This window comes from Stegodyphus dumicola, chromosome X2 (genome assembly GCF_044657685.1).
Source record: "Stegodyphus dumicola isolate Sdum_Otavi_A_Nest chromosome X2, ASM4465768v1".
NCBI classification, from domain to species: Eukaryota; Metazoa; Arthropoda; class Arachnida; order Araneae; family Eresidae; genus Stegodyphus; species Stegodyphus dumicola.
Genome location: NC_140781.1, coordinates 191,773,760 through 192,350,475, shown reverse-complemented (window position 1 = coordinate 192,350,475; position 576,716 = coordinate 191,773,760). Strand labels below are relative to the sequence as shown.

General features: G+C 33.2%; 3 protein-coding genes and 1 pseudogene across 9 annotated transcripts; 3 read left to right on the top strand and 1 right to left on the bottom strand.

The window, feature by feature from the left end:
• The first annotated feature begins 103,407 nt into the window (after positions 1–103,407).
• Positions 103,408–125,645, top strand: LOC118183178 (achaete-scute complex protein T3-like). The gene is made up of 2 exons (XM_035352624.2): positions 103,408–104,891; positions 125,174–125,645. The coding sequence occupies exons 1-2, from the start codon at positions 104,190–104,192 to the stop codon at positions 125,240–125,242; spliced, it is 771 nt and encodes a 256-aa protein (XP_035208515.1). The 5' UTR covers positions 103,408–104,189; the 3' UTR covers positions 125,243–125,645.
• Positions 125,646–189,497: 63,852 nt separating this feature from the next.
• On the top strand, positions 189,498–189,661 carry LOC118183181 (U4 spliceosomal RNA; annotated as a pseudogene).
• An 18,836-nt stretch (positions 189,662–208,497) lies between these two features.
• Positions 208,498–340,480, top strand: LOC118183176 (tyrosine-protein phosphatase 10D-like). The gene is made up of 27 exons (XM_035352621.2): positions 208,498–208,756; positions 226,617–226,843; positions 279,574–279,820; positions 283,294–283,569; positions 283,831–284,115; positions 284,286–284,561; positions 288,560–288,660; positions 288,837–289,005; positions 289,955–290,215; positions 295,198–295,341; positions 295,648–295,773; positions 295,876–296,018; positions 296,191–296,332; positions 297,612–297,890; positions 299,028–299,309; positions 301,173–301,300; positions 303,473–303,565; positions 304,271–304,337; positions 306,236–306,453; positions 314,556–314,748; positions 315,101–315,281; positions 318,494–318,746; positions 319,155–319,412; positions 322,744–322,892; positions 332,486–332,621; positions 337,741–337,846; positions 339,746–340,480. The coding sequence occupies exons 2-27, from the start codon at positions 226,742–226,744 to the stop codon at positions 339,775–339,777; spliced, it is 4,647 nt and encodes a 1,548-aa protein (XP_035208512.1). The 5' UTR covers positions 208,498–208,756; positions 226,617–226,741; the 3' UTR covers positions 339,778–340,480.
• Positions 340,481–340,671: 191 nt separating this feature from the next.
• LOC118183175 (uncharacterized) lies at positions 340,672–568,716 on the bottom strand. Of its 7 annotated transcripts, XM_085809158.1 has the most exons (11): positions 548,331–548,564; positions 485,524–485,657; positions 477,357–477,421; positions 359,702–359,851; positions 359,382–359,492; positions 358,887–359,061; positions 358,282–358,463; positions 356,407–356,554; positions 353,068–353,191; positions 351,524–352,854; positions 340,672–343,821 (listed from the first exon to the last, which is right to left on the bottom strand). In XM_085809158.1, exons 4-11 carry the CDS (start codon positions 359,780–359,782, stop codon positions 343,253–343,255), a joined length of 2,721 nt encoding a protein of 906 aa, XP_085665284.1. In that variant the 5' UTR covers positions 359,783–359,851; positions 477,357–477,421; positions 485,524–485,657; positions 548,331–548,564; the 3' UTR covers positions 340,672–343,252. The 7 variants fall into 7 exon arrangements, with proteins under 7 accessions (XP_085665284.1, XP_085665285.1, XP_085665283.1 ...); XM_085809159.1 differs by lacking the exons at positions 485,524–485,657; positions 548,331–548,564 and adding an exon at positions 568,674–568,716; XM_085809157.1 differs by lacking the exon at positions 485,524–485,657.
• Between the last annotated feature and the right edge of the window lie 8,000 nt (positions 568,717–576,716).

Here is a 576,716-nt window from a genome sequence, read left to right as displayed (position 1 = left end):
GGCATAAAATATTCAGAAACAATCTCCGTTTTCTTTGAGTCTCCCTATTCTCTCCCCCCACAAGAAAATTATCAATAATTAAAGTAGGCAAAGCAGATGTTATTTAAGAAAGAAATACTCGATGTTTAACTGCTACATGTTACGCAATACAGAATATCTCTAAATATATTTCATATGCCAGTGATTACTTTGAACCGTATACTTTTTCTCTTACGCTAATTGCCGTTGTGCATGTTACTCTTTCATTTGTGTATTTAAAATACAAAATTAATGTCCGAGGAAAATTGAGTTATTTTGATCTTACGAATTTTCCCCCTCAGGGTCAGATTTCTAAAAGTAAGATGAAGGTTGCAATCATCAGTGCTCTTAATACATTAAAAAGTAATAGTTGATGTAAATAAATGTCTAGATTTTTTAAGAGTAACAAAACTAATTAAGAGTTTAAACATAGGTAGTACCTGTTATTAAATGAAAAGCGAATGAGTAAGAAGAAATGTTTTCAAAATATTTTGCTTTTATCTGGTTTCTGACACCTTTTAAATTCCGTACTTGCTGAAAGAAAGATAATACTTTCGCAACATTTGCTGATAACTATCTTTGATTTTGAAGCTACCGTTCTGGTGTGCAAGTTGACTCTATATTTCAAAAAGATTATTAAGAATTGTTACGATGGGGCGTGTGTTGAAACTCTCACTTCATCTTAAAAGTTAGAAATGTAATAGATCTAATGATGTTACTGTATATTTCAGTGTCGGAGACATTTTATAACATTCTTTTGTTACTGAAGTTTGGGGGTCGGATTATAAAAAAAATTCAAAAAAAAAATTTTAAATAATACAGTAGCAAAAAGGGTCTTAAAGGCTTCTTGATCTTATTGAAAATATATTACTTTCATTTTAGTTAGTCCTATTAAACATTTAATTTCAAAAATTAAATATTTATTAAAAGGAATCAATGAAATTTTTCAGTATCGCTAGTGAATTAAAAATTTTTCAACAAGTATCGGAAGTCTCTTTGCTATATGAACGTCTGAGCGAAAAATAACAGTCTAAAATCAGTATTAAAAGTTTTATGTAAACATCATTAAAATATTTTGCACGCAAAACCTACGTAAAAAACCTGCTACGAACCTGCTCTAACCTACGTAAGAAACCTGCTACGAAGTCAGAAAATTTTGATAAACAGGCAACTTTTTCTGCATATCATTCCCTCCATACTAGTACAGTATATTACCCAAACAAAATTAATCTACTGAATCAATTTTTAGTTTATGATTACATTTGTTATTAGTTATTTTGCTCATCATGCTTACACATTATTCTTTGAAAAATTCCCTCGGCTTTCTTAGTATTTTAATATCCATAGCTGAAAATATTTTTAAGACGAAATCCTTCCTGTGTATTAAGTCTTCGAAACGTAGTCTAGAGTCTAGACTCTTACACGTACTCAAAGTGGACAAAAGACTTACTGTTACGTTCTATGGGTTCATGGATTTGTAGTAATTGATGATCAAACTTGATGAAGAATCAAAGCACAATTTATTCGCCAGTAAGCACTATTACACAGGGCAGTTCCAAAGGCAAGTTTACACTCGTCGAAAAACTACGACAAACACGTCGAAACAATCAGCAACACAAGCTTCAGGCTATAAGACACTACTCTCTCCCGGTACAGGCAAGGTATATATAGCTTAAACCTACCTTCGAGAATATTCCTTAGAAAACTGCTAAAAATGCGTTCTAGAATGTTCTCGCGTTGTCTATAACATATCTCCAATTTTACCGACAAATGGGCGATTTCGTCCCAAATCTGGCAATCCTGCCCTTTCTCTGACAGTTTCTGGCAACCCTAAGCCCGCCATTGACTGCATGTGCAGTTGAGCAGCGTGAGTCACGCTGCGCTCCGCTGGAGGAGCTTCGTTTGCGAGGAACATATCTCACCGAGGAGCCACAGCGCATTTCACAAAATTACATTAGTCTACAAATGGATAACGTCATTAAATAAAAAGTCAATTTTATAGTAAAATAATGAACATATTTAAATATTTTAAGCATTATACTTGAGGCGAAAGAAAAAGAATATGGTACTTACAACTAGCGTCTACAATTTTTCTTTTCTTTTCTTGTTCTAGTAGCTTATAGAATATACATTCTTGTTTAATGATTTAGGAGGTAAGCACTAAGGCCGTTTGATTTTCTGTGCTGTTCCTTATTTTTCTGGAATATATTAGTTTCAACACAGCAGTCCTCAAGCAAAATCATCTTATATTTGACTGCAAGTTTTTTTGTCCTTGTGCAAGTATCGTTGACTGTCATATAGTTCCATGTGTCAGCAACTTATCCGTATGTGTTGCAAGTATGGTAACATAAAACATACTACAAACTCAGGAAAGATAATAGTTCAAATTTCTAAGTACAGTTTATTTGAATACAGGAAACTTCATAGATTATCTGTACGTGAATCAGCATGAAAAAACATCAATTTTTTATGAGAATTTGATGATAATATTAAACAAGCACAACATTTTAAGATTTCCAGCAATGTTTGTTTATTTTCACTTAATTAAAGATTTTTACAAGTTTCTAGAATACTTATTTGCAGTACATAAATATGATACGTATTTTTAGCCTGCACATAAATAGAGATCTTTGGACACTGTTCGATTTACTATTTTATTTCGCAAATTTTTCAGTTCAAGGGAGCATAATTTTTAAAAGAACAAATTTCTTTTGACTGGACATTTGTATTTTAAACGTTTAGTGGCACTTTCACCATCCAGTTATTTGCAGCTGAATTCACAAACTTCTTAAACTTAATAAGAAAATTTCTTACGTATAGCTTTGTGCAACTAATGGGTATCGAATATGATAAGCATCAGAGATAAACTTGAAATCTGTAGGAAAAGCTACGGTTTTTAAGACAGCGATTTATTACTCTTACTTTACACTGCATAATGTTCTAATAATTAGGTTCTTTTTCAATCAATTAGTTTTCCTGCCCTCCTCAGAAACAAAACTCTGAAGTCAAACGCGAGAAATTCGTAATTACTCCAGCAGATTAAAACCTGTCAAGTAAGTGAAAGATAATCCTTCCTGTTCCTATCTTGGTTTTAAATTTAATCGTCAAGCCACGCCACCTGAAGGCATTTCGACACTCTCAAAGATATCCTTTCATCAACACTTGTAGCATGCTGAGTCGGTGACATTTTAGGATGTGAAGGTAAGAAATCTGACGGCATTAAATGCTGTAATAGGCTCATCATGTCATTATCTAAGGTGGAACCCTCTGCATTTCAACAGCCTTCCACCAAACCGACAGTGTTGGCTCATTCCCGGCCTATCGAAGATAATTGCGATAACCTCGAACGCTCGGTTAATTATACTTGATCCCGATCTATTAGGTTTCCATTCTTTACTTGAGATATTTTGATTTTCTTTTACGTGTTGAGAACATAAACTGGAGCGTTTTGTGGAGAATTCCTTTGATCAAGTTAAACAGTTCATCTGTAATAAATGATAATAATAAGTAATTGAATACACATCAGTATTAAATATCAATTTTAAGTGGACATTAAAATGAAGCATATAATTTCAATATGTACAAAGTCAGGCAGTACCTCCAGCTGCACATAAAAAATAAGATACATGCTTAAACTTTCAGTTAATATTCAAGAATAAATATCTTCATATGGATTACATTTTTCAAACCTTAATTTTTACATTAACGAAAGTTTTAACTCAAATATGTAATTAGATGACATTAATAAATTTTAAAAAATTATTTATATCATTCACGAAAAACACAAAAGCAAAAAATGCACTTTTAAAGTAAGACCGATTTCTAAAAACTTTCTATGGCTTTACATATTTTTTACAATGACCCATTTGATGCTTAGTTCGGAATTATACTAATAATTTACGAAAGCAACTCTCCCTACAATGAAATTCTAAATCATGCTTTCCTGGTTAAATTCAGCTAGCTGTATAATCCCGCTGCAAATTAGTAAGAAAACATAGTAATTTCTTTGGTGGAAACTTCTTATAAAGACTGTTTTTAAAACTGTGATGAACACTTTTAAATTTAACAAGAAGTAAGATGCTAACCTAAGATAGTATGTAAACAAAGCCTTCGGTTTCAGAGTCCATTAACAGTGACCTTATGATAATTACAACAGGAATTATGTATATAAATCCTCTAAAGACTAATGCACTAAACTATTAAGTGCCCTGGCTCCTATTAATCATTACCTAGGTAGGGAAAAAAGTGTTTATTCAAAATATTTTGCATAAATCCAAAGTGATCAAATTATATATCGCATTTTCCGCTAATAATTTTCTTGGCAGAATAGCTTTTATTTTTTTCTGAAGCTATAGCCAAATGAGATAAATCCTAAAGTTTCTAATAAAATAAATCTTTCTCTTTAGTTTAAATTTACAAAAGCAGTAAAACTCATGATTCAATTCAGTAATGGAGCAAATAATTAAACTGTGTGATTTGATTCAGAACCACGCTTTAAACTCTCCTCAAGATGGGTAAGATGCTCTCGAAACGGTTACAGAAATATTGGCTTTCCACAGAACTTAATGTTTTGACATTCATTTAAATATATATTGCCAGTTATATCCTCCCAGTAAAAGAATGTTGCTTATAAATGGTGAGAGGGCTTTTTTAAAAAAGCTCCCTTAAAGAGTAAAAAGATAAAAAAATTTTAGGAATTCTAAAAGTTACTAAAGTTAAGGAGTAAGAACAGATTGTGAAGAATAAATATTAAAAGCATATTAAAAGTAATAGTTAAAATAAAACATATTTTATTTAACAAGGCTGCCAAAATCTAATGCAGGAAGAAAGGCAAACAGAAAAATATCTTTTACATAAATTGTAGAGCAGAAATGATTTTTTTCTTTTGCATATTATTAGAATGACAAGAAAAGAAATAAAATTGATAGATTTAATTTATTGAACGATACACACGGCATTTCCAATAAATTGGTAATTGGTAAGATATATGCTCTAATATATAATATATAATAGAGTATGATATCATATATAATATAGTCTATACATTGTATTTTATATCACACGATATGTAATAATGAGATATATAATATAGCCTTCATTAACATCAAAAGGTTTAATATCATTAGGTAATAACAAACATATAAATGAAAAGAAAAATCATTTTGAGTGATTTAATCTTTGAGCACGCAACTGTCCGGAAAAACTGCAGTGAAAGTGTTTCGGATTGATCCTTCTATATTGGAAGTCGGAAGATTTCTTTAGAAAAGAAAGTGCATCATATTTGAAGAAAGTTTAGTAACTGAGATAAATTCTTTTTCTCGAAATTTCGCCAACGCAAGTGATTAGTGGTTTAACATTGCAGAAAACCATAACACATGCTTCTTTTACAAATGTTGGGATAGAATATTTTTATCTTATAAATTATTTTTATCTTTATTAATAATTAATTAATCCCTTCCTTTAAACATCTATTACATCAGCATAATGTTTTCTGTATTGCGTATAAGCATACTTTATTGCTGTTTGAATATGCTTCTTCGTTAAAGGTTCTTCAGAATATATAATGTATCATACTCTCAACAACTGATTTTTATGTTATCTGAAGATTAGTTTCTCATTTTCGTCACAAAAATACGTTTTCGCATTTATTGTAAAACGTATATACTGAAATAAGATAATTTGAATACTGTAGTCCCAATTCGGCCTTAACTACTCTCCAGTTCTTACATTTTTTCATCGCTATACAAGTATCCAGATAATTTTGGTAAACACAACTGATTTCTACTTGCAGTACCAGCATCAATTACACAAGCCGCACGTCAAAGTCGGTCTGCATAACGGCAAACCTCCCAACAATATCCCGCATACTAAAAAAAAAGAGATAAAAAAGAAAGAAAAGGCAAAAATAACTGATGAGGTGGATTAAGGGTTAAGATGACACACCTGCTTAGAGCTTCGGAGTCAATGCACGCAGTAACGGTAGCACCTGCTAATTGCAGACGGTGATTTCTGTTTTTTATTTTTTTCCTATATAAAAGGTGGATTTTGGCACCTACAGCAGTTTTTAAGGCGGGTGGGGATGTAAAGAAAATAATTAAAGTAAAACGGATCTTAGAATGCTATGTAAAAAAAGGATAAAGAAAAAAAAAAGTAACATCAGGTGTTATTTCACTACTTTTCTTGTCTTTTGCTTCATCTATATTATGTGGGTCAAGCTGCTTAGTTATTATGACGAATATCTAATTGAATTCATTTTGAAATTTTGGGCTTAGGATTGGACTTATGAAAATTAATAGCACTTACGAATTGCATTAAGGTGATTACCATTTTATTTAAACAAAATTTTTTCTTCCTAATGGTAGAAAAATGAACATTTCAGAAACAATGTATTTACTATTTTAAAGAAAGAGAGCAATTATAAATTGTTTACTTATTTCTATCCTTAATTAGTGTTGCAGTAAGTAGCTAAAGACTCGAAACGTAAGTAAACTCTGGATCCCATCCTTGAAGTCGACCAGGATGGCTTCATAATGTTTCTTATGTTGGAAATATAAATTCATTACTGCTTTCCTTAAAAGCTTCCGACGAAGGCATCCTTTCCATAGGCATATAGTTCTGGTTTAGAGCTGATTAACAAAAAAAGTAATAAAATAAATAAGACATGCCTAGGTTTCCTAATTCACAGGGATCCCGTTTCAGTACAGAAAAAAAGAAAGGAATAAAAAAGTTATAATAATGAATTTAGAATATAAAAATATTTTTGATAAATTTTAATAATATTATTTTTAACTAATAAAAATTCACGCAATCATAATAACTGATAAAGAAAAGGAATCGGATTCGATGCGACATACTTTTACAATGTACAGTGTGTACTGTACATGTACGTTCACTTTTCGTCCATTTGCAGGCATAATTAGCAATTAACGGAAGTATTTTATCAGAAATCCACATGATTACAAATATAAACTATAAACATTAATTAGGATTTCGAAAAAGAAGAAAAAAGAGAAAGAAAAGTTAAAACAAAAATACGCATTATCTGAATATTCTACACAAAAAGACAAAAAAAAAGGTATTAATATCAATAAACGAAACGAAAAGTGCTGAAGATCTGGACTGATGTATAATAGAAGAGAAAGTAGAAAATGAAGAAAACAAAAATAAAGACGAACAACAAAACTCAGTTCCATTAAACGTGAGGAAAAATGCCAGGAACATTAACATCTACCAATGAAGAAAATGAAGTTGAATAAAGTCCAGATCAAGATATACTAGGAAGAAAGAAGAAAACAAAAGATAAGATAATAACAATGTTTGAAAATTTTCCAAAATTTTGATACAGCTATCTTTTCGATGCATTTCACTTTCATTGTTCAAGATTCCGAACTAAGTTCTCTAAATGTTAAAATGGTTGTTAAAATCTTAATGGTTGTTTTCGTCTTGTTAATTGTGGATTTTGAATCCATGGGCTCTAATTGATGGAGGTTCTATCCTGGGCTCTGATTGTAGATTTGGGATCCAAGGGCTCTGATTGCTCGTGGAGAGTTGCAAGAAAATGGGGATATTTAATGCTCTTAATAGTTCTGAAAATCTTTGCGCAGAGAAGGACAGATTGAACGGGGATGAATACGATGACAACGGTGACTATAACGACGATTTGCAAGCTGGTGGAAGATAATACAGATAGTGGTTCCAGCATTATCAAATGATTTGAAAACTAGGGAGGGGCAATGGACAGCAATAAGAGTGAGCAAGGATACAGGGAGTAGGAACGAAAGTATCTTATTAGATACTCTAATGTGAATATTACTACGCATTCTTAGTGGAATGCAGGTTTCCTTTAAATAAATAATACTGTGATAGTTTCAGTAGTTCATCCTTGAAAATTTGTCATTTACTATATTCTTACTGTAAACGCGCCCTTAGAAAATTATATTATTAGCTTAATTTTCCCCTTTTGATTTTTGGATGCTAAAATTAGCACAAAAAAAGAGGGGGGACCGGGGGGGGGGGAATACGCGAGTAAATAACGGTATTTTTATATTTTCTGTCACACCAGAAACTCTTTCATTATGCAATTATTGTTGTATTAGTGTGTTTACGTTCTAGTGTTAATAAAAATTTAAGTGACATTATTTAAGATTTCATTATGAGCAACTTATGTAAATGGGGTGCAAATTTAAATTTTGTCAGGGCCCACAAGAAGCTTAACGCGGGATTAATTCTAATGTGATTCACCTTAATCAAACAATAAAGTCGGAGGGTAGGGGAAACGTGAAACAGAATTTTTTGCGCAATACAAACACATTTGAATTTTTTTTTCATTCAGTAAATTATGCAGTGCTGGCAAACTGATATGAAAGTGATTAATATCAATAGGCTGTAGTCGAATTTCTTTTAAATTCGACTACAACCTTTTCAAAATTTCTTTTGAATTTTTTACACTATGTTTGATTGGTATTGTAACTGCTTTTACAGATTCCGCATACTAGAAAATGCGCATATCATATATTAAATGGAAATTTTAAAATCTTAATAACTTCTCATTTCTTTTCACAAACTTAAGCATATGCTATCAGAAACAATGCTTTTAAAATCCATAATTTTATTGGTCTTTACGTCATAAAGTGCCGCATAAAAAAATTAATGAAACGTTTGAGCTAAGAATAAAAATTTATTTCAACAATAACGAAACTATAATAAAGGTTTTAAAAAGGTTTATTGTGGAAAATCTTCGAAAGGAAAGAAATAAATAGAATTTTATAAAATACGACAAGAAACCTCTATAAATGTAAAGAGCTTCTTAACTTCAAACTAATCCATAGCTTCAGACATATACAGAACCGCAATCCAACGGCGGGCAAATCACCCTGTGCAATCCAAGTTGTTCCGGACTCGTTGGATAAGATAGTATAAGATATTAAAAAAAATGGAACTAAATAACTCTTGAATGACTAATCGTAGATCAGTATTTTTAGTTTAAAAATGAACCTAATAAAGCAGATTTTCAGGCTAAAATAATTTTTGTCGTGTGATACCTTTCCGTAAACTACAATAAACTTAAATTTTTACATGAACAGCTTAGGGAACAAATGGCAGTGCGGAAAAATTTTCCATAACCGACTTAGTCAAGCAAAAAAAATCCCTCCTTTTGCGATTATAATCCCCTGAAATTAATTAAATTTTTAGGAATAATATTTATAAATATTTCTAAATATGTTACCCACGTACAGTTTTCAAGTGAAAATTTCTTAAAGAAAATATTTATATATTTAAAAAAATATTTATACAGAAGCACTGGTTTCAAATTAATCTTTCTAGAACTGGCAACATTCAACTTAATTTGAATTTAATTTAAATTTTATGCAAATATTAAAATGAGCTTTTTTGGTCCACTGCTGCATACATTTCTTCTTAAATTTCACATCACCAGAATTGTCATAATATTGAAAATGTACCTTATTTGACTTGTTTCTTAAATTGTGGGTGGCGAAAAATTTTAGCCGTTTTGATATTTCTTTATCTTATTATAATAATATTAAAATTACCAAATATTTTTACTTAATGTATTTGAAAACAGATAAAGATAAAACAATACAGATAAAGGAAAAAAAACGAAAACGTTTCGACGCATTCTTTTTATAATATAAACGTTTATTTTCCTTTCTTTGCACGTGACGCTATCATTTCGTCTGTTACTTATTTAAAATTTTCACATTGTTCTATGTTTTAAAATTAGAAATTAAAGTTATTGACCTAAAACTACAACAGTATATTACAGTACAAGTGAAAAAAATTGACAGTTTCACTCACGCGTGTGTCGAATTTGGCTTTGGCAATACTTATGGGGTCCCACAAAATTTTTGTAAATATTATGGGGTCCTGGGGGTCGTGAAAAACTCTCAGTGATAAAAAAGGGGTCGCGACTGAAAAAAGTTTAAGAAATCCTGGCTTAAACTATAAAAGTGTACTTGCGATTAATTGTTTAAGTTATTTAGCCTGGAGCCTTTTTAATTAAGTTTTATAAATATCTGCACCTTTCCACCCGTTGACTTCGGCTTCTTCGAAAATAAATGGCAGAAAAAGCCACATATATTCTAATATTTTTTTATGGTGGGCTTTAGCATTTTTAGGCATACTGTAATAACAGATCGATGTATAACGATACCAGACACATGCCTATACACACACACTCGAGCACACAGACAAACAAAATAAACAAAAAGAACTTAAGTTATATGGTCCTATCACGGTTTGCAAAAATTTTCTACAAACTCTAAAGTCATACTTTCTAAATTTAAACATGCAAACGAAAACTGAAAATATTACTTCATTCCATAACAAAGAGTCGAAGATCTTTTTTTCTGAGGGGGAGGAAGAAAAGAAAAAGAGAGTGAGGACTGTAGAGGTCTTCGACTGCAAAAAATAATGCATTACCCTTCTTCCTTGTTTAAATTTTGAAAATCTGATTTCCCACTACGAAAACGAATGGATGAAACTATTAAAAATAGAATCCACAAATGAGCTTCAGACATCCCTAGCAAAATATTTGTTTTCTTCGTTTCGGATACAGGATGAACAGCTTCTTCTTTTTGGTGCCTGTAACCGTAAACAAAATGCCACCGAGTCAGCTATCGTTGAAAATGAAGAATTTTTACACTTCTGAAACAAATCTACCATAAAAGTAAAATCTCTAGATATTCCGGCATCGTTCTTTCGGATTTATGTGCTACATCACAATCTCGTTATCTCAGATAGAGCAAGAAAATTCTTGCTTCCATTTACGGCGTCATATTTATAAAATCAGAAATTTCTTCTGTGAAATTTTACGGAACCTATCTATTTTTAATGTCAATCTCTGATTCAAGAAGGAGAGCCAGATGGCTTATCGTCATGTCCTAATCTTTCATACAATTAACCCCTACTCAGGAGAAGGTTTAAAACAAACCATTTTATTAGTTCTTTAGCCAAACAATTTACACAACTCATCCAATAACAGAGGATTCCGCTGCCTGCAGTATAAATAGAATACGAAATTTAAAGTAAAATTTAAGTCAGAAGTCAAACAACAAAAATCAACGTTATATTTTCAAAACTTTCACAGTGAAAGTTTTGACTGTGAAAGTTTTGAAAATACGAGTATAACGCTGATTTTTATTGTTTGACTTCTGAATTAGTATTTATTCGGCGTGTTATTGTGTCTTAAAATTTAAGTATCTAAATTATAAGATTTTTTAATAAGTCCACGAGTAAGTAGCACAGGATAAAGCCGATTCAAGGAAATTCGTAAGCTATGAAAAAATGATATTGAGACGGTTAGCGGTTACTGTCGAAAGCTCTTCCTCAAATTCAAGGACTCTATTCTGGGTACATAATCTAATTTTCATTCTGGTGGGAACCGACGAAAATAGAAGCGATAGTACAGGCAAAACAATAAGATAAATTGTTAATAAATATAAAAACCCTCAAAAAGTCATGAAATCTATGTAAAAAATCTTATGTGGATACTACATGACTTCCTTCTAGGTCCTATTAAATTATGCATAATTTTTGCTGCGCTTCATTTAAATTTATTTCATTTGAAAGAGAGATACGATCCTCCAGATCTTTAATAAAGTGAACAGTTACACAGTTGCTAAAATATTACTTTTTATTAACATCAAATATGTATACAGTTAATGATTCAACCTGAAATATTAGAATAAAGTCCCTTTATTACTATTTAAATAACTGTCTTTTATCTAATAAGTGTGCTTTTAAATTCTTTCTTTCAACTCACGCGAATAAATGAAATCCAAAACTAAACATACTAAAATTTTAATTTACATTTGTAACCTGTTTTTACTGGGTTTAAAATGAGTATGGTGCTGAGTTTTTGTTATTCTAAATTTATAATAACAATAAACGATTAACTGATATTAAATATTGTTAGACATTTGGATATGTGATTTGTATATAATACGTAATATAAATGCACCTTTCTAATTTTAGATAGTCGTTATTGTCTGAATTATCTGTCGTGGTCGAAGCTTTATCCGACGGGTAATTATCCCAAAAACAGAACATTAGAATTAATACACAGAATAGCAGTTTTTAAAATAAAAAAATTAACTATAACTTATGGCTCGATGAAAAGTTTAATGAATTAGTAAATTAAAAGCTCGGATAATGAGCATGACGCTTGAATTACTATTTATCAGTCTTACAACCTGACTCGAATTACAGCTTATCAGAATCGTTTTTACGTGAAAATAAATTCTGAGCTCTAAAATAAATTTATTCAATAAATTTTAAATACAAAATCTAAGAGAGTTAAAATTTTAGAAAGCGATTTGCATTATTCTTCGTCTAAAAACGTATTGTTTAACTTAAATGAATTACGTAGAAACCTGCGGAAGACAAATAAATTTAAATCAAATGCATAATCAGGGAAAAAATAAAAGAAGACACACTTGGACGATACTTGAAAAAAGGGGAAAAGAACTTCCCAGTTTTGACTAGCCTTTATTGACTCAATTATTCGTCACGGTTGAAGCATTTTGTAATAGATAAGTGTCATTAAAAGAATCAATGTATACACTCTCGTCATCAAAAGCAACTTAGGTGAACCATCATTATTTTACTTAATACCGCCTGACAGCACGGCTGCTAGAATGAAAGCCCACTCTTTATATCAGGCCGCCGGTAGGAATTTAAGCCCTTCAGGGAGCTACGTTTTCTTTTTCAGCGAGCCCATGACCTTGACCTATACGAGCCTTGAAACTACTCGAAGCCAAGCAGTCATTTCGATTTGGTATGATTTTCCTTTGGACACGCAGTTTTTCCAAATAAAAAAGAAAGTCACAAGGACAAATTAGCCTAAAAATTACTGCACAACTCGAATAAGATGATAAAGAAGCCCACAAATAAAAAGGTCCAAAAATAAAAAGAAACAAGGAAGAACGAAACAAAAAAACAGACAAAATCGGGATGACATTTTTCTTGTTTAGGGTGTAGAAGTGCGCTTCATTTTCATGCGTAATAGTAGATCTAAGACCCAGTAATTGTAGTTTAATGATATTTCCCCAACGCAACCACACCTAAATCTTCATCTATTTTGTCCCGACATGATGTTAGTTTGAGACCAACGTAGCCAATCGAAAACTGTCGCTTTTCCGCAAGTGTCAATTCCCGGAATGAATTCAGATGATGATATTAAATCTTCTCTGTCTATCCATCTGCCATGCAAGGAATTACGCACTCTTGACTAATGATGCCTGGATGCCAAATGAAGGAGTTTTGCCAGAATTTCAATGTCTGAAAGATCAAGCCCGCTCTTAATTGTGAAAGAAAGTGAATTTGGTTCGCTTTAATGACACGAAATTTGAGTAAAAGGATTAATTTGTTATAAGCTTTTCTATGTTATCAACATACTTTAACTCAAAAGACTGCATTTTAGTTCTATTTTTCTTACATTTGATAAGGAGTTTGAGGAATTGTTTTATTAAACTAACAATCATTAATGAAAATAAAACAGTTTTTATGAATGAGGAATTAAATGAATGCTTCTAAGATATTCTTCTGTTATTAGGTTAAATCCCGAACCTTTCCATACTTAACAAGTAAAGCAAAGTAGAACTTTGTTTAATTTGGATTAAACTATGAGACGAATGATTAAAAAGATGTTGTTTTGTAACACGTGCTCTATCTGACAACATTTACAAGATTTCTTTGCACTTACCAATACTATTTGCAATTAAATTTCAGTCGAATTTTGCAATAGGAAACAAAGCTAAAATTTGAAAACATAGTTACCTTACTAAAATGATTCTAACTAATAAATTATGTAAAGTTTGGAATTGAAATAGAATGTAGACCAAGAACCATTCCTTTCAAAATCAAAGGAAAAATTTACGAAAAACCGAAAGTTGTTTACACTTACATTTCGTTTAATTTATAATGAGGAATTTTTATAAGATATTCTACCGATATTTCTTAAAAAGTCATGAAATTTAAGGTGGGCTATTTGTTATACAAAGAAATCACTATCATGAAATTTTAATGCTCTCAGCCGTCACAAACTTCTGATATCCTTCCCTATAAAATTAGTAAAATTTCAGGAATATTAGGGTATGTTAATCAATATTTTATGTTTTGGTCAAGAACTATTAATTAAGAAAAGCGCAAAGAGATAGCGTGATAATTTTGGTTCAATTGATTACGAAAAAGCATATGAGGTCTATCTGTCTGAGGGGAGGGATACCTTCGTGGAGAACTTTCTAAAGAGAACTAGCTCTTATACACGTTACACATGCAGAAAACCATGAAGACGTATATGCAGCCAGCTAGTCTGTTGGGATTCGAACCCCAGACTGAACTATCAGTGTCCAGCGACTTTACCGATGATTTTAAACAGGAAAAACGTTAGCACTGATATTAAAATAACGAAAGAAACTTTCTAATATATTCTTCCCGATATACTCAAGAATTTATATGAGGCCTTTAAATTATAAGCTGTGACCATTTCGGACTTTCGGAGTTCCAGAATTTGATTCCACTTCAAGAGGCCGCTTCCCAAGTAGCAAACGACGTTGCAAACTGGTCCGAGAGGTTGCAAAGTGGTCGTGGTAACTTTTACGACGTCTTTAGAACATTGCGAAGACGCAAAATATTTGCCGCTGCATTTTGGCAATTTGTGGATGTCGCTGAAACGTCATGATATGCCGCTTTTAGACGTGGTCATTTTAGCATTTTTTTCATAGTTCATCAACGTTACTTTTAGAATGAAAAGAGACTAAATCTGCCCTTTCAAGAATCTGAAGTCCGCATAAGATTTACTTTGCAATGTTTCATTACTTTATTTCATCTAAATATATTAATGTAAGGTAGATTCATCTAATGAAATATAAATTTAACCTAAATACTTTTGATTTATTAAATTTAATTAGTACTAAAAATACGTGTTAAATAATTGTTTAAAATTTTGTTAAAATAATTAATACTTAAAATATTTTTATAAATATTATAGCAAAATATTTAATAATGAAACTAATCTATAAAGTAAGTTATTAAGTTATGCATTTTATATATTTTAAAAAATCATATTTCCGAAACCAATGCACATCACATGTTAGCAATTATTTCACTACTGAAATATGACTTTATTTATTATTTTTAAAATAAGGAAGAATTTATTTGAATTAATATGGCGACATTATATGAAACATTTTACCGCATACAGTGCAAAAAGTACAAATTTCGCGAAGATATGATTGTGCATGAAGATGTATTCACGGATAAAAATGCGCGATTTTAAGAATTCCGAGAAAACGTCCAATGTTAAAAGACGATGCCTATTTAAAGGCTGTCCAATATATATGACGGAAAACTCATCGACAGTCAGGGGAAGCAGAACGGTACATTATTTACTGGATGCTTATATAAACGAAGATCTCGAGATTTCGCAGTTCTTTCAAGTAATTTGGTAAAGATGCCATCTGTAAGGCGTTTGAAAAGAATTTCATGTTTGAAATTGAATCAAACAATGACTGATATAAATAATATTGCTTATATTAAAAGTAAATGTAATGCATTGTCAAACTAAGAACGCATTGTGAATCTTCTCATTGTTTTGTATCTACTTACTTCAACTGCCTTCAGCGAGTGAAATTCTATTGCTGTGAGCTCCTGTTTGGAAGCCTCTGAATTGAAGAGAAATCATCGTGAGAATGCTGAATTTGTGCTTATTTTGTTTTAGAATATCTGCTCTACAAGAAATGCTAAAATGCTAATCGTGAATACAGTGTTCGTAAAATAGTGTTGTGTTTTGGTGTTTTATGTGTTTCGACGGTGTTTTTCAATCTCTGTGGTTCCAGCGGTGCAATATTTGGATACCCTTATTAGCTTTGTGCTTCGGTTATAACGTCCTAAGTGCTATATCGCATATCATTCATATTAATCGATTATTGTGTTCATATTGAAAGGTTGGGTCTCAGAATTAATTCGTATAAAACCAAAAATAACATTAAGGCACTTTCTGGTTTTGCTGAAAATGCAATTAATACAGAAGCAACAACAATTCAAGCTGTTATGGTATGTTCATTATTTTAAAAATACAAAGAAATTATTGGACTGGTACCAGTACTTAATATGACAGCTGAAGATGAATTAGCTATATATATAATAGCTAAAATTAATAATAATGCACATTCTATAGTGTGTTGTCTTTTGTATAGATGCAGAAAAGGTTCATGACTTTAAAGTGTATGAAATGTATGATCGAAAACTAGTGTTAAGGAAACATTAGCATTTCTATAAAACATTGTAATCCATAATTATGTGATATTTAATTGTGTAATATTAAAAAACACTAAATATTTTTTATTGATTGCAAATTGAAGTTTTATTACTTTTCGTTGGGTATCTGTTCTTCCAAACTCTGTGTAATTCACGTTTTTTTAAATATTACCGTTATGTTTGTTTATTAGATTATCTCAATAAATGAATGTTGGAAATCAGGTTTTATTTTTTATTAAATTTAAGTATATTCTATTGCCGTTATATATCTTTATTAGATTACTTCAATAAATGAATTTTGGAAATTAAGTTTTATTTTTTATTAAATTTAAGTATATTCTACTTTCTTCGCTTACATTTTATGTGCTTGTGATAACAAAGAAATTCATAGTAAATAGAAACAAAAAGTTTTATCGTGTGCTATTTAACGAAGAGCTTATTTTAACGTACTTAGCTTACTATCATATACTATATTATTTAAATTATTTCCGTACAGTAACAAAAGGAAAGTTATTAATTATAAAAAGTGCATGAAATAATCATTGTAATCTACCACTATTCTAAAATGTAGAAACTAAAAATAAGTAAATACATTAACATATGATCGAAAGAAATTTGTGTTAAGAAGCATCAGCATTACTAGTAAATACTGCAATCCATAATTATTGCACTTTTAATTGCTTACTATTTAAAAAACACAACTATTTTTTTATTAATTGGAAATTTTAGTTCTGTTACCTTTCTTCTGCTATTTATGCTGTCAAACACTACTAGTTCATATTTTTTCTTAAATAGTGCTGTCATGTATGTTGTTTGTTAGATTATTAATATTTCATTTTAGATATGAATATGGGAAGTTATTAGATTTAGGTATATTTTTGTATGAAATATTTTTTATCACATTTATTAACTACTTTGGAGATATAGAAGTTAATGGTTATATTTTTTACTGTGAAACGCGAGTAAATTTATACTTGAGTTCAGGTAAAATACTGATTATGTTACCTTAAGAACCGCTTCCTAATTTATCATGACAAGGGCAATTTTCAATGTCTATAAGATTTAACAGAAATAAATGTGATAATGCTGTTATTAGAAACGCTTTTTTTTACACACACGTATATCTTTACTTTTATTTATGTCTAATTGAGTTTTATTTACTTAAAAACCTACTATTAATGTTACATATTTATAATAACCACTTTCATAATTACTCTCACTTAAGAAAAAAAAATGATGAAATCTTAAATAATAGTAACTTAGAATTTAAGTTATTTAAAAAGTATAGTTTAAAGTACTGAAGGGGCCCACCAGCGGCCGAGCGGTAAAGTCGCTGAACACTGGTAGTTCGGTCCGAGGTTCGAATCCCGCGAACGGGCTGGCTGCATGGGTGTTTTCGTGGTTTTCCCCATGTGTAACGTGTATACGAGCCAGTTTCCCTTAGAAAGTCCTCCACGAAGGCGTCCCTCCCCTTAGGCAGATAGCCCCAGTGTGCTTTGCCATAATTAAATACACACACACACCTTAAAGTACTGAAAATAATTAAGGCTATTTATTATATTAATTATGCATATTTAGGCTAAAGAGAAAAAATTGTATTCTGGTTTTCAGGAAATTATAAAATATTTAAACTTTAGAAAAATTCAAGGAATACAAAATTTTAAAAAAGAAGAAAACTATATTAATTATTAAGCTTATTTTTCTGCATAAATCAATAGGTAACACAAGGACATAATAACGACATTTTCACAACTGTTGCAAAATGGTGGAATTTTGCGAACATTTAGGCGTCGTTAAGACGTCGTGATACGATGCTTTCACAAACAAAATATCACCTGCGAAAGACACAATAACGACGTCTATGCGACAGAAACTTCATCTGCAAAGATGTAATAAAGACCTCTTTGCAACGGTTGCAAAACAGTGGAGTTTCGTGGAAATCTGGGCGTCTTAAAGACGACATATTGCACCGTTTTTGCAACACGACTCGCGACCAGTTTGCAACGTCGTTACGACGTTGCCGAGCTACGTCGTAACGTGCTACGCCGTTATCCACAAGGGAAATGACGCCGTACTATGTCATTTCCCTTGTGGATTCGTCTAGTCTCTAGTGAGTACACGAGCTATTTATGCTGAGAATTTCAGCCAACACCTCTGGTGGCATATACCTTCAAGAATTGCTTACTGTTTGATGAAGCCATTTCAGATGTTGGGAGTATCAAGGATTGAGAAGGTATGTCAAGTTTTTTATTGTTATAATTTAATGTCTATGGAAACTGGAATTGAAAGATCTGACGGAGAATTTAATGTTCGTTAAATCTGACATCTTCAGATTTCGTCTTAAGATTTTTTTTAAAAATAAAACCGGAAAAGAGATGAGTTATGTTTTTTCCCCCACCAGTGATATTTTTAAATTTAATTTAAATTTTGTTTTCTCCACCGGATTTTTTTTTCTTATCCATTAGTGACTTAATTAGTGACTCCTTCTCTACGTTCAGTGACTGACAATACACAGCGTAACGGCAGCCAGTAACTTTCTAGTAGAATTTAAGTGTACTTCACATTGTTCTCTGTCTCACATTTTTACTTCCTTGTACGAAATAAAATACCAGCCCAATTACCTCGGTTTTTTTTATATCCGGAAGGACTGCAGTCCAGTAAATCTACATATTTTAATTCGATTATTTTATGTAAACGATAAGATTTTAAAAATTTTCTAAACATTTTAATGTAGAATTGTCTTATTTAGGCACCTTACACAACGTTTCATTAAGACGACATTCTAGATGTAGTCCGAAATCGAAAGAAATTTCTTGATTTAATTTTTTAAGAGTGGTATGCCGCCCAACCGGAATAGCGGTTAGCGTCGCTGTCTGCCGTGCCGAAGGGCCCGGGTTCGAATCCCGAAGAAGGCATGGATGTTTGTAAATGTATGGATGTTTGCCCATGCGGCAAGGGGGCATTCTAAATATGTGGCGAGCCGAAAGTCCTCTCGAGAGGTTGATGATAGGAGAAGAGGGGCGGGAGACCCTTGGATGGGCGGAGCTGAGCTAAATCGCACTGTCACCTGTATAGTGCTCAATGCTGTTGTCAGAGACAGCCGTAAACTTGCCCTTCTTGCCACGAGTAATTTCATGAGCTTGTGCTGACTGTTGGTCAGACAACTGAGCATTAGTAACAACAACAATGACAAAAGTGGCTTAAAAATAATATTCGAATAACCCAAGAGAAAAATCTACCATTACTCTTTGATTGCAAAGCTGAATACATTTCTCCTTTCTTGTTTTTGCATCTTTTAAAAACGAATGTAGTACTTTTTGTTAATAAACAGTGTTTTTCTGTCATCGAGAAGCCTCTTGCTATCATTACTGCCAAAAGGTGTCTGTTGACCACAGTTAACAATACATGTTTAATTTGATCAAGTTTAAAGACTTATATATCTCCATCGAAAATCACGAAGAATCACGCATTTGCAAGCTGTTTTTCTAAATGTTTTAGGCTTAAAATTAACTTTGAAATATTTCGATCACTTCTCACCTCCCTACTTCTGATGTTTAGGTTAACAGAATGTCTTTTATTTTAGCTCCGGTTTTTTAATCGTAATAATGTTAAAAACGTTTCTGCATGATTGTAGGCTCGTAGCCGCCGCAACCTTGGCTCCGGGTTCAAATCCCGAAAAGACATTGATGTTTGCAAGTGCATTGTGTCTTTGCGACATGAGAGTACTTAAAATATTGTCGAGCCGAAAGTCCTCTCGAGAGGTCGCTGGAAAGGAAAAAGAAGGAGGAGGTCCAGAGATCCGTCCCATACAGGAATCTGAAAACTGGGATAGAGGAGGACAAATTCGTACTCTCATCTGTAAGGCGTCCAAGGCCTACGACAGACGCAACTCCTGTCTCTCGGCCAAAGTAAAATTCGTGGGCTTGATGCAATATTACTGTCAGACAAATGATATAAGTCACAACAAATTTAAGTGGTATTATAGCTTTTAGAAAAAAACTTTGCGTTAATATTACTAGCTGATTGAAATTTAGTATTAAAAATTGTAGATAAAAATGCTCATGTGGTCTTCTTTACAGTGGTCTTCTTTACAGTCGTAAATATTTGTTAGTCATCTATTACATGGTCATCAGTCTCAAAACGGCAAATTTTATTTTACCCCTTTTTTTAGATGAAGCATTTGTTTTATTGATAATGTGTAAGTTTGAGTTACTTTTTATTTTCCTGTTTCATTTAAAGGGACTCGCATAAATAGAAACGCCTACACAGAAGGTAGAAAGGAGGTCTCTAAAAGTTTATCTGTCTTACAAGCCCCCATTGACCCAAATTTCCTTCGTGACGTGCCACTTGCCCCTCAACAGATTGGCACTGCTTACCACCCACTCCGCATACGACGATTATTATCAATTTCACGTTTCGTAAGAACTTTGCCGACTGGCATCTGGGAAGAGCGGAACATCAAACTTCAGTTGGAGGCTGTTCTTTCTTTCTGTTTTAAATACTCTTAGTGATAGCAAATGGTTGAAATATAAATAGTAGACAGTAGTTTCGCGATAAACAAGATTTCATACTTTGCTTGTGTGACGATTTTTGTTCATTATGAGCAATAATTGGAGATTAGCTATGATAGTAATGCTGCCAAACACTCTTTGGCGGCAAAACAATCTCAGATGCTTACCTCTTGATGTTGTTTTATCTCGAAAAGCAGCAAAAGTAAAGCACAACAGCATTTGTTCGTGCTCATTTGCCTCGAGATCATGCACGCATCCTGAAATTTCATGCGCCATAAAATAAATACATTCTAAGAAGGTTTTGCTGTGGATATATTGAAATTTTGTGCAGTCGCATTTAGCGCCCATGGTGTAATTCTGATCTTCTACTTTCAAAAAGATGTAGATATCACAAATATTATCTTGAGTGATATAAGTATTAATGAGACCGAAACGTCAAACATTCTGTATACGTTTAATGTTGTACAGTCCTGCATTTAATACAAACAGAATATTTAGTGGAAACATATCCTATTCTCATATTAAGGGATCCGAACATTCAAAATAAACAATTGAATAGTCTCTTGTCTTATATATTCAAATATTATATACATTGTACATTGCAAAATATATTTCGTTCGCATTCTTATGAAACATATAACTGTTCAAAACTTGCGCAGCTTTAAAAAGAAACTAGAAGTTTATGTTATTTCGAAATAGCGTATTGTCAAAGTGACTTTTCTTATAATATAATAATCATAAAAAAGTACTAGGTAATTGTGAATTACTCATTTTACTCTTCAGGCATTAGAAGACACCAAAAAAAAAAGTTACTGTGAGTCTTACGGAACAATAGTTATTATGGTCATAATCAATACCAACTTACACTGTTTCCTTCATAATAAGAAAACTTCGGATACGATATCCATCATGAAACGAATTTGCATCAGTTTCATTACATTTTCATCAAAATATGTATTATTTCCTTTATTAATCAGAATACGAATGCGAAGTTGCATAGAAATGGAAAACTGCATAGATGAACTACAAGAACTAGACCATCTTATGAAATCTTATGATCTCCGATGTATACTGTCTGTAATTTTTTGTATATGCTTTTCTTTGATAATAAAACATAAGTTACTCACTTGGAAAAATGTGAGCTAAAACACACTTAATCTCTACTTCAGTTTTGAATTAAAATGAAATTTTTGCGAAACACATGTGGCAACGATTAAACTTCATCAATAGTTTCCACAGTAACGGTCAGCTCAGAACAACAAATTGTTTTGTATTTGACTTTCGAGATTGTGTCGTCGAAATATGTTTCGTTTCTGTATGTAGATATTTTCAACTTGTAAATAAATGAATATATTTCTAAATACTAATCGAGTCATAACCTGGAGAACTTATCTCACATTTCCCACATGCAGACTTTTTCAAATAAGTTAATGGTAATATGAATTTATTTGTTTTTCTAGAAAGCTTTCCTGTAGGAATCTGCTAATATTTGTATTTCTATTTAAAAAATTGTATTCTAGACAGCCAACTCCTTTGACCATAAAATAGCACACTGCGCTTTCAATTAATTAGCTTTCTCATTCAACATTTAAGTCTGTACATAATTATTAAGCAAAAATTCAGAACAAAAGTTGTATAAATAACTGCATTTTTTCTATTTTCATTTATAAGATTTGTATTTTTGCCTTAGCATGCTTGTCGGCATAGCTTCATATACTATAAAACTCGGAAAATCAATATGCGAAACTATATCAAACATTATAAATATAAATACAAAATTCTAATATCGATCTAAAATTTTATAAGATGAAGGGTGTTTCATACTGAATGAAACAAAAAGAATATCATAGCACAAATTCTATAATTGATTTATTAACTTAAAACAAATTAATTCTGAAACTACAAGTATACAAATTTTATCTGACAACAGCGAAAAATCTTTCCCGGTTACGAACTCGCAGCTAGAGGCACTATTAATCAAAATGGTGCCATCCATGCAGGAGAAAGGTTGGTGTTGGTGCATTTAATTATGGCAAAGCACACTAGGGCTATCTACCTAAGGGGAGGGATGCCTTCGTGGAGGACGTTTTAAGGGAAACTGGCTCGTATACACGTTACACATGGGGAAAACCACGAAAACACCCATGCAGCCAGCCCGTTCGCGGGATTCGAGCCTCCGATCGAACTACCAGTGTTCAGCGACTTTACCGCTCGGCCGCTGGTGGGCCATGCAGGAGAAAGAGTACTGAGTTTTGGGAATTCGCCATGATCGTTTATTGTCGTTCAAAGACATTTTCGTGCGAAATTTTAAGGTTCTGGTGCACGGAAAATTCGCATAGTGTAATGGAAATAGTGTGTTTCGTGATTGTCCGAAAAGTGAACGTTTCTTCCGCCACTTCCAACAGTTCTATTTCTATTCCTTATTTTTTTCGTGGAAAAATCAATTAACGTATGCATTTACCAAGATACGCTATCAGAGTGGTTTTTCCTTCAACTGAACGAAGGGGTTCCCAGCTTCACTTTGCAACAAGGCGGTACATTACATTGGCATAAAAACGCACGACAGTGCCTGAACGATAGTCTAAAACATCGCTGGATTGGCCATTTGCTTTGTTGGCCACCGAGATCCCCAGATCTAACCCCCTGTGATTTTTTTCCTATGGAATTTTGTTAAAGTGTTCATGCCTTCACTTCCCAGTAATTACACCAAATGAAACAGCGTATAACTGAAGTGCTCGAACAAAGTATATTCTACCACGAGTTGGAAGGAAGTGGAATAACGCATAGATATTGTCGTGTCACAGGAGGGGCACACACAGAATATTTACAAATTCAGTATGATACATCCTGTATTTTCTCCCTCCTTTCCGCATGCATTCGTCGTGTAACTGGAAGCACATTTGACGGATATTCGGGAGGTCCGCACTTCCAGTTCCGGCGAGGGCATTGCACATTCTTCATGTTCCTGCATCGGTATAACCTAATGACCCTACTGGTTAACATGTAGTCAAATTTCAAATCCTATGAATATTTTTGAAATAATCGCATAAATTTTCTAACCGTGGTTAAATATTCTTAATATAACTACCACCCACAAAGCAGAATCGTATCGAATTTATTCATTTTGCTGAAACTGGTGCTGGAGTAAAAATCGCAGCTTCCTGGTCCATAGTAGAAATATGCAAATCTGTCAAAACTGTGTATATGTATAATATCATACTAGGATTCGTCATTATTTAAGAACAGTCTCTAAAATAGGGATTTTCAACCTGTATTGCTCCGCCTTCTTTTTTACCATACATTAGAATGCCGTTCTTCATTTCTCTTCCGAATGTCGTTCCAAGTTTTTTTTATTTTTTGTTTGCTTATTTAAGTGGTGCATTTCTAATTATAATTAAAACAGGCAGCTGAATTCTTTTCCTCCTCCGCCGCTATAATATAAATGGCAGGAAACTGAATAATGCTGCAAAATAATTTAAGTACGCTCCATGAGACACAGAGGTTAATTAAAACATGAAAGAAAATCAGACTTATCCACGCTGGTTATTAAAATCATTCTGGAAAATTAGCTTCATTTAATCCCTCAAATCAGTGTCGTTATGTAAATACTCCTACAGTGAGCTAGATTACTTTCTGTCCCGTGAAAATTAGCCATACGTTTGCGAAATGCTAAAGGAAATAATAAAGAATGCTAAAAAAAAAAAAATTTAAAAAGCCAAGCCCATACTGTGAATATTGGTGAAGTAACGTAAGAGTTAACTAGGAATTAATCTTTGACTATGCTCAGTCCAACTCATACTTCCAGGCAAAGATTGTAGAGATATAAGGATTTTTTTGGAAGCAGGAAAGATGAAAAATAGCAAACGCCTTCGCCGAGAATCGAATCACGGACCTCTGGAATACCGGCCCAGCGTGCAGAACCACTACACCACGAAGGCATGCTAGGAAAGTGGGAGAAATACCTTATAAGATGAAGTACATCTCAGCCGGATGAAGTCCAGAGTAACAGATGTGCATTTATGTGGGAAACTGGGCAGAACTATTTCGAAGCAGAACTTGAGACCCAGTATAGTAAATACGAGTCTACAAGTCGGTTTTCCATAGAAAGTTCTACATAAAATCATCCCTTTTCTTAAACCAGTGGTTCTCACCCTTTATTTCACCCCTTTCACCATTGCTAGAAGCTCATTCCTCCCCCTTTCCCGAACTTGAAAAATACATATTTACACTTGATTAGATTCATATTATTTTTAACGTTGTAAGGAATGTTATTTTTAGTTTTTTAAACTAACCAGTTTTGTTCGGTTACTAATCTTTTCTATCTTCCTTCATTTCCATTTCCTGCCAAAATGATATTTCAGTTTCTCATGTTATGCAAAATAGGGTAGAAAGATACTATTTAAGCTGGTGTCTGAGTTTCTTCAGGCAGCATTTCTCTTATTTAAGCTTGCGATTTTACGGCCGTGCATATTAATTACCGGTTTGTGTAAGTCGGTAGTCTACCTTGTTTCTCTGATTTAAGCTTGCGATTTTACGGCAGTGCATATTAATTGCCGGTTTGTGTACGTCGGTGGTAGGGCTAAGAGCCAACTCGCGTTAATTATCTCTGTGCAGCTTCGGCTGATTATTTAACTTAGCTTTAATTTTATATTTCTATACTGAGTTGCTGACAAAAGTATTGGCTACGTTTGTAAGCATCAGCAGTGCCGTCTGCAAATGATCTTTTGATGAAATGAAAGGATCTTTTCACCCTTTCCTTCATCTTGTCATTAATGCAGTTCAAACTTAGCGAATATTCGCTTCACATAGTTCAAGTAAACATCTAGCCAGCAAACTTAAGTTAATTTAGTTAGAATCTTACAATTTGTGTTATAAATTAAACGATACAAAGTATATAAAATGTTGGTAAATACCAAAACTTGAATAAAAGCAGTTTTTACATTCATAAACTAAAACTAAATACTTAACCGCTAAATTAAAAGCTAACCGCATCCCCCCCCCGCTGAAACTATAAAATTCTTTCCGAAGGAGAAACCCCCCCCCCGATTGAGAACCATTGCGCTAAGCAGTATAGCCCTCGCGTTTTATACACTATTTAAACAAACCATATGAACCAACCTCTAAATCTAGGCTGTTACCGTTGCTGCCTTAAAATAGTTGAAAATCATCCCCCGTGACGTAAGATAACGTTTCTTATGAGGAGATTTCTATTCCAATTTGTAATATTTACGAGTTTGAGCTTCTTGTTTACGCATTTAAGGTCTTAACCAGGGAAATAAATGAAGTAATAATAGAGTAAAAAAATGCTAGTGCTAAGCAAAATAATGAATATTCAAAATATTGCAAACTGACATTAAATTTTTGTTGCTAAAAATCTTTAAATTGCATGACTGTGAACAAAGTGGCAACAATCGTGTCACTGCTTCTGAGTTTGTACGTATAACTTAAATGTGAGTTATGCATTTATTTATAAATGCAGTTAAAGGTAAGGTTAAGGGTATCTTATCCTCTGTGAAATACAACGTTCATCATTAAATAGCCGAATATTTAAATATAGGTTAAGGAAGTGGTCTCAAATTGGCGGACCTCATGCGGAACCCCAAGCAATTTTAAATACCCCGCGAATCCATTTTTCATAAATTAATTAGTATTGTCATGAGAAGAATTTAAAGAAAAGTTTATAATTTTAATGATTTGGAATCCAGTTTTACATCATTTTCATTACCAAAACGAAGGTAGATAACGGCCCAGAAAATCTACAGACAGAGCTAATTAATTTACACAGTGTTATAAAACTTGTTCAATGATTTGAAGATACAAATCTGATTAAATTGTCAAAAGATAAATACCTTGAGTTCCCGAGCTTTTGCAAGAATAGTTGCTTGGTTTGGGAGCACATTTACACGGAATTTTTTTTTTCTTCGTTGTTGAAAATTAACAAGTCCAGATTGCCGATGAGTATCTACAATTCGTGATGCATATACTTTCTATTAATTTTTCTCCAAGATTACAAATTTTATCAAAATGTAAACGCCACGAGGTGTTGTAGCTGAAACCTGTAATAGATAATTAAGAAATTTATAATTAATTACACCGAAGTAAATATTGTTTCTACATGCGTGAAAGAAAAATGTTAGGTTGCCATTATTTATCCTAAAGTTTTGTTCTTCTTGGGAAGTTTTCGTAATTTGTTTATTTTAAGTACGTTATTTAGTGTTTAATTCCATATATGAAATCATCTGAATCAATGTAAGTCTGGAAAATTTTTATATTTAACTTATGATGTTGGGAGGCCCCAACTTGTCAGCAACAGTAGTAGTGACTGCTATGAACTGGAAATTACACAAACTCTTAAGAAGGGTTTAAATCCCTTTTTATTTCACTTTAGAAATCACAGTTGCGTTCACTTGACGCTCACAAACTTCGCCGACCCGGCGGTTGAACAAAATAGACAAAAATGCAACTAAAGATAAATGACAGGATGAATAAATAACGAAGTCACTACCTACGAGGCTCTATAATCGTAACTAACTTAACCGCGTTCTAAGATACAGCTGAGATTCAGCAAACTTTCTGATTAAGAATTTGAAAGCTTCAACGAACTGCCGAAATAGGCACACCGGCCGAAACGCGCGGTTCTTAAATTTCTACCTAGCAACCTTCACGCTCGTGATTCAAGAAGCACACTTACAATCTCGTTTCCCTTCTATTTAACTCAAATTACTTCTGCTAAAATTTGAATACTCTGCGCGTTCTACTAATTTACATACTCTGGCATTGGCAATTCTAGGGGAAAGTAAAGGCTTGACAGGAAAGATAGCTTAAACTTAAAATAAATGTTAGTTAAAATAAATATAAACCCTACAAACTCTTAATGCATTTGAATAATACAGGTTACTAAGAGATATTTCTGCCAGACATCAACCTTTAAATTTCAAACAGAAAATAAGTATAAATTGAATTTTTTAGTTGCGTCATTACTGCTACTGTTTGCGCATTGTTTTGAGAAATATACCATAAAAAGTTTTTAATTTAGTTAGAAATATATCTCGTTAAAAATCTTTTTCATTCAAAAACATTTTCTGCCCGTCATCTTCTTTCAGATCCTGCGTTGGACCCGCGTGGAGTTCGTGTTTGAGACTAAGAGGTTAAGGTATATAAAAGAACGTTAAGCTATCTATTCATTAGTATCAAAATCGGATTTTTCATAATAGTGTGAATAGAGTCTGTCAAAAGTAAATGACACAAATGAGAGGATGTTACATCTGAAAATTTTTTCTGTTGCATTTTAAAAGCTCACAACAGCCTTTCTCTTCCACTTTAGTTGACATAAATATAAAAGTTGTCCGAATTTAATTCATTTTTTTTACATTTTTTAATTTTATTAGATTCTGTTCAGTTTAAACGATAATTGTATTTTATTTTTCAGCTTTACTAAGTAACACTCATAAAACTCAAATATTTTCTTCGCATTTTTTTAGTTTCGTTGTTTTTTATTTAATTTAAACAATAATTGCATTTTTATTTTTTCACGTTACTAAGCAACACTCATACAACTTAAGTTTTATCTTCCTATTTCATTACAATCTCGACATGCACGTAGCTTCGTTTCTTTCAAAAAAAATTTTTCCAGAAGAGAAGGTACACTAATTATCCACCTTTTTAACTATTTTAATAATTTAATTTTTAATTAGAAATTGTGTTTTTGTATCCCTTAACCTATTTTACATTTACCAAATTTACCAATTTTAGGCTTATTGTCATTTTGTTTTTAAATTATGTATTTTCATTTATTTGGAAACTCGTACATAAAATACCAACTAGACATTACAGGTTACTTATTTTCTATAATATTTTGGATATTTTACCTATTACAAAGTATTTCTGATTTCGTATCATATCCAGAACTTTTGATTTTAAAAACGTAAACACAATTACTCTGCTTTTCGACCATTTCCATCTTATAAAAGTGTATAAGAGCCAGTTTCCCTTAGAAAGTCCTCCACGAAGGCATCCCTCCCCTTAGGCAGATAGCCCTCGAGGCTTTGCCATAACCACACACACACACCATCTTATAAAAACACGTTTGTTTCTCCTGCATTTATATCTACTTTTTAGCTGGAAAATGTAAGGATTCATCCAATTGAAAAAATTTTTCATTTAGAAATTAAAAAAATTGACTTTTACAGTAACTGGATAATTTTACCTTTCCTGTGTTCTCTGGATTTTGTATTTCTTGGAAGCTTCTGCATTCGCTATGCTGAATTTTAAAATTTTCCTCTTGATCAAAGAACTTATGACTTTCGGTTCTGATATTATACTGCATAATTATTTTCCAGTCACGTCGGATGTGATTTTTTTTAATGAATGAAATGAAATTTTAAAAAAAAAATTACTTATAGTTTCGTTTAGTTTATTTTAAGTTATTCATTTTAATTTTATTTGTTTTTTTAATTATTTTCGATTCTTTTCTGATTTATTGAATTAGTTTTGATTTTCATGCGGGTTTAATTCAGAAATGTGGGTGTTCTGAACTTACTTTCTGGCTGCTCCTTGAATAAGACAAAAACAGTTTTAAACTGTTATTAACTATTTAATATTTTATGAGTTTTGTTGCATTGATTTACTTATACTTCAGTTTTGATTTTTATTTTTAAAATTGATTGAATTCTTTTTTAAATTTTGATTTCAAAATTTTGTATTTTTCTCTCCTGTTAATAAGTTTGTCATCATGAAAAGATTTTAATTTTGTGTTATTTAACTCTATTATTTAATTAATTTCGCAGAATTTTGCACGATTTTAATAATTAAAAATTATTAATTTTTCAAATTTCTATTCTGCAAAGTGTGTGTTAAGCCAATAGCACAGGTCTTAGGCTTTTTAATTTACTTTTATTTAGAATTTATAAAAATAAAAAATGTTCAGATAAACCAGAAGCTAAATCACGCGCTGAAAGCAGTAGTAATTTAGTGGCAATAATTTTAAATTAAAACAAATTCAACTATCATATTCAGATAAGGCAGGTAGAACCAAAAGAAATAACACAAAACAATGCAAACTATTACTACAAACAGCAGAACAAACTACAACAAAAAATAAGCAGTGAAAATAATCCCCGTATGAAGATGTTTTGGAAAATGAAATCCGTTTGTTTTTATCTTTTTAAAAAAAAAATGTTTTGGGGTTCATTATATTTCTCCAAATTTTTTTAATAATTTTTGACAGAATTTCGTTTTCAGATTTGGTTTATGAGACATTTTTTAAAATTGTTCTCGGTTTTAATTTTGTTTTTATTTTAAATCTACCACAAAATTATTTAATTTTTAAAGATTCTTCATTAATATTAATTTTCGGCCGAAACTGTTTGCACTGTTTTGTGTTATTCCTTTTGATTCTGATTTTACCATATTTGAATATGATATCCTAATTTGTTTTATCATTTTGAGGCTCGCGGTGCAAAAACTGCAGTCTTCTATATAAAATCTACTGCAAGGGCAGAAAAGTATAAGTTTTACATTTAAAATATACACTCTTTTCCCTCGCTTGTGGCAAGTTCCTTAACTTTTTCCGAAAAAGGTGACCTACGATCAGAATATAAGGTCCTTACATTTTGATCGTATCTGTTAGTATAATATATGACTCTCGATGGCATTTAAGATAGTATGCCTTTTCAATAAGGGAACAGATTTTTCAAGATTACTCCGTATAATTCTAAAAGGGTTGCAAGCTATAATTACATTTTAATGCTCCCATTTTTAGAAGTCTTGTCACACAGCACTTTCGCCCTCAATAAAATGCGTGGAACAAGCGAATCAATTATAAGCTATTCTGTCATTTTTGATAGTCATCTCTTTACATGCAAAATCTTTCAAACCATCTGCTTGACTTCCGGCTCGACCTCCTCTTTCCGTTAGAAATCTCCTACCATTTCTCCCCCCCCCGCTCTTCAAGGGGAGTAGATGCGAAAAGAAACAAAAAATTCCCGTTAGTTGTTTATGAGCATTAAGTAAAAGTTGAGGCACGTGACAAGAGTAAGACTACTGCATTCGCAATTTTGTAGGCTCTGGTAATGAAGCGCAGATGCGTTTGTCAACGTTCTGCCTTGATTGGAAATTTTATGAAGAAAGATGAAATTTGTTTTATAGCATATTTCAAAATTCGATACATATTTTACTGTTGGTTGAGAATTGCTCAACGAGTAGCGTAAATCGTAATAAAGTCTAATTTTAAATATTTGCCCATTACCATTAATTAAACAAATCTAACTCGTAGTTCAATAACACAAATAAACAAAAAAAAATTAGACTCCGGAATTGGAACTTTGAAAGTTTACAGGGCATTTAAAGTATATCATTTTATACACATTGATATCTGCTGGCCATCAAGTTAAAATTAAATTCCCTTCATGTAGTTCCGAAAAGCACGTTTAGATGTAGCCAACACGATTCAGATGTAATTAACATTGTTTCCTGCATACCAATGATTTACAAGCTATATCTTTAAAAACTACTTCCTCTTGTAGCTGTCATTCCTAAACAGCAAGTATTTAAACAAACCAACAACAATAATTGGCCTCTTAAAAAAAAAAGTACTCTTTACGAGCGCATTCCTTCCGAAAAATGTCCAGTAAAGGATAAGCCATCTTCTTGGAAGTCTTATTGTCGCAACAATGTAATTACCTAGGTTGTCCGTTTGGAAATGAAAAATAACACAGTTACTATTATTGAATCTAGGCTAAGAAATCACTTGAGTTCCACAGAATGGGCGATGCGCGCCTGGCGTTATTTGTTTGTCTGTCTCCCTGACTGGACGTTAAATGTCGGTTGTCGTATGATCGGTGTAATTAAGCTAAACAAGTAGCTATGGACCTCCCAGTTAGTTTTGTCAGCTGAAACTTCATTATGTATTCATTTATGTCTGAAGTTCTTGGGGCAGCTGATAGGCACAATTAGTGTTGGAAGAAATCGTGGTCGATATGATACAATTCAATCCCCCCTCAAAAATATCCTAAGGAATGAAAGAAAAGAAAAAATACCTCTCCTTTATTTATTTAATGGTAATTAAAATCAAGATGACCTGTTCTGAAATATACCACCTCGACTATTCTCAGCAAGGCAGCAGTAAGCTCTGCTTAATACACATTCATATAAACATAAAAAAGAGAAACTTCTGCTCTAATCCTCGGCATGTTCAGCCCGCGCAACTAAATTTTATACACTTATTTGCAATAGTTTTGAATTCTATTTAAACATATTACATGTACAGATTGAAGTTTTTTCTAATGTGATTTAAGTTAATGTAATATCATCTGTAAGAGAGAACAAGGAAAAAAAACTTGCAAAAATAAGGAACAGAGCATTTTTGTCAAGTTTGAATACGAAATAGTCAAAATCAACATCGATCATATGTGAGCAGCTTTCATTTAAGAGTTAGGCCCGTGTGGAAAGTGCTATACAAGCCTTTTATAATTAGTTCTAATGCATTGTTTTTCTAGCATATATCTTGTGGAGAAAGTTCTGTAAACAAGTGCACAGCACCTGTGAAAAATCAGTTCTTATAAATATGCATAAATACTTAACCGTACTAATAATGTGATCAAAAAGGTGGAAAATTAACTTCCATTCTCTAGAAGAAACAGAATAAAACTCATAGCCAGTAAAACATTTCGGAAAACCCTTACGCTGTAGCACAAGGAAAGAAAACTATTTGAAATGCGTTTTAGTCGCCCAGCCGGTATAGTGGTTAGGGGAGCCTACTACGGTATCGAAGGACGCGGGTTCGAATCCAGGAGAAGACATGGATGTTTGTAAATGTATAGGGTCGGTGCGGCATAGCGGCACTGTAAATATGCGGCGAGCCGAAAGTCCTGTCGTGCCGATTGGTGGGAGAGGGGAGGGGACCCCGGAATCCCACTCGGGGCGCACTTTCTCAAAATTGATGGTGGAAAATAGAAGTCCAACCTCTCTTCGGAGTTAGGCTCTGGCAACTATTCTTCCATGTAATATGGACAAGTCAACAACAAATGCGTTTTAAATCATTAAATAGCATATTAAGATATAGTAAAAGTGAAACACTATACATATTAAGATATAGTTAAAGTGAAACACTATACTTATAACAGAACACAGCAAAAAACAGTCAAAAGGCATACATTTTTCGAATAGAAAAGGAAATTTTAAATGTCGAATACAGAATAATAATTAAATGACAGAATAATAATTCAAATATTTTTAACAAAATAATAAACAAACGTAACAAAATAATAATTAAATATCAAAATAAAGAAATAATAATTAAAATATTTTTAACAATTTAAAAATATTAGAAACACAACATTATAAAACTACTGAAATAAAAATACGGGCAGAGCATTCAATAAGCTTTAACTGAGCTTCAGAAACCCGAAGTTTCACACGTTGTAAAATTTAAAAATTCCGGTATTATTCTCCAAGGCCCAATGTTTTCTTTTTTCAATAACAGTTTGCAATAAAAGTTATCTTCTCTTTAAGCAAACTAACTACTCTGCAAAAATGAACGCAGAATAATATATTAATCCAAGCCTTATTTATTTTGATTGAAATAATAGTTTAATTTAATTAATTTAAATTACTACATTGAACCAAAAAAATTTAACTTAAAAAATATACAGTGCGCAATTGATTATCATAAGATGTTTTTACGTTGCACTTAAAATGAGTAAAATAAAAGGCGTAATAATAGATGTGTCTGACAGCACCCAAGAAATACCCCGTTTATCATTACATACATGTGTGACATAAATACTAAGAATTACTGCCCTTATAGTGAATCTGACGAAATGTCTTAATCCACTGCAACGGCAAAAGAGAAGAAAAACTGCATAACTCATTTTATTTCAAGGTTTCAGTTTCTCTAAATTGAAGTTTTAGAATCAGACTCTTGTATCCTGAATTAAAATATCTGTTTCAAGAATTTTTATAAAATCACATTAATTTATTAGCGCAAGATTTTTAAGAACCTAAATTTAATCCAATGGTGTGTGAAGTATTGCATGTGTTTGTTATTCTCACTGCTTAACAAATGCCTACGTAATTTTTGGGGGGAGACATACGTAGCAATTTATGTGTAGAATCCTGAATCTAGCACTCCTGCCCTACTTTTCAAGAACTTAAATGCAGTCACCTTCTTATTCCTTGTAAAGGAAGCTGTAGTTGTAAACTGGGCATTGATACTCATTCTGTACAGATAAAGGGCTCAAAAGAGCTGTAAGAAAGAACGGAAAGCGGTGAGACTAAAATAAATTTTTTTTAAGATTAAAAATAAGCCTGTGGACTCGTTTATGCTAGGCATTTATCCTTTTTAGACAGAACGCTTCTTGGCTTAATTTTTGCATAATTCAATGTATCATCTAAAAAGTAATTAAATACAGTCTCATTTTAACTAATATTATTTTAATAATCTAAACACTTTACAGAAAGAAAGATAAATTGTGCACAGACCACAAATGGTTTGTTAATACATACTTAAAAGCAAAAAGTAAGATATTCTGTTTAAAGACTCGATTAATTAATTAGTGATCCGCTGCAAACGTATGACCATTCCTATATAATTCTAGATAGAGTGCCGTCTACTGGCGATCAATGGAACATTGCTTAAGGTTGACAGAGGTAGCAAAGAAGATGAATACCGAGAAGCACTATAAATTCTCTTATTAGGTTCTACTGATTCGTACGCATCTCTTTACTTTTTTATTTAAACCTTATATTTATCAGAGAATATTAATTATACGATTGCATATTAAGTATCTAATAGAATAGGCATTAAGACAACTATTGCGTATCCAGGAGAGTTTAACTGGAAAGATACTTTGAAATCGTTCTCAAGATAAAAGATATATACTTTTGGAGAAAATACAGCAACTGGGGGTTTAAGATCATACAATAGTTCTTGCAGCACTTTCGGTAGATCTTAATACTGTTTAATTTTTTTAATATTTTTGTTATAGTTAGTTTCAAAAGGCCTCTTATCTTCTAAGGCTACACTTTGCGTTAACAAGGTTCAAGAGTCGTAGCTTAGAGGCATATATCCGATATATTTGAAACAAGTGTAAGGACGGAATTGATATTAGGGCGTACGGTGCTGAGATATTAATGGCTTCCGCCTTAAGGGAAGAGATATTGAGATAATCTTGACTCACTGTCGCTACAAGTCTCAGGTCTCCCCGCAGAAAACCTGTTACAGATTGAACCAATTTCTCTACACTGTCTGTTAATTATAGGGTCTCGTAAATCTCGAAGTATATTTGAAATTATTAGTTCATATGCATAGGCAAGCGCATATTTTTCTTTATATCTGATTATGCTTCTTATTATTACAATTGTAATTTTTCCGCTGTGCATAAACAAGTGCAAAAATTATTCTGTAAAATACGGTTTTTTTACCTTTTTTTTTCAGTTTGCGATATTTTTCTAAATGTATTTAAGCTTGGCTCCATTCGAGACTACTAAGCCTGTAAATAATTACTAAAGCTAAAATAATTTTTTTCTGAACTCAAAAATTTAAGCAATGCCTATTAACTTGAAAAATGTAAGGTACAGTAAATAAAGGTAAATTTCGAAGATTTACGTGGCTATAAGAAAATATATTTTATCCTTACTTTAACAACGATAAATATTTTACGCAACAACACTAGTAACAAATAAATAAATAAAAACGTTTCGTTACCACAGGGAAAAATCTCAACCTTTGATATCATTAAACGTTTACCCGACTTTATTGCCATAAATACCTAAGAATTTTTATTTATCGAGAGTGAATTTTTAAAAGATATCTTTTACATTAAAATAGACATCATATCAGGAACTGTGGTTTTTAAATGACTTTCTAAAAATAACTAATGTTTAACATTTTCTTATTTAATGAAATTCGGTTTTATACGATCCATAAATTGCCTCCATTTAATTCTGGGGAAATAAATCATATAATTTTAATAATTTTTCAGAGTTAATTTGACATATTACGGAACTAGTTTTTTTTTTTTTTTTTTTTTTTTTTTTTTCTAAAATATCTTCAGAAGAATAATGAGCATCTTAGTAGCAGAAGCTTTTTTCATAGATGGGCTCTGTAAGTACATAATTTAACATAATTTTAGTAGAATGTATCGCGTAAGTAAAATTATCAAAGTTGGCAAGCCTGTCTTATTTGAATAATTTATTAAGTTAAAGGCATGCTTCAAAAAACAACTACTCCAGGAATAACTAGTTGTACAATGTTTTAGAAATACGTGCGTAAATATTACTTTTCTGATACTTATATTTTTATAATTTAATTTCGTGTTTGCAATTTATCTTTCTTAACTATATTAGAATTTTCCTTTCCCCCTACATGTTTTCCATGATCGTTTTATGCCGGTGGTGCCTAATATTTTAGTTCTTATAATTTTATTTTCGATTTATCATTCTGTATTGATAGTTTACAGCCTACGCATACTTACTGAAAGATACTTTTCTGTAATTATTGCATTTGTTAAACATTTATATACATATATACATAAGACGGACACTTGCAACGTAACACATTCGTTGGGAATGGTCGAGTCCTTCGGATATTTTGCTACCTCGTCACCGAGAGACATTGCCCAAGGTACACCACAGTGAGCAAAATATTACAGGCGCGAGAAGAGAGGAAAAGACACAAGCAAACAGCCACGTGGGATCTGAATCCGGATTCTCAAGTTCCGAATAGCAATCAGCCTCCGTTAATCTTTAGACTAGAGGTTTCTAGCGGGATCGGTATTGATCCCCTGAAAGACGACAAAATTTTAAAGGAGATTAATGAGGATCAAGCATCTATTTAGGGTCAATAGCCGAATATGCACCTACAACTGATCGGCATTATAAAGAACACATTGATTACAAGAAAGAGGTTTCAATAAAACTGATACTTAATTATTTATTGATATAAATCTATATCATGTAGTAAGGAAACAATCATATAGAATAAATATAAGACAGCAAACTACGCTAAGCTTATTTAATAGATTTTAAAAATCAAGACTATAATTTTAAAATACATAAATTTTTTATGCAATATGTACAATATAGAAAAGTAAAAAGCAGGACTATAAAAAAGTGCGGTTCTAGGAAAAAATCCCAGAGGAATAAAGCTCACAGAATAATGCTGACAGGAAAAAAGCCCGCACAGAAATATGCCCACATAGAAAAATACTCACATGGGAAAATGCTCACTTAGAAATATACTCACACGGAAAAAAGCTCACATAGATACATGCTCACATGGAAATAAGCCCACTGAAAAATAAAATACGTAGAAATATCCTTACATTAATCAATCAATAATTAATCGATTTGAACATCGTACACCTACTTGCATTTTTTAAAGAATAACTATTTGATTATTTAAAAAAATTATTGGGCAAACGCTCATATTAACCTTTTCAAGGGCGGCATATAAAAGAATGAAAACCATAGTAAAATTTTGCATGTACTGTAATATTTTATACCACTGCCCCGTGTACGGCATTTTTTTCCCTTGTATCTGCCAATAGTTTATTTTTGATTTTTATTTACTCTATTTATGCGTACTTTTGATCTGTATCTATAGAAATTGGTGTTTGAATGTAGTTATTTAAACCTGGAGCCAAAAAAAGTTCTAGAAGACCACAGTTTCCAATGGAAGTGTGGAATCATTATGAAGCAGCCTTCGAAAAATCTCCTAAAACAACAAATTGTTACGAAAGCTTTCATAAGCTACTAAATTCATTATTTAATTGTAGCCATCTTAGTATGTGATTTTTGTTTGACGGACTGAAAAAAAGATTTAGCCTGCCAGCGTTTATTACTAGCTATTGTAAATGCAGGACGTACTGAAGTAAAAAAAAAAAAAAAAAAAAAAGAAAATATGAAAAACTTACATTTGGTAATTGCGAATCATGTAAGAAACTATGATGAAATCTATGATAAAATTAGATATTTACATATATTAGCTAATATTCAGTAATTTTATAGAAACATTAGGCATTTTGGAAGCAGGAGATGTGAAAAATGAGCAAAGCCTTCGTCGGGAATCGAACCACGGACCTCTGGAATACGCGCCCAGGTGCAGACTACCACACCACGAAGGCATGCTAGGACGGTGAGAGAAATACCTTATATACTCCCCCTTTTAAAGGGCAACTGGGGTTTTTAGGGGACCCAATCACCAAATCCTGGGTGTGGAGAATCATCACCCAACAACCTTTTAGTTCGGGCGCCACTGTAGACACATTAGGTATTTTGGAAGCAGGAGATGTGAAGAATGAGCAAAGCCTTCGCCGGAAATCGAACCACGGAACTCTGGAATACGTGCAGACCACCACACCACGAAGGCGGGAGAAATATCTTATAAGTTTATGTGAAATATACATGATTTATATATAACAAGTTAGTTTACGTAAGTTAAATAAAATAATTATTTCTATTTGCTTATTCCTGTAAATGTTTATATTATAAAATGTGTAACTTATACTTACTATTATTTTATTTTTTAACAATTAAAATTGTAATAATTTTTCGCTGTATATTCTATTTCATTTTTCTTCCTTCCTCCTTTATTTTTCCTCATTCAAAACGGCCCATTTGTTACTCTTACATAGCAACTAAATCTACACATAAGTTATACAGTTTTTTATATGTATACACCATAGATGTTTTGGTAATTTAAATAATTTTTCTTTGAAAACTTCAAGTAGGTGAACGATGTTCAAATCGATTAATTATTGATTGATTAATGTAAGGATATTTCTACGTATTTTATTATCAGTAGGCTTATTCCCATGTGAGCATATATTTATGTGAGCTTTTTTCCGTGCGAGCATATTTTTAAGTGAGCATTTTTTCCATGTGAGCTTTTTTCTATGTGGGAATATTTCTGTGTGGGCTTTTTTACTGTGAACATTATTCTGTGAGCATTTTTCCTGTGTGTGTGTGTGTTTTTTTTTTTTTTTTCCTGTGAGAATTTTTCCGGTCACCAAAAAGTGCATAGAACGTGATTGTCCTTAAAACGAACTTGCGATTTCCCCTTATTGAAAAGGATTATATTCCTTCAAAAGACATACTGTTATATACAAGCAATTTGCCAATTCAAAGGAAGCTTTTAGTGTTCTCTTCCAAGACGCTGAAAATTTGAATGTACCAGCATGGTTCGTATAAGCACTGAACTGCGGCGGTATTTCTGATCTTTACCTCGCTACTTCTGATCTCGATGCAGGTCTTCCTAGTTTTCTGATCTTCTTTATCTCGATATTTACTGCGATATTTATTATCTTCTGATCTGTTTCATGCAAGAAGAGTTGATTGCATTAAAGGAGGATGTTCAAACATATCTCTTATTTAAAACACATAAATACGATAAATTTTAGAATTTAAAAGCCCTTCGAATGAAATATCCCAAAATAAAAGCTGCTGCCGAACCAATTTTATTGACTTTTCCCTCTTCATACCTAATGGAACCAGTCCTTAGTCAAATCGATAATTTACTGCAGAAAACAAGAAACAAAGGAAATATTTTTAAACGAAGTGATACTTTGGTAGGATAAAACTACGAAATGTCCGAAAATTCTCGGATGAACTCAAAATTACCCATAAAAAGTTTTGCATTAACTTTTTCAAAATTTTTTGCTTCATCTTTATTGCCCGCAAACACCTTGAAATTTTTTAAAGGTATGGTACAACTGAGAATTTTCCATAACTCCAACTTTTTTTTAAATTAACGACACTGTTGTAGAGCTTACTTCATAAAAATGCAATTCTTCGCTGGTTCAGTGAACCAGCTAGAACTCTCCATAAGGAAGTGATTGTATAAACAGTGCCACCTGTCCATTCCACCCACCTGATCTCTGGGCACTGTGACCTTAGTCTTTACTTCATAGCCCTGAAATCGAACTTAATTTCGAAAATGAGCATGATCAAACCCTCTAAATTTTGGCTTTTATTGCTTCCTCCCAACCTTTAGCCACGCAAACTTGTTCAGAAATATCCGTGGCAACTTTAACGTAGCTTTCTACCGCCTGGATATGGCATGAGAACTAAAAAGTGTGGGAGGCAAGGAGTAGCATCAAGAAAATGAGGAGCCTTCCTTTATGCTCTCCTACCAAATCTTCGCTCGATAGCTAGGATAAAAGAGGAGGCTCTGTAACTTCGTAATGCTGACAGTCGATAAGGTCAATGTAATGTGCCATATTGACGATGATTGCTTGATCTTGAATTTGCATTCTGGCAGGGGTTTTCCTTTGACTGTGGCCTCGCAGAAAAATCTCTTCGTATGCCTAACTCTTGCATGTGTTTCTTTTCGCCTGCAAGCACAGCTATTAACAGATTCTCCGAGTACACAGCGTAACCATTTCACTCAATGTAACCATCCACAGTGACCTTCAGATTATCACTGAAGTACCGAGAGAACAAAACAAAAAAATAGAACGCCGTAGGTTAATGGAAGCATCCTTAATGGTTGGATTTCATTTAATATAAAACCACATTGGAGCATATACTGTCATGATAAAAGAAGCCATGTCCTTCAAGTTGGCAATGCTACATTGTAAATTCGAAGGACTCTGTTGGCCGTAATGAATCATCTTGCCCAAGAAAGTTTTCGAGGATTTCGCGTCGTCAGACTCGTTGAACATTTACCTGAAGAAACAGCTTGGCTTATATCCCACAGATATTTTTTTATCTTTATTGAGATTTACAACATCATTCTCTCTCACGGCTGGCGAATTTCCCTCAGTTGTCAGAAAATCAATTACCGAGTGGTGTTTCCAGTTGCTGAAGTTCTTGCTCGTAAAATGCATGAGGTCCCAACGTCGGTCCATCCAAATGATTCATTATGTACCTTAATGATAGCTCGTAAAACTGAAGCAGGCATATCACCCATTGCATAGATCTTCTAAACTCTTTCTTTAGTAAACAAATGACACCTACTGAACTTCTGCGATTTCCGTCGCATTCAGCCGCTGTAAGTTAGGATACATCAAAGTTTTCGTTACTCAAAAGTCGATATAGCTTTCTTGATATTGGCTTGACTGTTCAAAGTTATTCTTTTGTAACCGAATCCAATTGTAACGTTTTAATGCTACTGTGAAAAATAGCATATTGAAATATTTTGCTATATTATGAAAATTTAATGTAAAATTGCAAAGTTGAATGCTCTAGCCGAAAATGGAGAGGAAGTAGAAATATTTTTAAAAAATTCATTACTTAAATATTGGGCAATACACAACTCTTGAGTGGTAATTCATATTCATCCCAGGATTTTCAAAAATTTTGCAAGTTTATCAAGCCATTAAAAAATTGCAAAACATTTCAAGGCTCTTGAAGGGAATGAAGACGAAGTAGAAAAATTTTGAAAAACTGACAAGTAATATATTAGTTAATACACAGTTTTTGAGGAGCTGTGCATTTCAATTATACAAATTTTTTTTCCTCCATCCAACTCTATACACAGAAAAGTGTAAGGGATTAAGAAGACTAGTCTTTAAAAGGGGTCAATATATTAGTTAATACACAGTTTTTGAGGAGCTGTGCATTTCAATTATACAAATTTTTTTTCCTCCATCCAACTCTATACACAGAAAAGTGTAAGGGATTAAGAAGACTAGTCTTTAAAAGGGGTCGATGAAAGAAAAAATCTTTACCTTAGACGGTCTTTAACCCGACATGAATGATTTGATTATGAACGCGGCACAAACTTGCATTAAAATTTTCGGCGAAATAGGACTTTTCCCATGATTCACTGTGAATACAGAATAACAAACCCATGTTGATTTCTTCATAATTAGAACTGGAAGAAGAATGTAATGACAGAACACTTTTATATGCACTGAAATAAGAACACTGAGAAGTAAAATACGCAGAAATACTAGTTGCGTAGATACTTTAAGTTTAGAGCGTCCATCCATTTTGAAAAATAAGCAATCGAGCCGGATTAAATGCCTTTTATTAATTTTAATTCACTTGTGGCCACAGTTCACTTGGCACTCTACTCGTGCCTATTAAAGAACATTTTCAATTTTGATATTATTCCCATAGAAGCGAAAGTAGCAGCACACACATATAATTGCAGAAAGACGTCTGGCCAAAAGGAAAGCACAAACTAAAGTGACGCATCAGTTCGTAGAAAGAAGGGAGGGAGTCAGTTTTTAGTTTTGGTTTACAATTTGATGAATGGTCAACAGGCATCTGCATTAAGGACTACGTAAGATCGTATGATTAATTTGAATGAAGCAGTTTAGACTTAAGCGCTATTTGTAGCACAAATAGATGAAGTTCCCAAATGAAATAGAAAATAAAAGAGGTTATAGTGAATTAAATTTAGAAGTCTTTTTTATCTTACGTATATATCTGGAGTTTTCTTGTTTTTAATTCGCATATTTTTTTAAGTTTTTGTTTATTCTTTCAAGAGTCAAGCAAACTATTTTAAACATATGAATTCATCTTCATATATTCTAGCCAAGTTCAAGGTCCTTAAATGGCATTCAGTCACAAAATAGGGTTCATAAATAAGCGTAAAGTTAACACTTTTTGTTTATCTATTTCTGTTTTCCGTGAAAGCTTTTTGATGTAAAATATTACGTCCTATTAGCAAAGGATTCTTTACACTTAACGACAAAATAATATTTTGTGAAATACTGCATTATACTGGTTAGACGGATGACTGTAAAAAAACCTCATGGAGTGTCTCACAGGAGGAGGAAAACTTTACGAAGTCCATGCATATTACAACCATGGGTATTACGTAAGAAATACGTAAATTTGCGAAAACATACATGCAGGCAGTATATTATTACACTTTCGCTTTAAGAATCAATACTTTTCATTCATACGACCACTGCTAACGTGCAAGGAATTAAAGCATTCCTTCTATTGTGCTCCTATAGAGCAGGGGTTCCCAGTCTGTGGTACATTTGCTTAGTCAGTGGCAGGCGAAAATATTATTAGTATTGACACAAAATAAAGTGTTATGATAAAAGCTGATCAGAATCAGAACATTTAGAAAATTTGAATTTGTTACTGAACGAAAGGAAAAGTAATTTCGACTATTTCTGATGTGGCTGAACTGACTAAAATGTGGTTCAAAGCAACGTAATACGTTGTAATTAGCCACACTTGTCATATTACTCGATTTTTTATTCATCTTATATAGTAACCCTTCGCTTTCTCTGTCACAGAACATCCTATTGAGTGACTGGCAGTTTGCTCTATATTTTCAATAAAGTGAATCGCTAATGGACTCTTATATAGCTCATGTTCTTTAAATTACGATATGCAAAAGATGCATATGACTAATAGTTCCTGTTTGGCGTGGGTGCCGAGTACGACTTGGATGACCTCAAAGTTTTGGCATTTTTAGACTTGCACGACTATCCATGTTTTTTCAAAAACAAATAAAAACTTAATTAAGTATTTACAGTTTCCTAACTGTTTATAAAGCGTCTGAAAAAATTCAAAAAGTTAGATTTTGAGGAATCAGGCATTAAGGAAATTCAGATGATACTTACGTATTATCCCACTGATCGGGAAACCAACACCAAGCAGCAAGATTTAGCGCTAGTCATGAGTAACCATGAAGTCACAACACTCATAACATCCGCGCATTTGTTTGATGTAATCCCAATTGATTCTCAGTAAGACATCTTTTGTTTTTATATAAAACCGGTATAAATTAACTGTTGTACTTTTCCTTGCATTTTGAAATAAATTCCACGGTTGTAGAGTCATCTTTATGACAGCACTCCGGTCCATTCATAGAGAATTAACACTGGTTTAATGGGGTAAAGAACAGATGGGTATGGCCAACAAAATACTAACAGACTGGAACGATCGCCTGCTGAAAGTCTGTTCTTCTTAGCGTTGTAAACAAAACTTCCTGTAAAATCGGAGGGTCTATCAAAACAATAGCAACCGATAGAAATCTTTTTTGCAAAGAGCAAAATTGAAGAAGGTCAAATACTTCTGCAACAGTGATTATTTCGTAGATTGTGCGGATATGGGCAGAAGTGGGCGGGACACCAGAATTTCGTCATTGGTTTCGTGAATTTGTACTTGTATATTCCTGCCGCACCAACTGTATAGTTCCGCCTCACTTTTGAGGGGGATGGTCCGAGAGTATCCCATCGCTCTTCTCCAAACACCTACCCCCAGAAAGGACTTTCAGCTCGCCGTGTATTTTAAGTGCCCCCTTGTCGCGCAGACACTATACGCTTACAAACAACCATGTCTTCTTCGGGATTCAAACCCGAGCTGATCGTCTCCCGCCGATCGTTTAACGGGTGCCTGCTGCTGTGCGATCACAATTTTAATGTTTTAGTTTCTAATAAAATTCTATGCGAAAGTTTTCCTATTTTTAATGAACTAGAAATTGCGTCCAACACAGATACCAGCACGCAGCAAAATGCGACCGATCTCTTTTTATGTGCATGTGTTATTAATTCTATCCAACTATAAATTCACCTTGAAAAAGGTAAATGGTACCCGCCGTCCAACAGATATTCTAGAACAGTTGTCGCCAACCGGTAGTCCGTGATAACTTTTTGCTGGTCCGCAGAAAAAATTTAACAATATTTATATTTTTATGAAGATTCAGTTTAAAAAATGACGAGTAACAAAACCTATTATAGACTATGGATCATACTTTTTTTTTAATTTTAGCTACTACTTTTAGCGAAATTCCTTCTGAATTTAGCGACATTTTAGCTACACCTGCAAGTGTATCTAGCGACATTTGAAAGTGAGAGTTGGCATCCATGGATATGCTGCTGTTATCAATATTAGCGCGAACTGGAATTCCCTTTCCTTTTGAATTACAAGCATATGCTATTGTAGTCGTTAATAACACAATTTTTCTCCGTGTCAATAGGCAATTTGATGGATTTTTATGGATGGAATTTGATGGAATTATAAACAAGAATGCAGATGGTTCATCCGCACTTTTGTTTATAATTGCATCACTGGAAGTTTCCGTTTCTGTTTTGTCTAAGTGTTGATCGATGGCGCCATTGCTGAGTAAACGATGGCTTTTATGCTTACAATAATTAAAAATTGGCGGCATAACACTATCAGTTTATTGATATTGCTTTGCGTTTGTCAATTTGTTCTTTCTTTTTGTGAAGTTCCTCTTCTATATGCCACAGCGAGAATAACGGTCAGTCCCTAAATCTGGTGATTCGAACTTCCGACTTCCAATTCCGAACAAAAGCAGAGTTAATTTTTTCAACGATACTACATTTCCAGACTGATTTCATCTCCTCCAAGCTAATAAAAAAAATTCCATAACACTTACCTTTCAAAGTTGCTTTAAACTGACAAACTTTGCTTGTGTACTTTACACGCATTTTGGTTATACTATATTTTATTTACTCACACACACTATATATATAAAATCTAAAATTTTTTAATTACGTTTTTTCATAATCTACAGTTTATGGTGTACTACAAAACTCAGGAATTAGTTCAAACAATTTTTCTTAACGAGAGTTTAGTACGAAATAAATAAATAATCAAATCAGTCGTGATAGAAATGCTATTCTAAAATAGCAAGTAAATGAGTCGCTTGCTAAAAATGTTTTTATTTTGCTTGAATATTCATTGTATTCTTAACGAAAGACAATTGAAGGTTGGATGATGTGATATCTTTATCAAGAGACCTCCTGTCACTCAGCTTGAATTCCCAGAGAAATGATGTCTTATCCCAGATGTAGCTTCCGCCTCTTCCTTCATCTGTTTTGTATATCGTGACTTAACAGTCATGCAGTGACCTATCATTAATTTTATTATTCTTTTAATGTACGTTCATGCTTGGATAAGGAGCTTACAAGAGCTAAAGTCAAGACTCTGGATTCCTGCATTTCAGCTGGTATGAGTTATTAGAAATCTGAAGTGCTATAGTGTTCGCTGAATCTGCGTATAATTCATAAACAAACACGCAGTACCTTTATTGATTCTTAAGTCAGGTTTCAAATGTTTGTTAGCATGAGAGCTATGCCAAGAATGAGACAAGACTTCCAATCTAATATTTTAACAGTTAACACTTTTTCAAAATTTTCAGCTGAAGAAAAATCATAAGAATTGTATCTAAAAGGTTTCACAAAGTAAATGCCTTACTCTTATCCCAAGAATAAATTAATTTAAAAGAATATACATACTGTTACAAATTTTGTACATATGTAAATTTGAGAAATTACATGTAAAATTGTAGTTATAAAAAGAACACAGGGGCAAGTCTACTTAACATTGAGTAAATGGCTGTCTTACTAAGTTGACAAGGAGAAATCACCAAAAGTCGCCAATCTTGGAGACCATTTGGGCGACATTTTGGTCCGGTCCCTGCATAACTGTTATGGGCATTGTAATTGAATAACTGTAATTCATGCTATATGTAGCTGTAACCGTATCCGGCCCTCATATGCCTACCAGTAATTTCGAGAAGTAGTAGACGTTTCTCGGCAGCCGTGGGAAAACTATATAAGACCGGCATAGTTTCGGAGTAGTCGTTGTCAGTTTAGAGCTGAATTTGGATGGCCGAGATATCCGTGTTAGCTTCGCCATTTAGATTCGCTTTGCATTGCGTTGTGTTTAACGTTCTTAGCAGTTTGAAGTGTAACTACCTATTGCACCTGTTGATACTGTGAATAGCTGTACGAGTATTTTTGTGGAAAGTTCCAGAACTGTGAAGTGATTGTTTTGGTAAAATAAATTAAGCTATCATCGGTTCAGTATGTGTTCAATCTATCATGATATATGCAATCTATTACAATGATATATATATATATATATATAAGAAAATGTTTAAACAAAGGGGAGTAAAAATATAGTCAACACAAGTTAAAATGTATAGCTTATTACTTTAAACAGGTGAATTACTGCAAATTACAGGTTAATGCTTAACTACCCTAAACTGAAATAATTAGTTTTGGGGCTAAAATTGGCTTCTGTGTAGTTTTAAAAACAGAAATAGCCGCTCTATTTACACAGTATAGGTGATAGTATTTATCGCAAACCGAACTCTGAACCTTCCGATTGCTAGCCGGACGTGCTTCTAATTCTTATAATTATACCACTAAGGCACGCGGCGAGGAAAAAGAAAATCCCTAGGGCAAATGGGAAAGAAGGGGACCTTGTCTTCAAACCTAGGTGGTTCCATCACATTTTAGTCAGGCGTCACTGTAAAAGCATCAGAATTTCTGAAGCAGGAAAGGTGAGAAAAAAATCTGCTATACTCTCGCGAGGATTCGAAGTTCCGACTGCTAGCCGGACTTCACCTTAGGTCAGAGTCCACCCCTCATTCACTTGAGCTGTTAACCGGACTGTAGGGTTTCCCTTATTTTACATAACAAATTTATTTTAAGTTTGATACTTTTACCGAACTTCACAACTTCCCCTCACATTTTCTCGACAGGATGTAAATTTAAAGTTAAGTGAAGTGCGTATTTACACGGTTGAATCTCTGAGTTTATTCAGAGAGTGTTTTCGCTAGCCAGCGCACGTTTCGTGGTTGTTTTGCTGTTACGCTAATAAGCCTCTTGGCCATTTCGGATTTATCATCACGCCTGTTAGGTTTTTATGAGTCAACCTGTTAGGCGTAACTTATGTGCTATCCAGCACTACTTATTTTAGATTTTGACTTGAATTATATTCTACGTTTTCAGTTTCACGGCAAGTTTGACGGTGCCATTGTAACGCACGAAGATCGTGCCTTTCTGTTAACTATTTTGGATTAATAAAGGGTTATTTTCACCTTTCTTCTATGCTGGTATTTATTCATGCCTGTGCGAGAACTCGCCAGGTTCATTGTAGGATCTAATTTAAACAGAGAACGTGGAAAAGCAGAGAACAGCCTTACAAGACGTGCTTCTGGTTACTCCAAGGAAGGAAAAAATTCCTTACAACTGAATGGAATATACTCAATTCTTTTTCGTTTTGTATTTTTCAGGTGAGAATTACAGATTTATTGATCTTTATATCACATTCGATAAGTTTTAAAAAAACAGTTTCAATACTCCATTAAAGCACCAGTGTTTGTATCATCTTTTACAAAGAATTTGCGTGACCCAGGTGACAACACGGCTGGAGTAGTAAATGACATTAGATAATTTTCATTTTTTACCGTATAAAAAAAGGCCTTTCTTCCCACTATTTTATACCGCGTTTCCTTGAGAGCAAAACTAGAAAATATTGCTAATAACAACAAAATCTCGCGAGCTAAAGAATTTCATCTTAGACATTTTTCGCATTTATTTAGAGTTAGTTCAAAGTGATGAATTTTTCAGCCTCAAATGAATATTTGTTTTGATCATTAAGCAGTCGCAAGCAGTTAAAAATGTTAACCTCATCAGTTTCTCAATTATTTGAATTAGCGCAACTTCATGCATTTACGCTTATGTCCTCTTTTCTCAAAACGACAGCGACAGACGACTTCAACCTATAAGACAACGAGTAATATTTTAAAAACGAAACATAAGCCCGACATGAAATGATTATTCTTTAGATAGATTTATTTACAATAAATTATGCTGTCTTTGCGATGAGTACGATGTTTTTTTAGTATGATGAATATTGAACGATTTGAAACTTCCTTCCCCCCCTCCATAACTATTAATCTGATTTAAGAGTTCATATCTCGTTGCTGAAATATTAAACATGGAGCCGCCTTACAATACACTTGGTTAAATTGCTTCCACAATCATCTGGAAACTGACTCTTTCTAACGAAGTTTTAATTAATGCCTTTCTTATCTTACGTCACTTTCCACAACAAAATCGTTATTCCTACTCATTTCAAAAATTTCCTGAGACAGGAACCCAGAAAAATATACCCCTGGATTGTTATGTTAAAACAGCAAAAAATGTCATACAAATGAATAGAAAACGTAATTAATTTTATTGTTAAACTTTTAAATGGTTATTATATGAACCAGGAATATTTTCAGCCGAAAAATATGCATACTTCCAGATTTCTAGACAAGAAAACGCATCCACTGAACTCGAGAAGTGATATCTCTTACAACAGGAAGTTTTAAGTATATTAGACAAAGAAAGATAATGATGGAGATACGTCCATGGTAACGAATACTACAGTAGGGAAAATTAGAGGGAATTTCCTCCCTCCGTTTTCTTTAGAGTATCATTAATCTTTAGCTACGTCACCACGCGCAGTTGCTTACAGTGTTGTTTGTTTTTCTGCGTCTTCGCATTAAAAAAGATCGATAGCTCCAGACCCATAACAGGGAAGCTTGAAGATTCACAACCAATTATGTGGCAGAAGTCTTAGAAACCCGAGATAGTAAAGCAGAAGCGTTTGTCACGTTTATCCCGTATTCGTTCTCTTTGCAGTAACTGTCCAATTTAGTTTATCAATTACCATTCTCTTCTGCAAACAGAACATTCGTGTTTTTTAATTATTTTCTTCGCATGCAATTTAATTATTTATCACTAGAATTATTAAAACGTGAGCATTTACTTACACTCGTTTAATAAAAAATTTTTTCTCTCGTGTTTGAAATAGTCATTACGAAATTGATAGATTCATTAATATTCGCATAAAACTGAGCTCTGCATGACATATGATTTATGTCTTTTTCTCACGCATTCACGGGAAATTGAATTCCCTGGAACAACGAAGTTCACAAGAAATCAATAAACCTACTTTGGAAACGTATTAAAAGTAAAAAGATAGCTCCTCTAAAAACTTCAGTTCCTATTTATTTTGGTTTGTGAAAAAAATTTCTATTAGTCAATAATCAAAGACTTTTCAGTCAAGCTACGGGTAATTTGAACAGTACTTTTTGCAATTTATTTAACAGAAGAATTAGAATGGTAAGCATTCTTAATTTGAGATACAAATTTTGAAACATTAAAAAAAGAAAGAAAACGCAGTTACAGAATTTTTACGTTATCGAGGGAAATATTAATTGCATGACGTTAACACGCAATTTAATTGATCGTGATCATTTTTTCCGCTTTGAAGCTAAAACCGGTCACTAAAAATTATGTTTTGTTTGGTATATGTAAAAAGAAACTTCGCATTGTATTTCACATCTCTTTAATATAGAATGAAGCTTCGCTGAAACATTAGGTTAATAATTTAATATTGCTTTAGAACCACGATTATGTTAAATATATTCGTACAGATAATAAGTACCCGTTTTCAGGTTTTCTTCTTAACACCAACTTAAATAACGATTACGGCTTATGATTCTACGATAACCTTAAGTTACAGCTCTTGGAGACCGAAATCAAAGCATAAAATATCCACACGTGAATGCGTTGGTAGTTACAAGCAAGGCCCGATATCCAGGCATAGTCCTCGAGCATCCGCTTTCATTAGACTCTCCAAATCCTCCTATAACACATAAAATGCGCCACACATTATGTATTTTCTTCAGTTCTACGTTTTAAAAATATAAAAGCAAGTTATGTTTTTAGAGTTTTACACCCAACGTAAATTCTCATTTTGGAGTTTTATGCCTTTAAGAAAAATGAGGTGCTGAGCGATACGGTATAAAAAAGAATTACATTTTTTTCATTTAAACCTGTAGCTTATTTAATTATGACTTACAAAGAGCATGATAGCAGGATTCTTTAAACAATTCCAAAATTAATTTTTAAGATGTTCACGACTTAAATACCGCAGAACGGCCCATCAAAAGAAATCCATGTTGGAACAAATCGAAATTTTTAACTGTACTTTTCTTTCATAAACTTAGTTACTGAAATGGTAAACAATTTAATGGCATTAATTTGGTCGTAACTTTATAATTTAATTTTAAAGGTCTTTAGTAAAATCAATCAATTTTACCAGCTTTTTCTTATAATTTTACTCCAGAACACAAGATTATATTTTCAGATGTTTAAAACTGAAATCGTAAAAATAAAATGCTGAAAAATGTGGAATGTAATTTTTATTTAAAAAACTTTGAATTAAAAATAATGAATTATAAGATTATTTCACGAAATATTTTACACGAAATAAAATTTAAATCAATGACCTCCACTCTATCGAAAAACTAGAGGGCCTTCCGCCGTAGTAGATTTTGCCCATGCCTCAAGTTTCTGAAGTCGGGCTTGGTTAGAAGAATAATTGACCAAAGCCATAATCTTAATGACTCGGTGATATTTTTCCTCCTCTGTATTGTTTATAGTTAACATTGGGATTCTTTCAAATACGACGTATTGTTTTGAAATCTATGTTTGTAAACTTTTCACAAAATAAGAGCTTAAATATTTTCTTCCTTTATTAAAGCCAACTAAAGTTAATTCATTAAGATGGAAGATGAAAATTCTACAGCCCACAAATTAGAAACCCAAGCTAATCTGCGCGTCGACGGCATTCACAAATTCTTTTCAAGTCTGTTTTTCGTTAAACAAATGTGATATATTTTATCCTGAAAAATGACAGATTTTCATCCTTAAAAATGGTATATATTTGAGTTTTGAAATTCTGTGATTCTTTTAAAATCGATAAAAGATTAAAAGTCTTCAGTATTTTCGTATTTTTTGTATTCCAGTGTACTGAGTGAAGAAATAGAAATTCTCAATATGGCGACCTAATTTCAATATCTTATTAGTGTAAATCTTTATAATAAATAAAAATTAATAATTAATAAAAATTAATAATTAATAAATAAACATTAATAATGATAATGTAACATTTTTGCCTCTCTATATGTAGTTCTGAAAATTATATAACTTCAGAAGGTAGAACAGAGAAACATTCCCATTCATGCTTATATACCAATTAACATGCGTAAATCTTTCAATAATCCAATTAAATTTGCCGAATTCTTCAAATATAAATATCAGCTACAAATAAATATGCCTTCAAGTGCGCTGTGCAGTTGCGGTGTTAGTGATGAAGCCATTAATTATAGTCTTCTCGTGTGTTTTCACCATGTTCAGCAAAGAAGGATCCTTCAAACTTTATAAAGGATCTGTCTGTAACCTGATAACTAATTTTTTATAGAACTGCATTCTTAATTTACACTTTTAAATTTTAAATTTTTATTTAATTGTTAATTTTTCTTTTCTTTTTCTTTTATTCTTTGCAGAATTTTTTTCTTTTTATTTATTTATTATGTTAATGCTATAACTTAATTGTGTAAGCCTCATAGTATACTTACGGAACACGATGAAATAGAGCTAGAATAAACCGTTTTATAAATAAATAAACGAACGCGTACGCTATAAAAATCTGTAAAACGCTTGTTATTGATGGCATCAAAAAACTGAATCTAAAGCAATTTAAAAGTTAAACCTTCAACATGTTTCAGACATTATTCTGCGCCAAAAACATTCCACGTGGATCTCTTTTATTTCATAATGAACGATTTTAAATTGAACTTATTAGATTTTTTATCTCTAATTAAATTGACAAGCACGATCAAATAAAAAGCTACAGAGCCTTTACTGAAAAATTAGGGAAGCTTTCAAATCTAAATCTGCAGAAAAGCAAGATAGAAAAAAAATGAGGAATTCTAAACTCATACAGCATAATTTAAATACTATGAATCCACATCCAGAAATGCATTAAAACATGATAATTACCAGTTATGTATCATGATATATAAATCCATTGCCTGCATCATTTTAACGTAAAGCATGGGTAGAATAAAATTTCCATCAAATTTTATGATTTTCTTTCACGTAATATTAATGAATACTACGATTGTTCAGAATTTTCCACATGCGTTTGGAACATTAATTCACTTGTTTCGTTCGTAGTATTCGTGATCAGACTTACAGCAGCTAAGTCGTATCTCATAACACTGAGTTTTCAAGGTCGCTGAATTTTTCGAACGTCTAAAAAGTCTACCAGATCATCGTTAGTTGTCAATACGATAAACTCAATGCTACCACTATTGGATATGTAATCTGAAAGTTTCTAATGGCATACTCCTTCACCAATCGATTTGTAAGATGTTAATACCACGTCACAGTAAGTGTTAATCCTAAGTTACACTTCTAGTCCCAAAGTTTCCCTATTGGTCTACATTCAGTTGAAAAAACGATTTCCAGTACAATTCACCTATTTAAAAGGAAGACTCCTTCATTTGGTAGATATTCGAATGACTCCGAAGATTATCTTTGGCTTTTGGAATTCCAAGCCTGGCCAACAGCGACAGTAAACGAGACGTCTAAATTAACACTTCAACGAAACATTTTGACACATTTTGAGATTGTGACAATTTGAGATTGTGACATTGTGACAATGTGACAATTACACAGTTTGACACAAGCGTGGTGTATTCTTCAGATATAACAGAAATGTTATCAAAGATGACAGAAATTCTTTTATAATAATGTTTGTAACAACGTAATGCATCCTGCAGTAGATGTGCATCTGATGGCAGGTAATTAATAAATGATCTGTGTACTGTATTCGAGGTAATTTATTAGCGGTAATTACCTGCTGTAATTACTGCTGATAAATGATCTGTGTACTGTAATTACCGTAATTATCTAAAGATTACAGAGTTACACAGATTAGTAAATAATCTGTGTAACTCTGTAAGTGACCACATTCTCAGTACTTTCAGACTTATATTTGATAACTTCCTTAATTTTCTACTAGGCACACTATAATAGCTTTTATTCAATCGGAAGTGGATACAAAACCCTTTTCGAAGTAAAAAGATTGTCTGTGGACTTTTCTTTGGATCCTGCGTATTACACGTTTAATTTACATTATGTGAAAAATAAAATTTACTTAGAAAAATAAGGTTTTTTTTATATTAATATTTTTTAATTAAAACATTTTCTGCGCTATACGAATGTCTGCTGAGAATATTTAGATTCTCTAAATACTAATATTGAAACAGAAATTAACATCAGAGAAATTATTTCCCTTTGCGACTTTCAATTTTCAATTATGAATATAAGAAACTAATATAAAAAAAGAAAAAGAATCTTAAAGCTTTCAGATTTTACATTACAACCAAACAGGCGTTTTTTTAACGTTTTCTGAGTTACCTTTATTTATTAAATATCATGTTCTTCGCACATAAACCATAAAATTCAATTCAACAGCAATATCGCAAAATAATTTTAAACTGAGCATATCTTTAGAATTTCCGATACTCAGTCTCGCGCCCTGGAGATAATTTTTTTTTTCCCGCACAGTGTTGCCAGTGCTCGCTTTCAAATCGTTGAGTTTGTTACTCAAAAATTCGTTAAATTTTTACAAAATACGAAATCGATAATAAAACAAATTCCAAATTTGGTTTTCAGATGCCCATATTCAGAGGAGGATTATGTTATTCAAAATTTGATGGCTCTAGGTACCGTTGTTTTACCACAATGCGAGAAACATGCATTCATTTATGCAGATTCTTCATTATTTAATTTCTTTAAATATAATACAGGGCTGTAACATTTGGTGGCAACAATTTGAACAGTGAATCAAGGCAGAAAGGTTGAATCGACGCGAAATGCAGAAACAAAATTAATAGCCCTTCTGAGCAAACGCTTCTTTGGGTTAATTATATGTCTTCCGTATAATGTCTTCTTATTGCTAGATAGTTAAATTTTCAGGAAATGATAAGCTTACTAATTTCAAGGGAACCATAGGCGTTGCTAAAAATAAAATAAGGGATAACTCCCAATTTTTATTAGTTTTAAAAACATTTCTACAGCTGATTGATTGCCATTGCTTGGAAGATATATCAGTCACACAAATGTATCTAGGAGCTCGAATAATTCAAATCGCTGAAACTGTAATCATGTGTTAGTAATTTTTCCCCATTCATGTCCTTGAAGCTGCGTAACTTCTCATAACTCTCGTTTTGAACAAAAGGAATTGCCAGCTCGTATATTTAGTGCCTCGTATACAGAAAAAGACACAGTACTCTATAAAATACTACCCGTATTACTCAAACAGTAAAAGAAAAGAAAATGTAAAATTCATAAAAATATTCTTTTGATTTTAAAGAAATCTCCATTTTCATAAAAGACATTATCCGCTTTATCTAAGCGCAATTCTATGCGTAATATATCAACTATATTCTATGCGTAATATATCAACTATATTCTATGCGTAATATATCAACTATATTCTATGCGTAATATATCAACTATATTCTATGCGTAATATATCAACTGCAAATATTGTATAGTAATAAGGTGGAATGTTAACAAATTCGCTTCAGTTGAGAAGGCAAAGCTTTTGATGATTCACTAGTACGTTCTTGCTGAATTAAATAATTTTTGTTACTATATTGGGATAGGTAAGAAGTTCATTTTCTTGAGTGAGCTATCGTAATGAACATTTTAGAACATAGGCTCCCTCCTACATTTCTCATGCTACGTATCTGAAAGAAAGACATTTGATATATCCTCGTACTAATGTTATATGTTTTGCCCCTTGAAGAGTGAAGAGGTCTTAAGCTTCAACTAGTATAGAAACTCCTGCAGTATAACTGCATAGTCTCCATGATTTGTTTTTCAATTTCTTCGTAAATCTGGAATCTTTGACCCCACATACGCACTGTTTAGTCTTAAGATACGGGTGTCATTAACAGTCGCAAACATTTTCCTAAGCGCCGGAAATTAGAATTCATAACGAATGTCTTGGCCCGCATTGAACGTGACCTCGATTCTTTAGTAATGTTACACAAAGTTGCAAGTACAGTTGCGTTCTTTTTACCCAGAATTCAAGTCCATTTCCAAGAAAGCGAATACTTGACATATTAAGTTACTGATGCCAAATTAAGGAGAACAAAAAATAAAAATTAAAATCTGAAAGCTTTCAGATTTTACATTGCTCCCAGAAGGGGCGTTTTTTTTAATGTTTTGTGTGTTACCTTTATTTATTAAATATCATGTTCTTCGCAATTAAAATAAATTTAACAGCAATATCGCAAAATATTTTTAAAGGAGCATATCTTTAGAATTTTCGATGCATAGTCTCGCGCGCTGGAGATGAATTTCTTTTTCGTACAGTGTTGCCATTTCTCCCTTTGGAATTATTGAGTTTGTTAATCAAAAATTCTTTAATGTCTGACAAAATATCAAATAGATAATGCTTCCAGATGCTCATATTTGGGGGAGAATTACGACATTCAAATTTGATGAATCTAGGTACCATTGTTTTATCACAACACCAGAAACATGAATATATTTATGCAGAGTCTTCAATATTTAATTTCTTTAAATATAATACTATTTGTGTAATATTTGTGGGCTGTAATATTTGATGGCAAGAGTTTGAAAAGTGAATCAACGCAGAAAGTGAATCGACGCAAAATGCCAAAACGAAAGTAATAGCTCTTCTGGGCTAACGCTCCTTTGGGCTAATAACATTTGTATTTATCAAATACAATGTTTCCTGATATATATAATTTTCCTGCGAACTTTGTTTTGATTATTATCAGAAAGAAATAGTGGTGGTGGTAGTAGTACTTGTAGTGGTGGTACTAAAGATTTTCAATTTTTTTTCATATGGTACGCGTTAGTCAAAAGGTTGAGAACCGCTGAAAACTTAACTTACAGACAGCCCAGATATATAATTATAAAAAAAAAAAAAAAAAAAAAAAAAAAAAAAAAAAAAACATTACAGAATTTTATTAGCAGCAAAATAAAGCATGATAATAATTATGGATAGATTTTAATTGTTTTAATTGAAATATTTATATTCATTCACATATATATGTATATACATATATAATCAAACAGTACATGTCATCCGTAGTAATAGATTAAGATGCTGCCTGCGCCATGTTGAAGAAGCCCCGAAGATAATTCCACTAAGATCTTCACATTGAAAAAAACCTGAGAGATCAAAAGCTAAAGAAGACCAGTGACAAGATAGTTAAATGACACTGAAAAAGGCTTAAACACTGAAAATTAAAATTTGGAGAGGAGTCGCACAGCTAGAAGACGCTCGAAGGAGCTCGTGATTCAGGCAGCCAAGGCCTGTCAGGGGTTGTGCGTGTGAAGAAAGAAGATATATGTATAATTTTTGCATATGTATTTGCGCATACGGGTTATTAACACACTCTTACACTTGCACATATATAAATTATAAATGCGTGATATTATAAAGGAAATCACAGTTTTTTTTTTTTTTTTTTTTTTTTTACATTAAAAACTGCTCCATATTTATCTTTCTTAATAAAGTAAAATTATAAATTAATCAGCCAAACAACATGTTTCTAATAATCTAAGCGAGTTATTTGGCTGATAACTAGCTCCCTATGAAGAAATAGAGAAAACAACTTCATTTTTACTATACATATGGAGAACTATAGAAAATGTAGATAATCCGATTCCTCATAATAAGATGCCTAGATGAAACTACCATTGCTAAATGGCTTTATCATCCGAATTTCTGTGAGAACATGTACATAAAGCTAATACATATTTCTATCAGTCTGTATGGATATTCTGTAACTGAAGTTATAAAAGGTATGCATCATTGGTAGGTTAGATTAATTGATTAAGGCAAAACAAAGGAAGTCTATAATGATTTAGTGAAGGGGTTTATAGAGGAAACTGTGTCGTACTAACGTTGTACGTGGGGGAAAGTGCGAAAACTGTCATTCAGCCAGCCCGTTCAGCAGGATTTGAACCCATGTTAAACTACCCGTATACAGCGATTTTAACAGCTTGGCCGCTTCATTACTGGTAATTCTGGAAAATGAATAATAGAAATTATAGAATTATAGAAAAAGTAAATAGCGTAGTTTCGATTTAAGATTAGACAGGCATTATGTGCAAGTATATCATGTAAGCTATAGCTCTGTTTTTCCCAGTGACAGCAAAATCAATGTTCGGTAAAATTTTGCATATCCTTAACTTCAAACGCAATATATTATTTTTCTTGATAAAAAAAATCGGTTGAGGAAGTAATTCAAAATAATGGATGCTAATTTTGGATAAAAATTTTAACCTTAAGAAAGTTGATTTCAAAGGGAAAGGTTTTACTATTATTATTATTATATTACGGCAAAGCACTCGACGGCTATCTGCCTTAAGGAAGGGATGCCTTCGTGGAGGACTTTCTAAGGGAAAACAGCCACGTATACACGTAACACATGAAGAAAACCACGAAAACGCCCATACAGCCAGCCCTTTCGCGGGATTCGAACCTCGGACCGAACTACCAGTGGTCAGCGACTTTACAGTTCGGCCGCTGGTGGGTTCAGAGGGAAAGGAACTGGTAGCAGGTAATAGCAATGTAAAAAGTTTTTAAATGCATAAAAATAATGCAAATGTAAATTCATGCACAACTTTAACCGAAAGAACCTCGAAAGAGAAAGTATATTAATTATAAGCAAATAAAAAAATAAACAAGCAATTTGAAGTAGATTGCCAGTTAGCCCATCTTCGGTTATCCAGCATCCGTTTCATGTATTATTTTTTAAAAACTTCATTCACACTGGAAATTAAAAAATGAAAAGTGATAATAATTATAATAACATTTTTTAACTCTCTTTTGGTACGTTTCTTTAAGAATATATCGTTTTGCTTTTAAGTATTTCGCAGTTTTGAAACCTCAACCCTATCCTTACTCTGACCAAATTAGCTTTTCCGCAAAATACGAGGGCCATCCAGGAAGTAGATTACGTTTCCGTCTGTGTCCGCTAGGGGCGGGGCTAGCGCGGCCATCTTGGGGTCAGAGCGTTGCGCAGCTCAGTCTGCATCTAGCCGTGCTAGTGAGAGGTTCGTGCTGTGCTCCGTTCAGATACTGTGACGGTTTGAAATGTCTGCGTTAATTGAAAATCCCGCGAGCTGCGAGGTGCGCTCAGTAATAAGGTTTCTGACTGCAAAAAACTGTAAACCGATAGAAATCTATCGGCAGCTTCGTGAAGTGTATGGGGACAACATTATCACTGAAGGTGGAGTGCGTCAGTGGGTCATAAGATTTCAAAATGGCCGAACCAATGTTCACGACGAAGATCGAAGTGGGAGACCCAGCATAGGGACCGCCGAACTTCTCGAAAAAGTCGATGCTAAAGTCCGTGAAAATCGAAATTTCACAATAACGGAACTTTCTTTGAGTTTTCCACAAATTTCGCGAAGTTTGTTGCACGAAATCATCAGCGAAAAGCTTGGTTACCACAAGTTTTGTGCAAGATGGATTCCAAAAATCTTGACAGAGGACCACAAAAATCAGCGAATGGCTGCAGCGTTGAACTTTTTGGACGCTGACCATAAGGATGGTGACTCTTTACTCGATCGCATCGTTACTGGTGACGAAACATGGGTGAAACATGTGAACTGTGAAACGAAATTGCAATCAATGCAGTGGGGGCACACAAGTTCTCCCCAAAAACCCAAGAAATGCATGCAAACAATGTCGGCAAGGAAGATGATGGCGACTGTTTTTTGGGACAGAAAAGGTGTAATTTTGGTGGACTTCCTGGAAAGAGGCACTACAATAAACTCTCAAAGGTATTGCCAAACTCTCCAAAAACTCAGAAGAGCAATTCAAAACAAGCGCAGAGGAATGTTGAGCTCTAAGATCTTGTTGATTCACGACAACGCCCGGCCCCACACGGCAAATGTCACTCGTAAAGTTCTTGAATCTTTTAAGTGGGAGTTGTTTCCTCATCCGCCGTACAGTCCCGACCTGGCACCGAGCGACTTCCACCTATTCCCAGCAATGAAGAAGTGGCTGGCTATGCAGCGTTTTGATGACGACGCACAGCTGCAAGAAGAGGTAACGAAGTGGTTGAAGGCGCAGGCGGCCGAATTTTTCGACGAAGGAATTTCCAAGCTCGTACATCGCTACGATAAATGCCTTAATTTGTATGGTGACTATGTAGAAAAGTAGTATTTGAGTGTGGCTTTCATCTGTATATAATAAAATTTGTTTCCTATACTTTGTTTATTTTTTTATTCCAAAACGTAATCTACTTTCTGGATAGCCCTCGTAATTCGCTACACTTTTTACGGCAGAAATGATCGCTTTCTTTAATATCCAACATGAAATATTTCTTTTCTATCGCAAAAATTTTACAAATTTTACTTTGAATTGTACAAGCTCTTGCCGAGCGCGAATTTGAAGAACGGTGTTTTGCATATATGCGTTATCTTAAATGCTTCCATTTAACATGTCTAGCGCTAGAACTTCATTCACGCGCGGTTCATCGTTCATTCATCAGTACTCAATGAATGCGGACGTCATCTCTGGCCAGAATTTATGGACAATTTGAAAGGATTCCCATCGACTGAAAATGAAGATAAGTAATCGTAAAATTGCAAAAGTAACTATCCAAGATTTTCAGATATGGAAGGAGAAATCAAAGAGTTAATCGAGAAATGACGAATGAAAAACTGGATGATCATGCCAACGATGAAAGCAGTGATGAAGGAGAAGATAAGGAGCTTTTCACTTACAAGAAGTTGGAACGAATTGTTAAAAAAGATAAAATAAATGTCACTGACGATTGGCCCAAATGTATGAAGGCGAGAACACTTTATAAGAGGCATTAAAAAACTCGACGCTCCTTACGACAAAACTCAGCTGCGTAAGTCATTGTCCCTCCCCCCAAAAAAACACCAACTTTTTTTAAAGAAATAGTGTCATATATTTATTAAGCAGTTAAAAAAGCCCTTTCAATTGACATTTTTAACTATTTTTTAACTATTTAGGTTTGTTAAAATTATACACACTTTCTTTTTTAGAATTACACCTAACATATTTTTTTATAGAAAGTTAACTTCGCGAAAAGCACTTCTGCCGTACGCGCAATGTATTATAATAGTACAACTCTCGCATTCGGCAAAGGTTTACTATATTGTATCTACCTTTATTACGCCCGCCGACCTGTATACACAGATAAGAGAGGTAAAGAGTTGACAGCGAATAAGCACGAATTAAGGTTCCTATAACACGCCTTTATTATATTTACAATGATGGCTGTCTGTGTGTGTATATGTATGTTACGCATTCTTCATTCACGATAACTCTTATATCAAACTCCTCAAAATTTTTATTTTCCGTATTTAGCTTTTTGGTTGGGTCTTGAAACCCATAACAGCTTTTAATGGAATAACCGGAAATGATTCTTTCCTTAAAGCACATGGCTAGTTAACACAAGGATTTGACAGGAGGTCATGTGCTGATCCCATGAGATTTTTTTCTAATAAACTAATTTTAGTATTGGAAGAATTAAAAGATAAGGATTCAACCTACTGGACTGTGTCTTTATTCCTTTAAGATAAAGTGTTGTTTTGTTTAGCGGATCTACTTTAATAATACATCTAATGAAGTTCTGTATTATCTTGATATTCCCAAAAATCTCAAACTTTGCAATTTGTTTATATCGAATAAGTAGGAGTGAGCTCTGTTTCAAAGAAAGAGATTTAGAGAAAATGTTCAAAATTTAAGCTTTCATTTATTTTTATTTTCATTGTGGGAATATGTTTTTGTAATATTGGATCTTTTATTAGAAATGTGAAAATAACGAACGGCCACATTTTTCATGGGGTATGTATGTATCTTCTGTTTTCGCTTAGTTGGGAAGAGGGGGGAAGTCCCAACTCCACCTTTACGAGACGCTTGCTATCAGAAACCCCGCAATTCTCTCCAATTTGCGATCCTTTTCCACCTTCACTTCAAAGTGATTCTCTCCCTCACTATTCCCACCTCCTATCTATTCTTCCGAAAATGTTTTCCTCACCTTTCCGTCAACACTCCCCCTTCCCCACCTCCTCTTCTCACGATCTCGCTCGAATGCAGCCCTGGATATCTCGGCGAGAGCTGCCCCCCCCTCTCTTCTATGCTCCACGTGGTCCAGGGACAGCTGCCCCTCTCCGACGCCGGACCCACGCGTGCCGAGATCGCTTCACCTGCCCGCCTCGAGGTACCGGTCGCGCCGCACCTGCGCCGCAGCACGCGCCGCCGGCGCACGAGCTACTAACGGAGTATTGAAGATGGAAGTGTCCGCTGCGTAGCGACACGGAAAACCATGTCAGCACCGAAAAGGGGGTGAATCTCCTGAACGTTCCACAAAGTGCTGGAATTTTATACGAAAGTATTATAAAAAAAAATAATAATAATAATAAATAAAAAATCTGAAATGTTTCAGATTTTAAGTAACGTCCAAAGAGGCTTTTTTTTTAACATTTTGTGTGTTACATTTATTTATTAAATATCCCATTCTTCGCACTCAAACCATAAAATTCAGTTCAACAGCAATATCGCAAAATAGTTTTAAAATGAGCATATCTGTAGAATTTCCGATACAGAGATTCATACGCTGGAGATAAAAATATTTTTTCTGTACAACGTTGCCATTGCTCGCTTTGAAATCCTTGAGTTTGTTAATAAAAAATTCATTAAAGTTTTACAAAATATGAAATCAATAATAAAACAAATTCCAAATTTGGTCTTCCACATGCCCGTATTCGTAGGAGGATTACGTTATTCAAATTTTGATGGCTCTGTTGTGAATGCCGCTAGGTAGCGCTGAACCGCATAACTACATTTTGTATACTTTTGTGGCAACTTGTGTAGTTGCGCTCTGTTCTAGAGAATTGTACGAAGAACCGACTGAGTCGGTAACAATGATTTGAACTCTCGTTTGAGAGCAATTTAGAATAGTTAATGTTTCGTAAATAAATTTTGTATATAGTTTAATTCGTGTGTGATTTTCACGTATTGAAGGGACTTTATTCGAAAGTATCTTGGGAGGTGAAATTATGACTAACCTGCATTTGAAGCGGATTAATATGGCGTCCGCAACAGGATTCGAACCTGCAATCTTGTGATTCGAAGTCGGAAATTGCTTTACGTCTTTTTGACAGTGGTAGTCAACGGACATTTATTACGAAAGAATTAATATCGTATTTAAAACCCCCCGTTGTAAGAAAGGAAAAATTGCTAGTGTACTCTTTCGGCGCGCTTAAAAAGCTAAGCAAAAAACTTATGACGTTGTCCAGGTTATATAACAGAACGTGAAAATTTCCGAGCGTAATATATGCATTGAGGCGTTGGTTACGTATACAATTTCTACCGCGATGATTTATCCACCTAAACTAAACACAGATGTCGAAAGCAATTTAAAGAAATACGAGCTGTATAATTGGAATATGTTATGTGGGTCTCCTGTGCATTTATTGATAGACGCCGATTATCTCTACGAAATAAACAATCCAGGCGCAGTAGAAAAAATAACAAAGTCGCTTTTCTTGTGCGAAATCTTATTTGGATGGTCGCTTTGTAGTTCCCTAACTAATGATGAAAAGCGGAAAAATAAAAATGCTTCCGTTTTCAAGTTGCTGTTGCGAATGCAGAAGAGGAAGATTTTATGAAGAAATTAGAAAGAAATTATGGGACCTTGAAGCAATTGGCATTAGTGACGATGAATTTTTGAAAATAGGTAAAGAAATCATTAATAAATTTGAAAACGATTTAAAATTCATTAATAACAGATATGAAGCGAAATTATTGTGGAAGGACAGTAAGGATGCATTAGGGACTGTTTTGTATTAGCTGAGAAATACTTGGCGAAAGAGGAGAATCTTGTCTAATAGCGCATGCGCCACCAGAATCGGCGCTGAAATATAGTCTGTGAGAAACTTGATTTTTGTTGTACATTCGAAGTTGCGATGCATATGTTACGCTGTAAGAAAGAAACCTAGCGCCAGAGTGTCGCTATGGAAAATAACTATATTGAAAGTTAGAGTGTGTTATTTCTGTAATGTGTGTGGTGTTATTTTATTGTGATATATAGCTATCGACGAGAAATAGAATAATTCAATTCAGGATAGGGCCAAATTTAAACCCAAACATTTTAGATATTATTATCAATTTTCGAAAACATGAAGTCGCATTCCGTGCAGATCTAGAGAATGCTTTTCTCAAAATTGGCTTAACACCAAAAGAACGACATTATCTGAAATTTTTGTAGTTTGATGATATGGCAGTTGACTCATTCAAAATTCTAAAATTTACGCGCGTACCATTCGGTGTTACTTGTAATTTCAAAATAGCGAAGAATCGTTTTTTCGAATCGTAAGCTCGCGTAAAATGACGATCTTCTCCAACAGTATAAATACGAGGCGTATTGGGAAACTAAGTACCGTTTTGAAAAAAAAAAAAAAAAAAAAATAGTAAAACAATTTTTTCGAATCCAATTTTATTTTTACATGAAAATACATGTCTTAAACTATTTTTCAACATAGTTTCCGCCAATGATCAAACACTTGTCATAGCGGGTGACCAGTTTTTGTATACCATCGTCAAAGAAACTTCCCGCCAGTTTCGATAACCACGACTCCACAGCATTTTTCGTGTCATCGTCAGATCCAGAAAGCGCTTGCCACCAAGCTCGCGCTTCATGTGCCGGAACAAATGATAGTCGGACGGCGCCAAGTCCGGGCTGTACGGCGGGTGATCGAACTGCTCCCAATGAAACTGTCGAATTAACGATTAAGTGACACCAGCAGTATGGAGCCGAGCATTGTCATGAAGCAACACAATTCCTTTACTGAGCATTCCTCTTCGTTTGTTTTGAATGGCACGCCTTAGTTTTGTTAAAGTCTCACAATGTCGTGCCGCATTAATGGTTTCACCTCTGCGAAAAAATTCAGTAAGCAAAACGCCTTTCCTATCCCAGAAAACAGTCCACATGATTTTTTGTGATGACATTGTCACTTTGAACTTTTGTTTTTTCGGAGAATGAGTGTGTCTCCACTCCATCGATTTTTGTTTCGATTCTGGTGTGAAATGACACACCCAAGTTTCATCCCCTGTCACAATTTGGTTTAAAAAGTTTTCTCCCTCATCACTGTACCGCGTGAGAAATGTCAGGGCACTACCAAGTCGCTTTGTTTTGTGAACATCAGTGAGCATTTTTGGAACCCATTGGGAACACAGTTTGCGATAATTCAAGTGGTCAGACACAATTTCGAACAAAACAGTACGTGAAATTTGTGGAAATGCCTCTGAAAGAGTTGTCATTGTGAAGCGTCTGTTCTTATGAATTGCTTCATCAACTTTCCTTACCAAATCATCGGTGACAACAGAAGGCCGACCACTCCGAGCCTCGGCGTGGACATTTGTTCGACCTACATTAAACATTCTTACCCACTTTCTCACCATTCCATCACTTATCGCGTATTCACCGTAAACTTCTGTCACTTGACGATAAATTTCGGCCGGTTTAACATTCCTCGCGTTCAAAAATTTAATCATGGCACGAATCTCGCAGTCAGCGGGAGAACTAATTGTCTTAAACATTTTGAATGTGCACAGCAAACTGAAAACACAACATAGAGCAACCAAAATGGCGACAATTGAAAGTCAGTGAACAAGAAAGACTAGTCCGCATGCGCGGGACGCCTACCACAGCGCTACGACGGCGCTAGAATGAAACGGTACTTAGTTTCCGAATACGCTACGTATATTGTTATTGAACAAAAGGGAAATAAGGTAGTTGAAGAATGTTCAGATAATGACATTAAGAACGGTTATTTTATTCTACATAGACCCGTTATGAGGGATGACAAATCTATTAATAAAGTAAGGATGGTCTTTAATGCTTCTGCAAAAGAAAATCAGTTTAATCTTTAAATTATTGTTTATGGTCAGGGCCAAATTTAAACACAAACATTTTAGATATTATTATCAATTTTCGAAAACATGAAGTCGCATTCCGTGCAGATCTAGAGAAGGCTTTTCTCAAAATTGGCTTAACACCAAAAGACCGACATTATCTGAAATTTATGTAGTTTGATGATATGGCAGTTGACTCATTCAAAATTCTAAAATTTACGCGCGTACCATTCGGTGTTACTTGTAGCCCCTTTATTTTAGCTGCTACTATCTGATATCATATTCAGAAATATAAGAAGGAAGATTATAAAGTTTATGGAATGTTAGACACATGCCTGTATGTTGATGATTTAATTTCCGGTTCAAACTCAGATGAAGGGGCGTACTATTTATCTTCTACTGCCGCTAAAATTCTTAAAGATGCTGGAATGCATTTACGGAAATTTAATTCTAATTCTAAGAAACTAAAAGAACTGTGGAAAGAAAATATGTTAAGCAGTGAAGAGGAAGATTCTGTTCCCTATTTGAAAGTTTTAGGAATATTATGGAATACTGATTCTGATACCTTTCAACTGGATGCGAAGCCTCTTATAGATAACCTAGAGAATGTCAAACCTGCAAAGCGTTTTGTTTTAAAGATTATGCTGAAGGTTATGATCTCGTAAGGTTTATATCCCCATTCACCATACGAATTAAAAGCTTATTGCAAGAAATTTGGAAAATAGGTTCAGCCTGGGATGATGATCTGGAGCCCCTAGATTTAGAAAATAAATGGAAGGGTTGGTGCTCTAAAACGGAGCATCTTAAGAGATTAGAGATACCTAGAAAATAGTTCCAACACGGAATGAATTCGTTAAATGATCAGGTACAAATCCACATTTTCTGTGTTGCTAGTCCTAAGGCAGTAGCCTACTTTAGCCACTAAAAATAATGAAATTAAAGTAAGCTTCATCTGGGCAAAAAGTAGACTATCTCCTGTGAAACGAATCACTCTTCCCCGATTAAAATTAATAGGTGCCGTAATTGCCGCAAAGATGTCTAAAACTTTAAGATGGCACTAGACTTTCAAAATTCGAAGATAAAGTTTTGGACAGACTCAACAATAACACTTCATTGGATAAAAGGATCTGCTATGAATTGGAAGCCCTTTGTTTCCAACAGAGTCAGAGAAATTCAATCCCTTACTGATCCTGAAAATTGGAACTATTGTAGCGGAAAACAAAATCCAGGTGATTTAGTGACGCGAGGTGAAAAGCTGATAACACTTATAGAAAATAACGTCTGGTGGCAAGTCCAGTTTAGTTATCCCTTCAAGAACATTCATAGCCGTCAAACGTAGTAACTGAATTAAGCAAAGATGCGTTAATTGAAGGAAAGATGAAATCTCAAATTACTCAATTATGTTGTTCCGTAATACCGGAAACAGTTTTAGATGTTGAGAATTTTAGCAGTCTTATCGTATCACGGCATGAATAATGCGCTTTATGCATAATTCGAATAAAAGAAACTCTAAGGTCTCCTATCCATTGATCAGAACTGGATAAAGGCGGAACTGTATTGGATCAAATGTACTCAAGAATTGGAATTTAATGTTCAAATAGAACAATTAAAATGTGGAAAATCTATCAGTAAGGAATCAAATTTATAGAACCTTAATCCCGAATTAGACGAAAATGAATTGCTTGTGCTGAAAGGTAGACTACAGTTCTCTGAATTCCAAGAACGAGAAAAACACCCATGGGTACTTCCAGACAAATCAAAATTTGTTAAGCTGTTGATTATGGATACACATGAGAGATTGTATCATTTTGGAATAGCTACCACATTATCACATCTTCGAGAGAAATATTTTATCATCAAAGGAAGAAGATACATAAAATCTGTTCTAAAAACTTGCATAATTTGTAAAAAATTTAATGCTGCTCCAGGTAAGGAAGTAAGAGCACCACTACCTAGAGATAGGATTATTGAAACTCCACCATTTGAAACAACAGGCGTGGATTTTGCTGGACCAATTTATATCAAAACATCATCCGGTCCAGAAAAGGACCAGAAATATTTTATTATTTACTTGCGCAGTAATTAGGGCTGTACGTCTAGAATTGGTAACAAATTTGAACAGTGACACCTTTATTCTAGCTCTTCGAAGGTTCATTGCGCGAAGAGGACTTTTAAAATAATTTACAGCGATAAGGCAAAAACATTTATCAAAGCTGATTCAGCACTGAAAGAAATTTGGAAGAACATTGCAAAAGAAGAAGCTCTATATTATTTCTCAAAAAGCCAAATAACATGGATATTTATTGTGCCTAGAGCTTCTTGGTGGGGCGGTTTTTGGGAAAGGATGGTTCGCACAGTGAAGACACCACTGAAAAAGGTCCTTGGTAGGACTTGCTTTACGTTTGAAGAAATAGAAACGACTGAAACTGAAAACCATTGTGTTATATCTACGAACAGCCTTCCGAACCAGAGCCTTTAACACCAGCCCATTTTTAGTAGGAAAACGACTAACATCATTGCCTCATGGATTGCCTTTAATAGCTGGATCTGAATCCAACAGAAGAATGCTTACAAAAAATTTGAAATATCGATAGCAAGCCATTAACCACTTTTGGAAACGCTAGAGGAAAGAATGCTTATTAGAACTCCGTTTCGCGTATCGAGTCGCTCCATAAGAATCCTCATCATTTAAAGTTGGTGACGTAGTGCTGATCCGTGACGAAAGGTTGCCGAAGCATCTTTGGAAAATACGGATGTATTAAAGAGTTGTGTTTAGAACGTGATTCAACAGTTAGATCCTGCATACTTCAAGCACCAACAGGAATTCCCAGGAAAAGACCCATTCAATTACTATATAAATTTGAACTGGACTTAAGGGACTAATATTCAATGGACAGGCCTAAACATTTTTTTGCATGTCTTCATTTATTCATATAATTCATTTGTTATTTTTATTATTTTAGATTCCAGCCTTAGTGTATTTTGAATTTGAATATTGTTTGCCTACCATATGTAAGTAAAATTTAGTATATTTTATTTTTATCCAAGAATTTGAAATACTTAATTTGAAAGTGTCAAATACTTAACGATTAATTTAGTTTTGTATTTCTTTTAATGATGTTCATACGGGGGCAATGTGTTGTGAATGCCGTTAGGTAGCGCTGAAGCGCATAACTAGATTTTGTATACTTTTGTAGCAACCTGTGTAGCTGTTCTAGAGAACTGTAGCAAGAACCGACTGAGTCGGTAACAATGATTTGAACTCTCGTTTGAGCGTAATTTAGAATAGTTAAAATTTTGTAAATAAAGTTTGTGCATAGTTTTAGTTCGTGTGTGATTTTCACATATTGAAGTGACTTTATTGAAACGTATCTTGTGAGGTAAAATTTTGGCTAACCTGCATTCGAAGCGGATTAATAGGCTCTATGTACCGTTGTTTTATCACGATGCGAGAAATACACATACATTTATGCAGATTTTTCATTATTTAATTTATTCAAATATGCAGGACTCTAAAATTTGGTGGCAACAGTTTGAAAAGTGAAAAGGAAATTTATAGTGAACCAACGCAAAATCGCAAAGCGGAAATGATAGTTCTTCAGGGACAAAGCCACTTTTGACTAAAAAGGAAAAATCTGAAAGGTTTCAGATTTTAAATTACGTCCAAAGGGGTATTTTTTAACGTTTTGAGCGTTACCTTTATTTATTAAATACTATGTTCTTCGCATTTAAACCATAAAATTCAGTTCAACAGTTTTCAAAACGTTAGAAAGTCGCAAAATAGTTTTAAAATGAGCTTATCTTTAGAATTTCCGATACACAGTTCCGCGCGCTGGAGATAAAAAGTTTCCTTCCCCCCCCGTAAAATGTTGCCATTTCTCGCTTTTAAATCGTTGAATGTGTTAATCAAAAATTCGTTAAAGTTTTACAAAATATGAAACAGATAATAGAACAAATTCCGGCATTCATATTCCCATATGCGGGTGGAAACGTATGTTATTAAAAATTGGACGGCTCTAGGTAGCGTTGTTTTATCACAATGGAGAAACGTATGTACATTTATGCAGAGTGTTCATTATTTAATTTCTTCAAATATAAACAGGGCGATAATATTTGGGGCTACATTTATAGTGAACCAACGCAAAATGCCAAAACGAAAATAATAGTCCTTCTGGGCAAATTGCCCCTTTGGACTAAAAAAAACTTTAAAATGGCTTTATTTATTAGAACCATGGGAATGGAAGTGAAAACCAAAAGGAAAAGGAGGTTAGGTTATTCAATTAACGGCAAAGCCTCGAGGGCTATCTGCCTAAGGGAAGGGATGCTTTCGTGGTGGACTTTTTAAGGGAAACTGGCTCGTATACACGTTACACATGGGGAAAACCACGGAAATACCCATGCAGCCGGCCCGTTCGCGGGATTCGAATCTCAGACCGAACTACCAGTTTTCAGCGACTTTACCGCTCGGCCGCTGGTGGGTAGGAAAGGGAGGGGCTGTTTCTTAGTTTTCTTCATACTATACAGGAAATAATAATCTCAGAAATTTATTGGCCACCCAGTTACAAATATAAATGCAAATTAAAACTTCTAAAATATCAGTGCATTGTCAGTAATAAAGACGCACCACTTTGTGGCCATGTAGTGTAATATTACTTTATACAGCTAACAGGTAGCAAAAGGGACATCTGGGGCTCAATTCTTAGCGATAGTACAACTCTTTTTTTTTTTTTTTTTTTCCCTTCAAAAGGCCTAATAGCCTTTAGAATGTGGTTTGATAAACACGAAATAGGAATTCAAATGTCAAAAGTAATCTGTAATATATTACAAATGTGCGAAGGATTTTTATGGCTAAAACATGCAAGTTGTATTTTTACAGCATTCCTTTCTTCTTCTTGGTTCGCTTCTTGGTTATATCGGTTTCGTTTCAGCTGTTATTTTCGAGGATTTCTGAAGTCACGAAATTAGCTTCTTCATTAGCATTTAAATTAGTAGAGTAAGGTTTATGAACGTAAATTTTCGTTTAATTTTACTTTGACACGTAATCATTACACAACAAATTCGCGTTTATTCCAACAATTAGGGATTAGTAAAATTTTTCCTAGTTATCAGGAGTTTGAACGTCTAACAAATAATGTGAAAATCAACTTTTAACGGAAGCTTTTCAAATAAATTTAAAAGAAAAACATTTTTTTTCACTTATGTCTTATTGCAATTAGCAGCTTCATATTTTTTATATGCATGTGCGTATTTCTGTAAAACGAGCTGATGAATGGCGGCCTATTTAGCTGTCTGTAGTCCTTTTAGCTATTCTTTCAATTTATAACCAGCACTGCATTTGTTGATTTGTGTATATAGATAAGGTACTATTTTATTCCGTTTTCAGCTGTTATTTCTGTCTTAAATTAAAAAATTATTATAGGTTCCCTTCTCGCTTCAAAAATTAAGATAAATATTATTTAAATATTATTTATTATATATTAATTTAAATGATAAGATATTAGTATAGATTGAATTGCAGTTGTAATAACTGCATTGTCTGTCGCTAGGTCATATTCTAGAGTTCTAATAGCGGGTGTACATATCATTTAACGACTAAAGGTCATATGACGTCTGCATTAGAGCTTTGTTCGTGTTGCAAACATGTTTTCGCTAAACGTAATAAATTTCCACTGTTGGACAGTATTTGAAACTACAAGTGAAAAAGTGGCATACGACTTCGTCACATAATTGCTCTTCTCTAAGTCGATGAGTATTGGTTTCAGCAAGACGGACCATATGTCACACATCCAATGACCCTCCGGCAGTCGTCTAGCCTGGCAGTCTCCGCACCATGGAGGTAGGAAGGAGGATTCTTACCTCCATGCTCGGGCACACAGGCAGACGTCTTGTTTTGCAGCCGCTAAGTCTTTCTGTACCGATGGGCGGAGAGTCAAGCTTAGGTGCGAAGGAAAGGTATATAGAAAGCGGACAATTTCGTACTTCAGAAAGGAGAAAAAAGGAACTTCGTACTCCTTATACGAGTTCGAAAGGCCAGGAAGAAAAGATGGGACAAAATAAAATTAAAATAAATGACCCAAAAATAATATAGAAGAAAAAAAAAGAAAGAAAAGGAAAAGAAATAGAAAATTTCCTAAAAATACGATTGAGTCCATGAGTGCACACGGGGGGATAAAAGCATTGAAAATGGTAGTTTCAGTTACCCTGGGGTGAGCTCGTATGGCCCTCGGAGAGACGTGAATCCTTAAGCTGGGGCACTAGCGACTCAAAGGGAGTGATGGACAATCAGAACTTGCTGTTGTAATTCCTCCAATTTGGGTTAGCCCGCATAGCACTGGCAGGTCACATTTTTGACGACCAGTCAGATCTCCAGGCTTTCATGTGCCTGTCGTTTCTTAAAATCTTAAAATTTTTCTTATTTTCTTAAAATCTGCCTCCGGATCAGGGGCGATATCTCATAACAGAAGAAAGCAAGGACAGTGAAGCCAGACGAAGCTCTGACGTCACAGGTAGTCGTCTCGCGAGTCTCGCTCCTTTCAGCAACCCCGTAGTATTCGATAAGCGACTTTCATTTTTAAGTGTTCTCTTGATATTGTTTCATTCGGATGTCCCATAAATGTGCTGTAGCCACGTGTCTTGGTAATTACAGAAATAGCCAAAAGATTTTATTTTGAGTTTCAACTCATACTTAAATGGACAAGAAATCTATAAGGTACTTCTCCCTCCTCTCAGCATGCCTTTGTGGTGTAACGATAACACACTCAGCGCGTATTTGAGAGGTCCAGGTTAGGCATTGCACACTTTTCACGTCTTCTGTTTCAAAATAACCTAATGGCTCTGCAAATCTACGAGACAAAGATGACTTTCAGCTTACTAAACATACGAAAGTTCGATTTTGTTGCCTTTCTCATGTTTTATGTTTTATGTTCTGTTTTTTCTTATTAGTTTTATTAATACATTTGTGATATCCCTGTTTTCCTTATTGGATTCTGGTAGGAAATTTATGGTTAACAGATTTTAATCTCGCCGGTTTTACTCATTTCAAAGAAATATTTTCCTTCAAAGGAAAAAATTTTAACCGTGAAAATTCTAATATCAGCTTTATCTAATTCCTCATTTGGATAAAGAAAAATATGAATGTAATAAACTTTCACGTAACAGGAAGATTTCTAAATTTAATAATTACATAAAAGACAATAATTTCTAAACACTTTCTAGTATATTGCGCAGGCAGATTTTTTTTATTATTCTAGAGTTCTAATAGCGGGTCTAATAGTCGTCATAATTTAAGTGCGAAAGACAAGTAACTAACAAACGACAATAATAAGATTCGTTTTAAAATATTCATCTTTATGTCTATAAGTTTAGTTCTAATACATTTAAGGTAATTGATTATGTTCCATAGTCAGAGTCTGTCACATCCAGTTATTTTCCAATATTATAAATTTCTTTAAATATAAACAAAAGTGTAATCATCATGATGAGCTTTCTAGACATTGCAATTTACTTAAATTATATATGTATAACTGAAATTATATTAATGACTTTTTAATTGGTATTTAGTCATCAAAGTACTCATTTAAAGCATAGCGCTCTTTGACAAAATTTTAACATATATGTAAACATTCTAATGACAATAAGTTAATTTTAAAATATCTTTTTTTACGGGTGTGTGAATTGCATTTTCACGCGAGTTATGTGAAAATGAAATTTTTGATGAAAAATCAGAAACTCTGATTATAGCTCAAACTTATTGGCCACGTTTGAAAAGGAGACCTGTTCCTTCTCAATTTCCTGATGGCCCATCCTACAGGTCATCAAATTCTGTCCTAAGAATGTTACCAGAGAAGAAAAAAGCTCGAAATCTTTAAAGCTTTAAACGAGAAATACCTGGAGAAAACATACAGCAAAGTTTAAAAACAAAAGTACGATGATAAACGATCATTTGAAAACTTAAGGGAATTCAATATATGCTAGAACGTCAAATTTTAGATAACTCTGCATATTGATAACACTATTAAGTAAATTGATATTTTAATTGACTCTGCTCCCTTTAAATGTATCCATTAATATTGAAAATACAGCTATAACATATATTGGTAAATTTATTTTCCCTTTAACAATTAGTAATATAAATATGTTGTAGAAGTATTAAAGGAACTTGAAAGCTGTCTCATAACTTTCAAAATGGAGAACATACTCAGAATTCTATACGAACTGTGGATGATATGCTTTCAAAATTGAAATCTGAATGAAAAAATCCTGAAAAGAATCTGAACTAAACTTCTTTTCAGTGCAAATAAATAAAATGAATGTGAATAAAGAGAAATATCGATGTACTCCAGATTTACTTTACTGTAGTTTGTTTAACTTGATCTCACCTCATGCATATAAATTTTTACGCTACTCAGGTTACATTGCTATTACTCGCTCTCGCACTGCTCAAATTTCTCTCTTAACTGAAGTAATGCAACTCACACTGACAAGATTATTCATTTAATCTTAGTTCATTCATATTTTGGAATAACAGAACATTTAAAGATGTATATATGTAATATTTTGGCAGTCGGGCACATGAATGAAGCTTGGCATGAAATGACGCAGAAGAATTTTAATTTATAGCTCCATATCTTTATTCAATTCAAAAGGCATATTATCATTCTTTACTAAATAAGATTAAATTAACTGCGTCATAGTATTCTAACAAAGGGAGGCCGATGAGAGCGGCAGCATAGATCCTAACAGCAGTAGAGGCAGAAGCGGTCTCTCACGCAAAATGGTGCGAGTTCTCTATTTATAGAAGCGGTTTTATTGATTAACATTTATATAAATGCTCAAATTATTAAAGTCTGCTGAAAATAATAACCTTTTGATACCTATTAATTAAAACTTTTATGTATGTTATCTGCATGTAATTTAATAATGCAAGAAAGAGAAGAAAAGTTAAAAAAGCTTATAAAGACATTAGGTATTTTATGGAAGCAGAAGACTTGAAAAAATGGGCAATGCCCTCGCCGGGAATCTAACCAATCCAACCACGGACCTCTCGAATACGCGCCGAGCTTGCAGACCACTACATCACAAAGGCACACTAAGAAGGCGGAAGAAATACTTTATATACTGCCCCCTTTTAAAGCGCGAGGGGAGATTAGAGGACCCAATCGCCCAATCGTGGTGGTGGGCAATCGTCATCCACCACTTTTTTTTAGTTCGGGCGCCACTGTAGAGACATAAGGTGTTTTTTGGAAACAGGAGACTTGAAAAAATTAGCAATGCTCCCTCCGGGAGTCGAACCCCGGACCTCTCGAATAAGCACTCTAAGAAGGCTGAAGAAATATCTTATAAGCTTTGCAATCAAAAACTGTATCTGAATTTTCACATAAAGTTTCAAATTCGATCCTCGGTTCGAATACCATTAAACGGGCGTTCGCAGTTTTCCCTATGTGCAGTATAAATACGGGCCACTTAATCCTTAGAAAGTTTTCCACAATGGCATTCTTTTGCATAGGCAGATAGCCTTACTTTCCAAATTGAAATCAACAAAGAAGCAATCATAAGAGAGGAATGATCACTTTATATACAAAAAATATTCTTAAGAAATATGAAAATCTAGCTTTAGAGATGAATCTATCAACAAAACTTAAAAAGAAATGAAACGAAAGTTAATAAATCAGATAGTTAAGAATCTATTAATAAATGCATTAAATTTTAGAAAATATAGAAGTAAAGGAAGTCACAGATATTTTCGCAAACAAAATGGAGATATTGAAGAACTAAGCTACATGTCTTTCGATTTTCTGTCTCTAGCCCATTAAAAACAGAATTAGATATGGATAATTTAAAATAAGTAGCTTGTAACTTAGCAACACTTAATGTCCCGATGATAGAAATGCTTCAGAAATTTCGTCAGAAACGTCTAATTTCAGTAACCAGTCGTTTCTGAACACTAAGCACCTTCAGGTTTAAAACTTTTAGAAATTATTCCTGAATGCAGTTTAGTTTAATCTGTCGGAATTCCGACTTTGCATTGAAATTTACGTTAGCACTTCCAAGTTACTAGTAAAAGGAAAATATCCAAAAATACTTAAAGAATATTAAAAATAATGTAAGATCTTCACCGTCAAATCATGGATTTCATTCTTCAAGAAAAACCCTTCTCTCTATAAAACTTAAATTTACTTCAGTGCAGAATTTTTATATTAATTACACTGTGAGGTTCCAACCTTTATCTAACAGTTATGTGTGTCGGAACTCAGTCAACTGGCAAGTGAATAGTCGTTTTAGTTCAGGAACAGAAACGTAAACTCAAGAAGGTTTAACTACCTTTTATTTCTCAAAATAAGAATTTAACAGTCGGCTCCTTTTCAGAGCGGACAGAAAAGCCTCCACTTGGGATTGAACTCAAATAATAAGAAATAAAACTTAACTAATGCTTAACTAAAAAGATAATAGCCGAAGCTATCAAACTTCTATGTAGTTGGCCCTTAAATATAAACTAACTGGCGAGCTATCAAGAGCCTGAAATACAGCCGAGCGTAGTTAATAGTTTAGAGAGTGTGTAGCTAAATGACAAACGCGCGCTACTTAGCAAGTTAGGATCTCTGGCTCTCTAACGAAGTCAGTGGAACTTTGACTTAAATACCGCTCTTACTCATTTGCATTAGTTAAACGAATTTTGGGTAATATTAAGAATATCCAAACTTATCAAAATGAGCTACTCATATTTCATTTCCTTTTTGGGTAACGTATTTTATATCAGGCAGGTTTTTCACATTACGCTGTAACAAAATCCAAATATAGAAACCGACCTGATGCTGCATCTGATATAAGAATTCAAGTTTTTAACAATATTCCTGATATTAAAGAAATCTGTAATTAGAAGGCTCGGACACATCAAAGTTATTAGAAATTAAGATGTTTTAATTTTTTTTAATATTATTTGTTCCATTTAATTAGTATTATGTGTCTTAATTTCGCAAAACAGAAAATTAAGAAACGGTCATTAATAGGTGTAATTTAAAAATGAAATGAATATTTATTTTGTTTACCTAACGCATCTGTGCCGTCATTGATTATAACTAAAGACCCAAATTTATCTCGTGCCCTTTACAACGGTGAAAATTTAAAAATATTCAGCAATGAAAAACGCGTAGGAAACACTAAGACATCTTAGCTACCAAGAAAGTTAATAGAATGTTCAAAAGCTTCCTCATTTCTTATTCCAGATTTGGATACGCAACATGCCTTGCTATGCTGCATACTGTATATTTTTAATACGTTCTTTACCGATCACACGCTAGCGCTGGAAGTGGTGATATCATCTTACAAAGAATCACGCGACGATATACGGTCAGATATATGTTAACACTTTTCTTGCATTAGCATTGCGTCTTAAGTATGCGCAATTCTATAGGCGACGTAATTCGGATTTTTATTTATTTATTTATTTTTTATCATTTTTTCAAAATTTTTCCATAGTATTGTAAGGATCCTAAGTTTTACTAACGTTTATTTTATTTTAAAACTGTACTATCGCTTCTTATTTTCTACTTCCGGCCAGAATTAAATGCTTTAACTTGTTTATGCAAATTGTCTTGCTAACGCCCAAGTATTAAGTTGTGGCTTTTTGCCAAGAGTTAGAGAGAGAAGGAGATTTAGGAAGCAAGCCGCTTGCCACTGCAGTTCTACGACTTTTCACTCAGCTGCTGTTTGCCTTTAAGACCAGAGGTTTAGCCCTCTTGATATTTGACAAACGTATTGTAGTTTCAGCAGCTCGGCGTACAGCATACGTCCCCTTTTAAGTAAAGGCCAGTCTTAATGCTGGGCATTTGTATACTAATTCAAAGTTAGCTTTTAGTTAGAGTTAGTAGTTTTATATTCTTACGTTCAGACTACAAGTGGTTGGTCTCTGTATCCCGAAGTGCGGGAGAACTTGTAAAGTAAAGAAAATAGAGGGTTTCGTATAGCCTTCCTGCTTGTGTCGTCTATTCCACACATTTTTTAACATAGCTTGAGTAAGCTCCCTGTTCCTATTCGGGACACATCATGCTTCCAAAGCAAATCAAGAGAAACACAAGTCCTGACAGTATGAGCGCGATAAAAGACAATTTACTATAGCCTTCTCGTCTTAAACGAGCAAGATGTGAGTATAAAATTTGTTAACAAATAAATTGAACTACTTAGAAGACTACTTAGAACAAACTACTTAGAAGAAAATTTATGAGACGAGTGTATGAGCGAATTTTTCAGTTTTATGAATGAACGATATACGCGAAGGAAATGATATAGAAATATCAACACAGCAAGAATCTATTAAGCAAGAAAATGTAATTTAAGAAAACGAGTCAACATCCATGAAGTTCTTTCTTTAAAGTAAAGTGGTTTCTGGTGAAGTTGGCACCCTGGTATTGACTCCACTTTCCATCCATCCTATGTACCCTGCCATCAAGTGTATTAAAAAGTCGATTTTTAACTAACCGCTTCTGTCTTTGAATAAACTGTATACAAGAAAGGAATGGGGGAGCAAGGATTTGTCAACTAATTAGATGCAACTTTTATAAAGAATGGACCTGAGGGTCTCTGAAATTCCAGAGGATGCGTTTAAGCGTGCATGAAAGGAATGTCCGAAAGCCTCCCAGAGGGGCTCTGTTGTAACAATTTGCTAAACTAAGAATTCCAACCCGTAACTCACCTATCCTTGACTTTCTCTTGACAATAATTTTGACGACACCATTGCTGTAGCCAAAGAGATACGACATTCTTCCCCAGGAGCAAACCTGATTATCTTTTAAAAAAAGCATACTAATTTTATTCTGCAGTAGAACTGCTTACCTCCAAAAAGCCCCGAAATGCTGCCTCTCTTTCCCTCATCTGACTCCAATGAATAATATACGTCATTCTAATATACGTCATGAGTTGTTAATAATTTTTCAGTTATCTTTGATCAATGATCCTTACAGTTTTTTAATCAATGCCAATTATCTACCTCTCTTTTCAATTACTGACACAGAGTGCGCTTTTCCTTAAACGTTTTTGTTTTTTTCTCCATGTCTAACGTAAACCAGCTGCGCTTAGAAAATCCTCCATAAAAACATCCTCTTCGTAGGCAGACAGGCCGCATGTGTTTTGACGTATTCTGTTCATGTGTCCTCATGTGTTTTGACCTATTCAAAGAAGCTATAGGATATTTTCTCCCTCCATCCACCATGCCTTCGTAGTGTAACGGTAGCACACTCAGTGCGTATTCGAGAGGTCCAAGTTCGAGTCCCGGAGAGGGCACGGCACATTTTTCATGTCCCTTGGTTCAAAGAAACCTGATGACTCTACAGCGTTTTCCTTAAAATACACAGGTCACCAGGGACCAAGCAGATAAGAAGCCTGTGTTTCATCTAATGGTCGATTACCAGCTGGAGTTTATATGATTTCCTCATGTATGGGATAAATAAAACCCAGTTCCCAACTGAAAAACTTCAGCAAAGATATCCATCCTGGAATTTTTAACTCCATGCTAAATTGTCATAATCAATCAAGCCAATCAATCTAAAATGTTTAAAAAATGCTTATGCTGATATTTTTGATGCACTTATTGAAAAATATAACAGTACTGAAACTTTGAATCAGCCGATTCGAATGTATTTCACAAATCGTAAAAAATTGTCATTATTGCCTCTTCTCTAAAAATTCTTAAGCACTTTAAAAAGTTGCTGTACAAAGAATTGCCCTCTGAACATCAAAAACACGAACTTAAAAGAAAGAAAAATCTGAAAGGTTTCAGATTTTAAATTACGTCTAAAGGGGCTTTTTTTTTAACATTTTGTGTATTACTTTATTTATCAAATACCATGTTTTTCGCACTTAAGCCATAAAATTCAGTTCAACAGCAATATCGCAAAATAATTTTAAAATGAGCATATCTTTAAAATTTCCGATACACAGTCTCGCTCGCTGGACATAAAAATGCTTTTCTGTGCAACGTTGCCATTGCTCGCTTTAAGATCCTTGAGTTTGTTAATCAAAAATTCGTTAAAGTTTTAAAAAATATGAAATTGGTAATAAAACAAATTCCAAATTTCAAATTTGGGCTTTCAGATGCCGATATTTGGCTGGAAACGTTCAATATTCAAAATTTGCTGGCTCTAGGAACCGTTGTTTTATCACAATGCAAGAAACATTCTTCATTATTTAATTTCTTTAAATGTAATACAGAACGATAATATTTGGTGGCAACAATTTGAAAAGTGAAACAACGCTTTTTGTGAATCAACGCAAAATGACAAAATGAAATTTATATTCCTTCTGGGAAAATTCCCCTTTGGACTAATAAAGTAAGATTTATCGAACAATTAGAAACTTCAGTCCTGAAATTTAAATGTGTAAAAGGAAGAAAAAGAAAAAAATTGTAAGTTGAATGAATTTAGAGCTTATAAAGATAGCTGGCTTGACTTAACTTAGTAATATTTATCCCCTTCCTCTTTCTATACAGTTAAGGCTCAGTTCCTAAATTTTAATTCTTACTACTTAATTTATAACTCTTACTTAATCATTAATTTTATTTAACTTTAGTGAATCAGGCTCTCTTGTAATTTTACTGTAATTTTTCTCTAATTTGAACCACAGGTTTAGTCCAAATAAGGTATATTTGATTTTTCTTTAGTGCATTCAATTGTTTATTTTATTCACATAGATTATAAAAATTTTAAGTCTTTCATTCCGGGACTATTTCCAAAAAAAAAAAAAGTTATACTTTACAAAAGGTAACAAATCAGTTAGAAAGTGCTCATGTTGAAAATGGAAAAACAAGCAAGCAGTTAACTTTCCTATTTACTGATTTTTTTTACCTATTTTATGTTGTCTTCATTTTATTTATTAAATGTAACTGAATAATTTGACTGATTATTTGAATACGACAAAGCACAGGAGGATTATCTGCCTGAGGAGTGAGACGCTTTCAGACGGAATTTCTGATAGGAATTGGGTCATATTTATGGCATACATTCAGCATGAGAGATATCATTGTACTTTCAAGACAGAGAGAAAAAGAAACTTAAATAAATATAAAGTGTTGTTTATTCACTTAATAATTTCCTCAAGGAAGTGTAATTTATCACACAAAGCTGCAACATAAATAACCATTTACTACATTTCTTTGCGATAAAATTTTACTTACAAGCTCCATAGTGATAATTATTCTTCCTTCCTCCCCCCAGTTTAGAAGAAAAACATTAAAGCAATTTTCTCAAAAATTGTTGAAAAAGGAAGAGAACCGTAACACAAACAAAGCTGTTCGGTGCTTTTTGGGGTGAAATACTGGAATTACCTCATTTACATTACAGTAAGATAACAAGAGGAACGTATCGTGGGAAAGTAAACAGTAAAAAGGAGAGACGCTACACATTATAGCTTAAGAAGTTCAAAGGTCCCAGTACCAAGCAGACAGAATTTGTGGTAGCCATTGCCCTTGAATATTCTAGACAGTTTTTTTTCTCTCTCTCTCTCTCTCTCTCTCTCTCTCTCTCTCAGCATCTCTTTTTCGGTCCGGACAAGAAATAAATGTCCGTGAAAAGAAAAGTCGCGAAATATGGCGTAAGGCAGCTGTTCGGTGCACGCGAAATCTTACTACGATGGACAGATAGACAGCGGATGGACATCCTGGAATTGAGATGTTAAAAAGTTAGGGAAGCTAGAAGAGAAATGTGTGATGGGGTTTAGTGAGTATTGTTAGAGCTTAGCCTCATAGAAAAAAAGGCTATATATTAGGAATATAAAAGTAAGGACGGAGGAAAGAAAGATTAACAAAAAGGCCGAAAAAATATTTTAAGTTCAATGTCCATATTACGTAGTAGCATGAAGCTGTAAATCAGTTTTACGAAATTATGTTTCGTTTTTAATCTCTTGCGTCACGTTATTAAAATAATAATATATTTTTGCCTGATTTTGCTATAAATTTAACTTCTGCTTAATAAACGGCGTATTTTCTTCTTCATTATCAGCTGTTTGTTTCAGACAGATGTTATAAGATTAACAATATGATTTAACGGTGCCTGTAATAAAGCTCATCCACCATCAATGATAGCATAATCCTTCAAAATTGTAATTGGATTTTTAAAGAAGTTAATAGCAGTTTTTGAGGATTTATCAGCAAATCGCGTGTATTAGTACCATTTGGGAATATACAGTTTCCATTAAAGTCAGCAAATACTTTAAAATATCCTCAAAATGAAAAAATATTTTTGTTTTGCTTTGAAATCTAAATGAGACTGGAGAAAGCCTTGGTGTTTTAATCTAAGAGCATTAATGCATTAGTTTTTAAGGAAATAATATAATTATACATTTTTCCTTAATTATAATACTAGAATAAACTACCACCAATAAACTCTAAAAGTATTAACTCAACCGAAAATTTAAAATAAAGCTATAGAAATTGACGACCTTTCTCCACATTTCCAGGCTCACTAGGGCCATGGGCGTTTTCGCGCTTTTCCCTACATGTAACGTTTATACGAGCCAGTTTCCCTTAGAAAGTCGAACGCATACCTCCACGAAGGCATACCTCCCCTTAGGGAGAACCCTAGTGTTCTTTGCCATAATTAACTAATCCAAACCAATTCTCTACATTTTCACATGCATTTATACAGTAAGCTCTTTTTTTTTTAGGCTTTTTTTCTCATTTTATAAAATGAGAGTTATAGTGCAAATTCGGTGCTCTAAAATGAAGAAAACCGTCAGCGGCAGAGCGATAAAGTAGCTGAACACTGGTGGTTCGATCCGGGATTCATATCCCCGCGAACGGGCTGGCTGCATGGGGGTTTTTGTAGTCCCCCCTTATGTAACGTGTTTCCTTTCGAAAGCCTTGCATCTCTACCTTAGGCAGATAGCCCTGGATTGCTTTGCCATAATCAAAATAAATAAAATTAAAATAATGAGAAAGAATAGCTGTTTTGTTTATTCCAAAATGACTTATGTTCAAAAAGAAGCATTTTGTTTTGTGTATTTATGTACAGAAATAATATTAGCAAAATATAGTAGTAAGCTAGTAATAACCCGAAAATAAGCTAAAAATTAATGCCTACTGGGAAAAAAAGTGTTCATATAGTTGTCGAGAGAGTCACAATTTTTGCTGTTACGTCACACATCTAAATTGCAACATCCGTCTGAATCTATCGTTCTGAGCCGCTTTAATGAAACTGGTTGGACGTATTCACGTGATATTTTCTTCTCTGTCTCTGAAGCTGTCTAATTAAACGGGATCACAGACGTACAAATCAATGCTTTTAATTCCTCTGTTTAATTAATTACAATCTCTCACCTTAATCCTCCCAACTTATAATTTTGTCAGCTATGCAACATCGGAGATTAGCTAAAAATAAATAACTAAACGCCGATAGGCCCTTCCTCTTTAATAACGTAGATGATAACTACAATAAGCATGACATGTCCTGAAAGATACGATATAAGTTATATGAGCTGACTTGTTAACTTGAGGCTTACTTAGTATAGTATTTTGTGAGATAAGCAGTTTGCGGACAGCTCCATTGCCAAGTAAATGATATTTTTTTTACCACTTTTAGCGATTGATTTGTAGAAAAGTGTCACAGGCTATGTACTCGCGATCATGAGGGTGAAACTAGAGCAAAACGTTCTCACTTGTCGATTGTTTATTTCCAGAGTTATAGAATTTCAAGTTCTTATACAGCCGAAATTCGATAACCTGTTACATTCACCGGACTGTCAAATATGCTGGATAATCGAACTAAAATCGTATAACGCTTCAAAACGATTTTTTCTGCATTGCTAAATGTATTCAGGAATGAAAACATTGCATACAGTTATTCTGAAAATTTATTTCATGAGTAAAAACTTATAAGCAGACCTTGAACAAGGGTGTGGCACTTGCTTCAGATGAATAACCAGAAGGCGCGCCAAACTAAGCATGAAAGATCAGAAATTTCTCTTAAAAATTATGATTATTAACGTTTAATTTTGAATCACATTCAGCATATTTAAAATAGCATAATTTTATCAAAAATATTTATTGCTTTTATTCTCTGTGTTATGATACCCGTTTATCTTTTTCCGTACTTCTTTCCTCGGTGAAGATGGCTGCTCTAAATTTAACTCTTAACGCATCATAGTGTCAACATCACAAACAGCAAAATTACTTAAATATAATTTATTTTATTACCTTTCACCAATCAGGTTTCTTTCACGCATGATTTTGTATCGCAAAGTTTCCAAACGACTCAGCTGAATTAAGAGATGAATTAAACGCATTAATTTATTTCAAAAGTGCTGAGGTAAAGTACTCGTTTTCAGCAATCACCATATCAGATCTCATTTCGCCATAACAAGCTTCCCAAATTTCCCACACTAAGTATGGACAACTACGCAGCTGCATCAGTTTCAGCAGCAAACATAACACAAAATGGCCCACTGGAATAAGATCTTAACAATAATGTTTGAAATGTACCGTATTATCAGTTATTTGCTTCATTTTTGGGGGGTATAAAATTAGCCGTTGAATGTTTCGAGATTTTGTTTTGCGACTTTTCCTTATGTAAATTGTATCGGAACTGTACAGTTAGTTTTATTACAGTTACTTCTGGACATATTGCCAGGCGAATTTTAATATCGGCGCATTATCGTCTATCTTATCCTTTCTCAAGACTGGAAAGTAAACATACGTAAAGTAAGACAAGACTTCTCTTTTTTCGGAGTAGTTTTATTGCTTACTAGTCGTTATGCGGCTAGCCTTCGACTGGCTTTTAAATGCACCGTAAAACAAACGTCCTCTCGACAAACTCGCATCCAAGAGAAACAAAACGTTAAATTGAAATAAAAAGTTTTATTTTGTTCCGCTAAGTGAATTTGAAAATATGAAGAATGCTAAAGCAATTGATTTAAAGATTTAAAAAAAAATGAAATTTAAACATCAAAGTCAATTGGACAAAAAGTGAAGAACTTTTTTATTTATTCGAATAAAAATTAGATCACAATAGAAAACTTTAACACACTGAATTTCCCTGAGTTAACTGATCAGAGGTAAAAATAAAGATAAAACATTAAATATTAAAATAATATCTGATAGCGATTTGGTAGCCATATTTTAATCAGAGTTACATGATATATAAATAAGGTGAGCAGATTTTAACATTGGTGAAGCGGGACATCATTGACCGGGAAAGGAAGTTCTTGATTAAAAATTTGGTCTATATGGAGCAACTAAAATTTTCAAAGAACGCAAAAATACTATTGTAATATATTTTTTAATTTCAACATAAGTAAAATTTATAAATATAATACATTAAAAATTATGTATAGTATTATTTTATTCTTTGGCATATTTCTCATTTGAGTGAATTTTTTTTAGTAAATCGCTGTCGTTGTTAAAAGGTCACGGAATTTTTCACAAGAATTTGTTAAATTATATTATAAGGTATTTCTACCGCCTTCCTAGCGTGCCTTCGTGGTGTAGTGGTTAGCACACTGAGCCGGTATTTCAGAGGTCCGTGGTTCGATTCCCGGCGAAGTTAAATTTTAAGTTAAAGTTCCTTTCCTGTCAAACTCTTAACTTCAACTTACTACTTCCGGCCAGAACGTAGTTTTGGAATCTTTCTGAATATTTAATGAGGAGGAGCGGTATTTAAACCGCGAAGTTACTTGCAGAGTTAGAGAGAATCAGAGTTTCTGATTTACGCGCGTCTGCCTTTTGGCTACTCTCTCTCTGAAAGCTGCTTTTACGCTAGGCCGTCGATAAGCTTCGTAGTCAAATAGAGTTAAGAGGCCAACTCGATTAGAATCTTGATAGCTTCGGCTATATCTCTTTAGTTAATCTTAGTTTTAGTTTAAATTTTGAGTCTCTTAAGTTCAAGCCCAAGTGTCGGCTTTTATTGTACACTCCAAGACGGAGTTTTGTTAAATCTTATTGGAATAATAACGGGTTAGTTACCCTTCCATCTTGTTGTTTCTTGTTCCACGTACCTAAGCGATTATTCGCTAATTAGTTCTTAAGATTCGTCACTTTCTACAGTAACTGAGAAGTACACTAGTGAGAATCTTACAATCGAAAACAATGCTAAGTTGCAAAAACCTGCATTCGATAGAAAGGGATCTCCATAGAAAAACGTTTTCAGAAACCATGCATTTGGATACACCTGCCATAACAGCATAAAGGGGGGAAAAAAGAAAAAGATATTTATGACAGCTGGGACCGAAGGTAAGAAACTGTTATGCTTTTATTAGCTGCGACGTGCCAACTTAATATACAAACATTCATTGATAAATGGCCTTGGCACTTTAGTATCTCGCTTTTTGCGACGCTGTTCCCCCAACCAATGCACTCCGAGCTGGTGACGGGGGTATTACAAGCAGCAATTAAAGAAGGCGCAGCAAAAAACTGTCGATTTCTACACTCAAGTTTCAACTAACTACAAGGATATTTTTCACTCGTACTGAATCACTGAAGATGCTTCATATTTCATCTCGTCGGAGAACGTGTAATAGGTGTGCAAATTCATACATGTTAATTAAATGATTGATTAAGAAGGGAATAGGTGGTTTAAAAGTTGTATTATTAGACTTGAGTATTAGTAATTTTAGAAAGTGTTTTAATATTTTCATTTTCTTTTAACATAAATATTATCTTCATTTATAATGTCAAATTTGAAATTTAAAAAAGCAGATCGATATGAGCAAGGTCAAGTTTAAGTATGATAATGTACGAGGACATCTTTAAATATGACAATTCTTTTATTTTTTTAACAAGATCTTTTTATTTTGGAATTCCTGAGCTTTTGGCGTCTTGAAATCTTATGTTAAGTAGATAATTTATTACTGTACGAAAAAAAAAGTACAATCTGCTTCAGAAAACTGATCAGCTGATCTCTCGTCTTTTATTACACATAGGAAAAACTACGAAAACGTTTCTAAAGGCAAACCATTTCTAAAGCCAATCAATCCCATGCCTAAAGCCATCCATCTCTGAAGCCGTCCACAGTTATTTTCGTATGAAAACATATACAGTATTTAAAAATGGAAACAGTAGATTACAGGCAGAGATTTTAAAGATACAAAACATTACCTTGAATAGAGATATAAACGACAATATTGAAATATTTAGAGTTATAAAAATGAGAGAATGGAATCCATAAATGGTCAAATACTCACTGAAACTCAAGTTTTGAGCCTTTGGGGGGTTCTTAAGATAAAAGAAGATGATAAGGAAAATATTTTTTAAATATAGATAACTTCATTGCAAGAAATAATACAATTTATTACAGCATCTGAAAAAATAGAAAAAGAAGTATATTTTGTTGCGAATTTCTAAGGGATCTAAGGCGTAAACATAATTAACATTCCATCAACAGTTTTTCTTCGGGATATAACTTTGACGCATCTGAGCCAACTGCACAAAATCGAATCGAAAATTGGAGAAAACAGCACATAATTACTTTTGTATTTTATAAAATTTATCTAATCTAAAAATGTTACGTTATAGCATTTCAGCAATTTTCTACTATCTCTTTCTGACCGCAAAATTTTTCACAGGATAGAATTTTCCCTGCTGATTTAGACTGGAACAAAATAAGATTTGACTTTTTTTGCCATCTCATAAAAACTAGTCTTTCAAGTTTGGATTAAAGCTTAAAAAGACGACGATTTTCAATTATTTAATACACTGAATAATAAGCAAACCGTTTGTTTTGCTTCATCGGACCATAAACATAGGAAATAAAATCATTTATTAAAAAAAGGCTGAAGCCAGGCTTACTTGATACAGACCTGTGGCCGAGTAAAGTGAGTGTTAACAGTTCGTTCCGAATTCAGTTTCCAGAAGCTGAAGAAATTTAGACGGTTTTCTCCCGATTAACCTAGAATACGATTTTGTTTCTATTAGAACATGTTCCGCAAGAGCATTCTTTCCCAAACGGATAACTCTTGAGTTTTTTGTCATAAAAGATAAATATCCTAATTAATTTATATATTTAAAACATTAGAATGAATAATTTACATTAAATAATCTAGCACTCAAAGATAAGAAAAACAAAGCAGTTTCATCAAAAACATTACCCTTTAGTTGTGAAAGCCAAAACCTGTAGAAGCATATTTCATTTTAACTTTCCTTTTATTCCATTTAAAAGAAAAGGAAATACAGCATATATGAGGAAAAAAAGAGAGAGAGAGAATTGCTTGAAAAATGAAACACTGAAAGCAACTTACTGTATTATTTTGAAGAAGTCAATCACACTTATGTTTACTTCCCTTTCGATACTTTCTGAACCTTTTCCAATTTTTATGATAAAAGTAGACAAAAGCCGCTCCGCCCATTAGACTTGACAAATCAAACTTCATTTATCTGCTAAATACAAAATGCGGACCACCCGAATTCTTCCCAACTCATTTCCTTGAGCGCGAAGTAACTTGAACTCTCGAAACCCCATCTTCTTGTATTAAGTTATTTCATCTTTAATTGCAAACAGAATACAGAACCTAAGCCTTATTTATCAAAGCGAAAGGCACGTACGAAGATGCATTTGCGGTAGAAGTTAGGCATTTGCTTCAGGCAAAATATTTGCATCTGACGTTTGTTCCGCTTAATAAGTAGTCCTAATAACCACCATCAGCTAAGGTAATCTTGACTTCTCTTTTACGGAATTAATTTGAGGAGAGAAGATATTATCAGAATGACTCTTAATATTCGAGTAGATGACAAGTATCCTTAAACCTCTTTTGCAGTGGTGAAAAGCAGGATATTTAAAATAGTTTAATAAATAGAGGATTGTAATCGAGTGTTTAGATGAAAGAAACAAAAATAATATCTCAAATGAATATCTCAAAAAAACAATGCAGCATCCTGCTTAAAATACTCTTAAAATACTGGAGTTTAAAGTAGTAGAAACACGATAAAATCAATTAAGACAAAATTTTTAAAGTGAATTTTGGAAATTTTTCCAAAGTAAGTATGAATATCTTACAGTATGAATACCTTAGTAAGTATGAATAACACACAATTTTTTCTACTAGTTGAAACAATTTGGAAGACCTTTATCTGAGCTTATCCCGTTAGCGCTAAATTCAAATAAATGTATGGAAATAACAACAGCATATTTGAAGGAAAGAAGATTGTCCTGAAAATGGGGAAAATATTGTACTATTTCACGTTTATAACGGTACAACTAAATTTTGCCACTGTTATAGATTTTTCTTGTTATTTAGATTTTTCTTATTTAAGTATTGTTATAAGGAACTATCACAGCCTAACAAACGTGCTCTTGTGGTGCCCATCGAGCTAGCAGTTGGAAAATCAGTGGACTGAATCCTGGTAAGCAAGCAGCAGATTCCTCGCGTTTCTGGCTTTGTTTCTAATAGACTCTATAGTATATAGTATCTTTCAATAATTTGTTTTCTGATAATTCTTCATCAGAATATTTTCTTACAAAAGCTTTCGGCCATTTAAAATGAGATCGATTTAATTTCATCGCCCACTTGTAATTCAGTTTCCATTTTTTTCTGAATATGGAACGCGATATAAACTGGAAATCAAACTTTCCTTCGCAAACCAGTATTTTGAAGATCGAACGAATTTGATAAATATATACATGATACTTTTATTTAATTAGAAACATATTTCTACTCTTAAAAATATACATCCAAGACCACACAGAGCATTCCTAAAAACTTCCTGTCAACTTCTTACAAAATTCGGGGATATTTACAGAATTTGGATAAATTCTGGGATGTACTCTAAAGTGTCAAGTTGCTCTAAAATTCAAAGCTATCCTGCCCTACTCGGGACATCTCATCTCTATAGTTCAGATGCAGTTACGCTTTTCGGAGTAGCAAACTTGAAAAATCAGTTGTATTATCTGTCCATGCAAACATCCATACAAGAGGCACAAGTGACACAAACAAGTTGAGCTTTCTCTTTTTGTACTTGAGCTATAACCTGTGATATAACTCATTCATTCATACTCAGATGTGAATTGTTTTCAATAGATGCCTAGGAAGTTACTTCTATGTAATTAGGTGTATCACTTGCATGTAGCAAACTATTATCTATTTTTAAGTTGCGTATATTACAATTAACTTAAGAATTACAGTTTTTGATGTGATGCAGCTTGAAATATAAAAAGTATAATCCCCAATTTTCTTTATCAATTTCTTCCTAATGGTAACATCTATATTCCTAAATTTCATACATTCATACAGAACATCAAGTCCAATGCGAGTTTTTTGCCTTAAGAATTTCTATTATTAAAAATTTAATTTACAAAATCGAAGCGATTTCTACATTAATCGATATAATTAATGATTCTAAAAAAATTAATTTATTTCATACTATAGCATGTTAACGTCAGTAATATAAATTAAAATACATAGCGCTATGTTCACTGTTATCATGAAAGTTTCAGAAAATAAGAAAGCGTTGCAAACTGTGAACCTCCAGTTCAAGGATAAAATGTTATGTAAGAACGATGCATGATATAATCCCACATATGGAATGTAAGAATTTATAATCAATAAAAATTATAAATTTCAAAAAGTAAAAATACCTTATAAGTCATAAAGTTTAAAAAATTAATAACTATTCCTAACATTATAATAAACATGACCTGGAACAAATCTCCGTTACACTAAGAAGTAAGTCAAACATCAGATAGAATCAAGAGATATAAATTACGTTTAAACAAACAAAAATAATAAATTTACCTTTCTTACCATGATAGCGGCTCTAGTGTTAATTACTCGGGAAATGAAAGAAGCTTAACTTTTGATGTGATGCTATGCGTTCTAGATCATTTTCCTTTCTCTAGATCTCCAGTTAAAACTGACCATGCAGGAAACGAGTAACTTACGTAATTATTTATAATTTAGCCTCGTATAAAATGACCTTGGTAATATTCTTAAGTTTTTATTTTTTATTATTTATTCTTTTAACCCTTTGTGAACTTTTGTCGTCTACCTGACCCGTTACTTTGCCTATCACAAAGAACACTGCACCTGAAGAACCTGAGACAATAAATAGGAATAAATAACTGAATAAAAACAAAAAACGTCTCACTTGAAATGCTTTTCTTTAAAAGCGAAAATACTTTATAGTGACCTTGAGTCAATAAATATGTTATGTCTTAATTACCTGTTGCTTTTAAGGTCAATGACGAGATCGTGCACATTAAAGTGCGTAGTGGCTGCTAGGCAGTAAAAACAAATGAATTTTTTAAAAAGAGGTTTAAAGAAAGCACAACATTTTTTACCAAAATACATTATTAGCTTTCTTCGGATGCTGACATAACTACAGTTAAGGCTCCATGTAAATCAAAATAGCTGTTAGAAACAGGTTGTTGGGAAACAATAGGATATATAAAACCATTTCTCCAGACCAATTAAAAAATTGGTAATCATTGTTCCTTCGTTCACCCAATAAAAATATAATGGGCCGTTATCGAGAAATTAATACGCGAGATTCAAAGACTGGCTTTCCTACTCTTCATTGCAAGTAGTATCAGGGTTGTCACAACTACTCAGAAGCTATTAATGGTGTAATGTGCAAGATTAAAAAATAGAATACATGATTTCGTTTTGATTGGATGATGACATTCACTTATGTCATACTTTTATAAATTTAAATTCATTTCAAGAAAAAAGTAAAATATGATATTTTTGCTCTCTGAAATGCATAAAAATTGGTTATTGTATGACGATGACATGATTGCTGAACAATTAACACTAGCAAATACTTTAGAACATTTTGGCATCAATAAAATTACTAAGATAATTTATTCTAAGGACAAAGGATATTAAAATAATGCACTGATGAAATTATTTTGTTATATATACATATACGTATACATATATATATATATATATATCAAACGAGGTAGTAATTACAATTTTGAAAAACTAATTTTGGTCTAGAAAACATCTTGCGCAATATGCTGCAAAATAAGTAAAATATAAATTGTAGTAAGCTCGCCTAAAAGTTACCAAGAGCTGCTGCTCCAAAAAGTTCAACACGTTTTAAAAAATTAATACATATGAAAATCAACCATTAAACATGTAAAACATTAAAAAAACAGAATCAGATAAAAAGGTAAGCGGAAAATGGTAAATTAGTCCAATTCGACTTCCAAACTGGCTTTTCAAGGGAAATTTAATTTATTTGAACGTCGAATCAAGCTAACCCCATTACGCGTTTCGCCGAAACAGACAATTGAAACTTTTTTGCTACAAAATTTTTTTTAAAAATTTGACAAAGTGTCTTGGAAATTTTAATAGTCTCAATTCTCTGTTCCAATTTCCCGACGCGTCCGCACAAAATGACACATTAAGGTGTCAAAATATGTTAAACTATACCGAAACATCTTAAATCTAGACTAAAATCAAAATTAAAAGCAAAATAAAAACACAAATATAAATAGCGGTCAGCTATTAGTCCAAAATATACAATATATTGTGTTCATATTTGTGTTTTTATTATATATATATATATAGCGGTCAATATATATATAGCGGTCAATATATATATAGCGGTCAAATATAAATAGCGGTCAGCTATTAGTCCAAAATATACAATATATTGTGTTCATATTTGTGTTTTTATTTTTATTTTAATTTTGATTTTAGTCTAGATTTAAGATGTTTCGGTATAGTTTAACATATTTTGACACCTTAATGTGTCATTTTGTGCGGACGCGTCGGGAAATTGGAACAGAGAATTGAGACTATTAAAATTTCCAAGACACTTTGTCAAATTTTTAAAAAAAATTTTGTAGCAAAAAAGTTTCAATTGTCTGTTTCGGCGAAACGCGTAATGGGGCTAGCTTGATTCGACGTTCAAATAAATTAAATTTCCCTTGAAAAGCCAGTTTGGAAGTCGAATTGGGCTAATTTACCATTTTCCGCTTACCTTTTTATCTGATTCTGTTTTTTTAATGTTTTACATGTTTAATGGTTGATTTTCATATGTATTAATTTTTTAAAACGTGTTGAACTTTTTGGAGCAGCAGCTCTTGGTAACTTTTAGGCGAGCTTACTACAATTTATATATATATATATATGCAGATCTATATTTATACATCACAAAACAGGCAATATGATACAGATTTTGTCTGCAAAAGCATATATATATATAAACATATGCGTGTGTCTGTGAGTATATGCATAAATGTACGGTCTGTATTATTTAAACTTCATTCATCCATGTTGCGGATATAAGAGTATCAGTATGGAATTTTCACAGTTTTCTTGCGTAATGTGTAACCATTGTGTAATGCTTAAAAAGGGCTTGCCCCATGTGTACTTTAGAATAATTGAATAATCAAATCATTGCTACTCTGGTTATCGATAATAAATGTCAAAATTCTTTTGAATGTTTCCTTAAATTTGCTTGGTATTTAATTTCATGGCCTCAGTTGTCAAATTATTTAATTTAAATAAAATTATATTTACGTTATTACGTATTTAATTATATTTTTTATTTTTTATTTTAGAAAAGAAAATGTCATAAATTTAATTAATAAAAAATATTTATTTTTAATTTTGAAAGCTGTTTTTGCTGTATTTAAGAAAAGTGGAACAAGGTCATGAGTTAGTTCCTTAAATTTCAAAATGTATTTACTTTTATGGAAAATAAAAAGGTTTATAAAAATTTTTCACATTAATAGCTGCTGGAGGATTTAGAATTACTGTAAATATTTGTTATAACAGATGTAATTAAATATTTTCTGTAAAGTGTTCATGCAGTTAAATCACAAAGGTAAGTGGTTAGATATTCACTTTATTTCACATTAAGTAATTTTATATAATAAGATTCATATTCTAGAGGTAAAAGAATACTTCAATATTCCTTGGAAATGCAAAACGTTTTAGACATTTTAAAAAACTTGTATACATGAAAATTCTCAAATTAAATCATACGCGAGGCTGAAAAATGTTATATATGAAATATTTGCATGCAATGATTTAAGAAATATTTCATAAACAAACTGTAAATATTTTCAGCATTAACTGTTATTCACGGTATTTTTATGCATAGTCAGGGATTAGAGTAACAATGTTACTCACATTATATATAAGCTCACATATTTTCCTTTCCCTTTTGAGATGAAAAGTGAACTACGCACTATACTGGAGTATACTGGTATCCGGACGTAATCCCGACAGCCGAAATCCCGACAAGCCAGAATCCCGACAGGGTCGAAATCCCGACAAACCAAAATCCCGACAGGGTCGAAATCCCGACAAGCCAAAATCCCGACAGGGTCGAAATCCCGACAAGCCAAAATCCCGACAGGGTCGAAATCCCGATTGTCCAATATCCCGACAGGGTCAAAATACCGACACGGGCGAAATCCCAATAAGGCCTAATGACCCCTTAACATATTTCCACAGCTGCAACTAGTATATGCTTTGATGACTAGCAAATCTGAAGAAAATTACAAAAGATTATTCCAAGATTTAATTTATTTCGCTGAAGAAAATAATATTGAACTGAGGCCATCTAGAATCATTAGTGATCTAGAAAAGACAGCTATAAATGCTCCGCGCACTCAAAATGCTGTCGAGGATTGGCACAGAAGATGGGAGACCTTAATTGGACGGGCATGTCGGCGTTTATAACATCATAGAAGGATTTCAAAAAGAACAGGAGCATGTGGAATACCAAGTTGAATGCATTCTTCGCGGAGAACAACAACCAAAACGTAGGAAGGTAGATGATGACAGAAAAAGGAGAATTATGACTGTTGTGGACGATCGTGATAATCGACCTGTGATGGAATGAAAATCTTCGTGCTATCGCTCACAATGTGTCACTGTAAATATGTCGTTTGTATGTGTAAGTGATGTTTTCTTTTTCTTAATAAAAAGAATTTTATAAATCTTCATTTCAAATTTTAACGGTCATTTCAATTTGTTAAAAATTATTGTAAGTAATGACATAATTTTTATCTTTTTTTGATTTAAACTTTTAATTAGTAATATGTAATAGTTAGTTAAAAATTGTATTTTATTAAGCTAAATTGAGTGTTTATATTTAGATATTAACTTGTCGGGATTTTGGACAGTCGGGATTTTGACCCTGTCGGGATTCTGGACACTCGGGATTCTGACCCTGTCGGGGTTCTGGCTTGTCGGGATTTTGACCCTGTCGGGATTTCGACCGTGTCGGGACTTTGGGTTGTCGGGATTTCGGCTGTCGGGATTATGACCCAGACCCGAGTATACTAGATCGTAATTAGGACTTTTAACAAATTTGTGAAAGAAACGGATTTGTAATGCAATAAATATCGTGTCAATTAACTGTAACTAATAATCATAAAGTTAATGCCACTTCTTTATCGTATTAAATAAATTTGTGCTATGTTCTTTTAATTACAATACGATTTTTACTTAAATTTGTATAAATACACTGATATGCAGTGGGCATTAAGTTCAAAACCATTATAATATTTTTATTATTATTTTGTTTTTCCTTTTTTTCACACAGAAGTTGATCAAGTTATCTTTCCTTTTCAAATGAATTAGTATTATTATTTATTTTTTACCCTTTTTTCGAAAAAAATCGGGCTATTAACCTAAAGATCCAAATTTAAGTGTCTCGCAACCTTCCCAAAGGGCAAATCCACTTGTACATTAAGGAACGAAGGAAATTTATTTCGAAGGATGAAAGAGTTGTAAATAATCAGAATAACATTTCGTTTTCTTAGTCAACCAGATTCAGAAAAAGCGGACCATTGCTCTTGGAAACACAGAGTTCCCCCATTGTCTCACAGCCAAGAGCGGCTACTTCAAAAGAACTCTCCAATGCAACAATAAATATGATGATCAAGAAAATTTTCGTTTTTTCGCCTCTGCTCATTTGCAGCACAAGCAGATTCTTACATATTACTTAATATATACTATTTGCAAAATGAAAATAAATTCGTTTAACTGGCAGTTAATGAAACAGATGTAAACTGGCTTCTTCACAACTACATATACGTAAATACACTTTGCTCCAGAGAAGATTCTAGCCATTTAGCTAATATATACTTTAGCATTAAGCCCTAAATTACTTATAGGCTACTACGGTTTGCTTCATTAATCGAAATACAATGATACATAGATAAAAAAAAAAAAAAAGGCAGTATTAAGTATACGGCAGCGATTCTCAACCGGTAGTACGCAAGAGAAAAATAGGTGGTACTCGAAGAAGCAAAGTACTTTTAGGCGCTTTGTCCCTGAAGGACTATTGTTTCCGTTTTGCGATTTTGCGTTGAAAATTTTAAAAGGCTGTATCACTTTTCAAATCGTTGCCACTAAATATTATCACCCTGTATTATATTTGAAAGAATTAAATAATGAAGAATCTACATAAATGTATATATGTTTCTCGCATTGTGATAAAACAACGGTACCTAGAGCCATCCAATTTTGAATGACGTAATCCTACTGCGAATATAGGCATCTAAAAGCCCAAATTTGAAATTTGGAATTATTTTAGTATCGATTTCATATTTGTTTTATTATCGATTTCATATTTGTTTTATTATCGATTTCATATTTTGTACAACTTTAACGAATTTTTGATTAACAATCTCAAGGATTTCAAAGCGAGCAATGGCAACGTTGTACAGAAAAAAACATTTTTATCTCCAGCGCGCGAGACTCTGTATCGGAAATTATAAAGATATGCTCAATTTAAAATTATTTTGAGGCATTGCTGTTGAACTAAATTTTATGGTTTAAGTGCAAAGAACATGATATTTAATAAATAAAAGTAACACACGAAACGTTAAAAAAAAAACGCCCCTCTGGACTAATTTAAAATCTGAAACCTTTCAGATTTTAAACACTCAACGTAAATTCAACAAATAGTTAAAGTTAATTTTTTATTTTTAATTGAACATCGAAAACACATCGCATCCGCGTCCACAATATCTATCTTCTCCCTCCTTTCTGCATGCCTTCGTGGTGTAACGATAACACACTCGGCGCATATTCGAGAGGTCCATGTTCGAGTTCTGGCGACGGCATTGCTGATTTTTTTATGTCTCCTGCTTCAAAATAACCTGATGACTCTACAACCTTCTTAAATTCTTTCCTTCTGTTATCTATCGTAAATTTACAAAATGTACAAACTTTTTAAAGATCACAGTTGATAACGCTAATTTTTTACCTGATTTTTGTTTATGTGGCATCAATGCTATGTTGTCTCTGGCAGTTCAATAGTGTTAATTATTTGATTCCAGGACTGTAAGGCGTTTAAGTAATGTTTTCCCGTAATTCCATCGTCATCATTTCAGAGAATTCAATCTCCCTATTTTCGCCTTTTAATTATTTATGCTCATTTTAAAAATATTTTTGAAACGTTCAGATAATGAAATTATCCGGTTACGCGTTGTTAAATATTATTCCATGCATGATACATAGGCAATAATTTTTGAAGAAGGCGCATGAGGTTAATTCTCTCAACAAATTTTCTTAATCTTCGAAAATTAGAAATTCACAGCAGTCCGAGTCTGGAACATTTTTAAGCTATGTTTCAGTATGATTCAGTGTAACTGTACTGAAATGTAATTTAACTCAAATTTAAAAACTGAGTTCCTTCTAATGTTTATAACGCATTAAATGGAAAGCTTAATTGTCAGTCTTAAAAGCAATAAAATCAACTGTAATGAAAGACCTGGGTAAAAGTTTCTTTCATTTTTCGTGTAGTGTATGAGTGATCTAGGAATGTAAAAATGATGAAAGTTTTATAGAGGGGAATCTTATCAAGTCGAATGTGTCCACACTGTGAATCGAATCCAGCTCATTAAATTAAGGGACTGAATAGCTAGACGTTACACCCCAAGAATACGTGAGCGGAAGGACTCATGTGAAGGCAATTCAGGTCGTCTAGTTCATATTGGTGACGAATGATCTTCTTTCACTTTTAGCTCAAACGCAACTGCAGAGACAAGAGTACTTTTGGAGCAAGAATACTTACAAAATTTCACTGTGAACTTGCTGGGAATCGAAACCGAGTGCTCAGTACAGCGACCTGAAACACCGACCTCTAATTGTAGTATTACTTGATAAATATGCCATCCAGACGGTATAATGGAGCCTCCTGCGGTACCGAAGTGCCTGGGTTCGAAGCCCGGAGAAGGCATGGATGTTTGTAAATGTATAGTGTCTTTGCGGCATGGGGACACTCTGAATATATGGCTAGCCGAAAGTCCTCTCGTGTGGTTTGGTGGTAGAAGAGAGAGGTGGGAGATCCTCGTATTCTCCCCGGGGTGTTCTCTCTCAAAATTGGGTGGAGGTAGAAGTCCAACCTCCTTGAGGCTCTGGCAACCATTCTTCCATGAAATACATGGACAAGGCAACAAAAACATGACAAAAATATCTTTAATTCTTTATTTTCCCGACCATAGACAAACCTAAATGATAATTAAGAAGAGAGGCAATCCCGAGTCAACTGGTCCATAATTTTTTTTTTTTTTAGCTACTAGTTATCTGTTAGCCCCTTATTTTTAGTTCAACAGCTACTATAATGAGACATCAGGAGTTTTGGAAGCAACAAAATTTTAGAAATCCACTATTCCATCACAAGGAGTTGAACCTGGGTCTTCAGACTGTATAGTCATTAGGTTATTTTGAAGCAGGAGTAATGAGCAATGCCCTCGTCGGGGCTCGAACATAGACCTGTTGAATACGCGCCGAGTGCGCTACCGTTACACCACGAAGGCATGATGGAAGGAGGGTGAAAATACCTTATTACACCCACTTTTTAAAGGGCAACTGGGGTTTGAGGGACCTAAACGCCAAATCCTGGTGGTGACGAATTAGGGTCCACCAGCTTTTAGTTCGGGCGCCACTGTTGAGTCATTAGGTTTATTTATTTTTTTTTTTTTAATGGAGGCATGAAACATAAGCAGTACCCTCGCTGGAACTCGTAACCTAGACATGTCGAGTACGCGTTGAGTGCGCTACCATTACACCACAAAGGCAAACTGGAAGGAGGGAGAAAATAACAAATTAGATTACTAGGGGAGGGTTTCTTAAACATTTTTTCCAGTCGCGCATCCCTTTTATCGCTGGGATTTGTTTTTGCGACCCCCAGGAACCTATAATATTTACAAAAATTTTGTGGGACCCCATAAGTATTGCGCAAATCCGACACACGTGTGAGTGAAACTGTCAATTTTTTCACTTGTACTGTAATATACTGTTGCAGTTTTAGGTCATTAACTTTAATTTCTAATTTTAAGACATAGAACAATGGGAAAATTTTAAATGAATAACAGACGAAATGACAGCATCACATGCAAAGCAGGAAAATGAACGTTTATATTATAAAAAGAATGCGTTGAAATGTTTTCGTTTTTTACTTTGTCTGTATTGTCTTATCTTTATCTACTTTCAGATACATTGTGTAAAAATGTTTGGTAATTGTAAAATTAATATAATAAGTTAAAGAAATATCAAAACTGCTAAAATTTTTGGCGATGGGGGTGCGATCCAATTAGACTAATATACTGTCCACTATATCAAACAAGTATATTCGAGGAGTGTCTTTAATTCCACATTCCTTCTCTACAAGATTAAGTTATGTAACATAATGAACACTATGCAAGACACTGTAAGATAAATGCATGCTGGAGAGCCAGTGTTTCATGCCCGGGAGAAAGTTATCCTCGGGATGATTTTTAAAGTGAAACGGACCTGCAGACAGAGGAAGAAAACACTGTGGCAGTCTCCTTCTTTGAATGTAACACGGGATCGAAATTTTTAGCATTCAGTTAGTTTATCTGTTCCCACACGGCTTACAATATTATACAAAGGATACATATAAACTTATAATAAGCCTTATAATCTCCCGCCTTCTTAGCATGCCTTCGTAGTGTAGTGGTCTGCACGCCAGGCGCGTATTCCAGAGATCCGTGGTTCGATTCCCGGCGAGGGCGTTGCTTATTTTTCAAGTCTCCTGCTTCCAAAAAATCCTAATGTCTCTACAGTGGCGCCCGAACTAAAAGGGTGGTAGATGATCATTCTCCACGCCCAGGATTTGGCGATTGGGTCTCCTAAAAACCCCAGTCGCCCTTTAAAAGGGGGCGTATATAAGGTATTTCTCCCTACTTCTTAGCCTACCTTCGTAACGGGGTAGTCTGCACGTTAGGCGCGTATTCCAGTGGTCGGTGATTGGATTCCTGGCAAAGGCGTTTCTCATTTTTCATCTCTCTCTCTTTAAAAATCACCTAATGTCTACAGCCTTTAAGTACGTAAAAAGTACATAAAAAGTACATTTCATTAAAGTACATAAAAAGTAATGATTTAATTAAGTACATAAAGTAAGTACATAAGTATCATAAAGTAAGTATTATTAAGTACATAAGTATCATAAAGTAATGATTTCATTAGGTACATAAGTATCATAAAGTAATGATTTCATTAGGTACATAAAAAGTAATGATTAATGCACATTTCTATTCCTTTGCGCTCGATTGGCAGACAGTCATTAATTACAATAAAAGTAGGATATTAATATTTACTACTACAATGCAACTAAAGTATCAAAATACTGATAAAATACACAAAAGCTGTCAAAAATCAAAGGAAGGCTGAAATTTGATTCAAATTATTGTGATACAAAACCAATCTTTAAACGCTGGCTAAACTGTGAGTAAGTGCAGTAGATATGTGCAATAGGAAGGATCTGCTGAGTTACAGATTTGCGCACACATGGGGTCAGCCTTTCTGATTATAAATTAGGCTTCCTTTTCAGTATTTTCGTAGAAGCAAAATGACAATCAAAATTCATGAAAGAATAAAGCAGGCTGTACAGTAATGTGACATAGATAACAAAACTACTCGCCCACAGTTCTTTAATTCTTTAGTCATCAACTTTAACCTGAGGAACTGAAATCGATGGAAATTCATGATTTTAGAACATACAATGGTTTTCTGAAATTAATTTTACACTTTGAGCTTTTCTCCAGTTTTTTCGTCATTTATTTATTACATTTTTTTTTTTTTTTTTTTTTTACATTCACAGAAAAAAAACCATTGAATATTATTATTGTTACTTAATTTAACGCAGAAAATGTATGCGTATAAATTTAAATATTACGCAAACACTGTCCACGCTTAATTTGTAATGGACTTATGGAATGAAATCTTCTCGAAAATAATTTGTTCAAAAGCTGAATGCTTTACAAATTAAAAACGGGAGAAAGCTTAAATGTTAAAACAATAGTCTGGAACAGTGATTCTCAATCAGTGGCACGCGTAGCAAGAGAAAAATAGGTGGCACGAAAAGAGAAAAAGCATTTTTAACTATTAAATTCAAAAAACTCATGAAGAAAAATTGATAGAAATTTCCTGTGATCAAACTCTAACTGAATATTTCAAAAATAACTCACTTGTTAACTTTTGATTGAAATAAAGAATTTAAAGGCGTTTCAAATAAAGCTGTTAAATTTTCATTGCCTCTTTGCACAACATATTTGTGTCAACAAGTATTTTCTTCCATGTTTTATTTGAAAAAAAGAAATACAGAACAAAATTAAAACTGGATCCGGCCCACCAGCGGCCGAGCGGTAACGTCGCTGAACACTGGTAGTTCGGTCCGAGGTTCGAATCCCGCGGACGGGCTGGCTGCATGGGTGTTTTCGTGGTTCTCCCCATGTGTAACGTGTATACGATCCAGTTTCCCTTAAAAAGTCCTCCACGAAGGCATCCCTCCCTTAAGGCAGATAGCCCTCGAGTGCTTTGCCGTAATCTAGTAAACCAAACCAAAACTAAAATTGGATCCTAATTTACGGTTAAAGTTAAGCGAAGTAAGACCTGATATAAAGAAATTAATCTCTCTTAAACAGACCTAAATTTCACACTAAATTTTAGAATTAAAGTACTATAGCTTAAATTTTGATAATTAAAAAAATAACCAATTTTTATTTTAATATTTTTATGCGCGCATATTTAATACAGCCGATAGGTTGTACAAATGGCAAAACATGTTTTTTTTTTAATATTTCTATTGCGAAACTGAAAATAATCATTGTAAGATGTAGTGGTGGTACTAAAGTTTTTCAATTTTTGTTTGGATGGTACGTGTTAGTCAAAAGGTTTAGAGCCGCTGGATTAGAAGAACGAGATCTAAAAAAGAGAGGACCGGAAGCATTTTTATATAATTAAATCAAATATATTATTTAGATTCGTGTTAAAGGAGGAGGAAAAAATTGGCTTTTGATAATGTGAAAACATATAAAGGAAGGCTATCTGAATTATTTAAAAAGCAGAAAGCGCATATTTTTCTCGTTTTACAGTGAGACCGAAGGTTTTACTCTTTCACGAAGATTTACTTCTTTTAAAACTTTCTGTTTGACGTAACGCGTAAGTTTTGTATGATAATTACAAGTAAGATCAATTATTATAAACTAATTATTATCGAATAATTTTTAGTCACTTTATTTTTCATTGGAATTTGACATTACAAGCTATAGCTTAGTCTTTTGATATTTACCATCTTTACCTTACGTTACGATAAGCTGCCAGGCCACTTACAATCCATACACCAGTCTATGAGGTATATCATTTTTCTTTTCTAATCAGAGCGGCAAGTTCTCAAATCTGTTAGTAATCCACACTTTGAAAAATCCTTAAAATTATTTTAATACCTTATAATAATCGCGTTAGAAAATAATCATTCTTACTTGAAAGTACGACTGGTTATTGTAAAATGCGAGTAATTATCTAATAATTCTTACGGTAGTTTACATTTCGTTGGATTTTCAGATCAGAAAACATCTGTACATCTATTGCTTAGCCCTTCTAGTTTTTGCCTTTGTTACAATATGTTGTGTTAGGCTGCTAGGGTCATTTGCTTACACTTGCAAATATTGCAAGTACATGAAGAATAAGATCTTTCATTTATCATTGGAGTTGCCTTCCAAACGGCAAGTTCTCAAATGTGCTGTTCTTGCTCCATAAGAACTTTTATTTATCTCTCAAATTAAAACAGTACCTTAACAAATTGAGTAATTTAAAAACAATGTACGTATTTCTTAACCATTTAGATTTAGGTTTCATTTTAACAGAACCTCTAATTAATATAATTCATTCGTGTTATTTGTATTATATCTAGTTAGTAATTTTTATAATCATCTTCAAATGGTATTTCGAACGCTATATACTATGCGCCTCGGCACAAAGAGACCGTTTGCGCTTCGCTTAATCAACTCGTTTTTATCTATTTGTTTATTTTTATACTTTATTTTTCAGCCACTTTTATAACTTAAGATAGAAAGGCAATGTGAAGATGACGCGAATTCCAAAATGAAAGGGGAGAGGCGATTATTATAACTCCTTTAAGAACAGGTTTGAAAGATTTCTTGCAGAGAACAAGCGGGATAAGACTCTTCCGATTTAACAATATCATTCACTACCCTATAAATGAACGAAGCTACTAAACAGAGTTTAAGTTGTTGACCTAGAAAATATATACTCATGATACCGAGCATCGTATATATCTGAATAACTTTCTATTCGATGGAATTCATGTTTCATTAAAACTCATACAGAATCAACTCTCTCTTTATTCCGTTAAATGTAATTTTTCAGTGAGAAACCATATTAAATAATAAGAAGCAAGAATTATAGCAAGAAATATATCAAAGGAATGTGAACAAAGGAAAACTCCCTCCTCGACTGGCGAATCCTTCTCCTCTACACCCTCTTGTAAATTTATTTCATTCTCAGTGTTCAGAATAACAAAGAAAAAATAATTGCTTTTTTGTGAGAAAGAGTTTTCTCCGCGGAAAACTTGCTCATCGAGTTCAAAATTAAATTTTGATGCTGCTAAGAATCAGCTACCAATTATGGCAGACCTCCCATAGTGAGCTATTTGTTCCCTAACAGCCTACCTAGGTAACGAGCGAATTAAATGCCGCATCCGAAAACACACGCCAGGCTCGTGGCGGCGCCGACATTAATGACTTTCTCTACTTGTTCCCCATCGGAGCTGTGATTGGAAGAAATTGAGACCTAGAGTACGAAGGGCGGTGCTAAAGCAGATGGGGCGAATTCTGACACGTGCCCCGAAATAGATATAAGCGAGCGATTGAGGACTCCTCACCTGAGATGCACTCGGAGCCGCATTGGAGACGTCGGAACTTCGATCGGAGTCACATCAGCTTTGCAGTCACGTGGTTGTTTTGTCACTATACGCTGCGAATTTTGGTAAAAGGACATTTTTTTTACGTGAGATCAGAATCTTCAGCAGGTGAATATCGGGTGCCTGTGCTGCATCTTTTGGTACAGAAACTTGAAGGATAAGAATAAATGTTTGTTCGGGTAAACTTTTATCTTGCAGTTATGCATGATGTTAAATTCTTTTAAATAAGCAACTCTGTTTCTGACAGCCTTTCAAAGATTACGTTTATCCTATGCAAAAGTTAACTTAGAAATATTTATATTTCTTTAGAAAGTGTGAGGTAGTTTCCGTGTTCGTCAGATTTAACGCTTATTCTTAAGGAAAACTCTCATTGTCTATTTTAGTATATTCAGTGCTAAACCTTAAGTGACCTTTTTCACAATCTAATTAAATAAAATTAAGTTTACCAATTTTACCAATAGAAACATTCCAGTGCATGATCTGTGTGATACTTTATATGAAAAACATACTTAGTTTTTACGCTTATAAACTTGCTGTAAATATTTTCATATAAAGGGATATAATTTCTCAATTTTGCGAAAAACCTGTGGAATAATTTCATTGAACTTAATTTGTTAAACAAGTTATTGGTTAAGATAGACTCTTAAACTGGTTATAGAGAAGTGTTGAAATGGTACATTTTGAAAACTTTTTGGATGCAGTGATATAGTTCTTAAGCGAAGATGGTATCACAAGCTGTTTCTATGTCTTTATCTAATGAACTCACAAGTTACACATTTCCTCATCCGTCCATGATGTCATTGCCGTGGGTTTCTCATAATTCAGCTCATACTCAGAGTCCTTTTAAATTATATGCACCTCAAATCAGTCCATATGTAGCACCGAAGATAATGAATGGTATAAGTCATCCATCTTCTGATATGGGCAATAATAGTAGTCTCCAGATTAAGAAAAAAAATGCTCGTAAAGTTAACAAATCTAGTTACAAACATGTACCTCACAAGGATAAGCCTCCACACTTGGTTGCCAGACGGAATGCTAGAGAACGCCGAAGAGTGCAAGCTGTAAACAGTGCTTTCGCTAAACTTAGGAAATGTGTACCTATTGAAAACCGTAATAAACGATTGTCGAAAGTAAAGACTTTGCATCGTGCTATTGAATATATCAACGGTTTGCAGGCAATGTTAAGGCAGGCCGAAGATCCAGATGCCGCACCGTCAAATACAATTTATTTCACTCCTCGTCATCGAAGTGAGAGCATGACATCGCCGGACGATGATGATGACTTCGAGGAAGATGATGACAGAGATGTCAGGGACGAGAGAGACGATTCCGAATTTCAAGAATTCGAAGAATACTTAGAATCGGACGTTGATGTGGTCAACAAGGAGAATGAGGGTCAGAGCTGGACAGCGTTAAGCACGGTAAGAAAATTAATTTGTTTTCTTCATCTGTATCTAATAATTTAGAAAAGAAACTATTTTTAAAATAATTATGATCACTGATAATCTTAATTTTCCAAATGTTTGCTCTGTTAATTTTATATTTTGTAATAATTTATATTTACGCGCAAAACATTTTAAACTTAATCATGTAAAATTTCATTCATGAAATCTGAAAACTAAATGGGTAAAATCCTAGTATACGGTGCAGCCTTGGCGTGACTTTGAAAATTATCGCCAACACTAAAAATGATCCAAAGAACGTCTATATATATACTATACACACATAGTATATGTATATACACACATAGTATAATACATACTATATACATAGTATATACTATGTTTAACTGTATATTTTCTTTGAATGAGCGGTTAACTACTCATCGTATATGTCCCGCTTTTACTGCTCATCATAAAGTCGCCAAAAGTAGCCAAATCCTGTGTGCACCGGATACTAGGATTAAACCACTAAACGTTTTAATGCATAAAATATGTTTTTCAAACGTACTTTAGTCAAGCTCTAGTTTACTGGGCTGATGTCAATAATTCAGGCACACCTTGGGCAGACGTACTGTCAGCAGCACGATTCTGCTCGAATGCCTTGCAGTGTAAACATTTTACTTTTAGTGGAATACGTGATTTCCTCTCCAATTAAATCTAAAGCAAAAATTATAATATGCGATTGAATTTCAGTCACTGTGACTTACTCGCAGATATGATGCTTGTTCTTTAACTGGGTGAAATATTTTCGTCATTATACTTTCTAAAAAACCTAATGAAAGTGAGAAAGTGTAAAATTTCACTGAAATTTTCTGTTTTTCATAATTCAGTTAAAAATATAGTTAACACTCATTTATACCATTCAGAGCACATATATTAATCCTATTTAGAAGAAATCAAATTAAAATTTAAATTACAATATATATAATGAATTCGTAACAAATTCTATGCTGTGATATAAGTTTTCAGATGGAATAACCCAGTTAAAATTTATGCTGAGAAGTACATTTGAACAAATGTGTAAGAAATATTAATAATATGTGAATAGTTCCTGATATTAAATTTCTCTGTCTATGTTTATTGCCTTATCTTAATTAAGGTTAAATCTAGTGTGCACTATTTAGCATAAACACACCCATTGGTCTAATATTGTGAAGCTGTAATTGTCAAATTCTTTTCCAGTTTAAGAATATAAAATTTCCTGTCTTTCTTCTAGGACTACATTGAAGAAATGTGTGTTAATTCAATGTGTCTTAAAATGCATTATAACAGTATATAATTAATTTACATATAATTATACAAATTTGGATTTCTGATGCTGCTATTTAGTAGTAGTTTATAGTAATTTAAGCTGCTTTAACGATTAAATAGGGCTATCAAAGACTTAATCTTTTTGCCTGATATTTGTAAAAGTCTTCTCTAAATAAAAATACATGTGAAATATGTAACTGCGCACAGTTTATTAAAATAATTTAATGCTGAAAATCCTTGTATATGAACTATAAATACTAGCAAATAAATATCAACCTCTTAAACGTTCAGACAACGTACATAGTGATAAATTTATAGGAATTCGGTAATTTACTAAATGAAAAACAGGTCATGTATGTCATAATTAAATCCTTAACGTTCTACATATTATATACTATAGTTTATATCTTACATATTTTATACTTAAAAAGATTAAATTAGTTTTAAATTGTATATAGTTCTAAAGAGATTCAGTCCGTACAGTCTCCAGTATCTTTAATTAATATAAATGGTTAAACCAGATGCTAACATCGGAATTTATTTTGTTTGTCAGTGTTGTCTAGATTATTAGCTACAGAAAAATTCTGAATATTATATTTACCTAAAAATATTTTATTTTTAAAAGCTTAAGCAAAGGATTATGAATCATCCGTCTGTATCTACTTTCATAGATCTGTGAATAGGCTTTCTTATGATTTAGTGAAAGGCTAGAAATTTTTCTTATTCAAGAAACTGAATTTAAAATTTCCATAATTTAACCATGCGTTATTTTCTGCTTTTAATCATGCATTTCATATTTGGTTACGTAGATCTTTTGCACTTAAAATCGACTGCGTAAAAGCCTTCTTCTTCCCTGAAAGCAGAGTTGAGAAAATTAAAAATATTCTATTTTAAGATTATAGTGATAAATCTCAGAAATTAGAAAAAGCATCACAAACTTAAATCATGAGGATTATGTGGTATAACTATAAGATAGGCCACAATGAATAAATATTACTGGCGCTGTGCCATTTCCTCTCTTACGCACGCAATGCCATTACGTACAAAGACAGCTACGACGGAAGAAATGTATATGAATAAAAAGGTGACAATTCAAAAGTGATTTTATAATGTCAAAGTTTCTTGGCGAAGTGTTAGACTATTTTTTTTAATTCGAATATTTTAAGCACAGTTACATATATATACGCTGAAAAGATTATTATAAAGAAATATTCAGTAAGTAAATTAATTTCATCAAGTTTGAAAATGGCCCAGCTATCCTTAATATGCAATGTTTCAGTCCGAAAATACCGATATGTTAAATGAAGATCCTTCACAATCTTACGTCTTCTTATTTCACAGAAGTTTTGGATTTGCGAATGTATAAACAGCTAGCAATGAATAGAAGTAAGTTCTGAAAATCGTCATCTAAGATTAGCTGTTTGAATATTGATGTTTTTGTTACATTAATGGTAATCTTTTTGATTAATAATTAGGTATGAAAAGTTTCTTTTCCAACACCTTGAAAATATTTCACAGAGTTTTGAGTCTTTAAATGTTTCCGTTAAAAATACATATTAACCAAAGATACACAAAATAATTAGTATTTTGAATTACAAAATGGCGCAAAAAGTGTTTAGTTTGCTTTCCGAAACTGACAGAATCTTTCATTATCATTTTCTAAACATATCATTTGCCGTTCTTTTTGCCATTTTCCCCTCGCTATTGCATAAACTTTTTCATTATGTCTCAACCCATTCGACCGAATGACAGGTGGTTTTTGTTATTTATTTTATACGCAGTTAGACGTTTTTAACAGCTCAGCGATATTTTCTTAGTTCCAGCAACTCAGCAGTTTATGTAATTGTTTGCTTTATTCACACTCCCTTTTTCTCGCATGTCATTTATTATGTTATTAAAATAACTGTTAAGGTACTTGATGTTATTATGGCTGAAAGTCTTATCTGTAGAAATTAATTACGTAGATGCCAGTGTAAAAATAAGAGAGACAAACTAAAAGAAGCGTTCTTGAAAATATCTTTGCCTACATCTCTTAGGGTGAAAGATCTCGTAACAGACCTTTGTTCCCTCTCTCTCCTCTTCTCTCTTTTCTCTCTTCTTTACAACGTACAAGATTGAGTAATTTCTGCGAGAAAGGTAAAATTCTTCGAAGTGAAATCTTTCCGATTATGAAATCCGAAAAAGAAAAAAAGAAGTCAACAAATTTAGAATTATTGCTTTTATTACTTCCTTTTTTTTAGGTTATTTATAAACCTATTAATAAAGAGTTTTAAAAATGCAAGTGATGCAGTTTGATAAATAGTGGTGATTAACGCTGTATTAACATCAAGTAAAAGTGCTGAGACGCGTTTCGATAGAAAAATGGGTGATCCGTTTTTCAGCAGCGAGAATTTCTAAAAGCAGTAATAAGCAGGCAAGTCAAATTTACCATTCAGTTTGAAAGCTTTCTCCTTCATCGAAGTTTATCTGACTGCCGGTGAAGTCATGCCATGATGTTAAGAGAAATAAATGACCATCGCAATGTTTGCAAAAAATTTCTCTCTATATATATATCAAAAACTGTATCACTTGAATCAAACTTGGAGTGACTGCGTGAAGCACTTTTAACTTCTCATACCTTAAAGTAACTCTACAATGAATCTAGGCGAGATAAATTCTGAATTGTATTTCTCGATACATTTTCAATAATAACCGTTCTAATAATATTTAAATGTTTCGGCGGAGATTTAAATGTTCAGTTAAAGAAGGCGGGAGAAATACCTTGTAAAAGAACCGTAAAGTTCGTGGCAAAATATTTAATCGTTCATGATAAAAAAAAAATATTTCACTTCTGTTTAAGAAGTTAGCATAGAAAAAATATTCAACAAATTTTTATTGACGTTGTAGTCAATAACGTAATTTATTTTTCCGCGCAGAGTACTTCGTATAGATTTTATGCATGAATTAAATACACGTTTAGTTGCTTCACGAAGTAACTTTCATATCAGCATTTATTTATTATTCTTGCTCATGCATATCATTTTTTACTTAAGCAATTCAGAGTCTTTTCGAACCCTGTGATTACTTCCGTATTGGTGTTCCTAATATTGCAGCAGCAGGAACACTTCTGAGAGCAATTGTTTTCTTCAAAGCTATCATATTTAAATTCCTTTTTTTATTTCTAAAATTTGTTAGTTTTGTAAAAAAAATCCTTAATTTCACGCATGCCTTCGTGGTGTAAGCACATCCGATGAGCAGTCGGAGGACCCGGAATTTGAATATCGTAGAAGGCAGATTTTTTTCTATTTCCTGCTGCGTTTAGTGTAATTACATTACAAGTGCCGACCGAACTGAAATGAGACGAACGATAATTTGTCGCCACCTGGATTTGGTCACAGCGTGCCTTCCTCCCCAACCACCCTTTAAGTGGAGGAGAATGTAAAGAATTTTCTTCTTCCTTACCGCATGCCTTATAAGTTATTTCTCCCGCCTTCTTAGCATGCCTTTGTGGTGTAATGGTCAGCACGCTCGGCGCGTAATCGAGAGGTCCGTGGCTCGAATCCCGGCGAGGGCATTGCTCGTTTTTCATATCTCCTGCTTCGAAATAGCTAATGTCTCTACAGTCTCTCGAGGCGAAATTGGAAGCTTATCCGCTTAGCAACAGGGATTTCTCATTTTAAAGTAAACGTACCAGTGCCAGTGAAATTAGGATTGCCACAACTTTTTTCCCATAACTTAACGAAAAATTCCAAGTGGAATCTAAGTAACACTTCTTATTATTAATTTCTTGTTCCAAGTAAATTTTGCGAATTCCATTATTATTTGGAGTGAATGATATTTATGTTTATAAAAGATCTAGGATTACTTATTGTTGTAAGTTAAAATTTATTTCTTTTGGAAACTTTCATAAAATTAACATGAACACATTTTTTCGAGAATTTTTTCGCGAAAGTTTTTCTATTTAAAATTTATGAATAGGTGAAAATAAAAAAGCAAAAATATATTGTGTCCAGCAAAATGATTGCCTGTACCATTAAATTCATTACTGTTAAGTACGAAATGAACAGCTAAAAGGAATAAGTAAATTTATTCGATAATTTTGCTTACAATATTGGAATTCAAATGCTGCTACTATCAGCAACCTGTGTTGAAACTCGAAGAAGACGTGGTTTTAATGAAAGCTCTGTTTCTTGACTTTGATGAGAAAATTTCAGATTTTTATGTAAAAATAATACGTACTTTTTCCATTTAAATGATGCCAAGTATAAGTTAACTAAAACCTAGGATTTCCACAAAATTGTACCGTATAACGTTTGATGCATCTTCTTTAAATTGTTAGGCATTTTCATGAGATTACACGCACATAGGCATCTTGGTATCGTGATGAATACATATAGGATGATTTCTAGTTGTAACTGGGGTCTTTAAATTTATATTACATTAACTATTACAAATACAGCTAAAAGGTGATTCCATACAGAATCTAAGTTTTGTATGCATCTTACAGTGCTCGATATGTGTATCTCTGGGAATGGTGAATCTCTGGAAACGTGGCAGACATCAATTCAGAATTAAAACTTCTTCCACACATGTCACGATTGATACCAGCGACAGCATTCGTGAGCCCTACTCGCAGTTGTGCAAAATCAAGTGGCAAAGGGTAATGAAAAAGCAGACTATATTTGATAAAAAAAAAGAAAAGAAAGAAATCACTTGAGGTTATGTCAAGTGAGCGTGAAGGCCACGGAAAAAGGTAAACTTCCCTTGAGAAGCATGTCAAATCCAGCTATCGGGAAGTTCAACATTGAGCTAAGACAGGACATCCTCATGTAGCGAACTCCACATTGTTCAAAAATGAACTTCACGCGTCTGTCTGTAATTGTGGCATTAGTCGTGTTGCAGGATGTCTAAGTGCACTACATCCAAGGCCTGATTATTGCCTAGGCCCCCAAAGCTCAGTTGTTGGGCCCCGGATTTTAGGAGACTTCCAAATCATTCTATCACCTTGTTTTTTCTCTCGTGAAAACGCGTAACTGTAGCAGCCCATGAAAGGATGCTGTGCCGAAGCATCTTACTGCCTTATTTGGATACTGACTACGTTCGCAGTAGTTTGGAAAAAAAATACCCCAGAGCGACTAAATTTGCAATGAGATAAGGCCAATTTCAAGTGCAAAATTGGAGCGATTCATTATACTCATATATGCAATTTTTTTATGTATATATTATAGCAATATGCTTAAACTTTGGATTAAAACATTAAAAACTTCGGGTACCTCTATATATATATCTTGCATCTTTATTTTTCTCACTTGAATATGAACCGCATATTATGCATAAGAAATTCTGTACTAATTTCTCGGTTTAACATGCTTATGTAAATATTTCTTGTGAATTGAATTTAGTTTGGTTAATAAAAATGTGAATATAAATTTAAATTTACAGATAAACAGACTGCTTTTTTAATTGCAAAGGTTCTTCCATTTTTATATATATATAAGAGAGAAAAATAAATCGACTTATACAGTCCTTGTGTCGAAATACCTCGATTTAAGTTACACGTATTATAAAAAGGGTCCTGAGAAAATATAGGAAGAAAAAAGGATTAAAAAATAGGTTTCTTATCATTTGAGGGTATGAAATACAGAGAACGAAGTATTTAAAGAAAGTGGGGATGTCTTTCATGGGGAAAATAAGTAGGTTTTTAATAATCATTATTGATGACTGAGGTTTGAATCCAGGGAGTCTTCATTTGGCTGTCAGGCTGCTGTCACCGACTGAATTACCAAAGCCATTTGCCGATAATGGAAATTTTCTGTTGAAGGACGGAATTTTGTTTAGTTTATTTGAATGTGGCAAAGCACATGAGGGCTATCTGTCTAGAAGGGGGGATGCTTTCATGGAGGACTTTTAAGGTGAAACTGGCTGGTTTTGCCGTTACACATGTAGAAAAGGAGTAAAACCAAACATGGGCCATTCGCCTGGAATCGAGCCTGGGTCGAACTCGCGGTTCAACGGTCTTAACCACTCGGTCACTGGTAGGGCCGACAGAGTTTTGGAACTGCTTTCTTGATGACATGACATGACGGATAGCATTTCTTTCTGTAACCTGATGGAATGAGACCTCTTTGCTTCTTATTTCTATTTGTGCTGGGAATGGACCAGCCAAGAGAGTTACGGCAGGAAGGATTCTAAGCCCACCTTCCTTTTAGTCGAGCGTCATATTTAGAGAGCTGGACTTCGGATGGGAATTGAAGTCAGAATATTCTTCTTTTCCCTTATCAGGTTACTTTCACCGACTGAAACACTGAAGCTGATAAAGAGCTTCGAATAACTTAACAAATTATAAAATTGCGATTTATTCGCCTATGCTCTTTAACTTTGTACTCTGACTAAATAATTTCCTATGAGTATTGAACCTGAGAAGGCTGTGATCCATATCTTAGCTGAGATAGAAAATCTAAGAAAACTGTTACCAGACGGATCATGTTACATCGAGAATTGCGGAAATGCAAAGGTAGCCTCGCTACAGAATTAATATCAAACAAATGAAGCTTGACTGCTGAGGATTCGAAACATATGGGTTATTCGAATCGGCTGTCCCTTGCGCTAGATCTGGCAGGAGAGATCTTAATTAGGAACCATATTCGTGTTTTTTTGTCTAAGTCAATACTAAGCCAGTACAATAAACGACTCCAGCGGGTTAACAAGTATGGGAGAGAAAATGAAGGAATGAGATCAGCATATGATAATGCTTCTGCTTCGTAACCAAATGATACGAAGCAACAGCAGTTAACTATATGTATTTAGATATAAAAATATGCTGTAATTTATGGTACCGTCAATCAATAAGGTATGTGCAAGAATCAAAAACGCAACATGAAATCGTTTGTTTCTCGCAATTAAGCTTATTCTTGAAGTGGTTATCTTGGCTCAGAAAGTGGATTTGTTGAAGCTGTTCTGCATCTGACCTCATCATCCGAATAGCATTTCTATCTGATTTTAAATCAGATTATAGAAATATCGCTTTCACTTTTCGAAAATATCTCTCTCCGAGATTTTACATTTAGAATTTCGAAAGTATGCGTGGGGGTTTTAAGAACATGTTGTGCTACATACAAGGACATTTGTTTAAAACTTTTCATTTCAAGTTCAGGTAGAATAATCCCTCCCCCCAAAAAAAGAATGGTTTTGTGCGTAATCGTAACCGAGATAACGAATTATGGGCTTTTCTTTGCATGCTGAAACAATAAGAAATAATATAATTGTACATTTTGCTACCACTGAAGGCTCTTTATTAGTATATAAAAATATGCGTAGTTGATATTCCTTCATATACAGGTATTTCAAAAAGTTTTAACAATTCAGTTTACATTTAAAACATCCAGAGAAGCTTCATATAAGGAAATCTCTAAACAACGACTAAACCTATTGCAGACAAAATATATCGCATTGGCAAGAACTGCATTTAAAATTTAACATATATTCACATTTTATTCTATTCATTACTAATTTATTGCATTTACATAATACTCCCAGAATACTTTCAAAACGATAGTTAAGAGATACATTTATCTTAAATAATTCACGAAACATAATAATTCTCTTGTCAGTACTTTAACGGAACACGGAACCGGTCACGGTTAAATGAAAATTCATTTTAATGTACAAAGCTTTTCATCACTCTTTTTCAAGCGTCCATATGATACTTTAAAGGCATCGGTGCACTTAGTGACATCAGGTTGTGAAGGCAGACCTCATCCGTTCATGGCCTAGTCTAAGTTCAGAGCGAAATCGCCTCAGTTTAAATCTTTAATCAGAAATTATAAGAAGCTAATTATGACTTCGGTATCGCAGAGGGTAGTGAGTCCTTGGAAGCGAGATCGTGGGTTCAAAGGACTTAATACTAGCACTGTCTAAAATAGATGGAAGTTCTAAGCCAATTCGCGCAGAATATCTGCATACGGAATTTTTGTACAGACAATATTTAGGCAGAACATACTTACTTAGACATTTACAGAAATTTCATTCAAGGTAAATAAAGAAAGAAATTTCATTCGAGAAAATAAAAAAACATTAGGTATAATATGGAAGCAGGAAAGATGAAAAATGAGCTACCGCCTTCGCCGGGAATCGAACCGTGGACCTCTGGAATCTGTGCAGACCACAAAGAAGGCGGGAGAAGTACCTTATATACTCCCCCTTTCAAAGAGCGACTGGGGTTTTTAGGAGACCCAATCGCCAAATCCTGGGTGAGAAGAATCATCATCCAACACCATTTTAGTTCGGGCGCCATTGTAGAGACATTAGGTATTTTTGAAAAGCAGGAAAGATGAAAAATTAGCAACGCCTTCGCCGGGAATCGAATTGCACCGCGGACCTCGGGAATACGTGCCCAGCGTGCAGCCTACCACATCACGAAAGGCATGCCGAGAAGGTGGGAGAAATACCTTATATACTCCCCCCTTTTAAAGGTTGACTGGTGTTTTAGAAGACCCAATCGCCAAATCCTGGGGGTGGAGAATCATCATCCAACACTCTTTTAGTTCGGGCGCCACTGTAGAGACATTAGGTATAATTTGGAAGCAGGAAAGATGAAAAATTTGCAACGCCCTTGCCGGGAATCTAACCGCGGATCTCTGGAATAACCGCCCAACGTGCAGACCACCAGTTTTTTCCGGTAGGAAAAAAATTGCCACTATTAACAGAAAAAAAAAAAAAAAAACTTTCTCCTAAAAAAAACTATGATTAAATTCGTCCGAGACATGAATTAAAATTTTGGGTGACCACATAAAATGTTGCTGAAAAGTCAGTTGTGTAAGCTAGGTTCTCTAATACAAATTTCTAAGAGAAACTTTTTAAGTCAGAAAATCGTCTATGTGACCATATAAAATATTGCTAAAATGCCAGCCGGGGGAGTTACATTCTCTAATGAAAATTTCTATAGATACTTTTTAAGTTGTTTATGTGACCATAAATAATATTGCTAAAAAACCAGCCATGCAAGTTAGATCAATTCTAAAAGATAGTTTTTAAGTCTGAAAATCATTTATATGGAATCATGGATTTTAAATTTCCCTGCTAGAAATGTAATAACTCAAAATTTTATATCTAACGAAGTTTTAAAAGACCGCTTAAAATTGATGTTTTCATTTTTCTTTTCATCAGATAAAGGGGTAATTTTGATAATATTTTTCAAAGATAATTTCGCATGCAGAAACCTTTTTTTGGAGGGGAGATATCTTGAAAAGATAAGAAACAACTTTCTTTTTAAAAGAGCTGTATAAAAATTGAAATGCAGTATATTTTTACTAAAAGAGGTATCACGTGACCAATAATATTGTTAAGAAAAAGTAAGCTCACCTCCTTTTATTGAATTTTTAAATTATGGCTGTTCAATGGATATTTTGTCGTGTAGCGTTTTCAAATCAGCCTGTACATTCTTTAAATTGTGTGAAAGCTTCTTCACACTATTTTTTATAAGTAATCAGATTTAGAAGTTATATCATAGATCTATTCTTTATATTTCATATATTTAAAATGTTTGCGTAGAAAATTTCTGTAGATTTGCAGAAGTTTTAGACGCATGTGGTGGATGACTTTTAAGGGGAACGGCCTAGCAGTTACACTACATAACAGGAAAAACCATGAAAATGACCATATAGCCATCTCGTGGACCGGTATTCGAACCATAAATGTTCAATCGTAGTTGCTCTTTTAAGAACAGATATTGAAAAAAGGGATAGGTGGAGTATTTCACCAATGCATTGGTGAAAACGCGAAACTGTACTACGTGCATTTTTCGCCTTGTGTTTTGAAACTTTATTTTTGGCTGGATATCGAATTTAGTCTAGCGTTATTTGTATGTCATTTTTGTTAAAATACAGGGTGATCCAAAGGTCTTTTAACATTTGAAAATCCAATAATTCACTGAATAATGTAGGTATAGAAGTAAAAACTGACACACATGCTTGAAATGTCATGGGGTTTTATTGAAAGCAAAAAAAAAAAAAAAAACGTGCTCAAAACGACCAACAAATGGCGCTTCATATCATAACAAAAGCAATAATTAGCAAAACAATTTATTTTTAACAAAGACCATGCTCTTTATGATAAATGTCCAACATGTCGGCCGTCATTCATCAACATTACCTTTAGGGACAATGTTGTGAACAGCACTGTACAGGATATGTGTAGGTATGGTGAGAAATTTCAGTCGCATGTTATCTTTTAGCATCTCTAATAAGGTTGGACAATCGTGGTAGACTTGCGATTGCAGGCAATCCCACAACCAATGATCACATGAATTGAGATCTGGGGACTTGAGAGGCCCAGCAGAACGGAAATGGCGGCTCAGTACGCGATCCTCACCAAACGATGTGTTCAAGAGATCTTTCACACGTGTAGCAGTATGCGGTAGAGCGCCATCCTGCATAAAAGTCATACCTTCCAACAGGTGTTTATCAGCCAGACTAGTTGATGGTGTGTTTCTGTAACATATCAGCGCATCTTACACCTGTCACACTGACAGTGCGAATAGGAGAATCACGCATTTCCTCGAAGAAAAACGGTCCGTTCACGACTGATGTGATAAATTCACATCCCACCATGACGAACACCAGGAGGCGAGGATAGAAAAGGGTCAAGGTAATGAAGGAACGGATTCCCTCGCTCACCACAGATAATTTCGTATACGATTCTAATGCGGCGTCACTGACATTTTGTTGCCCAGCGCCATATATTGGCCTTCCCCCCCTCCAATAAACCCCCATATCATTTTAAGCAGTATCAATTTTTACCTCTCTACCTACATTATTCCATGAATTATTGAATTTTCAAATGTTAACGGACTTTTGGTTCACCTTGTATATTAAATATACAATATGTATAAAACTGGCAAAGTTCAAACTTTTTCATTTTACTATTCGTGTGCGTATTACAATACTGATTTTATTCTAAAGTGGTCTGACTCTTTAAAACCATTTATCTCAACAAGGACTCTTTTCATGTTTTATATAGTTTAAAAAGGTTTACCAAAAATTCTTTATAATAAAAATGTATATGTAATAAAACTTTTCAATGACGATATAATAATTTTTTCGATGATGAATGAATACAAATGAATAAAGATGGCGAAGCAGTCATGGCATATTTTTGCACTTTATTTCTTGTTAAAAGCAATGTTTTGACACGTATAGTTGCAAGATAAGCGCTCTACTCTGGTAAATTTTTCCATTTTTATGACGTATTTTCGCTTAAGGGAGAGGGAAAAGAAAAGAAAAAAAAGTAGCCACAATAATTTACCAATAGAAGAGAAGAGGAGTACGCATGTTGCAGAAGATACTTCGGAGGTTTGAAACCACGACTGATTCCGTTTTGCTTCAATTTCAATTTAATTAGTTATTTGAATTTGTTTTATATACATATATATCAAATTATGTGCAATACCTGTTCCTTCTGTTTTAAATAAAATGTATTTATGATTTTTGATTTCCAATAAAAATTCTGCAAAAAGTTTCTTCCAAGACTGTCTCTCAAAGAAATAATTTTCTTACGCTTTTAAAGTTATTAAAAGTTTTAAAAACATTAATTTTTAAAACTTTTAATAAATTTAAAATATTCCTGATGATAAATTCTTTCCGGCGCACTAAAGTAGGATAAATACGAATCCTGAGCCATCCGTTTCAGCAGTTATATGAAAGTTTGAACTTGTTTAATAATAGAATAGCCAATATGTCAAAATGGCGAAATTTTCCTTTTGATAGAACAGGTATGTGTTAATCATCGTAGTTACATTTTTAAAATTTTCAATTTAAAATCTTTCAAAATAAAATGTCAGTTTATGCAAACACTTTTCATATGAAAAATGATTTTATATATATATTCCAGTGAAAATTAGATATGGATGAGCAGTGTCAAAATTAAAAATGCTATTTTGAGTTTAAAATCATTATTTTGATTTTGTTTACCTTTAATCTTTTTTCTTTAATAATTAAACTTTTTAAAATTTTTTGTTCAACATATACTGCATTTACTCGAAAATAGGCCCTTCGTTCTTTGCTATATTTTTAGTCTAAAATTTCGAAGAGTCATCTAATCAGTTATTTTAATTGAATAATGCATAATGAGTATAATAGTTTATAATAATAAAATTGCATAATGAGTTGACGGTGTCTATTATACTATATACAATAACTGCATTGTTTAAATGCTAAATAAAGTACACACATAATCACCGTATACATAAATTGCATAACTACCGTTAATTATAGTAGTCACATGTAACTAAGCAATTTAAATTTAGGCCTATATTCACTATACTAGAATTCTTGAAAACAAATAGGTAAAAATGTATCATTAATTTTTCCTAAGTTCTATATATGATGAAATATTGCATTTAATTAGGTAGTTGCCTATCATTCTAATCAGAAACAAATAAATTCTGATGAGGATCATGGTCTGATGAAATATTAACCTGCATTTTTATTTCTTAAAATATATCATAAAATGTAATTATATTCGAGCTGAAGCCTCATTTTGAAGCAAATACTGTAATAATTTAATAGTAATTAAAAAAGATTATGCATTGAATTTCAAACCAAAAAAAATTTGAGCTAATATAATTAAGACACAATAACACGCCGAATAAATACTAATTCAGAAGTCAAACAACAAAAATTAGCGTTATATTTACAAAATTTTCACAGGACTAGTTTCGATGGTTTTACCGAACCACCATCCTCAGCTGCAAACCCGCAAATGAATTACTAATATAATATGTGTGCAATAAAAATGATCTGAAAGTACTGCGTTTCATGCATACATACCAAGGGCCAAAGGTTATACAGGGTGTTACATAGATCATGGGAGAAACTTGGAGGGGTGGTGGAGCGTACTAAAATATGCATTTTTGTATAGGAGTGTAGGGTCTAAAGTGACGGGTTAAGGCAGGAACGCAAAAAAACGACACGAGAGGAAAATGTGTTTATGTACAAAATCAACGCAAAGTGCTCCTTTGCAGCAATACAGGTGACAGCAGGGCCGGATATCCGGACGGCTTTCAAAGACTAATCGGGTATAGTCCGGGACCCTCTCCATCTAGAGCATAACATGTTTACAACATAAAATACCTAGCGTTGCATTACCTACACGACAGGTGGACACTGCATGGCGAAATAACATAGCTCAGCATAGACAAGACATGGCACAGCATTTCAACGTGACATAGTATAGAATATAGTCATTGCATAGAGACATAACATATTTACAACATTAAATACACAATGTAATGTAACTTACACTACAGGTGGACATAGTATAGCGACATCACATAGTTAAGCATAGATAAGACATAACACATTGAGGTTACATATTTACAACATACAATTCGCAGTGTGGCATGACCTATGCGACAGGTGGACATTGCATGGTGACATATCATAGCTTAGCGTATACATAACATGACACAGTATTGCAACATGATATGGCATAGCATAGCATAAGTATTACATATTTGCAGCATTAAATACACAACGTAACTTAACTACATGAAAGGTGGATATAGAGTAGCGACATACCATAGCATCCGACAGACATAATATACATAGTATTGCGACATTACATATGGGCGTCACAGATTTACAACATAAAGTACACAGCGTCATATAGCCTACACGGCATCGCAACTCTGATATCGAGCGTGATGGATGAGTTTACGCACAGGGAAAAAGCTGACATGCATCTCATGTATGGTGCTGCTAATGGGAACGGCAGAGCAGCACTACGGTTGTACCAGGAACGGTTTCCAAACAGGCGTATGCCGAAGCACACAATGTTCGAGACGTTGCATCGGTCTCTGTGTAAAAACGGGTCATTTGAAGCCACCTCTGACACTAGAAGCGGAAGAAGTGCACGATAACCTCGCATTGAAAAAATCCATCTTGAACATTGTGCATGAATCCCTTCAGACAAGTACAAGAGCTGCACATCGTCTGCTGCTGAGTCACTCCACCGTTTGGAGAGTATTGCATGAAAATGATTTGCACCAATACCATTTGCAGAGATTCCAAGCCTTGCAAGAGACAGATTACCCTCTTCAAGTTCATTTCTGTTATTGGTTCTTGCAGCAGTGTGCGGCGCAGGCGGATTTCCCATCAGATGTGCTATTCACGAACGAGGCAACTTTCTCACAGGACGGCATCTTCAATAACCAAAACATGCACGTGTGGACAACTCATAATCCACACGGCACACGTCCACATGCATTTCAAACCCGCTTCTCCGTGAATGTGTGGGCGGGTATTGTTAACGTCTACCTCATAGGCCAATACCTCTTACCTGCACGTACAAATGGCTTATGTTATCAGATTTTTCTGCAAGAGGTGCTACCGGAATTGCTGCAGGATATTCCGGCTGTCGTTCGTGATCGCATGTGGTTCCAGCATATATTCCAGCAGTTCATGATGGTGCACCAGCCTATAACCACGTGCGAGTCCGTAATTACTTGGATGGCACATTTCCGGGCTGATGAATTGGCCGTGGTGGACTCGTTCGATGGCCACCCCGTTCGCCAGATTTATCCAGCTTGGATTTTTTTATGGGGGGGGGGCCATCTGAAGAGCATCATTTATGAGACTCCTGTTGACTCACTGGAGGACCTCGTTGCACGACTATCCATTGCGGCTACAAGCGTGCCCGAAATGCCTGCCGTTTTTCAAATGGTTCGTCAATCCCTTCTGCGACGTTACCAAGCATGTATTACTGCTGGTGGTCGCAATTTTGAACATTTATTGTTAATACTTTATTGCTACAAAGAAGCACTTTGCGTTGATTTTGTACATAAACACATTTTCCTCTCGTGTCGTCTTCCCCCCCCCCGTCCTGCCTTAACCCGTCACTTTAGACCCTACAGTCCTATAAAAAAATGCATGTTTTAGTATGCTCCACCACCCCTACAAGTTTGTCCCATGATCTATGAAACACCCTGTATATTACTTAGTGCCTATGGAAAAGTCCATCCACCTCCACATCATAATATTAAAATAATGAGGAGAAACAGGAACGATACATGAACAGAATTTTAGAAAAAATTTAAAGGAAGTCAACATAACTTGAGAAAGGTTAAGGAGAAGAAAGAATTTTTAAATTAAATATTTTTATGATTTTTGGTAAGCTTAAAGGTTAATCTTCGGATTATGGTAACTTGGCAATTTTTTGGCGAAAATTTGGCGACCAACCCTGCTACAGCATCCTGCTAGTTTTTTTTTTTTTTTTTTTGACGCCATTTTGTTTTCACGAAGTAATTTTTTTTTTTTTTTTTTTTTTTCCCTTAACATTTTTTTTCAACAATCTGCTAGCCGAATTACGCTTTTGCTAGAACTTTTATGGAACAAAAGTGCTTAATCATGACGAGAGATTCATGAGATTAGGTGCGAAATTGGGAGAAAGTGCAGAATCGCCCACTGCTTGCCGCGTTTTTAAGAATTGCACATACACGGTATCCATGCACACGTCGACCTATTTTCACTTAGAAAAACATCCCAGACTTACACAAAAATGGCATTGCGCACACTCTTGACTTTATCCATGTACACTGCTAAAGTCCTAGCTAGTAACCTTTATCGCCTTACCAAAATGTCGCCAAACTACCTGTTACCATATTTCAAAGATTAGCCAGCTTAAATTTTATTATTTTTAATTTTTAAGACGTTTAGCGTTAAATATAAAAGCGAAAATTAAAGCGATTAAGATTAATAGGCTCCCTGGTCACATATATATGTAAAACGAAATTCAAAATCTTATTTATTAAATCTTCATAATCCTATTTTTAGTTAGAAGATTCTCTAATTATCGCATCAATTTCAACTTACATCATGCCTAGTCCTATTTCTGTTCCAATTAACGGCCTCTAAGAATAACCAAATGTGGCAACATGTACCTGTACAACAGTTTGGCTTTCCCAAGCGAGATAAATTGGATGATATCATGTTAATAAAAGAAAGGCGCAGAGCTGTAATGTAATCCTACATAGGATAACATTATTAATAATTAATACTATTATTAAGATGGAAACTCCTTCAGGAAGGGGGTGGAACTCAAATCTCTTTTTCATACTTCATACTTAGTTTTTTCTTCTTTCTAGCTCCAGACATAAAAAGAAAGATCTTGGCATTTCAACATAGACGCAGACTCCCATTAATAAAATTTCATTTTTGTAAAGCACTAAAATTTAAAGAAATATCCCCCAGTGTGTTTTTGGCCTACTTTAAGTAACAAATAAAAGTGCTTCTGCTACGAAACCGACTGCTTGAATTTATTTCATAAAAACTTCGGAATTATTATGATTATCTTCCAGGCTTTCGGCGTTACTGAGCATTGTTAGGAAAAGTATTGTGATTAAAAAATATGGTAAATGGGTTTATTAAAACCGTAATGTTAATAAAATTACGAATTAATTACAAAGAGGAATAGTGATAAAACAAAACTTGGGATATTCTCTTATAGTTACTTTTCGGAAATACAGTTAATTTTAGGAAGACTAATTAACTGTAATTCTCTACAGTTAATTTTGTGAATGTAAATGGTATTTTAATAGACAAAATTTATTAATAAAGATGGAAAAACAAGCAGAGGATCAAAAAGTCACAGAAAAAGTAAAAATTTAACAATTTTAAAAGTATCATGATGTAATTTTTGCAGAAACGCACAGAAAGATGTGAGATCTTATTTTTAAGAATGAAGGATTTTATTGCAAGATTAATTATGTTTTTCACCGAAAGGAGGTACATCAATTATGTACGGTGAAGAGCACAATTCTTAATCCGCAAATATTCAGTGCTGAACGAAGTAAGCTGAACAGAGGGCACACCTTGTGCTTACAAATCAGTCAGCATTTATGGCGAGAACTCATAGTAAAATTTAATTTCAAAATCTAAGTTTCAATTAGCCAAAAACTACGCAGAGTAATTTAAACTCTAAAGTTGACTCTTAAGCTTACTTACACCGGTTTGAAAGCACTATCGGCAAGAATAAAGCAACACTGATGACAGGAGCAAACTAATAACGTGGCCCTCAGCAGGCAGAGCACGCTCAGTCTAAACAATCTCAAATCCTCACTTAAACACAGGCCAGCTAATTTGCATTCTTCCAGGAAAAGTAAAGAGAGATGTGACAGTACAGGTTTCGAACATAAAATAACTGGTTAATTAACATAAATAAACCGTACAACATGATGGCGAATGATTTCATTCTGTATGGCCAATAACGTCGGTCGACCTCTGTACGTCTGTAAGAAAAATTGTAATCATTCTTGCAACAAAACTTTCGTTATTAAAAAAAAGCCTTTCTCTGTATTTCTTTGAAAATCGCACCTTGCTATTGCCTATATTTCTCGAAATAATTAAATTTTTATTTTTTCTGTAGCTTTTGGATCACCATGTATATTAATAACATGACTTATGCATAGTAACTTCAAAAGTATTGAATGCCAAAATAGGAAATTAAAATGTCAGCTACAGAAACCGCAGTAGCTGTACAGAAACTGTAGTAAACTAGTTCTGTAGCAAAGACCGAATATGATGAGTCGTCTACCGAGTGTTACATCAGAACAGTTCAATCGAACTCATAATCACAAATTTCACCATCTTAAAAAAGGATAAAATTAATAATTTGGAACTAAATAACTCTGCTTTTGATTTAAAAAACTTCATGCTAAAATTAGAATTGGAAATGTAATTCTTTATGAATAGGTTTCGTGCTTTTGTTAGAACTTTAGTTTGAAGGTATTGTAGGTAATACAAAAAAAAAAAAAAAAAAAACTGAACATTGTAGTCCTCGTAAATGAAAGTATTAAAATTATCATCACCGATTTTTATTTATGCTCTCAAAAATTTGGTCACTTTCAAAACTGGTCTTCCTGAAAGTTTTACTGTATTCCCGCTAAAAGTTTAGTAATAACTTATTTTATTCTTTATTTCTTGTAACCCTTAAGTTCCAATCGCATTATATTTCCTGTACGAGGGACTTGATGTCGAAAGGGACAATTCTCAGAACCCGCACATTTCCAGAAAAACCTACGTAACTAGGTTACTATTTTCACCTACTACAAAGACTTGAACGTAAAACAGTAATAGATTATCGCTCAGATTGTGATCACGTGATCCTTCAAAAGCAGAACTTTCGCCTGATTGGTTGATCTCTACCTGCGACAGAGCTCTAGCCGAAACATTTTCGGCGAGGTTTCAAAAGATCCCGCGTAGCCGGTACATCGTTTCCGTATCTAGGCGGGACTTCCCTTCCAGCGGAGCTCTTTTTTCTAGGAATCCTCCCGTTTAAACCAGTGCTACCAGAATCTTGTTGTAAGTACCGTCTAGCAGGGACCGTCCCTAGATGTGATAAGGACCTTACTTAGACTGGATTTTATTATTTGATTATGGTAGTAGGGCTGTCTGCCTAGAGAAGGGTGATTCTTTCGTGTGGAACTTTTTAAGCCTTACTCAAGAAATTCATTCGTAGACCAGTATACATAAATGTGTAAAAAATACTGTACTTTTGAGATATTTTTCATATGTTATTTACCAATAGAAAAAGGATTTAACTAAAACATCCAATTCTTGTTATCAGACGCCTACGATAAGCCGAATATTGATAAGTTCGACCTGGGTTCAAATCCTGGCCAATGAGTTGGGCTGAATGGGAGTTTTACGATTTTCCTCATGTGTAATGTGAATTCGAACCAATTTCGCGAAAAAAGTTCTTTTAGGCAGACAGCGCTCGAGTGCTCCAGTCTGGCGCATAAAACGATTGAAATCAGATGCTTAAAACTCTTCATATTTATAGGCTCTTCTAACTGTATCAATTATGCGTAATAATACGTATTATAATACTCGTAAGTTCTTTTTAAATAGACAGTTTTCTTTGTCACCGTAATTTTTTAACGGAGTATATTCTTTTTTTTATTGAATAAATATTACTTTTCCAGCTTCTATATTTCACTACTTTTTAAATTAATAACTATTTTTTTCTTTAACTTCTAGGGCTGTGAATCAAATTATTGGACTTATATGACATACAATGAAGATTACTCTGGAAGTCTTACGAGTTAACGTTGTGTGTTGATTAGATACAATGCCTCTAGAATCTGAAGTGAAAGTGAAGGAACATGCTGCAACACTTAAGTGGCCATATTTTTAAGGACTAAAACGCCTTTATCCCGAGTGCCTACTTTCAGGAAGAATATTTTCTTGATGCTTTTCTTGTGTATATTTTCAGTGTGCGTAAATTTGTGCTTACTACTGTGTCTGAGTTTAAAATATTTCCTCTGCACTCAAATTTAAACAATGTTAGTTTGGAAACTGTATTAAATATACCGGCAGTATTTTTACTTGTTATTTAATTTTTATTCATTATAAAATTTAAGCATCAATTATTCAGTTTGATGTGTTGAATGATGCTGATATAAAAAAGAAATGTTGGAACAGGGTAATAAAGTTGTGTTTCTATTTGCCAGTCTCTGAAGTATCTGTAGCTCAGTTTTGTGTGTCATGGCTTGTCATGGGCGTCGTGTGTATCACGATATGTGTCGTGTGCATCACGATGTGTGCCATGGCGCGTCCATTTTTATTAACATGTCTTGGCGCATTCATTTTCATTAACACAAAAGAACTGAAACACATTAATAAATTATTATTATTATTATTATTATTATTATTATTATTATTTTGTGAAGTATCTTAAATTCTAGCCACAGTTGACTTTATATCAGCGGGTTTTAAAAGAAATATACACACTTAAAAAAATTGAACTAATGGCATGAAATTCGGCATATATGTATCGTTGAAGAGATATGTAAATGTTTAGAGTTTTGTAATGGAAAAAAGAAATTTTTTTATTCAGATATAGTAGCTACAAGAAAGTTGTATTTTCGTAATTCGTAAGTCCTTTCCTGCTAGCTAAGTAAGTCGATTTTCGGTAAAGTATAGAGTCAGTCAAATTGCGTCTACGGAAGATTTTGCTGAATTTTGTGGCTGATCAGCTAAATCAATATCATTCTAAAAAGGCTACATTTACTTTGTAAGGTGTGATAAACATGTGCCACCCGACAGCAATATAAATTAGAATGCTGGCTAAGCCTCCTCCACAGATGTATGTAACAGTCATCAGCACTGCAAGAAATGTTATTGATCTCTAAAGGCAAGGTGTCTTTATCTGGGCAAAGTCTAAAGAGGTTATCACTTCTAGCGACAGTCCCTGCTAGACTGGACTTTTCTGAGAAACAAGATTCTGGTAGCACTGGTTTAAACGGGAGGATCTCTAGAAAAGAGCCTCGCTGAAACGAAGTTCCGCCTAGCTACGGAAACGATGTAGCGCCTACGCGGGATTTTTTTCAAACCTCACCGAAAATGTCTCGGCTGGAGCTCTGTCCCGGATAGAGATCAACTAATCAGACGAAAGTTCTGCTTCTGGATGATAACATGATCCCAATCTGAGCGATAATCGATTAATGTTTGGCGTTCAAGTCTTTGTAGTAATTGAAAATAGTAATCTAGCTACGTGGGTTTCCTGGAAATGTGCGGGTACTGAGAATTGTCCCTTTTGATGTCCAGTCTCTCGTAGCCGAAACATAATGGGATTGGGACCTAAGACGACCGATATCGGAACCAATTTAGGCGGCTATTAGGAGGTCAGTTGTAGCTTCTTTAATGGGTGTCGAGACTGGGTTTCCTTATCTACCAGGCGACTCCGAACTGCACTTTTTCATATTAGAGGATTCACAAGGAATTGCAAATGCCTTTGAAGACATGATAGCGAACCATTGGTGTGGTCATGCTTGATTTTTCTGATTAAACGAACCTGTCTGGAATTTGGCGTGTGTACGACGTCTTGAGCTTCTGTGCCGGTTGAATGTGCTTTCTTTGATCTACTGCAGTCAAGCCCAATCAACTACCATTTCACTCCAACTAAGATGCAACAAATATGGTTGATGGGTCAGTCTTTCTTTCTATGCTTCAGCCTCTTTCTATACCAAACAACTACTTCTAGCGCTGTCACTTTCATCTCAAAAACATCTTTGCTCACAACTTGCAATACCAAAGCATAAAATACAGTTAAAATTTCCTGTGAACAAGAATTCCGATCCCTTTAATTATTTGCCCGATACTCCTTTCGCATGCGTACTGAATGCGTCCTATAATAACTCTACTGGTATTAAAATTCTTATCATTTACATACCTGCTCAAACGACATCCGCGTGGCGAGTTTCTTGGCAGTAGCTCACCTTTTTTTAAGGTGCATACATATTTTCCTACACTTTGTATTTATTCACTTTTGCTGAAAAGTAAGGTTTAATGTTTTATTAATTTGGTAATACACATTAAAAATTAATAACAGCAAAATTACATCTATCTTACGCTGAATATTATAAAAAATTTTTTCAGATATCATATAGTAACTCCGTTACAGCACAAAAAACTGCATCTTAATCAATATATTGCAGACCTGACAAAATATGAAATGAATTATCACTGATAAATAGTTAATTACCTTTAAAACAACCATTTCTGCTGATTCTGAAATCCTCCCATTTTGGCAATCCGTTGTTAATCCCCTATGTAGTACCCCTTACTACTAAATTTTTTAAGTCGCAATGAATTACTGCACGGAAGCAAGACGTAATTTATCTCATTTGAATTATAATGAAATTCAGAGGAACAAAGTTTTCTTCTTCATAGCTAATTTGTTATTCGTAACAAAGTGCTAAGTCGCTGATCATAGAGACGAATCTCAGTCTGCTAATCGGTGCCTTGTAAGCTCGATGAGAACATCTGCATTTCATGATAATAGGTGGTAGTTTCAAAAAATCAATGTCCTTGTCAAAAGCATTACAAGCTGAAAACTGATTAGAGGGCCTAAAGCAAGTTTCTTTGCTACTTTTCAGAGCAGGAACAGCGGTGACGTTTATTGATTTGATTCTAATGACGAGGGCAAGACAGAAAACTTACATTCATATTCAAGGACAACATATGATTTCAAAATGGCATTTATAAGGATATTCTTTTCTTTCTGTTGTGTCATATGCCATTTCTCTTTTTAAACTTACTTGCTTCTGTTATAATAGGTGTGTTGTTTAAACTGTCCAACAAAGACTGAAATATCGCTATGAATATACTGTTCAGTTATAGCCAAAAGCATCATAGGCTACTTAATTTTAGACAATTGTTCCTTTTGAAATTTGAGCCTTAAAATTTGCAGAAGCATTTTTAATTAAACATGCGGATTTCATTTAACGTATTCAGCTTAACTTCTTTTTACTAAATTAAGGTTACCATCAATGAAACATTCACAACTCATAAAGCTGGTTCTCTAATTCTGAGTTTTGTCAAATCAAGAAAATCTTGATTTACTTCGGATTTGCTCTCTTCAGAAGAAGTTTTTCAGATTTTTGTAAACATTTCTTTAGTGCTCTTTTTGTTTATAAAAAATATACCAATATCATATCTGACAAAGAAAACACAGTATTCAAGCATTTGTAGACAAGTATTATTATTTCATATTATCTATTTAATTTATGAGAATGTCACTGTGTACAGCTTCCGAAAGAAAGAAACATGAAACATCAGCTGTGCTTTGGAGATCTGAACCATAAAATCTTCCAAATGGACATGTCACCAGTTACACCACCAGCTAGCTGGACGTGCCATCAATTACATCAAGAGAGCACGAACAGGGCAACACTATAATTTCTTATATTCACTATAATGAAATGTTTTTGTCATTATCAGATCTTACAAAGACTTATCATAATTCAGTAGAAATCTAAATTTTTAGAAAAATGAGACAGCAGCTTATTTAAATATTTGGAAAACTTTGATAATTGCTTTGTCTTTTTTTCTTTAGGCCAAATGCATATTTGCTTTAATACTAGTGAACTAATTTTACTTTTTTCGTTTATCTCACTACGTTTCAACGAAAGCTATACAGTTGGAGAAAAAAATGTTTTGACAAAATTAAACAGAGAATTATTTTTAGTTGCTTAAAATACAACTCAGTCCAACATCATGCTTATTCTCCTTACATTGATACATTCATTTTCGTTTTAATAATTATATCCTTTTCCGTTTATCATCATAACTTTCATGTTTTACTATTATTCAACTTTTTAACATTTTTCATAACTACTATTATTACTATTCGTATCAATATCAGTGTCAAAATACTTAAAATATTTTTCAGTGTTTCAAGTTATAATAATCATAATTAAATATCGTTCATTATCTAAAATATTCGAACAAACAATGTCAGTTACCTAACTTCCCCTAAACAATATTCGAAAATAAATTTATTGCACATAAGATTTTTATCCGAAGCAATCTTTTTTTTTTAATCCAAATATCTAAAATACCACACCTGAAATTTAATTTTGTACTTAAATAAGTAGCAATTTTTGTGTTGATTAGAAAAAAAAATTCTGGTGCACTAATTAATTAGGATATAACTCTATTTCTTTGCCAAAGATCATGAACATACGGATAAAGGAAAAAAATATGCATTGAATTCACTTAAAGAAATTATGAATACAAACTAAAAATTTATGATTTTCTAGTAGTAACCAAATAAAATATTATAGAAGTTTTAGTTAAAACAAAAGCATTTTCTAAAACTGCAACTATTATTTAATGCAGTTTCTTCAGAAAATGAATGCAACTCATAACCCGTTGAATGAGAATGTCCTCCACTTTCTTGCATAGCTTTAATTTGAATATAAATGAATTAAATATATACATACCCCCAAAAAATCACTATATTCAAAAAAGAAAAGCAATTCCTAATCTGCTAAATATAATATTCTAAGACACGAATAGTGAGCTTTTGAAACACATATAGGTGACACACTTTTGTCTTGATACACATATAAGTAACAAATTGCAAGACAGCATATAAAAAAACAAATTGCAAGACAGCGAGAGATTTATATGTGGTATCATTTTATACTGCAATAAATTATCCAAATTATTTTTCAAAAATCGCCAATACATCTAAAGTATTTTGCTATTCATGAAACAAAATGATCAACAAAAATTGGGATTTTGCTTCCATTCAGCCTACACTTTTGACCAATACTTAAAATTCCCTGGTATTTAATAATATTTTTATATTTTAGACACATGCGCGTTCTGTAATTATTTAGATACCTTCAACGCGGAACAAGGAATGAGAAGGGTATTCCTTGTTCCGCGTTGAAGTTGAGAGAACTAGTCTTGAATAGAACGTAGAAGTTGTTTCCACGTAATTTTATTTATGTAGTATTTTGACATAGGTTTTTATCTGACTAAGTTTGTCGAGTGCTACTTAACATGAAAGTCAACATCGAAATTAAATATATATATCATAATTTGGAGTCAGAAAGCTGGGAGACAAATTAAGGCAAATAAGCGGTATTTGATCAGTGTTTCATGACAGTATGAAGAATATCGTCAGTAAAACGTTAAAAAAAATGCTTTACTGCTTACAAAATTATCGTATTATTTTATTTGATTCTTTTTTTAAAACGAATTCATAGATCTAAGAGCAGTCAATCAAGAAATACTATTTGGTTAATAAATTTTTTTGAGACACTGTATGTCATATAGGTAACCCACTCTGGACTTCCCAAAATGACTACTACTGCGACGAGTTACTGCTACTACTCTTGCATCCAATAGCCCATTACATTGATACTGCGCAAATGAGAAGGAACTTTGACTAAGTTTATATTAAATAATCAATATACGTATTTCCCCACATGATCCTTCACTTGCACGCACAGCGTCAAATCGATAATCTATCTCCGGTTCTCTAAAGCAGCGTTTTTTAAACTGTGGAACGTGCCTCCCCATGGGGCTCGCGGAACCTGCAGCAGGGGGGGGGGTCAAAAAAATTAGCAGTTTGATATTTCTTTAGACTTATTATAATAATTTTACAATTACTAAATACTTTTACACACTGCATCTGAAAATAGATAAAGGTAAGACAATACAGACAAAGAAAAAAGGAAAACGTTTCAACGCATTCTTTTTATATCATTTTACTTGCTTTGTATGTGATGCTGTCATTTCGTCTGGTACTTATTTAGAATTTTCACATTGTTCTATGTCTTAAAATTAGAAACTAAAGTTAATGACCTAAAACTGCAATAGAATATTACTGTGCAAGTGAAAAAATTGACAGTTTCACACACGCGTGTGTCGGATTTGCACAATGCTTATGGGGTCTGTCATGCTTATCGGGATGGTAGAGACGTGATCCAATACATTATTGGAAAATTAATCCTTTATTATATAGAAGCACGACTTTTATGTACAATTATTTACATGAGGTTGATATTATATGATTTAAGAAACTAATTCAGATTAAACTCAGTTGTTTAATACCTTACAAATTAATCAGCTGGCTAAAATCGAAACTCGAACTCAGGCATAAACGCCCTACCACACTACCTACACTGCAGACAACCCTCGTCTGTCTCGCTTGCTGGATTCTTACCGCGAGGCAGGCAGCTGATTGGCTAACCGCAGCCAGATACATGAAACCCCCTGTACGATTGTGCTACGCCAAAGCGAAGCAGAATCTGAAAACTGAACCAGGAAATGAGTTCACAAACTTAAACACTGTATACTCTATAAACCAATGCTTAATAATTAATACACTTATTAATATTTAAATCGTCTCTCAACTGATGAACAGACGCCTTCATACAATACTGGAGTTCTGTAATAATACATATATGCAATACTATTTCAAAACACAATATTATAATGCAACATTAAATGAAAACCACTACTTTTTTTTTTTTTTTTTTTTTTTTTTTTTTTTTCAAAACAGATGGAAAGTAGCTCTACAGTTCCGGAACAAAAGAAAAATAACTAATGCAAAGTTTTAAATATATTAGTTCATACTTAGTTCACACCTATTTTATTCACCAACTAGTCTTGAAAGGCTATCTGCATTTTTAAATTGTGCACCAGGGCAATGAGAAATATGAATATTATAACGCTGAAGTGCCATTGCCCACCTCTGTAATTTGGCAGAATGCGGTGCCGACTTCAGCAAATATAATAACGGATTATGGTCTGTGATCAGCTCGATTTTATTCGATCCAAACACCCAACACTCGAACTTTTTTAATGACGATACAACGGCATAAGCCTCGCGTTCAATAGTTGACCAGTTCTGCTGAGTTTTCGAAAGTTTTTGACTGGCAAAGCTGATAGGATGCAAACTACCTTTGCTGTCTCGTTGTGACAAGCAAGCACCAACCCCATATGAACTAGCATCACACTGTATGGTGTAAGGTTTTTCTGGTTCTGGAGTGTAAAGTTTTGGTGCTTCATACAGTCGACGTTTCAGATCTTGAAATGCTTACTCCTCAACATCAGTCCATGGAATTATCTCAGGAATTTTCTTTTTCGTAAGCTCCGTCAATGGGCGAGCTATTTCTGCATAATTCTTTATGTAATCACGATAATAGTTAAATAAGCCTAATGCACTCTTTACAGCAGTCTTCGTTTTAGGACTTTTTATAATTTCGATGGCTTGTAATTTTTCAGGATCAGGTTGATATCTTACAGCTCCTATTATATGTCCTAAATGCTTTATCTCTGAACGTGCAAAAACACATTTCTTTACGTTCACCGTAAATCTGAGTTCACTTAATGTAGTTAGCACAGCATCTAAATGTTTGAGATGCGAATTCCAATCTGGTGAAAAGATAGCAATATCATCAATATCGGCTTTGCAAAAAATCACTATGTTTTCTTAAGGGCATCACTCATCACTCGCTGAAAAGTAGAAGCTGCATTTTTCAAACCGGAAGGCATCACCTTCCAACGGTATTGGGAACGATGTGTCTTGAATGATGTTAAATCACGACTTTCTTCTTCTAAAGGTATTTCCCAGTAACCTTTCAAAACATCTAAACAGGTGCTAATATTCGCGTGTCCAATTTTATTGATTAGATCAGTCACATTCTCCATTGGGAAATCAACAGGCTTGGTTGCTTGGTTCAACAATCTGAAGTAAATACATAAACGCATACTTCCGTCTTTCTTGGCAACACATACGACTGGGTATGCTATTTCAGCTTCACTTGGCTCAATAAGACCCAAGCTTTCTAATTCTTCGATCTGCTTATCTACTCCAAGTTTCAAAGATTCTGGGATCTTATCGATATATGGTTTTTTTTTCCTTTCAGATCCAGGTAACAACTGAATTCTATGTTCACCAACACTGGCTATTTGGATCTTACCAGAAAATAACGCGATGTACTTGAGTAAAATCTCATGTTATTCCTTTGGTTTGATACCCTCTAAATGACTAATATCCACCTCGATGTCTCTTCTAGTTGCTGCGCAATCTCCTTTATTTGGAGTTGTATGAATTTCCCCAAACTCAGAATCATCTTCAAATCTTACTCCCACAATATGTGCTCGAACATAAAATTTTCTTATTTTGTTTACATGAATATGCCGCACACTCCCATCGGGTAATTAAACCTTCTAAGAATGAGGATTTACTCTTTCAACAATTTCACCTTGACCTGTCCACTTAGCATATAGCTTGTTGCTAGAGTCTGGTATAAGTAAATATACTAGATCACCATTTCTAAATTCTTTCATACTTTTGCGACGGTTAAAATAATATGCGTAAGCTTCTTGTTTTTCCGCGGCAGATAAAGAAGCGACATCAGCTGCTTTCTCTAAATATATCTTTAATTCTTTTAATAATTATTTGCTGAATTACTTAGATTAAGAAGTAATGGTATTTCACCGGACTATGATTGTTTTAACACAGCTAAGGGACCTCTAGCTTCAGGACCGTATACACCTATAGTGCAATTTGGAACTTCACGATACGCAAAAAGCAGATAAGGTATGTGCTTGTCCCAATTAACAGGATCTGTGCGAATTACATGATGTAACATTTGTTTAAATACCCGATTCCATTTTTCCACTGAGTTGTTTGATGCTGGGTAACCAGATGTCGAAAAACGAGGATGAGTTCCTAACCTTTTTTTCGAATTCTTGAGTTAATTGTGAGGTGAAATTAGTGCCTGGATCACTACAAATAATTTCTGGAATACCGGTTCTCATAAAAATATCTAAAAGAGCATCACAAGTAGCTTTAGCGGAAAGACATTTTAAAGGTATGACTTCCGGACATTTTGAATGATTATCTATCAAACACAAATAATATTTATGTTTCCTTCCTGAAGGCGGTGAAATTTCACCAATAATATCTATATTTACTATATGAAAGGGATATGGCGCGCTAACAATAAGAGTAATCGGAATTTTATCCGATAGTCTTTCCGGACTTATTAATTAACATCTTTCGCATGTTCTACAATAATTTTCTACATCTTTGGATATGGTTACAGCCGAAAACATCGCGGCCAAAACATCGCGGAAGAAAACGTCGCGGAGAAAACAACGCAAAGCGAAAACGTCGTGACACAAAATATCGTGGGAGAAAACATCGCAAAGAGAAAACATCGCAGTTCTAAAACATCGTGGTACAAAATATCTTCGTCCAAAATAAAGCGGTTCAAAAATTTCGCAGTTTAAAAACATCGTCTTCGTAAATATCGTGGCAAAAAATAAAGTATCTACAAATCATCGCAAGACGATAACATCGCAGACATGCTTTTTTCAGGCTTTAATAATTGTAAATGGATATTTCCATAATGACTTGTGAGCGCAAGATGGAAAGAAGGATAATTTTTACTTTCATATTTTTTATTAACTAATAATTTTTTTCTGAAAAAGTAGGAAGGAAATTTAAGCATTGAAATTTAAGGCAACTTATAGCACTTAATAGAATTTTAACCTGTTTAGTTAACTAACAAAGGTCATTAATAAATCATTTTTATAAAGTTTTCTCTGGTAATTTTTCATTAAAAGTATAATCTAAAGAAGTTTAGAAAAAAGAAGCTGCCTAACTGCATGACTTTATCTATAAAAATTTGCTAATTATGAGATTATTTTCTTCACTTTTGTCAATCTACTACTCTTATAATGAAAATTATTTCTTGTTCTGCTTCAGTTTATTCGTAAGTACTAAGTTTCCTTCTTACTTTTCAACAAAAATTTATTAGTTAATAAAAAATATGAAAGTAAAAATTATCCTTCTTTCCATCTCGCACTTACAAATCATTATGGGAATATCCATTTACAATTATTAAAGCCTAAAAAAAGCATGTCTGCGATGTTATCGTCCTGCGATGATTTGTCGATACTTTATTTTTTACCACGATATTTTCGACGACGATGTTTTTAAACTGCGAAGATTTTGAACCGCTTTATTTTGGACGACGATATTTTGTACCACGATGTTTTAGAACTGCGATGTTTTCTCTTTGCGATGTTTTCTCCCAAGATGTTTTGTAGTACGACGTTTTCGCCATGCGTTGTTTTCTCTGCGACGTTTCCTCCCGCGATGATTTTGCCGCGATGTTATCGGCGGACACCTTGGATATATTCGGTCAATAAAATGAAAGCTTAATTCTTTCTTTAGTTTTCCGCATACCTAAATGATTTCCGAACATGGAATCATGAGCTAATTGAAGGACTTTATTTCGATAATTCTCGGGCAAAACTAACTATTGTATGTTTTCACCACAAATTTTTTCTTTATGAAATAATAATTCGTCCTGTAAAAAGAAATTATTCTTCCCAGATTCTGCGTCCTTTATTAATGTTTAACAGTTTCTCTGATCCACCTTAAATTTATTCGATTCCGAATAACTGTTTAGTCTTTCATCATCCTGATTCGCAACTGAGCTATAAAAAAGATTTACATTTGACAGTTCAACGGCGCCAACCTCAAGTATTTTTTGTTGATGAGATTCCGGTTTCACGGAAGACTGTTGATTCATTCTCGTTTCAAATATGCGATCCCATACATCTGGTGTAAACATTGAACATAGAACTTACCTGTCAACGCGAAAAGAGCTTCTACGCGCGAATATAGTCATCTATTTGATTTCTTGTAATAAATGGGAATAGTTGCTAACGTTGCCTCTATGACGTCGCCAAATGCAGAACTTAAAATGATTTTACCCTTACTTTCTATTTTTAAATCAGGAATTAATTTGTAGTGTTCAAAATTGGTATTTCCGTACCTGAATCTTTTATAGTTTCTACTTGCTTCCTTGCAATGTAAATAGTAATCTTTTCCAAGGAATAAAAATTAAGTTTTCCGTCGGAACATTCGCGTTTTTGTAAATGTTTAGAACTTACATTTGTAACAACCGCATTGTCCTTCGGTTTACTTAAAGTGTTAACTTACGGTTTGACCGGAAAATTATCGTTCTGTTTATTGGACCTCTCAAATTTATTTCGCCTGTTCGGGCAATCCTTAGCCAAATGTAAACTGCTTCTACAAACGTAACATTTTCGCGATTTAAACGAATGTTTCTGTTCATTTACCCCTGAAACTTTTCTTAGCGCTGGTGGAATATATTTAGAGTTTTTGTTGCATGAATCACGAAAATTAGTGCGTTTTTCACCTCTTATGTCATCAAAAGATTTACCTTTCGGGATGAAATAAGTGTCTCATTCCTTCGCTAGTAATCCCGCGAATGGGCTGGCTGCATGGGTGTTTTCGTGGTTTTCCCCATGTGTAACGTGTATACGAGCCAATTTCCCTTAAAACGTCCTCCACGAAGGCATCCCTCCCTTAAGGCAGATAGCCCTCGAGTGCTTTGCCGTAATCTAATAAACTGAAACCTTCGCTAGTTCTTCTGGACGTAGCCAACTTTCACCTTGTCGAACTGCAACATGGCACGCTAAATCACTATCCAGTGTTTGAAAAAGTTTGTCAGAAATTATTAAGTTAATTAAAGACTCAAAATCATTGACGTTTTTACTTTTACAATAATAGATCCAACATGATCTTAAACGAGAGGCGAACTGCAAATGAGTTTTCCCCATTAACCTTTGAGCTTGGCGAAAATTTTCTAAACATATAATTGGCGATGGTTCATATTCCTTAAGGATTAAAGATTTGATTTTTTCATTATCTTTCAAATCATCATCTTTAATATATACTAGAATATTAGAAGATTTATCACCTATCAGTATAAGTAAAATTTCAGACTTAAACTCATTTGATACGTTCTTACGTTTAAAAGCCCTTTCTATTGAATCAAAAAATAAGTTCTATGCTTTACCCTTTTTAGGTACAGAAATCGATAATGCCTGTACAGCTTTCAAAAGCTTATCTAATGAAAGTGTATTTTCTACGTTGTTACTAGATTTGTTGCTACTTTCTATTTGCATCAAACGCAGTTTCACAATTTCTTCTGACTTTTTCCTTTCTTTAACCGTAGTATTAAGGAATTGAATAACAAAATCTTTATCTTTCAAATATTCTTTAAAACTTAAAATATTCTTTAGAACTTATTCTTTAGAACGACTTTTAAACTGGAATCAGCTTCTTCACCGAGTTCCTTCAACACCGAAATCAAATCACTTTTAATTACTCCCTTAAACATATTTATAAGAAATTTTCTTTAAAATTTACAACAAAAATTTCTCGCCTTTTCTCAAAATCCAGTCACCTTTGTTCTCTCTGGTTCTCGAAAGAGAGCGTGCTGTCATGCTTGTCGGGATGGCAGAGACGTGACACAATACATTATTGGAAAATTAATCCTTTATTATATAGAAGCACGACTTTTATGTACAAATATTTACATGAGGTTGATATTATATGATTTAAGAAACTAACTCAGATGAAACACAGTTGTTTAATACCTTACGAATTAATCAGCCACGCTGGCTAAAAATCGAAACTCGAACTCACGCGTAAACACCCTACCACACTTTATGCAGACAACCCTCGTCTGTCTCACTTGCTGGATTCTTACCGCGAGGCAGGCAGCTGATTGGCTGATCGCAGCCAAATACATGATAGGGTCCCAAAAAATTTTCGTTGAGTGTTATGGGGTTCTGGGGGTCGCGAAAAAATCTCAGTGATAAAAAACACTCGCGACTGAAAAAGTTTAAGAAGCCCTGCTTTAAAGTATATCAAAGGTGATGGAGGACCCATAAGCGAAAATTCGAGTGGTGTAGACAGGTGACTGATGTCAAAGCTATCTGTCTACACGCAAAGCCTGATTTTCAACTGGCCCAAAATTTTTATAACTAGGGCCACAGGTTTTAGAGGGCTGCTTGTAACCTTTTTTTCCTTTATAAAAGAATGGAAAAGAAGCATTGATTATACCTGGAACAGCATTTCCAGTTAACCTATGATCGTTGGTGTCCCAGTAGAGACATTAGGCTATTTCGAAGCAGGAGAGATGAAAAATTGAGCAACGCCATCGCCGGGACTCGAACCACGGGCCTCTCGAATACGCACCGAGGGTGCTGACCACTAGAAGGCTTGCTAAGGAGGCTGAAGAAATACCTTATATACTCCACCTTTTAAAGGATTCATCATCCACCACCCTTTTTAGTTCGGGCGCTACTATAAAGGCATTAGGTTATTTCGAAGCAGGAGAGATGAAAAATGAGCAACGTCTTCGCCTGGACTTGAACCACGGGCCTCTCAAATACGCGCCGAGCGTGCTGACCACTACACTGCGAAGGCATGTTCAGAATGCGGGAGAAATACCTTATATCCCTCATATTTTTTCCTATACCAGTGCTTTGGATCCCTATTTAATCGGGCCTTGCCTAAACGTCCGATCCATCGTTCACAGAAAAATCTTAAAGAGGGTCGTGAGACCTCTAACGCTCAGTTATCATATGAAAAATTTTAGGACGAAATTTATTGTGTCTGGAAAGTTTTAAATACGCAGATATTATGTACATTGATACTTCGATTTTTTGATTTTTTAGCGGTTCTTTGAAATTAGAAAGTCTAATATGGACACATTATGTATCATAATGCCTAATAACAAGGTAGTCAATGTTTCAACACAAAAACGACAGAATTATGGGCATTTAGTGAAATATAAACATTAATTAAAGCAGATGGTTTGCAACTGAACAATAATACAATTCTAAAGTTGTATCTAAAAATGGATAACATCCTGAAGATTTGCTTGATTAAGCGCACAGCTGGTCATTAAAATTGCTGCATCGTGAAGAAAAGCGGTAAGCAGAATTATATTTGTTTTGCAAATAGATTCCAATGGAGGAATGGAATGATTAAATGTTATGAGTTGCTTCTTCTTAGACGAGACAAAATATAACCTCCAACCAGAACCGGAGCTATATATTTTTTCACCTGCGGCAAACAGCTAAATTCGCACCCTTGCATAAAGTCGAATTAATTTTATATGTGTACACTTTTACATTTATCAAAGATAAATATTTCAAACTAAAATACTTCAAAAACGCTTTTAAATTAAATACTCCTGTTAGAAACAAAATAATATTTTTAACCGTAGATTTATATATTCAGAAAAATGATGCAATGATTTTCAGTTCTTGAATAGAATGATTTACAGTTCATTTAGTTTTTAAATAAATAAATAAAGTTTATTTTATAAATAGCAAATAACAATAAACTAGCATAATAGTAAAGTAATTAACTTTAAGTTATTACTTAATTTATTTAACATTTTTTATAATTTAATTTTTCTTGCTTATAACGAAACAAACATCAATTTTTTTTTTTTTTTTGGAAATTTTACTTTATTACTTAATTTATATTTTATACAGAGAATTGCCATATTTGGTAATTTTTTGACCAATAAAAGATGTTGCATAATTTTTTATTTTTTTCAAAAATAATTCAAAAATAAATTTAATAAAAGTTTTTCTTACTCCTTGTAATAGTAATTGGCATGGGTAAAATACGCTTAACGTCAACTTTCAAATTCTGATATGATTGAACTCAACTATACTCATGATTTTATCTCTAAAAAATCTAAACTTGTAGCTGCTTAGTGTTCAGAAATACCGTGAATTTTAAATTTAAATAAAGAGTGATAATTTCCCTACTACGCTTATTTGTCTGTTTAATTCATAAATGGCAATCAATGCATGCGAAGACTATTTGCCTAATGAAAGGGTGTCTTCGTGAAGAACTTCTAAGGAGAACTGGTTTATAGTACTTAACGACACAAATGCGAAAAACAATGTAAACATCCATACTTCACTGGGACTCGAACACAGGTTAATCGCTGTTTTAAAGACTGCAGCGACATGTGCTGCTACTGGTTTCTTGTAATATTAAATTTGACGCAAATAAGATATATAAAATTATTTAATTGATTTGCTTGAAGATTTTATTAATTTCAGTCCAATATAATGATGTATCGTTTGATCCCTTATTCAGATTTGACGAATTAAAGTAAAGGTTAAGTAATAATAACGAAATGAAAATTATATAAAATACCAGATACCATTTTTTCTGTCTTATTTTAAATATTGAATAATTTAAGTGGTTAATAATTAAACAGATTTTCGATTTGATTTAATAAATTCATTAAGTAAAAATAGGGGAGGAACTTCGTGGGGGACTAAATCGTGGAGTACAAAATTGCCTTAAAAACAAGTTAAGAAAAAAAAAACTATTATGCAGTGCACTCGTTCGTTGGAATCTGAGCTAAGGTCGTATTACCAGTAATGAGTTGGCTTATCCACTTTCCCACTGGTGGGCAAACAAGTCTCTAGCAGTTACCAAGAATTACCAACGTTTTAGTTCCTGTTTTAATAAATGTGTGAATACATTTTTTTAAATATCTTTAGTGATAGAGGTGTTATTAGTCTCGAAACTCACATTTTGTTCGTATCATTTTTTTATCGGAATAACTTTCTAAATTGTTGCCATCAAATGTTATAGCTATGTATTATTTAAAAAAGCACTACATAATGAAGAATCTATATGTATGTATGAATGTTCCTCGCACTGTGGGAAAATAACGGCACCTCGAGCCACCGCATTTTCAATACCTCCATCCGAACATAGGCAACTTGAAGCCCGAATTTTGAAAGTCGAATTTATTTTCAATTTTATTTCATATTTTGTACGAAATTAAAGAAAACAGACTCTGTGATTTGAAAGCGAAAAGTAGCAATATTGTTCGAAATTTAAAAAAAAAAAAAAACCTTTGCACTAGAGAATAATTAAGTGACAATCGGAGGGTCGTCAAAGCAGTATGTTGTCTCGCATTATCATGATGTACTTCCTAATTGAGCATCACCGGCCTATTCTTTGACTGTTTTGTTTAAATCGTCCATTTGCTAATATTATCTCTCCGAACTGAGTTTTTCTTTAGGTTTCAAAAGCTCGTAATGTATTAGTCCTTGGATGTCGCATCATGCACAGCATTCTCTAGGCTCAAATTCGGTTTAGAGATGGAGGGGGGCAGGTTGTCCGGAGTCACAGTTATGCGCTTTTCCTAACTATGTTTTCATAGTTCATCTTCTTTTCATCCCTAGTTATCATACGGTACAAAACCGGTTTGTTTTTGTTCCGTGTAAGCAGATATGTGCATATGACAAATCGGTTATGCAATTTAACTCATGTGGTTATCTGGAATATTTATAGACATATTTTAGCTTCCGAATAGGGTCCGAAATGATTTTCTGAGTTGAATTAAGCTTTCGTGCCATCTTCTGTGCTGTCAAAAAAAGGTTCTGGCGCTGCCATTGGCTTGAGAATATTGTCATCGATCAAAGATGGCGGCGCAGAGCGTGGTTTATCATTAAAGTCGAAATCACATGCTTCAAAATTCTCGAATAATATCTTGTCCATTCTATCCGAAACTATATCAAAAACTGTCTCTAAATTTTGACACGCTTCTATGGCGCTTTTTTCCTTGTTAGAATACGTACAAAATACAGTAAAATGAATTTTAACGGTAGGCATGTTTACACAATGACGTCTCATTTAATAATGACATGAGGCACTTTTGTTTCAGTTAATTTGGAAGGGCAGATGTTTATTAATGCAGTGATATAGAAACACAGCCATATACGTCTCAAACGAACACCTGCATGCGTGCCGAAATTTGAAATAACGTTATCGAACAGATCTTTCCGGCAAACCTTATATTAATTACTAACATTTTCTCGAATTTTCCATACAAATATGCGAAACTTCTTGCATCTAACTTCGTAAAAGAAAAAAATTATTTTTAATAACTGTATTATTTTGCTTTGCGGGGTGGGGAAGGGCTATAAGCTAAATATTATATTTTCATTATATTCCTACGCTTCAGAGCCGAACGTACTCTCGTAAAATTCTTTATTTTATCGAAGAAAACACTGTAATTGGAAATGCATGCTTGGATCAATGGTTACCTTTTTTCAGATACCCCAAAGAAGGTAGCAGTTGGCAGCAGCCCAACTTGCTGTGGTTAAGAATATATTAGGTGTTTAATCCTGACCTGATCCTGCTGCAGGAGCCATATTTGGTTAAAAATAAGGTTGCCTATTGAAGGAAAATGGAGAGTTGTAAATTGTAGTAGTGGCCGATCAGCTATTGTAATAGTTAATGAAAATATAGATTTTGCTGCCGATTGTGAAACCGATGAGACTATAGGAGTTACTGTATTTTTGGAAGAACAAATTCTGGGAATTATTTCGGTTTATTTCTCTCCAGCCGAGGATATTGCAATGAATCTGCATAGATTAGAAAGTGTTTTGAATTTTTATACAAAGTTTTTAGTAATCGGCGATTTTAATGCAAAACATTTTACTTGGGGGATGGTTTGAATGATTCAATAGGGGTTTTAGTTTTCGATTTTATTGTAACAAATGATTTTATTTTATTTAATGATTTTAATTCAGAACCCACTTTTTATTCTTCGGTTGTAAGAGGACGGACTGATTTAGCCATGGGTTCAAAAAATTTTGATATAGATAATTGTAGTTTTAAAATCTGCTTGTTTTCAGCATGGAAGTCGTATTTCAAGAAATCCTAACAGAGTCCAAAGACTTTGTGTTAAAATGAAACATTTTATAGGAGAACTCAGTGAGAGACTTGAAAATGTTTACAATGACGAAGATCTCGTCGAGATTATAGAAGACTTTGAAAACACTTTACGAGATAAAATTTGTCGAGATTTATTGTTAAAGAGGAAGAAAGAAAAAAAGATAAATTGGTGGACCCCGGAATTGGAGAAATATAAAAAGCTTATACGTGCCCTTGGGAAAAGTGCCTAATATCCTGGACTAGATGATACTATTAGAATTGCTCGGAATAAAAAGGAATTAGCACGTTATAAATCGTTGATTAAAAAATCTAAACAGACATGTAAAATTAAATATTTTTTGAACGGTGTTAACTGTTTTGATAGATTTTATCGAAGTGCAACTTCAAAGCAAAATCCCTGTTTTATGGCTATAAGACCAGCTGGACTTTATGGTGAGATCAATATGGCATATGTCCAAAATATCTTTGATGTGGATTCCACAATTAATTTGGAGATTTTGGAGGACAGAAGCTTGAGGAACTCTACTTCGGCTGGTCCGGATAATGTACACGGTCTTATAGTCAAGGTGTTCTTTAATATGAATCCTTTGTTTTTTATGAATTTACATAATCTGTGTTTGAAGTATGCTGCTTTTCCAAGGAGTTGGAAATTGGGTAAAGTAATATTGTTTCCCAAAAGTGATGACAAGCAAAGACCCCTTACGCTGTTAAACTTATTTGGAAAGGTTTTAGATAAGTTGATTACCAATGCACGGATGAAGCGTTGTTTGCCATTAGGCACTACATGGAAAGAGAAGTATGCCAGTAGAGGACATTTTAAGGTAAACTGGCTCGTATGAGGAGACACACAAAAACGTTCATGCAGAGAGAACCAGCCCGTTCGCCGGGATTCGAATCTCGGATTGCACTACCAGTGTTCAGCGGCTTTTACCGGTTGGCTGTGAGCCAAATGATGCAAATGGTTCGAGCGCAAGATTCTCCAGACGTTTTGGAAAACAACGAGTGTGTAGCGATCACTCGTGTGTTGACATGTGAATTCCTTTGTGCATAACGGAGCACCATCTTTTCTACTTCAGGTGTCCGTGGCTTTCGTTCCCGATTCCTTTGCTTGTCCCGAAAGATCTCGTATTGAACAATCTTTTATACAGCTGTAGAAACATCTAGGGATTTTTGGGTATTCGTGTACCGCTCACTGTACAGACGCACAGCATCTCTTCCATTATAAGCGGCCGCTCCATATTTTAGTCTCAGCAATCTGCCGACTCGGAATTACTGACATCTTCCATCCTACGCGGTTGATTTTTAAATGCCTAATTTCGCCGCGGAGGATTTACTTGTTTCACAACGATGCTCTGTATCACGCTACGAATGCGTTCCCACCCCTACAGTCACGTGCTACGTATTTCCTATTCGCCCTTTGAGTAACTTACCCCTCCCTGAAATTTGTACACGATAAGCGAATCTCCTTATATATCAAGAACACCAGTAATAACCCCCAGAACACCTGAACACTTGAAAATATACCATGAAAATTTTCAGTATCGGACTAGTAAACCTACCTCATTTTTCCCCGCTTTGAAATATTTATTATTAAACTGACATTTGCCAGTTTAATGGAACTATACCAATAACTTTTGCTAAATTTCACGAATTTCCAAATTTATGCTGCATTTACGTTTAATAATTAAAATTCTTTATTTTCTTGATTTTTAAAGTGATTGTGTAAACTCTAAAGATTTTAGATGGTTATTTGGACAGTTTTCTTCCGTTCAAGAAACTTCAATTTAAATTTTGAGTTTCTGGAAGAAACCACATTCTATAAACGATGGAAAATATTTGCTGCATAAGCATACAAAAAAACTGGTCTTGACTGGCTAGTTATAAGTGCATTACAACTTCCTTAAATATATGATTTAAAAAGCTTCAAAAATTTATTATATGAATATTTACGCCTTTGACCAATGATCTAAGATGAACAGCTTACTCCTTTCATGTTGTTTCAAGCAATGGACTTTTTCATATGCCCTCCTCCATGACGACCAAATTTCACAGATAATCACTGTCGTCCCCCCCTTTTTTTGGCATTTATTAGATTCTTTTGTAATCATTTAATTGTCCAATCAATGAGAAATACTATGCTATTATTGAAAATTTACACTCAAGGGGAGACCGCAAATTCTTGAAACCTATTCCGTGAAACTGAACGAAACTCGATTTGATAGTAAATAATGCTCCAGGATATAATTATTAATAAATAATTGGTTACAAATGTCTTTGAAATTAAATACATAAATTCATAATTAAATATTATAAAAATAAGAGTAAAAGTAAAAATATAAATGATTTAAAAGTAAGTGAAAATCTTTAAACTTAATAAGGTATGTGATCACCACAATCAGCGGTCAAAATTGAATTAAAATGGTATCTGCCCTCCTTAAGTTCAAGCATATCAAACTGCATATCACCACCCTTATTAAATTAAAATGAGATTAAATTAAACTATAATTAATAAGAGAAATTTAAGTTTCAGTTAAAACTCAAAAGAAAGTTAGATACAGTTATTCATAAAAGCAATTTTTAAATATTTTAAGATTCTTAGAGACGCGTTATACTTTATACTATAAATAGCTCTTTTTAGTGTATCGCAAATATTTTCGCATAAATCAACATATTTTTTAAACAGCTTCATTTTCCAACGCGATTCCTTTAAGAGACCAAAAGCTTGGGTTGTCTTAGTGTTTTGATTTTTTTAATTACGGCAAAGCACTCGAGTGTTATTTGCTTAAGGAGAGGGATGCCTTCGTGGAGGAATTCCTCTGGGAATTGGTTCTTATACACGTTAAACATGAGGAAAAACACGAAACGCCCATGCAGCCAGGCCCATTCGGCGGGATTCGAACCCCGGACCAAACTGCCAGTATTCAGCGACCTTTATCGCTCGGCCGCTGGTGGGCCATAAAATACGGGTGATTGACTTAAGGAGGTTTCCTTGCATACACTAAATTCACAAAAATGTTTTACACATAATTTATAGGCTGTTATGAATTTTATTTATTTAAACATTAACATTGTTTCTTATAAAATTTGAAAACGATAAAGTACGCTCACGTGAGTTCTAGACACATAACCTTCAGTCACTACATCTACATTATAAGACTGGAAAAAAGAACCTAATTTCAATTAGTAGATAATTTTTAATTAAACTCACAGCACTATGATCAATCCGAACTAAGTGGATTAAAATTTATGCATAAACGATTCGCCATAACAAACAGTTTTAAACGCATTAAAAAGTAAAAGTGAGAAATTAAGATCAGGCGAATATTTTTTGTAACTCGGTCGCGTGCTCTAATGCGCAGTTTAAATGCATGCGCTCAATTAGTCTATAATTAACTAATGCTCAAATTTATTTCATAATTTAATCCAAATAAATTTGGAGCTGTTCGATTTCAGTTTGCTAAGTATAATTAAAACCATGAGAGTTTATTTTAATGTGATGAGAAAAAATAAACTGCTAAGCAATTTTTAATTTAATAAACCCATTTAAAATGTGCGTTCGAAAAGAAATCTAAATTTATTATCTCTTAAAAGGAAAAAAAAAACTGTATTAAAATGAATAAAATCGTGCGTTCTGTGGATAATATACAAATTTTATTTACACACTATCGCATTTGCTTTAAGAATTTTAGATGATAAGCTATATTTCAAGAATATTTATTTTTAAAATTATACAGGAATGACAAAAAGTACTTCTGGTTATTCTATATTAATTGTTAAAGGCATTTCCTGCAGATGGCAGCACCATGAATACACCTGAGATTAGAATGACCTTTCAGAAAACAACCAAGTGTTGCAGGGAAAAAAAAGGTTAACTTTCAAATACAAAATATAATTAAAGAAACACGGTTTATGTAACCTTGAATAAATTGTTTCTTTTTAGACCGAGAAACCCGAGAAACCAGCGCGTGGCATAAGAATATTGCTTCACACACTGGATTTCCAGTTTCATTTGCTAGCTTTACTTGTTTAAATTTGGTGTTAACTTTACTTGTTTGAACGCATCAAGGTAATTAAAAATTTACAAAATCGAAATGCTCATTTACTTTCTTAAAGTTGAGTTCTCAGTAAACTGCATATAACAAAGGAAGGAATATTGCCGCCCAATGCAATCTCTGCGGGACCTACTTTATGCTGCCCAGTGTCTCTTTAACTAGTGTCTCTCTTTAACATCTAAAAATTTGATGCCCCTAAATTTTACTGCTGTGCCTCCCATAAATTCTAAAATTTCTGTTATCACTAAATTTTGCTGCTCGGTGATTCTCTAAATTCTAAAACTTTTGGCGCCCCTAAATTCTGTCACCTGGTGCGGCCGCAGCTTACACCAGCTCTTCCTCCGACCATGCATCTAACACTTCATTAACTTATAAAAACTCTAAATGTTGTTCAAATAGTGGCGGTAAATTCCAAAAATGTTTTTCTAATGACAAAGAAAGCTTTTGTCTAATTTCTATGAATTTTAGCCTAGTTTATGCCACAGGTAAAAGTGTAAAAGTCTAAAATGGAAAGGCTTTATTTCTTTATATTTGTCCTCACTTAAAAACATCATATTCTCTAAACCTGTGGGAAAATAATAAATATAACCTATCGTGAAGTTACACTTACTTGCTTTTTGTCTGTATCTGTCTCATTTATTTGAAGTTGATAGCATTTTGTGTAATAAACTTGGAGGAATTAAACGCATAATTGTCTAAATAAGACAAATCAAATTAATAAATAATTGTTTTATTAAGGAATTGCATTTTATACTTTTTCTCGAAGAATATTTTCTGACTACGTCACGATTGAACATGAATGCAAACCAGCAATGAAAGATTGTTATTACGTACAGCTTTTCCGGCTAGACTAAAAATTATTGGAGCTGAAATACGTAATTTAATAATTTTTCAATATTTAGATAAAAAATGTTATATATTGTTACGAATTTTGTATTTATTTAGTTAATTTTAGTATAATTATAATTAAAATTGTTGTATTTCCCCCGTGCAATGCAGCGCGAGATAATTTTTAAGGGAAAGTTATGCCGGAAAAGTAAAAATACAGGGGCACGTGCATTTAACATTGATTAAATGGATAGCTCGGTAATCTGTATTTAAATTCAATAAATGTCATTGACCACTTTGTTAGCTGTAACCGTAATTCCATCCTCCTTTTTTTCTTTCCAGAAACCTCGAGAAGCAGAAAGTATTAGAAAGTTCTCGCGCCGAGTGAAAATCTATAAAAGTTCGGAGAGAGAGCGTCTGAGTTCAGTTGCTTAGTTACTGTTATTGCGAATTGTTTAGTTTCGCGGGTTACAGCCGAAAACATCGCGGCAAAAACATCGCGGACGAAAACGTCGCTGAGAAAACAACTCAAGGCAAAAACGTCGTGCTGCAAAACATCGTGGGAGAAAACATCGCAAAGAGAAAACATCGCAGTACTAAAACATCGTGGTACAAAACATCGTCGTCGAAAATCAAGCGGTTCAAAAACTTTATTTCTTTATATTTGTCCTCACTTAAAAACATCATATTCAGTTTAAAAACATCGTCGTCGAAAATATCGTGGTAAAAAATAAAGTGTCTACAAATAATCACATGACGATAACATCGCAGACATGCTTTTTTCAGGTTTTAATAATTGTAAATGGATATCCCCATAATAATTTGTGAGCGCAAGATGTGAAGAAGGATAATTTTTACTTTTACATTTTTTTATAAACTAATAAATTTTTGCTGAGAAAATAAGAAAACTTAAGCATAGAAAATTAATGCAACTTATAAGCACGTAATAGAATTTTAAAGCGACATAGTTAACTAAAAAGGCCACTAATAAATAATTTTTTATAAAGTTTTTACTGGTAATTTTTCATGAAAAGTATAATCTATAAGTTGCATTTAACTGAGAATTTGAACTGAGATTTCTCTTCACATACGCTTTGCATTGCGTTGTATTTTAACGTTTTTAGTAGTTTGAAGTATAACTACTGATTATTACTGCGCGATATTGTGAAAGCTTGTACGAATATCTCTGAGGCAAATTCCAGAGTTCTGATATATTTCTTTTGATACGAATAAATTTTATTAACCTATAATCGGACCTTGTGCATTCAATCCATTAAGAACTCGTACCCACGTAACAATATGAAAATAATAACTATTAAATGGGATTTTATTTTTAATAAATTTAATTTGATTTATTTTTAAACGATATTTCTTTCTATCAAGCAATTTGATGAAATTTATTGCAGATACGTTTCAGTGTCTGGCAAGTTTCTTCTCATTTTTTAGGATGCCTCAGTTTTTCAACTGATTAAATGTAAGATTAAATGTCTTTATTACTTTTTATTTTCAGGATCGGGGGATAACAATGTAGAAAACGTAGAACTAAAAGAGAAAAAAGCAATATCTATGATTTCTTCGTATATGAATTTTAAAAAAACCTACGGCATTTTTAATATTTTCATGTCATCTGCTAACTGCCAAATACTGACTGCGCTACTTTTAAATATATATTTGACTGCAGAACCTCGGCAGGAGATTAACTTATAACTCCTTCTCAAAAAATGAAACTTGTAGCAGTTCAAAGTAAGTTACAGGTATTCAAATTTTTTACAGTTTGAGAATATCCATATTACTTTTAGCTCTGTGATAAAAAAAAGAATGATAACTCAGCAATACTAATCACGAACATCATACGTACATTCTCTTTCTGTTATGAAATTTAATCTATTAAGAGAATTATTAAGTTCTCTCAAAAATCTCTCAAAACTGCATTGATACAAAAAATAATTAAATTTGCAAAATGTTACGTCAGCTAAATTTACTGCTTATTAACTATTGAATTCTGGATATTATGAAATTGTTTCATACTTATTTTTAGAAGATAAAAAATGAAAAAAAAGGAACTCTCTAAATCTGAAACTAAAGCCAGTTACTACTGCTGGAAAATAATAAATAAACCATTAAAAAAACTTTATGCTATACCAAATATAACATTTCAAAAAATTGCGGGAAAAGTATAAAACATATAAAAGCGATATCGATTATTCGCTTTCAGAATTAGAATTTCACTGAACTTCAATAAACATTAAAAGTTTTACTAATACGTATAGAACTGTAAATTTCTATACTAATACGTATAGAACTGAAAAATAGCTACTGTAAATTTATTTTCTTTATATCTGTCTTACTCGAAATATAATTTCCAATGTTTTATTCTCTCTTTTCCCCCGAAATTTACAGATAATAATTGTTCGAAATTTAAAGGCGTATTTATATTATGACATTTTAACAAGATGATTTAAAATTTGATAGAGAAATTTTTCCAAAAGGATTAAATTAAAGCTGATGGATTTCTAATGTTTTACTTAGACGCTATAAATAATGTTTAGAAATTTTAATGCTTATTCTGCTTATTTATATTTTAACGTTAAACATTTAGCAGGATGGTTTAGCAGGATTTTAAAATTTGATGGATAATTTTTTTCCCAAAAGACTTAACTTTAAATCTTTGAACCAACATTTGACTTTGGAATAAATGTTTGCGGCTGAAAGTCTTTTCGATTAAGAATAAAACTGTATTCCTGAAACCCTGACGGTATTTTTTATTTAACCTTTATAAAAATTTATTTCTTGTAACTTTTATAATTCATAAAAAGATTTCTCAAATTTCGTAAAATTACATTGAGACATTTTAAGTTATCTCTTTATATACAGCCTCCTATTTTTGTTCACTTTGAAAATCCATATGTTTATTTTATTCCGGTAAGACATGCGAGGGCTATCCGCTAAAAAGGAATGATGCCTTCCTGTATGGCTTTCAAGGAAAACTGGCTTGTATTCGCCTTACATATGAGAAAAACTTTGAACACACCCATGCTACCAGCCCTTTTGAACCCAGATAGAACTACCAGTGTTCAGTGGCTTTACCACTCGGCCTGTGGTGGATCCCGAATTAAACGAAACGTAACAGTCGCCTTTTAAAAGGGGGAGTATAAAACGTATTTCTCCGGCCTTCTTAGTATAGTGGTCGGCACGCTCGGCGGGTATTCGAGAAGCCCGTGGCTCGAGTCCCGTCGAAGACGTTGCTCATTTTTCAAATCTTCTGCTTCCAAAAGAAAAAAAAATATTATGTCGGTATACGGTTCTAAAATGTGCAGTAACGTTATTCCAAATATCTCTTCAAAAAATAAATAAATAAATAATTAAAAGCAATCAAGGTAATTGAATGTTAAGACAGACATTGTTGAGCTTTGTAATGTTTCATTAATTTTTACCAATATTTTATTGTTATTTTAATTTGTTAGCCTTTTCTGTCTCAGGAGATTATTCCCCTCTCGTTTCCTCGCCAGTATGTAAATTAATTAGGGTGAACGAGTGTGTTTAATCTGATGTAGCGAAAAGTTTAGTCAAAGCGTGGTTTCGCTACTGTAAGCTCACGCTGTTAATTCTCCCAGCTGTTAAACTTGAATATCGGATTCTGGCGGTGTAGGTTCTGAGTCAGCCTGTTAGATTAAACTGAATTGCGTAGTTTTGCACTACTCTTTACCTTTAAATTTAGTGTTACATTATCTTTTTAAGTTTCTCACTGCAGATGGTCGGTAATTGTAGGCACGTAAGTCCGTGCTTTCTGTAAACTATTGTGTTCAATAAAAGGGTCTTTCACATCCTTTCCCTGTTAAGATTAACATTTCAGTAGATCTAGTTACATTGCATGATAGCCAAGAAAACTAGATGCCACAACTTCTTCCTATTTCTACAAATTTTCAAACATATACGAGACGTTAACATAAATGATGACAGTGAAAAAGTGTCAGAATTTATAAATAAGGATTTACTTTATGTAAAACACTAACATTTCGATACTGTGTATGGGAAATGTATTCTTCGGCGTGGTAAAATGTTTGGTATAACTTTATAACGGAAATAATTCATTTTATTGGATAAATTATTTGCACCGATAAGGGATTTGTTTTATTTCTATGTTGAAAAGAATGAAGTCTTTAAGATTCCAATGCAATTACACTATTCATTTTTTTTAATAATCCCATTTAGTGTAGGTTTTCTAGTTTAGACCTTAGATTAAAAATATTCCAGGCTTTCGTAAATAAACTCTTTGAATGAAATCTATAATAACTTTATAAACTTCTTATCACGACATACCTAGGCATGCTATTAGTAGAAGAGTGTATGGGGAACAAAGTGGTACACGTCTGATTCAGCTAGCATGAACACTTGATAATAATGCAGTTTTAATACGTAACAGAAATTTTTGGAAAATGAATGCTTCCGGATTCTTTACGTAGGAATATTGAATGTATTTTAGAAATTTAAAAATTAGAATGGAATCATCAAAAATGTGGTAGAAAATAGTATTAATGGCTAGGAAGATTGTGATAATAAAATCACAATTTCGCATTTCGTGCTTCAAAGTATTACACTGCCATGCACCAAGTTAACATGCGGCTGGAAATAAATATGCATTCTAGTTTGTACGCGCAGTTATAATTTTACCTCATTCTTTTAATACTAATTTTATTATTAAACCTATGGGTATGAAACATGGCGAAAGTATAGAAAATTTCGCCAAGAAACGTTGCCCAGGGTACCAGGGTAAAGGTAGGCCGATGTTGTACCCTTTACAATCAACGAACTCATATATCACTCAATAAAGCTAAACATGAAACAGTCTGTGAAACAAAGGCATCAGTTGAAATTGGAGAAGAGCGACGAAACAATGGAAGGTTGAAGATCTCGCTCGCCTGCCGCAGAATATCCACGACGTGATGCATTGGCCTTTTCTCGGCTATTTGGCCATGCTTTTTGCGAGAGCGAACATCTTTACCGAACTCGTATATTTGTTCAACCATTTTGCCCATTCTGTGATCTTATGGAACCCATGACTTCGAGACCACCCAGTATTGGGGTGCCACTACATTATCTTAGGCAATGACTTTCAGTCACTTCTGCTAAATTCTTTCTTTGAACTTCTTGTGGTATTATTATATAAATATAGTTTATTAAATTTATACATTTTAATTGGTCGACGACCTCAACTGCGCCATTGCAATTTAAAATGACTTTAGTGTGTGGATAACTTCAGTGTGTGGAATTTAATGGAATTTAAGTGAGCGGCATGACAACACGCAATTAATTAGTTGCAAAATAGCCTTCCATCCTTTCAAACTGAATAGCATCTACAGATACACCATAGCTAAATTCTTTGGTGTCAAAATATCTATTATCAAGTTGCGGATCCTCTGAACCGTTACTTAGAAAAAAAGTATTTCAACGTTCAACGTTTAATATTAATCTGACCTTGGGGGGGGGGGGGAAAGACTTGATCTATAACACTCTTTACACATTCGTCCTGTAGAATATTTATTTATTTTCCCCTTTTTTAACCCAGTATAAAAGGAGGAAAAATAATACAGAAAATGCATGTAAGTGAAAACAACACAGAGTACGGATTTGTGATTTTCGGCAAGGTACCGACGATGGCGCAAACTTCATTCTATTAAAGAAGATTCAAGTTTAACTTCTTAAAATACACTCAAAATCTCGTTTGTGCATTGTTTCGACAAGAATCTAAAACTAAGAAAGTTATTTTATTTTTTTGTATCTGTTTCCAATTGAGATCATTTAATTCGCAAATGTCCTGACATTTTCTTCCCTGTGCCGTTAAAACAGAGAAAATTCTATTTTTTTCATTTGTGTGCGATAAGCAATGTCAAACTATCTCAGCATTTCCTTGCAATCAAAAGGCATATCATTGACAAATTATTTTAAGATAGGATTGTTCTTGTTAATTAAGTATTATTTCTAAAGCACGCAGCTGAGCGTAGGAAATTATTGAGAAAATCTTTGATGCCAGCAACATTTCACTGAAATGAATGATAAACAAAGCTAGTACATCACATTTTGCATTAGGAAAAAACATACCTTTGCAACTTAGGAACCAAAACAGGTTGTAAATATAACAAACAGACTTGGTAGAAAGAACTTGAGCTAGAAGTCGGGTCGAACTAAGGTAACGTAACTGAAAGAAAGGATGCAAGGTTTCGAGCAGGTCAGGTCAAGGTCCTTCTGCCTGAATGTGCTTGAAATTTCGCAGTTGTACAAACGTTTGCTTCCTCGAACTCTTATAATTATATGCATTCGATGTTTTTATTAATTAGTGTCATAGTAAATTAACAAAGCTACTAAGCTGGTAGTAGGATAAATAAAACAAAAAGTCTGCAATATCAAGAGGTATTTATTGCAACAGATAATCGCACCTTGCTTGTTTCAAAAATATTGTTTAATTATTAATCCGAATCTTTCAGATTTATAAAATTTAAATTAAGATTAATATTTAAAACTTCAGTATTATACAAGCAAATAAATAATAACTGAAAAAAAAAAAAAAAAAAAAAGTTTTGCTTCCAGAGTTTTGCTGCTACGAAACGTTTTGCTGCCAAAAATAATGATACTCAGTCTACATGTAATGGAGTTATAAATGTAATATGAGACTATACAAGTAAAGACCTCTTATCCAAATTTAATGGGCCGCTGTTATTTCGGATAGCACTTACTTTCAGATAATTCATGATTAGGCTTACTTTCATAAATAATGATCTGTATGTATTATTTTGGTCAGTTATTGTAACGTCTGCAAAACAAATTTTACCTTTCACTTTTCAGACTTTTTATTTCATTCAAGTCATGTAAAGGAAAGCATGTGCCTCTGTAACTATCAAAGTATTATTGATTTATTTATTTTACAATTATTGTTTTAAATGACTATGAAGCTGGAAACTCTATGACGGAAATTAATAGCAATGCTGTTTAAATACATTATTATTAATTGAAAAATGTAATTTATAAAAATATGGAATTTAAAACTTAAAAAATCCCTCATCTTATATTCATAAATAACCCTAAGTTTCCATGTCCGAATCCACTTCCGGAATGTTGTGAACAAACATCATCATATAATGATAAAAATTTACTTGGGATGCGCGAAAAAATCCTTTGTACACATTATTGAAATCTTTCTTTTTTCAATATTTTATTCCCTTTCAAAAACTCTTTTAGTAAAGAGAAATTTTAATTGATATAACCCATTAACGAACCGAAATAGTCGAAAGCAATCTCCACAAAAAAGAGATTTTACAGTCCTCTGTTTATAGGCTTACCTGATGTCCTGCTTTGCTCGGGGCAATCCCGGCTTGATTATGTAGTCCCTGCGTCACGGAAAGTTTGTCATTTTGTGCGAGTTATTTGTTAAAATTTTGCAAATACGGAATGCATAAGAAATAAAAATAGTGCAGCCTCGGGTAAAACGGTGATTTAGCGATTTAAATATCCCCTCTTTTACACTCACTTTTGCCAATCTAAATATTCTGTATCTTCGGCTGAGTACTGTTAATGTTGTCTAGATGTTTATTCTCCAAATAATGAATCTCCTAATGAATTTAGGTGTTTCAGTTTTTTTCATATATATATACACTTTTTCACAGAATTTATAGTATAAATTCTATAATAAATAATGGATGGATAATGGGTGGCAATGTTTCGTAAAAAATAGATACAGCAGCATTTTATGAATTATTCTTGACAACAATGGAAATTTTGAATACATTTAAAAACAGAAAAGTTTTTTCTAACTGTTTTAGCTGCATTTGGCTTTTTATGTTTTTCTGTATTTTACAATTTTTGATGAATTCTTTGCCGCGAAGTGAGAACTTAATTAATTGAATGAGAAATATATCTCTAATGAAATTCGAGGTGATAAGTTTAAATGAAAGTAGCAAATGATGGGTATAATTTAATAGTCCATACAAAATAGTCATGTGATTTCCACATTAGATTTTTTTATCCCTTTTTCCTCAATAGGCCGTGTGAAAACCTCACTAAAAACGGTTAGTAATGTGTTAAATGCGCGGAAGTAATAAATCACGGCTTTTCTACTTTCTATGACCAACTGCACATAACAGTTTTAGCCTTCTCATTGGCGAAATTTTAAAACGAAATGAAATTTGCCATCTCTTTTAATTGATGAGATTAGTCATTATCATGTAAGCTATATTTCGCTAAACCAACCGTTATGAAATTATTTTTCTTATCAAACTGCATTCTGTGCATTCCATTCTCTCCGTGAAAGCGCTGAAAAAGCTCAGATCAACATTCCGGTATGACTGATTGATCGACTTCAGTTGCAGAGAAATTTTCTGGGTGACTGATTTTCTTTCTTTTGCTGGCCATCGCGTTATCTGTTTATTGTAACTGTGGAAAGTAACTTCAACTATTGTTAAAAGTTTGATTTAAGACTCGCAGTACGTTGAAAGTAAGCTACGGTAAATTCTCTGCAATTTAGATTTATTTATTAACAGCTTAATTTAAAATAAGAGAGATATTCTCTGGCTTTTAATTTTTTAACATTAATTTTATAAGAACTTGAATTTAAACCCGTAGTTTTGATTCGCTTAAAAATTCCAGTGCTTCTGTTTGCTTATTTCACTAACGTATTTCAGCTAAGGTTTATAGCAAACTAAGTTCTTTCGTTTAAAATGGGTTCATTTATTTATGTACTGTCTAACGCGATAACTCGCTCAGAAAAGTGGTATAGAAGAAACCAGCCGAACCAAGATCCTCTGCAACTAAATAAAGCATTATCATTTAAAGCAACGGAAACTGTATACCAAAGCGCAACATAAATCTCAGGAAAAAATAACAGAACCCTTTTACCTAACGGAATCGATATCTGCCGAGAAAACTCTAAGCAAATGTTTTTTATCAGATAACCTCGAACGACACCAATCTTATATGTTTTTTGTTCCAGTGCTTGAAATAATTAATCTTCATCACAAGGAAAAGCATGTTAAAAAACTTCTGCTGCATGTTGAAAAATGTCTGTTTTATAAGATTATCTAATTTATAGCCTTACTAATACAAACTGTTTCGCCAATTTTATTTGATGAAAGATTTCAAACATGAATTGAATTTTCCGTGCATAAATATGCCGTACGTGGTGCAAGACGAACGCCTAAATAGGTGACCAATGAACCACATTCATTCTACATATAATATAGCGTTAGAAACTCTTTAAATCCAGTCTTCAGATAAGTGTATTTATTGACCTCCCCCTTTTGTTTAAAAACATCTTATATTCAAAAGCAGTGCCCAATAAATAGCCTGTTGTACTAACTGCAAATAATCTTTCGCGCTGATTTAGTCGATGAAACGTCTTCAAGTTTATTTATACTTTAAAAGTAAATGTAATGATTTCTTTGAGTATGCAAGTTTTCTTTCAACTACTCAAACTAACAATAAAATGAATTTTCAAGAATAGAGCAGGAATAATAAATCTAGTATGCTAGCATAAGTGGGAGTAGTAGTTTTGTATGCAATGAATACTCGCTAACTGGAAAACAGTTAATGGGAAACTCAGTTCTATTCAGAAAACAACTGGATGTCCAAAAAATCTTAAATGAAATTAAATGATGTCAGAAATATTTTCGATATATGGGAAGTTTCTTCTAATCTTTGTGATTACAAATTAAAGAGAGTCTTCTATCAAAATTAACGTTTTAAGATTCGAAAAATTGCTTGTGAGAACAGCAGTTAAATTTTAAAACATTCGCTAATTATAATGAAAGGGTAACCTAAATGTATGAGTCATAATCGAAAGTTTCTCGTTATTTTATCTAAACCTGGTCTATGAAAATATGGCGTCATGAGAAGCCATAGAAGAATTAATTAATTATTATTACTTTTTGGTTATTTTTATTTATTTTCCTCCACTAAAATACAGGCTTATTGACTTCATGTAAAACGTATTTCAGCTAAAAGACAACAATTTTCTTCCTTTCAGCTTAATACATTTGCTTTTCATATTGCCGTTAAAGCATATGATTTTACACTCATGTCCATAAATTAAGGATAATTTGGAGTCACGCGTAAATCGAACTCTAAAATAAATATATCACCTGTAAAATCATTACACACATCTTCAAGAATCATATGCAAATTTCAGGAAGTAACCAGATGACACCGATGGTACGTCACAATGACGAGAATGTAAGAGAGTGATATATAAGGAATACAGGCAAAGAAGTAAAATTGTTCGCATGCGCTTTATAAGCATTTCAGTGCAATAACCGAATAGTTATGACATAAATTATGCATTTGGATGATTTTTTACGTGGTAGAATTATCGGCCGTCTGGAATGTGGGCGTACCCAACTGGAAGTATCAGACGAACTTGGAATTGCCCAGAGTGTCATCTCCAGGCTTTGGCAACGATTCCAAGATGATGGTAATGTGAGTAGACGTTACAGCACAGGTCGCCCTAGAGTTACAACGCTGAATGAGGACCGGTATTTGGCAGTAACTGCCAAAAGAAACAGGCGGAGCACAGCCTCAGACCTGTCTCGTCAGCCTTCAGCCACTGGTACGACAATTTCAAGGCAGACCGTGTACAGACACTTAGGGCAGATTGGTCTATATGCTCGTAGACCTGTCAGATGCGTTCCACTAACTGGAACTCACTGTCGCCTGCGGTTAGCCTGGAGTAGAGAGCATGCATTGTGCACACTGCAACAGTGGGCTTGTGTGATGTTTTCCGACGAGTCCAGGTTTAGCTTGCAGTCTAATTCTCGCCGGACTTTCATATGGAGAGCTCCAGGTACCCGCTACCACCAAGAAAACACCATTGAACGACACCGTTACGGTGGTGCAGGAGTGCTCGTTTGGGGTGGAATTATTCTGGGTTCCAGAACTGACCTGCATGTTTAAATTGGAACCATGACAAGCCAAATCTATCGGGACGTCATTATGGAACAACATGTACGTTTGTTTGGGGACTCCATGGCCGCACAATTTGTGTTTATGGATGACAACGCCCGTCCTCACCGTGAAAATATCGTAAGCGAATGCCTTCAATCGGAGGATATCACCCGTATGGACTGGCCAGCATTCTCACCGGACTTGAATCCAGTAGAGCACGTGTGGGATATGCTTGGCCGACAAGTTGCAGCCCGTCAACCTCCTCCTACATGTCTACCGGAAGTTCGGAGAGCATTGCTTTTTGAGTGGTGTAATATCCCCCCAAGATCAGATCGATAATTTGATACTCAGCATGCCTGGGCGTTGTACGGACTGTATTGCATCGTCTGGGAGACATACAATGTATTAACAATCATACCAACCATGTAATATTGTTTTTTGTAAATAGGTTTCTTTTTTAATTTGCTCCAAGGAGAAAAATCGCTAATTTTTTTAATAATATCAAACATATAGCATCTTTTTTTGCTCTTTACCTTTTGTTTAATAAATAAGCTTTACAAATAAGTCAAATTTGTTTTGCTTCTAACTCTTCCTTTGCCTGATTTTGCATTATCCTTAATTTATGGACATGAGTGTATTTCATATAATAAAGTTCACATAAAGGACAATCCATGTCATGTGGTTTTTGTTAAAAATTTGTTTGCTTTCCATTTTATCAAAAAACGTAAAAGATTATCAAAAGAATCATTCAACCTGCTAACTCTTTTTTCCCATTCGGAATTAACTTCTATGCCATCATGAAGAATTACTGTTTATTCTTATTCAGTGGGAAAGAAGAACTATCAAGCTAAAATCTCCATGGAAACATGAAAGACATGCTCCTATTTAAACAAATTATATATGTAATATCTTATCATATGTAAGGAATACATTAAAAAAATAATCTGTAAAATAAATTGCTCATGTATACAGAATTATTATGATACGAGCATTTCTATACGTCCCTCTCCTTTAAAATCAATATATAACTAGAAATTTGTATTAAAAATATAATTACAATTTGCACTACAATTAAATTACAACTAAGTTTTCATAAAAAATATGACTGTAAACTTTTCAGGCTTTTCTATTTCAATTTAAAGAATTATACAACATAACATAACATTTAAAACAAAATTTCACTCTTGAAATCATTACCGAAATTTTGTTCTAAATGCTAATCTTGCGATCGATCGTTTGAAGAAACACCTTATGATAATTTTACTCGGCTGACACTGTGAGAACATCATTCTCACTCATCTGCACATGATTATTGTATCTTGTTTCCTTCGCTTATTAAAGTAAGTCTTCTTAACAGCTTTATATTTCAAATTGCAGCTTCCTTGTTACGCGAATATATTTTCGGCAAGCAAAAAGAACGACGGCATGTAACCAGATAAGTGACCATTTATATGCGGATGCTATCGTGTGGTGCATCTTAAAAAGTTTGTAGTCATTTTATAAACAAGCAATGTTTGATTAGACACTCCTAACATCGAGTTATCGTTTTTATGTTTGTTTCGAAATCTGCATACTTCTGAGAAATACTGTCTCTCCTTATAATTAAAACAGAACTATTTATGGTGACTGTAATCGTAATACTTTCATAATTTTATTTTTGAAAGAAGGCCTTATATTTAACACGAAACTGAAAGGGCTCATTAAGCCTTACTTAAAAGACAAGAACTTAAAAGCGAGAACTTAAAGCTTTTGCTCTTTTAAGCAATGTTTAACTTCTTTAATGAATGAATCTTCAAACCAATCATTAAAGAGGACTATCGCAATTCGACCCAGCGGACCGTGTATAATTGAAATTCTAGCTTTGAGTAGATTAGAGACAATTAAGATACCGCTTATAAGTAAAATCACTTTCCGCAAGTCTGCATTCGTTTACGATTTACGGTATTTCAATATAGCAAAGCACACGACGGCTATCTGCCGAGGAGCAGGTATGCCTTGGGAAAGACTGGCATTCTCGTTACACATGGGGAAAACGGCACAAGGCAACCATGCAGCCAGCCCATTCACCTGGGATCGAGCATAAGTCAAACTCCCAGCATTCAACAGTTTTAACCACTTGGCCACTGCTGAGGCCTAAGCCATTATTGAGACTTTTTTTTTTTTTTTTTGCTTATTCATTGTCAATATCGTTGAGTATCGGAATGCAAAAGATATCGTCAATATCGTTTGGATTCCGATAATATCAAGAACCATTGCAATGCGTAGGATTTCTTCAGCTGATCTATAGTGTCAAATGAATGGTGCACTTTTGTTAGTCTTGCGTACTCTTCACTTAAGAACATTAAAGCTATGTTTTTTATCACATAATAGTTATTACATTGCTATTTATAACATCTCTCATTTATTCAGTATCTTTCTTATGTCTTACAATAGCTTAAGAATCTGACTTTATATTACGATATAAAATGCTCCTAATCTTCGAGGAAAAGACTCTACCGCAAGTCAAAGCTTGGTACGGAAAGAAATTACATGCAAAGCATCTTATAGGAGTTATAATTCATATTCTTCTTTAAAATATACAGTACAATATACAATATATATATTATAAAGTCTAAGCCTCGCCTAAATTTTCGAAGATTAATATTAATTTGTTGTGATATAAAGGAAGAATTTTACTGAATGAAACTAGGAAGACTTTCAGGAAACTAAAGTCAGTTGCATCTAGGTAGGAAAAGGCAACTGTTAAAAATAATAAACTTGGATAAGTAATTCGAGAAACTAAAACCAATTGAATCTAATTATGAAAAGACAATTATGAAAAATAATAAAACCTGCATGTAGAACTTCCAAAAATCTGAAAGCATTAAGACCTAAATAGGAAGAAACAATCTTAAAAATCTATAAACAATTTGTACAAAGTAGTAAATAAAACGGAAGGCATTATTTCGTCAATCTAAATATGTTGAATATTCCTAAAAGGAATTGAAGCTTATAAATTTACTAATGGATGAGATTTAAGTATCGACACAATGTTTGTAGTTATTATAAATAAGATATAAAATTTTAAGTAAGGTTTCGAAAAGATTCTAGTTCATTCTTCTTCTGCAGCATAAACAACGCGTTCAACTGAAGCCCATCGGGAAGACTTTTAAAATGCGAATTTACGAAGTAAAAGTAGTTTTATTTACTTTATTTATTTTTATTTTGTTTTTATTTATTTTTTCGAACTCAAATGAGATCACAAAGATATGTAGTTGCCTAGCAATTTTCGTTCTCATTCATTCTTTTCAAGTGCAATCTTCCACCTATCCGTGATGTACTGAAACTTTACGTGAGCTGATCCGTGATGCACTTTAAACGTGACGCACGTTCTAATGTACGTGAGTCTCAAGCTAAATTTGATGAGCTGCATATCTATTTCAGCAATAATTTATTACTAGTATTTTTCTCACAGAAAGAGTCGTGATATCCTTTGACACAATCCTCGCTATTGTTCCTGCTTAGTCAATAGTCAAGACAGGAATATGAATTAGTACATCAAACCATAGGTATACTAATAATACTAAATTTAACTGTACAAGAGTAGATATATATTTTGTTTTCTGAACATCTGTCATTAGCGCTGTTGAGACCGTTATTACAAGGGATGCAAATAATTACATGATTGTACTTTCAAATGGTTTCGTTTGAATATAATTTACTGCCTTGTGTGAACCAATGTGTAGGGTGTAAATTTGAATAAATGCATTTCCTAGTTTCTGAAGTTACCTGAAACAAGGAATTTAAAAGCAAGGAAACTAAAAATTGTTCGTTATATATAAGGGGTTATCATATTATAAATTGTTGTTTTATATCCGAATACCGCGTTTTCTTGTATGGACAAAGAGACTTTTCGGATCTAGCAACGTGAAAAGATCAAATATGCCCTCACCGGTATTCAGACCATGGATTCATTCGCTAGCTGGATTCACTACACATTTATACCACAAGATCGCAAGAAATGGAAAGAAACGCGACTGGGGAGAGACTCAAAATCCAGCCGACCACAACCAGGTGGTGACGAACTCTTGTCCACCACAATTTAATTTGTAGTTACTGTAGAGACTATTAGAATTCTGGGAGCAAGAAACGTGATAATTTCATTTATAACCCTAACCAGGATTTCATTTGCTGGCAAGAAGTGCAAGCAACTTATACCATGAAAGCATGCATGGGGAGAAAAGAAACAATTCCTTGCAATTTAATTACTACCACGTTTCACTTCTTGTGCTTCCATGGGAGAAATGCATGTCGGATTATTTCTTTGAGCCTTGCTGTTTAAATCATTGTGAAACTAAGGTTTAATTTCACCAATTTTTAACAGAAAACGTTTGCTTCTTCATATAATTTGCAAAAATAAATTTTAGTTATAAATTCACTAGTGGTTACCATATAATATGCAGTTTGAAATGGGAAGATTAGGAATAGAGAAATAATTGTTTGCTACATAATAAGCTTTTTAAATGACTGCATGCATGGTTATTACGTAGCAGAAAAGGCAAAAATTGTTCAAAATTCTAGCTAACCATTTTTACTTCGTATGTATTTCATTATATACATGGTCAACATACATGGTCGATTACATACATGGTCGCTGCTATGTAATTCATTACATATACTGTATTTATTGAAGTGGGAAGATTAGGAAAAGAATTATCTGCTATGCAATAAAGCATTTTTTAAACGACTACATGTATGCTTATTACATAGCAGAAAATGCAAAAGGTTTTCAAAATCCTGGCTAACCATTTTCGTCTCGTATGTATTTCATTACACACATGGTCACTTTATCAGTTCTGAAGTAAAGGCAGACAGAAACATATAGCTAAGAAATTTCATTCCAAGTTTTTGTTAACAAGGTTTCGCTTTTTAAAAAATTTATTTTCTCTTTAACATATATTAATTATTTCCTGAAGTTAAATGAGTTAAGATAAAAGTATTTTGACTAAAAAATTTAAAAAATTAAATGCATATTCATTAACAGCTTCTGCAGATAATTATTAAACAAGTATCTGACTGCTAATCATTTAAAACAGAATATGGAAAATTGTGTATTTTGAAAAATTAGATGCAGCCAAACTTGCAATTTTTGCTAATTCAAGTAAGCGAAAATAAACTCTCATAATATAGCTAAATAAGGAATCTTAAATTAAGTGCTGGATGCCTGTATTGAAAATGCAAGGATTGAAAATGCAATGATGCCAATAACGCATCATTGCATTTTCAATGAACTACTTTGGGACTTGAGAATGTGGATAGATTTGAGTTTCATTCATGCACAGTAAATAGCATTTTCTTTGTATCTTGGATCTTGACTGCCTTTACTTTACTTAGGAATTACTTTACTTTTACGTTATTATACATAATTTTCAAAATATTTTACCAGTTGTTGGGGAAAAAATAGCTTTTTTACATGATCTATTTAAGGATTTATTAAGCAGGTATTTTAGTTTCCTCGTGAACAATAAAGCTTTCAAACAATCCAATTGCTAAAATGAGAATTATATATTTATTCCTAAAATGGAATCGAATCTCTTAAGTTTCTATGTGAATATGCTAATTTTATTATCTTTTCTTATCTCGTATGTCTGTGACAAGAGAGGCCTTTAAACAATAAGTCGTAAAAGAAAATTACGGCATTTTCTCGCTCGTTGAAGTTTTCGACACTGAAAGCCTGTCCACAGAAAGTCATCTGCCACCTCATAGCGCTGAATGTTCGTTTCTTGGCTCAAAACAATACACATTTTCTTACCACTAGTACAGTCCTTTTTCCGTCCTTTACAATAATACATTAGTTGATGTTTGGAGACGCTGTGTGGTAATACAAAAATGAAGGAAATACGAATCGAAACGGCCTTTTTCGGTTTCTTGTATTTCCGTGTGCACCGTGTCCACAAAGGACTTCGATATTCAAGCTAAATGCGGCTTTGTTTTACTTTAGTGATCACACTCCTTGTCATTTTGAAGTAGCGAAAAATCGCTATCAAATTCATTAAAATTTTCAAAGATTATTATGTGATAAATTCATCGCTTCCATGAAACGGCTACTATTTAATCCGCTTAACAAAAGATTTGCTTTCTTTCTAAACTTGCTTTGAAAATATAATCGGGACAATCAGAAGCTTCGTTCCTTTCAGTTTGCTAAATCTGCTTAAGGGTTTTCCATTGAGCAATAAAATTTTATCTGACAGCATTATTTAAATGCCCAGAAGAAATGCTTTCTCTCGCAGCGTTGTAAATAAAAAAATTTCGACCGATTTTGAAGGCTACAGATTCAAAATTAGTTCTTTCATTTCGCAAACTGCTTATACCATAAAAAGCATTAATAAATGGAAATGAGTGAGTTTTTATCATTAAGCAGATGGATCTAATAAACGAAAAATGTCTGTGTGAGTTAATATTTTTCTTTCCAAGAGAAATAAAGTTCTTCAAATCTTTGGTCTCTAATCATATTTTACCCAACATACAAAATTTCAAAATTCATTGGGGGGGAGACCCGAAAAATGGAATTATATTCAAAATTAAAACAGAGATACTATGCTGTTTTATACATATTTTTATTTAAACTCTTAACTACGTCTTAACTAAAAATTATTATATTTATTTTAAAATACTTTTATTTAAATAATTTATTTTGTTTAAATACCTTTTTTTAAATAAAATCCACCAGTACACACAAACATCGATTTAATATGCTTTTCCTAGTTGTGTTTTATGAAGTTACTTTTGAAAAAACACCCTCTTCAATACTCTTCAGACGTTTAGAATATTCAAGCAATTTTAGTGTATTATAGTTAAAATGTGAAGTATTTTTTGTAAGGGTTTTAAATAAGAACTGCAATACCAAAGATCTCTGCCATCAATAAATCAGATTTAAGTGCGTGTTTGAAAGCATTTTGCATGTTTTAAAACATTACAGTATATTATGGATATGAGTTTAATTTTCTACAGTCACTGAATGATCAAACTCCGATTAGTTGGTAATTTTAGAATATTAGATCTTTGATTCACGACACATATCTCAGTAATTGATCGGATTATTCATGTACCAAGATGCTGTAATTCCTTTGTTCGTTTTGATGATAAGGAAACAATTTTCGTATCTGGAAAATCATAATTTGTCAGATAAACGGCTTAAAAAATATCCTTATTTTTCTGATAATTTTTCTCGAGAAAAATCTAAAGAAGCATTCTCTAGAATAAGGACTTGCGATTTTCTTATAAATCTCGAGATTCTCACTGCGGTATTCTCGACCTCAATCGCTAAAGCTAATCCTGATCTCAAATTATGCATTTTATATTTGAACTCAGAACAAGATTCAAATTGCCTTAAAAATCAAATATTTCATTTCCTTCTGTATAAGTCTTCCTTTTACTTTTCCTCCTTGTTAGTCGAACAGGGGCTATTAGTCTTAATGTGATTTTGTGCCGAATCACTATAAAAGCCCTATTTCACTTTTCATTCGAGTCGGTTGCCATTTGACAAAACGTAAGATATTTATCTTTCAAACTGAATTTGTCTGATGTGGATTAACAAAATAAGGTACTTAAAAGCAATAGATGCAGTTCTTAAGAATATTTGTTTCTTACTTTTGAATGAGATTGATTTAAATAATAAAACTGCATTTAATTAATGATCTATCTAATCAAAATATTCAATATTTTCATAGTATGACGTTATATATTCTTTATTATTCATTTCCCATTTTGTAAAATTTTAACAAATTTTGGATTAACAAACTCAACTATTTGAAAGTTATCAACATTTTTATCTCCGGTGCAGAAGACCGTCTATCGGAAATTCTAAAAATATGCTGTTTTTAAATATTTTGTGATTTTGCTGCTTTTTTATGTGGCGTAAGTGCGAAGAACGTGATATTTAATTAATAAAGTTACGAAAGGCTAACAATAAAAAGACAAAAAAAAGTTTTGTAAGCCATTTTACAAAAAAAACTGAGCATTGATATGATGAGCTGTGAAAAGACTGAAAAAAAGAAACAGAAAAATGCATGCCAACTCTTAACACTACATCGGGAATTCTAAACATCTTTATCTATGCTGCTTCTGAAATGTTTGTGATTTTGCTGCTGAATTGCATATGGACTAAATGCGAAGAAAACGATGCTTAATAATAAAGTTAAAAATACAAAAAGAAAAGAAAAGGGTTCTCAGCAGTGAGTGTAACACCAGACTGATATACGGCGAGCTCTGCGAGAGGGTAAAAAACTTTAAAAAAGCCCTTTTAGGCGACAATTAAAATCTGAAACCTTTCAGAATTTTTTTTCTGTTAGTTATAAACTTTATTATTATTATTATTGTAATACTCTTGCAAGAAACATTTCACAAATAGTTTATCATAATATTGATCGTTTTCACTTCTGTCATTTAAACTCTGTTGATATGAAAACATAATGCAGTAAGAATATTAAAAGTTTCTGCGTTGATAATGATTACAAAAGTGTAAAGCTCCAGATATTATAATACTTCTTCAAAAATACTTTATTTTTAGAAAATGGAAAATACTTACTTACAATATTTACACATACTTACAATATTTAAATATTCCGATTCAAGAATTCCGAGTTTGATTGCAACTCTGGCAACGTCTGGTATCTACGCATTTTATCGCTGTCAGTTCATTTTGAAACTCTGTTGCTGCTTAGTCGACTTGGTTGGATTTTATTAAATTACAGCAAAGCACGCAAGGGCTATCTGCCTAAGAGGAGGGATGCCTTCGTGGATGACTTTCAAATGGAAACTGGTTCATATACGCGTTACACATGGGGAAAACCACGAAAACACCCATGCAGCCAGCCCGTTCGCGGGATTCGAACCTCGAACCGAATTACCAGTGTTCAGCGACTTTACCGCTCGGCCGCTGGTGGGCTCTACACAAAGGAACAGCGAGTTTTGATTACGGAAACTCATTACAAGAATGGCGAGTGTTATGCATAGACTCTCAGAAAGCTTCGTGCAATCTTTCGACGTGAAAATTCATCTAATAGAACAATAAATCGCAGATTAATAAAGAAATTTGAAAACACAGGTTCGATCGTAGACATTAAATCATCACACATTCGAGCCAGCCAGTCTGTAGAAAATACTGCTGTTCTGAGTGACATTATTATTGAAGGTCCCAAAAAATCCAGAGTTAGAGAGAAACAACAAAAGAAATTTAAGAGGACATTGAACGTGTCTTTAGCCACTTCGATAGGCGTATATGTATAAAAGAGATTACGAATTTCCATCGCGAGAGGGCGGTACTACAGAGCAAATCATCGAGGATGTATCGCAGACATTATTTTTCCTTCTTCAATCGGAACGTTTACCTGTTGCAAGCATGTAAAAATATTTTCTATTTTCTAAAAATAAAGTATTTCATTGGGCATATCACATCCACCGCTTTTGTTGGGACACTCTTTATATCAATTAATTGATTTTTATATATTGATAAAAATTAATGCAGAAAGTTATGTCGATATATACTACGCGCATGAAAAATGTTATGAATTAAATTAGTGGTGCTGAACTTTTTAATAAACAAATTATTCGTAATTTTATTTCAAAGGCCTTCTTAGCGAAAAATAATTATAAAATTTTGGAAACCTGTGATTTGAGGATTGAATTAAATTCTGACTGACTAATGTACCCTTGCAGGTCATTATGCATCGCGCTGCTCATGTTGCTGCGACTTGCCTGACAGTAACATCAGAACAAGCCCACAAAATTCAGCGTGACAAGAAGTGCAAGATTACGTCTGTTGTTGGCAACAACCTTGAGCACCATACAGGTGACAGTAAAATTTTGATCAGTTCCGCCCCTAATTTTGATGGAGGGCACACCGGGAGTGGGACGGGTCCGAAGATCTCCCATCTCTCTTCCCCTACCATCAACCTCTCGAGAGGACTTCCTGCTCTCTATATATTTAGAGTGCCCCCATGCCGCAAAGACACTAACACAAACATCCATGCCTTCTCAGCGATTCGGACCCGGTCCTTATGGTACCGCAGTAGACTCTCTTACCACTGTACTGTCTGGACGGTTGTTACGCATCGTCGTATATACTTTTTATGCTATGATATTGTAAGTCCGAAGCCATCAGAAGTATTAATATATACATTATTATAACATATTTATATTTTTATGCAGTAAAGAATTTAACAATGTTCTACAGAAGCTATACTTACTCTAACTTCAAAAATACAGTGCCTCATACAAACTCCTTTTTCATTCTTCGAAAAAATAACTTTCGTAATCATATGTATAAAACGTTCACCCTTATCGCTCATGCGCGGAATGTGGCTTTGATTTAAAAATTTATGCTAATAAAATATACCTGAACGTGTACTTTTCGGCCATCTACCTGTTAAATGTTTTCACAAACTTATCAAAACTGCCACAGCAAGAAATGTTCAAATTTTCGTTTTCAAAACAAGAAACATTCTAATTTTACGAGTGTTGGATAAGAAATAATGGCAGCATGTCGCTTTTTCTGAAAAGACGTTATTACCCTAGGTACACGCACTTAAAATCCTTCAATATAATCTCTTCTTCCTGTTTACCACCTCCTGTTAAGTTACTGGAAAACGAGCTTTAAAGGGTAATAATGTCCTAAATGGAATCAAACTGGACCCACCTAAATCCCCAACGTATTACTTTGTGAATGTGGTCCTCTTAATAATAGAAGTCCCTCTAAACGGCTATGTGGATCCCATTTCAGATCCGCTTAGCTAAATAATTGAGATAGAGCAAATTTTATTTAAAACTGAGCTTAATATTTTAAAATATTATTTATTTCAAATATTCAAAACTTCATTTCTGAGAGAAGGATAAAGCAATAATGTAACCAAAGAGCAATAATGTTACACAAGATATCGATATTTTTTTTCGAGAAATGTATTTTTCTTGTGCGACCTTTTTACCAATAAAACAAAGCATTTCTGGTGACAACTTGTTTATTCCTACAGATTCCGTTTGGTATCTATGCCTCTACAACGAAGCAAAGAAAAAATTCAGTTTTCATTGCGAGGGTTTGATTGCTTCTGCAAGCACTTTCCCTTGTAAACCATAGCAGTCGTCAAAACCAAAGACGGAGCGAAATCCGATGCAGAAATAAAATGCGCTTATTCAAGAATGAAGTAAACTGCACAGCTGCGCTTTTCCTCGTGTACTAAGCGCTTTTTTTTTTTTTTAATTTGCTGCACCACAAAAAAAAGCTTTTTTCCCACTTTTGACTTAGACGCTATAATTGACCGAGCTATTGCGAAGAGCAATGTTGCCGGTTCCAGAATTAAAGCCCAAGGGCACTTGACATAAAGAAATCCAGACGTGGAGAAAATCTCAGATGAGAAAACGGAGAAAAGGGGAAGAAGAGAAGTACCAAAAGGAGCAAGACAATCCAATCGGACAAGTTCGCAAAACATGACGAGCGATCGTAGCTTTCAAGGAGGACCCAAGACAATGCAAATCAATGACAGCAATATGAGAAGATACACTACAGCAATAGTTCCAATGACAAATTCAAAAACAACTAAACACCTCAATCAATAGTGCTAAATACAACGCAAAACAATACAACTATACAACACAATTTTAATATAACTATTCAACACAATACACTACAGCAACTCAATAACAACCTAAGCAACTATATCATCACAATGCGAAAAATTTCACAGTATTAGTTTTATCAATCTCCAAGAATAATATTCAAGCTACAGAAGAACTTCAATCAAAATCAGATGCATTGGAAGTATATAAACAGCTACCAATTGATGAGCTAAGTGAAAAAGTTGTCGTCTCCTCCCTTGAAGGTGTGAGCTGCAAGTGGTTTGACGCTTCTATCTTTGAAGAGAATTTCATAATTAAAGACTTGGGAGTAATTAACAAAGTCACATTGCACAGCTTTGTTGAAGAATTTTTCATTAGATCTTCTGATGTAATCTGGAATCGTCTCAAGTTTTAAGTCTCTGTGTAGAAGTTTATTGTGGATAAGATAGTGTGAATCAGTAATAATGCGCAGAAATTTCTTTTGCACTACTTGTAATTGATGCAGTTGAGTTTGAGTGACCGTGTTCCAAGCAGGAGCAGCACATAACAAAGTGCCGGTCGAATGCAAGTGGTATATATATGTTTCTTGGTACGCAAGCTAAGATTAATTTCTCTGCATATGAAACACTTCCCCCCTCCGGTACAGCGGGCAGTATTTTGTCTTTTTTCGACACAAGCCCTTCCTAAGGTCGAAAGTGGTGGTCATTTTATTGTGAAGTCACCTAATAGGCAGTCACCGTTATAATATTAAGATTATACTATCCTGGAAATTTAAGAAATATTTTAACTGTAAATTTAAAATAAGAAAACAGTGCGTAACTTATGAAGCATTTGCAACTAAATATTCAGCATTTTGAATAAGTTAAAGATTACTTCCAAAAAAAACTTTTTAAAAATTAAAAAAATTATGAAAATCTGCAATTAAAATCTGCATATTAATATTTTAATATTATCACAATATTTCAATCATAATATCTTTAAGATAAAGAAGGAAAGTATTTCTAAACACGAATAAACAACAAGACACGAATATATGCTCCCTTTGCTCTTCCATTACTTAGAAACACCCACACAGCAACAATTTCTCTCTCAATAAGCTCAATATAAGAAATGCAATAAAAACTTTAATTTTTTAGTTTATTGCCTTAGCACACTTGACTGATCGTCTGTTTGATTTTCTTGCATATATTAATATAACATTTATTATTTTCTATTATTTAGTTTTGGAAAATAATTTAAGTGGCGCAGAGAAAGATAAGAAAGAAGATGCCACAGACGAAAGGCACCTGATGTTTTTGCGGAAGGAACTCCTCGTCCATACAATAATATATCTTCCTCACCATTTTCCATTTAGACTATTGCCATTTAGATTATTCATTGATTCGTATAGGTATAATAATCTCAAATTACGTTTACGTCTATTTTATCTGTTTAATATTGCGTTAATCTCTTTTGTCTTAGATTTAACGATTTTCATTATTTTTGAGCTGAAAAACTTATGTACAGTGTACTGTTTTCAAGTTAAATAGTAATTAAAAGCTGTCCAAGGAGAGATTAATCAATTTTACATTAATTTCTGTGACAAAATAATTTCGGTTAACGAACTTATTTATTGATGAATTGGCTTTGTTCGAATTAAGTTTGTGAACTGATGATTCACTACATTTTTCCATTATGATGGTCGTATATTTTTAGTACTGATACCCACGTATCAACTGATACATAGCAGGGTACAGTTACATGTGTCAAGTACGTCTGAGCACTTGGCTCTTTCATGCAAACAGCTTCGAGCTTTCACAATTAATATTGCAACTAAACCATTGGCATAGCCGATAAATAGAAATTATTATAAACATAATGAAATACATCAAAGTGAAAATAAATCCCCCCGCACGATTGAAAAAAAGCTCAGTGTATGGTAAGTTCTCAGCTCAATGATCAATGAAGCAACAGTCTACTGTCTGAAGTATTTGAACTATTCACATTCAATTATCAGGTACAAAACTTAGCCAACACATCGCTAATAAAAGAATACATAAAAATTTTGAGTATCAAAGAAGAGTTTAGGTTTTACTAAAGCAAAGATTATAAAGGTATTTTCTCCCTCCTTTCGATATGCCTTCGTGGTGTAATTGGGATCATACTCGACCCGTATTCGAGAGGTCAAGGCTTCAAGTTTCGGCGAGGGCATTGCACACATTTCACGTCTCTGGCTTTAAAATAACCTAATGACTCCACAAGATAACTACTGAAAGATGCAATTTTCCTTTGGATTAGAAACCATACTGCGTTTTCATTTCAAGATGCAGATAGGTTTGTCCAAATTAAAACTATGGAGACGCGATCTTTCTTCTTTAAATTAAGCTTTTAATATACTTAGAAAGTGATATAGAAATACCAAAACTCCTGTTCAGTAGTAATAGATATTTTCGAACTGTATCGCTAATTAGGAATGTCACCCGCGGTCCTCGATTCAACCGAGAAAATAAAAAAAAGTTACATAATTATAATAAATTTATAAAACTTAGAATCTTACTCATTATCGAGGTGTACATAAAACCTTAGATGCTAAAAAGAACTCTTGAGACAATCTCTTTACACAAATATTTCCTTCACCAACACTGAGAATGTGCTAATCCATTTACAGATGGAATTAACAGAAATTCAGTGAAGGAGGCATTCCCATATTTTACAAATACAGTTAAATCTCTTTTAACCGGCACCCAATTAACCGACAATATAAAAATAAGGGCATTTTTGAAGATCTAAACTTAAATCCGAAATTTAAACCTATGAGATAATATATATATATATATATATATATATATAATGGGCTTAATTTAAATAAGGAAAACATTTACGTTATGTTTCTGCCGCCCAATGCAACAAACTTACCCAACCAATGAACCAAGAAATTATCTAAATCTAGAATATAAAGAAATTATCTAGAATATAAAAATGAACTACGATCCCTTTTTATGCGTCGATATGTGAACTTTGAAAGTAGTGTATATAATTTCCAGAAACAATTCACATTAAAAGACGCAAAATTTACTTTGTTTCTTATTTGGAAAGATGTGAACAATATTACTTTACGTAGCTGTTGGCGTAAATTGTGCTCTATAATCATGTTTGTAGAAGTTAGTCGAATGACGAAGATTCTCTTGGTTTTGAAACAATTTCGTCTTCCGTGGTTCGTCCCATCTTGGTTTAATTACATGTTCTGAAAAAGTTACTGTTAGTGAAGAAGTGAAGGCTTGGGTGGATGTAGACAATTTTGTGTCCCTCACCCCCTCTCAAGACGACGACGAAATAATTAACCATGCACTAGGCAAGGAGAAAGATGAGGAGGACGACTAAGATGAAGATGATATGCAGAGCAAGAAATTTACGTGGAAGGAAGCTGACGAAGAATTGCAGACTTACATAAAGAAACGAGAAAGGCTCGTCTGTGTGAGTACATGATGTTAGGAAGCTTCATTTTATACACAGAGAAATTTTTAAAAAAACAGGAACAAGTAATTTCTAAAAATACGCACTCGTCAAAAGTGAAACTGCAACAGCATGAAAGAATGCGCGTAGCGATGTGAAAATAACAGGATGGGTAGAGGTAATACACATATGCAGATGATTAAAGAAGCAAACAAAGATATGAAAAATTAAACTGTTTATTCAGTATCTAATATGGTCACAGCGGGCAGCTTGCAGGCCTCTAAATAATGACACATACCGTCTTTGAGGCGATTTAATGGTTTCCTGAGATATTCCTTGCCAAGCTAAATGCATTGTAGCTCTCAGTTCCTTTACGGTATCCGCCTTCGGTGCCCTGTGCACCACAGGTCTGATGCCAGCCCACACATGCTCGATGCGAAGAGAGATCGGGTGAGGCTGCCGGCAAGGGAAGGATGTTTATTCCATTGAAGGGTTCAGAGTATGACGTGCAACATCATACCGGGCATTGTCCTGATAGAATAATGTGTCGGGGTAGCCTGCAAAAGGGACTGAACCACCGGCATAACAACTCGCGTTACGTATTTGTCCGATGTTAAGCTGCCAGTAATGTGCACAAGAGTTATCCGCAGTCCAAACATGATGCCACCCTAAACCATGAAGCCTTGTGTGGGGGCGGTGCAACGATCGATGATATGGGCTGGCAGGTAACGTTCTTCGGGATGCCGCCACACATGTCCACGACCGTTATTCTTCCATAAACAAAATCAGGATTCACCTAAAAACAATACCCGATACCATTCGTTCCTCTACTGACGATAACGCCAACACCAAGCCAGACGGGCAGTTCTGTGTCCGAGTGGTTAAAGGAACCTCAACTACTGGCCGCCGGACGCGCATACCTGCCTCATGCAACCTGTTATGGATGGTTTGACATGAGGCAGATGCCGTTTGATAATGTAGGTAGGTTTGACTATGATATGCCGTGGCGAATGAGTCCCCACGAAACATTTGCCTAATTTGCCTATCAGTGCGATCTGACGTGCACCTGGATGATCCACTGCCTCTCTGCCTAGTTCTTAGATAGTCCTGCATCCGCCGTGCCACACATCGCTGGATTATTATATATTTACTTCCCGTCCAACACGACTGACAACTGATCGCATCGACAAACCAAGTTCATGCAGTTATAGGATATGCAGGTTCATGCAGTTCTAGGTGCCTGCCCACACAGGAATCCAGGGAAATGAACACGCTGATATGTTAGCAAAAGAGGCAGCTAATAATGTGTCAAGTAGGGAGCAGAAAATGGCACTTCCCGTTTCTTTCCTGAAAAGAATGACGTGGAAACAACTAATGTCTAAATGGCAAGCGCGCTGGGATTTAGCAAACACGGGAAGAAGGCTTGTATCGGCACTTCACAAAAGTCAGTGTAGAAATAAGGAGTAACTACTCTCATCTCACACAGTTCCTCACTGGGCATGGGCCCTTTCCATCGTACTTACCTAGCTTTAAACTCAGTAATTCTAACAACTGTGAGTGCGGTGATGAAGCTGATCCAGACCACTCTGCATTTGAATGTAGGAATTACGCGAGCTTTCATTTACGCAAGCCTTCTCATGAGTACTGGCAGATATGGACAGCTAGCGTATTAGATAATAGATTAGCATTGAAAAAACTTGAACGTATCATGAGCTGCTGCACAACAGCCCATATGACTGTTAGGCAGTCGCGGCAATAACTCCACATCTGTCCAGTTGTAAAATAGCTAGCCACTCCATTGCAGTTCCTAGCTCTTATCCATTTTATTGCCCAGCATTTTTTTGTAATTTTACAGCCCAGCAATTTTTTAATTATTTTGTAATTTTAATAAAAGTAGTACTGTTATACCCATTCTGTGCAGCAACTTTAAATATATACCTGTAAGGATTAATGATTGTAATATATGGCTAAAAATATAAATATACACTTTGAAGTGATACATAGTCTTTAAATGATTTTAACATATGCCTTGTAAATGAATGTTATTTTTGTCTAGTTTGCCTACGTTAGAGTGCCTTCACCTTTTGTAAAACTGTACTCCAATTTATTGTATAACAACACCATAGTGATGTCTCGATATTGAAAACATGTACTCTCTTCAAGAGCCTTGTATGCTCATGTTATTTCACTATTGATAACATTTCATTCTTAACTTTATTATGCATTTTGTGTAACCCAGAGGTATATTCGGAATTATGCTTTTATTTTGTCTACAATAGTGTGCATTTTTATTATCATTATCTGTGCATTTATCTGTACATTAACTATTACATTGCACATCGTAGATCTTATCCTTTTTTCATCCCAGAATTTTATAGAAATTCTTGATGGATACTTGTAGGATAAAACGATTGTAACACTGTAGAGACATTAGGTAATTTTTGGAAGCCGGAGATATGAAAAATTATCAACCACCTTCGCCGGGAATCGAACCACGATTGTAACATTGTAGAGACATTAGGTAATTTTTGGAAGCCGGAGAGATGAAAAATTAGCAACCGCCTTCGCCGGGAATCGAACCACGGACCTCTGAAATACCTGCTCAGTGTACTGACCACTACACCAAAAAGGCACGCTAGGAAGGTGGGAAAAATACCTTTTAACATATGCCTTAAAATGTAATTGAACACTTTGAAGTGAAATATAGGCTTTAAATGTTTTGAACATATGATTTATAAATGAGTATTAACATTATTATATTTAAATTTAACTGCATTTTTATCTAGATGCATATCATTGTCTACAATAGTGTGCCTCCACCTTATATATTCTTCACTGAAAACATGTACTCTCTTCAAGAGCCTTGTATTCTCATGTTGTTTCACTATTGGTATGTTTTCCGGAATTACTCTGCTTCTGGAATTACTAGTAGAACAACTCAGTAAGTGTCTCTTCGCTGAAAATTGTACCTTCTTCAAGAGCCCTGTTTGCCAATGTTATTACTATTTTTTTTTCCTTTTAAAAACACAATAACGCTGTCCGTACTCTCATCCTAGCCCTTCGCTGGGGTTTCAACTAGTTCAAATCCGATGAGTAAGCGAATATCCCGTGTGGTACCCTGGTCGGGAACCTGCTCAGCGGCGAGTAGTAGTAGTAGTTCTAGGATACGTTCCTCATTACTCAGACGTTAAACTGCTGGTAATCAGCTCGCTGATGTCAAGACATTTTCTACCTTTTTTCAATAGTTCCGTTATAGCAATCTGTCATTGATAGCATGTACACAGCGAGCCAGCTACTGGCTTTTTTAGCCAGAAATTGGGTATCATTTGACCAGAAGCGCACGAGAATTTAATCGTTTGCATATGTCTCTGATATCCTGTTATTTTCAGATCGTGGTGATGTAATTTCACTTTTGACGAGTATGTATTCAATTACTCAGAAAATTTCTCTTGTCTACAGTCGGTGATTTCTCGTTGTTGCCGGTTGAAAGGGATTCTACTGTACTTCTCTGTGCGGTTACCAGAAAACTACAAATTTGTATCGTATGTGATTTCCATTGCGGTAGTACGTATGAAAAGCAACTTATGAAAAGGAAACCAGGTTACCAGGTTACGAGATTCAAGTTAACAGACATATATCTGATCTCTGTTCTGAAAATCACTAGAGCCAGCAGTATGTCTCCAGACATCAGAAAGGTGGTTGCAGGAAAATGTTGTCGGGTAAGAAATAATAAGTATCGATCTACTAGGACAGTAGGTATCGATTCATTCAATGTTTTAAGGAACTACAGTATTAGATAAGATTTTATATGCGTACTGTCATGTCGCGAATTTATTATTAATATGTGTTTCAAGTTATTATTATTCTAATAGGAATATGTTATGTCGCGAATTTCAATTATTAATATGTGTTTCAAGTTATTATTATTCTAATATTTTTATTTGCATTCATGTGTATTTTAATCTGGAAAAGAGTATTCTTATGCTCTTAAGATGTTGTTTAACTTGTTGTTCTTGAGTAGGAATTGTAACAAAGGCGAGAGACGGTTGCGAGGACACACATCTGGTTTATTGGTTATAGCCTTTTTCTAACAATGGAGGCGGTTGGGAGTCGTGTGTCGCCCTTTTAACTCTTGGCGTGTGAAACGGAAATCGCTTTCCTGTCGCTTTGTTAAAGTTTGCAGTTTTCTTACTTCAAGACAGTGGGAGGTGTACTAAGTTAGATAATTGGATGCTCGTAAAAGCTAGTTTCGCTTATTAGTTGGGGGGTCTATTTTTTTCTCACGTTATGTGTACAGATGTTTTTTGTGGATTTATTCGGCACCATGAATCCAAGTTTAAAGTTAAAAATATTAAAAAACAAAAATTTTTTCTATATAACAATGGTGCCGTGACTAGGATAAAAATTTTCATATATAACAATGGTGCCGTGACCAGAATAAAAATTTTTATATATAAATCGACATAACAGTACCCACTTTTTAAATAGATCATCAAGCATGAAAATGCCCCCCTTGCGCCCCGCACTATTTTTCCCTCTGGAAGTCCTGGGATTGACATGCCAGGTGTAAATTTATAGTAAAATGCTGTACATTATATTAACAATACTTAAATTATGAGGTACATCTAAGTAACAAACATTTACTAACATCAAGACATTAGAAGTCTCAGTAGTTATTAAACTACGTTGCAGTCACAAATATCAAATCTAAAACTAGGTCATATACTTCAAGTTAAGATTAATAACACAATATCAGCTTAAAAGATAACAATCGCACAGTTCATTTTAGAAATTCATTCTAGAAAAACCAATTTTGTGCAATTATTAAGCATTGAATGTTAAGGAAATTTGCAAGACCTCTACGCTAATAAAACGAAAGTAGGAAAACTTCATTTCTGCAATCAGAATCGTAGCATTCTAAAATTTTCCTGAAACAGAAATATATAAATTATTAGTGACTTCAGGTAAGGAGTTGAACAAATACTGTAATTCGTCGGCATCTGTAATTGCGGTCAGTGAAGTTGTAACCCTCCTTTTCACGGGAAAATTGTTAAAAAGGTGAGGCGCCAAACTATATGCAGTTGCCCCTCCTCCAAGCAAGTCGTGTGTGACACCTATTTTTTTCTTTTATCTTTTCATTAATATAATTATAAAGCGGCTTTTCGTGACGAACTCGGAATTCAAAGTCGACCTTCATAATATTAATGGTTTTTCTTTTTGAAGCTATCACAACTTAAACATCATCTGACGGCCGGCTTACATTCATAGCATACATTTGATCAAAATGAAGCTTTGGATAAAAATAAAGCAATCAAAAGCGTGTACTTTGTATAAAAGGTGGTAGAAGGTTATTCGATGACTAGAGCTTCTTTTTATTTGAACGAATGGCGGCTAATAGTCGCCATGCTCCCGCAGTAATTGCACACAAATTAAAACATTAATTAGCTAAATTAATGAATATGCAAAGTAACTCTGATTAGCCACTAATTTACGAGTAGGTACTCAATAATTAACATTTATATATGCGTTTATTTTTGTTTCTCAAGGATCATTAACAATGCAAGTACGTGTAAGACGTCGGTCCAAATCTGAGCAAATTGCGTGGTAAGAACGTCACAAATAAGGAAATGCAATTGAAACTTATTAATTCATTGTTATCGTATATATTAATTATGGAATAAAATTGTTTCTATACTGAAATTTATCTTAAAAAGGGGCTCTTCTTCATATCTCCATGGTCGCGTAGAAGAGTTTGACACAAAATATTTCTTCTTGAAGAAAACCAACGTCAGTCCAAGGCTGAGTTCTGTATAACATTTCAGTTTCAAATTTTATGTACTTTTCTTTCGATCACGGGACAACTCTTGAGTACTTTGCTTTAAATGGTTATGTACTATAGTACTTGAAAAAGTAAACAAACTACCGTTTGTAGACATGAAACATTATTCTATGACTAAAATGACTAGAAGCAGTGGTTTAACAGGTACACTGCGGGTTTTAGAGATTTTATCCGAATTTCAGTTACGTACTGCACATAAAAAATTACACTTATTCAATTAACAAAAAAGTATTTTCCCAATTAAATATTACATACTACCTTCAAGACTGGCTGAAAGTGAAGGGAATTAGTTTTTCCTTAAAACCTGCTCTTTCTTTCCAGCTATATTTTAAGTCACCATTCCAAAAATAGCCCACCAGCGGCCGAGCGGTAAAGTCGCTGAACACTGGTAGTTCGGTCCGAGGTTCGAATCCCGCGAACGGGCTGGCTGCATGGGTGTTTTTGTGGTTTTCCCCATGTGTAACGTGTATACGAGCCAGTTTCCCTTAGAAAGTCCTCCACGAAGGTATCCCTCCCCTTAGGCAGATAGCCCTCGAGGCTTTGCCGTAATTAAATAACCTAACCTAACCATTCCAAAATAAAATCATCAGATAATATTAGGTGCGATTCTATATGAACAGCAGATAGTGTGTAAATTATGATGAAATGCTTGCAAATGAAATTATATAGAAACTGATTAACGGTATTACCCAAATATAAGGCGATCTTGTATGTAAGATGACCATACACTTTTAACGGCATAACGCTGAAAAAAAGGTTCATGCAAAACAATCTCAGATGCATAAGCTTTATATGTTGAAAGAAATTGTAAATATAATTAAATATTTTAAATATCACATTTTGAAACTAAGTAGATATGCTTTCTTTTAACATTAAATGTAAGGGATAAGTATTAAATTATTAAATGTATATATTTTTTCTACCTTGTACGAAGTAAAGGAAGTATCGCAATAGCGAAAAATTTCGGGCGTCATATTTTAACTCAGAGTATCCATTGTAACCGTTCCCAAACCTATTTGGACGACTTTTTTTTGCATGCAGTCTATACACACGGACAGAATAAAGGATTCGGTTTTCCAAAACGGATTGTAAAATGGATTCAGAAGGGAATTTTTTCGTGACTTCTTTTGTACGCTCATACTATGTATGTATACATGTATCTCGCATACCTCAAAAACCATTAAAATTTTGTATATGGGACTGCTATTACATGTAGTTGTGAACCTTCCTTTTTTATTACAATCGGCAGTACATACTATATGTCAGAGCCGTGTCTGCGTATTTTCACTTCCTTGTGCGAAGTAAAAGCAAGTATTGTAATCGCGAAAAGTTTCAGGCAGCATATTTCAACGAAAATATCCATTTTGATCGCTATCGAATGCAATTTAATGATGTTTTTGCGTCACCTCTTTACGTAAGGACAGAATAAAAGACTCTTTTCCTCCAAAAAAATTGTAAAACTGCTTTAAAATAAATTCTGAAGAGAATTTTTCGTGGTGCCTGTACAAACGTACGTACGGATGTATCTCGCATAACTCAAAAAAGAGTAGCCTCAGAACGTTGAAAATTTGTATGTAAGACTATATATATATATATATATATATATATATATATATATCCACTCTGTTACCCGGCTCAGTAATCTCAGTTTCTTTATTCTTATATGTTTGTAAATTGTGAATTTTTTGCTTTAAAATTGTTTGAATTATCTTGTTCTTATCTTCCGGTTAAAGCTTTTATGACTTTAGGAAATCTGCAAGCAATATTTTTAGAATTATCAACAATTTAAAAGCTGTTCAAGTGAGGTTAAGCCTAATTTTTAAATAACATGGCGGAAATGTTTGTTTAGATTTGAAACAGTAGAATAGTAGGTTTGTTGCCAATCTAGAGAGACTAAGCTTCGCAACAACAAAGATAACACCTTCATTTATTATTGCGAATTAAATCATGTTTAATCCTTTCTAGAACTTTTTCGAGGAAGTAAGTGTTTAATATTTACTTCGTAATTTTTAATATAGATATTTTGAGTTTTTATGTATTTTTGTCTTGTCGCGAAGTGAGACCTGAATTAATTGAATGAGAAATACTGAATCGTCTGTGAAAAATTGTTTCTTTGTTGTTGTTGTTGTTGTTCTTTGCTTAATTTCTTTTATACATTGTTTTAGATTTATTATAGTATTTGAATAGAATATGTGGCAACAATTAGATAATTCTTAAGATGATATAAATTTATATGTATCCTGAGTTATAATATGGACGAAATGTAACGCTGTTAAGTGAACCTAGGGACAGAATGTCGCTATGGTAAACAAATATACTGAACTTTAAAGAGTGCATTTATTCTATTGTGGTTTATGCGCTATAGTCGAAGTAGATTTAATTCAATCCAATAAGCTTAAATGAAATGCAAGAAAAAATGGGTATAATTTAATATTCCGTACAAGGAAGTCATGTGGTGCACACATCAGATTTTTTACTTTAGGCAAAGAGGTAATTGCGCTCCATGTCCTGTATATTTTTGGAGGGAGGGGAGGGAGAGAAAAAGAAACGTATGAGTGCGTATATATAAACACATCACAACCTTTGCAAAATTGATTTCTTTAAATTTGATAATCCCAAAACTTAAATCTTTACATTATTTAAAGCATTTTTGTCACTGGAACTACATGTCTACTACCAACGGGTACGATAATAAAGTCCGAGTAAGGAGTTTTGTAGTAGGTACGCTGCAGATATACACTGTCCTCCAAAATTTAAGGAACAGCATGTTTTTTGTGTTTAATTTGAGAATGAAGCAGCACAGAAACAAGAAATTTACAGGACATGTTCACTAAACAGTTCTTTAATGAATGCGCCATAGAATGTTTTTAAAGTTCAACACAAACATGAATTACAAGAAAAATTGCACTCTTGGCAGAGAATCCAGTCTTGGAGAAACAGTATATCACAGCTTTTTGAGAAAAAAAATGGGGTGGTAACATTCCAAAATGGGTTCTAATAAGGAATGTGTGCAACCCTAGCTGCAATACATTGGTGACAACGACGTTCCATGTTGCCAATTAAGTTGTCTTATATCATATTAATAATAAAATTTGCCTATGCTGCTTTGACATTATGCATATGGCAGACATGGCTCTCCGACATCATCACATGGCTCTCCGACATCTTAACTGCAGCTCGCGACCTGCTTGCGATCTATTGTCATCTGGAATGCTACTTGTTTTGAATAAATATAGTTTAATTTTGTAATACAAATAGTATTTGAAATAAAAATCGTGCAGTGACACGTTTCTGATATTATGTATAAGTAAAAATTTGATAGATTTCAAGCTGTCCACTGCTGGCTTACAGTCAGAGCGTAAAAACAAATACGCACGTAATAAATACGTAACAAATACGTAAAATTACAAATAATTCCATTTCTGGTAATTACTATTCTGATTATGTTACTTTCTGAGCGGGTAATGATCATCGTAATACACTAATACGAAGTTAATATAAAATGTAATGCTAATATTTTTGTTTAATTTTTCTCTCAAGTTAATTTTACTTCAGGCAGTATCTGCTTACGTTCCTGGGTGATCCCATAGTTCACAACACTTGTGATCCACCTGGAAGATTTGTTATTCACTGTAGGGTGCTACTTTTATTCAGTCCTTGAATGGCGTGAGTAACTGCTGAAGAAACCTGTTTTGCCTTGCAATCCCTTTAGAGCTCTCTTATGATCTGTGGAAGAATTTTACGAGGATTTTATTTTTGGTGGAGTGAAACTTCAGCCTCTTACTTAGTTAGGAGACTTAGGCACTTTTATGAAACTGCTTCACGGATTTCGTAACCATTCGCAATAATATGGCTTAATGAACATTTTTCCCACATGAAAATCCATCTTTCGTAATAATTAATTGGTAATCCTAAGCATACATCATAATTTATTTCACCAATGGTTGTGCGTGCTGAAATAGTACATTGCCCTCCAACAGTTAAGGAACATCATGTTTTTTGCGTCTAATTTGAGAATAAAGCAAAGTAGAAACAAGAAATTTTTAGGATATGTTCACTAAATAGTTTTTTTAATGAATGCGACATAGAGTGTTTCTAAAGTTCAACACAAACATGAATTACAACAAAAAGTTGTGTTCTTGGCAGAGACATCCAGTCTTGGAGAAACAGTATATCACAGTTTTTAAGAAAAAATGGGGTGATAACATTACAAAAATGGGTTCTAATAAAGAATGTGTCTACGCCTAGCTGCAATACATTGGCGGCAGCGACGTTCCCATGCTGTCAATGAAGTTTTCAGTCAGAGAAATGGGAAGCAACTACCACATACGGAACAATCCTTATTCAAGCTCTTCTAACGACCTTGGAGGAGGACTTAAAGCAGAGACCTGTCTCCCAAGGTAGGCTCAAAGATGCTCTATCGGATTCAGGTCTGGGGACTGAGTTGGCCAATCCATTTGCTCCATACCGTGACCCTCAAGATATTCTTCAGTAACCCAAGCTCGGTGAGTGCATTGTTGTCCATCAGAAGAAATCCAGGACCAATAGCAGCGGCATATGGGTGAACATAATGATCAAGGATCTCGTCTCGATATCTCACACCGGTCAAAGTTCCTCCATGGAACACATGCGGTTCAGTGTGACCACCCAGAGAGATCCCAGTCCAAACCATTATTCAACCATCTCTGTAACTGTGTCTTTCCACAAAATGAGAATGGTTGCATCTGGTCGACACCACCGAGTCTTAACTCTCGGGGGTGTCGATCTGGTGCATTGTACCCTCCAGATCAGCTGACGACCTGAATCACTCTCCAATGTGAACCTGGACTCGTCTGAACAAACGCCCATTGTTGACTGGTCCAGGAGACGTGTTCTTTTACCCAACATAAACGGGCACCTCAGTGTCCTCGGTCAAGGGAGCACAAATAACTGGTCGTCTTGCATACAGACCTTTATTGTGCAGGCGTCTGCGTACTGTAGTAGCTAAGATTCTTGGTTCCTGTTGCCACTAAATGATCTGCCATGAGGAGTCACAGTAATGTTACTCCTCCTTCTGGCCGAAAGACCTAAGTAACGGTCTCCCGCAGGTGCTGTAATTCTAGGTCTGCATGGAACATATCTTCTAGATACAGAATCCTGGTATTCAAACTGATTCCATAGTCGATGGACCCACTACGAGGGACATTAAGACGTCTAGTAGCATCAATTTGTAACATTCCCATTTTCATCCATCCGATCGCCCGCCACCTCAATGAATCGGGAAAATGATTTCTCCTGGACATTGTTAGAGTCTCCATGAAGCCTGAAGATCAACACTCGTGAATAAAATTTGCAGTTTCTGCTGTGAATTTAAAAGTTACTGACACTTTTATAATGGTGAACTTTGAAACACATGCTGTTACTGAACTTTTGAAAGGCAGTGTATATTCATACACTCAATACAAATAAAATTCTGCGCGTAGTTTAACATTTGTTACGGTGAAACACCGAAGTCTGTAGAATGTCGACTTTCACCGGTGAATGTCAACATTCACATAGTTGCTTGGTGTATATCCGAAATATTTTCCAAATACTTTTCTTTCTGACTTACACCAGTAAATGTTGACATTCACCATGTACTACTGGTGAATGTTGAACATATAAAAATATTATATTTTCTTCTCCGTAATTCAATCGTGAAAAAACGCACTTGAGACTTAAAATAAGAACTTAAAAAACATAAGAACTTAAAACACACAATACATTCAAAATGAGAAAGGAAAATAATAAAAGTTTAAAACTTACTAAATTATGTGATTCAAATCTTATTTATTGCAACAAATTAAACTATTATGACACTTTGAATTGCACAAGAGGCCCTTGCTTCCTCTCTTTTCGACCTACACCAGAGCATATCTGTGACTGTCGACATACACCGGTGAGGGTCCGAATGTACAAGAATGTAATGCAATATTCGATCTGTCACCGACGTATTTGGTGAATGTTGACATCCTCCGGTGAAAGTCGACATTCTCCACCATCGGTCATTAAGGTAACATATTCATTAAAAATAACTATTTCAAACTATAATACAGTAAGTCTTGCAAAAATATTTAATGATATTCTGAAAAATGGAACACTTACAATGATTTACAGTTTTGAAATGAAAAGTACTAAAAATATTCTTTTTATCAATTAGCAAAAAGCATGATAATCCATGAAAATGCGTAGTTTATAACCCTAGATATATGATAACATTGACACAAAGTGTAACTAATTTTTGAGTTAAAAAATTTGGATTTTCTAAAACTATCCAAAAGTATTTCCATTGCAGGTTGTAATTCTTTTAAAAACATAACTATATTTACAGTAACATTTTAAAAACAATTATAGCTCTACATTATGTACAATTTTAAAATAAAATAAATATGTATAATTGTACAGTACAGTAGGTATAACTTTAAAAATGTAAGTATAATTTTAAAATCAATGAATTAACACCGTAACACAAGAACAATTTTAAAATTAACAAGATTTAATGATGCTTCATATTTAGCTTTACTTTTACTCCGCATCTTCAGTTAACTCAGTAGGCTTCAATATGCTAAATTTCACGAATATGATCAGAGTTTTCCTCTAGTTTTTGAACAATTTTGCCGTTTCTGGTGTAACTGAATTCGATGTTATATTTTTTAAAATCTTAAACCAACAGTTCACCACGTTCATTTGTATCTCTCTCTTCACGTTTCAGTCTTTAAGAAACTTTAGTTTTAAAAAATTCTTTAGTAAAATTTAGTGGCAGTTGCTTTTAAATATATTTCATACCGACAACTTAGAATCAAAGTACGAAACTAGATTTTTTAATATGTTCTTTTGTGTCAAAATCAGTTACATCAGAATTATCCAGAACAGTTTAAAACATAATCTAAACTTAAACTAAACAGAACTTAAAACGTTCACAAAATAATCAAAATTTTAAATCTCCTTTTTTATTTCTTTGAAACCAAAATATTCATTTTTTCATTTCACTATAAGTAACAGAATAACACAAAAAAGGGAAGTTATATCATACCTTTCATATTAAATTCCAGTCGACAAAGAATGAGATAAACTAATGACCAGATTCACTTAATCCGTCTAGCAGTATTTGTCTGCTTCAGAAATAACCGCAAATGAAACATATATGCATAGTATCTTGCGCAAATTAAACATGGGATACAAGAAGACAAACCTGAAACCATACGCCTATTTCATTGATAAAGTTTACACAAAAAATTAATTAAAGATTAATAATAAGGCACATTTTATTTTCAACCACCTTCTTATCTCTCCTGATGCTTGTGCGTCATGCTGCAAAAAGGACTCAGCAATTGCGTCGCCGTCTATGCTTATTAGTGGAATTTGAAAAATTTGTTATGGCGAGTAGGAACTTTGCAAATTGATCGGCGCCAGAGTAAATAATTACTAACGTAAGGGAGCAAAGCCGTGCCAGGATATTTTTCTACTAAGGCAAAAAGGCAAATACGTGCGCCTATCTATCTATCTGTGTATATAGTACACTCTTAGACAAAAAAAAAAAAAAAAATACGCACCAAAAAGGAGGAAACCGAATGGGACGAAAATCGGTAGAAGTGACGTACATGTACAGAAAAACAAATGATTACAGTTTGAGAAAAATTTAATTATTTATTGAAGTGATAGAGCTTCACAAAGTGAAAAAGTCCGTAACGCGTTTGTCCACCTCTGGCCCTTATGCAAGCAGTTATTCGGCTTGGCATCGATTGATAGAGGTTGCAGATGTCCTCCTGAAGGATATTGTGCCAAATTCTGTCCAACTGGCGCGTTAGATCGTCAACATCCCGAGCTGGTCGGAGGGCCCTGCCCATAATGCTCCAAACGTGCTCAATAGGAGAGAGATCCGGCGGCCTTGCTGGCCAAGGTAATGTTCGCCAAGCACTAAGGCAAGCAGTAGAAACATGTGCAGTGTTGGGGCGGGCATAATCTTGCTGAAATGTAAGCCCAGGGTGGCGTGACATGAAGGGCAATACAACGGGCCTTAGAACTTCGTCGACGTACCGCTGTGCTGTAAGGTTACGACGGATGACAACCAATGGGGTCTTCTATGAAATGAAATGAAATGGCACCCCAGACCATCACTCCTGGTTGTCGGCCTGTCTGCCGGAAGAAAGTCAGGTTGGTATCACACTACTGTCCGGGGCGGCTCCAGACTCGCCTTCGCTGGTCATCGGGGATCAGTTCAAAGCGGTACTCATCACTGAAGACTATTCTACTCCATTCAGTGATATTCCAGTGCGAATGAGCCCGACACCACTGTAAACGGGCTTGACGTTGTACAGAGGTCAGTGGTAGTCGGCGCAAGGGGCGCCGTGACCTCAGCCCCCTTTCTGTGAGCCGTCTATGAATGGTCCTTGCGGTCACTGAAGCACTAGTTGCCCGTACAATCGATGATAATGATGCATCTGATGCTGTAAGTGCCGCTCTGACGATTGTTCGGTCTTCAAGTTCTGTCGTTTCTCTAGGCCTACCGCTTCCTTCTTAACGTTGTGTGCGGCCATGGTTCACCCAGTCCTGCCAACATCGTCTAATAGTGGCATCGCTCCTGCTCAAATGTCGAGCTATTCGTCGATAAGAACAACCGGCTACTTTGAGTCCCACTACACGATCTCTCTCAAATTCTGACACCTGCGCATATTTTTCTGGTAGACTCTGGTAGACTGTAACTATGCGAGGCATAGTTACAGTCTACCAGAGTACATGGAATGAAATTCGTGAAGAATTTATGACCTGGAATCGTAATTTCTCCTCTTAAATATCCTGCCGGTTGCGCTGATCAGATACGCTGTAGCGACAACCGTTCATTCATTGGCAGCCAAAATGTAAAAATTTGCATTTTCCGTCGAAACCTGTATGCATATCAATTTGTGTCCGATTTCCTTTATATCTTCTAGGTGGGTCGTGGTGCGTCGTGTTTTTTCTTTCCTTTACCCCCCCCCTAAGAGTGTGTTTATATATATATATCAAAATAGCTATATTTGTATTAAACAAAAGTAAATGTATTAAATCAAAATATCATAATTCTTATAGCATAATTATACGATAATTCTTAAAGTACTTTTTAATCGTAGCTTTGTAAATTCAGTAAAATAATAAAGTCAATTATTTAACTTTCAAATGAAAATGTTAAAAAATTCTTTTTTGTTAAATATGAAATAACATCGAAATGCACATTGCATTAATTTCCAGAGTTTCTTGCAATTCTTCCTGTTGTTTTATTAATTTAAGTTTGATGAAGCTTATTTCCCCTAATAATAACTGGCAGATTTAAAAACATAATTAAAGTAATTTTCTTGTTGTTGTTGCGACTTATCTCACTTGCCTGACAGCAGCATCAGAAGAAGCCCACAAAATTCATCGGGGAAGGAGTGCAAGAGCCTTTCGTTGAGCCCCATACATATGACAGTACTGCTTTGCTCAGTTCCGCCCCCCCCCCAATTTTGATGGAGAGCCCCCCACGGGGGGGACGGGTCGAAGGTCTTCTAAACCCTCTGTTCCTACCAGAAACCTCTCGAAAAGACTTTCGGCTTGCCACATATTTAGAGTACCCACCCACAACGCATAGACACTATACATTTACAAGCATCCAGGCCTTTTCCGGGATTCGAACCCGCGTCCTTCGATACGGCAGTCAGAATCACTAACAACTATCCCGGTTTGGCGACTCATGGTTCTGTGCTTATATTATATTAGGAAAATACTCGGTATGAAAAAAGCTTTGCGCAGAAGAAGTGTCGTAGCCAATGAGGTACTACCGAGGCATGGCTATTGCTAGTTGAAAACTCGCTATGAAAAAAATAAAATTAAAAGAAGTTTCACTCTCTTACAACAGAAATTGATCTGAATATTTAATTTCAAAATTTGTAATTCTTTTTACATCATTTTTAACTTGCCACGAGGGATCGGTTAGAATAAATCGAGGAATTAAGTTTAAGTGAAGTGCAGCAAAAAATGCATATAATTAAATAGGCCAGGAAGTCATGTGGTCTACATCAGATTTATTTTATGCTGCGCGTATTTGATTTCAGAACAATCTTTTAAAGAAAGAAATCTCCTAAATTCCGAAAAGTATCGAGTTTTATACTTAATAGTATTTCTGTGCACAATTTAATAAAAAAAAATAATAAAAATAAAAAGTTTTACACGATATCGTAAATAAATGAGAATTTTCTTTTCTTGAAATCTGCAAATTTGATCTTTGAGTTCTTCCAAGTGCTGCAAAAGGATCAGAGGTTTTGGGATGCCTTAATGCCTTTAAACTTAATGTTTTCATTGCTATAAAAATTATTATAGGGGCGTCTATAAATGAATTGGCATTTATGCTTATATCTGCCAGCTGCCTGTAAGATACTTTATGCACATTTCATTGTGATCACCCATATTTCATTTACTTGCTCGATTGTTCTTTTAGAGTGGTATCTTATTTACTGAAGTAGAGTATTAGCTCTCAGAACTTTTCTTAAAGTTTAAAATAAACTATTAGAATATCTACTTTGGGTTCAATAGCTTAGTTCGCTTGTATTTCGGTTTCCCATTATAAAGAATTATTTAACAGTACTTGAAAGTGTTAATTAGTTTTTGATTAGCGAATAAAAAGCATTTCCATTCCAAGCATTTATCTAACATTACTTGAAAGTGTTAATTAGTTTTTTGATTAGCGAATAAAAAGAGATGAAATTTTTTTATTATTATTACTTTAAAATCAAAATTCAGAAAAATGTATCAGGAATTTTATGGATTTCTGTCTAGCCTTGTAGAGCCATTATGTTTTTTAATGCTGAACTCCCGGCGATTGCATGTGCCGTCATCAGGATTCGAATTCCGGACCTCCCGAATACACGGCGAGTATGTTTAGTACGAAGGCATGCGGAAAGGAGGGAGGGGGAAATATCTTATAACTTGTCCTGGATTCAATTAAATATTTCATTTCTTATAAATGAAGCGTCCTTAATTATTTGGAGTGGTCTAAGTTATGTGATAAACGTGACAATCATTCGAATTACTACTGAACATTCCACTATTTTAATTGCCTAAATAATGGCAGAAGAATTTTAGATTTCAAGAGGTAATTATGGTCATACATCCAATAATAATAACTTAAGAATTCAGGTTCAGCAATTAGGAAACAAACTTGAGTAATAGTAATAGTAGCACCTGGTAAATAAGTAATAGTAGTTTAGTACGAAGGCATACGGAAAGGAGGGAGGGGGAAATATTTTATAACTTGTCCTGGATTCAACTAAATATTTCATTTCTTATAAATGAAGCGTCCTTAATTATTTGGAGTGGTCTAAGTTATGTGATAAACGGGACAATCATTCGAACTACTACTGAACATTCCACTATTTTAATTGCCTAAATAATGGCAGAAGAATTTTAAATTTCAAGAGGTAATTATGATCATATATCCAATAATAATAAACCAAGAATTCAGGTTTAGCAATTAGGAAACAAACTTGAGTAATAGTAATAGTAGCACTTGGTAAACGTGACTTGAGTGAAAATGGTTTCAGGTAAAATTAGTGCAGATCAAAATATATTTCTACAAATTGAATATGTAGTGTAAAGCTACTTAAAAATTTTTGCCTTAAGGCTCAGAGGGATTTTTTGCATGGAAATTTAAATAATGTAAGTTATTTTATTGTATTTTTTATTAAAAGAGAATATCATGAAAATTTTCACATGTTGCTGTTTCTCAGTTTAATGCAATTTCTTCGGCTTCGTCCATGATCCATCAATAAGATTATTTCAGTTATGTCATCTTCATATGCATATTTTCTTCCGTTTGGTCTCCGCAAATTATGAAATGAAAGGGATAATTTCATTTCTTGATTCTAATAGTAGCTGTCATAGTTTATTTAACCGCTAGTGGAGACATTGAAAAGAGAAATCGTCGGACCGATGAAAATGGAATTCTACTTCTGATGTTCACATTTCGCTAACTTTTCTCCTTTCAATACAATATTCGCGTGCATTTATTATTTTAAACACTAAATGGAAATTCACCGACAACTATTATTAGCAACGCAAGCTATTCGGGCCATTTTTATGCTCCAAGGATCAAAACAGTAACGCAAGCTTTGCATGCCATTTCTTATGCTCCAAGGACAACGCAATGTAAGTTGATAATTTCTTCGATATAGCATGTTCTTTTAAATTATCAATATTTAAATGGCAATGTCATTTCTTTTTCGTACAAAATTCTTAGAATTAAAATAAATAGATAAAAGTAAAAAGTGTGTTCCTTAGTTTCAGAATTTTTCAGTTTCTTTGAATTTTGCAAAACGATAAAAAGAAAGGAGAAATTAGGAAATTTGATTTTTCAGCTGTGATTTGTATTAATAAAAGAGAAATTTATAATTAAAAAAGGGATAAAGAAAGATTTCAGAGGCGTTATCTATTACTGGAAAGAATCTTTATTAAACCCACCTTATAAATGATCACAGAAGTGGAGTAATCATAAGGCACCGAGGATAAAAAAAAATTTTCAGTAAAAACGTTTGAGTAAGCTTTAAATAAGTAAATTTAATTAAGATTTAAGTAAAGTTGATTATCGTTCAGAAATACATTAATTTCAAAATTTTTTAACTCCTTGTGTTCCACAAAGTATACTACGAGGCTTATTCGTTACAGCACTAACAAAATAAAAAAATGTAACATAGCACTGCAAATGTGGAAAAATTATAAAAGAACAATAAAGGAATTAAAATAATAATAAATAAATAAAAAATAAGTACAAGGAAAATAAAATAAATAAAAAAGTAATAAAATAAAGAGAACTCAATAATCTAAATTGAAAATGAGATTTCGAAAAGCAGAAATTGTCTCTTTAGTCCGAAAACTTTCAAACAAAACTGGTGACAAAGATACTGACAGGTGCTTCAAAGTTGCCTGAAGTATCTTCCTCAGCTAGATATGAGGAAAGTACTCAAGAAGAATTTAGGATACCGGTGATATTTTCGTGAAATAAATTGTAGCAGAATTGTAGAGCTCTAAATTTCTGTGATTAAATTAGTAATGAATATCTTTTAACAGTGTTACAAATCAAAACAATTCGTGACGCAAAAATAAATTATTTCTCTTTCATAGCTTAGTATAAGTTATTATTATTTTACTAGTGCGGAATTCCTTTTCAGGACCTGCTGTTCCAGCAATTCTTATGAATCTGTGGATAAATTCAGGAACTTATCAAGTTAGATTAGATCAGTTATTTATGGCAAAGCATTCTGAGGCTTCTTTTTTGCTTTGGAGGATTATCTACGTGGAAAACCATTAAAGGGATACTGGTTCTCATTTACATTATACATGAAAGAAAGCAATAAAAGCATTACCTCGGTCATCAACTCAGTTATATATAAAGGAAAACGAAGAAAGCACTAGTATGGCTATTGCTTTCTTTAATGAACATATTTCTGATTTAAAATTCGCTTGTTGATGGAGAGAGGTTTCCTGCAGCGCTTTCTCTGTTTCCGTTTTGGTTTCATGCTACTATCAAATAAGAAATATGTCAGGGGTTCGACACAACGTAAAACTGATGGCCTCTCTGCTGGCACACGATCAACAAAACTGCTCAAAAATCACTTCGATCTTGTACAGATGTCGATTCTATGAGGGTACTTTAGAGATAATAATTTAGTCAAATTTTTTCCTTATGAATCAAGCGCCATTGCTGATTATAAACCTTGTCTGTTCTGTATCATAGTCGCCTTGTCTGCGCAAGCTTTGTCTAATTGATAAGCCTATTGTCTATTGATAAGCCTAATGTCTATTCATAAGCCTTGTCTATTCATAAGCCTTGTCTATTCATAAGCCTTGGCTAATTGATAAGCCTTGTCTGCTCCGTATCATTGTCGATTGTATGCCGAAGTCTATCCTATGGTAAAGTCGATTCAACACAGTATTGGTCTTATACTTGTGCCGATCCTACGCCATGTCGATGGTATTAAAGTATTGACTTTGCAAAGTATTGTCATTACAGAGTGCCCGAAACATTTCTGTGAAGGTGATAGATGTCAGTAATTAGCTTTCTCGTTATTAAATGTTCGATTTTAGCGTGTGCATTTGGTATGCCGGTGGCTAGTGTTGATCCTAAACTACTATTGCTACTGTATTAGTTTTGGTTTTATATCTTACCGACGCTGGGAAGTATCGAGCCTGTGCAGCTTTGATTCTAAGCCACCAAGGCTAATTTTACTTTGTTAAGAGGCTTAAGATTTTAAGTTCTGCTTATACAGGAAACTTTGTATTTGAATTTTAATAATTTCAAGCCTTTGATATAGTTTACATAATTTATTTAATTAACTCAAAACAATAACATTATTTCTCAGTTCAAATAACCCTAAATGTGTGTTCATTAACTCTAACTATGTGTTAATTATATTCAGACTATGTGGGACGACAAAGCAACGCAACCGAATATCATCAACCGAAATACTAAATTGTCTTTCTCCGAAAAGATACTTTGCTTGAAGCTCTGATAGATTTTTGTAAAAAATACATTATGAGATACACCACTTCTCAAGTTTGGTGTTTAAAACAGGCATGTGATTGAGAACAACATATTGCATTTAATAAGCATGAACTGTATTTCTGAAATTATGCTACGAGAACAAGCTCACTATGAAGATGAATTCTCGTTATGAATCAATTAAACGTGTTAGCCTTAATCTTTAATCCTTTTTTGTGGTTTCACTCTTATGCCGAATCGCTTTTCAAATAAAAGGATACCGCCACCAAATGTAATCGCCATGAGTTACTTTTAAAGAATAATATAGCAAATAGTATAACAAATATTAAAAACAAAATATGGAAACATTTAACCCTCTACTGGGAGTTCTAAGGATATGGTGCTTTTAAAACGTTTGTAAGGATTATGTTAATTTTATTAACAGTTAAATTTTGAGTTAAGCTTCCTTTCCTATAGATTCTTACTTCAACTTACCACTTCCGGCTAAAATGTAGTTTTAGAATCACGTCTGAATAATAATGAGGAAGAGCGGTATATAACCGCGAAGTTCTACAGTCTTAGTGAAAGAGAGATAATAGATATTCTGGTTGCACGCATCCGCCTTTTTAGGCTACTCTCTCGTAAGCTATTATTACGCTCGGCCGTACTTTAGGCCCTTGATAGCTTCGCAGTCAATTAACGTTAAGGGGCCAACTTTGTTAGAATTTCGATAGCCTTGGCTATATCTTTCTAATTTAAGATTAGTTTAGTTTATTTCTTAGTCTCTTAAATTGAAACCCGAGTGCCGGCTTTATTGTACAACGGGGTTTATTATGAGAGGGGAAGTAGATTAATTTATAGTTAAGTTCTTAATTTCCTCAAGCATGATGAAGAGCATGAACATTAGATCGTGCTTGAACTTTGATCATATTATTTGCAGCTTTAAGCTCGTAAAAATTAGGTTTAAGAATATTAAAGATTTTAGGGAGCTTACTCTGGCCTAAATTTTATGCAATTCTCTCATGATTTGTATGAGTTTTAGTTTGTATGAGGGGGTTTATTAAACTTTAGTTAGAATAATAAAGGGTTATTTCACCCTTCTCACTTGTTGTTTTCTACCTCACGAACTCAAACGATTATTCGCGTACTAGTTATTAAGATTCTTCACTTTCAACAGTAACTTAGAATTTCACAGAGGAGAATCCTACACGTTCATGATTGTTAAGTAATTCGATTTGAGAATCTGGAATACTATATGACCAGAGGATATACTACGATCGATGCCATATTTTCCGTAAGTATGTAAACGGATATGCACATGGAGCACGTGTAGTTATCATTTTCCATTGTATGGGACACTAGAATGATGAAAAACGAGTAGATTTGATAATTTGCATTGAGCCGTAAGTTTGTAAACATATCAGACTTTATTTACAAACGATCAATCAATTCCATGCTTTAAATAGCAACAAGCTTTAAGTAAAGTATCACTTACAGCTTGCTGTTATTTAAAATATGGAATTGGCAGGAGATCATGTGCTGGCCACATATTATTTTTTCCCCTTTTTTTAACGATGAGAGTATATTCATAACGCTGTATTCCGTTAATACTGAACTACCGATTTGAACGGGAAGTTTATTCTGGACATACTAGCTCTAACCCAGTGTAACTTGTGTCTACTTACTAGAAAAAAATTAATACCATGTCTGAAGAGAGAAGCAGTTCAAGGAGTCAGGTTTGATTTATTTGATTATGGCAAAGCACTCGAAGGCTATCTACCAAAGTGGAAGTATGCTTCGTGGAGGAACTTTGTAAAAGAAAGTGATTCGTATCCATGCTCGTCTGCTTCACTGCTCATCTGCTGGGGGCTTTCAGGAAGTCAGGAGACACTGCAACAAATACTGGCAGAGCAAATAAGTGAAATCAGCGTCAAGTTGACTGGTGATGCAGTGTGAAATTTTAATACTAGCGATTGGTTGGGCAGTTTCAGAAACCGAACTAAATTTTGAAGGAGAGCCAAATGGGATCATAAGGTTAATTTTGAAGTAAGATTAAAAATATTATGAGATTAGAGAAAATATAACTGATTAAATTAAATTTACGTATCATGAACAGGTAATAGTCATTTTTAACAGTTATTAATTAAATATTTCGGGAGACGTTGAGCTAGGATTAATTTTAAATTTTCCGGACAGGGACCGAACCTGTGATCACAGGTGTTAGATAAAAAAGTTTTAACTGAGTTTTGAACTCTACGCTAAGCAAGTTTAAGAATAGCAATTTATGAGAGGGGAAGTAGATTAATTTATAGTTAAGTTCTTAATTTCCTCAAGCATGATGAAGAGCATGAACATTAGATCGTGCTTGAACTTTGATCATATTATTTGCAGCTTTAAGCTCGTAAAAATTATATTTAAGAATATTAAAGATTTTAGGGAGCTTACTCTGGCCTAAATTTTATGCAATTCTCTCATGATTTGTATGAGTTTTAGTAACGATGAATTACTGGAATTTGATGTTAAATCAAATTATAGTGTATCATTAAAGGATTTTCATGTGTTCTTAAGACTAATTGGATGATCTATAGGAACCAGTTAGAGAAATACATAAGGTACATAGTATATATCTAAGGTATTTTCATGAATTTTAGGATTTTTAGATGTTTCGATGATGGTGTTGTTTTCCTTATTTTTAAAATGCTTAAGGGAATATTTTTTTTTGGAGGGGGGACTTTGAACATCTACCATAGGAGTTCAGATGGGAGCCTTGAACAGTCTGCACACTTTGGAGTCAGCACACATAAATTCGATTTATGACTGCCGGCACATTTAATCGACTTAGAGTCGAGGTAACGATTTTCCGACGAGTGATTGAAAATTTCTGGCAACTCTAACAATACGGTATAATATTTTTTAGATGTATTTTACAATTTTTTATTGTAAAATGAACTAAATGAGTAATGAAGTGGATTGTTTCAATTTTGTTATTGAGAATTAAAGAATGGAAGAGGTCTTTAGTTCTCTAGCGTGTCAGCTGTGTAACTTTATATACAACGAAATCTAATCATGTTAAGGCTGTAACAATTTAATCTTTGGAGGCATTTTTTGATAATTATTTTACTATTTTTACGAGTCTTTTATGTTTATGTGTAAGTATGTAATATTCAGAAATATTAACTTGAAATATTTTGAGAAGTTCTGAGCTATCTTCAGTTGGCAAAATTTTGACGTATTTGCAACTCATACAAGCAAAAAAGCACCTTTAGTTTTTTCTGTAATGTATCCCATAAATAATCCCATAATATGTATTCTGTAATGTATCTCATAATATTACTTTTATGGGAAAATCTCATAAAAGTAATATTATTTTGAGATTTAACTACAACTGATGGAGCCTGTAACGTAGAGTAAAGGTACATTTTAATTTAATAACAGTTACTTTAATTTAGGTAACCTTTCCTATCATTTCTTGTTTCCATTTACAACTCCCTACCAGAATGAGTTTTAGAATCGCATTGAATTCAAATGAGCTAGAAGAAGTATTTAAGGAAGGTTCAACTTACGTTGTGAGAGAGAGCTAGGAATCCTGAGTAGTGATTATTTGCTATCGGGCTAAGCCTCTCTTTAAGCTGTTACGTTCGGCCTTATTATTATGTGCTTTTTGATATTCGCCGGCTAGTTTAAATTAAGGGCCAACTACGTTAGATACTTGTGTTTGGCTTCGGCTAAGTCTCCTTTAGATAGCTATAGTTTGGTTCTTATTTCTGAGTTCAAGCCTCAGTGGAGGCTTTGTTGTAAGCCTGAGAAAGAGGCCAACTGTTAATCTTATTTTGAGTGAAATAAAAGGTAGTTTAGCCCTTCTTGAGTCTATATCTTTAGTTATTTGAACTCAGCGATAAGTCACTAAACAGTTCACTGGGTTCCTCGACGTTTACTTTAGACCGGTGTTTCCCAACCTATTTTGTGCTATACCCCACCTAATCCTCTCTAAAATTCTTCTGCTTCCCTTAGCATATACATAAATTATATTCAAAAATTGAAATGTTCATGAACGAAATTTGAATGATAGGTTTTAGGAAGAAATCATTAGAAAATGTTTTGAGCAAACACCGTTAGTAGACTTTCAAATCATATAAAGGAAAACTGAAATTCAAGTACAAAATAATTTTAATGAAAGTTTTTTCTATATTATTTTAAGTATAAGTAATTATTTATTATTTAAATTTAGTGCGCCTGATGCTTGCTGCAAAGAGATTTTATGCCAATTTAGTTAATTTCAGTCTCCCCGTTTTATTACATCCACCCGATTTCTTTTTTTTTTTTTTTTTTAATAGCAAATCATTTACGGCGCTAAATCAGCTAAATATGAAGATGGAAACGGTAAATTAGTTCTGTCGCGCATTTTATTGGATTTGGACATTCGATTTCGGTTTCCTCACAAAGCCTTGCCATCGCTCTTTTATATTAAATAAAGTTTTAATTGACTCATTTCTGAGAGTTCTTCTTGATACTGCATATTTGAAATATCAGCCAAATCTACTAACATTGGCTACATGATCCAAGTTGGGAAATTAATTTGTTTTAAATCAGAAAAATCTTTCTTTTAAATCAGCCTATAAAATTTTCAGATGATCCATTATAACATATATAGTGGTATCAGTCACTTCACATTTTTGGAGCTAATGAAACTTTTCAAAATTTTTGGTTTTAAATATATGCCTCACATAATTCAATAAAGGTAATGAAACCAAATATCTTCGCTTTTGCATCGACAAGAGTTTTATTTGCTCCTTGAAGTTGTTTATTTAATATAGTTAGTTTTTCATAAATTACTCACAAATGCCTTACCCAAATAACCTCACAAATGCCTGCTTAAATAATTCACAAATGCCTTATCATCAACCGTTAACAAATTTTTCATTTCAGGTTTCGCGCTTAAAAAATAACTAAGAGTATCAAATAGTTCCATAAATCTTTTCAAGCAGTTTCTTTTCGACAGCCATCTTACTTCAGTGTAAATCATATAGTCTTCATTTTCTTCTTCACAAAATAATTTGAAGAGACGTTCACGATTGGCACTAGCTTTAACAGTATTGAAACATTTTATAACTGAATTTAGTACTTTATTTAGAACAGGCGAAATGTTTTTTAGTTATCAGGTTTACCTTATGAATAACACAATGCACAAGAAGTATTTCTGGATTCTCACCTTTCATCAGTTTGAAGCAACCCTTTATCTTTCCATCATATTAGAAGTACCATCTGCAGCACAAAATGTTATGTTTTTCATGGGTATATTTTTAACATGTAAGTAATTTTTTAGCTTACTATAAATATCTCTGGAGGTAGTGGTGCTTTCTAATAACTTACAGAACAATATTTCTTCCCCAAAATTACTCTTATCAGTATGTCTTGCGTAAGTTGTTAAGTATAGCCTCACTGTCTCTCAAAGTTGATTCATCCATTTGCACCGAAATTTTCTTGTTTTCACCTTTTCAACAAGTTGTATTTCAATATCCTCACTAATTTCATCTATTTTTCTGCTAACAGTACTGTTACTTAGTGGCATAGCTTTAACGTCTTCGTCATCATTTTCTAGAATCGTTTTCAGAAATGCTGATATTGATGGTTTGATTAAATGTTACTTTCAATGTTTTCAAAATTTTTCTTTAAAGTTTGAAGATATTTCAAATCTGAATTAATATAAGCATTGTGTTTCGCCTTCAAATGTGCTTCCAGACGACCTCGTTTCACTGATTCGTTAATCAGGCACTGTTGGCATAAAAGACAAAAAGGATGACCGTTCATCGTGTACAGCGGGTATGAAACCAAATTTTAAATATTTCTCCGAGTACTGGCGAACTTTTTTCTTACTTGCACCACTCATTTCACCAAGAGCTGAAATAAATAAATATAAGATCAATTAAAAACTTGATCACACCGCTAAATATAAACAAAGCTAAAAGCAGCTGCTGTTGCCATTCAAGGGAAAAATAATATACCTGTTGCCGTTCCTACAGTAAAAAAATGAAATGAATTCCTTAGCTGACATATGCGGAAAATGTCAGCTGTTTAAATGCTCTTTAAAAGCCCCCATGTCTACAGCGAAAATTCTTTATAAAATATTTAAAATGCACTGCAGTTTAAAATCTGCGTTACGTATATATCACTTACATTATTCTTTATTTTTGGGAATAAAAAATGAAATTTCGAAAAATTTCGACTTCTTGAAGAAAATTTGGAAATTTGAACTTCCCTTGTCCCATTAAACTCTGGGTAAGTCCATTTTGTACCCCTTAACAATAAAATTGCCCCCACGTTTGGAAACACGTGGTGTTTGGAAACAGGAGTGAAAAACCCTACAAGCTATTTTCAGTAGTATTTAGTAAAATAATTCTGCACTGTCTTGTGTTATCTTTTTGTATTACTTGAATCAAAGAAAAAAGTAAAAGTACATAAATGAGTTAACGATAAGCTTAATTTGGCTTGGCTTTCATATAAGGAAAAACAAGGAATCCAGATACCTGAGACTCGGATTTGACTGGAAATCTATATATTGATTTCTTCAGTTTAAATTTCTTCTCTTTTTCTTTCATCGGTTAAAACATTAAATGTCTTCCCTTCCCTGGTGGAATGGACCGAGCCGGTTAATACCTTTATTAACTCGTTTCTTCCTGCAGGCGGGATTTTAGAACCGTGGGAGAAACGGGAAACTGTAGTTGGGTGCGCTGCATATTCCGAGCTATCAAGGCACATATGGTCGCAAGGTGCTGTCCAAGGACCGGATGAATTGTTATTATCATCAACGGCACCCACTGCGATTGCTTGTCTAGAGGGGAATCCAAACAGTGTATACCAGCAATAAGTCAGATTGCTGCTGTCTAAACTCGTCAGTCTTTTGAACATCTGAGGAAATAAAGCTTCCTAATTAAAACATGTTAATGATAAACCGCGTGAAAGTAATATGTTAATATTTCCAAATATGTGAATTATTTGTGGCTTTTAGATAGAAATATACCGTTTTGAACCTACTTGCTATATAAAACTGCCCGAAAATTATCATTTTGGCTAACAAATGCCTATTATCAATTGAGGACCTATTTGCAGTTTAACTTTTCATAATAAATTGAGAATCATCATTCACCACCTTTTTTAGTTCGGGTGCCACTGTAGAGACATTAGATTATTTTTGAAACCGGAAGAAGTGAAAACTGAGCAACGCCTTCGCTCGGACTCGAATCACGGACCTCTCGAATACGCGTCGAGCGTGCTGACCGCTACACCCAGATGGCATGCTAAGAAGGCAGGAGAAATACCTTATAACATTATCACAGCTTGTTCACTTTTCTGCTTTCTCTTTCTCGCGTCTTATCCTTAGAGGCAAGAAGCTGGTGACCGCGATTCTCAAAGTGTGGAGCAGTAAGGCGAAAGACAGTTAAAAAAAATTAAAAAGTTAATAATATAAGTTAAAGAATTATATTATTAACTTTTTTAACTTATAAGTTAAAAAAATTTTGAAGTTTCTTGTTTTGTCATATAATTATATATACTAATTTAAAACGATTAATTAATTTATAATTATTAATTAATTTTTATTAATTATACACGTTTGTTCATTTTTAGTCCATTATTATGTTAATCTTCTTTCTCCCTTCTAAGAACAATTATGGGCATGTGAGTTCCGATGCTTGAAAGTTTGGGGAACACTAGTCTGGGAAAAAGGAAAAAAAAATTTCCAATACTCAAAATTTCAGGACAATTATATAAGCATAGTATTAATAAACATAGTATTTGTTCGTAGTAAACATAGCAATAATTTCTTTTGGTTAAAAGTATGTAAATAAAGTAGCACGAAATTGTTTTCATTGTTCACTCGAGCTTATATTTCAAGCCTTATTTAAACATAATATTGAATTTTATACATTTTCGAGCACATGATACTGTAAATCAAGACGCAAAAGAAACACGCCGAAGTGGAAAGTAAAACAGGCAAATTGACAACCTTGTATTCGGCGTAGATTTTGTAAAATCACATTCGATTTCGAGAGCAAAAAATTTTGCTCCTGATGAGGGTCCCCCTTCATCAGGAGCAAAAAATATTTATAAATATGTAGTACAATAAACATTTATTTATAAACAATTAGGACAACAATAACATAAATATTTCCATCTAATGCATTTTTTCAAGGTTGCAAAACAACATGTGGATCCTACCGAATAGAAGAACCTCAAGCGATATTTGGTATCATTTTGTCAAATTAGATAAAAAAAAAAGAAGAAAAGAAAATGCCAGTATTGTCAGCAGACAATTTCCTGCTCTTTAGGATCTGCCCCCTCCCTAATCTAATTTTTTTATTTTTTTACACTGGGCTTTGTAGTAGCAAAAAAAATATCAATGATAGTAATAAAATAATGTAATCTTTAACAAAAGTGAGTTAAGTTTTCATTATTTTTTAACTTTTAGCATTTTTTTATTCCAGAATTTTATTGTTGTTCCATGTAGAAATTTTTTCTTTTCTTCCCAGGGAATCTCAAAACTACAGTTGAAAGAAATGAGTCCAGGGAGTAAGCAGTTTGGTTGAGTTGATTCCAGCAATCTCACACCTTGTCCAATTCTTTCTTCCCTCCCCCATCTTTGTACACCGCTCTTGATCCATGCCTGTGTTCCGAACGCATTCATTAAGGTGATTGTTAATGAGCGGTGAGCCGTCAAAAAGAAGTGATTCACTTCAGTGAGCGAACGGTTCCAATCTCGTCCCTTAAAGGAGCAGTTTTGCCCATCTCTAAAGTCTACGGTGTTATAATCTCTTGCTTTGAATGTTTTACATATGTTATCTGCAGACTTCGTAAATATGGTAAGTTTTTATATTTCATATATATATATATATATAGAGAGAGAGAGAGAGAGAGAGAGAGTTTAAATACAATAGACTCCCGATTATGGAAGATAATACCGGAAATGACGTTCACAGTTTATCTAAAATCACGTTGTTCCGATAGCAGTTACAAAAGGCACACGAAAAAGGAATAACCCATATTACAATTAACAGAAAAATATTGCTAACAACTTGCCGATATTTTTTATCAATTTAATTTAGAGAATTATTTTACTTGGTTACGTAAATTAAAGCAGCATTCAAAACAAGAGTACGCTTCAAAACAGAAGGAATGAAGTTTTGTTTATCTCATTCTTGCATTTCAGTATTTGTCGGCGCGGAAAACTAAAGATAAATAAATGACTGTACACTTAATTTTATTTTTTGGATTTAGAAATTAGTATTTAATGAGTTGTTTAACAATGATTACATTTTCCAGATTACGTATAATTAAATTATGTATTTTTGGGGATAATTTATGTTCCTCGCGACATAATCCACTATCACCGCACTTATTCTATTCATTTTCTTCTCCTTTTTGTATTTCTCTCAGCAGTTTGTTTTATTCTGATGATTTCCTGTTGTAATGTTTCCATCGTTCAGCTAAAAACAAACTTAAAATTTTCTTCTCCTTTTTGTATTTCCCTCAGCAGTTTGTTTTATTCTGATGATTTCATGTTGTAATGTTTCCATCGTTCAACTAAAAACAAACTTAAAATTTTTTACTTCACTCAGGTTATTCCGCAACCCGTTTATTCGACCGTTAATGGACTATACTGTCTACACTTGCACTTCTCAATAGAGCGTACCCAGGGCTGCAAACAAGATATTTTAAATCATACCATCATCTAGCAATACAAACTCTAAAATAACTCTGAAATCAGGAATAACTTATAAGGTAGGTATTATTTAGAAATAATTTAGCATTTCTGACTTTTATTTGCTTGGCAGTATTTCTAGAACAACTCGTAATGTCAAGCTGTTTCTCAAAGAATGCGTGCAAAGTTTTTTAAGTTGCTTCACTAAATCTGCATAATCTCCTATTTTAAAACATTTGAAACTCAAGACTTCAATTTTAAAATTTGTAAAAGACTAAAAAAAAAAAAAAAAAAAAAAAAAAAAAATGTTTTATCGCTCAATGGAAGAAAGCGACGAGATCTTAATATAATACTGCCAGAAAATAATTCCCTTAATCCGTTTGTTTAAATTCGTATGATAGTTAGATTACTTAAAACAATAATGCAGAAAATAAATAAATGAACAAAGCAATAGTGCTTTTATATGATTTGTATAATATTTTGGACAACTAAATATTTTGATTCACATAGAGTTTGCCACACCATTAAGACTACAGCATCGGATTGAGGTATTTCTCCCACCTTCTTCGCATGCCTTCGTGGTGTGGTGGTCTGCCCGCTGGGCGCGTATTCCAGAGGTCCATGGTTCGATTCCCGGCGAAGACGTTGCTCAATTTTCCCTTTTTCCTGTTTCAAAAATAACCTAATGTCCCTACATTGGCGCCGGAACAGGAACGGGTGGTAAATGATGAATCTCCACACCCAGGATTTGGCGATTGGGTCCCCTAAAAAACCCCAGTCGCTCTTTAAAAGGTGGAGTATATAAGGTATTTCTTCCACTTTCTACGCATGCCTTCGTGGTGTGGTAGTCTGCACGCTGGGCGAGTATTCCAGAGGTCCGTGGTTCGATTCCCCGCGAAGGCGTTGCTCATTTTTCACTTCCTTCCTGTTTCAAAAATAACCTAATGTCTCTACGACCTATTATTACCGATGCATTATATATATTTGAACGTATGTGGAGACCGAAAAATGCTGCAAATGTGCAAAAGGTTTTATAATGTGTGCAAAGGGTTTTAAAGATGTGAAAAAGATTTTAAAAATATTTGGGAAACCGGAAAGAAAAGTCCTTCTCAAAGACGCATTATGTAGTATAAAAACTTTCAGATTTAAAATAAATAAATAAATAAAACTTTCTTTTCACATCTTTACTCTACTGTAAAAGAATAAAAAATTTCAGAAAGAAAGAAAGGAAGAAAGAAAAGAAGTGCTAACAAAAAAGTACATGAAATTCTAACAATAATTAGAATACTTGAAGTGGTCATTATTTTTCAACAAAAGAATGGAAAACTAAAAAATACTTGAAATACTAAGAAACTTATTAGTAATTTAGGAAGCATAAGAATAACTATTCTTCTTCATCATTATATTCGTATCTATCAGCAGCTCGGTCTATAGATGCTTCATCTAAGAAGACTGGAATATCAAGTATAATAAACACCTCCTGTGAAGAGGATTTCTGTTTTTTCTAGTCCATATCTGATAAGACCAATATCATGTTCAATATGTCAATGTTTATATTCACGTTCGAAGAATTTTTTTGTAGGGGGGGGTGAACTGGGGCCTTTTTGTTTTGTTTTTGTTTCTTGAGGCTGGCCTTCAGAATATCTTCGAACAACAACTGTCTTACAGGCAATAACAATAATTTGATATTGTCGCTACCAGTCCATTAGAAGTTTGTACACAGATGCATTCGTTTTACATCATCCATATAGCTGGATTAACAGTGTTCTAGTGCGGGAGATGTTATAATTTAAGATGAATTCAAATAGCCTATTTCCATTTTGTTCAATTTTCGTGAAAGTTTTGCAGTACTGGCGGCTGTGCTTTTCCCACTCTTTATTAAGCAATTTTAATTAGCATAAGAAAACTTCTGCTAATCCATACCTGTAAATGAGAGGTTCACATGAGAGTTTCCCTTCTTTAGAAACTTTCGGAAAAAAACTGTCTTTGGTTTGCTTCGATTTGTGGAGAGATTTTCTTGCTGATTCAGAAAAAATGGTCAAAGTTGGCAGGTGAATTTAGGAATTCACTCCTTTAGAGTTTTCTGCACAAATGTGTTTCAAATCCTACTATTATTCACCCACTTTGCAATCAGTTTCGAAATAAACGTGTTTCAATGCGCGTAGAATTGTTTTTACATTACCATTTGCCCCAAATATATTTATGTAACTTTGAATTACACTTAAATTGTGATAGATGGAAGACGTTGTCCTGTTTTAATGGCAATAATAAGTATTTATTAACAATAACATCTTTTCCATAATCCATGAAATGAACATTCTTACTACTACCTGCAAACAAAATGTTCTATTCAAAGGAACTGTAAAGTAGAATCTGATATTTTATAATCTTTTTAAGTAACTTTAACCAACGAACATAAAACTAATACGGTACTCTATGGTACACATTTTTGGAAAGTACTTTCAACAAAAGTGATTATTTTAAGAAATATTTTATAATTGACAATACTTGGGCATGTTTTAGTTAAACTCACAATACATTAAGAGAAAATAATAATGTAGTAGTAGCTGCAGCTATAAAATCTGTAAAGTAAATTCTATAAACCTATTATACAAGCAAAGAAAACACGTCCATTCAGGAATTGTGGGAGTTCGCAATTTAGGCGGACAAAGTCTCTTTGTTCGAGAAAACCTGCTTTAAAAGCCATCTAAGATTATGTTATTCTAAATGTAAACAAAAATATCGGATTGTGCAGGTGCAGATATTATTGCAGAATATTTTTTAAAGTGCTTTTTGTACATGCTTATTAAAAATTCGAAAACTGATGTTTTTGTCGAGCTACAATAGACTTTTTCTCATGTGTGCATGCTAGCGCCCTGGGAGACAATCGTGCATTCTTAATTCTGCGCTTATTACAGAACACATTTAAAAACGGAGAACGCAATTCATCACCGTTGGAAGTTTTCGTAACAATGAATGTGGAAAATATGTGAAATTGAAAAACATTCTACTACTTACTCAGAACATACAGACAGAGATATGTTTATCTAACTCAATTCATTTTAAGGCAGATAAATGATGGTGGGAAGAGATTAAGTCAAATTTACTGCAAATGTATATAAAGAACATCAAGACGAAAGGGCATATTTGACTGATTTGTCTGTTTGCCTTTAGGTTCACCTTCTGCTAATTTGTGGTTATCGTATTCAACTCACCTGTTACCTTCTGCTGTGCTATTATATACAACAGTCACAATGGCCCTCCGATCAAGTAACTTAATTTATTTGAAATGGTTACTTTTCTTTAACAGTGAAGCATTTCAGCTGCCCGCTCCCGTTTAGACTCTCAAAACGTGTATTATTTTATGCACATACTTTTAATTTTAATTGAGTTATTACGTGTTTATATAAGCTTTATTTTATATAAATGTACGTACTTCAAAGACTATATTGGCTTAAGTTAATTAATTGAGTAAAGCATGTAACTCGAGGGCTATCTAAGTATAGAGAGGGATGCCTTCCTGGAGGACTTTGAAAGAGAAACTGGCTTACATGTACGTTGCACGTGGAGAAAACCAAGAAAACTCCCATTCAGCCAGCCCGATCGCTGGGGCTCGAGCCCGAGTAGAACTACCAGGGTCAGTGACTTTACCGCTCAGCCGCTGATGGGCAACATATTTGAAACCATAATTATTATTATTGTTGTTGTTGTTGTTTATTATTATCAAATTGTGATTAGGATTAATTATTGGATTTTTTTAATTAAAATATGCGCCTTTAGTAATAAAAAAAATGGTTGCTGACCCATTCACCATTTATAAATTTTTAAAAGTCTCTTCACAGTATTAATTTTCAAGACTTAAACTGAGCCCGTAGCCCACCGATACTTCTTAGTTTTGGGGATAATTCATAATACTAGGCGAAGTGCACCAGATCCCTAAATAAGAAGGCTCCACTTCTTTTATATAACTAAACAACAATTTCAATAGAATTTTGATCTTGAAAATTTTATTTTTAATAATAAAATTATATTAAAAATCGCTCATTAAATTTTAATTTATCTCTTTGCATTTTATTAAATTTTAATTATTTAATTACTTAACTTTAAATTGTTTAATTACTTTAAATATTAATTATTTTAATAATGACGTATTTAATTTTTTTTAACTAGTAATGATTTTATTAGTCATTTTATTTATTTATTGGTTCTCGTTCCTCTTTCCTGAAGGTCTTCTATTGGGCTCCGATACTTCTAATTTTAGAAATTAAACTCTCTTAATTTTAGTCCTATAATGTTCTTGTTATTAATCCTGTAATTAATGATGACCTCCTTCTTTCTTGTCCTCTCACTAAATTCACTTATATATAATTGATGTAATTATCTTAAGTATTGATCTTCTTATTAGTCTTTATTCTGGCAATATAAGCCTTGCTTCTCTATTCGGCAATTTGGGAAATGTTTAGGTCCTATTTTCCGCGCGGTAGAGCACACATCAGCCTGCAGATGGCGCGACGCATGCTCGTAATGGTCGTAAAAGGTGAGAGGGAAACAGGATTTGCCTGAGGCCGTACGAATTCACCCGGAATCAAAACAGGTTAGCGATCACGACTGTGCGGCACGGGACATTGCTTTCTAGATACTCGTGTAACTGTTCTAACTTCAGGTCAAAATTTCCCTTATTGGTTTGTGTTGAACGTAAACAGTCACTCAAATATCACCAACGTTTAGTAAACTTACTGTATACCTTTTATGCTGCATCTGACAGATGCTGGTTTCGTAAAGTGGAGTCCACGAATCAGAAACGTGGTTTGTTTTGCCTACCAAGTTTGAATGGTAAGTCTGCAAATGAACTGTCACTGTTTTTTTCTGTTGTCACTTTCTTATAATTTACTTACTAAAATATTTTTATATTGAACTATTAACTATTTTATTAAAAATTTAAATTATAATCTCTCCCAAAGTCTCAACAGTTATTTTAATATTCCATTTTAGTAGCCTAAACGAATGACAGTACTAGTTTTTGATATTTAGCAATGAATTTCGTGTTACAAATTTTTTTCATTTACTTTTAATCTATGTTATTTTATGGGTGTTATAATGAATATTATTGAACACATCATTTTTAATATGTCTTACTTGCTTCTTAAGCTTTTTTTTAACGATATTAGAAAGTAAACATTGTTCCTTCCTTTCTTTTTTCTTTTCTTTTTTACAAGTTACATAGTAAAAATCCTCATATACAAAACTATTTCTCAATTATGAATTGTAGAATTCTGATCAAGTTTGGATTATTATAAACTACGAAGCAGTATAACCTTCGTAGTTCAATTATGCAGCACATACGAATGTCTTATAATGTTCTTGTACATTTAATTTCCTTATCATTAGTAATAATAAATTAAATTTAAATAATCTTTTAAATGATGTTTTAGAGATATTTTTCATGCTAAATTTTTACAGTTCGTATTTTATGATTAGCCTTTATATTCTTAATGAAATATAACTGCGCTCCGTAATTAAAATGATCTTAATAAGCATATTTAGATGTAATTGCGAATTAAGTTGAAATCGTTAATTCTGTTCTTATTATAACTAATTTCTAAAGCTGAAAATAAATTCCCGATTTTCTAAAATACACCACAATGATTATACACTGTATCCATAAAAGCCCTTGCTAAGCCTTTATTTTTGCAACCGTTGGTCGTGCACATATATCTCCAGCTAAAAAAAATGTTTAAATGATGCAAATATTCGTGTTATTGGTATTCTTATAAATTTAGAGAAATCAACTTTGTAAAATACGAAATCTAGTTTTTTATATGTTCCTTTAGTCCCTATACTGACGTTTAGGATAATTCTGTATTAGTTGTAAAAAATAAAACTCATGAAGTTTGACCTCGGTAGGACAAAATTTGTGTGAGATATTTGATATTAAAAGCGAGAATGATATTCAGGGGCCGTACACAAACTGAACAGCGAAATATTTGCATTTGTACGTACCTAAAAATATTGGTTAAAAAAAGGTTCTGATTTTAAGAGATTACCTGACGGGCATTTCTATGCAGATTATCTTGAAAAATATTGGGCGAAATAATTTTTTTCAAAATGAAGATCTTTTCCCAGCAACTTACAAAATTCGTGTTCCAGAAAACAGTGGCTCTCGTAATATTATTTGCATTAATTAAAAATGAAAAATATGTGTACTTTAGGGATTTTTTTTACGATTGCTAGATTATAATTCTAAAGTCGAAAACAATTCATGAGAATATTGATAATGTATTTTTAGACTTCGAAAATTTCTAAATTGCTTGTATAAAAATTCTTCCGGCATAGGAAATGCAACAAAATTATAAATAAAGACATAAGTAAATGACAAAATGTCACTGAATGACGCTAAAGGAGAAAAAGGCCACCTCGAATTATTCTAATTTATTTAATAACCGCCCCCTTAATGTAAATGACGTCAAAATCGCAAATTTTGAAATTAATGTGTCGGTCAGAGTCAAACTTTATTTCTTTTTTTTTTCTTTCTTTTTTATAACAAATATAAAACTTTTCTAAATGTAAGACTAGTGACTGGAGGAATGTGTAAAAAGTTATATTTTATTAATTTTTTTTTTAATTTAAAAATATGAAAACGTCTTTTAAAACCCATTTGTAACTGGAAGTATATGTCTTCTACCAATGATTGCAAAAATAAAGACCGGGTAAAGACTTTAGTGGACACGTTATCCATTGTACCTGCATAAGATTCTGAAAATAAACCCTTTCATCCTTATTTTTTAAACTCCTGGGGGGAATTTAAACTCCAACGTATGTACTTTAATGATAATGATAACTTAAATTGTATAGTCTACTTATTTGACGGTATAAATTGTCTAAGAGATTACTTGCTAATTTGAAGAACGTATAGAACTTTCAGTACACCATGTAAACTGTATTTTGTGTTAAAACCGTAAGCACTCTTATCTTGGGTTACCAGACTTCCGGAATTAAGCAGAGTCCGGGATTTAATAACGGTGATATCCACTTTCAGCCACATATCTGTGTCTGGGATTTTTAAAAGAGACTGATTGATTGCACGTCTAGTTAATCAGTTTCCCTGCAAAATGCATCAACTCTAGTACAAAGGATTTTTTCTTCAACTTTGAACAGCATTTGGTCTTCAGGAAGAAGTCGATTATAGCTTATCCATTAAATAATCTTGAAAGTGAATTCTGAATATTCACATAATGATATAGGAGCATAGAAAATCCAATAAAGAGTTTCTAAGGGAAGAATTAACTAATAAAAGATATGCAAGAATCGAACAACGACAGGAATTTCAACCGTCCGCATCATCTTCAGAGTAGAAATGTTGCAAGAGTCTTCTTATCAATATCTTGAAAATTTTGTTACCAGAGTTACATAACTTCCTCTTATTTCTTCACATCCTACTTTGGTCTGTCACAGACTCGTGTAACGTACGTGTAATACGCTTTCTAATCACTGAAATTAATATTTGTAAAGTGTCCTGGACGTGGTCATCAGAGGAAAGTGTCGAGGGAGACAAATAATTGCATCAATAAATGATACTTAGTTTTTTAATTGGAGGCTCACAAGTAGGAGGTCATATGCACCCTTTCCCGAGAACAAATAATTGCATCAATAAATGATACTTAGTTTTTTAATTGGAGGCTCACAAGTAGGAGGTCATATGCACCCTTTCCCGAGAACAAATAATTGCATCAATAAATGATACTTAGTTTTTTAATTGGAGGCTCACAAGTACGAGGTCATATGCACCCTTTCCCGAGAACAAATAATTGCATCAATAAATGATACTTAGTTTTTTAATTGGAGGCTCACAAGTAGGAGGTCATATGCACCCTTTCCCGAGAACAAATAATTGCATCAATAAATGATACTTAGTTTTTTAATTGGAGGCTCACAAGTACGAGGTCATATGCACCCTTTCCCGAGAACAAATAATTGCATCAATAAATGATACTTAGTTTTTTAATTGGAGGCTCACAAGTAGGAGGTCATATGCACCCTTTCCCGAGAACAAATAATTGCATCAATAAATGATACTTAGTTTTTTAATTGGAGGCTCACAAGTACGAGGTCATATGCACCCTTTCCCGAGAACGCATATGTTCCGAGATTCTTGTTCTTAAAATAAGGTAATCCGACCTTTATCCAACTGCATTTTATCTTCACTTATTTTACACATAATTATATTGTTAATGCTATTGCTTTGTAGTTTAAAAAATTTATTTTTTAATGCTGTGTTATTTAAAATGAAAACCAGTTTATACAGAGATATAATTTTAGGAGAAAAAAAAAAAATAACAATGCAATTTTAAGCCATCTTAATTTGTAATTCTCTGAATAAATAAAATCTAGATTGCGTTAAAAAGAGCCGCTAACATAATTATAAACTAAATAAAGTTTATTAGATTTTTCGAATAACTTTAATTCAACTTTAAGCAAAATAAATTAAGTATCCTTAAAAAAAGAGCGATAACTTTAATACTTACACAATAACACGCCGAACAAATACTAATTTAGAAGTCAAACAACAAAAATCAACGTTATATTTTTCAAAATTTTCACAGGGCTAGTTTCGATGGTTTTACCGAACCACCATCCTCAGCTGCAAAATCGCAAATGAACAAGATAGGAAATAGTGATTAGATAAGATAAGAAAGCCTGGACAAGAATCATATCTTATCTAATCATTATTTCCTATCTTGTTCATTTGCGGTTTTGCAGCTGAGGATGGTGGTTCGGTAAAACCATCGAAACTAGTCCTGTGAAAATTTTGAAAATATAACGCTTATTTTTGTTGTTTGATTTCTGAATTAGCAACTTTAATGCTGCTTGCAAAATTCTGAATTTTCTTTTGCTGAAATATATGTATTTTAAAATTCTTATTTTTGATTATGATATGGGATACCTTAAATTTCCTTAGTTTTTTTTTATTTTTATTTTCATTTTTTTTTTTTTTTTTTTTTTTTTCACTGCTAAAAGCTTGTGTTTCTTAAGGGGTCACACAAGCTTTGGATAAGATGAAGGATAACTTTTTTCACCATTTTTCTATCACTGTACAACTTTTTTAACTCTTGTTAAAAATGCACAGTTTTATTTTCTTCAGTACCTTAGTAACAATATTTTAATTTAAAATTTTTGAATGCTCATAAATGTAACAAACAGTGTTAAAAATAAGGTTAGATCGTAAGATATTTTTTTACATCTCAACAAGATGTGAAAGAATCTTAATTATCTCATTTCATCTTAATTTTTTCACATAAGATATTTGTTCACCTTGTTAAGATGTGATTAATCTTTAAAAGGTCTGCTCCAAAATGTGTGTGTGTGTGTTTTTTTTTTTTTTTTTTTTCTTTCCAAGAAGAATGAGAATAAAAGTGAATTTAAAAAAAAAAAAAAAAACTGTAGACATTTCGTAAATTTTTAATTTTTTTTAACTAAACGTCAATTTTTTGTTATATTTTGATACATGCTTAACTCATAAAAATAGAAAATATCAATAAAATATTACAGTTTTAGTTCACATTATTTGAAGCAACACTGTAATACTAGGACGCAAATTTTGTGAAGATATCTGGAACTAATTCAGAATTTAAACAACAAAAATCAGCGTTATTTTTTCAAATTTTCACAGGACTAGTTTCGATGGTTCGTAAAATCATACTTCAGTATTTGTTCGGCGTGTTATTGTGTCTTAATTATATCTGGAACTCTTTAGAAGTAATCTGCCGGAAATATCATAAAAGAGTTTTCTTAGCATTTAAAGCTTTCCTCACTGTAAAAATCATCATTATTTTGATTTTATGATCTTAAATTACATTATTTCGCACTTATTTTGTAGTTTACATTTTTTCATATATTTTAAACGAAGTTATTTAAACACAATGCATATTCATATAGAGGATGAGGTTTCTTAAGTTCCGAAGAGATAAATGTTGCATGTTTCTTTAAATGTTTGTTTACATATATGAGCTTTAATTATGGGGCATTTTGTCATCTGAGACTTCTATGTTTTGAATATTTTGTAAATTATGTGAAATAGTTTCACACCTTTTTCCCATTTCCTTTTGAGTATGCAAAAATATTCAAGCTGTAGCATGTATTTAAAAGTAATTAATTGAACTTCTGTATTTCCTTTAAAGTAAATTTTAAAATATCATATTAGAGTTGGCCCTTCGAAATAAAACCAACTCTACCTGTCTTGCGAATATTTATCGTATCTGAGGAAGAATAACTAACGCAAAAGGTCTTTGCCTTTTTGAAAGATGGATGGGAATTTTCTAGAACTGATAACACATTGATAGATGAGTTCACAGTTTGTGAATGTGTTTGTTTGTCATAATGACAATCATTCTCACGTATACGGAAAATCATTTATAAAAAGTATATGTAAAATCAATCTTTCTTGGCACATTATAAAAAATAAAATTTTATGTTTAGAATTGCTGAATTGCTTTATGTTGAAATCTTAAGATAAAAGTAGTATAAAATCAACATTAAGCAAAATAAAATACATGTCTCACATCAGTGGGCTTTCTCACTTTTCCGCGAGTAGAAACGAAATAATTACTCAAATTTTTTAACCGCAAGTAAATAAAATCTAAGCGAAACTCTCCCTTGTGCACCATCACGTAAACATTTTTTTTTTTTTTTTTTTTTGTATGTCTTCCCTTTATTCTTTAAATTCTTTAGGTACTGTGAGAAGCCTTTTTTTTTTTTTTTCTTTCTTTCCCCTTTGTAATAGACATGGAACCTCCATGATAATAGATGATGTCTCAGTGGTGGGAATATCCCGTGGGATCCATTGTCAACAGCCTCGCTCAGGACGCCATGTTTTTTTTTTAGGTGTCCAGGTTTCCACAATGAGTAAACGCATCTAAATTCGACACGATGGTGCTCCTGAACTATTATCACTCCTCCGCATGAATTTCAACTTTCTCATTTTTATAGATTTCAGAATCCATTAAAATACAAAAAGCTGTAGAATTACACAGAGGATGTATGAGGATTTTAATAGTTAATAATTTAATCATAATCAATAATAATAATTAATCATAATAACAGAGGATTAAGTTTGCTTTCTTCAGTGCGTATTCTAATTCTTCTTCGCGATCTATAATCAAAATTGTGATAGAAAACAGAGCAATTCTACTTATAACGAGCAGTGAAAAAAATCTAAATTTTTCACCTGACATGATTTTTTTCTTTATATGTATACGAAAGATATATTTTAAAACAAAAGCTTCCGTGATTCTCGATACTTCAAAAATTTTTCCGGTAGGTTAATTTCATGTATATCGCATTACAGATATTTATAGGTATTAAAATTTGTTACTGAACCACAAAATGGTTTCTATTATTTGGATGAAAAAAGCAAAAATCTGTTCTACCTATTTTCTGTTCGATTTACTCGTCTGTTCAGCAAAATTTATCTAAGGAAATGAAAACTTTTAAGTGCTCAGCGAAAAGTTAAACGAAGTAAACATTCTAAACTCATACTTTATCTTCAAAATAATTTATAATTCTTTAACCCCCCCCAAAAAAAAAAGAAATTAAAGTGATTTTTAGCGCCTCATTTGTCCCCCCCTTTCTTTACTCGTGGGAACGTTTTAATGATTCCCTAATTTTGAATTAAATGTGGGAAAAGGAAGGCCTGCAGTATTTAAAATGTCATTTGCAAAACCTTTCCACAGTTTGATTGACAGCGTGGGTTTCAAAGAAGCAATTTGTTTGTGTCCCCTCGTTGTTTATCATTCATGTGACAAATGAAGAATGCGCTTCACCTACGGCTTTCCACCTTCGTGTAGAAATAGCGTGAGCGATTCTCTAAGGAAAGTTTTCATTAGAAATTGACCATAATAATCCCAGAACAATTTCTTTTTTCTTCCACGTTCGAATGTTAAGTGTATATTTCCAGCTGCCTAAGGGTGCCTAAGGATTTTTATTTTATTTATCTTGTTCCAAAACTTCATGCAATAAATAACTGCTGTCGAATTTGATTATAACTAGCACGGAAATAACGATATTTTAGCTGTAATGAATAAAATTCCCTAATGATTTTAATTTGGTCTTATTCTCGTATAACTGCTGATTTTTACAATGAGCGTGCTACTCGGACGTAAACGCAAGTTTCGCTGCGGAAAAAAATGAAGTAAATGATAAAAATTTTAACTCTTAGAAAAGAACGCTTTTTAACTGTCTAGTTTAAGAAGACTTTTTAAAATATTCAGAACAAACTTAAATTTTCATAGTTATTCTGAAAAAATACTAATTAAAATCATGTTTATTATTATATATTTGTTATTGAGTTTTAAAGTTTAATATTAAATGGGTGAAGTCAGTTTTTGATGCGTAGTTTTTTAAATTGAGCACGAATAAATTGTTTTTAGAAATTAATTTCATAAACATTATTGTCGTGTATCCTTTAGTGGGTAATTATTTCACTAGATGCACTCTTTTAAACTATATGCTACTTTTATTTTATATACAAAATATATCATCACTCGCATACACACTTATATCTACAGCTCTCCATAATTACAATTATATAGCGCATTGATACAAATAATGCCATTCCATATTTATTTTATTTTAATCTTTATTTCATTAAGCATAGAAAATTGAAAAAATAAAAATAAATTGAAGGAAAAAATGAGGGGGGGGGGAGGGACTCGCTAAGAGCTTCTTATTGCTAATATAGAAAATAGTAGTGGAAACAAGAAAATTTTGCCTTCGCGCTTGCTGTAGCCATAAATTCGATAGAATTCGCTTTTATGGTAAAAAACGGGAGTAATGTAGTATTCAGAAATTTATGTACTAAGCGTCAGAGTCATGACATGGTCAGATTATCATAATGGACATATTTTTACATTCGCGTTAAAAATGACGTTCATTTTCATTCATTGTCTTTCGCTTTTCTGTCAATGGTTAGTCGCTGTGGTGGAAAAAATGAAAGCGACTAGTCCGAGAAAAATAGTGTTTTCTTTTATCAAGCATTCTTGAAATGTAGATCAACTCATCCTAACATACATTTCTGAAGCACTTTTTGAGGAACAAAATTTCTCAAGAAACAATGTTTCCTCCGGTTTCTAGCTTGTATTGCCTCCACCCTATTGTTCAAGAACAAAATTAAAGTGGTAGGTCATCTGTGATCTATTGGTGTCATTACAGTGGTAGCAGAGCCCATCAAAACTTGAATTGTCTTTGCTTAGGATTCAGGTCTATGTGTTTTCTGGAACACTATAGCAATTTCGGTATTTGAAGTTGTCAAATTGCCACTGCTACTCTAAATACAGTATCCTATTATTTGTGTGCTCTCACGTTTCTAGGGAATTTCCATAATAACACATAATTGCGATATATGGAGAAAGGATCGTCATTTAATATGCAGGAGTAACGTACGTATTGCTTCTGTGAGATATTATTAAGCTGTTTTGAAGTGACAGTTTGTCTTCAGTTGGAAGCTAACAACGGAAGACAACACATAAATGAAAAAAAAATCTTAAATCTGAAAGCTTTCACATTTTATATTACGCCCAAAGGGGCGTTTTTTAACGTTTTGTGTATTACCTTTATTTATTAAATATCATGTTCTTCGCACTTAAACTATAAAATTAAGCTCAACAGCAATATCACAAAATATTTAAAAGAGCATATCTTTAGAATTTCCGATACACAGTCTCGCGCGCTGGAGATTATTTCCCCCCCCCCGCTCTCTGTACAGTGTTGCCATTGCTCGCTTTGAAATCGTTGGCTTTCTGAATCAAAAACTCACAAATGCTTTACAAAAAATGAAATAGATAGTAACACAAATTCCAAATTTTGGCTTCCAGATGCTCATTTCCCCCTCTTTCCAATTTTAGAAAGTGGAGACGTACTTTATTCAAAATTTGATGGCTCTAGGTACCGTTGTTTTATCACAGTGCGAGACACATACTTTTATGTAGATTCTTCATTATTTAATTCCTTTAAATACAATACAGGGCTCTAATAATTGGAAGTAACAATTTAAAAAATGATTCGCCTTTTATAGTGAATCAACACAAAATATCAAAACGAAATTAATAGCCCTTATAAACAAACTGGCCCTTTGGGCTTTATTGGCAATTTTTTTCACGAAAGGTTCTGAAACGCAAATGGAGCGGCTTTCTGAATCTTTTTAATCGATAGACAGAAGAAAAGACATTCGTATGAAATATGTAGCCTTTGATAACATTCTGTGAGAATTTAATATGAGATCTCACTATACAGATGTGAATTTCTAAAGGAATGCGTGAAAGAGTTGTACTAATTATTGAAATTAAAATTTGTAACATTGCGTCTTTATTTAATACAATAACGAAGCATTTCTTTAAAGTGTGTTGGAACCCAAAAATCTTCAAAAAGGGATTTCGGATTTTTGAATTTTCAAATTCTCTACACATTTATCTTTTTAAAAATACCATTCTTTAATCTCTATGAAAATTAGAACTGTAAAAAAATCTAGTTTTAATTTGTCATCGAATGCTTTGGTAAATGAGGATTTTTACATAAAAACGCGTTTTTCTCCAAACGTATTTTTTTTATATACTCGATATACCTTTTCTCAGGAACTACAGCTCACATGTATTTAAAATTTTTATGGCTTATTTATTAGGTTTTGTAATGTTTACTGGAATGAGCTTTTTGTGATAAACAAAGGAAAAACAATTTAAAAATTTTTTGTGTGAGAAAAGTGCTAAATTTTACTATGCCTAACAAAATAATCTGTAAATTACTCTAAAAATCAAAATATTTTAAAAGCTCATTTCAGCATAATCATATAGGTATACTTTAATTACACAAAGAATTTCAAGCCGTTTATCTACAGCAGATTTTGGGAAAAGGTACATCGAAAATGGCCAATTTAACATTGTCGGTATAGGGGTTGCTGATACCCCTTAAAAATATTACAGGAATAAGTTCAATATATAGCCTTTACGAGCACATACAATATACAGTCTATTCGATTCAAGAAGGCAGATTATCATTATAGTAAAAACGGAGGCTATGAACCAGAAGCAAAATACCGATATAAAGATGATACTGGTCAAAGTTTGAAAGCCTTGTGTCATGATGGCATTTTATGGATATTCCATAGTAGAACATTCCGGATTCCTCTTTCCGTGATGTAATTACTTGTTATTCGTCGTTCTTTTCACTTCTGTTACAAAGCAGCTGTATAAGTTCGAAAATTTGTGACCTTTCATTATTTGACTATAGTCCCACATGTTTCAGTACCCAAACTTGTTTTTATTTCTAACGAAAGATATGTTAAAATAACTCATTTGACCAGGCAAACTTAAAAATGCATTTCATGGTTTTACTAAGGAGATTTCTATTGTACATAAATAGTATTCGAAAAATTGGTTAAAGGCCTTAAAATAATGATCTCAGACGTGCACTCGCAGTTGCTCAAAGTACTGTAGAGAATTTTATGGAAATAATGGACTGGGGAGATGTGAAATTAGGAAATGTACTTTTATAGTTCCCGTTGATTAAAAACTCTTGTTAGTAAAATTATTGTTATGATGTCGTAAGTTAAATACAAGTTCTATATATTTAAGAGCGAAATTTTTTAAGATGCAATAAATAAATAATTTCGGACCAGCTTGAAGATTAAAAATTGTTGATAGCCAATGATTATTGATTGGACCAGCTTGAAGATAAAGATTGTTGTTTTATCTACTATAAAACCATTAATAGTAGCTAAAATAATTTGCTTTGCAATTTCTTCATACATCTGCGCAAAATATGCTCGAAATTGTTTAATAATAGACAATGAAATGTGATAAAATTCGGTAAATTCGTTATCTGTTATATCTGCAAATTTTACACTTAAGGGACATAGTGAACACTTGCTGAAACATAATGAGCATTTTAGCAACAATTTTTTGCGCTGTGGGAATCATATAACGATTTAATTTTCTATTTACAAAAAAACTCTTATCCTTCTACCCCCCAGATTAAATTTTAAGCCTTATTTTGAGAAATTTTTTAATGGACATTACATGTCTAGTAGCAATGTTTTTAAGGGAAATATTAGATATCGTTTTCGAGTATCATGTACAGGTTTAAATTTCGATGTTTTTAAATTTGTGCTTTTTTTAAAATGGTTACATTGACACTTTGTTTTTTTAAATCGCTCTTGACCTATTAAAAGTTCTTTATTTAAACTCACTTTTTTAAATAATAAGTTTCGTTTCTATTTTCATTGCTATTTGTAGCAGCTTGCCTCGATGTATTTTCTTTTTCTGCTTCTATTACTGCTCTTGGCTCAATGAGGTTTTCGACCTTTGCTATAGAAAATAGATTGCTTGACTTGACAAAACTTGTTCTGCACTTAGGGAAGAATGGTGCCAATTAGATACATGGCTCTACGGGATCATCAAATTTTAAATAAAATTTCCTTAAAAAACAGTAGGTTTAAACTTGTATCCTTTCCCATATGCTTCTGATCAAGCGTGTCATATGTATCCGGATCAGCTGACTGAATGAAGAAAAGTATTGATAAAATACAGAGAATAAAATATGTGTTAAGCTGCGATGAATAATAGAAAGAACTAAGGGAAAAGGTTGTTATTTCTTCAACATTTTAAACTTCTTTTTTTCATAATAGTTATGAATTGTAAATATAGATTACAAACGGGAGGAGGCAGTATACTACTTGTTGAGCTTCGCAAGGAAAGTATTTTTAAAATCAAAGAACTCAAATTTAAAATTTAAAATTTTGGAATATTCGTTTGCTAACTTTTTGGAAATATGTTCTTTTGTTAAAATGATGAAAAGTTAAAGAAAATTTTTAAGTATTTACTTGTTTTTCTATGTAGTTGCCATACTGAACATATTGATTACGTACAACTTCGCTGTTACTGCGCTAGTTACCGCGCTGTTACTGCGAACATAGTAAGTAACAAGTAATTTTTTTTTTAAAAAAAGATTTTTTTAAAGTCAATTCCTACTTAGGTCAACAAAGCAAAATTTAAAAAATACATAAAAAATTTTAAAATAAATTTTTTTAAACTGTATTATTATTATTATTATTATTTTTAAAGTCAATTCCTACTTAGGTCAACAAAAAAAATTTTTTAAATTAAAAAAAAAAAAAATTAAATACAAAAACATTTTTTTAACTGTATTAACATCAAGTGTCATCCGCTCCAAGTTTAAAAAAATGTATTTGAACTTGAGTGGATGAATAAAATGTATTTTATTAACGACTGAATATTTGAACAAGATATAGGGAGAGTATGAACCAATAGTAGGGATTTAAAATTAATAAGTTTTTAGGGCTTTCACCACCTTGGTGGAAGATTCTTGGGCATGCAACTTCAATGCCACATATGATGTTTCACAGTAGGGCAGCTACGTATCATTATTTTCTGTTAATGGCACCTTAATTTTTTTTTTTTTTATTTTATTTTATTTATTTATTTTTTTTTTTTTTTTTTTTCTCTATCATACCATCTTTTGAAGTAAGAACTGTTTCTTCCTGATATATGTGTATATTATTTTTCACTTTTCGACCTAATTTCAAGTTTGCTTCTAATAATCTAACTTTACTCCAGTTAATATTTTGGTTGCTATAAAAATAGCGAAGCTAGCGTCGTACTTCTATGGGTATCCCTGTAATTAACGTTTTAAAGTTTTCAAAAAATGAAGAACCATTCTGACATCACTACCCTAGATGAGAAACTGAGGCGTATATGGGATGCACGAATGAAATAGGGGGTCTCTTCACCCACCTAGTCTTCATTCTCGTGCAGTCGTTCACCGGCCATTTAAACTCCACTGGTATGCCGCCCACACCGCTACGATGCGTGCTTGAAATAATGGTAGGTAGGGGAGAGGAACAAAGTTCAAAGATTCTTCCTACGCAATTTATCTTGGGGCTAGTGATTATGCTTAGAGCCAAGTTAAATAGGTATGAGTAGGTAAGACTACTATTGGGAACCGAGATGGCGTGCGATAATGTTTTTATCTATCACGTACCTATAAAATAAATTATCATGGGTAATAATAACAGGACATCCGAAGCAAATACGTGGAGTCATTCGTTTCGATACATCCCTTCCCAAATCTGGGAAGGCTGTTTTAGTGTGAAAGTGCATTTGAATTAGTACTATGAATCTGTGTATAGGTTAGTAAGACTTCATGAAGAATCCCGAAGTTTTAGAAGAAAGCTTTTAAATCTGAGTTACTTCTGTCTGTGTTTCGTATAAGAAAACATGTGATGAGAAAAATTGATGGAAGCAAATATCTACTTAAAAAGTAGATTTTTCTCTGAGTTAAATCTTTTTAGACATCATGCAAAAAGTTTTTTTATTTGGAAACTCGTAAATGTATCGAATTGAGTAGTCTCCGCCTGTCCTAAACTCTAAAAATTCTGCCATCCCTAGTTTTTGCTGCTTGGTGCTTCTCTAAATTCTAAAATTTTTGCCGCTTCTAAATTCTGATACCTGATGCGGCGGCACCGATTGTAGCTACTCTGGCACCGGGCTGTTGAGGGGGGGGGGAGGTTAGCATTCTACCTGACCTAAACAATAAGTTAAGCCCCAATGTTGCCATATCTAAATGTCATTTTACTAGATTTAAAATGGTGGTCTAAAATTCTGAAATTTTCGAAATCCCGACGATTCCGAATCTCGGACTTTGTACTGTGTGTTATGTTTTAAGCAGTTTGATAAGTAGGATTATGGATGTACTAATTAGAATAGTTGAAATTCGAGATTTTTTAAAGCCTTCTGTAAATAAAATTTTTATAACGCAGGATTTAATATCATAGTACTGTATAAACATAGTAGAAACTTCTTTTCATATGACAACTGAATTGACGGCAAAAAAGAGGAAATACCTATGTAAAGTTCCCACCACCCCCCGCCATTTTTTATTATGTAATAAGTTTTTATGTTAACTGTACTTCTTTGGGTGTCAGATGTTAAAATGTTCATATAAAGTGAAAATTAGAAAACATTGTGGAGAAACGCCATTAAATTTTTTATTGTGTGGCTTTTCTGATTTTGAGTATTTCGAGTAATTATTAAGTTCTTTTTAAAATACAGACTGCTTATGGCTATGAACATGGTTCACTTTGCTGACTTTTAGCGAAGGATATGCATCAAAATGAACTTCCGCCACTGTTAATATATTTCGAGATAAAAGATCAAGGGATTAACCAAGCGAATGTCTTTTAATCATAATCATAAAGTGACAAAATGCTTGTAATATTCGCCGCTTCACTAAATTGATTAAGAGCTTAAGATCGGCTGAGTAGTTGAATGCACCAGCAGTTTTTAAAATTAGTAAATTAGAAACGACTTTTAGTATTTATGAAGTAAGGCTGAAAGTGGTTCAAGGTTTTATACTGAGGGTATCGTGCTTACTTGTGCGTAACTGATACTTCTTTTGATTGCAGATTTAACAATCTAAATATAAACTTTTCTACTGATTTACAATATGCTAAATTTTTAAATTCATTTAAAATTTGATATTAGACGTGCTTAAAGTTATCAGACTGCGTTACAATCCTAAATACACCTGCTGAGAAATTGTAGCTGTGAGTGAAATGTGCTTTTAAATAAAAAGAAAGAGCTTCATAAATGGAAAGATTTAAAAAGGTCTTCCTTTAAAATACGCCAAAGCCCGAATAAACGAACCAGGGGTTCTAAAATTAATTCAAGGTCCCTCCACTGTCTGCTTTTCTTGTTTTTGTAGGGAAGCAGGATTAGGAAAAATAATAAGATGATTTGGAGACTTTTGAAAATTTGGAGCTCTAAGCTCGCTCCTTGTGAACCTACATGGTAGTAAGGCCCCGACAACACGTTTTCGTTAACAATACTTGGCTTAGATGCACTTCAGAAAGATGTGATAGATACACTTCAGAAATTTTGATTTCTGCTTATTTTGCTGTTTAAGCTGACCGTCAAGGTAGACTTGACATTTAAATATTGTGCAAAGGGAATAAGGGAGGAAAAAAGAAAAGAAAGAGCTGCCATTCTGTAATAGGCCTCAAGGTCTATATTCGACATCCTATGCTGACAACCTTGCAAGTTGCCTGTGAATGTAAAAAAGAAAATGTTTTAGTAATTCGAAGAAGTTGAATTTCTAGCATTACATTTGAAATTTAGATTAATTGTTTGTTCCAGTTAGGTTACCTGAGTGCTGCTTAAACTGGTCAGGGTACAATGACGCGTTAAGAGCGGAGCAGAAATCTAAGACGCAAAAAAAGTGGTTCTGCTAAAATTTCAGTAATATTTTCTTTTTTAATTTTATTTCGTATTTCAGGCTGATTAATAGAAATATAAATAAAAGCTAAACAAAAATAGCTACCGTATTTACCCGATTATTAGATGACCCTTTAAAGATGTTAACAAGTAAAAGCATATGCGATTGCCTATATGATGACCTCTTAAATATGAGTTTGATATTTTTAAGGTATCATACAAAAAAAAAAAAAAAAAAACAAAAAAAAAATTATATTATTTAAAAGTTATCGGGAAATGAAAGTTCCAAATTAACTGTAATTCTATACATAATGGTTGATATTTGTCCAGTAATGAGATCTGACCTGTTATTTATAAAATTTCGCCATATTTTCATAAATATCTCTTAAAGCACCTTTTTTTGAGATACTAAGAATTAAAATTATCTTTGTGGTTTGCCAATGTCCATCCCAAAGGAGCAGAGTTATTAGTAAAATGTAATTCCCATCCTAACTTAATTATCCGTTAACAATTTTTATTCCGGCGAATCTGCATTCTTTTTTTTTTTTTTTTTTTTTTCCCGAGGGAGATTAGTACCTACGTCGTTGAATGGACATGGTTGCTTAAAATGATTTAATTGCAATCACTGCTTATTCTTCTTTGATGATAATTGGACGTGCTGCAAACCACAACATAATTACCCAAAGCATAACTGAACGACTGTTTTACTGTAGGAAGTAGACAGTCTGGATCCTAAACTTATCAGCACATAAACTCGATTTCAGATGGGAAATAATGAAAAGATTTAACTCGGCTGAAAATAGTACTTGTTTCCATTAATCAATATCTCTCATTTTATATTCTTGGCATCATTGTAGCTCTATTTTGCATTTATTTGTGAAACAACACTCTTTGAGACAGCCAGCTGTGCCGTAAGCCTTCTGCTTATGCAGTTCCTTCAGTACTGTATATGCTGAAAATGGGTTGTGTAGAAACATATTAAGCTCAGCAGTCACTTTTTCTGCGGTGCATTCTCTTAAACTAAAAGGTCGTCTTATTTTGTCCTTCTGGTTCTTTTAGTATGTTTCGTTTTTGTCTCAGAACTATGCCTACTGAATTCAATTAAGTTATTCATTTTCCTTGACTACGAACTAAGTTTTACTATTCCAGTTTTACTCAACTTTGAAATTATATGTAAAATCATCATACAAAAAAGGGAAAACGTGACGCCTACTTTTGTGGGTTACTGTGTAGTCGGGGGAAGGAGCAGACTAAATTTTTAAAGCATAGTGTTTCCATCGTTTTGGACAATTCCTTTAGCTTTTATATAGAGTCAGGAAATGTGGCATTACCATTAGGCTGAAAAATCTAATGCCTCTTAAATCTCAAAATCTTGTGTGAAATCCATTTTCGCAGTTCTTTAGCATTGCCGCCGCTTACGACAAAATGCCCGCGTCGATTATTTATTCAACGCAATTAGTTCAACTGAAAAAAAAAAAAAAAAAAAAAAAAAAAAAAAAAAGCCAGATTTCCGCACTCGAGGCCGCGGTGAAAGAGAAAATAATTTATATATTCTGGTAGGGAGGGAAAGAAACTATTGAACTAGTTCCGATTTTCTTTTCAGCCATTAATCAATTATTATTTTGCTCTGCTGTTGATTTGATTGCATAAAATAATTTAACCTTTTTTGGCCATCTGTTTTTCTTCCATCGAAATATCAAACTTCTAGCTACTTTAATATCACGAGATTATATTGTGTTGCAAAAAAACAAGTCAGAATTAATATAACACTGACGGTAGTTAGTTTAAAAAGAGAAACTGTTTCGTTTCATATCAAAAATAGTGTTTTTTAGATACGTATTACAAAATTAGAGATTTCTCAAGAAATTAGTTTGCCTAATTAGGAAATTTGTGCTATTTCTGAGTTTAGAAATAGCGTGAAAAGAAAATTAAAATTTCCATAAATTGAAAAATTTAGAGGATAAAGTGTTCGAGTGTTAGTTTTGGTATTTATTTATTTATTCTCTTCGCTAAGTTTTTTGCCCTTTCAAAAAGATTGCTGATTTTCATTATCGTTAGGCCTTAATAACGATCTTGCCGATTTCGCGGAAAGTTGGGAACTAGAAATTAAGGAGGAAAATAGTCGTTTATTTCTGCTTTAAATATTAACCCGTTGAGCGCAATTATTATTATTATTACTACTTGCATAATAGAAATGTATTATTAATTAAATTAGGTAACATTTTCTGATTATATCCGAGATCTGAAATGTCATCATGACCCAGCGGCAAAATCAGTGGAATAGGGCCATCGGAATCGGGTCAGATGTTCTTTGTATAATCTCTGGGATTTTCATGTTTTTTCACACGAATGTTAAATGGATTTTCTGTATTTATAACGAAACAACGAATTCATAATTTAACTTTTTTTTTTTGTTCCAGATTCCGCATTTATGGAATGAACTGCAGTGCAGGATGGTGTGCTTTTACCGACCGGTTAAGATCATCTCAAAGTTCCCCAATACAATAAAAGTGGATACTTCCTAGAACTGTGCCTATTTTCTCGGATGAAATACGAATATTTTGTGCATAACCAAATGGGCAGATATGAAAATATTTCTTTATCTGTTCGACTTCTAGTCCTTCTTGTCAGCAACCTCCTGGTTTCGGTAAGCCATTTTACGATATTGTTTGATTTAATGTTTGTTAATGTTTTTATTGCTTGTTTTCAGTACGTCTGAAATTCGAAAGTTTTAAATATAAGCCCCAAATATGAAAAAATAAAAAAGCTTTTTAGTTTAACGTCAGATTTTATTTTTGCATTTCAAGATATGTCTATTAAAAACAGCGCGTGCGCATCTGTGTACTTATAATATTATAAGACTCATTAAAACTGCTAAAAATATTATATAACGTGCATAATAAGCATATTCGTGAATAAATTTAGAGTGAATGCATTTTTGTGTATAAAAGTGCATTGATCGTAAATTTATTCAGGAATATACTTACTCGTGCATGTTTTCGATAACTTATTATCGCGAATGAAGTGACTGGGGATAATCTCCATTGTTTCCAGCACTACATGAGTTCAGAGAATATATAACTCTTATTTTAAATGAGCAATATATTAATTTTGGAGATATTTCAGACAGTTACCGACGTATGATCGAACGGATAAAACCTCGAAAACCCGCTAGTTCCTTCCAGAATTTATATTTATTATTACTATTATTGCATGTGATTCTCCTCAAGCACAGATTAAATATGAACCATGTGCAAATTATATACCTCAACAGCTAGTTTAATACGCTTTAGTCGATTAGAAAAGTCTCTACGGAGTTAACCCAGGTTGATTGCCGTCGGGTGTTTTGCCATAATCAACTATTCTAGAAGTATTTCAGAAAATTTAATTGCTGAAACGTCCTGATAAAAATCAGCTATCAGATGCGAAAGCTAAGTGCTTTCTTTCTTTTCTGAAATGAGCTCAACACTTTTTTTTTTTTTTTTTTTTCCTTTTTAGTCTAAAGAGGCTTTGTCTCTGAAGGACTGTTTTCGTTTTGCGATTTTGCGTTGATTCACTATAAACGGCAAATCACTTCTCAAATTGTTGAAACCAACTGTTAGAATCCTGCATTATATTTGAAGAAATTAAATAATGAAAAATCTGCATAAATGTATGCATATTTTTCGCATTGTGATAAAACAACGGTACATAGAGCGATCGAATTTTGAATAAAGTAATCATCCTACGAATATGGGGATGTGGAGGACCAAATTTGAAATTTGGAATTTGTTTTATTATAGGTTTCATATTTTGTAAAACTTAAACGAATTTTTGAGTAACAAACTCAACGATTTAAAAGCCAGCAATGGCAACACTCTACAGGGAGAGGGACCTTTTTATCTTATAAATAAAAGTAACGTACAAAACGTTAAAAAAGCACCCCTTTGGACGTAATTCTGAAACCTGAAAGGTCTGATAAATCTGAATTGGTTCATAAAACAAATCTGAAACCTTTCAGATTTGTTTTCCCATTTCATTAAATTTAGTTAATATCACTTTTCCATTAACAATATTTCCATGTTTTCTCTTCTTAGATGACTATTTATTATTATGTTTTACTATAATAAAAATTTCTGATTTTCGGTTCTCTCTGACGTAAAACGTCTGAGAGCATTAGGTAAAAATGGGCATTATACTTCTTTCTCACTTCTTGAGGAGTTAGTATATCAGAGAAAGAAAGGTGTCCTTTAATTTAAAAAAAAAAATTAAAGTTTTACTAAATTTGAAATAGATAATAAAACAAATTCAAAATTCGGGCTTCCAAGTGCCTATGTTCTGTTGGAGGACTACGTTATTCAAAATCTGATAGGCTTTAGGTACTGTTATTTTTTCACAATGCGAGAAATTTTCATGCAGATTCTTCGTTATTTAGTTTCTTTAAATATAATACATGGCAATAATATTTGGTGGCAACACTTTGAAAAGTGAATCAACGCAGAAAGTGAAGCGAAGAAAAAATGCCGTTTTGAGACTAATAGCCCTTTGGGTCTAACGCCCCTTTGGGCCAACCAAAAATAAAAACTGTTTTTAACATCATTTTAAATCATTATCGAAAATTATTTCTAAGACCGACAGAAAGGTTCATGCTTGAAATGAAATGAAAATAGCTGTGAAAGATAATGTTTTCAGATTTTTCTATCTTAATAGCGTTTGAGGTGGCGGTGTATGGCGCTAGATTAAATCTTCGATTCTCTGTAATCAATACGGTAGCAAAAATTAATAGGTATTTCCTGTGAAAGGTTGCCGCTCGTATTAAAAACCACTACAAGTGCCCTAATTTCATTTTTGTTGGGAGAGATGGTGAAATTGTCTGAAAACAGTTTTCTTTTCTCCCTCCGTAGTCTCATGTAATACACTTTATTTATTTTTCTTTTCTAACATTGTTTGTATAAGCGTACATTTGTAATTTTCTTTGCCGAAAAATTCAGTAGATTCCATTGGATTCAAAACATTTCATTTTTCAACAAAATTAGCAGTACTATCAATGTGAATTTTTGCTTGCTGGCTTCGTAGTTTCTTCTGCTATTAAGACTTGAAAACTTGATAAATAAAAATAAAAGCTATCGGTTAAGGACAAATGATTAAAAATTAATTAATTAATTAAAAACTCTAAATTCTTGCTTTCTCTTTTGTAATATCAGTCATTTGTAAGTAGATATCTGCCCGCTAAAATAACCTAAAACTGAAAGCCAGGGAATACAGCTTTTAAAGAAAAGAATTTTTATAGTAATACTTTCTGAGAAGTATGTAGTTAACGTTAATTTCAGATGAAAAAGCATTAAAAGGGATGTACTTCTTTTTCAGTACGTATAAGAATCGTGCAGAAAACAGGATACTAAAATTTTAAAAAAATTAACTCGAACACCAGCTTTTGAAAGGAAGGAAGGGAAAATTACGTTTTAAAAGCTAGCGGAAAGCGAGGCTCAGAACATGAATCATTTACCGCAACTTCAAAAGGACCGTTAATTTTCTTGAAGTACAGAAACCCATATTTTTAATATAATGCTACAAAATAATGAAAACAAAAATAAATGGGCAAAAAAGCCGCTTACCCCCCCCAAAAAAAAATATATATTCATCAACAAGGGCGCTAAATGATTAATGCAGTAAACATATAAACAAAAAATAAAGGAAGAGAAAACAGCAACCAAGAAATTTATAGCATACTTAAATAAAATTCATATGTTAGTAATACAGACCAATAAACGTATTTAAGAAATTTAAAAATAAGTTAGCATAAAATTATTATGTAATTATGATTTTAAAATGTGCGTTGTAAACAGAAGAATTGTAGAGTCATGATTTTTTTGGGGGGAAAGGAGGCGTGAAAAGTGTGCAATGTTCCGAACAATCAGATCGTGAATACGCTTGTGCTTAACTTTCATTTTAAACTATGCATAATAATCACAGAGTACCTCCATGATAGTTATCCGATTCAAAATCCAAGATCATCTGTTGCTACCACGATCGGTAAAAACAATCTAAAGTCAAGCTCTTTTCTAAGCATCTATGGAAACTAGGTTGCGCAGCTTGCATTTACTAAAAGTATCAGGGCATGCTATAATTAAGACTTAACTACATCTTCTGTAAGACCGTCATTTTCATGAAAAAACACCAGTATTTCATTATGGATATTTATCGGTTGATGCTTACTTTTCTTATTTGAAATGTCGTGCTATGACTGACTGTTTTATTTTCGTTAAATATAAGTAAAAGCAAGTTTTAGTTACTTTTATTTTTAATATATGCAGTAACAGCATTAGTAATTCAGGCCACATATTTTTGTGAAATGGTAATAATGAAATGTCTTTTATTTAAATTAACTTCGCGCAGTTTCTTTTCAAATGGTTTTTCTAAGTCTGAATTTTCAGAATTCGAGTTCAACTATGCAAACTAAAATTTTCGGAACGATTATTGTAAGCATATGAAAGGTTAATTATTTTCAGCCAATATTTCGTAATTTAATGGGAAATGAAAGCCACCAATAGCCTAATTACTCTATTTTACCTTGTATATCAATAACTTCGATGTCACTTTATTACAGGCTGGGGCATTTTATGCTACCTAGTGTTTTTCAAGCAGGATAACACTTTTATCATCCCCAGCAAAAAATACAGTGAGCACAGTTAGATGTCTTGGATTTACAAAACATATCTGTCTTTTATTCTACGTCTTGAGTGTGTTCCCTTGACAATCGAGGTTTTGCTGCCATCTCCATTACCATTATCATCCTTTACCATGACGCCACGTCGTACGAAATATCCGATCTCCGGACGAATTGCCTTTTTAAGGCTGTTAAACCTGAGCTTTGAAATTCCTCCATAAAAAAAGAAAGTGCCGCAGTGAAGCCAAGGAATTGAATGAAAGCCCCTTTTTATCACCTACTTGGAAGAAAAATTCAGCAGACATTTATCATCAATGTTCCAAGCTTTCATTCACATACAATCTGACATTTACAGCTTAAGAATGCAGTACACTAGGAGACTGTGAATGTTAGGCAGGCTACTTTACATCGTATTTTTCCAAGTGTAATAGGAGGGACACTTCATAACAATGCCCCATCACAATTTTCATTCCGAGTAGCAAATAAAACCCTATCTGTATAGCAGTGTCCCGGCATAAAATTACCCGCATCTTTATGAAAGTTGCTTTCTTATAAGTTAGAAATTGATCTTCATAAAGGTGTGGCATCCTTATGCCGGGGTTCCCTTATGAAGCTTTCTGTCTTTCGAAACGGTAGAGGACTTGGATGAAAGTGCCGCACCTTTACGACCGAGCACCATTATGAAGCAGTAATGCCTTGATTGTCGTAAAAGATATCTCCAAGACATTGTATTGAAGAAGTGAAACCTGTTTTGGGAATCCAAGAAAATGATTTACCTATTATTATTCAGTTATATTAATAGTTGATGTATAATTATTATTATTGTTGTATAATTATTGTATAATTCAGTTATATTAATAGTTGTCATAAAATATATTAATCTGCTTTGAAAATGGATAATGCTAAATGTTGCATTATGTATTTGAGTTACAAGAATGTCAAACACAGAACAGTGAAAAGTATCTGAAACATTCAGTTTGAATTTTGGCTTTTTTCTTATTATAGAAGTAAAACAAGCGACGAATATTTTACTGATAGCTTCAAAAGCAACTTTAAATATATGTCGTCAAATTGCTGAAAATGTGACCTCTAAATGAGTGGTGATAATATCAGCTACATATTTATTCTACGAATTTTTGTAAAATAATTTATTTCTAAGTACTAGGAAATTAATGAAGCAAAATATGCCACTAAAATACCTTTGAACAGCATTAAAAGACTTGAATACTATCTATAATATATTGAAAGCATTCCTGCTTTCTAGAATTTATGGTACTTTTTAAATGACATTTGTCGTATCTTGAGGTATTCTGAAAGTGATCGTACTGATTTAAGCAATTCAGAATATCAAATGAGAAACGAATATGTAAACTAAACACAGAAAACCATAGCTAAAGTAGCAGCACAAATTAACCATTTTATTTGTGGAAGCAGCAAGGTCAAAAGAAAACATTAAATAAACTGTTAGAACTAATTGGCTTAAAGAATTTATGTAACTAGGAGAAGAATATTATTAAAAAGTTATATATATTTTAATCTCATAGGAAAGGTCATGTAATTTGTTTTAGCTTCAAGTCTGAAATCGTGATCCATTTCATAAACTTGCATAGCAATATGTAAAATACTGAAAATCATATATACTGTTGAAGTGTAATCGGAAATACAAATGCAAGTTATTTAGAGACTTATCCGCAGTATGATGTGCGTAATGTCCTTCTTAACAGCAAAAGATCGATGTGATTATTAGCCCAAAGGGTGTTAGCCCAGAAGGGCTATTAATTTCGTTTTGGCATTTTGCGTTGGTTCACTATAAATGTCGGTTCACCTTTCAAATTGTTGCCACCAAATATTAGAGCCCGCATTATGTTTAAATAAATTAAATAATGAAGAATCTGCGTTAATGTATGTATGTTTCTCGCGCTGCGAAAAAACAACGGTACCTAGAGACATAAAATTTTCAATAAGTTATCCTCTACTAGAATATGGGGATCTGGAAACCCGAACTTGGAATTTTTTTTGTTATCCGTTTCATATTTTGTAAAACTTAAACGAATTTTTGAGTAACAAACTCAACGATTTCAAGCGAGCAATGACAACACTGTACGGGGAAAATATATATATATATATCCAGCGCGCGAGACTGTGTATAGGAACTTCTAAAGATATACTTATTTTAAAATTATTTTGACATATTGCTGTTGAATTGAATGTCATAGTTTAAGTGCGAAGACCATGATACTTAATAAATAAAGGTAACACATAAAACGTTAAAAAAAAAAAAAAAAAAAAAAAAAAAAAAGGCCCTTTGGACGTAATATAAAATCTGAAAGCTTTCAGTTTTTTTCCCCCATTCCGCCCCTGTGTGTTCTTTAGGTTTTCAAGCAGGGGACGGAATAAATGAAGCAAACGCGTAAATGTTTAAGTTCCTTCTGTGTGCAGTTTGCCGATGATGAAGATGTCTTTGTTCCGTATTCTTATCTTTCACTTTTCGAGGTTCTTTGAGTACTCAACTCGGAAAACTCTGAATAAGGTTCAGTTCAGGTGCAATCCTTGCTCCAGTATCAGAAAATAAACTGACCAAGCCATCGCATAACATTACAATAATCTTCTCTCATCCTTAGAGTTTATTACTCGAAAAGATTTCAGTATTGCACAAAATTCACTTACTACTGTGCTACTTTTCAGTGGAACAATCTAAGACTTTCAGATCGTAACTAAACAAGCATGCCAAAATGTGAAAGTGACGTATGACTGTTATTATATTTCAATATGTAAATTTTATTACTGCTTAATTTAAGATGAACTGGATTTGCACTTCCAGAAAGAGGCGTGCTCAGTCTTGAAGATGAAGGAATATAAATTATTCGATTATTTTAATATCTGCAATTTTTTATTTGTTACTTTTAAAGAATATCCTGGCAACTTCGAATTTCGATGGGCTCGAAAAAGGCAAAGGTGGTTAGAAAAACATGGTCACCTTCATACCCAAGTCTTGAATGAGTAACCAACTGGGTTTAGCAGTTCTTCCCTTAAGAAAATAGTGACTGGCTTGCGCATGGAGGTCAGTCACTCCATTTCTCCGCGACCTTGTTTTTCACGAACAATAGCTTGTTCTCAAACTTAAATGTTCTGTTGCTGCAACAATGGGATGGGCAGAGATTCGCTCCTATTCCTCTCAAGATACCGAAAATAATACGCAGTGAAAGCTTCCTTTTCTCTTTTTATTTTAATTTGATGGCTAAAATATTCATTTGTTGACCGTCTTAAAATCTCTGCACTGTAACACAACATTTACTGTTCCGTAAAGATGTTACAAGGTTTTTCTTGCTAAAATTGTAAATGCGATATATAATACTTTGACCTCAAAAAAAAAAAAAAAATCTATTCGCAGCATTCATTATTCGATGACACGCGTGAGTAATTAGAAATAAAAGGTAAATAAAAGAAAAATGACCCTGTCTCAAAAAATCTGGTTCCCACCATTTAGTTTTGAAAACGGCAAAAATAGGAACTGTTCTCATGGTCTTTCTCTTTTTTTCTGTTCGATCTTACTCATCTTGTCATTCTACGCAAGGGCTCACCCGGTAAAGTCGCTGAACTTTGAGAATTTGATCCGGATTTTGTTTCCCAGTGAACGGTTGTAACATGTATACGAGCCAGTTTCCTTTAGAAAGTCCTCCACGAATAGCCCCCGAATGTTTATCATAATCAAATAAACCAAACAATTCTACGTAATATTTGAATTTCTGTTGCCTATGCTGATTAATACCAAGAACTAAGAGGAGGATACGACATATCAGTTTAGCTTTTCATCTGTCAAAGTATACCTCTCTCAAACTGAAAGTTATATTTGGGGAAAATGTATTTTTAATAGTATTTTTTGAACATTATTTTTTTTTCAGTATTCTACAGCTAATCCGAATTTAACGCTCATCCGAGTTTAAAAGTTTTAAAGCATTTAAAAACAGTTTTTATACCTTCATTCAATTATTGCCTTTTCACTATTCTTGCTTTTTTTGCTTTATATTTCCTATTGCAGCTTGCGATATTAGCAACAGAGTTTACTAAAAATAGGTTAGGTTCTTTTAGTAATGATATATTTTCGCACGTATATGAAATCTATATGGCATGTTTACGGAAAATTTCCGTGATGAACTTTTATGTAAACCAGATATAGGGGGTAAATTCTACTTCTTTTCGTTTTTCAGTTGATAAACATCTCTTGATTGCGTGATAACTTTTTTTTTTTTGGAGGGGGGACATTTCAGGCTGATGGTAGGTAAATTTTTTAGCACTATAACGCATAATCTGTAGAGATTATTGTCATATCTGGTGATGTATTTCGCATATTTCTTAAACGATGAGAGGGACTGAAAAGGCAACTAGATGCTTCTAAATTTGTCTATGGTACTTTTATCAAATTTTTGCTTGTGGAAATGATTTAATTAGATAGGTCTACTGATTTGCCTGAATTAATAATTCAGTTTTATTTTATGATGACGTAATGCGTCATTAACGAAAATATATGACTGGATTGGATTATTTTTAAAGCAAAGCACAGAGTCGTTATATCTGCCTAAAGCTGCATCTCTGAAACTACGAAAAGCATACCTAAAGATGGAATTCAGTGATCTTTTACACCCTTTTTTTTTGCTAGCAATCTCTGGTACGAAAACAAGAGAAAGAAATAGTGATATTATTCAAAATAAAACCGTATTAAAAAAAAAAAAAAAAAAAAAAAAAAAAAAACCTCAACGTAACCTTTTTTTTTTCTTTGAGACGTTGAGGTAATTTGCAGACTGAGACCAAAGTGTAAAATTTGATCCGGTATTTAATCAAATAAACCAAACAGGGTTAAGGTCAGGAAATCTGGCTGGCCAATCCATGCGACCGATATCCTCACTTTCCAGCTTAATCGTCGACCAGCTGAGTCCTGTGTACGAGTGTTGTCTCTCATTAACCCATGACTAACTGCGTCTCAGAAAAGTCGAACATATAGCTCTAAGATCTCTTTTGCCAACTACACTCATGTACGGAATTTGAGAGAATTGCAAATTATTATTACAAAAAATTTACAAAAAATTATTGTACCAAAGTTACTAATCATGCTATTTTTACAAAAAATTATTGTACCAAAGTTATTAATCATGCTTTTGAAGAACTGTGCAAATATTCAAAGTCGAATACATAAACGTATACGTGCGTGTCTGTGGTTGTGGAGATAGATAGCCCACCAGGGATTTTCGGCGATTTGTGTCCTCGTCCTCCTTCACGATGTTCGCCGTGTTTCTCGCAAAAGCTGGGAACATTTTATAAGGTATCAGATAAAATAAGTAGCCACGAACATATGGGTGACGGAATGAGATGGATAATTGTTAGCAGATTGGAGACAGGCCAGTCACAAGCGCAGGTGGCTACAGAGCTCAATGTCGTCTGCAGTTTGTAGATACAGTTTCAGGATACTGGATCCATATCGAGAAGACCATCACTATGTCGACCAAGATCCACAACAATGAATGAGGATCGTTACCCGCTCACTGCAGCACACAAGAGAGCTCTTTTAACATGGTGCAAACAACATGCGTTCAGTAGGGCATCACGCTTTTTACGGATGGCTTAAGATTCAACCTGGGCACTGATTTTCGGTGTACCTGCATCTGGAGAGAGTCTGAAACATGATACCATCCTTCCCTGGTCGGAAAAAAAAAAGATCATTACGGTGGTAATGGTTTGTGTAGGAATTATTTTGGACGGTCAGTTATGTGTTTGATAAAAGTATCCTGACTGTTAAAAGGTATAAAAAAAGAGATCTTAGAGCTATATGTTCGACTTTTCTGAGACGCAGTTAGTCATGGGTTAATGAGGGACAATGCTCGTACACAGGACTCAGCTGGTCGACGATTACCTGGAAAGTGAGGATATCGGTCGCATGGATTGGCCAGCCAGATTTCCTGACCTTAACCCTATAGAGCAAGTCTGGAACTCTCTTGAGAGAGCAATTTCATCTCGCCGTCTCTCTCCGAGAACCATCCCAGAACTGAAAACGTCCTTGCTGTAGAAGTGGGATGGACTGCCACAGGGATTCATCAACTGCTTCCCGTCCAGTATGTTGTCGCGTTGCGCGACCTGTCTGGTTGTGAGGAATGGACCGTACCCCATATTAGACTCATTTTCAGTTTGATAATACAGCGTGGATTTTGGACATCCCTACACTAAGACCTTTACTTATAATAATGAATACATAAAATTACTTTTGAATGATACATCTCTTTCTTTGTTATAAATGTATATTCATACAAATTTCATTAAAATCTGTCCATTAGTTTTTCAGAAATTCGAAAAATATGGAAATTCTTTTAATTTTGCACACGAGTGTAGTTTCCTAATGCGATCGATTTATTACGTGAAAAGTTAAGAAGTATCAAGGTCGAAATAGTCGAGATTCGTCTTGAAATTTAACATATTCAAATCCACTGCACTAATAGGTGACAGGAGGGGGAAAAGGCGAAAAAATGGAGTATAAAAGGAATAATAAATAAATTGCATCAATGAAACGAAATAATCGTATTTTCCTGAAGATACGCTTATGTTGTGGTATAATTTTAAGAAATATTACTTGAGAGTCGGGATCGTTTTTATGTAAAAATCCTCATTTATCCTCATTCGACGATAAATTAAAACTAGATTTTTTACAGTTCTAATTTTCATAGAGATTAAAGCATGGTATTTTTAGAAAGCTAATCGTGTAGAGAATCTGAAAATTCAAAAATCCCAAATCACCATTTTTTGAAGATTTTTACTTCCAACACCACTTAAGGTAACCTAGCTAAAACACTTTACTTCGCCAATAAATTGAAAATTTCTAGATTCGATTAAGGTAATTAAGTTAATTGAGTTATCTGGATTCTATAAAGTAAGTTAATTATTCGATTAAGGAAGCGTTACCTGATTATGAAGCGACTTGAATAGTAAGTTTTGTTTTAATGAATTATCTAATGGTTATTTATTGTTTAATTAAACACTTTAACTGATTTAGGAAGAATACATTTAATCTTCTTGTTATTTAACCTGTCATGATCGTATTACAAAGGCACAAAGAATGTACACATACTTCTGTGCTACATCATGTTGTTGCTTTGTTTTTCACCGTGACGTTTCAAAGTATGATGGTATTTGCCCTTGCGGTGTTTTATTACTTCTTTATTTTCTGTTGGATTTTTCATGCTGTTTTGCGGCCACATTTAGTGCATTGTTTTTTAAAACATTTATAGGTCATGAAAAAGACCTCACGATATTTTCAGTGCGTGCGTGTAATTTTTTGATAGAATTACTTTACGCTATTAATATAGACATTTCTTATTTCTGAACTCATGCTTATCGTCCACTGTTACCTGCTGTTTTGTTCTTAATCGCGTCTAACGTATTACCAACTGATGTTTTGTGGCTGCATAAATAGTAATTAATATGGCTAATCATTCCTCTAAAGTTTTAATACGTAAATCACAGGGTCAAGCAGAAGTTGCGGATAATATGAATTTCCACATTCGTTTTGACCTTATAGCCTCTGATACTATAGATTTTTTGTTATATGATTTAAATAATACATGTCGCACAACCGGTATGGTGGTTAGTGTCGCTGACTGCTGAGCCGACAGGCCCGGGTTCGAATCCCGGAAAAAACATGGTTGTTTGTAAATGTATAGTGTCGGTGCGGCATGGGGGCACTCTAAATATGCGGCGAGCCGAAAGTCTTCTCGTGTGGTTTGGTGGAAGGTGAGAGGGGTGGGAGACCCTCGGACTCGTCCCCCCCCCGAGTGCTCTCCATCAAAATTAGGGACGGAACTGAGCTAAATAGCACTCTCACTTGAATGGTGCTCAAGGCTGTTGCCAACGGCAGGCGTAATCTAGCGCTCCTTGTCACGAGGAATTTTGTAGGTTTGGGCTGACTACGTCAGACAAATGAACATAATCAACAACAAATAATGCTTTGTGAGCCTTTTTTTTTAATCTAATTAAGTGTATCTGGTGTATCATATTACGGATATATACGGCCCACCAGCGGCCGAGCGGTAAAGTCGCTGAACACTGGTAGTTCGGTCCGAGGTTCGAATCCCGCGAACGGGCTGGCTGCATGGGTGTTTTCGTGGTTTTCCCCATGTGTAACGTGTATACGAGCCAGTTTCCCTTAAAAAGTCCTCCACGAAAGGCATCCCTCCCCTTAGGCAGATAGCCCTAGTGTGCTTTGCCATAATTAAATACACCACCATATTACGGATATCTGTTCAGCCCTCTTGTCTTTTAATTATTTATTGAAAAGAAAAGCTAATATAATTATTTACAAGGTAGGTGATAATTATTTTAAGACAGTACATTTTTAGTTCTGAGTCTTTACGCTCCTCAAAGCGGTTCCAATCTCGACTGGTTTTCGGAACTTAATTACAGCAAAAGTAAAGGAAGAGATGCCCGCCACCTAGTGGCAAGAATGTGACATCCTCCCACCTTTTGATTTTACCTCGATAAGATGGGAAAATCAAAACAAAATTTATCAATAATCAAACAAAAATTCAAGTACAACTTTCACAAATATGAAAAGTAACTAATGCTCTAAAATTAATACTTACAAAGAAGGATTACACATCTAAACATTTTCTGCATTACATTCATACCATATCCAGATAACATGTTCCAATTGACTACTGTTAGGACAATTAAACTTCTAAAATACTGAAAAGAAACAAAAATTAGTATAGCAATTTAAAAATATGTAACAGGTTTTACAGTTTTACGTCCATATCTAGTTTGATAGTTCATATCACTGTCACACTTATCGGCAGAGTTTTTTCTTTTCATGGTGAAGTCACTAAACAAGTTAGATCTATCAATTTCGAGAGGATAAATACGTTTCACAGGTCTTAGGAGTTCACCCGTTGCAGTTTTCACTTATCTACTTCTTCTGGTTTTCGGAACTTAATTACAGCAAAAGTAAAGGAAGAGATGCCCGCCACCTAGTGGCAAGAATGTGACAGATATCTGTTCAATACGAAATGCAATGACCAAAATGGTTGATTACTTGAATATGGCAAAACACATGGGGGCTATCTGCCTAAGAGAAAGGATGTCGTCATGGAACACTTTCTAAAGGAAACTGGCTTGTATTTATTTTACACATTAGGGAAACTACGAAAATAAACCAGGCCAGCTCATTCGCCTGGGTTTACCAGTGTTCAGCAGTCTTTAATCTCTTAGCCTCAATCAAGAACTTTGAAATCATATTGCACAGTCTTCATTTGTTTTCAGAATATTTCTTGATATTCATGTTAATTATATTTTTTTATTTTCAAGATAAATTTGGCGGTATTTATTTCTATTAATGTCTGCAATTTTCATGTTTATTTCTAGTCATTACAACTTGTTTTCATTTGTTAATAAATGTACTGAAATGCAAAAACTAGCTCTGTGCCATGCGGAAAAAAAATCATAGGAAACTATCGGACTGTTAAGATGCGGTAGCTGGATACATATGTTTAGCCGAATTCTTGTTCGCACATTCCTAATCGCAAAGGAGCAAGTCTCAGACCAGTGACTATAGATTATTCTTCCAAACTGCTTCCGCGCATGTTTATTATCTTATTTTTCTATAGTCTTTAGACGTACGAAAGGAAAGTTTGTTGTCTAGGAGGAACAAAAAAATACGAAAATGAGCTCATAATGAAACTTTTTCCTCGTTTCACTTTTTTTCTTTCCTTGAATGTGATAGCCTTATATTTTGTCAAATTAAGTAATCGCATCTAATTCCCTATAATTCGAATATTATTTAAAAACCATAGGTCACAGCAATTGTCAAAAAGGAGTATTTTGGCTCTTTTACTATATTTTTTTTTTTTTTCAAAGCAATAAAGTTTTCCTGTAGCTTTACTCTAAAAAGATTTTTTTTTAATCTTATACTTAGAATATTAGGTTTCCGTTCCTTTCTAATGCAATAAAATATATGAAGAAATACCGTTTAACACTGCTGTGGATTTTTAAAATGAGCTTTATAAAACTGAAGTAATGTCGATGTTCTGATCGCCATCTGATTGGAAAGTAGGTAATTGCAATATTTCTTAAACAAAAGAAAGTATACGTCCCTTTTTGTTGCCCTATGAAGGTACCTAATAGGAGGGCCGACGTTGCCTCCTATGAAGGAACGGACAAACTGCATCAAGATTCGAACCCAACCCCTTCCATACGGAAGTCAGAGTCACCAACCTCTCTTCCCGTTGGGCGGCAATACAAATGTCAGATGGACAGAAATGACATCAGTCCACAAATATTTCTGATGGCTTGCGTATTCAAAGGATTTAAAGTCTGTGGCGCAATTTTCTATTTCTTGCTCTTTAAATTGATTTTTTCTATAGTCTTCTTTTCGGTCAATATAACGTATAGTTGTATGTGAGGAATTAGAATGTGTGTAAGAATGTAGAATGTGTGTGTGAACACATACTCTACATACTCCTGTGTGTGAACACATACACTGTAGAATGTGTGTGTGAACACATACCAATATGTAAGTGAAAAGTATTATTTAAAAGTAATACGGATTTCAACTGTTATAGCTAAAGGACTCTGAAATTAGTCTAGCTCTGACTATAGATGAAGTTTAATTTTTATACACTCTAAGATGTCTTTTAAGAGTGCTAAAATTAGGTATGAATCAAGCACATGACATATATTCTGCATGTAATTTGGGTTCAGTAATTCATGTTCAATGATTTTTAAACAATGTAATCAATATTTTAAGTATATCATCTCTAGAATTTCTTATAAGAATTATAAGGTATTTCTCCCACCTTCTTGGCATGCCTTCGTGGTGTGGTGGTCTGCACGCTGGGTGCGTATTCCAGAGGACCGCTGTTCTATTCCCCGCGAAGGCGTTGCTAATTTTTCATGACTCCTGCTTCCAAAAAATACCTAATGTCTCTACAAAATCTTAAATAACAATGAGAATAAGTTAAGAACAAAATTGTTCGAATGAAGGAAGTGTGACTCCTCTAAAACACGCTTTTGCGAAATTCTCGTAGTCGCCAAATGGGAAAGTCACTTTCTCAGCTGCCGATTTTACCTCTTAGTCGATCCACTACTTACTTTCTTTATATATTGCTTCTATTTGTAGTGCCGGATTTTTGAGAAATGGTTCCACCCAAGTTGCAGGTAAGGTTCATATTTTCATAAAAAGGGGGGAATTTTTTTTTTTAAATTTGCAGTTGATTTTAGGGAATTCCACCGCAACAAGAAGAAAAAAAAAATAAACATTTTTTTTATTATTATTATTTTTTTTATTTTGACAGACAGTTCCTCAGAAGACAAAAGTCTTCTAGAAAGGTCAGTGGTCGTCTTCTGGAACTTTCCGTATAGCTTCATTTAATTGGTACTATATGTCTGCAGGATCATGCATGCTGCAATGCCTCCTTTTCAATTTGAATTATTTTTATCAATAAGTGAATAAACAGTTAAATTAGCTTTTATTTATGAATGTTGAGGATATAAACTAAAGTAAAAACTTTGAATAATAAATATTTAACTCAGCAAAGCTTTGAATTTAAATTTTCGCGGTACACCATCATACTCATCCAAAAGGTGAAAGAACGACACTTAACATTTAACGTCCTTTCCTTCGAGCAATCTTGTCGACCTCCACAGAAGGACTTGAAGGTAAACATGAATTAAAGGTCATTAGAAGTTAATGCACGTTATGTCATTCACACGCTGAAGTATTCTATTATCAATGCTACAGATACAGCGATTCGGCAACTTGTAGATTCTTCCTAGCTGTCTTCTGAGTACATTCCTAAACTTCCCCCATTGTCTATTCTGTTTTTGTTTTTCCTTCAACGTGGCTTACTCCTTTTTAAAGAGTGCTATATGTGTGCTATCGAAACTAATCCGATAATTTCTTTTATTTTTCCTTGCTCTAAACCTTTGAGCTTTTGACGGCTTAATATCCTGCCTTCTGAAATTATATACATTCATTAAAATTTCTCTAAGGACTTTTGGGAACCGATGGGCCAATAATGATCGAGGGGTCGATAATCGAATATGTATTGGCAGTTCGGCATAATCAAAGTCCCATGAATTACAAAATATTTTTTAATAAAACTGATCATTATTTCTCGTAACAGGTGACCTACTGAGCCATGCCTACAAGAGATTTAACCCTGTATTAGCCTTTGGTAATCAGTATGAATCACGTGATTTGGCCTTTACTTACTTCCTCTTTGGTCGTGCTTCCATCAGCATTACTCACCGCATTCTCGTAACACTCTCGCCCTTCCGGCAAAAGAAATCAGCGAAACAGAGATGTGTATTTTGTTTTAATTATAAATAGTGCAATCAAGATGAGAGCAGCGGAATTCTACTGTATGATTGCAATTCAATCTGTAGTAGAGTATCTTTGTGTCCAAGGTTTATTACCCTATGAAAATAATCTACCAGTATGTGGTAGTGTGGCGAGGAGGAGTGGGGTAAAATGAGGGAAGATATTAGACAAAAACGCGTAGCTAATAAGCAGTATAAAGTATATAGGAGTTTGAAATGCAAAAGTAAGCCATGCTAAATATATCGGTTATTGAGAAAGGCGAATCGGTTTTTCATTTAACCGTCTATCCATGTAAATATTTACATAAGTGTCTCCTAATCTATTCAAAAGTTTAGTTGTTGGTTTATTATCGGTCTTTTGAGAGTCAGGTGTACACAGGCGCGGCTGCCAGCACATTGTGCGACTGGTTTAATTTGCGTAGAGATGTGTGCTTCTCAGTGTTTTATCGTTGTCCCCAGATAGGTGGTGTAGGAGAGTACATAGAGATAGTTGAAGCACCTCTGATTATAACTGTAAAATTATTACTATTGGCAAATGTGAAATAAGACTGTTTTAGTTGGCAGATACAAAACAGGATCGCTTGAACATTTTTAAATTTATTTAAAGTACAGTGACAACCATTGAAGGATAGGTCCTCTTCAGGATCACATCATAGCATTTTTCTGATAATGTTGTATCGTTTAATGTAATAAATCTACTGATAATGTAATAAAAGTAAGCATATGTAATTTCTTTGTATTTATTTGAGTATGTACTGCTGCTTTCCATGTGGTTTAGTATGATAATGTTAACAATTTCTTTGGTTTCGATCATGATTCATGGGCAGTAAGTCCCCAAATGTGTGGCTGGTTACCTGTTGCGAGAATACCATTAATTATTTACTGATAAAAAGCTATACCATGAATTAAATAAGAAATCAGTTAAAATAAATGTAAGGGGAAAATACACTAAAATTATCTTATATATTTTAAAAATCGATATATTTTTTTAATGTGTAAATTATTTATGCAATAAGTGCACTGTTTTCAGGCTATACATCAAAGCAATAAACACTATTAAAGCTAAAGCTTTGAACAATTATGTTTTTTGAACAAATGTGTGGCCACAATGATAAAAGTTACAAGAGTTTGCTTCTTCATATGGAATCAACTGACTGGCCGAAGGCAACAGTTTGCAACAATTTACAGACATTTTTAATATCGTGATAGATTTCTTCCTTAAAATTGATATTGTTGAAATCAAACTAACAACAGGGGAGAGAGAGACATCAGTCTCACTAAAGTGAGAACTTTTGTCTTCAATTTTCATTCTAAAATTGACTTTTTTACTCATATATTAGCACTGAATCGAAAAGAATTCCATTACTTTGATAACTTAAAGCGATTGTCCGTTATTGGAAAGGATTTTATTTCATTCATTTAAGAATTAAGCAATTTTATGCCTTACATCAGTATCAAGGGCAGCGACAGCGTTATTTAAAATCAAAATTTGTGATTTTGTTTCTGAAAATTTGTTTGTATTTTTAAATTAAAAATTATATTAATACAAAAAATAATAAAGCATAAATCTAATACACCGTTTTTTTGTTCAAAACTTTTGTTCATATTCTTACTCTAAACTTTAACTTATTTATGTGCAATTATTTGTATTACTATTATGCTGCATATTATGGAAAAAATTGTTGGGTGTGGGGCGATTAAAAAAACAATTATTTTAAAAGGGGTTCTATGTAAGAAAAAGTTGGAAATCTCTGATCTTGTATTGTACTTCGTAGTACCAAGCTAATTATTATAACTTTCACTTTAAAAATTGAATAAAGTATTTTATTTCTTGTTTATAATGTGTCCTTTAGCAATCGTTCTGCTTTCACACACCATGCGACAAAAACATTTGCTAATTACGTTTCTTAGTATAACAGAAATTTCGCGGAATAATATCGCAAAAGCAATTAAAGTATGATATGAAGTTTACTACAATTTTACTTTTAAAATTAATTGTGTTTTTGCCTGGGAGACTTTAGAATGAGAGCAATTACTAGAGCAGAAAAACCTTGTTTTAAAACCAACGAACTTCGTAAACGTAACATGATATAATGATCGAGTTCAACTGGAGACATGTGCGACTGGCATACAACGTATGCAATAGTTTCTGCCTGGAAAAAATGATTCACATATCCTTGAAGTTCCGTTTCCGCTCCCTCTGGTGGATTCGCTTGGACTTTTCTTTCCTTTTTTTCCCCACTTTAATGCCGTTAACTTTTATTAGGTTTATTTTACGTTGGAATGGATCATCGAAGGAATGGTATTAAATCTCTCGTGTCGATTACAATATAATTTGTGGAGTGAATAAGCTTTCTTATTGTGATGCGAATTATTCATTTGCAGCACTGCCTAAGCAGCTGGAGGTTGTTTGGAATTCAGTTGCCCAAGCGTGCGAATATTTTTCCAGTTGATGGGAATTACAATTTCGTTATCCGGTGACTGTGAAGTTAATTTGCGTATTCTGCCGTGTTAAGATTTTCTAAGTGAGCTGTGGGTGATAAAAGTGCTGATGACAGTGTAAATGATCATATTCATTCGCTCCAGTTATTTCCACATTTTATAACCATAAATGAAATTCTTCCGGGATACCTTACCTCATTTTTATGGCTTTGTGTCACACTTCTTTCCTACTGAAGCTTTTTTGTGAATACATTTTTTATTAATTTTACTTCAGTGTTTTGCGTGGAAGCACAGTTTTAAAGTCACCATATTCAAGCAAAATAGTAATGAATTTTTCCTTTTCTTAATTTCCTTTGCCTACGTTTCCTTGCTTTCTTCCATTTTAAAGTACCGTAGTTTTTGTGGATCTTTTATGAGCAAGTTTTTGCGCGACAGTCTATAAATGCAATGTTTTTTAAAGATTCAGTCATGAAACTTGTTCTGATGGTATACGGTTAATCAGTAACTTAAAAAAAAAGTACGAAGTTATACAAGGAACACATTGTGTCATTCTTTGAGAAATAATTTATAATATGTAAAATCTTGTACAATCATTAAGTTATCTTAAGCAGGAGATGGGAAAAATGAGCAGTACTCTAGCCTGGACCTCTCGAATACTCGCTGTGCTAACCGTTACACCACGAAGGCATGCAAAAAGTTGGGAGAAAATCCTTTTAAAGGGCGACTGGGGATTAGGGGACCCAACCAATCGCCAAATCCTGGTTGTGAAGAATCATCATCCACCAACTTTTATTTTGGGTGCCACTGTAGAGTCAATAGGTTTTTTTTTTTTTTTTTTTTTTTTTTTTTTTTTAAGTAAGAGAAAAATGTGCTATACCTTCGTCGAAACGCGAACCTGGACCTCTCGAACACGCGCTGAGTGTGCTAACCGTTACACCACGAAGGCACACAGAAAGGTGGAAGAAAATATCTTATAACCTAAATAACTACATGTGATCATTCTTTCATTGCTCGAAATAAACGGCAGGAATTAAATTTCTCTGCATTCTCAGAAACAGATGCCCTGGTAAATTTACATAAAATGCTTTAAGCGAAGTGAAGTCTAACTGTTTTTGGGCGAATCTGACATATTTTTGTATTAATTGGAGAAATATTTTAGTAATGAGATTTGATATTCTGTTGGTCCTAATAGATTTCCAAAAAAAGAAAAAAAAATGTCGAAAGTCGAATTAAATGCGTATGTTGCACTTCAGCTGAAAATCTTAGAGTTTGGAAATTACACGTGACAATCGTCTATCACTACTTTTACCGAAACTAACATTTTATGAAATTTATTACCAGTTTTCTTATCTATGGACTTCCCACTCTAGTCTTAGCAACAAAAGTGGGATTTAAAGCACTGTTATTACACTGCTTCTTACCTTCGTACGTTCGAACATAATACAGGTATGCACGAATCGGCAGGCACATCCATCTTATTAATGCGTGTACCATCATTTATTTAAATTTTAGTTAATGAGGGGAAGATTATCTTAACCCCAATAGCCTTGAGTTATTAAAAACAAATATCAATTTTCTTTTTTTAACTTAATACCAATAATTAATTATATTTTAAAAATATAAGTATGCTGGTAGTAATATTGTAGAGTCATTAGTTTTTTCTGAAGTTGAAGACTTGAAAAATGAGCAGTGCTCTCGCCGGGACTCGAATCTAGGCCTCTCGAATACGCGCCGAGTGTGCTAACAGTTACACCACGAAGGCATGCTGGAAGGAGGGAGAAAGCACCTTATAACATATGCTAAAACATTGCTTCCGAAGGGGATAGAATTGCTTCCGGAGAATAAGCTGGTTTGTAGAACATTCTAATTAATAAAAGGGGTCCCCACTTGAAAAAAATTGAGAAAGGATAACACAGGTTAATATTACATTACATAAGGTCAGCTGTCTAAACACAAAAAAATATATGCAAAAAATAATTTTGCATATATTTATACAAACATATTTTCTTTGCATAGGTTTTCTTAATACCTTTCTCAGAAAACTTACTTTAAAAGCAGAATACTAATTATAATATAAAATTATAAATTTAGCAAAGCTTAGTTTCGGAAGTGAATAGGCAAGTTAGAGCATTCATTTAACATTTTTAATAACAATAAATTTAACCTAACTTCTTTTATAAAATTACCTCTAATCATCCAGTCTATCCGATAATAAGCTAAACTAACTAATCGCTATATGAATTTAAATCTGCTATTACTTTTTAACCCCTGCGTGGAAGGAAAATTTAAGGGTTAAATGGTTAAAAGATACCTAACAAACAGGTTGACGACCATAGACAAAACGAACACCATACACAAACGAAAGTTTTACTGTGATTTTCTGAATGGATGGCAACCAATCTGTGGTAACCACTCGCTGATGTGTGTTTAAAGCATTCACACCATTTTATCACGGGTGGCCACACATGATAACAAAAAGAAACTGAAATAATTGTCAGCCCATCATTCTATTAAAGAGAGATCCCTCATTCAAAGAACACAAAGCAGCAACTGCGTAGTCAGCAACAGCCATTTTTTTTCTAACTACTTCATTGTAGTATATTTTACAATTTTATTTGTAGTGTCATTAGGAGTTTTGGGGGGAGAAGCAGGCGTACATGGAAAATTAGCAACGCCCTCGCCGCGACTCGAATCAGGACCTCTCGAATATGCACCGAGTGTGCTAACCGTTACACCACGAAGTCATGCAAAAAGGTGGGAGAAAATACTCCCCCTTTTAAAGGGTGAGGATTAGGGAACCCAATCGCCAAATTCTGGTGGTGAAGAATAATCATCATTCACCACCTTTTAGTTCGGGCGCCACTGTCATTAGATTCGGGAGTAATTAGATTATTTCGGGAGTCATTAGATTATTTTGAAGCAAGAGATGCGAAAAATGTGCAATGCCCTCGTCGGGACTCAAACCTGGACCTCTCGAATACGCGCCAAGTGTGCTACCGTTACACCACGAAGGCATGCTGGTAAAAGAGAGAAAATTCCTTATGTACTTATAAGAATTATTTAAATATTTCACTGTATCTCTTATTGTGTAATACATTTGTCTTCTGAAACTTAAAACAACTTTAAATAATTATTCAAAGGTAAATTAAGTCCTATTGTGCGCTATGTTTCTTTGCAAAGAGATCGCTTCATTTATTTCTGGTGGACTGAAAACTTATCGCTTACTTTTTCAAACTTTTAGTCGTGTCTAACATCCGGCATTTAAACATAAGTATTCTCTTGCCGTGAGTTTCGTGGAAGCTGAATCGCCCTTGGTAATATTTTCTCATTCATTTTTTACCGCGGCACCTTCCATTAAAGAGAACCTTTCGTAACCTGTGGCTTGCTATAAAAATGTACATTAAAAAAAAAAAGGAATGCCCGGAGAACAAAATACCGGTTAGAAGTTGGTTCATGTAAGCGCCCGCTAGCTAAGTCAGTGTAAAATATCGCCCTGCGTTCATCGTAGGTCGCGCGGCCGTCACTTATCAAGGTTTTCATTGGTTTTCAGATCGTGCGGTGGATCATCTCCTCATGCAGAATGAAAAGCGGCGAAATATGAGCAAAATCCGCGGTTTTTCTTTTAAGTCAAAATTCTGTGGAATATGCGGTTTGCATGTTTTGTTACGATTTTTTAACTTCTGATTTATCATACAACGAAGGCGTGGGAGATTTATTTACTATGATGGTTAACCTAATTTATGTGCACATTTTTTAAAGTATATTCTTCGTTTCTACAGTGCAATGTGTGTTGTGTTAGTGTCATTGAAAAGAAGAAAGAAAGACTTATTAAAATTGCGCCGTGTATTATTTCTATAAGAAGGAAGAATATCAAGTAGTTGAGAAACGTTTTCGTAAGCAGTTTTAAGGCTGCTAGCGTCGGGTGTAGATTCAAATGTAAAATCTTGACTCATCTGCTAAACTTTTTTTTTGGGGGGGGATGAGGGCTTTTTTTTTCTTTTTATCTGCTCCTTTTACTTCTCTTGAAGTAAAGAATGAAAAAAAAAAAGTCTTTGAGTGAAATGAAGTTGTTTGACTGACTTACAGTGTATGTATGCGCAAAGATATATATAGAGAGAAGGAGAGAGGTCTGTTTGTTTTGCTGATACTAAACAGCACAGTTGTTGATGCGTTGAGAAATTAAAGTCATTCAAAAGTTTTCGAATTTTTTCAGGCTAAATTTGATTTAAGATTTAATTAATAGATATACTGGAACAAGTCACAGTTAAACTTAATAGACCTCCCTTGAGGCCGAGATTCCGTGGTTACTTTAGTCAGTTACGTGAAGTTTTCAGACTGCGAGTTGCAATAATAATCTGCTACACTGCGGAACTTTCATTATCCGTCAGCCTTGAGACTGTCGTCGTGATGAAAATAAAAACTTCTCCACCATCATTCATTGTGGTTAATTGATTATAAAGCTTTGCTTTTAGCTTGGTAATTGTACAGTAAAGATAAAATTCAAGATTAGAATTGAAAATTAGTGACATTATAGCTCCTTCGCTTGCCGTCTGGTACGTCCAGTAAAAATGTAGTATTTAGAAAAATTCCCAAATAATCTTTATCCACAACACAATGAATATTATACTCATTATATGTCTGTAATATGATTCATCCGCATCTCTTTTTAACTCAATTTTATTTATTATTGTCATACACTGAGAGAATTTTTCTGTTGAAGTTACATGTACTGGGATGTGAAATTTTGCAAAAATTCTCGGTAAATTACTTTTAAAAAACATGATATCCTGCAAATCTTAACAAACTGCACGGTTTTTTTTAATAGAAAGTGTTCTCTGTGTAGTTTTAATTGACAATACAATATTGTATTCTACAATGTTTTAACTTTTATTAATACAGTGACAACATAACCACAGTTTATTGTGCAATATGGCCATTTTAAATTGCCCTTATTTCCCCTCTCTACACTTTTTTTAAATACTTAGTTTTGTTCTTTCCATTTTTGTAGATTCATTTTAGCTAATCCGTACTATTATACAAACTCTTCATAAACTCGGTCAGGATGAAACAAATTAAAATACAGCGTCGGCTGTATTTTAATTTGCTTGGCGCGGTTTAAGTTTGGCGCGGGTGGTGAATTTCTGTAGATGGCATTGAACGATTAAGCGACTGCCTTGTGAGCTGCAGTCGATGGTCAAGGACAATTTCAACTTAATATAACATGCAAATAAGAATGTTTTCCTCCCTCCCTTAAATGACGCCATTGGAATATGAGATATATAATGAGACAGTATCGGAGGGAAAATATGTCTTCGAAATATCTCAGGAAATGCATGGGGAATATCTTAGGAAAGAAAGGAAGGAATCACTTAACATTTGCAATAGATTTTCTGGCTCCGTTTCTTAACATATGGTTAGAAAGGAGAAGACATTTTATTATGATAATTTTGTAAACAAATTTAATGAGTTCCCCTGTCATATAAAACAAAAATCTATGAAAAAAAACCTGAGGGTCAATTTCAAAACAGCCATTCAAATATTTAATCTTCCCGTCATCAGATGTATTTGATATCTTTACCGATCTGTATTATGGGCATTAGTATGAAATGTAGAACACCTTCACCAGTTTATACAAGCGTATTAACGCTTTTTGTGCATCTTCAAGTAAACGATTTGTAGAAATATCAGGTTAATTGGAAGCAGGAGATGTAACATTAGCAACCGCCTTCGCCGGGAATCGAACCACGGACCTCTGAAATATCGGCTCAGTGAGTAGTGAGTGTGCTGACCACTACACCACGAAGGAACGCTAAGAAGGCGTGATAAATACCTTATATACTCCCCCTTTTTAAAGGGCGACTGGGGTTTTTAGAGGACCCAATCGCCAAATCCTGGGTGGGGAGAAATCATCACCCACCACCCTTTTAGTTCAGGCGCCACTGTAGAGACGTCAGGTTATTTGGAAGCAGGAGATGAAAAATTAGCAACCGCCTTCGCCGGGAATCGAACCACGGACCTCTGAAATATCGGCTCAGTGTGTTGACCACTACACCACGAAGGCACGCTAAGAAGGCGGGAGAAATACCTTATAGATTTTTTTGAAAAAATATTTACTGGTTTAATATAATTTAATATAATTATTCATTTTACATGATACGGTAACATTTGTTTTTTTCCAATTTTTGGTTCTATTGGCGATGAAGCTTAGTTAATAACTTACATTTAAGTCTAGTTTTCTTTATTTAATAATAGTCAAAATAAAAATATCATAAGAATGTTATTTCTATTATTTTTCTGCAATCTACACCATACATTCCGCAATACAGGGTTTCTTAAACTTTTTTCAGTCGCGACCCCTTTTTATCACTGAGGTTTTCGCGACCCCCAGGACCCCATAATATTTACAAAAAATTTGTGGGACACTATAAGTATTGCGCAAATCCGACACAATTTTTTCACTTGTACTGTAATATACTATTGCAGTTTTAGGTCAGTAACTTTAATTTCTAATTTTAAGACATAGAACAGTGTGAAAATTTTAGATAAGTAACAGACGAAATGACAGCACGCGTAAAGCAAGAAAAATGAACGTTTATATTATAAAAAGAATGCGTCGAGACGTTTTCGTTTTTTCTTTGTCTGTATTGTCTTATCTTTCTCTATTTTCAGATACATTGTTTAAAAATATTTGGTAATTGTAAAATTATTATAATAAGTTAAAGAAATATCAAAACTGCTGAAATTTTCGGCGATCCCCTGGTGCAGGTCCCGCGACCCCCTTGGGAGTCGCTACCCACAGTTTGAGAAACCTTGCCGTAATCCCAACTTATGTAGTAAACCGTAATACCTACTTATGTACGTACGTACTTAATACCTACTTATGTACTAAAATGTTAACTAAAATGATAAGTAACTAAAAACTAAAGGACCAGAGTGCTCCGTTAGAATATTTATATTCCCTTTCAGTGGGCTGAGGAGTGGGGACTGGAGAGCTTTCAATGAATGAAATATGAAATATGAAATTTCATTTTCTTTGTATTGCGTGTCGTGTTGTAGATACATGAGGAGTTTAGCAGCAAGAAATCTTAGAAAATTCGTTTTGTTTTTGGGCTGGAATCTAACACGGTATCTTAGGTGTGTTGAAGAAATCTAGCCGTTGCATTACGTAAAGACATTGGAGGAGTGCCTTTAATTCCTTGCACTGTAAGATCTATGCCATTTTAACTAACTTTCGAAGCAAAACGGAGCAGCAAGCTTATTAATCAAAGGATATTATTTAGTTTAATGCTTGAAGATGCGCCAGTAGATGTTAACTATTTGAAGCTAAGCTTACTCCACCCAGAAAAGGTAACCAAAGAAAGCATAAAAAATGTGAGAAGGTAAAATTCACAGTTTTTAGACAGCAGTTCTCTTTCAATGCTCTATTCATTCTTATCCAAAATATATGCTGCTTTTTATTTCCAAATTCTAGAAATCTGAACATCTCTGGACGGCTATTTGAATAATTAGTTCAAGGAAGGTCGAGCTATCTAACGGACTCTGCCAAGTCAAATGCAAATGTTGCAGCTCTAACCTGTTTAATTACTACCTAAAATACTGAAATTAACAAGCCATGCGGAATACAAATATTGTCACGGAATGATTACCCTGAGGATCAGAGCGGTCTGAAAGTGTCCCAGAATTACGACCAGTTTCACCCGGTTTACACCTACTCTCGATGCCCCTGCAGTAGAGTAGATATCTATTAGAAAACTAGTTTTTTTATATTTAGGAAGTGAATGTTGGACCTGCGGGGTATGCTATGTGGCAGCGACTGGATAATTAAAAAAAAACACAAACTGTCCTTTTCATAGAGGTTTGTGCTCATTTTCTGCGGGAAATGCTTCCTTGATTATGAAATCACTTATCGTGGCTTGGAAAATAACTGTGACTGAAGGTATTCTCAAGGTGTGATTCAAGGTATTCTGCTAACAAAATTATCCTTTCTTGTAACAAAATTATCCTACTTTGATTTTAGAAAAAAATATATTTTGAAGCGTTAAAGGAAAAATTTAGCATGTACCTATTATTATTATTTACATTATAGTTACTTATTTTATTTATTATCTCTTTCCTACAACAATTTTCGGACAAAAAGTTCAACCAGGTAATTCAAAAAAAAAAAAAAAAAAAAAATTATCTTTTACACAGAGGATTGCACTAATTTCTGCAGAATATGCTTCTAAGTTGCTATTGTGACTTATCTTACTTGTCTGATATAAAGTCATCCAAACTCAACATGTGAAAATGTTGCGCCTATAGATGACTTTAACCCTGGGAACTTTAAAGCTCACAGTACAAATTGGCCCATCTCGCCCCCAAATTAGAGGAAAATCCCCCAAGGAAGGGTTGATCATTGGACGATTCCCCCAAGGAATAACCCCGCAAGGGATAGTCTTCCACCCTTTTCTCCTTCCACTAACCTCATGAAAGAACCTTCCGTTAGACAGTATTTTAAGTGTTCTATGCCGCAAAGACATCGTAGAATTAAGAACACCTTGTTTTTCGGGATTCGAACCCCTGGCTATGACAGCAGGCTTTCCCACCACGAAACAAAGTAGTGAATTTTAGTAGTGTTGGCAAAGTAGTGAATTTTATCAAGTAGATATTATAAGGTATTTTCTCCCTCCATTCTGTATGTCTTCGTGGTGTAGTTGAAAACGTGATCGACCCATATTCGACAGACTCAGGGTTCGAGTCCCGGCGAGACTCGAATCCTGCACATTTTTAACATCTCCTGCTTAAAATAATAATAATAATAATAATAAAACTAATGACTCTACAAAATAATTATCACACTTGAGCAGTGCTTTAATATAAGCTATCTATATTTATAGTATTACTGGCTGTTCTCATCGCACAAATGCGAAATACGTAATTAGTTTTGTGCATGAAGTGCTCTGATAAAGGGAACAGAAATAGCATCGTTTATTGGCCTAAAATCGAATCATTTTATCATAAGAAGGTGGAAGTTTCGCGTCTTTTTTCACTACTTTTATACCAGATATCGATGCATTTTCTGCAAAGTGAGTCAGTCTTGATTTTCTCATCGATTATTCCAAACTAGAAATGCAGCGCTAACTAGATATTAATGCATCAGAAGTATATAAGAAATAAGTAAAGAGTTTGTTTGAAAATGAGGAACGAAAAGGAGCAAAAAGAAAATTTTTAAGCAATAATTATAATTTTATGTTACAACTGTAAGCATAATGATAAGGAATTCGTTTTTTATTTAAACTTTTCTGTTTCGTGCCCTTAACTTTTAGTTTTCTTTACATTCAAGTTTTTCTTTTCCTTTAATTTAATTTGCTTAATTAGTTACGTGCCTCGATTAAGAATGTAGAATTCAAGGAAAAAGAGAGCACAAACATGCCTCTCAGAAATATAAAGAATATTAAAACGTAATGTTAAAAATTTACAAAAAATTTTTTAAAATATAATGTTTCTACTGGCAGAATGACTTTCAAATGGAAATTTTTCATGCTCATTTTTATCACGATAGCGAGTTAAAGTTTAAAGAACTGCTCATTTTGTAAGCATCTTTCACAGAGATTTGAAAGCGTATTTTATTTTTCCCTAAGCAGTGACATGTTAAAATGTAGCGAAAGAATGAAGTGGGATTTATAGTCAGTGTTTGTTTCATAGTTTAATTATCTGTTCAACCATGAACAAAACATCGAAGAGCTTAATAATGCAATTTTTTCCTGACAGGATAGATAATTTTGATCCAGAGTAGAGATTTCTTTTCCCTCTGTTTGTACGCCGAGGTAAAATTAGATCCCATAACTCACAAAATATGTTGCTTGATGCCGTGTGCGACAGTGCTTGACGGATAGCTCATCTCTCTTGATGCATTTACCTGCAAATATACAGAACTGTTCAACCGCGACTGCATCAAAAGATATGCGGAAATGACGGCAGAGGCTTTGTGGATGTGACCTGTGTTAGAATCGAAGTATTGCATTCAAAAATTGCATTCATTGTAGTACTTTTTCCTCCACAAATATTAAAAGCCATTACAGACGAAACGGTAAAGTGAAACTAACAAAAATTACGTAAGCGTGAAACTAATTATTGTTTGGTACTTGTTGAAAAATCATCTTTCTTTTGAAGATTACCTTGGCATCATATTTACAAAAAATTAGGCTGAGTTAATGTCTTCAAGTTATTTCAGACAGCTCAGTGTGCAGTTAAATTTTTGGGATGAGCTACCTAAAACATTCTTTTTCAATGAGGAGTTAAAACTCAGATATTTCTTGAAGCTAAAGTGTATTTAGGTATGTTCAATTCGATATTGAAAACCATAGCTGTGAATTAGAAAATTTTTGGAAAATAAAATTGAATTTGTATTTTCCAAAATTGTCAGTTTGAAGTCATACAGACTCAAAACAGACTTGATTAATGCATAAACAAGTAATATATAAAAAATTAAAGTCAGTTCCTACTTAGGTCAGCAAAAAAAAAATTTTTTTTTAAATACAAAAAAAAAAAAAATTGTTTTAATTAAAAATTTAATATGTGAAAAAACTGTATTAACATCAAGTGTCATCCACTACAAGTTTAAAAAAAAATGTATTTGAACATGAGTGGATGAATAAGAAGTATTTTATTAACGATTGAAAATTTGAACAAGATATAGGGAAAGTGTGAGCTAATAGTAGGAATTAAAAAAAAAAAAAAAAAAAAGCGAGAATCTGATAATAGTTTAATAAATCTGCAATCGCTGAGCATAAGGACATTTTAAACTCAATATAAGAAACAATTTATATTAAACACCAAGCGTAATATAAATCAACTACGAATACTTAACTAGAACTTCTGGAAGCGAAAAATGTGGTTTAGAAAGCATGAAATTAAATGTTTTTCCTTGTATAACTTTAGGTAACATGGTTATATATAAGAATTATGTCAGTTCTACCTTTTTCGCTTGCTTGGCTTTTCCTTTTTTTCACTGGGAATAACATAACTTTTTTTATTAGTCTGGTCTTTCAAACTGAAGATACTACGTGACTGTATGCGCATTAGACCGCTTAGTTATCTGCTCAGATGAATGGATTAAGGAATATGGCTCAGTATTTTTGCAAGTTATGAGCGAGTGAGGGGAGGGATGCCTTCGTGGTGGACTTTCTGAGGGAAACTCTCTCGTATACACGTTACACATGGGCAAAACCACGAAAACGCCCATGCAGCCAGCCCGTTCACAGGATTCGAACCGAACTACCACTGTTCAGCGACTTTACCGCTCGCCGCTGGTGGGCCCTTTTGCAAGTTATGCTCAGCTGCCGGAGCCTCCCTGCGTATCTACACAATGAATGCATCCGAAGAATAAAACCTGGCTCACTGGCCAATCTGTTCAGAAATTAGATGTCCATTGACAATCGCATCCACACCATCTTGATGAAAGTAGAAAACTGTCTTAGCATTGGCAAAGGAAGGTTTATTTGGGGGGGGGAATATTATATCCTTTTCTTGGGGGGAGCTGTTCTGAATATTTTTTTTCATTCTAAGTGCAAATTTATTTTTTAATTTCCAAATTCTGTCGTATGGTACAAAAAAATGCATCAGTTTGCGGGCATGAACTACGTATATGTGGGATATACACTGGTGTGAAAAAATTAAGGACGAGACGGTTTTTTCAATATAACTTTGTACAAAAGCTTTCCAAATCAACACATTTAATACCGTAAGATCCCCAATACGTAAGGACATGAGTAATGTAAGCAACACTTACTAAAAGAGAAATCAGAGGGTTAAAAAGAAGCTTTATTGAAAACGTAGCATGGAGCGCAATGCGACTGAAGGCTGAAACATCCCTGTGATGGGTGTCCAGCAAGAAACATCCGGTCTTTAATAGGGGATATGATCTCCCCTGACTGCTAGGCACGTTTCACAGCGTCTGCCCATGCTGAGAATGAGGGTGTCAATGAGTGTTGAGGCATTGCTGCCCATTCGTCTTGCAGCGCCAATCGAAGCTCCGGAATCGTTACTGGTGGTAAGGTACGAGCTGCCAAGCGTCTGCCTAGAAAATCCCATACATGCTGGATGGGATTGAGATCCGGAGATCGTGCCGGCCGATCCATACGTTCAATATCCTCACTCTCTAAGAGCTGTTCGGCAGCTACTGTGCGATGACATGGTGCATTGTCGTCCATGAAAAGGAACTGCGGACCCATAGCGCCTCTAAAAAGACGCACATATGGAAGAAGAATCTCGTTACAATAACGGGTCCCGTTGACTGAACCTGCGTCGAAGATGTGCCCTTTCAATGATGTTCGAGGGATGATTGCGGCTTCCCCGCTCTCTCCAGATGAGTATGCGATGAGAATCGCTACTCAGACTGAATCTGCTCTCATCTGTAAAGAGTACTCGTCCCCTTTCATTGTCTCTCCAATTCCGGTGTTCCCGGCACCACAGAGAACGCCTTCTCCGATGGACAGGCGTTAGAGGTACACACCGTACAGGGCGTCGTGCAAACAGACCACCACCGTGCAGTCTTCTGGCCACGGTAAAACGCGATGTCGGTCGTCCAGTCGCCTGTGTCGTGTGTCCAGCGATTTCTCCCGCTGTCTGCCGCCTGTTTCTTCTGGCGTGTAAGGCAATATACCGGTCATCTGCGGGTGTGGTTCCTCGTGGACGACCACTACTAAACCTCCGGATAGCTGTTCCTGTAGTTTGAAATTGTCTCCAAAGTTGTGAAACGATGCTGTGAGCAATTCCGAACTCTGCAGCCACACTTGTCACACTGCGGCCTTCCTCCAACTTCCCAATGATTCGACCTCAGGTAAAAGCATCCAGATGTCGTCTAACAGATTGATTATTCGCCATTTCTCGCTGAGGCAGCAACTCGTTGTGATTTTAACTGCTATACGGCGTGCAATCTCTTTGTCAGAAATACTTATCTTACACCGACAACATGCTTTATACTACTCAGACACTCCCCCATTACGTCTACCTGCATACCTGCGCATGTGCTACCGTACATCACCTTACTTAACCTCCTGATTGGTCTTTCTGTCCGCTCTGCCTCTTCGTTCAGCTGATATGCTAATTTTTCGACTTCGTCCTTAATTTTTGCACACCAGTGTATTTTGAGTTACATTTATACGACCGCTATCGCTTAAAACCGATACTGTGCAGCATTTACACAGCGTAGATCGATACTGTATACGACTGACACCGACATGCAACTGTCTCTAATAACCGATATACGCTTGACGCGATAAAATATAAAATTTGATTATAATGTCATAAAAAGTAAAAGGATTAATACACGTTTATCAGCTTTACAGAGCTGTCAAAGGCTTACTATCGACACCGGCATAACACTGACACGGCATATGAACGACCCACCGTGTAATGGACATTGGGTAAAGTAGCGAAGGATAATTAACAGTAGCAAATAATCAAGAGAGGAAGAATTTGATAAAATTATTATTTTTTAGAGTATCTGCATAAGACTGACACCGGCAGAGTCGAAACCAGTTTCTGAGATGCCGAAACCAGTTTCTGAGATTGTCGACCCTGTGCCGGCAGAGGGACTAAGTATTTGCAGTGTCGGTCCTGTGTCGCATTCCCGATCACGAAGCTTTCCTATATTTATGCTACGGGATTTCAGAACACCAAAGTCTCATGAATACATACATTAATGGACATTTTGTGCTGAAACAGTAGCTAGTATGGAACATGATTTGCTTTGCTACTGATACATTGCTGCGATGACTTACGTCATCAAGTAAGTTTTCTACACTAGGCAATAACTTTCAGCAACTGTCTGGCAAATGAAAGCACTTTTGAATTTTGAGAGCGCTTGAAGAAAGGATATGATATCTGAAGTCTGTTTTGTCAAATCAAAATCAGAAAAATGTGTCTACATTAACTAAATTTTCTGTCTTTTTCTATACTATCAGAGATTCTTGAACTTTACTCCTGCATCTCCTAAAGAGGTTATCACACTTGGCTACAGTCCCTGCTAGACGGGACTTTTCTGCGAAACGAGATTCTGGTAGTACTGGTTTTGAACGGGAGGATTCCTAGAAAAAAGAGCTCCGCCTGAAGCGAAGTCCCGCCAAGCTACGGAAAAGATGTTGCGGCTACGCGGGATTTTTTCAAACTTTACTGAATATGTCTCAGCTGGATCTCTGTCCCGGGTAGAGACAACCAATCAGACGAAAGTTCTGTTTCTGAAGCATCACGTGATCCCAATCTGAGCGATAATCGATTAGTGTTTGGTGTTCAAATCTTTGTAGTAAGTGAAAATGGTAACCTAGCTACATGGATTCCCTGGAATTGTGCGAGTTCTCTGACCTTAGAGTTCTGGGACCTTAGAGACCATCAGCGGCTGAGCAATAAGTCGCTGAAAGGGGGATAGTTCGGTCTGGGGATCGAATCCAGACGAACGGGCTGGTTGTATGGGCGCTTTCGTGGTTTTGATCATGTGTAACCTATATACGAGTAAATTTTCTTTAGAAAGTCCTCCACGAAGGCATCCCTCCGTTACGCAAATAGTTCTCGAGTGATTTACCATAATCAACCAAACCAACCCTGTGTCTCTTTTTTGTTATAAAAATGCCCCCCTTTTCTTAATAGCATCTTACATAAAGAAGACAGGCTACTAAACATAATATTGCAAGACCTCCGGGCCCTCCCAACAAGGAATAGTTTGAACGGCATTGCTTCACGTATTCACTGACAAATCTTGCATGAAGAAGACTTTCTTTAGGACTAGTCATTATGTGTATTGTACTCAACCTTGGATGATTTGACACATTCTAGGTTGCATCAAATTATTCTAGTGCCTAGTGCATCAACTTTTTCTAGTCTTATTCTAGTGCCGTCGCAGGTTTTGTGTATGGTACGTGTTCGTATGCGTAACGGTCGATGTTCATTAAACAGAATATTATTTATATCTAAATATTAACATATCACCTAGAAAACATAATTTTGAGTGGTATTAGACATTATCTTTCCGATTTCTGTTGAGAAAAATGCATGTCTAACATGCAGTTCCAGGCAAATCGATATACATTCCTTGGATAAAACATTACTCTGTTGTTCCTTTGTTTAGTTTACAAGCTGACGTCACTATTCCAAACATTTTACGACTGATTCATAACGATGCAAATGCGTTTAATCTTATGTGTATGAATTCTCTGGAAACTGTTGAGATCGTCGCCTTTTTTCTATACCTGCATCAAGATTTGATTTGATTTTCTCCCCCCCCCCCCGGATGGTTTCTTAAAAAAAAAAAAAAAAAACTTAGTCTTTTTGTACACATATCTTAATCTATATTATTGTTATATGCACTTATGACAGTCTTGAAAAGATTTTGACCTAATTTCCTTATGTCTATTTCTGTGATTTGAAACCATCTAGAACCAAAAGACTGCAGAATTGTCAGTGTTGAAGGATCAAGTAATTTTTATCCGGGACATTTTCTCTTAAAGAAGTAAAGAGCTATTACCAGTTTGCATTGCAGCATCGTTGATTGCATTAACGACCAAAGATTAAAAAACGCTCTTTCCAGAGTTTTAAAGATTGCGTGAAAAGTTCCATTACTGGCGTTTTAATTCAAAAGAATATTGTGAAAATTTAATATATTAAATATCCATGTAACATATGTTAATGTCATACTTTCACTAGCTTAAATTTGTACTTTATGCCTGACATATGAAAACCACTGTATATTTTCACAATATCAAACTTAAGGAACTGTAACGTGAGGTTTCGGAAGTCTTAGCAAAATTATAAATAGATGTACGTAAATATAGCCGAATTCGGATCTATTAAGTAAAAATTTCTTTGAGGATTTAGTTTGCATTGTAAGTAAGTGTATAAATCTTCTATTTAGCTGCCTCATATCTAATGCCTGAAATCCGTTAACAAGTTAATAGCAACCAGAAAGCTTTTAATCCACAGTTTTCCACAGCTGAACTATTTGTTTTCGAGATACGTATCTTAACTGCTGTTAACTACTGAATCTTTTTATAAACTGCTTCGCTCTGAAATGCTTGAGTGCATTGTCGTTTATGCTACAATTAACCTCGTCGAGTAGCTTATTTTAATATTGGTTATTTCTTTCCATAGTGATTGCTTTCTGATATTTTACTTTCTTTAACTTTTTTTTTTTTAATTCTTTATTTATTGGTTTATTTGGCTTAAGATTGTTTTTAGTTTTTTATGGAAACTCCTAATGAATTAGCTCTTAAAAGCTGATAAATGTTTCCAAGCATTTTGTGTCGCTATTGAATGTTAATAATATTCACGCTAAATTGTTTTGTATCACAAAGCAGCATTTTCGCGATTTATTAATGTAATCTTGATATTAACAAGATCTTTACATTAAACATTTGACTGTAAATTTAAATACAAATTGAAAATAGTAGCTACGATAAATAGCGATCTCTTAGGTTATCTTGTAAGCCTGTAGTACTACGCTTTGGTTTGGTATGGTTTATTCGACGGCAAAGCACTCGAGGGCTATCTGCGTAAGGGAAGGGACGTCTTCGTGGAGGGCTTCTAAGGGAAACTGGCTCGTATACACGCTACACAGAGAGAAAACAGCCAGTAAGTTCGTGGAATTCGAACCTCAGACCAAAATACCAGTGGTCAGCGAATTTACCGTTGGGCTGCTGGTGGGACTGTAAATTATCTGAAAGTTCCTCCGCTCAGTCGAGTTGACCAAGAGAGTTATCGCTGCGTTTGTGAAATTACAGTAGACTCCTAAGAATGTTTAAACAACCTTTTTATTAAGGGCTGCTGGTGGGACTGTAAATTATCTGAAAGTTCCTCCGCTCAGTCGAGTTGACCAAGAGAGTTATCGCTGCGTTTGTGAAATTACAATAGACTCCTAAGAATGTTTAAACAACCTTTTTATTAAAAAGCTTTAAACTGAACAAATGTACGAATTCTGATGACGAACTAAATTCGCGCAGCTTGCGAGATATCATTAACAGAGAAGATGAGCTTAAAAGTTTAAATTAATCTCGAGGCACCAAACTTCATATCGAACTCCCTAATCGACCTAACTACCTAACCTAGCGTTGGTTTAGTTTATTAAGGTGAACGCTTTACTTACGCTCGCAAAATGGCTAATGTCGGATATCTTCTGTAAAACAAAGCTGCGCGACAGAAAAGTACTGCATCGAGCGTCGCTGCCAGAAGCTCTCTGTCTGAAACTTTCAAAATTCCAACTTAAATACTCTTAACTCGTGTACGTTCTGGCGGGAATTAATGAAAAAGAGAAGTGATAGTAAAGGTCCATATCATAATAAAATGAGCTAATTAATATAATACGTACTGCACAAGCTGGTCATCCCCAAGTGTATCATAAATACGAGCGAAATTCCCTTGGAAAAATCTTCCATGAAGACATTCCTCCTCTTAGGCAGGAAGCCTTTAAAGTTCAAAGAATTTTTAGCTAAATCTTTGTAGAACCTAATTTAAATTATGCATTTAAATTTGAATTCGCAATACTTGATAGGAATTATAGCAGTTCTTTAAATTTATTTTACATGTGTGATTGAAAATTGCATTTAATAGCCAGGAAAAAAAAAAAAAAAAAACAAGTGGGAGGGGAAAGAAAAGGAAAAAGATTCAGTTGTGCATTATCTTTTAAACTAAATTTGAATTCCTTTAAACAATTTAAAGCAGGGGTTCTCAACCTGTGGTACGCAAAGAAGCAAAGTGTTATTAACTATTAAATGCAAAAATTAAAACCCCAACATCCTGATCGAATTTTTTCTCCAACAATCATAAATTTATGCGATCTAAGCTTTGTTCAAGAGTGGTGGTGGTGGTAGTAGTACTTTGTAGTGGTGGTACTACAGGTTTTCAATTTTTGTTTAGATGGTACGCGTTACACAAAAGTTTGAAAACCGCTGATTTAAAGTAAAAAGCAAATCTGCACCTAAGGAACCGAACTTTTATTTATGGAAAATGTTGTCGCTATAATGATAAGCTTCTGATCCACAAAATAATGGCAATGTTTCTTGTGAACAAATAGTCTCGAGAAAATTTTCTCACGCCACATGAATGAGATATACTTTTTTCAATGCTCATTAATTTTGTAACTGTCCGGTAATGGTAATTATTTAAATAACATCCTTGATATCCGTCTTGTTTGATGTGTTAGAAGTATCCATCTTGTGCACTTCTAATTATTAATTTCTTTCGGTCTGAAAATATAGTAATTGATAAATTTGTTAGGTATCTAAAAATGTGCTTTTTTGTCCTTTCTATTTCATCTACTCGATAAGTTTCTCTATTGTAGTAATCCTTTAGGGAAAAAAAAGTATCGATTTCATTCTTATGGAGGGTTAGATCGTTAGGACTACAAAATAAATATTCCAGTTAGTTGCGCTATTTGTTTAATAAACAGCTCTGTTGAGCACGAAAATTAAATTTGAAATGCATATGAGCTGTAAATAAGAAAATAGCGAATTCGATGTTTATTTAATTGGGTGTTAAACAGAAGGGGAAATTCAACGTTACCAACCAATGTCAGTTTCAAATGGCATATTTCAAACTCGTGTCATATATCATTGCTGCTCTAAATGCGATCCCTGTCTCTGCAAGTCACAGTTGTCTATTGTCGAAGTAAACAACAGCCCTCTTCATGACTGTTATGATCATTGTTCTTTGAATAGTCTGAGCGTTGTGCGCAAGTATCACACAGCCAAACAGGTTTGATTTTGTGGTAATCCATAGTTGTGAATTTAGTTTTGATCTAAATATGTCGCTGTATGTTATCTGAATTAAATAATTTTGCTTTGCAATAAAAGTTTACTTCTAATTATAAATTATTAATTAGAAGTAAATTTTTATTTCATACGTTCTAATTTTAAAAGCGTAGAGGATTAAAGATTACAGGGGTCGCTTGGCCTATCCTGTTTAGACAAAGGGTCTTCAGATCTGTGATAAGCGGATAGAGTAGATTAACCATGGCGGTACTCTTCTGTAGACCTTAGGTATTGCCGGGACGGATGATTTAACAAGGTTTATATATTCCAGGTTTAATATAATTAAATTACGTACTACGGTGGATAAAAATAGTTCCTAAATACTGTGGCATCACCTGTATTCTTTTTCTTCTCCATTTTATATTTTCCACAAAAATTTTGCTTCTTTGCTTTGTTGTTATTTTTCCATCGTTCAGCTATAAACAAACTTAATTTTTTTAGACAAGACCCGGTTTTGGGAGATGACTGTATTTGGCGCATCAACTATTTGGCGAACCAATGGACAACAAAAGCACTCACTGTTAAATACAGACTGATCTTCACGCATCTGTGTATGAACGTTCTTTTCCCCAATTAGAGATGCATAATCCAAAATTATACCAAAGAAGCAAATCAATGCTTTGAATAAAAATGATAAATTTGGAAGGGTTTTTGGCGGTAAAACGTCTCTCGCATTAAATCATTCCAATTTGAAATCATGTTGGGTGTATAGCAAACAAGCAGAATGGATATTTCAATCTCCAGGGTGGAGGAAACCTGTTTTATGAAGAAATTTCTCCCTTTTTCTTCCATAACATTCTTCTTTCAAAATAATAACGTTTGCTTTTGTGTTGAAAATCCCCGCTAAAAAAAACTCTCAGTGGCTCTTGGTCGACTGAACAAAGCAAAGTAAATATCAAATCAAAAAATGTAATATCAAGAAAGTGTTTAGAGATTCAATAATTAAAATTTAATTATATTTGAAATTTTGTCTATTACGTTGTAGGGTCTACTTGTCTAACTTCTTTGTGTAAAGAGTAGTAACTGTACAGGAGAAGGGTTAAAAGTACCTTTTATTAACTCTTTAAAATTTACAGTGCGTCAACTCGACGCTAACACACTACACCTCCCTTGGACGGTAATTGAAATCACAGAACTAAACTAAAAATTCGAAGATATGCTCAAGTAGTAGAACTAAGTTACAGGACTCAGATATTCCTGTTTCTTAAACCCGCGTCGAAACTAGTGGCAGTGAGTAAATGCAGTTATGACGCGTAAACCAGCAATAACTCCGGGAGCACAAGCTCACGCAACGGATGTAACGGCAATAGCCTAACTCTCTCTAACTTTCTTACTGAACCTCGGTTTTTAAACTTGTAACGTTGCGCGCCTCCAACTTGCACGCAACCAAGAGGTGACTGTGAAAACTGGATAAAAGACAGAGTCTTGTGAAGGGTTTAAGTCCCTTTTTATTCAACGTAAAAATTTACAATTGAGTGCTCTTGACGCTCACAGACTGCGCCAACTCGGCGGTCAAATAAAAATAATAACCTGAAAAGAAACTAAAGACAAGACTCTAACTACGAGGCTCTCTAAAATAACTAACTCACCGCGTTTTACACTACCGCTGCTAATTCAGCAGACTTGAAGCTCACTTGAACGATTAACACTACTTCCCGGCAAGCACATAGGCCGAAACGCGGGGTTCTTCAATTTCTCGCTAACTACCTCCGCGCTCGTGAAGTAAGAACATCACCCCCCGAACTCGTTTCCTTTCTATTTAAATCAGAATACTTCCGCTGATAATTTGAATCCTTGCGCGTTCTACTAAAATTTACATATTCTGGCATTGGCAGTTCCAGGGGAAAGTAAGGCTTGACAGGAAATATAGTTTAAACTTAAAATAAATGTTAGTTAAAATAAATATAAACCCTACAAACTTTTTCTTCACAAGGTAGAATTTGCATTCCTTCACGCGTGTTACGAAATTTAAATATTCTGGCAATGACAATTAGGGGAAAGTTTAAAAGTAAAATTTAACTTGTTAGTTAAAATAACTATAAATTCCTACAACGTAATTAAACTTATTTTTAAGATTTTTTCTAATTTAATATTGATTGCCTGAATATAAATATCAACTAGGTTGGATATAAAGTTACCATCTAAAGCCCTAGGTTTTATGAGGTCCCAAATTATCCTATGACCAACTCATAACCTTGCTTTCCTGTTATGGAGGCAAAGAAAATTAGCATTAAGCAGCCCTGAAAGAAGTCTGTCCCTAAAGCCCCAGGCTATCTTAATCAGCTCGGATACTCTCAATTATTAAAATGAAATGTCGTTGAAAATGATGTTACTCATAAGAAAAGACCAGAGAAATGTTCCACCTCCTTTAAAAAATATGTTTCCTTCCCTTTCTATAGCACATCTATCTTCAGTAGTATATCGGGTTTTGAATAAAGCATAGTGTTTTGTAATGAAAAGTATAAGGATGCTTGCAAATTTTTTATTTACGGTTAGTATAAATAGGGTGAAAAATGTTGTTAAAATTCAAAGAAGAGTAGAAATGGAACGTCAACTCACACAATAATGATGATGACGAATGAGTAAATGAGTTGAAAATTTTCAGAGGAACTTTTCTCATCCTTCTGTTCTAATCCAATATTCCATCTAATTCTGTTACAGATACGCGGTGTAGAGATGTATATGTAGTATTAACGTATGATTTGGTTTAACTTGCTATTAATTTCTTTCTTATTCGTTAAATACCAGTTTTCAAAGCCAGCACCGGGTGGTGAAATTTAAGCACAGAAAATTTTTAGAATTTTGGGAGGCACTGGGGCAAAATTTAGGAGTCACAGAAGTTGCACTGGGCGGCAGTCTAGCGCCGGCCATGTTTAAAATCACTCTCTCCTTTCTTCTTCTTCTTCTTCTTTCTCTCTCTCTCTTTTATATATATATATATATATATATAAAAGTTTATTATAAGTTATATTCTTTATCATAACGAACAGTTATATGTGTCTTTTATTATAAAAGACTTTTTATTATTATTTAACTTTTTTATTATAAGTTATATTCTTTATCATAACGAACAGTTATATGTGTCATCTGTATTTTGGTTTTAGACAATCCTGCAGTTTATGACGTTTTTATTTTTACGTATTACTTATCTAAGTATCATTAATTTTAATGTATTAATATCTTATTTATCTCTTTACATTTTATTGAATTTTAATTATTTATTCAATGTTTTTGTTTAATGTAATGTTTATTCCCCGTTTCTGATAGTCTTTCAAAGGGCTTTAGCATTTGTAACTTTAAAAATTTTTGTCCTGACTACAGGAAATGAAAGCTTTAAGTCACTCACTGCAAACTTAAAGAAATACTTACCAGAAACTATATATTCAGCAATAATTTCTTTTCTATATTAACCTAAGTCAGGGATAAAAAGGTCTGAAAGTCTAATCCTGAGCTAAGTATGCATTTATTTAAGAAAAGGTCTCTGAATTTAGATATTATTTACGCTTTGCTCTAATCCATTATTTTCGGAGATGTGTTAATACTAGATTTTGCTGTCCTTTAAAAAAAGTGCGGAATGAAACTCGTCCCCAATACCACAAAAATAAGCGCATGGCCAGAGTGGTACGATTAACCTGAATTCAAGAAACTGCTCTTCTTTCACAGGTAACAAATGACAACGGGTCTCAAAAGATCAAATGGTGAGAAAGTTCTCCAATTCAGGTCAAATTAAGAAAGCAGGAGAAGAGTGAAAGAAATAGACAAAAGTAATAAAAAAAGAGCCTGGACAAAACATTCTTAAAAATCAATCAAGTGAGATATTATCATGGAAGTCAAAGGAAAACAAAACTGTCCACCAGAGTATATGCTGTTAATTATTTATTTATTTCTTCGATATACCATATCATTATTAAACCTTGCTTTAGGAGAAACATTGCGAAAGGATTTTTAAGAGGAAAGTATTCGTGAGAATGTTATTGTTTACAAGGCCACTGAAGATTAGGAATTATAATTAAACAGAAAATGAAATCAAAGACTGTGAGAAATATATATTTCGTTAAACTGAAACTCCACAGACTGATCTTAGAGAATGACAACGAATCTGAAAGCTGAAAAGATAAGAAAGCATACTAAGTATGCATTAATAGTATAAAAATTATATAGCTTTCAGTGTACAGAGAAAATATGTAATTGATAACTTTATTGAATTTTATCTAACAGTAAAGTTAAGGAAGTGACTTTTTAATAAAACAGCAAATCGACTGTTTATTACCAGGTATTAGAGCTGTGGCTTTCAACATGGTATGCACCGTGAAATTTCAAAATAAGCTAGATTTAACTAGCTACTAACTGGCAAATTCCAGGCGGGTATCAGTGGGTGGCAAAGTCGTCTGCAACGTGTATTAATGCAGAAGGAAGCTATTTCGAAGAATATTAAGTGTCTGTAAAATTATCTTCAAATAAACGAATTTTATGGAATCAGTCTCATTACTTTCTGGACAGACCTTTTATGTGTAATTTAATAATATTTCATTTTTTGTGTTTAATGACACGGGTAATTTATGAAAGCAAATTTTAACATATATCTATGCATCAATTTGCTTCATATTTTAGTGTTATTATTATTCAAAATACCTTATATTTCGGCGTATAACGCACACTTTTAATACAAAAAATAAAGTCGAAATTTACGGGTGCACGTTATACGCCGGATATAAAATGATAGATTTCAAAATAAGAAAAAGATGAGCATGCAAAAATTAAATTTCTACATGTACCTAAATCCTGTTTATTTAAGAGAAATGACATACCCCATTAGCTTAATAATTCTCATTATCGGATAGCACGAAAAGTTCGTCTATTCGTCTTCCATTATATCTTCAGACATATTATCGAATTGTGCTTCATCTTCACCATCACTGTTACTTTGATCCCTAAATAAATAATTACCTTCTGTTTCATCTATACTGTAAGATGCACTACATTTTTTTAATGACTTTTGAATTTTGTAGGGCTTCATTTCATTCTATGCTTTTATTATCCACTCTTCTAATTATTATTATGTGAAGGGACTGAGGTTATTCGTGAACCTCGTCTCTCCTGTACTTATGGTTTATGAATTTGAAATCGCGATAGCATGAAAATCTTACTTAACTGACATTAAACTCAAATAAATATTTGATAGTGCTTATCTAAATATCATGACACCCGCATGCAATTAAGCAAGAAATATCTAAAATCTCTTTTCTCGCGCTACCCTAAAATGAAATTAAGCGCATCTTAATTCTTCATTTGTCCACCAGTGGACCACTAATAGTTTGACCGGATTTAAATCCTGGCGAGCAGGCTGAATATATGGCAATTTGTGTGGTTTCCTGCATTTTTAAAAAGAGCCATCTTCTATCATAAAATCATCCACAAAAACCTCCCTCCTCTTAGGCAGATAGCCCTGATGTGCTTTGCCTTAATCAATTAACCAACCGGTTATTTTTTTAATTCATAATGATAATTTTTTCCTATTATGATATAGTTTTATTTTTCTGATACTAGCCATTCCGTATTTACAATTAAAATAAAATGTTTAGTTTATTTGTTTGTTTACTAAAACAAAACTTGCTTTTTTTTTTTTTTTTTGGTTCGTTGAATACGAAAGTAAAATGCAAATCCATGAATACAAAAGAAGGGAAGAGGTTAACAGAAATCGACACGTTTTTTTTTTTTTTTTTTTTTTTTTTTTTTTTTTTTAAGTTTTTATCGCCCAGAAACGAAAACAAAGTAATATATTAATTGGAAACTTTAAAAAAGAAAAGAAATTAAGTGTTATGTTCCATGTCAGGTTTCCCCATACGTTTTTTTTCCCCCAAAATCGTCCCATTTCAGCTTCTCTGGATGTGATAGGAAAGAGAAATTTCCATTTCACCTTTTCCATTCAGGGTGAATGCTAAGCCGAAACTATGATGGAAATTCACGTGACTGTAAAATATGTATGAAATTATGTCACAATGAGCTCCAGCCCCTGAGTTTCGTGTTCAGATAATGTACAGCTATTACAATAATGACGCTGGTGGGGATATCTAATACAGTAAACATGAGCAATAAACATAATCCAATAAACATAAAATAATTTATTACAATTCGTTGTTATTTCCTTGTGAAAGCCACGTCGATTTCTAAGCAATACAAGTAAATGCAGCTAAAACATTTTGAGAACAACTCTGCGCATCAAATGAAAGCGGAAAATAAGAACTTTTTTGAAGATTTGGCTAGCGTTAACATGATACTCTGTAAAATCCATGTGATACTATGTGGTACATGGGGAATTCCTTGTTTTTTTTTAATAACAATAATAATAATAAAGACTGAAAATCGTAATTGGTACTGCTGTTACTGTTTTTAATGAAAAAAATTCATTGTTTTAATGAGGTTTTTTTTTTTTTTTTTTTTTTTTTTTTTTTTTTTTTTTTTCTCCTTATATATATATATATATATATATATATACGTATCTGTTACCGTAAAATATAACGGTAAACAGAGTTACCGTATAATATTTAAATAAAAGCTATGTCCTCCTTCTCCGTTTGAAAACGGTATTCTCCATCTATTCCAAAAAGCTCTTCTTTCTGTATTTCTGACCCTCTTTTTTTTTTTTTTTTTTTTTTTTTTTTTTTTTTTTTTTTTTCATTTATTTCTGCTTCTTATTAAACAGTGAGAGTGTTTTCTCGCTCGTAAGTATTCGATGGCAAGAAGCAAAACAGATTTAATTTGGAGTTAGTAAAATCAATCTGGTATGCACACAATACAGTTTCGAGCTACGTTGTGCTTTGAATTTTTTTTTAATTATTAGTTAATAAAACTTTCTTTAATGTTAATTAGGAATTATTTCTTTCTGTATTAAATAAATGCATTCTTTTACCTGTTCTTATCTGCGATGTCTCGTTCTACAATGAAATGCCAACGCCGTGGTATAGTATAGTATATATAATAATAGTAACATGCGGTTACATATTTAAATCTAATAAACGTATCATGCATGTATCATGTTAAAAAGGGTTTTATAATAGTTGACAGAAACAGAAATATTTGATGAAAATTATTGTTATCTTTTGAATTACAATTCTTGTCATACCTCAACATGCCATTTCACGAAATTTACATTACGTGCGAGGACTTGAATCTGCAAATAGATAATACAGGCTGTTTTCAAAAAGCGAAGGTACAGTTTATTGCATATCATAACACATGAAGTGGAACATTTTTAAAACAATGTTTTCACTGCTTTTTCTGTCATTTCTTTCTTTGCGTTTATATATAACCCAGGACAACAGAAAGGAAATTCTTTAAGCGTAAATAAAGATATGAGAAATCTGTTTCTAAAGGATTAGTCAACTTAACGAGGCACGAGTTCACTTTGGAATGGTCTTGTAAATTTACAAATGGTGCAGGATAGCTATTCATTTAGCTATTGGAGCGTAACCTTGGTAACGTATTAGGCTGGGTAGCATAATTGATCGATTGCTTTTAAAATTGGTTTGGGCTTTTTCTTCGTAATTGCGTCTGTGGTAGTAGACAGTACCACTCTTTCCCCTCATCAAAGCCTATCACTCCAAGTTTTGTTGTCAAAGGGAATTAATTCTATGCCACGGCAGATTTTTAGTTTGTTTGATTTTGACATAAGCTACATAATGCAAATAATTCGGATTAACCTTAATAGATAGCTTTTCAAATTTGCTGGTAGATAATATTTGCCTCAATGATTTTGAGTGATGATATTTGTTTAGGCTGTCTGCTTGATGACATGAGTAATATTCTAAGATAAATTTTGAACAATTATGATTTAACGTCCTCTGATATGCAGTGAAGTATTATTATTATTATTGAGGTATCTGAATTACTAGCTGCATATTTTAGCCTCTTGATATAAAATGTCGTGGAAAAGGGAATGGGTAACGTGAGAAAATATTTTAAAGTCGTTTTGCAAAATTTAAAACCTAACTCAGTGCAAATTTAAATGCGATCTTTATCAAATCTCTGAATGAAATACAAGAATTCAAGTTAAAGATTATTTCCTGTATTTATTCAAAGCACGTGCTTATGTAACTTTACATTAATAAATATACAGCCCTGTAATGCAGTGTTCCCGCTCTATATTAAACTTTAGAAATATTTGTGGGTTAAAATTGATCTGTTACTATTGTAAAAAAAAAAAAAAAAAAAAAAAAATTCTGCATTAAAAAGTGTTTCTTTTTTAATTAATAAGTAACAGTTCAACTAAAAGATAACTTTTTCTGAGCGCTAACATAATTAATACCTGAGCACCTAATCTTCTTCGGCTTAATGCTATTTAATTGATCTACATATTTTTATAAACACTTCTTTAGAGTCATTTCTAAATATTTTATTATGATTACAAAACTTAAATTGCAACTCTGATTTCCCGCCCTTTCCTTTGAAGAGTTCAAAATATTTCTTCCTTTCACAACTTTAAAATCCTTTTTTCTGTGCGTTTTAAATAATTTTAATTATCTAATAATTTAATAGCATTTTTAAGTTTGAAGAGAACAATTATTTTCAGTACTGTACTTTCATTATTATTTTATTACTATACTAAATTTTATGAGTATTTTTATAGCATTTATGAGAACAAAATTCTTTCAGAATGTCTTAATTTTCTTCTTTAACAGAGAACCTTCCAATAATTTACCAGTCTGTCAAAATGTATTTAATATGCAGCTTTCATTTTTGTAAAATAAAGCAAGTACTTTTTTATTTTTTATGATTAGCCGCTCTCCGGAAAAGAAATTACTTCAGGTTAAAAGATATCTCTTTTCTTTATTTGAATTTAATGCAACTTCGCTAAACAGGATTTCAAAGTAATGAACATTTCAAAACCGAAACTTGCATTTTAAAATTTCAGATATAAAAGCAAGATTATGAAGAATAATTGAATCAATGTATTTGTTACAACAGACTCCCTTTTAACTTATTTATTTTTTCTAATATTTATAACCTAAATACAATTTATTATACTTTCGGTATCTTAAATATACTATTCAATACCTAATACAGGCCACAAAGAAACTAAGAGATAGATGGAATCATTTTCCCTCAAAAAAATCTTTAACGTAATTCAATTGAATAATCATTTCCTAACTGTATTCCTGTTTAAAAAAATATATCCTTTGTTACTTTTTAAAATTATTTAGAAGCAATTTTGCATGGAGTTTGTGCAAAAACAAATTTTGAGTAGAATATACTTCTTAAAGTTATAAATATGAAGCTTATTCTAACTTCGGTCAGTTATTTTCTTTTTAAGAGTTTCAAAGAAATAGTTGAGCTCTCTGCTTTTCGCTTCTGATTTTCAATCGAGAACATTGGGAAATTTAATTTCTCCGACCATCCGGGGCAGGCCTTGTATGAAATTTCAGTGGCCTTTTTTATTATTACAGGTCTCGACAATATAGTAATTCCTTGGCTACATGTGAAAAAATAATTGAATAAGCTTCATTGTTGTACGACTTCTAACAGCATTAGTGTTCATATTTGCCGAATGGTTTTTGAGTTTTATCCACATCATTATTTACTGTCGCTGCTTGCAGCATTGTTGTTGCATTTATCTTAACGCAAATAATAACTAATTTTTAAGGGGGGAATAATTCCAATGCTTCTCACTCATGTTTCTTTGCCATTTCAATGGGGTCATCTCTCTCCCATCCAAAATATTGAAATCTGACACAAAAGCTGGAAAGCAACTGTAAATCGCGAATGTTCTAAACAAAGATAATGGTGACAAACAGAATCTTTGTCATAAAACTGGGGCATGCGCATCGTGTGAGTAATCGAAACTAGCTTACATAATTTAAGACTGAATTTTAAATGCAAATGCAGAGGAAAATCTTGTGAAGCGATAAAATGGAAATGATTCGATTTTAATCTTTTCCCCGAAAAAGGCAACATCTTTCCTCTTCACGTTGGTATTTTAAAAAAGCGTTGGCTTGCCACAGTGTTCCTGAGCTTCCTTTTAACTGCAGCAAAGAACCATTAATTTGAGACCCCATTTGTAGTTGGTACCGTGACATTGCTTTTTCTTTTAAAAATCCGTTTCGCAGGTGTCGGCATGCGTGCAAGCGAAAACAAGGTAAACGATGCGTTCGCAACATTCTTCCTTTTAGCACTCTTAAACGTTTACTAAAAAGTTCCTATTAGACTGCCATATATCCGATCGAAGTCGAATTGCCATTAAAAAATTAAAATTTAAAGAAAATAAAAAAAAAAAAAGTTTCTTTTAGACTGCCATATATACGGTCGCAGTTAAATAGGCATTAAAAAACTAAAATTTAATGTTAAAGAAAATATAAAAAAGTACCTTTTATACTGCCATATATCCGATCGAAGTCAAATTGCCATTAAAAAATTAAAATTTAATTTTAAAAAAATAAAATTTTAATTTTTTTCTCGACTTTGACCGTCAATTCCCTAATGGATATGTGCACATTTCAGTCGAAACGAGGTTTGAAAAATGAAACATGCTTTTATCAGGATTTTTTAAGCAGAGAAATCGCAGATTAATTCAAAAAACGCCAGGCTGAAGAAAGCACATATCACTGAAAATTCATAACTTTCATTCCATATAAAGTAGACACTTAAAAGTTACTTTATTGATGATTTATTATGAGATGGCTTATGACAGAACGCGTTTTACATTAAATAAGATTTGCATTTCGAAAATGATATAACTACTCGCTGGTGGTCAGTGTGTAAGTATCTTTCCATGTAAAAATACGATTATATCAGCTCTTCCAGCACACTCTTATATAACATATAGCATTTTGTATTCAAAAAGATAGAAGTTAGTAATATTTTTAGCTGTCAGTGAAACATTTTATTTATTTTTTATTGGTGCTGATATAAGGAAGATATTCTTTTAGGTACAGCCATTTAGCGGATTTTTCTTAACCAGAGTTTGAACAGGATCAAAAACTTCTTGGCCTTTCAACCATTCCATAGCTGTTCGAAAGCACTTTTCTTTTAATACAAGTATGATCATGATAACGGCATGGATCCTTCTCTTAAAAATTGTTTTCATTTTCTGATATCTTGCTTATCTTGAACAGACGATACTTTTAACATGTTTGATAATGACTTGAACTTACTGCTTTTCCACTGTGACAAACATCTGAACATCGTGGCGGTGTTTGTTTCAGATGATGGTATGGTGTGGGCTCAACATTCTATCATAAGATGGCTCGCCTAACCTCAGTATAAGAGCAACAGAGAGTCATAACGTGAAGTGTGGTAAAGAGGACTGTGGACAAATATGTACGTGGTGACTGGAAAGTGATGCACGTGGTTTAAAGTGAACTGAAAAGTCTCTTTGGAAAGAAAAACTGTAGCTCACAAATTTACAAGTAACTAGCTGTAGTACGTGGAGACTAAATTCCTGCGCGATGTTATGTGTTTAATTGAATTTAGAACTTCAGCATAAGAAGAATGAACAGTGGGACGAGCCTGCTATACTGTGGCTCTTGAGGTATACACGAGTCGCAGAACAGCAAGTGTCCCATCTGATACTGACAAATCAAAGATTTGCCTACGACGAAATACAATGGGAAACGGATATTGTGAGAATAACTCTGTACACGCGATAGTGCATGAAGGTCCGAAAATGAATAAAATTAGTGCTTTAGAGGGTGACTGGTCTGCAAAAACAATAGTGTGAGATAATGTATCCAGAACTGGCGCGTTTAAGATGAAGAACTTGCATGGTCGAAGATTCACCAACAATGAAGAACTGCAAGAGGCAGTCTACGAATGGGTCTGTGGTACTCCTAAAGAATGGTTTACTGCAGCCATCCAAAAAGTTCCTTGGAAATGGCAACATTGCATCCAGCTGGGTGAGATTTACGTATAATATCCATTTATGCATTCTGATAATTAAAGTATATTATGTCGTTTTACCCGTCTTATTCCAAATCACTGTTGAGTGATCCACTATTTCATCATAATTAAACTGATGTCCAGGATCATTTATATCAAATTCAACCATTCATTCTTTCATTTTCATACTGCCATGTTATATTAGGGACGCCATGCTTATCCTCACGAGTTACATATAGAATGCGGCTACCAGCCCAGGGGTGCATAACACCTGACAAAATGTGTGCATAACACCTGAGCCTTCATTTTCATATTAATTTGTATCTTCTACCAGACTGTTTCATATCATCCGTTTTGTACTCCTGGTACTTTCTATCATATTATTCAGTATTGTTAAAATTTTCTTCCCTCCCCCCTCGTTTAAAATTTAATTCCAGAATTATTTTAATATACGGTTGTTTACTAGATTCCTAGTAAAAATGGACAGCTGGACAGTCAGTATTACATTGGAATTCCTTTAATTCTTTCTCCTTCAAAGCACTTTTAGTCGTCTTTATTTCTAGTTAATCAGTTTTATATTTCGCAGTTACATAAATGCAAAATTTTCAAAGTCTAATTTTTTCTTTGCAATTAATGAGACTCTACTGATGAACAAAGACTATGGACTGAAAACGGAATGAAATAATGCTGCTCATCGAAATGTTTGCAAGCAACAAAATTGGGAAGTAGGGACTTCCACCAAGAAAGAGAACAAAATTATTTTCTGGTAATGAATGTAGCTATTATTATCAATGTTTTCACTCATAATTATAAATACGAAAATATTGCGCTTTGATTCCATCAAAAAATATGAAATATTCATGCAAATGTGCTTCCGGCCAAGAATCAAACATCTTCTTCGTTAATAAATTTCAAATTTATGCCATCATAGGAGTCCCATTTTCGAGTTAGAGACTCAAGAGAAGTGATGCGAACATTTAACGCTATTTTAAAAACTGTGAATCAAAGCTGAATGTAAATGGGGGGGGGCGGAATCGAGCTTTGCTCGCAACTACCGCATAGTGTCATCAGTTTTGTTGTCAAGTAACATATATATTTGAGTTGCTCTTCTGCTATCTCGTCTCTAATTAGGTTTCATGAAAAATAAAATTATGCTAAAATACAGTTTGGGTTGGCTCTAAAAAGCTGTACCGATTTTGAGACAGGGTGATAATAAAAGTATAAGGTACCGCTTTTTTATTAAGTATATGTAAAATACTCTTTTTGCTTCAAGAACAGGGTTCCTATTCTGCCTTACTGCATCGAAATTGACAGCTTTCAAATAAACCAATGTTAGGCTACAGTTTGATTTTTGCCTTTCGGGGATCTATATTCGCTGTAGGAAACCTCGCAACTTCGAGTCGCTAGTCTTTTGGCCTTACGATTCCGATTTCAAGTACGTGTAAACAAATCGAAACATTAGTTTAATTTCACAAATATAATTTAAATACCCGGCTAATTATTTTCCGTTTGAAAGAACAATTATTGCATAATTTTCAGCCTTAATCGCTGCCAACGTCAGTGTATCTTTTCACATGATGGATCCATTTTTGTAACACTTCGTTAATAAATTACGAAATTAAGAAAATCATATTTCATTAGCTATCTCGCTATTCCTGTGTGTTCTGATAACTCATCGCATTCTTCATATTTTTCCAGCTTTCAGGAGCCTTGATTTTGAGCAGGGCTTCTTAACCTTTTTTATCACTGAGATTTTGTTCGCGACCCCAGGACCCCATTTACGAAAATTTTGTGGAACCCAATAAGCATTGCGCAAATCCGACACACGCATGAGTGTAACTATCAATTCTACTGTAATATACTATTGCAGTTTTAGGTCGTTAACTTTAATTTCTAATTTTAAGAGATAGAACAATGTGTAAATAAGTAACAGACGAAAGGACAGCGTCACGTGCAAAGCATGTAAAATGAATTATTATAACGTTTTCGTTTTTTTCTTTCTTTGTATTGTCTTATCTTTATCTATTTTCAGATACATCGGGTAAAAATATTTGGTAATTGTAAAACTATTATAATAAGTTAAAGAAATATCAAAACTGTTAAAAATTTTGGCGACCCCCTGCTGCAGTGTTGGGGGTCGCGAGGGAAAGTTTAAGAAACTCTGATTTAGAGGAAGGCAGACATCAGCTGAAGCCGGATTAGGAGAATAGGATGGGCGGTAAATCAAGTTGATCCCCAAGGCTTCAGCGGGCAGGAGTCCAAAATCATGATATGAGTTTACTTTAATTCACATTTAATAAACGTAACAAACAACGTTCTTTAATGTTTTTATTTATTATTTATTTATTTAACCTTCCGTAAAAATGTAAATGACGCTGAAATTATTTATTACTTCATCGCTCACTTACGACGTATGATCCCCCCAAAAAATTTTTTCTCATGAATTTTTTTTTTTAATTTCTTTTCTGGAAAAACTTTAGCACTCTTGTTTATCGAGCATAAAATATTTATTTCGCCTTTGAGCATGTACTGAGCGCCAGTAACTAATTTGCTACCGGAATGGTAATACAGAAGCTTAAAATGGTCATACGTTTTATAGTGCATTTTGTTTTAAATAATTTAATAGCGTTGCAAGAAAACGCTAATCAGTTCGACCTTGTCAATTGTAATTACTGTCAGAATAATTCGACCGTAACTTTAATCCGAAATACCTAAGCGCTTATCGATAAATAAACTTCAGTTAGCCTGAAGGTGCAAGAAAGACCTGTTGAGTTCTACATTATTCTCATAACTCGTCTCATTGTTACAAAAAGAAAAAAATATATATACTGTGTGTTGTGGGAAAACTGTTGAATCAAATGCTGTACTGTATTATTTCTGTCTTTGGGCTAGGCTGGATTGCCTTCCAAATTCCAAAATAATAGGTTTCCCCCTCTCTTCTTCTTCTTTTTTTTTTTTTTTTTTTTTTTTTTTTTTTTTTAAGTCCAAAGGTATTTGAGTCCCGAAGGACTATTACTTTCGGTTCACTTTTCAAACTATTGCCACAAAATATTAGAGTCCTGCATTATATTTGAAGAAATTAAATAATGAAAAATCTGCATAAATATATGTATATTTCTCGCATTGTAATAAAACAACGGTATCTAGAGCCATCCAGTTTTGAATGACGTAATCCTACTGCGAATATGGGCATCTGAAATCCCATAGCACATTTCATCCCTTCATTTGCAGATCAAATCTTACTTGTAGTTTGATTTTCACATGTTTACGTATTTTATTCTGCTTTAGGTTTTTTGTGTCGAAGTGGATCTACCTCTTCCTCCAGAGGTTGCTGCATCTAAAGATGGGGAACTGCGTCTCGACTATCATCCACCTGTCGGGCATCCGCCTCCCAATATAACTTTTCATCCCCTGGATGTCAAGGAGGGAATAATAGTTGATGATGTCATTCCAGGAACAGAATATGCATTTCAGCTTTATTATTCCAATCAGTCTATGATTGAAGTTTTAACATGGACCACTGTTATTGCAACAGGTAAATATTCTATAGTTTAAATGGTGAAGATAATAACAGATAACTACTTGCAGACTGGTGTAAGAGAAAGCAAATAATTTTATGAAAATTAATGTAATAGTAATGTTTGTGGTACATTCAATCCATCGAGCTGAAAACCATCTCGAGAAGTTGTAGTATAGCGAGGTAAGGAAACCCTCGGATTCCACTCAGTTCCCTCCAGTGCTTAAATTGCGCCGGAGCCCACCGGAGCGCAGCTCCGGTACTTCTCAATTTTTAAAATAAATTACAATTCTAGCCGGAGCGCACCGGAGCCCTAACTAAGATGAGCTCCGGTACTTCTTTTTATAAAACTGAACCGCAGCTTAAAGGGGGGGGATTTAGAATTCTTAACTTTTTAGTTTAACAATAAGCAGACCTTGCAATACTCTATTTTCCTAGGAATACGAACTCATGAGAACATGAGACGTTCAAGTAAAGTACCCTTACTCACATTCGGAAACCTTTTTGAATGGCAATAAATTTGGGGAGTTTGTTTAGGAACGCGTAAATTTTTCGCCATGCTGTCGTATCTAGTGTATTGTTATCCATGGTTACAGTTAGTTATCCTCGCAGGAAGGAAAATTTGTGTTCCTAAATATGCGTTAAGTGACAGCGAGTACAATAAGAGTGAAATACTAAGAAAAACTGCTCAAGCACGTCCTATACATCGGCTTCCCACAGTATCCACTAATGTAACCAAATACGGGGGATGGGCGAAAAGTGTAACCAGCGACTTTACATTCATCCTTAGGAGTCAGATTGAGGACTCATTTTACCCCTGACATACATCCGTTTGATGGCTATAATTATATCAGCAGAGAGCCGCGGTCAAAGAGAACGTTCTCTCTCACCAAGATTCTCCTCATTTTTGTTTCCTCCCTCTCATACCCTAACGCGCTCATTCTGTTTTGCCCTGTTTTTAGCATTATCTGAATTTTCATTAGCTATCCTTTAATATTTAATTTTTGTGATGATAAAAGAACTTTTTTTCCCTACGATCAGAGCTTAAATTGGGCCGGTGCTTCTTAGTTTTTGTAATAAATCATAATTCTAGCCGCAGCGCACCAGAGCCCTAAATAAGAAGGCTTGCGGCACTTCTTTTATGTAATTGAATAACAATTTCAGTAGAAATTTTATTTTTAGCAATAAAATTAAATTAAAAATCGCTTATTAAATTTTAATTTATCTCTTTACATTTAATTTAATTTTCAATATTTAATTGCTTTAATCTTTAATTACTATATTTTATTTATATTTATCTTTCAATAAATAATAATTAATTAATTATCTAATAATTTTCAATTAAATTATAAATAATTATGTATAATTATTGATTAAATAACAATTAATAAACATTAATTAAATAGTTATTAATTAATTTTATAATAATTGACTGTTGAATTTTAAAATAATTAATGAATTTAATAGTCGTTTTATTTATTTATTTACTCTTGTAGCTATTTGCTGACGGTCTTCCATAGGGCTCCGGCACTTCTAATTTTAGAAATTAAGTCCTGGTTCCCTCCCCCTTACCGTCGATTAAACTGGGTCGTTCGAACTTTTAATACTGGTCAAGCTAAATAGAGGGTGATTAACTAAAATATATGCCAAAAGAATTTTTGCGGCGCAACAAAGGGCTAGGGACTGTATTCACGTAATTAACTGTATGTCCCTTGCAATATTTTATTTTATGCTAAACAAACAACTGCGTTTTACTAATCATTTTATTTAAAGGATTATACTATAAAATATAACTTATATTTCAATGTGACTATCATCACGCTATGCTCAAATTTCCGCTTTCCATGCTAGAGATTTCAGAATAAAATGTTGTTCTTGAGCCTTTAGTAGATGCAAAGGCATTTGAAGGTATACTAATGAAACAAAAGATAACAGCATAAGCATTTATTTGAGGGTAGAGGACTCAGGAGATGGCATGTGTCTCATTTTTATTCGTAATGAAGAAGCAACAGAAAAAATTATTAGCAAATTTGTAATGTTTTTAAATCAAGAGAAAACCTTAACAAGATATTAATGAATATATATATCTTTCTAATGTAAAAATGCTGTTTAAAAAAGAAAAATTCCGACTTAGTGGTTCTGAAACGTTTTTATAATTGTGGAATGGAAGTGAAATCTATTTCGTTAACAAACAAATGCCGTATTCAGCCAGATTGCAGAGTATTAATGCAATGGAAGAAAGATGCTGTTTCTTTCAAAAACTTGATCCAAATGTTTTTGAAAGAAATCTATCTTGTAATCTAAACTGCTGCTATTATCTTAAAAATATTTATTAAATATCCCTTCCTCTGAAGTAATAATGATAATAACTAAAGAGTGCGAAATAATTTGCGTAAAGAAGTTTTAACAAGCGTAAAATGGCGATGGAACAAAACACTTAATCAAGTAATTCAGGTAAGATTTTAAAAAGTGGAGCGAAATCTTAAGCGATGAATAGAATTAGAACTTTAAGCTGTAAGAGTTGTAAAAAATAAAAATATTTGTCACTTTTTTTCGGCATCTAATTCATCTTAAATTTCCAATATTGTTTTAATATTTATGAGTAGGCTTCTCCTCTGTGTTAGTTAACTTAAGTGTCTTTAAACCCTAGGCAAGCGGGTTACCGCTTTGTCTATTAAATTGGTGCAAGGTCTTAAGGTCTTAAACATCCTTTGTTATTAAAAGTTTGAACTTAAAATGCATAACTTGTATATACAAATTAAAACTCCGCTATTTGCGAGTATTAGATAAAAGAAAATTAAATTCACAAATATAAATGGATTCGTAACAGGAAACTAGTACAGTATAAAAGGCCTAACTAAGCGTCGGCTCAAATTCTAATTTTAGGATTTAACTTCGGCTAGCAAAAATGGCTGACGCTGAAATAATAATGTAGACGAGATGGGCGAGAGAAATGTGCACTTGCCAGCTTCACTGCCAAAAGCTATATCTCAAAAACTTTCAAGAACTTCCCTTTAAATAAGTGGAACTCATTTGCATTCTGGTGAGAGCTAACAAAAAGAAGAAATGATACTACAGATCCAAATCTTAAAAAAAGAAACAAAAATGGTTAATTAGCATAAACTTTGCACATCTTTCTGTGAAAAGATTTCAGGTAAAATTTAGCCATTAGCTTAGCACATGACTGAAATGTATTATTACATAACGGTATGTATTTACGTAATTGTGAAATATTTATCTGAGTTTTTATATGTCTGTGAATATGTTGAAAGTATTATATAATAAGAGAGATTCCACCTGTTTCCACTTACTGTACATTTAAAATTTGATAGTTTTAAAATTTTACGTTTTTCCCAAGAGCGCAGTATGTTAACATTACTATGTAACTTTCTGTGGTTTATCTACTTATTTAAAGTTGCAACCAAAGTGATAACTAAAATGTCACTTTAATGCACCTGCTTGTCTAAATAAGAATTTTGTATTTTTTGTAGAGCCAGATCCTCCAAGCAACTTATCTGTTGATGTCCAGACAGGAAAAATAGTTGAACTTGTGTGGGATCCCCCTCTCACAGGTGGCTATTCGGGTTACAAACTGGCTATATTATCTTCTCAGGATGACCTCAGTCCCAGGTCCTTTGATTTACCAAAAGATTCATTATCATTTACTTTGCGTGACCTGACTCCTGGGGCTTCATACGAAGTACAATTGTCAACATTTTATCAGGATAAAGAATCATCAATTTTCATCTCATCCAATTTCACCACAAGTAAGTGCATAATGCCTATTAATATCTAAATGAGCATACGTATATAAAATATCTCTTGCCATGCATTATTTATTTTAGAATGTGTTTTATTTCGATAACTGATAATTCTAGCTAATTATTATGCAAAATTTTAACATTCTGTAATTATTTTAATGTTCTTTTTTATCAAAGTTTCTTCCAAATGTAGAAAATGTATTTCTTCTTTATATATCAAAACTGATTTCCTTATCACAGACTGTGTAATTTTAAATGTTTTTACAGAACCTAACACTCCTGGGCGATTTATTGTATGGTTCAGAAATGAAACAACACTTCTTGTTTTGTGGCAACCACCATATCCATCAGGAATTTTTGACCAATATCGTGTTAGTATATCACCAGAAGATGCTATGCAGTCAGTGTTATTTGTTGAGAAAGAAGGTGAACCGCCTGGACCTGCTCAAGCAGCTTTCTATGGTCTAATACCTGGAAGGGCATACAACATATCAGTACAAACAGTTAGCCATAATCAAATCAGTGAACCCACTGAAGCTCAATATAGAACAGGTAAACATCTGGTTATTTCTTAACCTCATTTCTGAAATGTGAAAATATTCTATTACAAAATAAACTTCATTATGTTAAATAAATAAAGTGTTATTAATCATTCATTTTATTTATAACCTTTATTTAAATACTTATTTTTTTATTTATTATTGTTATTTTCTATTCCCTAGTTCCTCTGCCACCTACTAATGTTACCTATAACAAAAGTACTTTAACATCCCATTCATTTGATGCCACGTGGTCTCCTCCAAAGACATTATCAGAATTTGATAGATATCAGGTGGCCCTTGGGATTCGAAATAGTGTCAGACAAACAATTGGACGTACAGAAAAAAGATTTGCTCACTTTGAAGAAAATTTAGAGCCCGGAAGAACATATGAAGTCATTGTCAAAACTGTCAGTGGCAATGTTGCAAGCTGGCCTGCTGCAGTAAATATTACTACAAGTAAGTTTCTGTTGGAAGGAATGGCAGTATTACTACTTAATATGCCTTTTGTAATTTATTGTACTGATTTTTTTTCACTAGATGTGTATCAATCAAATTTGAGTTACTATTCCTGCCAGTTAAGGCAACTGTGGGTGGTTAGATGTGCATGTCATATGAGTAACTAAATCTAAGGAGTTTACTATTTGTAGTGTGCTCTTAATCCTGTGTTAGTCATTCTTATTTTAATTATTTGTGCACTAAAACTTTTGGATGACATATATACTGAAATATTGAACATAATTTGGTCATATTCTGTAATACCAAAAAATTTAGATTTTATAATCTAGAAGAAGTCAGAGTAGTCAATTTCATTTACTTAAACGATAGTATTATATATATGTGTTAAAAATGCTCTTTAATATCTCACTGCAACTATTAGTTTAGTCTCTTAGTTCTTTAATTATGATTAAGTTTGTGCTGCTGAAGCGTCTGGGCAGTGCTAGATTTGTAATTACCCCCAAGGTTGCATCTTTGATTTTAAAAAGCCCAGATTTTTTACATAAGTGATTTTTAGAGTTAAAAAAGAAGAAATTTTTAATTTATAAAAGGTGGAGAAATTCACAAAAACGTCGGTAATATTTTACTAAAATGCAGGTATTTTTTCCAAAAAATCGAGTAATTATTGAACTTTTAGTTGTAAATTCATTAGCACATCTTCCCATGTAGTGTGACAATATTCTAGCATGAAATAAAGAGATTTTGCAATTTTAATAATAAAAATAAAGGGAATTAGTCATTTTTTAAAAACATTTTATCACAAGTGAAGTCACCTAGCCACCACATAGTATAGAATTTGTATACTATGTGAAGAAATTAGATATAAAATGAATGTATATCATTGAGTATAAGGCCCACCAGCGGCTGAGCCGTAACGTTGCTGAACACTGGTAGTTCGGTCCGAGGTTCGAATCCCACAAACGGGCTGGCTGCATTCGTGTTTTCGTGGTTTTCCCTATGTGTAACGTGTATACGAGACAGTTTCCCTTAATAAGTCCTCCACGAAGGCATCCCTCCCTTAAGGCAGATAGCTCTCGAGTGCTTTGCCATAATCTAATAAACCAAACCATTGAATATAAGCGATTAAATATGTAGTTAGCTTTTGACATTGGTATCAGTGAATATCTAAATGCATTTCACCTCTAATTATCACTTTCAATCTTAGTCACCTTGATCAGTAATGAAAAATACAAACTAAAGGATAAGTATGGGAACCATAAGGATATAAAAAAAATAGTTCAAGTAAGGAACCTTCTGTAGAGAGGAACTAGTAACCCTAGTCGCATCATCTACATCATCACAACATATCTATTGAATATGCACAATCTACTTTTGAATGTTTTGAATATTTTGTTGATCAAGTTGCATGTTTTTTAATTTCCTTCTATTTCTTTGTATCAGCTTTTGTTCATCTTCATCTGAAGTGATTGCTGTAGATCCCACGGAGTTCTAGCTGTGCAGATTACATTATGCTTGTATGTTCTCACTGTATTAATCCAGAACTTTCAGAAGACATATTACACAACAAAATTCAATCTTTATTTCAAGACTTGTTTATATATAATATGCTTGTTTATATGCTTGTTTCTCCTCCTTGAACAGCCACTTCTACCTAGGGTTGTCGTATTTTTTCGGCACACGCTCGGGGGCGCAAGGTGCACTCCTTATCACCACCACACATCTTTGGAGCATTATATACCGTCATAAATCAAGCTTTCAAGCACTGAAAATAACTTTTTCATAAGCAAGCTTGGAACTACTCTTATATGCGCCCTCAGGTCGTCAAATGCGGCGACAAATTTCTCGCCAAAATGTTTGGCAAGAATCTCCACGGTGTCGTATTAATATTTAAATTTTTTGTCTACATTTCGAACTTTAAGCCTAAAATGTCTCCAAAAACCACGTTTTGAACACACAATTTAAGCTTAAAATCCGAAACAAAAGCAAAAAATTTAGATAGCAAAAACATAGTTTCTAACCAAAAATATTTGACAAGAATCCATGTACACAGCGATATGTTTTAACTTAAAAAATCTATGAATTGCACAATCTAGCCAGCGAAGGAATCTACAAACTACGCACACCTTGCTTTAATAAATTAACATAACAATAAATTTCAAAGAATACAATGTACACAGCATTCTGTTTAAACTTAAAAAAACATCTACGAATTGCACAATCTAGGCATTGCACACAAATGAGCAAAATAAACTAAAATAAATTACAAATAATTCAAAAAACAACAATAACAACAGAAATTCATAGTAAAAAAACAATGAACATAACATTCCACAAAATAAAAACAATAAAATAAAATGCACTTACCATAATTGATGTTTCTTCAGACATCAGAGCGTAGCTTTAACATGTCGCCACATACTCTCTATGGTATTTATATGACAGCCAGACTCGCTATCTACAAAATTCATACTATGGTTCACAAATAAATGTTCAAAACCTTCTTTTCCTAAATCTTTATAAGATTTCCAGCCATCCGAAAAAATAGTTGTACAAGCCTCAATCCACTCTTTAATATACTGCATCAGCGTTTCCTTACTTCTATCATGCACAGCCACTAAAAATAATCTTCCAGACCCTCTTGCAACCACGTCTCTCATTGCAACATATGCCATTTCAAAACACGCATGACACGAATCAACGAGCAATTAAACCACTCCAGCAAAAGAGTTTTAAATGTCAAAAGGGTTGCCATACAACACGCAATCGCACCAAAAGTCAGCGCAGAACACATATCGCCACATTTGGTGATCTTTAGGGCACATATAAGAGTAAAGCCGCAAGCTTCAGTTACCTTTCTTAAAATTTGGTAGCTTTTCTTATTTTTACTATAAACTAGAGACTATGTTTGTTGCCTAGGTCCTGATTATCGCCTGGGAATAGGCCTCGAGCCTCCTTCAACAGAAAATCAGAGTGCAACAAAGAGGAAAGTGCATCCTCTACAAAACTAAAAACTGTACGTGGGCTGTTTCGTGAATGCTTAACAAGCTCCTAAATCACTCACCAAAACTTCAACAGAAACTCAGGAGTACTCGCATCAGCAGGGATCACTTGATAAACAACTACACAGATGTTACCCACTACTACAAATATTACTTTGGTTAATTAATTCAAAAATTAGAAGGGACTAAATGAAATTAACTTTTTTGTTTTATAAAATTCTTTCAAGAAAAGGTAGAGATTTTTCAAATATGCAAGAATTTAAAAACCTTTAAATGGTTGGTAATGATAATGAATTCACCATCATGTGAACAAAATTAAGTACAATTAGTAAAAGTAGACAAAAAAAAAGCATGCTTTTAACTGAATTTTAGCAGTATACTGTATGGTAGTAACATATAAATTATATTAAATCATATCCGGAGCCTGTAGCTTCAGAACCTAGAGCACTATATTTTATCAATCATGTGAACAAAATTAAGTGCAATTAGTAAAAGTACCAAAAAAGCATGCTTTTAACTGAATTTTAGCAGTGTACTGTTTGTTAGTAACGCATAAATTATATTAAATTATATCCTGAGCCTGTAGGTTCAGAACCTAGTACACCATATTTTATCAAGCACAAAATCATTCCGTAATTTCTCATAATCATCTTTTTCTTTCATGAAAGGTGGGAAAATGGGCTTTGGAAACTCCTGAAAAAAAAATTCTTTGCTTAGATTCTAAGCTTGGCTTAACTGACTTCTGTGTCATATATCATATAACTTCTGTGTTATATTTTGGGATTTGCTGGTTTACTGAGCTAAAGATCACCAGAAAAAAATGACTAATTGAAAAATTGTTTTGAAATTACTCTCACTAGCTAAGAAAGAATTTAAAATATGACAGAATTTAGGTAATGATTGTAAGTAACCAGCATGAATTGACAGCACTATATTCACATTTGACAAGTTTAAATTAATATTTAATCGATTTATTTATTTATTTATTTATTTTTTCAGGACCACTTCCTGTTATAAATCTTAATTCAACTGCCATCGAAGCTGGAGAAATTTTAGTGCAATGGGAACCTCATAACAATAGTCTCCAGGATTCCTATTTTGTAAGTTTTATATATTCATGTATTGATAGGATTTCTGAATAAACTATTTTTCAATATTTTATGTACTCTAATGTACAAATCTGAAGTTTTACTAGCAGGAAGAATGACTTTGGAAGTTCTGATTTTGAAATGTCCAAAGAGAGCATTTAAATGGTTCCATCTGTTTCTTTGTACAGGTCAGTAACCACGAATTGGAAGCCTACAACGGTGATGGGATTCCACAAGTTGTCCATGAGACTCAGTATCAATTGAGCGATTTACTTCCTGGGAGAAATTATTCAATAAGTGTAGTAGCTTTAAGTCATGGAATTCCTAGTGAGGCCAGTGTTGTTTACCAAGCTACTAGTAAGTCAAAGTGAATTATTTTATAAGAAATTAAGGATTAGAATGCAGATGAATCTAATTCATCATTGGAAATAGTGTGTCAGTGCTAGCGTACTTAAATTTAATAATTTATTTTCCCCAAGATGAAAATTAATATGTTTTGTAAGTGTAATTCAGAATATAGCAAATGGGTAGTAATTTGGCACTTACTACTTATTTTTTATCTGCAAAATTTTAAAAATTTAAGCCAAGTATTTTAAAATTTTGAAACTAAGTAAAAAAGTGCTCAGTAATGAAGTTCATAAGCCTGTTTTGCATGCTTGTTCCCAAAAGTCACATTGTAAACAGCAAGACTTCTATTAAAAGAAAGCAAAATCAAGCAGTTATGATTTATGTGTGTCCCTTTCTATATATCATAGCAGAGTATGTTTAAAAGTATATAATACTCTTTAGAAATTTTTGCTTTTTTTTCATTTTTGTTAATTTCTATTTGGAGCGGACAATAGTCTTTCCTAAATTAGTATCATTCCAAACTTAGTTCATCTTACTAATAAAAAATGTCTTTCTTCATTAATATTAAAAATGGGCAAATTTTTGTAAAATTTAAGTTAATCGAAGTAAGGTCTAGGACATCTAATATTTTCTTTGTTAATTATTATTAGAGAAAACAAGAATATTAGCATGTTAGTAAAAATTCAAGTTAACTAAATTTAAAAAAAAGCTTATAGGTATGCCAGTGTGTGTGTGTATGCAAATGCTGTAAAACAATGTTTAATATATTAACAAAATATTTACCGTTTAATTGCCATAATTATAACTCAGAGCCCCAAAAATTGAATTTAAATGTATGTATGAAATGTATGCATGAAATCAACTCAAGTTTATAACCAAGAAACTGTGCAATATATAAAATCTGTTTTATATCTTGTCAATGCCCTTTTTATTAATATTTTTATCTTTATGTTTTTAGAGCCTTCACCTCCAGTCATAGAAATGCTAGAACCTGTGGAGCTTGGTTGGAATATATCTTGGAAATCGGATGTTACAAGCAGGCAGGATTCGTATACTGTCGTATGGCTGAGAAATGATAGTGGCGAAATATTGACTAATACCACTAAAGATAATTGGCTGCTAATCAATAATTTGTATTCTGGTGCTAGTTATGAGATTAAAGTCTATGCCATTAGCTATGGCTTAGAAAGCGAACCACATTCTTACTACCAGACTGTTGGTAAAATATTTTTCATGCTATTTAATTCTTTAATAGATTTATTTCAAGAACATTATTTTGTTTCTGAAATTTCTAGTAAATCATATTTTGGGGTTAAATACATGACTTAAAAATTTATCAAAAATTAATAATTGAAATTATTTTTACCTGTAATGTTACATCTGTAAATTGCTACTGTTCTTTGTTGTTAAATACAGTTTCTTAAATTTCTATGAAAATCATCATTAATGTTTAACATACAACTGTTAGTAATACAAAGACATTTTGAATTAAACTGAAATTAGTTTTTTTCTTAAAAAGCAAAACTCTTCAAATTTTATATTTAACAGTTATTTGTTAGAAATGGGGAGGGGAAATTAACTGCTTAAAAATTTTCCTTTTAATTATAAAGATCCTTTGTACTTTTAAAATGCATGAAACGTATAAAGCTTGGTGCAAAAATTCTGAAATATCTCTTTAAAATATGAATTATGAGCACATTTCAGAAATTAACATCAATTCCAAATTTTAAGAAACTATACATTATTTTAAATGTAATTTTATATAGCATTCAAAACATATTTTAAAATAGCAGCATTCTTTGAAAATTTATAAAAGAAAGAATGGCTGAATAAAAAAAAATTAATGATTTTCTTTTTAATCTGCTGTAGTTTTCTCTGATGTTCAAATTCTACCAATAAAAGAAAGATTATTGCTTTCTTCTAAGATTTTGGTTTCTTTTATATTAGTGTAATAAGTGTCATTTGCAAACAAAATAATTACACATGGCAAGCTTGCTGTCAAATTTCTAGGAATTCTGGCAGCTATCATTCAACACTTAGTAGATTCATTAGTAACTTCAATTTAATGAGAAATTTGGAAGGTCAGAACAGAAAGGTAAAGTAAAAAAAAAAAAAAAGTTTTTCATGAAATGACCAGTCTTATTCTTTTGATAGTTGTAAAGCATTAAGGCAGTGGCAGATATGTTGTTCTGTCAATGTTTTCAGGTGGACTGTAGATTGGATTTGAATAAAAAGCCTTAAGAGACCACGAGTCTATGAAAAAAAACTTTCGTTAATTAAAAAAAGAAGCTGCAATTAAGTGACTACAATAAGGACTTCATGTTTGATGATCTAGGGTTCAATGGTGCAAAGTTATCTTTAATGATGAATCAATGCTTTCTTTGCCACCCTATAAAGAAGCCACATTTGTACATTGCCATCTTAAACAATACTGCGTTTCAGTAACAGTAAAGCATTATGCTGCAGTTATGATATGGGGTTGTATCTAAAACAGGTGAAGTGGGCCAACTTAACATGATAGAAGAAAATATAGCCGATATATTAATGTGCTTGAGAAAAATGCTTCTCTCAACTGTTAACATGTTTCAAAACAATTATCACTATGCCATTCAGCACAAACAGTAGACAGATGGTTTTCATCTGAATCAGTTAAAAAACTGAAATCGCCGCCCTATTGCCAGATCTCACTCCCATTGGAAATATGCAGATGATATTTACTTTTGTAAACTTCTTAATACTATCCCCATGTGCATTAATAATTAAAAACAAATGTTTTTCAATTAAATATTAACAATAACATAACAATAATTAAATATTAACAATAATATAATAATGTTAATAACTTGTATAAGAAAAAACTTGTTTAAAATGTATGTCTTAGTGTAAAATGTAATATTTTGTAAGTTTAATATTTGTAATATTTTGTAGTTTCACTTTATTATTTTCTTTTGAATTTCAATGTTATAAGTAGTTTCCAAGAACCATAAAAATTACTTATATTAACTTTACAGTTTTTTCATACAAGAACCATCAAAATTTCTTATATTAGCTCAGTTTTTTTTTCATTTTCTCATTCATAATATTTGCAATAATGTTGTAATTTTAAAGCTTAGAAATCTTTTGAGTTCTCTGCAAAAGTATCTTTAAACTCATATATCATTTATGAATGCAAGCATCTAAATTAATTTTTAAAATTTGGTTAGATGAAGAAAATATGCTTTGATGAAATGATGCAGAATTTTTACTTGCACCAAGCTATAAATCTTGTATACATCAGTATGTAGGGCATTTCTTTCTTATGCTGAAACTCAAAACTTGGTATGGAGATAATTTCATTTCATTAAGTATATTGAAATAGTGGTAAACTATTAAATTTAAATTATTTTTTAAAAATTTCATCAAATTTTTCTTTCTTTTTAAATATGTAAGATGAAAACTATTAAAAGTTCACAAACAGAGCATGTCCAAATGAATGACTTCATGAAATAAATCTGCTGACACCATTTATCTTTTGATCTAGTAAATTTTAAGCCCAAATTAAAGAAACTACGTAAAAAATGTTATTGAAATAATTATAAATTAAGATAATATATATCTTAAAATTTTCCAATCAATAAATCGGTAAAAGCTTGTATTAATTAATATAATTTAAGGAATCAAATATTTGCATTTGAAACCATGTATGATCATTCAACTGTATGAAAATAATATGTTCTGACCATGTTAGAGAGAAATGTGTATATTCCTTTCATTATTTATGAGATTTATTATTATAGCAAATAATAAGTATTTGTATTCTTGTTTTTCACAGTAATAGTGTCCATACATACTTCTATGGTAGGGTTATGTTTAAGCTTTTATAACTGATTCTTAATGCCTAACATTCATTTCAAGAAATCACAATCAAATCTATATCACAAGAAATTAAATGCTTCATATTTTTCTCAATATAATTTTTTAAGTGCTTCATATTAATCACTACTCGTATAATAGAAATTTTAGCTTGTAAATAGTGTATTTACTCTTATATCCTTTTCCTAATTTTACTAATTTTTAACTTTTGAAGCTCAAGAAGAGAAAATTACATGGTGTATATCATTTCTGAGAAGAAAAGGAAAAAAAAAAAAAAAAGAACTAGATATATTAAAAGTTTATGTGAATAGATGTGCTATCAATACTATATTCTGTACTTCAAAGAAATCCGCTGCAGTTAATTCTTTCATTACATAATACATTGTGCTATCCTTTCATACTTTGCATGCTGCACCTTAAAATCAGGAGCTTCAGAATCACATACTATAAAAACTATAGAGGGCCAATAAACATGCAAGTAAATATGGTATATTTTTTTCTAGGTTAGAATGTCTTCTCACATAAATTAATGTATTAATCTTAATATTTAATTGGTCTGTTCCTCTTGTTATAAGGATTTCGAAGGAGATGAACAACAGAAAAATATAAATTAATTATGTAGTAGGTCACAAAGACATCGTCACTTTCACCGTTTACTATTTATTAAGATGTGGTGCCATTGTTGAAACCGTGTATTGTTTCCAATCACGGCTTTTAATATGTTTATGATTCATAGTCACAATCTAGCCCACCAGCGGCCGAGCGGTAAAATCGCTGAACACTGGTAGTTCGGTCCGAGGATCAAATCCCGCGAACGGGCTGGCTGCATGGGCGTTTTCGTGGTTTTCCCCATGTGTAACGTGTATACGAGCCAGTTTCCCTTAGAAAGTCCTCCACGAAGGCATCCCTCCTTTTAGGCAGATAGCCCTCGAGGCTTTGCCATAATCACACACACACACACACACATAGTCACAATCTACCATCATTGAAGAAAGAATCACCATCTACCATCACTTGAAGAAATGGAGGGATGAGTGCTATTAAAATGACAAAAATCAGCTTTAATAATTTTTTTTTTTTTTTTTTTTTGAAACTGAAAACTTGGTTTAAATATGGCACTGCATTCTTTATAATGCAGAACATTGTACTGGTTATGCTTGTTTTTATTTTATGACAACATTTAATATTGGGATATGGATAAGTTGCCTTTAGCACCTAATTATATTTGTTGGTTTTTAGAAGTAATCTAGCCATGAATTTGCATTCTTAAAATTTCATTTTTCACATTATTTCACATTATTTTTTGTAATAAAACTTTATTATTGCATTCCAGTAGGGTGCTGTTCAGCTATATACTCATTTCTGCCTTCTGCAGTAAATATACGGTAGCTTGAGACATTATTTCTTTGCAAGCATTTCCTCTAATAGAATATTATTATTTCTAGTGCAGATCATAATAATACAGTTTAGCACCTACAAATCCATGTATAATGCTTTTCTGAGGGGATCTTCGATAAAGAAAATATGATAAACTTTTCACAGAATGTATAAACTTGTGGGATGATGTATGGAATAAAACATAGTGCAGGAAATAATGCTATGAAGTGTGATCTTCTGAATAAAATATAATGTTTCATTATTTGTATAAGTTGCATATGCTGTTTATGCAATATACATTCTTAGATTTCTAATTTAGAAACTTTTATTACTGAATTAATACCATGTAGTAATTACACTACTATAAATTTTACCAGATTTCTTGAAAACACTACTTTTCATTGTGAATTCAAGAATTGTAATAACATCATACTGGAGGGAAAATCATAGTTGATCATCACAATTAAATAATTATCCTTAAAAATCTTCATAATTTTAATCTATCACTTGTATTTCTAAATCAAGAGTAACTGACTTGCCAAATTCAACCTTTTAATAGAAATATCATGCAAGTTTATTAGATAATTGTGTATTATGCAGCTAAAACTAAAATTTAGACACATAACATATATTTTAGTGTACAAAGCTTTGCAGAATATTCTGCTGGTTTTAACATGTATTATCAATTAAACATATAGAAAAATTAGAGCAAATGTTTTTAATGATTGTAACCCAATAATGCCTGCATTATTAATTTTCCCTTCCATTCTTGCATAAGTCCACAATTTTCCTTATTTTCATTTGAGCACCCCCCCCCTTTTTGACTTCACAGCTCAGTTTTCCTAATTACCCATGCTTTTTTCAATTATGTCTGTCTGTTATCTGAATTTCTTTTTATCGCATTTGTTCATGATTATACACAGTAATAAAGAGTCATTAATTTGTGAATTTTCTTTTTTTGCTATTTTTTAGCACCAAAATCTCCTCATAATGTTCAGATTGTGAAAGCAAGTAATTCAACAATGATTTTGACTTGGATTGCACCAAATGAGTCTGTAATTGATCACTATATTGTACGTTATCGCGCATTTGATAGTATCCTGTGGAAAGAAGTTGGTAGGTGTATTTTCACTATTGATCATATTTAACCTTTCAGTTTTTTACCTATGAAATATTTTCTATATTTTAAGCGACTAAAAATAAGCTTCCATGTCATCTGAAAGTTTAATTTATGCTATTACTTTTGATCGTTGTTATATATGCAAGTTAAGCTGCATGTTATGGTTACCAAACAATATGAGTAAAATCATTGGGTATGAAGCTATCACTCAAAAGTTTTGATTATTGTTATGCATAAATAATTTTTTTACTAATGAGCAAGTAATGTTTCTGAAAATTATAACATTTGTATATATTTTACAGTTATAGTAAATGCAACATCTTGTGAGATAAAAAATCTTGATTCAGGAGAAAAATATGAGGTTCAGGTTGTTTCAATGAGCAACAAAGTTGAAAGTCCTGATGCAAAAATTGTTGAACAAACAATGTGTAAGTTTTTAAAACATTGCTTTTATAAATGCTTTAATTATCTGCATTCATGAATGATTTTATTTTAACAACTCAATTTTACTTCTGATATGTAAATTTTAGATCCCAATCCAATAAAGCATGTACGTCATATTCTTGATTCATATAATATTACATTTGAATGGAATATACCATCAGGGAAAAAGGATTATTATATTATCAACTATTATCCTGTGAAATCTCCAATTGCACAACTATCTCATCAGGTTTGTAAGAATTTTATATTTTTATTTTATTTATTCCTTTTAAAGAGTTTTATTTATTCTTAAACTCTCAATTAATTTATAAAAAATACAAATGTTCTAAATATTTTATTCATTCATTCGTATATGTAATGTTTAAAATGCTTATTAATCAAATCATAAACGATTTTCACAGGTACCTGCAAATGATTCTCGTCCAGATGGTGTAATGAGTTGCATGATAAATGATCTTAAGCCTGGAGAACTTTATTCGTTCCTCTTCTATGTTGTGAGCCATAGTCTGCGGAGTGAAGGCATTGGACTTCAAACTAGAACAAGTGAGTTTTTAGTCTACTTTTATATTCCATGGTGGTAAAACCTCACTTATCCAAATCTGTCTTGATCAAAAATGTGGAGAAAAATAATAGTGTGAGTCTGATAACTTAATTGCATTCAAGTTTTTATAAATAACTTTTTTATTTTTTCATTTCCTAGAGCTAAATTATTATTATTATTATTATTTTATGTAAAGAAAATCATGTTGGTGTATTGCATGCAAAACAGTTTTCAGTGAAATCTTTGCCAGAAAATGATTTTCTTATATATATATGTATATTGCTGCTTATTAAATAACACTGTATAGCTGCTAGCTGCATTCTAATATTGAGAGATTAAACATAAAAGATTACTTATGCTACTAAAGAATAAAAAGATGGAAAATGTGTTGTAATATATCTATTGCTTAAGCCTTTTATAACTGAAAATAGCAACCATGCAGTTTGGCAAAATGATGCCATGTGAAATGGCCTCCCTAATTAATCAAGTTAAACAGTGCTGTACTATAATAAAATTTACTTTTAACAGAAGCTGTATTTACAAGTAATTTAATTTACAGTGCAGTTTTGCGTTCAAGTGTGAATGATCTGTTCATGCTGAATAAGCTTAACAATTTATTCATGCATAAAAGAGCAATGCAAGCTTACAATAGCTGTTAATAATCAAATACTCGTATCTTGTTAAAAAATCATCTTATGAAATAGCTTGTTAAAAATCATCTATGATAGAGAAATGTTTCGTAAATTGAATTATAGCTGTTGTATACTTTTTCCAAAGTTTTATTTCTGTACTGGCCAATTTCTGATTATTCAAAATATAATCTGTTCTTGATGCTTTTTTTGTAATTCAGAAAAAATTTTTTCCTTAACAATAGTCAAAATTCAATTTATGGTATAATTATTTAATTATGTTTTACTGCACTTTTTCCATCTAAACTGTATGCAGTTTATGTCCATTCAGATATGCATTTTTAAGTTCTGCCCGTTTTTGAACCTACCTCTGTATTTCAAAGAGAGAAGGGGGAAAGAAAAGAAAAAAAATACTTGATATATAAATAAAAATGTATTTCATTTTATATGAATCATGTAAATAATAATATATGTTACTGTGTAATTGTTTGATTAAATGATTTGTTTAAATTGACAAGTCCAAAATATAAGCTATTTGTAAAATATATATAAAAAAACTCCATTCAGAACTTTTCTATTTATATGACTTGTTATTTCTTTTGTTTCATTTACTTAATTCCTTCATTGTAATAGAATTATTTTTGTATTTCAGAGCCTGTTATTGATTCTGTTATTCACATTGTCACTGATGAACAGGAGACTAAAACACTTGGAATAAAGTACACTCCTACTCCTATACGAAATGTTGTTTTTGACAGATATCGATTCCAACTTAGTGGGACAAACATTCCTGCCCAAGAAAAACTTCAAAATGATACAAATCGTCTGGTGATTTTTGATGATCTAATTCCTGGACGTCTGTACAATATAAGCATATGGACCGTAAGTGGTGGAGTATATAGTGTGCCTATAGACCGGCAGGCTAGATTATGTAAGTTATGTTTTACCATACATTCTATTTTCTAAATGCCTTATTCAAATCAAAATGAATGTATGAATTACATATATATATAAGGTGTGGCAGCATTCATAGTAGGATATTAAAAGCACACCATAAGGCAGTAACCGTAATTTATTTATATCCTCTTATGTCAATTGATAGTTAAAAGTATGCCATTTACTAATGTGCAAGTCATTGGCTGTTGCGTGGATTACTTTTTCAATATGATGCTCCCTCTGCACAACACATTCATCTGGGCGGCGTTGAAAGCTTGCCATAACTCGGCGTAATATATTCCCTGGGACGTTGCCGACGGCAGTTCGGATGCCATCCTTCAACTCAGGATTGGTGACACAATGTGTTTGGAAAACTTCTTGCTTCAGGTGCCCCCAAAGTCGGCACATGAAAGATCAGGTGAGCGAGGTGGCTAGGAAGTGTCACCAAAACGGGAAATTACTCTACCTGGAAATGTCTGTTGCAATGGTCCGTCCATCTGGAACTTTCCCATAACATCTCAAGTTGAAATGTTGCTGAAATGGATGCTGGGTAGCAATAACAGAGTAGTTATTCTTGAAATAACTTTCAACAGCAAAAGCACGATGATGTGCACTCCAATGATCCATATCACTGTCACACTCGAAATGGCAGCTCATTAGTACATGAATGTGGCACAAGCTGACGTGCATTCATGCAGTACATCATTGTGCAAGTCAAATTACGCTATGAACGCTGCTGCACCCTGTATGAATTACTGTTATGAAAAATTCTAATCATGTAATTAGTTCTTCCTGTGCAATAAGAAATTGTTATTATGAAATTTTAAAAATAAAGGAAGTAATGCTTAACTTGGTACAAGTATTTAAGCTTAAGCTAGTTAACAGGTCGCTTTCCATACTTTTTAGAATTTTATTTACATCATTACAGTATTCTCCAGTTAAATTTCTCATAGTCATTGAAATTTTTTTAATATTTTAAGACAGCAAATTATTTACTTGTAATACTCATGTGTCTAAGCGCATATTTTGGTACAACTGCAAAATCTTTTCGTTCTGCATCATTAATGTTATGTCATTTATGCACATAGAGTATTAAAACCAATTTGCTAAATGCAAACTTGTTGATTTTTAGACCCTGAATCTGTTGGAGAAATCACAGCACCTAAAATAACAGACACTGAAATTACTTTGACATGGAATGTTCCTGATGGCGATAAGGATGGTTATGAAGTGCAGTACCAAGATCATGAAGGAAATCTTATAAAAAATGTCACTATATTAAATCGAATCAGTTACAATGGCTTGAAACCTCACCATAATTATACATTTTTGGTTTCAGTCCTTAGTGGGTATGACACCTCTACTACGATAAGAGGTCACCCAGTTTCAAGAACGTTTCATACTTTAGAATCAGGTAAGATCCTTTCCTATTCTCTTTCTAGTCATTTTCATAACCCCTTCGCGCCAACTGTCACGTCTACATGCCAGCAACGAACACACTCACTTCCCAGCCGACACGCCAGGCGTGCCAGAGCGTTTTCCCGTTCACTACCGACTGTCACATATTTGTGCCAGTGTCCTGGAACGTTTTAAAAACTATAATTTCTGCCACAAGATAGCACTGTATGTTCATATGGTTTCAGATACATGTACATTAGACCTTCTATTCGAAATGAGAGAAGCATGACTCACATACATGTGTTTTTGATTATATAAACAAAAGGGGAAATAAATGTTTCCGAATGGCGTGATTTATGATATCTCTTTAAATCGCACTTTATTCGCACATGGTAGTTATTTATTGTAAATAGAGAAGTTTTATTTGCGCTAAAGCGTTGGGTATTTCGGTTTGTAGTTCAGTTTTTAGAAAATAATTAGATCTTGTTAGACGTGAATTCTTTCTGTTTTTACCGTTGCAATGTCGGAAGCGTCGAAAATGTTTAACAGAGCATGAAAAATCAGAAATGATGCAAAATATTTCAGATATTGATTCTGAAATTCTGATATTCTGATATTGATTCTGAAAGATTAACTGAAAGACATTTTCGAAAACTTTGTTCAGAAGAGACTGATAAGAAAATGAGACGACGATGCTTCGTTTGTTCACATTCCCGGAAAAATCCTCCAAAACGGCAAATGAGTTATTACGATTGCAAGGAATGTAACGTAGGACTGTGTGTAGATCCCTGTTTTCAAATTTTTCATAGGAAAAGAGAATTTTAAGTAATATATTTAGTTTTCAGATGTATAATGTTAAAAGTCATAAAATGGTGAGTAATGAAAATAAAATGTGTAAAATATGCATTTAAACAAGAAATAAGGTAATTAAAGTATATAGTATAAAAATATCTATAAAGCATAAGCCGTTTAAATACTCTATAGAGCATTATTAAACAATGCGTTGATACTTCAGAAATTTCATGGATTTAGGCTTAGTAGCTAAAAAGCCCCCGGCTCTGTACAGACGCTTGCGTAAGACACTGACGGCCTCCGCGATAAGCGCGCGTTTGCGCTACCCTGCTCGAAGGGGGTTAAAGCAGGAAGCTGATATAAAGTTAAAGTTTGCAAAGTAATTCTGTATTTGCAAGACTGAAAGAAATTCACTAAGTGTATTATTGTTATCGATAGGATATTCAGACTCCATGAATTGTGTAAGAGCTTTAAGATTTGTGGTTTTTTTCATCATTCATATCTTATGACTCATAACATAAAAAGCATTACAAGTTTTGAATCAAAACTTTAGAAAGACCAGTTTTATTGCTATCCGTTAGAAGCATTCTTTAGTAAAGAATATTAGTTTCATTGGACCTTGATCGCCAGCATCACGTTGTTTAACATGATTAATTTTCTGGTGAGAATTTACTGTTTAGCTATGTTAATAATAATTCTCTCTCTCCCCTTGTTTAAAAAACATTAATCACTGTTAAAACTTTTCTGTCAAATTATACTGAAAAAAAGAGCCTCAAGATTAAAAAGATTTAATATCGTACTTCATTTATTAAATTTCGTGTCTTCTTCTTAATAAATATTGCTGAGTTTTTAAAACTGCATTCTTAAAAACTTCCATTAAATTCAAATTTTTAAGTTTGGTTTATAAAAAGCATTTAATAACATTATTTTTTTCTTATTATTGTTATATGAAAGGTTCAAGAGATTCAAAAACCTTTTATGATTCTGATTCAACAAAATTTAGGATTTATCACTGCTCTGATTATTATTCAAAATGCATTGATTTCAACTAGATGTACAAAAATAATTTTTCTCATCTGCATTTTAGTGCCTGGTAAAGTTAATAATTTTCAAGCTGTCTCAGTGAAACCCAATGTGATAACTCTCCAGTGGTCTCTTCCAAGCAGTGAACAAAATGGAATATTAACTGGTTTTGTAATAACATATTTTGTCAAGGTAAACTCATCTTCTTTATTAGTCCTAAGGTTAACTTTATCCACATTTTGAACTTGATTAGTTATTATGTATTTATTTATATGAATTGTAAGGTTGTATATTGCATGTGATTATGCTATTACACAAACAGTTTTTAAGTGATATAAAGGCAAAAAAATCTGTGCAGTGTTACGCATTAATAGGATTATAAAAATGGTAGATATATTCATTTATTTCCTTAGTTATTTATCCTAGATATGCCTGTCCATCTACAAATATTCTCAAAATAAGGTGGAGAACTCTGAAAAAAATTATAACTCTGGGGTTTAAAGTGATGTAAAAATAAAATATAACTTTCTATAAGGTGCTCACAGAAAAAAGTTCTAATTAATAAGAAGTTCATTCTACATTTATAAGTTAAATGCAAGAAACTGCATGCCTTCGTGTACAAATTTCACAATGAGCAAATTTACTAGAGCTTATCATTTTCAGTGGCTATTAATATATGATTTTGATAATAATTTGATCTAATTTAGAGAGAAACTCTAAAATAGTTTCTGATTCGATTAGGTAAGAGTACTGTATTGGATTGTACAAAACTAGTTGTTAACTTTGTAGCTGACCCAGTAAACCTTTTCATTACTAATATCTTAAGAAGTTTTATACATGAAAACTATTTACTTTTAAATCTTAAAGAATAATGAACATCATACTAATTGACCTTTTTGCTGTACAAGGATTACAAGAAACATAAAATTATTAACTTATTTTGAGCTGAAATCTGTTATATTAAACTATAAGCCCGAGTTTAATTTATGTTCACGAGCAAAAATTATGCTTGAGGCAAAGAAACATACATCTACTTGCAAGCAGTATACCTTCATACATATCTTTTATTGCAATTAGTGTACCATAATTAATAATATTTCTGTCAGAAGTTCTTCCAAAAAATGGACTTAAAAAGCTGTTTTACTTTTTTATTGGTTGAATTTGCTTTTTATGGGCCCTTTTTCTTTTGTAACTTTTCATGTAATTCTTTGTTTATAAAATGGCAAAAAAGTTTTGAATCACACCTAAAATTATCTTTAAAAAGATGTGCAATTTATTAAATTTACAGTTGCAATTAGTTTTGAGATTATGATTATATTCTCATAATACATACTTTTAAGAGGTCCTGTACAATTTTTTCACCAAGTAGTAGTAGTTGTTTTGTAGTGGAAGTTACCAATGTTCTCTTCACAGCATGAATTTTTCTGATTGTGAAACTCAGAGTATGGGTTAATTGAATATAAATAATATTTATTTTTTATTTGCTCCACATCATATCTAATTGGTTTTTTTTAATTTAAATTTTAGATTGTATGTCCACGTGTTTTTTTGCATTCTAATATAAATATAATAAGCTGCCTAATTTATTGAGAATGTTCATTACATATAAAAAGATAAAATATTGACTTAGGCCCTTCCCTAAATTTAGGTCTTAATAATTTGAACAAAAAGTGCACTTGAAATCCAAAGAATTGTGGTACATAGATATTCAGCCATGAACACCTTTTTCTGTTATTAACCTTTTATAAGTACTTTTGGTTATAATTCAATTTTGATTTATACTATTCAGGATATTCTGGAGTAGATAAAACCATTAAGCATGAGTAGTTTCATCCTGGGTTTCATACATATGATGCAAATTTCTTGTTTAGATTTTCTTTAGATCATTTTTCACTGCATATGAGACAGTTTTGAGGTTAAATTGTTTGCTAATGAAGCGCACTTTTTGAAAAGCAGATAGTTTCTGAGTGATTTGCAGGAATTAAATAATTTAATTTTCATTCTTACATTTTTATAAGACCTGTTAAAACTTATATAGCTGATTAATAAAGAAATTCAATATATACAATATATATATATATATATTGTTTTAAGGAATAAAAATGTCATGCCTGGGATTGGGTATTAAATAGTTTTCTAAAGATTTTTATTTTTATGCCCTTTCCTATACCAAAATTTTAGTCAAATTTCAAGCAAAATTCTGACAGTTTATAAGTTTATTGTTTTAGATTAATTATGAAGTTACTTTTTTTAGCTTCAAAATGTTATTAAATACATTTAATTTTAATACCAAATGCATGAAAAATGTTAAAATAGGCCGTTAATAGTTTTCACTTCTAATTTTTGTATTTTGCTCTCACACAGGGATCGTTGTTTCATCAGTATGAAAAATTTGGTCCTACAGTTACTGAAGGTACTATTAAAAATCTTGTACCAGGAAAGACGTATGTATTTGAGGTAAATTAAATTTTGCCTTCATTACTTTTTAATAATATTAACAGCTTTAAGAATCATATTTATGTAACATTTATATTCTTTTGTTATTTTTTTTAATATTTAAGCAAATTCTGTACAAAAAGAAAATTTGAGACGACCTACACTTTTTCACAACCTTTCTACATGATTGCCATGTACAGGAAAGCTGACTTTAGTTGCTGTTCTTCGCACTGATAATGACATTAAGCCAATTACTTACAGTTGATTGTACAAATGTATCATTTGTATATTTTTGCTTACAATAAAATGAAGGAGGAGGAAAGTATCTTTTGTTTAGTGGTGCAACTGGTAGAAAAGTTGGTCTAAACTGTTGGTTGTCCTCAGTAATTTGTTTTTAATTATCGATTGATTACCATCTAATTTATTTTCAGTTATGGTACTCATGTAATTGCCATATAACATAAACATGCCATATAATTGTTTTAAATGTCTCAGTAAATTTTGCAGGAATTTTAGCTCATGCATTGTTAAATTACATTCATTGTTATCTCATTTTAAGCAGCAAATAATACCTTTGGAAATTTGGAAGTAGGTTCTAATCTATTATGTCTACATATGATATTATCTATATGTAGTATAAAATATATTCAAAAATTCATTAATAAAATACATTTTATGTTGTCTAGTTTAATTTCATTAACATTAGTATCTTTTCCATACCTAAAGATACAAGCTCACACTAAAGTAGGACCTGGTGGGAAAGCAACTTTGGAAAAAACTCTCCCATTAGGAGGTAAGTTATATTTTGAACGTACCAAATGAATTTAGAGAATTCTCTTGACAGAGCTTTTTATCGAAGAATGTTCTTTAAATCATTTGTCCTATTGAGTTGCTGTTGCTTTAAAAAGATTTCAGTAGCTTGATTAGTTTAATGTAGTTTTATGGTAACATTTTGATAAATTTATTCTATGAAATAGGTAAAAAAATTACAAATGACTTAAACGCTTGATGTTCCATAATCCATGAGACTAGAAAAACTAGAAATTTTACTTTTCTGAAATTTTACTATTCTGAAATGTTGCTTAGTGTATATTGGGTTACTATGATAAAAAATATGTAGCAATTCAGTACTGTAGCTAAAGTATTGCATTTTGTCTCGGATTTTAAAATTAATTTCATAACAAGTTGGGTAACTTATTTAATTCATGAATCATTTTAATAATGTATTTCATATCATATAGTATAACACTGAACAAGTAACAAAAAGTGAACTGTTGAAGTCTAGTTCAATAACGAATAACATTTGGTCAGTTTCAATCAGTTTCAAATTATTCTATGTATCCCTTGCTGATTGCTCATATTATCTATGCTAATATAATCAGGAAAAATTTATTTTAACCAAATATGTCTAGTACTTAAGACACAATAACACGTCAGACAAATGCTAATTCAGAAGTCAAACAACAAAAATCAGCGTTATATTTTCAAATTTTCACAGGACTAGTTTTGATGGTTTTACCGAACCACCATCCTCAGCTGCAAAAGCACTTTTGCATTTGCGCAAAAGCTCTGAGCGCAAATGCTAATTTTGAAAATATAACGCTGATTTTTGTTGTTTGACTTCTGAATTAATAAATATCTCTAGTATTTCAGGAATATTTTAAATTATCCAAATCCTCAGAGTTTGAAAGACATTTCCTTTAATTATAAGAGATAGAGCAAAAAATCTGCATTTTTCTCTTAAAGTGCATTAACTATTATAAAACATTAGTATTCCAAATGCTAGAAGTTAACCATAAAGCATCTGATCTGTTGAAAAATAATCATCTTCTTCCATACCATATAATTTTCTTATTTAATATGCGATAATAAACCATGCAGTTATGACTTATACCTTGATTTGGTGACTAAGGTTTCACAACATAATAAACGGTAAAAGTTCATGTTGGATGCATTTTATTTTTTATTTTATTTTATTATATTTTATTTATCTCTTCCCTTTCCCACCACAAACTTAAGGGTGCACTTGATGGTTATCAACAATGAACATAACTTACTTTGTTGTCAAATATTAAGTAAAGTCTATATGCATACTTTTTGTTTTAAAACTTTTTGTTTGTTACTTGGTGTTAATTCTGCAAACCAAAGGAAATGGTATGATATCTCTGACTTCTGCAGTTATTCTGATAATTTTTTACCTTACTAATTTATACCCTGACTGTGATAATTGGCTTTGCCTTCTTTCTGACTCTTGTTTTTTGATTTCATAATACAATTCCTAATTTCATTTTAACCAATTAGAGCATCAAAAATTAAGGTTAGAATCATCTAACAAAAGTTAAATTGCACAATAGGCATTCTTTACAGTTTTGCAGGAAACTTGCAATATGCTAAAAAAACAGCTATCAAAACATTATAATATTTACTTTTAATTTAAATTTTTAAGCCTCATAAAGGAGATTTAAAATAATAATAGAATTTTAGTTTCTTTAGTTCATAACGATACCGAAATTTTCTTGTCATAACTTGTGTAGTAATAATGAATTTTTTATTTATATAATATAATGTGTAAATCTGCTGTGCAAAATATTTTTTAAAAAATCTTCAGCATCACTTACTATTTTATTTTTAACATTATTTTATATATAACATTTGGAACTTATGATTTTTTAATTGCGTATTTATTCACAGCACCCCCTCCTCCTGCTAGCAACATATTTCCCATAAGCGTTGGCAAATCATCAACTACAGCAAAAGTGCAATTTCGAAAAAATTTCTTTTCACATAGCCATGGCCCTATTACAAGTTATACTATTATAGTTGCAGAAGATGATAGCATAGATTTAAAGCAACAAAGGATGCCTTCTTGGAATGATGTGCAAAAATATTCAAAGTGGCCCCCTTATCAGGTATTTACCCCTTTCTCTCAATTCTTCCTTCTAGTAATTGATGCAGTGAATTGCATTTTTCAATAAACTGTTTGGTTTTAAAAAAATGTAAATGGTTTATGAATACTTTCTTTAACTTGTCTCTAAAATAGCTTTCAGAAATGATTCTTTTAAGCAAAATTTCGTATTTAAATATCATAGTACTCTTAAAGCATACATATGCTAGCCTTTTTTTTTCCCCTCAAATGATGTACCATTTTGAACATGCATTTTTTTTTTCGAGTGACTAACATCTGCACAAATTTTAAGGTCTTGTCTTATCACTATGCCAAATGTACTAGATTCAGGAACAATACCCAATGTTTTTTTTGTTTCCCCCTTAAAACCCTCTGAGCATTATGACCGGGTTTATCTGGTCATCAGAAGTTTTGCTACTTGGTGGTATATATTAGCTTATAATTTAAGATATTTTGCTTTCTTACTTTCTTTAATAATGTATAAAGCATTTTAATGCCTGTAATTTTATGAAAATGCAGACTAAAATAAGTAATTATGGAAACTAAATTAATAAATGCTGTTTAAATACTGGTTTACATGACGGATCTAGAATCCTGCACCACTCAGAGGGTTAACAGGTGTAGGGAATCCAACAAAAGTGTTGATTGAAAATTTCATGACTTTGCTTTTAAATTGCCTTTTTTCTAAGATCTTGACTTCTGAAAAACAATCCGGTTGCTTCAAAAAAACATTTATTCTTATAACTAGGTCATTGACTGAGATTAAAAATCACTATTTTCTTCCTTCAGATAATGTATTCTTAGAGTAAATAATTTGTTCAGATTTGGTGTTAAAAGGTATAATCCTAAGTCTCTCATTTATGTAATTTTAACTACAGGATTTTCTTGTATTTTAATTTATCACTTATATACTTGTCCTGAAGTCAATAGTCTGATTTTACTTGCATAAAATAGGTAATTCAGCACACACAATCATTAAATTCTTCATATTAACTCTGTAATTATCTGAAATAGTTTAGAATCCCTGTGTTTAAAGATGAGAAGAAATTAAAGGATACATTATCAATTAATATCTCTCGAATATCTATTGTAACAAGAAAAAAGTGAAACAAATGCTGCAATGTATTTTTGTCAAGTAAATTAAAATTTTATCAGTAGTTAAAATTTATTTGTGTGCTTTGTAATAAGCATTTCCATTTTGTTATAAATTTTTCAGAAAAAGAATAATGCAGAGGAATAATATAAAAGCTGTTCATGCAGTTTCTAAATTGAGTTTAAGGCATTTAAACTTTCTATAAATTTATCTAAAAACAGGTATTTCATGAGAGAAAAATTTCTTTAATTCAAATGAATAATATTTCACTGAAGTGCATCTTATATAGGAACGTTTGTGGTAATGTACAGATTTAGAAAATAAACATTTTTATTGTATATGAATGTAATTTACTATTAGTTATAGCATTACGAGCAAAATATATGCAAATAAATTGCCACTTTTGGAAAAGTCATATCAGTAGTTTTTAAATTCTTAGAATTTTCAATAATAATAAGGGTATTGCTTTAGAAGCTTCGAATACAACAATTTTATTCAAGTTTCAAATCAGTTTTATTCAAGTTGTTTTGATCAAAGTGTGAAAACTAGTAAATGTTGCATTGCCAGTAAATCTGGCATATCTTTTACTTTATTGACAGTTTGGTAATCTTATTATTTTCAGTTATAGAATTATAGTTTGCTCAGACATAAATAGTGTAAACTTTAATGACCGGTAATATTCTAGTTGAGCTTCTTCAATACACACACATATAATATAAATGCAAAATAAATTTTAAAAAGTATATTTAAAAATCATCACATATTCAATTTGGAATAAATCACATCAGAAAACCAGAAGCCTAGTGGCAAACTGAAAGAAACAGGGGGATGCAAAATATGCCAAAATGAAATATCAAATTCGTATTTCTGGAGTGGACGACTGGCGGTGGTTTCTCTTCGTTATAATAAATTGCAGAGGCTTTACTGCATAGTTTGAGTGATTACACTCAAAGGTGGATATAGCTATAAATTCCATGCATAGTTTTATTCTTGGAGAGTGGATTCTGAGGATACATATTCTTTTTTATTTCACATTATCATTGTGGGTGCTTTTGATACTTTGAGATACTTTAGTGCTGAAGCAAAAGTGCTCAATTATCTAGTATGCAGGCTCACTAAGAGAAAGAAGGTTTTGGTTTGCATTGGTTATTAAGAGAAAGGTTTCAGTTCTCGGAAATTTGAGCTCAAGTTCTGAATTAGCTTTATCATCAGCATTATGCAAGCCATGTGACATAGATTAAACTAGAAATGATGCAGTCCAGAAAAGTTATTGGAATTTTAGAATAGAGAGAGAGAATTGAGAGGTTTCGCTAATATAAATTATAATTTTGATTTACATGTTTTTTATCTTACATATATGTAATATTGTAATTTTGGCAGAAGGTGAAAACAATTCAGTTTTAGTCATAGCCAAAAAAAACTGCTGTGTAGTCGATGGTTTCATCGAATTTTAGAAGAGACATGACTAGCTTAACCCGCGAGCACACGCACCGATCCGACGAACACGAGAACACGCGCCGGGTATGTCATACCTGAATAAAAATTTGCTGAATAAAATTAATCGGTTTTTAAAAGAATTTAAAATATAAAATCATGTTAATACTTCATTTTAGACAAAATATGATAGAATAAGGAGAGGTAAAATTATTTACTTACAATTTTTTGAACATTGTTTACAAAATGAGGTCATATGTTCCATACATATACTTTTGCTACAATTTTCACAAATGAATCTAGTCTTTCTATCTTTTTTCTTGGGGCACTCTGTACACCTCTTGTAAGTAATTTTAGGTTTTTTTTGGGGGGGGGTTCATTGTTAACATGTTCATCGGTGGTCAGTGTTTGCCTAGAATCAGGAACTACAGATGCTCGTCGTCGTTCATTTTGAACACTTTCTATTAGCTGCATCCCTAAGGCTTTGAGAAAAGTATGCCTGGTACAGTATTCTGATGGTGGTTCCTTTGATAGTATAATTATTCTTGCAGTAATGGCAACCACTTTTAACCCTGGAAAGAAAATCACCATAGGCATTCGACGTGCTAATATTGCTGTAGAATACGCAGCTGCCATCTCATCTACAGCATCGACTGCTCTTTTTGTCATGTTATAGAATGTAATGATTTCAGACTTTTTAAGATTCCCCAGTAGATTCATCAATTTGATCGCCTTGCATTGTGGATAACAGGATCACATTCTTATTTTTTTTCGGCACATAAGATACAAGTGTTGCTTCTTTCTGAAAACCTAAAATTGAAGAATATACTTCTCTTTTCTTTAACAGAAACTCAGGTGGGATTTCTTTCTTACGCATTGTACCTACTATCATAATTTTCTTTAGGAGATCTTGAGATAATTCATATCCCATATACCAAAGATCAACTGTTAAATTTCGACCAGAGTTGTATAAGGGCCTTATTAAACGTTTGACAACTTCGCTTGCACCATTTTCAACTTGAAATGGCCCATCTGGTTGTTTACCAGCATAAATTTCCATACTGCAGGTATAAAATATCCTTGCGTCTACAAGAGCAAATATTTTTATGCCATACTTTGCTGGCTTGTTGGGCATATATTGTTTGAAGGAACAACGACCTCTGAATGATTCCAACTTCTCATCAATGGTCACATACTTTCCTACAGTATAAACCTTTTGGCAATTTGTGACAAAATTTCCAACAAATTCTCTGATCGGAGCTAATTTATCAACGTCTCTTCTACTGGGACGATCTCTAATGTCTTCAAAATGGAGGTATTGTAAAAGAAAGAGGAATCAGTTCACTGACATTGTTTCCCGAAATATGTCCATTACCATTCCGTCTGTTGCCCACAAATCTCTTACGTTCACATGGGATGATTTATAAACTCCACATAAATACAGCAATCCAATTAAAGCTTTGATTTACAACTCATTTGTTGCTTTCGCATCCCATTCACGAGTGAAATGTCCACGTACTGAATCAATATAAATATTTGTATTGTCGACTACATATTTTAACATATCTTCATCGATAAGCAGTGACCAGGAATCTAAATGTGTTGAGACGTCTTTAGAATACTTCGTATTCCCAGGGAGTTTAGTTATAATATTTTTGGTGCCAATTCTAACATTAGTCCGGAATTTATTTTTGTTCCATTTTACTCCATTTTTTCGAACATAAAACTCATAGCTACATTCCAAAGTTTCATTTTCTGTTTCTGTATCTGAATCACTAGATGAATCATGATCTCTATGGATAGATCTCTACGGATGAATCATGATTACTATTGTATTCTTCGTCATCAACATCTTCACTAAATGAATCCCCATCAGAAGAAACTGTTTCAAGAAGATTTCTCAATCTTTTCATCTCTTCATTGTAAGGAATATACGGCGCCATACTTACAACTAAAAAAAAACCTATACTAAAAGTTTGAAAACGAGAACTGCGAAGTGACTCACTGAGAAACGCGAGTACACGCGCGGGTATGACATGCCCGAACAATGCTGTTGCGTGTGCTCGCGGGTTAATAGTTAAACATAATTTATTTTTGGGTGTCAAATTTCTTAGCACATATCTTCATAACTAGTAGAAGACTAGGGGTGCTAAACTCGCTGAACAATTTTAGACATGTTATTGCATCTCAAATAATGGAGAATAGCTAATAGAAGTTAAATGACACATTATCAGCATGAAAGTGAAGTGGCGAAAGAGAGAGAGACTATGCGGTTATTATCTGTTTATATTAGAAGTTTTGCTTTAATATGTGATCAGCCGAGGAATTATGCACATTTTCATAAAGATGCTAGTTCATGCGCTTAGCCTCTGTCTGCTATTGTCCATTGTTCTAAAAACATAATCCGTATAAAACTGTGGAATGCATAGCACACCCACAATAAAGATGAAATTTAACTTTTCCCTCTCCATGAATGATGAAACAACATGCACACCACACGTGATTCAGCCCTACCATACACATATGCCTTCTTGGAACCCCTTTTCTTGGCAGCTCAGAATCTATCAACTCGCCTACACTATTGCAAGGATTTTAATTTCATCTCTCAGAAAACAAAATGCTTTCTTTTTTTCTTTTTCTGACTAAGTTTCTTCTCATATGTAAAATTTCCTTCAGGTTTTCTTCAAAAGTTAGGCCCTTTAAGGGACTCCCTTAGTTAACTGGTAAGAGCAGGAAAATTCATCTCTGCTTGAGTGCCAGTATCAAACACTCAAAGTATCAAAAACACCCACTATGATGATGTGAAATAAAAAAAGAATATGTGTCCTCAGATTTCATTATCTAAGAATAAAATTATGCATGGTATTTACAGCTGCATCTTTCTTCGAGTGCCATCATTCCAACTATGCAATAAAGCCTCTCCAAATTATTATAATGCAGAGAACCATCGCCAGTCCGTTGCAGTTTTCTTCAAGTCATCCTTGTTTTCGAATTCAATGAATTTTAGGTCATTCAATATATATATATATATATATATATATATATATATATATATTTGAGCAAGATAGCACATTCAGTAGTAAGTTTTTAATGAGGAGGTTATAGAGTTAATTTCCAGATACGATGCATTTTAAAAGTAAAAAAAAAAAAAAAAGAAGGAATTAAGAGCTAATTCAAAGTGTAATCTAAAGTTACCTATTTTTTTCCTTTTACATATTCCCCCTTCAAGAAGAAAATGGCTTAGCGATAGAGAAGCTTTTTGAGGAAAAATCATTAGTGGGTGCAGAGAACCCACTAATGATAAACTAGTTTGATGTAATATTCACAGTTCTATTGATTAAACAAATAATTTACTTCAAGATTAGTTTAGAAATTTAGAGATACAGAAACATGTTAAAAGCAATTTTAAAAATATAATAAAATATTACATAATCTGTGAATTAAATTTAGAGTTCAATTTTAAAGACAAATTTGTAAAGTTTGTGCAGTGGCTTGAAGAGTACATAAGAAATTTTAGTCTAGTGAAAGTCTTTCATAAAGAGCATGTAATCAATATAAAATCAATATATTCCTTTTTAACATTCTGGAATGTGTCATTTCTAGATAAATCTATGCCAGAGCTTGCTTACGACATAGTTAATTTGGAATTTAAATTCTGAGAACTGAAACTTTTTACTAACCTAAACCAAAACCTTCTGCTTGGTGAGCTGCCATAATGGATAAATGCGTCACTTTTAGCTTCGTCATCTGTGCTGCATGGATGCAATTACACTGTGCTCTCTTCCTGTTGCAATAGTATTCAGAAATGTAAATGTTCTGGAAATATGCATGATTAGAGTGCAAGGTGAACTGTGGCCACAAATGTCAATTTAAATAAAAATGGAATTAAAACTACCTTGACTGCCAATCCGTCTTCCATATGCCTACTACATTCTATGAATTTTACGTGAATTCCATTGCTATGTTGAAGGGTATATTTTTCTGATCATTTAATGTTATCATTTGGTTAATTATATCGCATTAAGCGGCGCCTATAGTAATATCACAATTTTAACTGCATCCTAAAAAAGTTATTATACTTTCATTTGACTACACAAACATTACACCCACCTATTTTTACAAGCATTATACCAAATCATGTCAGTTAGACTTTCACATATGCTGATTCAAGTTTTAATGTATAAGATTTATTTTTCATTTCGAAAGAAATACTTAATTGGGGAATCATATTATAAACTGTCTAACATTTTAAAAACAAGAACAAACTATAAGTGCAAATAGCATGTTTTTTCAACATACAAAATTCTTATAAGATTAGCATATGTTTAATGGGGGGATTCTGATTCCCTTCTGCAACTAGAAATATGTGAAAAGTCTTTAATGTTTCTAATTTGTTTTCAAATTTTTCTAATTTGTTTTCAAATTTCATGATGAGTTTTAGTCAATAGTACAATGTGCTGGACACCTATAATAAGTGCAATAAATAGGCACCTATAAATTTTAATGCCTATCCAGCCAGTATCTACAGTTCACTTGCAGAGGACCTCCAATATATTTATACTGCAAGAACTAGTGATGCTGAACATAAAAAAAAAAAAAAAAAAAAAAAAAAAAAAAAAAAAAATTAGGAAACATGGCTTAGAAAAGTGGTTTTTAAAATGTTAGCAGCTGGTCAGGAAGCAAATTTTGGTTGGTTATAAAACGATGAGAAGTCCTCTTTATCCTATCATAAATTTATATACATATTTATTGAAAACTATTAATTAATATTTAAAATTGCATATCACTAGGTAGCATTATTCCTTTACTTATAGCACTCTTATAGCTTTTCTTATAGCACTCTTATAGCTTTTCTTATAGCACTCTATTTTAAGCTGTCTCTCGTTTTTCAAAGTAACTATATGCGTGTGGCTTGAAATAAACAGAAATTGCTTGCATATGTATCATAGTGCTAAAATGTTTGGGAAGCATTAGTCTAGAGAATTCTGCTCAAGAAAATTACCTTGAATTTTGCCAATCATGATTATGAATGGTCAATGATATTTTTATGAAAATTTATTAATTTTTTTCCCTTTCATAGAAAAATGTGTAACTTAAATTACATAACAGCAAAACAATGAGCTGCTCCTGAACTTTTTTTTATGATCAATAAAGAAGATGCCCTTGAGTACATAATATATGAGAAATTCATTCATTTCTCATCTATAATTCTTTATGGGCTTACCCAAAATGGACATAGCATAAATTAAAAAGGACAAGGGATGTACTACAACATCATGCTATTCAAATCAATAGTTAATTGTTGCACATTTATGTTAGTAAAGTATGTGTTGCATGTAGAATAATGTAGATAAATTTAAGGTACAGCTTCTGGTATCTCATATACATACAGTACGAGAGAGTAATGAATTTTTTGCTTTAGCACACCCATGAGATGTGTCCGGATTTTACTGTTATTTAATTTAAACACATATTTTAATTTCTATATAGGTCTGAATAAAATTATTTACACTGCCTTTCTCAACATGTTATATATAATTTCAAGCATTTTATTAACATAAACCATTCTTTGATTTTAGGTAACAGAACCATTTTATCCTTTTAATGGAACATCAACAGTAGAATTTACACTTGGCACTGAAGATTGCACTAATGTCAAAGGGTACTGCAATGGTCCCTTAAAGCCAGGAACAAATTACAAAGTAAAAGTTCGTGCATATACTGCACCTGAAAAATTTACGGATACAGTGTATTCCTATGCATTTCAGACAGGTTTGTATTTATTAATATATATTTATAATTTATGTTAATTCTTTAATAAAATTAATTTTAGCATTTTATAAGATAAAAAAATAGAAATTAAGCTTTTAATTAATTTTTGTATGAATTTATATAGTGATAAAAGTAATTTAATGTAAGTAACTGGGGGTATAAATGTAATTACTAAATCAATACCAATAATAATAATATGGGATTCTGTCAGAAGATTGTAAAATGAAATTCATATCTGCTACCAAAACTTTTCATATTGCTTATATATTATTTGATTTTTATGCTTTCTACATATTTTGTGTAACTAATTGTTAAAAAAAAACTGATTAAACACTTTTTTTTACTTCTATAGATACTGATAACACTGCTATGCTGGCTGGAATAACTGTTCCTTTAGTACTTATTTTATTATTAATCATCACTGTTATCATTGTAAGAAGTAAAAAAAGGCATGGACCATTCACTAAGAAAGTAGCAGATGGCCATATCAAAGATGATTCCATGTCCATTCCTGAAAGCGAAATAATCACAAGGTGATTTTAAATTACTTGTTAATTTACCCCTATTGTTATTAGTAGGAAATTAAAAACAAAATATTGTATAGGTGTACCAAAATATTTTTAAAACAGAATTTAAGGACAGAGTGGACTGTATTTGTGATGAAATTTAATTTTGAGCATTACAAAATATGACTTCGTTCTGATATATTAATCTTTACTAATAAATTTTGTAATTATTAGTATTATTAATATGCAGTCTCATATATATATATAAGACTGCAATGCTCATATAATATACTATAATATTAATGCATATATATATATTGATATTGTGTGTATTTTTGTATATAATAATGTTGTAGAAACATTCATAGACATTGATTGAAGTTATATAGATGTAATAAGACACAGTTGTAGAAGATTTAAATCATATTCCTTTTACTTTATTTAAACAAATACTTGACACATTAATCATGCCTGTTCCAGAACAGTTGCATTTTTAATTTTGTTGTGATAGGAAGAAAAGCAGTAAAATGCATCTTAGTGAGAATAGAGGTAGAAGCAGAGTGAACAGTTATTCAATATGGCAGCTTATTAAAAGAAACTTCCAGTTCTCAAATTTTTTTTAGTTAAGTTCCGAATTAGCTACGTCATCGGCATTGTGTAAATCATATGTGTGAATTGATCTAGAAATCACGCAGTTCAGAAAAGGGTATTGCTATTTTTAGAATAGAGGAGAAATATCAAAATTAAAAATAAACATTAAGGGGCTATTGCTAATTTAAATCATAATTTATATTTACATATTTTTTATCTTATATATCCCCCTTTCAAAGGGGAAAAAGGCTTAGCAACAGAGAATCCTTTTTAGAGAAAAAGCATTAAAGTAGTGAAAGAGAAATATAATTTTGAAAATATTTAAGATAAATATGTAATTCTAAATTATACTTTAAATTAGAAATAGCCTCTTTATTCTTCTTACTTCCCCTCTCTATTCTAAAACAGTGGTATTTTTTCCTAAACTGTGTCATATCTGAAAACCAATTCCACATTGTGCCATCTTAACCTTATGCATTGCATATAATTCTGAGCTAATCAGATTAAAGGAAATTTTTACTATAAATATCACTGTCTGTAACTGGTCACCCTCTTTCCCCTTACTTTCCTCCTTCGACTTGCTTCTGCTAGCTGCATATGGTTTTCCTTTATCTATAAAAAAAAGTGTAAGCTTTCATGTTGATATGTGAATCAGTTTTACTTACAAGAATAAAACTAGGTTTGAATAAATGCCTTTTCTGCTAAAACGTTTCTTCTCCATTTTTATGTTATCTGATGTATCTTTTAATCCTGAAGATATCCACACAGCTCTGTCATTCTCTGTGAATAGCTGAGAAACAACACGCCATCTACACATCATTATGTATATATATATAGGGAAAGAGATAGAATTGTTTTTTACTTTTTATTTACACATTTATATATATGCTTTAAATATACTCATAATTTGAAATAAATATTCAGTGAGTATTCTGTTACATACTCATTTGATAATAGTAGTGGAAGTGAATTTCTAATTTATATCAGAACTCAACTGTCATATTGCAAACTTGCATGTAATATTATATTCTGCATTTATAAAAGATTTACCTGAGCTGTAAAACATTTTGACTTGTATCTGAGGTAATTAAAAATTTTCCATCGCTTGAAGTTGTTTTTCCCCAATTTTCAGAGTGTATATAAGTTCTGCTACAAAAAGTAGGAGGAAAAATTCATTAAAGCTACTGCATAAAACTGATGATCAAATTTAATTTACTCTGCGGTTTTAAAAAATTTAAATTCATAATCTTGTAAAATTATCTTTAATATTTAGATGCCTTGCATAATAGTAATTCACAGATTTAAGGTATTCAAAAAAAATCTAATTGGTGTTAAAACATAATTTTTTAGCTTTTCAGGTTTTACAATGGATTTCTTTTCATACATGCAGCTAATAGTATCATGTTTAAAAAATAAATGTTATTTGAAAATTTGCCATTATCCATTTGATTTGAATTGTATCTAATTTGCTTCTCTTTCTTAACAAAAAGTAGGGTTAGGGTTTCTTATAAAGCTATCATCAATAATATTTTCATATTTTTGTTGTAGTGTGCACGTTCTGCATTTGTGCATTATATTAAATTAGTTAGTTGTGTCTGCATGTCTGAAATTCCATCTTATATAGTATTATTTTTTAATGGCCAAGCACTTTATTTAATAACCATTAGCCTTGCTCCACTATAAGGGCCAAAATTGGTGGCCATTTCATTATAAAAGCACCTAATAGGTGGCCACCGTTGCCTCCTATGAAGGGACGGACAATTAACAACCAAGCCTTCTCTGGGCTTTGAACCCAGGTGCATCACTATGGCACAGTCAGGGTCATTGATCACTATACGGCCTTCTTATACAGTGTTATTATTGGATATATCTTAATCCGTTTTCATATTTGTATTATTACTGGATATATCTTGATATGTTTTCGTATTTATAATATCACTGGATATATCTTTGTTTTCATATTTCTGCCTTGCATAAATTACTCTACAGACAAGTATGATTATCCATTCATTATAATGTCATCACTTTCCAAGAGTATGATATGAAATTCACTACTAAAAGTACAGGCAGACATTCTTGTGAGTAGCTTCTCCAATGAAGATTAGCAGTGCCATTATTCAGTTACTGTTTACATATAATTTACTTATAAATTTAATTGCTCTCTTGTTAAAAATAGAATTTATAATCCAAATTCTAATTCCTGCATATATTGTTGTTGTTCTACTCTTTTCCCCATATTGTTGTTATTTATTAAAAGGGGGCCCACTCATCTGGTGCCATTCAGGTCTTGTCTGCAAAACTGTATGTATTTTTGTTCTCATAAAATATAATTCTACCTACTAGCAGCCCTGGGCTAAAAACTAAGACATTGAACATTGGTAATTTGGTGCAGTTTGATCCGGATGGAACAGGATAGTTTTTGATAAATTTCAAAGCTCCTGTATGTGCAACATGAACATAAATCTATTTTATCTATGATTGGAACTTTTCTAAGGAAGATGAACTCTTTGATGACTTACTGTAGCAGATTTTATGGTTGGCTACTCACAACTAAAATATTGTTAAAGAACATTTTTCTTTAAAATTTAAAACATTTCAAACAGTTTGTTTTGGAAGTTAGTAATATGATCTTTTTCAATTTATTTCAGTCGACCAGTTAAACTGAAAGATTTTGCTGATCATTACCGATTCCTGTCAGCTGATTCAGATTTCAGATTTTCTGAAGAATTTGAATTATTGAAACATGTAGGAAGAGATAAACCGTGTAATGCTGCAGATCTTCCAGTCAACAGGCCTAAGAACAGATTCACCAACATCCTTCCCTATGATCATTCCCGTGTAAAGCTCATGCCATCTGATGATGATGAAGGATCTGACTATATTAATGCCAATTATATACCAGTAAGATTTTTTGCTGTATGCTATTTACTTCATATTGAAACTCTTTCATTCTGGAAGTGGAATTATGTTTCCTGATACATTAATTTATTTGTCAGGCTTAATTTTGTTTTGCATAATTACTGCATATCGTAATTACTCTAGCAAGCTATATTTCCATCAAGTCTGTTATGTTAATTTATTTGTCACTGTTTTGTTACATGTAATTATTTTATGTCATGATTATTATAGCAAAGTACACTGCTGTTTTTTATACTACATTTCGATGTCTTTTTTTATATAAGGAAAACTCTTGTTTTGCTTGTTATAAGAATCATGTAAAGATTTTTTTATGTTCAAAGATTGCATTCAGTTCTCAGGTACTAAATAATCTTAATCACCACCTAATAAATATCCTTTTTCAATTTTTAGGGATATAATTCTCCTCGAGAGTTTATTGTTACTCAGGGGCCTTTGCACAGTACAAGAGATGATTTTTGGAGAATGATTTGGGAGCAGAATTGCCGTGCTATTGTGATGCTAACAAGGTGTGTTGAAAAAGGAAGAGAAAAATGTGATCATTATTGGCCTTACGATACACAGCCTGCTTATTATGGGGATATTCAAGTGACCATTCTGAATGAGTCTCAATATTCAAAGTGGACAATATCAGAATTCAAAGTTTCTAGGGTTTGTATTGCTTGCTTGTTCACTAATATGTACTGTATTAAACAAAAATGCATTTGAAATATGCATCATGCAGCAAAATGAAAATTATAAAATTCACTATATATAATGCAGGCTTAAAAATTTTCATAACTAAGTCATAAAACTGCATTTGTATAATTCAAACTTAAGCTAGCTATATTTTAAAATTTTATTTATAATAAAATTTCAAAACATAGCCAGTTTTATTTTTTATTCTATTCCTTGGTGGTATTTTCTATTTAAAAAATATATATAAATAATTTAACTTACACAGAATACTAAAAATGCTGTCTCTACCAAAGCCTATATGTATTTTCCCTAATTCGACAAGCATCATACTCTTATTCTATTAACGTTTCTTTTACATCTTCCCATTATGACTGTTTTATCTTGCTTGCTAATCAGGGCTGGTATCATAACTGGTGTAACCGGAGTAGCCACACTGGGTAAAAGAATTTAAGGATGGCAAAATTTTAACAATTTGCATAGGCAAAATTTAAGAGCCTTAAGAGATTGCACAGTAAAATAGCCTAGCACCAGCATTTTGGCTAATGCATGCTCATGTCCAAAATTATCTTACATGTAGGAAATCACAGTTTCTCAGCAACTGAACTATAATTTTATGAATTTGAGTGGAATGATACATAATGTTATAGCACATAAATGTTACAAATGAAAAAATTTAAGAGCTCTGCATATGATATAAATTTGCAGCAAGAGACAATGAAAGTGTTAATAATATGTTACAAGGAGAGTCCAGAAAAAAAGAAAACTTGGAAGGAAATTAAGGCTTATGAATTTAATATGGAACGTGATCTCCTCTGATTTGTACACGATGTGTTTTCATGCTGGTTAACCAAAGTTTTGGGAATTAAGTTTCACTTATCCAGAAATGGCTTTTAAGCCATTTACATCTCTAGCAGGAGGATGCTGTGATGCAACTGCTTTTCCAAGATAGTCTTATAAATTCTCTATTGGATTTGCTGGCATTATTCACTCAATGTCTTCACTTTCAAGGAACTTCAACTCAGCAGGGTATGCTTGATGTGAATAAACATTATCGTCCATAAATATAAAGTCAGATCCCATATGCAGTTTTGAAAATTCTTATGTAAGGTTCTAAAACATCATCCTTATATTTCTGGGCAGTCACATATTTGCTTTCAGAAACATGTTGTGACGTACATCCTTTAATCACTATTCCTCCTCATATCATCACATCTGCCTTAATAAAACAGTTACATTCAAGTTCAAAGGAAGATTTCATGTTTTGACTTTCTCCAGATATAAACACATTTAAAATCATATGTTTAAATAAATCTCAACTCATGAGTAATGAGAGTTCACTGGTGTTTAATTCAGCTCTGATGTTCTTTGCACCAATTAAAGCAATTCCTCTTTTGTTCTGAAGACAGTGAAACACATACCCTTGGCTTTTTGGCATAAACACCTTTTTCATTAAGTATTCTGTATATAATTTACTGTGGTATAACAGTTCCAATGGTGGCTGCAAGCATTCAACTTAACTTAGCAGCAAACTTCCTCTCAATATGGAATTATTGCCAGCTATCGATCATGAGAAGCAGTTATTAATTTATGACCTTGCCCAGGCTTCCTTGCAAAAGTTTCAAATTGTTTCAATAGCATAGAGAACTGCCTGTTTTCAAATATTCATACATCTCACTGCTTCCATGATTGTTTGTCCGACTTTTATACGGTTGATGATTCGTCACTTCACAGATTCTTCCAAATGATACTTTGATGCCATAAAAAACCATTTTGAGTCTTTACATACTGAAATAAAATCTGGATTGCAGAAATTAACTCATATAGTCACTTTGCACAAATCGTTTGTCTCACAGTTAGATGACATAATGCCCTGATTTGCCTATCGGAAATCATTTGATCACTTTCAACTGGATAATGCTAATTAGGCTTGTCTTTCACACATTCCTTGCAAAAATGGTTTACATTGATTGGATATTTTATGGAATATCATTATTTTTGGGTACAGAAAGGTAAATTTTAACATGAGTGTATTACATTTAAAAACATAATTTGATTCACTTATTATATAATTCAGATAACCTAATAGATAAGTGCAATTTCAAGTAAATTTTTAAGTGCAATTTTTGTATTGTGAGCTTAAAAATATGTGTTGTGTCTGTTTTGTTAAAATTCATAATCTGCATTATATTGTAGCATGCATACAAGTTTATAACAGATTGAATGCACACAGAATTAATGATAGCTTAATTAAATTTTTTTTTACCAAAAGAAACACTTAACAATTCTGGAAATTTCCACAAAAATAGTTGGACAACTCTTCAGAGTATCACAGAGTACAATAGGTAGTTATACTTCAAACTACTAAGAACATTAAACACAATGCCATGCAAAGCGCAACTGAAGAGTGAAGCTAACTCGGAGATATCTCAATACTCCAAACTCATGCTAAACTAACAACTGAGGAACTGATGCTCTCTCTGGTCTTATATAGTTTTCACCCAGCCACCGAGATATTTCTAATACTTTGTGCTTCTCAAAATTACTGGAAGGCATATAAGGGCCGAATATGGTTACAGTTACACAGAGCATCAAATAGAGTTATTCAATTGCAATATCCATTACAGTTATACAGGGACTGGACCAAAACGGTCGACAACTTTGGCAATTTCTTTCCAAATTTTGCAACAAAAATTAGTCGCCAAAACTGTTGCCAGCTTTGCGATATCTCGCAAAATTAGCGAGATAGCCATTTGCTCAATGTTAAATAGACTTGCCCCTGTATTCTTATTTTTCCAGCAGAGCATCGTTTCTCTCAGCATTTTATAATACATTATACAGAAATACACAAACATTTTGCAAATAATTTTACTAAAATTATCTATCAATGTACAAACCTCGTAACAATATTAATCTTAGAATGGAAAGGTTTTTCTGAAACGAAAGTAATAGTAATTATACATTAATTATGTGTATATATTTCTTTACTTCTTTTTAAGCATCTGAAACTGAAACATAAAACAAAGTAATAATTTGTAAAACATTTTTCGATAATAATTATTTTATAGTTTTAATTCAAGCACAAAAAAAGAAGAAAGATAGAGGTTCAATCTAATTTGTATATTATGTATTCTAGGGTTTATTTTCAAAATGTGAATAAAATGAATAACATAATGAATTTAATTCATGGTTAAAATAGATTTTCTAAAATTAAAGTACCAGCTTATAAGTATACATTTGAGCATATTATAACATTCTCATTTATTTAATAAAAAGAAATCATTTTTTTAATAAATTTATTTTGCAGGGAGATCAATCACGCATAATTCGACATTTTCACTTTACAACTTGGCCTGATTTTGGGGTTCCAGATCCTCCCCAAACACTTGTTAAATTTGTTCGAACATTTCGAGACAGAATTCCACCCGACAATAAGCCTGTAGTGGTGCATTGCAGGTATTTATATTTTCTATCAGGTCTTAATTATTAAAAGTATAAAGATGCATTAGTAGAGCGCAGTATGTTATGAAGAGCATTTTCAGTTCGCAAGTAATGTACTTGTGTATTCATATGTTCAGCATGTTCTTAAATTCTTCTTTGTGCATGTACATTTTTTTAGCTTATGGTATAAATATAGATTTCTCTTTGCTTTTCCTCCCTTTCAAGGTAAAAGCAAACAGAAACCAATGAGTAAATTATCCTCTCTGTTGATTGCATACAACACATAGAAAAAAATATTTATGCCGGCAAATATTACCAAGTAAGCTCCATATCCTGCTCGTTTCAAGTAGTGTCTCAAAAGCTATTATGTGACAATTCTGGAACTGAGAAATCCCCAAACTGTAGACATGAGGATCTGGTAAAGAAAAAGGGGGGCAGCCCATTGGCTGGTTCTGAGAGAGTCTGCAATTTTTGTTTTGAATATTTTGAATTTGCTGTACTAAAGTTTCTATTCATGAGCTTTTGAAAGCAAATTGATTAAAGTAGTCATGTCTTCAGATAGTTTCTGGACTTCGGTTAAAATTAATGTGTTGATATTTGGAGACGAAGCTAGGGCGTGTTCATAAGATTTGTGTGCACCGGATCTGTCCGCACTTATGAGAATTTTTCATCTCTCTAAAACTGGCTGTATGTCCCATTTTACAGTTTGTGTGCTATGGTTCTGCATTTCTTTTCTTAGTGACAAGGATCATGATTTAAACCACACTTGACGACAAGTTTTTCTCAGTTACTTTTTCTCGAGCATGATTAAACTGTGACAGCGATAGCATTACATCTTTATCACACTGTAGGTGAGTCTTGTCGTTTTTAGGCGAGGTGATAGGAAAAAGAGGGTAGCGTCTGATTCTGCTCCGGGTAAGCTGTTGGATGTCATTTATTGTGAAACCCAATTTGGTTACATTTTCATTTTTCTATAAAAATTTTTTATATTTTGTTTCTAACAGTGAAATCTCCATGGAGCAGTCTTGATTTGAGTTGTTGGTTTCTTGGTTGAGTTACAAAATAGCAAATTTATTTGCAGTTAGACCATCGTCATAGGACTAAGCGTGTTTTTGCTGGTGACAAGTTTCCGTTCTTGATTGCTTCAGCATGCAACTGGAGTACTAGGCCAAGCAGAGTCTTGAATATCTGGAGTTTGCTGTTTGGTAGTGCTGTGAACAGCAAGTAGAGAACAGTTAGTAAAAAGCAGTTAATTTCTGTTGTAACCGGAGAGCACACTTTTAGCTGCTCGAGCAAGTTTATCGTACTTTGAGCAATTCTCAGTGAAGTATCGGGACAAAAAAGATCAGAGGTGGTGGTTATGAACAAACCTGAACTTTCGGCATTTCATTTCAAAATGCTGCTGATTACATATTGCCTTTTATAATGTGTATGACAATTTTTATTTTTCTTTATTATATAGTAATTTGTTTTGAGTTCATTTAGGCCATGAATTATTCTCACTTCAGTAGTACAGTCTAATTGAAATATCTTACCAAAACTAATGCTGTACTTAAAAGTACTATTTTCACTCATTTCTTGCATCAATAAAGAAATAAGGTAGAAACAGATAGTCAATTAGAAAAAATTATATAGAAAATAATAGGTTAATTTACGCTGACAAATGCATTAATTTACTGTTTTAAATAATTCCAGTGCTTTATATATGTTACGGCCAAAGCGCAAAGTCGGCCAGTTCCCGAATTGGCCGGCCAAATCGCGAAATAGCCAATATTGCCTCACAATGACTGGCCAATGTCCGATCTTTTCTTGATTTTGGGGTTTGGCCAGCCAGTTCGCGAAATAGCATGGGGCGATCGGCCAAAGTCAGAAGAAAAAGGTCATGAGCAAACATTGGGTGTTTGTATACCGTAATGATAATCACATTATAGCTGCCACAAAGGAGTTTTCCGACAAATCCGCCCCTCTTAGGAGCCTAGGATCGTCCTTTGGAACAAAGGCCAAGAAGGTATGGTGGCCCTAAGTGGACTGTAGTCTGAAGGGAGAAGTTTTAGTGAGTAAGAATCTCACAGTACCAGAAACCTCCTTGTCCCTTATGAAAATTTCCTCTTCCTTGGAGAAAACAAACAAACAAACAAAAAGATAATCACATTATCTACTGAATTAGTTTATTACAGAAAATTATCAGTATCATCACTTGTTACAACAAGATGAACTTTTATGACATTTCGAATTGCACAGCAGTTTGTTATTTTTACATCTGCAGCGATTTGTTGAACACTTGGTAGTGCAATGCATTGAGTGTAGCCTTGGTTGCCGGTCAGCAATTGTGAAGAGGCAACAGTTCGTAATGATTTTTCCTCTGTGCCCATGGATGACAATGTAAGTAGTTTCTCTTACAAAATGGGAAACTTACTTCTGGAGTACAGTTGTTTGAGAACACCATGTTCTGTTCCTAGCTTGTAGAAAGTGCCCTCGATGTTCATGACAACTGCCAGGACGCTTCGTGGATCACCACGACCTCTGTCAACATCTGGTATGTGGATGCTTACATTATCTCCAACTTTTGCTGATGGAAATTTTGCATCTGAATTTTTTAGCATCTTGACACCTTGAATTTGTAAGCTAGCATGGGCAGCTGACCTCTTATTCGTGATTTCTTGTTTATCACACAGTCTACGGGTAATTTTTCCTCCTTCATCTGCTTTTATACTTATTCCACAAATTGTGTGCACAACCTTTCCGCAGGATCCCCAAGAATGGGCTGAACTACACTCTTGTTGACATACTACACAGAATTTGTTCACATTTTTATCGTCAGACAACTGTTCTGGTCTTTCTGATGTCTCTGTCACCACTGCAGCTGGTTCGTTTGCGCAGAAAGTCGCTGTATTTACAGCATCATCCATTTCTTGTTTGATGTTCTTGAGATCTTCGTCTGTAACTAAGTTATCAATAACCTCTATGAGCAGATTTGAGGTGATCCAATGTGTAGATTTATTTGTCTGCATCCATGTCATCATCATATTCTGAACATCTTGGTTGGCACGTTCTACTGAACCTTGGCTTATGCCTCGGTTTTCAATGAACTAGTTTCAATTCAGGCCACATGTTCTTGAGTTCATTAATAACTTGATTCGCAAATTCTCTTCCATTATCTGATTGAAGCACGCTTAGAGCACCTACGGTGGTGAAAGACATCCAGTAGCTGGTAAGCAACTTCTTTTGCTGTTTTGCTTTTCAGAGCTCGCAATATGAACTTTGTTAAATGATCCTGGTAATTGAGTATAAACTTGAATTTGCCGTTTGAGTTACTTTGCATGTCAATAAGATCTACTGGTGTCTTGAGATAAATTCTTTAAATAACAAAGGTTTAGAAACTAGACCTATCTTAGGATTAGATAATTTGGTCTGACACAGTTTGCATAAGCGGAGATACAATGTAATGATTTCCTTGGTGACATTTTTGTACTTAGTTTGCAGCTCCTTCTCCATCCATGTGCGACCTCCATGTCTAATTTTCAATTGAGTATCATGTAGCAAGTCGAATAACTCTTCTGTATGCACATAGTAGAAAACAACGCTATTGTCTTCTGTTACTGGCAGAAAAAGTTTTTCTTTTCCGTCAACCTCAATAACATCATATTTTCTTAGTTGACGATAATCAACACTTTTTTTTTCCGCTTTGCTAGCCTTTTTAACGTTCTCTGTGAAAGTATGGTACTTGTCTTTGCTGAGAATCCAGCTATTATCTGCTTTTTCCTGCAGCAATATATACAATTTACTTAAGAATATGGTTCTCGTATCCAAAGTTGGTTCCGCATTTGCATGTGCATCATCTTCGCCCAGCATACTTATACTAGTTTTGTCAGGAGAAGCCATGGGGAAGAAAACCTATAGAAAAACAATGCGATACTCTCAAATCATGCGGCGATCCCTTTCATGGTTTAGCAGTTAATGTACATGTATAAGTTTTAGGTGAAACTAAAGAATCTAACATAAATAAGAAGCACCTATTCAATCAACACTTTAACTACCAAAACTTTTTTCAGGTGTAAACAAAGGATTTCTTTATATATTGCATGAAAGTAGCTCATTAAACAGTATTAACCCTCTGACTGCTCAATTTGTAGACCGAAATCGCTTAAAAAAATGTGTATTTTTTTTCATATTTTAAATCTATATATATTGGAAAGTTGAAAAATGCACTTTTTCTTTCTAGAAAACACTTTTATGTAGATTTTTATCATGAGAAACTAAGTTGCCAGAAAAACCAATTTCAGATGCTATTAGCAAAAAAAAAAAATTTTTTTTTAATAAATTTCAATCGAATTACAGTTAATTTCTATTTATTACATAATATAAAAAAGTAAAATGTATAAACTTTAAGAAAATATGAAGCACTGAGGAAAAAATACCTTAGAAATGCAGTTTAGTACGATAGAGTTCAAAACAGGGTTCAAGGTAAGTCCAACTTCACAGTCTTCGCGCCAGATTCAATAAATCTAATTAATAATCAATTTAATTATAAATCTAATCAATAAATCGAATTAATATTCAACAATTTTATTAAATAATCAAGATAATCGCTGAACGTTTTCTAGCAGCCATTTCTGTAAGAAAAATGCGGCAAAAAGTGAAGTTTGAGCTGTTATACCACGTACCTTCAAATCCCGCAATTTAGTGGACAACTAACGATATATGTTGGCCAAAAATTAAACTATACGTCAAATACTGTATATAATTTATTTCAATGGTTAAACGGGAAAAAAAACGGGATTCGCTCCTCAATAAAGGAAGAAAAACACATACCCGCGGAAATCGCGGGATGAGCAGATTTTGCTACACTTGAGTTGCCCGTGGAAATCGCGGGATGAGCAGCCAGAGGGTTAAGAAAAAAAAAATTAATAGATTTATACAGTCAAAAGTCTTTAATCTGGACTCGTCGGGACTTCGGCGATTCCGGATTATAGATAATCAATTTAAATCTGGTAAGATAGAATGCAGAAATTATAAAATTAAAAATATGAAACCGTAATTTATGAAATAAAGATGATATAATCTATCTAATGAGATAATATGATCTCAAAAGTATCGAAATTTACAAAAAAAAAAAAAAAAAAGGCTTAATATTTATTTGTTAAACATTTCTTTCAACGCACGCATGCATAAAGCATAGTCAAAATTAGAAGCAAAAAGAAAACTATTCGATGTGTATTCGTGATATTTATAATGACGAGGAATTTGATTTAAATCATATCAAAGACGGAGTACATTGAGATGAAATAGTACATTTAGTAAGGAATTATAAGCGGAATGAAATAAAAACATCTGCCCTGAAGATAAGGATAGTGCTAACAGATCAACTTCCAGTTCATAGCGCGCCACTATGTCCCCCCCCCCACACACACACACACAGAGCAGCGTGAAATTGATAAACAGATTTCGGAATGGTTAGAAAAACAAAGGATATGTCTTTATCCATTTTTTTGCAGCAATTCCACTTTTTGTTTGATGGACATCGAAACGTGCTTTCGCTTTGTAGATAGATCTTTTGGCAGCTCCAGAATCGGAAATTCTATTTGACATAATCGAAAGTTCAAGCTCTAACAGTCTGCAAATAATAATAAGCCGGATCCAATTCCAAGATTAAGGAACAACGCCATCTGCAACATTAACTGAAATAGATAATTAGATAATTTTAGCTTAGCTTATACCGTTCGCTATACATTAAACGCGCATGCGTAAACGTATTGTGTGTATGCGTAAACGTAATGTGCATGCGTGAACGCGTTATACGTTGACGCATGCGCAGAATGTTTGTAGCTTTGAGGTCCGGATTATAGATCATTCTGGATTATGGGTGTCCGGATTAACGACTTTTGACTGTAGGATGTTCCCAAATGGGAACAATGGTCCTTCCCATGAATATTTGAGGCATATATTTAAAGATAGAGAAATTATTTTTTCAGCACAAAATATTTAATTAGTTATTAATTACTTTAGAAAATACACATTTTGAATTTAGATATCTATTCTTTTTCACAGAAAATTTTCCTGAACAATTAAATTTTACTTGTTAATTAAAAAAAATTACGCGACATAACACATCTATTATAGCAGAAAATATTTTTTTTTGCATATTTTGTGAATAAACAAAGTAAGATCAGCACTCCAATTTTATTTTTAAAAAAATCATTTGATGTGTTAAAATATTAGTTAAGTTCAATTAATAAATTTAAAATTTCGGTAATTTTTTAAATATGATGTTCTTAAAGCATTAAGAAGCATCTGAGCACAAGATTCTTTGTTTGCTTTTAATTGCTTTTATATCAAGAAAATTTTCAAATCTCTTATATTTAAATGACTTTTTTTTAGAATCAAAATTTTCAAATGATTGAAGTAAAACTGGATTTATAGACGGTTGAACAGTACTTTGGCACTGAGCACCACTAATGGCCCTGAGGCACCTTCTAATGGCAGTGAACACCACTCAGTACCATTAGAAGTTTGAGTTAGGAGAAATTATTCAAAAAATTGCAGTTGCTGTGCTTGGAAAGCATGTACAAATTCTTGAAACTGAGTTTGATCCATAGTATAACAAAAAAAACAAACGAATATTGAAAGGGCTTACCTATCCGGGGAAAGCACACTAACCCGCAATCGAAACTATTCAGTTGGCGGGCCTGTAAACAATCACGCATTGCCAGATTCATGATTCGATACATGGATGCCAGATACACTGAAAATATAGCACATCAAACATTGGCCAGGGAGTTCCGGGCACTTTGAGAAGTCGCCGGCATATATGCTATTCATTTCCAGTACATCGGGCATTGGCCACACGCCCCGGCCAATGTGCGAAATGGCTGGCCAATTCGGGAACTGGCCGAACTTCGGGCTTTGGTCGTAACATATACATAGAATACAAATTCTTCCATGAACTTTATTTTAATCTTTAAGTAATGTAAGTTTTCGTCTAAATAGAGCTAATTCTATTTGTATCTAACTCAATATCATTTAAAATCATACGACTTACATTTAAGAAATAATACATGATTATTACTATAACCTTCCTGAGTGACATATTTACTTGCATATATTTATGAGTTTTAGCTGTACTTAATTACTCTTATTTATTAAATATTATGCAAATTTCTGTTTATTATCTAGAAGTTGATCTTATAGTCTAGGTTATGTATATAAACTGTATAGCAAAATTTTATGCCAAATAAGGTAACAACTGTAGTGTAATATAATATTTAACTGTAATTAACACAACTGCAATTCAGAATTTTTGACATAGTTGCAATCTAATAATCGTTGCATGCAATTCCAAATGTCGAAGTATTACTATTAAACTTCACTTAAAATTTAACTTGGTGCAAGTAGCAGATTTTAGCACTAACATAAATATAATTACATCAAACTCTGCTTTAATGCATATTGATTATCACAGATTGCCATGTATTGTTTGAATAAAAGTAATTATCAAGAATAATGGCTCCGCTATACTGAAATAGACATAAAAGTACTAGTAGATTTTTTTTACGATTGATTACTAGAGTACTATTAGAATAGTTTATCATAATGTATCAATTTGCCAGTTCAATTATGCATTATACACCAGTTCCACAAAAGTCTTTATCTGGCCTTTCTTTTCCATACCATTGGTCACAGTTGTATTTCCAGTTACAAAAGTTCTTTAAATTACGCAAATATTCATAGCTTGCCATTCTTAAATTTAAAAAATATCTGTCTCATTATGCATTCCTGCCATCCCTATGGTTATGTTTACTAAAAGTTTATATGCATTCTAAAAAATAAAAGGTGTTCGATTCCCATATGACAAAAGTGCACTAAGGTATTTAATTTTCCGATCATAGCTTTCTGAAAATTTAGGTGTTGTCGAATTATCCTAATTTATTTTCTAATTCTTTAAGGAGAGCGATAAGTTGGATTTTCTGGTGCTGTGAAATCTATAAAAATTGAAAATTTTTAAATTAAATACCTTGGTCAATTTTTGTGGTACTGGATTCAAACCTTTTGTACTTTATTTCATAGAATGTGTATAAACTTTTTTAAATATGAGTGCAGAATTAAAGAACCAAATGAAAAACATGGATTTCATAATTTTTAAAAACTTCATTTTTTAAATTTGAAAATAAAACATTAAGAAAATATATTTTTTATTATTATTTTATTTAATCTCAATATACACTACCCGACACTGAAAATGCAACACCAAGGAGGAGTGGCCAGAAAGTGATGAAACTTGGCAAACAGAGAGAGAAAGCAATGAACAATAAGTGGTCTTTATTTCAAAATGATATGCTTAATATTGAGCGAGAACAGTGTCGACTGAATAAGGTTGTAGGACCACCTTGGACGGCGATACATGAAGCACATTTAGGTGCAGAGCCAATGAGATTATGGATGGTGTCCTGAGGAATGGCTCTTCATTCCCTGTCAACAATTTGCCACAGTTTGTCTTCTGACATAGCAATGGCAGGGTCTGCAAATGGCATCCAGTCACATCCAAATGTGTTCAGTTGGTGAGAGATGAGGAGAAAATTGTGGCCAGGGAAGCATCTGTACACCTTTCAGAACACGTTGGCTGATGCGAGCAGTTTGTGGTCAGACATTATATCCTGCTGATAAAGGGCACTGGGCACTCCCTGAAGGTAAGGGAGTGTCACCAGCCGCAGCACATCATCCGCATATCATTTGGCCACCACAATGTCCTGAGTACGAACTAGAGGTAACCTGGAATCGTACGCAGTTGCGCCCCAAACCATGATGCCGCATTGTAGCGCGGTTGAGCATTGGATCTGTCTCCACGTCAACGCTACACTCGTACGCGGCGACTATCATTGGAGAAACCAGAAGCGTGACTTATCTAAGAACATGAACCAGTGCCATTCCGTCGTCCACATCACTTGAGCTCAGCACCATTGCGGACGTTGGCGTCTATGATGTGGTGTCAATGGCAGTCTGCTCAAGGACCCCATTCCGGATATGAATTCCTGGGGTATTTATAGGATTCCTTGCCAGTGTGGTTTAATTTACATTGGCTAAACTAAGAGAGCCTTAAAATTTTACGTCAAGGAACATGAGGCATATGTTAGAAAAAAGGAAACACAGAAGTCTTCTGTTGCCCAACATTGTTGGTCCGAAAATCACACTTTCAATTTTTCTGCTACCAAACTTATTCAAAAACATCTTCCATTGGAGAACTGGATTTTCTAGAGGCATTTCACATTCAAAAAAATCTTTCTGTTCTAGTTAACGATCCTAATAATTCCAACCCATCTTTGCCTTCGGCCTTTAAAGAAATTATGTTTTATTTCTGGTTTCATCAACAGATGGCACAACTAGCTTATTTTCTGTCCAGGCTTTCTTATCTTATCGAATCATTATATCCTATCTCGTTCATTTGCACTTTTGGAGCTGAGGATGGTGGTTCGGTAAAACCATCGAAACTAGTCCTGTAAAAATTTGAAAATATAATGCTGATTTTTGTTGTTTGACTTCTGAATTAGTAAATAAGGGTTAATTTTAATGATGCCACAAAATAAATTTTTTTATAAAAATTTTATTTCATTTAGTGCTGGTGTTGGAAGGTCTGGTACATTTATTGCTTTGGATCATATTCTGCAGAAAATTCAAAAGCATGACTATGTTGATATATTTGCGATTGTATATGAAATGAGGAAGGAAAGAGTATGGATGGTACAGAATGAGGTGAGAAATATTCGTTTGTTCAAATATGTAATTTTTGATTTTATTAAGATACCAGTTCTTTTTAATTTTTTGAACTTTACTTTTATTGTCATTATTTTATATCCACATTATTATTATTATTATTAACTCATTCTGCAGTTGATATACATAATGATAGGTTGTAAATTGAATGGAATTCCATATTTCAAAAGAATTCCAATGTAGTTGGTTAACAGTGGCCAAACTATGATATTTTTATTTATTATATATTTTTCATTTTATTTATGTATTTGTTTTCTGCCAGACTGTGATGTGTTCATTTGCAAAACGTTCAATCAAACTTATAGGTACAGTTTCCCTGTGCATACATTTACTTTTATCCTTTGTCTCTGCTGATCAAAATTGTTTCCGTAAATATGCCCGTTCTCAAAATCAAATCATTTCCACACATGCATTAGCTTCTTGTCTACCGTCTTAAAAAATTATAAATTTCCTGTTATTACATGCCTGAATAATATTCTTCAACAGTAAAATATGTTCATTGTTTTAAGAATTTACAAGTTTTGAAGAAAATGTGTTCCAGATGTTATCTGAAGACTTACAAACCAATATATTTTGGACAGCCCTGGGAATTTGTTTTTTTCAGTTAGATTTTTTACATTATTGTAATTTTTTAATTATTACATTCCCTGATTCTTAATATCTGTTTGACACTAAGTAAAACATCTCCTTGTTGAAGTAACACTATAATTAATTAGCTTAAATCTATACTATCAATAATTTGTTGGCTCTGTATCTCCGTTTTGCATCGCGTACATCTCAAACCAAAGTGTCATCATATACAAAAGTTCATTTCTAATTTTACACCTACTGAATAATTCATATCCCAATGCCAATCAACTATCAACTAATGACTATAAACTATCAATTCATAGCAACTTTAGAAATGACTCGCAATGTCTTAAAACATTTTTTAAAATGCTAGTAATTGAATATCAAACAGCATAGTAAACTTTTATGTTGACATTTCCCTTAATGATGATTACAGACTTCAGCCAAATGCACTGCAAAGTATTGAGTGCATTAACAACAAAAAATTTAACAAATTTTTTTTTCCATATTCAAAATATAGATTTTATAAATGATATTCATAGCACAAAGGATTCCATTTAATGCTGTTTGAATTTTAGATAAGCCTTAAGTGGTATACAGTGGTGGGCAAAATTGTGGACACTTTTGGAAATTTTTATGTTTTTGAACTTTGTATGCTTATAGAAAATGTTACATTTCGCAAAATGCAAACTTGTATATATCGTTTTAAAGAGAATTTATTACTGAATTCAATACAAAACACAAAATTCAATTATTTGCAATACAAAAAAAGTTATATGTACTTTAATATAAATAAAAAACACAGTTATGAAGTGGTTTGTAATGACTACCTTTCCTGGCCAATCACTGTTCTTGTTCTGAGAACCAATCAAATGTTAGTAACTACCAGTAGAAGCTAACATCATGTTTACACTTGAAACAATTCATTATTTTGCTTTGTTCTGTAGAAGGAGGACTTGTTTCTTATACACTGCAATTACAAGTAGGAATTTTTGTAAAAATTTTTAATATTTAGTCAAGAAGCAATGGTATCAAATAAAAGAGTAAATTGGACGCCTAGAAAGAGATGCAATATTATTGTGTTATGAGAAAGTGGTCTTTCCTATGCTGAAATTGCAAGACAGGTGGGTGGTTCAGTGACTACATCTGGAGTCCGAAAGTTTTATTTACGATATCAGGAGACAAATTCAATAAAAAACAAAGATGGAAAAGGCCGAAAAAGGTGCACCACATCTATTGATGACAGAAAAATTAAACGACTATGTCTCCAAGATAGAAAAATGTCATCAGCGGCCATCAGAAGTGATCTGACTGATGCTGGTGTTTCTGTCAGTTCAAGAACAATCAGGAGAAGATTAACAGATGTTGGACTGAGAGGTAGAATTCCATGAAAAAAGGCCTTATCTTAATTTTCAGCAACGAAAAAAAGACTACAGTGGGAAAAGGAACACATTAATTGGACAGATGATCTGTGGTCACAAGTTATATGGAGTGATGAAACTAAGATATCATTATTTGTAGTGATGGGCGAAAATATGTAAGACGTAGAATAGGAGAAGAGCTACATCTTGACTGCATTCAAGCAACTGTGAAGAACCCAGTTAGTGTTATGATTTGGTCATGCATGTCAGCAGATGGTATTCGTCGCCTTCATGTCATCGATGGGACACTGAATGCCAGAAAATACATTGGCACTATTCTAGAACCAAAACTTCTACCTTCCATCAGAGTTCTCTTTCCCGACAATGCTTCGTTTATTTTTCAGCAGGATTCTCCTCCTTGCCACACGGCCAAAATATCGAAAGAGTGGTTTTGTACAAAGAGCATTAAATTGTTGTCATGGCCAGGAAACAGTCCTGACCTCAATCCTATTGAAAATTTGTGGCACCGTTTGAAAACTCTTGTCCGAATGAGGCGCCCATCAAATAAAAGGGAACTAATTGAGGCTATAATTGTTTCCTGGCATCATGTAATAATGAAAGAAGAGCTTAAAACTCTTGTCAGTTCAATGAAACGTCAATGTGAAGCTGTAATCAAAAATAAAGGGTACCATACTAAGTACTGATAACTCACTGCAATCATCACTATCTAATGTATATCGATAACTATTATCGTTTAACTTTTTTTGTATTGCAAATAATTGAATTTTGTGTTTTGTATTGAATTCAGTAATAAATTCTCTTTAAAATGATACATGCAAGTTTGCATTTTGTGAAACGTAACATTTTCTATAAGCATACAAAATTCAAAAACATACAAATTTCCAAAAGTGTCCACAATTTTGGCCACCACTGTATGTGGGAGTACATGTATTTGACTCTCTGATATGCCTGAATGCATATGCGGCCAGTAGACATAGTTGTAATAAATAACCAAATTAATATAATTCAGGCCTAACTTCCAATCTCATGCTGCCTTGCCAATAGTGTATGGAAGACGCAAACTAAACATTCAGCTATGCTAAAATGAGACACTACTCAAAATCTGTAGTAAGGTTCTAAATGGAAAAAAAAAAAAAAAATTGCTACCTATGGAACAGTTGCTTTCCTTGTTTGTTGGTTGTCATTTATTCAATCTGAAATAAATTTTGCAGTAAAATTGTAATACATTTTGATCTGAACATTAATATTCATAGCAACATTTATGTCAAAGATGTTCCTTTAAAATCACCTAATATAAATAAGAATATATAATAAATAATAATTGATAATTCCTGTGCTTCATGAGCTTCCATTACATTATCTGTATTAGAAGATTTAAGACTAAGAGTACTTTTCCCCTCATTTGAAAATGTTCTCTTTGTTTTCCTTCAGGCAGTCTGCCTATCATGATGCACATTATCCAAACTACTTATCATATCTGATGGGTTATTTTCCACTGCCATTTATAATATATGATGGGATCAGACTGTGTCATTTGTGTACCACTACTTGTAAATTTATTACAGATACTTTATCCTTATATAAGCATATAAAAATAATCTTTATATCTATATTTACTAAAATCGTATGCCTAACAGAACTGAAAACACATCATTATTTTTTCATATAGTCCCCCTTCACATTCAATACATGTTATTGCATACCCTGCATATTATAGTATAGATTCCTCAAGAAAAGTATTTGCACTAACTGAATGCAAAACCCAGCTACTTATGCATTATTTCTTTCATTGCACTGAATGTGTAGATCCCATAGCCAGTAAATTTCTCCCTTGCAATGGTTCAGTTATAAACTTATAAAATCAATACACAGGCATCCCAGCACTTTGCTTTCATCCTGAGATGAGTGTCTGTTGGTTTCTTTCTACCACAAAGAGTAGTTAACTTATAAGGTATTTTCTCCCTCCTTTCTGCATGACTTCGTCGTGTAATGATGGCACACTTGGCGCATATTTGAGAAGTCCAGGTTCAAGTCCCAGCGAGGGCATTGTTCATTTTTCGTGTCTCTTACTTCAAAAGTCCTAATGACTTTACAGCACTCATACTTCTTATTTTAAATTTGTTCCCACTCTAGCATTTATTCTGTTCTTATTAGTAATATGTTCTTCCAACTTTCCTACTGTTTAAGTTATTTACTACAAAAATATCACCATGACATTACAGTTGCAGTGCTACAAATGCTTGAAATCCTTTGGAAACCTGTACTATCCTTTGAAATAGTATGTTATACTATATATATGAAATGCATTTTAATTTCTCACTCATATTTTGTGAATTAAGTTAAAATGCGAGAATCACTGACTCATAAATGCACAACAGAATGTACTATAATATGTGATATATTTTACATTATTGTATTTAACAGTACATTATACACTGCAGTGCAGTCATAGAATAGTTTAAATAAACTAAAACATTAAATAATGTCGATAACATCTTAGCATAATTCATATATTAAATAAAATTATGTATCAAATGGAAAAAAAACATACTAATGTAAAATTTTAATTCAGGGAAAAAAACAAACTTTTTTGGTTTTGCTTAAGCTTAGATTTTGAATAAAAATATCATTTCAAAGGCAATAAGACACAGGTCCATCTCCTCAAGGAGGGAGGAAAGAAAAGAAGAAAAATTCCTTCTGAATTTTAAGAGAAACCTGTGTCTGATTACCCTCAAAATCAATCAAGTTTTATTCAATGTATATGCCAAATTACTTTTGCCTAATTTTAAATAATTCTGCATGTTAAATGAATATCCTTGTTTTATACAGCATTCACAGTGTCATGCATTCATGATAAATCTTGGAACATACTGCCCCATGGATATCGGGACATTACTGTTAATATTTACAGCTTTTCTTGGATTTTGTGTTATCAAAAATGTTATTTCAACATTATATTATTTTGATAATATCACATATTTTATATTTTCAATAAAATTTAAGTTAATATTCTGCAGTATCTGTATCTTCTTGCATTAAAAAAAAGAAATACAGGAGATATAGGTTACAGCAAAGAATAATTTAATTTAATATTTAGTGGTTATAGCTGTTAAAATATTCTGTTAATGGGAAAAATATGCTTTCAGCAACAATACATATGTATCCATCAATGTTTAATGTGTGTTTTGGAGGGAAATGAAGATATTATGGATCCTTTAAGGCAAGAAGTTCACGAAAATCAAGGCTATGAAGGTCAGTGTATTCAAAATATTTTTTATCTCATTCTTTCCATTATGAATTCCAAATTCCTACAACAAAAATAAAAGTCATTTATAATAAACAAAATGTTTGATAACTGGCAGGTGAGACTTATTCAAATCTCATTGAACTAGTTTAGAACTTGAGTTAATATATTGACATCTAAATGAATTTCTCACTATATCTTAATAATAGTTTAAATCATTACCAAGTCCCTTTATCGTCTCGCATAGCTACTGATTAGTAGCACTTTTTTCTTGCCTTTGATAATGTAATTTGCTTATGTAACTTCTGCGCAGTTAATACAACATATTTCGTTAGACTCTTTCATAACTGTATCGTTATTTTGTTTATTATTCAGCATTAAAAGAGTATAATTTTTTTCTTCAACAGTCCCTCTGTCAACATACACACACATATGTATATATATATATATTATTAGATATATTTCAATGTTTTACATAATATTTATTGTGGGCATGATTTACTTCTGATAACTATAGTAGACATTGGTATTTATTTTATGCATCTTTTGACAATTGTATGTTTGAAATTCTGTAACAGTTAAAACTCACAACTGTAATCACTACACACAAAAATTTGCCTCTATAGAACATTTCACTCGAGCTAGGGCAAGTGCAGATTAAAATTTAAATTGCTAAACTTTTGCCTGAAAAATTGCTTCATGCAGATGAATTTTTTAGCTTTTCTAGAGCATAATCAGACCCTGCCCCTTCAAGTGGCAGACCCAAAAATTATTGATTTTCGTCTTTCCAGAACTTAATTTCTAAATGTTGAAATGCTGGAGCCTTATGGAAGCCTGTCAATGATGTTGGAAAAAAATTAAATAAATGAACTAATAAATAAAGCAATAAATAATGAGCATTTAAAATTAATCCAATTTATTATAAATAGGTTACCAAATTAGAAATTATGTATGCCATACATTTTGTCCTTTAAGTAAGACAGCAATAAAAAAATTTAATAATTTCAGAACAAATAAATTCACATATTTGACACGAATGGCAGTATTTCTATTCAAATAAAACTTCAGTTTTTCCCCCTCATTATAAAATGATCTGAAAAATTTTTGGCTGAAAGGGAAAATTAGCCAATCCAAAATTTGGTATAAATATCTCATCTCCTGGAGGAAAAGCATTCAAATATATAACAAGGATGATCCTTTTTCCTTCCCCTAAATGATCAAGTTTTGTTGTTTATATTACTCTTCCAAGAAAAAATGAGACATGTATTCAGCAGCTACTATCAATATTTGGCTTATAATAAACTAAAAGAAATGTTAGATGAATTTTAGTTTTTTGTGAGTCATTTTTTAAAAGTCTGTTCATCACATTCACCATATTTGTTGGCAGCAAGTTGGCCATGAGGTTCTATGAAATTCTGTTCTTTGCACAGTATGATTGTAATTAATCTCTTACCTCCTCCCCCAAAAAAGCATTATTTGAGGCCATAATATCTGAAAAATCTACATACTTTGGTGTTTTGACTTATTCTGATTTTATATATTTTAGACATTTGATATTTATGTTTATTTTAGACAGCAGCATCAAATGACCATTTTGTGGAAGTTTTGATATGCCTACATGCTTGCTCATAGTACAATAATGTTATAGCTTATCTGCTAATATGATTTAAAACTATATACTGTAATTACAACAATTCCAAAGATTTATAACAGCAGGAAAAAGGTCAATTATATAATTTTAATGCAACTAATACTACTGATATTTCTCTTTTACTGGTGCAGGTATCCTATTCTGTTTTCTAAAGTCCTAACCAATTCAGTAAACTGTATTTTGCTTAGCAGTTAAGTTTCTGTATAGTTTTGTAAAAAAATAATTGCAGTTGTTTACATGCTGTATTATTTTTCAGATGATGAAGGAATAGCAGAATCAGGCATTTGACAGAAACGAGACTTAGAAAGAAGGGAATTTACTCTTTTGTAAATTTATTCATACACTTCTGGAAGTGTATGTCAAGTAATTTCTGTGAAATTTTTATAGAACACTTTTTATAGATAAGAATTTTATTTGACATAATGAATAACTTTAAAATTCATAGTATTATACTATTAGTTACCGAAAGGTGGCTTTTATTCTGTATGTTTATTTTACTATAAAAAGAAACTTTTTAAAAAAGTTTAGAAGCAGTAGGAATTGTTTTCTATTTAACATTCAATCTAAAACACTAGTTTGTGTTAATCATTTCTTCATCAGATTTAAATTAGCTGAAGCAACTAATACTTCCCTTAGATTTTTGCAACATTCACTGAGGGGAAAAGAAAAACATTTACATGTATTAAAATCTCTCAAAAAAGTACTCTCATAAAAAGTACTCTCATTCTTGTTACATTTTCTAACCTGTGATATATTAAAAGGTAACACTGATGTCTTCCATTGCATTACCCTAATATTTATTTTTTATCATATGCTTACTGAACATTATTTTTATATGTCGTGTTTTAAAAGCTAATCATGCTGTAAAAATATGCTGAAAATTGTCATAAGTTATTATATTTGCATTTGATGCCAAAACTGTTTAGAAATTCATTTCTTCTCTGTATAATTTTCATGTACATATCATACATATTAAATGATATATTTTGTACTTATGTCTTTCCTGTGTTGCACTGTTCATTCATTTATGTGCTTCCTGTGTTTCAACAAAGCTATTTGTAAGATCTGTGTACATTGTATAAAATCAGAAATCATGGCTATAAAAGCTTTTTCTGTTAGTATAAGAATAATATAAATAAAATTTTAACAGTATAAAAATAAATGGTGACAAGACAAGTTAAATGAATTTTAATAATTTTATTTATTATGTACAGAACAAGACAACATCGAAGATGTTCAATTGACTAGTCCCATCAGAAAATATGGGAAACTTGCATTTCTGAATTGATGAAAACTTCTATCTCAAACTCACATTTCTTTCAGAAAACAACAGTAGGAACTATATACACTGGATAAGGAGATAAAAATAAGTTTAATAATAAAATAAAAAAACTCTTAACAGACAGGGGCGTAGCTAGAGGGGGGCAAGGGGGGATCTGTCCCCGGGCGCAGAATCCAAGGGGCGCCAAACTGATGTTACGACATCTTAGAATTAAATGTTTTCCATCCTTGACAAGCAGTAGGGGGCACGAAATCTTCAGTTGTCCCTGGGCGCTGAAAACCCTAGCTACAACTCTGTTAACAGAAAAAACATACCTCAACTTTTTTAAAGCTCCATTTCTGTGAATAAACACAAATGTGGTTTCCTTTCAATATTCCCAGCCTTCTCTCCCTATACGCATGTGTAAGATGAAGGGGAAAGGTAAGTTCTAATTTTAAGTTAATATCTGTTATTTGGAAATGCTTTTTCATATAAATAAATTTCACATTCGCATTAAATTCCAATTTTTCTAAAAAATAACAGATGTAAAGATTCACACATTGTTTATTCCCACTTTCTTAATTTAAATTTTCCTGTAAAACAATGTGCAAAAGAATAATGGATAAATATATATATTTGAAGTATAAAATGATATAATCTTTCATTATTATATATTTTGACATTTAGACTGAAGATAACTTGCAGGCTTGTTAGTGACTCTTCCATATCAACTGTAAATGTCAATGCATATGCCATAAATTAATTGCATTACCTTTTTCTTTTAATTTTTATTAAATTAAGTAATGAATACTAAAGTAATTAAATGTTACAAGTAACCATATTCATCATAATGAACACTTCTGCAGTACAACATAAAATAAATTAAAATTTGTATCTAACGTTATATTTTGTAATTTAAAGATTTTCATATATTGTAATATCACAAATCTTTCCCTTTTTAAATATTGCTTCTATCTCAAATTTTGTTATATTTTTAAAATCTGTTTTCAATTTAAATAAACTTATGTAAAAAGAATCGGCCCACCAGCGGCCGAGCGGTAAAGACGCTGAACACTGGTAGTTCGGTCTGAGGTTCGAATCCCGCGAACGGGCTGGCTGCATGGGCGTTTTCGTGGTTTTCCCCATGTGTAACGTGTATACGAGCCAGTTTTCCTTAGAAAGTCCTCCACGAAAGGCATCCCTCCCCTTAGGCAGATAGCCCTAGTGTGCTTTGCCATAATTAAATACACCACACCACACCACACCACACCGTAAAAAGAATCGAGTTACATTTGAACCTTCCACAGCTTTGTGAGAGATATTTAATTCTCTTAAAAGTTTTATAAGATTATGGCTATAATGTAGGATTATGATGTAATGCTATACATCTTTTAATGTGAAGTTTTCTTTCATATTATAAAGTCAATGCTAGTAGGAATCGACATTAACTTGTATAAATGATGGCTAAACTATTACCGGCAGAAAAGGAAATGTATTTAGATAATTTTTATTTAAAAGTATAGATTAAATTCATATATTCTATATGTGATAGTGATCTATTACAAATATGTAATGGATATGTCATAAATATGTAATGCAGTGCTTAAGCTGCCTTTTGTCATCCCAATTAGTACTAGAATCTTAACTAAAAACAGTGCATTGTTATTTAACTACTAAAATTAGAGCTATAAATATTGAGTTAGCTTTTCAATCTGTGAATTAAACAAAATTTAACCAGTAATTATACCTTTTACATGTGAATCTCAATTCTTTCATATTGAACCTTAAATGTACATAAACTTATAAACTAACTTAATTTTCAATAGCAATAAGTCAGCCTAAAGACAGTGCCTTGAAACAACCTTAAATAGTACAAAGCAAATTTATAGTTTTAAAATTTGAAGAACCCATGTTAGGCTTGTAAGCCCCTTCAAGCTAACCTTTCATGTATTAAATAAATTCATTGGAATCTAGTAATATTTTTAAAAAAATTTTAATGAATGACATTATATTTAAAAAATTCTGAAACTGAATTATAACATGCTGAAATGTAATTATTATTTTACACATTCTAATATTTCATAAGCTTGACTGCATAATTATTTTACTTTCTTAATTTTAGTAAAAGAAATAATTTTTATAATTGATTTATTTTATGACAAAATATGTGTATTTAGTTAATTTTAAATTTTGATAATTTATATAAACAGCTAACAGAGCATAATTTGAGGTTTAAGTTTCTTACTGTAAAATTTGTGTTAATATTCTTGAAGATTTTAGTAAATAAATAAGCAACTTCAAATCAGACACATCTGCTCTTTCCTTAGATAACACTATATTAAAAACATGAAGAAAGCTTTTATTTTTAGTAGAAAATGTAAAAATTCTAAATATTTCTCACTACTGAATTATATATTTATTTCAGAACAATTCTGTAAAAGATCTCTTTTTGATATGCATTATGATAAACGGAATGAAATAGGGTAAAGAACATAAAAATAATCAGGAGACCTGTATCATTCTCACATTTCGACGACATTCCCGCTGACGGCAGGATAACATTTTCAAAGAGCTATCAATATCACCTAAATGCAAAACATCTGGACACGACTCATGACACATTACTTCTTTCTGTTCTGCTTCTGTATATACAGATGCAAAACATGAACTCTTTCCAGCTAATCTTTTTGACTGGCCATCGGCTGTCCAGAATGAAGGCATGTGACACAAAATACCAGGACATGATTGCACTCTATATAATCCTATTTTATCACTTAATGAAGAGCAATATCTAGTAGACATTTCACAGGTGTCCTTTCCTGCATTAATGCATGAATTAGATTCAAAAAACCATTGTTCCCTCTCTTTTTTAGAAAGCACAGACTCATTAAATGGTTCATATTTCCGCTTGTCTTTTGAAGGTGAACTAGCTGTACCACTTAAGCATGTTGTGTCAAAACTGGCTACTCTTTTCCGAGGCCACAGCCATGTAGGAGATAGTGGTATACCTGAGTCATGAAAAGTGTCAGGATCCTCAGATGGGTAACTAGAACCACTTGGACTGGAAGGTTCTGTTATAAATAAATAAAAAATATATAATATAAATAAAGGCAAAATATATCTAAGTTACATTTCAGATTTGATAATTTTAAAATTGCACATAAAGTTTTACAGTATCATCCTTTTAAATCTCTGTTTATAGACTCTGAATTAAGCATTATGGCTTTAATATCATAATAGCAAGATATTTGAAAAAGAGAGCTATAAGTTTTATTGGTCCTAGGCAGGTATTTCCAACTAGAATGTTTTCCTAAGTTAAAGAATTTTATGAGAATACTTTTCAGCACTGAGGGATCGAACAATTTTGAAAATACAAAAGTTAACATTTTATGTATAGCAAAAATTCCAGCTAATGAAATATACATAATGCCTTAAAATGTTCCATAAAAAATTCTAGGAGATATTACAGAATACATTTGTTAACTTACGTTAGCAGAATATGGCAAAGCACATGAAGGCTAACTGCCTAAGGGAAAAGCGAGGCATTGGTTCATATTCACATTACACACATGGAAAATGAAAACCAATCAAGCAGCTAAAACCAGTGTTCAGCAGTCTTCACCACTTAGCACACTGATGATGCAAAATTGGCAAATTAGATCACATATGAATGCATATTGACTACATTTGACTGAAATCAAATATATCCTTAAAATAGTCCTAAACTTAAATCAACAACCATAAAACAAAAGTGGCTTCTTTTGCCAGTAAATAGGGGTAAATCAATAACTGTTATTAACTTGATAACTGACCCTGAGAAAATATTTGTTGCTCATAATTCTGTATTTACAAATGCAATCTACATTTACCGCTGAAACTGGTTTCATGAAAGCTTCAAAATTATTTTGAAGGTCTTTAAATATACACCATATCCATTAAAAGTCTGAACCTGCCTCTACTTTTGTAGACCTAGATTTCTAATTGTAAAAATGTTTTAAATCACCCATTTTTTGGTTTTTTAAATTTAAAAAAATCAATTTTATTAAAATAATGAAATTTAACATTTTATATGGTCTCCTGGTCCTTGTATTAATTTAAAATACAAGTATTAATCTAGTAAATATATTGGAAAATTTTAAACTCATTATAAAAATTAAGACACAATTAAATTTGACTCCAATAAAAACTGACTAAGATATTTATTTCTAAATTTTCGATGTTTTCCATCATTTTTAGCTTGCCTTGAGGAGTCGGTTAATAGATAAATTAGAATAATTTGAAGTTAATTTTTTTTTGCTCTTAAATACCATTCATTGATAATCTTTTGTAATTTACTAATGTGTAACATTTTTTAATTTATAACATTGTTATAAACAATAAGCCAAAAGAATTTTCACTCAAATAATTTATGTTTTCAAATGCTAAAAATACGTTATTAGTATCCTCATGAAAATTTATTACTTTAGAATCATAATGATATAAAAAATTACTAAACTGAAAATATTTTTCATTTCTTAATGCAAATAATGTTATGATTTTGCAATGTGCCAAAGTTTCTTAGAACACAAATTCCATATGATTTCTTTCTGAAAACAGTTATATGGTGTCCTGGTCCAAAACAATTATAGAAATTATACTTTTCACTGCAAAGGAATGTTTTTTGTTTAAATCTGTTAACATTAGAAATCCTTTAAACTATCTTGGGTCAATTTTTGATGCACATGAGTCACACATTTTGTATTTTATTTCTTATAATTATAAAATTTTCCTAAATACAGTCAAAAGTCGTTAATTCGGACACCCATAATTCGGAATGATCTATAATCCGGACCTCAAAACTAAAAACTTTCTGCGCATGCGCCGCGTTGACACATGCGCATAGGCGTTTACGCGTGCGCGTAAGACCCTTTACGACTGCGCATATGAGTGTGCGCAAGTGCAGAATACGTTTTCGCGTGCGCGTTTTATTATAATGGACATATAAGCTAAAATTATCTAATTATCTATTTCAGTTATTGCGTTGTTCCTTAATTTTCGAATTGGATCCGGCTTATTATTTTTTGCAGACTGTAAGAGCAATTTTATAAAAGTAAGCTTAAACTTTCGATTATATCAAATAGAATTTCCGATATATATTTGTTAATATGTAAAGGATCTAAAGCGAAAGTATGTTTTGAAATCCGAAATCTGTTTATCAATTTCACGCTGTTCGGCGGGGGGGATCGCCGCGTGGCGGGCGCGTAATGAATTGGAAGTTGACCTGTCAGCACTATCCTTATCTTCAGCGCAGATGTTTTTATTTTATTTGGCTTATAATTCCTTACCAAATGTAGTATTTCATCTCGATATGCTCCGTCTTTGATATGATTTAAAACAAGTTCCTCGTCATTATAATTCGCTTTCGATAGCGAAGAAAGTAACAGAGGTTATTGAAAACGAAAAAATTTCGATTGACAAATTAGTCGGTGTTCTCGACACAGCAATTATAGGACTTGAACAGCGTAACTTTGTAACTGAACAAAAAATTATGTCTGTTTAATGGAATTAAAGAGAAAGTATTATCACATGAAACGAAGCAAAACTTAAACAACTTACATTGAAAGAAATGTTTAATAAAGTAAACAAATAAATATTAAGCTTTTTCTTTTTGCAAATTTTGATACCCTTTAGATCATAATTGTTCTTTATTTCATAAATTACGGTTTCATATTTTTAATTTTAGAATTTCTGCATGCCATCTTACGAGATTTAAACTGATGATCTATAATCCGGAAAAATCGATAATCCGGAATCGCCGAAGTCCCGACGAGTCCGGATTAACGACTTTTGACTGTATAAGTATAGAGAGAGAGACAGTGGGAATATATTAAAAGACAAAATTGAGTTTTTTTTTAATTTAAAAATGCCCAGACATGAATATCATCATCATTAAAGCATTTTTCTTATTGGAAGTATATGTCTGTGTTCAATAATTGTAAAAATAATGGCTGGATAAGGACTTTTGTGAATGTGGTGTATAATGTCTACGATAAATATTTAAGGAAATAAAGCTTATGCTCGCTTTCTTCTAAAATCAAATGTATTAATTTATGTGAATTTTTTATTGCTTTCTTTTAGTGTCTATTAAAGGAATTATAAGAAATAAGTGCTTATTTCACAGCCCATTGCTAATTTGTACAGCAGAAAAATATTCTGAAGATGATGTCTTTTAACTGAAAATTATCCAGCAAAACAAAATAAAAAATAGGACTGCAAAATTACCATTTAAGGAATTGGCCTCTGATATGAGAAAATCAACTCATTTTATATATACACATACAGTTTAATTTCACTTGTAAGATCTCTCAAGTTATCACACTATGTGTGGGGATAAAATGGAGGAAAATAATAGACTTTTTTTGAGAAGTTAATTATTTGTTAGTTCAAAGTAATGTGCATATTATGCACATTACTTTTAAATAACAAATAAAGCTTAAAATCAAACAAACAACAATTATAACAAATAAAGCTTAAAAAGTCAAAATTCAGCAACTTGGCCTAACTTAATTATTGTTGTAAATATCGTTAAGAGTTTGCAGTACAAGAAAGGAACTAACTTGATCTGCCAGATAATTTTATGTTAAATCACCAATCTGAAATAAAAGAAGCATGCTGCCTTCTGTAAATAGCATTGCTCATTTAATCTCAACAACCTTCTTACTCCCATCTTAGCTTACTGAAACATAACACTTATGCTCAATATGAGCTATTAACAGGATGTTGCCAAATTTGACAGACAGATTCAGAGGAGTGATAGTAGGCATCAAGAGGATGAAAAATTACCATAAAATATGGGGTCGCAAACTATGTTTAGTTGGTGAAAATCACAAAAATAGACATCAAGAGGACAGTGAGCTTGACAAAGAGAGTGGCCAAACAAATGCAAGGATTTTAGGAGCATTGCGATCGAGAAGAAAAAAAAACCTTGTATACAAATTTCCCACGTGTATCGAGAAAAATGAAAGCAAGGAGCAAGTATTGGTTAATAGGCACTGCAGAATTTGTGGGAGTTAAACTTCATTTGGAAACAATACGTCCGATTACATGAATGAGAAATATGTGGATATGCATCAGATTTACAGCCAAGCAGCTGACAGTGGCCGTCTTGCACAGAGAATGTACCAAGAGCAATATCTGAGAAGGCGTTTCACACAATACTACCTTCGCGAACATTGATCGGTGGCTGGAAGAGGCAGGGTCCTTCTAAATACTAAAATACAAAACAACAACATAGTATGCACATATCTGAAACAGAAAACAAGCATTGAAATGATTTGCTGTATCCCCACACACAATCGATTGCAAATAAACTGGGTACTCAGCACAAAATAATGAGGAAGGCTCTGTATGCCAAAAAAATTTTATTCTTTCCAGATGCAAAAGCTCCAACTCCTAGGCGATGCCAATTACCCCTTTCAGATAGAGTTTGTACACTGGATGTTTGATGGCACACAGAAGAATTCATAGTTTTCTTGCACTGTTTTATTCTCAGATGAAGCCTGCTTTATAAGGGAAGGCGTGGTTGATACATATAATGTGCATATGTGGTCGTCTGAAAATCCCCACAGCAACTGTCTTGTCAAAAGTGCAGAACAGGTTTAGTACTATTATCTATGCAGGGTTTCTTGGAGATCATCTGTTGGGACTATACTGCCTCAATGGCACAAATTTCTTTTCCTATAGCACGTTCTCCCGGATTTGATGCAAGGAATACTAGCAACTGTGTGCAAGAACATGTGGTTCATGCATGATGGTGCACCAGCATACTTTAGGAATATGGTGCATAATCATCTCGATGCTACACATCCTGAGAAGGTGGACTAGACGTGGTAGATATGTTGCTTCGGCTTCATGCTCCCCAAGCCTCAATCTCTTGGATTTCTTATTCTAGGGTCACCTGAAATTGATTGTTTATCAGACGCCTGTGGATACACTGGAGGATCTCGCAGAACAGATTATCATCTCTTCAGCAGACATCGCCGGCACATTGGGTATGTTTCGATGCGTCCAGTAATCCTTTGTCCATTGGTGTCAGCTATACGATGATGTTCATGACCACAACTTAGAGCAATGCCTATAGAAATGTCTCCTCTCCTTTTCTTCATTTTTTTCTTTTTTGCTTATAATTGGCCCTTTTTGTTCCACTCAACGTCACACCCTTCATAACTATTTTTGCAATTTCTCCTGCTAAACTTGGATGGCAACCCAAGGTTCTATTGGGGGGCAGGCAATAGTTCATTCTCTTAATGCATACTCGGCAATGCCTTGTGTACTGTACAGGCGGTGCAGGCAAAGTTTTTCTACAGCTGGTTTCCTGAAAAGTTTAAAAATTGATTCACACAGCTGTGCTTAGTCAATTGTCTAAGGTAACATGTGAGAAGAGGAATGAGTGAAAGATATAATAAACTAAATCACAGTTTCTCAAAGTGTAGAAAATGTTTTCATCTCCTCAGTGGTTCAACACAGAATTTTTGGTGGGTCATAAAAACCTGTTCTCTTTTCCTTATTGTGTAATTATGAATTTCTAATTATCAATTGATAATTATATATATTTATGTATTATTTCACGATCACCTTATTTTCTTTTAGCAATTTCCATTTTTTTCTGCTTTCCTCCAGATCAACTTTATGTATGGGGCTGCAATAACTTACAACTATGCACGGGTGGGTCACAATAAATTGAAACTATATGCATACGCATTGCGAGGTTAAGAAGTTTGAGAAACCTTGAACTAAATAAAAATATAAAAGTGATAGAAAATATTTATGAAGTACAGACTGGACGATTTCCCTCAATTGTTAAAATTTGTTAGCCAGGCTGTATTACTTCATAAGGAATATTTCAAGCAGTGAAGTTAACATAAGAAAATTTCCAAACTCATAATGAATCCTAATATATTTCTGCCAAATAAACTGTATTTTACATGAAATTTTCTATAATACAACATTAAATAATTATTAAATATATATATTATGAATATTCACATTCAAAAACAATATGTGGACTTTTTTTAATAAAATTTCCTGATTCAGCCTAACACTACCTTGATTAGTAACACATTGAATCCCAATATGGAAAGGTTTCTATACACACATATATATATTTTTATTGGTAATGTATTTTTAGGTTTGTAAGTTCTGTCAGCATCATCTAATCAATTACATGCAGATAAATTAAAGTCCTAAATATATCTAAGCCAATGATATTCAGATATTTTTTTAATAAAAGCTGTTATATTTTTGACATTCATTACTAATTCCTGCTGAGGATAAACAAAAGCAAAATAGAATAACTACAGAAACATTAAACTAATAGAAACAGGACCAAACTCATTATTTTTCTACTGTAAAAACTATAATTTTAAGGGTGGGATTAAATTTTGGCACAGGAAAGTTTTTCTCATTTTTAATAATTCTCTTTAATTTAAAATTTCAATACTATAAACAAACAGTTTATTTGTAAGATGCAAGAAATGTATAAATAATTCCTGCAAAGAATTTAGTTTTTAGTCAAGCAAAAATTACAATTGAAGCAAATTGATTCCACCCACGAATCCTCAAAAAAAAAAAAAAAAAAAAAAAAAAAAATCACTAAAATGAATTCTAACTTTTTTCAGAAATAGAAAAATTGTAATCAGAAATTATTTTCCTTCATAAAATATTATCTTTTAACCTTATTTATGATTTAAAAAATGCTTGAATTTGAATTTCTTGCACAGTATTACTTGACCTGTTTTAGATTGTTCAGTTTGCACTTTCAAGCAAACTTAGTTAAATTTTGGACATTATAATCAATTATATATCCAGAATAATGCAGATTTCAAATCATCTACGATCAAAATAAACAATAATACAGCAGTTTTTTTAGTACAATCTTTCAAGAAGTTAAACAGAAAAAAAGTGAATGCAATTACCGTAGCAGTCTAAAAACATAAAGCTATGCTACATCTTACATTCAATTCATTTGTAATAGTAGTATATTTCATATAAAACAAAAAGTTACCACAGTATTGTGAAAATATTTTTATTAGTATCATTTCACAATTCTGCACAGTTTAACAAAAATAGATTAAGGACAAAATCACTGATGTTGGAAAGTTTGATAATTTGCGGAAGAATGTGAAAGATAATCAGAAGTTTACTTAAGTAAAGAATATTTTATTTGTTCATTTGCTTCTGAATACTAAAAACGCTGTATTTGTAAGTTATATTTTATTGTTTTCTTTTAATAAGCACATTGTTTATCAAGTAGTACAGTATATCTGTCAAAAGTAATTCTGTTGTACATGAATATTTTTGCACGTGTGTACATACCCATCTCTGCAAACCAACTTTCTTGTGGTTTAATTACATGTCAATGTTTCACTTCAAAAAATAACTTGTATTCTTAACCACATAATTTATTATTTTTTAAAATGATGAAGCACACAAATAGTTTTTTCTTTTTTAGACTCATGTTTAAAAGATGGCGGCATTCCAGTGTACATAAAGATTGATTATTTCTCCCACAAAAGTAGCTGACATGTCATTACTTTCTTATACATTATTTCACATTTCTCTACCATGTAAATAACTGGAGACAAATACTTTTTTCTAATAGACATTTAATGGGTTAAACAAGAACTCAATTATGCAAAATTTTCCAATATGAATTTTTTAACAAATTTACATTTTATTTGTATATCATGCTTAAAAAACAACTGGCACATAATTCTGTGATAATGATATAGTTACCTGTTTTGGTAGTGATTATATCTCTTTCCATTTCCAAATCCTCCAGCAAATGACTTTCTGAGGGGCTGAGAGGACTTACTAAACTTTCTCGCCATTCGCTTACAGCAACATCTGGAAGTTCTAAAGGCGAAAATCTTCTGTCAGCTCCCAAATTATCTACGGAACTTTGCGATCGTGTTCCTTTTCCTCTTAAAATTACATCATCCTCTAAATCATTAATATCTATCTCCAGTTTCAAATTCTCCGGTTTCTTTCCATGTTCAGTGAAGTTATCAGTACAGTCTGAACTTTCACTTCCAAATCCAGATGTTGCAGCGGAATCTGAACGTCTGTGTGAGTCTAAGTTAAATGTAAATGGATGGCGAGTAGATGATGTTTTGTACTGAGGTGTAGTGTGTTCACAGAACACAAAATGAGGCTCTGTTTTCTCTTTTTTTGGTGATAATTCTTTGAATCTTTCCAGAGATGTGTTGCATGAACGTTTATTACAAAATTTGTTGAAATATAACTGATTTACTCCAAGATTATTTTTTTCAGTTACTTCAGACTGAAAATTTTGTGAACCAACAAATTTAGATTGATTTGATCTCATTTTTATTTTTTGTTGTTCTTTAAGCCTAGGAAATTCATGACCTTTTGATGCTGAAGTAGAAGTTTGATGAGATAATGTTTGTATTGAAAATCTCTCTTCAGAACTTGATGAACATATTCCATGCTTAAAGGAAATGTCAGAAAAAGATGTAAAGTTCTCCACACTACCAGAGTGAGAGGATTTGATTTTTTGCCTATTCACACCTCGAGAATTCAGAGTTATATTACTTTCACCTGTTGAAATCTCAGATATTAAAGCATCACATTTTATTTCCTTAACAGGAGACAAAACTTTAGAAGTTGTTGTGACATTGCAGTCTCTGCTTTTCTTTTCAACAACACAATCATCACGTTCTCTAAGCCAATCACCATAACAACTTTTACTTCGATACTGCCTAAAGTCAGGAAGAGAAGGTTGGCTAATTTCTTCCTTATTACCACCCACTTGTTTGACATCAAAACTTAATCTTGCAAGAGCAGTAGTTGGAGACTGATCTCCATTCCGTGGCTGCAGAAAAATATTGGCATTTTCACTTTTAGATGTATCAATATCTAAGGATAGCTTAGAAGCACGCATATCAGTCCTACATAATCGCTTTTTACTGCAAAGTGGAGGTGCTGATGTTGCTTCAGGCTTAGCATCTAAAATATTTTCTTTTCTTAGCTGCTTTTCATATTCTAGCAGTTGCCCAAGGAAATTGAAGTTTGGTGATATAGTAGGACGCTTTGATTTTACATACCTAGAAGAATATATATATATATACTTTTAATATGATCTTCAAAAGTACAAACAGAAGCAACTAAATAGCTCACCAGATTTAAAAATTTACTTGTGTAAAATTATAAATTTCTACTACATTACGATATTTAAGTCTAAAATTATAAATTTCTAGTACATTACAATATTTAACATGACTTGTATTTATCGCAAAAAAAGTAAAAATCAGTTTTACCTATACCCATCATCAGATGAAAGTCTTAGGTAACGCATAACATAAGCTATTGCAACAGTAGGAGATCTTGATATTCCTGCCAAGCAATGAACTAAGACACAACCATTCCCTTCTCGAACTTTGTCTGAAATAAAATAATATAATACAAGATCATGCACACAAAAATATGAATCTAATTTATGCCTTCTGATAAGCACATATACACTTTCACATTCATTCCTATTTGGAAAAGTTTTAATTAAAAATGCATGACTGCATGCTTTATTTACTGCTCTCAAATAATCTAAAAATTTTCAGCGGATTATATTTAGTTCTAAAAATTGCACTGATTTTTTTTTCAACTGTATCTCTTTGCTAATGTTTCTGCTGGAAGGTTATTTTAAATGCTAATTGAAAATTGGATTACCTCCAGAGGCAGACATTTTCTAGGAAAGACTCTTTAGGACTAAGTCCAGTTTCATACAAAAAGAAGAAATAGCCAATGAAATGAATATTTTTAATTATCAGTTGTGAACAAACAAAGGAAGCAAATTTTTTTTTTATTTTTTAAATTATTCTTTTTCATAATGCTCTTGATTTATCTGATATTCAATCTTACATTTTTCAAACTTCTGAAAGACCAGAAAATTTTTGAAAATTTTATTCAAACTAAGAAAAGTCACTTGTGGTACTTTTTTCCCTAATAGCAACATTTAAGACTGTAGATATTTAATATTGATGACATCTCAAATGCAGCAAATTCTTTCTCATGATTTAATCTTCAAATTAGAACTACTGTATCTATATCTCCCTTCCCCATCCACATACAGTAAAGAATTCAAGAAAGAATAATAATGAATAAAAACAATGAATTTATTTTCACTGCTTTTAAGAAGACATACTAAATATGTTTACTCTATAAATTTGAAGTACTAAAGGCATAAAAAAGTAGTAGAATATATTCTTGATAAAATATGCATTGTAATTGGCAAGATGATTATTTTTCTATGGGCAAAAGCAAAATATTGTCACATAAGATTGTGAATATCAGTCAAAGATCTAAAGCAATGGTTATTACAGACCCCTAGGTGTCCTTATGACCACTAAGGGAGGGGTCTGTGTCAAATTTTAATTAATTTGGGGATATGTAGACAATGCCAGGATACACATATGGTTTAATATAAAAAGAAAATAATGATGACCCATTTTCATTATTATTCAAAATAAATATCAGCAAATAAATCTGAAGCAATTTTCACATACTCGGTTAAAAAAAAAAAAAAAAAAAAAACAAGTACAGTATGAATGAATCAAAGGAAAAATACAGAAGACATAATGTTGAATATTTAAAATATCGCTTTATTTCAATACCAGGATGTAATACTTTACCTACATGCTTTTTACTCAATAAAACTTTGTCAAACAAATTTATGAAGCTTAAGGAACATTTTACAAAAGCCCATATTGATAAAAGAGATTTAAATTTTTTTAAAACAGTCAAAGGAAATTATCTGAAAACATCATCACATCTGAGTGAGATGACAATGGACAGCATGCTTATTATAATACTTCTTTACTGATTGCAATGCTGCACACCATTTGTTAACAAATTATTTGACCAGCTAAAAATATGGTAATGCGTGCCATGCTGCATAAACCAGCTTTTGATGTTATAAGAATTCCACTGAGTAATAATATAGTACAAAGGAAGACTAACAAAATTCCTCCTAGCATAGAAAATTCTTTATATGTGTTCTCAAAAACATATGAAATCCATTCAGCTTGATGTATTTTGCATGGAAATGAAACTTTATTTTTAGTTTATGCAAGATTTATAAAAGAAAACAAATTTCCCAAGAATTTTTATTTGTCAAATATCTGGAAACTGATACAAAAATCTGTAACAATATTCTTAATGAATTAAAAAGTCTTCTAAATATAAAAGCTGTACCCTTGTGTAAGATCCTCTCTGTTGCTGCTGATGATGCTCGGGCACTGGAAGGAATGAGCTTTCCACCATACTTAAAACAAGTTTTACAGAAAGTAGTAGCTGTACCTCATGTCATTCATCAACAACATTTAGTCACCAAAAATCTTAGTAAGTACTTGCATGGCTCAACTTATTTGACAAATTTAGAGAAACCAGTTTGAAACTACAAGTTGCAATTAAATTTAATCAATTTTAAAAGTATATTATCTGCATTTTTGCAAAACTTTTTCTATATAAACAAAATTAGAGGACAAGAGAATGCTCTCAGATTCCAACTCTTTCAAAATTACATAAATGAGATGAAGATTTGCTTGTTTGTCATTCATCACTTAGTGGTTCTTCATTTTGACCTCAGCCAAAGATTTGAAAACATTCTTTACTTGGTTATTCCGATTGAGCGTTGGACTCTTTTGTAAGTAGATCCACAAGCTCAGATGAATCCATGCAAATACAGTAGAAGTTTAATTAATTATATATAAATGAGAAGCTGAAACCAATGTTTGAACAACGATACCACAATTTCTGGTTACAAAAACTAATACGAATTTTATATTCTGCACTATGGGTCACTATAGAGAAGATGTTGATTGCTTTCCCATAACTTCCTATCTAATAGAATGTGGATTTAGTATAGTTATGAACCTCATCACGAAAGAAAAACCCAACTGGCAATTATTGCTCATGGAAACTTATGAATGTTACTTTGAAACGTAAAGCCAAACATAAATAATCTTGTATCATCCCATCAGGTTCACCCATCTCGTTGAGAAAAAAATAATAATGTGTTTTTGGTATTTTAAAAAAAGGTATAATTTCAATAAATACTATTTTAAGCATAAAAACGTTTCACTTATACTTTACTTTTATGTCACCATTTTCTATTAAAGATATAAAAGTTAAAGTTGTAATTTTTTTAATTATGCATTATATAGATTTATTTCACATGGGGATTTATGGTCATAGTAAGTTTGGGAACCACTAACACAATAAAATTTTCATTTACCATAGGACAACACTAACACAATAAAATTTTCATTTACCATAGGACAACACTAACACAATAAAATTTTCATTTACCATAGGACAACACTAACACAATAAAATTTTCATTTACCATTGGACATTTCCAAGTTATTTGTGACTTTTATAAGTATATTTTAATAAGATGTTTTGTAATACCTCAAATATATTAAATAAGAATACAACTGGAAGGCTGCATATATACTTTTATGATTCTTACATGTCCCAGCGTTCAAATACTCAGAGAAATATACAGGTGTATGACATGTTTGAAATGCTGCAAGTACTTATTTTAAATGTATAAATTATTATTCACTAGAAAAAAATGTTTTAAGTAATAGAAGAGTTACCTAGAAAATTAAATGCTTCTGGGAAGTAAGGAAGAAGTTTCTCACTATACGTATCATTAACAGGAATTCGCATAAAATGGCCTTCTGGAACAAATTCTGGCTGAGGACAGGTAGTACTCACATTTAATTCATAAGTTATATTATGATCCTGAAAGGTAACAGAAAAGTTTTTAAAGCATTGTGGACAAAAAGGTAAGGTTATTGTAATATCATAAAGATTATTACATATTTATAATAAACACAATAAAAAATAATACATATTTTATACACGCACTTTCTAAAATGCAGCTCTTTCTATGTTAATAGTATAAAATTGTTTGCTGTGTAATGTAGTGCTGTTACTTTCATTTTTGCCTACATCAGTAATTACACAGTTTCAATTCGCACTCGCATTTTTTAAATTTATGTTATGTTTCAAGACAGCTATTCCCTTTTCCCTACAGTTTATAAGAAAATAAACTGCATATTATTATGTAATGGATGATTAAAATATCCATAATACTCATTCAGTACAACGTATATATTATAACAGCTAAATCTAATTCCATAACTAATTAACTGATATAAAAATATAAATAAATTCAACTTGATGGCCCAAAAAAAAATCTTTAAGGATGTATGTGAATAACAAACATTTATTTTAAATATGTTTTTCATTCATGCTTTATGATGGAAAATGTTATTCAAATGCTGTTTGTCAAATGATTATAACATACTTTCAAGCTCACAGAGTTGCAATTAAAGCACTGCTTTTAAAATGAAAGTGAAAGAATGAAAATTATAGTTATGTAATTAAAATGGGGTGGAAAATACCATAAATGAATATGCTAAACATAATAATAATAATATAGTTTCCACTTCAGATATGCTAATTTAAGTATATATCGTCTGATCTGCTATTTCACAAAAATGATGATCTGTCAGGAAACTAGTAGTGATAAAGGCTGGATTTAAGTCTTTGAAATAGAAAATTCTAAGCTGAAGATATATTAGTAAATTCTGACCAAAAATAAACATCCATCAGGCATTTTAAAACATGCAGAAAAAACTATTCTGTAAGTTTCTAGTGAAATAAACATTTATTCATGATTACGAAAAGTATTTAACTTAAAATACACAAGATTTATCATCAAACTTACATACCATTAAATTAAAGCTCTCTGTGAATAAAATTTTTCTCTAAGAATTATCTTCAGCCTCCAAGAATTACTAATAATAAGAATAAGATAATTCTCCCAAAACTATCTTATTATACTCTTAATATTATTAAAAAAAACAGCAAGCAGTTTTTGTTTATAACTTTACATTGATTTTTATACCCAAAGATTTTATTAACCTCTTCATGGGATTTTACATGTTGAAACTAGCATCTAGTATGTATTTATATTCTATCACATGATGAAAGCATTAGGAAAAATTTCTCTTTTAACTTAAAATATTTAAAATGCTTACATTCAAGTTTCTGTGAAAACAGATACTGCTCTTTTACTTTAATGTAAGTATATCTATGATATATACTACATATAAATGTATGTAACACAGATTTACGTACATACATATAAGTATGTGCATGTATATATAATGATAATGAATGTTAAAAATTACAAATAAAAATAGAAATTACAATATATGTGTTGAGACAGCAGATTAAACAAGACACATATCTATTGGCCTGAAATATAAAATGTAGCATACTATAATAAAGAAAAGCTCTTCATTTTTCATAGAAATGTTTATCAATACAAAAATTTTCAATACAGTTACATTCACTTAGCTCTGAATTTCATCTCATCAGATATCGTAAACAATAAATAAACACTATATCAAAAATGTTTACCATTTCTAGACAAACATTTTTTTAGAAATGAAACTTACTTTTAAAAGTTCTCTGTTCATTGCATCAAACTGAGAGCCTAAATATAAGAAAGGTAATATTCGAGTTGGTCCTTGATTTGATATAGGCAAGCATGGTTGGGAAAGGGATGTAAGAGGTGGGCATTTTCTTGTTTTGTCCTCACAAAGATCAGGATAGTGCTTTTGAAACTCTTCAAAACCACCTAGTAAAGAATATTGAAAATTTAATTTTACAGTAAATAAATACTTAAGGACATGAGAACAAAGGGTTCACAAAGTTTATGCCTTAATTTTAAAAAATCAAAATAGATATGATAACTGTATTATATTTTAACAGAAATTCCAGAGTTAAAGTATTTTCACAATTCAGTACTATAAGGTACTCACTTACTATAAGCTATATAAATTTTTCCCAAAAGTATTAATACTATTTCTTTTAATTTCATGGAACATTTTTTGCAAGTTTTTGGATTAATATTATTAAAGCAAGAAATATTATCATTATTTTGCATTCATAAATAGGTTTACTTAACTAATAAATATCACATTAAAATGCAAAATTTATGATAATCTTTCATAATATAACACTTTGGAAATTTAGTCATACTAATCATCTGATACAAAACCTGTTAACAAGTTGACACTCCGAAAAGTTAGCTGTAATTTCTTCAAGAGAATGACGGTGAAACTATCAATGGGTAAATTTTCTGCATTTCTTGATGACTGATCATAAACAACCACATCCATTTTTTCATCCACATCATAATGACAAGTATGCATCAGCAGTTCTTTAACTGACAACTATAATAATAAATAATTAGTTAACTATATTATAGAACAAGAGTACTTAAGCATATAATTTAAACAATTCACACTTAATACTTTTCATTAAATTATGTACTACAAGATTAACTAGAAGCATTAATAATACTGTAAGTACAGAATAAGTATCGGACACATTGATTCCAGCTGATATTTACTGAAATAACTAGTTTTTGAGGTACAGAAGTATTCACACATACATTCAACATATGCATCACAAAGGTCAGTGGAAAAAACCTGCTTCAGATAATATACAAATGAGAAGAAAAAAAAAATAATAATTATATGGCCTTTCTTACTTTATCTTGCTGCAACCGCCTCTTTACAATTTTGGAGCAGCACACATTGACAGCTGAAGATATATGACAAGCATTGTGCTCGATGAATGAACGACTGTCGATGATCAGTACCTGAAAATGTACTTTGTGTAAGTATCAGTACAGAATAAATATGCATAATATGCCCTTACTATAAGGTATACACATTTTAAAATCTAAGAAATGGTACAATCAGAGGAATTAGAGTAAACATAATCCGTTATCAATCAGTTTGCAGAGCATTAATAACGTAGTGTAATAATTTGATGACTAATTGCAATTGAATGAAAAGCTATGCTTACATTCTCAATCCTGTTTCGGATTACTGATGACAGCTGATGAGCATCAACAATGCTCACGGGCATCAAAAATCCAGCTGACATAGCGACTTGTTTGCCTAAATCTTGATCAAGAACACCACATCGACGGTTATCGGCCACATCTCTGATTACCTGCAAAGAAATGCGAATAAAATTAATAACTCAGATATACAGACAGATTTAATATCTTCAGCATACAGAGGGACGACAAAATAAGTTTCTCTACTGGAAGCATCTCGTGGTTTTATTTAACAGTTAAGATTGCACCAGACTTAGTTTAAGAACCAGGGTTACTGTGAATACTAATTACAGTACAAACAAAAGATTTATGCAGAAAAAGAAATTAGTTCCAAAAGTGGCTGATAGGGGAACAAATGAAACTAAACAAAGGAGCCCCATTGCTATTCACATGAAAATGAATTACAAGTAGCTTAAAGATAAATTTCAGTTTCTGCACAAATACTCAAAGAGTTTCGGCTGGGACTTGCTTTCGATATCTTCGAACACCCACTGTGTTTTGCTTGATGAGGGAGAAATAGGATTACGAGGAATTGAAGGAAATACATTGAAGTAAAAAAAAAAATCAGAATGTCGGTAATCGACATTTGTGTACTTTGTACCGATTTTTTATGTTAATATGCATTATTAATACTGGAGATATTGCATTGAAATGATATGACAACATAAAATTGATTATTTAATTTAATTTATTTATAAATTAAGTGAATAGCAGCGTTTTTTTTAATATTTATTATCAAAATCAATGTAGTAAGTTTTGAATAGGTGATATGTACAATTAAAGTGCAGTATAATTCATAATATGTTAATACGTAATTAGATCCATTGAACTTGCCAAAAGCTGACATAATTGAATATTTAATAATGACTTATTAATGCATTTATGATACGGAGGCTAAAATGTTAACATTATTATAAATTAACAAATTTAACATGCATTTTTACAATGAATTCAGAATATTTAAAAAATAAGGCTTACATAATACTAATTATTATAATGCATTAATTTATCAATTCAACGATTAGCAATATTCGAGTTTCCCTGTTATTTACCTTAAGTAAATACAATCCAGTAAAGGCAAAAAATATCTTTTAATTTCCCTTCTATGTTAGTTAAATATGTATATATATATATGTATATATATAATGTTGAATGATCTAAAATTCACTTAGTTCGAAAACAAGTTTTTCTAATACTTGCGCAATAGCTGCAAAGTAAGATAATAATAATTTATTTACTAAAAAATATTGATTATATTATCTCCTAATATAAATTTAGTAGAAGTATCAAAGAGGGAACCCATATGTAGGAAGTTTAATTCCGAAAATTGTGTTTTAAGGAGGCTGCTAACCTTCAGTAAGATGAAGCAACATTGTTTAAAATACATATATCAAAATTGGAAATCTACACTGTTATATTTTAACAGATATAAATGCTATATGGTAACTATAAATAGTTCCCTCCCACCAATCTAGAATCATCTTGCTTAACTTCTGCATGTATTACAACTCGTAGTAGTGACATAAATTTTGTACTAGTCCTTTGCTAAATACTACACATATTTTCAGTAAATAAGTTAAAGATACATAGTTAAAGCGAAATATATTTACAGGAACTAATTTCGGCCGAATCAAACTACCTCTGTTCAACAAAAGGTTTTATCTACTCGGCCATTTTTAGCCAAAATTTAATGGCTGTTGCAGTCATATTGTAATTCTATTTGCCACTGTATTATAACCGTTATTACAGCTGCATATTAACTATATAGTTTTAATTATTTATGTACATAGTGTAATAATTCTCAGCTTTGTTCAATCAATAACAGATTGCTTAAATTTTAGATCGTGTTCATAAATTGTATTTTCGGAGAACAGTATTTTATATGATAATTAAAAGTAATGCGTCTCTCTCAAAGTGTAATAAACCGGGATTACTTAAAATTGAATTATGATTATATTTTAATTATAGTTAATACACTTACAATATAATTACGACTGTGATTATAAGTGTAATGTAACTGTAATTATGAATGATGAAATTTAATTGGAATTACAATTACCTTATAATTGCGTAATTTATAACTACAGTTATGTTTTGATTGCACGATTTATAATTATTATTGCACTTTAATTGACTAATTTCACGTTACATCTACATTAATTACAGTGCAATTGTAGCTGCAATTACATTGTAATTAAATATATTGTTACTGATTAATACTCAACCCTGATATTCAAGGTGACCAATATAGGAAACGTGTACGTAAAGCGTTTTGCAACTTTCTTTTTCTCTTCCAGGAGGGAGCCCAAGATCAGCAGTTGTCAACATTCATTTACTGCATTCTTCCTTCCAAGGCCCATTAGCGGCCGAGGGGTACAGTCGTTGAACACTGGTAGTTTCTCCGGCTCCCGGCGATCGGAGCTGGCTGCATGGGCGTTTTCGTGGTTTTTCCCATGTATAACCTGTATACGAATTAGTTTCCCTTAGAAAGTCCTCCATGAAGCAATCCCTACACTTAGGCAGAGAGCCTCTGACACAGTCAAATAAACCAAACCAAAACAATCTCGTGGCAAAGTATCATTTTCTGGAAGTTTTCTTTAATTGCTGCAATTCAAATAATATGTCAAAGTTAAAAGAGAATTTTTTAGTTATAAAGTTACACATAAAATTCAGGTTTATTTAAACTAAATTCAGGTTTATTTTAAACTCGCTCTCTAAATAACTTTTATACGTATTTGTTAAAAATTAAATTTAAATTTGTTTAAATTTAAATTCAGGTTTATTATATTTTTGAATTCGCCGTGCATACATGCCACCTAAATTTAATTTTTTCAATCATTTTGGATACGAGATTTCAATCACGCCCTAGTTATTTTTTGAGCTTTTTATTACAGTTTGATTCTCATAATTTGAGGTTGAATAATTCCATTCTTGGGAAGGGGATTCCCCCCGATGAGATCCCCTGCCTTAGATGATATCGCTTAAGTCACCAATGAAGAAGCTTAAAAGCTGTTCTCCCCCCCCCCCAAAAAAAAATGTGAGATTCAGTTACAGTTTCTTATGGTATTTTTATCTGGAAAGAACCTAGAATAAGAAAATTTTTATTGAATAATAATAAAACTTCAAGAGTTCATGCCGATGCTCTCCATAGTTATAACATAGGTTCTATAACAAGATTCTGCATATTCATGTAGGCTTCTTACAAAACCACAGCTTCTTGCAACAGACAATAATATCCACCCAATGATATCCAGCTCAATCTTGCGTTTCTGGTGGATGATACATTGAAGAAAATATATTATTCCAGTGAATCTTAAACCAGAAGCACACATAAGGATATTTCTAAGATATTTTGAGATGCAGAGTTGCAGCACGTTAGCTTCCTTCCGTATACTCGAGGAGCTCTCGTAAGAATGGATGTTTATCCTCCCAAGATTAAATTTACAGTCTAATACTTAAAGATATTGCGGCAGTCATATTCTTTACAACTGTTTATGCACATAATAATGGAGTAACTTTTTTTTTTTTTTCAATCATGTAACATATACTTTTCCTAAAGATTTTACGGTGCAGCTTGGGGTACATTCCTAGTGTGCCGGCAATGTCTATTGAAGCGATGACAGTCGGTGCTGTCAGATCCTCCAGGAATCCCAGGCGGCTGATAAACAATCGATTTTAGGTGACGGAGAAGAAATCCAAGGGACTGAGGTCTGGGAAGCGTGCAGCAAGATATCCGTCACGTCAAATCCACTTCCCAGGATATGTAGCACCGGGGTGGTTACGCACCGCAATCGGAAAATGTACTGGTACACCATCATGCATGAACCACATGTTTTGGCGTACAGTGGCCAGTATTCCCTGCATAAAAATCCGGGAGGACATGTTGTAGGAAAACAAGGTAATTTATGTCATTGAGGCATTCGGGAAGAAGGTACGGTTCCAAAAGATGATTTCCGAGAATCCCTGTCTAGATATTAATACCGAGCTTGTGTTGCACTGCCGACGAGGTAGTGCTGTGGATATTTTTATCTGGAACCACATACGCGTGTATGTTATATATATATATGAACCACGCTGTACACGCCTTCTCTCGTAAAGCAAGCTTCATCTGAGAATAAAACAGCGGCAAGAATCATTCTTTGTGGCATCAAGCTTCTAGTGTACGAACTCTACCAGAAGAGAGTAGTCAGAATAGCCTAGGAATTGGAACTTCTGCACGTGAAAGGGGTGCATGTTGTCTGCACGTAGAACCTTTCACACCATTTTATGATGAATATCTAGTTCAGCTGAAAATTATCGTCGGAAATGGCAAACCGTTGCAATACTCGGTTTTCTGCTTCAGGTGCGAGCACACTGCGTTCTTGCCCTGTATTACGCCTCGTTATTTGGAAGGATCCTCAGACGTCAATCGATGTTTGTGAAGATGTTAATAATGTGTACAACGCCTCCTTAGATACTGCTTTTGGTACATTCTCTATGCTAGGCTTCTATTGCCACCTGCTCGACCGCAAATCAGATGCATATCCGCATATTCCTCGTTCGTGTAATCTGACACGTTGTTTCCGAATGAAATTTAGTACCCCGAATTCTGAAATGCTTACTAATGAATACTTGCTCGCTGCTTTTATTTTCCCCATACGCATAGGAAACTTGCATTGGAGAATGTTCTTTCTTCTTGACCACTGCTTCTATTTTCTCCATACGCACTGGAAATTTGCACACGAAAAGATTTCGTCTTCTCGACCGCAGTGCTCCTAATCCTGGCATTTGTATGAGCACTCTCTTTGTCAGGCTCACTGTTCTCTCGATGTCTATTTTTGCATTTGTACCCACTAAATGTGGTACACTTCTGTGATCTGGCTGGGAGGTCCCGAAGGTAAACGAATCTTAGGGGGTGTTGGTGCACCACCTATGAACAATTGCATGCAATTCGGCAGAAGATTCAACATGTTAGCCCCTGACTGCGTCTTTCATCTTGCCAAGCAAGACGTCCGAGGTCTTGGTTCGATGTCCGAGGTCCAGCCAGTTTCCACACACATTTGTCATCTCCAAATCACCATGCACACTCGCCTGCAATGTTCCTTACGCAAGCCCTGTCTCTTCCTGCATCTTGTTGAACGTTATGCGCCTGTTCGCCATGATCAAATCTGACACGGCTGCTACATTTCCTGCTGTATGCGATGTTGCTGGTCATCCCGCGCTGACACCTTTAGCTGCCATCTCCACTCCACTGCTGAACTTGGCCAACCAACGGTATACGGTACGCCTTGAGGGTGCTTTGTTCCTATGGATTTCACTACCCTGTATCCCTTCCTTTCACAGGAACCACGCTGTACAACGCAGACCGTGATAATCACCTTCCATCATTGCTGTCCACGCTCTCAATGACGACGGCGTATCTGAATCTGAATCTTAGGGCGTAGAAGAAGTCTTCGACCTGGCGGTCTCTACTTCCATATCTGACATCGGGTGCGACAATCTAAAATGAGACATCTGACGACGGCGAAAGAGACGGGCGCTGACTTATACCGTTCGGCTTGCGGCCAGCTCCATCTATGCATTCTGAGTAGCTCACGCGCCCTTTTGTCTATTTCATTTGTTTTCCCTTCGTTGTGAGAGCCGTTGTGTCAATCATTTCTGTACGATCCAAGTATGACAGTTTTTCATCCTATTGATGCCCATTTTCATATCTCTGAATTTGTCGGTCGAATTCGGAAATACCTGTAAATGATAACACATGTAGAAAGATAGCTCTTGTCTGTCCCCGCAGTCTGGTTTCGTATTTCCCTCGTATTATCTATGTTTACCGAAACGCATGCGCAAAGTGATCAGTTTTGTGTTGGCTAGTTTCCCATCTAAGCTTTGATAACAAGAATGAAATTAAATTACTATTGCTAAAATTAAATGTTATTTTAGTTTAAAATAAGACGTTAACATTGAATTACAATTCACTTAATTTTTGTACTGAAGAAAAGAAAATAATACCATTAAAGAACTGCGAATCTAATAGAGGGAAAAGAAAAATCTATAATAATCATACGTAAAGTGTTGTCATTTCACTTTAAGAAAAATGCAAGAATTGATTTTTAATTAAAAACTAATTTCAGGAGCAAATCGAGATTTAGAGACTCAGATATTGCAATTCTCATTTGACGTGCCACATACTTTCAAAATGCAACTGGATTAAGCACACTTACAGATATTTGAGAAGCAGAATTAAATATGTATTAATAAGCAATTAGCTTAGAAAGTATCGGAAACTTAAATATTACCAGTTCCCTTAGATGTTTTTCATTGGTATGTTTAATTTAATTATTGAATGCAGAAGCATATCGCATTTACTATGTCTTACAACCGTACATGTTCAAACAGCTTAATAGATTCCATAATATATAGTATGTACACATGAATATATATCATGAACATTTAGAAAAGTACTTGAAACGTGAAGAGTTTTTTCAATTGCTACAGAAACTTTCATTTTATTAAACCATACAAAACATAATAATAAAGCTTCAACAAAAACTGTAAATTTACATTTGAGTAATAATGTAAAATTTTGTATTGTAATATTTACTAAAAATCCGATTAATTTTGTGATTGAAATCTTTCACGGAAATCAATGCTCTGACCATTTTTGGAAATGATTTAGCTATTTTTAGTCTTGTGATATATGTGTTGTTCAACTAGATGTGCACGCAACAAAGCATTTTAAAGATTAAAATCGTTTCAAGATGCATCGATACTTTAAATTAAAATTGCTAACAAAAGTTTTTGACAGATAGTCTGATCTCACCGTTTTAAAGCACCACGCAACGCGGCATTATAAAATGTAAAAATCTCAACATGAATTCGACATGTCTTCATTTTACAAACTAGCTAACACAACCTTATCACTTTTATTTATCCATTACTTTTCGTGTCGACTGGATAACAGAATGAAGCGTTATTCTTAACTCAGATGAACTTGTTAAAATTGCCTGTTCAGCGTTTTAACAGTTTTGGTTGACCGTCCAAATGACATTCTCTCACAACAGTAACAACTTACTTAGCGAACTGTTTATAACGAAATGAAGTAAAATATGCATATCATACAAGTGCAAATAAATTTCGGAAAACAAATATTGTAAAACTGTGGTGGTTAAGGAGTGGCAGTACAATGCAGCGAGCACAAAAAGCCCCATGCGAAGTGTCCTTAGGCATAATGAACTTGTTCTCAAGAAGCGGAGAAAGAGGTGAAGAAAAAAAGTTAAATTGCTTGATATCTAATTCTACAGAGTTTTTAATGCAACAGTATTTATAAAAATCTGTTATAAATATCAATGTAAGGATTTATGCTATAAAAACTGTACGACTATTGTGTATTCATTGGCGTATAAGCCAGGCCAGAGCGTTACAATCGTACGGATTGCATTACCTTGCTGATACAAAGCAATCATACCGCCGCTGTTATAATAAGCCGCATAAATAAGTTTAATTCACTTTATTATATGAATATAACATCTAATATAATAAACACATCTCACATTTTCCATAAGCAGCTCTATTGATCTCTGGTAAGCCCTTAACTGCGAGACATGTTGTATACGCTTATATATAAGCATGTAATGTTTGTTTTAATATACTTGGTAGCCAGCAGAATGTTAATTAGGTACTTCTGGAGAAACAAAACGCATACGCAAATTCACAACTGTCTGCTATGCTGCTGGCGCTCCTAATTTCCGCGTAATTCAAGGATCAACTGCATATTGCATAAGTTTGGTTTCTATTTACGGATTAGTAATTGCTATAGTTTGCAGTAGCCTTGAACAGAATATTTACAATCAGTTACACGCGCACGTATGTATATACCATACCACTTTTCTAGAATTAATAATATTCACTTTGAAATATAAAATATTTAAATAAGTAAATTAGATATTAATTTTATTTGCTTATTATGCCAGATATTACCACAAACAAAAAGGTAGCACCGAAACTAAAAAATATTACAGTTTATTACAAAGCGTTAGTTATCTTTTGTTTTTCCTCTTTTAGATAGTGTGACAAACAATGGAGTCAATGAGAAACGATGAGTCCAAGCCAAAACTGCGTGTCTGCCGCGACCGTCTCAGTCTGACAGGAACAAGTGCTAGATATCAAAAGGACGTTCAGTCTGGAGTTATGCGCAGGCGGCGCATATGTGTCATTTGCTCCACTGCTCCACAAAACGCTACCTGCTGTGTTCGCAGTTATTTGAAGATTCTTTGCTTCTCCTCTTCTTTCTTTCTTTTTCATGCGTTCCAGTTTTCGCTTTATCATTTGTCATCCTGAGTCGCAAAGTCTTTTATGTCACGCCTTCTCCTTCTCCTCTGCCCTCTCCCAGAATACGCAGATGAGTTAAATTTCTGTCCCACTTGATGATCTAGTAAAGTCGATGCTTATACCTTTAAACACGGAGGGGGGGGGAGCAATTAATGTATTAAATTTATTTCATGTGCATGTTTCTAAGCGTAATTAAATTTGCTAATGAATTTGTTAGCAATTCTTCTAAGAAATTTAGGTTGGCAATAAAGTGCAATGAAAAATAACTGTTATCTAAAACTATTCGAATTGTGGCTAGCTAGTCTTACGATATATTTAATGAGAAAGTATAGAATGTGAAATCATTGATATTTTCATACGTAATTAAATTTTTGCGCTCCAGCATAATTTGTTATTCACATGCATTCTAAAGCTAGAAAAGTCCAAAAATCTGTTACTAGCCAAAGAATGGCTAAAAAAAAAAAAAAAAAAAAAAAAGACATATGACCTATTTTTGACTTTCAAAAAAATGATACACATTTTAAATATACTTTTTTTACAGAGAAATGCATCAAATTTCTGATATTTTTTTTTTTTTTTTAATTTAAGAAATAAGAATACTTTTCCGTAAATATACACTTACGGCTACGCATTTCGAGGAAAGGACAAATTTCTTGTCAATCAGATAAAAGTATTTTTTCATTGGTCATTTGAAATACCCTCTTCAGCATTCAAGTTCAAAATTTATTCTCCTGGCAAAGAATGTTGGGCACAAACATGCTGCTAAGCATTTATCACAGACAGTCATTAAGGATTTCTTAATTATCCATTACATAAATGCCTGATGTCAAGTTAATTAAGCATAAAGTAACTGAATACTATACTGGAATGATCAGTCAAGCATAATTTTAATCATCAATCAAAAGGAACATGTAAATAACGGGGCTGGAGAGAAAAATCAGCAGAAACGGAATTTACTGAATGCTACCTACAGTTAACTTGATTTTGATAAGTTTCCGCTCTTTGAATTTTTCAGTAGGATAATTACCGCACACTTCTTGGTACAGAAGCATTAAATAAAGGATACAATAAAAAGAATTAATTAATTTTAAGCGAATGAGCAAAACTCCCTTCTTTAAAAAATGAAGTTCATAGGCAAATTTGATTTCAGCAAATGAATAGATTGGTTTCATTATATTAAAATTTTAATGAAGTTATTATTCTTCAAATGTTGAGTAACTGGAAGCCTTATATTTATTTTCCCTAGTCTATTCGTCCCAATACTTGAATTCTGCTCCCCCAAGTTCTAATTTTTTTCCCACGTTCCGTTTTCTCAAAAAGCGTAATTAGATAAATGAAGTTGAAAAGGAGTAGCATAGCAACTCAACGAAAAGAGACGGCTGCTGTGTTGATTAATGCAGTGACTGATATCTAAGTTAATATCATATCCATGTTTTCTAGCGCTATAGAATTCCATTCCTTCTCCGGACTTTCCGACCTTTCATACTCCGTTTTATCTATTTGTAATCTGCCTTGCTCTTGTTGACTTTCAGCTGTTTTGTTCCTCTCATAAATCCTTTCACAGCTATACCGCTGAATAAAGACCTCATTTTCAATCACAATTAAGTCTCTGCTTTATTTGTACAGCATCTATTCCTATGTACTAAGTTACTTATAATCTTATCAACTTCAATATATAGACCATGTCTCTTGGAGAATTCAAACAGAGGAAGAAAAAAAGTAACAGAACAGGCTAACACTGTTTAGAAAAAATAAAAATATGCCTTTCGCAGATATTTAAAAGGATATTTACAGAGCAGCTGAAACATCACAAATTAAATTGTAAGGATACACAAATAAATTAGGTGATTTACAGAAATAATCTAGCAGAAGAGATGTGTATAGAACTGTGACAGAACTGGAATTATGCAGACAGACATGATATGCAGATTAAAAGACTGTTACCTTGTGCAACAAAGTAAATAATATTAGTTGCGTTTTTGAAATAATGTTTAATTTAGATACATAAAAAGAAAGAAATAACATATATAAAAAAGATTGTAAATAAATGGAAAACAGACGTGGAGGATTAACTCACAGTATAATGTTCTCTAAAATTCTTAGAGGATTATCGGAAGCATAAAATTAAAATCAATAGTAAAACTTGTAAAATCTGACTTTTCAGGTTCCAGCTTAACGAGAGGAAATTTACCTAAAATTGTATATTTACAGGGTGAAATGTGCCATAAAATACTAAAGTCGACTTTTAATAATGAGAAATCATTAAATATTTCTCCACACATACATATAACATGAAAAACCGAAGAGGAAGTGGGGAGGAATGAAATCTAAAATTTTAGTACGCAAGTTGACAGTTTTTGTTTGCTAGTTTATAATATCGGTCCGCTTAAAACTTCTCCTTCAGAGATATTCTAGAGTGTAGATACTAAACATTATAAACAAACATTTACCATTTTTTCAGTACCCTACTGTCTTTACGTAGCGAAAACAATACCATTTGATCTCAGGAGGTAATAAATTTATAACTTCGGATTTCTTTCGAACAATAAGCATCGTTTCCATTAAATAGTCAGTAATTTACAGCATACAACTGTCTAAACAATAGTTTTCAATTGCAAAAGAAATTTTCAAAACCAAAACTCAAACTTTGCGTCTTTCACATTTCAGTATAAATCAAATTTGATACCATATATTATTTTATACTTTCATCTCTTGCAGGATAAAGTTCGAATGAATGAAAAATAATGCATTTTTGAAGACAGTATGTTTTTTTTTTAAATTTTTTTAAAATTTTTTTAAAATTTCAGTAGAAGCAGTGATTCTATAATTACGTAACTTTGGAAGTGAAATTATGAGGAACTTGAGTTTAAAATTATTGGTTACATTATAAGCGAATTCTGTATCATATTGAACGTGCACTAAAATTAGTAGATATGAAGAGGGATTTTCTGAGAGAACACGGACGTGAAGATACAGTATTCTTGAACATGAGTGTACAGTAAAAAGAATTCTGTTACGTCATTAAAAGAATCTTATGGCTATTGGGATCCCAAGGGATATATACTAAGTAATAACGACTTGTGCATAATTAGTTAACTTTACAGAACTGTTTTCGTGAAAATTACAGTTTCTTCAACTGTAATATTACTAAGAACTGTTATGGAAGTGGAACATCTGAATTGCATCAGAGCACATTTCCGTAAAGTTTACGACTATTTTATCTACAGTATTACAACCTAATATTACACTGCTGACTGAACAATTACCGTACCTTGAAGTTTGCAGCTTTTGATGTTCCATTCGGTTTAGAACATTTACTAGCTGCCAAATCGCGGCCAAAGGTCGGGTTGATAAGTCAGACGGCATTTGCTTATGATATAGTAAATGATTACACGGTCCAGCATTTGCTTACGTCATTTCTCACGACACATGGCAAAGGTGCTTACAGTTTCGTTATTTCTTAGATACACGGTAATGCTGCTTCAGTTCTGCAGTGCAATGTTTAGTGCTGAGAGTTAACAACTGCGCATGTAAATATTTGCAAGTAATTATGCATGTAGAGTATATTTTGTTTATGCGAAATTCCTAAAAATATGTATGTAATGATTGCATACATACGTAAAGATGTGATTTTCCTGTAACTCCATTGACTGTAGAAAAATTGTAACGGCTATAGATATTTTGTTCTGTAAGTTACTTACTGTCTGTAATAAATCATGCTAAATTCTTAAAACAAAGAAAAGAAACTACAGATTTAAAAGAAGCATACTAGTTTAATAAAACGTTTAAATTAATTAAAATGAACTCCCCATGCGAGAGAAAGAAAACCAAATTCCTGAGTAAAATTTTCAAATGTTAAGCTGTGATTAAAAGATTATAGTTTTTGGAAGAGCATTTTAAAGGAGGAGGGTCGTCTCATTTCGGAACAGTTTTCTTTTCTTTTTCTTTCTCCCCCCTATACATATACATTTCATGTTGAAACTTCAATTATTTAACAAAGAAAACGTTTAAAATTTTATCAAAATATGCGAACGCAAGCATTGATTTCTCTCTGAGGATAAAATCTTTTTCGAGGCTTTGAACTAATGAATCAATAAGGAAAACTACAACATTCTTCCGGTTTGGAAAAATACTCACTAATGACATGATAGGAAGAAGTGGGCGGAGACGGCAAAATTTAACCATTTTTTTGTACAGGTATAGTTCTACCGCACTAACTACACAGCTCCATACCAGTTTTGATGGATAACAGTTATGGGGAAAGATCTGAGGATCTCCCACGCCTCCCTATCACCAAACTACAAGACAAGACTTCTCGTTCGCCACTTCTCATGTCGCACAGGTTCTATCCTCCGCTTATAAACATCCATGCCTTGTCAAGGATTCGAATTAGGGCCCAGTGATACAACAGCCAGTATCGCTAACCATTATACCGATTAAGGCGGACAAATGAACGCCACAAAAACGCTTTTCCGTTATAACAGAAACTAAATTAGTAAATTATTAAATCATTCTATATTAGACATAAACATTACAATAAATTATGTAACGCGATGATTTGGGGTGTCATCAAAAGCATCTTTCTTTTGAAAAGACCGTAATTTATTTACTTTACGGTAACATCATTCTGTATCCAATGAAAACGCAACCCTGCATCGAATGATTGACAGTTTTGGCATGAAAGTTGCATGCAATAGATTTTCCCCATCGCAACAACATTTTAATATTAAGGGGGAGTGCAAAATAAAAACGGTCACATGGTTCAGCAATAGTGGGGAGCATAGTTAAAAGATTCCGACACCAGAGAGACTTTCCTCCAAGCACAGTCGACAAGTCGATTGCAGGGAGATTTAATTTTAGCTCGGCACGTTCGCGCGCGCGCAAGTGGATTCCTCGTAAAAATGAATCAAGCCTCCTAAAAAAGAAAACAGGTTTTATGTTAGGGTGGCTCTCCGTTTTAAAAATGGGATTCTACGTAGCATCAGAAAATAGCCCGTCAGGCGGGAAAAGCTAGCTCCTCAATAACAATTTCGAGAAAAGAAATAGGGACTGCAGTTTTAACTCATTGCGCTGTGTCTCAACTTTGGATCTGTATTTTAGAATGGTAAAGCTGCAAGAAAAGTATATATTCATTAAAGTTTATTATACAGATTGCAAGAATTCAGAGAGCTGATATTAAAATAACTATAATAAATGCTAAATGGCGGTTGTAACACTGATGGCTATGGTGCTAAATGGGAAAACACATCGCATTGCTAATGGCTAGGGAAAAAAGAAATTATTTTACAGCAGTAAGAATATAAATTGTTCTACTCACTTATTAAGGCAAAACAAAGGATCATTTCTACTTCATAGGGATTATTTCTATATAACGTATGAAAAAACTTCAGTGAAAAGTATGGTGAGGTACTGACTTGTGTATCAGTTTGTCCCACCTACGGTAACAAATTATTGACATTTCTACCAATTCTCAGCAATTTTATATGCATTAATTAATGCTATATTATGTTGTAAGCAATTTTGTGCACATGGAAATGCAATTTCGGGCAAAATGTGTTTGAATTTTATTATCTTTTCAGCTCTTACATAAATAAATAAAAAAATCTTCAATAATACCTATGACGACGTCCAGCGAAATATCAACTTAAATTAGAAGTAAATTTATTAAAAAAAAGTAAATTAAGAAAACAAGATAAAATTAATTAGCAGATAAATAATAATTAGTTACAATAAATAATGTGAAAATACAGGGAATATTTATTTGAACCTTCTATCTTCTTATGAACTAATTTTAAATTCATTTAATAAAAATTAAGTATTTATAAAAAGATACAAACGTTAGTTGTTCATTTTTTATAAAGCAAGTAACGAATTAGTGACATACCTATTATGATAAAGTATAGACTAAGATATACTGACGTTTAAAATAATCTTCACATTCACCAAAACGCAAGTTTCTTAAAAACTGATGAATAAAATTGAAAGAATTTATTTTGAGTAATACACAATATAATAAGATGTAAATACAACTTAAGAAGCAAAAATGACTGCGTACAACACAAATTATTATATGAAACAAATAAAATTGAATTATTTCAGTTTTGCGAACTTTTAAATCGACTGCGAAATTTTAGGAAAAAAATTATTACCTTGAAAAAATAAATGCAGACCTTTTACATTAATCGAACAACGCGGTATAATGCTGTCATTAAAACTCTTTATAACGATTCGGGGGGGGGGAACTCTTTACAGTGAGATCACTGAAGCACATATCATTAACTTTTTGGTATGAATATCTATCTTATTAAGTCTTCTATATCAAGGTCAAGAAACAAACAAATTCTGTAGAGACATTAGGTATTTTTTAAAAGCAGGAAAGATGAAAAATTAGCAACGTCTTCGCCTGGAATCGAACCGCGGACCTCTCAATTACACACTGAGCGTGCAAACCACTATAACACGAAGGATCGTTAAGAAGGCGGGAGAAATACTACACTGGTGTGCAAAAATTAAGGACGAGACGGTTTTTTCAATATAACTTTGTACAAAAGCTTTCCAAATCAACACATTTAATACCGTAAGATCCCCAATACGTAAAGACATGAGTAATGTAAGCAACACTTACTAAAAGAGAAATCAGAGGGATAAAAAGAAGCTTTAATGAAAAAGTAGCAATGGAGCGCAATGCGACTGAAGGTCGAAACATCCCTGTGATGGGTGTCCAGCAAGAAAGATCCGGTCTTTAATAGGGGATATGATCACCCCTGACTGCTAGGCACGTTTCACAGCGTCTGCCCATGCTGAGAATGAGGGTGTCAATGAGTTTTTGAGGCATTGCTGCCCATTCGTCTTGCAGCGCCAATCGAAGTTCCGGAATCGTTACTGGTGGTAAGGTACGAGCTGCCAAGCGTCTGCCTAGAAAATCCCATACATGCTGGATGGGATTGAGATCCGGAGATCGTGCCGGCCAATCCATACGTTCAATATTCTCACTCACTAAGAGCTGTTCGGCAGCTACTGTGCGATGACATGGTGCATTGTCGTCCATGAAAAGGAACTGCGGACCCATAGCGCCTCTAAAAAGACGCACATATGGAAGAAGAATCTCGTTACAATAACGGGTTCCGTTGACTGAACCTGCGTCGAAGATGTGAAGGTCTGTACGACTACCAAGCATGATGCCTCCCCAAACGAGAACACCGCCACCTCCATACCTGTCCCTTTCAATGATGTTCGAGGGATGATTGCGGCTTCCCCGCTCTCTCCAGATGAGTATGCGATGAGAATCGCTACTCAGACTGAATCTGCTCTCATCTGTAAAGAGTACTCGTCCCCATTCATTGTCTCTCTATTTCCGGTGTTCCCGGCACCACAGAGAACGCCTTCTCCGATGGGCAGGCGTTAGAGGTACGCACCGTACAGGGCGTCGTGCAAACAGACCACCACCGTGCAGTCTTCTGGCCACGGTAAAACGCGATATCGGTCGTCCAGTCGCCTGTGTCGTGTGTCTAGCGATTTCTCCCGCTGTTTGCCGCCTGTTTCTTCTGGCCTGTAAGGCAATATACCGGTCATCTGCGGGTGTGGTTCCTCGTGGACGACCACTACTAAACCCCGGATAGCTGTTGCTGTAGTCTAATTTGTCTCCAAAGTCGTGAAACGATGCTGTGAGCAATTCCGAACTCTGCAGCCACACTTGTCACACTGCAGCCTTCCTCCAACTTCCCAATGATTCGACCTCGGGTAAAAGCATCCAGATATCGTCTAACAGATTGATTATTCGCCATTTCTCGCTGAGGCAGCAACTCGGTGTGATTTTAACTGCTATACGGCGTCCAATCTCTTTGCCAGAAATACTGATCTTACACCGACAACATGCTTTATACTACTCAGACACTCCTCCATTACGTCTACCTGCATATCTGCGCATGTGCTACCGTACATCTCCTTACTTAATCTCCTGATTGGTCTTTCTGTCCCCTCTGCCTCTTCGTTCAGCTGATATGCTAATTTTTCGACTTCGTCCTTAATTTTTGCACACCAGTGTAGTTCATGCTCTTTATAACCATCGCTTTGTTCAGTGACGTCAGAGAAGCCAGCAGTAATGAAATTTTTAGTCATCTTGCCACTTTTGTAATTGTCTGCCCTGCTTTTAAGGAGCCGACACAGAACCTTTATCGAAGGTTTTTTTCAAAGATTCTCCTAATAGTTCTCTTAACCTTAGATATTCTTCCAAATAACGCCCCAGTGCAGAAACCTGAAACCTGAATTGCAAAAGTTCGCAAAGAAATATGTTTTGTGCGAAGCGCTTGAAATGCCTTTGAACAACAGCATCCATCATTTGGATTTTAGAAACAGATTGATCAGATTAGATTCGATAATGATAATTAGATTTTGCCAATTCTATGAATAAATAAATCATATAACTTTTACTTTATAAACTATCATTACAGTTACGCATTTAAAGATAGCTTTAGAGCCAAACGTATGTGAACAAAACTCACTAGCACTACTGACTGAGATAACTCCTTAATTGAATAGCTAATGACCTGCTATTAACGGCCTAAACAAATAAAAATAAGAAAAGGAATGTGTTTGATTATTTACTCTAGACAAACCACCCCGCAGCCATCTACATAAGGTATTTTTTCCCTCTTTTCCGCATGCTTTAGTAGTGTAATTGGAAGCATACTCGACAGGTACAGGGTTCGAGTCCCGGCAAGAGAACTGCCCGTTTTTCGCATCTCCTTCTTCCAAAAAAAACCTAAGACTGTACAAGCTCTTTTCCAGTTATGACCGACACCACTCCAGGAGTCCGAAGTTCCAAATAAGGAGTAGCATGACTAACCAGAGAGAAAGAAGATAAAATGCACAAATTTAAATTAATATAATTTCATATGAATTCATTAAAAACAAATTGACCTATATTTTAGGCATGATTTTCAACAAACAAATTTTAAAATAGCATGTTTGCGACGTGTAGTGCTTGAAAGTTGATTACAGTCTTCTAGACATTCAGACTAATGAATTTCTTGATATCAGCTAGGGCAACAGCTTGTTTGAATGCACCTAGGTAAGTAACGTTATACATTTTATTCAAACAAAATATTTATATAAAAGCAGACTGAAGTTTTTACTTTGTAGATTTTTCATTTTGAAAGTACAAATATATACAAAATATTTTAAGGGACTAATCTGAGATGGCAAACTAAAATTAAATGAAAAAGTCAGTTACCCTCAAAGTAGATGGCCTCAAGATTACAGCGCTGTTTCTGTGAGTTTGCATTTAAAGTTAAAAACCTATAGCAGAGAACACAGTAATGCAAGTTGCAGAAAAAGCGCTCAAATAGAATGGAAATGTTAGGTCCTGCGAGATCCTCAGGAAAATGATCATTTTATAAAAGGAAATCTTTTTAAAAGAAAGATCGTGACCCTGAAGTTCCGTGTCAGAAAAATTCTGACTCTTCTAAGATTTTTTAATCACACGATACAATTTTGTAAGTTGATGACAAGTTAAGAGCGCTGAAATTACGCCGCGTCTTGAGTTATATCAAAAAGGTTAGTGACCCATGTCTACAGCGTGCAGTTTAGCCCACTTTTTTTGACCGTTGAACTAAAGCGTTTACGACAGAGGTGAAAGATTATAAAATGAAATAATTGAGACTGATTTTGAGCAGCTGATACGAGCTCCAAGTATGGAGTTCGCAAGAAACTCATAAAAGTTGATCTCAGCATTCGTAAATGGTTCATTTTTAGGTATAAATTTATTCCAATGATCCCTCATAGCTATTTTAGAAATAAAAATCTTGTTTTATAAATTTCAGCATAATAAAGTAACACTTATAATACAAAAAAAAAAAACTTTCTTTCAGATATATAGGCAATTAAACGAAAAGCAATGAGTTAAGCGTAGTGAGCTCTTTTTTATTTTCCCCCGCCCGGCAAAAGATAATTACATAAAATATGATTATACATTACTTACGAAACCTATAATACGTATAAAGGAACCCAAATCCTTTCATAATACATTCGCCATAAGCATATATAAATTTAAGTGCATTTAAAAATTCATTTCCATTATTATTAATTTATTAAAATCGATTCTTATGTTTGTTTTTAAACAAAGATTTTTCCGATATCCGACAAGTTTTTATAATACTTTTTTCCCCAAGCACGGCGCATTAATATTTGTATTGAAATGATTTACACTGACTTATAACAGAAAAGGGTGGTTTACCAACACCACACGCAATATGGAACAAACCCTAATATATATATATATAATTAATATATAATTTATTTACTAAAGAAATATTGATTATATTATCTCCTAATATAAATTTAGTAGAAGTATAAAAATAGAGTCAACCCATATGTAGGAAGTTTAATTCCGAAAATTGTGTTTTACCAAAGGGGTCGCAATCTATAACAAGCTCTAATACATGTATTGAACTGCTTGCTTGTGTCGAATGGAAAGAGAGTGAAAGCGCGCTTTTACTCTGCATCAGATAAAAGAATGTCTGGAACAACAAAAGTAAAAATATGAAGAATCAAGATGGTAGAATGGGATATTTCACTTAGCCGCCATCAGTCGACGAAGAAAGATGAAATGAATGAAAATAGACCATCAATGTGAAAAAAAGTTGTATCAGTAAGGCAGTAGGTACTTCAAATAATTAACAAAATGTTAGGTTAGAATATCCGAAAGATATTTGTGTTTTGCTCTAGGAAAAGGTGAGCATCGCAAAGAGCTGATACAGCTGTTTGGATGTAATAGTACAGAAAGGAAAAAAATTGTTGCAAGTTCTTTAATATAATTTTGTATAGGTATCAGTTTGAAGATCTCTGTGGATATATGAATTTGGGATGAACCAGGGTGCAATAATAATTTCACGAAGGGTTTTGAATAACTTGGATCTTTTTTATGTGGGTTTTAGCGGCGTGTCCCCATGCCGGACTGGCGTAAAGTAGGTCTAAGAATAGACTTGTATAAAATAAGCTTATTGTTGATAGGTCAGATTGCTATGTCTGCCGAGAAGAGGACGCATAGTAGTTAGAAAGAAAAAGGACGGTTTACCGACAGAAGACGCAATCCGTAACCAACCAGAGACACAATTCGTAACCAACCAGCAGTGAGAGCAGAGAGCGTGCTGACTGATCAGAGATAGTTGATAATGGATCACGTCAAGAGACCCGGAAAGTGAAAAAGAAAGTTTAGGGGCATTGGAAAAATGCGAATCCATGTCTTTTATCATACAATTTTTTTATCGTATTTTTTCAACTATATTTTCATTTCCTTAATACATATTCTACTATCTGTATTTTTTTACACAATTATTTTCTGACAGTTTCATTTTTTAACTGCACTTTCTTATATGTTCCAATCTACAATTTTCATCTTATGTACTTAATTATACGTCATAATTGTTAATTCTTAACATTTATTTAGTTTCTTACCCCATTAATTTTACATTATATGATTTGATAACTTTTTTTTCCATTTTGGTTTATAATTTCAGGCTTATATGTTTAAAATTGTATGTCGTTCGTTTTTAATGAATACTTTTAAAATTATGTTACCTTGACTTATTTAATTAAGTAATAGCCTTCACATCTCAATTTATAATTTTTAGCTTATTTCTCGTATTTTTTCATCTTGACAGTTAACTTACTTTTACTCGTTCGCAACATACTAATCTATTATCTGAATTTATTAATTAGCGCAAATATACCCTTAGAATGTCCTCTGTGAAGGCATCCCTCCCCTTAGGCAAAATAGCCCTAGTGTCCTTTGCCATACTCAAACAACTTAACCTAATTTTCATGAAAACATCCAGGTAATTTCAAATGCTTTAAAATTCTTGTTTTAGAGCTAATTCCTATCTTTTCATCAAAATTATCGATTTTTAAATATATCCGGTTTAATTCACTATTATTTTTAAATTCATGCAAACTCTAACTTTTGATTGATTCGGCTGTATTTACTAAGACCTATTTATTATAAAAATTGAAATTGCACCGAAATATGTCATAAAAAATGGATATCACGATCGGAAAGACATATGATATGATTAAGAAATAGAAGCGAGAACGACAGAAATTAAAATATGAATAGCTTTATAATTTAAAAGTCAAAACTGCGAAAACCATTAAAATTTGCGTATGAAATTAAGTATAGCAGTAGAATAAGTATATATTAAGAAACATAATGAATGAATTCAGCAATAACAGAGTTGGAAAATGTACCAAATAAATTGAAAATTTCAGACTAATTAAGAAATTATACTTTACGTTTAAGAAAATACGTTTTAAGTAGAAAAACGTGGAAATGATTAGAGAAATTGCATATGATAGTGAATAAAATAATAGAATAATTAAAGAACTTGTAAGGAATTTTCTTCTTCCTTTTCGCCTGTCTTCGTGTTGGCATTCGAAGCACATTCGGCTAGCAATCGGAAGATCCGGAATTTGAACCCCGATGAGGGCATCGTTGATTCTTCATGTTTCTCGGCTTCAAACAGCCTACTGACTCTACAAGTGACGCTCGAATTAAAATGTGTCGGACGATAATTCGTCACCACCAGCATTTGGCGACTGGGTCCCCTGCTACCCAGGTTCCCTTTAAGTGGGGAAGAATGAAAGGAATTTTCTCCATTTTTACTGCTTGGTTTCGTAATGTAATTGGAAACGGGTCCCGCTAGCAATCAGAAGGCGTAGATTTCGAAATTAGTTCTGTTTCCGCGATTCCTCTTTCCGCGTTTTTCAAAATTCTTCCTGTTCCCGCGAAATCGAAGAGTACAGTCCCCCTCCCACAGCTCCTCAGGGGATTTCACGATAAGTCATTAAGAAGAGCTGGGCAGTTTCTTTGTGAATAAGTTAATCTTCGTTAAGTTTAGGCTCCTCTCGAAATCTTTAATTTAATTTTATTTATAATTCTACTACAATATTAGCTGTTATTTTCACATCTTATATTAATCAATATAGATGTTTAAGACATTATTGAAACTAAAAGGAAAACAATCTTTAGAGCTTTCTTTATAAAGGTTATCAGTATCGAATTCGGAATAGAAATAAAGAAAATGTAGTTTATTGGATTTGCATAAATGAAAGAATTAAAAACTGCAAAGGCGCAATTAAAACCAAAGCAGAAGTCGTTTTGGAAGAACGAACGTCATTTTAGAACTTCGTTTTAGAACGAATATTTGTTCTGAAAGATTTTATTATAACTCACCTTTATACAGAATTTTGGAAGAATATTGTTTTTTAATTTCGGAAACGATCTTTTAGTTCATTGCCAAAATCATCGCAGAGTTTGAACATCTCTCTCCTTTTAAATACAGTATTAGGTTCATTCATGCAAAGATTTGAGATTGTAAATATTTTTCGATTATTTGTTTTAAAAATTCTTTTTTCTAAATCTAATTTTTTTTTTTTCTTTTTTTTTTTCTACATTTTGGAAGAGGCCAAGGTCCACTCGGCCCCTCACTATGAACAGGGGGGTAATGAAGATTGATGATTTCGCGGAAACAGGAACGTTTTTGACAACCGCCGAAACAGGAAGACACCGGATTTCGAATCCCGGTTAGGGGACGGCTGATTTTTAGTATCGGCAGCTTTGAAGAGCCTAATGACGCTGCAAAATATGTTGCGATCATGTGAATGAAATTACCAATTGCGATTGAAAATATAAGAAATATGCTAAAATTTATCAATTAAATAGCGAAAGAAATTATGAACTTAAATAAAGGAAAGGCAACAGAATAATAATAATAATAATCAAAGTTTACGAACGGAAAACATTCACAAAATAAAATTAAACACATAAGTTTAAAATTATAAATAAGAATGCGCAGCAAATTATCATGTTAAATAAGGTACAGATAACAGATGAAAAGACTGAGAAGTACAATTATAGTTTACAATTAAGTTATTAATCTGAAGTCAGACTATGTTATAATTGAATCAATTTCGTTTTACCTATTTTGATCCGTTATCATTCCCTATATCATGTTCTCGATGAGATAGCATGTTCTATAGTGGCCCTGAAGGTAGTTGCGAATTGGGCCTTTTATTGGTAACATTTTCAACTGTTCTTACTGAAGAGCGTGAATATTTTAATCGCAGCGATGAATCATTCTACTCTAGAAATGAACACAATATTATGTGAAGATTCATGCTAATTATGATAACGATCGAAGTAAAATTGATATTATCTACCATCTACGACTCGCCAGGACGCCATTTCTCTCATGTAGCCCCCAGTTAATATACTTTTGCTCTCTCGATTAAGAACCACTAACACACAGGAAGGACAGAAATCACCCCGTCTTTTAAAAATGAATGAATATGTACTCCAGAAAAGTTTCTCACCCCCAAACGCTTTCAAACAATAGTTCTTTAAAGGCATTTTCCTCTCTGCTTACACAAGCAAACTTGGTACTATATAAATGGAATAGAACACAGAAATTAATATTTCACAGAAATTCATAGGAAGGCCTTGCTCATTGAGAGTTAGTCGTTTTTTTCATTTATTTTATATAAGTTACTTTTTTTAATATAGCATTATTTTCTAAAATGAATTTCTTGTTGAGCTATATAACAGAAAAATATGAGACAGCGAACAGCAAGAGGAAACAGAATGCATATAAATATAAAATAGCCTATGTACATAAAATAAGAAAATAAAAGGTATGATGTATTTTTATATTCTGAAATCCTGCTTATAAATAAATTTTCTACAAAGTGGCTAATAATTATAAAACAATTTGTAAGGATTATGTTAATTTTATTAACAGTTAAATTTTAAGTTAAAGTTCCTTTTCTGTCGATTCTTAACTTCAACTTACTACTTTCGGCCAGAACGTAGTTTTAGAATCAAGTCTGAATGCATAATGAGGAAGAGCAGTATTTAACCGTGAAGTTTTTCGGTCTTAGTGAGAGAGTTACCAGGTATTCTGTCTCCACGCGTCCGCCTTTTTAGGCTACTTCTCTCGTAAGCTATTATTACGCTCGGCCGTACTTAGGCCCTTGATAGCTTCGCTGTCAATTAGCCTTAAGGGGCCAACTTGGTTAGAAATTTGATAGTTTCGGCTATATCTCTTTAATTTAGATTATTTTTAGTTTACTTTTCCTCTTAAGTTCAAACCCAAGTATCAGCTTTTATTGTACACTCCAGGACGGAGTTCTGTTAAATCTTATTTGAATAATAAAGGGTTATTTACCCTTCCATCTTGTTGTTTCTTGTCACACGAACTCAAGCGATTATTCGCTTATCAGTTCTTAAGATTCTTCATGTTCAACTGTAACTTAGCATTTGTAAAGTGAGGAACTCTACAAATTAATCAGAATGAATCAGATATTTAAAAAGTCCGGGATTTTTCTAGATGAAGACTAATTTTGTTAAAAGATAAATTTAATTCTAAGGCAATGCACTCAATTTTGGTTATTAAATTGAAGATATGAACAATTTTCAACCTCAGAATTGTTTTCTCTTATTATATCAGAAATCTGATACTTATTAAAAAAATAAAGATCATTGATGGCTTTTATGTGCTTCTATTGAACGAAATTGCCTTGAAATAATAAACATTATTCCGAAACTATTATCCATTCTACGTCGTCTTAACAACCAGAACAATTGAATCAGCAGAAAACTAGAACAAGCTGCTCCGAAGAAGTATTTTAAAGCTGGATGTTCTTGAAAATTTGCATTATGCTTTAACAGTTTAAAATAAGCTTTTGCCTCTCAAAAATCTCACTGGACAGTGTTTTAAATAATGCTTATGGTTTTGGATAAAATAGGCCTACTACACACGCCGTGTAAAAGACAAAAACATTCCTGTTTTTATGTCCTAAAATTTGAAATTCTAAAACACAAGAAATTTCAAATATCGGCATCATTCTAAGGTATGAATACTTAATAGGTTTACAACCAAATTTTTTATGCTACAATAAAAGATTCCGCGCTCTTAATTTTACAATGTAAACGACCAATAACTTTTTATTTTAGAGCCTTGCCTTTTTTAATATGCATTGTAGTTTATCATTAATTCTGTGTTAAGTAAACCACAATCAATAAAAAATAATAAGTGAGTTTCCTTTTGCAAGTTTAAGTACTAGAAAGCATTTCGTATTTGTTTCTGTCACTGAACTGTTGATTTTTTTATGTATTTAGTAAAAAAATATTTTAAAATTAAAATTAATAAAACATATAGTTTTACCGCAACTATAGAAAAATATTACATGGTTTTGAACGAAAAATTGACAGTTTGTACTACAATATATATTTCTTATAACCTTAAAATTAGAAAGAAATGTAAAACAAATTTAATGTATCAGATCGCGTTTCCTGTGTTACCTTTTCATAAGTTGCGGCCAATACGTATACATATAAATAAGTAACTAGAAGAAAGAGAAGCAAAAGAATAAAAAATTACCACAGTGCGCATAATCAAAATATATCCAAACTCCCAAAACGTGTAGGGAAATTTTCATATTTATCAATCAGTGACGAAATTACACCGCAAAAGGAATGAAAAATCTGTTTACAACTTGAAGCCATTGCTCCTTTATTGTAAAGGTGAGAAGATCCAGTGGGAATTACAGGAAAAACTATCCCAAGGCACTAAAGATGAATAGAATCAAACCGATGAAAACTACGATTATGTGTTGTGACTTATCCTCACTTGTCTGACAGTACTATCGGAACAAGGCCACGAATTTTAACGTGGCGAGGAGCTGAGAAAGGAAATGTTAATAAACATAAAACTGTATCATTAAACAACCGGCTGTTGTTCGATATCCTTTTCACGGCAAATAAATTTCCGCTAATATGAGCAAAATTGGATTATTTCCAATTATATACTACAGGCTAACAGTCTGAACTACATGAATTTAATTGCTCCAATGCTGCTACAGACATATTTTAAAGAAAATCATGGCATGTTCTGGAGTTGTCCTATTTCTCTGGCGGAGTTCCAAGTCTTCGTCTGCGAATCCTGTAGGCTTCTTTCCCGCTGCGTTTCAAAAGGATCGATCTGCCGCTCTACAATGGAGGATAAGAATTGATTTTTGAGGAGATGGTGGACCGCATTCACAAACATGTTATTAAGGTTCCCCCATCGTTTCAATCGCCAGTGGCAGGTAGCAGGGCGGACACCTTGGTACTGGAATCTATGGATCATTGCTAGGCAGTCTTGCCATTCTTAAGATGGAACTCTGGAAAGGCGGGTCGTTGCTTTCTTGGATAGGCATGCAGAATTGGCAGTTTGGATTTTAGGACTTTTCAAGCGGTACTGAGGGATCTGCAGCATTTGATATTTTTATATGCTTTAAAAAGTTCAGTGACACAATGGCTATTATGTAATAATAGCAATTCAGAACAAGAATTCGAATTTTTTATTAATTACTGGCATATTTGAAGGATTTCTACTAATTACTGAATGTATGAAGGAAGGATAAATTTGATCCTAAACATACTTCTATCGAAATTCGCCTCTTATAATAAGGTTGTAATAATAATATTGAAAGAAACCACTATACTATCCTATACTATCCATTAAAATGTTAGAGGGAAAGAAAACACAGCGATAGATCAATTAATGGTACTAGTGGCAACAATCCCAGACTACATAAACAGAAAGCTCAGCATATTTTTAGTTTCTAACGTATAATACAATTGATTCCTATGACCCTGTATTTATTTTCGAATTATTAACAAAATTATCAACAAAAAAAGTTATTTCTTTTAATATAGTTTCGTTTTGTCTGTTGCTTCACCTCCATTTTATCATTTGATATAAAATCTTTTTGAAGATTATCAGCTCTAGCGGTAGTTCTTTAAGCGATAGTAATAAATTCTATCCACAACAGATCTTCCTACTGATATGACTATTTTTTAATTAAGATTTTAGACGGCAAACCTACAAATTTTATATTTACTAAAGTTTAAGGAAACACGGTTTGACTATAATGTTATTACGTTATCATTAGGTATAATACTATAATGTTATAGCAATAATATTAATGATATAAGTTTAGCTTTAATATTAATGCCATAATGTTATTACGCTTAAGAGCAATTTGATCATGAGCAATAGAACTGGAATATGAATTTCTAAAAGCAAGCTTATCTTATTTGTTCTTGATAAAGTTTATTGCATTGCTGTCACAAAAAAAAACTTTAAATTTTGACTCTATCAATAATTGAGATAACTATAGTACAAACAGATGAATAAAATCAGTAGTATTCCCTTTTTGACTATTATTTGAATAAACGTCGTTGTTTGTTCATTACTACACAACTGCCATACGAAGAGGAGCAGCACACTGTCTAATTTTAGTTGCAGATATTTATTGTGTTTCCTCCCCCAGAGTTTTAAATGTCCGCTCAATTTCTATATGATCATTGCACCTGACTCAGCACACATGTGGGTTGGGCTCTAAAAAACTAAAAGAGCTTAAACATGGAAATTCTTCGTTCATTCAAATACTATATCGCTATAATTTGATTGATATCAGAATTAAAAACATCGGATTTTGTTACGCTATAAATTACTTTTGGAATGTATTTTGCACGTCACACTAAATATCTGCTCTTAGATAACAATTTTTCATTTCGCAAATCAATCAATCTCCAGTCGGTTGTTTTTATTTACTTAAGTGATCTGACTGATCATTCAAACGTGCAAGTGCTTTAAAGGTAAACAATCTTTGATAGTTTACAATAACCTCAAGAATAACCTTACTTCATGCAGCATTTAATTGATGTACTATCTGATTGTTTATTACATGTCTCCTATTTTGATTCTGTTTTGTTTGTTGTTTCTTTGTTTGTGCTGATGGATGAAGCTATAGTTTAGTGATTCGCCTGCTTTAAACGATGCATCACCATGAGTAAGAAAGCACAAAATTAGTTCATTTTGTCTCGCAAACTTTTTAATGTTTAACAACAGGAAAACTCACTATCAAGATAGGAAATAAGTCAAGCGGAAATTATTTACCAGATTTTGGATTCAACTGTCACTATTGCACTACTGGAAACGTCAGAACTCTAGGAAAAGCTAAGGCATTTTTAGGGTCAAGTAACTTTGCGCTTGAGTAATAATGAAATATTACAACTCAGCAAGAATTTCTGTTGCAGAGATATTAGATTTTAGACTAAATGATTCTATCTCGTGACTCTTTTAACAGAAGTTATAAAAGAAAGACAACGAGAAAAATCTGGAATTTTTTTTTCAATTTTACAAGAGAAAAAGAGAAACAATTTCTGAACAGCAATTTTCCGCTCCTTAAGATCTTTTTTCTATATATTATCTTCTCTATATAACTACACTGAAAGTTTACTATCATCATTAAAGCCCTGTCATGTGATTATTAAAAGGCCTAGAAATGTATCAATGAAATTACAACGTTACGATGAATCTTCTACGTTATATATTGACAACCATAAAACTCATTTTCTAAAATCACGTCAGCTTATTCAATTTGACTGGAGACTGGGTGCTCATTTAAAAGTTAAAATAATTGTTATTCTAAATAGCAATCTAAGTTGTTATTTTAAATAACAACTTAAATTGTTCAACTTACATTCTAAATGATAACTCCTTATTTATCAAGTGTTATCTTCACAGGGTATTAGCAAGCATGAGAGAAAAACCTAGTAAAAATAAAATTCCTTATAAAAATGCTTTTTCTATTATTTAATATGTAAGATTTTAATCGGTTCTTGTTTTAATTTTTTTAAATTTCAATATCCATGTCTCCTCCTTCCGAACTTTATCCGGAGTCATTATATATATATCTTAGCAAGACCCACGACGTTTGTTTTCATTAGTATTTCATTTCTTTAGATTTTGTTTTCAGAACCATAATTTTTATAAAGGTTTTTTTCTTTAAGCTAGCAGGACCAGCCCGTACGTTATTGTATAATTTGACTAATAGCAGACCGCTATTTATTTTATTTTAATTTTAATTTTGTTTTGCTCGGTGTTGCATTTATTTTTTCTTGCACCTTAATGTGTTTTTTCTGCGGACGCGTCGGGAAAATGGAACAGAGAATTGAAGCTCCAAAAAGAGTTTTTCGGGACAATTCATATTATTTAAAAAATTTTTTTTCGTCAAACAAGAGCTTCAATTGTCTGTTTCGGCGAAACGCGTAATGCGTAGCTTGATTCGACATTCAACTAATTTTCCCTTGAAAAGCCTGGTTGGAGGTCCAATTGGGCTAATTTACCATTTTCCGCTCTAATTTTTATCATTTTTTAGTTTTATTATTATGTTTTAATTTTGTTTTAACTTGTTAGGTCGATCAGTTTTTTATAAGTGTTAACTTTACACATATCACATCGATAGGTTTTGCCCTTTTTTTGTGCATTCACATGTTTTCAACAATTGATTTTAACAGTTTTTAGTTCTGTATTTTATATCGCGTGTGGGCTGTTTTTTCACTTTTCCATGTTAATATTTAAAAATTACTTCCATGTTAATATTTTTTGAAAATACTGTGTTGAACTATTTCATTTGAGCCACAGCTCCTGGTAACTTTTTAGCGAGCTCTCTACAATATTTCTTCCTATTATATATATATATATATATATATATATATATATATGTCACGTTATGAATGACTTGGAATTTCGTGGTGGCGTAATAATGCCTAGCGAACAAGATGTTGACAAAACTAAGTTCGCCGAATTACCATCTTTATTTTTAGGCACATCAAAATCATTTCTTTTTATAGGCAATATACTTTTGATCATAAGCAATTACAATAATTTTTATAAAAACCATAGCAGCGCATAGATGATTGCAAGAGCGCCTTGCTAAGGAGGAAAGCATAAACGAAACGTGACACAGCAACCCAGACAAAGAAGGGAGGGAGTCAAAAGTTTCAGTTCTAGTTAAAAAAGTTTTGGTTTACAATTTAGTGATTTGGCAAAAGGTATCTGCATTAAACGTTACGTAGGATCGCATGATTAATTTGAATGACGCAGTTTAGACTTATAGCGCTATTTTTAAGATAGAGAGAGGAAGTCAACAAAGTAAATGAAAATAAAAGAGGTTATAGCCAATTAAAATTAGAAGTTTGCTTTCATATTATATATATATATATATATAAAGAATCATGAATATAAAATTCGGAATATCTGTATAAAAGAACCAATCATTGGACAGCGTTTACGTGACACAAAAGCTTAAATGAAAGCAAAAATTTCCTTGAAATATCAACGATAATAATCAAAAATTGAATTTCTTCCAACATGTGTCTAAACTAAGCCAAGCCACATCATTTCTTAGGATTTAAAAAAAAAAAAAAAAAAAAAATGGAGTAGATGCTAGTTTTAAGCCTTTCGCACCCCGGCTAGTTTGTGATCTATAATCATAAAGGCATCTGCCGGGTTTAATGGCAGTTTCGCTACGCTGAGCACAATGGCAGTGCCTTTCACGATTATAGTACTTTCTGAATGATTAACTTAGATTACTTCTGATACCTGATTAGCATTCTGCACGAGAGTGGTTTTGTTAAGCCTTACGCGTGAATGAAAATGTGTTAACAATATTCAAAACATTTGGATATACATAAAAGTGCAAAAATAATTTCGAAAAAAAAATTCATAAAACACAAAATAAACATTTTCGAGTTACACACCGCATTACTGTTGAAGAAAATTTTCAGAAATTTACGAATGTAAAAATTAACACGAATAACAAGTTAAATAATACATGAAATCATAAATAAATAAAGATACTTCATTTTTAAATATTTGTTTCAAAGTAACTAAAGATGTTGCATGAAAGGTAAAAATTCTTTAAATTCGTTCTACAAGTATTTAAGACATTAACGATACTGCTAGATAAAACTCTTCTTAAAATCACTTGCAATTTAGTTTAAAGCTATTTATTTATTTAAATAATTTATTATTAAAAATGATTTGGTTATTTAAATAATTTAGTTATTAAAATATTTATTTATTGAAACAAAAGCAATTTTAGAACCACAGAACAAGACGTGTAAACACGGCTGTATAATTTTTTTTTCATGTCAGTTTAATATTTGAAAACCAACCTCAGAAAAAGTTGAAAAATTGATCAGAAGTTTACAAAAGCAAAATTAAGCATCACTGACCCCAAACAATTATGATATATTAACGAATCTTTTTGCAACATATTTAAACACTGCGCTTACTAAAAATAAACGAATAATTTTAAATTTGATTTTCCGATTTCCTCAGAAGTAATGAAATTAAGCAGCAAAATAAAACATAAAATTAGAAACTTTACACTAAATGCGCTATATATCTTTCCTATTGGTATCATTACAATGAATTCATTCAGAAACTTCTGACCAGTTCCAAAAAAACTTAGAATCTGAAAACTGCAGATATAGAATAATATCAAACCTCAATTGTTAAAACACGTTTAAAATTTTAATAATTTGGATAAATAAATATAAGCATTGAAGTCCATCAAATTTTAAGTTTCAAGGGAGAGCAAGCAAAATGAAATATGAATTATAACTTACCATGTTGGTGTAACGAACAATTTAATTTCAGAGCACTGCAAATTTCCCCCTTTCTCCCTTTTAGTCTATTTAATTTACGATTAATCGCCAATGGTAATAACTCCCCTGCAGCTATACTTAAGTGGTTTCGTTTCGTACATCAATTGATTCGATATTCATGATTTCAGAGCAGTAAGCCTGCTTCAGATGCTGACAGTTTTAGGAAAGATGAAAGAAAACACATTGTCTATTTCACGCATTTGTGAAATAGCAAGCACAAGCAAACAAAAACCGTTGTCAGCGAGCCTTAAGAGAGCGTTGCGTTGCACTGTGTAAGATTTGAAATGCGATACGTAACGATAAAACAGCACTTCTAAGTTTATCGTGTTATGTTTCCTTTATGATAACGACTGGATAGTGCAAACAAGCCACAGATTTCTTCATTCCGCAGTTCCATGCTCCCTACGCTTAGTTGATTTGTCTAAATAAAGAAACCATCGACTGCCAGCGTATGTGGAGAAGCTGTATATCTTGTAAACTGTCGTCGAGTTCTGCAAACAATAATAAAAGAAAAAAAAAAGTTGTTTGTGATGCATATGATAAAGCTCACATTTTCTTAGATACTAAATTTTTTTCTTACGTTTTAAATGTGCAGTACTTTGTCCCTAGTTTACAACGTAACGCTGCTTACATGCTCTTTAATGCAGAAATTTCTGTTTACAGAAGTGACATTACAGAAGCGCATTGCCTGATACCTACTGAGTCAAAGTATTTCTTTCGCTAACCTCCTAAGTGTTTGGATTTCCATTAAAAACAACAACAACCAAAAAAAGAAAAAAAAATTGAGCACTATTATAACAACATACTTTTAATGTATAATAATTATTCTATCTGTGAAGAGAGCGTAAAACTCTTCACAGATACCTATTTCTTTGCCATATTTACAACAGATATTTCTTTGTCATATTTACATAAGGCAAAGAAACATTTACAAATGCAGAGAAGTTTTATGTTTCGTTAACATCAAAACAATACGCATCAGAGGAGAGCTTCTTGTAGAAAGAAGTTCAAGAAATCATTTAAAAATCACATATTTAAGATTCTAATTACGTACTATTTTATAGTATGAGGTTCTTTATTTCGCAGCTACTGGATCGAAAAAAATATTTCCTTTTTATCAGCAAAGCTTAAGGTTCCTGTATAAACACGTATTACATGCAGTCAAATAAATTACTAGATTATTCTACTTATTAAATAAAAAAAAATTGTATGGAAATATTTTCATCTTTGAGAACTGAATACTCAAATGCAAAGCATTATGATTGGGTTATATATGATTCAAGAGAAACACTATCTAGTAAAGTTTCTCCCGGTGGACAACTCAGCAACTGGAAACTCTTCTTTTTATAATAATAATAAAAAAAGAAGAAGAAAAGAACAATAATTACTAAAAACTTTGTTTTATGTTATAGATGATTTCAAAAATTCAGATAAATAGTGAATGTTAATAAGCCACAGTTGTTTCTCACAGATTTCCCCGCAAACTCAGTTTTCCAGACTCCCCCCCCCCGGCCTTTAAAAAAATGCAATAAATGGTGTGGAAAGTCGCAAACATCTCCTGCTGCATAATTTTACTTACTTTTTCAACTTAGCATCTAAATATTTAGCGCCTGAATACTTCAGTGCGTTAAGAGAAGAATAACAAAGAAAAGCGAAAGAACAACACAGTTCCCCCGATTTCCATCTATTTCAGTTTGTTAGAGTAACATCCTTGCATTTTGAAAAACCGGCAGTGTGAGTGCCCTACATCTTAAACAGGTCTCGCACCGGCCTTGAAACACATAGTTAAATGAGTTACTGGCAAAGAAAAAGAAGGAAACAAAGAGATGATGTTAATGCATTCTCGGGGAAACAAACGAAGAAATATTTGATTCATTTTTATTGATTTATTTTTTATTTATTTCTGGCATCAAGCTTTTAAGTTAATAAACTAGCAAAACTACGGAAGGAATAAATCTTCCGATTGTAGTAGATTTCATACTTCGATTCTTAGAACATCTATTGGAGTTTGTTTTAAGTACAAATAACGTGCTTTATTATGCTTTAGAGGTTACTAATTAATTAAAAACCAAATTAAAGGAAAATACTAAATTATCACCTAAAAATTATAGATATGAATAACTGTAAATTATAAATCACCACCTGCTACATAGTATATAACATCTATATATGAATAGCTATATATATAAATTTTAATTATAATTTATAATTACATACTACTACTGCAAATATATTACATAATTAAAAAACGAAATAAACCTATCAGTATTATTTAACTATAAATCTTTTAATTTAAGTTTGTGTAATAAGTTCGAATTTCCTCCTCTTTAAAATCTTGGGTAATCTAATTAATCTTATTACGTATCTTCTGCATACGTCTCTATAAATGTAATTTCTAAATTGATCAATAACTAATTAGTTATAAAGAAACGTTTCTGAACATTCGGGAAGTTCACTGTTTACGAATGGAAGTAAGAGGGAGAGGTGGTTCGTATATAGAAAGTTTGTAAACAGAAAGCTAATGCTTTTTTCGCTAGCAGATAAACCAAGAAGGTTTTACATTAGAGCTAACTATTTGCCCTACCACCAGCACAAAAAAGCTTCTTAAAAGATTTCAGACTAGACTTAAAGTTTAACAACTTTTCCCAAAAGAATTCAGTTTCGTGTTCTTATTCAGAATCTTTTGCGGCTGGTAATCCCCAGCTTCAATTCAATCAGCAAATGCTGTCGGAATTTCTTCTATAGCGACGTCATGGCACTTGCAACTTTACCGCGCAACACCTTCATCTCATGTAGAACAGCACAAGTTTTTGAATGCATAAAACCAATAATAGTAGACTGCTGTAAAACTGTTAGCTGCACTTTCACCATATTTCTTTCTAATGTCCTCAGTATGATTTAATGCTTTCGCTTGATTTATCACCAAGCTAAATTGTAATAGACACATTAATACTAAATGATGGACATGAGATTAATTTATACTCAACTAAAGTATCGATATCTGTCTCCTCTATCATATGAAGCTTCTACATTTCTCTGACCGTTTTACCAATGTATTGATAATCTTTCAGAGCATAAAAACAGCTTCTTTTAAGTGTCGTAAAACTAGTTGTTTGTATTTAATGAATACTGAAATTTTCAATTTACCAATCTTCCAGTGCGACTTCCAGCGTGCTAGACGCTTTTCGCAATACTTAGTTAAACAGTCAGGAATATCCTTTCAAAGGATCAGTTTACAGAAGCCCCTGTCTATCAGTTATTTATTCAAGAACCTTGAAAATAGGGCGAATCTAAGACTTACAGATTAATCATTCAAATAATGAAAGTAGTGAAACAGAAAAGTAGAAGTTTTCGTTACAGCTATATAGGGGTTTCCAAAATTTCATCGGATATTCCAGTTAAAGTGGTATTCTGCTATATTTCTATTTACACAACCGTTTATATTACAGGAATATTTTACACTACTCACAAATTTATTACTTTTCAAGTTTTACAACTTCGGGAATATGAAAGTAAATAAACATTACTCTGCACAGATCATTTATCGCTGCATTATTTTTAAAGTAACTACTTTTTTGCATGTCAGTGAAAATTTATTTATCTAATACACTTATTATATAAACATAACTATTATATAAGTAAAAATGTACCTGGTAGCCTTCAAAATTTCTCCACTAACTCGCAGCATTAAAAATTTGTATGCATATTACATACACCCACACATTCACAAGAATGGGTTAATAATTTCATAGCAAAAAGACAAGTTTAATGCATTGCGATGCACATGTTATGAACAGCTTTGCATACGTTTTCAGAATTATTGTAAAGTTCTCCAGTAAATCGACTCCACGACCTCTTCATATGAAGAAGAAAGCGCGATCCTAACCACCAAAGCCATTAACGTCTTCTAATGTTTATTCGAAGTTTCACGAGCCCTCACTATTAAACGCTTTTGATTTTTCAGATCGAGAAAGGAATGTCTGCTGATTTTAAAACAGCGAATATCGAAGGGATCATCCCTCTGTTCAGATGAGTGTGTGATGATTCTATGAAGAGCAAAGCGGGATATTCTTCATGTGTCAACAAGATGCGCATAATAACTCTCAGATGAAGTTTATAACTCTCAGATGAAGATTCGTATGTTTAAATTTAATTTACTGGATAAGTGCAATCATTTTGTAGTTTAAACACTTTGCAACATGTGAAGCATGAGGTTTTTTGCATGATTATCGCTGAAGAGGATGCTTCTTCCAGAATTTTTAGAAATTTTCTCGCAGGTCACTAAACGTGATAGCTGCAGTGTCAGTAAATTTTTCGTTAAAAATTATACTAAATCTAGAAACTGATTTCTCGATATGGGAGACTTGCCCTTTACGGAATAATATTTCCTTAAAATAATTAAATTAGGATTTAAATAATCAGTTACTAGTGAAACGACAAAGCAAATACAGTTATTCTAAATAAACTCTGTTTATCACTTTTATTTGGACAAATAATTAATTTGTAAGCACTAAAATAACAAAAGTTTGAAGAGTTTCTCAAAATAAGGAAGCAAGGATAAAATAAGATAACGCTTAAGAAAAGTGTTAGTACTTACCATTTCAGAAAGTGCGGTTCCGACCCTGGGACGTGCGCGCGTAACCAACGGACTAAACAATTGAAATGCAACAGCACAGTGCAAGCAAGGTGTAGCCGCGAGAAGGAAGGGTGAGGGAAGGAGAAAGCAAAACGAACGAGGTAAAAAAGGAGAAAAAAATAGTAGTAAAAAGGAAAAACAAACGGACGGGGTTATTGCACAAGCAGTGTCAGAACAGTACGGTTGGCCGATTCTTGTCAATGGTGAATCACTACCGCTGTCTGCAAAAACCGCAACCACCCAGCGTTTACCGTCGTGACGTCAGTAGTCAACAATGTTTCCCAACATGACGACGATGAAATTGCGCCTCGTTTAACTGCAAGTCGTAGTGACCAAAATGCGCAATATATTAGCATAATTTTAAGTTTTAACGTGAAAAGTTATTGCAGTACTAAATCCTTAAGTTGCCTCATTATATTTTCAAGATTTTGAATTTCAGTTCACTCGCGTTGCCTGCCTATGAAACAGGGTCTATCATTCGATTATTTTTCTTAGAGGTCTATCAAAGAAATTATTTAATGATAACGAAATATTTTGTACTTTGTAACTTCTATGGACGAAAAAATATTTAATCTAATTGTGAATGTTATTTATTAGTATTTACATTCTTTACATTCATTTCTAAAGCTCACTGATAGTGAAACACGAACAGGATCGCAACTTTGATATCAGTAAACCATTAATTAATTGTTGTAAAGTTAAAAAAGAATGGGGAGATCATAACATTTCCTAATAACTCTGGCCTTCTCAGTTTATTTAGAAAAAGCAATTCTTGCAACACTAGATGGAGGAAAATTTAGCCTTTTTAAACTAAACTCATGGCGCTACAGTCCTTAGAGAACCATGGCCGGCAGTGCCCTGATATATGCTTTCTGCTTTCTTGATCGTGGGCCCCGAGGTGCATAAGGGGCAAATACCCTAGACAAGTGGTCAGCTTGTCGAAAATGAGTACCAAGTCCCCAAGCGAACTTGGTACTCATTTTATCGACCACTCAAGGGATGAAATTCAGCCTATTTAACAATTGAAATAAAACTCCAACTATCCTGACCCTGGGTAACAAACACCCCTTATGCGCACCGCGTCCTTTTTCTAAGCAAAGTAAAATTTAAGCCTGTTGTTTAGTTACAGTCCCCCTCTCTAAGAAGCTATTAAATTTAATTTAGATGAAGGTAAACGATATATAAAGTAGCTCGCAATGTTCGAATTGCTTGAAATCATAAATTTATTATAAACCGTAATTGCAAAAATTTAATACTAGGAATTTAATTGTTAAATGTACGTCTTTATTATTTTATACAATGTACGTCTTTATTATTTTATACAATAAAAAATAATGTCCTAATTTCGCTTTATTTGAATAAAAAGATATTAGCGTTTTGTTTTCCCCAAATAAAAAGTATAAGATTGTATATTTAATTTTACAGTGTACGTCAGTACAAATTAATTTCATTGCTTTATTTCAGCTGAAAGAGAAAAATAGAAATAAGATGTGTATTAGGCAAATAAAAAAAAATTTTTTTAAAACATTTTTTCGAAAAAGTACGTTTTACATTTCGCTATACGGAAGAAAATTTCTTAATAATTATCAGTTACTCAGAAATAAAATGCAATAAACGAATAAATAAAATTCCTTTATTTGCATTACAATAAATGCATATTTGGCCAGCAAAGAGAGGGGGATAAATTATCTGAATGGACTGTGATCACATTTTGTCCTGATATTCAGAGTTTCATTGTGTAACTAATAATAAAACTCAGTAAACATCATACAACGCTGCCCAGCTCCTCTTACAAATGTAAGGAAAAAATTTCCAGTATATATTCTTGCGAAAGACTTTAACGGCAATTAAGCATTATATTTGGTTCCTTTTTCATTGCACCTCCTTCTCACACGAGAAACATCTTGACGAAATCGTTTACCATGTTCGTTTAAAATAACACGCAAATTCCTTAGAGGAAAAAATTAAGTGCCATTGAAGGAAATGCAGCTTGAGTGGAATATTGCAATTAGTTCTCTAATTTCTATTATTCGCCAAGCATCTCAATGCATCTCAGGGTCTTTTTCTCTTCCATCTCTTTTTTAGACAAAATATTTGTTAAGAATCAGGTCTGAAATAAGTGCAGATTTTATGCGAAGCTGACGTAAATAAATCTTTCGCTTATCCAATAGTTCTTTACTTTCCTAACAACGATAGAAAAGTGAAGTGATACTTTCTAACAACGATAGAAAAGTAAAGTGATACTTTCTAACAACGATAGAAAAGTAAAGTGATACTTTCTAACAACGATTTTCTGTCAAGTAATGGGTGTTCCTTGAACAATAATTCCGTTTTCATAAAAACAGCAGTATTTGACCTTATTGTAGTTTTATCAATAATGCCAAAGCTTTTAGATTGGCCAAGAGCTCCTGATGATGATCTAGTAAGGCATATTTTGAAGTAATACTCTAATATAGCCGTATGTCTCTTTTATACTTTGTGAGAATTTACCTATTTATTTGAATAGAAATTACCTATTAATTTTAAGTTTAGTAACTTTTCTGTCTCTCTCCTTTTCACTCACGCTTTTCATGCCAGATTGTAAATGAGATAGCGAGCGTTATTCAGATTGAGGGGGAAAGAAGGGCTGTTTAAGCGAAGGTTTCGCAAGTTGATTTTAGAGCGTGTTCTGCCTACAAGGGGCCACGTTGTTACCGTGACTAAATATCGTTTTGATCCTGTGGCGTTGAGTGCTTCTAGCCACTAAGCTTGTCTCGCGGGTTTTCTACACAGCGGAGTCTTCCTGCGCGTTACTTTATCCTGTGAGCTGTTAGGCTAATCTAGCTACATTTAATTTTAGTTCAGCATTACTTAACCAGACGTGTTGGATTATGTAACCCCAAGTGGGCCCATCTGTGGAAGATCTTTGTGTTTGAATAAAAGAGTCTTATACACTCTTCTTCTGACTTCTGTTTGTATTATAAGACTTGCAGATAATTGTTTTACAGTCTTTTTAGAGCTCGTTAGTGCATGCTTCCAGAGCATGCTAGACGCTATAACTTGATAGCATAAACTGCAGTTATAGAAGCAAATTCATCCTCATTAGAAAGTAAAATTAGTTTTGGGTGAAGAAATGGAAATATCCAGTTTCCTAAATATATGACAACAAAATAATTTCAATATCAATCCCTGACGGTCAAAACAAAATGTTTTCCCTCACACTTAACTAAAATTTCACTATTTCTATCTCCTGCGGATACAGCAATTTATGATGCTTGTCTAATTAATTATCGCAACAGGTTTAGCAACTAACTTACGATAAAGGTTTTATTCAATAGCAAAATTTTTTCTACGTAAAAAAAGTTCATTTTGCCACTAAAAATGCTTACTTTCTCAAAAATGGTATATACTATAACATTTTTACCGTCAGATTGAAAATAAGCAAGATCTAAATTACACAGAATACATAACGGCATTATAAGGAGATTTCGTTGCAGATAAATCAAATACGAACGAAGGCAGAAATAATGGCAAATACATAACTACTTGTTATCAGTTTGTCTTTTTCTTAAAACCTTTACACTGTCTTCTTTTTACATAATTAGATAATCAGCAAAGTCTTACGCCAGACTTTAAGAATTTTATTTACAATGCATATCATATAAAAAATGTGTAGAACAATAATTCTCAACGAATTCGATACGCTTGTCATAACATGAATAATGAACCTTGTGAATAAAAAGACAGAACAAATGATGTTTATGAAACAACAAATTCGTCAGTCAAGATATTAAACTACATTATTTTGATCGGAACTTCCGCAAAATAAGCATTGATGACAATCTACGTGTCCTTTTGTCAACGAACTAAAACAAACACGAATGTTATCTTTCAAAAAACGTAATCCAGATACCACTTACTGAAAAGTGATTAATAATCGGGCTGTATCAGTGTGGACAAACATTATTACTATTAGCGTATAACAAAAATTTAAATAACAAAAATCTTTGTTCTGCTACTTGAAACTCATCAGGTGATGAATTTTCGATTGTTATTTTCAAAACGATTTTATTTCTCCATCCTGTTTACCTTTAAACGGAGTCACAAATCGATAACTATTAGTCAAATGTTTTGCATTTCCCATTCAGATTGATGCAGAAATAAAAAGTCGCATTGCAAATGATGTGTTTTGACCCGTGGGAAAAGTAGCGTCAGTGAATCGACTATGTTTTGTTTGTCACGGATCTATGAACTGAGAAACAAAATATTGTCTGAAGTGTACCATCAATTTTCCCTTTCGAGGATCTACGAACTTAACATGTCATCATTTAATATTTATTATCTGTTTTTGAGAGAATTTTTTTCAAATTAGGATCAGGCCATCGATAACAACAATTTACCGAACTGACGGCAAAGACCGAGAATTCCAAAACGAATTAAAAAATGAATTCTCGCAGTAAACTGAAAATATTAAATAAAAGTATTTTCAGTTGTCTTAATATGCTGTTATATATGGTTTTATTGGAAAGATAAATCCAAACGTATAAAACAGCTGAAGTATCACAGAAGAACAGTGATAAATAATAAAAAAGAACAAACATTTATAAAGTAAGAATAAATGAACATGGGAACAAAAGTAAAAAAGTAAAAATTTAAACAAGGAAAGGAACATAAAAGAGATGCAGTCTTTACAAGGAGTTCATGAAAGCTCTGGTATTCCAATATACGAGTAGCTTACTTATCTCACTACATTTCTGAGAGTCTTTATCTAGTTCTGGGCATATAAGAAGATGTTCTGCATTCAATATTAATATATTTTATAACAATTACACGTCCTGAAACCTGCTAAAGCTTAACAATTTTATTTCGGTGGACAATGCGCGCTGTGGAAGGACTTGTTTGTATATTGAGTTCCCGATTGCTTGTTTCGTAAATTATCCGCCGTTGATTTTTTTTTAAAAAGTGCTTTCGGAGAATGTAACAGTTATACAAAGAGAAAAACGTATGAATTTTGGGGAAAATTTTTTTATTAATGTAGTGAATTTCTTTTTTTTTTTTTTTTTTTCCCTCAAGGTTTTGGAACCGAGCTAAAATGTTAACGCTAATTTAAGTGTGGGAACAAATACCGCTGACAGAGTAAAGGGACAATGTCGAAAACATATCTGGAGTTCAAGGTTTTTAAAATGTAAATAAAGAAAATGGGAAAGAATGTCTGTAGAAAAGAAAACACACTGATTTTTATCAGATTAAGACATTCCGGAAGCAGAAGCTTAAGGGAAGCTAACAGAACAGCGAGAAGGAGAGGGGGAAAAAAAAAAAAATGAAAGAGTAAGGATGAACTACGATGGGGTAGTGGGATGTCCTCGAATACTGTTAGATCTATATAACTCTAGATAAACTGAGATTGAGTTCATTAATTTTTCACCTTTGCGAAGAACTCATCATAATGTCCTAGAATACGTCGATGTAGCTCATAAAAATGGAACAACAGACTTTGTGCTTGGAATGGAGGACTGAAAAATCTATCTTTTTATTAAAGAATTACTTTAAAGACTCAGAAGAACTCATTTTTATGGTATGAAAAGTTATTTTAGTATTTCAATCAAATTTATTTACATCTAACAGCTTCTGTAGAATATTTATTGCAAATCGAATTTAAAAAGCAGTAAAAAAACAGTAAAAATGTAGTTTAAAAACCTTTACATAGACTTATAAGCAAACCATTTAAAAAAATCCAGAAAAAGTAACTTTTTTTTCTTTTTTTACGGATTTTTTGCCAAATCTTATGAATAGAAGCACATTGGTGGACTTATTTTGCATTACCTGTGCATGTTTCAATTCTGTATGTAAAAGGCAGCTTTAAAGAAACCTATAAAGCCGTCTCGAGAAATGCGTAGCTCAGAATTTCTGACAAATGCTCTTAGCCTATCCTTTGATCTCACGGTCAAAGAGCAAAAAATGAATGAATTTTTCAGCTTACCTAACTGAGAAAATAGCAGAAAAAGAAAGACACAAACTCCTTCCCCTTCCCTTCAATACGAAGATTGAAATTGTGGAAAACAGAGGGAAGAAATGCATGATAACAAATGAATATAAATATCATACAATATATAAAGAACCTTAGAAAATAAAGAAGCCATTAAAAAAAAAAAAAAAACTTAGGTGAATATTCAGATGCTCATAATGGCAGCACATTGTCACGCTTATCTATGATAATACAGAAGAAAGCTTTACTTAAGTTGTAAGGATCTTAAGTTTTACTAAAGTTTATTTTATTTTAAAACTGTACTGTTCTCTCTTATTTTCCACTTCCGGCCAGAATAAACGCGTGAATATGTTTACGCAAATTGTACTTGCTAACGCTTAAGTATGGGGAGAGAGTGAGCCTTCTTGCCACTAGACTTCACGCGAGCTTTCAAGCAGTCGCTGTACGCCTTTAAGGCCAGAGGTTTTAGTCCTCTCGAAAGCTAAAGACGTATTGTAGTTTTTCCGAAGTTTGCGTACTACATGCGTAATAATTTAAAAGGCCAGTCTTAGTGTTAGTCATTTGTGTAAAGTATTCAAAGTGAACTCTTATTTTAAATTTAGTTCGTTAGTAGTTTTTATATTTTTACGTTCAGACCACAAGTGGTTAGTTTTTGTATCCCGAAGTGCGGAAGCGCCTGTAATATCGTGGAAAATAAAGGGTAATTAAATCCTTCTCATCTTGTCGTCTCTTCTACACTGCATAGGACATAGTTTGTAGTCAAACTCACTATCAGAACACGTCATGTTCGCCAAGCAGATAAGGAGAAATACAAGTGATGATAAAGTGATTGGTTGATCTTCCAACTCGAAATATTTCTAATTCTGGCCTCATATTACAACAGAAAGCAACGGATTTGGGAATACTCTTCGACACAAATGCCTTCAGCTCAAGTTCCATCTGATGTTTTAAAGATCAAAATAACATACCTGCTGGTAAAACTATTTGAGGAGAAAAAGAACTAAATTAAAAAAAAAAAAAAAAAAAAAAAAAAAAAAAATGGATGGTGAAAAATTAGAAATTTACAGCAATGGGATATTTTGAGTGTGAGGGAGACCGCCTTATTTTAGCAAATTTTGACGAGTAAAATTCTATCGCTTTAGTTGCGAAAAATTCTATGGACGAAAAATGAGTAATATCTCATAATAAGTATCTCAGTATAAAATCTACAAATGAAGCTTCTTAATTTACCCAGTGTGACATAAATCTTATTCAAAGGTTTGAATATACAGATTTTATTAACCTTTATACGTACTCGTCAAAAAAATAAATAAGCTCAGTTGTGAATTTTTGCTCTATGAATAACCGATTTGTTTAGGATTATATTCATGTATACAGCCTTTTTTCACAGTTGAAGATTAACAAGAAAAGAACCCGATTGACCGATAAGCATCTACTAGCCGCGATGAAGATAAGTTTCTATTAACTTCTCTCCAAGGCTACAAACAAGAGTCAAGCTGATGAACTTTATAATTATTTACATGCAAACATATGTATTTTCACTCATGATTCGAAGACAAATTTAATAAATAAAAGAAAGAGATTAGGTTCTCATTAATTATTCTCAAGTTTTGTCCCACCTGGAAAATTTTCTATGCAAGTTTAGAAAGTTTTCATAACATGTTTACTTTTAGTTTAATTAAATTACGTTATTTAATGATTAATTGAACATGTTACAACTATTTGAAATAAGTTGCATTCTGAAAATTTAATATTTAGCAGCCAATATATTGTGTAACCGACAAAAATATCTTGCAGTTATTTTCTTTTGTCATATTACTGTCACTGCTTATGTATGTTTCTGTAAAATTTAGTAAACGAAATTTAAAACTTATTGAAAATATATTTTTATTTTCCAATGAAAAGTTTTCTCTTCATTAAAAAGGAATTTTGACCCGTCAGCTATTTTCAGATCGTGCATTTGACCCACATGAAATTTGAGTTTGAGACCGCAGGCATAGCAGATTATCAACATTTCCTTTGCATGCTTCTTGTAGTAATTGTAAACGATTAAGACATCCAGCTGTCAACTGGAAGATCCTTGATTCGAATCTGAATGGAGGCAAGTTGATTTCTCTTTCGCATTCCGAAACGTCAAATAGTCTCCACAGAGCAAGTGGGGGTAGTCAAATTATATAATCGCATAGCAATAAGTATAGTCACAAATAATATGTATAGTTCAATAATACTGAAACTAGATTAAGAATGTGACGCTGATCTTTGAAAAAGGACTGCTTTTTTAACATCAAATGAAACCCATTCGGTAAAATATGATGAATCAGAAATACCGCAGCTTAGACAGTAATACCTAAACAAAACAGTACGTTGTTCATATTCCGTTGTTAATAGCAAATGTTGTTGCAACAACGAAGTATGAGAGAATGATCCCAGAAGAGCCAATGAAGTAATTAGTTTGGAATGTCCATTCCTCCAACGCGTAAAATAAAAGTCAGAATGGAGCGTCACAAACCTCAATTCTTTGGTTGGGATTTCAGATCAGTGCGGTTATGAGTCACTTAAAATATCCCTTATCGAATTCTAATATTGCCTTTCAAAGAGCAAACGTCAAAGATATGCAAATTCCATAAGATAAGATATGCAATATGTCTATCTTATCTTACTGGTACATGTTCATATAAAAAAGAAAATATGATTTTAAATTACATGTTATGAAGATTCTTATGCTTCTTCTTGCAATTTTACAGGCATCTAATTTAGCTCATTGCAATGAAGGAAGAACTTTTTCTGGACAAGCTTCTTAATACGAGTAAAACGGGAGATTTTCTGTTTAAATAATTATAATTAAAAATGCTTAAGTGAATTTTAAAATAATTAATTATTGTACCTAGGATGTAGTACGAATATCAAGCTTTCTACGGAAATACAGAAATTGACGACAGAAGAATGATTATTTATAAAGCCAATCCTCAACAGAACTTTTCGCAGGCACATGCCTTCAGAATTGCACTTATTGACTAAACCGCTGAAACACAGGAGCTGAGCCTGCAATTAGCCCAACATAAAGCATTTCATTGCTTGGCACTAGTACTGGCTGGTTAACTGATTATGGCGAAGCACGCCAAGGGTAGAATATCTTAGTAAGGATGCCTTCGTGCAGGGCTTTCTAACAGAAAATGCCTCGTACGCGCATTATACATGGGAAAAAACACGAAAGCATAAAACATGAAAAATCCCAATTACTCTACAAGCTATTCTGACGAATTTTGCAATGTTGAATAGTTCTAAGCTTTGGCATTCTTTGAAACTGAATATAGAGCGTACATATTTAATTAATTTTTCAGATCAAGGGCCTATTTTCAGAGCAGAGAATTTAACGTGAATCTAGCAATAATTCAACAATTATCAGTCCAAACGAAGGATTATGAACGTGCGTTTCTTTAAAAAAATATTTAAGACCTAATGCAAATGATTAATATTGAATTAATACTACGAAAATTGTTTGTACCCTTCGAAATCAGATTCAGCAACGATCGTAAGGTGATATAAAATTCATGTTCTCAAGTGTACAAACCTGGTTTCACTTCTGTATGCAATAAATTTTGATAATTTGCCCAAAGATTTGCAACTAAAGAGAGATGAATACTGCTAGATCTTCCGTCTCAACTGGATTGAAACGAAACGATGAAAGCGGAAAATCGAAGCCCGATACACTTCTTATAAACTCATATCCAATTATTATGTTAACATAATTCTTTTTTACTTTACGTTTATCCGATATCCAGTGTCGGGTGGGGGAAAAAATTGCTCGAAATAGGAAGTGAATTTGCAGCTTTCTTTTCTATCCAGTCAATAACGAATGCAGCAGAAACCCAACCTTTAAAGATTCAACGTAATCTACAGCGCATCTTGATAGATAGGAAATGTGCCCCCCTTTTTTTCTCTTTTTACAGAGAATAGTGATTCATTTCAGGATTACATGTGAAAGCGAGTTTCGTAGAAAAGTTAAATGACACAATAATCTCTCTGGCACACAGGTGATGAAGTAGGCGGAAAGTATATTGTCGTGTTCGTAAACAAATGAAAACAAACCTCTCATTGACCCTGCGATTTTTTCTTTTTCTTTCTTTCTTTTTTCTTTTTTTTTCTTTTTCTTTTTTTTTTTCTTTTTTTATTTTTTAACTTGAAAAATATTTTGCTTCAAGTTTACTTTCATGGTTAAAATCTTTTAATTCTACGAGATTGCTGAAGTCGCGCACAGAAGATTCTTTGTATTTATTAAAAACAGAGGGAAAAAAAATGGATGTCGAAATAAAAACACACGAACGATGCAAAGAAACATCAGGAACTATTTCCTTATGCATACCGTAACGTAGAGAAAAGTAACTTTTTTGACGAATTTCTTTGTTTTCTTTAGTTTTGTTTTGTTATTTATAATGTTGCCTTGATGTTACAGGGCTTTTAATACAGTTTCATTTATTTGGATAAAACAAACAGGCGAGATTCTACGCTCAAGGCTTGCATGATTAAGATAAAAGAGATTCGATAGAAGTTTCCTTTTAAAACTAAACACAAAACCAAATTTTTAACATTAATGACATCTTACCAACGGGCGATGAAAGACCTTTTCACAGGTAAGACTGCCATACAAAAGAAACGAAAGCAAGAATAACAATTTTTAGTGCGAGTGACTAAGAGTGTTTCGTTGAATTCATTTCTAGCTGTGGCCAAAGCATCTTTCGCTTTCTCTCTTTAACACGTATACATACTTCTGTCTGCCGCATGGGAATGAATTTATTGGCGGGCGTTTTTCAAAGGATCTGACTCATATTTACATCAGATGAAAAGATTTATTATTAGAAATCACACGATACCTGTGCACTACTACAGGTAATACGAACTGCGATAGTTTAAGATTTTCCTCATTCAGCTTACAGCTACAAACAAAACTAGATGGCTTGACAATGATAATTAAATATACATACTGAATACATATATTAAATATACATTATAGTATATACATATGTATTAAAACCATACATAAATATGAAAACAACAAGTAAAAAAGCACACATGTAACAGCACTCCTTTATTAAGTGCTTGAATTCTTTCTGTTTTAGTGGAGAAACTCGCTGACATCTCGCTAGCTCATTTGGTAGAGTATTAAATAACTGAGAGTTGCAATCCAGCTCCTCATCTGAGACAATTTTTCATCGAATAAAAGATGCTAAATATACTCTTCCTGCTCCTTCCTACACCCTCTATTAATTATAAATTATGATAGTCAACAGAAATTCAAGGAATAGAATTATCTATATCTTAATTAACAGAGGGAAAAAAAACATTTCTTTTCTTATTAAGTACAAATAAAAAGACATATACAGGACGCAATACGACTGATAGTCAGAAGTGTAAGGGGTAACGGGTACATGGCAAAGGTAATTTTTTTCGCAGCAAAATCTGTGGAGGAATGTGAAATGTGAACCCAGAAACAAAGTAAATACGATGATGAGAACACAAAATCGTTTATCAGGGTTATTCACAAGAAATAATGCTTCATATTTACAAGAATTATTCAAATGAAAGACCATGCAACACATGCGTCACAACGACGGTGAAATGACTGGCGTATACTTTGGAAGAACCTTAAACACTTTCATTTCTAATTATTGAATTGAAAATGAAGAACTTTTTTTTAGCTTTTAATTTTTATTTCATACCACAAACTAAAATAAAGATTTTCGAAAACCGTTGCTTTAAAAGAATTAAATTATACTGGAAATAACATTGTGCACATGTAGAGACATTAGGTATTTTTTTTAAAGCAGGCAAGATGAAAAATGAGCAACGCTTTCGCCGGGAATCGAACCGCAGACCTCTCAATTACGCGCTGAGCGGGCAGACCACTACACCACCAAGGCTCGCTAAGAAGGCGGAAGAAATACCTTATACACATAATATTAGGGAAAATATTTTAGGAGAACTGAATTAAAATAAATAAAGAATGAAAGTAATGTAGTAGCGGAATTTCATAAAGATTACGAACTTCAGAAATTTAGTTCCTCTGAAGTTCGGGCTTTAAAGGGACATATTGTACCAGAATGTTTCCTTCGATTTGAAAAACTACTGATAAACCGGCAACTTAAACGGCGGATTGCCACCTATTATTTGAAAGCTTCAAATTTTACAGGCAGATGGCGCTTTGAAAGATTTGACTTTATTTCTTTAAGGCATCTCGGCTTCCGGAAAGTTTTCTATTATAGTAAAGCGAGGAAAACTTGTGTTCAAGACGAGCTTCACTTTTATACAATGAAAGTACATATTAAGTGGACCAGAGATCCAAAGATAAAAGCGGGAAAACATTAAAACGAGAAAAAATAAAAACTTCTTTCCAGGTAGCTCGTTACATATGGCAAGAAACATCAAGGACATTCTAATAAGCATTTAGCCGAAAATATTACAATCCTCAGAAGATTTTATCTTTCATTCAGGGTCCTTTTCTTTTAATAAAAAGAGAGTTTCTCAAAACACGAGAAAAATTCATCATGAGCTAAATAAAAATAAAATTAAAAAAAAAAAAAAAAAAAAAACGACAAGTGTTCTGAAAGAGAAAAATCACAAAAGGAAAACTCTACGAGATCCTAACTGTAGCCATCATAGTAATTTACATGCTTTAAAGCAGGGTTTCTTAAACTGTGGGTAGTGACTTACAAGGAGGTCGCGGGACCAGCAGCAGGGGTCTTTAAAAAGTTTAGCAGTTTTGATATTTCTTTAACTTATTATAATAATTTTACAATTACCAAATATTTTTACACAATGTATCTGAAAATAGATAAAGATAAGACAATACAAACAAAGAAAAAACGAAAGCATTTCGACGCATTCTTTTTATAATAGTATAAACGTTCATTTTCCTTGCTTTGCACGTGACGCTGTCATTTCGTCTGTTACTTATTTAAAATTTTCACATTGTTCTATGTCTTAAATTTAGAAATTAAAGTTAATGATCTAAAACTGAAATAGCATATTACAGTACAAGTGAAAAAATTGAGAGTTTCACTCACGCGTGTGTCGGATTTGCGCAATACTTATGGGGTCTTACAATATTTTTTTAAATATTATGGGGTCCTGGGGGTTGCGAAAAAATCTCAGTTATAAAAAGGGGTCGTGACTAAAAAATATTTAAGAAACCTTGCTTTAAAGTATAGGTAAACTAGGCTCCTTGCGAATGCGAAAAATGTACAGAACCCTCACTGGGATTCGATCACGCATTTAATTGTTAGATGGAACTGCTAACGATTTACACCGCAAGAGTATGCACAAGTTTAAACGTTAACTCGTTTCATGCCTTTCCCCGCGTGTGGGGACAGGCAAGGAAGCAAGTTGAATAAATCAGATGGTGACGAATTATCGTTGACTACCTGTTAATTGAGGCGAGACTGCAAAGACACTAGGTTTTTCGGAGAAGGGCAATGTGAGAAATCAACGTTGCCCTCAACGCAGGGATTCCAACCACTGATCTTCCACTTGCTAACTGGGCGTGATTATTTACACAGAGACAGCTTGCATAAGGGAACAAAATAATTTCTTACAAAGCTATCTTGTTAACATTCGAATAAACAGGTATGCAAAAAAATAAAATGCCATACACTTTTAAACGAAAACAGTTAACATGCAGCTAAATCAAAAGTCTTTGCTACGGTGAGGTCGTCATTTTTTTTATTTTTTTTTATTTATTTTTTTAATTAAAACTCTGATCACTAAGTAAGTTAAAGTTACTAGTGCTTGAACTATTTTAGCAATGAGCCTTAACGGTCTGTATAAATAAGATATATTTAGATGCATAATTATCAATGGATTATTTGCTAAGCAAATTCGTAAAAGACTGCAGATAAGTGGGAAAGATATGATTTGCAACACAAAGCGTTTTTTAAGACACTAAAAATAAAATATCTGTTGTTAGCCAACTATAAGACGATAAGAGATATTACTAACTTAGTGAACAAATCCTCCTGCAATAGCCTCTATCTGCAATAGGTACATGTTAAAAACTGATGAAAGACATTATGCAATTGAAGCTTTCCCTTCATTGGCGAAAGTTCACGAAGCTGTAAAAATGCTTTCCATGCTACATTTAGTTCAATTTAAACAATGGATGTTTTTACCTTTTTTAACCACATTTTTATGTTATTAAATTTCTATATATTATTTCCAGTTTAATTTACTTTAACCTATGCATACAGGCTCCGCATAATTCAATATTCGATACTACCAGAGGTACAGTAGGGCAGCTTAATGTGATTGCGGTTAATGTTATCATTCGGATATTGTCGATTTACCGAAGTCCCGCCCGTTTATATGCGGAGACATAGAAGTTACATCCCTTATTGCAACGTTCATATGACCAAATGCTACTAATCCAGTTCGCCGAAGTAGGTGATTAGTGAATTCGAGCAGCGAATCACAAAGAATCAGTAGCTCAAGTGGTTAGAGCATAGCAGTAAATCTCTGAGATTGTGAGGTCGGGCCCAGCGCACTTTCTACTACTTTATTACATCTTTGCGTTAAAGATATTATGAACAGCTTGTACACAGTCCTTTGCCTTTTCCTAATTAAAATGCTTTGCAAATACCTATTTATATGTTTCTTAATGTTTTTATATTAAATTAGTTAAATTCCATTGTTATTTTGAAGGATATTTTTTCTCATCGTTTAATGTTATCATTTGATTAATGTTATCAAATTAGCCGTGGACAAATGTCATCACATTAAGCGGTGCCTACTGTATTTTTCTCCCTAAACCTATTCATTCTATAAAGGAATGTAAACATTTTATCAAAGTTTAGTCATTCACATGTACAAGATTTCCCATTGATCTGTTTAAATTTACTCCTTGACATAAACTTATTTATTCGCATTTATCAAAATAAAAATGTCCTTATCGAAATCTAGACTAGAGCATTCTTTCCTCTAGAATAACGCTGTTTAAGGTTAAATATGCTTTGTAAAAGTATTTTTCTCAAAAGGTAATTAATACTCTAATGTATTTTGAAATATTGTCAACTGTTTAAACGCGTTTTAATTTATTGATGTAACAAGGAAATATTTTTGCCAATTAAGTTCCCACGGTCAAGCAAAAATTCTCTGAAATAATAAGTAACGAGAATAACGACTAAAACGTTGAACATGTGAATTAAATAAGGAATATTGATACTCTTACAATAAATATAATTCCCTAGGAAAATCTAATTTATACAAGTATGCACATTCAGAAATTCACAAAAATCTCAAAACAACATTTATTTCTGAAACAAAAAACCTTTATATCTTTAAACATTCACTGAAAGATAAAACAGCAGATGACTTGAAAATAAATATTTGATAAAATTCCACTGAAGATCCGAGCGTAGAAATTTTTGCGCATAAGGCAAAAAGTTAAATTCTTGCATAAAGTCAAATTAATTATATATGTACACTTTTATATTCATGAATGGTTAAAATACTCTTAAGTCTTTTAATTTTTAGTCGCAGCTTCATATATTCCGAAAAATGATGCAATGATTTACCGTTTTTGAATAAAACGATTTACAACTGGCTTAGTTTTTAAATAAAAAAGTTAAAAATATGTATTTGATAAATTGCAGATAACACTAAAATAGCATAAATAGGAAAGTAATTACGTAACAAGTAAACAAATAAAGGAAGAAATGATGTCTGCAAACTACTTACCACAGACAAATTACCTATTAAACCTAAGTTTCTTTCTTGACTACCAATTTCACATCGCAGGAAATGTTAAATTTTTCTTTTATTTTAGTAGCATGTTATAGTATATAAACAATTATATTTGAACTAATTAATATATAATATTCATATAATATGAATGAATATATAATTACATTGGATTGAATGAATGACAATTCCTTATATAAATATTAAGAAGACACATAAACAAAACGCGTAAATATATAAACTGAAGTATGAGAATATATGAATTAATTTTCTTCCTCCAGTTGTTATCAATTTGGTGTTTTGCATACTCTAGTATTTGCTACATTCCTTTTTTCTTTATCCCAAAGGGGCAATTTTCCCAGAAGGGCTATTAATTTCGCTCTGACATTTTGCGTCGTCCACTATAAAACGGCGTTTCACTTTTTAAATTGTTGCCACCAAATATTAGAGCCCTGAATTATATTTAAAGCGACTAAATAATGAAGAATCTGGCATGAATGTATGTATATTTCTCGCATTGTGAAAAACCAACGGTATCTAGAGGTATCAAATTTTGAATAACTTAGTCCTTCACTCGAATATGGGTATTTAGAAGCCCTAATTTGAAATCTGTGTCATTATCTATTTCACATTTTGTAAATATTGAACGCATTTTTGATTAAAAAATTCATCAATTTCAAAGCGAGAAGTGGCAACACTGTCTGAAAAAAAGAAAAAGAAACATTTTCATCTTCAGCGCGAGACTGTGTATCGGAAGTTCTAAAGATATGCTCTTTTTAAATATTTTGTGATATTGTTGTTGAAATGAATTTTATGGTTTAAGGGCGAAGAACAGGATATTTATTAAATAAAGGTAACACACAAAACGTTAAAAAACGCCCCTTTGACGTAATATAAAATGGCGTAATATAAAATCTGAAAGCTTTTAGGTTTATTTTTATTCATTTATTTATTAGCATGGGTTTATTTGAGACACTTGAAAAGCTCATAATAACATTCCGCCGTTTCAAATGTATCTACGTAGAGAACAGCAGTTTGCAGTTACACAGTGGTGCAGAAAATACATTCTTGCAAATCCTGTTAATACTGCGCATGAAGAGCAGATAATAGAATAATACGAGTTGTTTCTTTAACTACGAAAACAAAAATTCCTATTTATAGCCACTGCGAATAACCAAGAAAAAAAATGCCATTCTCATGACTAAAAAAACGTTTCCGTTATTTGAAGAGAAGAGCAATAAATGCAAGAAAAAGACTCCCAAAGGAATTCAAATTACGCCTTCAGAACACGAAGCTGAATGCGTTTCTTTTCCTTTTCAGAACACGATAGTAATGCTCATGTCTTAAGAACTTACATTTGAGTTCCAGTTAAGCACTACAGCTGCTTCCTTTTTATGTTAGAGGCTTATATATTTTCTGAAACTTGGAATAAAATAACAAAATTCCTTTTTCTCAGAAGAAAATACATGGACTACAGCATGAAAAAATTCAACCCATTTTTAAGGCATATGATGTATATCTACAGCTTCAGAAAAAGATGGTACATCTTTACTTATGGCAACAAATGAAAATTCCACAGGGTATTTTCTCCCTCCTTTCTGCGTGCCTTCGTGGTGTAACGGTAGCACACTCTCCGCGTATTCGAGTCCCAGCGAGGGCATTGCTCATTTTTCACGTTTCCCGCATCAAAAATAACTTAACAAGTCAAATCATCTAAAATGGATTTCCGCACTTCATAACTTTCAACAAATATTATTTTACAGGTTTTGGCCCCATTTTCTGAGAATATGAACATTCACGTAAAGCGTTCTGAGCTAAAAATTAGGCCTTTCCTTTCAGTCGTGAGTCCCATATAATTTAGATTTCGGAGAATTTTAACTTTTATCTTTTTATATGTTATTCTCTAGACCATTCTTTTTAAACTGCTACTGATCACAGAGATATTTAAAAAAATTTGATACTACAACTTTTATTCAGTTATTCTTTACGCACGAAACTTAAAACGTATTCGTAGGCTACCATAAACAGTAAGTAGTCTTTTACAAGCTAACTGAATCTGCTAGTAGACCGTAGTCACATCCATTGAACTTTTCGCTGTGATGCCTCACCTATAGTTTAGATTTCTACCGAATACTTAAAGCAATTATTTCTTGATTAGCATACTGAGTGTCCTGTTATGATGTTTCTTTTCCCTTCTTAGGAAAAAGCAATCTTTTAATAATATGCAATTAAATTAGAAATAACAAACAACAAGGAAAGATAAACACGTGAAAAGAATGAAAGGAATCATTTCAAAACTTTACTGAAACTACATTTTTTTAAAAAATTATGCTAATAACAATTACTGAAAGAAATGGAATGAAAATTCAAAAACGATTGCAGTTCCCAATTGAATTCCAAGATATTTTAAGCCTTCTAAACAGTTAGCCTTTTCCTTATTCTATGTTGCCACGCTAACGTTTCTTTTACCTCTGCTCATTATAGAGAATCGTAGTATATCATTGATTAAACAAATACGAGTATAGAAGAAGTGCGAGTAATAAAGTAGACTTATTATTTCAGCTATGTGAAGATAAATGCTTAACGATAACCTTATCACTTTGTTGTTTCGACCGAAATGTGAACTGTTAAGTACAGGTGGAAATCTTTCGACTTTAAGATGTGAGAAATGAATAACAAGGCCCGATTTCTCTGTGAGAAAACAATAATAATAGCTTGATTTCACGGTGTGAAGTCAATAATAAAGCCCAAAAGAAACTGACCTTAGATTGATAAGTTATAAATTAAGATTTTTTTATTCAGAAATTAAATAGGCTAATAGCAGCAAGGAACATCTTACATCTCAGGACATTTTTCTTCAACTTCAGAAATCACCATTAAGATGCTATTTTACTGCTATTACTGACAAAACGGATTGGAGTTTTGGAATTACATTTTACTTTATAGCAAGCTGTGGCATTTTTGCTGGTTCAGTACTTTACATCCAAAAGATGTTTATTAAAACTGTTTTATTTTCATATAATTCCTGTGTTTGCGTAAGCGATTCTGTAGCTGAAAACTCACATTACAGTTTGTCAGGACTGCTATTCCTTCTAATTGCTTTGGGAAAGATCTAGAAATGCTGAATGGGAACAGGGAGCTTACTCAAGCTATGTTCGTGTGTGCATGGAATAGACAACACAAATAAGAAGGGTTAATTTTACCCTTTATTTCTCACAGCGCACAGGCACTCCCGCACTTCGGGATATAGAGACCAACACTTTTGGTATAAAACGTAGAAAATAAGAAATATTCAAATAACTAAATAAGAATTAAACTTAAATTCTGCACAGAGACTATTAACGCAAAGACTGGCCTTTTAACACTACGTTATGTAGTCAGCGAAATGCAAAATACTACAATACGTCTCTTATATCAGCAGAAACTAAGTTCTGGCCTTAAAGGCAGACATGAACTGATTGAAGAGCACACGCGTAGCAGGCCAGCAGAAAGGCTCTTCTCTCTCTTGGCTAGAAGCCACTTCTTAAATACCTAGACAATTTGCAAATTCATTAACATAATAATCCTACTCACGTTTATTCTGGCCGAAAATGGAAAATAAGAGAGGATAACAAAGTTTAAATTAAAATAAACGTTAGTAAAACTTAAAATCCTTATAAGTTAAACAAAGTTAAGTATAATTAGAAAGAACCCAAGACGGTACTCCTTACCAAGCCTCTTCTTAAAAATCGTTTTCTGAACTTCTCTAATCTTCCACATTTGGAATGCTGTGGCGTCCTTTTACATCATTGGGAAAATTAATTTAAATGTCAGTTAAATTTCTTCATTTGCACACCTAGCACCCCTTCCCTCTAAAACGCAATCAGTGAAAGAAATGGCTAATCAGATATCCTTAGTCATAATTTAAATGATCGTGTATTCTTCCTTTAACAGGTAGGTTACCGCTAACTTATCAGCCACAATATTAAACTACATTTAAGAGAATTTATTAAAAGTTTAGAACATGTTAATTAACGTTCACACGGAATAATAACAACATTTAAAAGCTTTTATTTATTTTTTTATATATCTTGTGTTATTTCATTCTTTATGTTCCAAAATAAATAAAGTAGTATATCAAACACACTCTTACTACATCCAAATTCAAAAAGATTCCGTTTCTTTACGAGTATAAGACCCAAATTCGAAACAATTCTTTACAAAGTTTTATTGGACCACTGTGTTGAAAACTGAGACCAATTCCTTAAAACAGAAGCTTTCGTATTTCAGCTATGAATCGCAAAATACTAAAAACCCCTACAGTAACATACATTTAAATCCAAATCTAAATGCAAGCATGTCTTCTTACTGTACCGCGTTATGCTAAAATGCATTCTCGGAAATAATAATTACGAGGAAGCAGGATTTCATTATTAAATTACATCAACGCTAATATACCCTCAGGCAGCAGCATCTGCATCTCATTGTGTTATGATTTATTCTAGGAAGCTTAAGTGCCAGGGAACAAAACTTTATTAAATTGTATCCTGGCTAATGTGCCCTCTTGGACTCATATTACCCATGATATATTCCTTGAAGCTGTAATTAGCATTAAATAAAACATTGCGTAACATTATGCAACAAACTAAAGTTATTATCCAGTGGCGACATGATGTTTCTCGATCTGCATCACCTCAGCTCGATTTGTGAATCAGACATACTTTTTTTTAAGCAGCTGGCGCACGTTTCAGATGGCATCATTCCTAAAACTGAGTGAGTTCCCAAATACACTAATCTAAAAATACCCGTAAATGTTTCATCAAACTAATTATGCTCTGATTATTATGACTGACCGATACAGAAACTTTCAGTTAAAATACGCAATGCGCTAAATCCTAAATTAAAATTACCTGATTTAAATGTAATGACTTGATCTATTTACTTAATTCATCCTATATACACCAGTAACCTTCGACAGACGTGTGTCATTTCCGGAGGCGACTGACTATACTAGGAGATAATTAATAAAACCGATTTATTAGTCAACCTAGACTATCTGCAATGGATTGATCAATTTTTAAATCCTAAATATAAGTAAAATTAAAAAAGGAAATAGAGAGAAACCATAAGTTAATCATGGTTAAAAATTTTGGTGAAATTTCTTTGAAATAATTTCCATTGTTTGCTGTATACAAATGAAGTCGATGCTGCCACGATAATGACACCCATTTGACGACGATAACATCAATATACGGACGCGCGACCGAAATTTTCTTCCAGGTGATGTAAACTCAAAGTAATCCTCTCTGCATAATTCAAATATTTCCAGATCTACAATTTTTTGGAGGCATGTCGCCTAAAAGAATTCTGGATACTGACGGTTCACATACTCTCGCGTAATAATGAAGTTATAGAAAACTCGCCGTAGAAGAATGGTATCGATATAATCGCTCGCGTCAGATACAGCTGTTTTTGATTCGATCGGTTTAGCCGTCAAACTACGACGCCGAAGTTCACGAGTTCTATACTCGATACACCAGCATCAGGCCAAAAGAACAGCGGCAAATGGCAAGAATGAAAAAAAAAAAAAAATATATGGTTTCAAAGTAAAAAAGTGCGTGGTTCTGTACAATGATCTTTGCGTAAGTAACGGTGGTATGTACATTATGTGAAACACAGGTATTATGTAAAATGCTTAAACACTGCACAAAATGTCTCTCAATTTTAATGGTAGTTTCTAATGCAGTCGATTTCAAATATGAGTTTATTATTTTGCCTTGATTTACTCTACTTAGGAATTTTATATTTTACAAGTATTTTCTCTACAGTGCACACCTGAACTTAGGAAAAATATAATGTGACCCATAGAAAGAGACATTTTATTAACGATCTCAAACCTGTTAAACTTAATAAATTGTGGTGTTGTGTGGCCCCAATTTGCCCGCAACAATAGTAGTGACTGCTATGAACTGGAAAGTGCACAAACTCTTAAGAAGGGTTTAACTCCCTTTTTATTCCACTTTAGAAGTTACAGATGCGTTCACTTGACGCTCACAAACTACGCCGACCCGGCGGTTTACTAAAAATCGAAAAGTACAACTAAAAATAAATAATCAGGATGAATAAATAACAAGGTCACTACCTACGAGGCTCTATAAACGTGACTAACTTAACCGCGTTCTAAGATACAGCTGAGATTTCAGCAAGCTTTCTGAATAAGAAGTTAAAAGATTCAACTAACTGCCGAAGTAGGCTCACAGGCCGAAACGCGCGGTTCTTAAATTTCTACCTAGCAACCTTCACGCTCGTGAATCAAGAAAGCACACCTACAAACTCGTTTCCCTTCTATTTAACTCAAAAATACTTCCGCTGAAAATTTGAATACTTTGCGCGTTCTACTAAAATTTACATACTCTGGCATTGGCAATTCCAGGGGAAAGTAAAGGCTTGACAGGAAAGATAGCTTAAACTTAAAATAAATGTTAGTTAAAATAAATATAAACCCTACAAAATAATAAAATAGAGAAAATTTTACTAATCTATTGATATCAGAAAACACTAAAGTACTGCAGACTTCTGCTTATTGCCGCAGTTTGAAAGTGAATGATACCTCGAACTGCGTTTTCCTTTGTAGAGTTCCTCTGTTGGGGCGCCAAATGTAGAATTCCTCATTCTTTTTGGCTAAAGTAAATGTCGAGGAACCTAGTGAACTGTTAAGCGACTTATCACTGAGTTCAAATAACGAAAGTCGTAGACTCTAAAAGGGTTAACTACCCTTTATTTCATTCAAAATAAGATGAACAGTTGGCCCCTTTCTCGGGATGACAACAAAGCCTCCACTTGGTCTTACACTCAGAATAAGAAATAAAGACTTAACTATAACTAACTAAAAGACTTATTCGAAGATAACACCAATCTAACGTAGTTGACCCTTAATTTAAATTATCCGGCGAATATCAAAAAGCACGTAATATATGGCTGAGGGTAACAGCTTCCAGAGAGATTTAGCCCGAAGGTAAACACGCGCTACTCAGAATACCTATCTCTCTCTTTCGAAGTAAGTTGAACCTTCCTTAAATGCTACTTCTTACTCATTTGCATTCAAAGCGATTCTAAAAGCTCATTCTGGTAGGTAGTTGTAAGTGGAAACAAGAATCGATACGAAAGTACATTGGAATTAAAATAACTGTATAAGGTATTTCTCCCATCTTCCTAGCATGCCTTCGTGGTGTAGTGGTTCTGCACGCTGGGCCGGTATTCCAGGCGTCCGTGGTTCGATTCCCGGCGAAGGCGGTTGCTAATTTTTCATCTCTCTGGCTTTTCCAATTAACCTAATGCCTCTACAACTGCTATAAAGTTAAAATATATCTTACACCTTAACACAAAAACACTTATGAGAGTTGTACGTTTTAACTTAATACATGCGGTTAACAAATCCCTACCCACTTCCCGTATGTCATTTCACTGTAGCTGATGTAATTCAGGTTTGCTTATCACTGTCGAGATGACTTCTAGTACAAAATAAACCCTTCTTGACAACAAACAACTTAAAGCTGCTATAAAGCCTTTTCTAACATCTCTAACGTTGTACTCAGCTGACAGACATCCTTCTAGAAAAGGCCACTCTTTGCCACAGTTTATCTAGTCTAGGCTGCCTAGAACAAATTTAGCGATCTACAGAATTCTTTCAAAATTTGCACAGTTAATAATATTTGACACTTGCTTTGATGTTTTAGGCAGTATATATAATACACAGATATTCTCTGCAATGCCAAATTTCTCACTCTCACAACATACGCAATACCGCTTCAAACTGCTCAGATAAATACCCAAATTAGCATTATTACTCCTTTAGAATACACAACTGTTGCTTTAATTGTTTAAGTAAGAAAATTTAGCAATACGCAGTTTAAATTTGGAATCTGGAACTTTAAGCGTTTTAATAAGATTGTGCCATCGTGACTGAGTGGTTAACACCGCTGAATACAGAAGTTCGATATGACTTCCATCCCAGGGGAATGGATTAATTGTACGGTTGATTTCGGTATTTTTTCTCATCTGTAATAAGCCAGTTTACTTTAGAAAATCCCTCACGAAGGCATCTTTCCTCATAGGTAGATAGTCCTCCTATTCTCTCCCATATTCAAACAGCCTTTAATTTAAGATTATCTTGAACTGAATTTTCAACATTCTGATTTAAAACTACTAACAGTCAGAAATTCCAAAGCCGGAACTTTTTGTTTTAATGTGCATTTAAAATTGTTAAAATTTTCTTTAAAAAGGCGAAGCAAAAACACACGTGTAAAAGTTTTTCGCAAATCAGAGAAGTTAATCTAGTGAACTTTTAATTATCGTAGTTTACACGGCAGATTGAGGAATAACGAATACATTTTTAAACTCGGCATTTGCGCAAACTTCCGCAAGAACCTATTTAACATCATTGTATCAGTTTGACAGCTGAAAATACATTAAGATTTTATCATCCGCAAAGACGCTGAAATGATGTTGCAGAGAGGAGAAAATATGGAGTTATGAGAGGAAAGAAAATTAGTGAATGCCATAACGTCCCTGTACCGTTCTATGATTGATGAATTAAGCCCTATCTGCAAGAAAGAGAGAGCATCAATAATCTCACAACAGGCCCGGAGGCAGTTAACGGGTGGGTGTAAGAGACAACAAAGCCATTATCGATACTTTCACATTGAATTCTAAACGTGGCGAAGCACACCCTAGAGAGTTCTTCCTGTCTTCCGAGCACTCTATAAGGAACTTAATAGATTTCAGCGTTGCTTCATGAGCGAGAAGACAGGAAAAACAGAACAAGGATTTTACTCCTTTTTCTTTTTTTTTCATATCGTATTTTGTTTCCTGCAATGTTTGTTGCGCTGTACTGTTAATGGATTGACGAGAGGGAAACGCAGAGCGTTATTTAGAAGGGACGGAGCACCAGTAAAGTTTCTAAAGAAAAAGAGATGCAAAAATATATTTTTCATTAAAAATATACTTTTTAATATACTATATTGCAAAAACAAATATCTCAATTTTATTCATTTGTTGTTAGATGGATGTTGAAGGAAAATATACGCTAAGATACATTTTTGATTTTTTAATAACATGCACACTAAAATAGGCTTATATCAAAATATTAGCAATATGTAGGAAACAGTAATAAAATAAATAATAAATTAAATAAATATGATCTAAAATAAAATATTTATAGGTTTCTTTACTTTAAATCTTTGATTTTAGGGATATGGTTAAAAAAACTGAGCTGTTACCTAATCATGACAATGGTATTATTACAAATAACATCCATTAAAAATCTACTCACATGTTAAACCGACTAAAATATATCTATATAGCAATATGGTACATATACTTTTCAATGTTGTCATCACTTATATGTTGGTACAGTTTTTCATCCCTTAGTTGAAGAAGAGCAAATAAAAAATTCGCATTGCAGTGTTATAGACTGAATGGAATCATTTCTCCTCTGCTGCCGTTGGATGTAGATTTTGGCAATTCTGTTCGATCAGAAATTACAAATGGACAGCATAACTGAACATAGAAAACTAACAGAAGAGCAGTGATTTATGCATTTTACTGAAAACCACGATCTCGCGACATAGTGAATCGGAATTTTAATTAATAATAAAAAAAAAAAAAAAAAAAGAAAGGAAAGAAGAAAAAAAAAAAAAAAAAAGAAAAGAAAAGAAAATATCTTTCAGATTTTAAATTACGTACAAAGGGGCGTTTTTTTATCATTTTGTCTGTTACCTTTATTTATTAAATATCACGTTCTTCGCACTTAAACCATAAAATTCAGTTCAAGAGCAATATCGCAAAATAGTTTCGAGCATATCTTTAGAATTTCAGAGTCTCGCGCGCCGGAGAGAAAAAGTTTTTTTCTGTACAACGTTGCCATTGCTTGCTTTGAAATCCTTGAGTTTGTTAATAAAAAATTCGTTAAAGTTTTACAAAATATGAAATCGATAATAAAACAAATTCCAAATTTCAAATTTGGGATTCCACATGCCCATATTCGCAGTAGGATTACGCCATTCAAAATTCGATGGCTCTATGTACAGTTGTTTTTATCACAATGCGACAAATATACTACATACATTTATGCAGATTTTTCATTATTTAATTTCTTCAAATATAATGCAGAACTCTAACATTTGGTGGCAACAGTTTGAAAACTGAAACGGACATTTATAGTGATTCAACGCAAAATCGCAAAACGGAAACAATAGTCCTTTGGACTAATAATAATAATAATGAATATTACTTATAGCTTCATAATGACATCAAACCTAATTCATTTTTAGTTTGGTATATTTTAGGCCCTAGCATGTTACAAAAAACAAAACAAAACAAAAAACACAAGTCTATTTCTCTGTTTAGATTTCATTATTTCATTGCAGAAACTGTTGATTCACGTAAATATGACGTTGAAAAGGAAACAAATTTTTTATTGCATTGGGTCTTCGTGGAATACTCACACTAGACAGCATTCAAAAACAGTACACCGACGTGTCTAGAAATTTTGCGATCGCAGCAAATCGTTGGACAGATCTAAACATTCATTTTTTTTTAAATCAAAATTCGGCGGATTCGGTGGATTTTGTAGTTTGTTTTCGTCTGTTACACCACAAAGACAAAACACTCAAGCTATAATTTAGCGCATAGCTGGAGAAAAAGGTGGTTTTTCTTTCTTTCTTTCTTTCTTTTTTTTTTTTTTTTCCCCTCCTCTTTTCGTTTTCTTTTTTAAACAATAGCGCTTTTAGTACATTTAGGCCCAATTTACTGCTAACCTGTTATCATCCCCTCACAATACTAGAATTACCACTCTCACAAAAGTCTAGAGCTTCACGCAACTAGGCACTGTTTCTTCCAGAATCAATATTCGGCCATGATAAAACAAAAATGTAGCTTGTTGAGGGATTAATCCTTCACTGTACTTTCATCCGTGTATGCTACATCTAAACTGAAACTGATCAACACGAGTCTGATATTAAAATCGCTGTCTCATATTATGACCTTCGTAAAATCATGAAATCGTATTACAGAAGTTATCTGATCAACTTAACAGTTTTCTGTTATTGAAGCAAGATGTTTTTTTATAAGCAACGAAGGTGGTAATAATAGCTGTTGTTGATAAGATAAAAAGCAACTTCTTCTTCTTTCTTTTTTCAAGATAAAGCGGAAAGAAAAGACACAACACTGTTGCCTTTATTGACAGTTTAGTACAATTTGTCTCTAAAAAGAATCAATGGTTCATGGTACATATGTACAAAATAATTTGGATACTGAACTCGTGTAAACACGTAAAGAATAGTTGCAGCAATGCCCTATTTTAATATTTCTTTATTTTTGTTGACAAACATTTTTAAGCCAACACAGATAAAGTGGTGCAGTAAGCGCGCCTGATTTTGAAGAACTTTTTGCATTTTAGAAGACACTGAGGTAGTAAGAGCAGCGGAAGCAATCTAGGTAGCAAGAAAAGCGTAGAGCGAATACGCCACGTCCAAGATGAAATCCCAGCTCAGAATGATTTAACTTTGGTTCAGTTTTATTTTGATTGTCTAACTGTAACTTTTTAAAAGTATTATTGGGTGAAATTTTATATAAGCATATGCATCACGAACGTTATGCAAGAACATATGCATATGATATATAACATGGATTAATTCTGAAATGAAGCAGTTTAATAGATATTTATTATAAGCAATTAATATTTCTAGTACAGAGAGAGGAAAGAACAAATTAAAATGTAGAGCTAAGGGACTTATAGTATGTAACGTATTTCTCCCGCTTTCCTAGGGTGCCTTCGTGGTATAGTGGTTCTGCACGCTGGGCAGGTATTCCAGAGGGCCGTGGTTCGATTCCCGGCGAAGGCGGTTGCTAATTTTTCCAACTCTCCGGCCTCAAAATTACCTAATGTCTCTACAAATAAACTACCGAAAACGAAAGCTAGAATTTTAATTTGAAAGGAATTAAAATGGCAAGGAAGGACTAGGCTAATTATTCTTGCTTGTATTAATTATTTGGAACGGCTTGTTTCAAAATGAAATGAGGCTTTACGGCACATGCACAATAGAAAATCGTGTGCAGTCTTTCTAGATGGCATAAATGCATAGTAAAATTCAAAACATTTGAATTAAATCTCGCGGGGCTTCTCCCCGCACCGTCTGAGAAACGCCGCATTAGAAGATGAACTATTCAAGGTTACTTTTGCTTATGGGGAAATTCGTACTCGTATTCTTTGTGCCCTCAAACTGACTGTTTTATATTGATTTTAGAAAAATATTTCCATCAGTAGTCTCTTTGCAAGGTAATATTATGCCTTCTTAACATATATCATTGTCATAGATTTTCGTGACTATTTTATCGCAGAATTTCCCTTATATAAGTTATTTAGGGTAATTTACATCGTGCTTTGGCTGGCATGTTCTCACTCTTTCGAAACGTTAAAACAGAAACACAGAAGCTGCATTCATAAATTTACGATTTACATTACAGTTAAAGAGCTGCCTAGCTTTTACGTTTCTGGTTTTAAATCTAAGAAAACAAAAATATGAAGCTTCTTAATCACAGAAATAAAACGTATATTTGAAAATATTTTATTTAGAGACATATGGTACAAAGTAGTATCACCTATTCATATCCATTGCACAGAACAGCGATATCTGCAAAATGTGCATGCCAAAACAACAAAGAGAGAGATGAAGAAAAGAAACAAAGCATGTACGTACTTATTAAATTTTAAGTTTTTTAAAAACATATTTCGTTGAAGGTTGATATATGGGAAATACAACCTAAAAGAGGTACTAGGAACATTAATATGCAGTTAAAATAAATAAAATACAGCATATTAAACAACCATACAGCTATATCTCATCCTTCTCGAAAATAAATAAATAAATAAAATAAAATAAAATAAAATAAAATTTGAAAGTTTTCAGATTTTATATTACGCCCAAAAGGCCTTTTTTTAACGTTTTGTTTGTCACCTTTATTTATTAAATATCTTGGTCTTAGCACTTAAGCCATAAAATTCAATTCAACATCAGTATGAAAAATAATTTAAAAAGAGCATATCTTTAGAATTTCCGATATACAGTCTCGGGCGCGCTGTAGATAATTCCCCCTCCCCGTACAGTGTTGCCATTGCTCGCTTTGAAATCTTTGAGTTTGTTAATGAAAAATTCTTTAAATTTTATAAAATATGTAATAGATAATAAAACAAATCCCAAATTCGGGCTTTCAGATACCCATATTCGGCTGGAGGATTACGTTATTCAAAATTTGATGGCTCTAGTTACCGTTGTTTCATCATAACGCGAGAAACATACATACATTTATGCAGATTCTTCGTTATTTAATTTCTTTAAATATAATGCAGGCCTCTAACATTTTTTTTGGAATTTGAAAATTAATACGCCATTTATAGTGATTCAACGCAAAATGCCAAAACGATATTAATAGCTCTTCTGGGCTAACGCCCTTTGGGCTAAAAAAAAAAAAGTACTAGACAGCCTGCCGTTTGTTCTTAACAGGGATAACAAATAATTTTGAAAGCTTCACAGGACGTTTGGAGGAAAAAAATAATTAAAAACAGCTCTTACGCTATCCAGATACATAGATATAACCAAATATGTCAAAATATACTTAAATGCAATATTTTGTATAATACAGATAATGAGATTTGCTATAGATAGGACATTAGCGCCAGAAGAAAGGGACTCTATTACCTAGCAGACAAAGTCTGCCCTACATTGATTAGTCCCAGACCCTAGAGTAAGATTACGAATTAACACGCCGCCTAATCGGGATAGTGGTTAGCGACGCTGACTTCCGTATCAAAGGGCCCGGGTTCCAACCCCGGATGTTTGTAAATGTATAGTGTCTGTGCGGCATAGGTGCACTCTAAATATGAGCGAACCAAAAGTCCTCTCGAGAGGTTGGTAGTAAAGGAACCTCTCGTAAAGGAAGGTAATTAGCCTAGTCCTTCCTTGCCATTTTAATTCCTTTCAAATTAAAATTCTAGCTTTCATTTTCGGTAGTTTATTTGTAGAGACATTAGGTAATTTTGAGGCCGGAGAGTTGGAAAAATTAGCAACCGCCTTCGCCGGGAATCGAACCACGGCCCTCTGGAATACCTGCCCAGCGTGCAGAACCACTATACCACGAAGGCACCCTAGGAAAGCGGGAGAAATACGTTACATACTATAAGTCCCTTAGCTCTACATTTTAATTTGTTCTTTCCTCTCTCTGTACTAGAAATATTAATTGCTTATAATAAATATCTATTAAACTGCTTCATTTCAGAATTAATCCATGTTATATATCATATGCATATGTTCTTGCATAACGTTCGTGATGCATATGCTTATATAAAATTTCCTTTACTAATCTCGTAAAGGAAGGTAGTAAAGGAAGAGGGGTGGGAGACCCTCGCACCCGGGGTGCTCTCTGTCATAATTGGGGGACGGAACTGAGCAAAGTCGTACTGTCACGTGTATGATACTCAAGGCTCTAATTTTGCACTCCTTGCCAGGATGAATTGCGTGGGCTTGCGCTGATGTTACTGTCAGGCAAATTAGCTAAGTCTTAGAAACAACAAAGCTTAACACAGTTGCATTAGCGGATTCAGGGAAGCAGATTGCACCGATGAAACGTCTTTGGATATAAGTTTTGAAAGGGAAGTTACAACCAAATTTTTTCGAATTTAATAACACATGGAAATTAAAAGTTCCCTTCTTTTGCAGATAATTCCCTCAAACAATTTCCAGAAAAATCTTTCCGGAATTGTGGTTTTAGGAATTTCTCATTAATTTAAATTATTAAAACTAATAGTATTTGGAAGTAATTTTGAAATATAAACATATAAATAAATGCCAAGCAGACACAATGGAATAAATTTTGCAGATATGAGGTAAGGACTGGTGTACTCTCTTTCACTTCCAGGACAAAAAATACCAGTTATAGGACCCCTTCCTACTACGCTGCAAGTTCAAAGGAGCGTATCCCTGAAGGAGGAAGGGAGAATGAAAGAGGGAAATTTGGATGATCACGTGTCAATATCACGTGATTTTTTTCCTTGCCTGCGTTTAAGTGTTCTCTTCGCTTGTCCTTCGTAGCCGTGACTCACATCCTGCTAATAGACAACATACTGCATCATCAAGCTAAGGCTTACTTGGGAAACTTAATTGCGGCAAAAACAGGAAAAGTAGAATTTAATATGGAAATATTAAAATAAACTAGAAATGATACGGATTAATTTATATTTAATGCGCGAATAAACGCAAAAACATTCGAATGTCTGATACTCATTCAACGATTTTAAATAGGAAGCACCCTGAATGTCATCATACACGTATGCGGTGAACTAAACTCCAGACATCAATATTTTTGCTTTAGTTTTTGGAGTTTATGCTTTTACGAAACTACGATTCACTTCGTTTAAATCTTGTTATCAAAATTTTAGGAATAAATACGATTAAATAGTAAAGAAAAGTAATGGCACGTTTCCAATCGCAAACGAAAGGATCAAACAGAATAGTTTATAATTATCTGTAACGTATGCGGTTTCAAGAAGCAGCAAACTAATATGTAGCAAGATGCCAAAAAAAGTACTTTTATAGTGAAACGATTCACAGTTTTTTTAGAAACATTAAAAAAGTTTTTCCTAGTTTTGCTAATTAATTGAAAATGACATTTCTCCTTGGATATTTTTAGATATGTATTTTAAAATATTCTCTGACAAGAAACAAACAGCATTCACACACGAGTTTTTTAAGTTTGTTATAGTTCTCGTTAAATGCACCAAATTCCTTTTCAAGGGAAACGTAATCAAGAACTTAACATTCTTCTTCCTTTGCTGTTAATAGCTAATTATATGTTTTATTTAGGCACAATCAAAATGCGACAGGACAATAAGAGATCCTGTTGCGGGGTTCCGGGCAGATCTGAAATTTTCTGCGCGCTGTATAAAACAAACCACTGTTTAAAACTTAAATAAATTATAGCGTATTTACAATACATAGCATTAGATGCAAAAGAGTTCTGTAGAATGCATTTTATACAGAACACAGCCTCTTAACGAAAATGAATGCTATTTTTTCTTTACAATAAGTTAGGTTTGGACAATTGCACAATTTGGAGCTACTGCACAGTCTGGAGCATGATATCTCAATATATCAGCTGCACTACAAGATTGTTTTTACAGTGTTTTAATTAGCATTACAGTTATTGATCATGAATTGAATGACTGAAAAGAATCATCATATGCATAAAATATTAAAAAAAAAAAAAGAATACTTATAATTTAAAAAATTTGAATTTTATTTCGAAGCCAAAATAGTGTTTCCTCGAAGATACTAATTTTCACCTTTCTAATCACTACAGCCAATAGATTATGAAAATAGGTCCCTTTTTGCCTTAATTTGTTGTCTATACTCAGGACTGCAGGAAAGTTTCCAAATTTGGATAGCATCATTATACAGAATCTGTTATTAAAAGTTTCGATTCTACTATAAAATGAAGCTAGTACATGTTCATCACATTGTGTAACATCATGGCAACCTGACGCATACCAAGTATGTACAGCACAAGATCTTAAGCGCAGTGGTCTCAGACTGGCGGCCGGAGGACCGCATGCGGCCCACGAAGAAATTTTATGCGGCTAGCCAATACATTTCAGTTATATATTTGTTTTAATGTAATGCTTATAGATTTCGATATACCATTAATTCATTGGACTATATAGTGGGATTTCAATACAGTGTTTATTAAGAAAATAAAAATAAAAAATAGGCAGTAGTAAGCATTTCAGCCGTCATTACATTTCAACTAAGTTCGAAGCTCACACAGCCAAAAATACATACGTAACGCGTGTATAACAACATTCTGACAGATCTGCAAAAGAATCTACAGGAAAAAAAAGGACATTAATTCAGCGCATCTCAGGAAACGACAATTTAAAACATAAATATAAATAGCATTAGAAACGTACGGATTGTGAAATATAATTAAAATAGATTTACTATATCAGTTAAATGAAAAAATTATAGACTTTGTGTGCTTGCACGCCAGGCCGCATGACTAGGCTAAGATCAACCCCGGTACAGTCAATAAATTTATTAGCCAGCTGACACTTGGTAGAACTTTTATATTCTGGTATGTACGTTTATTATTAGACCCTAATAAGTCGGTACTTTCCTTGAGTCAGTTACTGGTTGGTAAGCTAGAGAGATGGTACAAGCTACGCAATTCATACTGCTAAATAGTTGGAGATAAACTACTACTATAAGACGTGTATAAGTCATTTGAAACTAAGCAAAACGTTTGAGTGTTGCTTTCATATGAAAATTCTTGTTGAATTAAAGTTGTACACAAAATTATAATTATGATTTTAATGAAGAGATTAAACAGCAGGCAAGGGGTAAAAGAAAACAGACAAAAGAAGTACGTGTTTTTCAAGATAAATGGAAAATTGCGTACATTTGTGTTAGTTTGGGCAATAAAATTGTTTTTTTTTTTATTTGTAATAACGAAACATTAGTTCCAAAAGAACACAGCTTGCGTCGCCATTGCGAAATGAATCCCAGAGAAAAATTTGAAATGTTGGAAGGTAAACTGAGGGAAGAAAAATTGCGCTTTTTAAAATTTGGCTTGCAACAACAAGATGTTTTTACGGAAACAAATAAATTCAGTGAAGCAACAGTTTGTGCAAGTTTTGCTCTCGCGTACATCATTGTAAAAAGATTTAAAAAAAAAAAAACATTTAGCGATGGAAAGTATGTTGAAGACTGCTAAATTAAATCTACTGAACTTCTTTGTTCTGACAAACAATTATTTAAATATGTTAGTTAGATAGCCAACACATCAACGGAATGTACTAACGAAATCTCTAGTTATTTACGACGTCAGTTCAATGAAAAAAGAAATATATATATAGCTTTTGCAGCATTCTATATAGCAGTACTGACATCACAGATGTAGCACAGCTTGCCGATTTCGTACAAAGTGTTACTAATGAATTTGAAGCAGTTGAGGAATTACTGGAAATTATTCTTCTGAAAGGAAAAACTGTTGCACAGAATATTTTTTCTAAAAGAAACACTTTAATATATAAATATATAAATATATATTAAACTGGGATAAAATTGTTGGATCTGCAAATGATGGCGCAGCTACTATGGTTGGTAAAAAAAAGGAGCAGCAGTAAAATTAAGAGATATAGTACGATTTGAGGTGGTTTAAGTCGAGCATCTGTATTAAAAAGATTTTTTTGGTTTTAATAAATGAAATCAAAATTTTCATAACGGAAAAAATACATCGCGAGTTACATAATGCTACATGAATAGCAGATTTATCATTTCATCTTGATTTAACTGGCCATTTAACCCTTTGACTAGAAATCAAAAAAAAAAAAAAAAATTATCCCGTTTTCTATCCGAGTGAACAAACTCCAGCATAAATAAGATATGTTAAGCATTTGGAATTTTTTTTGATAAACGGTTCTCAAGCTAAAGACTGGGACATATATGTCTCAGCTGTAGTTAATGGTGGGATACATATGTCCCATGCGTAGCGATCGACTTACTATAAGCATACCTTTTATTCTGGAAAACTATTATACGAAATAGATTTACGTCGTATGGTACAGTGTGTAATGTTGGGTTATGCAAATATACATTTGGCAACTTATATTTGTTCTTTTTTCTATGTTCATTTCTGTACAACGAGCATAGCGGCGTCTTGATTTTTCAACTATTGGAAAGATGATCCCCAACATTCAGGACATTCTCCTTTCTCTCTCCTTCTCCTGAATGAATTTTGATTCTCTCTTCCTCCTTTTTAAACTTTTAGTAGGACATATATGTCCCGTTAGTAGTCAAAGGGTTAAATATTCTCAATAAACAGTTGCAAGGAAATCACTGATAAGTATGCTCCTATTAAAGCCTTTAAACTGCAAATATGGGAATACCTTTTTCTGCATTTGTCGATAAAAAATTTAAAACAAAAAGGAAAGAGAGTAGTCTATCGTTATTTTTTCTCAAGTTTTGTTCTATTGGGAAAGTTTTCTCTGAAAGTTTAGTAAGTTTTCATAATTTGTTTATTTTAAGTTTACATTAAAAGAAAGTTATTTAGTGGTTAATTCAACGTATTAGAATTATATGAAATAAATGTCAGTTAAAAATTTATTATTTAGCTGCTAGTGCATTTGAGTTACGAAGTATAACCAACAAAAATTTGTGACAGATAGAAAATAAGAAACACAACTTAAATTTAAAAAAAAAAAAAAAAATTGCCCTTTTTATAGGTCTTAAATTTTGCCCGTTTTATTATTCCAAATGAAAATCTCAAGAATACGGAACAAAAATTATCATTACGACAATTATTAAGTATGATTTGGAGTCCGATTTAAAATTATTTATATTAATATTAAAAGCAGATGTGAATAACGTACCAGAAAAACCGAGCAATGGAGTTAACTAGTTTACACTGTGATGTAAGTTTTATTTAAGAAGTTGAAGATATGGATCTGATTCACTTTTATTCGCATTTGCCAAAAGATAAATTTTTGTCACTTTGTTTGGGAATACATTTACAAGGTGTACAATATTTTTCGCAGATGAAAATTAAAAAGTCTAACAAATGGGCCCGATTGACTAATGAGCGTCTACAATCCAAAACGAAGACAGTTCCCAGTAATTTTTCTCCAAGGCTACAAACGTTATCAAATTCGAAACGCGATCAAGCGTCAAGCTATAGTAAAAAATGGAGAAAAGTATAATTATTTACAGGCAGTCATACCTTTTTCTGCATTTGTCGATAAAAAATTTAAAACAAAAAGGAAAGAGAGTAGTCTATCGTTATTTTTTCTCAAGTTTTGTTCTATTGGGAAAGTTTTCTCTGAAAGTTTAGTAAGTTTTCATAATCTGTTTATTTTAAGTTTACATTAAAAGAAAGTTATTTAGTGGTTAATTCAACGTATTAGAATTATATGAAATAAATGTCAGTCCAAAAATTTATTATTTAGCTGCTAGTGCATTTGAGTTACGAAGTATAACGAACAAAAATTTGTGACAGATAGAAAATAAGCACGACAAATTTGAATTTTTTCCTTTGCGTCATTATTTTTTTTTAAAATATAGCTTGTTATTTTAAATTTAGTTAAAAAAGAATCTGGCCCCTCCCCAGCTTCTTTCAGATCGTGCGTGCGCCCTCATTTAATTTAAGTCCACATATTAGGCTGTATTTTCGAATATCTCGAATATGTTAAGGCTATAAAAATGTATGCCAAACAATTAAGTAATATGGTACAAAATGGTTCATCTCTTAATTATAACATAGCTACTGGACGGCTTTCTTCCTACCAAAGAATGAGTTTGTATTAAGATTTTATAAGAATGAGCTGGTAAAATATTTTGACAAAGTACACGAAGGCTATCTTCATTAGGAGAGAGGTCTTCATTATCTTCGTTAGGACTCCATTAGTCTACGTGGTAGATGTTCAAAGGGTTTTGTCAGTCCATTTATTTTTTTGACTGTGGGACCTTTCAAAAGGAAATTGTCATATATTCATGTTACACACGGAAAATCCCATGAAGCTAACTAGTTCTTTCATCAGGCGGTATAATACCTGTGCAACTAGGTATAATACCAGTGTTTCTCAGCTTTATTCACTCGGCCAGTGGTGAGTGACTTTCTTGCAGGAATTGGTTCGAATTCCTATTGCACGTGAGGAAAATTACGGAAATCCTACGACGGCCAAGCACCGGAACCAAACACGGGAACAGTTAAAAATTTTCGGCGGTTTCTATCACTCAGACATAATGTAAATTCCACTCGAGGATTCTTAATCTCTTGCATTTTTATCTAATTTTGAATGTACTCATTAGTTAATGCAAGCGTATTGAAACGCTACAGCGGTACACTATCCTTTATACTGAATATTTAAAGAGACATATTCTTATTATTCACTATTTCTGTCGTAACCATGGATACAAGAGATGATCAAGGCGAAACTGGATCCATAGAACCTAAGCTCCTTATATCCATGGAAACCTAACTAAGAATATATACAACTGCAATACCAAGTATATCCGATAATTAAGCTTAGTCCATCAAATGCTGAGGGGGGGGGGAAATGCTGAATATTGCTGATTTAGCTTCCGAAACTACTGTTGGCTAAGAATGTCGTCAACGAACAGGTTGACTATATATAGATTTTTTTTATAGTTTAAAAAAGTGTAATGTAAATACCCACCGGTTTCCTTTAAAAAAAGTTTAACAAAGTCTTACTTAAAGTCTCCTATAGTCTTTAATGTTATTAATTAACATTCGTGATAGTGCTCAGGACTGTAATTTGATAGTTAGTCAAATGTCGATTTCGATATCCAGTGGTGGATCATTATTTTTGTCTTTCTTTGCAGAATGCGTACACATTTTCAATGCCTATGGCAGGCTCCCTTGGCAGAACCAGTCGGCAAGGGTGCCTGTTTTCTGAAGGTGCCAGAAAAGGTGTTCACACAAGCAACAGTTAATTGAATAAATAACACACTTATTTATTACTATACTGATCGACTAGAGCACCACGATTGCTATAGCTGGGCCTGATATTGAATATTACAATGATTCATTTATCTTTAACTTAGTTTTGGAATTATGTAGTTTTAATAATAAGGATATCCAAGAGTTTATATTTAGTTGAGTAGGAAAATTTGGGTATTCTGAAAATCTGGCAGTGAAAAGTAGTTTTGCAGGCTAAATCAACATAAATATGTGAAGGGTGATCTTTCTCTAAGTTCCCAGTTTTTGGACAGTTGACATCAGCATTTCAGCCCAATTGAAAACACAAAAACTTTCGCGTTATGGGTCTGGAACTGGAAATAGTTTACTGAACGAGAAATTTTGGAATTATTAACATCGCTTTTTACTTTAATGGTTTAATGGACCAGGAACTATGCTTAATTACTCTGAGCACTTTTTTTTTCTTTCCCTTTCTGTTGTTCTGGACTTATTCAAGCAGAAATGTTATCCAGAACATATAACTTTCTGTTGTTATATGTTTTGGATAACATTTCTGCTTGAATAAGTCTTCAAAATTTATTACACTTTTTAAGAAATTTCGTTTGGAAACTTCACAAACCAGTGACTGTTACTTTTTTAAACAATTCAGTAAAAAAAAGAGTATATTTAAAATCATAATTTATTTTTAGCAACAAATGCAGTCTTCGTGTAGAGGTGTGGTATGGTGTATTTAATTATGGCAAAGCACACTAGGGCTATCTGCGTAAGGGAAGGGATGCCTTCGTGGAGGACTTTCTAAGGGAACTGGCTCGTATACACGTTACACATGGGAAAAACCACGAAAACGCCCATGCAGCCAGCCCGTTCGCGGGATTCGAATCTCGGTGTTTGGTGTATTTAATTATGGCAAAGCACACTAGGGCTATCTGCCTAAGAGGAGGGATGCCTTCGTGGAGGACTTTCTAAGGGAAACTGGCTCGTATACACGTTACACATGGGGAAAACCACGAAAATGCCCATATTCGAACCTTGGACCGAACTACCAGTGTTCAACGACTTTACCGCTCGGCCGCTGGGGGCGTCTTCGTGTAGGGACATTAGAACTTTTGGAACGAGAAATGTGAAAAGTCAACTATGCCCTCGCCAAAATTCGAAACACGGACCATCTACTGATGTAGCTGCACGTAATACCATTTACAAAATGAAAGCACGCACAGAGAAATGGGATCATTTCATACATTCTTCCCCTCTTTATTCATTTCACCACCCAAGAGCGAGACGCCCAGTCGTCGGAATTCAGGTTTTCTTGAGTTATCGCTCATCGCATATTAGAACGGACGTTACTGCAGAGATATTTTTAATGAACTAAGACATGAAAGAAACGAGCGACCACAGTTTCCAACAGCCCACTGTTTTCTCCGCACAATTAAATCTAAAAATATACTGTCTAAAAACTATCAATAAAAATCATGCTACCGGTTTATACTAAACATTTTTCACCAATGAAGTAAAAACCTCCTGAGGTATAAGAAATAATATTTAAAGTACAATATCTAGTATTTCATTTTCTCGTAGAAACACAAATTCACAGCAGGCTAAAATAATGTACAGATATATACTTGGCTGCATCCCTGACTGAAAAAAGAATTGTAAGGCAAATTAGACACAATAAGAAAATGCTGGTAATTCGGTTAAACGATCAACATGAGTTCCAGAAAAATTAAATAAAACTAATGCACATACAAATATCTCTTTAACAATAAATAATACTAATGGGCGTATTCTCATTTTTGCTGCAGATTACTGTTACTGATCTAAAAGTGAACAAAAGTATAATAACTCATGTTTCAATGAACCCTCATTATTATAACAGAAGTAAGAGATATTTTAATGATAATTTTTTGGGAATGCAATAAGGATAATAAAGTCATGCATATGGCAAGAGCGATTTTGAAAATTTAGTCATCTATACACAGAGTTTTATGCGAAGAATTATCTGTCATACGTTCTTTTACTGTAAATCTTTTACTATATACTGAGTAGTGATATAAAAGATATCACTGAGGGTCTGAGTATCCGTTTCTTTCCTATTATTGTTGCTACTCATCACCCTAAAACTATTTTTAACCGGGATTAAAAGGTCTTGTAAATAGACCTCTCTATGGAACATGTACCCAGCCACCATATGTAATCCTCATATAGTTCTCATTAAAGCGGAGGAGAAAACTAATTCACCATATGACTCAGCCTGCTATGAAGTTTGGCAACTCCCCTTGTAGCAAGAGCCTTACAGATATGAGTAATCAATGACGACAGTGGGTTATCGTTAAAAAGGGGGCAAACAAGGAGGGGAAGATGCTGGTGAAATATCGCGATACCTGCACCCTCCTCACATCCACCTCCGCAACGATTCTCTCGTCGCGGGTTTCATTCAATCAATGACACAAAAGGCATCTCTTTAATAGCATAGCTAATCGCTCCGACAACGGTCTATTTACAGAAAGTAGCGTCGTCGCCACCCTGTTTCAAAGATCCCCTGCAATGCATATTATAGAAGCAGTTAAATGAAACAGATTATGGACACGATACCTAATGAATAGTATCTAAATAAATGTGGCGCACGAAGCCATAAAAAGATATGGAATTTAGCGCACATAAAGTACACGGTACTAAAATCATTAATCATTTCACAATGTTTCCATTTGCTTTTAATTGTGATCGAAGGAATGTTTTCAAATTTTTGCTGAAATATGTATTCGTTACCACGGGAAAGACAGCTAATGATGGAGCTCAATGCGTTCTGTTGCTGGTCAGCACATATAATCAGTTGTAAAAATGAAGCATCCAGCATGTTAAAAAAAATATGGAAAATAACTAAAAGAAGAAACATTGATTTTAAACGTATATTAGTTCCTAGAACAGTAGGAAAGTTAATTAAACTAAATGAATAAATGGACAATCGAGGTTATCCATCTATCTAATTTACCAGTTATCTATGCAACTGTGCATAATTTGTCGTAAGTTTTCAACTAAAGATTTACTAGATTTTATTTTTAAAAAAACAAGAAAGCATGAACATTCAACACCACTATACAGCTCATTATAAACTGAGAGAAGAATACGTTAAAATCTCGTTATATAAGAAATAGAATTTAAAAATGGGCTGTTTTTCCAAGCAAGAGCATAAAGTCTACAAAATAAATGCATTATTACTATACCAAACCAGTTCGGCATTAGCATACAAAATAAAATATTAGCATGGTTAAGATTTATTTCAAAAGGTTAAGGGATTAACAGGATTTTAAAGTAATTACAATTTTGGGAAAGTCAACTTTAATGATTATAAACTACATTGCTAACTATGCAAAATGCAGCCTACGAAGGAAACCAATAGGCTTGATATCTTCATCATGTGTAGACCTCGATAGGAAATGCAAATGCATATTCAAATCATGTCAGTCAGTAACATGAAGCATTATAAAAAGGGGAGAACAGTTGGCTGTTTAAGTACCGTTGACAGAAGCCCCAGAAAACTTCGTCGAAGGAAAACGACAGTTATTCCAGCAAGTTTCTCAGTTTGACAGTGCAAGAACTGTGACTTATAGAGATGCAAATTATCTTTCCGAGATAATGATCCTGGTGTTGGACAAAATCAAGATACGTTGATGCAAATATGGAATCGATGGATGCAGGAGAGGCGGAATGCAGGGAGATATTGTCACACCCACTACAGACAAGGTGGGCATCTACGTTGTGCAAAAGGTTTTGATGGATCGCACAGCAACATCAAGAATCGTAGAGGAAGAATTAGTCTGTAACACAACAGCCTCTATCAGTACGTACCATTTGATGATGTCTGCAGAAGACAGGAATCTTTGCAATTAGGCCATTGTTGCGATTACCGTTGTCTCTACACCACAGGCATATGAGTATGAAATAGTGCGTTGAAACGCCAAACATGAATAAACGAATGGCATGACTTAGTCTTTGGAAAGAAATTTCGATTTTCTGCTACAGTGACTGTATGCTAGTCTGGCGGCATGGATACAACACTGTCTGGGAGTTTAGGTGGCACTGATACATATACACAATGATCTTTGTTTCATGCACTACCATATTAGTCCACCACTTAGAATTATGATTTCAGGTGTCATTGGTTTTACTACCGCATCCACCTAATACGCATTAACGGCATACTCAACAGCTACTGCTACGTCTCTGGAGATTTGGAGCCTGTTGCCCTATTATATTTTCAAGTCTTATCTACGGCCAAATTTCAACAGAACAATGCGTGACCGCACTCGGCACGCAACATTCAGCAGACCATCATTGTCGAATAGGTTGCACTACTGCCTTAGTCCTTCCATTCTTCCAATTTATCCGTAGAACATGTCTGGTTGATGATTGGCAAATGAGTGGACTAGCAAAAAATTTATGAATTTCTTTTTTAACGCAGTTCTCTTAATCCGTTAAGTGACACTCACAAACACATATGTGGATTTTATTTACGTACTTAATGCAGCAATGCAACACAGGATTGTTAAGCGTACGCATACAGAATTATTAGGTTTAACATCTTTGTTACACCTTTTCTTATAGCACAGGAAACAAAATGTGTTCCGAAGAGACAAGGTGCCGGAAGCGCCCCATAGTAGATGGCAACATTAATCATACCAGGACTTCATATTGTTGCGCTTTTTTTTCTTCTGATACCAGTTGTTACATTATTTTCTTCCTTCACGTTCGTACGGGGTTCGCAGATTTGGAGTGAATAACGACGACACTTGATGAAGTATCGAAACACACTTTATTGGTCGGTATTAATCAGGACAGCTCCAAAATCTCGTTTACAGTCGTCGAACTGTTATAAACACGCTGACACAATCAGCGACACAGCTTTCAGGTTATCAAGCTTTCACGGTGGAGAATGCTTCACTGCAAAGCACCAGAGTACAGCTCGCGACTCTGCTCGATTCTCGGAACTCCACGTACTCTCGAGACTCTCCACGCTACAACTCGCGATGCACTCGACGACACACAGAGAACGGCTCCCGACTCTTCGGTTCAATCGTTCCCGGAGCTCAACACGCTCTGTCGACGATGCACTAACCGCGCTACACTAACAGACTCCTTCGGTGCACTCGACGACTCACTCGGCACTCGCTGCCCGGCTGTCAACTCGATCGACTCCGCATGGCTCGCTAGACGAGGCACACTCGATACTAACTCTCCGCGTACCAGCAGGGTTTATATAGCTTTTGGCTGGTGTTCGAGAACATTCTGAGCTAAACCGGTAAGAATTCGTTCCAGAAGGTTCTCCATCGTCCACGGCATATCGCCAATTTTGCCGCCAAATGTGGCAACCCTGCCTTCCTTTTCCATTTTATGGCAACCCTAAACCTGCTCTGCAAGGAAGCTAGTATCTTACCGCACCTGGACATTTCGTAACAATATTATTCTTCGTGTGTCTTCATATCTTCGCAGTTAGTTACACGGTTTCCACTTATTTAAAACTTACGAATTTTCGTAACCAGTTCTCCTTTAATTTTATAATTTCAGTTTATTAAATCTAAAATTTCAGTTTGTTAAACAAGTCTAAAACTCACATCAATATTGTTGCAATAAGTGTCTTATTAAGCTGTTTCTTAGATCCCTTTCTTTTTTTCTTTTTCTCCTTTTCATTGATGTTTCTTCCTTACTTTCTTTCATTTTTTTAAAAAAATTATGTAACTTGTTCCAGACTTCATATTTTGATATTAGAAACCATTTTGGCGAGTTTTCCAAAAGTTTTGGACTTTATGTTGAGTTACAATATATGGTCATATTATGTTTTAATGTATTTACCATTCACACAGCCTGGCAAATACTTCAATTTTTCATTTTCCGCGTAGCTGTACAGATTGTTTGCAGGGCTGTATTAGTTACTGTTTAATAAACTGAGCAATTTGAAATCAATAAACGCGAGTTTTAATATTTTAAATATTTACTTGATTTCAGTCACTTCTCTGATTAACATAATTTGAAATAAATTTAATTCGTATTACAGCTAATTGATAATGATTAACATTTCCAGCATTACATAGTTCAGGGCTGTCCAACAAAAGGCTCGCGGGCCGCGACCTTATTTTCTGTTAATTTATTGTTTGTGCTTTAATCAAACAATAAATTAACAGAAAATTATGAAATGAAAAAAATAACTGAATGTCATTCGAAGAATGAAGGAATCGTTTTGAATATTCAGTTTCGAGAACTGGATATACAAACAAAGGGTCGACGAGCAATTTACTTGAAACTAAAATAAAAAACGAATTTTGCCAACTCGTCATTAAGTCGATTAGGATATGGATGATGTGTCACTTAGTATTTACTATGATTTTAGAATAATAAGCCATTTAGAACGATGGAGAAATATGAAAAAGTAAGAAACTGCAAAGAAAATAGTGTTAAGATAAGCTAAGCTTTCTTGTTCATTTTTAGGCTAAATAAAATTAGGCTTTTTAATTTATTCATAAATTTTTACATTCAGTCCTGTATTTTAATTGAAATAGAAATGAGTTGCGTGTTTAGACATATGAAATAGAATTTCTTGCTCATTTTTATCTAAGAATGCGTTTCTGTCACTTGCGCTCAGGAGACTGTGTGATACTTTATTATGTATTCTTTCAGAGTTTTATTGATTTTCTTTCATTTATGCGTCATTACTTATTTCTTCTATTCATTTACATCACTGCTTATGAGATTTCTTTTTGTTAAAATCTCTGTGGAAGAACTTTCTGCAACATTTACACCAAAGAATTAAAGTGCACTGCACAAAACAGCATGAATATCAGCCAAAAACATACTGAAAGTCACGAAGAAATCTTAAATATAATGTAAAGAAGTCAATAAAAAAAAAAAGGTTAACGTAGTAAAGTGTAAGGAAAGAAAGGTTCAAAAATTAACTAACCAAAAATAAAAACTGCAATATTGAATGAAAGCTACATAAAATAAAATTTCATGAACGCATTGAAAGCAAGCTGTACAAATATTGCCTTAGTTAATATATTTTATTTTATTGATGCTCTCGATTTGAATATATGTTAGTTATATGCTGAAAAATACAGAGAATACGTGAGATTCTTTGAAAATTAATGTTTCGCGTTCAATATTCACTTTGCAATCTCTAACGTATATTCAAATACATAGTCTTAAAACATTTTAAACAGCATTTCTAGTGAGTAAAATATGATGCACAAATGTATGTTAATTAAAACTTTCATGCCATTTCAGCAGCATTTGGCTTCGAAAAATAGAATTTAGTGGTAAGCTTTCAATTTTTTAAAGAGAGAACTTTATGGGATGTCTTCTGTGGGATGTGTAAAGACCACATTGATGTCTGAGGGAAGAAGGAAAGCATTTTTTGTACAGATGGCTGTAGAAGGTTATAAAATCTCTCGTGCAATTGGCATGTATCCTCCCCTTTTCATACAGTTTGGTGAGACCGATTCCAAGAAGTGCTTTTTTAATAATTAAAATGGTTCCATTTAAATTCATGCGTCATTTAACATTATTTTCACGATAAGAATTTTCGTAACAATTCATTTATATGGAAATTCCATATACGGGCAGAAACTGCCAGATCTTTGAATATTAACTCCACATAAAATTTCACTAAGTTTTAGAATTATATATACTTTTCAAATACCGACATTAAAGTAAAAATGCTCGGGAAGTTGTAAAAGTTAAAATTTTTAATTTCTAAAAATTTAGTAAAGGTATAATTATAGACACATAAGAGAAGTTCACGCAATTTTGACCCATTTTCTTATTTTACAAGCACATGGTTCTGCTTTTAAGCATGTTTATGTAAAAAGGTTAATGATTAGTGCGCTGAGTACTCGGTTATAGTACTCAGATTTTCAAAGAAAGTATGAAACCTCCACTTTCTAGGAAAACGTTATTAGCTCCGGAAAGGAACTCTTTTTCCTCAGCTGTAGTCTGAAGATTAGAAAAGCATTTTCGGAAATTTTTTCTGTATCACTTTCCCGGAAATTGGAGGAAACATCTAATATGGAATAGCAGGTGAAAAAAAAAAAAAGCAACTTCCGGCAATCAGCTTTCAGGCATCATTTTTATACGCCCCCCCCCCAAGTTCCTTGCTGACAAGTACAGAAAACTTCGTAAATAAATATATCAGTTCTTTAAAACTAATTATTTAAGTAGAAAGTGGAGAATTAATTCTTGTCGCATTTAAATTTGAACAAATTTTCGGCTAGCAGCGGCACGTTACAGCCTACATAATTGCATAATTCAGGTTTCTTAAACTTTTTTCAGTCGCGACCCCTTTTTATAACTGAGATTTCTTTCGCAACCCCCAGGATCATATAACAGTTACAAAAAATTTTGGGGATCCCATATGTATTGCGCAAATCCCACGCACGCGTGAGTGAAACTGTCAATTTTTTCATGCGTACTGTAATATACTATTGCAGTTTTAGGTCATTAACTTTAATTTCTAATTTTAAGACATAGAACAATGTGAAAGTTTTAAATAAATAACAGACGAAATGACAGCGTCACGTGCAAAGCGCGGAAAATGAACATTTATATTATAAAAAGAATGCGTCGAAACGTTTTCATTTTTTTCTTTGTCTGCATTATCTTAGCTTTATCTATTTTCAGATACATTGTATAAATATATTTGTTACTTGTAAAATTATTACAATAAGTTAAAGAAATATCAAAACTGCTAAAATTTTTGGCGACCCCCAGCAGGTCCCGAGACCCCCTTGGGGGTCGCGACCCACAGTTTAAGAAACCCTGGCATAATTTAAAAAAATTAATGAAGTGAAAGAAAGATTGGCATTTAATCTCCCTTTATTCAAAGATTGACAAAAATACTGATTATAATAATAATAACTTTTATTTATGTATGCTTTAGACTTCAATCTTATCAGATTATCGTTTATAAACTACAAAATACGGAAACATGGTTGAAACGAAGCATGAAAAATCATATAACAAATACGTCACGTGCAAGGAATTACAGACATTTCTCCTGTGTGCTCTTGTGCTTAACAGCCAGCACATGGTTATTCACTTTCGCGTTCGAGGCTAGGGACACAGTTTATTTTTTTTTTAAGGTTTCCTCTTTTCCAAACTTCTTCTTTTCCACACATATAACATCAGAAACTTAACAAAACTGTACTAAATTCAAAATGGATATCAAACCGACATAAAAATCTGACTTACAGTAGCATTATTTCTTCGAGTTAAATTTAATAACGTTATTTCGTATTTAAAAATAAAATCTAAATTCAAATTAAATAAAAAATATATAATACGTCTCCAGAAAGGCAGCTCTAATTCGTCTATCTATTAAATCAGAATTTCGATGTAAAGTGTAAAATAATTTAAGAATTTTCATTACATGAAAAGAACCAATTTATACAATTTCATTACCACATTTGTACTTTTATTTCTAATCTCAAATGACAGGCAAACTGATATGAAAAGTGCAAAATACGAACTGTTAAAAATAAACTAATTCAGGTTATGAGTAATATTCTGCTACATCCGTAGTCAACGCATATAATAAGAAGTTAATACACACACACACACACACACACACTAAAAAAAAGGGGGGAAGATAATTATATTTAAAAGTTTTCTCAAAGGCAATAAACATAGATATTATTTTCATATTTTCTTAAATAATAAAACATCATAATCGGATATCCATTTGATCAAATTTTATGCTAACTTTTCTTATAGACTTAATTCTTGTAAGAATTACGAAACAATAAAAATATTTTATAGTGAACTTAAGAATTCTAAAAAGCTTTATATAAAGTTCTAACTATTATTTCTTTTCTCGAATACTCAAATGTTATAAGAATGTTTAGATTTGTACTTTCATAAACTATCCGTATACAATCATAATTACAACATTGGCGATGCAAAAATGAGAGATATTAAACCGTATTTTCAAATTCAATATTAAAAATCCAGTTTCATTGATTCTCTTTTCAAGACAGATCGCAATCCCACGTTTCCGTTAGTGAATAAATAATGCCTGCTTTCATTTCACTTTCAGATAACAATATCCCACACAGTAAATCAAAAACAGATAACTCGTGAACTCCAAATACACTGCTTATGCGTTATCTAGTTTTCATTTTTTGACGGGTTACAATGAAGAGATCTAGTTTAATTCTAGTTTTATTGACTAAGGGTCTCTTCATATATTACTGCAACTCCATTTATTACAAAAAAGCAATAAAATCGTCTTTCACCAATTACTTCGTGTTCTGAGAAGTATCAAGTGAATGCCTGCCAAGTGTGAAAAATGAATGCTTGCCAAGTATGAGAATAACTTAATTGCGCGATAGTTTCAGTATACAGCATTCTGTTATGCTTGATCAAGTATGGCTATAATATAGGATCGAATATCGAATATTGATTATCCAAACAATCGGTTATCCGAATTAACTTGGTAAGATGTCGAAGAATATTGTCGGAAACGTCTTAGAATAGAGTGCAAGTCATGTGCGAGTGAAATTCTCCGAATTCTTTCGATCGCTGTCCATCTAAGACTCGATTATTTAATTCTTGGCTAAATTTTCGCCTAAAAACTGTTCCCGGAATTCACCTATCTTTCTCTCCATCTGCCTATGTTTGAAAATATGTTTTATTCCGGCTTTGGACCTGAACAAAAAAGTCTGTTTCGTGATAGTTTTGTTCCTAATCATGGCATCTAAACGGGGCGGGGCTGTTTTTTCAGCTAACGGAAAGTTGCAGTAATTAATGATTTAAAAAATTAGTAATTATATAAATAAATAGATAAATAAATCAAACAACAGCTATACAAGGCAAGAAAATCAACAGATACAGCTATAACTGTTACCCATTCACTTTAGTGAAAAGTATAATTTAATGTCAAAATAAAATATGTAATGCTTAGAAAAATAAATTCCGTTTGGTTAAAATAAACAATGTAATGTTTGCAAGCAAATAATTTGCTCGAAAAAGTATTTTCTAAATATGAAAGTCGATCATCCGAACCCATCCTGGTCCGAATGAGTTCGGATAATCGATGAGGCTCTATCATTATCATCAGTAAACAGTTTAACAAAGAGTTCATTCACTTTCAGGGGCCATTATCGAAGAAATAACACTATTTAATAAGAAGTACCTGCGCATTTTCAAAGGGACGTAACAAATTATTCGAGATATCTGTTTTGAATTCTGCGCATCGGACACAGCCGACGATTCGATGACAAATTGCTGTAATCGATGATCTCGTACTCCGTCATTCACCAAGGCTTCCCTCATGGTTCGATCAATAATTTCATTGCCCGGTATTCCCTTTACCCCACCGTTCTCACACATGCTGACCCTGAGGGTTAGAGCGGAAGAAGAGGATTCCGTCGTACCGGTTGTCTTAGTCATCCTTTGAAGAAATCTACCCACAGGAATGCTGTGAGGATGCTGGCATCCGGTAGCGTTTAGGCGTCGCCATTGGCGCGAAGAATGCTGGAATAACGGGAAAGAAATACGCTGCACATCATTAAAATTTCATTAATCAGTGCTATAATGATGGAACTGACTGAATATGTAAACATGCTTGAATATGCTTATGTAAATTTGGCTGCATACATAAGAATAAATCGGGAAAGCCATAAAATATTATATGAGGGTTATTAATATATTTGAACTGATTTGGCTATAATCGATATTAAGAAATAAAAATTATTACGTAAACGGAAAAGAAATACAATGGCCAACAATGCAGTAAATGAATCTAAATTGGACAATATTTAAATAAAATTAATGAAGAAAAATACCTGGAAAAAGAATAAATTATGGCTTGTCTCTTGTTATGCTTAATTCTACATTAATTACTGAGTATTATAACACTTCATTTATTTAATATAGATTAAAAACGTTCTAGAAAAGGGTTTTCATTGCTACCATTTAAAATTTTCCTTTTCTGGAAGTTTATTAATAATATACTTAGGTGCTAAGAGCAATATAAAAAAAAAAAAAAAAAAAAAAAAAAAAAACTTGTTTTAGACTTATATATTTTATTGATTACCTTGAAGTTCAGGGGATTTAAACTGCTGCGTCTTTCCATTAAAAGCTGGCTTCTTGCATTGGAAATGTCAGAATGATTTTGCATGTTTAGGATAATCAACACTTCATATCACTCTACAAAATTTATACTACCTAAATTATAATCTCTTATTCCAATCGTTATAATCTGGAATCACAACGTGAAAAAATGCTAAACACTAAATAAGATTTTGTCAGCTTTATATCGGAATTAGGTGGACGTGAACAATTTCTTATACGCTTATTCACTAGTACAAAACGATAAAATTCTGATACGCCCAACGCATGAATTCTCCTAACGACTCATATGGCAAACACTGATAAACAGCATTTACGATAGAATACGAATACAAAAATGCACGCAATAGAGTGAACAGAGTTATAAAAGCATTTTTAATGTAAATAATGGACAGGAATCTGTATTTATTAGCATTAATTGAATATAATTGTAATAACGAAAACTGGGTTTTATGAATAAAATCAGGATTCGTTTAAGTGAAATAAATAAATTAATTATAGAAGTCCAAAAATCTGAACTGTTAGTGGACTGATGAGTCAACTCGGAGAGAATGCTTCGTTTGTTAAACCGAATAGTTTCAAAAAATAAGATTGAAATATAAAAATCTCACTCTTCCCCAAAAGGGGTAATTTAAAATATAAAAAACAAATAAACGCAAAAATAATAGCAAAAATATAAACAATTAAAAAATGAAATAGGAAGTAAAAAATAAATAATGAAATTAATATAAAGTAAATTATAAATAATAAAAATAAAACTGTGCTTAGAACTTTTTTAACATATTTTTTAAAAAATTGCACACATTTTAAAGTACAAGTTACATATTTTACATAAAGTTTATTTATTTCAATGTTTAGCTAAGCAATCCATCATTTTTCGATCCAGTGTTTCCAGAAATTTTTGTGCTAAAGAGGCAAGAGCTCGTAAGCTCATATGACCTGTGAGGTCATCATAATATCATTCTCCGAGGATTCCGCAGGTTACGGATTATAACTCGAATCTTAGTCGTTATACTGCATATATTTAGTTTTGACGAAAACATTAAAATCACACTGCTAATTTTCAACTGTTGAAATCTTCAATTTTTTTTTTATTAATTCGCTATTGATTCAGATTGATATTTTTCGGCTAATTTATTCATATCCATTGTTAGATGCTTTATCACGTTTGTATTATTAACATTGTTGTTCTAAGTTTTTTGAATCTGTCGTTTATTTTTACATTTTTTTTTTGGCTTTACTTTAATTTTTAATGTTTTCTGTTAATATTCCGTAATTGTTTGTGCTGGTATTTAAAAAAAACGGCATTCCTTTAATTTTTAAGGCACTTTAATGATTTATTTCTTAGCAATATTACAATCAGGATTATAAATATCATATCTATGGCGTGACGCTGGCCACAAACCAACACATGATCACATGAGAACTAAGAGAAACACTGATTTAAAAACGAATCTTTATGTAACTATCAATAATGAAATACAATCTGGAATGCACGAAATATACATAATATATATATATATATATAATAATTTATTTCCTATTATCTTATTATACATATATAATAATTTATTTCCTATTAATTATAATATATATATATAATAATTTATTTCCTAAACATATATATATATATATATATAATTTGCCCTTTAACATACAAGAAAGGCAATTCGAGTACAAATATACAACCTTTTTGGTACTCTACTCATTTTTGAAATTATATATAGATGTAATAGTGTAGCAATAGTGATTACGTCGATGTAATATTGTAGAAAATACTGATGTCGTGGATGGTAATCCATAATAAACAGAAAACTTGACAGCCGAGGCAAATTAAACATTCATTTTTATTTCAATTGACATTTGCGATCACAATTTATTTGACACTCTAATCGTCTCTGATTCAAAATATGTAGATTTTTGATAGCTTTGAGTAAGAAGGGAAGCAGCAAGCAGCAGTCTATCTAGGCCGAGGTGCAGAAAGTAAGTGCGTAGTTATCCATTAGGGCGCAGTTTATTAAGACAAAGGTTTCGGTTCAGGAAATTTTAAATTTCGAATTAGCTACGTTATCATCGTTATGTAAAAGTCATGTGATATGGATTAATCTAGAAATGACGCATTTCAGGAGAAGTTATTAAGCAACTGATGTTTTTAGATCAGAGAGAGGAAATACCCAAGTTAAAATAAAGAATTAAGGGGCTGTTACTAATTAAAGTTATTATGATTTACATATAGGTCACTAATAGCTATATAAATCACTTAAGCTGAAGGTATTAGCATGGAAAATATAAAAACTACTAATGTATAGACTTAAAAAGAAAAAAAAAAAAAAAAAAAAAGGGATATCTTTGGGACGTTATACTGAATTTTTGTACAGAATTTTAATAAGGAAAACATTGTGAAGAAATATGTCTTAGTGTCTGCTAGATACATTGAGATAGTTATTTTAATTATGAACAGACAGTCATGTCTTGACTTCTTAAATTTTGACTGTTTTTTTTAGACAGTATATATATCAATTTAAAAATTATTTCATTTAAAAAATATGCTATAGATAAACATTGTTAAACACACTCTAAGACAATCATCCGTTTTCAGACATAAAACTTACGTTTTAAAGACGCACACCTTTCACTTGAGCTAAAATAAATTATTACTTTCAATTTCAATAGCTGCATTATATTAAGATACACAAATTTTATGATTCATTGAAAAATTTTTAAGTAGCAAAGTGTAGGACAAGGAAATGATGGAGTAGCAGAAATACACAAAATCACCTTTTTTTTTTTTTTGGTTACCTTGTATATTATCGGGGGGGGGGGGCTGCACCACAGCCAGTGCAATCGTACCTGGCGGTAGAATATAGGGGCGGCAACATTTTGAGAATTTAGGAAGAAACCGGGAGGCATAATTTACACCGGCGGCGAAAACAGTAGCGTCGGCTTTGATATTATGTAATATCAAAAGAATAGCTGTTGAATAAAAAAGGTGAGCCTCTACCATAGAATCCATTAATACAACCCCAAATGAAATTTTCTATATGAAATTTAATTGCATTAATTGTCTCTGGATAACTCCTCAGAACATAGTAATTAATACTTCCCACTCTCCATTGAAATTATGGAAGTCGTAAAGTCACGCAAATACTGTTACATGTTGCGTACAAAGTCGACTGCAGGACATCAAAAGGCGATTCGTGATGATACAATAATATGTCAATTAATGTAAAAATCACAAAGAACACAGATGTCATGGTTCAATCATGCATATATTTTTTGTTCGCGGTTCCAGCTGAAATGCATGCTGCTATTAATGACAGACTGGATAAATCATAGAATCCTGATATTTAAAAACACTTCGTTTTCGAAAAGCAACTAAGTGGCTGTTTAGAATTTTGTGGTCTTCATTTATACATGCTATTCATCAATTTCCGGAGAGAGTATGGAGAATACGGCGCACTCACATATACTGAAATAACTGGAAAATAATGTATTTCAGTTTCAAACTGTATTGTAGGTCAAAACGCTACATTTCCAAAAGAGGGGCAAAATAGGAAACAGGTGCGAGAGCTTTAAATAAGAAATATATATTATACCCAGAAAGAACTAACATTTTACAGCGGGGTTCCTTTTCACCCCCCCCCCTGGGGTGGGAGAGTAGACTGAATACCCATACAGCACAGATATGGGCAGAAATTCCTTAACTCTCTTGCGTGCGAGGGGTTATAGGAGGGTAGCAAGTAGTAAAAACTTAATAGAAGGGCACCCCTGCATGCGCATAGGCGGAAAGGTAGGGCAGTCAGTGATCAGGTAGGAAAGGAAAACGGGGCACAGAAAAGAGGCGGCGGGGCATCGTAACCGGCATGTCCACTTAAGTTTGAATGGGATTACGTGAATGACTAAATGTGAGAAAGAGACCAGGGAATGAATGAATGGACGGAGTGAGTGACGAGAAGGACGTGAGTCACGGGTATGACACACGGCTCTAAGACATCGGATACTCATGCTGCGAGGCTCCGAAAGCGGTCGGGAGAGAGTGAGGTTCCGAACGAAATAAAAACATGCAGCGTCGTATTACGCGATGCGTCTCAATCAACTGTTATTTGATCTAGCTGGGAGAAGACCGTGTATCATTTTAATGAATCCCCTATCTGGGATGACACATCAGAAATAATAAAAACAAGGAATGTTTGCGATGGTAAAATCTAACTCGCTTCAGCATCCCTGCAAGGGAAAGGCAATTAAGTTCCATCAATACATTTTTTAAGAATTTGGTAAATTGGCTCAATTAGACGGAGCTTATTTATATTAAACAGTTTATGACACTCTCAGAAAATGTTCATAATTTACGAGAAATTTATCTCATTTATTATCAGACTATTTGCTTTAGCACTCAAGAAAGAAAGACAAAAATAATAAACTTAGGATATGGGTTAAATGTTTTCTCATTGCTTTTAAATACAGATAAAGAGATCTAAATGAAGGCCAGAGTCTAAAATTCGAGTTTCCAAATTTAGCCAAACTAATTTGCAAATGACATTCTAACTCGTTCCAAAAATTATGGACATCTGAGTTTCTCCCATTTTTAATCGTTCGTGAAGTATATTTAGACGTTTTTCTCGGATGTCTTGATTACATTATCACAATCAAGTAAAAGCAATTTTCTTTAGCCACATAATAATAAAAAAGATACAGTTTTTCATGTTATCAAATGGCGAAATCGACAGAAAGCTAAACACAAAATATTAAAACATGATTTATTGATTTATTTTTAAGTTACACATTAAATAAATCTTGCCGTTAGTGCAGAAACCGTATATTCCGGTGTATAACGCGCACTTTTAATACAAAAAATAAAGTCGAAATTTACAGATGCGCGTTATACGCCGAATATAAAAATGGTAGATTTCAAAATATTGAAAAGATGAGCATGCAAAAATTAGATTTCTACATTTACTTAAATCCCGTTTATTTAAGAGAAATGACATACCCCATTAACTTAAAAATCTTCATTATCGGATAACAGGAAAAGTTTGTCTATTCGTTTTCCGTTATATCATCAGACATATTATCGAATTCTCCTTCATCTTCACCATCACTATTACTTTGATCCACAAATACATAAATAATTATTTTCTGTTCCATCTATACTTTTAGACAGAATACGTTTTTTAAATGACTTTTAAATTATGTCGGGATTCATTTCATTCGATGCTTTCATTGTCCACTCACACATTATTTCTAGACTGCCATGACGCATTTGGAAAAAAGTCGCGCCTTAATACGGCGAATATACCTAAAATTTAAAAAAATGTAGTTTGAAATTATAGGTACATCTCTGTATTTTAGAAACTAACAAAATTGCTTATTCGATAACTATAAATCATTGATCGTTGCGAAATATTACTCTCATCATAGCTATTGTCAAATACTTTAAAAAAACACCAAGATATCGACAAAGTTTTCTCATTGCCAACCATTAATCGCTGCATGTCAAATCGGCATGAAAATATGTGTAAATTATTACTATTATTATTATTATTATCAATGTATTTAACTCATTACAGCCGAGATCTGACAGTCGTGCTCATTGCATGTGATAGTTAACTGTAAAAATAATCTTTAACGCTCAATATATATATATATAGCATTTAAAATTGGGACTAACTGCAGCTAATAAGCTATTAAATAAGTATCAAGATTTGTCGAATTTGACAGCTAAATATAAACTAATTCTAAACTAATCATTGGCTGCTTTACCTGTATTCATTGTGGCCTTATTAGATGTACGGGCGAGAAGAACTATAAGAAAAATTCTCCCAGAAGTATACTATACAGAAGTAGAATTCTTCACTCGTTGGCTGACCACGCGAAACAGAGATGCCAACGCAATTTTTTCTACCGCTTCTTTTCGTAAAATATTGTGGGTGCCTACAACAAACAAATCGTTCAACGCAACATTTTCCCAAAAATTGCAGGTAGAAACTTGTCAATCAAATTAGTTCTGGAAGGAACGTCGTGGAAGTTTTCTTACAGCACTACGTTCCCGTATGTCTGATAAAGTCATAACGCACCCAGCCAATGCTCCCATTTAGAGATAAAAGGGAGAAAAGTCGAATGTATTACCATTTTTAGGAGAAATACAGTATATAATTTAGTTACTTGTCGCAGGAATTAACGGTTACGATAGCATACATAAAAAAGGATCCAAATTCCAAACATCATAATTTTCTTTCGTGAGCACTACAATCTCAGTACTAACAGATTACTGTACCAAACACGAAACATTATCACTTTAATCTGCACGTTAATGGAAATAATAATAATAATATTAATAACAATAATAATAATAAAGGACACGAATAGTTATACATTAGTCTTAATGGATTAATTTAAAAAGTAAATCAGAAAGTTACAATATTAAAACGAAATAAAAGAAAATCGCAGAAATACTAAATCTGATGCTTAACAGATATTTTTTGTTTAACACAGAATACTGAAATCGATTTTTCTAATATAGCATTCGAAATGCTTAACAATAATAACGCCTGAAAAAATAAAAAGAGCGCACCTGTTAAAAAAAAAGAAAAAACAAGCGAAAACACAAAGAAAACTAGGTTCTCAGAAGAAAACACTCAGAAAATCTTAAAAGAACTTCAAAATTTAAAGTCTTGAGTACCATAAATACTACATTAAAATAAAAAAAAAAAAAAAAAAAGACGATGTGAGACATGAAGCAATAATCGTATCATTGTACGTAATCTAAAAAGAAATCATCATCTAAAATTCTTTGACAAGCATTAAGTATTTTCATTCTGAGCGCTTTCAAAACCCCTAGGAAAAAACAGAGCTTTTCAATATCCCTGTTTTGGTTCCTGAAGTTCAAGTTATTTATTTAATGCATTCCAATTAATCCTAATTGTCCGAACTGGAATTATTATTAAATTCAACTAAAAAATTTCTTATTTCCTTTCTCTTTATTCTCCATTTCTCATCGTTTGTGTACAGAATATAGTCTGAACAGTACTACAGTTTTTTTTTTCTCTTAACAGAACTAGAGTCCTGTTAAGAAGCATTAAGTCAAATGATACACATTTTTTAGAGAAGACTTTAACAATAACAAATGTTATGTGAAAATTCTTCAAAATCAGAAGGGACTACCGCAGAAAATAAGGAATGATCTTTCTAATTAGTATTCAAAAAGATATGCAACTGTGCTGCCTATATTGCTCCTTTAAAAATTATTGAATACAATCTAGGCAGGGAAATGAAGAAAAGTTAACGCTCGTATTGTACTAATATTTTTTCTACTAATAATAGTGAAATCGAAACTCATACTTAAGATTTTTATTGGAATGAGAACTTTATCACTGAATTCACTTTATCACATCGAAAAGATTCCTTAAATCTCAAAAACGCAAGCGCTAATGAGGATCGCCTAGTGTGAACAAATCATAGCCAAAGCTATACAGATAAACGTAGTAACGTTGGAATTAAGCATTGCATTTATATGGTTATGAATTAGTTTTGGTTTATGATGAATTATGCACTTTATTCTTTAAATGCCAAGAACTTCTACAGTACTGCGTAACGTGAATGACAATCACATGCTTTATTTCCGAGACACGTATTTATAAAACAATATGTTTGATCTGTTCTAAAAAAATGCTATCAACAAAGTGTCTACATGGCCAGCTGAAAGATTGAATTAAAGAGACCCGGGAGTAGAATTAATCAGTAAACCAACACAAACTGAGCGCGTTTTTAGTGACAGATGCATAGATTCAAGTTTACATGCATTATGTGTATTGTGTATGTATATTTGTAAGGTCATTAGGTTTGTCGAAGCAGGAAATAAGAAAAAATGTACACTGCCTTCTCCACTCTTCGAACTTCCAGATTGGTAGCTGGACGTGCTTCCAATTACGCCACAAAGGCACGCGGTAAGAAGGAAGAAAGTACCTTACATATTGTCCAATAATAAAAGAATTCAGAAATAAGAGCCTCTTCGCCCTGAGAAATTCGAAAAGAAAAGTATAATTATCTTACAGAAAATTAAAAAGCCAAATTTGGGTGGCAGGGTAGTTTATACTGTTCCAGTCTGCAGAACCAATAAAAATTTGTTTAACTCAAAAATCTTTTTACATTTTTGTTTATTCTAACTGTACAATGAATACCACGGATTTTTAAATATCGCTTCACACACAGTGTGCCATGTCACACACGTATAAATAACACGTTCATTTCGTACCAGGATTATCGTTTATATACAACAGACTGTCATATTTTGTTAAAACGGAAACGATATCCATTCAAATGGCAACAGTCAGGGCTTAAATTCAGCCGGAGCAACACTTAATTCTAGCTCCAGTATTTCTCATTTTTAACGTGAAACAGCCGAAGCAATAAATAAGATGAGATTCGATATTATAATCTATTGCTTAATCATTTGACATTCGATTAACTTAGTGTATTAATTTTTTACTTACTTCTTTACATTTTACTACATTTTAATTATTAATTTTACTTATTTTTATACGACGTTCCTGATAGTCCTCCATAGGAGGCTCTCAAGGAGATTTTTAGTTGGTTTGGCAGGAACACCTATAGATGCTTTTAGTTTTAACTGATCACTGAAGACTAAAAGCAAAACGAAAATCAGCTTTGTACTGAACATACTGTGGCACATAATATGTTAAAAACATTCTATGTTCAAGGTGAACAGACTAAGCAGCACATTCAACCGAGTCAGAGATTACTTAACATCAAACCAGAGCCGGGACAATCACTTGCCTCAGGTGAACAAATAGAAGGAGCACCAAATAAGCTACGAAAATTTAGAAATAAATTTTAAAAACGAAATTATAATTATAACTTTCAGCTTCGGAACATTCCAAAGAATATGGAAAGAGTTTTGTGTTATAAAAACTCCATTTGCACTAAAAGAAAACATTGCTGTTTATTAGTAAAAGACATGAGGTTTCATCGTAATGCATACATTATTATTATTGGATTTATTACTGGAATTAAAATTATTGCATTAAAATTTATTATTGGAAGCAGTATACTGAATTTAATTTACACTTGTTGTATCAAACTGCAAAGACTAAACTTGCGCAGAAAATATCAAACTGCCGACATCAGTAATTCTCTACTCTGTCTTCCACTAATTTACCCTGCTTTTCCTTTACCATAACTTATCGAAGGTTCCGGGTGGTAAACCCGGAGAAGGCATGGATGTAAATTGTCTCTCAATTTAGAGGAGAAAACGGTGGCCCACCTATTAGGTGCTTCCATTGTTAAGTGGCCACTGCTTCCGGCCTTAATAGTTGCCAACGCCTATAACGGCTAATGCTCACCACTAGGTGGGAGAAGCTTTAACAAGCTTGCCAATGTCTAAACCGAGTATAGACGACGATGCAATTGGCTGACCGTTTTCTTCAGTCTAACGCATAAATATATATGCGGCTTAAGTGTTTGTTTGTGGCCGATAGTTTATTGGTTGCTTGCGTAACTGTACTAGCCAATGGGGTGAAGTTGCCACGGCATTCAAATAGTCCATATACACTGATACCATACATGCAGTTATCATTGTTTTAATTAATTTATCATGGTATTTAAGAACATTTAAATATTTTTAATTCGTACAATTGTTGCTTATTATGCATTTAACTATATTTACATGTGAATTACCTAGAAACTCGCAAACGTTGAGAAATTAAAGGAAACGAAACTAACTAACGAGTTGTGCGTAGTACATCTCATGAGGTAGGTTTACCCAAACTCCTATGCTAAATATCCTTTAGCGTAAAGAATTTAAAATTTTGCCCGATTTTATTCCGAAATTGTGTTTTAAACTGAATTTTTAGCTGAACGCAAATTGAACGTGTCAGGGGAAACATGAACATTTGTTTGCATTAGCAATCATCTGTTTTTGAAATGGTTTACAACTGAACGCAAGAGTTCCTGAGTTCCTGTTCAAGAGTTCGTAAAAGAACGGATGTAAAATTAAAAATAATTGATGGTCCTCTGCAAAAATGATGGAAAGATCTACACAAGGAATGTTGTGTACAAAGAGATCTTTGATATGTGAACTAACATTTTATTATTTAAATCACCTTTATTTATTGAGCTAGCGGTGGCTCTTTAGAAATGTACCGCGAGTGGTTTCCTTCATTGCGCTCTACTTTAAGCAATTAAGCAAGTAGAAGGGGGAAGCCCCGTGGGGCAGTAAGCAAAGAAGCGTCCTCCCCGCCTGCCCTGGGTAATTCAGTTTGAATTAGCAGACACCTTTGCACAAAACATTTTAATTACAATTTATAATATCTAGTACAGCGGTCATTTCGTATGACCGCCAGGCTTTCTAGTAACGCATAAAGGCCCATTGGAATAGCATCGGAAGACTAAACAAGGATGTTTGAAAATGAAAGGTACTGTATTATTGGTCTTTGCTTTATTTTTTTTGCATAGAATTTGCCAAGAAACAAGGTGCACGTTTCGAGATTTGTCGCCATGCTCAGTTAGCGTGGGAACTGTACAATTGTTTTCATTTATGGTTATTTCTGAAGCAGATATACACTAGGCTTAAACGAATCGGTATATTAGTTTGTTTTATTCTTTGTCAACTGGAATGTAAATTTGTAAGGTAAGATATAATTTTGCTTTTTAGTGTTATTCTGCTATTTATAGTGTAATAATAAAAAATAATTTTTGAATTTCAAAGAAATAAAGAAGAAGGTTTAAAATTTGGAATATTTTAAGGCGAACTATTCTGAATAATTAGCATAAATTATTTTGAAACGAAAGAACATGTCTGAAAAAAGGTCTAGTTTTGTTCGTTGATTCTAAGGCGATCTATATAAAAATGTATTTCAAATTATTAAAAGAAAAGGAAAAAGTTGGAGCTTAAATGAAAGTTTACAGTATTCTTTCCTATGAAGGTCATAACCATTTTGTATCTCGAAGTAAAAATACAGTTTTGCAAAGACTGAAACATGAAGAAAGACAAATAAATTAATGCCATGGACAGTTGATTCAAAATTTGAAAAAAATTAAAGCACCGAAATTAGTTAGACCAGGGAGGACAAGTCTATTCATTCCTGCGAATAAAAATTAGTGGCAAACTTCTATCAAATTCCCGACAATTTACTCACTGAAACACCCACAATTAAATGATGATGCACGGTAAAATAGGTAAAATAAGAAGCATCATTAAATCTCTTTCTTAATTTCAAAACTGTGCTTATATTGTAGAGATATCACTGATTTTAAAAGAATTCCGGTCATCAATGGAAACCCGTTTGGATAGTTTTAGAAAAAGCAAATGTTTTCAACAAGAAAACCGTTTTCATTTCGTGTTAATGTTACAATCATCTTAGGACTAATAATGCAAATTAAGAATTGTTCATACATTTTGAAGTGGGAATAAATTAATTAAGAAAACTTACAGACATAGCCATTCCCTCTATATAAGATAAATTAAGCGATTAAATAGATTTTGAAAAGCATTACTGATGATTTTACTTCGTTAAAAGCTTAAGTTTAACGAAGCTTAAGTTGTAAGTTTTCAACTTAAACTTCGTTAAGTTTTCAACTTAAGCTTTAAGCTTTTTGAAAAGTTTAATAATAAATATGCTTGAAATGTTTCTGCAATAATTTTTAAGAGTAGGTACATTGCCTTTTATACTACTTCAGTGTTATTTGTTATTTATAAAAAAAAAAAATAAATAAAAATAAAAAAAAAAAAAAAAACCTTTTGTGTTCATTTCAAATAAAAACTGTAAATCATTTCATTTTTTGGAATACATAAAGGCATGATTAAATATTTTTGTAAGAATCATGGTAGTATCATTTGGAATTAACTGGTACTGGCTGGTAATATGCTCAGTACTTTTCGCTTTTTGTTCTTACCTTGTGTTACTAAGTTTTTGTCATTTACCTTTTTCAGGACCATAATTAGTGGCTTTACAGCATATTTATGTGTTGTTTTCCAAGTTTCTATTTTGTCGAATTACATTAAAATAACTCCAGACGCTGTCGCGAGATTTTGTTATCGACATTTACGTTTCAACTTGTACACCGTACTACATCTCCTTTACATACATAGCCTCAGTTAACAAGCTTTGAAAGCATAAGAAAGAAAGCTTTAAAAACAACAGCACAGAAAACTTAAAACTATGAAAGAAGTATGAAATTTCTCCAAATCGAAAATTTTATGAAAATACATATTTCACATTAATCTGAATAGCATTTGTTATGCCTGCCATGAGGTATGAATCATCTCGTTCCTCTAACATAATTTAAAAAGGAAGAATTAAGACAATAAGATAAGATAATTCGGCTTTTCATTAAATTTGGATTACAATTTTTAAAAAATTAATTCTATTCACAGTTTCAGAAAATGAGAAACATTAATACGGGGTACTCCTATTATGTTTTTGTAGGAATAATTAGTTATAACATCTTATAACTTAAATCTAGATATAAATCCTGTTTCCTTACAACATCCCTATTTCTCCGCATGTCTATGCAAAACTACCAAACATCCCCTAAGACAGAAATTAATATTGCGTAAACGGTATGCAGTATTTATCATATTTAACTTCTGTATTTCATATTTTAATTAGGTGTAGCAACCTAATTAAAATTTATTCTTTCATTTCAGCCTTCTTATTTCCTCTGTCATCCTCAACTGCCATTCTGGATGTGAATTCACAGGAATAAAGGTGTTTTTGGTGTTATTCTTCAAATCAGCAGACAATTTTAAGCTATGATCAAAACCAACACATATAACCGAGAAAGAAAGAGGAAACCAGGGCTTTGTGTTTTATCATTTCAATTTTAGCTGCCTGCTAGTATTTCATATCTCAGGAGACTCGGATTCTGGAGGTGTTTGATGTGAATGAAGATGAATGTTTTTGTTTGGGGGGAGGGGGACGGACTACGAAGATGAATAGGAGCAGAGATGGCCTGAAAGGAAAATCTCCTTCACATTAATTTAGTTCCACACTGAAAAATACATCTGCTAAGACTTTGCTATACATTTATTAGAGTTTATTTTAAGACCCTGTTACAAAACGCATACTTTATTTCCCAATAATTTTATATATTTATCTAAACAAATGAACGTAGTAAATAAATTAATTTTTATCGCAACCATTTGTTTTCATTTTGAGCTCCGAATTTTTTCGGCTTAAGTTGTGCGGGAAGTAATCCACTCTAAACTGAGATGTCAAAAATGTGCTTAATATTTTTCATCCCTTAACATATTAGACTTTATTGCAAGAGTAGAAATTGGCTTTTTATACCAAATTCGATCATTTTAACAAGAAACTTTTGGCATTAAAAATGTAGAATCTTTATGCTTCTAACTCATGGTGACGTTATGTTTGGATACTGTTTACTATGAAACTGCGTTTTCCAGAGACTAAATAATATTAGTTCTAAAGTTTTATTTTTATATTTCTTTTGATAAATGTATTAAGGAAATTTACAGATAAAATTAAACTAGAACTTCCGTATTTTTTATTTTAAAGTTAAAACCAGCTGTACTCATAGTGATTGAATTAATCTTACAAAAGCCGATATTTCCCAATCATTAAATTAAGCGAGAGAGTTAAAAATTTTGACTAGCGTAGATTTTATACAAAATTCTATTGATTTCGAGTGTGACTGATATAAGTTCTTTTTCCTTCAAGTAGAAAAACCAATTCTGCCAAAAAAAAAAAAATACTATTCCTTGAAGAAGAAGTGTCTATGTTAATTGCCTTAGATATCGACAGATATTGACATAAAATTTGCACCTATATAAAAGTGTTCTTTTTGCCCACTTTTAAATTTTATACTAACTTGTATCTTTCCACATATTTCCCAATAGTGCTGTACTACTAGTTTTGTAGTTTCATTTCCACTTTTTCTACTAAGCAGTTTTAAAGGGGGAAATATACATAACTAAAACTGTGCAGATTCATGCACGCTACCAACATCGGTGAAATAAATTGTATAGCACAATTTTGCATTAGTTAATTTACACTATTATGTTCTTATGTGCAGACATAAGAATCACCTTCAGGTCTTAAACGTGCTTAAATTAAATAACAGTAAGTACGAAAAATGCAAGCTTGTACTGCAATAAAAAAATCATTAAAAACAGTTAGTTCAGATAACTCCGCACACTGCCTGCTTTTGATAAAACGAACATTTTCAGCTTCCTACTTTTTGGGGTATGGAAAAATAAAAGAGTTCTCTCATCCATCTACATTTTTACCGTAACTTTCATTCATTCATCTCTGATACATGAATCCATTCCTTACCATTCATAAAATGGGATGAAAGAATGGGCGACGAAAGCTAGATCTTAATCAGGTACAGCGGAGTTAACACAGCGTGACGCTGACACGAGATAACAAAGAGGAAGAAGACTAGAAGATAAAGCTGATAAATCTCTAAAATTTACTTCAAGCATAACTGTCGAACGCATACGACGTTAGACAGATATCCTTCCCCCCACCACTACCACCACGAAAAAAAAAAAAAACTGAGCTGCACATATTTTTCAGACTTAAGAGTACAGATTGAAATTTAATCGCAAAAATTTGGGAAATTTTTATTAGGATTCAGTTTGCACGTATTCTGAAAAAGTAAGATGATTACTAACTTAATTAGCCTTGTTTGCAATAAAAAAATCATTAAAATTAATTGTTCCTTGGATAACAAAATTATCCTTGTTTGCTTGGTATGCAGCATTTTAATAAAAACTCCGATCAGGACTGAATAAAAAATAATATATTTTGTTTACTTAACTACGAATGCTGCAAAAAAAGAATTAGAGACATAAACACTAGATTTTTCTATATTCATTTTTGAAGAAGATAGTATTTCTAAGGAATTCAACTTTAAACACTGAATGCGTTTAGAATCAAAATATTTAAAAATGATAGAATTAATTTCTAATTCTTCCTCACCAGACTATTTATAAAGAAATCGCATTACAAACGAAATGTATTTTAATTAATAAATTATTTAGAAACTATGAACGAGTGCTGCATGCTACTATAAAACTTACAAAAATATCCCAACACTTGTGGAGCTAAATTATAATCCCTGATATTTCCACCCCACAACTTGAACGTTGGAACACTTAGTCTCTATTTGGATTTTAAATGTTACTTGTATTTGGTAGGTAACATTTAAAATAAAGATACGTTTTGTGCTTAAAGAATTATGCTTCTATTCTGTAATTTTCCTTTATAAAACATACCGCTAAAACTTTGGTGCTTATGTCAGTGAAATGTAAATTTCTCATTTGCGTTGAATCTAATGCAAAATTACGCGCTTAACTATTGAAATAAAGCACTTGTTCATGTGCATTAAAGCATACAGATATGCATTAATGCACATGTTCAATTCAACAAGTAAGAATAACTAAAGTGATATAAAAGATACATCTCGTCAGAGCTTCTTTTTGTTCTAGCAAATTAATACAAAGGCACTAATTTTGCTGGTAAACTTTGTTTACCAACAGCTTTAAAAATGAACTTATCATTCAGGTTTATTGATAAAATCGAATCGCCATTAGCGACGCAATTATTTACTTTCTACATTATTTTTCATCTTTAACGGAGGAGTAAGAGTAAGATTATCTTTGTATCATAATGTTTAAACAGAAAGACAAATACACAGATATGCATTTTATGCTGCCGTTCATTTTTGCTTTAGACCGACAAAGTTTCAATATAATATTAGAAATGCAATAATTTAGTATTTTATTAGTTAATTGCTTTGAAACATGCATGCGTAATTCACAAATTCATATGCATATGAATATGCATGTGAAATTCACTTTATTTGCAAAACAAATAACAATCTAATACTTTATAAAGGTTGAGATACGTAACATATGAATAAACACTCAAAATTTTCCGCTAATTCTTAAGTTTACACAAAATTTATATTTTAACTGTACTCTAAATGCAAGTGCGCTATAAAATTTTTCATTAAAAGGTATCAGGGTATCAAACAGCATATATGGGATACCTCACAGATCAAAATTCACTAAAAATTTAGCTTACCTTTAAACCAAGCCTTTGGTATATAAGAGGAAACTTAAGAAAAAAACAAAGTCGGCAAATTCTGTGTTCGTTACGCAACTCTAAGCATGCTGGAATCCCAATTTCTGCATGCTGTTAATTCGAAAAGACGAAACTTCGGCATCTGAGAGTCCGTCGTGAAGTTTGCCAGCTATCCGTAGCCATGTGAGTCATGCAAGACTAAGCTCTAACTCATCCCCCCATCACCTGTAATACCAACAATTCTCTCTTGCTTCGCTCTCTTGTACACACTGACTGCAGCAGCAAAAGGTAGCAAAGAAAACGGATTGCATGAATCACTCGCGAATTACGGATGGTAGGGACCGCGGACAAATTGAGAAGTCTCCTCCAAAAGACAAGATGACGCGCGAGCAAGCAGCTGCGATTCTTCTTACGTGGTAAGAATGCATCTGAAAATAGGTTTTAGAAACGGATTTTTATATAGCTATGGCATTAGTTCACGACGCCTTTTTAAAAGCTAGAAAACTGAATTGCAAACAAACATATTTAAAATTTGTTTGACATTAAGGGTCGAAGCATCGATAAATACGCAAAATAATGCCACAAAATCAGGACTAGTATGAATTCACTCAAGCAAAACGCACGTATCTACAGATAGTACGTGTGAAAGACCGAACTACATGGAAGCCTAAATTGCCCAACATTAATTTTAGATGACAAAGCCGTAAAGATCTTATAGTTTTTTAATGAAATTTATGTTTCATGAATTAACTGCATTTAACAAAATTTCAAATATCTTAAATAAGAAGCATTGTTTTGCTTACAAAAAGAAATTTAAGAACAGTTAAAGTTTAAAAACAGTTTTAAAGTTTTACAAAAAGAAGTTAAAATTTTTTTCCCTAAAATTTATTATTTTCACTGGTTAAAAAATAGCTTTAAAAACCCTCTTATTTAGAAATAATTTTCCCAACCAGGAAATAAAATATGAGGCATACAATTCCGTGTATGAGTAAATAATGTAATAACTATTTACACAACTTTCGATACATTCGAATTTTACGGTAATGTTAGCATGTTGAGTTATGGCTCAGTACTCGAAGACTATCTATTAGAAGAAAGGGTGCCTTTACAGATGACTTTCCAAAGAAAACTGACTCGTATTTGTGGTACACAGGATAAAAGCCACGAAACATTTACAGTACCTACGGCAAAATCCTGTGCGCTGAAGCAAGCAAAATGTAACAGTGATGTAGAAGGCTTGAAATTTATCGGTCGTTTATAAATTTTATAAACAAATTATTAAACTTTTATAAACAAACTATTTGAGTTACATTGTATAAGGGCATAAACACATAATATATTGTAAAAAATATATTATGAAGTTTCGCTTATATAGACACGAACTGATCTTCAATAAATCCAGCAATCTGATCGCTTAATTACGGTAATCTTAATATTCCCACCCCCTTCGTATTAATAACCAGTCCTCCAACCGACAACCCACTGTTCTTTCTACCTGCCTTTTTTCTTCTTTCTCTTCAACAAAGACATTGCCTGGATTACACACTTACACACATTGCCATTTGGGTTTGCCGTTACACATAGTTACTCTGCATATAAAAACTAATGAGAAGTAGACTTGAAACTTAAACTTTGAATACTGAGTCACTTTAAAATGTTTAACTGACATTCGATCTCCTCGTTGTTGATACCAGCTGTCTATTAAGAGCAAGTTTAAAGTGTCTGCAAGAAAGCGGCGGGACACAGAATTTCAGTTTGAAAGAAATATAATACACTTTTTTGCTGTTTTTAGTTTCATTAGTTTCAAAAGCAAAAATTAAAGTTAGACAGATAAAACTCTTGCTTCTGTGTCGATCAAATCGGAATCTCAAATGCAAAAGCTAAGTTCAGTGGGCTTTACCGTTAGGTTACGATGGTTCAAAACCTCTTTTCTATCCATAAAATGTTTAATAATAGCTTGGAAAGAAAGATATTTTAACAGGCAAAAAAAATCTTACTATAAGGAAGAAGAAGGACGATTAAGTACTACAGAAGCAGACTTTTATTAACGTTCTACAGACAGAAAATTACATGTCAAAAAAGTTCAAATCTCACTTGAGATATATTTAATTATATAATCGGAAGTACACACACATACATATATATATATATATACATATATATTGAAAAAGAAAATGTAAAGCGAACTGGTAATTAGACGAAAGACCTATCTGGTCTCAAAAACTTTTGCGCATAATGCTGCAAAAAGATTTGAAAGAATAGTAGTAGGTAGGAACATTGCAGCAACCTTGCTCAAAAGTTACCAGGAGCTGTAGCTCCACGAAATGTTGTAACATAGTACTGCATAAACAATAAGAAATTTGCCTGGTAAACTGGAAAAACTGTAAAAGCACGATAAAACTGCCAAATTTTAGTGCTGGAAGACTTGCTATTGCACGAAAAAAATTAATTAATCTGACCGTTGTGTAATGTGAAAAGTTAACTCACATGAAAAAAAGATGGACGGAAAAAAAAAATATATATATATATTAGGAAGTTACAAAAAACATGGATTATAAATGTCAATATATAAAATGCCTATACATAAAAAATTAAAATTAAAATTGCCTATATATAATATACCAATACATAAAAATTAAAATCAAAATTAAAAAATATAATAAAGACACAAAAGCATCAAAAACTAGCTACAAAGTGAAAATCACTTGGGGCAATATCTGGGGAGTAAGCAGGATGTGGCAAAAGCTCCCAATTAAATTCAGTAATTTTTTGTAGCGTTGTTCGAATCGTATGCGGTCTAGCGTTATCATGATGAAACAACACTTTCTTGATATTCACCAATCGTGGACATTTTTTGATCAATTCTGAGTTTAGACGGCAAAGTTGTTCACTATAAACTTCTGAATTAATCGTTTGATTTGATTCTAACGGTTTAAAACGTCCTGAACAGGGTTCATCCTCAATGCTGCTTTTTCCAACTTTAAATATTTTAAACCATTTCTGGGCAGTCCTTACACTAATAGTGTGTTCACCATGTACACTATTAATTTTTATCGCTGCAAACCTGGCAGATTTACCCAACGAAAATAAAAAATGTAGCACAGCACGTTTGTACTGATTATCTATATTCATCTTTTATGGGTACTAAAATACGTCCGATATTTACGAAAGTTGGTGATGAACTGAATAATATGTTAGTCAAACGATGACAAGTTTCAATAGGTTCAAAATTGTATTGTTTTAATAAATGCGTCATAGTGAATTCCACGCATACTCTTAATATGCACGAACTTATGGACTGACCCGATACTTCACACTTTTTGCTGCTTTACCTGACTCTGAATAGCTGAATCATTCAACCTTTTTGCAATCAATCAACTTTTTTGTAAATCGCTAGACTCTTAAGTAGCAATAGAATAAGTCACGTGCTGGTTTTGTTTCAGCAACATGCAAGATTCATGTCACCATTTGTCAAGTAGAACTACTCCTCAGTTGCTTCCATTTAAATGGATGCCCAGAAGTGTACTACGTTTTGGCAAATAAATCTGTGAGGAAAATGGGAAGTATTCCAACTGTTTTGTGTTACAATAAATATTCCTTCTCACCGGAGAAAAATCGAGATTAACGTTATCGAGAGTTTCAGAAATACTGTAAGCATGAATTTGCTGTATAAAAACACTAAAAATAATACACGATACAGGTGCAGAAGTGGATTTATGGGGGCCACGTGAGTCATAATCACAAAAGGCCTCACATTCCAAGGCGTTTCAAATTAATATCTCGATTACAGAAATAATAAAATGCCTATGTCAAGATGAAGGACCCTTGAAGTTCAGGTGAAGTGGGCTCATCATTTCATAAGTCCGCCATTATATAGTTGAGATATAGTATGTATCTAATATATTGAATATGCGAATATCATGAAGAAAGTGGATTCTTGTAATATGAATGTAAATTACTGAAAGCAACTACAAAATATGTAATGAAAAAAGTAAAATAATTTTAAAATACGATTTTTAATGCAACTACAGCGTTTCTCCTCGCATATAACATTTCTTTCTTTCTCGCATATAACATTTTTTTTCTCTCCAAGCGGTATAGGAAAAAAAAAAAAAAAAAATACTCTTAGAATTTTTTCGAAGACTTTCTGAATAATAAATGTAATCATAGTAAAATAAACCAGCTACTTGTAATAAATCACTGACAGAGAAAGGAAGAAGACACAAGAAGAAAAAGTATAATGCTTTTTTTTTTGTTAATTTATTTCAAACATGCGACCCAGTACTTTTCGACCTTAACCTTCTAAAAAAGGCGGTAATTGAGGCCTTGGAAGAGTAACTACCGCTCATTAGTATTCGAGTCTAGTAGCTCTTGAGAACTAGTCGTTATTTCCTTATAATGTTGAACCAAAAACCAATAGTGCTTGGCTTGTTCTTTTTTTAATGACATTTTTGGGGGGGGGGCGAAGGGCGGTAGGCTTGTTTTTTTTTAATGACAATTTTGGGGGGAGGGGGTGAAGGGCGGTAGGCTTGTTTTTTTTAATGACATTTTTGGGGGGAGGGGGCGAAGGGCGGTAGCATGAATGTGCCTTAATATACTCGCATTTTCAAATTCAGAAATATAAATTTAAAGACGCTGATTTATCATGTTCGACAGCAAAATTCGACCCGTTAGTTTCTCGAAACTACTGCTGGATTGCTTATTCATTCAGCAAGCATTTCATATGGCGCCGTATGGCCAGTATTTTAGTCTAAAATATATTTTACATATTCTCTTTCGCAGCATATTCAGCTCTAAGGTCTTCATCATATGCACACGCACGAAAACGCCTTTCTGCTCATTTAAGTAAATTTAAATATGCCTACAGAAAACAGAAATCTGTAGCTACAAAATACATATGCTCCGCCAAAACAAGAAAGCCATAAACTATAAAAGATGTATAATAAAAATGAAACGTCTTTTTATAACGTCTTAGTGAGAATGTGATTACTTTTTCTCTCTTTTTTTTTTTTTTTTTTTTGTGGCAGCTGACACTGTTAGCGAAATTTAAATTTATTTACTTACGTTAGCTGATAGCGAAATTAAAAATTATTGCTTCTGATTAATATAAGAAGTTCTGAAGAAGTTGTATTGAAGATTTTGAAACTACAGACGTATCGTATTTCTAAAACATATTTCTGAACTGTATACTGGATTGGATTGGATTGGATTAGATCGTTTGATAATGGCAAAGAATACTAAAACTTTTTGCCGAGGGGAAAATACAATTTGGTGAAGGACTTTCTAAGGATAATTAAAGCCATGTTTACATTACGAATGCCAAGAAAACCCCATACAACCAATAAGTTCAGAACACAATTCAGAACCTGTTTAGGGAACAGAATTCGGGACGAACTAACAATGTTTCCTGGCTTTAGCCACTCGGCAGTGGAGAATTGCAGTGGTCTCAGACTCGGATTGCATGTGGGCCGAGCACTCGATATGAAAGCAACTGACGTGCCAGAACTTTTTTTTAACAATATGAAAAAATTTCATTAACAAAATAAAAAATATTTTACAGTTTACTTATTTAATACTTATCAAACAAGCATAAACAATAAGAATAATACTGCAAAAGGGAAAGATTCAAACTGATATTTATATTCCACCAGAAATCTGAAGTTTGGGGCCTGTAAGATATTTTTGTTGGTTGCACTTTGTAATTCAAATATATTGACAGCTAAATATTCAATTCTTAGACTGACATTTCTGACATGTTTCATTAATTATTTTAAATAACTTATATCAATTTAAAATAAAAATGAACAAATTATAAATGCGTTCTAAGTTTTCAGAGAAAGTTTACCAAGTGGGAAAAATAACTGAATTAGGAATAAATAATTACAGTGTAGCCCATTTCTTTTATATCGGCGCATAATTTACAGCCTTGGAAAGAAATTATTAGAAATTATCTTAATTGGGTTGCAGATGCCCATCGTTCAGTATGGTTCTTTTCTTATTAATTTTAAACCACGATGAAAAATCTGTTTACATATAAATGCATCCCCAAATAAAGCGAGTGGTTTTTCCCGTGTGAAACGTGGATACGAGCCAGTTTCCCTTAGAAAGTCCTCCACGAAGGGCGCCCTCCCGTAGCAGATAGTTCTAGCTTGCTTTGCCATAAAAAAATAAACCAAACAAAGCGACTAGTCTTACCACAAAAAAATCGCAACTGAATGTATTTATTTTTTTGACAAGTACGAATAAAATTAAAAAAAATCTGTATCTTGCTTCTTTAAAAAGATTTATATCACATTGTAAGTAATTTCTATATTTTCTGGTGCGTTATTCAAGCTTGCATTAAATGGAATTGAAAATAATGCAAACTCGGATTACCAATTAAAATCTTTGCAACACTGTCCGTGCAAAAATTTCAGATTTAAAATATCTTCGCCAGCAGCTCAAAATTGCTTTGGAGGCCGCATGCAGTCCGTAGGCCGCCAGTTTGAGACCACTGGATTACTGAATAAAATTTGGCCGACCAATAATAAATTTACAACTGGCATCTAATTATTGGTACAGCTATTTAGAACGCATGATTACTGTTTAAATAGGATGATGAATATCTAATAAAAACATGTTAATATTGTTACGAAATGTACAGGCGCGGTGAGATGGCTTATCCGCAAAGCAGTTTTAGGGTTGCCATAAAATGGCAAGGGAAGGCAGGGTTGCCACATTTAGCGAAAAATCGCTCATTTGGTGACAAATTTGGCGATATACCATGGACGGATGGAGAACCTTCTGGAACGAATTCTTACCGGTTTAGCCCAGAATGTTCTCGAACACAAGCCGAAAGCTATATAAACCCTGCCTGGTCTGCAGTCAGTTAGTGTGTGAATCGTCTAGCGAGCTGATAGTCAGTCACTGAGCAAGTGTCTCGAATTCTAGCGCCGAGCTGGTTTCTGAGTCAACCTACTAAGTCAAATTAAACTGTGTAGTCTTGAACTACTAGTCTATTTTAAAATTTCATTTAGTTTACCATTATTAGTCCAAAGGGATTTGAGTCCCGAAGGACTATTACTTTCGTTTTGGCATTTTGCGTCGGACTCGTATAAATGTCGGTTCACTTTTCAAACTGTTGCCACAAAATGTTAGAGTCCTGCATTATATATGAAGAAATTAAATAATGAAAAATCTGCATAAATGTAAGTATATTTCTCGCATTGTGATAAAACAACGGTATCTAGAGCCATCCAATTTTGAATGACGTAATCCTACTGCGAATATGGGCATCTGAAATCCCAAATTTGAAATTTGGAATTTGTTTTATTACCGATTTCATATTTTGTAAAACTTTAACGAAATTTTGAGTAACAAATTCAACGATTTAAAAGCGAGCAATGGCAACAATCTACCGGGGGGGGACCCTTTTTATCTCCAGCGCGTCGAACTGTGTATCGGAAATTCTAAAAATATGCTCATTTTAAAATTATTTTGCGACATTGCTATTGAACTAAATTGTATGGTTTAAGTGCAAAGAACATGATATTTTATAAATAAAGGTAGCACACAAAACGTTAATTAAAACGCCCTTTTGGACGTAATTTAAAATCTGAAATATTTCAGATTTTTTTTTTTTTTTTTAAATTTTATTTTTTATTTTGTCTTTAGTTTTATCGCCACAAGTGGATGGTGAATTTGTAAGTACAAAGACCGTGCCGTCTATAAATGAGTTGAATAAAAGGGTCTTTTACACGCTTCTCCTGTTGTACTCATCTCTGTGACGAAATATCTGTTGTAATTATATAATACTACTTATATAGCGAAATATATTATATAATACTACTTATATAGCGAAAAGTCGCTAACAGACTTTCAAGTAAGTCTTGTAGTAGCCTATGCTAGGCAAGTATATTAGACGTTACACGTTTTTATAACTTTATTAGCGAAAGATTCGGACATATTTTTTGCCTCTTTTTCATATTTTAACAGTATATCAACTTATGCACCGATATTTCCTGAAAACGATTTTTTAAAATCGTTTTAATTCCTAAAATAGGAATTATTAAATTTTAATATTTTAAACTTATGGCCATGTTTTATTGCGTAAGAATTTCTCAAACATGTACCACTTTTTTATTTTGTAACAAACTGGTGACAAGGAAAGAACAGCTGCTACCGTAAGCAGGATGATCAATCAAAATTGAAGATCGCAAGTCAAAAGATAGAATTACACATTATTTACAATAATTTCTGAATCTTATTGAAAGGCACTACGATAAACTATTACAAATTTGTGTGGGTTTAAATTATAAAATTTTTAGTAAGATTCTTAATTTTCATGATTTAAATTTTGTGAAGAAAGTTAATTTTTGGGGGAACAAAACAATCATAAACACAAAAAGGGAAGCCTTTATGAAACAAGTTTTTACACTGTAGAGTCATGTGCAATGCCCTTGCCGGGACTCGAACCTGTACCTCACGAATACGCTCCGAGTGTGTTACTGTTACTCCACGGAGGCATGCAGAGAGGAGGGAGAAAATCCCATATAACACAGCAGATTCTATTAATTTCAGTTAAATATCAGTTTTTATAACTTTTTCAATAACATAATTTAACTTCTGTCACATGTCAAAATTTAGATCTAGAATAAAATAACATTTATCAGGAAGGCTTAGTCATTAAATTTTGAATTAGTGCCATTTTTTTTTTTTTTTTCTATTCCAGCTAATGCACCTGAGATAAATTTAAATTAAGAAAAATATTGAACAACTATGAATTATAAGAACAAGAATTCGCATCAGTATGACGTAAATTGCATAGTTAATTAGCCAATTAAATTTGCTCCGCCAGAAACAAAGCAAAGTCATTTAAAGAATACTTTCACTACATACGGAGATTAAATTCTCTTCATTAGTCACTGAACACAATTTTTTCTAAAGTTGCTTTGCTTGAGAATCAGTTATTTTCTAGGTAAAAAATACAAAGCAAATAAAAAATAATAAATTAATGAATAAAAGAAATAAATCTGAAGTCTTCGTAATAAAAGAAAGACATTTGACGTAAAATAAATTAGTCGGCTTAAAATCTCTTTGTTTATCAAGTTAAAAGGAAATATGAGAATAAGGGGAAAAGGATCGAGTTTTATTCCAGTGGGGATTAAATCTCAAAAATGATTTTTTACAAAGATGAAAAAATTAATAAAATACACATCATTAGTTGATTTTTCCGTTAATACTGTTTAGACGTAGAACACGAAATGCACGGGAAAGTTAAGGCTTAGAACTAATATTTGTTAATTCATAATTTAATTATTATTAATTTAGTTTATAAGATGTAATTCATTTTAGAACTTTTTAAGTTACACTAGAATTATTTTTATTTTGCATTTAGCTATATATACATATAGATAATTAAAGAAAGGAGAATAAACTAAAAAAGACCTTTGTGGTCAAGCATTTTGGGCACTGAGCTGCAAAAATTAGAAAACAAGGTAAAAAGAAAATTCTTTATGCTTCAGCTTAAATGTGGCTGAGATACTGTGGTTCCGGTGAAAAACTTTTTTAACACAAGTAAAATAAAGTGCAATGAAAAGTGTAAATACAAAATAAACTAAATTATCACTAGAATAATACTTACAAATAAAAAGCGTATTTAAAACTCAAACCTGATTGGAAGTAATATGTTGATTAAAGTTAAGAAAAGCTTTAAACATATGAATAAAAATACAATTGTGATATAAGACATAAGCAAAAATACAAAAAAAAAAAAAAAAAAAAAAAAAAAAAGCGGTAAATTGTAAATTAGCCCAATTCGAATCTCATTATTGACTCTTCAGGGCAAATACATAATGATTTTCGAATCTAGATAATTCCATATCGCTCTCATCAAAACAGAAAATTGAAACTGTACACGAAACTTTTTATTAACTGAAAAAATAACTTAGACAAAAATTGTAAATTAGACAGAGAATTGAGTACACGAAACTTTTTTTATTAACTGAAAAAATAACTTAGACAAAAATTGTAAATTAGACAGAGAATTGAGACTAAAGTTTTGTCTAAGTTATTTTTTCAGTTAATAAAAAAGTTTCGTATACAGTTTCAATTTTCTGTTTTGACGAAACGCGATATGGAATTAGCTAGATTCGAAAATCCTTATGTATTTCCCCTGAAGAGTCAATAATGAGATTCGAATCGGGCTAATTTACCATTTAACGCAATTTTTTTTTGGTATTTTTGCTTATGACTTATATCACAAATGTATTTTTATTCAAATGTTTAAAGCTTGTCTTAACTTTTATCAACATATTACTTCCAATTAGATTTGAGTTTTAAATACGCTTTTTATTTTTAAGTATTCTAGTGATAATTTAGTTTACTTTGTATTTAAACTTTTCATTGCACTTTATTTTACTTGTGTTAAAAAAGTTTTTCACCGGTACCACAGTATCACAGCCACTTTTAAGCGGACGCATAAAGAATTTTATTTTTACCTTATACATATAGATAAATGTATTTGGGATATGACAGTGAATTGTCTATGAAAAATCGAATAAAAGGCATCCTCGCAGTTTTCGTGAAATTTTTCGTTGAAAGCAAAAACCTCATGATGTATTTTTTGCGAAACTCTGTTAATTTCAATTAAACTATCACTTCCGATCAATTAATTTTAGCCAAAATTTACTATGTTGTTCCCGTTGGCATGAAAGTCTTAAATTAGTCGCTTCTCGGATTATATCTTTAAGACAGTTTTTCATTAAAAACCGTTATGTCCTTCAAGTAAAGTACCACTTCTGGTTGTAGGTTGTCTAATTTTACTCAAAATCTAATTAACTATTTATTTATTTATTTTTATAAAAGTAGAACGTTTAAGTACAGCAACGAGAAATTTTTGGAAGTTTCATGTAAGAGTTATCGTGGATGAAAACATTGTCACACGTGTAGATGTCCTTGCAAAAATAGTGAAAAAGAAGTCATTGTAAAAGTAGTGCTGTATAGGGACACTTAATTCGTGCTTATTCACTGAAAATTCGCTACCGAATTTTTGAGTGGAAAATATTACCTCCCTTATCTATGCGTATAGGTTGGCGAAATGTAAAAAAAGTGAGTGCTCTTTTTTCCCTTTAGCGGAGCCGTCAAGTTCATGCGCTTTTCTTTGGCTAAGTCCCGCTATAGTATAGAAAGGTTCTTGCGAGCTTCAAGTAAGTACCATTTCCGGTTGTCCAATTTGATCCAAAACTAATCAACTCTTTAGAAAGCTTAAATACGGAAAATGGAAATTTGTGGAAGTTATAGTGCATGAAAACGTCGTCACACACATACACATAAACATCATTCTAAAAATAGTCACATGTTGTTCACTGAAAACTCATTATGGATTTTTCTGGACCAAAAATATTACCCCTTTACTTATGTAGGTTGGCGGGAGGTAATAACCTCATCTGGGTCTACCACATGGTCTTCAGTGTAGGGGTTATTCTTCATTAATGAAAGCATATACGTAAGAATTGGCATAACAACAAAAAAGAGACGTATTAAGATAAATAATCTCATCCCCAAATCCTTTGTACTCAGACTGCTTCTCCAAATACTTGGAGATCCATACAATCGCACAAAGTAATTCTGTGTGAATTATCTGTTTCTCCGATTCCCCTTTTTCTCTAGATCAGCAAGATAAAAGCGTTCAGAACAAAAGCATCCTCTGTAAATAGCTCATTCAGCAACTGAATTCGGGTATAGAATATATATTTTTATCGCAAACCAAAGCTTCGGATTCAATACAAACCAAGAATTCTTTTTATAAAACTTCAGCCTGTCTTACGAAGTCTCCAATAAACTATCTGGATGTATATCTTGAGAGGGTTGTAGTAAGCTCTGATATTCTAATGTTAAAATAAGATTGAAAAGTGACCCCTTTTCAATCTTATTTTAACATTAGAGTATTAGTTAAATTATACAACCACGCGTACACACATGTTAAAATAAAACTAAGAAATAAAGCTGTGATAAGGCAATACCGGTATCAGTGAGAATCAAAACCGGTTCATCTTCGATATCACGAGTAACAGATCAGTGCCAAACTTCCCACGTTACAGCTCAAGGTCTTGTTGTCATTTAAGAAACGTAAATTTCATTGTCTTAACATATGAACGATGATACATTAACATAGTGAATTTGGTCAACTTGTTTCAGGTCAGTGAACACCGAATGCACGGATACAATAGTGACACGTCTCTCACGGAGTCATTCAAAGTCATCCTGTTTCGATCAATTGTATTACCTTGAAACACTAAACTAACATCAATACGTTTTATAATCCTCCCCCTTTTTTAAAAAAGAATTAAGTTCTTTTAAAGGCAGTTAGTGGATAATTAAAAAACAGAAATGATAAACTGATAAGCATTAAAATGACGATAAAATTAGGAGATTTCATTGATTTCCCCAACATTAAAAATATGTTTAATTTAAAATCAAATTTTCATAAAGATGAAGCTTTGTGAACTATAGAAATAATAATTTTTCATAATTATTACCCTTTCAAGTACATAAAATTATATTTCTGCTATTTTATTTACAATCGATTTTGCATTTCACTTGAATCAAACTGTTGGACATTTTATTTCAGGAGAAAGATTAGTTTATAGTAAACATTCCTGAAATTATACGACAAACGTGCACATTATGTAACATACTTTATGTACTTACATAACGCGCACTTTGTCTTGAATTATCCTCATAAACTGTCGACCGCAATTAAGTCGCAAGACCCCATTATCAATTGCGCCTAACTGGGAATTTCAAGAAATGCGTTGTTTAAGACGAAATATGATGCTCAGCCGGTATAGTGGTTAGTGACCCTGACTGCCGTAGCGCGATGGGCCCGGGTTCGAGTCCCGGAAAAGGCATAGTTGCAACTGTCGTCCTTCATAGGAGGCAACGGTGACTACCTATTAGGTGTTTCCATAATGAAATGGCCACAACTTCCGGCCTTTGTAGTGGCGCAAGGCTATTAAATAAAGCGCATGGACATAAAAAAAGAGGAAACACATATCAGCAAATCAGAGTTGACTTAGCAGCCCAAAGGCAACATTCCAGAGACTATTGTAAATAAATCTTCTGACACTTATAAAGAGGTAATAGTAAATACATAAAGAAAACATTACTTTAAAATTTCCTCCCAAAACAAATCAATCAGCTATATGTTGCTCACTCTCTTTTTAATAAAATTGCGAATAAGTTTTAGATTTAAAAAAATTAAATAACTACAACCCATTACAATGGTATTTACAGTTGAATAAATTTCACTTGGATGTTCACAAAATGCAATAATTTCCTTGGAAGATATTCGGTCTTTCGAAGCAAATTAATTTTTCGAAATGCACTCTTTACCAATAACCATTGAGTTGCGGCAGCATCACTTAGTTTGATACTTTTGACTGAACATCCATTTCGTGGTACTTTAGTTAATTTATAAATCATTCAATGCAGTTTAAGCAAAAACAGGAGAAATTCAGAAACCAGCGTTTCTAACAGCACCACAGTTCTGAATAGAACAGAATGAGGGAAGTCCATAGGATAGACCTACAATAACTTTCCATCAACGTTTAACTTACTATCGCACAGGATGCAAAACAAATTCAGTATTTACTCTGTGATAATCGTGTATGTGAAGCGTGTAATTATCTAGAAATTCTCGCAGTAATCGCGATAAATTCAGCATTTGCATACAATGTACTGGTGAGCATCAAACCATTTGTGGAATTAATGAGCTGATTTAAGAGCTTAATGAGGGGGTTAAATTGCTTCTGAGAAGCTCCTCAGTTTCGGGTTTAAACCTGAGATTCGATCGGGAATATCCATTAGATGCATAGGTTAACTGGAATATTTCACATTCTGGATATGCACCCAATAGTTTCAACATTGGGTATAAGAAATGAAGAATTCAGAAACGCGTTAAAGCTTGTAAACCAAGGATAAAGATTTGGATGATTTTCTAACACTGTCCTGTCGAAAGGGCGTAATCTAATCTGGAAAGCTTAAGGTTATAAAGTCTGTCTAAGAAGGATTTCTTTCTGCCCCCCCCCCTCAAAAAATTTTAAAAATACAACGACTGACGCCGATTTCCGTTACCGAGACGTATAGGCTGCTTATTTCATAACCACAGAGCAGAATATGCACTAGAACCTGATTACCAAATTAAATTTATTGAAGCTATGAATTTGAAGAAAATGAATTGACGTTATTCAAAATTAGAGCCAGAAATGAGACAGATATTGAGAGAATTGCCAAATTTTGACAGTGGAGATGGGTTGAAGTTAAAAGCAATATAGAAAATAGTTGCTTCGAAGACCAAATTTTCTATAGCTTCGTAAAATATCTCGGATGTGGATCAATCGAGTTCTTTTTTTGGGGGGGAGGGGCACCTTAAATTTAGAATCCCTACAAAAAGATTAAATAATGAGGTTTGTTGTAGATACTTGACAAACAATGTTTGTGTTGCAGAAAAATATTTTAATGACTCTTGTAAATTTTACTGTGCTGATTTAGAATATTCAGTCTGAATTTCATTTGCTTATTACATTTGCATGAATGAATCACAGGAAAACATGAAACTTTCCCTATATAATATAGGGTTAACGTCATCCACCATAAAAAATATCTAATCAGAGGTCTCGACGGTATGTACAGCACAAAGATTGTGTTTTAATATTGGAAACGGGTATTTTATTTATTTACTTTCATTTAGTTCTATATTTATGTGCGTATTTGTTTATAATAACTATTTCATCTAACTTTAATAACATCCTTATAGCGCGGGACTTTTACCTCATTCTATAGCAGAGAATAGCATGCTTAAAGAGGTCTGAAAAGTAATAGCTGTACTTTTAGGATGCTGCGCACAAAATTCCGCTGATTTTTTTGTACGTGTGATACTACAAGCAAAGTAAACCATGATATGAAAAAATTCTACTCTTTGGGGGAAAATTAATTGCAGATATCAAAAATACAATTTTTGAGGCTTTGGTACGTCTTCAGGAAGTGTATGACTAAGTTTGAGGCAATAGATTAAGAAAAAAAGAAAGAGTTTTGTTGCTGAAAACAAAGTTCATTAAAATTAATGACGTCAAAACTAAGGAACGTATCTTCGTTTTTCTTAAATTAGTGAAATCATGAATAATGCTGCATTTGAAGGTGCCTGAATTTGATGCTCAGAAGTTCTTTAGAAAAATGCTGCCGAACTTTCTAGATTATTAAAATACAGAAAAATATTGACAGCAAATTGTTAAACTCCTGAAAACTTAAAAAGCATTTAGCATATAGCATATGACTTAAAATTTCTGTTCTGGAGACTTAACTTGAATTTTTGCTGAAGAACTGAGGAGATATATGTGACAAGCACGCAGGTTTCTGTCATCAGGAAACATGAACGACGCAAACAAGAAAAGTGTAAGGAAAAGCAAATATACAGGAAAATGAAACTCAAAAATTTTAGTCCACTAAAATTGGATTTTAAAAAGTATACATCAAAAATAAAATATACAAGTAAATCGACTAGGATTACATCCTAAGATAATTATTGCAAACTGTAATAGCTTACACATGTAAAATAATGGCAAAAAAAGGCAAGTACTCAAAACAACCTCCGAGAGGAAAATTCGGTAACCGCAAATGAAATAAAAGAAAAAAAACTTAGATATATTATTATGAAGATATTTAAACAAAACACATGTTTGATCTGCATATCTCGTCAGGAATCGATATATATGTATATTTCTTAAATTTCACATGTACTTGTCAAGCAGGATATACTAGAAACTCTTAACACACTGTTTACGATCAGTGAGAGGATGTAAAATAATATTTACATAATACCAAAAATTAACTTTGGTTAAAGTACGAAACTACGTTATTTTGTTACATCTGTGATGTTTCATACTGATTTAAAATTATAAATGACAATAAGAGACCATATACATTTGAAGCAAAGCCAAAGAGGCGATAAATAATTTTCTTTTCGCTTGAAATGCAAATCACGAAGACATATTTGAATCTAACGAACTCGCTTTGAAAAATCACTCACGTTAAATAATTTTAGCCTCCAAAATAATTAAATAAAGAAATAAGATAATATATTGAATCAAGCCAGAAGGCACAAAAGACTTTTAAATTAAATACCGTTATTTACTCTAAAATAAGACCTTTATATTTTAGGACAAATTTTAAGAAATAAAAAAGTAGGTAAACATTAAACATTAAAGTAGGTAAACATTAAACAGTAGGTAAACATTAAAAAAGTAGGTAAACATTTAAGTCATTTATTTCGGATTAGAATGAAAGGTACCTAATTAAAAACAATTTTTTACTATTGAAAAAAAGAACAGGAAAAATTAATGCAACATTATTACATGTATTTGTTTTCTAGCATACCAGTAACCATTATAGCGCATCTAGGCCTACAGTGAAATTTCTCAGCCAAGCATGGATATTATAATTAGTAGTAATTATGAATTTTATATGTATGGTAATTACCTGTATGATGTGTTTAAATTTTAAAAAAGTATTCTAAATCTATTCCATTCTATTTAAAAGTATTCTAAATAGCATAATAATCAAACTCCTTCATCGCTTTTTGCAATTTCATTTGTTAAAATACCGATCACGAGATTTAAGCAAAAAAAGGGGTTTTATATTTGAGTAAAAACAGTATTTTTTACTATCATAAATCCTTACTTACCTATTTCTCTTCCTTACACTGATCCTTTCCACATCGGGGGAACTTTGATATGGGAGTTTTCACCACTTTGGGAAAAAAAAATAAATGAACAATTAAAATTATAATTTTAATAAATGAAAGCATTTTATTTTAAATAAGCATATGCAAAATTAAAAAAAAAAAAGGTAAAAATCGAGAGTCAAGCGAGTAAAATGAAGGGTATTACTTTAAACATGTATTGACGAAAGTCAAAATTTTTAGAATTACACCTCAAACCAAACGTGACTAACCTTCTTAAATCCCAGAATATTCTTAACACTCTTTATATATCAAAAGTTTAATTAAGTTTTCGCATTATTAAAATAAACTACTATTTCCCAATTAATTTTCTAAAGAAAAGACACAATAGTGCTCAAACTGTTTTCAGACCGCTTCTTTGCAAGATTAAAAAAATATTATTAGTGCAATAATTAGTAATGAATTTCCTTGTTAAAATAGTTATTGATATTTTTATAAGGGTCAGTCAATAGCCACGTTAAATGGGAAATAATTAGCAAACATTATGAAAAGCATGAAAGGTGTGTTAGGTAGGATGAGATAGTTAAGATAAGGTAATAAATGTAGCCTAAGATTACTTCCCGTTAAAAGCATATACGATTCAGTCCATCATGCAATCTGAGAATATGTCCGGCATGTAAAGGGAGTCAATCTTGCAGGTAAGTAGTTGACGCAGGCAGCTACTGAACAACAGGGCTAATGTAGTTCAATGAGATTTATTCTGATTTTAATGTTCATGCAGTAAATAATCTTTGAATTATTTTCTCTCCACTTAATATATATTAAGTCGTCTATTTACGAATGTATACAAAAGAATAAAAATTAACGAGTAAGAAGCGAATAAGATATTCACATGCGGAGTTCACCTGCGAGTGCTAAAAACCAAATTAAAACAAAGGTAGCTGCTTATGTAAGCAATTATTGGCAGCTTGAAAAAAGTTAACAAAGTGAACTCAAACTCAAATTGCACACGGACAGCATGGCAAGATCTGATAACAACTGAAGGTATTCTTAGTGTAAAAATTAATAACTGATTTATTTTTTGCCTAAAAGGAAGGATTCTTTCGTTGAGAACATTTTAGGGAAATGGGGCTCACAATTCCCGTTAAAAGTGGGAAAACTACGGAAACTTCCATGCAGCCAGCTTATTCACAGGAATTTGAATCCAGGTTGACCAGGTTCAAATAAAAAAATATATAAATAGGTTGACCGGGATGTATTATCCAGAAAGCAAGTTTCATTGCAATTAGTTTTGCTTCCACTGGTTCGGTCAAAAGAGGTTTTGTACTGAATTTTAATATTTTAAATGAATTTTAATATCAACTACAGCCGAGCTCGATAAAAGACGAATTTTTTCCGCTACTAACTTTATTTTTTAAGAATAAGAAAGTCAATAAAATCAAAAACAGAAAACATTTTTCCTCAAGAAGTGCCCCCCCCCGAAAAAAATAGGATGAAAATGATTTTATTTTTACAGCTTCTTCCAAAGTGCAAAAGAAATTTCTTTGAAAAGATTTGCTCGATTTGCCATGCTCAGTCACCAATTACTTTAAAAAAATCAAGTCTTATTTTATTGTTTTGTTTGTTCTTAATCTTCTTCAGTTCTTAAAATAAAAGCATTTTTAATTGTAAATCAACTAACGTATAGTAATAAATAGGACTTAGATTATCGTTTTTCGCAGAATAAATAATCAAGTTCTTTCATAGCACAAGATACCACTGATATTAATTATAAGACTATAATATTATATCAGTGAACTGAAACAATATAGTACTCACTGATATAATATTATAGTCTTTTTATTAATATCAGATAACCAAGAACGTTCGTGCGGTTTTTGATAACAATTACTTTTGGCTCGTTAGTGTGGTCAAATTGATTCTAGTGACGCCATATGTTTACATTCCTTTCAAACCTTTTTCAGTAGAGAGTTGTTCAGCACATCGCACGTTTCTCTATCGGTTCTGTAAGAAGCGCAGTCTTTGAAATGACATGTCGTTGGGAAAGGAGATTTTGAAGCCTATTTTGCTTTACGGTTATAAATTAGGAAAAAAAGCTGCAGAGACCTTTAAAAGAATATGCTCCCTGTCTGGAGAGATATAAGTGAGTGAAGAGACTGCTCAAAAGTGATTTTCTTCCAAAGATGGGAGCCTTGAAAAGAAGCCTCGTGTTTCTTGTCCATCCACACTCGGCAAAGCCCAACTGGAGGAGGAAATCGCAGAATCCCCATCAAACCTGCTAGAAGCTTGCAAATAGGTTTAGAGTATCTGACGAAACCATTCGATCACATTTTCATAACCTTGGGATGACGTGGAAACTAAAGTGGGTTCCTCATACCCTATCCGAGGAAATCAAGCTCCAATGGTTGAACATCTGCTTGGCGTTGTTGCCGCGCCATAATAAAGCCTCGTTCCTTGACCAAATCTTGACATGTGACGAAAAAAAATGGATCATGTATAATAACCGGAGTAGAAAACCTTGTTGGTAGACTTCTGGTTCGGTCTCATTGGCCGCTAAACCGGACATTCACGAAGGTAATGCTGTATGTTTGGTCGCTGGCATAGTCCACTATGAATATCTAAAAAGCGGAAAATCCATAACAGCCGAGATCTACTAGTCACAGTTGTAAAGAGTTTCAGCTGCACTGGACCCGAAACAACCAGCACTTGTCATGAGAAGAGGAGTTCTCCTCCTGCACGACCTCATATGGCAAAAGCAACTAAAGAGGTGATGAAAACACTGGGCTGGGAAGTTCTGCCTCAGCCCACTTATTCTCCGGACATCGCTCTATTACCTGTTTTTGGCCATGGATAACCACCTGGGAAAACAGCAATTCCGAAAACGCGACGATTTCACGAAGGTTGTATCACAATTTTTGGACTCCAGATAAAAGGATTATTTTCAGAAAGGGCATTCATAAGCTTGTGGTCTCGTTAGAAACATGTCATTGAAGCTAATGGTGATTATTTCGAAGAATAAAATGGGTACTTAAGAATTTTGTGGGCCGTTTCTGATAAGTGAAAAAAACCGCACGAACTTTCTTGGTTACCTAGTAATATGTAGTTTCTGTTGTTCTTCATAGTAAGTAGGTAAAAAGCAGACATATACACCGAAAAATGAAGAGTACTCTAGACTATAATCTTGTAGAGTTACTATTTTTTGGAGGGAAAGCAGGAGACCTGAAATGCATTGCCCTCGCCGAGACTCGAACCCTGAACCTCACGAATACACGTCTAGTATGCTTCCAGTTACACTACGAAAGCATGCGGAAAGAAGGTAGAAAATACCTCATAATCTAAGAAATGGGAGGGTTACATTTCAATTACTCTGAGTAGTAAAAATGGAGATTTCGATTTAATTCTTATCCACGTTATGAGTAGTTCGAAATTTCTCCCATAGAGAGCTCTAGCAACGGATAATAACACTGCTTAAGAAAAGTATGCTATGTGGCTTAAAAAATTCAAATCTTTACATTAAGTATATAAATCAGGGAAGAAGGAATCTGGTTTAAATCAAACGACTTTGCTAAACCAGCAACTGCAGCCACTGATTTAAAATGATGCATCATAATTACAGAGAATAAATTATCGTTAATCTTTGACATTTAAGACAAACAGCTTGTAACTACGAAGCTTTGGAAGATGAAAAATTACCGAAGAAAATATTCGGTAATATACAGCGGAAAAAGTACTGCAGGAGAAAAAGAATGCTTAGAGTATACTTATTTTCGGATTAAATATTATGTCGCAAACTTTATTCATTTCACAGAAATTTTGAAAATTTGTTGAAATATTTATCTGTTTGGGTTTTGGCAAGTAGGTGGTAGCTAACAGCGTGCTGCATTTTTTTTTTTTTTTTTTTTTTTTTTTTTTTTAGATTTGGTAGTTAACTAGATTAACGTATTGCCAACTGCACCAGCAACATTTCATTTGGTAAGATGGCGATAACTAGGCAACCTAGGTGCGTGTATGTAAGAAACATGATCGCCCACTCTTAGTCTTTGCTTTTCGTTGTGTCCAGTACTTCAGCACCTACTCACATTCTTGATGATTCAGATTTCAAGTCATTATTTTTTATCTATCAGTAAAAGTATACTACCACAGCACTTAATCTACATTTAAACAATATTATTTTAATTAATGTTTTAACAGAGTGTGATCCAGATTTTTTATAATGCCAAAGAAAAAAAAAAACCCTTCATAACCTCTTTCTCTCCAACTTTAATCAGCAAATACAGTTTTGGACTGTTTGCAAAAATTATCATACACATTTTGTTTATCAAAACTAAAATATATTTCATGTGCAAGAAAAAACGGGATATAGATTCTTAACTGAAACAAATTCAAGATAAAGCGACAAATAAAACCTTGTACTCTTATCTTTAACTCCTTATTTTTAAAGCTTGTAATGCAAAGAGAGGGTTAATCCACTCTTAAGTCAGCTCCAAAACTGCTAGTCTACGTACTCCCCAGTTACGTCATGAAAGCACGTGGAAAGGAAATAGAAAATTCCTTACAGTCTCACATACTTAAGGGGCGACTAGAGAGGTGGGGATAGAGTCGCGAAATTCAGGTGATGACGAATTATCGTCTACCACATTTTAGTTTGGACGCCACTAGCTATTTTTGGGGCAAGAAATATGAAAATTGAGCCATGGCCTCGCTGGGACTCAAATTCCAGACCTTTCAATCACTAGCTAAACATGCTTCCAATACACCCCAAAGGCGTGCTGTAAGAACCTCCTCCTGGTCCTGTAAGCTGACACACTAAACTTTGCTCCTATAAGCTGACAAATAACATGGCTAATCTCGAATCACGGCTCTTTCCCCACTTATTTCTACAAGAAGAATCTCGCACTTTAAAATCTATGCATATGTGGAGAGAGTGGTGATCCAGACCGATTCACATGCACTGTAAACGCAAGTCTGCACTTTAGAAGACCAAGACTAGAACAAGATATGCATCCAAATATCTCAGATGTATGTTCAATAACAGCCGTATGAGAAAACGCCTAACCCAAATAATGGATATTCTGGCATCAGGGGGGTCTAGCCGGAACAAGTGTAATACAAGAGTGATCCCACCCAAATCAATATGCAGAGGAGAGCCCCCAATTATTATTGTTTGAATATTTAGCTGCAAGAAGTCACAGCAAATAATCTAAGAAATAGAAATCACGCCCAGTCTCTATCTAAATGTCTTGAAGCACCTAAGTACAACAGTAGGTCAACGAAACAGTATGAGTAAATCACAACTGCTTCTAAAATATGTGAACAATAACCAAAGTGTGTAATACAACATATCTGCACAAAGTGTAAAACAGGCATTAACTATCCGGTTAAAGTGCGTAATTGGCTGATTTTAAGTTCAACTTTAACATAACTGCAATCCCAGTGTGACCTGGATTTGAATATGCATGAAAAAGGAATTAAGTGCATGGATTGTATCTATAAGGAACGAATGATCAGGTGTGAAGAACATGCAGTCATATCGTGCGCAATACACACATTAAAAAGGCCCATCGTCCCAAATAGGCAAACATATTACTTAAAAGCATTTTCAAACAGCAAATGTATTCCTTTGTAACCATTGTGTGTATATAATTATAATTCAAATATCTCACCAGCCCAGGTACGTAATTATATCACTCAAGAATTAGTCTGATATTTTATTTAAGCATTAGTGTTATTATGATGCAACCACCGTGTATATAATATAATTCCAGCATTAGTGCGTAAGGTACCTTATATTAATTAACCAGTTATTATGATTTAAGGCTTTTCTATAACTTCTCCTTTCCGTATTTTCTACCAGAATGTAAATTAGGTTTGTGTGTATTAAAGCCGAGGGTTTTCATTCTTTAGATTCAAGCTTCTGGCAATTGCGTTTTCCTGTTAGTTATTCTCGCCAGCTCTGCTTAATCCGACTTTAGCGTTTTGTTTGCCAGTATTTAAAATAAGCGCCAGTATTTTGAAACATCGGACCAGCTTAATTTAGTTTATTCTACACATGTATGTGTCTTGTGTTTAACAGTTAATAACATGTGTGTTACACATGTATGTGTAATAACACATGTTATTAAATGTTATGTGTTATATATTATATTACATGTTATAACACATGCTACGTTATTGCACATGTATATGTCTTATGTTATATGCGCTTATGTAAATAATGCCGCAAGTCCGGATATAAGATGGTACAATCGATGACATCGTCAGCGGTGACAGAATTTACGATGTCAGTTGCGCCAGACAACAGTTGCATCTCGGCAATTAGAAAGGCACCGTGGGCCAAAGGAAGGTGTTGTTAATCTGAATAGCCAGCGTAAGGGGCCTATACCCACGTACTTGGGGTAAATGATAGGTAGCCCCTGGACTTATACCGGATACCTAATGACACCCCAGAAGCAGGTGATGAAACTATGCTCCTATTACTATTATTGCGAAGCGTTGGATAAAAGCCTGGCCATATTCGGCACGGGTTGCCTACAATTGCCTGCAACATGTGCACATACTTCCATGGACTGCCCACCTTCTCCGCATCTGTCCTATGTCGAGCATGTTTAGGAGATAAAACGTGAACTGCCGCTGTGTCGCAGTGTTCAAGATTTAGAACTTGTAGTACAACAAGCGTAGAGCCATCTACCACACGACGACAACGTCAGGCGTCTTTTGGACGCAATGCTGGACCGTTTTGAGGTCTGCGTCGCAACACGCGGTGCAATGCCGAACTGACGAACACTGGACCAATTCCTACAAGTTCTTCGCTTTGTTTCGAAGAATTATGTACATGTATCATGTTTTCCTTATACCTATTTAATTTCATTTCTATTCAATGTTTCCTTCATGGTGTGCTTATTTCATTGACCGGGACCGTACATATAACAAACTCTTAATTTTAAATAACGTTACAATGTTAGAAAAGTATATATCCACGAAGAAAATGTGAATTTCTGAAGGCAATCAAGCACAGAAGTCATAGCTATGAACAGCAGTAGAAAATTAATTATTCCGTCATTATCACTTAATAAGTAACTATTAATAATTTTTACGTAAATCACTACATCTGTCATACAAAGTAGATTTTTTATTTATTGATCAAGAAATTCCGAGTAGAATAATGCAATTATACTACACAGTATTCATGTTATTAATTATTAAAGTTCGAGTTCCTAACTAGCAAATGGAGATGCTAGAGTTTAAAACACAATACATTCGAGTGCTATAAAGTACTAATTAATTGTTGGTATTGTTTGATAGCGTAATTTATTTGAGAAATTCCTTATTTTTAATTTTTTTTTTTAATTTTAAAATTTACTTTTCACTTACTTCAAAAATTAAGAGTGGTGGACTAACAGTGGACAATTAGCTTTGGAGCATTTTTGTTAAAAGTTTCCATGTAATTAATAGCAATACATTTTGCTTTATTTGAAATTTCAGTTGAATTTCGTTTGTTTTTGTGCCGAGATTAATTCAGCAAAACCAAAACCAAATCCTATAGGATTTGGTTTTGGTTTTGTAGTAGTAGTCTTCTGTCCTTCAGCTTCATACTGAAAAAAACAAAAATTAATCCTTTCGAAATTATTCAAAACGTCTGTCAGATTAAAATTCTCTCTCTCTCTAATAAGAAATCTATAGAAGTTATACAATTTCTAACAGCAAATGTTATTTCTAATAATTCTGAAACTGACATTTAAAATTAATTCAGCTATAAATTTGATGCATTGAGAAGACTCAATACGACAACCATAGTTTGCACTGGAATAAGAATCAGTGATATTCTTATTCTCAATGCAAGCTGCGTGGTCATATGAATTTTGTCACTGCATCAAACTTGAAGCTCATTTTACAAACGCTACATATGAATATTTACAAATGTAACAGACTATTATCACGAATTTCTTGTAAATTAGACAAAGTCTTCAGACGCAAATAACAGAAAAGTTAATAACAGCAGTTCCTCCACCAACATATATTTGCACTATTTACTATTATTATCAGCTACCCTTATTTGACATATTTAAACTCATATTTTTTATTGTTGTTGCAGGGAATATCTTAAACTTATTTGTTATTCAACTGCGTTATCATGTTCATCTAAAACTATGTACAACATAAGCCAAACTACCTCAGTAAGAGATTTCTTCAGTATCAGTGTGAAGTAAGTCTCTGGTTTGAGTCCAGGATGTGGTAATTTCTGGCTAAACTCACTGAAGGCAGTTATGCTTGCTGCGTATTTGCTGTTCAGCTATGTCACCACTTCTAAGGGGAGAAAAAAGAAGGATTCTAAAAGTGAACCACCCAACATCCAAAGAACCGAAAATCGAAACCCCTAGACAAGAGAATAAACATTACATCAATGTAAACACGCAGGAGACTGGAAGAATCATCACCTATCTTTACGCAAGTGAGTACGTTAGATTTTCCCTCAGGTATTTCTGCGAAGGAATGAGTCATCCAGCGAGAGAATACAACCTGCTGATCTTTGTAGTAAGCACTTCCTGGCTTGCTTCAGAAAAAGGGAGAAACACGCTAACTTATACCTGCCGCTCCACTGTTGTCACTTATACCACGCTTATACCCGCACAGGTTTCTCTGCCAATCCCGGGATTTTTAAAGGACTGGAGTGAGCCGTTGCTCCAAGCTTGTGAATATAATCCTTACGCTCGGTGTAATATTTTTTAAACCAAGTTGTAAATTTATTTTATGTTTTTTCAACTGATTTGCCAAAATTCATTCAAAATAATACAGAGTTATTTAAAACAGTTGACTCAATTTAAAATGGTTTTTATTTTTGAAAAAGTATTCATGAAAGGAAAGTTGTCCTAGATTCACTTGCAAATGACTTCCTTTGGTTATATGAACTCTCTTTAGATGATTTCGTTTGGTTACAGATGTAACTTACTTTAGTTACGCGAACATCGTCAAGACGATAATTGAATACTTACCCTATATGGTACAGAAATTGTTACTCACTTCACAGCGGTAGATAAGGGGATTTTAAGATTATGTAAAGTTATCGTAAAACTGATAGGAAACATCTTCACCGATCCTCCAAAGGAAAAAAAAAAAAAAATATTACATAAGATCAAAACAACCAGGGAAACAGCTTCGAATAATAACACTTTAGATCCACTGTGATAGACTGTATTTCGAGGAAGCATTGGAAAACACGACGTTCGATATAATAATTTCGACGACTCCAAAACTCTGATAGATTTTTTTTCTCATTTGATGTATGTGTAAGTTCATACATTGTTAATGCTTATGTGAGAAACAGGGTGAATCATTTTGACTAACTTTGCATACTAAAAAACTGACTGTGTATTTTGTGACATGTTATTTTTATGAATTTACATCAACACTGTTTTTCTAATTGAGTTTTCATAATTTTCGGAATTTTTAATATCTATCTGAGGAGACAGTAAATTAAAAATCGCAAAAAGTGAATAGTGTATTCTTTTAATAATGTCAAATCTATTATCAGATCGTTTCTTGATTTAAAACACGATTTAGCAATAATTTATAACACACAATAATTAGAAAGAAACCAAGTTTACTACTGTAGCTATAAAATTATACCTGTTTGCCACAGTTTATAGATACTCACGTTAAACAGAATATCAGCATAATGTGTTCCTAAAAATACTATCGACAGACTGACACGAATATAATTTATTTTACACATCTAATTATGAACCAACGTTTTTCAATTTAACATATTCTCGTTATTTTAGCGACTGTGAATGATTTAAGATTATTCGAATATGGAAAAGTACACAAGAGCTGTATGCATAAAGGAACGGATACCTTTGTGGAGGACTTTCTTCGGAAACTGTCTTGTATTCAAATTACACAAGGGAAACGACGAAAATCAATCATGCAGCCAGCTCCTTCGCCTGGATTCGAACTACCGGTATTCAGGTCTTAACCATTCGGCCATTAGTGGGAAATGTAAGATTAAAAGTCACGGTAATACTTATCCACGTATAACAACACAGTTGAGCTGAAAGATAAGGGTCACCAGGGCGAATAAAATAATTCTTTCGAACTAAGATAGCAAATAAAGAAACTTTTTTGGTTCCCAGGAGTTCTTTATAATCGTGATTAACAGCATATATATATATGTAATATTTTAAGGCGTAGTCGTGCTGGCTGAGTGAAAAAGGCAGGAAGAAGATGTTGACAAAACTAATTTCGGCGAATCACCACCTTTATTTTTTAGGCACACCAGAATCATTTCTTTATAGACAATACAATACATTTTTTTTTTATCATAGTTGAATACAATAATTTTTATGTACACTGGTTTTAAAGTACGACGTTAAACATCTTAGACAGGAAAGCATAAGCAACGGGGAGATGTTGGCAGGGCAGAAGTTAAGAAAAGGAATGACGTAGTTACTTGTGAAGCAGTAGTTATTCTAAGTAGGTGCATAAGTATAAATAAGCTGCGATTAGTTAATATTAGGTTTTTGTTCCCTTTTTCAAGCATCGTTATGTAACTTGGAAAGATCTCGAATTTGGGAGAACAGATGAATTTAGGGGGAGAACACCAGATTTAGAATAGTCAGTTCTAAGGTTGCCAATCATTTCTTAGCGTAGCCATTGTATTTTACTATATCTTACACACACATATATATATATAATATATATAAAACAGTTTAAAGTTCTACTCTGTCATTTCGCTGTGAAACGATTAATAAAAGAATTAAAACAGGCGTACCAAACTGTATATGAAAGCTTGCCACTTCAAGCACACCATGTTATTTAATGCTTGAAGAAATTATTTCGATCATTCCAATTTGATGATTACGAATTATTCTTCGCGAGATTTATATTGAGTACTGGTTCATTTTCACTATCTTCAGAACAGCCAGAATATTAGCTACACCAAACTACTTCATCATTCGCAGATTTTGATAACTAGAAATCAATCATGAATTTCCAGTTTTTCAATTAAATTAACTGAAAGCAAGAACGGTTCTGGCGTCAAATCCTTTGCAGATAACGCAGCTTTTGATATGTGATAGGAGGGAAAAAAAAGGTTTGTTTGTGTGGATATTTCTTACAGTATCACGTGCTGGAAATTACTTCTATTTCAGTCAGAAATAATGAAGATTAGAAAGACTTTGCCTTATCTTTTAATACTAATTCAGAAGTCAAACAACAAAAATCAGCGTTATATTCACAAAATTTTTGTTGCTTGACTTCTGAATTAGTATTTATTCGGCGTGTTATTGTGTCTTAATTATCTTTTAATGCTCGTAAGGTGTATTGAAATGATAATACATGTAAATGAATTTTCCGAGGCTAAATTTTACAGAACATAAACTTAAAGTCAAGAAAGTTAAAACAACGATGTCATAATATGAAGTTATTCACATTAACTGCTGCGGCATAGCAGAAAATTAATTTATATAAATACAGGAGCTAGGAGTTAAACCTAACGCTGATATTACCGATATCTTAAGTACTCTTGCATCCAATAGTTAAATTCATTCAAAGCCCATCGAAGCAAAATTCCAGTACTCAGTTTTTCAAAGAAATCATAATTTCAGAAGATTTCTCAAGTGCAATTTACTCCAGCACTTTTTTGCAATGAAACTGAATCTTAGACTAGGAAATTCTAACATCCATGTAACATTTCTAATCTAAAATATCGTGTTCTGCTAGGAAAAACCTCGTCTCCATCTTGCACCAAGCAAACAGTTTTTACCGCTAACAACATAAACTGCAACTAAAATTTCAGTGATATATTTACTTGTAACAGAATAGAGGTAACATTGAAACAATTTGCTATTAATATTTTTAGAACTTCCACAGTTTAAGAACGTAATTTTAGAATTTCCATAGTTTAAGAAAGGTATTCGACTCTTGAATCACTCTGCATATGCATGTAGGTTCGTCATGAATCGCAGCTATGTATGTGGGTCACGAGGTTAAAAAGTCTGAGAATCGTTGATCGAAATCGTGGCATATCATAAGATTTCTAAAAGAATTTTGTATTATGAGTACTTTGGCACATAACATGTAAACAGACAAGAATTTTTGTTTCACAAATTGGCGCGTTTCATAACTGAAAACAATTTAATTTTAATATATTGCATAAGAAGAAAATTTTAATGTTTTTTTTGCCTTTCCATCTGAACAGATGGATATCAAAGTGAGATATTAGACCCAAAAAAAGAGGTTTTGTGATCAACAAGAGATACAAACTACAACTGAAAAAACGAATGAGAAAATAAATGATGGTAATTCTCAATAGTGAATACTGCTAATATTTCTGAAATATCTCTCGAGGAATAATTGAGTTGTAGCATGTTGTACCTAAACTAAATAATATGTAAGACCGGGACAAGGCTGGGCAAGTGAGACACTAGTCTCAGATGAATAACTATTAGAGGTATCAACTTAGCTATAAAAAGTTAGGAACTCGTTTAAATAAAGAGGTTATGAATGCTGAAATTCAGCTTTACCTTTATTCTCGTTATTTACAATAGATGTCGCGCTAGAGGGATGGTGTTTAATACTGATGTCTGTTTACATTCTCAGAAATACTGGTGAACTTCAGAGACAGTCATCTTATGGAGGTGGTCGCCATGAACGGGTTCATTGCAGTTAATCTGATAACATATAAGGGATCGCATAATGCATTGTCTAATTATGTCTATGATTTACTGCATTGTCTCAGGTGAAAAAATATTCTAGGCACATATCTGCGACACACATTCGCCTTCTAGTTTGGAAAGTCTAAATTTCAATACCGTAAAAGAGAAATTAAAAAAGAAAAAAACATCGAAAGTGTTAATTTCTTTAGTTCAAACATCATTGAACCGTTAATGATGATAATCTATCCATTCGACAACACAACGAATGTTAAAATTCTTTCAAATCCTGCGTTCCGTGTAAGATGTAATGAAAGTTTCGCACGACTAATGTGTAACGGAGGATTTGTTGGGGAAGATAAATCATCATTCAAGCTCATCAAAGTGCGACAGTTAGTTTGAAGAACAGCAGTTGTTCAGCCACAGATGCAACAGAATTTAAAACCGAGAAGCATCGTGATTTTTCCAGAAGAATTTCGAAACAGAAAAGTATTATTCAACATTTAAGTCTTCCTAAAATGATTATTATATCCATGCGTATAAATGACAATAGGTCAGTCGTAATTTCAGTGCTCTGAAGTTTTGCCGAGTTAATGAACAATTAAATCATCATAAATAAAATTAATCCCAAAATGTAATAAATCGTAATTAAATACTTTGTCATAGATAAAATTGATTGCAAAATAAAAAGTCTCAATAAAATTATAATATATAAATTACCAATCATCTGTAAAAATGTATATAATCTTCTCTCGGATAGAGTCAAAATTTCTCGCATATCTAAAATTGCTTCATTAACGCTGAGAAACTCTAGCCAATCTACGTGGATTTTACACCTTAGATATATTTAATAAACATGTTATGCATCTCTTAGTGGAAATGCTGGATGAGAAGCCTAACTCAACAGGAGATCTGAAACGACATTTTGCACATCATTTTTATTACATAAGTACTTCTAGGATAAACTAAGGGCTAAATATTTCTTCTAGCTTAAGTGATCATAAAACATTTCCCTAATCATATTCAAGACTACTAAAAATGAACAACACCCTATTCAGAGGAGGCATGTGTGCTATAAACATACGCAAGTCGTTTTCAAAGTAAGGTCCATCTGTGAATAAATACCGCTTGAAATTTCCCATGAGCGCGAGAATGAAAGCGCGCAGTTTTCTGGCGATACGTAAAGTATGCGCCACTTGCATTCACAAAGTCAGTTTCTACGTTTCGTAGCGTGAGGTTAAAGTAAGAAAATCAAGCGCCAAGCCGACAATAAATAACGGTTAGTCATTCGGGCTTCGTGAAAATAAGAAACATGAATGCTGCGGATATTTATCGTCAGATACCTGAAGTGCAAGGCGATACTGCAGTGAGTAACAGTAAAGTGCAAAAAATAGGTGCGCTCCTTTTCACGTTACACAAGGAAAACATCATGACCAAGGATTATTTATTACGGAGTGCCCATGGATAAAACTTTCGCATCATAATAATAAAATAGTGAGCAGAAATAGGATAAACATATAAGCAAAATGTAAGGAGAAGCTAGAGAAAGTCAACATGACTTAAGAAAGTTTAAGGAAAAGAAAGAAGTTTTAAATAAAAAAAAAAATATATATATAAAAGAATGATTTTTTTGGTAATTTTACATTTATCGATTTTTTTATTTTGCCGTCGCCACTATAGCATTCCTTCCCTCAGATAGATAGTACTTTTATGCTTTGCCTTAATCAATTGATCAATTTATTCTATGAAGAAATGCAAACGTAAATTTAAAATTCTGCGTTAAAATCTTGGGGGAATAAAAGAAACGGGATTTACTTTATGATACATATTAAATTCCGCGATAAGTTTTAGCTAACTTAACATAAATTTATTTTTTTATTCGAAAGAATTCATCAGCACCAAGAAACTGCTTTTTATATTTGAATTTTTCCAGATTCACAGCAGAAACGATACGAAGTTCTTTAATTATACCGAGATGATTGTCGTTTTAGAAAACTGTCATAAAAGAAATTAAAACTTTCATCAAATGAGCATGAAGTTCTCATCTGTATGTACTAAACCTGTCTGTTGTCTGACTTGTAAACAGAAATTAGCGCAATGAAGTATCTGTACTAGCACTTTTGCAATCACTCCGCTCTTTTAAACGCAGACCAACCTTGCAACGCGGCAGACCAGCAGCAGACTCGCTCTTTGAGAGATTTATTGCTGTCGGCGAGTAACAGCTATAAAACTTAGAAAAAACCAGACGGATCTGACAGCCACCGTCATTTAAAAACTAGATATTTTCAGGAAGTTTACATCATGTATGCTCACTTTAAAAAAGTCTGCAAAAATAAATTAATAAAAACCATACATAATACCCTTCCTAACAATAGTTTTAAAATGCCATTCAGTGTTCATTTAACGTCACGCAGACCTGCTTACAGTAACACAAACGTACGGAGTTTTAAGCCTACAAATTTTTTAAACTTATTATCGAACTTCTACTTAATAATTCTTTTGAATGTGATAGATGTCTGATGCTAATGGATGCATAACAAGCAATAAGTTAGAAAATTAATTAAAATTAGTTTAATTAAAATATAATACTAGATAAATTTATCGAAAATGACATTTTATCTTTCTATTTAAAAAAAGTAATTTTAATACTGTTTCTTTCAGTCATTGAAATACAAGTAAATACACGGTTGAGAGTTGTCATTTGTTGGAACATTGCGGAAACTCCAGCAGCCACGTTTAACGACATTCAGATGTTTCTTCTTCGTATAAATTCATGCTCTACGCAAATTACAAGTCTAAACTAATGTACGAAACTGATAGACAGAGCTGCGACTAAAATATTATTTGATACTAGAGGATTTAGCACGAGTTCGACCCTCGCGGATGACTTGGTTGCATGGCCATTTTCGTGTATTTCGAATATGAGCCAGTTTATCTTAGAAAACTCTCCAAAAAGACAAAAGACATCTTCCCTTTTAGGCTTTAATTATATTTGACCAAACAAGAAAATAATTTGATACTAAAATGTTTTTGAACAAAACGCGGTAAACAAAACGCGGGCAGCGATTACACACTTTTCTTGAAATTTAAATCTCTCTTTCATTTGAACGCTGAATGTCCGTGTTTCCCAGGGTTATAAGCAGTTAAGCAAGACTTGTAATAAAGGCGTAAGAATGAATTGCGCTGTTGTGTTGTGACTTATCTCACTTGTCTGATAGTAACATCAGAACAAGCCTAAAAAATTCAACGTGGCAAGCACTGCAAGATTGCGCCTGCCGTTGGCAACAGCCTTGAGCAGGACACAGGTGAGAGTACGACTTTGCTGTGTTCCGTCCCAAATTTTGATGGAGAGTACACAGGGGGGGGATTCCGAGGGTCTCCCACCCCTCTTTCCCTACTACTAACCTCTCGAGAGGACTTTCGGCTCGCCTCATATTTAGATTGCCCTCATGCCGCACAGACACTACACATTTACACACATCCATGCCTTCTTCGGTGATGTCCACTTTCATCCGTAGAAGCTGAGTCGGAATGGAAAATAGTAGTTTTTTAGCCGAAAATTCTCCTCCCTTTAGAAACTTAAGAAATCTCCACTTAAGGTCCCCGAATGCTTGAATTCTTTAGTTTGGTTCATATTCTGGCGATAATTTGCTAAACTTGGAGTATTAATGAGTAGCACTTCTTCCTTCGAGACAGTAATCGAACAACACTGAAGTACGTTTCATATGAATTTGATCATGTTTAAAATTAATTATAATTTAAAATTAAATAAAACATACAAGTTAGTTTTGTCATATTCTTTCAAGCATGAAATTACCCAACAGTTGTAAAATAAAAGTTCCCATGGATTTGAGATTGATTAACAATAAACTGTAATTTAAACTTAAATTGAAAACAAAAGGCTTTCACACAGATTCACTTAAAACTGAGATACAGCAATACCTTGGCATAGCCTGGCTAACCGGTTCCGCCATTATCCCACACTGTTTGAAATCGAACTAACTGAAAAACTAAATACCCCCCAATTTTTTTTCTTCCTGTTTTTCCAACAAATAAAACGTAATTTTTTTTTGAAACGTAAATTTTGAAAATATAACGCTGATTTTTGTTGTTTGGCTTCTGAATTAGTATTTATTCGGTGTGTTATTGTGTCTTAAATAAAACGTAGTTTGTGAATTCAAATGTCTTTATTATGAATAATTTTTTAAATGCATATTCATCGCAACTCACATTTCATTGTTTAAAAATTTCAATATAAGATGTCTGCGGATATTTTGTTGGCCTTCAGTCATTTCTCTGTAGCAATGAACTGTACCGCTTATCGTTAAATAATTGTAATTGCCGCAAAAAGATAAATTTTAAAAGCAAAAAATGAGTTTGTGATTAAAAAAGAAATACTTCAAATAAACTGACAAGGATTTAACAATTTTAGAATTGCCCATGACGAAAAGTCTGCAATAGAATTTTGGGTAAAGTGCAGAATCCCCCCCTGCTTGACGCGTTTTTAAAAATTGCACATACTCGGTATCCATGTACACATCGACCTATTTTCACTTAAAAAGTAAAAGAAAATTGACAAAAATCCAATTGTTTTTACCCTTGTAAAAAAACGGCAAACAAATAAGTGGGCGATTCTGCACTTTATCGAGAATTTTTTCAAAGAAATGGCAACATTCATTATAGAAAATCATGTTTGAACAACCAACGAGATGAAATTACGCTTTAGCGACAACTCGGTAGCGAAATAGCGATGCAGGATCCATTCAGTTATATTCAGCAATTTTTATATAAATTATAATAATGATCTGAAATAGTTATTTACTCTTATGCTTCCATTCAGTCATATTTAGCCTTTTTATATAAATTATAATAATAACAAAGTAGCATATGAAATTAACCTTTCATCTAAATTAAAACATCAATCTTAAATAGTTATTTACTATTATACTTCTTTTCTTGCGTTAGGGTTGCCGCAATTATTTTTGGCAGCATTGGCATCAACAATAGTTTGGCGATTTTTTACGGCCCTCAAAACCGAATGGTACCAAAATTCGACTATCAAATACAGTTTGCTTCGCTCACTACTATCTATAACTATATTCATCCATGATATAATTCAATAAGATATATTGGTAGAATGTATTATTAACGTATATGTTTTTTATGCTGTCACGATAGTTAATGTCTATTCTAAAAACAATTTGCCCAAAGTATAGAAACGAAATTTTTTGTCTTTTGTTTATTACTTTGACGGTTTAACGCGCTGTACGCATTTTGAATTTTATATTCACGTAATAATGTTAACGAAAAAGTAAGTTACTGATGCATATAAACAAGCATTTTAACGCGAAGGGATTCTCGTTAAATTTTAATTATGTCTTTCATAAATAAATTTACTACTTATTACGAAGTGAGCCGCATGCAGCTGTCCAGTTTTGCTACAGCAAATTTTGATGAAGTATAAAATTTCCGATAGCATAGCAACAAATTATGATCAAAACTTATGAGGGCCTCGCATTTTAAGTTCGTTTGTTTAATAGTTTATAAAAAATCACCTATCTGCCTAAAGGGATGATGCTTTAGTGGAGGACCTTTTAAGGGAACTGGCTCGCATTCGCGTTACAGATGGAGCAAAGTAAGAAAACTCCTATGCTACCAGCTAATTCAGAAGCCTCGTATTATCCGAAATGATAAAAATTTTAATAAACTGAAACGCAATTTGGGAAACATTGCTCTTACAAAATGTGTAGAAAGATAAGTCGACGTTATCGCTTAGCAACATATTTTTATTATTAACTTTACTACTCAGCTTTTCGAGTGGCTTTCTCATATTATTGGAATGCTTTGTATAATTAATTAAACGACCTTTTTTTTCTCTTTTCTGGTATATTAACATTTCATACATAATTTCCTTCTCCCGAGATAAACAAGTTAGTTTCAGTGTTTTTAAAGCTTTAAAACTATTCATTAATGCTGATTGCTATTTCTGTGCCAAACGTTGAAATATCAAACATGAGACTGAACTGAAAAGTCAGAATGTAGCCATTTGCCATACATGTTATGCTTGTTGCTTCATTTCATTTTAAAATAAAAATTAGAAATCATAACACACATCAGTGAATCAATTTTTATATTTTCTGCTAGGAAATTTAATAACCGTAAATTAAAATGAAAGTACCATCTTCCAAGAATAAAATTAGAAAGCTTTACCTTTTTTTAAATAGTATTTATAAGACAGAAATATCAACCTAGCTGAATTAAATAATTACTTTTAATACTTATTAAGGAAGGAAGTTGTTTATAAATCCATGCATTTTAGTTTTCCTTAATTTAATTTGTCTTTAAAATCAAAATTACAACAAAGAACATTTTTAGTCTTTCAAATTTTAAGTTTATTTCAGTAGTTAGTTCTTAAAAACGATCATATCTAAAAATTATAGTGTATTCTGAGTAATTTCGTTTAAAATATGATCGAACGGAGGAAATGTTAAGTAGCCTGCTCTATGGAAGTTAGTGCTAAGAATTAGTATGCTAATTTTGGCAAACGGTCGTCAAAATTAAGCCAATTTAAAGCCATCGGGCTTAACGCCCGAATAAGGCCGACAAATTTGCAAGGTCTTGGCTAACTGGGGAGCGTTTATTTATTTGCACCCTCCTTCGTTTCCACTTCTGTGCGAGGGCAAGAAATTTCAGCTTAAAGTCCAGGATTTTCCCTTTCGGCTAATCTTCCACCGAATAAAAGGACACTAAACCCCTTCTTCGGGATTCGAACCCCAGCCCTTCGGTACGGCAGTCGACGTCGCTAACCATTATTCCGGTTGGGCGGCTGAATGAACTGTACAAAGGCATTGCAAAAATAAGACAGTTGTATATTCCAATAATCAAAGACTATCTATAACTATATTCATCCATGATATAATTCAATAAGATATATTGGTAGAATGTATTATTAACGTATATGTTTTTTATGCTGTCACGATAGTTAATGTCTATTCCAAAAACAATTTGCCCAAAGTATAGAAACGAAATTTTCTGTCTTTTGTTTATTACTTTGACGGTTTAACGCGCTGTACGCATTTTGAATTTTATATTCACGTAATAATGTTAACGAAAAAGTAAGTTACTGATGCATATAAACAAGCATTTTAACGCGAAGGGATTCTCGTTAAATTTTAATTATGTCTTTCATAAATAAATTTACTACTGAATAAATATATTAAAATGAATTGAATAAATATATTAAAATGAAAATATGAAAATTACTGAATAAAGAAATATATATTTAAAGTCTTTAAAGAATATACATAATAATTACTGAAGCTAATCTTATGACGATTAGTAAAATTAATGAAGTTTGCTTTCAGGCTTAAAAAAAAAAGAGGCGACACTGGGACTGATATGACGTAACGTGTTGTTATGTCTGAAGTTGGAAAAAAGGTATTCCGAGAACAAAGAGCAGGGAAATTGATGTAACGCTTCGCATAACACTTTAATCCCACCTTTCTCCCAAAATAAATTAAAATTTTAGTCTACGTGGAGAATTCTGCGCCTGCCTAGTATTACGTCGGTATTTCGGGGAAGGATATTATTTCTTTTCGTTTGGTCAATCTCCAAGGTTAGAAATTCTGTTTTAGTTCTAGTTAGTATTTTTGCTATTTTCGGAGGGCGTGACACATTTAGTTCCTTCGAATCCAGTGTGAGGGAGGGAGAGGTCAATGTCCAGCCACCCTTAACCTACCTCCCCCTCCCCCTTTCTGTTCGCGTTCTACGACATGGTCCGTGATTATTTCGTATTCCTATTTCCAGCCCGTGTAGTCATTTTTTTTAATGCTATTCTTGTTTGCATTTCCCAGAGCATGACGAGGATGTATTCGCGGAATCCAACGGTGTTTGGTTATCCAAGGCGGGAGAGTGTGTAATTTTTGCACAATGCTGTCTGATGTGGAATTATTTTTAAGCTTCATAATGCATAAAAAAGCACACGGAACATTAAATCTGGATTTCTTGGAAGTTTTCAAGCTGGTTGGAAAGTCATATTTGAGCAGCACGTGCGGGGCCGAATGAGGTTAAATAAATATTAAAATTATCGCACAACAGAGACTGTACATTAAGTTCGAATAAATTAAAACGTATAATATTTCATTTTCCTTCGCTTTGCATACTGAACTTTGACCGGGCTTTTTTTTTTTTTTTTTCCTTTTTATCTATTTAACTATTTCTAAAGCAAAGTTTATTTTAATTCAAAAGATTGTTGTATAATGCATGCAGTTATAATATTAATAGAGGTTTGAATCTCGCGAACGGGCTGGCTGCATGGGCGTTTTCGTGGTTTTCCCCATGTGTAGTCCTCCACGAAGGCATTCCTCCCCTTAGGCAGATAGCCCAGTGTGCTTTGCCATATTCTCAATACACACACACATAATATTAATGGATACAGCGTTTAACTCATTATTATCATAATTGCGTTATAATTGCACTAAACGATTTGTAAATAGCTTAAGAGTGTTTATACAGCGATAAAAGCAAGAGTCAGACCGTTAGTTGTAGATAGCGTAACAGCGACTGAGTTTCTCTGAACACTAGTAGCTCGAATTCCGGCAAATGGACTAGCTGCAGGGACGTTTTCATCCTGAAATGCATTTACACTTGCTAGGTTTCCTTAGAAAAATCCTCCACGAAGGTATCCTTCCTTTTAGACAGATAGTTGTAGTGCGCTTTGTTATAGTCAAATAATACAAGCCAATGCTCTCGAAGGTATTGTGCCAATCCATATCTCCCGACAGTTTTCTGCGCCTAGAATTTTTTCGGAGCTGGATTTTTTACATCTGAAATACCTGAAGCGCAATCTTCCCAGTTTTGGAAAGCCCTTACGTTACCACGCAAGTCATCCACGCGACCTTGCGAGTGATGCCACTGTATCAATCTAATAAGAAATGGCTGCAACTTATTTTGAAAATGAAGCGTAAATGGTTACCAGCGAAGATATTCCGTTGGCATCAGTTGTACCGTTATTGGCGACTTTATCGTTTGCGCCGGCAAAACGGAAAAGTACCAAATCTTTATTTTGTTTATAGCTATATAATCAACATAATTTTAAACACATTTAATTTGCAATATATCCAGTTGATCGGTAAGAACGTTGTTAATGTTACTGAAATTAATAAAACACGTTTCGAACACATGTACTGCGTACATAGGTACAGAATCATCTGTACTCTCCTCGCCCCGTTGGCTACCCAGCGAATCACAGGGTTATGTTAAGAATGTGGGTATATCTAGAGTCTAGAGGCTAGCAAAACACTCGCATAACATTTCCTCAGCATGGCTATGTAGTAGATTAATAAGATGATTTTTGATTAGAAACGGAAACGATCTATCGCTTACTGCACGAGGAACGTCTCGAACTGCACTCAAATTCCCAGCCTGCAAGTGTTAAAATAACCTCTAGGTTTTCCAGAATTCTCTATTACACGACAGTGAGCAAAAACATGATGCTCGATTTGGACCAATTTATGTATAAAATAGGGTAGAGATAGATGAGTGTCATTCGCTAGGAAGAAATAACATGTAAAGTTACTGCTTAGTTCTGTAAGGAATTTTTTCTTTCCTTATTGCGTGCCTTCGTAGTGTAATTAGAAAGACGTCCGGCTAGCATCGGGAGGTCTGGAGTTCTAAAACCCGCAGAAAGCATTGGTGATTTTTATCATGTTTCTTACTACAAAATGAACCTAATGACTCCACAACTCCTAAAACTAGTTGGTCTTCTAGCTAACACCTTATCAGGCGAATCAAAATAGTTTGCCAAAGTTGGGTTAAGAAGTGATCAACAGTATCCTTTTTTTACTTTCCCGTTTACGATATCTTTCAGGGAGGAAAAAAATCTGGAGATCAGGGTGACTACCGGTCCATTAAAAAAATGCAGTCGCCGGTTTTACTGGAGTTAGGCACTCTCATCTAGTCATTGACGATGGAAAATTATTCGGTGTTTGTCTTTTATTATAAAAAATAAGTAATCCTAGAACACCGTATAGAAATTAACACTCTGCCGCAAGAAGACGAAATCGGTAGTGATTTTGAGATATCGGTGTAACATTATGTAACAAAACCATTCTGAGGTGGTTGGTGCGAAAAAGAGGAAGATCTGATGCCTGATCTTATAACCTTATGTTATAAGGTTTTTAATGTTAGGTACCTGTTTTACATATAGAGTAAACAGGGATCAGATATCCCTCCCCCCCCTTTTTTTTTTTCAGAAATCAAAATTCTTGGATTAGAATTTTCGTTAGAATGAACTGGTATTTTCATTGCAAAAACTGGCATTTGGATAGTTAGATTCGGCATCCTGTGGGATAAGTAAACAACTATCCAAAAAAATTACTCCGACGTTATTCTCTTATGTCGAATTTTCAGCATTTTAAAAATTTTTATATATTCAAGATTTTTACATTTCTACTACATTACTGGTAAGGTCTCAAAAATATCGCAATGTTCAGACGAAAAACATCGAAGTATGAAAGAAGATGAAAAACATCGTAAAGTTCAGAGTGTATTTAGTTACAAAAATACGAGGTCTGATACAAGCATTCTGCAGGCCCAAACTTTGAAAAGATTCCCCAAAGTCAGAAATTTGCATCTGCACCCTTCTTGCCGCTAAGTCTTCAATTATTTATCTATCAGGTATTCGATCTCGAAATTTTCGGTGAACAAAATGTGCACACAATATAATGCGTGCGCACCTTACACAGTGTGCATATAGCGGCCGAATGGTTAAGATTACTCTTCACGGGTTCGATTCCCGGCAATGGAAAAGGTTGAGCGCATAGGGTTTCGAGGTTTTTCCCATTAATAATTTGAATATGAGCCACATTCTCCTCTACATGGGTTTCGCCTTTTTACGGCAGATAGCTGCTCAAATACTTTGTCATAAATTAGTAAACTTAAAGCTACTCTTTTCCAAATTTTCAGCAATTTCAAAGTGTGGGTTTTTGCTGAAAGCTAATACGCAATCGATGACAAAAGACCCAAATTAGCGTGTAAAGTTTTCCTACCCGTATATTTACACAAGAAATAAACTGAAGCTCTTGTGATCTTGAAACATAAAATCAGTACAGCAGATTCTGCGAAGTTCTGTTAAGTGTTAATGAAAAGAATAATTAGAGAAAAGAATAATTGGCCAATACTCAAATTCTTTTTTAATTGAGGAATTCAGGCCGCGAAACGTTATATATTAACAACTTGAAGTTAGCGGAACGATGAGAAAAGTGGTACCATTTAAACGTTTGCAATAGTGGATTCAAGTACGGTATTAATTGTAGTAGATCAGGAAATGGGACTTCTGTATGCTGTTGGATGAGACTTTACTCTTTTTTTACTTATACTTCTGAAAAAAACGAATCGTGTTCTTGCCACCGCTAATCAAATGCTGATTTTTACAACATCAGCTACGCGGGAGGGGGGATTCTCTACAGAGACTTATCGTGCTTGAAACTAGTCCTACATTTTCCATACAAAATAGTATTATGAAAGTGCTTCTTATTGCTGTTCCATTGCAATTAAAACATCTAAATTATTTTTAATTCTAGAGTATTATCTAAATCATTTTAGAAGCAGTCGTCTATAGACTTATCCTTAATAAATGAAACTTTCTAGCAGCATTTTTTACTTGTATATTTCTAATTTTTGAAGGCACGGACTGCTGTCAGGTTAATGAATTTTTAAGCACTGCTAACAAAATAACAACAGAATCCTTAAAATAGACACAGTAGTGCTCATATATTTAGTTAAGAAAACTTGCTTAGAGGACAAATCTGGCATAGTATTTCTAGACAAAATATTAAATTTCACTTGAGGGAACGGTTTTGGAGTTAGAGGGAATTTAAAACAGGACTGTATTAGTATTTAACTGAGAGAAAGCATACGAGGTCTGTCTGCCTCTCCATTTCAGTGTTCACCGAAAGCACCCTGAGGAATGAAATTCGAAGGCTTCGTGCCCCTTCTTTCCCTGCTACCAGCCTCTCATGGGGACATTCAGTTCGACGGATTTTAAGCTTCCCCATTCCCCAAGCATCTATATTCACAAACATCCATGGATTATTTGAGGTTCGAATGACAGCCAGCTTTCCCTAATTATCATGTCGACGGGATGCAGACAGAGAATTTAGGAGAGGAGCAAGAGTGCTAATGACAGCAGAATAAGTATCAAATACTGTTTTTCATTTCCTAAAAAATGACTTTACGGAAAAGCGTAATGTTTTAAAAAAGTTAACCGTATATGCAGTGCCAAATTTTGATCAGATGTATAATTCTCGATTTATCACAGATTGATTTTCAAATGGCTGCAGTAGGAGAGACAGACTAAAGCATTCATTACAGCTCGTTATGTCATTACTTCCCCAAAATGTAACAATTCGCATATATAAAACTCCATAAAAGTCTGTTTATACGAGTCAGTTTCCCTTAGAAAGTCCTCCATGAAAGCATTCCTCCCTTTAGATAGATAGCCCTCTAGTGCTTTGATATAATCAACTAAACCAAACCCAAAACCGTAAAAATCCGAAAGTGTTTTTTTTTTTTTTTTTTTTTACGTTTTTCTAAAAATCTCGCTGTTAAATATTTGACTCAAAGAAAAAAGAACGCATATATTTCAGTTGTTTATGCAATCTGCGTACTAATCTGACAGGTGAATGAAAGTGAAATCTACCTTTAAGTAATCAGCAGATATAGCTTCATTTAGAAAAATTTACCGCGCACAATAACTGCATATTTATCTCTGTGTGTCTCAGAAGTGTGTAATTTTCCGACGCTGCAACTTTACGATTTATGTCGTAGGTTGTGGAAATAGAATGTTTTATAAAATTACCCACGCGTGACGATAGAAATCTTCTCCAGTCGCCAGTGAAGCGATGATAGTGTTATTTGTTTTGTCTACCAAACAGCTTAAAAAAAAAAAAAAATTAAGGTAGAGCCGCGTCAATAGGTAGCGGATAAATATCCATTTATAGTTGCCTACATATGGTGCACTACATTTGCGATGATGCAGTTTAGTCAGACGTTAATTTAGTTTGGTTTAATTCTTTACGGCAAAGCACTCGAGGGTTATCTGCCTAGGGAAAAAGATGCCTTACTGGAGGACTTTCTAAGGAAAACTAGCTCGTGTACACGTCACACATGGGAAAAACACAAAAACGCTCATACAGCCAGCTTGTTCACGGGATCTGAACCTCGGACCGAACTATCATTGTTCAGCGACTTTACCGATCGGCCGCTCGTGAGCCGCTTTAATTTAGTTGCTAGCAGGGATATGTGTACACAAATTCTGGTGTACTACAGAGATAAATTTGACACTAACGTAACGTAAAATAACGGAAGAATTTTAGTTATTAATCTTTAAAAAATTCAAATAATTTATTTTCCTTTATTAACATTACAAAGATTCAGCTTAAATAAAATGAAGTTGACGCTTACGTTAACAGAGTAACATTGATTGTGATTTAAAAAAAAAAAAAAAAAACCAAAGCTTTAAGCAAAACACATTTAACATTTAAACAGACATAAAATACATACGTAGTTACATACATATCAAATGCAAGTTAATATTTATTAAAATACAAAACACTATGTACAAACATGTGGAGACTGGCTAGATTTATTTAAAATATATGAATGATTAAGCGCAAATTTCAACTGTAGTTAAAATAGTTTTAATTAAATTACGAAGCAGAAGTTATCTAAGAAAAATCCAGGGGAACAAATTTGTCTTTTCCTTTACTTGCAGATTATATACAGTAATTTTATAATTTTATAAGTTCCAGATATAATATTTTACAGATATATATCCGAAATATATTTGTAAGTATTTTCCTAATCATAAACCTAAAATAGGTAAACGTAATAGAAACATCCTGGCTTCATGTTGTTTCAATAAGTTGAAAAATAGTGACACTGTAAGTTAAAAAAATTATACATATATTGTTTTACATCCATTAACTATGAAAATAATCTTGATAAAAGAAATACATTTTTGAAATTAAAATTCTTATAAATTTATAACAACTTATTTCAGTTTTAGTTTTTTTTTTTTTTTTAATAATCAAAGAAGATCTTAAACAAATGTATTTCATATCTTCATATCTGTAAAAGTTACTATATTAAAACAATTATCCTCATTATCCTATTTCATATGAAAGATTTATTACCATAATTACCCCTCCCCCAACTTATATTTTACAAATATTTGCACTTAAATATAATTAATTGCTTTATTTTTTACGCCTGAGAAAAGTTCAGAGACCATTACTCCTTCGCCGAGAGTGTTCTAGCGAGGTCTCTTCAGTGTCTACTTGAGAGTGTTCAGAGACTTTACTCCTCGGACGCTGGTGGGCCCTTTATTAAAAGAATAATTAAAATGTTAATTAATAACAAAATATTCAATTCAGCTGCGTAATAACACGTTCCTTTTACTATTCGAATAATCATTACATTGCAACCAAGAGTGAAGTAACTATCGGTATATTTCATGAACTGAAATTTGCTTATATGCGTAGTCTAGTTTACTTTAAACATTCTGTCTTACAAACTGTGCGAATTTTTAATCAAATGAACTTAATAGCTGCACGAGATACCTATTATCATTGACTTCTGATATCTTAACTGATAAACCAATTTTACTGGAACTTCAAGGAAACGGGCGCAGAAAACCAAACAGGACAATTGAGATTTGCGCAAGAGAAAAGCAATACGGCTAATGATCACCGACGGGATGTTTCGTGAATTCTGATGTTTGAAAATCGTCCGCGAATTACTTTCGGCGAATGCAAACTGGCCAAACACATTATACTTCATTATAACGCGAAAAGCATTTTGAATGTAGAAAAATTCGCAGATCGGATGTTGCAAGAGACACTTTTTTTAAGAATTGGGATCTGATTGTTAATTTTCATCATACCGTTAAATTTTCGTATATTTTTACCAATGATAATAGCATATGTGCAGTTGTTTTGGCTTTGTTTGCTTGATTATGGGCAAAGCATTCGAGGGATATCTGCCTAAAGGGAAGGATGCCTTCGTGGAGCATTATCTAACTATATGTGCAGTTGGAAAAACACCGAGCGCCTAAGTTCGTGCGATTGCAATGAAGTAGAAGTTACTACCAGCTGATAGATTTATTTCTTTATGACGCTTTATAAATTTAAGAATATACTTATTCGAGGCCTTTAAATTCTATTTAAGGCAAATTTTAAACACCACAAGCATTATTTATTTTAAGCCCGTTCCTGTTTATCAAAAGTTTATCTTGACCTGGTGTCTAATAGCCACAGAAAATTTGAAATGTGTTCTTCAAGCAGCATATCCCAAAGTTTGATGTTAAACACATTCTTAGCTGTATTCATAAAGAGACATGTCCCCAATCAATGCTGCTTGGAAGAAAACGATTTATGTGCCTTTTCTAACAACAAATGCGAACGATACGAATTCTTTCAATGCACATTTCAGCTCTTTCATAATTCGTAAATTATATGAAATACAGATTTAGATCTTGGATCTAAATTTAAACAAGCATGATAATAATATAAGGTTGCTCGGAGAGGGGAAAAAAGCGAGAACTTCTAAAATTTCTAATTTGATTTTCCCGATTATTCTCTAAACTCGGGATGTTCAGGAAGTCTTTTTTTTTTTTTTTTTTCCTCCAGAAATTACAATTTCTTCTTTAATTTGATTGCTAGTGATGGAGTGTATAAGACCTCCGAATGCTTGCTGTTCTATTCAAATTCGAAATCCTGACAAACGGACTATTTGCAGAGCTGTTCTGCGGTTTTCCCTCAGTATCAGTATCAGTATCAGTATCAATCTTGCCTTTTAGACAAGAAGAAAGATGATGAGGACTTTGGCGAACGCCGTTTCCTCCCATTCGTGAGGGTTAATATTGAAATTAACAACAAACGTTTTTACAAATTTTTATTAAACATATACAAACATCCATGCCTTCTCCGGGATTCGAACCCGGACCCTTCGGCACGGTAGTCAGCAACGATAACCACTATACCGGTTGGGCGGCGGTTTTCCCTCAACAACCTTTAGGAAGTCTTCCATGAAGGCATATCCCTCTTCTTAAGAAAGTCGTGTGTTTCCCCGTGTTCAAACAAACAATTATACCTGCTACATTTCCCCCTCTGCTAATAAACAAATATTATACTTTAATTGTCAACTGCATTTGAAAACACAAATTGCTAATAGGATTATTTATGAAAAAGGAATGTTTGTAAAATCGGTACATAATTGTCAATTTTATACTAATTTAGTGGCACATTAGGCAAAGATAGTGGTACATTAGGCAAAACTTTGAAATAGTGTTTTAATTAAATCATATAAATATATAAATTTAAAGCCCTGTTAGGGGCGCCCTATAAACCCTGTAAATTTAAAGCCCTATAAACCCTATTAGGGGTTTTTCTCCTTTTTTACCACGTGCCTTCGTGATGTATTCGGAAGTACGTTCGGCGGCTAGCATTTAGAAGGTCAGGATTTCGAATCTTCGGGAAGCAATGGTTCGTTTATTATGTGTCCTGCTTCAAAATCAACTAATGACTCTACATCCCCCTAATTTGGTTAAACATACACAATGTTTTTTCGAAGTTCTTTTACTAATGCTGTTACTTTGTTTATGAAACTTACTACCAAACTAATTCATTGTTACTGTGCTCTGGAAATTTCTGTACACCGTTTTATGTACATTTAATGAATGGCATAGAGATATTCTCCACTAAAAACAACTCAAAATTAATTCGGAAAAGACCGCAGCCTCTAAGCTATACAAATTAATTGATCTAAGGTATCATTAATTTAATTATGAATGAAAACTTCTTTTTTTATTAAAGGCCCACCAGCGGCCGAGCGGTAAAGTCGCTGAACACAGGTAGTTTGTCAGGGGTTAGATTCCCGGCGAACGACGGACGTTTTGTGCCGTTCGCCGGAAATGCATGGGCGTTTTCGTGGATTTCTCCATGTGTAACATGTATACGAGCCGCCTTCCCTTTGAAAGTCCTCCACGAAGGTCTCCCTTCCCTTAGGCAAATAGCCCTCGAGTGCTTTGCCATAACTAAATTAAAACAACCAAAAAAATAACTTTCCTTACTAACATAGCAGCATGGCACAATATGTACTAGAAGCTGTTTATGCACTTAATATAGTCTTTTTTAGGTGCCGAATAACTAAGTTATACGTTCAGTAATTATTTAAGTGTAATATTTAGACTCAAAGTCTTAAAAAAAATCTAACTTGAAGAGAATTACAGCAAAATAATTCAATATAAATGCACTGTTTTTGCTATATATTGCTAAGGTAAGGACAGTTTCATCATCACAAACTAGTAATTAACTAAAACAGCTATAACTTCAGGTAATTATGACAGCCCTTCAGAGATAGGGGGGGGGAATTGATGTCTAAATATTTTTGTGTAAAGCTTTTTATAGCTCGAACACGACACACATTTTTTTAGGATTATTTAATACAAAATGCTTGCCCAAATTTATATGATTCTGAATAACTGAAATTTCATTTTTATATTCACAGCTCTAAAAGAGGACAACTGGCTTGTATCAATAATGTATTAAATTCATGATACGAACATTCGGTGCATGCGATTTTATCTGCGTACAGTTGAATGTAATAATTACTATTAATATAGTAATACGGAATATACTAATATTAATAGTAATTATTACATTCAACTATACGGAATTTAATACTATACGGAAATTAATACTAAATATCCTATTAATAATTAAAATGAAAACAATAGAAGTAAAATTAACATTTTATTAATTTGCAACCGGATATAATAAGCTAAATTTTGGAGCTGAATTTCGTGTTTTCCATTTCATTTTAATTGGGAATCCTCATTAAATCATCAAATATTTCGGAAGCTTTTAAAATTATTGGTAAAAGGAATTACTTCAAAAATTGCAATACTAGAAGTAAGCTAGCTGTTTAATTAATAATTGAAATGCCTAGAATTAATTAGACGGCTCAAAACTGCATAGTTTTTTACCTCTATTCTGAGGCATTTCTTCTTTCCTTTCCTCAAATAAACATATCAGATAAAACAATGTGCAGAACAAAAGGTTTAACAAGTAATAAATCAGTAGAGATGAATAAAAATGTCACAGATTGAGGAAAATGAAACACGGGAACAAATATGCAGTATTTACTGCATGCGCCATTTCTTTCCCATTTCTTGAAATGTCTCACGGAATAAACATATTAATTTTGGAATAATCGTGACTTTTGTCCGTGAGAACCCTGTTCCACAGTTTGTTCGTTCTTATAACAAAGCTTGTTATTATAACAGGGGGTTTTTGAAACTGTCTCATAAATATTTCCTAATTTAGCATGATTTCATTGCCAGACAGCCGGTTCCTCTCCCGAAAAAAAAAAAAAATAAATAAAAAATAAAATAAATAAAAATAAATAAACTTTCGTACGCAGAGCTTTATGGTATTTTTCTATAGAATTTAAAACAGTCAAAAGACCTACAGAGTTCTAAAGAAATTTGGAATGTTTTTCTTAGCTCATAAATTTTGAATCTTTGTAAATAGCTTTATGACAAAACGCGAAGTTCTTTCTTATGCGGTGACCATCACGGGTGGCCATTTAAGTATTTAAACTACAAGAGTTAAAAATCAGGTAGTTCCGTCGTTCTCAAACGATAGCTTTCCAATTAACAACAATCGCTGATTTTATTTCGCAACCTAAAAACTTCAAAACTCCTTTATACTTTACTGTGAAAAAATATCTTTTTTTACTTTTAATTTCTAAAATATTTCTTATATATTCTATATACGCCATTCCGTTCAAAGCTCAGATAAATATTATTTCTTTAACATAAAATGATAGGGTAAAGAAAACTAGAAAATTTTAGGAAATGGATATGTTTCGTTTAAGTTTCAAGCCCTTATAAATGGGAAGAGTTTGAAAAATATACTTAAATATTAAAATAAATTTCTGCAAAATTATAATTTTTGTAAAGAAACTAATAATTATATGTATAGAAAATGGCGGACTCTTCGAAACCCCATCCGGTCAAACATCATTTCATTTATAAAACAACACAGAGGTAAAACCGATATCGGTAAATGCTATTTCAACTTCGACGTTGGCATATTATAAAAAGAAGGAAATACTTGCAGCACACTTAGAAACTATCTGCTAATATAAGATGCCTACAATCATAGCTGAGGATTTTGTTCCATTAAGTAGATGGAGGCGAAGCAGATGTAAGGATTTTGTTATCAAAAGTGTACTCTATCATAATCTAAATAAGATCATCAACGAGGAATTTAACAAGCTTCTATCATATATATATATTTTTAATTTCTGGATAGATTTCATTATTTCATATCATATAATACCTAGTTTTCATGTCAGACAAATTCTTAAAGATACTTAAATATTAATCAGTTGACATATACCGTGAATTACATTGATTTGACTTGACCAAGTCCTACGAAAATTTATTACATAGCCATGAAATGAAATGATCTCGCGTCTACAAACACATACTTTTTTTTGTCTCTGAGAAGGTCTTCCTTATGGATACTGTCATGCATTCACATTAAAACCCCGAAAATACTCATGCAGTCATACAATTTGCCTGAATTCAAACCTGGGTCAAATTCACCGGTCACTTAGGCAGTGATGAAAATACATAATTACGCAAAACTTAAATTTAGTGTATAATTCAAAACACATTTAATACCTTTTAAACGTAAGTTTATTCAAATAATGAATATGCGTATTACATATTCGAATAATCGTGTTTAAATACCCTATAGAATTTTTAAGCTAAAAGTTGAGCAACATGATGCTCTACTTGTTACATAACATAAAATTTGCATTGGTGTGTTTTTCTACACTTTTTTTTGTCTCATAATATACTTTTAATAACAGCACATAAGATAAATAAGTAGTGCAGTGGAAAAGTAGTACAATATTAAATAAGTAGTGCAGTATAAAAGTACATTTAGTAGACAGGTGATGGAGGGCGGGAACACTTGGCCTCTAACAGAGGTAAGCAGGTATACGTCCCATGTCCTCCTCTGACTGGAAGCAATAACTTCCTGGAGCTGATGGCACCACCTTCGAGAGTTTAGACGAATACGAAGCAATGAGTATGTTTAAGTTCGTGGTTCGCCGTACATTGTGATTTGCATGAACATAATATGTTGCATGAACATACTATGTTCAACATAGTATGCTGCAGCTCTGCATTGCAGAAAATATACTGTTTTCTTGACTAAAGTGGGAGCAACTCAGGGAGTGAAAGTCTTGTATGACCTGGCAGATGTCCTCTCCCAGGACTGCAATCGTGATGATAATCTGGCATATCTTATCCACAATCACACGATTTTGTATAAGAGTATAAAAAAGTACAGTGGGCGCTGGGGGCTACTACAAAAATAATGTGCCTAGAGATCCACAGTGATTCGTGTTGGCGCATTTTTACGCCAACGAATCTCTCCAAATCATCGCCTCCTACGATTGAGGAAGCAGACTTGAAGAAGAAATCTAACCGGTCTGACGTGAGCAATTACTTGTAACCGAAGCTCACAATTAAATTGTATTTAACTTCACTGTAAATATTTGTATATGATGTTTTTCTAAATAAAATAATTAAAAACGAAGCAGTGAAGCTGGTCCGTCGATAAAAAATAACCTTTAAGAAAAATAAGTTTAGTCATCTGGCTCCGTCGACCCTGGAGCCTACTTCAGCGGTATGGATATATTAATGAAAAGCAAAGCATCCCTAAAGGGGAAAATAACTAGATTCGAAACTTTTGTGCAAACTGCAAATAGTGATGTGGACTTAGTTGAACTTAAAGTTAAACTAAAAAACATTCAAGTTCTTCAAAAGAAAGTTGATGAACTACGAAGTGCGTGCTACGCGCAAAGTGAAATGAAAGATGATGATCTGACCAAAATTGATGACGACTTAAACCAATGTGATGATCGTCTGGAAAAATTGGAGGTAAGAATTGAAATTCTCATTAATTCTTACAATAAGTTAAATTCTGCAAAAGCAGTAAATGTTACTGAAAGTAATGTAGATGAAAATTTTCAAATCAAAACTAAAATCCCAGCGTTAGTTTTGCCTGAATTTTCAGGAAAATATGAAGAATTTAGTTCATTTAAAACTCAATTTGATGATTTAATTACAAATAATGTTCAGCTGAGTCATTCACAGAAATTGTATTATCTAAGATCTTGTCTTACTAATGATGCTAAGCATTTAAGTAGTAACTTTGATAATTTTGAATCTTTGTACAATGCTTTAGAATCTCGCTATGATAATGAACGTATGATTGTTGACATTCATGTGCAGAATATTTTAAATTTTGAAAAGATTCAATCCGAAAATGCGAAAGATATCAGAAGTATGATTGATTGTATACAAAAGAATTTACGCGCTTTGAAAGTATTAAAATATGAACAGAACAAGTTATGTGATGTTTTTCTAATAAATATTCTTCTTCAAAAACTAGATAAAGAATCTAAAAAAAATTTTGAATTATCTCACAAATCGAAAGTAGTTCCAACATTTGACGAGTTTATTAGATTTTTGGAACAGCGTGAATCAGTTTTGTTATCTATAAATAGAAATATTACACCCGGAAGTAGGGTTAATATAAATAAGAATTCCACTCCTTCCCATAAATCGAAGGTTCTTTTGACAAATGAAAATAAAAGTAAAAACTGTGTTGTGTGTAGGAGCCTTCATCCTATTTTCCTTTGCGATACATTCTTAAAGTTAAGTGTTCATGAAAGATTAAAATTAATTCGTTCACATAAACTCTGCGAATTATGTCTAAGGCAAAATCATAAGAAAAGTCAGTGTCTCTCGAAATTTAAATGCGCTTGCGGGGCAAAACACAATAAATTAATATGCATGGATAATGAAGGTCATTCGAAGACTCCTTGTCGCTCGGTGACGCCACTTAGACAAAACAAAAGTGAGCTCGATGCCGCCGCTGGAAAAGGTGACTCAGAATTGAAAGCGTTGAGTGTTTTAAGTAACAAGAATAAACAAAAAAGAAAAAGTGTACTTTTTTCTACTGCAGAGATTTATGTCCGTGACGCCAATAATCGAAGAATAAAAATCCGTGCGATTTTAGACAGCGCATCTAATATATGTGTTCTTACAGATAAAATAAGTGAATGCTTAGGAATAAAAAGGGAGAAAATTAAAATGCCTGTTACATGTCTTAATGGATCAATTCAAAATATTAAATGGAAAGTGAATACATTTATTTCAAATGAGGAATGTACCTTTAATGAACCAGTTGAATTCTTGATTGTAAATAAGATAACAGGACTAACTCCGTGTACTACGTTAGATATTTCGAAAGTAGAAATTCCACAATTTTTAAATTTAGCTGATAAATCATTTTATGAAGCTTCAGAGGTACATGCCCTTATAAGTGCTGATTTATTTTTTAAGGTTTTGAAAAATAATACGTATAAAATAAATGATGATTTATTGTTTAAAGAGTCTGAATTCGGATGGATCGCATGCGGGAAGCTTAACGAAATGCAACCTTCTTATCAGGGACATTGTTTTCTTGTGCAAAATGACTCTCTTCAAAATACTTTAAAACTTTTCTTTGATTTAGAGGGACTTGGTATTCGTGATGATCCAGTTTTGCATGAAAAGGATCAGGCAATGGAAATTTTTAATGACACCGTTGAATTTAAAAATGGACGTTATGTAGTACAATTACCTTTTAGGAAACATTATAAGAATTATCTGATAATTATTCCTTGGCGCGGCAACGTTTTCAGAATTTGTGGAGAAGATTTAGTCATGATCCTGAGTTACATCAACAATACCGTGAAATTATTTGTGATTATTTAAAAGAAGGCATAATCAGCATCGTAAATCCTGATACAAAAGAAAATGCTTTAAATAGGCCTATATATTATTTGCCTCATCAGGCTGTGCGGAAAGAAAGTAGTTTAACGTCGAAAACTAGGATCGTCTTTGATGCGGGTAGTCATCAAAATAATGAACTTTCTTTAAATGACTGCTTGTGGCCAGGGGTTAACTTAAATCCAAATCTTTTGGATTTACTAATTAATTTCAGATTGAACAAAATTGCATTTTGTTCAGATGTTAAACAAGCTTTTCTGCAGATATGCCTCTCTGATGAACATAAGGATGCAGTTCGTTTTCTTTGGAGTAGTGATGATCCAAGTGTTGATAAAAGGCCCAATTTGCAGATTTACCGTTTCAATCGAGTAAATTTCGGGGTCAGTTCGAGCCCATTCCTGTTAGCAGCTACTATTAGACATCATATTAAAAAATACAAGGAAGATTTTCCCGTAACAGTTGAAATTTTAGACCAGTGTTTTTATGTAGATGATCTCATTTCTGGAAGCGAGGATTTTGAAGAAGCACTTGAAGTATCTAAAAATGCCAAGAAAATTATGGAAGAGGCTGGAATGGTCCTCAGGAAGTGGATTAGCAATAATGCTGAATTAATGGAGCAATGGAAGAATGAAGAATTCGATACCTATCCTGCAGACGCTACTCTCAGCTTGGGCGCACACCAAACTAAAATCTTGGGACTTTCTTGGAAGACGCACGAAGATTATTTAACTATGGATACTAAAAATCTTTTGGAATTTCTTTCTATGGACAAAAATACGAAACGCTTCTTACTTCAAGCAATAGGGAAGATATTTGATCCTTTAGGATTAATTTCGCCTTTCACCATTCGAGTTAAATGCCTCATCCAAGATCTCTGGAATGAAAAAATTCAGTGGGATGAACCTTTACCAAAAGAAATTGAAAAGGAATGGAAGAAGTGGTGTGCTGAACTTCATCACTTAGAAAATTTGAAAATACCTAGGTTGGTTAATGATTCTGCATCAAAGGAAGATACTGTTGAAATACACAGTTTTTGCGACGCAAGTAAAAAGGCATATGGCGCTGCCATATATTTGAAGGTGAAGACACTCAGTGGAATATCGGTGAAACTCCTAACTTCAAAAAGTCGTGTGGCTCCATTAAACGGTGTAACCTTACCAAGATTAGAACTATTGGGTGCTCTAGTTGCAGCTCGTCTTAGTTCTAAGGTAAAGAGAATCGTGAATCTGAAAAGATCTTCTGTTGAATACCATTGGACAGATTCCAAGATTGCACGTTTTTGGATAAAGGGTGCAAAAACCCGATGGAAGCAATTTGTGGCAAACCGAGTGAACGAAATCACCAGCTTGACAGATCCCAACTCTTGGCATCACTGTGCAGGTAAAGAAAATCCTGCCGATCTTCTCTCACGTGGAATGAATGCTGATTCCTTGGTGACAGATTCTAGATGGTGGACAGGTCCAGAATTCTTGATGCAGCCTGACAGTTTCAAGAACTTGCAACCATTTATTCTTGAGATTGAAACCATAGAACAAGTCGAAAAAGAAACTTTGCGGCGAGAAAGGAAAATTCCTTTTGAAGATGAGACTTGTAAAGAGACAGCCCTGCTAAATGACAGCTCTCAACATTTTATTGTGGACGACCTCTTAGAACTTTCAAACAATTATTATAAAATTAACCATGTTTTGTCTTATATTTTCAGGTTTATTTTGAATTGCAGGAATAAGGTAAAAAACACAGGACCACTGTCAGTGGAGGAGGTAAGAGAAGCCGAAGAAGTGTTGATTAAGCATGAACAACGAGTTCTCCTTGAAGGAAAGAAACTGCCAAGTAATATTTCGAATTTATTTCCGTTTTTTGATGACAAAGGAATAGTATGTGTAGGAGGAAGGCTGAAGAATGCTTCAGTGCCATATTCTCAAAGTCATCCTCCTATTTTACCTAAGGGTTCAAGATTAAGTAAAATTTATTTTGAAAGTTTACACAGGAAATTATTTCATGTTGGACCACAAGGTCTGCTAAATGCAGTGCGCTTGAAATTTTGGCCTTTAGGTGGCCGTAGTATCGCACGCAAAACAGTACATCAATGTGTAACGTGCTTTAAATGTAAGCCCACTCTTTCTTCACAAATTATGGGTAATTTGCCTAGTGAAAGAGTTAATGTTTCAGCTCCATTTTCTATTACAGGTATTGATTTATGTGGCCCTTATTTAGTGAAATTTAAAAATCAACGTAAAGGTATTCTGAATAAATTGTATATTTGTATTTTATATGTTTCGCAACAAAAGCCATCCATTTTGAGACATTAACAGATTTGACTTCCGATGCTTTAATTGCAACACTTAAACGTTTTACAAGTAGACGTGGCAAATGTTTCAAAATTTATACCGACAATGCTACTAACTTTGTTGGAGCGAATTCAAAATTGAAAAAATTTTATAAGCTCATTAATTTCCTAGACAAAGAATTAGCTAATCATTTTTCGCAAGAAAATATAGATTGGAATTTTATTCCACCCAAATCGCCTCACTTCGGTGGACTTTGGGAAGCTGGGATAAAATCGGTGAAGTACCATCTTAAACGTACGATTGGCAATTTTCATTTCACTTACGAAGAATTCGAAACGATTGTCATTCAGATAGAAGGAATATTAAATTCGCGACTGCTTACTCCTCTTTCTAGTGATTCAGAAAGTTTCGAAGTTCTGACGCCAGGTCATTTCTTGATAGGGCGACCTATAACAGCAATTTCTGAGCCGTTTTTAACGGATTTAAAGGAAAACCGATTAAGTCGTTGGCAAAAAACTACAAAAACTTTACAACTTATTTGGAAAAGATGGAAGTCTGATTACTTGAATACTTTACAGTCTAGATCAAAATGGATGGTTGAAAAAAATGATCTGATGATCGGCCAAATGGTTTTGATTAAAGAAGATTTTCTGCCAATTAACAATTGGCTTTTAGGGCGAATAACATCATTATACCACGGTTCTGATGGAAAAGTCCGTGTTGTAAAAGTTCGTACCAAAACAGGGGACTTTAAAAGGACAATTAATAAAATAGCTGTATTGCCTATTGAAGTTTAGCAAGTTGTGAATTATGTTACTCAGTTGTTAGTAATTATATTGAAAATTATTTTTCTCAATAATTTTGTATTCATGTTTTTTCACTTATTTTATATTTTTCTATACATATTTTATACTTGTTTACATGAATAACTGAAACTTTAATACTGGTATTTCATAATTAAATTTATGTTAAGTTCTTGCATGTGAACATAGCAAGGCCGGGCGGGATGTTGGCGCATTTTTACGCCAACGAATCTCGCCAAATCATCGCCTCCTACGATTGAGGAAGCAGACTTGAAGAAGAAATCTAACCGGTCTGACGTGAGCAATTACTTGTAACCGAAGCTCACAATTAAATTGTATTTTACTTCACTGTAAATATTTGTATATGATGTTTTTCTAAATAAAATAATTAAAAACGAAGCAGTGAAGCTGGTCCGTCGATAAAAAATAACCTTTAAGAAAAATAAGTTTATTCAATTCGTGATTTGCCTTAGATGCTCTCTATTACTTTGTAGGGTTATTATTATTTTAAGTAACCAGTTATTATGATTTAGACCTTTACTATAATTTTTCATTTTCCGTTTCCCCACTAGAATTGCAAACTATTGTAGTTAAAGAGTATTTAAACTGAGGTTTTTGGATTGTAAAACAGATTATATTTCTGCGTGTCGAGGCCATGTTACTAGGTTTCGCCGGTTATGGTAAGATTGCAGTTTGGCGATTAGGTCTCCTAACCCCTGTCACCCTATAAAAGGGAAAATATATGAGGCGTTTTCTTCCTCCTTTCTGCATGCCTTCGTGTATAGCGGTAGCACACTCGGCGCGTATTCAAGAGGTCCAAATTCGAGTCCCGCGAGGGCACTGCTCATTTTTCATGTTTTCTGCTTCGAAAAAAAAAAAAAAAAAACCTAATGACTCTACATACTTTGTAAAGTATCCTTTAGGTTTTTAACCCAGTATTTTATGTTAATATTCTGGTCTATCAGTTTCGTTTCTACTTCCCTGCAGGAATGTAAATAATTTATAGCTAGCGCGATATCAGATGAGGTAGAAAGTATTTAAAGAAAGGTGGTTTTTTTTTTTTTTTTTTTTTTTTTTTTTAAGAGGGTAAAATTAGAGCGTGTTCTGCCTGACTGAAGGATAAGTTGCTAACTTTGATTCTCTCTCGATTAGTATTCTGTGGAGTTGAGTTATTCTTGCCATTAGGTTTGTTTACGTCGACTTCCGTCAGAACCAGCTTGCACGCTAGTTAAACTGCGAAGGCTATACTTAATTTCATTAGATTTAGTTCATTGATTATCTTTGATTTAAGCTAAAATTATTTGTTTCTGTAAGCACAAGTTGGTGCTGGCTGTCTTTTAACTTTACCTTAAGTGGAATAAAAGGTCCTTTACACCCTTTCCCTGTCTCTGTGGTATTTACAAGACAGAGTGATAACTCACCAAATGTCTTTCAGAGTTCTATTCTAATTTTATGCTATCTAAGAACGGCAGACCCTATAACTTTTAAACGCAAAATATGTTAATTCTCTCATTCGGAGATAAAAGGCAATCTGAAACATTGCGAAGTATTTTATAAAAAGATTACGAAATTTATTGTCCGAGTCCAAACCACAAAGGATTAATTTTTTACTTTTATACATAAATAAAAATAATAGTAAGGAAAGAAGTCCCTATTACAGGAAAGTTCGAGGTCAGTTTTTCTTACTCCTTTCGACATCGTTTTTAAATACCTGTCGGCTCCCCGCCTTCCAAAAAAACTAAACTGAAAAAAGATTTGCTCAATACCAAAATCTTCATGAAAAAAAAAAAAAAAAAAAAAATTGCAAAGAAAGAGAAAAAAAGATTAAAAAAACTAAAAGAAATAAAAATAACTTAATGGGACGAACACCTTCTACCCTCCTTTGTTCCTAAAAAGATAAGAAGTATTACCTCGTTTTGGTTACAGCCGAAAACATCGCGGCAAAAACATCGTGGACGAAAACGTCGCGGAGAAAACAACGCAAGGCGAAAACGTCGTGCTACAAAACATCGTGTGAGAAAACATCGCAAAGAGAAAACATCGCAGTTCTAAAACGTCGTGGTACAAAACACCGTCGTCGAAAATAAAGAGGTTCAAAAACTTCGCAGTTTAAAAACATCGTCGTCGAAAATATCGTGGTAAAAAATAAAGTATCTACAAATCATCGCATGACGATAACATCGCAGACATGCTTTTTTCAGGCATGCTTTAATAAGTGTAAATGGATATTCCCATAATGATTTGTGAGCGCAAGATGGAAAGAAGGATAATTTTTACTTTCATATTTTTTATTAATTAATAAATTTTTGCTGAGAAAATAAAAAGGAAACTTAAGCATAGAAAATTAATGCAACTTATAGCACTTAACAGAATTTTAAACCGACATAGTTAACTAACAAAGGCCATTAATAAATCATTTTTATAAAGTTTTTACTGATAATATTTCATGAAAAGTATAATCTATAAATTTAATTTAATTTTCTATGCTTAATGTTCTTTCTTACGGTTTCAGCAAAAATTTATTAGTTAATAAAAAATGTGAAAGTAAAATTTATCCTTCTTTACACCTTGCGCTCACAAATCATTATGGGAATATCCATTTACAATTATTAAAACCTGAAAAAAGCATGTCTGCGATGTTATCGTCATCCGATGATTTGTAGATACTTTATTTTTTACCACGATATTTTCGACGACGATGTTTTTAAACTGCGATGTTTTTGAACCGCTTTATTTTCGACGACGATGTTTTGTGCCGCGATGTTTTAGAACTGCGATGTTTTCTCTTTGCGATGTTTTCTCCCACGATGTTTTGTAGCACGACGTTTTCGCCTTGCCTTGTTTTCTCCGCGACGTTTTCGTCCACGATGTTTTTGCCGCGATGTTATCGGCGGACAACTCTCGTTTTATTTATCACTTTACAAGAGAAAATATCTTAAGAAAGCAAAAGTGTGAATGAAATAATACTTTTAGACAGAAAGAAAATGAAAATCTGTTTCATGTACAAGAACAAAGCAAAATTAAATAATAACTCTATTTTCAGGCAGAGTATGAGTATTTATATTAATTCAGATTAGGACTACTACAAAATTAATAGTTATGTAGCTGGGCTTTACCCTATATTTTCACTAAAACATGAGCAACAGTTTTTCAATGATCCTAATTTTTACTTCCTTGTCCGAAGTAAAGGAAATATTGTAATCGCAAAAAATTCGGTTATCATATTGCTAGAAAAATATCCATTTTGACCGTTTCCGAATTCATTCGGAAGACTTTTTTGCGTGCCGTCTGTACGTACGAACAGAATAAAAGACTGTATTTTCCAAAACGGATTGTAAAATGAATCTAAAGTGAATTTAAAAGAGATTTTTTGGGGACGTCTGTACATACGTGTGTATGTGCCTCGCATATCTCAAACACAATTAGTCGCAAAACACTGAAATTTTGTATACGAGACTGCTATAACATCTAATTGTGCAACTCCCTCTTTTACTGCAATCGGCAGAACCGAACGTATAACCATCCCCTTACATATATATCCACCCCCTTGTAATTGTTGTTCGTAGTCATGTACTTCCAGTTACAGAAGTGTTTTAAATGACGAAAATATTCATATTAGCAATGGTAAATTTTTTAAAAAATTTAATTTTCGACAAATAACGAACTCTAACTTTTAATACGGTCTCCCGTTTCCTATGCTTATATTTCGGAAAGTTTTATACTCGTTAGGAAAAATTACAAGAAATTTGACTTGGTTTCAAAATTTGCTGTTTTTGATGTCATTTTTTAACTTTCCTTGAGGGACCGGTTCATTAAGGTCGAATAATTTGACGAAATAAGTTTAAATATAGTGCAGCAAAAAAAATGTGTATAATTTAACAGGCCGTAAAGAAGTCATGTGGTATTCATATCTGATTTTTAATTTTAGTTTATGAAATGCTGTTCAGTTTTATAGAATGTAGTCCGATTCCATTTTAAATTGTGATAAAATGGTAAACACGTTTAAATACTTCATATTTTACCTTACTTGTGCAATGTATATAATCATGTAACAATACATATTATCTAGTACATTAAATGCGCACTTCTATTGATTAGAAGTAATACAAATACCTCTATTATTTTAATAAAGATGCTTAAGCCAACAGTAATATTACTTTAAGTTTCCTAATAAATTAATAAACGGAAAGATTTATGAAATTAAATAATAGATTCTCAATCTACGAGTAATTAGCTCTTGAGTATGAATCATGACTGCAAAGAAACCAGTCTGACCACAGAGTATTTTCTGAAACTCCAAGAAGAAAGCAACTTGAATTGCAATAATTACAATTCACGCAATCTGTTTGACAAGAACTCGAACCATATGGTTGGTTCTATTCAATCAAATGAGCAATCAACATGTTTTTCCTGCTGTAAACTTCTTTAAATTGGGTTGAAACGTCAGTAATGGCCATTTTTTTAATTAAAAATTTTTTATTTTAACAAAACCAAAAACAATAAATTAGCCAAGAACATCCGAGTTTTTGGACATTCCCCATAGACCCAAGATGTCGAATTAAGAGTCATTTATTTGGCTACAACCCATTCGTTCGGCTAATTCTCGAGTGGTTTGACGCGCGTCTTCGTGCAGAAGTTGATTCAAACGCTCTTAATCAAACTCATTTGGTCATCCGAAACGAGCAGCGTTTTCGAGGGAGAAATTTCCATTTTTACTTCCTTCTACGAAGTAAAAAGGAAGTATTGTACTCGTAAAAATTTTCAGGCAGCATATTTCAACGAAAATATCCATTTTGACCGCTATCGAATGCAATTTAACGATGTTTTGGCGTGACATCTGTACGTGAGGACAGAATAAGACTCTTTTCCTCCAAAAAAATTTATAAAACTGCTTTAAAATTAATTCTGAAGAGAATTTTTCGTGGCGTCTGTACGAACGTATGTACGTACGTGCGTACGTACGTATCTCGCATAATTCAAAAACGAGTAGCCTCAGAACGTTGAAATTTTGTATATAGGACTGCTATAACATGTAGATGCGCATGTCGTATTTTGGTTGCAATCGGCCGCACCAAACGTATATAAATATATTTATATATATATCCACTCTGTTACCCGGCTCAGTGATTTCAGTTTCTTTACTCTTATATGTTTGTAAATTATGCATTTTTTGCTTTAAAAATGATTGAATTATGATGTTCTTATCTTCCGGTTAAGGTTTTTATGCTTTTAGTAAATCTGCAAGCAATATTTCTACATGTATCAACAATTCAAAAGCTGTTTAAGTGCGGTTAAGCCTAATTTTTAAATAACATGCGGACATATTTGTTTACATTTGAAACAACACAATAGTAGATTTGTTGCCAATCTACAGAGACTAAGCTTTGCAGCAACAAAGATAACACCTTCATTTATTATTGCGAATTAAATCATGTTTAATCCTTTCTAGAATTTTTTCGAGGAAGTAAGTGTTTAAGATTTACTTCGTAATTTTTAATATAGATATTTTGAGTTTTTATGTATTTTTGCCTTGTCGCGAAGTGAGACCTGAATTAATTGAATGAGAAATACTAAATCGTCTGCGAAAAACTGCTGCTTTTTTGTTTTGTTTGCTTAATTTCTTTTATACATCGCTCTAGACTTATTATAGCATTTGAATAGAACATGTGGCAACGATTAGAGAATTCTTAAAATGATATAAATTTTGTGCATTCTGAGTTATAATATGAACGAAATATAACGCTGTTAAGTGAAACTAGCACCAAAGTGTCGCTATGGTAAACAAATACAGTGAATTTTAAAGAGTGCATTTATTCTATTGTGGTTTATGTGCTATCGACGAAGTAGATTTAATTCAATCCAATAAGTTTAAATGAAATGCAAGAAAAAATGCGTATAATTTAATATTACGTAAAAGGAAGTCATGTGGTGTACACATCAGATTTTTGAATTTGACAAACCAATTTTTTGCAGTTCGTTCAGACATCGCACCTACTCATACACTTGACAAATCTCTCGGGCAGCTTCTGCAAAACTGGCGCCTCGATTAAAGGCAAAAAAGAAGAAGGTGGCCAAAATGCTTATTTTTGTCGACTTGACATTCCATTTTAATGATCTGAAAAATAACAAAATTTAGCTGAGACAAAAAAAAATCAAATACCCCATCTTGTAGAGGAAAAGATTGTCTTTCGAATAACACAAAACATTATGCCAATACATTTTTTTACCGCGTAATTTTAAACAAAACATAAACGACCATTACTTATGTTTCAACCCAATACTAAAACTTATGCTCTCACCGGAAAACAAGACATTTTTTATTCTATACATATACCCTCTCCTCCACGGGGAAAAAAAAAAATAAAAGCAAGAAAAAAATCGATATTTTTAATATGCTTGGGAGAAAGGATTTGGTGACGGGCACAGATGTCTTCTACTTTTCAGCTTACTCATAACGCGGAAGTATAAATAGAAAAATAACATCGGAATTTATCCAGCGAGAACACCATTGTAAGTAAATGCATCTTCTAGGCAAACAAAGCAAGTCTTCCGCCTGGAGAATTCTCCGGTAGACAGAAAGGACGTCTTAAGGTAATTAAAACCCAGAAGATGAAAAGAATCAATAGAAGCAGGGGAGAAAATTCTGGAAGATGAGAAAACAGTTTTGATTACAAAATGGGCTGAGAAATATTAAAACTTTTTTTGATCTTTTTCAGTTTAAAAGCCATGGCTTCAAATTTAGTTTCTATTAAAAATATTCCTTTAAACTCTGTCAGAAATTTATTTAGAGCTCTTTTTCATTCCAATTCAGACACAATAGTTTTTACGTTAAAATATAGACAATATGGAAAATTAGGAGCATTATGTTCTATTAGTGATGCAGCTCATGACTCTGAATCTTCTAATTTCGTAATAGAAACTTAATAATAAATGTAATAAATGTAATAAGAAATGTAACATATATTTGCAAAAAGGGTTTATGTGAAGAAACAGAGTGTACACATGAAAGGGGCATGCTAAGAAAACTGTACCTGCAAGAGTCTCCAACTTTCTAATTGAAGGAAAAACTTTTCTACCGTTATTCTATCTGTTGAGAGTCCTTTTTACAAATAGCATAGCAGATTACTTTCAGTCGGAAAAATGGCTCCAGCGATCAGAACTTAAAACGAATTTCAAGTCATAAAAATTCTATGTGCCACCGCAAAGTATAGTTTGAAAGAGCAGCCCAGACGGTATGGTTGTTAAGAGAGCCTAATGCGATACCGAAGGGCCCGTGTTCGAATGTATTTTTGTGTCACCAACACTGAATGTATTTTGTATTTTCATTGTATAGTATTGTATAGCATCTACTGTATCGTATTATATTGTGGTATCTACTGTATCGTATTGTATTGTGGTATTGTATAGTATTGTATAGTATCTTATATCAGTTGGCTTTTAGTACAGGTTAAATATGTTAATTTTTTTTTTTTTTTTGTATTATATTGTATTGTAATATTGTATAGTATTGTATGGTATCTTATATTCGTTAACTTTTATGTAGGCTAAATATGTTATTTTTATTCCTCATAATCGTATAATTAGCCTTATTGCATGTTTTTCCCACAATACCACGTGATCAATTGTATTGTACCGCTATTGCATTCTGTTACATTGTATTCTTTTATTTTTATTTCTTTTGGTATATCCTCTGTGTATTGCTGTAATCATTTACATTCATTATTTCACTATGTTCTCTATTTTTATGTTATATTGTCATTAAGTCTAATTCTACTGTCTATATTTTACTCATTGTATATTATTGGGCTGCCCAACATCAGACTGTACTTTAGCTTATGTATATTCTATATTTGTGTGTATTACACCTTTGTAAAATTTTTGCTTATTGTCAAAACTCGCTCTTTTTGGCCCTGCATGCTTTTGTTATTTTATTTAATAAATGTGGGGCCTGGGCGGTTGTTGGGATTATCTTTCGTGGGCATTTGGTCTGTTGGACTGCACCCGGGTTGAATTTGGCTCTGGGTTTGGGCGCCCGGTGCGTGGCGTCTTGTGATTCCTCTTTAGGCTCTAGATATAGGTGGACGTGGTGCTATACCGATTAACATTTTGGTAAAGGGACAGTGCCCACGTCCTCCGTTGCTTATCGCTTATCCCGGAGAAGGCACGGATGTTTGTAAATGTACAGTGTCTGTGCGGCATGAGGGCACTCTATATATGTGGCAAGAGAAACTCCTCTCGAAAGGTTGGTGGTAGAGGAAGAGGGGTGGGAGACTCTCGGACCCGCGTCCTCTCCCGAGGTGCTCTCCATCAAAATTGGGGCGAAACTGAACGAAGTCGTACACTGTCACCTGTTTTGTGCTCAAGGCTCTTGCCAACGACAAGCGCAGTTTTTCACTCTTCGCCACGATGAATTTCGTGGGCTTGTTCTGATGTTACTATCAGACAAATGAAGTAATATACACTCTTTTGAAAAAAAAATAAATAAATAAAAAATAAAAAAATAGAAGCACCAAGAAGGACTTCTGCGATCGTGACGAAATTTGGTATGCAAAAACATCTTGATCGAACATACAAATGATCAAAGTTTCAAGACAAGTGATCAGGAAATGCGCGTATTTCTAGTGCGCAATTCGCAAAAAGTATAAAACCAGTAACAATGGCAGAAAATTTATCTTTTTTTTTCCTTGCTGCCATTGTAATTCTGTAAAGAAGCAACTAAAGATGCCATTACAACGATATCGAAGGCCTTACAGACAACTAAACGATTTCGAACGTGGTCACATTGTAGGGGTTGCGTGAAGCTGGGTGGTCATACCAAGCAATAGGCCGCCACCTGCAGCATACAAACACTGCTGTGCAAAAATGTTGGCAGCAATGGTTACTACAAGGAAATTGTCGACGAAATGAAGGCTCTGGAAGACCAAGGATCACAAATGCGAGGAAAGATAGGATTACTGTTCGCCAGGCCCGAACCGCCCTAACGGTATCATTGTCGACTATTCAACGCACTACAGCCACGTCTATAACTCCGGTGGTACTGTCCACCATCTCACGGCGCTTTTTGAGGCGGGGTTACGCTCACAGAGGCCTTTAAGACGTTTGCCCACAACATCAGTAGAGTCGTCTGGCGTGGTGTCGCAGCCGATCATCATGGCTGTCATCAGACTGGCATCGTATAGTGTTCAGCGATGAATCCTGCTTCACTCTTGAAGCAGATGACCACCGTCTTCGTGCCTGGAGAGGACGAGGTCAGCGGTCCGAACCAGCCTTTGTTTTACAAAGGCATACAGCCATAACCTCTGGTGTGATGATGTGCGGCGCTATTTCTTATGACAGAAGGTCATCTTTAGTCATCCTCCGTACATCTTTAACAGCTCAACGATATGTTGATACCATCCTACGGCATTACCTTTCATGCCACGTCATCCTGGGGTCATTTTCCAACAAGATAATTCCAGGCCACATACCGCTCGCATATCTCTGGACTGCCTCCGTGCGGTTGATACTCTTCCTTGGCCAGCAAAGTCACCAGACCTTTCACCAACCGAGCATGTCTGGGACATGGTAGGCCGTCAGATTCGGTCACCACAAAATATCGCAGATCTGGAGCGACAAATGATGAATGCCTGGCAGAATGTGTCGCAGGATAACATTAGGAAACTCTACCACTCTTTGCCTCGACGAATTCAAGCTTGCATTGCCGCCAGGGGCGATTCGACCAACTACTAATTTGAACACTCAATGGGTGATTGTACTACGACCTTGATTTTTTAAATCATTTTACTATCTGTGTATGAGCTATACACATAATCAATTTCATCAAAAACAATCACTTCCTTCATGGTGCTTCGATTTTTTTGCAAAAGAGTGTATTTTGAAAGAAAATATTATGAAATAAGTAACCCAAAGTTGCAGATCTACAGATGATGTTTAGTCAAGAAATGAAGGCCACGCTAGAAGCAATTTTACCATGTGCAAGGCAAAATTCACCTCTTAGAAACTTTATTGTTAATTCGAAAGCTGACACTCTTATAGTAATATTTCAAAATTTTAAGGTTAAATTTCTAATTCTGATATATATTTCTTATTTTGAATAATATATCACCAGTATTTTTACTGGTTTATGAACTAAAACAACGCAAGCGATTGCTCTTTATTCCAGACAAGGCTTTCGTGAAGGGTTTTCTAAGGTAATCTGGCTAGTATTTACGCTACACACGCGGAAAACCACAAAATCCCCATGCAGACAGCCCGTTAAACAGCCAGGAATAGATTTCGGGAAAAGCTGTGATTATTTCGGAGCATCAAGCTACCCGTCCAGCAGTTTACCATGCAGTTATTGTATTGCAGTAGTAATATTGACGACAAATGTATAGTCCGACCGCCACGAGAGCAGACTTCGCCTCGGAATTCAGTATTAAATGGAAAAAAAACCGAAAGGTTTCAGATTTTAAATTACGTCCAAAGGAGCTTTTTTTAACGTTTTGTGTGTTACCTTTATATATTAAATATCATGTTCTTTGCACTTAAACCATAAAATTCAGTTCAACAGCAATGTTGCAAAATAATTTTAAAATGAGCCATATCTTTAGAATTTCCTATACACAGTTCGACGCGCTGGAGATAAAAAGTTCCCCCCCCCGTAGAGTGTTGCCATTGCTCGCTTTTAAATCGTTGAGTTTGCTAATCAAAAATTCGTTAAAGTTTTACAAAATATGAAATCGATAATAAAACAAATTCCATATTTCATATTTGGGTTTTCAGATGCCCATAGTCGCAGTAGGATTACGTCATTTAAAATTGGATGGCTCGAGGTATCGTTGTTTTATAACAATGCGAGAAACACACATTTATGCAGATTCTTCATTATTTAATTTCTTCAAATATAATACAGGGCGATAGTATTTGGTGGCATTGATTCGAAAAGTTAAGGTTTATAGGGTTCCGGCACGAAATCGCAAAACGAGAACAATAGTCCTTCAGGGACAAAGCCCCTTTGGACTAATAAATAAAGCCTCGTAATCGTTAACTAGAACTACTAATAAGGCATCTTTCATAGAGGGATTATTCATTTCTATGGCAGCAAAGGGAAAATACTTTTGATATACTTGAAAATTTTGATTTAAACATGAAATAACAACAGAATATGAGCAAAAATGGAACAGAAACATTAAGAAATTAGATAAGATAAATGAGAATTTTAATTTATGAAAAAAAAAAAAAAAAAACATACGATTTAGAAAAATATTTTTTTTAAAGTATATAAGAAAGAGGTTATAGATGTTTTGATATGATTGCAAAAATTATGAAATATTAAAAATACCAATGAAACCCTGCTCATTGCAAGTTTTTAGATGGTTAAAACTTTATAACACTGGCATTAATAAAAACAAAATCGTTTTGTGACTAAGCATTCAAATGACATAAGCGCTGCAGAAATTTGATAAAGAATATCAAGTATGTTTCTCAGTTTTTAAATGCACATTTCCATAACTCCTTGTACTAAAGCAGCTACAGCTTTACACTGAAGTGACAAAAGTCATGGGATAGCAATATGCAAATATACAGATGGCAGTAGTATCGCGTAGAAAATGTATAAATGCGAAGTGCTTTGGCAGGGCTTTCATTTGTCCAGCCTACCAGACGCCGCTATAGCCTCACATGACAAAGTAGTCACACCTTCTTTCATTTTGCATCCTGTCCTCCGGACACACTCATGCATTTGCTATACCTGCAATGTACTTTTAATTCGTGACAGCCGGCAGCAAGCTACACACGGCAATAGTGGGAAAGGAAAGGAAAGGGCTTTCATTTGTGTTCAAGTTATTCATGTGAAGAGGCTTTGACGTGATTATGGCCGCACGACGAGAATTAACAGACTTTGAACGCGGAATGGTAGTTGGAGCTAGACGCATGGGTCCCCTTTCGGATATTGTTAGGGAATTTAACATTCCGAGATCCACAGTGTCAAGAGTGTGCCGAGAGTATCTAATTTCAGGCATAACATCCCACCATGGACAGCGCAGTGGCCGACCACCTGCACTTAACGACCAAGACCAGCGACGTCTGCGTAGAGTTGTCAATGTTCACAGACAAGCAACACTGCGTCAAATAACCGCAGAAATCAATGTGGGACGTACGAGGGACGTGTCCAATAGGACAGTGCAGCGAAATTTGTCTTCCTTGGGCTATGCCAGCAGAAAACCGACTCGAGTGCCTTTACTGACAGCACGACATCGCCTGCAGCGATTCTCGTGGGCTCGTGAGCATATCGGTTGGTCCCTAAACGAATGGAAAACCGTGGCTTTTTCAGATGAGTCACGATTTCAGTTGGTAAGAGCTGATGGTAGGGTTCGAATGTCGCGCAGACCCCACGAAGCCATGGACCCAAGTTGTCAACAAGGTACTGTTCAAGCTGGTGGTGGTTCCATAATGGTCTGGGCTGTTTTTACATGGCATGGACTCAGTCCTCTGGTGCAACTGAACCGATCATAGACTGGCAATGGATACCTTCAGTTACTTGGAGATCACTTACAGCCATTCATGGACTTCACGTACTCAAACAACGATGGGATTTTTATGGATGACAATGCGACATGTCACCGGGCCACAATTGTTCGCGATTGGTTAGAAGAACATTCTGAACAATTCCAGCGAATCATCTGGCCACCTAGATCGCCCGACATGAATCCCATTGAACATTTATGGGACATCATCGAGAGGTCATTTCGTGCCCAAAACCCTGCACCGTCAACACTTTCACAATTATGGACGTCTATAGAGGCAGCATGGCTCAATATTCCTGCAGGGGACTTCCAACGACTTGTTGAGTCCATGCCACGTCGAGTTGCTGCACTTCGCCGGGCAAAAGGAGGACAGACAAAATATTAGGAGGTATCCCATGACTTTTGTCACTTCAATGTAGACTTCATAAAACAATTCCTTGTGTATAGCTAATTTGATTTACAGTCAGATTTGGAAGTAGAGTTAAGAATGCTTTTAACGCTACTAGTTAAAATAGCTATTAGTTGAAAAAAGCTTCAGTAAACTTAAAATACTGAAATTTATTTGAGATCAATGGTTAAAAAATTATTTCAAATTTGTTCTGTTCAGTTTATCTAACACGAATTAAGTAATCGAGTGAAATTTTGAGGATCATTTCTGATGATTCCAAGCCGTTTAAACCACGGGAAGCTAAAATTTTGACGATCGCTTCTGATGATTCCAAGCCGTTTAAACCACGGGAAGCTAAAGTTTTGAGATAATTTCTGATGATTCCAAGCCGTTTAAATCACGGGAGCTAAAACATAAATTTGTTGAAACGTCTCTGAGGCAAACAACAAAAATCGAAACTAGAAGTTTTTAAAAAGTGTTAGGTTTGCTAATAGAAATGCGTTTAAATTCCTGACAGTTACACATTCCCAAACAAAAGAAGGAATTAAGCACAAATTTACTAAAAAGGAATGTTCTAACTGCAAATCTAGTATTATTAATATATTCTTTTCTTTAGAGAGTAAAAGACGTGATTATGAAAACAATAATGGTTCTGAACGCATACCAATTAGCATTATGAGCATACTGAATAATTACGAATTAATAAAAGATATAATCTCATAAAATAATTGACTAAAAGTGTAATTGCATTCAGTGTTTTACCTTTTGTTAAAGGCAGGCTTGAAAGTCATCTTCCTTAAACAATTTTGTGTTTACTACCAAAACAAGACACTGATATTTATCTTTACGCGATACATGCATATATTTGCAAATTTAGCGTAGTCAAAACAGAAATTATAAATTTATAGAAGTAAGTAAAAATAATACTATTAATTGTGCTAATAGCTAGCTTTAAGGCATTATCAGAGGCCAAGTAAAAATAAAGGCCAGTAAAACAAAAACAAACAGTTAATTTTGTAGAGTCATTAGGATATTTTTTAAGTAGGAAAGATGAAAAATGAGCAACGCCTTCGCCGGGAATCGAACCACGGACCTCTGGATATGCGCCCAGCATGCAGACTACTACACGAAGGCACGCTAAGAAAGCGGGAGAAATACCTTATATACTCCCCCTTTTAAGGGCGACTGGGGTTTTTAGGGGATCCAATCGCCAAATCCCGGGTGTGTAGAATCATAATCCACCACCCTTTTTTAGTTCGGGCGCCACTTTAGTCATTAGGATATTTTTAAAGCAGAAAAGATGAAAAATGAGCAACGCCTTCGCCGGGAATCGAACCACGGACCTTTGGATACGCGCCCAGCATGTAGACCACTACACCACGAAGGCACGCTAAGAAGGCAGGAAAAATACCTTATAATTTAAAGTAAATGAAACTAAATATTTACGTTTATTTTTCGATCATTATTAATATCTACACTGCTCAAAAAAAAAAAATGGGACAGTCCTATATCTCCCGATCTACTGGGCCGATTGACAAAATTCAAATTGCGTTCTTCATGTCTCGAAAGCGCAACTTAGGATATATATTAGATTTATATATAGCACTATTCTAACATAGGTATTTTGACACAAAATCGGACTTTTTCTGAAATAACATACCAATTTTTTTACATATTTCGATTCTATGACTCAAATTACGCCAAAATATGAAATTTTGTAAAATTTGGAGCGAAATTTACGGAGAAATTCACAAATTTATGTTGGCACTTGTTTGTCAGTTTGCGCCAAGAATACTTCACTTGGCGAACTTCTTAATATATGGCAACCTAGTTTCCTTAGGAAAAAAAAGTCACCATCGTTCCTTTTTTCCAAATAATGTTCTTTATATTATATTTTTAATTATAACTTATTATTTTAAGTAATTTTTTCTTTTTCGAATTTCATTTTAATTGTTTAAGTTGCACGTGTTTTTTTTTTTTTTTCCGAATAACTGTTTTAAAAATTTCTATTTACCTATTCGAACTGCGTAAATAAAGGTGCAGCATTTATTTTTTTTTTTTTTTTCAAATAGTTTTCTTTATATATATTTTTCGTTATAGCTATTATTTTAGGTCATTTTTAAATTTTTATACTTTTATTTTAATTGTTTGTGTTGCATTGTCTCTTCAGATAATTGTTTCAAAATTTTCTATTTATTCCTTCGAACTGAGCATTTTAAATATATTTATTAATATCAATTTTCCAGAATTTGATTTTATTTATTTGAACTGCGTTTTTTTCGGAAGAATACTTTGTAACCCAGACTACGATGCGTTTGAAAACTGCATACTATATTAAAAGAGAAAATACAGTAAAGCACAGTTTTACACACCTTTCAATGTTCCGTTCAGAAAAAATATATATAAATAAGAGAGATGTATAACCGATATTTTAAGTTAGGATGATTTGCATACACTGCTTTAAACAGTTTTATCATTGTGCCCATTGCTTTACACAATTTTATCCTACATTTGGTTTCTTAAAATGTTATTAATATTTTAGTCAAGCCCACCAGCGGCCGAGCGGTAAAGTCGCTGAACACTGGTAGTTCGGTCCGAGGTTCGAATCCCGCGAACGGGCTGGCTGCATGGGCGTTTTCGTGGTTTTCCCCATGTGTAACGTGTATACGAGCCAGTTCCCTTAGAAAGTCCTCCACGAAGGCATCCCTCCCTTTAGGCAGATAGCCCTCGTGTGCTTTGCCATAATTAAATAATCTAATCAAATCCTTAATTAAATATAATTGATTTGTAAATTCTACTAGAACTGACGGTAAGAATTGAAGTGGAAATAAGTAATATGGTTTGCAGTCTTGATTAATATAAAATTAAAAATATTTGCATAGAAAAATGCTTGCATTCAGACAGAAAGTTTTTTGAAATATTTGCAATTACTTTATAAGAAGGATTTATTAATAACCGTAATAATTACTTATTATATTACTGATGATTAGGATTCAGTTCTTGACAATTACATTCTAAATTAGAATTTTAAGGATATAATGAAAATACGCTACGCACAAAAATACATTTTAGGAAAAAAATGAGTTGATTTTTTATGTTTTAAAACTTCTTAAATTCATTTAGTAAACATCGTATCCTCGTTGTTTATTGAATCCAGAATGTTGGTGTCGTTTATGTAATTATTCTTACTTGTCCACAGAATCTGCTGACTTATCCAGCCATGAAGTAGCTGCAGATCATTTCTACATAACCATTGAACTTCCATTAATTCAGTCTCTAGAGGGTTGTATGTTTATATCATAATTTGACTTTTATAAAAAATGATTATTCTAAATATTATGTTTCTATAAAAATATATTGTGCTTTAAAAATATGGATAATAGTATCAGCCGCTCTTTCAGCCACTTCAAAAGCAACAGTTTGTTTAGAAATAAATTACGCAGTTAATGTCATAAAATTCAAATAAATATCAAACGAAAATTCTCAGTTTTAGACAATTCGATTTAAACGAAGTAAAGTAGCAGACGATAAAACGCCGAAGGTAAAAATTTACTCTTACAAAAACTTACTCTTAAATTTTTTAAAAAAAGAAAAGATACGAGAGAAATTTAAAAAAAAAATAGTTAAAAATTTGAATAATATCATCTATAATTTAAAAAAATAGCCTTTCATATAGTATTAATAAATATTTATTACGTATCATTGAGGAAAAAAATGTCATATAGTTAATTCTCCGTAAAATTTTACTTGAAGTTTAAGGTTAAAAATAGCTGTGGCAATTTAGTGTAACAAAAATCCATAGACCACATTTGGCGTTATTATCGCTCAAAAAAAAAGGTGCCAAATTTCAAAACGCGAAATTATGTAAATTCGTGTATATCTTAGAAAATTTTGAATAAAAAAGTCTAATTTTTTGCAGATATGCTTAAAAATACACCTACTTTAAGATGATGGTAAAAATTTTATAGGTTATAATTCAAAATTTTTTTCGAAAAATCTATAGAAATTATTTAAAAATAGAAATTAAAAAAATAAAACGCAAAAAATGGGTAAATTTTATTTGGAATGAACCAAAATTTCGAAATGTGAGAGAAAAAATCAAAAAAGTTTAATAAAAAAAGAGATATTAATAAATATTTGCCAAATTCAATTAACATTGAGGAGCTAAAATTTTGAGAGCTAATATTTTAAAAACTATTCGTACGATTTTTACAAAACTTGGTATTCTGGCATAATTTGAGTCGTAGAATCGAAATATGTAAAAAAATTGGTATGTTATTTCAGAAAAAGTCCGATTTTGTGTCAAAATACCTATGTTAGAATAGTACTATATATAAATCTAATATATATCCTAAGTCGCGCTTTCGAGACATGAAAAACGTAGTTTGAATTTTGTCAATCGGCCCAGTAGAACGGGAGATATAGCACTGTCCCATTTTTTTTTTTTTTTGAGCAGTGTACATCATATTCCCTCACACTATCAGTGTTTAAATGCACCCTTTATAATTAAAAGACTTTTTGATAATCCTTTTCTAATTGAAAACATACTGGTCAATTTTTATGACTGTCAAGGAAAATCTAGAATATTATGATTATTTTTTATTGTACATATGTCAGTATTTAAACCATTTAAAATTAAATATGAGAGGGAAAAAATGGCGCAAGTGTGACTCAGGATACTGGGTTGAGAAGAGGGTAAAAAAGGTGCAGTTCCTAAATCAGATTTCTCGAAATCGTTTTTTTCCCCCTTTTTTTAATGCATGTAGTTCCTGCACATTCTCAAGATTAATCTTGGAGTTCAAGAAGAAAAAGGGTCCCGACAAAAGGGTCCCTTTTTCTTCTTGAACCTTCAGTTCCGACATTAATTCGAAGTGTTAAGGAGAGCAGTTTCAGGCTGCAACACTTGAGAACAGTCCCGGGGAAAATTCCCGAGTTAATTTAATTGAGCTTATATTTAATAACTCAACAAAAAGTTTTTGCCTATAAGAGAAAAATGACAACTTTAAGGTATACTTTTGTGATTAAGTAAGCCCTATAAATCTGCTTTTGTTAAAAAGCTAAAGATAAAAAATAAATAACTAAATAAATCTTGATATCAAAGAATACTATGCTTAGGAAAACAAAACTAAATTCGCTGTTGACACGCTAAACCATTTATTTGAAGGAAGAGCAAAAATAAACGAAGAGGAGGAAATCGCTTCCAGAGCAGTCCAGCATAAAATGCAGGATGCTCTATGACTCATTCCAAATTACTAATTAGCAAGATATTCCAGCAAAGATAGAATAAATGGACTTCCTTTCTAAGAGTGAATAGGATATCCTACGGGACAGACAGCTTGGCGTAACTGCTAAAGACGTAGAAGTACGAGGAAGGGGAAGGTCATTCGATAGAAAGCATTATTAAAAACATTCTGTCACTTCAGTAAGAATAATCCATTAAAATCCGTATAGCGAAGCGTCAGCCTTGATGAATTATATTCCATTACAGTAGAAATCAAAATTTAAAGCAGAATTTCGTCGGGTTGGGTTAGAATATTATTGGGTTAAATACTGTCTCTGTAGATCTCTGCCAAAGATCTCTGTAGTTCTATACTCAGTCTAAATACACGCGGCTTCGCGTCCAAATACATAAATAAAAAAACACGACTATAAATTGTACTATACAGAAATTTGAATTTTCACACAACCATCACTTCTTTTGTACTCTCTCTGATAGGATAACCAAATTTACTGAAACAGATATTCTATGGATGTTAGGAAATTTTAAGAAGTTTGCCAAATCTTATTATATGAATTACTGAAAGAAGCTACCTGGAATTTTATCAAACCGAAGAAAAGTATAACAGCCCTCCTTTCCTAGGCCAAAGGTGAACGAAAGAGCTAATTTTGACCTAATTCTGTGAGACTGATTCAAACGCAGGAGAAATTTGACTAACTTATCAACATATTTTTAAGGCATCGAAAATGCAAAGAAGTTAACAATAAATGTTATGAAATAGTGAAATAAATGTTAACTACAATATTGGAATCTTTAGTCAGAAGAAGATGATGGTAGGATTCCAACAGTTTCATTCAGTATCTAGCATGCAATTAATTTCATTACCACATATACAAACAAATACGATACAGTAAAAAGAAATATTAATCCACAGTCATATAAAACAATGTAGCAGAGAGATTGTGGAAATCTATCACGGAAAATTATTGTGATAATACTTGCGAAAAGTGTACGAGATTTCATTTAAAAGACGCAGATTTACAGGGGTTGGACAAAAATATGGAAACACCTTTAAAAAAACATGTTTCTTTGCTTAATATGGTGTAGGAAACCCGTTGGCATCCAAAACAGCTTGCAGCCTTCTCGGAATGGATAAATGCAGTTCCTGTATGTTTGCCAAGGGAATATTATACCATTCTTCCTGCAAAACGGTGGCAAGTTCAGATAACGATGTTGGCGGTGGATAACGAGAACGCACTTTCCGTTCCAATGTAGACCACAAAGGTTCGATAATATTCAGGTCTGGTGCCTGTGGTGGCCAGGGGATATGGGACAACTCATCCTCGTGCTCAGAAAATCAGTCCTGGACAATGTGAGCTGTGTGAACAGGGAATTTGTCGTCTTGGAAGACACCATCACCATCGGGGAACAAAGTTTGTACCATGGGATGAACTTGATCGGCCAAAATGTTCACATAAGTCTTGGCAGTCACGTGCCCTGACACAGTTATCATGGGGCTAGCAGAGAACCACGATATGGTTGCCCAAACCATAACAGAACCCCCGCCATGTTTCACTCTTGGCAAGAAGCAGTCTGTATTATAGGCCTGAGATGGCGTTCTCCAGACGTAAACTCGGCTAAAAGTGGGAAACAATGTGAAAGAAGACTCGTCAGACCATATTACTCGCTTCCACTGCTCTATAGTCCAGGCTTTATGATTTAAACACCACCTTTTCCTGTTACGGGCATTAGCATCACTGATGAGTGGCTTCTCAGTTGCAGCACGGCCAGCAATTCCCTGTTTATGAAGCTCCCTTCTAATTGTTTTGGTACTCACAGGGTTCGGTAACACAACATTCATTTCAGCAGTAACTTTTGCAGCTGTGGTCTTCTTATTTTTCGTCACAATTGCCCTTAATGATCGTCTGTCACGATCACTCAGGACACACTTTCGTCCGCGCTGTGATTTAGCAGATGATGTTTTTCCGCTTTTCAAATATGCGGAATAAATCTTCGATACAGTACCTCTTGAAACACTAAACACCTCGGCTACCTTGCTTACGGAAGCACCTACCATACGTGCTCCAACAATTTGCCCACGTTCGATGTCTGTTAACTCTGACATAATGCAATGACAACCTCACATAACAGTACTCCGACAACAACTGAACTGTTTAGCACATTTACGAAGTTGTATAGGTGGCGTCAGTAGCCAGAAACGCCAGCGCCACCTACATATTTCATTAAAATCAATCTTTCTTTTCAAACATGCATTTCACAAGATGTTTCCATATTTTTGTCCATCCACTGTAATATCTAGCCTTGGGAAGCATTACATGGAAGAGAATCTTTTATGTATATTGGCCACTGCCAAAAAACCTCAGCAATGTATTTGAAATAGTTCTATATAAATAAAAAGGAATACTACTAAACTATTATATGACAGCTGATGGTTCAGTAATATTACGGCCTACACCAAAAAAGGAGTGGATGCAGAGAGCTCGATATGTAACACTACAAAATTTAGTCGACCAAAAAATATTGTTCAATTTTAAATTTCTGGTATAAGGAAATAACAACCATATATTTGAAGGATACAGTAAAGACGAAATACTTTTGAAAAGGTGCAGAAAAATGCATAAAAATATCAATGAGAGAAGACTATTAAGAATACTGCAGGAAAGACATTGCAATCCTTAGATCAGGGATGGAGAAGTTTTAGCACTCTAAAGCGATACTTAATTTAACCAGAACATTTTAAAGAGAATCAGATAAGCACAAGAAAATATTGTTCGATGGCATGAACTGAATTAATTAACTACATGTATAAAATGGAAAGAATAAAACTTGTTTTAAGTATTTGTTGTTTGTTTAGTGGGAAAATGGGTTATAGTTTGACACAGGCAAAAAATAGGCCACAAATTGTATCCTGAAAAGGTCTGAAATTCTTCATCAGAGGAAGAAGACAATAGCATGCACAGAATTTTAAATATACTCTGAAAACACAGTAAAACCTTGATTATTCGAACTTTACTAAACCGAAATACGGTAAAATAAAAACTCTATAGAAATATAATATTGAATCAACGAGTTAGAAAAACGATCATTTCCATTTTACTCATTTCATTTTAGATCGTCTTTTCTCTTTGTATCATTCTTTTTGACATAAATACGTATTTTATAATATAAATAAGCGGTCTCGTAGGAAAGGTTTGCCAAACTTTATCTCCAGGCTAATTTGGAAACAAATTAATTGATACTGTACATTGAAAACTAAACATCAGTTAAAATCACTTCAAAATACCTATAGGGAATCCAGAAGTTAAAAAGAAAAATGCATAAGAAGCTTTTGATCTCCAAATACTAACTTTGCATGTAATTAAGAGGTAGTTCGTACCGGCATGGAAATTACTTCTTACCCTCCATGGAACTTCCTGACAAAATTTGGCAGCATTTTGAAACTTCGGAAACACGCCAAAACAGCACTGCATTGCGAAACATAATTTCCAACCATCAATTTAGATCAATTTTTCAACTAATTTATTTTAACACTGGGTAATTCTAAAGCAGCACAGTCGTTTCCAGTTTTCTTTGCAGACTGCTTACATATCGATCCAGTTTACCGTAATCTAGTTAATGCAGCCATTTTCACCACTTTATCCAAATCATTTCCTCCATATTTCACCCAATTTAAAAACTATACTTTGCAACTTATTTGCATTTGGTATGCAAATTGCAATTTTAACAGTTCTCAGTATGATATTTTTATTCATTACATTTACCTGTTGTAAGATATATTACAGTTTTGATCAATTTTTCACAGCATTCGTGTTAGACATTAAATCTATATCGCGTTAATTATCAGGTGAAATTATATTGTTTGCATAGCGCTAACCTGCAGTACGAAGAAAATTTCTTTATAACAAAAGAGAGAGAGAGGTTCTTAAGAATTTTGCTGAATCTTGGCTGCTGCCATTTTCAAACCATAAATGTCTTCCTCTTTTTTTTTTTTTTTTTTTTTTTTAATCTTTAAATTATTTTATTTTAAGGAAAATGTTTTTAATTTAGTTTATATTGACAAAAATCCGCTAGTAACTTTTGCAAACACTAACTGAAAATAAATACGTCGCTAACCAATTAATAAATAAAAAACAATTAAAACTGTGGCGGAGGTCGTTTAGATTTTAGTAGCCACTAGTTGATTTTGACCTCTTCTGTCTCCTTTCGGCGCCTGTAAGGATACCTGTAAAATGAGTGTTCATGTGGCCGATGCTGCCGTGCAAGTGTAGAACCTGGCACTTCTTGGTCTCCAGCATAACGCTTTTACAACAGCTGTCATGAAGGAAGCAGTAAATAGTCTTTCGCCGGCGGCTTTCGTGCTTTGGTGTCATATTCTGGTACATAGTAGAGAGTTACTGTGCTCCTACCAGATCAATCAATGAATCCCAGTAGAGGCCTCACTTTTAAACGTTCTTCACAACTCTGTCACCATAAAAGATGAGAACAAATGGGTTGTTACGCGAAGCACTTTGCCTCTGAGGTCTTACTTCTGGATGAGAGAACAGAAAATTGGCTATCAATGTCTGTGTCAAATCCAGAGCTTCTTTATGATCACGAAATGTCAGTAGTGCTGTAATTTCACTCATAAGTTCAATAAACTGTGTACAATATTTACAGTTAATGCACATGCAAAAAAATATGTACAATTTCGCTGAAATTTCAAATTCAAAAATCCATCGTGTTCAAGACACAGTTAAAGAAATCTAAATGACCTGTCAGTTTGATAAGGAAATTAAATGCAGTCTAAATTTACTGAAAACAGTGGTCTTTGAGACATAACATTCATCAAAGCACATTAGCACTGAGTATGAAATGCAGTTTAATGAATGGCTATCGACTCACGTGATATTTTGTGACTGTGATTTTGCATTTTTTAAGTAGAATACTGCAAACGGCCTGATGTTCTTATCTTCATCTAAGATCTCGTACGCAAGAACATTTGCAAGTTTCGCATAATTATTATGTGAGACATTTTCGTAGAACTTTTGATTAGTTCTTTGAAGATAATTCACAATCTGCATCGATACTTTCGTTTCTTGCGTAGTAGGGGGCTCCTTTTGTTATTATTAGCATCTTGGTCTGGAGAGCCAGAATGTCGTTTTTACTGGAGTTTGTCCAAGTTGGCGATGTATATGTGAAGATCGATCTAATGATCGATATGCAGGTTTGCCTTTTCTGGTTTAAAGATAGAAATCTGATCTTTAAGAAGTGCGTATTATCGTGTAGTGACTCCCAGTGCCTTGCTGCGAACTCTGCCAATATAAGTCCACGTGAAAGAACGATTTAAAGTGATTCCCAGGTTAATTTGCGTGGTTTACCTTGTTGACCGAAGAGAGTGACGTTGTTACTGATTTGGTCCTTAGTGCAGAATAAGCAACGCTTGTGATTTCTCAGCTTATATACTCGTTTTCCATTTGGCATGCCAATGCTCTATTTCTGGGATCTTCTCCTGGAGCTTAGCTAAAGCATGATTTGGTCAGCGGGATTTATCCAGGATAGCAGTGTCATCTGCATAGCAGGCGAGTAAGGCATGTGGTCTATCATGAAGTCTGGCAAGTAATTAATGTACATAATATAGAGTATTGGTCCTAAGATCGAACCCTGCGGTACTCCACTGTTGATAGTTCTTACACTTGAAATGATGTCGCCTTGCTTGATCCTATTCTGTAGGAAGGAACTGAGCATAAGAACGGTTTCGCGGGGTAACTCCATCTGTACGAGTTTGTATAAGTCCTGTATGCCAGACGCGGTCAAAGGCTTTGGCTACGTCTAGCATCAGGCTAGCCGTGTTCATTTTAGCCTGGTTCCATGTATTGGGAAAGTACGATTTATGTAGGCACGCATTGAAGATGCTAGTCAGCTTACTAATTATTCTGTCAGGCAGATTCATTTCGTTATTTATGGAGTCTATTCCAGACGGTTTCCTTGGGTTTAAGTATTAATGATGTTTCGAACTTCTAATGGTGAAGAGAAGCTTGGAATATTGCTACAATTTGGCGACTTAGTCCATTTTTCCAGGAAATCGGTAATGTCTCATTCTGACTCATGATTGATTGGTTGCGCAATGGGACTCAATTGTTCTGAAAGGTGTTGTGCAAATAGCTCCCCTTTCTCCTCATTTGTGTAGACGAATCTCTGAGAGGCTTCTTCTGACTGCTTGGTTTCTTTATATTTTTAACTACTTTCCAGATGAAATTTCAGTTCAAATTAAGATTTGAAATTTTATCATTCCAAGTAGCGGCTCTGTGTTCTTGGATTGTGGTTCTAATTCCGCTGTTTAGTCTGTTTATTTCCGTTTTTACCAAAGGATCCCATGATCAGTTTTTACCAGAGGTTCCCATGATTGTTCTGATCTGATCCCATATCTAAAGTCTTTACGAAGTCTGTTTCTAACTTTAATGACTTCTCCGATGTGAACTGGAAGCTTGTGCTTTTCTAAATTTCCATACACAGTGCATGTAGCCTCTTTGCGGGATTCAAATTGAAAAAGTTCGTGAAAACAATGACAGCAGTATCGTATCAGGTTCTGATTTCATAGAGCTGATATTTACCTTTGTGGCAGCAGTAATTTTGTAGAACAAACCAGTCTGTCACCTTAATTGGGGGGAGGTCTTAGTTTTTGTGAATTCGCAGATATGCAGTCACGGAGAAGATGCGATCAGAAGACAGTTCATCATGGTGCATTGCAAATACCATGGGAAATTCACTGTTGAAATAAAAAATATTAACGACATGTGGCCGGTACGTTAGCTCCTCTGGTACGTGCAGAAATACCGGATTATTCATAATATAGTCATGAATTGTGTGACCGTTTTTGTCTGTATTACGGCAAAACCAGTCTGAGTGTTTCGCATTAATATCACCGCCTAATATCGTTAGCATATTTGCACTTAGCGTTCATATGCCCATCCGTGATAATGTTTCCTGGGGGGGGGGGTAAATGACACAGAAGATAGTAGGTCCATATTTAGGAAGATTGTTACACACTTTAAAAGCTTCATATCCATTTCAGTTTACCGATGAAATAAGACAAGAGTCTAAAGTGCATTTTACGTATATCAGAGCTCCGCTGCTTCGGTGATAAAGTCTGTCACATCTATAGGATGAAAAGTGCGCCAGCTTTAGACTATGAAAGGGTGTAGCAGGAGTTTCCGTTATTACACAGATATCAGTATCGTGCTGACAGACGAAGTGATGAAACTCGTGGATTTTCGTTGTGATGTTATTAGCATTCCACAGAACGATTTTCAGAGGTGAACATGCATTTTGGGTGTAATTACCCGTGATTAAAAGAATCGTTCCTTGCTGTATTTTCCACAGTTTGGGAGGTGAGGACCACTTGCATCAAGTCTTTCAGCATAGCAATAGCTGCAGAGAACTGTCTAATGATGGTCTTTGCTTCTATTAGTTACTGATTTAGCACCGCTACTTCCGGTTTTTGCAGATTGCTGTTGCGGATGACACGATCTGCATAAGTAACTCCTGGGGTGATCTGAACTCATCGAGGTTTTAGGTAATATGCACAGCCTTTAAAACTGGATGTGTGTGACTGTTCGCAGTTTGCACAGCATGGTGTTTCGGGGGTGACGCTCGCACCACCTTAATTTAATAGATGCGATATTTTGATAGACACAGTGCACAGTGTTACGAACGAACCAGTTTTGAGCTCGTGGGCGTGGTTGAAAGACTGAGAGCTGCTAGCGTATGATGCCGTTAGGTTGTAGGAGTGGAACGTGAGTGCGTATTTGCGTTGCTGCGACGCTATTGGTTAACTGGATGTGATTACGTGAACGTTTGTTTGACGCAGTTGCTTTGTCTGTGTGCGAGGGTCAGCAGCAGAACGACCAACCACGTGCGGTTCACCTCTGCGACGGAAGTCGCTTAGGTCTAGTAGCCGTAAATTGATTTTGACCTCTCCTGTCTCGCGGCGCAATCTATAATTGGTATTGTGAGCAAGTTGTTCATTTACTTTAGTTAAGTTATTAATCGCGATGTTTTGCTAGTAGAAGGCGGCTGTGGAGTGCGTGTTCATCTGAACTGCTGCTGCCGATTAAAGACAGAACCTATAATCTTTTGGTCTCCAGCTGAACGATACTCCAAACATAGCTTCCATGGTGTGTGTGTGATTATGGCAAAGCCTCGAGGGCTATCTGCCTAAGGAGAGGGATGCCTGGAGTCGTGGAGGACTTTCTAAGGGAAACTGGCTCGTATTCACGTTACACATGGGGAAAACCACGAAAACGCCCACATAGATGCCATGGAGCGAGCAATAAATAGCCAATTCGTGGACTAGGCTTGCAGCAACCCCCCGGCAAAACTTACACATGAGAAGAAATGCATACAAATTAAGGTTCTGCTTTATTTATTCTGTTAATTTATTCGTTTACTAGTTAACACTTTCGTTTTGAGGGTACATTACCTTGGAATTTGATAAATAGTAACTTGAAATTCTGAAAAATTACGAAATAACACTCCATCACCAGAAATCGTTGTAATAATCGTATTTTTAGTTATTTACAGTATTTAGCTGCTAATTTTTTACTACTATATACTCTGTGATGGGGAGATTCAATATATATGTTTTCAAACATAATGAGAATTGAAGTTTGTCAGATCTTTCTTGTAAATATATTAAATGCAAATATAGTCTAGTGGAGTATTTCTGTTTAGGCTAACGGCATTCAAGTATCATTCAAATCCATTTCAGAGTTATTACAGTTTTCTTTGTTACAGTAAACTTCTTTGAAAGTGAATAAGCTACCATAAACGAAAACATCAAGGATTTAGAGGTTACCCTATTTCAAATCACGTGAATTTTTGGTTATTCTTATCAGCGCACAATATCCCAGATAATATTCATTTTAATTAGAAACGTAACGGTATCTGTGAAATATTAAGAATTAGTCCTCCTTTATGTTTTTAAAAGTCGCTTTTTTTTTTTCCTTTTTTAATGCTTGAACAATTAAACGACAATAATTATATATTACTTTTCATCACGATATTTCTTTTATTCACATGCTATCGGTTTAATTTTTTCAAAGGAGTAGCTGCAATAAAGATAATGCAATAAATTTTAGAGTACATTATGAAGTGCGTACTTTTATGCGATTTACATGAAAATAAAAAAGTTTAAAAGGGAAATTTTGCAGTTCGTTTTATGCAAAAATATGTTAAAAATAACAATATTGTCAAAAATTAATGGCCCCTTTCCATTTTTTATGAAACTGCTACTGATTATGGGCAACATAAAAAATTATCATTCCAAAAAGTTATATTCTGGTTATTTCGAATAAATTGGGTTCGACTGAATAAATAAAATGGAAAGGGGGGGATTGATCGATTTTATGGATTTTATGTAACTTTGTGGATAAAGAACAACCTTAAGAATCTACCTTAACAACCTTAAGAACAACCTTAAGAATCTTAAGAATCTACCTTAAGAATTGATCATAATATGATCAATTCTTAAGGTAGATTCTAATATCGATAAGCTTATCACTTTCGCCCTTTCCTTAAATGGATTTTCTGTTTGATAAGTTGGTTTTGGTTCTATCGACGATAATGGTATTTTTTTCCGATTACCTTCGAAAGAAGAACTGGAAATATACGAGTATTTCTTCCGCAAACAAAAAAAATCCCGTTATTTTTAACGTATTTTTTTACACTAAAAAATCAATAAGAATTGAAACTGTTTATTGTTACATACATTAATCATAATCAAACATTTATATTTTTAATCAGAAAAAAAGATTCAATTAGTTATTGGATAAAAACTGAAATGGGGGGCCCGATGGGAAATACCATAGCAATTATTTTTTTCCCCTTGGACTAAGTTTTGGTTAGGTTTACTTGATTATAACAAAGCACTCAAGGGCTATCTGTCTAAATGGAGGGATGCCTTCGTGGAGGCTTTTCTAATGGAAACTGACTCGTATAAACGTTACACATGGAGAAAAGCACGAAAAAGCCCATGCAGCTAGCCCGTTCGCCAGGATTCGAACCGTTGACCAAATGACCAGTCTTCAGACTTTACCGCTCGGCCACTGGTGGGACTTTCGCGAATTAAGAAGCAAGTTAATTTTAAAATTACATTTATTCTTTTTCTCCTCGTATTAAGTCATGTTAGAAAACTTAAGTATTTTCACCAAAGAAAACATTTATTGGTATTTATTATGGCAAAAGAAAAATTCGGAGTAGTCTAAAACTGAAACTTGTATCAAATTATCGATTCGAAAATTCCCTTTGTTTTCGAAATTGCTTTTGCTGGTAAAGAATAGAATTCAAATTGATCGACAAAACTCATGTGAAGGTCGAAATCTTAAGAAGTTAAGTGAGAACTTCAGAAATGATTGAATGAAATAGTGTTGAAGCTTAATGTCATTAACTAGTTACAGAAAAATTTAAAGGTAAAATGTGAAACCACGAAATGCGAGTATATAAAGCATTACATGAAACAAATCGCTCCAAAAATAATTTCATACTTATAATATACAAAATAATGAACTTAACCATCTTTTTACAATAATGATATAAGTCTTTTCTTAATGTAAAACATATCCATAGGAAATAATTCGTAATTCGCAACAAGATGCTCTCTCTCCTAAAGCATTTCGATTAGGTAAAATGAAATATTATTAGTTTTAATAACTAAACAAGAACTGAAATAAGAAAAAATAATTCATTTAATTTCTACATACATGCATACCGTCAGCGTAATTAATAAAAGAAGATTCAAATAATTATATATTGTACATCTCATTCAAAGAATAATCTTGGATGAATGATGCATTTGTTTGCGCATCGCCTAACATCAAATTTCTTTCTATGATCTTGAATATTTATATTTGCAATATAAGGACGCTGCAATAAATATAGGTTGACATGTTTCCATTATCAGATTTTGCTTTGCCCAGACAAACTAGATTGCGTATACAGACCATGGTATTGTATTACTTAGTATCATTTGCATTTAGCCTTCCCTCCTAAGATACGCGGCGGCACGCTGAATTTTGTAAAGCTGCACAGTTGCTTTTACTTCCCATGTATACGGTCGATAATGGGCTCTTAGCATTAATAACAATGCAAATAATGCATCGTGAGGCTACATTTGGGTTTCGCGCAGCTATATTTTTGCACGCACAATTTCTATACCATGCAGCTTTAAGAAAAGTTAGGAGAAACATTCTTTGTCGCGGGAAGCGAACCTGGGTCTTCAATAGTTTGTAGTCGCTGCCCTTGTAGTATGTATGCATCATGAATTAATATTATTTTCATTACTGTAAAGGCCTTTATTTTCGCGGGCTGTAATTTTTGCGAAAATGAATATATCTGTGATTTCGCGAGCTGAAAATTTCGCGAATTTTATATGAACAGAACCGAAAGTTGAAAAATTTCAAAAGTACCTAAGTAAAGTTAAGAAAGTTGAAAAATTCCACAAATATATCTTTTGCATACAGCACTTTAAGAAATTTCCTTTTGTCCGAAAAGTTCGCCCCCCACCCACCGATTCCCGTCTAAATGGCGAGTTCAAGCGTTTGCTCAAGAATGAGTTCATCGAGTGGTATTCTAATGAGCTTCAATTTCTAGAGGAAAAAGAATCTGTGGACTTGAGAATATCACGACTAAAAACGATTCACGCTTCTTGGCTTGTGCGCATATTTAACGGTATTGAAGCCAAACATGAGGTAATTTTAAATGGCTTCAAAGAAGCTGGTATAAATAGTATTCTAAGTAAATGAGCTGCCTTCTATTAATTTTATTGTTTTATATTCGAGAAATATAATTGTATATTATTCAAAAAATAGTTATATGAAAGAAAGTTGTCAAGAAAAAGCTTCTAACTGTGCAAAAATCATTAAATTTTGGGTAAGTGAATAATTTCTGATTTTTTATTATTATTTGAGGCGGGGAAAAAAAAAAAAAAAAAAAAAGAAGAATTTCGCGAGGCTTAAATTTTCGCGATTACGATGGGCTCGCGAAAATTAAAGCCTCGCGAAAATAAGGGCCTTTACAGTATTCAGTTTTTCGATTCGATAGACCTTAAAATATTATCTTTTTTTCTTCATTTGAAGGTGAAATGTGTTTGAATCAATAATATCTTTGACGTCATTATTTGATTTATTAAAATTACTTACGTTTTTCGAATGTTCAAGATACTTTTTCTCGTTTTTGTAGTTCTAAATACGCTGCCATGATTGGTACAGTGGTTAGTGCTACTAGCTGCCGCATCGTTTGAGTCCTGGTTCGAATTTCACGGCAGGTTCAGATGTTTGCGAGCGTGTAGCAACAGTGCAGCATGGGGGCACTTAAATCATTGGAGAGCCGAAAATCCTCTTGAGATGTTTGGCTGCAGAAAAGGGGTGGGTGACTTATAGATATATCCCTCGGGCTGTAAAGCCTCAAAACAGGAACGGGACTTCCCCGTTCTGGAAGGTGCAAAATCCACGCACCTGCAATCTCCGAGGCACTGCGTTTAGCTATTCTTGATAATGAGACGGTTAAATACATTAAGTGCAGTCGATAAATACTATGAAATGATTGCATTTATAGCTCGGAAACAAATAAATTTAAGAAGAAAAAAACATTTTAAAAATAATTTTCAGTTCTTTCCCTCACATGATCGATTATAATTCTTTCCTGCAGTTGCTTCGAGCAGTCACTTCTGCTGCTACGAGATTTTTGTAATAATATAAAACGCTGGCTTATAACATTAGTGTAATAGAAATAATACTACGCGTTTTCTTGGGACAATAAATTTGTGTTGACAAAACAGTGACAGTAAATTTCCCAGTAAACGAATTAATAACAATCAATATATGAGACGTAACGTTTATACAGACGGAGATGACTGTTGATGACTGTTCTCATCTTCTGACAACATCTTCTGAGTCTGACAACATCTTGAACAGTCATCTTCTGAGTCAAGAACGGATAGAACAGTCATTCCGTTAACTTCTTCAAAATTAACGATGCAAGAATTAAGAATTACGATTTGATGTACGCTGCATGAGCAAAATCTGCGAAACATTGTTTATAATGCAATTTTTCACATATTTTATCTCCTGGTTTCTATATTAGCTCACAATCGTCGAACCCAGAGCATTTCTAATAGTAAATCCAAGATGACGAAATAATCGCGATACACCGAAACAAATTACAATAAAATAATTTACTCTTCTTATCTTTAAATATCACCTTTTAAAGCTCCAGTTTAACTAAACAAATTTGTAAATTAACATTAAATGCACATCTTTGCATTTTTAATTACAACCCTAAAATAAGAAAAGGAAATAATTGCTTAGAAAATATAAAGTATTCTAGAGTTTTTCATTAAAAACAATGGAATATATGCTATAAATAATGAATAACACGAAGATAATTACAGTGCGTTCCCTTTAAAAAAAAAAAAAATAAATAAATAATCTTTTGCCATCTTAAATCCAGCGACGTACAACAGAAAGACTAAACTGGAAAACCATAACTATGTTATGACATTTATACTGAATATTTCAAAAGTGACTCAAAACACATCTCCTACCTTTGTTGGCATTAAATAAAGAATACTAATTTATTGGCATTATACAAAGAATACCACTAACTAATCTTTTCACTTAACAGCCAATAAACTGAGAGTTAATTTTTGATAGATTTGAAATACTGATAAGAAAAAATTAAATATTCATAAATTAAAGAGCGTTTAAATTATTTTGAACAAACACTTAAAACTGCAATTTCCCTACTCTGTTAAAACAGTAAATATAACGAAGTGCCCACGTGCGTTGTAAATAGTATATACTGCAATTTGAATGCAAAGGAATGCTTAAAAGCGTAGAAATAATCAAAAATGGTAGAATAAAATTTTACATTATTTTTCACGAATATATAAAAATAAAAAAGAATGTACCTGACACATGTAGGTGTAACGATTTAAAACTGTCATTCCTATGTACACAATCAGCGAGAAAAATCGTCTGCACGTTCTATTTTTATACATTTTGATCAATAAATAGAACTCCCACATTTTCCCAAAATATGTAAGAATTTCCACAAATACGCTTATGCTAAATAAATGAACAGTTGCAAATCCACAGAAAATAAATAATATTAACAAATTTATTAATTAAAAAAATAATTTTAAACTCACCGTGTGCAGCGCACGTCAAAAGCAGAAAAGCGAACCGCTTGAAGTCGTCTGCAATTGCAATGGAGGTCACCTTTCCATCAATCAAACTAATGTCTTGTTTAATAAGTTAGACAGAAAAAAAAAAACCTACTCCCTCCCCCCCTCCAAGGTCAACTTAGGGCCGTTCCCCTTTGTGAAACAGCGAAATCTTTCTCTTCACGACCACAACATAACAACACTAGCGATTCAAAAATCTCCGTATTTCGCCGACCGCCATAAACTTTACGTCATCCGCTTCAAATTGAATGCGTGATGTCATCTTTGACCAATAGCGAGGAGGCGGTGTTTCTTCCAGTGATGTCATCAACGGCCAATGAAAAACGCTTCGTGAGCATGCAAAGGGCGCCAGGTTTGTTTCTGGCACATGGTGATAAAGGATAGAACAGAAATTTGATGCAAAAGGGGAAGTAGACATCTTAGAAGACAAACGTTTATTATAACTTTATTTTTATCTTGAAATATCCAAACTTGAGTGCTGCTTTCAATACGCAAATAAAAAACACGATAGTTCGCTCTTTTTAAGCGAAGTAATTTCTGTTATGATTTTATATACCCGTGTTCTGGCTACATTCGAAGCTTATCACGAATACGTTTGAGTTTGTATATTGAGAGCATGTAAGAGCTACGCCATGAGTTGAATGCATACAGTATTCACGTCTTGCAGGATTTTCGATTCTTAATATGTATCTCACTAATTAATGATTGCAACTTTACTAGACAGCAGTCATTACAGCGAAATTTTCTGATGTATTTATCCAAGTGCCGAGCGTTTTCATCGAAATGAGTATTTCGCAGTGAAGTAACAAATATTAAATTTCTCACGTTTCATACTCCAATTAAAACTGACTTGAATTAAAGCAAATGAACAAATGATTAATATATGTATTAACAACATAGTTTAGAATCACCATTTATTTAAAAACAAATTAAATTCAGTCTTTATTATTATTCCAGGCTGGGGGAGGAATATATCTATATTATTTCTAGGCTCGGGAAGGAAGGACAGATCTGTAGAACAAATGTTAAAGTGACAATTTAAAGAGAGCAGCGCGTTTATATAGGAATACGGAAAATTTGAAACGCGTGAAGAGTTCTTTCAGGGGCTTTTATTTCCATTTTTGGTAAAAGCAAACCTCAGCTTAGTTAAACAGGAAACTGCTGCCAATCCAAACGGCATAAAATCTCATTTCCTTAATAATAATTTAATACGTAATCATTTTTATTAATGTTTATTCAACTAGTAAAAAGTAATGTTTTTCACACCTTGTAGTAGTATATATCTTGGCTGCAAAACTTTTATCTATCTCTACTGCCTAAGGTATTATCTGCATTAAAAATGAAATTTAATGGTAGTAATGAACTTCAGTAGTAGCAGATCGGAATTACTTATATGCTTCTTTTCTTTTTATATTTACTAAAACGGTAAGGATATGGTTTTAATTGAAATATTATACATATATACGAATAAATACAGCGCATGCTAAAAAGACATTCAGTTTCGATTTTATTAATAACTTGCACGACTCACATTATAAAGATGCCTTTTCAAATGGTAGAGGTACATCACAAATATCGCGGTTTAATTACGTAAATATATATTGTATTTGAGTTGAAGCGTAAGGCTCCAAAGGAAAGCCAAGCTTCAAGAAGTAGTAGAAGACGACGATATCACAAAGAAGATTGCATATTCTTCCCCCTCAGCCGAAATATCAAGTTACATTTAGTAATAAATGATAAGGAATGGCTGTATTTTCATAACCACCTTGGGATTTGCGTTCAGAATCTCCAGCCTGTATTATATAAACAGGCAACATACTCCTGTAGCAGTAAAACCACTTTACAGCAGTCTCTTTATCTGATACAGGGAAGTGCATGAAGATGATACAAGCAATCAGATCGAAAAATTATAAATCTACTCTCTGTAAATGCGGAGCACGGTAATTACTGTTTTACTTCATTAATCGTTTTACTTTTATTAATTTTTACTCCATTAACCATTTTATATTTATTAGCTTTTATTTTATTAAAACCATTTTACTTTTATATTAACCAATGTTCGCTTTCTAATTTCCGTTTCTGAAACTGTTGTGGCGTATGGGGGATTCACAGACATTTTAGTATCTATATATATATGTATGTCTATGTAAGAGACTAGTGATTCTCAAATGGCGCTATATGACCATCGCTGTGTCGTTCAAGTAGATAATAATAAAAGCTTATTGGCTACACAAAAGATACAACAAAATCTGTACAAAATTATCTTATAAATTTATAATAACTTATATGAGAGCCGCCTAAAGAGCATTATGGGGTTCTTGCCAAAGCAATGTGCAGGGGCGTCTGCGACAACCACTTACAGAAATTAAATGTTGCTGTTGTTACTCTTGTCTGAATCAGAACAAGTCCACGAATTATTATCATGGTACTAGACTGCGTCTGTCGTTGGCCAGAGGTTTGAGCACCAGGTAGGTGACAGTCCGACTTTGCTCAGTTCTGCCCCTATTTTGAAAGGCAGCACACCGAGGGGGGTGAAGGTCGAGGGCCTCCCCCCTTTCCCTACCATCAACCTCTAAAGAGGACATTCGGCTCACCGCATATTTTGAGTTTTCCCACGCCTCACAGACATTATACATTTACAAACGTCCGTGCCTTCTCCGGAATTCGAACCCGGGCCCTTAAGTACGGCAGTCAGCGTCGCTAACCACTTAACAAGTAACTGGGCGGCACAGAAATGAAATGGAAATGGAAAAACATGGAGCCAGTATGCTCGCCGTTCCTTCGGGAAAGTGCCCAGCGAGCCAATGCTTTATGATGGCCCTGATTTATACCAAAATCTCCAGAATGATAAGCGGTAATATATTATGATAGTTTACGTGTTGTTACAATTTCGGGAACATAACAGAAACAGTAAATCATTTTCATGAACTTTACTGTTTCTATCATCTGTATTTCCAAAAACAGTAAATTATTGGATTAATAAGAAATCTGACACTTATGCAATTAAAACAACTACATCATTTAGAATGCAACATATTTTTTTTTTTTTTTTAAATTCTTACACTTCAAGTTTAATTCTGCTATTTAACTCTTGTAATTTTAATATAACCTTAAATAATAATGCTACAAATTTAATCCTACGTTGGTTGAATATATATATATATATATATATATATATATATATGCACATAATAAGGTGTAATGATTTTGCAGGAATGTTGATGCATAATGAACAGCAAACTCACCAGCCGAGGCAGATTAAATTTTCAGTTTTATTTCAATAAACATTTTGCGACCACAAACTAATTGGTATACTATTCGTGCCTTTTTTAAGAACAATTATATTTTTTATTTGTTACGATGGCAGCATTTTAGTGAGAACAGAGGTAGAAGCAAAGTACTCAGTTATCCGATATGGCAGCTTATTAAAACAAAGGTTTCCGTTCTCGAAATTTTGAATTAAGTTGCGAATTAACTACGTACTTTTCTTTACATAAAAGTCATAGAATAGGATTAATCTGGAAGAAATTATTACTATTTTTAGAACAGAAAGGGAAAGTACCTAAATTAAACATGAGGAATTAAAAGGCTAATTTAAGTTATAATTTTAATTTACATATTTTACTCTACATGTAAGATGTAAGAAAATACGATAGCTGCTTTAAAAATAATTGGCAAACTCAAAATTAACGAATCTAGATTTGGTGTTCTCGCCCTAAATTCATCTCTTCTCCCAAATTCGAGATCCTTCTATGTTAACAACCTAAGCTTAACCAATCATAGCTTGGAATACTTTCTGCATGTACTTAGTATAAATACTCTTGGCACAAAATATTACGTCATTCTTAACTTTGATATTGCATTAAGCCCTTTATTCTCTCTTTTCATTTGGATATTTCCCCTTTCTCACCTTTACATAACGATGATAACTTCGCTAATTCGGAATTTAAAGTCAAATTCTAAACCGAAATTTTCTTTTAAACTAAACCTCCCCTTTGGATTACTATTTTTCCCGCTTCGCTCTTACAATTTGTCGTTGCCTGCTACATTCAAAATTGTATTTTACAAGTTTTGTTGGTACCAATGTGAAAATGTTTTAAGAATAAGGCGCTATAGCGTCTATTTTATTTGTTTTCTCTTGAAAAATGTGTCAACAATGAATAAAAAAGGGAAGTAACTAAATTTGTCCACATTTGCAAGTTTCTTCTTCTTTATGCATCTACTACTCCTCCAAACTTTTCGAGGTTATTACATATACACTCTTAGACAAAAGAAACGACGCACCACGATGCACCGAGAAGATATAAAGCAAATTGGACACAAATTGGTATGCATACAGGTTTCGACGGAAAATGCAGAATTTTACATTTTGGCTGCCAATGAATGAACGGGTGTCGCTGCAGCGCATCTGATCTGCGCAACTGGCAGGATATTTAAGAGGAGAATTTCCAGGTCATAAATTCTTCACGAATTTCATTCCGTGTACTCTGGTAGACAGTAACTATGCCTCGCATACAGATGCACGAACGATATGCGTAGATGTCAGAATTTGAGAGAGGTCGTGTAGTTGGACTCAAAGAAGCCGGTTGTCTTATCGGCGAATAGCTCGACATTTGAGCAGGAGCGATGCCACTATTAGACGATGTCGACAGGAATGGGTGAACCATGGCCGCACACAGCGTCAAGAAGGAAGCGGTAGCCCTAGAGAAACGACAGAACGTGAAGACTGAGCAATCGTCAGAGCCGCACTCACAGCCCCAAATGCATCATTGTCATGGATTGTACGTACAACTAGTGCTTCGTGACCGCAAGGACCATTCACAGACGGCTCACAGAAAGGGGACTGAGGTCACGGCGCCCCTTGCGCCGACTACCATTGACCTCTGTACAACGTCATGCTCGTTTGCAGTAGTGTCGGGCTCATTCGCGCTGGAATGTCTCTGACTGGAGTAGAATAATCTTCAGTAATGAGTTCCGCTTTGAACTGAGCCCCGATGACCAGCGAAGGCGAGTCTGGAGACGCCCTGGACAGCGGTGTGATACCAACCTGACTGCCTTCCGGCAGACAGGCCGACAACCAGGAGTGATGGTCTGAGGTATCATATCATTTCATAGTAGGACCCATTTGGTTGTCATCCGTCGCAACCTTACAGCACAGCGGTACGTCGACGAAGTTCTAAGTTCCCGTTGTGTTGCCCTTCATGTTACGCCACCCTGGGCTTACATTTCAGCAAAGATGCACATGTTTCTACTGCTTGCCTTAGTGCTTGCCGAACATTACTTTAACCAGCAAGGTCGCCGGATCTCTCTCCTATTGAGCACGTTTGGGATATTCTGGGCAGGGTCTTCCAACCAGCTCGGGATGTTGACGATCTAACGCGCAAGTTGGACAGAATTTGGCACGATATTCCTCAGGAGGACATCCGCAACCTCTATCAATCGATGCCAAGCCGAATAACTGCTTGCATAAAGGCCAGAGGTGGGCAAACGCGTTACTGACTTTTTCACTTTGTGAAGCTCTATCACTTCAATAAATCATTTAATTTTTCTGAAACTGTAATCATTTGTTTTTCTGTACATGTACATCACTTATACCGATTTTCGTCCCATTCGGAAAACTTCTTCTTGGTGCGTCTTTTTTTTCTTTTCTTTTTTTTTTTTTCTTTTTTTTTTTTTTTTGTCTAAGAGTGTATATAACGAAAGCTGTTAAATGTATACCAAAGAAATATTACTAAAAACTCATCTCTCCAATGCTGGCTCCTGATTCACCAACCAGGAAGACTATTTTACGAAATCAAATCCTTAGAAATTCAAAAAAGAGCTCTCCTAAAACATTAATATGACTTGATACCTTTTTTTTTTTTTTTTTTTTTTTTCTGGATCCCAGTCTTTTGAAACTTGTTTAGTTAACAGAATGTAATGTTGTGAGAACATAAGTCAGGATGTTATTATTTTTCGTTACCAGCATAAACTCTTACCAGTCAGCGTAATTTAATCCACCCCCTTAAAATATTAAGTCGGTTTGAAATTACCTTTTATAAATAACTTATATTAAAGGTGAAATACAACTATTTTCCTGGAGATAACAGTGGGCGGTTAAAAAAAAGTAGTTTTCGTATAGCAGAATTCGATCTTCCTCCGCCTACCTTTCCAGGAACATTTCTTATTACTGATATTTGCAGTCGTAACATGATCCGTTTGTTGTCTTCGCTTACCGTTGATTTTCTTAGAGGCTGGTCGACGAAAGCGAACCCGAAGATTTTAATCGAAAAGCATTGATTATGGGTCTACTCTTAACCCAACCTTCTCAACTGCCTAGAAGGAGACGGTTCGTATTTTTAATTATTATGTTATTACATATTGTCATCGAAGAAACACATGTCCTTAAAGTTTGAAATCCCGACGGTTAGAATGTTAAATCTTATCATTCAAAGGTTTAACAGCATGAAAACAAGTGCAACAAAAGCATTTAAAAACACTTTTTAAATTATTGCACATTTTATATTCATAATGTGTTTATATAGGCACATTATGCTTCTTCATAAATTAACTATTCTCAAGATTCATCGTCACCGCACGATAATTGAAAACGGAATCTAATACATATAATGGCTAATATATGCGAAAAGCTTTTATTAGCTCTGGATCTAAGTTTTATTTGGTTATGAAATGCACGCGAGGACTATCTATCTAAAGGGCGTTTCCACTGGGGTTTATCTGAGCTAATGGAATCAGTTCTAATAGTCGACTAGCTCCGCTGTGCCTGAAGTTCAGATTTTTCAAGTCGGCTAACGTCAGTTGTGTTCGTTAGCTCAGATAAACCCCAGCGGGAATGGCCCTTAAGGGTAGAGATGCTTTCGCGAAGGACTTTCTAAGGGAAACTGGCTCGTATATATGTTACTTATGGGAAAAAACGCGAAAACGCCCATTCAGCCAGTCCGTCCACTTGGAATCGAACCCAGGTCCTATTACCAGTGTTTAGCCCCCTGCGGCTTGTCCGCTGGTGGGCGTACGATCTAAGGGGCAGTTGATTAGCAGTGCCGGAATCAAAATTTCACTAATATGCTTTTCTTTTATCAATGATAAGGGAGTAATAGTCAGTATTATTTACTTTTATGTATCTTTTTATTAAATTATTATTATTTAATACATACAGATTATAGACCGAATGCAAATTTGATGAGTTAAAATAAAAATATCATATTTGTGTGTATTTTTTGTAGATTTAACGTTCGGATCCCAAAAAGTCATAAAAATAAGTGCCATCCATTTTTCACGATTCTTTTGATTCGATACTGAAACCAATTACCCTTGCAATGACACACACACAAAGCGTGAAGAAAATTACTGAAATTTAAAATACTATTAAACACACAATTGAAACATTGCAAACAAAACTGGAGCCGAATATTGACAAACGGGTATAAGCTCATCAGGATTATTATAGCCTTCTTATTAAACTTACATTATTTAAATTCCTGTGCCTTATAGCATCATTTAGTTAATATGACACTTTAATTACTAATTTCATTATTAATTTCATCACTAATTCATTACTAATTTCATTAAGATTGCCAGTAAACCAAATCTCATCATTACTGTTTTATTTTCTTTCAAATTATTATGAAAAATATAGATATGGGTTCCTAGCGGGGACGTTGGACACTGAATTTCTGTGGACAGTCAGCTAAGAAAGTTTGAGAAATACTGATTTAGACGCTTTAAAAAGGCTTAAGAGAAACGTTTTGGAATAAATTTATGCATCTTCACTAAGCTAATAGATGATTTTGTCAGCCTTTCATCCAGAGAATTGCTTAGGTATCTCTTCTTCCATTCGGAGTTACAGCCTAATAGAATTTTTAAATAAATTGTATTAAATTTTTAAATAAATTGTATTTAATCTTATTTTTGACTGATCCGAGGAGTTATCCGCATGAAAATATCAGTTATATACACTGTGCTTTTTAGTTAATCTATAAAACCGTATAGAGTTTGAGTGAGTTTTTAATGGAAGTTCGCTCTAGAAAATTACTTTGTTGAAACCAGCATGGGGACAAGAATCAGAAAACTGACTACAAGTTCTAAATGCATCTTAAATTAGAAAATAAGCAAAAGAAACCCAGCAAGTCTTATTTGAGTACTTTTCGCAAAATTTGTTAGTTTTTCGTAATCACTATTTACATTTGATTGCCAAACACATTGGGGGGAAAAAAATTCCTGAACAGTTTGTCCAATATTCAGATATTAACGTTAGATTTTCTGAATCGGATATTTTCGCAACTTTAACTGAATATAAACTAGTGTACTTATGTGTGTTCTGTGACTATATGCATTTATAATCCTGAAAACGAAGCAGAAACATGAAATGTTGATGCTTAAGTAGGACCCGATTATTATTTACGTGTTCCGCTCTAAGGCACTACACGGAAAGCAGGTCTACCTTCGTGGAGGGCTTTTTAAGGGAACTGGCTCGTATGCTGCACATGGGGAAAACCACGAAAACGCCCATGCAACCAGCCCGTTCGCGGGATTCGAACATCGGTTCGAACTACCAGTGTTCAGAGAATTTGCCGCTCGGACATTAGTGAGCAGCAAGATTCTGTAGCATTTTTTTACGGTTCCCTGTGTCCACTTTCGTTGTTTCTATGATGGAAAAACAGAACATTAAGGAACTGCAAGATGATTTGGGGGCCTACATATTTATCTGTTTTCTTTGCATTCGTGTTGAAGCAAAATTGTAAAACGTTTAAAGATGACATGCAGTATCAAACATGTATACAAGAAATGTTTAGCAGAAAAAGAAATAAGGTGTAGAACAGTGTTGAATTTTCATTTATCTTTTTGACCACGTGCATCGATGTGTTACCAATGATCGCGGACCTCCCGGAAGAAAAAGACAGAAGAGGTTAATAAAACGATTCTCTCGGTAATTGATCTTCCAGTTACCACTTTGGGAAAACTGTTATAAAAACAAAGAGCACATTTAATCACACGCTGTTATAACCCAGCAGCAGTCATCTTTTTACTGACATGATCGAATTTTTCCATTAAAATTAGACACGAGATACTACTCGTTATAGTCGCGAAATTTAACACATTCAAGCCCTCTGGAATTATTCGTAGGGGAGAGAGTAAAGAAAGATTAAATCGTTTTAATGATAAAGTTTTGTTTTGCTGTTTATGATACGATATGCGTGTCGACCTATAATAAATGTACCTGTAAATTACGATAGATCAGAGGATCACCCTAGACTAGGGGTTCTCAAACTTTTCAAATTTTGTACCACATGAATATGAAACAAAAATATATGTATTATCATAAAAGCATTTTGCCAGTAAAATTCAATGTATCCTAAATGGAGTGTGTATAATCAAAGAATTTATATTATTTAATTATATTCGTAAATGAAACTTTTACATTAGAATAAAATATAAATAAGTACATATTACGAGTATACTGGAGTGCCGCTACGATTCTTAGAAATCGTAACGTCGAAAAATTGTTTGAAGTTTTTGGACAAGTCGTCATTTCAACATTACAGCTAAAGTCGTAAAATTCAAAAACTTCAAATATATGTGTTTCCCGAATAATAAAAGATTTAAACAAAATATATTAATTATATTCGTAAATGAAACTTTTACATTAGAATAAAATATAAATAAGTACATATTACGAGTATACTGGAGTGCCGCTACGATTCTTAGAAATCGTAACGTCGAAAAATTGTTTGAAGTTCTTGGACAAGTCGTCATTTCAACATTACAGCTAAAGTCGTAAAATTCAAAAACTTCAAATATATGTGTTTCCCGAATAATAAAAGATTTAAACAAAATGTTAAAAGGGGCGCAATTTTACATGCATTTTAAACATTCGTTTAATTTTTTCTGTAAAAATTGTACCACTAAAATTATTGTAATGTACCACCAGTGGTACATGTACCACAGTTTGAAAACCCGGTGCCCTAGACGTATTCGCTATACTTTGTCTAGCTTTAAGACGTTACTTTAAACATATGATTACCTTTCTACATTCGCTTCAAATTCAATATAAAACGTCATTAAAATTGCCCCTCATCTTAAATTTTACGATATTGAAGCACACTTTCTTTCGTCTATAGAGATTAAAGCGGAACAACGGAGTTTTAATTATTTATTCTGGAACTTTTTTCCTCCCCCCAAATTAAAAAAGAATTGTTTCATGAAAAGTATTCTAAACCAGTAACAGTTACAAGGATACTTATAACCTGAATTTTCACTCAACTAGACCTTAAAAATGCGTTCAGTGTTAAGCAAATTCTTTCAAATTCTAGGAATTACTAAGTTTCGAATCTCTAACTTTTAGTGACAAATTTCATGAATTGAAAATAGAATGAATCATTTGCTCCGATATGCTTTAATTTGTTTTGTCGATGAGTACAGGTCGCCTGACCTATTAAATCGGTAGAGCATTATTAAAGACCTCGTTGTTTGAATGGAACTGTTTAACAGGAAGTTTGCCTCAAATGAATGACAGAGTAATACTGTTGGCAAATATGGTTGGCAAATGGTTCGCTGTCACTTTAGCAACACTGACACAACGATAAGAGTTGTCTTGTGCAAACGAAAGGATTGAAAGCCAAAGCGAGAAACCTTACAAATTCGTTTAGGAAAATTTATAAACGCCATTCTCTTAAAAAAGAAAAAAGACGAGAGAAGTTAAGTTTTTTATCTGAAAATTTGCAGCTTTTAACCAAATTTATTCTGTATTCAGTAAAAATCACGGGAATATGAAGAGAAGACGCATGCCTCTCAAGCAACTTTGAAATGTCCTAAGTCAGGAAATGTCAGCGAGGGAGGAGGGGGAATTTCACGGTTTGCTAGGGATTTGTTAAAGACAGAATTGAAATCACGTGGTTCAGAATTGCTATAAAAGTTAAACGTATACACCATTAAGATCAACGAAACGAATAAAAACATTTCTTGATTTCTACTTATGTAACCCAGCAGCAATTTATAGTATATAATTTTTTTTAAATATAATAAACCTTAAATTAAATTTATGTGCACTTTATTATTTATATAGCATTTTTATTATAGCGTATTAAAATAAACTATTTTAAGTTTTATATATTATTTAGAATGCACCACTTAACTCAAAAATACGTCCGAACGGGTAACATCCTAATGCATAGTGAGAATGGAATATAGGGCAAAAAGAATTTGAGACCATTATTTTAAAAAATATTCGCATAATTCTTTAGTCGAGGATATGTCCATACAAGAAAACTTCTTTCTTCTTTATCAATCCATTTTTATAAACAAAATTAACATTGATGAGTGAGAACACTCAGAGGTTACAAAATGGAAGATGTATGTCCTTCGAAGAGGATAAAATGAAATTCTTTTTTGCACTGTTGAACCTAAACGAATAAACAATCCAATACTATTATCCTGTTTATCTTCCTGTTATTCCATAGTCTTAAAAATTAAAAATTCGGAAAGGTTATTTATTACGTTCTGAATGTAACATGTGACACAAAAGTGTCACTTAAAATTGATTGCTGCTAAAATAAACTCAGAATTCGATGGATGTGACATGTTTTAAAGTAACAATAGAATGATTAAAGATTCTTTTGTTAGGGGTGGATGATTCATTTCGAAATTTTTTTTCTAAACACTTTAATCAACAAGCAGAATGAAGAATTATCTGCCAAATGAAAATACTGTATAAACACTGAAGACTTCAAAGCTACAAGGTTGAACGAGAATGCATCGCTGAAATCGGTCACGGAAAACAAACTTGCATTTATAACGCATGACCCAAACCAAATTTACTGGAAGAGAGAGAGAAAAAATAAGATACTACTGCAGAAAAATTTGATTGCTGATTCCAAACAAAGAATATTTAAAACAATGAATTGGTTTATTAGGCATTTTGTCAAGGAAACTTGATATGTGAATAGAAGGAATTCAAATTTAAAATAGGTAATACCTAAAAAATTAACTGTAGAAAAATGTTTACAACAACCAACTATAGCAATGGTTCGTAGGTAATCCTTTAAGTCCAACTGACAACGTGGAACCTCAAGGGTTACTCATTATCATTCAAACAGTTTAGTCAAGCTTATTTTATAGTAGAACTCGCCCTGTCATTATTCGGTGATCAAATATTATTAGTGAAAATTACTAAATTTCAGCAGCACACTAGCATACAAAACTGAAATCTCAGTTACTATGTCTTAGTAGTGGAATAAGGAATTACTGACAGTGACTGAACCAGACAACCCGCTGCCTCCAACAGCAGGAATCTAAACAAAGATGAACAGGTCCTAATTATTGACAAGGCTCCAACCCCGTGTTTTAGAGGGCCAAAAACCATGGAGGTAGGAAGTAAGATGGAGTCGCCCTAAACAAGTTTCTCCGTACCCTGCTCTGAAGCACCGGCGATCCCTACGTGGTGACCAAAACATTGGGTCATTTACCATTGAGTTCTATGGGATTTGACGCGTTCGGGTGTAAATATTTTGTAATTACGTCGCAAATATACATATAAATGTATATATTTTCTTTTTCTACAACATTTCAGAGTCCTAAGTATGTGAAAACAACATACGAGTATTTTTAAACAACATTTCATTCTGAACGGAATTAAATGCTATACTTTTCACAGGACAGTTTTCTCAGAATGGTTTAATTTGAATGAAATATTTTCACAAGTTTTCGTTAATTACATTAGAAAAAAAATTAAGGTAATTCGATTTTATTCGGTTAAGGTACAAAAATTAAGATCAAAGTTTATTGTATTATTAATATTAAAATTATGCATTATTTCTTTTCTATTTATAGAGCTTCTTCCTAAAATACTTTCTTAAATATGACATGATTTTTTGGCTTCTTTTAAATCGAAAAATGTAAGTCATTTTATAATTAATGCTCTATTCGGTTCATTTTAAATTAGAGAATTATTAGGAATTAGCGAAATACTTTAAATAGTACTTGACTTTCTCTGAACATTTCTGAAAGGGAATAAAATAAGTTTTTTTTTAAGTATTATTTAATGCTTGTAACTGAGTTATTATAAAATGTAAGGGGAATAATTCTTTTAATTATACTTATCAGATTTTTTTTTACCGTTCATTTCAACAATACATATTCCAAAACTCTTTATTACGTTCTTAAGTGCGCATCTCATAGCATTTGCTTTACAATACCTTTTAACAGATTGCTTTCCAATACGAACAATTCTTGCTTAAATAGTTTTATAACGTATTTGTCAACAGGATTTCAATTTATGTTTACAATTTAATATTCAGGTTATTATATATTTAGATAACATTTATAATCATTATAAATTAGATACATTTAATCATTAGATTTCTTCACAGTACTTTCACAGTTGTTTATAAGTGAATAAATTCTTCATTTCAAATACATTTATAAATAATTTAATGAATATTTAAGTATTTTGTCAAAGGCAGATACATGCTTTTTGCAAGCACAAGCATAAATACCCATACATATTTCCTATTTATCATTTCCGGCATGTGCAAATCTTTAATTTCTGTGCATTCACTATATTTTTCGTGTAAAGTAATTTACACTAATTTAGCATACACCCGAAAGTTTTACATAAAAAATATATATGAATATAATTTGAATGAAAATTATAAGTATTATTTTTAATACCCACTCAAAGGTCAGTTTTTCTTCAAAATTCCTCCACGATGGCATCTCTCTCTTTAGGCAGATAGCCCTTGCATGCGTTACTCTATTTAATAAAAACTTAATCTGACCTATGTGCCTAATTACAAATATTTTAACATACATAATTTTATATTTACATTTAGCCATCAAGTTTCAAACTTTTCAAATCTTCTAGAAAATAAATTTTGGCAGATCTCTTTTAGCAATTTTTTTAAAATCTATATTTTTGTAGTGCAACAGCTTAGAATTTTATAAAACAAATTCATAATCAAAATCGCTGTTGTTAGTTATCGAAAAATAACCAAGATGTGTTTTTTGCGTAAATGTCGGTAAACTATACAAATTGCTATTATCCATCACACTATGAATGTTTCTTTCATGCGAGAGTGTCCCTTTTTCGATTTCTATGGAACTGTCGTGTGTCGAAATACTATCAGAATCTTGTCAAGCGAGCTTCTGAATGTAAACAAAGAACACACCGTCTGGTGACCCAAGCTTCAAAGCAGTGCTTCACTTCTAGCGCGGAATGGCCCCTCCTCCCTTTCCTACCTCCATGCCAAAAACTATCAAGTAACCTCTCATACTCTTGTGTATCTCTCCCGAAAAGGAAAATGAGCGCTGGAAGCCCCTGATTGACTTCTGTCCCTGAGGTCCCACACTGGCTTAATTGGGCTCTGGGGATGCAGCTGTAATTTTCACACTGAATTAACACTCCAAATCTGTAATTACCGAAATGCTGCTCCGTAGAAAAATTAAAAGTTCAGTATGAAACTCTGAAGGATTCCGTATAAAAAACAAAAATTTAAAATTCGTTAAAAGATAAAAATATTACAAGTAAATTTTATATTTGTCGAAAGAAACGTTAATTGGGTCACGTTGCTTTCACTGCAAAACTTGCACTACGCTATCTTTGTATTTTAAAATCATCTTATTATATCGACTGAATACTACCTCACCTACATACCTACCTAAAAATTACACAAAGACGCTCAAACAGCTGTTATTCACAACCTTTTCTGCGTCATATATTATTGATTACGTCTTTATCATACTGGTTAGATATACATTAGGATTTTACCAGACTGAGCAGCATGTCGGACAACTCTGTCCCAGTTGCATTTTTCGCAAAAACGTTTTTTGCTGTAGATCTGAATAGTACATAGAATTAATGAAAATGATTGGTAATCTAATTGGTAATTCCTATGTGAACATTTTATTTGAAGCCCAAAAATTTGACTGACAGCTTCGATATAATCACATTTCACTCCACGAGATTACGAAAGGAAAGGATCACAAAACGCGTTTACGACTGATAAACAGATCTCTACTTGGCATCCAGTCGACTAGCAAACAAGTGAATAATACCATTGAACGCCGATAGTTCAATCTGGGTTCAAATCCTGGTTAAAGGGGTATCTGTGTAGGTGTTCGTGAAGTTTTCCTCATGTACAATATGAATAGTGCCCGTGTTAATTAGAAAATTCTTGACGAAGACCTCTACTTTAGGCGAATAGCTCTAACATACTTTGCCGGAATCTAATAAATCGAAATCCAACCTGCTTAATATTAGAAGTACCCTACACTTTGAAAGTTGCCAATAGAGCTTTGTTTCAAGAGTTCTCGGGTTAGATTACTCGGACTACGAATAAAATCTTAGCAAACTTTTATCTTCCCTGCCTCCTCCCGCTTCTCGCTATCAGACTATTATGCAAAACAGTTGTATTTATTCCAGGGCCATTTAAAAAAGATCAATGTGCATTTATCTTGAAAAATGGGATTCATAACTTTTAAAAGGCGTTTAAAATCGAACCAAGAAATTTTTTTCGATTTTTTCCTTTTTTTTCCCATATATTACACTAATACTAGTTAAAGGGTTCCGTGATGTTATTTGTAGCAAGCAAAAGGAAATGATTCCGTGATAAAATTTAATTTAGAGATCCTGCTTTGTAACTCATACAGCAACCGAGTAATTGAAACAGAAAGGTCACGTTCTCAGGCAGAGGAAGACTCGAGCAACTCTCATACTTCGAACTCACAGTTTTTAAATGCATACCAAAAAAGAATCACGTTTCGCAAATTAGTTTTCTCTTCTCTAGTAACTATGCTGATAAAAGAAAGCATTCAGAGAGGCGAAAAAAGTGTTTTCTTATATCGATAAAATATACGACGTCTTTAAATAAGAGTTTAACGTAAAAAACTGAGATCAGTTTAAAACAGAAATATTTGAGTATTATTAAGAATTAAAGAAATTCTATTTGCTGAATACACTTCAAATTAACTTCAATTTATTTGCATTTAAAGTTTGAAGCGAAGATGTTTTGGTTGAATTAAGACAGATGCATAGTTACAGAATTAAAACTTATATTGTGTTTTTACTTTCTGAATTACAATTGGATCTTTATTTTGTGTTTAAACTACTTTGCAAAGGAACCGCAGTATCACTTTAGCTTATAGGCAAATAGCTTGAAGAATTTACTTTTTAATATATATATATATATATATATAATATAATTTTAATATATATAATATATATATATATATATATAATTTAATATATATATATATATATATAATTTTTAATATAATATAATATATATATATATATATATATAATATTATATATAAAGTAAATTCTTCTTAATTAAAATTAAATCTTAAAATTAAATCTTTTACATGTTTGCATATTTTAAAATTACTTTTGGCATTTTCCCTTTTTTTATTTTTAGAATTTAAATTTGCTTTTATACTTTTTTACTTTTATACGTATTTGTTAAGAATTTAAATTTGTTTAAATTTATATATATATATATATATATATATATATACTATATATGAGAAGAGAATTCAAAGTGAGGTACAAAATACTGTAACATTCATGTATTATTCTCACAAATTCAACAACAATCTGATAATCTGATCTTGATCCACCTAAACGCGTTTCAGTTTTCTTGGAGTTCGCTATGTAACTGGAGAAATCATTTGTTGGAATATTTTCAGATTTAAGATTTTTACTCTTGTGAAAGTTTCTTTTGTATTTTATAGTGATTATGAGGTGTTTCATTTTTTTTTTTAAATTTATATCTCACTTTCTTATATTGCTGTATTCTGAATTGCTGTTTATTAAATAAGCTGTCGAATTGCATCAGGCAGTTCGATTATGAATGAGGCTGTTCTGAATTTCATGCTCCAAAATCTCTATCATTTTTCAGTTCATAATGAAATTTAACCTTTACAATTTATCATTTCATAAGTGAAGGCCCACTAGCGACCGAACGGTAAGTCAATGAACACTGGTAGTTCGGTCCGAGGTTCGAATTCCACGATGGGCTGGCTGCAGAGGCATTTTCCTGGTTTCCCCCATGTATAACGTGTCTACGAGCTAGTTTTCCTTAGAAATTCCTCCACGAAGGCTAGTTGGTTTATTAGTTGGTTCATGTGAGTACGGCAAAGCCTCAAGAGCCTAATGAGAAAGATGCCTTCCCTGGAGGGCTTTCTAACCTCCACGAGAGCATCCCGTCCTTTAGGCAGGTAGCTCTCGAGTGCTTTGCCATAATCAGATAAACGAAAACACACCAAACCCTTTTATAAGTTAATTCTTTATTTACCAAAAATATTTTCTTCGCAAACTATGACACATTTCCTTGTTTAATTTTCTGAAATATCCATGCTGTCCAAAATTCATCTAATGTGTAATAAATATCTCGGATACTGAGAGTTCTTTGCAGCGTAATTTATTATAAGACAGGGAATTTTCGAAACTTATTCCTTAATTAACAAGAGCATGGTACAATCTTTTGTCGTATTCGTATCGTAATATTTTTTCTTTACAAAGAAGATTTTGAAATACTGCAGGAGTAAATATGTCTTGAAAGGTTTTTTGTGGATCCATGAATCAAATTTAAGAAATTAATCAAATTAGGTATGCCTTCAAAATACAGCAATATAATCAGTTATATATTTAGTAAAAACATAGGAAATTTAGATTTTTTATATGGTCCTTGTAGAAAAGTATTATCATAGAGAACATTATTCTTCATAAACGAATTGGAGGGGGAAAAATTCTCATATGAAAATTTACGCGAGAAAGCATTATTTAAAATTCTGGAACCCTACAAATGATGCTAAAATCAGCTATACATATATTAAGTTTAGGAATGCGAATTTCTAAAGCTGCTGTCAACTAGAAAAATTAGGCATTTTGAAACATACTTCAAATTAATTTTTGTACAAATGATAAAATTCGAAATTCTAATATTTAATGAAAATAACTTTTGTAAGACTCCTATAATGTTTCTCCTTTTCAGGTGAAAGGGATTAACGGCATATACTTCCTTTCCAAGCTCAGTTCTTTACGTAATATAAATTAGGCCCCCTTCTCTCTCTTCTCCTTATAAGGACTTAGCAAGATGAAAAGCAACTTACTGAGTGGACTATTCCTGGATGCCCTGAGTAAAAACTTTATGTATTGTACCCTTCTATTCAACTGTGTCAAATGACTAAAAACTATGCCATAGACTGAATGCTTTGGTTATTTGATTTACTCTTCAAACTAAAAACACAAATCTATAACCAACAGTACGGGAGGTAATCAATCAAGAAATTTAACTCCTTAAACTAAAAACATAAATCTATGACCAACAGTTCGGGAAGTATCTAATAAGGAAATTTCATTCCTTAAACTAAAAACACAAATCCATGACAAACATTTCGGGAGGTATTCAATCGGGAATTTTCATTCCTTAAATTAAAAACAAAAACATATGACCAACAGTTCGGGAGGTATTTAATCGGGAAATTTCTTTGAAATTCTCTGCGTTTCATTGACAGAATCGTAAAATCTTATCGGAGCATTGGCACAAGCCATTACCCAAAGGATTTTTTCAGAAGTGAAGATTTCTCCTAAAAACTCATAGGAGCATTGGCACAACTTGTTAACCAAAGAATTTTTTTAGAAGTGAAAATTTCTTCTAAAAACTGAAATTGTTGCAATTATTTACCCTTTATACTATTAAAAGAAAAGCCTATTTCTCCCTTATAATGAAAGCTGTCATAATTAGGAGTCAAATTGTAGTAACGATATTTATAATCTAAATTTCTCCCACTAGAATTAATTATAATTGTTAGATCATAAAAATATTAATTTTTATCTGATCAGTTTCAAATTAGATAGCCTCATCAATTGACAAAGTATACAGAATGAGAAGTTCCCAATCTTCTAGCTTATTTAGCCCAGTACTTTTATTTTTATTCTTGTAGCCCAGTACTTTTATTTTTATTCTTGTAGCCCAGTACTTTTATTTTTATTGCAGGGAACCGACTAATAAGAACTGTAAATTCTAAAACGCTATAATATGTAATTGTTTAGTCGAATGTGGAAAAAAAAGCGGAAACTATCTCCCTGAACAATGCTGCAATAAGACAGTTAAAATCTCATAATGAAATGTATTTTCGATGTTGAATTTTAACATCAAGACGATTACGTTTATGGCTTTCATACAATCAAGTGAAGACGAATTAAAAATGCACAAGATTTGGAGAAGGCCAAGACCTTTTTATTATCTTTACATATGAATTTAAATAAATTCATTACTATATTACCCAATGTATAACTGAGTACTTTTTTAAGCGGACAAATGCTAATTATCCGGGAGCAAATCTCTGAGCTGATATCGGAAAATATTTCTAAAAAATACTATGCATCGGGATTCGTATTTGGCTTCAAAGTTTCTGAGATATGAGATAATCTTTTCTGGGATATAAATATAAATACATATATATATATATATATATATTTAAAATTGATTGAAAACATAAAAACATAGAAAATTAACAAATTGATTATATAAATAAATATATTGATTATATAATATAAAACATAAAAAATTGATTGAAAAAATGATGAAGTAGAAAATCGCAATATTTTATTAGTTTGACAGGTAAATGCATTGCTTTTCCGCTGAATTAAGAGCTTGAATTTGGAAATAGTCCGAGAGTAAACAAGCAATGGTAGGCAATTAAATTTTGAATTGTAATTAGCAAAGTGAACTGTTATCCTAACATTCTGAATACAAAAGAAAAAAGTTAAAAATAACTTCCTTTAAAATCAAATCTGCAATGCTTTTGTTACTAAAAAAAAAAGGCCATTTTAATTTGTGTATTGCAGTAGTTTTTAAATTTTTAAAATGACTTATTGATATTGTTTACAGTTTTAAAATTAATTTGATTAGCAAATCTCATAGGACTAGGGAGCGAATAAGGTATCAAAAGCTCAGTTTTTGATATTACATTCATTGCTTAGCCAATTACTGAAACTCATCCATTAACAGGGTTTACGAGTACATTCATCCACCGAAATAGTACAAAAACGACATAAAATTGCTCTTCAAAATTTTAAGCCATTCTTATATATATTCTGAATTCTGTTGCAGACATCTTTATACTGCAAAGTAAACAAATTTGCAATAATTTGAGTTACTTACGCAAATTACTATTGCATTACGCAGAATCACAGCCTAGTCGTCTGTTCAATCAATCTTGTGCGTTTGAAAACGAAATGAAAAAAAAAAAAAAAAAAAAAAGAAGAAGAAGAAGAAGAGAGAAGAATTGAAAGAAAAGAAAGCTCACCGGTATTTCATGCGCAGAGTAGCGTGTTCCAACCGCTCACCTGGTCTTCGAAAACAAAACTTGCGAGGCGATGAAAATGCTCTTCGATCACACGCCATTCAGAATTTCAACCGCGACAGCAGCGCTGGAGTTTCGCGAGGTCGCCGTCTAGTTCCGTTTTAAACGTGCAATAATATACAGACCGTAGTCGCTAGTTTTGTTGTCATACAGTATATTCACTATTTTAATCTAAACTCTGATTCTAAAAATACTGCAACCTGATCTTTCAGATTTCTGTTTAACACATCCAAAGCTGGTATAAAACTTGCATTAATGCACTATAAAGTCGTCAAAAAAATTATTTTTCTGAAAAGAAATTTACTGGTTCGTAATGTAAGCTATGTAAACTTAAAAAATTGAAATTAAATGTCTTTCTAATCGAGAGAAATATTATTATATAACTGAGAGAAATATTATATAATGAGAAATATTACAATATATATGATTTATAAAGTAAATAGGACATTCCAAGTTCCAGTTTTTAATCTATGGAACATTTCTGAAATACAAAACAGTAAAAACAGCGTAAATATTTCTCTTCTGTTTGTAAACGAAAATTATTGACATTAAAATAAAAACAAATTTTATCAATTCAATAAAATTCGAACAGAGAAGAGATAAACCTAACAGTTGATTGGAATGTATTACTTGGATAGAGATTTTATTACAATTTATTGGGTTTTATTTTTGGTGCAGATGATATCGTGATAGTATTTGGTAAGACCCGCATAAATTCTCTAAGCTTGGTGCTAGCGTATGGTTCTAGTATGGTGCTAGCGTATGGTTTTTTATACTTAGTGGTATAAATATTTCAGTTATGAAAATTTCAAACTTTTGTGCAAAATTAGCTTCTCCAAAGAGGAATCCAAAAACCAAATTAAAATAGATAAGACTAACCCAAAACTTTTTAATCTATTAGCTGCAATACTGCAACCAAAAAAGAATAAGAATATTATTACGAAATACACATCGTTCTTTAATTATACTGATATGGAATATACTTTGTAATTTGCGAATAAAAGAAAAGATCTTATATAATCTTAGCAATAGCTGATTTAAAAGATAACTGAAGGACCTTATGCTGCGCGGAAGGCACATTTTGACAGGACGTGATTTTCTTCAGGTAATAAAAATGTACTTTCAGTTTTAAAAAAAATCTTTTGAATATTATTTTCCAGCCGTACGCAGTATACCACAGAGAAGTCTATGCATGCAGGGAAAAGTAAATGTTTTGAATTCTGCTGTACAACGCAGCAAAAGGGAGTAGGTTGAAAGGATAGGTTTTTATCTTTCGTAATTTTCGTAAGCTGGCTTACACTATTTTGAAAATCAAGGTCATAAAATGAAATTACTTGTTCAGGGAAGTTATCTATTACAGAAAACGAGCTGCCTGAACAAATAAATTTGACGTCTAAGCCCTTGGAAAAGTGTTTAAGACATCAAAATAAAACCACTTAAATATATAAATAAAGGTAATGCACGCCTTATGCATGATTACTTACCGACTACGGGAACGTAACGTACCGTAGGAAAACACTATAGAAAAAGGTGAAAGCACTATGCACATTTCTAACAACAAAAATAGAAAATTATGGTTATGGCCTGGTATTTTAGTGGTGTTCTTTTTTACTTCTAGTTCCTGGGAGGGATTTAACATTGCAAAGTATTTCTTCCTCTTTCATTTTGAATGAAAACCAAACTATTTTTTTATGTTTAGCATCCTACTATATATTCTATTCGAAACCATTTAAGACAGGAGGCTAGCATTTCTTGAAAAGGAGACGCTTTTAAACAGGAAGAACGTAAATTCGAGATCTTGAACAAGACGGCTGAAAATAAATGTTATGAGAAAGAACATTTCATCGTAACCAGAAGTTTCTTAATAGGTTTCTTCTATATTTTATTTTTCTTTTTCTGAACCTAAATAGAGAATGTCTTAGTTTTTATTTGTTTTGCTTATTTTGCCCATTAAAAAGCACTTTTCGGTTAAATTAATAAATTATAACACAAATTAAATACGGTTGTCTGTAATAAAGGGTTATAGAACAAACCCTTATCTTCATAGAGTTTTTAACGAAAATACAATATGTTTTTCAGTTCAGTCATGCAATTTTAGCTTGATTAAATGTGAAGAAGAAAGAGTATCAATGAAAAAAGCTAAGCATAAACATGTTCGATAATTTACAAGAAATCAATAGAAATGGAAAAGTCTTAGGGCTTCGTAGTCTGAGATTAATTATAATATATATTTTTTCATCCTACTATGAAATATTTAATTCGTGATCTCTCACTTTTTCCCAAAAAATGGTAATAAACATAATGTTATAAAAATTTTTGTGTAGAATATTTATATTCATTAGTCTTAGAAGATTATATTGTGTTACAATGTTTTAGTGTTCCTAACTCTTTTCGTCTAAGATGAATGTCGAAGAACCTAGTGGTGTATGGTGGTGGTGTATTGTGAATATGGCAAAGCACACTAGGGCTATCTGCCTAAGGGAAGGGATGCTTTCGTGGAGGACTTTCTAAGGGAAACTGGCTCGTATACACGTTACACATGGAAAAACCACGAAAACGCCCAGCCCGTTCACGGGATTCGAACCTCAGACCGAACTACCAGTGTTCAGCGATTTAATCGCTCGGCCGTTGGTGGGCCGAAGAACCTAGTGAACTGTGTAGCGACTTATTGCTGAGTTCAGAACAACTAAGACTTGGACTCGAGGATTAAATTACCCTTTTATTCCCTCAAATAAGTATAACAGTGGGCCCCTTCTCGAACCAACCGGAAGCCTCGACTCGAGCTTTAACTCAGAATAAGAAATAAGAAACTAAGCTATAATTAAATAAACGAAACTTAGCTGAAGCTAGAGACAATTATCTAACGTCGTTGGCCCTTAAATTAAATTAGCCGGCGAATACTATTAGGCATGTATAATACGGCCGAGCGCAACAGCTTCAAGAAGGACTTAGCCAGAAGGCAAACACGCACTACTAAGGACTCCCAGCACTATCTATCGAAGTTAGTTGAACCTTTCTTAAATACTTCTTCTAATTTGCATTCAACGCGATTCTAAAAACTCGTTCTGGTAGGAGTTGTAAGTGGAAACAAGAACTGATAGGAAAGGGTTTCAAAATTAAAATAACTGTTATAAAATTAAAATATAATCTTTACAGTGTGATTACTGAACTGAAAAATTTGAATGGATTCTCTCATTCTATTCAAGTTCTTTGACTAAGATGTGAAACAGAACTGCATTCAAGGCCTGATGTTGTGAGGATAATATTGAAATGTCAGTAGTGAAAGAGGACAGAGGGAACGGATTCATACGGCGTGTGATGATTCGCCGTTTAGGGAATAATATTTTTTTAATTTTCATAGGTTTTTTTTTTTTTTTTTTTTTTTTTTTTTCAGTATTTAAAATTGTCTCCAAGTTTTGTACTTTAAATGGGGTGAGTTTGCATTCTTAATATCTTTTGCGAGATTTTGCCTCCTAAATGCAACTTCGATACTACAACTTATAAGAAAAGACAAGAAGATGAACTTAAAATGTCATTACAGACAGCAGCACATTTTAAGCATTTGTAAATGCATAAATAAAGAGTAGATTATAATGTTTCCTTCTTGAAGCAGTAGTTCAACTAGAAAAGTCTTAGTGACTTCTTACAGAATTTACCACACAAAATTGTTTCCAGCACGCTGGTTTAGTAATAGGTGTTCAAGAGCGAAAACTAGGATTTGCCTACCCCAAAATGGCTAGGAAAAAAAAAAAAAAAGGTCATTTCGATATGGTCCAATGTGACATACAGCTTTTCCGAATATGTGATGACGATGTTGCTACATACTTAAATCTGAGTGGGTGCGTATAATGAGACAGAAATTAAAATGAAAAATCCTGATGTTAAAGATTCTTCTGTCGAAGTTAATAAAAATGTTAAAAAAACTCAAAAGAACACAAAGAAATGTTAAAAAAACACAGAAAGAGGAACTCCCTACCACAGCGGATGCTAAACCTATGATGCATGCAATAAATTTTTATCCACACAAATTGTAGACCTGAAAGTGATGCGATCTTTTATGGTTTTGGACAAAAATATGTATGGATAAAATTTTCCAGTAATATACATCACACCAGCAGAAAATTACAGATTACTTTTGTATTTATACTTAAATGAAAAGTTAAAGGTAAATTCACATTAAATAAAGTATAGTTTTATTATTCACTTGTAGTATTTTTATATTTTTATGGATACAATGATTGTTCATAACTATAAATACACATTTTAGAGGAAGAAAGGTATTTTAAGGAAAAGATTGAACCATAACTATTGCTCTGAGCAATTTATCGTATAAAATTATTAAATTATTAAAGTGTTTTGAAACTAAAAAAAAAAAAAAAAAAAACTAATGATCTTGAATGTAAAAGTAACTGAAATTAACCTTTAATACAATTTTAAAAAATAGAGTTTTATTATTAATTTCTTTGGGTAGATGTAATAATGATACAGTACAACTCCAATTATCCGAACCGTTGATTATCCGAATTGCTTTCAGAATATAAGATAAAAAATTAAGAGTGTGGCCACATGCAACTTCTCATTGTCAAGCGGATGCGCAATTTGGCTCCCCAGAAACGGATGAAGAAAATTAAACAGCTTACTTTGAACGAGATGTTCAGCAAGCAATGATGCAGCATTAGTAAGTACTCTACAGTATGCTACATAGTAATCCAGTAGTAAGTACTCTACAGTATGCTACATAACATGTACGTAAAAGTGTTGCCCTTTCATTTGAATTAATTAGAACCACTTTTTCTTTAAAATTAGTTTTTTCCTCATTTTCAACATACAGTAATTAATTAAAGTGTTTCGGATAACTGGAGTTCTACTGTACTAATTTTTTTTTAACAACATTTCTCATCAATCAGTTTTTGTGACGTATTCCATCTTCCCTGTGGGATCGGACATAGCGAAATAAACTTTCATTATATCAGTCAACTTCCAATTCTTTGACAGTAAAGTTTGACTGCATTTATGGTTGAAGTAAATACAACACCACTCTTCTATGCATGAAAGTGCAAATGTGGATAAAGACTTGACCGTATGCTACATAGATTAAAAGATCTAGAAAAAGTAAACATCGAATTTATGATGTTTGAGGCATATCCAGTGCCATAATTTACTAGCATATTCAAAATCATCCTATCGCTTCTTATTTAATGCTTGTTTTAAGTTTTATGGGAACAGTAGATTTATTATATTGTTTTCTGCATTGTTATTTTTTTAAGGGTAATCGTTATCTTTGAAAAAAAGAGCACAGTATGTAACAAAATAAATGGAAAAAATAAATCCAAGGATTTTAAGAATAAATAAATAACTAAGTAAATAAAAATGTAAGTTAAAAACATTCTGCAAAAAGTTTCTCATTTTGCAGCACCGGATACTGCTACAAAAGCTTTCTTATTCTACAACTCCGGATAATCGCAGAGTTCTAACCAAATACTGCGCAATGAAGGAAACGAGCCATGCGCATTATTTTTCAATAATAATAGTCTAAAAAAAAGGCAAAATGAGAAAATTTTCTAGGGTAGTTCTAAATAAATTGTTGGATTTTTAGAAGATATTAATTAACATTTTAAATATGGTATTAAAACTTTTTTGAGTAAAAAAGTACAGTATAATGGGTTTATACATCAATAATAATTAAAAGAATTCTCGACTTTTTCCATTTCTCAAAAATTTTATTTTGTGTTTCTAGGGAAATTTATTGATAATATTGCATGTTCTTAAATAAAATTTTATTTTATTTTAAATTGATATTTAAATAATTAGGCGTATTTTTTTTACTACAGTGAAGCAACGCTTAAAATGTTTCTAATTTATCAGTTTTTTTTTACATGTATACGTCTTTTTCATCTTTGCCTCGATTCATTCCTATCTGGGTTAACTGTAAAATATTTCATTTATACAACGCGTAACTTCTGTTTTACATCGTTTTTTCCTCAACTTATTCATCGATGTTTCTTTCCACAGTCCAAACGGTTTCTTAGTTTCCCTCAGAAAGTTCTTCGTGAAGGCATCCCTCTCCTTAGGCAGATGGCCTCAGTACGCTTTAACGTAATCTCAGTAAACCAAACTAAACGATTTTTTTGGGTGCCGTTTTTTTTCTAGGCAGAATTTAGAGGTTGAACGTAGGGGATGTGAAGAAGGGGAACAAAAACGCAGAGTATCTCAGACTAGTTCAAAATTTGAAATTTGATTGGTCGATAAAAAGGAAAGTCGGTTGGCGGGATAGAATAGATGATTTATTCTATTGGCCGGATACGTTTTATAATGGGAGACGCTTTATTCCTATATCACTCTATAAACGTGTTTTAACTCAATTCTTTATCCTTTGCGTTTTTCTGTAAAGCTGACTTTCAGCTAAAGTATCTAGAAAATAAAAGGCACTCTGTTAAAAAAACAAAACTGAAATTTTAAAAGAATTCTCTAAGACTACAAAACTGACAGAAGTAGAATAGTGAAAAAATCGGCTATTCTTGAGTCAGCCCTAAAAATAGCACGTTCAAGAAGGAACATTTCCTTAGGTTCAGACAAATTTTGCTCGCTCAATGCCGTCCATCTAATGTTCAAGTGATTGGTCTAATGCTAATGAAATAGGCAAAGGAAACAGTGCTGCAACTGGATGTCAAAGATGACTGTTTGTCAGTCGCATAATCGCATAAATTTAACTTGGGCGGCAGAATCTAATATCATGCCAAAACTGGAAAATTCATAGATCTCCCGACTGAACATGTTAAAGATTGCGCATAGTATTTATAAAAAGAAGAGGGTAGACGTCTGCCGAAAAGCATTTATATTTTTGATGAAAGTGAGCTCTTCTTTCATCTCATTCCTATTCCTCACCTTTCAAGACATTTACTACACCGAAGTTCAGAGCTTTAAAGGTCATCTCATTATTTTACCTTTTATAAATTCTAGTGGAAAGCAAAAGTGAGTGTGCGTGTGTGTGATTATGGCAAAGCCTCGAGGGCTATCTGCCTAAGGGGAGGGATGCCTTCGTGGAGGACGTTCTACGGGAAACTGGCTCGTATACACGTTACACATGGGGAAGGAAGGCAAAAGATGATACTTACTCATACAAAAATTGCGAAAAACAAAAGATGCTTAGATGCTTTAAAACTGTTAAGATCTTATCATTATGATATGAAGCAAGTAATAAAACGTGAATAGTAGCAAATATTTTTACTGAATTCTCAAGAAAGTCGACAAAGCGATATGAAAGTAAAGTATTAAATTTTTAATTTCCTGCAAATGTTACATAATATTGTAGAGTCATTATGATTTTTGAAGTAGGAAACACGAAAAATGAGCAATGCCCTAGCCGGTACTGGAACCTGGACCGCTCGAATGTATGCCAAGTGTGCTACCGTTACACAATGAAGATATGTTGACCCCTTTTAAAGGGGGACTGGGGATTAGAGGACCCAATCGCCAAATCCTGGTGGGGAAGAATCATCATTTACTACCTTTTAGTTCGGGCGACATGGAGAAGTGAAAAATGAGCAATGCCTTAGCCGGGACTCGAACGTGGACCTTTGAATACGCGCCGAGTTCGCGCGAGTTATAAAGTTAAGTTTGAGTAATAACAGTGGCATACTAATAATCTTAAAAACTCTACAACTAAAATATGTGTATTTTGTTCTAAACTAGAAATTCGATTAACGCCGCTAACTCAAATCTCTAATAATCACAGCACAACGCGGCCTGGAATAGATAGACACGCTCTAAAACTAACTTCCGAAACTTTTGCTTAAATGGCACTTCTTTCTGCCTTAATCTAAAAAATCGTTGCTATCTCATTTACATTCCGGCATAAAAAGCGTGGGTGAAAAGAAAGTAATAGGAAAGTAGTCAAACTTAAAATGAACTATTAGTTAAAAATAAATAGATAAAGCTCACAACTATTATCAAGTCTCGGCAAGGTTGTTGCTAAAGTTGATACTG

Coding starts and splice junctions, on each gene's coding strand:
- LOC118183175 (XM_085809156.1), bottom strand. Junction 358,464..358,886: donor GAGTGTCAACTTGTTAACAG/GTTTTGTATCAG, acceptor ATTCTTTACTAG/GTGGTTTTGAAGAGTTTCAA. Junction 356,555..358,281: donor TGAACAGAGAACTTTTAAAA/GTAAGTTTCATT, acceptor GTTACCTTTCAG/GATCATAATATAACTTATGA.
- LOC118183178 (XM_035352624.2), top strand. CDS start 104,190: ATGGTATCACAAGCTGTTTCTATGTCTTTATCTAATGAACTCACAAGT. Junction 104,892..125,173: donor GCTGGACAGCGTTAAGCACG/GTAAGAAAATTA, acceptor TTTAACTTCTAG/GGCTGTGAATCAAATTATTG.
- LOC118183176 (XM_035352621.2), top strand. CDS start 226,742: ATGAAATACGAATATTTTGTGCATAACCAAATGGGCAGATATGAAAAT. Junction 295,342..295,647: donor TATCCTGTGGAAAGAAGTTG/GTAGGTGTATTT, acceptor TATATTTTACAG/TTATAGTAAATGCAACATCT. Junction 322,893..332,485: donor CCTGTAGTGGTGCATTGCAG/GTATTTATATTT, acceptor TATTTCATTTAG/TGCTGGTGTTGGAAGGTCTG.